At 48.0% G+C, this 567,294-nt stretch overlaps 17 protein-coding genes, 1 long non-coding RNA gene and 1 other non-coding gene across 44 annotated transcripts; 6 read left to right on the top strand and 13 right to left on the bottom strand.

The window, feature by feature from the left end:
• The first annotated feature begins 3,030 nt into the window (after window positions 1-3,030).
• On the top strand, window positions 3,031-15,045 carry MKS1 (MKS transition zone complex subunit 1). The gene is made up of 17 exons (XM_085557582.1): window positions 3,031-3,144; window positions 3,217-3,421; window positions 4,203-4,358; window positions 4,755-4,852; window positions 5,042-5,170; window positions 5,496-5,600; window positions 6,313-6,421; window positions 7,263-7,319; window positions 8,233-8,275; window positions 8,767-8,829; window positions 9,909-9,979; window positions 10,741-10,804; window positions 12,289-12,396; window positions 12,899-13,032; window positions 13,719-13,801; window positions 13,892-13,989; window positions 14,451-15,045. Exons 1-17 carry the CDS (start codon window positions 3,071-3,073, stop codon window positions 14,555-14,557), a joined length of 1,704 nt encoding a protein of 567 aa, XP_085413708.1. The 5' UTR covers window positions 3,031-3,070; the 3' UTR covers window positions 14,558-15,045.
• A 7,150-nt stretch (window positions 15,046-22,195) lies between these two features.
• Window positions 22,196-91,866, top strand: STX1A (syntaxin 1A). Of its 2 annotated transcripts, none has more exons than XR_014949587.1 (10): window positions 22,196-22,334; window positions 38,270-38,347; window positions 39,472-39,571; window positions 73,583-73,657; window positions 76,192-76,265; window positions 80,660-80,768; window positions 85,859-85,932; window positions 86,211-86,348; window positions 87,884-88,094; window positions 88,727-91,866. XR_014949587.1 is itself a non-coding variant. In XM_085557583.1 (10 exons), exons 1-10 carry the CDS (start codon window positions 22,305-22,307, stop codon window positions 88,802-88,804), a joined length of 867 nt encoding a protein of 288 aa, XP_085413709.1. In that variant the 5' UTR covers window positions 22,197-22,304; the 3' UTR covers window positions 88,805-91,866. The 2 variants fall into 2 exon arrangements, 1 of the variants encoding a protein (XP_085413709.1); XM_085557583.1 differs by having other exon boundaries at window positions 22,197-22,334; window positions 87,984-88,094.
• A 285-nt stretch (window positions 91,867-92,151) lies between these two features.
• BUD23 (BUD23 rRNA methyltransferase and ribosome maturation factor) lies at window positions 92,152-97,663 on the bottom strand. Of its 4 annotated transcripts, none has more exons than XR_013340969.2 (12): window positions 97,588-97,663; window positions 97,402-97,439; window positions 97,106-97,201; window positions 96,864-96,946; window positions 96,689-96,785; window positions 95,592-95,688; window positions 95,171-95,221; window positions 94,566-94,651; window positions 94,195-94,322; window positions 93,688-93,746; window positions 92,662-92,751; window positions 92,152-92,534 (listed from the first exon to the last, which is right to left on the bottom strand). XR_013340969.2 is itself a non-coding variant. In XM_085557584.1 (12 exons), exons 1-12 carry the CDS (start codon window positions 97,633-97,635, stop codon window positions 92,480-92,482), a joined length of 1,005 nt encoding a protein of 334 aa, XP_085413710.1. In that variant the 5' UTR covers window positions 97,636-97,663; the 3' UTR covers window positions 92,152-92,479. The 4 variants fall into 4 exon arrangements, 3 of the variants coding, with proteins under 3 accessions (XP_085413710.1, XP_021397441.1, XP_021397442.1); XM_085557584.1 differs by having other exon boundaries at window positions 94,277-94,322; window positions 97,106-97,248; window positions 97,290-97,439; XM_021541766.3 differs by having other exon boundaries at window positions 94,277-94,322.
• Window positions 93,200-93,332, bottom strand: LOC116184324 (small Cajal body-specific RNA 20). Its single transcript, XR_004149086.1, has one exon.
• Window positions 97,664-97,835: 172 nt separating the features above from the next.
• DNAJC30 (DnaJ heat shock protein family (Hsp40) member C30) lies at window positions 97,836-100,097 on the top strand. Its single transcript, XM_021541732.3, has one exon. The coding sequence runs from the start codon at window positions 97,836-97,838 to the stop codon at window positions 98,460-98,462; it is 627 nt and encodes a 208-aa protein (XP_021397407.1). The 3' UTR covers window positions 98,463-100,097.
• A 4,437-nt stretch (window positions 100,098-104,534) lies between these two features.
• On the bottom strand, window positions 104,535-107,413 carry VPS37D (VPS37D subunit of ESCRT-I). Of its 2 annotated transcripts, XM_021541730.3 has the most exons (5): window positions 107,197-107,412; window positions 106,124-106,295; window positions 105,528-105,610; window positions 105,240-105,389; window positions 104,535-105,158 (listed from the first exon to the last, which is right to left on the bottom strand). In XM_021541730.3, the coding sequence occupies exons 1-5, from the start codon at window positions 107,317-107,319 to the stop codon at window positions 104,892-104,894; spliced, it is 795 nt and encodes a 264-aa protein (XP_021397405.1). In that variant the 5' UTR covers window positions 107,320-107,412; the 3' UTR covers window positions 104,535-104,891. The 2 variants fall into 2 exon arrangements, with proteins under 2 accessions (XP_021397405.1, XP_031362318.1); XM_031506458.3 differs by having other exon boundaries at window positions 104,535-105,389; window positions 107,197-107,413.
• A 658-nt stretch (window positions 107,414-108,071) lies between these two features.
• LOC110476628 (fibrinogen-like protein 1-like protein) lies at window positions 108,072-115,350 on the bottom strand. Of its 2 annotated transcripts, XM_085557579.1 has the most exons (4): window positions 115,164-115,350; window positions 112,882-113,025; window positions 110,880-110,942; window positions 108,072-109,857 (listed from the first exon to the last, which is right to left on the bottom strand). In XM_085557579.1, exons 1-4 carry the CDS (start codon window positions 115,165-115,167, stop codon window positions 109,223-109,225), a joined length of 846 nt encoding a protein of 281 aa, XP_085413705.1. In that variant the 5' UTR covers window positions 115,168-115,350; the 3' UTR covers window positions 108,072-109,222. The 2 variants fall into 2 exon arrangements, with proteins under 2 accessions (XP_085413705.1, XP_085413704.1); XM_085557578.1 differs by lacking the exon at window positions 115,164-115,350 and having other exon boundaries at window positions 112,882-113,529.
• A 677-nt stretch (window positions 115,351-116,027) lies between these two features.
• Window positions 116,028-121,619, top strand: LOC110476630 (fibrinogen-like protein 1-like protein). The gene is made up of 3 exons (XM_077787639.2): window positions 116,028-119,295; window positions 119,743-119,862; window positions 120,855-121,619. The coding sequence occupies exons 1-3, from the start codon at window positions 119,121-119,123 to the stop codon at window positions 121,493-121,495; spliced, it is 936 nt and encodes a 311-aa protein (XP_077643765.2). The 5' UTR covers window positions 116,028-119,120; the 3' UTR covers window positions 121,496-121,619.
• A 1,841-nt stretch (window positions 121,620-123,460) lies between these two features.
• Window positions 123,461-125,919, bottom strand: LOC116184312 (fibrinogen-like protein 1-like protein). The gene is made up of 3 exons (XM_085557580.1): window positions 125,684-125,919; window positions 125,103-125,216; window positions 123,461-124,578 (listed from the first exon to the last, which is right to left on the bottom strand). The coding sequence occupies exons 1-3, from the start codon at window positions 125,685-125,687 to the stop codon at window positions 123,950-123,952; spliced, it is 747 nt and encodes a 248-aa protein (XP_085413706.1). The 5' UTR covers window positions 125,688-125,919; the 3' UTR covers window positions 123,461-123,949.
• A 31,288-nt stretch (window positions 125,920-157,207) lies between these two features.
• Window positions 157,208-158,340, bottom strand: LOC146765793 (uncharacterized). The gene is made up of 2 exons (XM_085557054.1): window positions 158,299-158,340; window positions 157,208-158,205 (listed from the first exon to the last, which is right to left on the bottom strand). The coding sequence occupies exons 1-2, from the start codon at window positions 158,338-158,340 to the stop codon at window positions 157,504-157,506; spliced, it is 744 nt and encodes a 247-aa protein (XP_085413180.1). The 3' UTR covers window positions 157,208-157,503.
• Window positions 158,137-159,894, bottom strand: LOC146765792 (uncharacterized). The gene is made up of 3 exons (XM_085557053.1): window positions 159,074-159,894; window positions 158,805-158,927; window positions 158,137-158,631 (listed from the first exon to the last, which is right to left on the bottom strand). The coding sequence occupies exons 1-3, from the start codon at window positions 159,641-159,643 to the stop codon at window positions 158,506-158,508; spliced, it is 819 nt and encodes a 272-aa protein (XP_085413179.1). The 5' UTR covers window positions 159,644-159,894; the 3' UTR covers window positions 158,137-158,505.
• Window positions 159,895-178,893: 18,999 nt separating this feature from the next.
• LOC146765791 (glutamine-rich protein 2-like) lies at window positions 178,894-180,102 on the bottom strand. Its single transcript, XM_085557052.1, has 3 exons — window positions 179,756-180,102; window positions 179,462-179,536; window positions 178,894-179,147 (listed from the first exon to the last, which is right to left on the bottom strand). The coding sequence occupies exons 1-3, from the start codon at window positions 179,954-179,956 to the stop codon at window positions 178,956-178,958; spliced, it is 468 nt and encodes a 155-aa protein (XP_085413178.1). The 5' UTR covers window positions 179,957-180,102; the 3' UTR covers window positions 178,894-178,955.
• A 33,775-nt stretch (window positions 180,103-213,877) lies between these two features.
• Window positions 213,878-215,608, bottom strand: LOC146765790 (uncharacterized). The gene is made up of 2 exons (XR_014949586.1): window positions 214,433-215,608; window positions 213,878-214,120 (listed from the first exon to the last, which is right to left on the bottom strand). It is a non-coding gene; the product is annotated as an uncharacterized LOC146765790 (long non-coding RNA).
• Window positions 215,609-227,168: 11,560 nt separating this feature from the next.
• CLIP2 (CAP-Gly domain containing linker protein 2) lies at window positions 227,169-303,107 on the bottom strand. 4 transcript variants are annotated; one of them, XM_021551041.4, is made up of 17 exons: window positions 302,981-303,107; window positions 287,349-287,567; window positions 266,807-267,345; window positions 256,515-256,639; window positions 251,536-251,749; window positions 250,401-250,598; window positions 249,169-249,272; window positions 247,635-247,695; window positions 243,642-243,746; window positions 241,175-242,119; window positions 238,669-238,726; window positions 237,564-237,647; window positions 237,001-237,157; window positions 236,413-236,572; window positions 235,307-235,492; window positions 231,519-231,581; window positions 227,169-231,143 (listed from the first exon to the last, which is right to left on the bottom strand). In XM_021551041.4, exons 2-17 carry the CDS (start codon window positions 287,458-287,460, stop codon window positions 231,132-231,134), a joined length of 3,123 nt encoding a protein of 1,040 aa, XP_021406716.1. In that variant the 5' UTR covers window positions 287,461-287,567; window positions 302,981-303,107; the 3' UTR covers window positions 227,169-231,131. The 4 variants fall into 4 exon arrangements, with proteins under 4 accessions (XP_021406716.1, XP_021406714.1, XP_021406715.1 ...); XM_021551039.3 differs by lacking the exon at window positions 302,981-303,107 and adding an exon at window positions 302,643-302,777; XM_021551040.3 differs by lacking the exon at window positions 302,981-303,107 and adding an exon at window positions 302,569-302,706.
• A 17,062-nt stretch (window positions 303,108-320,169) lies between these two features.
• On the top strand, window positions 320,170-327,902 carry RFC2 (replication factor C subunit 2). The gene is made up of 11 exons (XM_021551043.3): window positions 320,170-320,339; window positions 321,381-321,450; window positions 322,235-322,276; window positions 322,666-322,772; window positions 323,855-323,956; window positions 324,663-324,763; window positions 325,464-325,621; window positions 325,986-326,051; window positions 326,522-326,602; window positions 326,943-327,056; window positions 327,686-327,902. The coding sequence occupies exons 1-11, from the start codon at window positions 320,221-320,223 to the stop codon at window positions 327,794-327,796; spliced, it is 1,071 nt and encodes a 356-aa protein (XP_021406718.2). The 5' UTR covers window positions 320,170-320,220; the 3' UTR covers window positions 327,797-327,902.
• A 4,557-nt stretch (window positions 327,903-332,459) lies between these two features.
• Window positions 332,460-351,555, bottom strand: LAT2 (linker for activation of T cells family member 2). Of its 9 annotated transcripts, none has more exons than XM_085557575.1 (13): window positions 348,662-351,555; window positions 343,689-343,786; window positions 341,814-341,853; window positions 340,334-340,377; window positions 338,710-338,764; window positions 338,033-338,076; window positions 337,278-337,316; window positions 336,693-336,723; window positions 336,479-336,558; window positions 335,960-336,025; window positions 335,135-335,197; window positions 334,211-334,310; window positions 332,460-333,050 (listed from the first exon to the last, which is right to left on the bottom strand). In XM_085557575.1, exons 2-12 carry the CDS (start codon window positions 343,771-343,773, stop codon window positions 334,228-334,230), a joined length of 630 nt encoding a protein of 209 aa, XP_085413701.1. In that variant the 5' UTR covers window positions 343,774-343,786; window positions 348,662-351,555; the 3' UTR covers window positions 332,460-333,050; window positions 334,211-334,227. The 9 variants fall into 9 exon arrangements, 8 of the variants coding, with proteins under 8 accessions (XP_085413701.1, XP_085413699.1, XP_085413703.1 ...); XM_085557573.1 differs by having other exon boundaries at window positions 332,460-333,427; window positions 334,243-334,310; XM_085557577.1 differs by having other exon boundaries at window positions 334,243-334,310.
• A 3,922-nt stretch (window positions 351,556-355,477) lies between these two features.
• EIF4H (eukaryotic translation initiation factor 4H) lies at window positions 355,478-367,024 on the bottom strand. 2 transcript variants are annotated; one of them, XM_021551037.3, is made up of 7 exons: window positions 366,926-367,024; window positions 361,419-361,600; window positions 360,431-360,495; window positions 360,223-360,322; window positions 359,489-359,554; window positions 357,467-357,625; window positions 355,478-357,345 (listed from the first exon to the last, which is right to left on the bottom strand). In XM_021551037.3, the coding sequence occupies exons 1-7, from the start codon at window positions 366,982-366,984 to the stop codon at window positions 357,209-357,211; spliced, it is 768 nt and encodes a 255-aa protein (XP_021406712.1). In that variant the 5' UTR covers window positions 366,985-367,024; the 3' UTR covers window positions 355,478-357,208. The 2 variants fall into 2 exon arrangements, with proteins under 2 accessions (XP_021406712.1, XP_021406713.1); XM_021551038.3 differs by lacking the exon at window positions 359,489-359,554.
• A 2,200-nt stretch (window positions 367,025-369,224) lies between these two features.
• Window positions 369,225-425,480, top strand: MYBBP1A (MYB binding protein 1a). Its single transcript, XM_021550944.3, has 27 exons — window positions 369,225-369,431; window positions 369,601-369,696; window positions 370,543-370,626; window positions 371,024-371,098; window positions 371,518-371,625; window positions 372,448-372,638; window positions 372,924-373,091; window positions 373,277-373,394; window positions 375,841-376,130; window positions 376,770-376,877; window positions 377,461-377,586; window positions 378,307-378,510; window positions 379,157-379,265; window positions 379,656-379,746; window positions 380,822-380,973; window positions 381,683-381,772; window positions 382,398-382,523; window positions 383,193-383,357; window positions 384,372-384,529; window positions 385,371-385,505; window positions 386,722-386,827; window positions 389,104-389,235; window positions 390,705-390,773; window positions 411,865-411,978; window positions 423,072-423,173; window positions 424,261-424,385; window positions 424,859-425,480. The coding sequence occupies exons 1-27, from the start codon at window positions 369,243-369,245 to the stop codon at window positions 425,349-425,351; spliced, it is 3,924 nt and encodes a 1,307-aa protein (XP_021406619.2). The 5' UTR covers window positions 369,225-369,242; the 3' UTR covers window positions 425,352-425,480.
• Window positions 425,481-430,181: 4,701 nt separating this feature from the next.
• On the bottom strand, window positions 430,182-563,803 carry LOC110482089 (sphingosine-1-phosphate transporter SPNS2). Of its 8 annotated transcripts, XM_085557567.1 has the most exons (15): window positions 563,354-563,803; window positions 527,317-527,382; window positions 501,664-501,800; window positions 496,833-496,997; window positions 481,493-481,644; window positions 479,579-479,645; window positions 476,847-476,989; window positions 475,560-475,712; window positions 473,768-473,957; window positions 468,262-468,327; window positions 461,047-461,145; window positions 450,492-450,655; window positions 449,847-449,929; window positions 434,982-435,028; window positions 430,182-433,227 (listed from the first exon to the last, which is right to left on the bottom strand). In XM_085557567.1, the coding sequence occupies exons 1-13, from the start codon at window positions 563,646-563,648 to the stop codon at window positions 449,863-449,865; spliced, it is 1,764 nt and encodes a 587-aa protein (XP_085413693.1). In that variant the 5' UTR covers window positions 563,649-563,803; the 3' UTR covers window positions 430,182-433,227; window positions 434,982-435,028; window positions 449,847-449,862. The 8 variants fall into 8 exon arrangements, with proteins under 8 accessions (XP_085413693.1, XP_085413689.1, XP_085413687.1 ...); XM_085557563.1 differs by lacking the exons at window positions 449,847-449,929; window positions 496,833-496,997 and adding an exon at window positions 444,735-444,878 and having other exon boundaries at window positions 563,354-563,800; XM_085557561.1 differs by lacking the exons at window positions 449,847-449,929; window positions 496,833-496,997 and adding an exon at window positions 440,714-440,822 and having other exon boundaries at window positions 563,354-563,800.
• Between the last annotated feature and the right edge of the window lie 3,491 nt (window positions 563,804-567,294).

Genomic DNA, 567,294 nt, shown 5'->3' with positions numbered 1-567,294 from the left:
CCATGCCAGTTGGACGGGGATAGAAGGGGAATATTCTTTATGATGGACACATAAGAATTATACTGTTAAGAATTATAGTATTTCAAAACCAGATCTGGAATAATCTCTGGAAATATTTATCAGCCAACCGATTGCAGTGATACACCTTGGAGTATTAGGGGTATTGGGGATGTCAAATACCAGAAGTAAGGAGTAGTCCTCAAACAGGACAATGGGCATATATCCAGCAATAAACAGAAACTTTCCTGTACCCAGTATGCATGACTTTTGGAGGAGCTATACCCCCTGCATCCAGCTGAATAAAGAATGCCTGCTTCTTAAGGCTACATTGGTGTTAAAGTGTTGTTTTTTATTTTACCTAATTTTTGGTAACAATATGAGCAATTATTTTACCTAATTTTTGGTAACAATATGACCAGTTGTTGCTGACTACCTCCGTCTCTCCAGGGGTTCTTACTTGGAGGGCTCCTCCTGCAAAACAACACCAAATTGCCCATCTCAGCCGGAGCATGCTGTGTCATTTTTGGCACAGAAACATTTATTCCAAGGGATTTGCTGTGCACAGGCATTGCTGCACAGCCCCCACCACCTCTGGATCCCACCCAGGAGGAGACTCAGGGCCACCTTCCTACACAGCCCCCATGACAAGGCTCCACGGGGCATGCCCTGCTCTCCCCTGGTGCCTGGGCTTCCTTGTGGGAAGGACAGGATCCCTTTTCTGCCAGGGTGAGCCGTGACTGGCAGTGCTTCTGCTGTCCACTGGGTCCAGGACAGGACTGCCATTCCCTGATGCCTTGTCCACCATGGTGGCCTGCTGACCTCCACATGCTGCCACAAGTGGAAAAGCAGCAAGGACACGGCTGGGGAACTGCTCTACCTCAATGCTCTCCCAGAAGAATCCTGAGTTCTCCATGTTTACACAGCCCGGGTCCAAGGGCAGTTCCTGGCACAGCTGCACAGAGCCTGCAGCGAGCCCAGCACTGAATATGCTGAAGCAGCAGCAGAAAACAGCAGATGGGCACTTTTGGGGTCGGCACCAGCCATAACAGGCCTTTACACTGAGGCCATTGGCTTTGGAAGGTCTGACACTCCAGCAACCCCCAAATGGGGGATGATCACTGCAATCACTGAGTGCTGGATCTGGGCCAGAACTCAGCTCAATCCCATTTTGAATAGAAACACCTTCCTTGAGATGAAGGTTGTGTGTTTGTGTCAGGCAAAGTTAAAACTTAGGCAAAAAGAGGGAAAATAAGAAGTCTTGTGCTGTAGGTGTAGAGGGTGCAATGACAGAAGAAAGAGGAATATGGCTGCTTACCCCAATAAACCCCTCAAGGGTTGATTTTCACAAATGGAAAGTATTTCCTCCTTTGCAGAACAGCTAAGTGTTTTGTATTATCTCAATAATCTTGAAAGCCACAATTGTTTTCCCAGTTCCAGGAAGACCAAGGACAAATTGCTTCCTTACTTTGTGCAGATTGTTAGCGTTTAGCTCATCTTGTTTGAGAGTGAGAAGGTTGAAAAATCTCACACCTAAGACTGTCACTCAAGTAGGATTTAAATCACAGCAAAAGAATTGCAAGTGCTTGCAGGAGGGTTGGGATGTCCTTGGAGGTGAGTATGCAATTCTTTGGGTACAAGCTGGTGGAATCAGATTGGGCTTCTTGCCAGGGAATGTCATTCTCGCGACACCTATCTGGTCATTTGTGCCATTCAGCTGTGGGATTTAGGGAATCACTATGGCAGGATGTCCCCATCCATCCTTCCTGACCCCATATGCACAGCTGATGCATATGGATGAGATAACTTTTTACCCCTTGGTGTGCTCGGTTTGTGGAAAACACTCTGCACCCCGCAGAGAAGAAGCTACGTCTTCTTTCTTAAAACAGACTGTGTCTGTGTTTAGAGACCTCCTAAAATTGGCAACAGCATGAGGGTACTGGTGGTGCCCATGAAGATCCAGGGACAGACTAGGAAGGGGGTAAGAAATACCCCAGAGAGGGGCAGGTTCAGGTGGCTCCTTACACACAGGTGTGGGCCTGGAGCTCCATCCATGGCTGCTGGAGGTCCCTCAGCATTTCTCTGGGGCTGTTGGTTATGGGGTGGCTTTGTCATGGGGACTCCTGTGGAGGGATGTTGTGGATGCCCTTCCCAGAGAGGCTGTGTAGACCCTGACACAGAGGGACGAGGGAGACCTTCCCTGGAGGCCCTGGGACCCCCGAGGGGCTGTGGGGACCCTCACACAGAGGGACATGGAGACCTCCCTATGGAGGTTGTGAGGACCCCCATACAGAGGCTGTGGGGAATTCCCCCAGGGGCCACGGGAGCCCTCACATGGAGGGGTCTGTGAGACCCTTCCTCACATGGAGGGGTCTGTGGGACCCTCCCTCACACGGAGCGGTCTGTAGGACCCTCCCTCACGCGGAGGGATGTGTGGGACCCTCCCTCAGAGGAAGGATGTGTAGGACCCTCCCTCACACGGAGGGATGTGTAGGATCCTCCCTCACACGGAGGGGTCTGTAGGATCCTCCCTCACACGGAGGGGTCTGTAGGATCCTCCCTCACACGGAGGGATGTGTAGGACCCTCCCTCACACGGAGGGGTCAGTGGGACCCTCCCTCACGTGGAGGGGTCTGTGGGACCCTCCCTCACACGGAGGGATGTGTAGGATCCTCCCTCACGCGGCGGGGTCTGTGGGACCCTCCCTCACACGGAGGGATGTGTAGGATCCTCCCTCACACGGAGGGGTCTGTGGGACCCTCCCTCACATAGAGGGGTCTGTAGGACCCTCCCTCACATAGAGGGGTCTATGGGACCCTCCCTCACACGGAGCGGTCTGTAGGACCCTCCCTCACACGGAGGGATGTGTGGGACCCTCCCTGACGCGGCGGGGTCTGTGGGACCCTCCCTCACGCGGCGGGGTCTGTGGGACCCTCCCTCACGCGCAGGCTGTGGGGCGCCCTCTCGCGGGCTGCGCGGGCTCCGCGCGCGGAGCGGGCCCGGCTGCGCGGCAGGCTCCGGCCGCGCGGGGGCGCTGCCCCGCCGCGCACGGCGGTCTCCCCGGAGCGCGGCCATGGCGGGCGCGGCGCGGCGCGGGGGCAGCGCCGTGTACCGCTCCCGGGACCCCATCCGCAACCTGCGCCTACGGTGAGCGCCTGCCCGGCCCCGGCCCGCCTCCGCCGGCCCGCACAGCCCTGACGCTCCGCTCCTTCCCCGCAGGGTGCGCATCCAGCGGGTCGCGCCGGCCGGGCCTCTCCTGCCGCGGGTGCCGCCGCTGGCCGGCCCCGAGCGGCCGGGCCGCGCCGCCGATGCGGGAGCGGGGCCGCTGCGGGTCACCGCGGCCTCTCGGGCAGGCGGCCAGAGACCCCCGGAGGACGAGGAGGAGGAGGTCGAGGTGGGGTGGCAGGAGAAGCTCTTCAGCCAGGTGGGTGCAGGGAGAGGGGGGCGAGAGGGACTTGGCGGAATGGGTCAGATCGGGGATCATCCCGGCCGACTCCCCTGCTCGGGCAGGGACCCCACAGCACGCTGCTGCTCGGGCTTGTGTCCTGAGCTGTGGCTTTGAAATACCTCCAGTGAGGGAGACTCTACATCCTCTCTGGGCAGCCCGGTCAGGGCTTGGTAAGCGCACAGGGAAGAAGTTCTTCCTCGTGTTCAGGTGGAACTTTCTGTGTGTATCAGTTCCTGCCCGTTTCACTTGTGCCATTGCTGGTCCCCAAGGAGCAGAACCTCGTTCATGCTCTGACCCCTCCTTGCAGACCCTGACAGGGATGGGGTACCCTCTCACTGTCTCTTCTCGAGGCTGAACAGCCACAGCTCCCTCAGCTTTTCATCATAAGGAAGGTGTTCCTTGATGAACTTCATCACCCTCTGCTGAACCTGCTCCAGGAGCTCCACGTGTCTCCTGTCCTGTCCAGAACTGGACAGGCTTGAAGGAGCTTCCTGACACCCCCGTTTCTGCACCTCACTGCAGGTTCCTTGTTTCAGGGCGAGCTACTGCACCCAAGGCTTTCCAGGTGGCCATCAGTGATGCTGCTGGCTGCCACATGCCTGAGCAGTGTTGGAGCTGCTCTGGAGCTTGGGTTATTTGCTGGGATTCCCAAAGGGTCTTGTGTCTGGGGTGGCTTTGGAAAAAAGCTGAAAAATATTTGTGGCTTTGCCAAAGCTGGTGAAAGGCAGCTGTTGTGCTTTACCTGTGGTGCTGTCAGTTTGAGGTGGATCTGTACCTGAATGAGTCAGCCTGCCAGACTCCCCTGGACTGGCAGTACCATGAGGAGATCCGGAAACTGGAGAAGGCTGGAGGTCGGAAGAACTGTCGCATCTTCACCTACACTGACCACGACCGATTCACCAACCTAGAGGAGGTACCAGCTCTTAGTTACTCAGTGTCTGTCAAAACTTCCAGTCCTACTGCAGAGGGAGCATTTCTTTGTTCTTAGCTGGGCAGATACTCTGAGTGCAGGAGAACACTGCTGCAAAACAGTTTCCCCTGGTGCCCCAGACCTGGGGTGGGATGTCCTTGGTTCAGAGCAGTGGTCAGGACAGCCAGAGGGACTTGGCTCTGTAGGAGCACTGCTCTATAGGAGGCTTGCTGGCTGGAGTGAGCTGTATGTTGCCACCAGAACAGTGAGGGAATTCTGCAGTCATTTAATGCAAGTTGTCCTTGCATGTGGTTGTGTGCATATCTGTTCCCTCCTCTACGAGGAGAGCTGTGTTTGGGAAAGATATGCAGTTAAACCAGTTCCTGTCATTTCTTCCAGCTCTGCCAGAAGGTAACTGACATGGATCATGAAGTGCCATCATATCTGGTCGAGAGGATGGCCAATGTGAGGAGGAGAAGACAGGACCGTAGGCCTGTGTGAGTTCAGACTTGGGCTTGGAGCTTGTTCATGCAGCTTTCGTGGTGCTGGTGCCCAGCTGTGAGTCAGCCTGGTCTGTGGGAGCTGATAGCTCATGCTGTGTCACACATGTAGTCCAGCACACCTCATCATGATGGGTTTGGTGCTGCTGAGGTGAGCTGTGACTGGTGCTGTTCTCTTGTTGGCAGAGAAGCAAGTTCTCTGAAATCAAAAATCATCACCTGGGAACCTTCAGAAGAATTTATAAAGAACAATCATGTAATTAACACACCTGTACAGACCATGTACATCATGGGGGACTTGGGACCTTATGGGAAGTAAGTAAAATTCTGAAGTGATCATAATTTTCCAAAAGAAAATCTGTCTTTCCTCCTTACTCAAAACTCCTGTTTCTTTCATTAGTTAAGGGGGGAGAATTCCAAGAGCTCAGTAACGTGGGCTGCAATTTCTTTCTGCCTCTTTCTTCAGCTGGGAGGTAGCTGAGTATATACATCTAAAAGGCTTCTAAACCAATGTAGGAAAGTGTGTATGTGCTCCCTTCTGTACCCCTTTACCAAGTTCCTTTACCAGCTCTGCTGTTCCAGAGCAGAAGAGTGTCCATGTTCTCTGTTTAGACTGTGTTTTCCTGGTGTCCTCCTTCAGGCTTGGTCACAGGGAGTACGAAAATGTGCTTTGCACAATCAAGGTGGATGCCAATGGGGTGATCACAGTGAAGCCTGACTTCAATGGCACCAAAGGAGCTTACAGGTGAGTTGGACAGGGCTGGGATCTCTCCTGGGACTGGGGGCTAGGGCTGAAATGGCTGTTTCCTGGTCACCCTTCAGGCAGGGAACCATCACTTAAATTGAGAAATATTTAATTAGTTTCAGAGATTTCTAGAAAAATATTATTGTGTGCTTACACTCACAGTGTCACTGTGTGTGTGCTTTGTGGGGCTTTGGGGCAAGTCTCTAGGGTTGCAGGTTATCTGGGAATCATGGAATGGTTTGGCTTGGAAGGGACCTAGAAGCCCATCTCATTCCACACCCTGCCATGGGCAGGGACACCTTCCAGTATTCCACATTGCTCCAAACCCAGTCCAACCTGGCCTTGGGCACTTGCAGTGATCGGACAGCCACAGCTGCTCTGGGTGACCTGTGCCAGGGCCTCACCACCCTCTGAGGGAAGAATTTCTTCCTAATGCCCATCTAACCCTGCCCTCTGTCAGTTTGAAACCATTCCTCCTTGTTCTATCAGTACCTCCCTTGTAAAACCACGTTATGCACTTGGCTGATGCAAGCAAGTCTTCCACTTTGAGGGAATGATGCTGGCAAGTACTTGGGAGTGAGGAGAGGGCTGTGAGTGCCCTTGTCTCACTGCAAGAGGTAGAGGGGACACTGCTGGGTCAGGAGGGCCCCATTGATGCCATTATTCTCTGCATAATGGGGGAGTTTTTCCCATGTGTTTTGGGGCTCTGCAGGATCGAGCTGGATGGAGAGAAGCGAGAGGTGTGGGAATACACTATTGAGAATGCATCTGCCCAGGTGCAGCCTGAGGAGGAGGAGCGTGAGCAGCGTGTGTTCAGAGAAGTAAGTACTGGCCACAGAGTGTATTAATGAGTTCTGAGTAACAGAGGCAGCTCAGATCATCATGGAGATGGAACTGCTGGTGCTCTGCACACCTGAAGGTTCAAAATGTCATTGCCCTGAGCCTCATAATGGTCAGGGATCTGAGAACTGCAGCAAATATCTCTGTTTCATCCCTTATTCCTTAAAGAGACCTTGTCCTGCCTCTGGCTGCAGTGCTTTAGAGAGTGAGAACTGATGCAAGAAACCACTCAACTCCATGCCTTCCTAATGTCACCTGCCAGTGTTTTTCCTTCCCTTTTGAGCAGCAGGCAAACCCTTTCCTTAATCTTCCTCTTGCTGCCTGTATATTTATTAAATGATGTCTTGCTACCTGTAATGTCCCAGGATATTAGGATTCCATTTCACGTCTTGATTTTTCTGAATTGCCTTTTTGTCTCTTGACAGTTTATGAAAGTACTTTTTGGTTTAGATTTTTATTTGTGCATTTCCTTACTGGTTTTGTGGTCACCAAAGAAATCATGATTTCATGACACTGATCTCTGCCTGGCCATTTCCTTGGAATAGTCTGTACCTGTATTTTTCAGCTATCATTTAATATCTAATTCTTCAGAGCTTCTTTTCCCTTAAAATTAGTCTTGGAGAGCCAAATCTGAAGTTCCGTGCAGTGTTAGCAGTTATGCATCTATGTTCTATTAGATACTTCTCCATATGTGTTGTAACAACCCCACATATGCTAAGCCTCGTAATGATTTGAGTTTAAATTATATACAGTTTAAGTTTTGCAGTACATAACAGCAGATATAATCATAATGCCACTCTTTTTTTGTGTGTGTGTTCCTAGCTCTGCGGGCGGCACAGGGATTACCTCAGTGGGCTCGTGGGCACAGACTTTGAAATGGTGAGTTCCAGAGGCATGGGCAGGGACTGGAGTTCTGTTATCTTTGGAGTCTGGTCACCTGGCTCCCACAGTTTGCACTTGCAGCACAGTCTCCAAAGACTGTTTTGCTCTGGAGGGGGTTTGGCAGCTTTTACCTTGTGGCTTCAAGCAGAAAAGTGGGTCAGAAGGGACAAGTGGCAGTGGATTCGGGGTCTGCAGAGATCCATCCTGCCCGTTCAGGGCCTGCTGAACACTACAGTCTCTGTGAGGCTGTGTGTAGTGCCTCAAGGCCTGTGATTGTAGTGTTTTGAGAAGGAAAGAGGGTTTATGTCTTCAGGGACAGTGATTGCTATTAACTTCTTCAGTGTCAAACAGCTCTATGTGCCACTTTGTGCAAATAAACAGCCCCTCAGACTCATGCAGTTTCCATTCTCACTGAATTATCCAAACGGCAATATTTTTTTTTCCCCCAAAATTGTTTGACAATTCAGTGAATACAAATCAGTGAAATACAATACAAAACAGTGAAAGTTGTGCTTTCCAGTACTTCGATAGAATGTCTCAGTGCTTCCCCCTGCTCCCTCGTTTTGGGCAAATGCAGGAACATGACAGAAGCAGGACTGTGATTTCTGCAAGTGACTTCTCACTGTGTGTTACATCGATCTTGACATCTGTAAGAGACCTATTTACAGAACAGTAAATTCCTGCAGGCTGGGCTTTGGGGGGTTTGGTCTCTTTAGAGTCTCTTTCCAATTGGACTGTACACTTCTGGAAGTGATACGACAAATCATGACTCCTCCCTGGCCAGAACAGTAAATCATTCATGTCTAAAAACCCATGAAATACTTGTGTGAGATATTGTTGGGAAGAAATTGTTGAGGTTGCACCAGTGGTTGTTCAACTCTTTATTTTGTTTGTCTGCTAATTTTTCCAGCCTCTTCCTGGTACTCTGAGACTTCTTGTGAATGGAGAAATAGGTGAGTCTTTATTCTAAACACTAATAGGGGCCAATGTGGGTGTGCTAGGATGGCTGAGGGTGTGACCCAAGGATTTTTGAATCCCTAGATTCAAGAGACCCTAGAATCCTTTACTTTCTCCGTCTCCTCCCTGTTTCCTGTAGATTAATCCCTTGAGAGGCATTTACAGGTTGGAGGTTACAAATGCTGTAGCTGTTCTAAGAAGGCCTAGGTCTGAAAATAGGAGAGCAGATTGCTATAATATCTATTAATTTCCCAAAGAAACCAATTAAATGTGTGAACTCCCTCATCTAGTTAGTGAGACAGAGACAGGACTAGTCTGGAGGAGGAATCTTCTCTGTGGGTTATCTCCTGTTACTTTGAAGGCTTTTCCCAGCTTCCAGCAGTAAGTGATTTTTCATGAGGTTCTTGGTGGTGGCTCTACCAAAAATCTACAGTGAATGCTGGAATAATTTGTATGCAAACAGCTGAAGTTCATTCTCTCTTCTCAGTTTCAGCTCAAGGCTATGAGTATGACAACCTTTATGTGCATTTCTTCCTGGAGCTGCCTAACCGTGAGTATTCACATTCCCAGCCACATCACAGCAGTGGAAGAGATGAAACAGGCTTTGGCTGGTCCATCAGACCAGCTCTGCTGGGAGTCAGCAAAAATTGGTGTTGAAGGCTGGGATCTAGTCAGAGACCTTCAGAGCTAAAATGGCAGAATGCATCTCAGGCTGGGACATAGAGGTGGTGGTGACCAGTCTAGCCAAACTTAATTCCTTATTTGGCTGAGAACAGCCTTCCTGTGCTCCCCACCACAGTGACCTTGTCTGATTTCAGTGCTTGCCATCATGCTTTGTGCTGATACTAACATATTAAATTTTGATGATGATGATGATGATAATAATAATAATGATAATAAGGCTCCCAGCACTTACATGTATATCCTGCTGCATGTTTCATTCTCCTAAAGCTATGGCACTGCCTCTTCTCTCTGGATATATCTGTCAAGATACCACTTCTGCTACTCAGTACATTTGGATAAGGCTCTACTTTTCTTTTGACATGCAATGATGCTTTTCATGGACAGTTCAGGGTGTTTTAAAGAGCAGAGCCTGGAACGGGACAGGGAAAAGTCATGAGGAACAGCTGAGAGAGCTGGGGGGGCTCAGCCTGGAGAAGAGGAGGCTCAGGGAGACTTTCTCACTCTCTACAACTCCCTGACAGGAGGGTGCAGCCAGGTGGGAGTCAGGCTCTGCTCACAGACAAGTAACAGGACAAGAGGAAACAGCCTCAAGTTGCACCAGGGGAGGTTCAGGTTGGGCTTGAGGAAGAATTTCTCTATGGAAAGGGTGATCAGGCATTGGAAGGAGCTGCCCAGGGCAGTGGTGGAGTTCCCATCCCTGGAGGTGTCCAAAGAATGACTGGACGTGGAACTCAATGCTCTGGCCTGGTTGACAAGGTGGGGATCAGTCACAGGTTGGATTAGATGATTTTGGAGGGCTTTTCCAACCTTAATGATTCTGTGAATGTCAGGGTGGGTGACATTACTTTTTACCCCAGTCATCAGGGACTGGCATTCTCCTTTGAGCTATTCTGGTTTGTGAGTTTGGCCTCATCCCGAGCCTTCGTCTTCTCCTGTCCCCTGCAGAGTGGTCAAGCTCCCCGTTCCAGCAGCTCTCAGGAGTGACACAGACCTGTGCCACCAAGGCAGTGGGCTGGGTAAGGACACTTTCAGACCTGCTGAGCAATTTGAACAGGCAGTTTCTGGAGTGGAACAAGCTACACATACATGCAGGAAATGTCCAGAGTTGGGGGCTCCTTTCAAGACCGGAGCATATTTGGGATTCTCCTAATTCTAATTATACTTGTCATTTTTTCAAGGAGCCACCGTCTCTAAATAAAACTAAACCAAATAAAGCTACTTCCAAGCATTTTCTGGAATCTCACTTTTTTATTCAGTCTTGCTGACTGATTGCCTTTGGATCTTTGATTTTTGCGTTCTCCAATGCTCTGAGTTAACCAAGCATTGTTCCAACTTGCCTGGGACAGGAATGTGCAGAGACTGTAAACTGACTTTGAATTTTATCAGCTTTCTAATGTGTTTTATATGTTTTCATATTACAAAAATAATTACAATACAACATTTTAGTAATACCGTTGGTTGAGGTACGTGCTTGGCTTGGCTTCTGTGAAGATTGAGGCTGCCCTGTAGTTATGCAATTGACTGAGTTTTCATTTGAGGTGTGTCACTCCCCTTTTCCTTTATTTTCAACATCCTATTCCATCGACATGGCACTAGGGAGTGTATGCAGGTCCATCCTGCAGTCACATGTTTGTTAGTGGGATGGAATTGATCTTTTTGGGCAGCATCACCTGCTTTCTACCATTAGTTCCTTTCTCCAAGCTCTCTATGCCCTCTGCAATGCTGGTGATAAAACCTTTGGTCCAGGAATCTGATCTCTGCCCTGTTCTTTTTCTAGGATAATGTGGCATACTTCTGCTACCCCTTCAGTGTGGAGATGTTTTACACCCAAGAAGATGAAGGTGTGTTTCCCTGTTACTCTGAAATCCTTTGGTCCCACTGTAGCTGTCATACTGTCTGTCCTGTTGGAGGTGAAAGGACAGAGGGAAATGCTTCTGGTTCAACAAAAGTTCACCCTGTCACCACACAGCCCCTGGACACGTCCTGTGTTTGCCCTGCCCAGGAATCCATTTGCATTTTTATGGATTCATTGATGTTGCCCTGTTTCTAGGCTGTAGGCAGCTTTATCCAGTTGGAAAGCTACTTGGATCTTGTCTTGTCTCTTTAAACCTGGAGTGCAGGGCTATGTTTTTGTGCCTGTACAGAGCCCAGGGATGCTGCAGCTGGAGAAGCAGGCAGCTTTTTTGTACACAGCTAAAACTCTGTACTGAGTCTTACATTTGTAGACGTGCTCAGTGACCTGTATAATCCCTAGATAGTTCATGTCACTTTGAAACTTCAGCTCTATTTTAAGCTGGGTTTCTCTGCTGCCTGTTCCTGCTGCTTCTTCACCAATCCTATTGCTCTGTGGATACAATTGCTAGGGACAGCTCTGTGGCATGCCTTGCCACTTGAATCCAATGTACACTTTGGATCTGGGTATTCAACCAACACTAATGAATTTTCAGACTAGAAGAAACACAATGAATTTGTTTCACTGTGGAAAAAAGAAATGCTTGGAGATATATAGGAAAATCTAAATTAACATTCCCCCAATGGCAATGGGAAAGGTCAGAGATAAACTGGTTCTGCTGTTTGGCTTCAGATCATTCATTGAAGATTGTCTTGTCTGCTCAAAGATAATTGACAGCCCACTCTGGACTTTCTCTTAAAGAATTTTCCCAAATTTTTATCTTCAATAATTCTGTTTTCAGCCTCAAATCTGAGGGTTCAACTTTTATAGGGGAACCTAATCAACCATAAATCTTTGTTAGTCATTGTGGAAAAAATACAGAAAGGACCGTGGTGGAAGGGTACTGGAGTGTGTTCAGAAATGGAGCAGAACTGGGGAAGGGTCTGGAGCACAAGGAATAGCTGAGGGAGCTGGGCAGACTCAGCCTGGAGAAAAGGAGGCTTGGGGAGGACCTTCTCACTCTACAATTCCCTGACAGGAGGGTAGAGCCAGCTGGGGGTTGGGATCTACTCCCAGAGAACAAGGGGCAGGACAAGAGGAAACCTCAAGTTGCTTCAGGGGGGTTCAGGCTGGACACTAGGAGGGATTTCTTCCCATAATGGGTGTCAGGCACTAAAAGGGGCTGCTCAGGGAGGTGATGGAGTCCCCATCTTTGGAGGTGTCCAAGGAATGACTGGAGGTGGCACTCAGTGCTCTAGTCTGAGTAACAAAGTGTGGATTGGTCACAGGTTGGACTCAATGATCTTGGAGGTCTTTTCCAAGCTAAATGATTCTCTGATTCTTTGGCTTCTACTAGTGGAGTTGGGCATTTAGCATTCTTTTTTTCACTGATAGTCTCCTTCCCAAAGCTGTGACCTGCTCCCCATCTTGCAGACAGTCTCCCTCAGTGGCCTGTTCTCTACTTTGAGGTCCTATCCCTGGATTTCTGGCAGAGGTATCGTGTGGAAGGATATGGGTCCTTGGTGTTGCCAACATGTCCAGGTAAAGCATCCTTGGGACATTGTGTTAATTGTCTGGGAGAATGAGTTGAGTGATTCCTCTTGGGAAGTGATTTGGTGTACTTGGGGGAGCAGTCAGCTGTCTGGGGTGCAGCAAAGAATGTGAGGCTCATCTGGAGCTGCTGCCCTTGATCCTTTGATACTGCCATCATCACATCTGGTGTGATGAAGTTCTGGGGTGATGCTGTGCATCCATCTGTACAATGGCAGTAACCCTCTGTGTCCCACGTGGGATCTGGAGTGACCCCTGTGTGTTATGAGGAGATGCTGCTGTTGGGCAGAGGGTACTTGCAGCATTGGCTGTGTGACTAGAATGGGCTGACTCAATGGGAACGTGCTTTTAGAACATTTCTGATACTGTGCAGTGTTTCCATTTCTAGACAGCTCTGGCTTGGGTCAGTAGGTATCCACCTGCCTTTGCTGTCCTCTGTGACTGAATAAATCACAGGTCACAGCAGCTAAGCTGTCTTCTTGTCCTGGGCCAGGTGTCCACATGCTCACCATCCCCACCTGGCGTCCTGTGGGTCTGGGACCTGTTGCTGAAATGAGGAGGTTTTTCATTGGGGGATCTCCTGAGCTGGAGGACTTAACTTACATCCGGATACCATCGACCTTCAAGGTGGGCTCAGCTGCAGAGCAGCCTCTTGCCAGGACGTGGTGCATTTTGCTCTTGGGTTCAGGTGTCTGTGGTCAGTCTGAACCAGATTTGAACAAGGATGAGCTGCTGCTCCTGTTCTTCTCCCTAAAGAAATGTCTGCTTTGTGATTCTTGTAATCCTGAACAGAGGAATGAGCAAACTGAGGCAGAGCTGTGCCTTCTGAGGGGTGAGCAGCTCAGAGAGGTAGGGAAGCAGGGACCAAAGCCTGGGCTTACCTGTGCCTCTACAGTGTTTGTCAGTTCAGCATTTGGTCTGTAGACTTCTTGGTTTCTGTGAGGAATTTGGGCTGTATTATGCCTGGAACACCTTACAGAACAGAGCCCTGAAGCAAGTATCTAATGGGTGTGAGGCAGGTAGAAACTTCATGTTCTTCAGTAAGTTGCAGAGGTGGCTGCTGGTGTAATGAGCAGGGTGATGTTAGTGGCACCTCTGTGTGGGAACAAGCCCTGAAGCAGTTGTTGGAACCCTGCCCAAGCACTGCATTGTCAGCTTGCAAGTGTTTAGATCCTGCCCTCAACACAGCCTGGAACTACGTGCCCTTCTCTCCAGCTTTGCAGGGAAGGGAAGACTGCCCACAGGAGTTTGTGGTCTGGTGGATCACGCTTGTTTTCACTGTGGGGTTACTCTAACCTGTGCCATCCCTTCAGGGAAAGCGCTTGAGCCGCTTTGGTTTCCGGACAGAGACCACAGGGAGCGTCACATTCCGGCTCTGTTGCCTTCAGCAGTCTAGGTGAGTGCAGCAAAGGGAGTGTGAGCTCCATCAACTCCATCTCCTGTGCTGTTTTTGGCAGCCCTGACCTGCTGGTGTGCTTCTGTGCAGAGCCTTTCTGGAGAACAGTGCCCTGAGACAGCGCATGCAGAGTGTACTGGACCGACTGGGAGGCTTCAGCCAGCAGAGCTCTGTCTACAATGTTTTGGGTAGGGCCTTCAGTGTCATTCTGTCTTGGTGAACTTTGGCTCCCTTTTTATAGAGTGGGCAGGATATTTCAGGATAATCCATTACTGTGGGAGTGATTCCCCTCCCTGTGAGCTCTCAAAGTCCATGGCAGAGGTTAAATGTTCTGCTCTGAGCTGGAAACTTCAGGAGGCATCAGCTCTGAGCAGGCAGGAGGTATAACCACCGTGTGAGGCCACAGCCTGGACTAGGCTGCCCAGTCTTGCCTGGCACTGGGCAGAGCTGGCAGCACTAAGACACAGGCTCTCTCTGATTCCATTGAGCAGCAGCAGGTGGGGCAGCACCAGGTGCTTTGGTGGTGTAACCTGTTCATAGGGAGTGGGATCCTGCACCAGGAGAGATGATGTTCCCTGAAAAGACACATCCCTCCCCTTCCCTGAGGCGATCTTATGCATTCTGGCCTGCTGTCACCTCTGTGTTGTAGAGGCTTTCCAGCGGGCACGGCGCCGGATGCAGGAAGCGCGGGAGAGCCTTCCCCAGGACCTCATCAACACTTCTGCCTCTGCTGTGCCCCAACCACCGGAGCCATGAGTGTCACCTCTGCTGCTTCTTGGCATCCTCTCTCCAAAACAAGATCCCACCCCTCAGCAGGAGTCCTAGTGCTGGTGCCTGGAAGCTTCAGAAGCCCTTCCTTTGTAGCTTTTTTTGGATGGAGGAAGCTCAGAATACCTCCAGACCCAGAATTTGCATTTCCACAAGTATCTGTGGAAGGAGCCCTTTTTTTCCAGGCCCTTTGTTACCAGACTCTAACAATACAGCCAATTTTTCACATTTCATCTGAAATACTGGCATGGAACCTGTGAACCCTGTAGCACCTTTTCAGGAATTGAAAAGGAAATAATGAGAAACATTGGTAAATGTAGTTTTCTTCTTAGAGAAGAGGGTGATGCTGAAGGTCCAGGCATGGATGCTGTTTGAGACTAATGGAATGACTAAATAACTTCTTGAGAAATGCTGATAATTGTTGTTAGCTGTTGTGTACAGGGCAATCAATAGTAAAATTAATCCATCTGCCTCTACCTTAAGACTGATTGATTCCTAGAGAGAGAGAGCTCTCTGCCACATGTAATACATGAAATTAAAGCAAAGGAAGACAAATGGAGAACTGGACAAAAGGATTATATTCTGCATTTTCTTGTGTGTCCATAAGGTCTGGCTCTGCAGTGGCAAGCAGGAAGTTTCTTTGTTCAGGAACACAATTAAAAACACACCTTCCCCTTAGTTCACCACAGAGCTTTTGGGGGTTGGAAGGTTTGCAGACAGTGAGAGCAGTTGATAACATTTGCACAGCAGCTGAACTTTGAACTGTTCAAGCTGTTCATTTGAGGTTGATATTTGTTGGTGGGTTCGTCGTTGCATCTCTGATTGCAGAACACTGTGGTGCTTCCTGGGAAAGCTTGTGTTTACCCACTCTTTACCCAGTTTCTTCTGTTATTTTCTCATTTTACCCCCCTATTTTTATTTCTGTCTCAAGTTCAGAGGAACATAGCTCCCTGCAGACTGGGAGTGCTGTGCTGGTGTCCAAGGCCAGGTTGGACAGGATTTGGAGCAACCTGGAATAGTGGAAGGTGTCCCTGCACGTGGCAGAGGATTGGAATGAAGTGAACTTTAGGATCTCTTCCAACCCAAACTGTTCTGTGAATCTATGATTCTATGGCTGGAAAGGGGTCATGCATTTACAGGGAGATTGAACAGGAGATGGGCCCTGGGTACAGGCAGGAGGGGACACTGGTGTCCTCCCTGGAACCATGAGGAGGTCACTGCAGGGAACTGTCCCTACAGTTCTCACCAGAGGGGTGCCCATACAGGGAAAATCAACATGAGAAGTGAGAGGAAGGACTGTTGTGGGTGCACAAGAGCTTGGGTGGGCATAAGTTAACAAGACAGGGAACCCCTGAACTGAAAGGGGAGGGCAAGAGAAGCCTGCAGCAGGCCCAGGCCAGGAATTGCTGCAGGTTCTTGGGTGTCCCAGAGTGAGTCTAGCAGTGAGACTCAGGGGTCCATGCATGGCTGATAACCCCCAGCTCTGGCTACACCAGCTGCAGCAGCATAGCTGGTTTCTCTGGGGCTTTGTCTTCTTCTTCCTTTGAGCAAACTGGAGCTATGATGGGTTTTTGAGAGCCAGCTGAACTTCCAGCTGAATGGGTATCTGTCCAAGACTGAATCCAGCAGCCTCACCAGTGCTTTGGGCTTTGTGGGGGCAGGACTCAGCCCAAAGGTCCTCAGGGCCTTCCAGGGTCGAATTGAATGAGCTGTGCAAACAGAAGGGAATGGCAGGAATGATAGCTTGGTGGAGGAAAAGGATGTGGGTAGTTGACAGAGCCTGGATGATGCAAATCAACATCCATTAGAAGTTCCAGTGTAAATGTAACAGAAAAAAAAATCCTAAAGATGAATCATTCACATGATTGGAACAGCTTCCCACCAAAGTCAGACTGCAGGAATGGGTTTTGGTCTCAGTGGAGGAAGGTTTGGGCTGTGATAACTCCAAACTGGGGACTTGCCAGGAAATCTCAAATGGTGCATTAGCTTGGCCCCATCCCAGGACTGGGGATGTGCACCAGGAGTTGCATCCTTCCTTTATGAAGGATGATGGGATGTATGGATGTGTACCAAGAGGGTGTTGGAGAAGGACTCTGGGATGTGCACAAGGAGGAATGTTGGAGAAGGCTGCTGGAATGTGCACCAGGAGGGGATTTTGGGGAGGGCACTGGAATGTGCATCAGGAGGGATGTTTTGGAAAGATGGTGGGAAAATATGCACCAGGACAGGTATTTGGGAAGAACATTGGGATGTCCACCAAGATGGGGGTTTGGGATGTGTGGAGCTTTAGCAGGACCATGTACTACAGAGATCTGTCCTGCCCCTGGCTGGTGTGTGGGGAGGGGAGGAATATTTTCTTTGCACCACAGGGTTTAAGTGGTGATTATTAAATCCCTACTGGAGGTTAATTGTTAGATCAATATGTTTTAATTTTAGCCACAGGGTTGGAGTAGCAGAGGAGGGCTTCCGGCAGCAAAGGGAAATGCTGGGCTGCTTTGCCTCTCACCCCCCACTGCTGTTTTATTAATGCTCACTGTTCTCCCAAGGTGCAGCCCACATTCTCTGCAGTTAATGCCAATATTTCAATGCACAGCAGAGTAAAGCTGACCTGAGCAAAATCCCACTTCATTGGATCAGTCAAGAAATAAATGTCCATGTGCCCTGTTCCAGCACTGAAATGATTACTTTGGTTTGATTGAATATCCCTCACTGCTTTGGTTCAAGCAGGTTTTTAAGTGAACCCTAGTGCTGTGCAGGCTGGAGATGCTTCCCTTTCTCTCTCATCTGTCAAAATCATTTTCTAGAGTAACACAGAATATCAGAAAGGACTGACAGAATCAGACTTCTCTATAATTTATTCACAAGTTCCTGTACTAAAAATCATCTGACTTTCACAACAGTTGGCAGGATTTCTACAATGCGCGAAAGTGAAACTTGTAGGTGTGTGATTCCAGGATGTTTCAAGCCTTCCAGATCTGAGAATGAGAGAATCAGCTTTTGGGGAAGTGGGGAAGGTGGGTTTCCCATGGCTTTATGTGACCTTAGAAATCCAGAAAGGTCAGGCTGAATATCAAGGTATAATGCATGAATTTCTTCAGGCATTAACAGATGACAGATCTGTTAATGACACATGACGTAACGGATGACACATGCTCATCTCTGAAAAACCTGAGAAATGTTTTTCAACTTTTTTTTACATAAAGACAGGGAATATAGATCATCCCTATCATATATTTTCTTTTTTCTGTAGGAAATTTTCCTGTGCAGGGCATTGGCAGCAGCAGCTTGTACCCTGAGCATGTTGTCATGCTGCTACTGGAGGCATGAGAAGGTGGAGAGAGCCTGTGATTCCTTTAGGTGGTTCTTGTTTCTCTGGGGGATTCCTGTTGCACTCTGACACTCTCTGGGAAATCTTGTTCCCTCTGCTCATGTTCTTGTGAGCGCCATGATGTTCTTTCAGCTCTGGACATGGGATTGGGAATGAGAGATGAGACAAGCTGTAAACAAGGGAATGTCCACTTTTCCTACTGCTGCTGGAAATACTGAGCCCTTATAATGTCTGATTTTTTTCCACCACAGATGTATTCAAAAGGCTGAATTAATTGCCTCTCCTCTTTTGTCACCTCTCTTTTTCCTTTGTTTACCTTCTCCTGTCCCATTTTGACTTTTTTGGCCATAGCACATGGCTCTTTCCAATTTTCCATCCCCATCCAATACCTTTCTGAGTGTCCTGCCTCAGCTTCTGCAAGTCATGGCACAGTTCCCCTTCCTCTCAATGTCATCTCCCTGTTTGCTTATATGAAATTTCCCTAGAGTCGAGACAGGAGTCCTGTCCCTGGAAAGACCATGGGGCAGCATCTTCCCGTCCTTGGACACATGGGATTGCAGCCTGTGTGAGCTGTCCAAAAGCAACTTTTAATGGCTGTTGGCATGGAGACAAGCATTTGGAGCAATTGCCACTGACATACCTGCTTCCCTCCAGCAAGGAGAGGGAACCTCCAGCTGGATCCACTAGAGACTGTGGTCACACAGACCTTCTCCTCTGCTGCTCCTGCCCTCCCTGGCATCTCTCTGTGGGCATTGAGTGGGATGAGGGGTGAGTCTTCCTTGCAGGGAGGTGGTGTGGAGTGGCCCATCCACCTCATCCCTTTCTTGCCTCTGAGATCCTGTCTCTCCTATGCTACAGGACTTGGCCTGTGTTCTTGGCACAGAGAACACCTCCCTGGCTCCCTTAGTGCTGATGTGCTCTGTGGCTCTGGTCTGTTCCTCCTTGAGCAGCTTTCCAGCCTAATCCTCGACAAACAACTTTCAGCAGCTCTTCCAGGATCTCTGTCTTGTCCCTCCAAAGTGAATAGTGTCCCTGAAATGACAGCAGTGACTGAAAATGAGTGAATGAGCAGCTTCAGGTGATTTCTGATCCGCAGCCAAGCTGCGGCTCAGGGCTGCACTCTGGATTTTCATCACGTTTGCACTGTCAGCCTCGCTCCGAGCCCAGCACTCGCTTTTCTCTGTGTTTCTGTTGAGGATTTATTCTGCACCCCCTTGTGTGTGTCTGAACTCTTCCACTGGCAGTTATTCTGTCTCTCCTGATAGAGGCAAGTCCTTGAGAACGACAGGATTGATCTTGGATCTGCTGCAGCTGCACCAGCCATCCTCTGCAGCCTCTGCTCAAAATACCTCTGTAATTTCTCTTGTGTCTTTGGGTTTCTGTGCTGCATTTTGGGCTGCTTAACACCTGAAAGTCCATCCATACTATGAGTGCTGCAGACACAGGCACTGTTCCAGCAAGCTGTGCCTCTGGCTCCCTGAATTTGCAAGCCTCTGTTGCCTGTAGCACAAGTGAGGAGCTATGTGACCCTCTCCATAAGCCCCTACATGACCAGGACTCTTGGCAGGCTGATCACCCCACAGCCGTGTCTCAACTTTTTGGGTCAGTTCAGCTACAGTTTGTACATTCTTCCATGAGTGAGACCATCCCTGGCAGTGGAGTGATTCACTGCAACAAGGTCTGTGTTCCCCTTGCTGGGGTGGAGTGAGCCCCTACCATAATAAGTTGCAGTAAATAAGTGCAGCACCAACAGGAGAAATTAATCCATCACCTGAACTGTGCCCAGTGCTTAAGTTCCATCAATGAGACCTCTCGGCACAATGGGATCCTGCTCCTGCACTCCCAGCTGAGGTGCCCGCAGGTGTCCCTGGACATCAGAGCTCTTTCAAGGCACCTGGATGGTGATGGCCAAAAAAACTTCCTATTCTTAGCATGCAAGGAGCTGGTTTTCAAGCTAATACATTTATGTGCTGGGAGCAGGAGTTTCAAACCTCTGGGAGGGAGATGGTCCTTTCCCCTGCCAGAAGCCTTGACTCTGATAGTTAGGAAGCAAAGGTGGTAAAAGGATGGATACGGGTAATTCGGGGAAGAACACGCATGGGATAATACGGGAATATTGGGATGGCTCTGGTGTTGTCCCAGGGGGATGAGCTCTCCCGGAGGAGCAGGCAGGGAGCCCGAACCCCCCGGTACCGGGGGATGAGCTCTCCCGGAGGAGCGGGCAGGGAGCCCGAACCCCCCGGTACCGGGGGATGAGCTCTCCCGGAGGAGCGGACAGGGAGCCCGAACCCCCCGGTACCGGGGGATGAGCTCTCCCGGAGGAGCGGGCAGGGAGCCCGAACCCCCCGGTACCGGGGGATGAGCTCTCCCGGAGGAGCGGGCAGGGAGCCCGAACCCCCCGGTACTGGGGGATGAGCTCTCCCGGAGGAGCGGGCAGGGAGCCCGAATCCCCCGGTACCGGGGGATGAGCTCCCGGAGGAGCGGGCAGGGAGCCCGAACCCCCCCGGTACCGGGGGATGAGCTCTCCCGGAGGAGCGGGCAGGGAGCCCGAACCCCCCGGTACCGGGGGATGAGCTCTCCCGGAGGAGCGGGCAGGGAGCCCGAACCCCCCGGTACCGGGGGATGAGCTCTCCCGGAGGAGCGGGCAGGGAGCCCGAACCCCCCGGTACCGGGGGATGAGCTCTCCCGGAGGAGCGGGCAGGGAGCCCGAACCCCCCGGTACCGGGGTGCCGGCGGTACCGGGGATGAAGGGGTACGACACCGACCCCGCAGGTTCTGGCTGGAGCCGCCAGGGGGCGCCGCGGCCCAGAGGCGCGCTCGGAGCCCCGGCCGGGTTCGCCTTTGGGGAGAGGGTGCGGGGTCACCGGGGCTGTGCGGGGAAACCGGGCACTGCAGGGAAACGGGGATGTGCGGGGTCACCGGGGCTGTGCGGGGAAACGGGGCACTGCGGGGAAACGGGGCTGTGCGGGGTCACCGGGGCTGTGCGGGGAAACCGGGCACTGCGGGGAAACGGGGCTGTGCGGGGAAACCGGGGCTGTGCGGGGAAATGGGGCACTGCGGGGTAACGGGGCTGTGCGGGGAAACCGGGGCTGTGCGGGGAAATGGGGCACTGCGGGGAAACGGGGCTGTGCGGGGTCACTGGGGCTGTGCGGGGAAATGGGGCACTGCGGGGTAACGGGGCTGTGCGGGGAAACCGGGCACTGCAGGGAAACGGGGCACTGCAGGGAAACGGGGCTGTGCGGGGCCACCGGGGCTGTGCGGGGAAACCGGGCACTGCGGGGTAACGGGGCTGTGCGGGGCGAGGGGGGCCGTGCATGGTGTGCGGGCCGTGCGCGGTGAGCGGGGCGCTGTGCGGGCTGGTGTGCGGCGTGTGCGGGTCAGCGAGGCGTGAGTGGGGCTGCACGCAGGGTGAGCCGTAACACCCGCGGGGGAGACCCCAGCCTTTGCAGCAGGGTAGCCCAGGATCCCAGCACTGGGCACCCCAGGGATGCTGGACACTGTCGGACTGCGGGAGCTGCGACCTGTGACCTGCGGCTGGATCCAAGGGCCCCAGGAACCTACAGGAACCTGCAGGCCTCGGCTATGGGAGATCCCTCTCCTTTTTAGCCCTGGCAGCAGGGAGGGAGAAGGGTGTCTCCCCAACATTGCCAATTTCCCCAAAAGTTGCACACTGGCAGCATCTGTCCAAGCCCTGCTGGCACTTCTCTGCTCCCTGCGGGCCTGGTTTTGGGGTCCTCAGAATGGATCCCCCGATATGTCCTGCTTGTCCCCGGGCTGGGGGTCAGAGCCAGCCTGTCTTTTGGTGCCCCCATCCCTCGCTGTCTGCTGGAGCCCCAGCACCATTGCCATGGCCCCAGGGACACCCAGGGGTGGCTCTTGGCTGCCCTGCTGTGCATCCCTCCACCCCCTTAAGAGCACTGTGATGTGATGACCCACAGGTATGACCTCCCCAGGTGTGATCCCTCCCGATGTTATTCTCAGATGTGACTTCCTCCTGTGGCCTCACTAAGTGTGAGGCCCCAAAGTGTGACGCCCCTTGGGTGTGACCCGCAGCTGTGACCTTCTCGCGTGGACCCCTCCCAGTGAGACCCCTTCCCGTAGATGTGGGCGTGGGGTCCCCTGGGTGTGACATTTCCCCCCGGGCACGATCCCCCCACGGTGACATCCCCTTGTAGCTGTGACCTTCCCAGCTGTGCCATCCGCTCCGTGCGGCCGCCTCCCCGCGATGTGAGACCCCGCGTGCCGCCTCCCCGCGGTGTGGCTCCGAGGAGCGGGTGTCCCCCTGCCGTGTCCCCCCCACGGCAGGGTCCCCGCGGTGTCCCCCCGCCCCTCTCCGCAGCGCTCCACGCATGCTCGGCGCCCGCCCCTCCCCGCGCTCTGCCCGTTCCCAGCGGCAGCGGGGCAAGGATGAAGGACCGGACCGGGGAGCTGCGCGCCGTGAGTGCGGGGCGCAGCGGGGGATGCGGGGGTGCGGGCAGCCCTCCGCCCCATCGGGCACCGCCCCAAGCCGGCTCGGCCTCCCTCCCTGGGCAGGGGCCGCCCTGCCCTGAACGGCGGCGGCGAGGGGGCTGGGAGCAGGGGCTGAGACCCCGGACATCGCCGGGATTAGGGGGGGGGTTCCCCGGGCTGTGCGGACCGCGCTCCGGTTCTCCGCGGCGCCGGGCGGTGCGAGCGGCGATGTGCGCGGTGCCGGGGCCGCGGCGGCGGAGCAGCATCACCGCTGCGAGGCCGGATACAGACGTGTATCCGTGCCGGTGCGGGCGGGCGGGGTCGCGCCGTGCCCACCCGGGACCGTGCCGCTCCCGTTTTGCGTGCTCATCCTCCGGCGCGGCCGCTGCGGCGGGCCCGGGGGGCGGCCGCGGCAGCGCGGTGACCCCAGCGCCGTGCCGCGGGCTGTGCGGGAGGCCCGGGGCTTTGTGTGCGGCCGGGGCCGCCGCCGTGCCCCGCGGAGCCCCGGGGCGCGGGCGGTGCGAGGCGGCGGCTGCGCGGGGAGCAGCGGCGGGGGGAGCCGCCGGTGCCCCCGGTGCCCCCGCCGCCCATGCCCTGCCCCTGTGGCACCCCCGGGGCCGCGGTGGTGCTGCTGCCCACGCGTGGGGCCGAGCCCCGGGGACAGCAGCAGCGGCCGGAGGGGCAGAGCCCGAAATCGCGGAGTGCTGCTCCAGCCTCCGCCCTCTACCACCCCCTGGTCTTCCCTCTGGTGCTTTTTTTCTTTTAAATTTTTTTTTTTTTTTTTTTTTTTTTTTGGTGCATTTTTCTTTTTTAATTACTTCACGGTTGGCGCTGCAGAGCCGCCTGGGATTGCAGGGGGTCTGTCCCGTGGGGAGGATTCTGCCGCAAAACGAGGGGCAGTGGGGACCGCTGGGGTGTCCAGTTTGGTCGGGCAGCACAGCTCCCACCAGGGTCACTTGGCTGGGAGTTTGGCTTGGTCTGAAAAACACCGGGAGGATGGAGCTGGGGTGATGCCAGCGAGGGGCTGAGGGGGTGGCTGTCAGGGATGATGGGCAGCTCTTGGGGTGATTGGGCAGCTCTGAATGCCCAGGGCTGACTGCATGTGCCCAGGGCTGGCTGTGGATTCTGCTCCTGGAGGAAGAGGCTCCCCCAGGAGCTGCCTCCCCACTCTGCCTGGAAAACACCCAAACATGGGGCTCTGTCTCCACCACCAGCACAGGCTGTGAAACGGGATTGGAAAGCAGGCTTTTTAATAATAATAGTAAAAAGAAGCCTCATGAATGTCCTTTTGGCAGCCGTTGCTGGCTGAGAAGTGATGCCATGGAGTATTTTAAAATTTCTCTGTTCCTTTAAATACGCCTTAAGAAAAATAAAATGTGTTTTTGCCTCACTCCTGCTGCTGCTCCTTATTCATCAGCCTCATGCTGAGGGTGCAGCATTCTTCCCGGGGACTCCTGGGGATGGAGGAATGCTTTTGAGCATCCACTCGCCCTGAATATGAGTGGGTGCCCCCTGGCAGGACTGCAGTGAGTGAGGCAGCATGGATTTACACCCTTGGTGCTGGCAGACACTAGGGAGGAGCAAGATGCTGCAGTGGACACGGAGTCAGGAGCATTTGAACTTGTATCCTCTCTGCTGCCTCATTAATAGCCTGAGTTGGTTCTTCCAATGTTAATGCAGTGTTTAAATCCTGCCAGGGATGATAAAAAAGAAGGATTAATAAAAAAAGAGCTGGCATTGTTGGAGCAGAGGAGGGGATGCAGGGCAGTCATTGCTCTGCAGAGCAGAAGCTCCATGTCTTAATGGGATTTTTAAAATGGTACTTGAAATTCAAAATGCTAATCCCAGCTCTTTTCTGAACCTCAGCTCTGGTTTGGATCAGACCTGCTGGAGTTTATTCAGTGCCCTTGTGGGAGTAGTGCCCCCAGGTCTGCTCTGGACTGGGGATAAGAAATTTAACTTACAGATAAAACATGTCCTCTTGTTGTGGAGGAGAGCTGCTGAGGATGGGCCATGCAGGATGCCTTGGATGAGGCTGAGCAGAGTTTGTTTACAGCTGCTTCTGTGCAGTGTCCAGCTGTGGCTATCAGTGGTGTTTCCTGCCCCTCTGGAGTGAGTCTGGAGCTGGTCCTGTTCCCCAACCCCCCCAAAAGCAGTCCTGGTGAGACGGTGTGTACATGCAGGATTGTGAGAGTCCCGTGGTGCTCCATCGTGTCATAGAGCTGACAGCTCAGTTTGAGTGAGACATTGGGATTTCCAGGATGTGACACAGGTCCAAATGGTAAAATAATTATGAATGGTGTTTGGAGAGTGAGAGGAAGTGAGGGAGATGTGCCAGCATTACAGGATCACAGAGTGCTTTGGGTTGGAAGGAACCATGCAGTTCCTGCCCCCCAGCCATGGGGAGGGCCCATTTTTTGGGGTGTTCTTTCCTCCTGTGCCCGTTGTTCATCTCCACAGCTGTTTTTGTGTGCATTTCTCCAGTGATGTTCGTGTGTTTGTGCTGTGCTGCTGCCCTCCCCAGCTGGCTGAATCCCCACTCCTGACACCCAAATCCCTGCTCCCAGCACTACCTCCTGCCAGTGGGAGTTGTGGGAGGTGGGAGTTAAAAATAAAAGGAGAGAGGAAGCGAGGTGGGCTCCGGGTCCGGCTCTGTAGATGCATCCTGTCCCCTCCTGTGGCAGTGAAATCTGCAGCAGGGCCCCAGGACTCACAGCCTGACCTCACTCCATCCCTTCCTCTTAATTCCATACTGTTCCTACTGAGGCTTTCTCTCCTGGGGGCACAAATGTGAAGTCAAACACAGTTGCTGTTTGCAGAGGTCAGGTCTTGTGTGTCTCCATCTTTTCCAGAAGCCCCCGGCTGCAGAAGTCCCTACAGACCTTGGAGATGAATATATTCACTTGTTTAGATGCCGTCTTCCTTTCTTTTTTTAACCCTCTTCGTTGCCAGAAGTGCTTTCGAGCTCTTCTGTTCAGCCGAAAGGGTCGCACATAAATAATTCAGCTGTCCTGTGTCCCTCCCAGTCAGGAGTGGGGCTGTCACATGGCAGGTGACAGCCGGTGGCTGTGTCCGCAGCTGCGCCTGCTCTGCCTCAGCCTGACGGCTTTCAGCATTACTGAAATGCTGTTTTTTTGGGGGTGGGGAGGAGCAGAGCTGCCGTGGCAGGTCAGACATCATGGCTGCCCTTAGAGCATTCCTGATCCCACAGGCACTGCGGCAGGGAAGCTGCTCTGCCTGCTCCCTTGGGATCCTGGAGCGGGAGGAGTGAGATGCTGATGGACCTTCACTGCTGGGGTCTGCTGGGCTGGGCAGCTGGGCAAGGAGGAAGGTGTCAGGAGTGATGTAGATCAGCCTTATATGCTCCTGTGCGAGATGTTCTTGTGTTCCTATGCTCCTGTGTGAGATGTTCCTGTGCTCCTGTGTGAGATGTTCTTGTGTTCCTATGCTCCTGTGTGAGATGTTCTTGTGTTCCTGTGCTCCTGTGTGAGATGTTCATGTGTTCCTGTGCTCCTGTGTGAGATGTTCTTGTGCTCCTGTGTGAGATGTTCATGTGTTCCTGTGCTCCTGTGTGAGATGTTCTTGTGCTCCTGTTTGAGATGTTGTGCTCCTGTGTGAGATGTTCTTGTGTTCCCCAGCAGTTGTGGGGTCCTGGGTGTCCCTTGCCACAGGGATGCTGTTCACAGCAGTGGGTGCACACCATGGTAGGGCAAGCCAAAAACTGGGAAAACCTTTTCCTGTGCTTTAGACATGGCTGCAGGCAAAGCTCAGACTCTAGGTCAGCTCTGGGTGGTCATGTCCCCAACCTGGGAGGGGCCTGGTGGGTTGATGGACAGGGTTTGAGGGACAGACAGACCTCAGAGGGGACACTGAGCCCCAAGGTCCCTTGTTACGTGTTGAGGAGCTTCAGGTCTGGTGGTCCTACCATGAAGTCAAATACATGAATGCTCTTGACCCACTGAGACTTGGTGTCAATCTGTGGGCAGCAGAGAGTGATGAGAGTAAGTGCAGGCAGATTCCTCAGCTGTGCACTGGATGTCTGAGAGGATGGAGCCAAAAGGGCTCAGTCTCGTGCCCGTTGTTTTAATCGGAGTGTCTTTGTGTGTGCGCTGCTCAGAAGCTGTACAAATGTTTGTTTTGCCATGTATCTCCGCATTAACAAGATTTCTCAGGAAATATGCAAAATTATCACTACAGGCAGAACATGTACAGTAAGGCTCATTAAGCTAAGCACTGTGATAAATTGCTTCTTCCAGAAAATTATGTATATTAGCAAAAAGGAGGAGAGGGAGCCCAGGTGGAAGGGCAGGAAGACAAGAGTGTGTGGTGTTGTTCTGGCTCCAGGTGACCTGAGCACACCTGCCTCAGGGGAGTGTCCTTGCACCACGGTGTCTGCAGGATGGTCCTGGAGATGAGTGGGGAGGGGAGGGCAAGCAGAGGACAGCACAGGAAATGGAGATGGAGCAGTGCTGTGTCAGGACCAGACCAGGCACAAAGCCAGAGAGGCTCTTTGCTTAGCAAAAATATGAGACGAGGCAACTGTGGAAGCACAGGGAGTAGAAAGTTTTGCTGAACTGAAAGAAGGGGAGAGGGCAGGGGTGATGTGTCACAGGCTGCTTGCACCTCTGCACCTCTGCCTGTGCCCCTGCCTGCAGTGGCCAGAAACAGGGCTGGTGTAGGGAACGTGGGCATTGCTTTTGTCACCCAAATCAGGGAGGAGACTTGTGGCTCTGAACAGGGGACAGGCTGTGGCATGTAGTGTGTCGTGGGCTCACAGAGTGGTTTGGCTTGAAAAGGACCTTCAAAGACCATGTGGTTCCAACACCCCTGCCATAGGCAGGAACACCTTGACTAGACCAGACTGCTCTGAGCCTTCTTCCTGTCTGACCTTGAACACTTCCAGGGATGGGGCTGACACAGCAGAGAGACTTCAGGATGCTCAAGTCCTGCATGAGAGATGTTCTGAAACACCTTTCAACCTTTTTCAGTGATACTTGGAGTATTTTCTGTAGCGATGCTGCTGCTGTCCCCTCACAGGAGGGTCTCTTCCTCCATCACTTTTTGCAGGAGTGATGGAAGTAGTGAGTGGAGCCCAGGACATATGCTGGCCAAAAGCTTGGGGACATCCAGAGGAGAACAGGAAGTCCTCCTGCTCCAGCAGCCCTGGAGAGCTCAGGCTCAAGAAAAGTTTCCCCTCAGTTGCCAAGGAACCTTCAAAGAACCACATAATCCAACCCTACTGCCATGGGTTGGGACATCTTCCACTAGACCAGCTCCTGACTGGTTATGGAATTCTAAATCTCCTTCCCAAATTGTTCATTTGCTCCTAGGCAGCATGTTCTTTCTGCAGGAGAGGGTTCCTTCTCCCTGCTGCCTCCTTCTTCTCAGGCATCCACAGGCACCTCAGGATAGATGTCAACACAGGAGATAGACCTGGCTGTGCAGCATCAAAATTTCCTGCGGGGTGGGACTGAACTTTCTGTTAACAGTACAGTTTTCCAGATTCTGGTGAATACTTCCAGGTCTAGGTTTCTTTTCACAGGAAATAACTAAAAATGAAGTTTTCTGCTCACTGTCTAGTGAGTTTTCAGGAGAGTGCTGCCACTTCCATGCTGCTGTACTTCTGCAGATGTGTGCTGCAGGTTTTCCAGTATGACCTCTGCCTTCTTCTCTGCTGTTGCTGGTGTTCCAGCAGGTTCTGTCAGACTTTGGGTTTGTGCATGAAATTACTGTTTGTTTTGGTTTTCCAGAGGACCTTTGCTTTTGGGAGGATCAGTGTCTCACCTGGATGGTGCTGAGGTTCTTTTACAGGGACTAGGCAACAGCACCAGAGAAATGTCCTTGAGCTTTCGTGGTCATGTGAGTGACCTGGTTTGGTGGAAGTTGTCCTTGCCCGTGGCAGGAGGTTGCACTGGAGCATCCTTGAAGGTCCATTCCAAATCAATATTCCATGAGTGCCTGTTTGTAGGTGGGGCAGTGAGATTTGAAGGATAACCATTTTGCAGACTGTGTTGATCCCACAGCCATGGGACTTGTGGTGCAGCCTGTGCCACCTTCTCTGCCTGAGGCTCTCCTTTTTTCTCTGACAGTTTCCTAGGACAGGCTGCAGTGTCACTAGTGAGCATCACCAGGGCTTGGTGATGTTGGCAGACACCAAAGCAGGATGGTGATCCCAGCAGAGACCTCTCTGAGGGCTGACCCTGCTGAATGGAGTGGACAGAAAAGATGAGTGCTGTGCCTGCAGGTCCTTCTGCTGCCCATGGGAAGCTCTGGTCTGCACAGGAGCTGTAACAATGATGATGCCACTTAGAGGATGTTAAGAAATTAATTTCAGATTACTTAAGTCTGTTTTTAACCAAATCATTCTTCAGCCATGACTGTAAATTTATAAAGTACTGGCTGTAAAGTGTGGGTGCTTTTCCAGTAGGTGATGGTGCTGTCCATGTTTCAGAGCTCCAGGAGGAGGTCAGTGTGTTCAGCTCGTTGCCCTCTCCAGGACTGGTGCCAACTCTGTCACCTCTGACACTTGTTCTTCAGAGTTAAGGAGAATTTTACCTGATTGCTTTTAAAACTGAGCTTGAGAGTGATCATGATTCTGATAAAAGGTTTAGACTTTGTGCCAAAGGCTGGGAATTATTTTGCAGGAATGCAAGCAAGCACCTAAGGACAAAACTCTTGGAAATCATGTTCTCCCTTGCACTGCTAGTGTTGGAAATTGGAAACACCACCTGACTCATGCAGGTGTTGCTGAATGCTGAAGTCATCTGTGCCTGGGACTTTTATTCATAAAAAAACTTGTTAATAGGAAGGTATGGGCTGGTTTTGGTGAATATTAGAATTATGGTGTTGCTAAGGTTAGAAAAACCCTTTAAGATCCAGCTGTTTTCCCCAGCACTGCCAAAGGCCGCACCAACCCCAAGTGCCACAGCTACACCTCTGTTAAATCCATTCAGGGATGGTGACTCCACCACTGCCCTGCACAGCCTGTGCCTTGGCAACTGGGCTGGAGAGCCCGTTCCATGAAGAAATTTTCCCCAGTATCCAACTAAACTTGCCGTGGCCATTTCCTCTTGTCCTGTCCCTTGTTCACTGTGAACAGAGCCTGACCCCCACCTGGTTCCACCCTCCTGTCAGGGGGTTGGAGACAGTGAGGTTTGCCCTGAGCCTCCTTTTCTCCAGGCTGAGCCCCCCCAGCTCCCTCAGCTGCTCCTGGTGCTCCAGCTCCTTCTTCCCCAGCTCCGTTCCCTTGGACACACTGCAGCATCTCAGTGACCTTCTTGTTGTGAGGGGCCCAGAGCTGACCCCAAGATTTGTGGTGCCTCAGCAGTGTCCAGCACAGGGGCACAATCCCTGCCCTGGTCCTGCTAGATGCTTTATTTCTGGTACAAGCCAAGTGCCACTGGCCTCTTGCCCACCTGGGCTTATGTTCAGCTACTGCTGGCCAGCACCCCAGGGCCTTTCCAGCTTTTCAGTGACTCTTCCTCAGCCTGGAGCATTTCTTGGAATTGTTACCCTAGTGCACTTGGCCTCATTGAATGTCACAGAATTGGCCTTGGTCCATCGATTCAGCCTGTCCAGATCCCTCTGCAGATCACCCAGCATCTCACCCAGCTTGGTGTCTTCTGCTGAAGTTGCCCTGGATCCCCTTGTCCACGTCATTGCTAAAGCTGTTAGGCAGGAGTGGCCCCAGCGCTGATCCTGGAGAGCAGCGCTGGTGACAGGCTGCCAGCTGGATTTGATGCTGGAAGAGAACACAGCTGGGTTTGGGGCCTGTGTGCCATGGAATGGCCAATTTATCATGGTGCAAATGGTCTGCAAAAAGGGCTGAGGCTGAGACCAGAGGTACTTTAAAGCATGGTCTTGGGTGGTTCAGCTCTTCAGGGCTGTCTCCTGGGAGCACACCCCCTCTGGCTGTCCTTATCCTCAGCTTTGGCACCGCCTCCCTGGGAACCTTCAGGAACAGGACTTCAGCCCTGCTTGAAGGGCTTTTTTTGGCTACTGCAGATGCCTAAAGCAAACCCTGAAGTGTGAGGAGGTCAGGGTGATGCCTCAGATTTTAGCTTTTATATTTTTCAGATTCTGTGCTGCTTTAGTGTGGGGGGCTGGGCTTCATATTAGGGGATGGTGAGCTCTCTTCACAGAGTAGGGAGACAAAACAATTCCTTCTCCAGCTGGGGACCAAGGACAGATGATCCAAATATCAGGCCCAAAAGCACAAACAACATGGACTGAAGAGAGAAAAACAGGAAAGATGGGACTTCATGAGCGGGAGATGTAATTGGACAATTAACTCCAATATGCAAATGGGCCAAAATTTATAAAAGTGTGAGACCTCACGACTGGTCGTACATTTTTTGACCATTTCAGGTTGTGCTGCCCAAGGTGGATCCACTGAGGCCTCTTAATAAATCCCTGCTTTATTCTTTGGCTCTGTCCAGCCTCTGTTCTAGGTCAGCCTTCCTGTGAGAACCCCGGCCTTACTCTGGGGTCCCATGTGGTGGTGAAATTCCTCCTCCAACCCGTGCTTCCAAAGAAAAACTGCGCAGGCTCTTGCTGTTCGGTTTTAAGGCAGTTTATTGTTGGTTATCTAAAAGATTTTCTTTGGCTGTGGTTGCTTGGTCAGCGGCCTGGGTAGAGGCACACACACACACTGACATCCTCTCTGTCTGCTGTCTTCTTCTTCTCTCCGCCCACCCAGGGCTGCTGCTATCTTTTATATGATATATTACGTATTACATGTTTATAGTTTTCCCCCAATACCTGCTACCTATATTACAAGGTGCTTTTCTACTCTAAACCAATCTGTGAGTGCCAACATCACCAAGAACATGGAGGTGAGGAAGAAGAAGGAGGAACAGGATCAGCCCACTTTCCTCCATCTTAGGACTTCTGACCCCTATGTACAAAGTAAAAATCCCCCTGTACAAGTGTTAAAAAATTTCCCCTCTGTTTTGTAACTACTTTTACTATATTATCTAACTTTTTGTGACTGCTTGTTCCACCTCTAAAGTTGGTAACTCATTCCATGGCTCAAACTCAAAATCACAGCTGTTTCCAGCTGCCTGTCAGGGTCTAAAATGCTTCTGACCAAGGCCTGGAACCTCTACAAATGTCTGAGAGACATTTTGAGTTCCAACACCTTCCCAAGGCACGGAGGGCAGCCCCAGGCTGAGGGACTCGTGTGGTGGCTGGGAGATCCCTGGGTGCCCTGCACCTCGTCCAGGTGAGGCTGTGCTCAGCTGCCCCGGTGCTGCTGAGCACTGCAGAGCCAGGCTGGGATGTTTGCAGAGATCTCTAGGTTCTCCTGTGTGTCCTCTGGGCTCGGTGAGATGGCTGAGGTGTCAGTGCTGCTGGCTGCTGCGTTGCTGTGACCTGCATGCTGGAATGGGCTGCCCTGGGAGCTGTCGGTGTCAGCAGCAGTGCCCTGGCCCTAGGGGTTTGGAAATGGGGAGCAAGGTGCCTGCAGTTGGGTGTTGCAGCCCCGTGTGCTGCTCTGGGTGGGGACACGATCCCAGACGTGACCCGCAGCTGCTGAGAGGCAGCCCCAGGAGCAGCCTGTGCGTGTTCTGGTCTTGCTACAAAAAGAACATAATTTTACAAAGCCAGTCAAGCCCAGATGGCTGGAATCTCTTCAGCTGGGCAGAGCAGCACGGAGGTGTTGGTAAATAAAAACAAACAGATGCAGCCTGGGAGCGAAGCCGTGAGCAGCCTCCTCATCTCGGAGATGAGGCCTTGCTTTGCTTCGCTGAGTGGTCCCTAGAAGGAGGACGGCAGCTGCTGTGGCTTTTTCTTTCCCTTGTGCTTTTGTGAGGCTTGCCTTGTCTCAGCTAGGGTGGGAGGCAGCGTGGCCTGGCCCCACAGCCCCGTGGGGTGCTGGAGGCAGGCAAGGGCTCACTGCCTGCTTGGGCATAGATGTTTCCCAGGAAAATGTGCCAGCAGGGCGTGGTAGAAGGATGTTGTGTGGGTTCAGGTGTGCCCAGCAGGGGCTGAGCCCTGTTGTTCCTCTGCCCAGCTCCCTGGATGCATCTGGACATGGTCAAATCCATCTGCAGCCCTGACAGGAGAGGACAGGAAATTTGGGGCTGCATGTGGCCACTTCTGAGGTGACAGGGACCTGGTTATGCCCTGCACAGCCCACCCTGCCAGCTTTGCTGTTTGGAGGAGAGCAAGCATCAAGTCTTTTCAGGTGTTCTGTGCTCCTTTGCCCCTTTCGGAAGGTGCCTGGAGAGGAAATGGGGTGGCTTGGAATGAATTTATTGGCATGTGCTGGTTACAAAACCCATAGAGTCAGGATGCTCCGGGGCTCTGGATGTCTTTGTATCTGCTACTCCTTTGTGTCAGGGATGGTATCACAGTTTGCCTCTGCCTCCACTTGGGATTTTGGCCCTTGTGGAGGGCACTCGAAGCCTGTGAGGCCCCAAAAGCTGCTGGAGGAGCTCTGACTGCTGCCCTCTCCATCTAGCTCCTGCTGCTTAGTGGCACTGGAGAGGCAGCAGCTCCCAGAGCCATCCCAGCTGCAGGAACAGTGCCCACAGGGTGCCACTGCTTGGCCCCTTGTGGACTGGAGAAATAAAATCCTTGCAAAAGAAGGGTTATCCTCACCTACTCTGTGTGGGGGAAAAGCCTGGAAGCCCTGGTTCCTTGGTGCTGCCTGGCAGGGCCTGAGGCAGAAGTGGAAGGGCACTGGGAGGATGGTGTGCCTGACACTGTGAGTTCCCAGGCTGGGGAGTTGTTTGCTGCTTGTGCTGAGCAACACCTGCAGGTAGTTATGACTGAGACAGGAACTTTCCTTGTGACTGGAAACCTGGGATGCTCACAGTTGGGCTGCATGAAGCCAAAACACTGTTATGTTTCCTTTTGAAACCTGTTTTTTTTTTTTGTTTTGTTTTGTTTTGTTTTGTTTTTGTTTTCGGTTTCTTTTTTGAAAGTTTCAGCCTCGTTCCTACTTTTGTACTAGAATTTATCATGGAGGGACACCTCAGTCTTGGGGCAGAGCAGTCAGGGAGATGCTGGGAGGAGCTGATCCATCAGTGCCCTGCATGCTGTGAGCTGTTTTCCCAGTGGCATCCCCTCTGGCTCCAGTGCAAGTCCCCCACTCGTGGATGTGGCTGCTGCTTACTGGCCCAGGGCTCTGGGTGGTGGGGTGGGGTGATCTGCCTGGCATGGGGGTGAGGGGCAGGATGGCACCAAGGGTGTTTCCAGTGACGTGGGTTGGACAGATGGTGCCCTTCTCCAGCCCGGAGTGACAAGTGACATGTGCCCTCCTGACCAGCAGGCTCCATCTGTGTAATTTCCTCTTCATGGGGCTTCTAGCTGGGCTCTGTGCCACTTCCCCTGTCCAGTGCCTGCCCTAAATAACATCTCTCTGCTTGTCCATCAGCCTCTGTGCTCCCAGGAGTGGTCTGCCCTCAACCATGAGTGCCCCTGGCAAGGCTGTGTGTGGCTTTGGCAGAAACCCCTTCCATGAGTGGTGGGTCCCCTTCCTGCAGCATTTCTGGGTATGGCAGGGTCCAGTGGCAGGACTAGGAAGGATTGTGGCATCCTTTGTGCAATGAGGCAGGCTTGTTTCGGATGTGGAAGGGACAAGCAAGAGGTGACAAGGAGAAGAGCATCTTGGCAGGTACCCTGCTCCCCTGCTGCTCTTCCTCTGCTGCCAGTCCCTGGCCTTCCTGGTTTCTGTACAAGCCTGCATTTAAAATTAACAGTGGGAATACTCTGCTCACAGGCTTCAAAAAGGGCTCAGAATTCTGGCAAATTGAGATCCTGTTAGAATGATGGCAAAGAAGGTTGGATAGGCTTGTGAGGAAATTGTGTTGAAGGTGTGTGTTTCTGTACAGGGCTGCAGGGGCTGACTGGTGCTTCCCATCCAGTTCCACCCCCTGCCATGGGCAGGGACACCTTTCACTAGTCCAGGTAGCTCCTAGCCCTGTCCAGCCTGGCCTTGGACACTTCAGGGATGGGGCAGCCACAGCTGCTCTGGCCATCCCACCCTCATGGACTGACATTTCTTCCCCATGTCCAACCTACTCCTGCCTCCTCAGTTCAGCACCATTGTCCTGTGCTGGGTCCCCAGAGCTGGAGGCAGCTCCAGGGTGTCTCAGAGCAGAGGGGGAACATCCCCTCCCTCTCCTGCTGCCCACACTGCTGAGGGTGAGCCCAGGAGACACTTGTGCTGTCAGTGCCCTTGGCTAGGTCAAGTCCCATTTGTCACCCACCAGAACCCCCTGATCCATCCTCACAGGGTGCTCTGAGCCCCCTTTCCTTTGACTCCTCCGTGTATTTGACCATCCTGTCGGTGCATGGTGAGGTGGCAGGAGCTGCAGGCAGGACATGTGTGGACATGTGTCCCTCCATCTGAGGGGGCTGCTGTGGATGTCCTTATCCCTGACATGGAGAGGCTTAGCAGGGTGGGGGAAGAAAGATGCCCTGACCTGGAAGCACACATCCAGAGTGGTGTTTGCATTGCAGGTGCATCTTCCATCACTTACAGTGTGTGTCCTCAGGATCTGTTGGCATTATCCAGGATCCTGGGGGGTGTAGGTGGTGGTCTGTGTTGTTATTTCCCATCCAGTGGGCTCTTGGTACTATCCACCGTGTGTGATGCTTCAAAGTTGTTGATGCTTAAAATCAAGCACAGCACCAACCTAGCAGGCATGTGTGGTATGTAAAGTGGAAAGGGAACATGGATAATATTTGTGTCTCTGTAGCAAAGATCTGCCCATGCATTCCTAGCTTTAGGACATGGTTCTTTGTGACCTCCTTGATGGTGAGCCCTCCTCCCATGTGCTGTGGGTGCTGGGGGAGTGCTGGGGATGCTCTGGGAGCAATGGAGCATGTGTGGGCATTGCTCTGGAAGCAGTTGTTGACCCCAAGTGGACCTGAGCTTACAGCCAGGCTTGGTGCTGGCTGAAGGAATGGCATTGGGGTTGGGACAGTGACAGCAGGCACTGTGCTCAGATGGTTTTGAGCAAGGCTGGAGCAGTGGTGACGAGGGACTGGGCTGTCTGGTGGCACTGGTGTGCAGGAAGGATTTAAAAGAGCCTGTGGCCAAATGCTGTCCTTGGCTGCAGGGAGGTGTGGGAGGTGCTGGATGTGGTCATGTATCCAGCTCTGCCCGAAGCCTGAGCTGTGCTCTGCCTCTCAGTGCTGGACTGTGACTGCTGAAGGGAATGGGAGAGGTGCTGTGGACCTGGTGTGAGTAGAATTTTGGAAGCAAAAAGCTTCAGGGAAGAAGCTGGCCCTGCCTGATGCAGAAGGCAGTGCCTGCTGCAGGGGCTGTACAGCCCCAGCTTGTCCCAGCACATAGGTGGCCAGTGGGACCAGGACAGTGATGTCCCCTGGGCTGGGCACTGCTGAGGCTTCTCAAATCATGGATCAGTTTTGGGGCCCCTCGAAAAGGAAGACATTGTGGGGCTGGAGCATGTCCAGAGAAGGGAACAGAGCTGGGAAAGGGTCTGGAGGACTAGGAGTGACTGAGGGAACTGGAGTGGCTCAGCCTGGAGAAGAGGAGGCTCAGGGGGAACCTTCTTAACTCTCTACAACTCCCTGACAGGAGGATGGAGCCAGGTGAGGGTCACTCTCTTTTCCCAAGTTATCAAGTGACAGGACAAGTGGAAATGGCTTCAAGTTGCTCCAGAGGAGATTTAGGTTGGATATTAGGCAAAATGTCTTCATGGAAGAGGTTGTCAAACCCAGGAAGGGGCTGTGCAGGGCAGTGGTGGAGTCACCATCACTGCAGGGATTTAAATGTACCAACCCATCCCCAGGCTGGCAGCTTTGGCCATGCCCCAGCCTTGCTGTGCCAGCAGCTCCTGGCCTGAGTGGTTGTACCACAAATGGGCACAATTTCAGACTTTAGGGCACAGTTTTCTGAGTGGTGGGTAAGAGCAGCACCATGCCTGCTCTTCCTTGTCAGGGTGAGATTTTCACCAGAATTGTGGGAGCTCTCTGTTCACAAAGGCTCTGGATAGCTGTGAATGGGATAACTGTGTGTGAGTGAGTTACCTGTTGTAGTAAGGTAGAAAAATTATAAAGAAAGGCTTATAAAATCGAGCCTTCTCTCCTAAAATCAGTGGCTGGCCTTGTCAGGCTAGCCCTTTGCAAGTTCCCATGTGAAAGCAATCCTGGTGTGAGCAGTTCATTAACATAACAATCTATTCCTGGGTGAAAGGCAACTTGCACCTGTATAAACCGTTTTTACACCATTAGATAGAAAAGTGAAAACTATCTCTCACAAACCACATTTCCTGCATGTACACACCAGGGATTTGAGTGACCCATCAATACAGGGTAACAACTCATTACTAACCAATAAAGTAGTTAACAAGAAAGCTCCTGACCAATTGGAGTCACACACCAGGTCTATAAAACGGTATTAAAAGGAGTTACGTGAATAAAGAGGGGGCTTTTTCCACCATGAAGAAAATGGAGTCCCACGTGATTTATTCTGTTAGTTACCCAAGCAAAAATTGCCACAAGTGGTGGCAAGGCTGAAAGCTGAGGTCTCCAGATGATACCACCCAAATCAGTCACTGTAGGGTGGAAAGACAATTTTAGGGGGTAGGACAGATATTTCATCTGGCTTATTTCAGTGTAAGAGGGCTCTCTCTGGAGACTGTAGTGGCTGCCTCTCTGCAGAGTGCAGAAGGACCATGGGGTGATGTGTAACTGTGCAAAAGCTGCAGTCATCACAAGATGAGCGGAGGCAGTCCTGTCTTAAATCTCCATTCCACTGGCTTCTTCTCTCTTGTAAAGATGGAGTAAGAGGAAACTTTTCCAACCTGTTAATTTTCCATTTCCCTCTGTCGTGTAACTGCTTTGGATAATAATCTTTTAAATGTCTCCTTATGTGCAGGACTGTAATTTTTCCTTCCCTTGAGAGCTTGCATCCCCCGCCTTGCTGGGACAGGAGGTGTTTTCATCTCTGGTGACAATGACACACATGCTTCTGCAGACAAGGACAACCCCTCATTTGCCTGCTGTGACTTTACTAGTTCTGCTGTATTATCTGTTTGCTCCCACCTTTCCTGCACTCTGCAGCACTCCTTTTGTTTTCCCATCGCAGCATCCCTTGTGTTTCCCTTGGCAGCATCTCTCGTGCTTTCCCGTGGCAGCATCCCTTCTTTTTACCATCATGGCATCCCTTATGTTTTCCTGACATTGCATTCCTCGTGTTTTCCCATTGCAGCATCTCTCATTCCCTAGTGCAGCTTTCCTCGTGTTTCCCACTGCAGCTTCCCTCATGCTTTCCCGTGGCAGCATTCCTTGTGTTTCCTGTGACAGCATCCCTCATGTTTCCCATTCCAGCATCCCTCGTGTTTTCCCATCACGGCATCGCCCATGCTTTCTCCTGTGGCAGCATTCCTTGTGTTTCCCATGGCAGCATCCCTCGTGTTTTCCCATCACAGCATCCCTCGAGCTTTCCCATGGCAGCATCCCTCGTGCTTTCCCAGTCCAACATCCCTTGTGTTTCCCATCCTGACATGCCTCATGCTTTCCCATTGCAGCATCCTGGTGTTTCCCGTGCTGGAATCTGTGGTGTTTCCAGTTCCTGCTCCTTGCAGAGCTGGTGTGTTCACACAGGCCTGAGGGTGCCCTGGAAGCTCCCACTCCTTGGATCCTTGGATGTGGGGTGTCTTTAGCTGTGTCCCATGCTCACTGTGGAGGTTGTGCCATGGGGCACTGGCTGCCATGGAGTTTTGGCCATCCCTCACTGCTGGATGTGTCTGTTCTCTGCTCTCTCAGAGTCCTGGGGCTTGGGGTGGCAGTGTCTGGGGTATTCCACACTCTGGCTAGTGTTTTCCCCAGCTCCTTGGGGCAACTGAGCACAGGAGAAGGGCAGAGTCCTCATAGGAGCTCCTGAAATAGGGCCATGAACTCTGCAGGAAGCCCTGGTTGATGCCTCTCTCTCTCTGTTGTTGCAGGCAAAGGACAGTGATGATGATGATGAAGTCACCGTCAGTGTGGACCGGGATCGTTTCATGGATGAGTTCTTTGAGCAGGTGAGAGGTTTGTTGCTCCAGTGTGGCTTTGAAGCTGGTTCAGACCTTTCTGCTGGCACCAGGACGGGCTGTGGATGGTCCAGGCTCCCTGCAGCCACTGGGGATGGGATGAAGGTCCTGCCCTGGCTGGTGCTGCTCAGCTGATGCTCAGGGTTGTGCTGAGTGCTGAACATCAGGAGCCTGGCTTCCCTGCAGACCTGAGGCTGTGCTGCCCTGTGGATGTTTCCCTGCTCCTCCAGAACCCAGCGAGGCTGTTGCCCAGGCACTGGGAGCAGGGAAGTCTCACACACAGCCCTCAGGCCTTTCCCCAGAGCACCTCTGCAGAGCAGCAATCTCTGCATGGGATTGATTTAATTTTGTGCCTCCCGTTCCCAAACAAGAGGTTGTCTTCTGGCATGTGGGTGGCTGTAAGATCTGCTTGCGGATTTTTAGCACACCCTTAGCATGGCATGTGTGTGGGGGGTGTTAAAATGGATCTGTGCAGGCAATGCAGTGGGAACTGGGATAAATCTGATGTGCAGGTGGAGGAAGATGAGCAAAGGAGTGGTGTGAGCCGAAGGAGAAGACTGAGTTAGAGGGTGAGGAGCCTGGCAGGTGGAGAACACAGGAGAGGTTTCCCCTCTTGGGCGATGCTGGTGTCTTCCTGTAGCACAGAAGTGCAGGGAAAATGCCAGCATGGATCTTTTGGAAAATGTGGCCTCCCTGGAATGGGGGGTGAGGATCAAATTGGGTGTTTCTGGGGCTTTTTATAGAGCAAGGAGCTGTGGGGAACTGAGCCACTACCAGCCTGGTTTATGCAGTCTCAGCAGTGCTCTGCCAGTGGCACACAGTCTGGGAATCAATCTGATGCTGATTTATATAAATCCCAGGAGTTTCTCAGTGTATCACAAAGAACACAGGACCTGCAGTGTGTATTACACTGCTGTGACTCAGAGCTGGCTGGTGGGATGGAGAAGGTGTGATTCCACAGCGGTGCTGTATTTCCAAGCTGGAAAATATTTATCCAGGAGGATGTTTGCTGTGGTTCAGACATGTCATGGTTGCTTTGGAATAGGGTAGAATAATCCCTTCACTTTCCAAAAACCCAGGTCTGTCACAGACACCTGTCTTGTCTCACTTCACAGGTGGAAGAAATTCGAGGCTTCATTGATAAAATTTCAGAGAATGTGGAAGAAGTGAAAAGGAAGCACAGCGCCATTCTGGCTTCCCCCAACCCTGATGAAAGTGAGTGAGCCGTGAGCTCTGTGTGTCCTGTGGGCACGGGATGGGGTGGCTGGGGTGGCACAATCCCTGAGTCTGCAGGTGGCCACAGCTTGTTGGTGAGGGGTGGGAACCCAGGGCAAGGGGAATACCCCCCTGTCTGCCCTGGGGTGCTCTTACTCCCAGGAAAACCCTGACTTTGACCCTCATTCATGGAGAAAACTTCCAAAGTCTCAAGGTAAACTAGAGACCACAAAAGTGTGAAATAGATTGTAGATAGTAGTGTAGTGTGTCACATGGGTGAGAAATTTAGGTTTTAGGATTTTTAATCTGTTATAGATGGGTTCAAGATGGAGGATATAGGGTGTTTTCTTGAGTTCCTCCTCTCTTCTTCTTCCTCTTCTTGGGTTTAGGTGATATCTGGTAACTGGGTAGAAAAATCTGCATTGTGGGTTTTTAGGGGTCAGTTATTGGGTTAGAAAGGAAAATAATTTAGGTATCACTTCTTAATTGAGTAGTTTAGTTTTTGATTAGATGTAAAAAGACCTCTCAGCACGAGGTTGTTGGCCATTTTTGTGCTGTTTTCATGCTTGCAAGGTCTGGGCGCAGACAGTGTGCTGAAGTTTTGATAAGATAACAATAAACAGAAGCTGAAGGCCAAAAAAGTCCAATGTGTGTCTGCTTTTCCTGACACAGAACTGCTCAAGGAGGGTCTCCCCTGCCAGGGGAGCCCCCAGGGAGTTGCCCAACTTGGGGCCCACAAACTCACAGTGAGGGAGGGCTCGGACTGGCCTGGTGGCTGGTGTCTTTGAGACCTGGAGAGGTGGTGAGAGTCCAGTGAGGGGGATTTCTGAAAGGCAGTGTGGAGGCTGGGAAGAGCAAGTGGCTGGTTTTGTGCTGGTTGGCTGTTGTCTTGCCCTGGGCTGCCTAGAAAAGTCCATGGATAAGACAGAACAGACCGAGTGTCACCTACTTGGGCCCAGAAATGTTACAGCTGCTCTTTGAGCCAGAGGTGGGCATTTGGTACCTTGCATCTCTGTCCTGGGGACAATTTGTTGCTGGCTGGTCAAAGAATCTATCCCTTCCAGACCTCTTTCTTCACCTGCCTTTTCTTTCAAAGAGGTTTGCTTCCAGGAGCTGGAGTTGGGGATTCGAGCACCCAAAGGGTGGCAGCATTTGGGTGTCTGGGGGATGTGGCAGAGTTAAAACTGTGAATGCTGTGGTCCCCTGTTCCCAGGGGAGCCCGAGGGGCTGTGGGGGTGGTGAGGTCTGCAGAGGCTTTGCTGTGGAGCAGGTGGGTCTGAGGCTGAGCTGTGTGGGGAGAGCAGGGCTGAGCTCTGCAGGGTGGGGCTGGAGCCTGCCCAGGCTCACCTGCGGAGGGGCAGCCCTGGAGCAGCTCTGCTGCCCCCAGCTTCAGGTGACATTGAGCTCTGGTGGCTTTCCCTTGTCACAGGGGTGTTGGATGCTGCAGTCTGACCCTGCAGGATGGCTCCAGGCCACTGACAGCCCTCATTTTGGCAAAGGTGCTGCTTCCACGGGCTGAGCACTGCTTGTGCTCCCAGTGTTTAGAGGCTGGAAAGCTGAGACCAGGTCTCTCTCTGCTCATCTACCCTCTTCCCATCCATTTCTCATTTTCCCATTCCAAGTCTGCTGGTGGAATTGTGCCTGGAGGTCCCAGGAGGGTGTCCACACACACATTGCCCTGTGTCCAGCCCTATGTCAAATCAGTTGATTTTGTAATTGTTTGAAAGAAATGGCCTTTCCTAAATTGTCTCAAGCTCCCCTCTCCTGGCAGCTGCTCCTCAGCTAAAATTTCCTTGGCCAAGCCTGGAAGTGAGAGATTTTCTTGAGGGAGTTCACATCTCTCAGGCTGTTGCTCAATCCTCCAGGCTCTTGTGCTTTCACTGTAAGATGTTGCAGTGTTCCTGTTTGGGGGTGTTCAGAGAAGAGCTGCTGTGCTCCTGGCTGCTGCAGTGCCATGGGGTCCACTTGGGTCTGCAAAGGGCACTCATGGCCTGAAAGCATAATAATCTGTTTAAAAGTCTGAGATATGCAGTGAACAAGATGTGGTGGCATTCCCGTGACTTCCAGAAGCACCCAGGACATTGGAAGTGCTTCTGGTTTTGTTTTACGGTGTTACTTTGCCTTGGTATTGTAGAGAATTTAGTTTGTCACATCAAGAACTGTTTGGGCAGGGAGAGGAGCCACACATTAATCTGAAATCAGTGATTTGTAGCATTGTGGTGTGTTCAGGGGTGTGGTGGGGCTCAGTGATGGACAGACTCAGAATCACAGAGTGCTTTGGCTTGGCAGGGACCTTCAAAGATCATCCAATTCCACATCCGTGCCATGGGCAGGAACCCCTTAAATCTACACCAGAAAACCACTTGCTCCAAGCCCTGTCCAATGTGCCCTTGAACTCTTCCAGGGATGGGGCAGCCACAACGTCTCTGGGCAACCTTTGTCAGCCCCTCATCACCCTCACAGTCTGACATTTCTTCCCCATGTCCAATCTGACCCCACTGCCCCTTGTCCCAGCCCTTGGACCATTTTTGTGGCCACCTCTGAACCTTCTCTGCCAGGTTGTTTGTGCTGGCAGCCTCACCCCCACCCTCCTGTGTTCATGAACCCACAGAGAATCTGCCCATTAATGCAAATTTGTAACCCAGGGCTGTGAATTTATTAAGATTAATTTGGAAATTCAGAAACAAGTTCCCATGAAGCATGGCAGGGGGATGGAGCCAAAGGACACTAAAATGTAGATTGTGAGAGGCTAATTTTGGGATGTGCTGGGGTTTGCTGTTTGACAGGGCGAGGAGTGACACCTGGGATGGCCATCAGGGCAAGATGTTGCTCCCTGCAGGGATTTGGGATGCTGCTCATCCACTCTGGAACAGCACCTTGCTTATTTCTTAGTGATCTCCAAGTACTTTAGCACCATGTGGAACCCTCACTGCAGGATGAGGGGAAGTGTTCCTGCAGGAAATAAGAGAATGTCACGGACTTCTCATCCTTGTCTGGAGGCACATGTGCTGTGCAGCTTGGTTTGGTGTGGGTGTAGCTTCTCCGTCAGAGATACTAATTCCTTAAACACCACCAGCAAGTCCCTCCTGGAGCTGGAGGACTTTGGAGTGGGGCCTTAGACTGGAACAAAGCTGGCTGGTAGTGTGGGAAGTGGATGGGCAGTGGTTGGCATTGCTGTTGGAATACTGAGTGGAGGGATGGATGGAGAGGTGTGTAGTGGCTGCTGGTGAATAGCTGCTTTCTCAGGGTCACTAATAGAAGAGAGAGACTCCATGGGCACAGTCCCACTGGAATCTGCTTTTTAAGTGGCTGTGCTTAGGCAGATGCAGTCCCCTGGTGTTCTTTGTTTGCAGGAGAAGGTGAGGTCCAGTGTCTGTGTGAGAGCTGGATTTGCTGACCCGCCTGGTGTGCAGGATCCGTGTCTCATGGAAGGGTTCATCCCTCCCTTCCTGCTGATCCCTCTTCTGGCTGCACAGACTGTGTTTGGATCTGGCTTGCCACTGCTGCCTGGGCTTATTTTGGAGCCCAGTGGGTGGGGAGCTGGCTGGCTTTGCCTCTGAGACAGTGAGGTGACAGCCCGTGGCCCCGGCAGGCTGGGATCTGGCTGCAGGGCACCAGGAAGGTCTCCCCACCCCGTGGGCAGTGTCGTGGTGGGACTGGGGTGGGCTTGGAAAAGCTGAGGGGCTGGGTTCCTCCTTGGGTTGGAGCCATAGTTGTGCCACTCCAGATTTGAGTCACAGCTCCTGTAAACCCGTTCCTAAAATCCTTCCCAGTGAGTGCTGCGGCTGCTGCTGCTCCTGGCGCTGCGATCAGCTCCTGCTTGGTCCATGGTGCAGGCCACATCCCAGAGGAGGTGGCTTTGGGTGACATTCCAGCCAGCAAGCAAGGAAATCCCATTTGCTGTTTTCCTGGAGTGCTCAGGAGGGGTTCTGTGCCGTTCTCTCCTCTGAGCACTGCATCCCTCCAGTGGCTGTGCTCTGTGGTTCTTCAGCGTTACGTAATGCAGCTGTTTGCTCCATGAATTGCCTCTGGGAACAGAAATCTTCAGATCCCAAGTTGTGTCTCTCAGCCTGTCAGCTCAGCCCATCTCTGCAGGCTTCGGGAGACCCAGTAAATATTTCAGACCTGGGAGCAGGTCCATTACAGCTGCACCAGGAAGGAAGGGCAGGTTCACTCCCATGGCTGCTTGACTTCCAGCTTTGTTTTAGCTGTGCAGGCTCAGGGTGGTGGTGTTCAACACCAGGGCACAGGTGGCTTTGTTCAGTCTTTCTGGCTGCTGGGAGTTCCTTGGAGAGTGGCCCCTATTATTCCTAGCAGACTATTTTCTGGTGGAGACATGTCAGGTAAGCAAGGAGACAAGCTGTAGCTGCTCATTGCTGTCTGATGCTGTTGAGGTAGCACTGGCCTGTGTAAAAAAACAATTTGGAGCAGTCTGGGTGCTGAGGTGCTGGCTGGGACCCCTCTGAGTTGGCTCTGTGCTCTCCTGTAAGTACAACCTTACCTCTCAGCAGGTGCTTTGGGAGAGTGTCTCAGCAGGAAGCTGAGTGTGCTCCAAGGAGCTGCTGCTCTGCTGCTGCTGGAAGAACAAGACTGGGACTGCTTCCTGCTGGAGCTGCCCCCCTCAGACATGGCTTTCTGTGCCCTCTCAGCTCCACTCACCACCATGCAGTGGTTTTTGGGGCTACTTTCCCCTGGTGCCAGGTCCCACCAGGTCAAGGAGGAGGTTTTCTTGAAGACCAGAAGTTGCAGCAGTGCTGCGTTAGAGGCTGCAGGCTCAGGGCTGTGATGCTCCTTTGGGAGGAGCAGTGGAGAGGTGAAGGTGACTTTGTTCTCCTGTCTTCTCTTTGCTCCTTCACCCTCTCCCAGCTTCCCTCGGGTGGGAAATCAGAGACAGCCCAGACTTCATCAGACTTTGAAGATGAAGCAAGTGTAGCCCCAGCAGAGCAAGGAATCTGGGTAAAGGTGTCTGGGCATGTCCTGGACACAGAAGGCAAAAGCAACGTATCCCCCCTGTCCATCTTGTGCTGTCACCCTTCATCTGCAGCCTTAGTGGAGCTGGGAGCTACCCCAGCCCAGTCTGGCATGAAGCAGGGACATATTCACAGAGTAGCTTGGACTGGAAGGGACCTTAAAGCTCTTCTCATTCCAACCCCCTGCTGTGGGCAGGGACACCTTCCACTAGACCAGGTTGCTCCAGGCCTGGTCCAGTCTGGCCTTAAACACTTCCAGGGATGGGGAAACCACAGCTTCTCTGGGCACCCTGTGCCAGCCCCTCTTAATCTGACATTTTCCCTCATGTCCAATCTGATTCCACCCTCAGTTCAACACCATTGTCCTGTGCTGGGACCCCAGAGCTGGAGGCAGCTCCAGAGGGGTCTCAGGAGAGCAGAGCAGAGGGGGAACATCCCCTCCCTCCCTCGCTGCCCGCAGTGCTGAGGATAAGCCCAAGAGTTGTCTTTCTGTGCTGCCAATGCCCATGGCTAGGTCAAGTCCTGTTTGTGACTCCCCAGAATCCTCCAGTCCTTCTCTGCAGGGTGTTCTCCATCCATCCCTTCATCTCTCCATCCTCCCCCCAGTCTGTGCTGGTACTGAGGATTACCCTGACCCAAATACAGGACTTTGCCCTTGGCCTAGTTGGATGTCAGCATGTGGAGTGGCTTTGATGGACATAAAATTGTGAGTGGCCTGTGGAGGCTGGATGATCCTGGTTGCTTCCTGGAGTGGGACTGAGGCTGGAGGACACAGCACTGCCGCTGGTGGATGCCATGGTCCTCACCAGCAGCCTCAGCAGGGGGGGAAGGGCATGGTGTGGCAGCAGAGCCACAGCAGAGCAGGCACTCAAGGGACAGCAAGAACAGGTTCCATCTGCCCCTGTGGCTCTCAGCATCCTGCCTCTTTGCTTCTGCTTCTCCCTCCTCCAGGCAGGTCCCTAAGGGAGTGTGTTCTCAGCCCCTTTTCACCCACGGTCAGTGCAGCTGTGGCTGCCCCTTACACCAAACCCGTGTGTGATGTAGAAACTGGAGGGGTGTTTGGTGTTCCTCTGGCCACTGGGGGGGTCCAGGATCTCCTGAAGTGTCTCAAAGACCTCACTTGGCCTGACTATCCCTAGCAGCATGGTGCTAATGCTACCCATGGCCCTTAGGGCAATGCCACGCTGTGCTTGGGTTGCCTCAGGTGGCTTTGTCCTGTCCTTGTGTCACACAGATACTTTTGTCCCCCTTGCAGACATTGCTCTAGCTCCATCTTGGAGGAGTTTTGTTTCTCCTGCCAGTAGTCCTTGTTGAAGGGCCACTCTAGGACATACCCTCCAATGGTCTTCTCATTTCCAGCCTGAGTCTGTGATCGATTTACGTACCACCTTCAGCCCAGGAACAAATCTGTTCTGCTTAAAGAACTCTTTGCCCTTCTGGCTTCACCCTGGCAAGCTCGCTGCAGCAGCTCAGGTGTTTTGTGTAGGCTTTGCACAACCCCAGCCTTCCCAGCACCTGCCCCAGCTCTGCTTTTACAGAGGTGGGGTAGCCCAGGGTGTGAGGACTCCAGGATTTTTGACCTGGTCAGCTTTTCTTGAGCTTTTCAGGCTGGGTTTGCCCTTCAGTTTCTCTGTGGAAGTTGGGATCTGTCTGTGTGGGATGGGCTGGGGTTTCCTGGGTTTGGGTGGTGGGTAGTGTGTGTTTGAAGGGCGTGGACAGAGTGAGGTCCTGGTGACTCGGCCATGTGGGCACAGCTGTCCAGGGGTGATCAGTCCAGCCCTCCCTGTGATCTCTGGGAACAAACTGGCAAAATGCCACCCTTCAGTCCTAAACCAGCCCAGTTCCTCCTGGCACTGGTCCCGTGGGTGCCATGGGGTGCCAGGCAGAACAGGGATGAGCACGATCGTGGGTATGCTCAGGCTGCAGTGCCAGGGATGCCTTGGCTGTGAGTTTAGGGGTGCTCAGGCCATGGGGGTGGGGATGCTCATGCCATGGGTGCCAGGGATGCTCAGGTCATGGAAGCAGGAACGCTCATAGTGTTCCTCACCTTCCCTTTGCCACCACCTGCCTGAGGCTCCCACAGCCACGTTGTGCCCAGCGTGGTGGCACCCACTGCCAGCCCTTGGGTGCTGCCCACAGGAACTGGACACATAGACTGTTGGAAAAATCCCAGCTTTGTAGAGGTGGGGCAACTGAGAGAGGTGTTCTAAAAGATTTTATTCCATTATCAGTCCTGTTGAAGGGTGAGACATAGGAGATGTAGAACTCAACACCACTCTATCAGAAGCCAACCTATTTCCTGGTTACAATATCCTTTAAATGTTTTTCAGCCTATTGGCTTTTGCCACACAATGCTGCTAATACTTTTAACACCAATCACCTATATTTTTATCCCATGAGGTCTTGCTACAGTGCATCTTTCACAGTTCTAATTCTCGAAAATATCTGGTCTTTTTGCAAGGCCATAGTTTGAAAATTGTTTCTAGTTCAATCTCTCTCTCAACAGTGTCATCTCTGTGGCCTTCCTAAGTCAGCACTCTCAGTTGCCCCATCTCTGTAAAGCTGGGATTTTTCCAACAATGGACTTCCTGTGCATCCCAATCCTGCAGTGAGGCTACCTGGGACCTCTCTGTCCTCTCTTCCTGTGCCCCTGTGGCTTTTTCTTTTGTTTCCCCTTAATGTGCTGTCCCAGGTGATACTCCATTTTCCCATGCAGTTCTCCTGCTCCATGATCATCAATATCCATGATCACCAGCACCCATTGTCTGCTCCATCCCCCGAGCAGTGCTGGGTGCTCCACCACACTGAGTGCAATTAATATCAATTAACTGGAGTCTGATTCATGGCAACAAGTTAAAAAAGACTCAAAATCAGCTGTTCTGTAATTATTTTAGGTTTCATTTAGCCCAGAGGATTAGTGGCACTCCTCAAACCTGTGGTATTGCTGCTGCTGGAAGACTTTATCTGCTTTGGGCAGCACTCCCTGTTGCAGCCCAGAGCCTGTTGTGCAAGGGGCAGTGAGGCAGTGACCATGGAGCAGGAGCCCATCCTCCCTGCCTGAGGTGCTGCTGCTCCCATGTCAGTGCAGGAGGGGCCTGTGGCTCCTTGGCTCTGCGTGGCTGGCAGCAGTGTCACCCAGGACAGAGCCTCAGTGCATGGAGTGGGAGGCAAGGAGCCCTGGAGGTGAGGGGACACGAGGCCATCACTGCCCTGAGCCTGTGGCACCCTTGTCTCTCTCTGCTGGTTCATCCTGTGTGTGTGAATTTGGTCCCACTCCCGTTTGGTTTCCAGCCTTGGCTGGTCCTTGAGCCCTGGCTGGGATCCATGTGGCTGGATGGGTGAGCCAAGGTGGCTGCACAGAGTCTCTTGGCCCTCTCCCAGCCTGACTCTTTTCATCCAGGGAGGTTAGAAAGAGGGAGGAAGGAGATAAAGGAGCCAAAATGTGAGGGGATATGGCAGCGCAGTGCCCCTTGCTGTCTGGGCTGGCAGAGCTCAGCTCCAGTCCAGGGCTCTCCCAGCCATCACTGGATGTGGGCTGCCTGTGGCACATGATGTCCTCAGGCTCTCCTTGCCCCTTCCTGCTGGATTTGGGTGGTTCCAGCTGGGCCCTGCATACCAAGGGGAGAAAAAGAGCCAGAGACCCCTCTGTAGCAGCCAGGAGCCTGCTCTGGTGGGCAGAGCTGGGCTGTGGCCTTGTCCCCAGCACTGGTGGCATCGGTGGCACAGCTCGGGTCTCACAGACACTGGTCTGTGTTTGAGTTTCTCTCATCTTCTGGCAGCCAGGATCCACTCATCCCCTCCCCATCTCTTCAGTCCTCCTCCTGGCATGGACATGACTGGGATTCCTCATGCTTTTGGCTCTCAGGTTTGGCATTGTCAGGGTGGGGGGAGGTGTGAAGAACAGAAATATCTGGCTTCTCTGGAAAGCGCTGGGAGAAGGAAACAGCAGGACCAGCAGTGGCATCCACCAGGTGAGGAGGCCAGCCCTGCCCTGTGCAGCTGTGTCACCACAGCTGGCACAGCACTGACACCCCTGGGAGCCACATCTCCACTGGATGGGCCACATCACCCAGCCATGAGGCTTCCCGGGGGCTGCCTGTGTGGGCAGAGAGGGGCAGGGACCCCAAAGTGGGGAGGGAGCTCTGCAGCAAACCCCCTCCAGCCCCAGCAGTGTTCCTTTTGCAGCTGGAGCTCTGCCTTTCCTGCTGAGTTGTCTTGGTGCTGCGCTGGGGATAATCCCTTATCTGCAGAAATGGGTTTAGGAGGGTTGAGCTGGGCAAACCCTAAATCCTTTTACTCTTTCCTGAGATTATTCTGACGTGTGGAGCACTGGTGCTTTCTAGGCATGCTGAGAGCAGAAGCAGCAGGATCTGGGCAGCAGCGCAGGCAGGAGGAGGAGGGTGGCCAGAAGTTCTGGGATCTCTGGGACCTCAGCATCACCCATGGAGATCCCACTGTGGATGCACCAAGAGCTTCTGCTATGGGCACATTCCAAGAACTGACTCTACAAACCTACAACTAAATTATTGAGAGGGGAAAGAGTCAGGGATAGTGAGTAGAAAACTGCTGGGAGTAGCTTGAGGAGGAATTATTGGTGAAAATCCATTTGGATTAGGAAAGGCAGTGTCTGTCTGTCCCCCATGGTCACTACTCACATGTGGCAAGGAGGTGTGTGTGGCTGTGCTTTAGGTGGGAAGAGAGGGAGAAGAAGTCAATTAAGAATGGAGAGTTCAGGCAAGCAGTCTGAGGAAGTGTAGCCAGAGCAGGAAATCTGAGTGCTGAAGGAGCTTGGGGGCTCTCACAGTGGGTATGCAGGAGCACAGAGGTGGATTGGGTCTGGTGGAGGGGTGGGACATTGCTGGGTGGGTGCAGGGACACCTGTGCCTGGGCTGGTGAGAGGGGTGGCCACGTGCCAAGGAGGGTAGACCATGGCTGCAGCGTGGGAATCCTCATGTTGTACAGGGCTGGAGCCTGCCAGAAATGGCTCCTCTTACCCCTTGAGCTGTGTGATGTCTGGGAATGAGGGTTCTCTGGGTTGGTGCTGGAGTCCTCTGGTGTGGAAGCTGCAGGTGCTGCAGTCAGTTTGGCTGTCCACGGTCTGCCAGCATCAACTGATGAGACATTGAGGATAAACTGGAAGAGGAATTGAGGGGTGGACAGCCAGGATACCTACTGGGACACTGGACAGCTGCTGGGAGAACAGGTTGGATGGTGATGTGACCAGCTCCAAGGCACTCCTGGAGCCCTGACAATCCTGGGCAGCAGCCAAGTGAGCCCAGCTGGAGAGTGGGTCTGACATCAGGGTGGAAATGGGTGCCTGTCCCATCCCTGACTGACCAGTGCAGAGCAGATCTCCTCACAAAACCAGCCCGGGGACGAGTGACCAAGTGTCTGAGGGGTCAGGCTGGGAATTGGCAGGAGCTGGAGAAATGAGCTGTTCTGCCCCAGCCCAGGGCAAACCTGGTACTGTGCACATCTGCCCTGCTGCCCCCTGCCCTCCCTACCACTCTGAGCTGACTGGTTCCTTCAGGAGTGGGGCTACAGCTGCTTCAAGCTCAAAGCAAACCAGTAGTGCTTCTGGAGTGTTTCTGGAGTGTTCCTGAGATGCATGGGACCTTGTTCCTGCTGAATAGTGACAAAACAAAGACACCTGCAAGGACACCTGCAATAGAATGTTTACTCCAGTGGTGCTGGCCCATGGCATGGCTGTGGCACTGTGCAGCATGTGGTTCTGCATCCAGTGTTCTACCCAGTGCTGAAAACAGCTCTCAGCCTGCAGGAAAAGAGGCTCAGGAAGGACCTTCTTGCTCTCTAAAATCCCTGAAAGGATGTAGCAAGATGGGAGAAAATTTATCCACAGAAATTGTGGTCAGGCAATGGAATGGCTGTGAAGGGCAATGTTGGAGTCACCATCCCTGGAGGGATTTAACAGATGTGTGGATATGGCTCTTGGGGATATGGTTAGTGGTGGCAGTGCTGGGTTAACTCCATGATCTTGGAGGATTGCTCCAACCTAAATGATTCCAGGATGATCCTGTTCCTTTTTAGAGACAGTTCACACAGTGCTGCTGTGTGTGTGACAAAATCACTGCAGCAATCAAGTATTTGACTGTCTTTTAAAATCCTTTCAGCGCTTGTTTTAGGAGAAAACATTCAGACAGCAAATATCTCCCATTTCCCCTTGAGCTCCCCCCAAAATCCCTGTACTTTATAGCCTCTCAGCACCACCCACATTCTGCATGAGGCTCCAGCCCACTCTCTCAGGGTCTCTGCCCGCTGCCCCTCCTGTGCCCGTGGTGATCCGAGGGTGCCACCAGCTGCCAGGCTGCCGTGGCGTGTGGGTGCAGCACCAGCTGCACACAGGGGTGGGAAATAACCATTCCCTGCATCCCAGAAGATGATTAATCACCGTGGGGGCACTGCTGCCCATTTGCTGTTCCTGGAAACCCGCAGAGAGCTGGTTGGAAGGGCTCTGCCTCCTGGAAGTGCCTGGGAGCTGCTGATCCGGAGTGTTGCTGCCAGCCCAGCCCCTGCAGGCTGATCCTTGCTGCCTGCCCAGAGCTGCCTGCCTGCCTTCCTAGGGCTTGGAATCCCACTGGCAGAGCTGGCACGGTGGTGTTCACCAACCTAGCCACCCACACACCAGCACATGGCCTGGATATCTGTGGGACATTCCTGAGTACCACTTGGACCTCCTGTTTCACAGAATTCACAGAATGACTGGGTTGGAACAGACCTTCAAGATCATCGAGTCCAACCCATGCCTTGTCTCAACTAAACCATGGCACCCAGTGCCAATTCCAATCTTTTTTTTAAACACATCCAGGGATGGTGACTCCACCACCTCTCCGGGCAGAAGTTTCTGCTCAGTTTCCTGAGCTGGGCAGTATTTGGTGTCATGTACTGCCCAAAAGCTCAATCAGGACTTGGGATTTATTTTTGTTTTCTCTTGTCAGGCTGATTTGCTGTCTCCTGGGTTGTCCCCATCCCCTCTGCCCAGCTTGAGCTGTTGGCAAAGGGACTGAGGGAGTGGAAGGACTTAGGGGTTGGCTTGATGCACGTTCCACAGCCCAGACCAGTGTCTGTCTCCTGGCTTCTTCCTCACCATGAATGTGAACACTCCCTAGCTTGTCTCAGGTCCTGGTGAGGCTGAGGATGTTTGCTCAGAGATTTTGGGGTGAATAGCAGCTTGTGTGGGTACTTTGAAGGTCCTGAATGGCAAGGGCTCGGGATGGTGGGGGTGGGCAATGGTTCTGGGTGTTAGGGTCACAGTTCGAGCTTCAGTCTACAGATGGAGAGAGCCTGCTGCACTTAGGCTCTCTGTGAAATCACAGCTTCCTTGTGGGCACATTCACATGCTCTAGCATGGCATCCTGCATGCCTGCAGGGGGACATCCTGCCTCACCATGGTTTTCATTATGGGCTGCAGAGAAAACTCTGCTCTGGTGCCTGGAGCACCTCCAGCTTCTCCTTCTGCACTGGCCTCAGGGTCTGCAGGGCTTTTTCCTCTCACATGTTCTCATTTCTTGCTCCCAGCTGCTGTTGGATATTGTTTGTAGCCTTTACCTGAGGCACTGGCACTGATGGTCTCAGCTTGTCCAGTCTGTTCTGCAGCTGTTTGGCACTGGCTGTGCCCTGCAAAGGGCAGCTCCTGGTGAGGGTCTTCTCACAGAGAACTCCCCTGTAGCTCCCCACTGCAAGTGCCAGCAGCTCCCATAGTACTGGGTTTAGAAGTTCATGAAATCATGAATTTGCAGACTGGTTTGGGTTGGAAGGGGCTTAAGGGCTAATCTTTTTCCACCTCCTGCCATGGGCATGGACACCTTCCACTATCCCAGGATGCTCCAAGCTCCATCCAGCTGGGCCCTGGAAACTTCCAGGGATGGGGCAGTCACAGCTGCTCTGGGCACATGTGCCAGGGCCTCAGCACCCTCACTGGGAAGAATTTCTTCCTAATATGTAATCTAAATTTCTCATCTGGGAAGAATTTCTTTCTAATATGTGATCTAAATTTCTCATCTTTTATGGATGGGTGCCGTCCATTCCTCCATCCATCCTTCTGTATCTTTGCCTGTTCTGTCGTACCTGCTGCAAAGTGTTTTATTGGCCAGAGTTGAAAAAAATTCTAGAAAATTAGGAAAGGGTTGAGTCAGCATGTGCTGTTCTTGTTCTTGTTTTCCACAGCTTGAATCAATAAGTTGCAATGTGAAACTCTGAGCTCTGTTTCCAAGAATAGATGTCAGCCTTTGGGAACTGAAGGACTGCACAGAGGTCACTGATGTCCCAAATCTCTTTTGGCAAATGGGACTTCAGCTAGAAAGTCCCTTCATCACAGAGCTGCTCTCCATCCATCCATCCATCCATCCATCCATCCATCCATCCATCCATCCATCCATCCCTCCATCCCTCCATCCATCCATCCCTCTCTATCCATCCATCTCGATCTATCCCCTAGTCTTTGGTGGCACCAGGGATTGTCCTGGTCCACGTCCATGATGTTGCCCAGCCTGGTTGAACCTCCTGGAGTTCCTGTGGATCCACTGCTCCAGGCTGTCCAGGTCCCTTTGGATCCTTTCCCTTTCCCTTTCCCTTTCCCTTTCCCTTTCCCTTTCCCTTTCCCTTTCCCTTTCCCTTTCCCTTTCCCTTTCCCTTTCCCTTTCCCTTTCCCTTTCCCTTTCCCTTTCCCACCACTCAGCTCTGTACCATTCACAAACTTGCTGGGGGTTTGCTTGCTCCACAGCCCGTGTCCTGATGGAAGTATGAACTGGTTTTGGTCCTAGCAGACCCTTGGGGGGCACCTCTTTCTACCAGTTTCCTCTTAGCCATTCACTGCAGCAATTTGGACATGACCACCCCACTGATTCCCTGCCCATCCATGGTGCATTCCTCAAACCCCTCTCTCTGCAATTCCAGTTTCCTCAAGTCCCCCCAGCTTTCCCTCTGGCAAGAGCTCCTCCCCAGTGCCTCCACAGCTCAGAGCAGCAGTGATTCAGCAGCCATGCTGGAGGCTGCCTTGCATCTGCCAGTGTGTGTCTGGTTTCTGTACTGCTTGGAAGCTCCAAGGTCATGGCCAAGCTTCCAGCAGGCAGTGAGGAGCGCAGGAGAGGAGCTGTTCCCATCAGGAGCAACGTGCTTCCCAGTCCTCCAGGGGAAGATTGAACCTGTCAGAGAGCCAGTCCCAGGACAGAACTGCTGTCTGCATGGTCTGGCTGTGGCTGCTGCATCCCTGTGTACTGGGACACACTTGGATAGAGGGAAGGGACCCACAGCTCTGTGTGTGCCTACCACAGCACCAAGCTGCAGCCCCCCCCTCCTTGGCTGGCGTTTCTGTGAGTTCTAGTTCTGGATTTTGATCCTTCAACTAGAGCAGAGTTGTGGGAAAGGGCCCTGAGGTATTTCCAAGTGAATTTAGCAGGCATGTGTAAATAATAGATAGGGGGAGCGACTGAAAAGTGAAATGTCATGGAAAGCTTCTGCCATTCCAATGGGACACTGCTGCTTATGAGCTGGAGATTATTCAGTAGGAGCAGAGAGTCCACCTGATGTGTCACTTGGCTTCTTCCCTGGCATTTTGCTGCTGAATTATCAGTGCCTGGATCCCCTGCCTGTAATCTGTGGGTGCTCACCAGTGTGTGTTGCAGGAGCTGCACCCCAGGGCTGCCCACACCCTGGATACCCCATTGCTTAGTTGGAGCACCCAGCCTGCTGAGGCTGCCCCAAAAGGGATATCCTGGCCTGGGATGGGGCTGGATTCATGGGATGTGGTGATGCTGAGGGATTTTTCTCACACCTGAGACCTTCTACCTAACGTAGCTGGCTCATGGATGCAATTCCTGCATCAGTGCAGTGCTGGGCTGCCCTTTCAGGGACGTGTCATGTTGTTTACATGCTCCAGTTCCTCTCCAGTTGGTGATGATGTGCTGTGTTTGGACCAGTCTCCTCTGGAGACGGTGACATGAGGACATGTGGGCTGGGGAGGTATTACCAAAAATCCTGGCTTGTGACTGAGACAGCAGAGATGGGGTTTGGGCTGATGTTCCAGACTCGGCAGCCTGAACAGGAGATGTTTACAGATGCTGGCTGATAGGCACAAAGAAATCAGTCTGTCACTTCAGTCTGCACTGTTAGTGACAGTGACAGGCCATGGCTTAGGAGGGTCCTTCTCATTCTCCACAACTCCCTGACAGGAGGGTGCAGCCAGGTGGAGACTGGGCTCTGCTCCCACGAAACAAGTGACAGGACAAGAGGAAACAGCCTCAAGGCGCACTGGGGGATATTTAGTTTGGCTATTGAGGAAAATTCCATCATGGAAAGGGTTGTCCAGCCTTGGCCCAGGCTGTGCAGGGCAGTGGTGGAGTTCCCATTCCTGGATGGATTTAACAGATGTGTGGGTGTGGTACTTGTGGACATAGGTTAGTAGTAGTGGCCTTGGCAGTGCTGGGGAATGGTTGGACTTCATCATATAAGAAGGTTTTTCCAGCCTAGTTGTTTCTGTGATTCTATGGTTGGGGAAAGGGGATGAATTATTGATGTTTTGTGCATGATGGCTACGAAAGCTCTGGCTGGGCAACACTAGGGCCAAACACTCTCAAAGGAGAGTGTGGCTTGATAATGGCCCTGTCACTTCCCTTGTGGTGACATGTCTCCTGTGTCCCCAGAGCCCCTTCCTGATCCTGTCTCAGTCCCTGGGGTCTGTCAGAGAGAAATGGTTTTTGAGAGCAGGCAACAAATCTTGAAATTGTTTTTAATGCCAGCGGAGCCTGCTTAATAGGTTTAAGCATCTTATCTCTTAGCACTGTTAATGAGTTCCCAGGCCCCATGGAGGTGGAGCAGAACTGTGTTTTCCTAATCAAGTTACGAGTTTGTTAGCAAAAATGCAAAAAAAGAGTTGCTTTGGATGCAACTGAAAAAAAGTGCTGTCTGGAGAAGGACTGAGCATCATTGCATGGATAACAGGATCAGGGCAAGGCCCAAGAATTGTCCAGTAAAGAAAGTGAAATGCAACTTGAACATGGCCTCTGAGATGTCTGGGGCTCTCTCATAGAAGATTTTTCTTAATCATATGAAGCTTTGAATGGTGGAATTATTTATTGAGTCACTCCATGAATGTGCCCTACTGGTAGAAGACCTCACCCAAGAGTTAATGGATGATTAATTAGCTTTGAGGTAAATAATTAGTCAAGTGGTATAGAATCCAGCAGGTCAGGACTTGGCTTGTGATCTGTAAATACTGATGTGTGTGCAGCTGAAGACCATCTTGTGCAGATATTCTTCATTACCTGCCTCCTACGAAACACTTCCCTGTGCACTTTTAATAAGGAGAGTGATCCATCGTTGTTCTGCTAACTGCCAGGGTGGTCAGGGCTGGAAGTAGCCCTTAGGTAGCAGCACTTCAGATATTGCAGAGAAATTCTTTGTGAGGGCAGTGATGCCCTGGCACAGGTAACCAGAGCAGCTGTGGCTGCTCCACCCCTGGAAGTGCCAAGGCCAGGCTGGGCAGGGCTTGGAGCAGCTTGGGATAGTGGAAGGTATCCCTGCCCATGGCAGGGGGTGGAACAAGATGAGCTTTTATGGTTGCTTGCAATCCAGACCACTCTAGGCCCATGGTTGTATTGATTTCTGAAATGCCCTTGATGCTGTTTTGGTCTGTTTGGTGGACACCATCCCCAGGTCAGCTGTTGAGTGTGTGTGTGCATGCACACAAGGACATTTGTGCCATTTCCCATAACCCAAAGGCTGCTTTTTTGGTTTCCTGTCACCCCCATGGTCCCAGTCTGAACCTGGTAGAAACCTTTTCCTCTTGGGTCTGGTCAAAAGTGGTGGATATCATAGAATCATAATGTCACAGAGTGGTTGGGTTGGAAGGGACCTTAAAAGCTCATCTTGTTCCACCCCTGCCATGGGCAGGGACACCTTCCCCAAGCTGCTCCAAGCCCCATCTGACCTGGTACCAGATTTGAAACTTCTTCCTCTGCCCTTCAAACCGCAGCCATGAAGGGAGCAGCTTCAGGGGAAAGTTATGATGGAAAATAACCAAATCCTGACATGGCCACATACCAGAGTGAGCCTGTGTCAGTTCCAGCCTTTCTCTAGTGCCATGACATGAAACCATCCCTCATTCTGTGCCTGTGGGCAATGGTTTGAATACTGTTTGACTTTATATTGCAGTGTGAAAAGCTTTTGAGTTGTGTCAATATTTCAAAACTTGCAATAATCAGTTGGATATTACAGGTGGACAGGTTGTGTCAAAGGGTTTCCAGTACCAACAATTATTGGTCTTTAGTCTGTTAAATTAAGGGTTGCCTTAAAAGATTGGTAATTCAAAGACTCAGGAGAAGGAGGAGCTTAACCCTAGGTAAAGAACCCCTGGGTTCAAGAAGGAGCTGACCCTGAGGAGTCTCTGGAGCTCTGAGGGTAAGTTGAGGCAGCATAGATGCTTTAGCATTCATCTTGAGCAAAAAAGCAGAGATGAGAAGACAGTGCAGTTTGTACCTGTGGTTACTTCAATTAGTCAGGGGATAGGAACCCACAGGTTTCTCCTAAAAAGTCTCTGGGTTGAAAAAGCAGAGCAGGGCCAGACTGGCTGGAAATGGGTTTTCTGTGCTCCCTTTGCCTTTGGCTTGTTGAACAAGCTGTGAGGCTGCCTGCTCTTCTCGGATGCAGGGAGCTGCTGTTCTCACACTGACAGATGTTCTCTTTGAAGCTTTCTGTTGAAGAAACAAGGCTGAAGTTCCAAAGTTCTCTGTTGGCCAAAGCCCTGGTGAAAAACCACGGCTGGTGTGACCTCCACCAGCCCTTCCCTTTCTTGTATTTTTTAGCCTAGTGAGAAGGTTTTGAGGAGAGGTGGCAGTGTCAAGATTTGAAAGGCTCCTCTTTCCGTGGGAGGAGCAGCAGAGCCAGTCAGATACTGCATCTGCTCTCTGAGGGCAGCAAATCCTCGTCCTTGTGTGCTGGAGAACATTGTCCCCATTGTGCCTCCACCTGGAAGGAGCACCAAGTCTCTGTGTCACTTCTGGTCACCCCACCTAGTGGTTTGTGATGAAATGCAATTCCAACCTCATGCTTGTTTTTGGGACCAGGTCTGTCCTGAGCTCAGAGTCACCTGTAAAAGCACCCTCCTGTGCTGACGGTGGAAGGTGGCTCCTCAGTGCATTGGGCTTAAAAGTTTTGAATCATGATGATAAAACCAGCATGTTCCTGTCTGTGTCACCACTTCCTGATCAGGTTGGGTGTGTGAGAGAGGAGGTGGGATTTTTCTGTACAGGTGTGGGCTTTTAGGAGGATGCAGCTGAGTGACTCATGTGTGTTCAACCCGAGTCAGAAAGTAGGACACGTTTATGCAAGGCATGTTAACATCTCTTAAAAATGCCTGAGCTATAAGAAGTGCCTTATTCTTGGCATCCATCTGGGTTTTTGCAGAGACAGTGCTTAGAGTGGGTAATGGCACCATGTGTGGATTATATATCTCACCATGACCAAAAGGAATCTGGAGCTCCCAATCTGGAAGATAATTCTGTGCTCTTGAGACTACTGCAAGGGCTTTTAATAGCTTCTGGTGCTACAGGAAAGCAGCCTGGTGGGAAAGCAAGTTGGAGAATGTAGGCAGAACATCACCCACATTATTTTCTTCTGAATTTTAAGAAGATCCTGCCTAGTTCCTGCTGTTCCTCTTCTGCAGTGGTGGAGCCACAGCAAATGGAGCTGCTCTCAAGATTTAGCTGGGGAAGGATGTGTAAAATCTGCTCTTAATTGAAAAGAAAATGAAGTGACATTTTGACCCTCTGTCTTGTTCTTTTTTGTTTGCCCTGTTGTTCAGTTTTACATGAAAAAAAAAAATGCTGATAAAAGGGCTTGTCAGTGTTTGCCATTGTAGCTCCATTTCCAGGGTGTACCAGGTCTGAGCAGGGTGCTGGACACAGCCCCAAGGCCCTGGGGAGCTTCTGCTCTCTCACTAGAGAAGCTCTGAGCTGCTTTTTCCAGCAGCCCAAAGTCATTAATTGTGCTGATGACGGGCTTCCCCTTGGGACCAGCCTCTGAACCCACCACTGGTGGGAAGGTGGTCATTGATATGGATGGAGCAGCTGGGAATTATGTCCCATCAGCTGTGAGCAGCAGAAAAATGGGAAAAAATGCATAATTTTCTGATTGAAGTAATTTGTCATGTGAAAAATCCAAATTCTTGTGATGTAAACAGGCTTTTCAGAGCCCCTTGTGGGGTGTTCTTGCAGTCAGCTGCTCTGGTACCTCAGCTGTGAGGAATTCTGCTGCTGCCTTGCTCCATCACTAGCAGGAGGACCATGATCCCCTGGCATTGATATTCCTATTTCCAATTTCAAATGCAGTAGGAGACCAGCTTGAGGTCCCTGAAGGCACCAGGTTCTGAACTGTCCAGGTTTGTCTCAAGCACGACCTGGAGTTTTATGCAGCAGTTAGGGCTTGGTGGGACCTGGGACTTGGAAAACTTCCCTTCCTTGTGTGTGCCTGGGCCTCCTGATTAACACTGCAGGATGAATGTAAATTGAAAATCCCTTCCTGCCTTGCATAGAGGTGAAATTGTCCCCAGCAGGGCTGAAGCAGGACAGCCCCACACTGCCTGCCCCTCTGCCCTGAGCTGTTATGGGCTCAGTTCCTGCTGGTGAGATGTGCTCTCTGACCTGGTCCTGCACAGGGAAATGTGGAGGGATCCAAGGACTGGAGCCCTTCTGCTCTGGAGACAGGCTGAGAGAGCTGGGGGTGTTCAGTCTGTAGAAGAAAAGGCTCTGGGGAGAGCCTAGAGCCTCTTCCAGCCTAAAGGGGACTTAAAAAAAGAGGGAGAGTGAGTTTTTACATGCAAAGAGTGACAGAACAAGGGAGAACAGTTTTAATCTAAAAGAGGGGAGGTTAGATTATATATTAAGAAGAAATTCTTACCTGTGAGGGAGGTGAGGCCCTGGCACAGGTTGCCCAGGGGAGCTGTGGCTGCCCCATCTCTGGAATTGTCCAAGGCCAGGTTGGATGGAGCACCCTGGCATAGCAGGAGGTATCCCTGCCCTTGACAGTGGGTTGGGCTGGATCACCTTTGAAGGTCTCTCCCAACCCAAACCATTCCATGATTTTGTGATTCTCTGCAGTGCTGTGCAGGCTCCTGGTGCTCTGCTGAGCTGCTCCTGCTCTGGCACAGGCTCAGCCTCTGCCTGTCCAAGCTGGGATGTGCAGATCCTGCTGTGTCTGGAGATGATGGAAGGAGGCTGGCAGGTCAGGTTTCCCTGTGTGTGGGTGGTTCCATGTCCTCCTCCAGGACAGCTCTGTGGAGTTTCCAACTCCCCAGGCTGGGGTAGGCTTCCAGCCTTCACTCAAGCAGCCTGTGTGGCCAGTGTAGGGCAGTGGGCTCCACGACATGGCTGGTGATGCTGCTGTGTGCATTGTTTGGGAGCCTTCTCCTCCTGCATCCCCACTGCCTCCTCCTTCCTCTGGCTGCCTGTGTCAGAGCTCTGCCCTTGGCAGAGACCAAAATAGCTCCCACAGAGCTGCTGAAATGTCAGGATGGAGCAGGCAGAGCTGGGCCACAGTGCTGAGAAACTGCTGCTGTGTGCAGTGGGACCAGTGCCCAGGGAGATGTGGCCCCTTGTTAAGTGTCACCAGAGCTAGCCCTGGGGAAGCAGTGGGTAAAATCTGCTGCAGAGCTGTCACCCTTGCTTGCCAGCAATCTCCTGCTGACCAGCCTCTCACTTGGGTCAGTCTGGGGAAAGCACTGGTGCTGGAGAAGGGTCTTGGCCTTTATCTCTCTGTGTTGTTGGGGGGTTTGGGGGCTTCATCTGTCACATGGAATCTTCTACAGCATAAGGGCAGAAGTTCCCACCTTACCTTGACAGGTGGGAGATACTGAAACAACTAGGAAGAGCTTTGGAACGAGCTATTCAATCCTTGCAGTTTGCTAATATGTAATAATTAATGGTAAGAGGAAATGTACTTGTCCCTAGTGGGATGCTGGTTGTGCCAGAGGGAAACAGTTTTGTGGCCAGTGTGTGTGTATGTGTGAAATCCTGCTGAAAGGCAGCACAGCCTGAGCTCTTACTGCTTGATATGGTGTCTTCAGTGTGAAAGGCTGGGATATTCTTCACAAAAACTTGATGGAGATTCACCTTCTCAGAGCCATCTGGCCACAGCAGCAGCTCTGCTCCAGTGTTGGACTTTTACTCCTTGATGTTTTTTCTGTTTATTCTTGGTTGCTCCTTGGTCCTTATGGTGTGTCTGGGGGAGGAGATCAAGAGCATCCTGTGGTGCAGGACATGGACAGGCAGGCAATTCAGAGAGAAAGGCCACTGGTGGGTGGGGGATGGCTGGAATTCCCAACCAGGCAATGCTGGTGGTCCAGGACCACAGTGTTGCCCCAGGATTGACCCCCACAGTGGGACTCTTACATAATTTTGTTCTTATCCCACCCTGAATCTTTAATCATCTGGTCCCTGTGTCCAGCTTGGTAGCATGGGTGAGATATACCCACATGTGCCTGGCTACTACATCCTGCCATGAGACCAGAGACACTCTCCTTCGTGATTTTCCTTCCCTGCACACCTTGCTTGGAGGCACTGCAAATGTGGGAAAGGATAACTTACAAAAAGGAGGTTGTTTAGGAAAGCCTCTCTCTCCTGGGGGATGCTGAGGAGGACCAGGATACACTGTGTGTGGTGTACAGAATACCCTGGCTACAGCCAAATATGGTTGGAAGATACCCCAGTGCAAATTTCCCCAAGAATTCCCCCCAGAGAATACAAATCCTGTTCTCTAAAAGGTGGAAATACCACCCTGCAGAGTGAAGGACATCCCTTCCTGCAAACTGGGCAAGGGGAGGAGGAGGAGGAGCTGCTGTGATTGTGTTGGGGTTGCTGATGTCTGGGGGGTAGAATCATGGATTCATTATAGTTGGAAAAGACTTCCAAAGTGATTAAGTTCTAGCATTCCCCCAGCACTGCCAAGGCCCACCACAGACCCGTGTCCCCAAGTGCTACATCCACATGTGTGGTAAACCCATCCAGGGACAGTGGCACCATCACTGTCCTGGGTTGACAGGCCTTTTATGAACAAATACTCCCCCATATCCAACCTAAATCTCCCCTGGCACAACTTAAGGCCATTTCCTCTTGTCCTTCCCTTGTTCCCTGAGAGCTGAGCCTGATCCTCACCCGGCTCTACCCTCCTGTCAGGGAGTTGTAGAAAGCAAGAAGGTCCCTCCTGAACCTCCTTTTCTCCAGTCTGAGCCCCTCCAGCTCTCTGAACCTCTCCTGTGCTCCAGACCCTTCCCCAGCTCTTTAATGTCTTTATTGTTGTGAAGCCTAAAACTGAACCCAGGATTGGAGGGAATGGGGAAGGCAAATCCTGGCAAAGGAAGGAACCGGGAGAATGAATTGGCAGAGGAGAGTGAATTCCATAATGTGAAGATGGAGCCGTAATTAAAGTAATTAAAGCAGACAGACAGCAAGAGGATAAGAGGGGGGAGCAGGGATGTGGGGCTGGGAAGAGAGTGGGAGAGAAGGTGCCGAGGGGGAAGCATGGGGAACACCAGGAGACAGCACACAAAAATATTGCCTGTGCAAGCCTTGGGCAGGGCGAGCGAGTCCTTGGCAGTTGTTCTGTGCAGTGCCAGACCTGCATCCATCCTGTTTCCCCCCTCCTCCTGCAGGAAGTCGTAGCATCTCTGTTATTTTCTGTTCATTCCAGTGGTGTGATCTCATCCTTCTTGTTAAAGACGCGTTTGGGTTTAATCCCACACGCCTCCCTCGCTGCCAGAGGTCACCTGCCCTGCTGAGGGAGCGAGGGACACGGTGGGAAAAAGGGGGCGGCCAGAAGGGAGGAAGGCAAGGCTCGGTGGTGCAGTTGCTTTTGGGATTCCCTGCTCCCTCCTCCTCCTGCAGTGGATTGCTGAGTGCCGGGGCAGGGCAGCTGCTGACAGAGCAGTGACGCTGCTGCTGACGGCTCGGGGAGCGGGACGTGCCGGGGCGCACGTCGGCAGCGCCGGCCGCAGCCCTCACGGCCTCCGAGCGCGGGCAGCCCTGGCGCGGGGCTCCGTGCACAGAGTCCGTGGCACAGGGCACAGGGCTCCCATGGCACACGGCTCCTGTGGCACAGGGCTCCCAGCTCCCATGGCTCACAGCTCCCAGTGCTTGTGGCTCCCATGGCACACAGTTCCCACAGCACACAGCTCCCACAGCGTGCAGCTCCCCTGGCGCAGGGCTCCCATGGCATACATCTCCCATGGCACACGGTTCCTCTGGCACACAGCTCCCACAGCACACAACTTCCATGGCACAGGGCTCCCGTGGCACACATCCCTTGGCACACGGCTCCTGTGGCACAGGGCTCACAGCTTCCATGGCACAGAGATTCCTTGCCACAGGGCTCCCGTGGCACAGAGATTCCATGGCACACAGCTCCCACAGCGCATGGCTTCTGCAGTTCCCACAGCACACAAACTCCTACAGCACACAGCTCCCAAAACACCCATTTCCCATGGCACATAGCTCCTCTGGCACACAGCTCCAAAAACACACATTTCCCATGGCACACAGCTCCCACAGCACACAGCTCCCACAGCACACAGCTCCCACGGCACAGATTTCCCACAGCACACAGCTCCCATGGCACACAGCTCCCATGGCACAGATTTCCCATGGCACACAGCTCCCACAGTGTGCAGCTCCCATGGCACACATTTCCCATGGCACATAGCTCCTCTGGCACGCAGCTCCCAAAACACACATTTCCCATGGCACATAGCTCCTCTGGCACGCAGCTCCCAAAACACACATTTCCCATGGCACATAGCTCCTCTGGCACACAGCTCCCACAGCACACAGCTCCCACAATGTGCAGCTCCCAGGGCACACAGCTCCTGTGGCACACAGCTCCCACGGCACACAGCTCCCATGGCCCTCAGACCCCAAGCAGCACCTGGAGAGTGCAGGGTCCATGGGTGGGGAGGTTCTGTGTGCTGGGGGGACTGGTCAGAGGCTGCCATTTGTTCAGCCTGCTGGTGAAGGGAAGTCCCCAGCCAGTGGCAGGTGTGTTCCCCTGCTCCATAGCTGCATCAGGAACAGGTTGTTTCTGGTTTTGGTAAGTGAACAAGCAAAAGATAGAGGCAGTGAGTCAGCCTTGGGACGGGGCTCATGGAAGAGGGCCCAGCACATGTAACTCACATGCAGCTCGGAGCTGGCTCACTCCTGTGTTTGGAGGCGTGTATGCATGTGGGGATGGATGGCTCAAACCCTGCCTTGCTGCTGTCGTTGCCTGCAAAACATTTTGGGCTGAAGATAAGGAGGAAATGTTGTACCATGAGGGTGGTGAGGCCCTGACACAAATTTCCCAGAGCAGCTGTGGCTTCCCCATCTTTGGAAATGCTCAAGGCCAAGTTGGAAGGGGCTTAGAGCAACCTGAAATAGGGGAAGGTGTCCATTGCAGAGGATTGCAATGAGATGAGCTTTAAGGTCCCTTCCAATCCAAACCACCCTGCAAGTCCATGGCTGTATGAAAAGATCCTTGAACAAGTACCCAGCACTGTGAGGTGGAGTTTTTTTCTTCCTTTTTGACTTTTTTCTAAGAATGAGCCATTTGGATCTCTCAAATTTACAGGGCAACCTGTGGGTTATACCTTCCTTCCAACTTGGAATTTTGGGCTGTCCCATTTCCTTGAGTTAGTGGAGTCTGCAGAAGCTGTCAGACAACCACTGTGCAGGGATGATGGCTGCAGGTGACAGTGGCTGCAGGATGTCCTTAAAGCCCTTCCTATCTACTGTGACCTGCCTGTGTGTTGTCCTTACTGGGACATGACAATTTGAATGAAATAACACAGTTCTCTGCATTTCAGTCAGTGTTTAAAAATATAAATAATGCTTTTTTTTTTTTAAGGAAAAAAATCTGGATTTGGAAGGTTCAGGTGTCTGCATTCTTTGTGGGTGCATTTTCGGTTTTTATTTCACACTTGCTGCTTTGGGTACCAACTGCAGCATCTCAAGTGTGCTCCCAGCTGAAGCTCTGGGAGGTGGGACTCCTTATGGTCAGTTTTTTCTGCCAGTGCTATAAAAAGTTTTCAGCCAGAGGTAATACTTGCTCTTTATCATGGAAATGTGCAACTCTAAAAATAACCTTTCCACAATTCCCCAGCTGGCTTCCTTTCTGCACAAAGCCCCGTGTCTTTCTGTCCAAATGGGCTCACTGAGTGTCACCTTGTGCAGGGGTGAAGGACTTTCCTCCCTCCTGAGTCCCTCCATCAGGCCCTCCTTCTCCCCCATCATTTGGGGTGCTCAATCAGAGGGTTCCTCATGGGCACAGACTCACTGTCCCATCTGGAACAGTTTCATGCAGCATTTGGGCTGTGTCTGGGTTTGGAAAGAGCTGTGGTGTGTCCTAGGAGCTGGGGGGGGATGGCTAAAGTGCCTTAGGATACTGAAGTAGGGGAATAAAGTTGCCAAAAGCAGGAGAGCCTCATGGAGTTGAACTGGGTCAAAAGCAAGGCCCTGCATTTGGGTCAGGGCAATCCCCAGTGCCAGAGCAGACTGGGGGATGGATGGGTGGATGGATGGATGATGGATGACGGATGGATGGATGGATGGATGGATGGATGGATGGATGGATGGGTGGATGGATGGATGGATGGATGGATGGATGGATGATGGATGGATGGATGGATGGATGGATGGATGGATGGGTGGATGGATGGATCAATGCAGAAAAGAACTGGAGGATTCTGGGGAGTCACAAATAGGACTTGACCTAGCCATGGGCACTGGCAGCCCAGGAAGCCAAATGTCTCCTGGGTTCACCCTCAGCACTGTGGGCAGCAGGGGAGGGATGTTCCCCCTCTGCTCTCCTGAGACCCCTCTGGAGCTGCCTCCAGCTCTGGGGTTCCAGCACAGGACAATGGTGTTGAACTGAGGGTGGAATCAGATTGGACATGGGGAAAATGTCAGACCAAGAGGGGCTAGCACAGGGTGCCCAGAGAAGCTGTGGTTTCCCCATCCCTGGAAGTGTTTAAGGCCAGATTGGACCAGGCCTGGAGCAACCTGGTCTAGTGGAAGGTGTCCCTGCCCATGGCAGTACTGGATGATCTTTGAAGGTCACTTCCAACACAAACCACCCTGTGAGTCCATGATCCTGTGATTAAAGCTTGGGACAAAAAGAAGTTATTTAATTGCTCCAGACATCTCTGTTTACGAGACCTGTTAAAAGCCTACAGAATTGCAATTACTGTCTGTGATCCCAAATTCAGCCTAGCTTGTTTTCCCCAGACCTGGAAGAAAGATTTGTTTGGATGAAGTGTGAAATATCTTTGTCACAGCCTGGGAGAAGCACCCTTAGAGGGCAGGTCCCAGTAGCAGGGACACTAAATCATCTGGATGGTCCTGTCTTGCTCCTTGATATCAAGTGCTCACAGAATGAATTTAAAGCACTTTATCCTCCCTGCATACCTCAGTGTTTCTTACCACTTCTTTGTACCTCCTACTCTTGGAGTTTCACTTGCCATGGATTTACATTGGCCTGTGTTCTCCCATGTGTGGTGAGGAGGAGAATATTTTCCCACCTTCTCCCAGTGTCACAGAAACTGGAGCTGGGAGTCACAGGGAGCCAGAAAACCCACCTAGCAGTGTCCTGAAGGACAAGCTGAAGTTTTCTTTAGATGCCTAAAGAAGAGCAAAACCTCTCATCCATTTTGGTGCATTAGTTAAGGAAAATGGGAGAATAATGCAGAAAGAACACAAACATATGGGAAACACTTCCCTTTTTTTGGGAAATACATGATGTATCTTATGCTGAATAAATTCCAACATTCCAGCAGTAAATCAGTTTGTTGCTAAACAGTTGATACCAAAATTAGACACTGCTGGATTCAGTCTGCCTGAAGGTATTGATTGGGAACTTTTCCAGAAGCTGAGTAAGATGGTGCCTTTGCCATTAGTGTTGATTTCCAATAATTTCTGGCATACCTAGTGGGCACTGGGAGTTTGGGAGGTAGAAGAGCATCGATTCTAAAGAGAGAGGGAATGAGCTGGGTAATTATTGACTGATTAAACTGCCCTTGCTTCAGAGTAAAATAATGGAGTATTCAAAGTGGAATTTGATCAGGAGAACTAAAGAAGGTAAGACAATTACTGCAGTCAGTTTTATAAAAATAGAGCTGAGGAGCTTTAGTTGGTACCTGTGCCCTCAGGGTCTGTGGGAGGGCTGGGGCAGCTTTGGTCCATGGGAACTCCAGCACTCCAGCTCAAGTGCCCTGTGTCCCTCCTGGAGCTGCCAAGGTTTGTGTGTGGCTCCAGGCAGAATGGGAGCAGGCAGTGGAGGGGCTGGTTTCTCCAGTGCTGCCCTGGAGCTGACAGGATGAATGGAAGGGCTTGGAGGAGAGCCACAGGGAAGACAGAAGGCAGCCATGGACAGGGAAGCAGTGTTTGCTCATCAGCCAGCTAATTGCTCCAGGAGAGCAACTCTGGGGATGGTGCTGCAGGACTGAGAAGCTCTGACAGATGCAGCAGGTGGGAGCAGCCATCCACAGCCCTTTTCTTGCATGAATTTTGCTGTCTTAATTGGGTGCTCCTCATGAAGGTGGGGTGAGTCCCAGGGGTGCAGCCACCTGCCCTCTCCCCCACAGCTCTTGCTGGATCCTGTGCTTCCATCAGGGCTTCCATCAGATCTGTTGCCTGCTTTTAATTAAAAAATCTCCCAAACTCCCCCTGCTCTGAGCTGTTTCCTGCCAGCTCTGTGACCTCCTGCTTTCCCAACAGCCGCTCCAGTGGAGCTGGAAGCTGGAAGGGAAGGTGTGGGATGTGTTGGGCTGAGGATGCAGGAGATGAGCTGTGGGCCTGGGTTTGCTGCTGAGTCTGAGGCAGGAGGCTCCATGAGCTCTCTGCAGGCAGCATGAGCAGCCAATTTTGGGAGCCATGTTGTTACAGGAGTTGGGTTCAAGTTCATTTCAGTGTACAGGCATTAATTATATAATTTACAGATGACTCTCCTTCATCCCTCACCGTTTACAAACTGGTGTTTTAGTGTTAATTGGGGAAAAAAATGAGATCCAACTTTCTCTGAAAACAGAAACCAGAGGAAGGCACTGCACTGGCTCTGCTCTGCCACCCTTGCATGGGGTTGTCACCAAACCAAGGTCCTTTGGTGTGAGCACTGTGATTCCCTTATTTGAGCTGTTGAGTTATAAACAGCCAGCAAGAAGAAGCTGTTGGTACCAGCAGTGTTGGTACCAGGGCAGGCACCATCCATCTGTGCTGGGCACTAATCCTGTGTCCAGTCCTGGGCCTCTCACTGCAACAAAGACATCGAGGGGCTGCAGTGTGTCCAGAGAAGGGAATGGAGCTGGGGGAAGGTCTGGAGCACCAGGAACAGCTGAGGGAGCTCTGTCTGGAGAAAAGGAGGCTCAGGGAGGACCTTCTCACTCCCCACAACTCCCTAACAGGGGGGTCAAGCTCAGCTACCAGGGAACAAGGGCTAAGGCAAGAGAAAACAGCCTCAAGTTGTGCCAGGAGAGGTTTAGATTGGATATTAGGAAATATCTTCACTGAAAGAGTTAAATCTTATCACAGAACTGTGGTGGAGTCATCATCCCTGGAGGTGTTCAGTGAGCAACTGGATGTGTGGTGCTGTGGTTTAGTGGGCATGGTAAAACCATTTGGTCAAAGGTTGGTCTTGATGATCTTGAATGTCCTTCTCAACCTTGATGATTCAGTGACTCTGTGGTTAACACATAGCACAGCTCTCCTTTCATCCTGAGATTGGCCTCCTGTGGGAACTTTCCAGCTCTGAGGCCAGTTTGGAGCAGCAGGAACAGTCAGAGGAAGATGGCCACAGAATGAGAACATCCTGAAGGTGTTCAGGATATCAGGATAGCTGTCTCAGGAGGAGGCTGTGGAAGGGCTGAGCTGGGCTTGGTACACAAGGATGGCCATGGCCACTCTGGTGTTACAAGCCCAGTTATTGGTGGAAAGCCCCCAGTGTCCAGCCTGTGGCCTCAGACTGTCCTTCTCAGTGACTTGACTGGCCTGGCTGCCTGTGGGGATCATGCTGAGAGTCCAGAGTTTGGGAAACAGGATCCATCACCATTGGTATCAAATGCTGTTATACAAATACAATTTCACTGATGGGGCCAGCTTTTGATATCCTATGACTATGTTATAGGAACTCAGTTAAATGTCCCCTCCATGGAAGTGTCCAAAACCAGGTTGGACAGGGTTTGGAGCAACCTGGCCTAGCTGAAGGTATCCCTGCCCATGGCAGGTTGTTGGAATGATCTTCAAGGTGCTTTCCAACCTTGTGACTCTAGGATTCTGTGATCTCACCTGCTTCCTTTTTAATGATGTAAAAAGTCAAAAGCTACAATTTAATCTCTTCTGGATCACCCAGAACACAGCCAGGTGGATGAATGAGGGGTGTTTCAGGGTGTACCTTTCATCCCATGAGCTTTTCCGGCCCTTCCGTGCATCATCTCTGTTCTGCTTCTGTGTTAAAGTCTGGGCATTTTGCACTGACCTTCAGCCTTGGCAGTGTCTCTCCTTGCTGCACCTTGCACAGGATTTGTTCCTGGCATGCAGGAAGTTAAAAATCCCAGGGCTTCTGGTCCTTCCTGGCAGTACTGTTCATCTCCCATGCCCTGCTCCTGGCAAAGGCAGATGGATGGCCTTGCCATCTCCTGTTTCTGCAGCTTGGCAGGCAGCTGAAGCTCCTTGTGTTGCTCCTGCATGGATGGGACAGGCCTGGCTCTGCTTGGAGCAGGCCTTGAGCAGTTCTCTCCTGTCTCCCTCTGCCTTTTCCCCATTCTGTCATACCTGCTGCAAATGGTTGTGTTAGTCAGAGTTGAAAAAAATTCTAGAAAATTAGGAAAGGGTTGAGTCAGCATCTGCTGTTCTTGTTCTTGTTTTCCACAGCTTGAATCAATAAGTTGCAATGTGAAACTCTGAGCTCTGTTTCCAAGAATAGATGTCAGCCTTTGGGAACTGAAGGACTGCACAGAGGTCACTGATGTCCCAAATCTCTTTTGGCAAATGGGACTTCAGCTAGAAAGTCCCTTCACCACAGAGCTGCTCTCCATCCATCCATCCATCCATCCATCCATCCATCCATCCATCCATCCCTCCATCCATCCATCCATCCCTCCATCCATCCATCCCTCCATCCATCATCCATCCATCCATCCATCCATCCATCCATCCATCCATCCATCCATTATCCCTCCATCCATCTCCCAGTCTGTGCCGGTACTGGGATTGCCCTGACCCAGGTTCAGGCCCTTTCTAGCCAATCTCATCACTAGTACCTTGTAAAACAGATTTCATTTGTGTTGCTTTGAGGCCATGAAACACTGTGGAAGATGTTTCTGCCAACTCCCTAAAGCTCCTAGGAAGGATTCCTTATTATTTGTTCCCAGAGACCAGATGATCCCTGTGGGGCTTTCAGGTCTGTGCTTCGTCTTTGCATTCACCTTTAAAAAATACCCAACATTCCATAAATGAAAGTTCCTAGACAAACAAGAACCTTTTTTTTTTTTTTTAAATTTCCTTCAAAGAACTGTTCCCAGGACCTTGTGTCATTTTTTATTGAAAGAGCTAAATCTTTGCCAAAAGATCCTTCCAGCTTTGCCAGGTAACTCAGCTGGGAATTAGCTCAAAATTGCACTTTTCTTGATGATTTTGGTTGGTTATTGTCAGTAAAGACTTGAAGGTTGCCGAGGTGAAGTTTCTTAGTCCCAGCAAAGAGTCAAGGGCTGAGCACCTAAGCAGAGTCACTGTCACCATGATGTCCAGAAAGATATTGTGACAGTTCCTGTGAAGGGTGGAGGTCTGTGCCTGCCTGCTCCTGTCTGCTTTTGCCTTCCTTCTCCTGCCTGCTCCTGTCTGCTTTTGCCTTCCTGCTCCTGCCTGCCATCTCCTGCCTGCCTGCAGTGTTACCAGCCTGGGCTGAGTGTCTGCTCTCTGTCAGACAGGGGCCTCATTAGCTGTTGGCAGAGGGAGGAGAAAGAGTTTGTGCCCCTGCCTGCACCCTGCACTGCCTGGGCTCCCTCCCAGGCAGGTCACAGCAGCCCTGGGACTTCTCAGGGGTGTAAGACTCGACCTTGGACCAAAGGTTCCTCTCTCCCAGCAGAGACTGGGAGATGTAGCCATGGGGATGGACATCTCTGCTCTCTCTGTGCTCAGTGGGAATGGAGCAGACATCCTGGGTGAGCTATAGGATGTGGGGAGCTCGACTCATCCTCTGAAACATCCCATCTGCCCCCTCAGTGCCACCTTGGCATGAGGGGATGCTGGCCATAGCACAGCAGTGTTGTGGTACTCAGCTTCCCGTGGCTGCATGTCACTCTCTGGGAATGGTTAAATAGATCTGAGTGAGTCACTTAAACAGACAGCGTGGATGTGAAAATAATTGTCTGGGCAGCCTGTGCCTGCCAGGCCGCCAAGTAATCCTCACACGGCCTGTGACTCAAATCAAGCCAGAAGGAGTGTTCTTCATGCTGCTCAGTTGGAAATATTTTGAGGGAAGGCATCCAGCCCTGTTCCCTGTCCCCTCCTTCCATCAGTGTGGTCCTGTGGCCCTTGCTGGCTCCCTGAGTGGCCAGCATGGGCCCGTGCTCAGCACTTGTCCTGTGTGTCAGCAGCAGCAGCTTCATGGCAGTGTGTCACACAGTCATCATGGACCTTAAAAACCATCTCATATCTCATATCTCATATCTCATATCTCATATCTCATATCTCATATCTCATATCTCATATCTCATATCTCATATCTATCTCATATCTCATATCTCATCTTATCCCACGTCATCCCATCCCATCTCATCCCCCCACCATGGGCAGGGACACCTTCCACTAGACCAAGTTGGTCAAGCCCTGTCCAACCTGGCCTTGGACACTTCCAGGGATGGGGCAGCCACAGCTGCTCTGGGCACCTGTGCCAAAGCATCCATCCCTGCCCTCTGGCAGTGGGAGCCATTCCCTGTGTCCTGTCCCTCCATCCCCTGTCACCAGTCCCTCTCCAGCTCTCCTGGAGCCCCTTCAGGCCCTGCAAGGGGCTCTGAGGTCTACCCCGAGCCTTCTTCTCTCCAGGTGAGTACCCCCAGCTCTCCCATCCTGGCTCCAGAGCAGAGGGGCTCCAGCCCTTGGAGCATCTCTGTGGCCTTCTCTGCACTTGCTCCAGTAGCTCCACATCCTTCCTAGGCTGGGGTCTCCAGAGCTGGAAGCAAGTCTGCAGCTGAGGTCCCACAAGAGCAGAATAGAGAGGGGGATCCCTCAGCCCGAGCTGACAGGGAGAAGGGAAGGACATGGCAGTGAGTTATGTGAAATTGTTCAATAGAATTGAAGGTGGGTATGGGTGGGAAGGGACCTTGGAGGCCCTTGGCCTGTCCCCTCCAGCAGGTCCAGAGCTCAGCCTTTCACCCACCCTTGTGCTGAATGTCCATAAGGACAGAGATCCCACAGCCTCTCTGCATCTGGAATCTGACCACCATCATGGATCCTTTTCTTCTTAATACCTAATTTGCATTTTGCTTGTCCAGGCTTGGTCAAGCACCGCTTGTCCTCTTCCTGTGCACCTCCAAGCTTCAGTAGGAAGCTGAATGTCACCTCCAAGGAGCAGCAGAACACCTGGCCCCAGCTTCTCTCCACCCTCCTGCACGGTGGTCTCAGACCACAGTAGGAGCCCCCTTGGCTTTCCTCTTTCCAGGCCATGACAGCCTGTTGTCTCCAGTACTCCTGGGTCTTGTCTGCCTACCCAGCCTGGATGGCTGCAGGGAGTTACTCAGCCCAGGCTGGTTTATTTCTTTATTATGAACTATTTATTAATTCCTTATTATTGCAATTATTAATTTCTTACTATAACAGTTTCTTATTTTTATTGTTTTCCTATTATTGCAAATTATTTCCAGAAATTTCTTTATATTACATTTTTGTTATTATTTCTTTATTTCTTATTACTACAAGGGGTTTTTTTAAGAATGGGGAAAAAAAAATTAGTCAAATAAGAACTTAAACTGAAAATGTCCTATTCCTTCCACTGCATTTGTGCCCATTCTCCAGCAAATATCCTGGGGTGAAGGACTTCACAGATGTGTTCCTTCTCTCCTTTTCCCAGTAGTGCTGAAGCTTGTAGCTCAGGGATGGGAATTTGTACAGCCTCCAGAATAATAGGACCTTCCCCCAAAACATTCCCATCATCAGGATTTTCTAATTATGCCTGTGACTGGCAGCTGGCATCAGAACCATTGACATGAGTCAGTCAATATGCCTCAGCTCTATTCAACAAGGTTTTATTTAATTAAGTCTTGATCTCATCAAAATCAAGAGGGAGCATTGGGGTGGCAGCAGGGAGAGCTGCGCTGGCAGACCACAGTTGGGTCCCAGCTCTCTGGGCTTGGGGCTGTGCCCCTGCTCCAGCCCTGCTGCTGTGCACAGGGGCTCTGGCAGTTCCTGAGGCACAGACTGGTGAGGGGCACATCTGAAAATCCTGGCTTCTTTCAGGACATGCTGGTTTCTGAGAGAGGAACCTGTATGTGATCACAGAGCCACAGGATGGTTTGGGTTTGAAGGGAATTTGGAAAGTTCCACTGTCCCAGGTTACTCCAAGCCCCATCCAGCCTGGCCTTGGGCTCTTCCTGGGATGGGACAGCCACAGCTGCTCTGGGCAAGCTGTGCCAGGGCCTCACCAACCTCATGGTTTGATATTTCCTCCCCATGTCTAACCTGACCTCATTCTTGTTCAATTTAACAGCTGTGTTGGGGCCCCAGAGCTGGGAGCAGCTGGAGGTGTCAGGAATGTGGGGAGAGTCCAGCAAGGATCATGGGGTGGTGGCAGTGGTTCCAGTCTGGACTGTGGGAGTGCTCCCAGTCTGGGGGTGGAAGTGTTCCCTGTCTGGATGTGGGAGCACTCCTGGTCTGGGCATTGGGAGTGTTTTCAGTCAGGGGTTGGAAACCCTTCCAGTTAGGGGTTTGAAGTGCTCACAGCTCTGTTCTCTACACTCTGCAGGATGGCAGATTTTAGTGGTGTGCAGCACATCCATGTTTGCTCTTTGCTCTCTCCCCAGAAACGAAAGAGGAGCTGGAGGAGCTGATGTCTGACATCAAGAAGACGGCGAACAAAGTGCGCTCCAAGCTAAAGAGTGAGTGTTGGCCTGTGGTGGGGCTCTGCCTGGGGCACTCTTGTCCCAGGCTGGAAATACTCCCAGGGATGAGCATCACCTTCCCTCTCTGCTGTACCCTCCAGATGCTTTTATCTGCCCTTTGTGAATTTGCACCCTTGTGCCCTGTTCCCAGAATGGAATTGAGGGAATGGGGCCAGGAGCAGCTGGTGGGCTCTGAGTTTGTGCCAGGGGTTGGAGACTGGGCAAACCCCCAGCTTGGCCAAAGGTTCTCTTCAGGTCTGGGTGAGTGAACAGGTACTGCTGTGGGATGTGGTGCAGGATGTGACCTTCTATTTTTCCACTATTGGAAGAGTCAGTCAGTGTCTGAGGTGTGAGAACAAGGTGGCTGTCAACCCACTGATGGTCAGGGTTGTGCTGGGGCACTCAGACAACCCAGAATTCCAAGGTTGGACCCTAGGGGACTGAGGGAGTCCAAGAGGATGGCAGCACCTTGAGACAGGAGGCAGCTCACCCCTGGCACCTCGTTTTGCCTGTGGTGGTCTTGGACATCAGTCTGGGATTTGGTTGGCACTGGTGCAGAACACCTGGCTGTGTCTGAAGGGTAGGAGAGGAGCTGGTGCTTCCCCAAGGTGGCAGTGTCCTCACTCATCCCAGGGTTTTGTGGAAGTCTCACAGTCATGAGGTTTCAGATGTGCCTGGAGCCCTTCATTAGGCCTCCACTGGTGTGGCCATTTCCCATGTGTGGGAACAGGAGACCTGTTCCTCTGTTGTTCCCATGCTCCCTTTGTCCTCCTGACACATGATCTCAACTAGAGCCAGGAAGGAGAGCCAGGGGCCATCTTATCTACTCCACAGTCCAAGGGATCCATTCCTATGGCCCTGGACACACTGTGATCCCTGCTGATAGGGTTTGGCCTTAAAAAAACAAAAATCCTTTTCCGTAAGTGTTTTGTTCAGTGTTTTGTAAGGGCCTTTGAAAGCCTGAATGATTGCAGGACGGGCTCCTGTTTGCTGCTTCCAGAAAAGCCTCTCTGCTTTCATATTTACCTGGAGCAGCAGATGACTAGTCCTTGTGCTTTGTCCCAGATTGCCTCATGGCCAGCATGACAGAAAACAGTCAGGATTGATCAAAAACAACATCTGCTGACAACAAACTGACTTCTTCAGGCCAGACATTACTCATGCAGGGGCTAATTCTAATTACTGGCTTCTTGGGAAAATGTGATTTTAGTAGTTATCAGAAATGCCCAGTGTTTGCCAATACCATTCCATGGGAGTGGGGAGTGCTCTGTGACGAGTGTGAAGGAAGACCAGTCACTGATGAAATGCACTGAGCTCTGCTGCAGGGTGAGCCCTGCTGCAGGAGGAACCTGCCCTGTGCTGGGCTTGAGGGACCTGCTCCAGGATGGAAAGTGCTGGGCTCTGAGAGCTGTGGGACATCCGTGTTGGGAATGGGGTCTTCAGCCAGACTCTGGGGATGCCACCAGCTCACATGGGCTGCTTTATGTGGAGATGTGTGTCTCTGCACACTGGCCAGCCTGCTGATGGGAGCTTTCTTCCAAGTTTTATAAGCCCCTGCAATTAAGTCTTTGAATTAGTCTTTGAGGAGCAGCTTTCATAGAATCCTGGAATGATGGGATGGTTTGAGTTGGAAGAGGCCTTAAAGGTAATCTCATTTCACTCCCTGCATGGGCAGGGACACCTCCCACTGCACCAGGTTGCTGCAAACCTTGTCTAACCTGGCCTTGGACACTTCCAGGAATGGGACAGGTCCTGCTCTGTGCCAGCCCTGCTGCCCAAAGCTGACAGTGCTCCTCCCTGCCACGGCTCACAGGCTTTGGGCAGTGAGGGCTTCTTGTCAATTATTTCCTAATTAAAGGGGCAGATCCCTGTGCTGCTCCATGGTGCTCAGCACAGTGCAGGGCACTCATGCCAGCGTGGTGGGTACTCCTGTGCCAGTCCAGGCAGCTGGAGGAACTGCTATTTTTAGGTTCCCTGGAGGAGTCTTGAGGTTTGGTATTTTGCAGAGACACTTCAGCTCTGGGTTTTCTCCTCCTGCCTCTCTGGTGGAAACAGCTCTCCAATTTGTTTGAACACTGGCAATCAGACCTAAGCAATCACATTGATTTTATGTGGAAATCCTGGCTCACCAGCCGGGGGGTGACAGTGCTGCCCTTTCAGCCCCAAATCCCAGCCAGTGGCCAAGCACCAGGTGCTTTGCAGTCATCAAACAGGGCTTTGCTGCCAGGCTGAATGGTGAAGTCAGGAATTGGGAAGTGCCCAATACCAGCTGCTCCTTGATCCAGTCTTTCATAGTCCCTTTGCCAAGCAATCCCTTTGGTTAATACTGGAAGAGGTGCTCTGGATGGTGGAGTCATTCCTGGAAGTGTTCAAAAAACAAGTACACTTGGCATTTGGCAGTGTGCTTTAATGGACTTGAGGTAATGGGTGGAAAGTTGGATTTGATGATCTTGGAGGTCTTTCACAACCTTAATGATGCTGTGGTTGTTCTCCAAACAGCACAAACTAATGTGTCCTTCTGCCCTGAGCAGGCATTGAGCAGAGCATCGAACAAGAGGAAGGACTGAACAGGTCATCAGCTGACCTGCGGATAAGGAAAACTCAGGTGAGCCCCTGCACCAGGAGGGGAGAGTGGGAAGTGGCAGCTGAGGGCTCCCAGGAAGTGCTGGGAGAGGAGGCCTGTGCTTGGCTATGGAGTGGATTTCTCTTTGTGAAGCTCTGTCCTCGTGCCCAGCCATGCAGAGCTGGTGTGTAATTTTTGCTTTTCTGGTGATGCTTTGTTGAGAGAGCACCCGGTGGGATGCTCCAGCCTGGAATCTGTCCTTGCATTGCTGCAGAGCTGTATTCTATCTACTGGGGGATGTGGGTGAAGACAAAGCATCTCAGAGCCTTGTTCTGCACCCAAGAATGTGTTTTAGCAAACCATTTAAGGGATAAAGGCAACAGGAGCAGCTGGTGCTGCTCTTTATCACCCGGGCTGGGATCCAGATGTAGCTCTGTGGCTCTCACAGGGGGTTATTCACGCACAAAAAGCCCTGATATCTGCCTGCTCTGCAGTGCTGCTGGGGGAGTTTTGGCTGTTGTAGTTTATCTCCTCAGCCTGGGAAGCCCCTCAGGGAGCCTGCTCTCCCATCCACAGTTGGTGCCAGATCAGCCTGGCAGCGATGGCAATGGAGCATCTCTGCAGATGCAGCTCCCAGCTGGAACCCCAGCGCCCTCCAGCCCTGCTCCAGCAGGGAGATGCTGTCCCTGGGGCAGGCAGGAATTGTTGGGAATGTTGGAATTGTTGGGGCATGGCAGTGCCAAACATGGTGCAGCAGCAGGAGAGCAGCAAGTTCTGATGCAGAGCAGCTCTTCTGTTCCTTCCAGAAGGGATCCAGAGTGGACAGAGCTCTGTTGCAGCTGGGCAGTGTCAGGCTGTCAGCAGATCCCATCCAAGGAAAACCTTCCCTTCCTGTGGATTTCTCTCTCAGGGCTCTGAAGGTCAGGGTGACCCCAAGAGAGATCCAAAAAGAGTCTTTGCTTCCCTAGCCTGAACACAGCCAAGTGAGGAGTCTTGGAGTGCTTCCAATTGTGCCTTTTCTTCTCATTTATAATATTTTCTCTCTGACCTGCCGAGCTCTGGCTAGCAAGGAGGCCATAACATTCTGTGTGCCCTCTCAGGCAGTGTTTACCTTTTATATCAAAAGTTATACATACTATGTTTACCATTTATTGCCAATACCTAACATTTGTGTTGGACAGTGTGTCCCTACCTTAAACCAATAGGAAAGTGTTACATCACAACAAGATATGGAGGACAAGAAGAAAGGAAAGAAGAGCCATGGAGGGATTTGGGTTGGAAGGAACCTCCAAAGGTGATCCAGTCCAACCCCCTGCCAAGGGCAGGGACACCTGCTAGACAAGGCTGCTCCATGCCCCATCCAGCCTGGACTTGGACACTTCCAGGGATGGGCCAGCAACAGCTGCTCTGGGCAACCTGTGCCAGGGCCTCAGCACCTTTATGGGGAAGAATCTCTTCCCAATATCTCATCTGACCCTGTCCTCTGACAGTGGGAAGCCAATCCCTCTTGTGCTGTCACTCCAGGCCCTTGTCCAAAGTCCCTCTCCAGCTCTCCTGGAGCCCCTTTAGGCACTGGAAGTGATTTAAGGTCTCCCCAGAGCCTTCTCTTCTCCAGCCTGAAAAACCCAAACTCCCTCAGTCTGGGAGTTGTGAAGTTTTCTTGCAATTTGGGCATTTCTTAGCATTTCCCTGGGTGCAGGGGAGCACCCCTTGGCCATGGCACAGAGCCTGAGGTGGGCAGGGTGACTCTGCTCCACTGTGGAGCTTTGGCTTCTGACGTGGCTGCTCCCTGACTCTGAGCTGCTGCAGGTGTTTGTCTCCCAGTATCCAGAGGGATGGAGACAGACCATGGGCCCTGGTGCTGTGTTTGACCACTCTTACGAAGATTTTTACCCCCCTTAATATGGGAATTCCATGTCCCAGCTTTGTCCCTCATCTCTTTTCCTGCCCCTGTGCACTTCCGAGAGGAGTTTTGCTCCAGCTTCTTTCTGTGCTCCCTCTGGGTCACTGTAACCAAAGGATCTCTCTAAGCTGAGCAGACCTGCTGCTTTCAGCCTGTCCTTGCTTGTCCTGTGCCCCACCTGGGGTCACCCCCACCCTTGTCCTCCTGCAGTGACACTGACCAGTTCCAGTTGTGTGTTCCCAAAGCCTGGCCTGCTCTCACCTCCCTTCCCACATTCTCTATGGGATTTGGGATCAGCCACACTGGAAAGCTGATTTAGACATGCCTGGTACTTGAAGCTTGGTATTTCTGTAGGTTTTTGTGCCTTCTCTAGTCTGTATGGACTTGCCATTAGCTAAACACTGAGTAAAGGAATGAATGAGGAGCTGATTCCCCCTTGTTAAGGAGTTGTAAACTAGGACTAGCTGAGCATTAGGATTATGGACTTATGTTCTGGCTTTGCTGTGGTCATCTCCAGCCAGAAGAGTCTCATCAGATCTGGACCTGCCTGCAGCAGACCCAGGTACAGGGGTCACAGTTCCTAAGGGCATCCCCAGTCCAGAAATGCAGCCAATGATGCAACTTCCCAGAGGTTCTCAGACAGTATTTGCCATGTTTCTAAGTATATATTATATATAAAAATATAAATTTTGTGTTTTACCCCATAGGATAAACACTTCAAAAATACCTTCCTGTTAATCACGTGAAGGGCAAGGACCCCAGTTTCAGTATGTGCTTTTTGGGGGCTGTCAGAGCCCACTCTGAATACCCAGAGCTTTTATCAGCTCTTTGGAAATCCAGTTTGGGCTGCTTTGTCCATGTTTGGGGAGTGCAGAGTTGCTAGACCTGAGTGAAACAAATCCTTTTCCTAACTTGAGTTAATATTTTCTGTTTAATGAGTTCAGTCACAAGGTACATTTTAATAAGCTTTTTATTTGCTGTGAATTTTCAGGTAGGTTTCTGTAATGTCTGAAATCCATTTAAAATGCTTTTTTCCAGCTGATTTTGCACAAATATCCATATTCCTTCTAAAATAAAATGCATATTGTGGGATGCTCATAGGAACATAAAATAACAATCTGAGAAAATAAACACTGAGTTAAGTAATTTCTTAAGCAAAAGAGGTGTAGCATGGTGTGCTAGTGAGCAGGAAGGGTATCACTCAGCACCCAGGCTATTTTTGGCTCCAGAACAACATATGTTGATAGTTTTCAGCTGAATGAGAATGAAGTGGATTTTAGGAAAAACAATTTTGGAGCAGCAGAAGAGTCGCTAGGATGGCACGTCACGTTGTTGCTGGATTTTGAGCTGAGATGCTTGGGAGCTGCTGTGACCTTGCTCTGGGCCAGCACCTCTCGAGCAGAGGAGAGAGCTGGAGCTGCCAGGGGCGTTGGTGTGAGGTTTGTGGTGGAGGAGGGAGGAGATGAGCTGAGGCTCTCCATAAATACTGTGCTGTTGCTGGCTCAGAATAGCTGCAGAGCCCCTGGCAGCATCCCCTGGAGCTGCCTCCTGTGCTGGCTCCTGGAGGTGGGGCTGTGCTGGCTGCTCCAGGTGTAGGAACACCTGCACCAAGACATCTGAGTGCTGCTGGTGCCAGGCACGTCTGAATTTCCCTCACTGTGCACTGTCCAGAGATGGGAACGGAGCTGGAGAAGGCTCTGGAGCACAGGTCTGATGAGGAGCAGCTGGGGGGGCTTAGCCTGGAGAAAAGGAGGCTCAGGGGGGACTTTCTCACTCTCTACAACTCCCTGGCAGGAGGGGACAGCCAGGTGGGGGTCAGGCTCTGCTCCCAGGGACAAGGGACATACAAGAGGAAACAGCCTCAAGTTGTGCCAGTGGGGGTTCAGGCTGGGCATGATGATGAATTTGCTCACTGGAAGGGTGGTCAGACATTGGAAGGATGGAGTCCCCATCCCTGGAGGTGCTGAAGGAACAACTGGAGGTGGCACTCAGTGCCCTGGGCTAGGTGATGAGGTGGGCATTGGTCACAGGTTGGACATGGGAATCTTGGAGGTCTTTTCCAAGCTAAATGATTCTGTGGTTGTGCCTTTGAGCAGGGCTGGGCACTGTTGCCCCCAGCACTGCAACGTGATCCCCGTGGGTCCGTGCTGTGCTTGTGCAGGGTCTGGCACATCTCAGCAGCACAGCAATGGCAGGCAGGGCTCAACCCAGGGCTCTGCCGTGGCCTCCAGGCTTTCTAGGCACAAACAGTGCCAGGAGGGTGCTGCCAGCTTCCCAGGGTATCTTCTCAGGGCTGGAAGCTGTGCTTAGGTAGGGCTGGATGAGGGATGCCTCAGGTCCACTCCCCTGGGGACGTGTCACCTGCTGCCACCTGCCTCCTTCATGCTCTGTCACGCTCTCTGGAGCAGCTGTTGGGCTGGAAATGCTTTTGGGGTGGTTGGAGGTGCCAGGAGGTGCTTCCCTGCTGCAGGGGTGGCAGGGCTCTCCCCATGATGGAGCTCTCAGCTCCCTGTCTCCTTCTCTTCCCTCCCAGCACTCCACCCTGTCCCGCAAGTTCGTGGAGGTGATGTCGGAGTACAACGCCACGCAGACGGACTACCGGGAGCGCTGCAAGGGCAGGATCCAGAGGCAGCTGGAGATCAGTGAGTAGCCCTGCCGTGGGCCACAGTGTGCTGTGAGTGCCACGGGGCCCGTCCTGCACTGCCTCCCAATGGATCACAGCTGCTCCCACAGCTGGGCAGAGATCCTGGGAAAACCCGGATGCGCAGGAGCCCCCTGTGGGAGATGGGCGTGGGGTGGTGCCTTGAGTTCCAGTGGCAGCGTGCATCCCAAAATGCTGCAGAGAGAGCACAGGCATCACAAGGAGAGGGATTTCTTCTGTGTCTGCAGCTAATTTTTAATTCAAAGAAGCTCATGGGAATTCTTGATTCCTGTGCATACTTGGCCTTCCTCAGGGCGCTCTTTTTCATGGATGAACTTAGAGAACATGAGAACAGACAAGGGAATTCTTGAGATGGGAGCACTCTCTGCTCCTGATGGTCTCCCTTGCACAGGAAGAGCAGGAAGCACCTCTCTGGGCCCAGGACTGATGGCTCTTAGCAGCCATTGTGTTGTGGTCAAGGGTGGACCTCAGGTGAGACCTCACCCAGGTGACACTACTGTGGCACTGAGATCCCTGAGTCATCATTTAGGAACAGTCCAATCCTGCCTCTTTATAGAAACACTCTCCTTATGGTTCTTCTGGGCAGTCAGTGATACCTGGATAGTTTAGAGCAAAGGGTTGATCTCCCAGCAAAGAGGAACCATGTAATTAGGAGAATAATCAAGGGAAAAGCCAAGGCATGCAGAGATTAAAGGTGATTTCTGCAAATAATCTGACTTCCAGACATGTTGTGGGGTTTGTGCTCAGGATGGAAGGCTCTGAATGTAGTCCTTTTTTTTTTCCTAACAATCAAATGAATGTTTTTCTTTTCTCCAGCAACTCACTGTGAATAATGACAGAAGATCTGTGAGTCTCTGTTGTCCTTGGTGGTCCCCTGTGGGAATGTTCTTTATTAGTCTGGGAATCTGGGTGCTGTGGGGTGTGGGAATTTCTGTGGAGGGCTGGAAGGTGTGCAAGCCTTCATCTTAGTTCAGATTAGTCCTTCTGATGTCTAATACTCACAGGGCTGAGTGACACGAGGCTCAACAAGAGCTTGCCAGTTTGCTGTAAAGCAGGATGTGTCACTGCTCCAGCTGCCTGACTCATCCCTCAGCCAGCATCACCCTGCAGAGACAGCTGAGGAGTGGCTTGTCATGGGAACAGGAATTTAAGGTATCCCTGAGCCTCCCTCTGAGAGAGGAGGTTTGGAAGGATTCAGCCTTGTCCTTGATTGGATGCAGACCTGAAAGAAACCTTCCTCTTGTTTTTTCTTACTGAATTTTGGGAGGGCTCTGCTGCTCTGCTTAAATCCTGAAGATACATCCTTATTCTTGTGTCTGCTCTGTCCATCCTGCCAGGCTGTCAGTGCCTGACAGAGCTGGTGGGGGGAGGGAAGGGGCTGCTCAGGAGACCCCATGGAGCAATGTGTGGTGTAGGGGAGCTGTCCCAGTTCCTGAGAGCAAGGGACCCGTGTTCCCTTCAGGAGGGGGGTGTGGAGGAGTGTGTGGATAAGTGCATTTCTCATTGCTGCAGAAGAGGTGCAGAGCTGGGGTGGGGCTGTGCTGGGGAGGGACACAGCCAGAGCTGCATTCCCCCATCAGGACAGTGGAGAGTATTTCCTGGCAAAAAGACTCATCCAAAGGAACAGCTTATGGATCTTTCACCAGGAGTGCTGCCTGGGCAGGGGCTCTGCTTGGCCTGGGGTGTCCCAGCTGCTCCTGCACAGGCTCTTTGGGACAGGGCTCAGCTGGGATGTGGTGACTGCACAGATCTCCACAACATCCTCTTGTTTCCTGCTGAGGAGTCCAGAGATAGAAAGTGCTGGGAGCTCTGACAGCAAAGCCAGTAAATCACTCAGGTATTCAGAGTATGAGAGCAGGAACTTCTCAGTTGCTCAGGTGCTCTGAGCAGGCTCCCTAGCACCAGCAAGTTTCTCCATCCTCACCACATGTGGTTCTGCAGGTAGGTGATGTAGAGTCACTGCCCTGGGCTGTAGCCACCCCCTGGGGCTCCCCACAGCCCTCTCAGGATCTGTTCCCTTCTCCTTGTGCAGGCACTGCTGTGTCTGTGTGTGCCAGAGGTTGTGCTGTGCAACCATCAGCATCACACTGCCACCAGGAGCAGCTCTGAGGGCATGAAGTGTGCAGGGTTCTGTAGCTGAGTCCTTCTCATCCTGATACCAGCCTGGGCAGTGCCAGACCTGTCTGGGCTGGTAACAGCCAAGTGGGCCAGTCTCTCTTACCTGTTACCTCACAAGCAGGTGGACAGGACAGCATTATCCATCTCTCCATGAATTGTATGCATTTGTGTCTGATGAGAGCTCAAAAGCCAGCTCCAGGCAGAGGATCCCAGCCTTGGAATGGTGCCTTGTCCTCAGTGTAAGCCCCAGCTGTGCTCTGCAGGTGCCTGCTGCTGGGAGGAGGGATGCTGCCAGCCCAGGGGATGCTGCCAGCCTGAGGAGCCCAGCTGAGCCCCGATTTGGCCATGGCACATTGGACTCCTCCAGCCCTGAGCTGCCTTCCCTATTTATAAACCATCTGCAGGCAGAATTGGACAAACTGGCAGCCAGTGTCAGCTGGGCTGTGGCACCAGAAGCTTCCCTGGGAGCTTCCCCCACACCCTGACAGGGTTGCTCCTGCCCCATCCCCTGGGAGCTGGTCCATGGGGGTGCTCACTCTGTCCAGATGGGCATTACAGGCCCAAGGACTGTGCCTGAACTCTCCTCAGTGGCTTCACATCCACCTGTGCCAGGGTTTCCAGTGGCTCTGCAGTGACCTGGGCAGTGTCTCTCACCCTCCTCTCCCTGCCAGCTTAGGGCTGAGTTTGCTTCTCCAGCTTCCTCCATGTTTTGGGCTTGTCTTGTTGGCAGAGCTGTTTCTCCCCAAGAAACTCTAATTGTTAGAGATGCCAAATAAGAAGCAAATGTACTCTGGGGCTCTCTGGGAAGGCCCAGGTTCAATTCTCAGGATTCTCTAGTGTTTCACCAAATTTTGGGGCAGGAGTGTTCCTCCAGGCTCTTCTCCCTTGGTGCTACCTTGCAGTGGCTCCATCCTTTCACTCCCATTTTTGGCTGTGCCATGGCCCTGTGGGACTGAGCAGATCAGGCAGGTACCCAGGACACTCTGAGCTGATTTTACTGCTGTGGAGGAGCTAGTGGCACACCAGGAGGCCAAACCATGAAGCTCAGTTAGGAGGCAGTACCTTCCTGGGAAGTCCTCTGAGGTCCTGCAGGTTGGTTATATGGTTTGGCAGGTGCTGGACTGGGTGTGGGGGGTGAGATGCAGCCTCCATGCCCCAAGCTTTGGCTCAGCTTTAAAGCAGGTTCTTCTGAGCAGCTGTGGCCCTTGGCCAGGCCAGCACTGCCTGCCCAGGTGTTAATCCATGCAGTGCCTTTGCTTTCATCCTTCACCTTGAAGCAGCTTTTGCCATCTCTGTGCTCTGCATTAGGGGAGTGAGGCAGCAGGAAGGGCAGGATGAGAACGTGTATCCCACATCCCATCCCAGCCCATGAGGGATGTGGCATCTCCTGGAGCCCTTCAGGACTGCCTCCAGGGCTGGCATTTGGCAGAGCAAGCAGCTCTCCATGGACAGCACCTGGCATGCTCCAAGGAGCCAACAGCAAGAAAAGCTGGCAGGGGTTGTCGTGGCTCATCCTTGGTGGCAGTGATGTTCTGTCACTCTAAAACATGTCATGGAGTCTGGAAATGGGCTCCCTTCTTGGAGCTGGGGATCCTTCTCCTCTGAGGACCCTTCTTGGAGCTGGGGAAGGTGGGGAGCTTGACTGATCCTGAAATCCATGAGTACACGGGTGGCAAAGCTCAGGCCTCCTATGCCTCTGTGAACCCCCTCAGGTTGTTCTTGTGACTCAAAACTGCAGCTTCTCAGGGCTCTGGGGTCACTACCCGGTCATAGTTGTCTAGACCAGCCTCACACAGAGCTCCAGCCTCTGCCCACGTGTCTGAGAGCTCTGCTCTGCCCCATTTCCCCCACTCTGAGGTGTCCTGGACTCATCCTGGAGGATGCTGTTGTCCTTTCAGTACCACTGGCTGCCGGCAGTCACAGGGGAGCATCTACAGAGCCAAAACCTGGGCAGTGCAGCTGAGCCCGGCGTCCTCGTGGCTTGAACTGGCTGGGACAGGGTTTGTCCAGAACATACCTGCTTGTGGCTTCTTCCCCATCCCTCCTCCTTCACAGACACCGTGGGTGCTGCTGCCTGCTGGTCCCTTAGGTCGGGGTCAGCTTGTCAGGACCCCAAGAGTGTAAAAGTTCTGTTTCCCAGCCCGCTGCAGCCAAAGGAGTCTGGAATGCGTCCGATTGCATTTTCACGGTTGTTTATTTCTCCTTATCTATAACATTCTTTCTCTGACGTGCTGAGGTCCATCCTGAAAGGAAGCCGTGGCAATCTGCCTCGAGCTTCGGGCAGCTCCCACGTTATATACTCAAAACTACCTGTGCCATGTTTACAATTTCGTGCCAATACCTACCATCTATGTTAGACAGTGTGTCTCTACCTTAAACCAACAGAAAAGTGTCACCATCACAGCAAGACATGGAGGACAAGAAGAAGAAAAAGGCCAGGACATGCCCAAATCTCTCCATCTTTTTAGAACTATATTCTAAAATTCCCTTTTTTCACCCCATGTTAATTCAAATATCATACTACTCAAACCCTTGTGGCTTGTAAGTCTTCATACAAAGCTGGCAGTTTTTTCCACGGGCTAAAATCAAAGCCACAGGTGTTTTTGAATTCTTGCCAAGGTCTCCGAGATCCCTGGCAGGATCTGGAGACAGCCAGGGCAGCCAGAGGGATGTCCTGGACTCTGACACCTTAGCACTGCTCCCTGCTCTGCAGGAATGCTTGGTGTGTCCAGGAGGGACAGGTGGGTGTTCCTGTGTGAGCTCTGCCAAGCTGGCAGCTAAAATGAGGGGTGTCAGAGCCAGGCTGTTAGAGAGCAGCCCCTCAAACTGCCCTGCATGCTCTTGGGGCTGAAAGCTTTGCTCTGTTCCACTCGTGGGAGAATTACCCTGGAGCCAGCAGAGCCCTGTGGTGGGACGGGGGGCTCCTGGCTGACCTGTGTTGTGTGGTTGCAGCTGGCAGGACCACCACCAGCGAGGAGCTGGAGGACATGCTGGAGAGCGGCAACCCGGCCATCTTCTCCTCTGGGGTAAGCACTGCCCCCAGGCCAGGGGATGGGCTGCTGGACTGCTGCCACAGTGGCCTCAGTACAAGAAATGAACACAGCCCATGTAGGAGGGGGCCTGGGGGCTCAGGGCTGGCCTGAGGATCTGTTGGAGCACTCTGGATCCCAGCACCCTGCTGCAGACTGCCTTGGGGTGGTTGGAGGGGCTCTGCAGCTCCTGCTCATCCCTCTCTTGGTGCCCCCCGTCCCAGCATGGGAGTTGGGTCTGAGCATGGTGCTCAGTGGCCTTATTGTCTCTGCAGATCATCATGGATTCAAACATCACCAAGCAGGCGCTGAACGAGATCGAGACGCGGCACAGTGAGATCATCAAACTGGAGAACAGCATCCGAGAGCTGCACGACATGTTCATGGACATGGCCATGCTGGTGGAGAGCCAGGTGGGGAAAAGGTGCAGCCCAGGGGCTCACCTGGAGGGCTTGGAGGGTGATGGGGCTCCCTGTGGTGGGTGGGGAGGCTGGAGAACAGAGCTCCCCTGCCTGGGTGGGTGCTGAGAGGGAAAAAAACACATCGAGGACCAGCATGGCTCCCAGTGGGGCTGGCCCTGGGCTCCCCAGGGTGGTTCTGGCACCCGAGAGCTGGGGTGCTGTGTGTGTAGGGTGGGAGGCTCAGTGAAGGACTCAGAAGGAGGGCAGTGGGTGGCTGCCATGCAGGGGGAGATTTCTTCATCTTCCCTGGCGCACCAGGCCCGGGTGGGTGAGCTCGGGATGGCCCCTGGGCTGTGCTGCCAGCCTGTGGCACCAGTCCCTTCAGCCAGGCACGTGCTCCTGTGTCTTTGCTCACCCCCCTTCTTGCCCGCCATGCTGCCATGGCCCGAGGAGACGTCGGTGGCAGGTAAAGGCCCACGGGCCAAGCCTCGTGGTGCTGCATGCTCTGCTCTGCATGGCTGCTCCTGCATGTCTGCTGCTCGTGTGGCACTGGGATGGCCAGTGGCAGGATGGCAAAGGTCACCAGGGCACCGTGGTGTTGGTGGCCTGTCCTGTCTGCAGTAGGGGACATATGTGGGGCATTCATGACTCCATGCCCCGCTCTAAGGGCTGGACAGTGCCAGCACCCTTGTACTTTGAGAAGCTGTGGGTGAGAAGCTCGGAGCTGCTGGCACTGGGAATTGAAGGGCACTGGCAGGCAGCAGGGCTGGCAGCTCTGCTCTGCCCTGGCATGGCACAGGTAGGAAGAAGCAGCGGAAGTTTTACACTGACAGGGAGCAGTTGGTGGGGCTCAGTGCTCAGAACCCGAGCCCCAAGGTTTGTCCTCCTTGTGTTCTCCAGCACTAGGTTGAGAAATGGGCATTGCAGAGTTGCTGGCTATGAACCCGTGGCTCTGTGCCCTCAATTCCCTCCATGCCATGCAGGGAGACACAGGGCTCCAAACCTCCTGCTCCTGCCAGCCCTGTCCAGCTGCTGCAGACTTGGTCAGGATGGGACCAAAGGAGGTGAACAAGGCTGGAGGAGCTCACCCCAACCCATGTCCCCACACCCAGAGGAGCCCCCACTCCCAGCCTAGCCCTGAAGCAGGGGCAGAGTAGGGGGGCAAGGGTCCCTGTAGGGCTCTTCAGTGTTGGCTGGCCTTGCTCCAGACCCTCCTGCCTTTGGTGGGTGCTTGTGCAGATGGGAGTGGTGGTCCCTGGTCCCTGCACGTGCATGGTTTCCTGGGCATCCCTCATGGTGCTGCTGGTGCTGTCCTTGCTCCCGTTTCAGCAGCATGCGGGGTGGTGCTGGTGTAGATCCCGTTGTGGGTTTGACGTCACCTGAGATACTGGACAGGTCAGCACCAGGACTGGGCTGGGAGCTCCCTTGGCCCTCACCCTTGCTTGTCTCCGTGCTGGGATGTGCAGAGGGATCCTCTGGGACGGGGCATGCAGCCCAGGGAACACCCAGTGGCACAGGCAGCTCTGATGGTGCTTCTCTCTGTGCAGGGCTGCTGGCCAGGGCAGCATCCCCCCGGAGCCAGGGAGCAGCAGAGCAGGAAGGAGCTGACGTGCGCGGGGGCGCGCGGGCTGTGTCCTCCTCCTGCAGGGAGAAATGATTGACCGCATCGAGTACAACGTGGAGCACTCGGTGGACTATGTGGAGCGGGCTGTGTCCGACACCAAAAAAGCGGTGAAGTACCAGAGCAAAGCCAGACGGGTGAGTCACGGCTGTGGCCGGGCCCCATTGCCCCTGCCTGCACTGCTGACACCTCCATCCCAGGCACAGCACCCAGCTGGCACCTTGCCTGCCCCGGGCAGCCTGGCACAGCTTTGCAGGTGCCCAGGGACCACATTACCCCGCACCTCTGGGAGCAGCCCAGGTCCTGAGGGTTGCACAGCTGAGGCAGAGCTCCCAGCACAGACGGTGTGAAAGATGACAGTGAGCCATAGGGCAGGGGTGCTGCCTGGGGGGAGGAAAAGGGATAAGGTGGACCCCTGAACTAGACACGCTGTGAGAGCCACATTCCTTGCAAAAACAAAATAGGGTCATGGTTCAGCTCAGACTGAGCACAGTGCCAGCTGTCTGTCCTGCTCCCAACAGCTGGTCCCGTATCAGCTTGGGGACCTGAAGGCCACCAGCTCAGCTCTGCCAAGCCAGGGCAGGAGCAGGAGTGTCCCTCCCTGCCCAGGACTGCCAAACCCTTCAGGCTCCCAGGGTGTTGCTCAGAGCCCACCATGGGCAAAGGGGAGCAGGACAGACTGCCGTTCTGAACTCCTGGGTCCATCCTGCCCCAACGCTCACCATCCCCTCTCCCCTCTCTCCCTACCGCTGCTGGGACACCTGAGCAGAAGAAGATCATGATCATAATCTGCTGCGTGATCCTGGGCATCGTCATCGCCTCCACCTTCGGCGGCATTTTCGGCTAGCCTCACCCCCCAGGACTGTTTGTGTGCGATGGATGGAGCCGCGCGTGCCATGGGGCTGCAGCCACACGGAGCAACCCACGCAGCCCCGGAGCCTCCCAGCAGCATTTCAGTTTCTAATGCATGGTTGTTTGTGACGCTGTGTGTGCGGTGCGGTGCGTCTGTGTGGAGGGAGCTCCAGCCCCGGGGCGCAGGCGGGGGCCGGCGATGGTGATGGGTGCAAGGGGGACCCCGGGGGGGAACCCGAGCTCTCATCACTGCTCCAGGCTGGGTGGCTGCCTGGGACCGGGTGGGGGATGGAAGTGCCCGTGGGCACTGCTGCTCACGGTGTGATGGGCAGTCTGTGTGACCCGAGGAGGGAGGGATGATGGGTGTTAGGGGTCCTCACGGTGCCCAGTCAACCTCCCCAGCTTGCCCATCACCTCCAGCTCTCATGTCTGTCAGCCGCATCTGTGCTTGCAAACACCTTCCCTTGGGCTGCTTCTCTCCGGGGCCCTTCCCCAGGGGTGCGCTCTGCCCGGCCCTGCCTGGCCAGTGACTCTGTCTGGCTCTGGGGCTCCATCCCTGCCACTCCTCCCTTGGCAGGGCTGTCCCCTCCCTACATGAGCCCTCACCCCAGTAGGGTGCCAAAGGCTGGAGGTGCAGGTGGTGGGTGCCTGATGGAGCAGTGTGGAATAAGGAGATGCTGCTTGGGGCCATCACAGTTGCCTGGGGACAGGAATAGGGCACAGGGGGGCCAGTGCTGCTCCTGGATGCTGGCCTAACAGGGCAGGATGGCACGGATAGTCTAAGGCCAGTGAATTTCACTGGCTGCTCATCCTGCAGCACAGCCTCAGGCAGTGCTCTCAGCCCTGGCACACGGTGCTCCTGGCTCTTCTTGCCCGCGGGCCTGGACTCTGCCTGCCGGGGTTTGGGGCCGTTGCTGATGTCCACCAGCCCCTGGCAGCACTCACCTGCAAGCAGGGCTGCTCCAGCCTTGCTTTTTCATACCCATGGCCGGGGGTTAGAAGCAGTTGGGCTTTCTCCTGTTGTGGTCCCAGGAGCAGCCCTTGCTGCATCCAGCCCCCTGCAAGCGAGGAGTAGCAGCCTTCCTCCTCCTGTACCCAGTCAGGTTCTGAACAGGCCAGTGCCTGCCTGTTTGCCACCTCCTGGCACCCTGCTGCTGCTGGCACCATGTCCTTCTGCCCAGCCATCCAGTGAGGCACCTGCTCTCAGTGGGGTGCTGTGGGACAACCTGGGTGTCCTGTGCCCTCTGCTGCGCCCGTGACACAGATGCAGCTGCTGTGGGGGTCTCACAAGCAGCTCAGGGGGGTGCAGTACTGCCATTGCCTGTTTCGCTCAGGCTAGGGACAGGGCTCTGCCCTCACCTTCCTCTGGAGACCCCAGGGCTCTGGCTGGCCTGTGCACATGCCAAAGCACCACAGAGGAGTCCCAGGGTAGGCTAGGCTCTCTGCCACTCTGGGACAGGGGCTGGCTGTCAGTGCTGGTAGCAGAACAGGGCCACTTGATGGCAGCCAGTACTCCAGCCTCAGGCAGCGTCACCTCCCAGCTCCCACCAGCACCAGGGCAGGGCAGCTCCACAAGCTGGCAGGGTGCTGTGGCTCAAGCACTGGCTGTGCGTGGTGCCCCTGGGTGCAGGGGAAAGGCAGTAGCTGCCCCACAGAGTGCTGCCTGCCCCAGGGCCAGCCCTGCCCAGCAGCAGCCCTGACACAGCTTCTCTGCCATGTTACCCAGTCCCCCCAGCCAGTCCCTTGCTGCATGCAGCTGCCCTTGGGAAGTGGCTCCAGCCTGGTTCCCCACACTGCCCACTCCAAGCCCCTCGGGGTGCAGCCATGGGAACATCCCAGACCAGAGCCCCCTTCCTTCACAGTCCCACAGCACCGATGTGAGCTCCAGCACTGCAGCCTGTGTGCACTGAAGGGCTTGGGGCACCAGGACCATGCAGGCAGGGCTGAGGCAGGCAAGGGCAGGGTCTCTGCTCCAGGGGGACATGTCTGGCTGCAGGAAAAGGCAGTGGCCATGCTTCTGTCCCTCAGCAGCTCCCTGCCACTGCCACCCACGCTTACTCTGCCAGGCAAGAGCCCCAGGGCCCCTCCAGGAAGCAATAACACTGGGCAGGCAGGGAAACCCTCCTCCCAGGCTGCTGCCCTGCAGCCATGCTCCTGCCCTGCAGCCATGCCAACTGCTAGCACAAGGTAACTTTTTTTTCTTCCAGGCAGCGGCTTTAGTGGCACAAGCTCACCTGACATCTTGGCTGTGGCACCCCTGTCAAGGCACAAGGCCAGGAACTGCCCCGGGGGGGAAGTCTTGGCCCTTGCTCCTTGTTGGCACCACCACTGCCAGCAGCCCCCACAGCAGCAGGAGTCAGATGGGGCCAGTCAGGGCCGCTGGCACTTTGCTGGGATCCTGTGGGCAGCAGCAGTGCTGGGCTCCAAAGCAAGGGAGATGAGGAGCAGGCTGCCACTGCTGCCCCACAGGCAGGCTCACACTGTCCTCGCTGTGAGGGGAGGGTGTTTTGGTGCAATAATTACCCCTGCACTACGGGAAGCCCCATTGAGTTCCTTTTCACCTACCTGTCGTTGCATGTACAGACCAAATCACCAAGTGTGGTTGTGCTTTGGGAAGATGTTTCACCTTTTCTTTCCAGCCCCAAACCTGCACCTGCTTGTCCTTTGGGTTCCACCACCTCTGTTCCAAGTGCCACCCGCCCTCCCCATGCCGGGAGCGTGTTGATGCAGTATTCCATGAGCAGTGTGGGGCACGCACAGCTTGCACTCGAACTGGGGATTGGGTTTTTTTTTGTAATTAATGTACTTGAAGGCTTTCCGAGCCCCCTGTGGAGTTCTACTGTTGCTGTACTGTGAGCTAAGTGTCCTTGTTTTCTATGTGGATCTTGACCCTGGCTTGCTCTGTCTCACTGGGCTGGATGACACTGTATGTTGCCTCTCTTTTCCTTCCCTCTTTTCCTTCCTGCTAGCATTCCTTTCTTCTCCCAAGGCTTTGGGTGCAAAACAGCTTCCCATTTTGTGGAATTTTTATGTAGAATAAACATTTGTAACTGTAAAGCTCTGGGTGGCACCTCTCCTTGTTTCAAGGGAAGGGAGGATGTGATGGGGGAGTCCACTCAGCCCCAGCATTTTGGAAGCACTACAGCAAACAGGGTGGGCTTGGTGCCAAGCACCAACAGGAGCAAATGGCTACTGGAGTAACACTTATGCCAGCAGCAACTTTGTCCTCATGGATCTAGTGTGGATCCTCTGCAGACAGAGGGGAAGCTGGCAGGGAACGTACCATATTCCCAGCTCAGTACTCCCAGCACCAAGGGCAGGACACAGGACACCAGCAAACACTTCCAACTCTTTGACTCTTTAGTGAGGAACTGGGTATCACATCCTGGCTTACCTGGAGCTCAGCTGGCTCACTGCACTCGGGAAGGTAAGTGATGGCACTGTACAGCACTGCCCAGCAGCAGTGCCAGAGCACTGCCTGCACCTTCACCAGGGAAACAGGCCTGGAAGCTTTGCTGTTTGGCAGTACCTGAGCCAGTCTGTACCTTTAAGAGCCACAATGAGCAGTCCCAGCAAGTCCCCAGGCGTGGGGTGCCATCTGTGCCATCCACAGGAGGCTCTCTGGAGGCACCCACATGCCACCTTCCATGCCAGCAGTGTCCAGGGCAGTTCAGAAGCGAGGACGGCGCTTCCGCCCCGTGTATTTGGTGTCTGCTCGCACCTCCCTGTGGGAAAAGCAGGGAACAGCTCAGCACACCTGCAGGTCACTGCAGGAGGGGAAGGAAGCAGGTTTGGTTGGACAGGTGGCAGCAGGCCAGCCCAGCCTCTGAGGCAGGACTCAGCTGGACTCACTTGCCCTGGCGTCGTCTACGCTCCTTCTTCTCCAGGATCCAGTCCCGGCTTTTCTTCACAGACTTGCCCTTGACATTTCTGAACCGTGTCCTGTGGGGAAAATGGACAGATACAGGAGAGAAACTTTGGTGTGGGGGCACATTTCTCTGCCTCAGAGGACTGTCACCCAGAACTGGGCCACAGAAGTAGTGAGTTTCCCTCCCACCACCCTGGGCAGGAGGCTCAGCCAGCGCTGGGGCAGGTGGCTGAACTCCAGAGACACTGGAGGAGGAAGATGATTCCAGCCCTGGCTCAGAGCTGAGGGATCCTGACCTATGAGCTCCAGCAGTCCAGCACACCCCCAGGCCATACCCCATGTCACACCAGCAGCATGCTGCTCTCTGGGATCTCGGGGCATTACAGGCTCATGCACAACCACCTTCCCCTTGCCTGCTCTGCTCCAAACAAGGCAGACAAAGTCAGGCTTCCTACAACATTCCCAGCTCTGCTACTGCCCTCCAAGACCAGATACCCCTTAGACTAAGTGAGCAGATAACAGCAATGTAAGAGGCAGGAAAACATGGCAGCCACAAGCTCCTGGCAGCCACGACAACTTTCCTCTGGTTTTTGTTTTGTCTCTCCCAATGGCTGCAAGAGGGGCTCCTCCCTGCACCACTGCTGTGGGAAGAGACCTGGCCAGCAGCAGAAACCCCCAGGCCACATCTAAGACTTGGACAGGAGTTAAAAGGGAATGTCAGGACTCAGGCACTGGAGCCTGCCTCCATGGCTCCATCATGAGCCTGTAAACATTCCCTCCCCCACACCACTGCCAGCTGGAGAGCCCAGTGCTGGGCTCAGCCACAGCTCTAGGGAAAGCACCTGCAGCCCCATGGAAGAGTCCTGGGACTAACTGTTTTGTGAGTCCTCCCTGGCCTTCCCCTCCCATTGCTTCTCACACAGCAGCAGTGTGATCCCCAGTAAAGCTCAGCCCCCAAAGGCCCCTACTCCTTGTTGGGCAGGACCTGCAGCCTCACCCCCACACCATACCTCTCATTGGTGAACTTTGCCTGGTGCAGCTCTTCACTGGCACACTCGGTACCAAGGCCCTGGAAAGCAAAATTGGGAAGTTGTGTTCTCCTCTGGACCAGGCACAGCCTATCAAAAGTAAGGGGAATGCAGGGATCTGCAAGGGGAAGGACCAGAGCAGGAACAAACTGGTCTTCCAAAAATCGTGGCAAAAAAAGGCAGATGTCAGAAGAACAGCTTTAAAGAGGGAAGGGTTAGATTGGATATGGGAAGAAATTCTTGCCTATCAGGGTGGTGAGGCTCTAGCTCAGGCTGTCCTGAGCAGCTGGGGCTGCCCCATCCCTTGAAGTGCCCAAGGCTAGGTTGGACAGGGCTTGGAGCAACCTGGGATAGTGGAAGATATCCCTGCCATGGCAGGGGTGGAACAGGATGAGCTGTAAGGTCCCCTCCAACCCAGTCTGTGATTATATGAGAGCAGGGCTTGGTGACTGGCAGAAAATGCATAAATGAAGTCACATCTGCACTCACAGAGCTGTTTGGCTCCCACACTGCCCACAGCTCCTCCACATCATCCAGGACAGCAGCTCTGCTGCCTCATGGAGACCCTCACCTTTGGTAATGTGCCAGATGTCCCAACAAAGAGACAGAGGAAGAACCTGAAAGAACAAGAATAAGGAGCATAAATGTGGGATTCAGCCTGTGAGTCTCAGTCCCCAGGCAAGACTGAGATGGTTTATAACAGAGTCATATCTAAACTTTAACCTCTGTCCAGAACTGTATAACGGGAGAGAGAACAGCTCAGGGAAAAAAAAAAAAAAAAAAAAAAAAAAAGGAAAAAAAAAATAAAGACTGGTAAACCCACCCTTTACCCCAAACACACACAGAGATCCAGGACTCACTTCTTGGCTTTGGCACTGTTGGGGTAATCCACCACCATTCCCCCTGTAAATCCAGCTCTCATGGCTTGGGCTGTGATGAGCTCCAGCTGGGAAAAGCAGCAGGTGCAAAGTTAATTACCAGTCATCCCCCAGGAAAGCCCAAGAGACCTCTGGGAGCACCACACCTAACTGGGCATTCCCAAGAGGGACTGCTCCTCCTCCTGCTAAGCTCTGCACCCATCTCTGGTTCTGCAGTCCCATCAAGAGACCAATTCCCTGCCTTTGTTGCTTCTCCCTCCTCCTCAGTCCAGCCTAGGTTAGCTGGCACAGCAGACTCTCTAGGAGAGGGACACTGGGCTGGATTTTCCAAACCTGAGTTAAGCCACTCTTCAAACCCACACTCACATTGTATCCCACCACTTTAAGGCTCAGCCAAGACAAATCTCTGAAACAACAGAACCTCTACAAGGTTTCCTCCTTACAAGTTATTTTCCTGGGCTCCTGAAGGGCTTTAGAAGTGGTAGGCAAGACAGAGACACTGCCTTGATGTGGAAGAACACGATGCATTCAGATCCCCAGAAGATTTCTCTGCCTGTACCCCCTCCCAGCTCACTGATGGGCTGTACCTGCTCGGAGTTCTCGGGGTACAGCTGCAGCACAGCTCGGGATCCTCGGGCCTGCAGGAAACAGCTGATCACACCTGTCCCAGTGCAGGTCACCCCCTCTGGCTCCCCATGCCAGCCCCAGACATGAGCTCCCTCCTCCCCAAAACCTCCAGGACAAGGCTCCCAGGAGAGGTGCCCAGCCCACAGAGCCAGTGAGGCACTGGGGAACACCAGGTATCCCAGAATCATGGACTGTTACGTTGGGAAAAGACCACCAAGACCATCAAGTCCAACCTTGATGAAAAGAGCACCAGGCAGTGGCTGCTCCTGCCAGTCCTGCTTCAGAGCAGCAATTACTGAAAACAACCTGACTTGAAGTACCTTGCTAAAAAGCAAAGACATAAGAGCAGCAGAGACTTGGCAGGCAGAGGGTGGCACTTACCAGGGCAGTGTAAAGAGTGGAGAAGAATTTGTAGAGGCGTTTGGGGGGGCTGTGTGACTTCTTGTCAGCATTACAGAGCCACTGCACCGCAGAAATACTGAAAGGAAAATAAGACCCTCATGACAGCACCACTGGTTCCTTCACAGAGCTTGCCACCTCCCTTTGAGCTGAATTCCTGCACTAGGCATGTGCTGGGCCTCAGGGAAATTAAATAATTTCCTCTGTGTTGCTTTGCCTTCTGTTTCACAGCTACACAAACCCCTCTGGAGGCTCACTATGCCAAAACTTAACAAGGTGCATAACTTAAAGGACAAAAGCACCACCAAGCATCCCCTTTAGTCCAAGTGCTCAAATCCTAAAATGACAGATGCTTTGAGTTGAAAGAGACCTTTTATCTCAGCTTGTTCCAGCCCCTGCTGTGGGCAGGAACACCTCCCACAAGACCAGGTTGCTCTAAGCCCTGTCCAACCTGGCCTTGGACAATTCCAGAGATGGGGCAGGCACAGCTGCTCTGGGCAACCTGTGCCAAGGCCTCAGCACCCTCACAGGGAAGAATTTCTTTTGTGTATCTCACCTGAATTTTCCCCCTTTCAGCTTGAACCCCTTACTCCTGGGTCCAATCATTACAGTTCCTGAGGGATGCTGGAGAGCTCAGCTGTGTCCCTTGCCTGGCCAAGCAGGTTTTCCCAAGGAGCAATCTAAAACAGAGCTTTTGGCTCAGCAATGGACAGCCCTTGCTTCTTCCCAGCTGTTCTCTAAGCAGGTAAGTTTCCCTGTCCCCTTCATCCCAAAGCCAAGCATCAAACCTTGATCCAAAAACTGACTTTTCTACGCTGACAATACCCCCAGTTTTACTTTCTTTCCTTCAACAAAACTCCCAGCTCACCAGCACAAAAAGAATAAGCATCACTTGGGAAGCAGCTGTCACAAGCTACTTCTAACATGCAGAATTTTGGAGGTTTGTCCTGGAGTGATGGAGCCAAGCTGCACAGAGCAAAGAGAGTGGCTGACAAGGCCAGTGCCTCTCACCTGTGACTGACCAGGTGTGCATCGGGGTGCTCTGGGGATGCCAGGAGAGCTCAGCTGTACAGACTCACCTGATACAGCCATCAAACATGCCAGGCCTGAAGGGAATGCCATGACCCACATCTGCCAGGAGAAGGTCTCCTTCCACCTCCCTCTCCACGGCCACATCTGCACAGAAAACAGCCCAGGCAATCAGCTGCCACCCTTGGGGCCTCTGAGGGTCTCCTCAGGGGAGGTTGTGCTCACCCAGCATGGCAGGGCTGATGTCCATGCCGATCCAGTAGTGACCCTCCTCGGAGATGTAATCCCCACTCAGCCCTGAGCCGCAGCTGGAGGGAGGAAGGGGAAACGCTGGGCTCACGGGGCTGCTCTGAGGCTGTGCTGGCCACACAACCCCAGCGTCCCAGCAGCCCACAGAAGACCCTGCTGCTGTGGCATCGGGCCACCCAGCCCCAGACGTGCCACGGAGGCGGCAGAGCCCCGCTCACCCCACGTCCAGGAGGAGGCACGGGCGGTCCTCGGGCAGCCCCAGCAGCTCCACGGCACGCTCCGACATCTGGGACTGGATCTCCACCACGCGGGAGCTGAGGCACGGCACAGCGTGGGCGAGGGGCGACAACCCCCGCACCGCCTCCCGGGGGTACCCCCGGGAGGCGGTGCGGGGCTTGTCGCCCCTCGCCCCCCGGCAGCATCCCCACCGCTCCCGGCGGGATCCAGCACCACCCCCAGCCCCGGTGGGTCCCGTCCGTGCCCGCCCCACGACCGGCAGCTGCTCCCGCCGTACTTCTGCGTGTACTTGCGCGCCTCGGCCTCATCGTAGAACTGCAACGAGAGAGCGCGGCCGCCGTGAGGCCCGGCCCCCGGCGGGGCCCGGTTCCACCGGCGGAGCCCGGTTCCCCAACAGGAGCCCAGTTTCCCCTAGCGGAGCCCGCTTCCCCCGGCGGAGCCGCTCCCGTCCGCCGCCACTCACCAGCTCGGGCGGCCCGCGGTGCTCGGGCCGGCGGCCGCTGCCCGCCATGCTGCGCGCGCGTGCCGGCCCGGTGCGTGCACACGTCACTTCCCCGCGCCGTGCCGCCCCGGTGCGTGCACACGTCACTTCCCCGCGCCGTGCCGCCCCGGTGCGTGTACACGTCACTTCCCCGCGCCGTGCCGGCCCGGTCGGTGCACACGTCACTTCCCCGCGCCGCGGCACGGCCCCGGGCGGGCGCTCAGGCCGCCATGGGGCCGGCGGCGCTCGCGCGGCTGCGGCGCCTCCTCCCCGCGGCCCCGCGGCCCGGCCGCGCCCCGCCGCCGTCCCGGGCCGCGCAGACGGGCGCCGCCGGACCCCCGCGGCCTCGCCGCGACCTCTACGAGGTGCTGGGGGTCCCGCCCACGGCGACGGCGGCGCAGATCAAAACGGCGTACTACGAGAAGTCGTTCCGCTACCACCCCGACCGCAACGCCGGCAGCGCGGCCGCGGCCGAGCGCTTCGCGGCCGTCAGCGAGGCTTACCGGGTGCTGGGCAGCGCCGCGCTGCGCCGCAGGTACGACCGCGGGCTGCTGAGCGCCGCGGAGCTGCGCGACGCGCCCCGGCCCTCGGGCCGCGCCGCCGCCGCCGCCCCGCCGCCGCCCCGCGCCGCCGCCGCCCGCCCCGGGCCCGTCCCCACGCCCTTCGACTTCGACGCCTTCTACCGCGCACACTACGGGGAGCAGCTGCAGCGGGAGCAGCTGCTGCGGGCGCGCCGGGAGCAGCTGCGCCTGCGGCGGGAGGAGACCGCGGCACAGGGACGCCTGCGGGTCTTGTCCGATCTCTCCATCGGGATGCTTTTCTTCCTGGGGATCGCTCTCCTCTACGGCCTCAAGTGACGGCGGGGCCGTGGCGGGGCTGGGCAGCCCCCGCGGTGTCACCGGGAGCCTGGCGGCGGGCTGGGGCCGTGCCCTGCAGCGCCCTGTGCCTGCTCTCCAGCCTGTGACATTGCACTCTGCCAGCGTGACCTTCAGGGACAGGAATCCATCAGCAGGTTCCACAGGCTGTGAGCTGGCCCCTGCCAGCGTGACCTTCAGACACACGGTGCCCCTGGATGCCCTCTGTGGGCACAGCCTGGGCCAGGCCGTGCTGTGCCACTCAGCGTGACCTCGCAGAGGTGCTGCAGGAGCTCTGGATGTGCCCCCTCAGCCAGTGCCACCTGCACAGTGCCTGACAAGTCAGCACAGTTGCTGCACTCTGGACTGGCATGTGTCCCCTCCTTTGGCACAGCTGTGTGACCTTGGTGTGCCTGCAGAGATTAAAGGCTGTCAGAGGTGCTGTGTGCTCTGTGTGTTCAGGGTTGCATTCACTGGTGGCTCTGCTGATGCCAGAGCTGTGCTGTCACACCTGCTGTCACAGCATCTCTGGGAAGCTCCTGATGTCCCACTGCATCAGCCTGCTCGGAATGGCAGGGACAGGAGTCCTAGATCCAGACTTGAGGAATGAAACCCGAGCCCACACTGGCTCATGCCCTGGTCAGTGTGTGACATTGCCTGGAGGTGTGGGAAGGCACTTTGGTGAAGTCCTCTGTCCTGTCTAGGGCCTGCCAGGAATTTCAGACATCCCCTCCCTCTGAGGTTTTTGGCTGTGGTGCACCTGTGAGCACCAAGTGCTATTCTCTGTATTTTACACCTGTCTGAGCATCATTTGCACAAGAGTTTTTGCCTATTTAAATAATGGAGTGTTTTAAAAACTAAAGATTGTATTTCTCAGAACCTTTTCTCTGTCCTTGGGTGAAGGTTCACCTGTGCTATGTTGCTGCTACCTGAGCTGAGGGAGAGAAGCTTCATGGCAGTGGCCTGAGCGTGCCAAAGACTGTGTGGGACACTGGGTTTGTTGTCAGTGGGCTGAGCAGGAGCCCAACCCTTGTTCCCTCACCACGCAGACCCTGGGTTGTGCTTTGTCCCAGCACAAGAATGTTACAAGTGAGTGCCCTGTGTTTTCCACTGTGGATTTCTGTGATGCTCAGAGCTGAGGCAGTGGCACAGCAGAGACCACCGTGCCTGCTGGCTGTGCAGGATTGCTCTCTGCCTGCTCCCAACAGCCTTGTGCCACCTCCAGCTGCACGCTAGAGGCTGGACTAAGAGCCCAGGGGCAGATTGAGCTTTCCAGGATCCTCACTGGGTGCCAGCCTGTCCCTTCAGCTGGGATCACAGCACTGGATGTCATCGTGGGAGACATAGGAGCCTGGTGTGCCCTGGCTGCAGAGGGAAGCTCCCTGGAGTTGTGGCTCTGGCACCTGCTGATGCATTGTCTTGCTCATCTTCATTCTGTAAAGCAAATCACTGCAAAGATCAGAAGTAGCTTTTTGGGCAGAGTTTGGCAGGAAATATTAATTTCCAGGATGGAAAAGCCAGCCATGTCCTCTAGCTCCCACCCAAACAGGGGGTTTGGCAGTTCCTGCTGCTGGTTCTTCCTCTTCCTCCTCAGGTCTCTGTGATGTATCTTGAAGATTAAAGACATCCAGCCATAAACTGGTGACAAAATGACACATCTTTCTTTTGGTGGGCCTGGGTGGTAAATATTCCTTGCACTTTCTGGAAAACATGGCTGAGGACAGGCAGGTGTTTCACATCCTGACTTCAGCCAGTGAAGAAGAGGGCAGGGAGGGGAGTTCTCTTTGCTTTGCTGGGAAGGGGTGGGCATGCAGCCTGCAGGCAGCAGGGCAGGGTGGCCTCTGGAGCACCATGGCCATCCCTGCTGCTGCTGGAGGTCCTGTTCTGTGCTGCCTGACACCCAGGGGTGGCTGTGCCCTGGTGACAACATCCCCTGTGCTCTGCACTCACCTGCTGCCTGGACAGAGGAGGGTGCCCTAAAATCTCCAGTGTCACCTTTGCTCTGGTCAGGCCTGAGTGCTCCTCTGCTCTGAGAAGGACTTCAGGAGCTTGGGCAGCAAGTGGCTGGAGCTGGGCCAAGTGCACAGACTGCCTACCAGCTCCCAGCCTAGCACTGTCCTGCTGTCCTGCCCCTTCTTCTCCTTGTGTCAGTAGTGTCACTGTATTCTTGTCCCCCAGTTGTTTCCTTGATGGAGAGGTGCCAGGAGCAGCTGGGATTTGTGCTGCTTTCCTTCAGGCAGGTGAGCACAGCCTGGGTGGATGGTGGCAGGGGCTGTGAGCTGTACAGGATTGGAAGATGAGCAGAGGATAAAGCTCAGTAATTCCCTGTGGCCTTTACATCTCAGGAACCAGGATGCATCCTTGGGGACACTGACACACGGGGTTATTCCTGTGAGAACAGGAGCCCCCCTTCCTGCAGCTGGGCCAAGGCAGCCATCAGCAGGGGTCACAGCAGGGAACAGCTGCTACTCCCAGCTCCTTTTCCTGCTTTGAGGATGTATCCATCCCTAGAACACAGACTGCAGCAGCAGCTGAGCTGTCCACAGCCCCTCCTGGCCTGTGCCCTCGGGTGGGGTGAGGTGGCAGTTTCACCTGGGGACCTCACCGTGAGCATCCAGAGGCCTTTGCTGGGAGGAGTGTGATGTTCACAGCAGGGATTTCTTCCTCCTCAGTCTCCAGCCCACTGGGGCTATTTTTACACATATTTTAGCATATCCTACCCCTCACTTCCTCGCCCTGTGGCTCCACATTTCACTTGCCTGCAAGTGAAATTGTATTGCATTCATGTTGGATGTTTGTCCTCTCTCTCAGCCCTGGCACCAGGTTTTGCCAGCTGTGTCACCAAAAGGAACTGCCCAAGGGTGAGCTGGTGGTGGGGCCTCAGCCATCACCCCATGCCCACCCATCCAGGCCTGGACTGCTCTACCCTGCACCTTCACCCCCGGGGTTATTTTGCTGTTTCTCATTCCCACCCTTAAATCACTGACAGCAGACATCAAAGGGAAGCACCAAAATCTGAGCAGTTAACATCCACTTGGGAATTTGATGCTGTGACAAGCTAAGGAAATCTTAGCACGCCACAGTGAAAGTTAAACAAGCTGGATGGAGCCTGATGGGCCTGTACTGAAGTCTTCCAAGGTCAGTGCAGACCCCACTCCTACCCCAGCCCCTTTTTATGGGCTGACATCCCCATAATTGCAGTTTTGGGGTGCTGAGCTGCCCTCCCTCAGCTGGTGGGTGCTTCAGCCTGGGAGTGTGGGGTCTCAGGGCCTCCTGCAGTAGCTGGCCAGCTCTTTGGAAAGGAAGGGGTCAAACCTGGCTGCAGGCAGATCTTTGTGCCAGCTGGGCTGGGGACATGGGCAGGAACAGGGAGCTGCAGGCTGGGGGAGTCCTGAGCAGCAGTAAGGGGTGGCTATCAGCCTCCACCCCCAAAAGGGGCTGGCCTGGCAGGGATGGGGGTGAGGGGACAGTCCCTGGTACAGCCCCAGCCCCCACCTGTGTGGGCAGAACTCTGCACCCCAGTCCTGCTGCTGGTGGCTCTGCCCTCCCAGGGAAGGGCTGCTACGGCTGGCAGCACCCGAGCATGGGGGCAGCTCCCCCTCCCTTCAGCAGCATCCCCTGCGGCCACTCTTGGTTAATGGAGTTAATTGTTAATAGACCTCCCTCAGCAGCCCCGTGCCTGCTCCGGGGGCCCCAGCTGGGGCACACTGGCACCCCCTTCCTGGCTGCTCCTACTCCAGGTTGTACCCCTTCTGCACCCCATTGCCTGGGGGCTGTGGCTCATGGGATTCCCGGGGGGAGTGGGGCCACCCCTCTTCTCCCAGCTGCTCTGCTCTGCTCCAGGGCTGGGGGCTGCTCCTTATCCAGCCTGGCTCTCACAGAGCCAGGGATGGGGGCACCCCCAGCTCCCTGCCCAGCTCTGGCTGCACCAGCTGGCAGAGGGGCTGGGCTGGGCCCAGGCTGAATAAATGCAGAAATAAATGCAGGTGCACACCCAGTGGCAACCTCTCCTCCTCCTCCTCCTCCCCAGGGTGAGCAGGAGCACCTTTACCCTCCTTGACTTCATCCTGCAGAGCAGGGACAGGCAGGCAGAGCCACTGTGCGGGCAGGAGGGGCAGAGGGGGTCACCCTGTCTACTGCCAGCTTCTGCCTGAGCCAATGTCCCCAGTCTGCTGCCCTTGTCCCCAGTCCCAGCTGGCCTATGGAGGGCCTGGAGCTGTGGGTGGCAGTGGACAGGCAGATAGCCCTCAGTCCCCAGGGATAAAGGGTGCACCAGGGTGCACAGACACCCTCTGCCAGGATCACCACAGCTGGGGTGTCCAGCCACCCAGCTGGGGCCAGCCAGTGTGTGCTCCAAACTGGAAAACTGGACAGGACCAGCTGTGGGGTGGCAGGAACCTCCCCAGGGCAGGGGCTCACCTGGCTTGGCAGCTTCCCAAAGCATCCCAAGGTTCTCTCCCCTGAAGTGGGGTGGTGGCCAGCCCAGCAGGACCATGGGGTTGCCAGGACCTCCCCAGTGCTTCTTGACCTTGCCTGGGGTGCTGCAGGGCTCCTATGGACTGACAGACAGATGGACCACAGCAGCAGCAGCTTACCTGGGTGCTCAGACTGTCACTGCTAGTGCTGCAGCTCTCACAGACACACTCACCTTCCCCAGCCTGCAGAGGCAGCTGCTCACCCCAAGCCCTCATTCATGGGGCCACTGGGGTGCCTCAGTACCTGCACAGGGCCAGGGAAGTTTGTCCTGGAGCTGGTGGCAGACCCTACCCAGCCCTGGGGAGCTGTGCAGGGCACTGCCTGGGGAGATGCACTGCAGGGGCCTGGCCAGTTTTTGGGTGGTTTGGCTGCTCATGCCCCATCTCATGCCTCAGTGCTGTGCCTGGTTCCCTGTGGCAGGGCAGTGACAGCCCACCAGCACTGCCTGGGGCTGGGGCTCAGCCCAGGCAGGTGAGCACAGAGCCTGGCTGGAAAACATTACCAGGCTGAGCCCAAAGCAGGACTTAGGAAAGCAGCAGGAGCTTTGTGAAACTCCAAATAGTCCAGTGACTACCACCTCCTCACATGCCAATAAAGGCAGAGTGCCTGGACCCCTATTTATGCTAGTTTTAAACCTGCTTGAACTGGTAATACTGGAATATTAGCCATAAATGAGGGCTGAAGTTTGGCATAAGGCCCGGTAGCCTCAGTGGGGGAGGGTGATCAGACACTGAAAGCTAATGACCTGTATTTTGGGGTGTTTTGTAGCCTGAGCCAGGGCTTCTGCTGCTTGGGATGATTTCCAAGCAGTCTATGTACCAGTGGCAAGATGGGCAAGCAGTTGGAAACGAGGAAAAGAGTTATACAGCCAGACAGGCTCCGAGAGCAGAAGAAGAGTCTGAATCCAACCCAAAAGCTAAAAGCAGCACAATGGACATGCCACAGCAGGAAACAATTACCCCAGGAGGCTGCAGCTAGGGGAACCAGGCTGTCTCCTGGGGGATGGGGAACACCACCCCTCGGACTCACCATCTGCTGTGTGATACTAAGGAAAGGAACAGAGGAACCTGGGATGAAACAGGCTGAGAGCTCAGGCCTCCTGTCACTTTATCCATTGAGGGCTGGTGGAATGGGGGAGGTGGACAAGGAACAACAAAGGGCACAATGGCCCCTGAGGGGATGAGAAAGGTGGACACAAGTACAGGCTGAAGTGACCAGTGGCTGCAAGCTGTGAGCAAGCCCAGCTAGCCACAGGGTATAACCCTCCATGGGGCTTTGCTGCTTGCACAAAGCATCTCTGGGCACCAAAAGCCTTCCCCATGTGCAGGGCCAAACCAGTCCCTGGCACCTCTCTTGGTGCCCCACTGGTCCATGACACACTGGGCAGGCTCTGCACCCCTTGCAGGAGCTCTCAGCTTCTCCAGGGAGGTGATGTCCTGAGCTAAGTGCAAAGGAAAGGTCTGGGGGCTCCTCAGGCTTCAGGACCCTCCTTGGCTGCCAGTCACCTCCAAGCCTGGCAGGTACTCCCTGGTAACCCTTTCCTCCCTGCCTGTTCCTAACCAGAGCCAAAGGGCAGAGCACAGAAAGAGCACACACAGAGCATGGAAAGAGGCTTTATTTAGGAAGCATGTGGCACACCCAGTGCTCCTGTGCCTTTTCCCTGCTTTCCCTCCCAGCTGAGCCCACTGACATCCCTATGAGCCACCCACCCCCACTTCCTGTCACCTTCCTCCTGCTGTGGATGCAGAGACCTCCCCCTGGCAGCTCCCCAAATGCGGGACCCCCTACCCGGCCATGGCACCTGCCCCAACCAAGTACCTCCATCCCTCTGGGAGCACCCACCCATGTGCCTGCCCCACAGACCCTTTGGAGCTGTACCTACACCACCCCCCACCCCTGATGCTCCCGCCCAGCCCCCGGGAGGCTCGGGAGCAGGGACATCCCCACCCTGTCCTGCTACCGGTGCGGCGGCTCCTGCTCCTGCTCCTGCTGCTGCCCGCGGCCGGCCGGGGGGCTGAGCACCGGGATGTGTCCAACGAGGCGCAGGGGAGAGCCCAGGCTGGGCTTCTCGGAGCAGGGAGATGCTGGCTGCTGTGCCAGCGCCGGGAGATGGTGCTTGGGAGGTGCAGCCGGCACGGGAAAGGGCGCGGCAGCTTCCGAGGGGATGAACAAGGCAGGCACAAAGCCGTAGGACAGATCAAAGGCTTTGGGGGCTACTCCACTCTGCAAGGGGGCAAGGCGGGCTGGTGCCATGCTAGCTGGGGCACCTGGGCACCCCGCAGGGCCCACAGGGTCCCTGCCCACCTGGTCCTTCTGCGCCTGGTCCTTCTGCAGCAGCTCCTGCAGTTTCTCCAGCTGTGTCCGGCAGACGTGGGAGCGTGTGCGGCTCTGGCAGAAGGACTCCAGAAAGGACTCGAGGGGCAGGTCCTGGGCCAGGAACTGTTTTATCTGTGCCTGTGGGATGGACAGTGGGACTAGAAGGAGCACCCCCTAGATCCTGGGCTGTTCTGCAGGCTCTGGCACATGGGAGGGCATGGAGAGCATTTCCTGGTAATGAAGGGACAACAGCACAGGGGGTCTCTGCTAACTCACCTCTGACTCTGCTTCGGAGGCATCAAGCTTGGCTTGGAGCTGGCCCAGGGCACTCTGTGGGCTCCACTTCTCCAGGTAAACCTCTGTGTGTCAGAAGGGGATGGGGCTGCCAACCTTCCTCTGGATACCCCTGCTGCTAGGGTTGCTGTCTTTCCCATCCCCAAACATCAGCTCCCCACTCCTTGCACTGCAGCCCTCCCAAACCCATCCCTGGAGCCACCTGCACACCACGGCTTCCATCCCACCCTGGCACAGGTTGCCCAGAGAAGCTGTGGATGCCTCATCCTTGTTATTGTTCAGGGCCAGGCTGGACTGGGCTTGGAGCAACCTGGTCTAGGAGAAGGTGTCCCTGCCCACAGCATAGAATGGAATGGGATGATCTTTAAGGTGCTTTCCAACCCAAATGATTCTGTGATTCCATGACTGGTCCCAGCTAAGAATTTGCTGTGTCATAGGGAGCATCACCTCCCACCACTCCTGATGATGGCTGAACCATTTCCCTGGGGTAGGGTCAAGAATGCTGAGCCCACCTGGACCCTCATATTAACAGGGGTTGCTCTGGATGTGCCTCAGCCCATAGGCTGCACCCCACTCACCCAGGCGCTGCTGCTTGTCCCAACACGCCTCTCGGATCTCCTGCAGCTCCTGGTACTTGATGGCCAGGGAAGCCTTCCCATCCTCCAGCCGTGGGCGCAGGGACAGATTCACCCTGGCCTGAGTGCAGTTTGAAGCCAAACACATTTCCCGCTCCAGCTGTAGACTCTGGAACTGTGGGAATGGCATTGGGGCCGTGTGTGTCAGCAGTGAGAGAAATGGGCAGAACCAGTCATATCCAGCACCTTGCTGGGCGGGGGGCAGCGTCTATCGGGGGTGAATCCTCTATTTCTGCACTGTCTCCATCCCTCTGCTGTGCCTAGAAAGGGGGTGCATCCCGGGGGAATGCAGTCGGGCTACGCAGGCTGGCTAAACCTGACCGCGGCAATCTCAGCGCCGGCTGCCCAGCCCCTCTGCAGGGAAAGCGCTCGGCAGAGGACATGGATGTCACGGAAGGAACACGCACCCTCCCCTCGCTGCGCACACACCGCCTGCACTCGGGGCCACCGAGGGAAGACGCTGAAATCGGGCCGAGAGCGATTCCACAATAACCTGCGCCCGTTCCCGCAGCGGAGCCGGGAGAGCGCGGGGCTCATCCGGCTGCGGGAAACGAGACCGGGCTGGAGGGCGGGCGGAGGGCCGGGGCCTCATCGGATCTCGGAGATGCAGCGGACGGGGTTTGGTGCCCGTGGGTTTGGTGGCCGTGGGTTTGGTGGCCCGGGGCTTCGGCACCGGGAGCCCCGCGCGGCCGCGGCCGGGCCGCCCGGGCGGAGGTTCCCCCGCCCCGCCGGTGGCTCTGCGGCTCCCCCGGAGCCCTCGGGATTACGGGCGTCAGCATAAGGGCAGCGGGCGGCGGAGACAGCCGGCCCCGCAGTGCCAATTCCCGGGCCGCGGGCGGCTCCGCCTTGCGCAGCGGGACAGCCCCGGCGGAGCGGGCGGCGCACGGCTCGACCCTGCCGGCTGCGGGACAGCGGCCCCCGGCCCCGGCCGTACCTTCCCGGCCCCCCGGCCCCGGCCGTACCTTCCCGGCCCCCGGCCCCGGCCGTACCTTCCCGGCCCCCGGCCCCGGCCGTACCTTCCTGCTGAGGCGGGCGGCGCGCTGCAGCCGCGGCTCGTCCTGCAGCAGAGCCCGGAGCTGCGCCGTGCTGAGCGCCCCGAGGCGGCGCGGGGAGCCGGGCGGCGCCGCGGGCCGGGACATGGGCCGGCTCCGGGATCGGCACCGGGATCGGCACCGGGATCGGCACCGGGACCGGCACCGGGACCCCCGCCCCCGCCGCCGGGAGCCGCGCGCGCCGCCCCCGCCGGTCTTAAAGGAGCCGCAGCGGAGCGCGGAGCGCTCCCGCCGCACCGCGCCGCCCCCGCCCGGGACAGCGGCGCTGCTCTCGCTCCGCGCACCCTGCACCCGCTGTGGGCAACCTGCTCCCTCTGTGAGCGCCCTGCTCCTGCTGTGAGCACCCTGCACCCGCTGTGGGCAACCTGCACCTGCTGTGAGCACCCTGCACCCGCTGTGAGCGCCCTGCTCCCGGCTGCGCGCACCATGCACCCGCTGCCACCAACCTGCACCCGCTGCGCGCAACCCGAACACTCTGTGAGCACTCTGCTCCCCGCTGCACGGATCCTGCACCCCGCTGTGGGCAACCTGAACCCACTGTGGGCAACCTGCACCCTCTGTGCGCACCCTGTACCCACTGTGGGCAACCTTCACTGACTGTGCGCATCCTACTCCTCACTGCACGGATCCTGTACCGGGCTCTGTGCATCCTACACCCCCCTCTGTGCATCCTGTACCCTCAGTGCACAGCCGCTCTGTGCAGCCCGCAGCCCTCTGTGCGTGTCCCCCACACCGAGTCCCTCCTGCCACCACCTCGGGTTCACCACTTGTCACTGCCCCGCGCTGCCCTGTGACAGCCTGGTGCCCTGTTACCCACTGCCTCGGGAGAGGTGGGACCATGGGGCACCCTGTCACCGGGGTACCCTGTCCTTGGGCACCCTGTCCCTTTGGGCACCCTGTCACCAGGGCACCTGTCCTTGGGGCACCCTGTCACCTGGGCACCCTGTCCCTGGGGCACCCTGTCATCAGAGCAACCTGTCACCAGGGCACCCTGTCCCTTTGGGCACCCTGCCCCCTGGGCACCCTGTCACGGCTGGTCTGTGCAGCCCCTTTGTCCCCTGAGGAAGGCTGCCCCACTTGGACCAGGAACTGCTGCCACAGGGTCACTAAATGTTTGCAGGGATTCAGAAACCTAGAAGAAAAATTCCAGGACCCTTCTAACAGCCATGTCTCCTTGCTCTACCAGCTTCTGACCCTGGCACAGGAGAGTTGCTCTTCCAGCCAGCACAAATCCAGGCTGGAGCTGCTCTGTGGATCCCCTCCCTATGCTGTGCAGACCACAGGGCCTTTACCATAATTTAACTGGGTCTAATTTTCTTACATTGATGAGAAACACTCAAGGCTTTCTCTCTCCAGGCTGAATAGCCTGGTTTAGTGGAAGATGTCCCTACTCATGGCAGGGGGTTTGGAATGAGATGGGTTTTAAGGTCGCCTTCCAACCCAAACCAGGCTGTGATTCTATGATAAGCCTCAAGACTCCAGTCCTGGCTCACGACATGGGAGTTCTTTGGTCTCAGGGGAGAAGATCAGAGGTACAGAACAGATGTCATTACTGAAGAATGAGCTCAAGCAAGCATGTTTATTAGGTGCTTTATCAAACACTGCAGAGAGGCTCAGAGTATATGGAAATTTGGGGCATGCAGCTTTTTTGCTTTCTGTGAGTTCTGGAGACAGCAAGAAAACCATGATGTAATTCCAGGGCTGTGTGTTTTCCTTCTACAGGGAAGGTACATGTGGAATCCACAAATTTCATAAGTGTTTTTTAAATTCTTGATTATGAACATAATGACAAGGAATCATTGGCAAGCACGGGGGAATGGAGCTGAGCAGAGGGGAGTCTGCAGTTGGAGAGGGGGATTGTAAAGTGGCATTTAATTAAAGCCCTGCTACCCTTGTGCTCCTCACTCTGCTCCAGAGAGGCTCACACTCTTTGGCCATGCAGAGCCTTTGCAGAGGGACTGTCCACTATGGACAGGAGGAGGAAGAAGCACTAACAATATGAAGCTGGTTTAATGAGGATAAGAGAGGCTTTGCAGTTCCCCTTGCACAGGTTGCCCCATGTCATGCCACCCTTGTAATTCAGCCGCACGGAGTAACACGACGAGTACCACCACCCGCCCTCATAGCTGTAGGCACAGTTCTTACTGTAAGTGTCCTGATCCTGGTCCTTTGTAGAGAATTTCATGTTGTCGTGCATGCTGTTGGGATTGTCTGAGGTCATGGCATCCCCAGCTGTGCCATTGTAGGAGCCCAGCCTCAGCCGGTAGCCGTGGGACTCGTCTTCCACGCTGAACAGGTTGTAGTCTGCGAAGCTGAGGTTGTCTGCGGAGTCCTGGATGACAAACCTGACCTGGTAGACCTTCTGCTTAGCAATCTGGTGGATGTACTCGGTGCCCAGCCAGTACTCGGTGCGCACGTTCCCGAAGCCAAACTTGTAGGTGCTCCAGGACTCGGCCCAGGTGACCGGCGTGTCCCTCTGGTTCCTCTGGATGACGGTCCAGCCCCCGTGGGTCACGTTCATCTCGCAGTACACCACGAGGTGGTGGAGCCCTTTGGGTTGGATGATGTAGACGCCGCTGTGGCTTCCACGGGGAATCTCGCTGCAGTCCTTGGGCCAACCTGAGGCTGGAAACAAGAGCTGGTTATTAAATCCCTCTGAAAGGGATTTCTTTTTTTGGGGGGGTGTTTCCTTTGTGTCTACGTCCTTTTGCACACACATTCCTAGGCTGCATTCCTGCCATGCACTCACAGGAGTAAATCAAAATCTTGGCATGATCAATGCAAGAGTTGAGCTTCGCATCTTCCTAGGACAGGATTCAAATTGATGGAGACATACTGTGAAAATGTCTGGTGAGACCAAGCCAGGCATCTGTGTCACCCAAGGACCCTCACCCAGGGTGGGTTGAGTCTCAGTGATTTGCCTGTGTCATGCAGATGATGCATCACCACAGACAAATGCAAATCTGGGAGACAAAGTCACTTGCTGGTACAGCACAGAGGTTTAGTGCTTCACCCCAGAGAGAGGGTGACCATGACATCCATATCTCTAGCAATTAAATCAGCCCTTGGGACCTCAACAGGGCAAAGCCATTGTTGTTCTCTGGCCTTGCCCAAGTAATTCTTTGGAGACTTCCTGACTTGTTGGATTTGATTATGGCCTTTCCGTGCTCCCGAGTGTCTGTACCTCATACAGCAAATGGCTGAATATGCCTACACACTGCTGGGAAGGAATTTTCTCCACTCCCAGTACCTCTGTCACCAGTTGTCCCCACGCAGGTAGGACTTATCCTTGGCCTATGGACTAATGCTGACCCAGCCAGTTCAGTAATTCTGTCACATCCAGTCTTCTCATCGACTGTGTAGTGAAAATAAGAAAATGACTAATCACCACTTCCCAGTAATGAAGCATCACTTTCCAGTTTGGACCTTTAGCTGTAAAATTCCCCATGCAAAAGCACCTCATCAGGTACTGAGCCCAGGACACAGCTGGTAGCACAGTCCCCTGAGCTTGTGAGCTGTGGCACCTCTGCAGCCCATCAGAAAATCAGCATATTCCTGGCAGGAGCCAGTGTAAGACATGGGAAAGTTGTCTGAGAGCTCTTGGTGAGCCCAGTGGTGGTGGAACCCCAGCAGATGCAGAGACTCACCATGGCTCACTGGTGGGTGGTGGGCGATGTCCCTGGCCTGTCGGACGTGTCCATCACCGTCATCTAAATTAACACAGGAGACAGGAGTGAGTGTGGGGAGTAGACATGTCAAAAGCCTGCTAGGAGAGCTCAGTCTTCTCCAGATTATATTTTTCTGATACTGGTCTTAATTCCAGAGGAATTCCCCAGTTTCAGATATCAGCAAGCTGGTAATTTGGGGGAATTTACATGGTGGTAGAGTGAGGCTGATGCCTTTTTGGTGGAAAGGATTTGGGCACCCTGTGTAGGGGAAAAGCCCTAACGGTGGTGGCAACACTGGGAAAATGGTTGTTAGAGTGCAGCAGCAGCAGTTAGGGACTTGGAAAGAAGAGGGATTAAAGAGAGGGGGAAGAAAAGTGAGAGCAGACACAGAAAACCTGGCTCACGTGCTGGGAGCTGGGAGAGGTGTCTGCTCAAATGAGAATTTGAAGGGTGTTGCTGGAAGAGAGGATGGTTTAGAATGAGTTAATTCGATTCTTTTGTAAGGACATCTCTGTATCCACTGATGGCTGTAAAACAGAAGGATTAGCCACAGGCTTATGGAATCACAAAGGCCATTCCTGTCCCCTCTCTAAAACAATTAATCCTGCAGCTGCTGCCGTGACATCCTCAAATACCTGCTCCCTTCTTTCAGTCTCAGCTGGCACTGTCTCGCCTCCTCCCTTCTGAAGTGTTTAACTTAAGCCTCTTGCACTCTGTATAAGCCCATTCCTGACACATTCTGCCTTCCAGACTTCTGACTTTCTGAATTTTGATATCGACTCTCTTTTTTACTCCCTTTGACTTTGTTTACAACCTGAGCCAGTGTGGAGTGGGAAACACTCATGTGACACGTTCTGGAGGACTTTCCTGCCGTGGCATTTACTTTGCTACAGCCACATGAAGCTGTTCACTCATGTTTGTGTGGAAGGCACTCTGCCTCTTTTCCTTTCTGCCTTCCTACCCCATCCCTTTGGAAGCACTCCTCTCCAAGTCAAGACTTTGGAATGCTGGCCTGTCTTTTCTGGCATGCATTCATGCTGCTGATATTTTCAGAGCATGCTACCAGTGCTGTAGGTGAGAGATCACAAAATCATGGATTATCCCAGGCTGGAAGGAAGCCACAAGGGTCATCAACTCCAACTCCCTGCACAAGACAACCCCAAAATCACACCATGTTCCTGAGAGCATTGTGGAGCCCAGAGCACACATTCTTTCTCTTTTCAGACTTGCAGTTCTTGCTGAACTCGTGTCTCGGGCTCGGTGCTCCCTATGCTGGCAGTTTCCTGACAGGTGATCTGAAACCAGCACCCAAACACTTGGACCTTGAGCTCCTCTGCCAAGCACAATTCCTCTTCCCTTGGAAGGGAATCAGCTCTTTCTGTTGTGCCACATCCCACCTACACTCCCTGTTTTTTTTTTTCCCCTGAGCATTTCTTCAAGGCTTCCTCACTGCTCCTGGTACCTGTAGGTTACTCCATGCCATCACCTGGCTGACTGCCCTGTGCCAGTGCCACTGCTTAACTCTTTGTATTAACTTCATTTATTTCCTCTTTTATTGAGGTCTCCCTTGAATTCACTTCTCCACTGACTTTGTGATTTCCAAAGATGGGAACTCTTCTCCATGTCCTCAAAACACACTGGAAGCATCTTTAGCCCTTCTCCAAGGAAGAGCACATGGGCCACAAGACTGGGCTTGCTCTTGCTGCCAAATTGTCCTTTCTCCTGGGATCCTGTGAGCTCTGAGCTTTGAGCTATTCTTCTGTCCTTTATGGACAGAAGAACTTCACGGCATAGAGGAGATGAGACAGGCAGCAAGCAGAGGGGGACCCTAAGGTTACTCTTGCTCCAGTAAGACACTCTCAGATCAGTAGTCCTTCCTTGCTGTGACAGAGGTGTGGGCAGGCTGGTGAGGATATAGGCTCTGTAGGATCTGACTGATCAGGATCTTGTTAGCCTCTCCCTGTTGCAAGGCCATACTTACCAAGCTGAGAGGACTCTGGGGGAGCATTCATAATGTCATCCATCGTGCCATTGAGGAGGTACAAGTTTCTTATGTCAACATCAGGAAAAGATGCTGCCAGGGCCAGGAGGCAGGTCAAAAGCAAGAGACAAAGGCACTGGGTAGCTGAAATGGAAAGACATTGAAAGAAAGAGATCATAACTCTTCTATTGGAAAGCCACTAATCCCATTCAGAGTAAAATAGGAAAATAAAACACTGTGTAGAGCTCCCTCAGAGCCATGAGCCCCATGCAGACAAGTTCATTTAGATGAGTTGTCCTATACACATTAGCAGGAGTCATTAGTGGTGGCACCTGCTGTAATGGTATTTGAGACCAAAGAATTGCCAAAACCTTGTCCAAACCCAAAGTGTCCATAATCAGAAATCTCTATAAAACTCAAGACTCGGGACTAGACATAACAAGGAGGGTGAACATGGAGGGAGGGATCCCCTTTCTTCCCAGCTCCCACCATGCTCCCATGACACGTTCACAGAATCCCAGAATCACTGGGTTGGAAGAGACCTCCAAGATCATCGAGTCCAACCCAGCTCCAGCACCTCAACTCAACCCTGGCACCCAGTGCCACATCCAGGCTTTGTTAAACACACCCAGGGATGGTGACTCCACCACCTCCCTGGGCAGCCATTCCAGAGTTTTATCACTCTTTCAAGTAAGAACTTTTCCCTAATATCCAACCTGAATTTCCCTTGGTGCAGCTTTAGCCTGTGTCTTCTGGTTCTGTCAGTGCTGCCTGGAGAAAGAGCCCAACCCCACCTGAGCACAGCCACCTTTCAGGGAGTTGTAGAGGGTGATAAGGTCACCCCTGGGTCTCCTTTTCTCCAGGCTGAGCACCCCCAGCTCCCTCAGCCGTTCCTCACAGGGTTTGTGTTCCCAGCCCCTCTCCAGCCTCGTTGCCTCCAAATTGAGGGGTCAGAGCTGGACCCAGCACTCGAGGTGGGACCTCAGCAGTGCTTTGAGCTGGGACTGCCCTGGGGCTGTGGGCAGTAAGACCCTGGGGTCTGGGTGGGAGCCAGCCCCAGGCAGGGCTGTGTGTGTGCAAGCAGCATGACAAAGAAAGGCAGCACAGACCTCCAGGAGTTAGGGTGGCTCTGGGGTAAATTATGCCCTTTCTGTGGTTATGGTGGTTATGTGGCTGCTCCAAGATTTCCATATGTGGACAGCTGTGGTCTGGTCTGCTCTGGTTCAGAGCACTAAGAAAAACCAGCACACTTCTTGCAGTATTCAACCTAAGTAAAATACCAGAAAGTTTGTCATGATTCCTAAAGAGTGTGACATTGTGGAGCTGCCTGTTCTGATAAGACACATATAGCTCACCTAGCAGATTGCTGATGTGAATCCCTCACTGTTCAAAACTAAGCAAAGTCAACACCTGTTGCATTTTCCAGGGGTACCTGGGTTTGGCACCATTCTCTGGGATGCCTGAGAAGGAAAATGATCATGGATGCCAGCCTGGAACCACTGTGTGGAATTGCAGCCACCCTAGAGACAAACACCCCATTCTGGGAATGCTCAGAGATGTCCCAATCCATGGTGCTGCTTACAGTTTTGCAGCAGGTCTTTTAAACACACTTCAGTCCAACTGATTCACTTCTCAGTTCCTACATGACACCTGCTGTATTGATATTCTTGTGTTTAGGGACATGTTTAAAGACATTTTTCCTTGAGGCCCCCAGGGAAGAAATGCTCCCCCCACTGCCAGCTGTCCCCTGGGACTGGTCATGAAAAGTCTGCACAGGAAAGAGATACAAAGGAGGATCAGCCTCTTGTGGGTGTTCTGCTGGGGACAGCAATGTGCTTTTGAGCATCTGGCCAATATCACACATTCAGCAGGAAAATCTAAAAAAAAAAAAAAAAAAAAAAAATCCCTTTTCTACTCTGGTTTATTTAACACTTTCTTTGGAGAACTGAAAATTGCAAAGAATGGTAAATACCAAACTTGTAAAATGGTCTGTGTGGCACTCCAGGGCTACACTGGTACAACCTGGAAATAGCAGAGCATGCAGGCTCCTGCCCCAGTCCCAGCCCAGGGCAGAGCAGGCACAGACAAGGCGAGGGACTCAGCACCAGGATATGCAGGGTGTGGGGAGGAAAGTGCTGGAGTACCCTGTGAGCTGCAGTCACACACAGAGGTGCCATCCCATCCCGTGCCATCCCATCCTGTGCCATCCCATCCCGTGCCATCCCATCCCGTGCCATCCCATCCCATCCCATCCCACCCCATCCATCCAGCCCTACACTCACCCATGCTGTCTCTGGGGACCCTGTGGAGCACGAAGCTGGGTGGTTTTGGCCTGGCTGGAGGGCTGTCCCGCCTGAAAGTTATAGGGTTGAGCAGGTGAGGGGGTGGAGGCAGGAAACCCAAACCTCAGCACTTGTCCTCTGGTTGGCAGCAGGAGCAGTGGCTTAGGGCTTATTTGCTCTCCACCATCAAGTGATCAGTCCTCAGACCATGAAGTCTGTGTGCCACACAGGTGAAGAGCTTTCTCCAGAGGCAAAGCAAATAATTTGGTGCCAATAAGCAAATGCCTTAAAATAACCACAATTCAGTGTGCAGCGTTTCCCCGGGGAATGACGTTCTTGGGGCATCTCCACAGAGCTCAACTGGCAAGCAAACACCCAGGTGACTTTCACCTCCTGGATGGAAATCAAACATCAGGCGTAAATCACTTTCTTCAGAGTTGACATTGAGCTCAACAGCCCCTGGGAGCCCCAGAGACCCTTCAGGGAAGAGGTACTCCAGTGTTCCTGGGAAACTGAGCCCTGAACTTCAGAAAGTTCCACTCCAGTGCCTCCTGACACCCCTGCCCCGCCACTGCCACGCTGCCCCTTGTGCAACACGCACTGTGGACCCCCTAGCACCATGGTGGCCCTTGCAGCAATCACAAGGGAATTTTGGGCATCATGAAGTGCCACTGATGTAAAATGCTCTCACTTCAAGCCCCTCTCTGCTCTAGGAGCACTTACACCATGGATGTCTACAGAAAATGCCAGACCTCCTCTTCCCTGGGATGGATGCCTGCAGTGTTCTGAGTTAGGAGGGCTCCTGTAGCCCAGCAGCCACCCTGGGCTGGACAGGCAGGGCTTTCTGTCCCAGACTGTGTCCTTCAGTGTGGTCACCTCGCCATGGACACTCCTGTGCCTGTGCAAGGACAGGCAGTGACCCTCAGCAGGGCTTCTCCAGCAGCTTCCAGCCAGCTTTTAGAGGAGGCTGCAGCCCATGTGAAGATCAGGATGAGCAAAGCAGGGGAAAAGTCACAGAGAAGATTTCCCCAAACACCCGGCTCTATCCTGGGCCCCAGCTCCTGTTCAGTGTATTTCATAGAAACACAGACTCCTGGAAAGGCTTGTGTTGGATCTTTCTTCAAAGACCACCTTGTTCCATCCCCCTGCCATGGACACCTTCCACCAGACCATGTTGCTCCAAGCCCTGCCCAACCTGGCCTTGATCAATGTGTGGCTCTGGAACAGCCACAGTTCTGTTTGCTGCTGCATTCCAGGCTGCATCTGGAAAAATGCAGCCAGGAGGGTGAGGGAAGGGATAATTCACCCCCACAGGTGAGACAGCAGCTGCAGGGCTGTGTGGGGGTTCTCTGTGCAGGGCAGCAGCTTCAGCTCCAGAAGGATCCAGCTAAGAGCACCAGGACAGCTGGGGCAGGAGTGCACGGCATATGTGGAGACGCTGAGAAAGATGGGTTTGTCCAGCCTGGACAAGAGAAGGCTGAGATGGGATCTTGTGGCTGCCTAGAGCTACCCTGTGGAAGGGTGAGGAGCAGGTGGAATGAGGCTCCTCAGAGCCCTGTGTCCTGCTTTGGACCCCTCATTGCAAGACACAGAATGGAGCAAGTCTGGAGGCCACTGGAGGCCACCAGGCTGGTTGGAGCCCTGGAGCTCAGGACACATCAGGAGAATTGGGTTTGCTCCACCTGGAGAAAGGCAGGCACAGAAGGGATCCCATTGCTGCCAGCAACCATCTTATGGGAGGACACCAAGAACATGGAGCCAGATTTTTCAAGGAGGTCCATGATGGTGGGATGAGAAGCAATGGATCTAAGTTGGAAATTCAGGTTAGAAATAGGGCTTTGCTTTAACATGAGTTTGATCAAATACTGGGATGGGTGCCCAGAGAGAGGCTGTGGGAGGTGTTCAGAGGCTTTTCTTACAGGTGTTCAAGACTTGGCTGGACAAGGATTTGCTTGAGCATGACTTGCACCAGATGGCCTCCAGAAGTCACTCCCAACCTAAATTGTTCCATCACCCTGTGATTCTGTGGAGGTGCAGAGGGAATCATGAGAGCCAACAGACACGAGGAGAAGGAAGGGAAATTAGATGTAAAAAAAATCAGCATGAGTGTGTTCAAAGACGAAAAAAAAACAAGGAAGAGAAGTTATGAGACCACCATTCCCTGACATTCACAACTGACCCAGATGTGACCCTGAATGGCCATTTCAAGTTTCACTGTTCTGGTGCTGAGGCCAAACCAGAGGCATCCAGAGATCCTCCTGATCTTGGATACCCTGTATCTTCAGTTCTCTGCAGACGACCCTCCCCAGCCCTCACATCTTAGTTCTGGGCCCCACAAAGCCAGCCCAGCTGGGGGGATTTGCCCTTTCAGGGTCAACAGCTGTCGTGGCCCTCGTGGCTGGTGGTCTGTCCTACCCAGGACCTTCCCTTGGGCCCGTGAGGTCAGTTTAAACTCAGCCCTAGAGCTCCAGTCCTCATCTGAGCCACACTGGGAGCACAGTGGGGGACTCCAGTCCTCTCTGTCCACGTTTTCTGGTTGGATCTCAGACCTACTCTGTGGATGGTTTATTTCCTGGATGGACTGCTCACATCTCTGCCATAGTGAATTTCCAGCCCTGCCCGCTGCCCTGTGTCCCTTCATTAAGGATCCGGGATCCAGCCGTGTTTGCCTCATGTGGAGCTCACACTCAGCCCTTTCCACCATGCTTGGACCTTGGCAGGACAGACATCCCCTCCTCAGCTCAGCTCAGCTCAGCTCAGCTCAGCTCAGCTCAGCTCAGCCCAGCTCAGCTCCTCCTCTCCTCCTTGGCTCCCAGCCTTTCACCAAGCTAGCAGAGTGACATTGAAGGGTTCAGGTGGAACATGACCATGGAATCATGGATTCATTAAGGCTGGAAAAGAACTCTGTGATCAGTAAGTCCATCTGTCAACCCAGAATCACTGTGTTCACCAAAAAACCACATCCTCAAGAGTCTCATCCACATGTTTTTTGAATGTTTCCAGGGATGGTGACCCTACCAATGCCCTGGGCAGCCTGTTCCCTTGACAACCTTTTCCATTAAGAATTTTTTCCAAATATCTAATCTAATACTCCTCTGGTGCAACTTGAGGCTATTTTCTCTTGTCCTGTCAATCCAGGAATCCCTTTCCTGGATCCATTATCTCGGAGAGGTCTGGATGCCACTGTCCATCGAGGCCTGCAAGTGGCACTGATTGATTCCCACAGCATGGAAAGTTTGGTGGGAACCTCAGCTTGACCCTGGATTGCTGTGAAGAGCAGGTGTCAAGCTGTGCTATGAAAAAAAAGTCTGATCAGAAACCAACAGAGAAGAAGGTAGAAGGACCACATCTTTATATTCTTAAATCTGATTTGAAAAGGTTATAGAGCTTCCTGGACCCTCTGGCAGGAAGAACAGCCCTCCCAAAGCATTTGTCCAGAGAGCATTTTGATCCAGAAGATGGAGAAACTCTTTGTCAACATTTCTGGGGCTGAAGGTGGATCTGTAGAGACTCATCAGGCTAAAGACAGGGAAGAAGAGTGCAAAGGGACCCACAGAGCCCTGTTTGTTAACTGGAGCCCTGGCTCGGGGGTGCCAGGGGACACTGCAGCTCTGGCTGCAGGACACTGGCTCCAGCCCCATGACTGATCCTAAAACCTGCCAGTGGAGAGTTAGTGAGCAGGCACCTCTCTTGAGGACCTGTCCTCAACTTTCCAAGGTCATGCTTGGGACTGGTCACACCGACCTCTCCTCCTTTGCTAGTTTCCCTATATCCTTAAGAAGCTGAGTCTCTCCACTTCTCTTTGATCCTGGTTCTCCGGATTTTGCTCCAAGTGTGCAATTCACATGTAGTGTTTATGCAGGGACAGTCAATGACTGAAATTCCTCAGCATGGAGGGGGCTATTCTGTACCTCTCTGGCTGGAAGCACATGTGTCCCTCCCCTCAGCTGTGCCGTCATGGGATGTGGAAACTTCCCGAGTCACAATCTGCAAGTGCCTCCTTGTGCCTCTACAAAGAACGAGTGTGAACACACGTGGGTGTGTGCAGTGCCTATAAAGCCAGTGTGGACAGCTGGGCATGGGAGGCTGCACCACTGGGTTCCTGCTCTGCGCAGCGGTGCTGTCGTGATGGGTGAGTTTCCTGCTCAGGTGCACCCCACTCCAGTGTGGTGCTGGGCTCAAATGCGACCTCACGGGGTGAGTATGCAAAGGCACAGAGAATGATGGGCAGAACAGCAGCTGTGAGTTTCCCTGGGAGCAGGAGGGCTGCCAGAGCAAAGCACCAAACCACACACACGCTTGGTGCCAGCCTGTGCCTGCCCCAGGCTACCAGTGCCATGTGTTCCAACATCCTGTTGAGGGAGGTTAATGTGCAGACCTAAGCTTCACCTTGCTCCTTTCCCAATGCATGTGGCATGTGTGGTTTCTCAGGGATCCTGCCCTAGGCATGGTGGCATCTCCCCAGGAGCTGAGTGAGTGCAGGGTGTAGGGGGGTGCTGTTGGTCAGCACACAGGGTTTGGGTTTCTAGCTCTGTGTGGGCCAGGACATTTCCATGGTGATGGGCATTTTCCTCTCCAGGGCTCCAGGCTGGGACACCCTGGCTGCACCGGGACCTTGTCCTCCTGCCCACCGTGGTGGCAATGCTTCTCCTCTGTGCCAGCGCTGGCCCAGCCATGCCCACTGCCAGCCCCCGGAGTGGTGAGTAGCAGGTGGGGGCACCGAGGGGCCCCAGAGGCAGAGCAGGACACTCAGGGCTGCTCTGTGCCAGGGGAGGTCAGCAAACACCCAAAGGGATGCACAGCACAGGAACTCCTCACACACACCACCCCTGGCCCAAGGATTCTACAGCCTGGCTCCTGCCAAGCCACCTTCACCCCCTGGGTGGGCCTGTACTGAAACCAACAGGTTTCTGCCAAAACACCACAGCTTGGAAGGATTGCTGTGCCAAAACACCACAGCTTGGAAGGATTGCTGTGCCATGCTTGTGAGGCTCAGTTCCAGGAGAGATCCTCTTAGCTATTTGGCTTTTTGTTTAGCTCTTGTTGGATTAAGAACATTCCCTTCCTCCCTTTAAGGGAGGATTACAGTACCTACAAGACCCCAGAGTTTCGTGGGTTGAATTGGAACTACCCACAGCAGATTGTCTCCCATCAAACACAAACCAAGGAAAACAAATTAGATGGCAAATTAGTTTGGCTAGTAATTGGGTAAATAAGTTTGGCTAGATAAATTATAACAAGCTGGGAGAAGAGACCCCTATAAGACCAAAGCAGAACTAAGCCTTCTTATCCAATGTCATGAGCCCCAGGGAAAACATATATTTTCATTACATATCCTCATCCAGTGGAGCATTTTAGATACTTCTGGTCCCTGCAAGAGCTGCAGCTCAGTATATCAAGGGTATATGGGCCAAACATGCTTTGAGGACATAATTGACAATCCTCGAGATTTTTTCACCCTTCTTTCCTTGGCAAGATGCATTAGAAGGCTCCAAATCAAACAGCAAATGATGAGAATTAGGTTCCAGAGCTTTTACAGAGGTCACTGGCTCGGACACCTTCAGGTTCCCTGAGGACAAGCCAGTGGAAAAGCTGCAGACTAGAACCACTCCTCTTTGTCCCGAAGCTCCTTGTTGTCCTGATAGCCTCACGGACCTTCTCTCTCCCCCCACCCCGTGTTTGCTGCTGCAGCCTCAGGCTTCCCCCCGGACTGCAGCCGCCTGCGCAGGGGCAGCCCCAGCGGCGTGTACGTCATCCAGCCGGCCCGGTCGCCCCCGCGCGTGGTCTGGTGCGACATGGACACCGAGGGCAAGGGCTGGACGGTGGTGCAGAGGAACTCGCACGACACCGAGCTCACCTGGAAGCAATCCTGGACCACCTACAAGTACGGCTTCGGGAACGTGCACAGCGATTACTGGCTGGGCACCGAGTACCTGCACCTGCTGACGCAGCAGGGCACCTACAAGGTGCGCTTCGTGGTGCGGGACAAGGCCAACGTCACCCACTACGCCGAGTACGACATCTTCAGGGTGGAGAGCGAGGCCAGCGGCTACCCGCTGAGGCTGGGCCGGCACTCTGGGGATGGGGATGACTACCTGACCCTCTACCACCCCAAGAAGGGCGGCATTCACGACAACATGAAGTTCAGCACAGTCGACAAGGACCAGGACCAGTACAGCGGGAACTGCGCCAAGAGCTACGGGGGGTGGTGGTACAACAGGTGCCAGAACGTCCTGCTCAATGCCAAAAACTACATTGTTTGGCCAGGATTCTGTGATAACGGTGACTGCGCATCCTCCCTCATCCTGGTCAAACCCACAGATGTGTGTTGACCATGCCCAGCCCCCTGGGAGTGTGGGGGTGCCACCATCCCCAGCTCAGTGCCCCATTCCCGTGCCAGTCCCAGTGCACATCCTGATCTGCCCACAGCTCCTGTTCCCTCACCAGCAGAAACACAGCAGCTCTGGGGCTCAGGAGGCATTGCCCGGAGCGCCGGGCACACGGGCAGCTTTGTCCAGTGCCATGATGCTGGCTGGCACTGGGGCACAGGCACTGGTTTGGGGTGGGTGCACCCGCTCCCATCCTGGGGAGGGGGACATGGTGCCAGTTCCCTTCCCCTGCAGTTGGTGAACCCTGCTTTGCCCAGGCCCTGCTCCTTCCCTGAGCCCTGCACACCCCACAGCTCTGCTATCCATGGTGGGAGGAATAAGCTGCAATAAACCCTGGAGCCAGACCGTGCTGCCTCATGTCTACCTGCACACAGGTGTGGGGGGATCACTCTGTCCACTCTTCAGGGTGGCAGACTTGGGGGAAGGTCAGTGTGTTAGGCAATATTCCTTTCAATGGCTTGTTCCAGCCACTGCACACTGGACTGTAAGGCTACAATTAGTCGACAGGGCCAGCAAAGCCCTGAGCATGCACAGCCCTCACTCACAGTTTGCCCCTGTTCATGGCTGGGTGGTTGCTCTGTGCTGGGAGAGAGAAGAAACCACCACAGCCTGGAGTGTGGAGAGGGCAGTGGACTCCCTGAGGGTGTGAGTGACATGGGTCAGTCAGTCCCATCACTCCCTGCTGCAGACAGGGAATGTGTCTGTGAAGTTCCCTTGTGATGCAGGGAAGTTTGAACCTGGGGCCTGAAAGAAGCCACAGCTCCTCTCCTCCCTCTGTGGAAGGACAGCTGAGCTCAAGGAAGGTTTGTGGCTTGGAATGCTGAACAACATGGGACTCTGGAGCCAAGCTCTGTGACCAAGGGCCCAGGGCACCCTGCAGAGCTATGGCAGTGCATTGTTCCTGAGGAGTGTCGAGTCCTCAAGGAGCATTCTTTGGCAGCCTTGGAGGCACCTGCAGGTGGGCAGCACTGTTTCATGGGGAGATGGAGATATGAGGCTGCTGCTGGCTGAGAAAGGCTTCCCAGCTGGAGCTGGCCTGAGAGTAGCAATTCTGGACTAAGAGACATCTGCTGACTTAAAAAGGCATTGGTGCTCCAGCCTGGATGCACAGCCTGACAGCAGGTGAGAGGCTGGACAAAGGCTTGGGGCTCCTGGTAAACAGCATTCCACCCAGCAGCCAGCCCTGAGTGATGCTGAGCTGCATTCCTGGGTCTATTCCAAAAATAGTTGCACTTGATGGGTCCCTTGTGGGTCCCTTTCAGTTCAGAATATTCTGTGAATCTATGAGTGCAGCCAGTGAGACATTTGCTCTGTTCAGCACTGCTAGACAACCGTGCAACAGTCAAACATCCTCCCTCTGCTCAGCATCAGAGAGCACACCACGGGTACCGTGTCCACTGCTGAGCTGTCTAGTGCACAAGGTTATCACCACACCAGAGCATACAGACCCAAGCTCATCCAGAATCTTTAAATTCTGGGATCCCTGCCATGTCAGGCTGTGTCAACTCTCACACCATCCCAGACAGACCAGCCACATGGTGCTGCGTGGCCCTGCAGTCCTGTGTTCCTTTCCAGTCTCCCAGGTCCCTCCCAGCATCCACAAGGTTAATGAGGCAGGATGACATTGGCCTGTCTTTCCATGGCTGGCAGGGTTCAAGTGACCTGATGCTTCCTTTGCACCCTCTGCTTGCTGTTGGCTGTGTCATGCTGCATTCCCTTTTTGGAAGATCCCCACCTTGGAATGCAACCCTCTTCTTTAAGTGAAAGTTTTGTCTCTAATTCCTCACTTGAGTTGTATGAAAAAATTTTCCTTTGAAAACTTTTTCTTACAGAAGCCTCAGGTGTGCTTCTGGCAGGAAACAAGTATCAGTTGCAAGGAGTTCCCAAATAAATGAAGGACACTGCAGGTCTGAAAGTGATTTTATTCTGCAGGATGTGTTGTGGACATGGCCTGCCCTGGGGTCAATATAGCTTAGGTCAGGTTAGCTGGTGATGGTGGATGTTCTTCTGCTGAAAACATCTCTACCCACAAAGCAAAAAGAGAGTAAGACCATGCTGATCAGGAGGGTTTTAGGCTTCTGAGCACAGAGTTCTCTCTGAAGGAACATGCTTGGATACTGCAGTGTTTATAGAGATTCTAATAATTCTAATAATAATATTCTAATAATATTCCCCCCCCCCAAATAATATTTTAATAATATCCCCCCCAAAACCCACCACAGGTGTATGGCCAGAGACAGAGCCAGGAGCTTTGCTACTTTTCAGGACAGGGAAAACAAAGCAGTTCTTGATAGAGAGGAACAACCCTATTCACCCCCAAGGCCTCATCATCAAACAGGCCCCAGCAGGGCACTGGCCTGGCCACGTGCCACAAGGGGACAGGAGGGGGAAGGAGTTTTAGGGGTATGGAGTTGGTTTGATGAGGATGGCCGAGGCTCTGCAGTTCCCCTTGCACAGCTTGCCCCATGTCAGACCCCCCTTGACGTTCAGCTGCACCGAGTAACAGGCTGAGTACCACCAGCCACCCCCATAGCGTGAGGCACAGTTCCCTCTGTACGTATCCTGATCCCGATCCTTTGTGGAGAACTTCATGTTGTTGTGCACTTTCCTGGGATTGTCTGAATCCATGGCATCCTCTGCTGTCCCTGAGTGTGCTCCCAGCCTCAGCCGGTAGCCCTGGGACTCATCATCCAGGCTGAACAGGTTGTAGTCTGCGAACCTCATGTTGTTTGCAGCATCCCAGATGACAAACCTGACCTGGTAGATCTTCTGCCTGGTGATCTGGTGGATGTACTCGGTGCCCAGCCAGAACTCAGTGTGCACGTTCCCGAAGCCGTGCTTGTAGGTGCTCCAGGACTCGGCCCAGGTGATGTCCGTGTCCCGCCGGTTCCTCTGGATGATGGTCCAGCTGCTGCCTGCCCCGCTCATCTCGCATGACACCATGATGGGGTGCAGGCCCATGGGCTGGATGATGTACACACCGCTGGGGCTGCCAGCTGGAACCTCGCTGCAGTCCCTGGGCCAAGCTGGGGCAGGACACAGGGGGATAGAGCAAAAGCCTGGGCATCAGGACAAGACCTTGGGCACGAGGGAGATTCATCTGGCCAGGGCACATGGGGGATAACCAGCTCTCCCAGCCCAGAGAGGTCTGGAGGTGAGAGGGGATTGGCCTCAAACCTCTGTTCCTTTTCTGTAGGGAAAACCAACAGGAGTCAGCCCCACTGAAAGGCCCCAGACTGACTGAGCTATGCTGGTATCAGTCCAAGAGACTGAATACAGCTCCTGAAAAAGGGGCTGTGCTACTACAGAACTAGCCCCTGCCTGTGACTAAGGGAATGGGGAAAAATGATCCCTTCATGCACAGAGCCACCCTTCCCAGCCTGCACAGTGCACACACACACACACACACACACACACACACACACACACACACACAGACATCCTCCATCCTGGAGCACGGCCAGGGCGAGGGACAGCACACGGACCTGCCCTACCCAGAGCTGGCTGAACATGTGCACACAATACCAGATGCCCACAGGATGCTACTTACTGGTTCTCTTCAGAACACTTGATGAAGTGTTGGAAGGAGATTTCTTGAAGGTGTTTAGGCTCTGTGTGTGCACAGCCAAGATGAGCAGGGAAGCAAGAAGCAGAAGACACTGAGCTGGTAGAAAGGGACAAGAAGAAAAGAAGAAATGTGACCGTCTCTCCCATGGCACCAGAAGCAGTTACTGGGAGCCTGTGAGCTGCAGGAGGGCACTGAGTGTGCTGGGCAGCATCAGGCTGCTTCCTGCAAACTGCAAAGCTGCCAAAGGGGTCGACAGCCTGCCCTTTTCCCCTTGATCTGCGGTGGGCACGTCAAACACGGGGTAGTTTTGGGCAGAGCAAAGCAGCCAACAACTGCCTGAGCCAAGTTTCACTCCTGGTCCCTGGAGCAGGAGCCTGGCTGGGTGGGCCAGAAGACTGGGCAGGAGCAGCTGGTGCTCAGAGGTGGCAAGTGCCCCTAAAGGGCACCGGTGCCACTGCTCCCGTCAGTGTGCAAGAATCAGAGCATGGAGCCTGGCTGAACTGCCCCACCTTTGCTCTCCCCGTTGCTGGCAAGGAGCACCCACTTCCCAGCCCTGTACTCACCCATTGCTCCCTGTGGAAATGCCCTCTGGAGCGCAGAGCTCTGCAGTACCCGTCACACAGAGGGATTTGTAGTGCCCTCTGTGCTGGGCGGGCTAAGTGGGTCCTACCTCCCTTTTCTGCTGGAACAGATCAGGTTGGTTCCCTTTGTGCCTGCAGAAAACACCAGCTGAGGTGGAGGTGCCTGTGGTTCTGGACTGCAAAGAAAAGAATTCCCGTGCCAGCAAGAATCCTTGGAATGGTCTCTTCTGTGAGTGCTTAGTGACTTGGATGGAATTTTCCTGGGGAACAGCATATTTGCAAACTTTGAAGAGTATTGCTCAGCAAACACTTGAATGCCACAGCCACCAGCCAGGTGGAGAGCAAACACAGGTCTGTGCCTGCCTCCCACCACTGCAGCTGGTGCTGCCAGGTCAAGGGGCCCTTGTTTAATCTGCTCCAGTCCAGCCCAGCCTGGCTTTGGGTGGGGCAGCAGAGCAGCCCCAGGACTTTCAGAGAAGGGAATGGCTGTGGGGCAGTGTTTGAAGCAGCTGGTGCATTCTGGGGTGCGTGACACAGGCAGAGGGTTGTGCTGGAGGGGTCTGTACCTGGGGCAAGCAGGAGAAGTCATGACTCCCCAGTGAGACACAGTCCTGATCTGCCAGGAAGCAGCTGAAGGGCCTGAGGAAAGGTTTCTGTGAGGCAGGTGAGACAGTTGTGGCGTCTGAGCACTGGGTGTGGGAGTGGCCATGCAGGAGGAGAAGAAAGCATCTGCCCAGGAATGGGGTGAAAACGGGTGGATGGAGGGCAGCAACGGGGATCTGAGCATGTACAGAGGGGATCTAAGAATACTTGGAGGAAAAACAGAGGGGATTGAGCATGCACAGGGGTGGTGAGGGATATCATGGTGGAACCCATTGGAACTGAGCACCCACAGAAGGGGCACTGGGATTCTGAGCATCGATGGAGGTCAGCAGAGGGAATCTGAAGGTACCTGTTGTGAAAAAGAGGGATGTGAGCTTGCCCAGGGATAAAAAGTCAGCACTAAAGAGATGCTGAAAGGACCAAATGAGATCTGAGTACTCGAGGAGGGGAACAGATGAGATCTGGGGGCACACAGAGGGAAATTGAAGGCACAAGAGTGTACAAGGGGAAAAATGGCAAGGATCTGTTTGTGAAAGGAGAACAGAGGGGTTCTAAGAGAGCACAACGAGGGGAATGAAGAAGATATGAAAGCAGCTGGATAGGAATGGAGTGGATCTGAGAGTGGTTGGAAGTGAAGCGAATGAGTAAGAGGGGATCCAAAGAAGCACCCAGAGTGAACAGAGGGAATTTGGAAACAGGCAAAGGTAGAATAGTTTGGTTATAAGGCACTCAGAAAGGATGGCAGGGATAGGCAGTGCACAAAAGTAGAAGATCTGATACAATATCTGGCACGATAAATCTGGCTGTGTTCAATGGGAACTTGTGAGATCACAGATTCCTCATAGTGCAATTTACCAGCATGGTCCAGCTGAATAAGAACTTACACAATCCAGGTTCACAAATAGTGTGGTTTAGGGAAGGAACAGGAAAACAGATTCAGGATGTTGGTGATAAATGCACTATGGAGTGTTAATATGCATTATGACAGAAGGGATAGTAACAGGGATATATTAGATAGAAATTAGTTATATACACATAACTATTCCCAATGCAGCTGGAGGTGTGAAGCTCAACCAGAGGCATCCCTTCAGGGGAGAGACTGTCCATCTGCTGATCTCAACCAAGCAGAGATGCTTTCCCCTCCTCTTTTTGAGACCCCACTTTGATACCATAATTTTTGGCCAGCTTTGCTCCAGACATTGTTCTAATGTTGGCCCTTGCTGGAGTCAGGGGCAGCCAAGGGACCCCTCCCTTGTGTTTCTCAACCACTCCTATTGATTCTTGACCAATTTAAAGCAGCTCTAAAGCAAGTCTGCCAAGTTACTACCCTCCTGCCCCACCCTGCACCACCACCACCACTGAGAGCTCTGCAGCTGCAGCTGCAGCTGGAATGCCCATCTAGGGAAAGGAAATGCTGCCCAGTACCCAGTTTTAATGTCTACAATCCCAAGAACCCAGTATTTCTATCACAAGCATAATCCAGGTTTTCGGAACTCTGTATTTCTGTTTTAAGACTAGCACAAGAAAAGCGATTGCAGAAATTTTGGTCCTCTGGGGTGGATCCATGTGCTACAGTCCCCTAGAGTGAATCCAGGGATCTGGAATCCTCTTGGGCACCCTTTTGTCCACGTCTGCGGCATGTATGACGGACACAGAGGCATTGCCAGCTGGCCCTGGGAGACAGAAGGAGGAATAGAGAAAGGGGGGCAGAGAGGACACCCTATTCCCATGAAGGTGTATGTGGGGAGGACAGGGACACATGAGGCATTTGGAGGCCTCAAGGGGCAGCTGGGGGCTTCTCAGAGCAACTGATGGGCCTAAGGGTGAAGCTATGGTATCCTGGGGGCAACTGGGGTAACTGACTGTAACTGGTACCCCCAACAGGACAGCGAGGGTTCTAGGGAAAACAGGGGGAAATTGTAGGGTTTCAGGGGCAATTAGGGAATCTGGGGATAGTAAAGGCAGCCTGGAGTGATACTGGATGCAAGGGGGAGATCCTGAAATGGGCCAGAGGGCAAAGGGATCCTAGGAGACTTGGAGGGTCCTGTGAATTTAGGAGTGCTGGCAGTCTTTGGCCTGCCCTTAGATACCTGGGTCCCCTTGTATTTGCAGGGAATCCAAAGGGGCTGAGAATCCAGAGAGGTTAGGGAGCCCTATGCTGCTCTGAGAAGAGCTCCAGAAGCATGGGGATTTTTATAGCACAGTTCACCAGGTCAGGAGTACTCACATCAGCAGCAGGATGAATGCCATGGAGCCAAGACCCACAGCCAGCCCTACAGTTGGTATGTGGGGCAGGGGGGTCTTGTCATCCCAGTGCAGCACAGTGCTGAACGCAGCCTGGAGTCCTTTCTCTTCCTCCACGCTTCCCTCTGATACTGTGGGGACCCAGGCCCCTCAGGTCACGGGGCCATGCACAGGGACCAGCTATCCCTGCAGCTCCTGCTCCAGCCACAGACCTGCTGTCCCCAGTGACTCAGGCATCTGGGGCTCCCTGCTCCGCCCCACATGCTCCCAGGGGACTCAGGCACCAGGGAACACATGCTCTAATCCACCTGTCCACCATGAACCAGGCGTCCTGGCACCTGCTCACGCCCTTCCCGTGGAGCCAGGTGTCCCAGGTCCTGCTCTGCTCCGCACTGCTCCCTGCCCCTGGGGCACTCGGGTGTCTGGGCTCACCGTTGAGGTAGAAGAACTTGCGGACAATGGGCTTGGAATGTTCCCCGAGGCGACACGCAATGGTTCCTGGAGCGGGTTCCTCAATGGTCAGACTGAAGGGCTTCTCTGGATTCCCCTTCAGCTCCTTGAACAGGGCCATGTTCTGTGTGCGCAGCTGGGGCACAGGGGGGACACCTCAGCACGGCCCAGACCGCCGGGCACACGGAACCGCGCGGGCACACAGAGGCACCTCGTCCTGCACGTCCCCTTCGTGCTCCTTGTACTCCTGCCTGGTGCAGGGGCGCACACCTCCCATCCCACACGCAGGGATGCAACCAGGGTGTACAAACAGATTTCCTCCCTGTGACAGTGGTGAGGGTGAAGCAGAGCACCTCATCCCCTCAAGAGCTTATCTGCTGTTTGCTAGCCAGTCAGGTAATTCAAACAGGACAATCTGTCTTGTAATGAGTTCTTTTTGCACCGCTGGGTTAGCACCGGTCTGGCATCTCCCAACTGCCAATAAACATCTTAATGTTGAAGTGAGGTGTGGAAGGTAAGCTGGATTTCTGAGTGACAGCAGGTCACTTTACAACTACAAAAGTAGAAAGCTTCTATGGATCTTCCTGGAAATGTGTGGAGTTTCTCCAGTGAATAGGGACACCTATTTCCTAGTTAATCCCCCAGGGGTTGAGTGAAGGAATCTGTGTATATTATTGTCATTACATTTGGCTCCTATTCAATACTATTTCTTTTGCTAGCTTTAATATAGATACCTTGATATAGTGCACTGTTCTATGCTATGCTGTAATCTACTAGTAGTTCTTTTAGTTTTATAATGTGTAGTAAGTAATTTGGTTAAGATATTTAATCTGTTTTGCCTGTTCATTTGTTTGTTAAATAATTCCTTCTTATAAATGGATCTGATTTGCCATCATTAGGACTTTTGGGCCAAAATAATTCCAAAATGAAGATTTAAACTGTTGCCAAATTCTGAGGCTAAGGAAGGATTTACCTTCATCTGAACCCATCTCTCTGAAAGAGTTGAAATACAGAAAGGAATCCTTTCTGGCCCTCAGACTCAGCAGCGGGGCTTGTTTAATAAACATTGTTTGAAGCTTCCACTCAGTCCACAACACCCTGGCACAGGTTGCACAGGTACGATGTGGCTGCCCCATCCCTGGAAGCATCCAAGGCCAGGTTGGCTGGGGCTTGAAGCAGCCTGGTCTGGTGGAAGGTGTCCACACCTTCCAGGGGATTGGAATAACATGAGATCTAAGGTCCTTTTCAACCCAAACCATCCTGTGATTTTATGATGCTACACATGCACACATGGATCAACAAACACACATCTGCCTGCTGCTCGTGTGCACCCATCACATGGGCAAGCATCCTGTGTGTCCTTACACAGCTGCTAGCTCCAGCACAGACAGCTGCTGTGGTAGCAGTCACTACACCTGCAAGAGCCCCCTGAGAGTGGCTCCCACCCTTGCAGGACCATGTGTGACTCACATTTGGGGCAAACATCCAGGTGACAGGCAGGCCGGCGGGGATGTGGAAAGGCACATTGCAGTGCAGCACAATGGTTTCATCTGTGTAGGTCCACAGGTCCTGCACTGGAGCATTGACAGGCTCATGAGCTCCCATCTGCACATGCACTCACAGACATGATGGTGCTCCTGTGCTGCCTGCAGGCATGGGCAGATGTACACTTGGGCAGGTGCACTGGGGCTGGGACCATGGGTTAAAAACATGGGGAGTCCACAGAGATTTCTCTGGTGAAATCCTGTCCTTTGGATCAGCTTTGCTCACTATAATCTCATTATAATACTGAACACACCTCCATCCCAAAAGCTACCTGCCCCCAATGTATGGCCACCTTTGCTGAGCACACATTCTGCGTTTTTCTAGCCTAGACCTTTAAAAGCATTTAGACCACTTGATCTCAATCAATACCAGAAGTGTGACTGGAGTCACTCAAGTGCCACCAAACATAAAAAATAGCACAAAAATAACCTAAGAATGGGAGGAAGTTGAGGAAGATTTCCTTACACTTAACACAATAGCCTCTCATGGCCCCATACCTGGGCAGTCCAGGGTAAACTGACAGTCCACAAAGCGGCAGGTGGCACACTGGAAGACACGGGCAGCTGGCTGGAATCCTGGGAAAGAGAGACTTGGTGATTCCAGGGAAATGGGAGATGTACTAGGAGACAGGGGAGGGCAAGACAGAGGGATGGGCACTCACCACAGGGTGGGATGCAGGCTGGGACTGGTGGGGAGGAAGCAGCATCAGACTGGGCATCACTGGGGACCCACATCCTTGTAATGAGCTGTCAGGATTCAGCTCTTGCCCAGCCCAGATGGGGTCCCTGGGAGTTTCTCTAGGACAGGGGTTCCCAGGGTGGCCCCATACCTTTCTCCAGCTGGCTCAGCTTTGCCCAGATTGTGTTGACAGCTTCTTGCAGAGACTTGTTCAGAGGCTCTGGTGTGTCCCAAATGTCCAGGTAAGACAATGTGCCCTCCCCCTGGTCCCTATAAACCTTTCCCAGACCTCACAAATGCCTTATACAACTCACTTTGACTCCATATATCCCCTCCTGAAGTCAGATATATTCCCAAATCCCCTCAAACTCCCCAAGAAGCTGTATACCTTGAAACCCATATGCCCTCAGGATTCCCCAAATATCCCTTTACAACTCCCAGACATTCATATATCCTCTATTTCACCTCCACCTCATCCCCCTTCAAGGCCTCCACATCCCACCCCCCTTGCCCCATGTTTCATGTCCCATGTCCTGTGTGTCACATCCCTCAGTGTGCTCACTCTTTTCCCTTTGGTCCTCTAGGGAATACATTGCATCCATGACGATCTCCCGGAGTTCCTCACGCTGTCCTGACCCTGGAACCAGTACAGGGATACAAGAACCAGTACAGGGTTAGAGTTGGAGTTTCTGGGATGGGAAGGTCCAGTAAAGTCTGGAGGTTTTTGGGGTTTCCTGAAGTTCTGAATAAGACTTAAAGAATACTGGGAAAGGTCAGGTGTCCCTGTGAATTCCTAAGGTCCTAGGTAGGGCCAAGGGGTCCCCAGTGTTCCTTGGTCATGGTTGGGTGATTCTCAGGGTTCCAGACAGGTTTGAGATTCCCAAAGGTTCCTGGGGGCCAAACCAGGACCAAGAAGACCTTGGCATGTTTGTGAGTCCCAAGGATGGAGTCCCAGGGTGGGTTCCTAGGGTTCCCAATTTCCTGGGATCCTGCTTAATGTCAGTGTGAGGGCCTTGGCTGAAATGGGAAACCCCAGAGGGCTCTGGATGCTGTTCAGGGTGGGGATCCCCTTTGGGATGGATGCCCCTGGTGGAAAGTAGGGACCAGTCAGGACAGAGGTTCTCGGGCAGGATCCCTGTTGGGTTTGGTGTCCCTAGGGACTCATGACATACCTACAGTGACGGAAGCAAGTGGTTTAGCAGCCTCAACAAGGGCCTCATGGCATTTTTTATGTCTGGGATGATTGACAAATGTCCCAGTAATGTCACGGCAAAGCCGTGCCCGCTGAATGGGGGGCCCGAAGCAGAGCAGGCAGGGGTTAACCTCAGGGAGGCAGGACATCAGGACCCACAGCCACAAGCCAGGGTTTCTAGAATGCCAGGGGACTAATACCAGCATCAGGGTCAAAAACCACCACTCCATGAGCCCAAATCTAGCACCCAATGCCTGAGTTCCCTGGACAAAGGCAGGGTTCCAAGGTGGAACCTGGGCACCTGGGTCGCCAGGGAACCAGATAAAGTGGGTGGCCTCACTCTAGCCAGCCACACTGACCTCACACCAGCCAAAGGTGTGGGCAGAACCCAGCAAGGAATGTGTAAGCCTCAAGTTTGAACAGGAAGAACTGAGCCAGCCCAAGGTTACAGCAGCCAAACATGACTGGGACTGTCCAGGACACAGTGTTTGTATGTGTGCCTTGAGGAGATTCTTCTGCCTCTCTTCTATATGGTACTCTTGAATAGAGGAATGCACACCTGGTGTATTAGATTGTTCTGCTCTCCAAAACAGAGAGGGAGAGAGAAAGTACAAAATATTATCATTAACTACAAAGCAAAAGACTCAGAAAGCAGCTGTTGATTTTAGAGGGACAAGAGTTCCTGCTGAAGGAAGTAACACATGAAAGTGTGGAGGAATGTGTGCTGTGACCGGAGAAAGGACACTGCAGGGATGCTTCTCACAATCATGTGTAGCAATAAAATCTTGCTGAAAGCATAGCAAATTTTGCAAAAGTGGCATTTAATGAACAGTCAGTGGTACTGAGAGCTCAGTAACAAATCCAGGTGGCCCAAGGTAATTATGGGGCTTTGCGGACACCTAAAGTAGAACGTATAATAAATGCTTATGGGTAATACATAAATAAATGCCCAGGATAATAAATGCTTTTACCATCTGGAGCCATGCCTGCACTTTGGTGGAGTTCTCCCCTGTGAATCCATGGCTGTTGTTGGGCTTCACAATAAATAATTGCCTGATTTTGAATAGTTGTTATGTTTTATTGTGAATTTTGGTGACAGGTACACCACCACCATTCTCCATTCTGGAGCAGGGCCAGGGCGAGGGACAGTGCATGGTCCTGTCCTACCCAGAGCTGGCTAAGTACTGTACATGTGCACACAACACCCGAGATCCATGGGATGCTGCTTGTCATCTCCTGTCATCTCCCTTCAAATCACTCTCTGCATCACCAGAGAGAAATTTCTTGAAAGTGTTTAGAGTTTCCACAGAGCAACCTGGCATGACCAAGATGAGCAGGGAAGCAAGAAGCAGAAGACACTGAGCTGGTAGAAAGGGACAAGAAGAAAAGAAGAAATGTGACCGTCTCTCCCATGGCACCAGAAGCAGTTACCGGGAGCCTGTGAGCTGCAGGAGGGCACTGAGTGTGCTGGGCAGCATCAGGCTGCTCCCTGCAAACTGCAAAGCTGCCAAAGGGGTCGACAACCTGCCCTTTTCCCCTTGATCTGCGGTGGGCACGTCAAACACGGGGTAGTTTTGGGCAGAGCAAAGCAGCCAACAACTGCCTGAGCCAAGTTTCACTCCTGGTCCCTGGAGCAGGAGCCTGGCTGGGTGGGCCAGAAGACTGGGCAGGAGCAGCTGGTGCTCAGAGGTGGCAAGTGCCCCTAAAGGGCACCGGTGCCACTGCTCCCGTCAGTGTGCAAGAACCAGAGCATGGAGCCTCTCCCTCTGGCTGAGCTGCCCCACCTTTGCTCTCCCCGTTGCTGGCAAGGAGCACCCACTTCCCAGCCCTATAATCACCCATTGCTCCCTGTGGAAATGCCCTCTGGAGCGCAGAGCTCTGCAGTACCCGTCACACAGAGGGATTTGTAGTGCCCTCTGCGTTGGGCGGGCTGAGTGGGTTCTTTGAATGAACTTCATCATGTCCTTCTTTCACCCACACAGAAGACAACATCCACAGCCAGGATCTCCAGCTGGAATGGAGCCTCCAGTGAAAAAAGTGAAGAAGGCAGAGAAGCCAGTTTAATTCATGTTCTCCATTCTTCAGTCATGTTCTGTATAAAGGTTCTCAATTATTTGTTCTTTTCTTGTTCTACCTTCCTATTCTTATGTCATTGTTCTTTATTCGTCATTCTTATTTCATGTTCATAATTGACTGTTCACTTATTGTTGTCAGTTCTTCACTGTTCTTATTTCATCTTCCAGCAATCTCTTGCAAGATATATTTGGACAATAAATAGCACAACATTGAAAGGAACTTACTTTGATATACCTTTCCCTAGATGTCCTGCTTATTACAACCCTTGCCATGTCACTGGAAATTAACTTCATGGTCACTACTGCAGACAGCTGCCTTTGACACTGTTTTTTTTTCTCATAAAGTATGCAATAAAAAGCTCAAGAAATTAGGGATAAGAAAAAATCTTGAAAGTGAAAGAAAACAAACCAAGGCAATAGTGATTAAAGACATTAAGAAGATGTGCCAGAGAAAAGTTGCAGGAGCCTCCCATATTTAAATGTTTGACAAAGAAAGAGGAGAAGGTGGCTGACAAAGTTAGGATGAAGGAAATAAATGTCCTTTCCATGTTGTCAGGTTTCCCAATGCTTGAAAGCAGATTTGAGGGTTCTCTATGGTTTATTCCTTCCGCTGGCTCATAAGTCAGCTCTGTATCACTTCACCCAAATGTTACTGCTGTAGAGCCATGAAAAAGGAAGGACTAGGGGTGAACAGCGCATGTTTTGGAAAGGGGCAGATGTGGGTGGATGGCAGGTGTTGAAGGGAAGAACTTGGTTTGTCTTCCCACACAGTCTTGGGGGCAATGGCAGCAGAAAATATTTTATTGTCTTCTTTATGGACCATCAAGCTGACATAAAATCTGACTTGGAGGAAATTCTACAAAGGCTTCACCCAGGCAGACTCTTTGCCCTGAACTCCAAAGGAGAAAGGAGTCTACGTCCCAACAACTATAAAGCTCAGCGGAGGGCTCAGGGGGTTCCTCCTGCACCTCCGGCATGAGGAACAGCACCACACTGCTTCCCTGGCAAAGGCTGATCCCAGTGGATGCTTCCAACCAGGTCCTGGTTTTGCTGTGCCAAACCAGCGAGTGGCCACATCTGAAACCCAGGTGGAAGCAGCAGGTTGGTGATTCTCTCAGAGGGACTGAGCTCTGTGGGGCTGCTGGCCCTTACCCAAGCTTCTGCCCAGGAGCTGCTTGGGGGATCCCTCTCTTGGTGAGGAAACATAAATGGACCCTTTGGGCTTCATCTGGGCGTTGTGGTTGTTGCGGTGCCCAGCCCGTGGTCACTCCCACTGACAGTTCACTGCACAGCAAAGCCAGGCTTAGTGCCTGCTCCACAGTGCAGGAAGAAACTAAGAACATGAGATGCCCCAGATGGGACACTGACACAGCAGATGAACAACTGTCTGAGCTGTAACTCAAGTCTTAAACGGATTAAAAGAAAAATAGTGAGGCCTCTCCTGTCCTGCGAGACTTTAAAGCGCTATTCAGTCACTAAATGGCTCGAAATGGTCTAGAGAGGGACTTGGCATAAGGGCCATGAACAACAGAACACGGGGAATGGCTTCACACTGTGAGACAGCAGGGTTAGATTGGGAATTGGAAAGAAAATCTTCCTGCGAGGGTCATGATGCCTTGGCACAGGTTGCCCAAAGAAACTGTGTCTGCCCCATTCCTGAAAGTGTCCAGGGTCAGGAGGGATGGAAACTGGAACAACCTGTTCCTGCCCATGGCAGGGGATTGGAAAGAGAAGATTTTTGAGGTCCCTTCCAGCCCAAGCCATTCCATGACTCTATGACTTCATGAGTCTGAGAACCAGTAGCTCCCAGGGGTGAGTTGTGCTGCCTGGCAACGGGAATTGTAATGAAAAGGGGCAGGAGCAGAGCAGGCTCCAGTCCTCTGAAGGACACGGAAGGAGGAAGGAGCCCGTTGGCTACTCATCCTTTTTAATATTGCTTTTGCTTACCCCTGACAGACCCAGCTGGGCAGGAAGGCTTGTGACCCACCAGGGACTGACTGTGTGCAGACATGGCAGCATCCCTGGACACACTCAGCCTCTCCCAGATGCTGGATCTCGCCATCGGGACGCCCCAGAAGGGGATCATTCACTTTGCAGCCATGCGAAAACTGCTGCAGGCCGTGCTGGAGCACCTGGATGTGCAGTACCTCACCAGCCAGGAGCCCTGGCCGGGCCAGCTGAGTGGCCCCTCACTGGCTGATGTGGCCACTGACATGGAAAAAATGAAGAAAGAGATGGAAGATTACAAGAAACACATGTCCAAGGTAGAGGCTCTTCCCAGCCCCCGGGGCACTCGCCCAGCAGACAGCCCCTCCCCGCTTCCTCAGACAGCGCTGCTTGGCACTGCCCTCACTGCCATGGCACAGCCCCTGGCAGGGGCTCTTTGCCACCTGGATGGGCTTCAGTGCTCTGGCACCGAGCTGGGCTGGGGCAGGTGGCACTGGGACTCTCCCTGCCCACCTGGATGGCCACGGGCTGCCCGTGGCAGGGTGGGGCTCCTTGGGGTGTTGCTGCCCTGGCCATCAGCTCTGACATCCCTGTTGGTCGGACTGTTTCACAGGTTCTTCGTGAGGAGTTTAGTGGCATAAAGGCAGAACTTTCCCTCTTATCAGAGGAACTGAAGAAGTTCCAGGAGACACAGGTCTGTGCAGACCACTGTGGTTCTCAAGGGCATATTTCTCACACTCACTCTCCAGAGACTTGTCTCTGACAATGCTTTCTCCTAGACCATGGCAATGTCCCAGCATGAAGAAGAAATTGAAAAGTTAAAGGCTGCCCAGCGTCATACGGCAGGGGAAATAAAGAAGCTCCAGATGTCGCGGGACGAGGTGAAGTGCTGCTGGGAGCAAGTTTTGGGTCTGAGACAGCAGCCTGGACCCCGGCCCTGCTGGCTGGAGGCTCAGTACCCTTGGCCCTGCCAGATGCATGGTCCATGCTGCCTGCAGAGCCCTGCCAGCCTGGCCGAGCCTGGCCCTGCGCTGTCCCCAGGGCTCCACAAAGCACAGCAGGGCTCAGGGCCTTGCAGGTTCCCACTGACCCTCCCACAGGCTCACTGCCAGCACTCCTCTCTCCTAGGACATGACGCTCATCCAGGATCTCCGGGAAGAAATGGACAGGATAAAGACAACACAGATCCTCATGGAGGGAGACATAAAGAAGATTAAGGATTCGCTTGCCTTAGTGAGCTGTTGGGCTTTCTAATCTTTTGGCTCTCATGGGGAACATCAATGTGATTCCAAGAGCAGGGTTTGGGATCAGGGTCTCAGGACCAGGTGGAGGAGCCTGGGTCTGCCCATGTAGCTGAAGGGCCCCCATGCTGGCACCACAGGATGTCCATGCCCTGACTCTACCATCACTGGCTTTCCAGATGAAGAAGCTGGGGGAGGACCTTAAAAAGCTGAGGGAGGATGTAACCAAGTGGAAAGAAGAGAGCAAGAAGGAGATCTCTCAGCAAATTGAGTAAGAGGACAGGAGTGGGTTTCATACCCTGTGGAACTGCAAGGGAGCCCAAAGGGTCTGGCAGCATCCTGGTTTGCGGGCACAGCACAGTGCCCTGCAGCCCTGCAGGGGTAACCCTGACCTTGTCCCCATCCCGCTGGCCAGGACTTTACGTCAGGACACAAAACGTGAGCTGCAGAAGATGGGAGAGCAGCAGGAGAGGAGGAATGCCATGCTGGAGGAGATGGTGACTCAGACAGCCGACCAGCTGAACGAGCAGGTGAGGTCCTGGGGGAGCACTCCCACCACTCCTGGCCTGGTCATGTTGGAGGTCCATGCCACCTCCTCATGCTCTTTGGTGCTTTGCTGTATTGCGAGGGAGGCCCAAACTGCCCAAATTGGCCTGGGCCAGTCAGCAGCATGGACACTGATTAAAGCCTTGATGCAAACGTTCTGTTGACACTGAGAGCTCATGGCCACTGGCTGAGCCATGTGGGTCTGCCCCTGTGGTGCAGCCAGACCCCCTGTGGTCATCTCCTTATGTTCTACCTTCCCTGGAGCAGGATCAGGAGCTGCGCCAGCACATGGAAGCCAAGTTTCTGCAGATTCAAAAAGACTATGAGAAACTCAGCTTAGCCTCAGGGATCCTCCAGAAGCACTCTCAACAAAAGCAGAAAGAAATCACGGTGTGTGGCTGAAACCCCTTTTAGGTCATAGCATCCCCCAAGACGTCTCCAGGCAGGGATCGCAAGGCGTCTCTTGACGATCTCCTCACAGCACTGTGCTTGTTCCAAGTGCCTTTCCTCAAGGTTTTTTGGGGAGGGAGAGAGGGGGATGCTCCCATATCCTGGGGTGTGCCCCACCTTGCTGTGGTGTCATGGGTTCCTTTTTGTACTAAAAGATGCTGTTCCAGTCTCTGGAGAAGCTGCAGAAGGAGAAGGCAAATGAGCAGGACGTGATGGCAGCAATGGACATGGTACAGTCTCAATGGGCCTCTCTGCCAGCCCAAGGGTTTCCAGGCAGGGTGCCAAATGCTCCTTGTCCCTTGGGGGCTGGGTGGCAGAACTGGCCTGGGGAGGGAGAATTTCCCGAGCACGTTGGGGTTCCCTCACCCTCCCTATGGTGGGACCAAACCCACCCTGGTGATGGGGCACATGGGGCCACAGCACCCCGAGAGGGGCATGATGGCCTGGAGGAAGCACTTCTCCTTCTGCCCCTCACACGCGCTGGCCCTGCCTGTCGTTCCTCATCCCTTTCCCCACTGCTCTCCTGCCGTTCCCCTCTGCTAGAAGGCGGACAAAGCTGCCTTGGGCAGCAAAGTCGATTGCAGCCAATTTGAAGAGAACATGGAAGAGCTGGATGAGAGAATGCAGGAGTTGCAGAGCCAGATTTCAGGCCAGGAGGAGCACTGGAACAATATGCAGCGTCAGTTCAGCGATGCAAATGAAGAGAAGGTGAGGGATACCTCATCCCCAAAATGACAAACTGGCACCTTTGGGACTCGACAGCCTGAGGCAGCATCCCTCTGAGGATCCCCCTCCAGGCTTTTCCCTGGAGGGCTCCATGTCACATCCCGGGGCAGCTGGCTGAGGCTGTGCACCTGTTCACAGCTGGATCGCCTGGAGCTGAAGGCTTTCCGAAAGCACCTGGAGGAGGCATGGAACAGGAACATGGAGGAACTTGAGAACAGGCTGATGCGTGAAAACGCTGCTGGGATTAAGAAGTGAGTGTGATGGAGATTCTGAAGGGTTTGGGGACAGCAATGGTCCCGTTCCCTCCAGCTGTCCCACTCGCTCCCCTTGTGCTCCCCTGCATTGGGACCAATTCAGCTGCTCAATGAACCATGGGGATACTGATGAAACAGCTGCCCCTTCTCCTTCCACCAGCAGCAGGTTCCACACAGGAAAGGAGGCACAAGAACAGGGCACCTGCAGGACAGAGCCCTCCCAAAGCAAAATGGGGCTGTGGGTGCAAAGGCTCCCAGAAGCCAGGGTGGGAGATGGCAACTGCTCCTCGCAGGCAGGGCTTTGGGACACAGGGTCCCAGAGCTGGGTCGTGCCCTGCCCTCCTGGCCGTGCACACAGGGGACTTTGGTGCCAGAGAGGGACTGAAAGCGCTGCAGGGGCTGCTTGGGATGGTGACACGGGTGCCTGTGCCCTTCAGCTGGCAGCAGCCAGCACGCTGGGGATGGGGAGAAACAGGCTCAAGAGCCCACCGTTCAGCCTGCAAACGCCGTGACCCTGTGCAGTGACCTGCCCGGCACCCGGCTGCTGCCAGCCGCTGCTGCCTGTGTGCGGGCAGGGCTGTGGCCCCAGGAGCTCCCCCAGCCCTCTTCTCTCACCCTCCTTAGGCAGCTGCCAGTCCCTTTCACGTGCCTGTCCTGTGACCGCATGCTCACCGTGCAGGTCCCTGGCCAGTGAGTAGCACCAGAGCCCCGGGGGCAGCGGGGCTGGGATGGGGGGAGATGGGTGCCAGCAGTGACTGCTGTGCTGGGCACAGGGTGACAGGCTCTGCTTGGGAGGCCCTGATGTGGGGAGCCCCCTCTGCAGCCCTGCCGTCAGCAGGGTGTGGGGACTCATCCCGAGGGCTACAGGCCGTGGGGTACCGTGGGGTACAATCCTCTGGGTTTGGGGGTGCTGCCTCCAACAGGAGCAGGTTGTTTGTCCCCTGTCACACACCTGTGACTCCTGCCCTCCCCAGGTACCCCGAGACACTCCCGTATTTGCCGCCGCTGCCCCCCAGCAAGGAGCCACCGCACAGCCAAAGGTAAGGGCCCTGAGGACACCTGCCCAGCTCCCGGGGTGCAGGCTAGCCCTGACACAGCAAGGAGGGCTTTTCCTGCTGTGGCACAGGCTTTTGCTTCCTGCTCGGTGCTCCTGCAGCTGTTGGACAGGAGCTGGGAGGGACATGCCCCTGCAGGCAGCACTGCCAGTCCCCTCCCTGGCACAGCAGGGTGAAGCCCAGGATGCCACAGGGCTGGGCACTGAGTGTCCTCTGCCCCATCCCACAGGAGGCCGGCGGCCCATGGCAGTGTCCCCCGTGTGCCACAGAGCTCTGGGGACCATCAGAGCAGCATCTCCACGATGCAGAACATCAGGGCTTCCCTGCATACAAGTGCACAGTTGCAACATCACAACAAGGTAGTGATGATGAAGGTGGGGAAACAGAATGATGACTGAGGCTTGATGGCATTGCTGACTATCCAGGGTGAATTTGTGCCTTCAGTCCCCAGGGAGACCTGGGTTGGGAGGATTATTAGGAAATGCTGGTTGGGCCCAGCATTTCAACTTTTTGACCTCTCCTCCTCAGCCCAGTGTGACCCAGGTGCTGGACAGTGATGGACACATCTCAAGGGGCCGTAATGACAAGCATCCTATGGCAATCAGGACACAGGATGCATCAGGTATGGCCCTGTTTTGGCATGGGGGTCAATGAGGACAGGGAGCTGATTATCTGCAGGGTACCGGCTGGGGGATGAGCTCTGTGTGCAGAGCTGGGTAAAGTGGCATGGGCATTTAGTGTGGGGAGTACTAAGGAAGGGGAAGAAACAGAATGGAGCAGGAGGACTGGCCCATGGGGGGCAACTGAGCTGGAGTACGATTGGAGAGTTGCCATGTCCTGTGTGGGGCAAGAGCTTGAGTACTGGCCAGCACCTGTGGTGGCTCACCCTTGTCCTTCAACCCCCAGGCCCTGCCGCCTCACGAGGGCCCCGGCCAAGCACAGCCCCCCGACACGTCTCAAGTGCACCAGGGCTCGTCCAGCCTCTCCAGCCCCCCCGGACATCCACAGCCCCCGGCCAGCTGCAAAGGACCCAGCGCCCAGTGCTCGATCTGGGGCATCTCCTCAGAAGTGAGAAACGCCTGTGACGCTGCTGTTGGGAAGCATGATGTTTCAGTTGTATTAAGTTAATAAAAGCCCTTAAACTGTGGGCAGAGCCTTGTGTCAGCAGCCTGTCTGTTCCCCGGGCTCCCTGATGTTCCTTAACCTCTTTGCCCCCTCTGTGGCTGGGCCCCCAGGCCGAGCAGACGGAGCCCTGGGCCAGGCGCTGAGGCTGCTGCTTGTTCGGAGCAAAAGAGCCTTCCTGGTTTGCAGGGCAGTACTGGACACTGCTGGCTTGAGCTAGGTACTGATATTGATATGTTAATTAGGTAATTACGCCTGGGGATCACCTACACCCCCCCACCCACACTGCCATTCTAGGACTGGGATGCAAAACAGAGGGACCACTGGAATTTTGGGAGGCGGTTTTGGGGTTGAAAATACCCCTCAGTTGAAGGCTGGGCACAGTGGAGGGGACTGGACGGGTGCGCTTGCTGGGGAAAAGGGAACCACATCCCCAGCCTGTGTCTGACCTGTCACCATAGCCTGCAGAGGGCTGGACTGGGCTGTGGGAAGCAGGAACAAAGAAGCAACTCTTCCTGGTGTTACCAGGAGGAAAAGGAGAGGGGATAGCTGCTGCTGGACTTCATCAACAGACCCTGGCTTGTCCCCTCATCCTGTGGCTACCGGTGTGCCAGGAAGACTTCGGGGACAGACTCTGCATGCCTTCTCCCCCTTCGGCTTCCTGAAAAAAGCTACAACAGGAGGGGCTAGCTCCGTCCTGTTCATTTCAGTGCTGTATTCGCATTCTAATAGTATGGCAAATGTAGTTTTGTAGTTAAAGTGAAGTTTTAGTAGTTACATTAGAAACTATGTATGTGGGATTTTTTTAAAAGGAATGAGATACTCACTTCAAGGTAACAGTCACAGAGCAGGTAAATCCTCCAAAGCAAAAGACTTTATGGTTTTCTTATCAGAAGAAGCTAATTTCTTCAGGTCTTGCTCAGACTTGAAGAAGCCATGGGGATTAAAAGAAGCAGTTGAAATATAACAGAGTTTCTTGTTTTAAATAGAATGTATGCATAACCATGAAGTATATATGAATATGCAACAGTGCATTGTTTTAAAGGATATTCCTTTGTTCACAAGGCTTAAGTGCCCGAGAGCATCCAGACATCTGTAAGTCTTCGCTTTTTATTGTCTTGTAATTGTCCTAATTCTAATTACTCTAATTGTATTACTATTTTTATAAGCATTTTATTATTATTAAACTTCTAAAATTTTAAAAACCATGTGATTGGCGTTTTTCACATTGAGCTCTCAAGGTTCTACTGACTATTACATAACTGCCACTTTTGCATAATTTGCAACGCTTTCAGCAAGGTTTTAGAGCTAAAAAACAATGTGAGGAGCATCCCTCTGAAAGGTAAAAAATGAATGTGTCTTTACAAACAGACTCTCTGAATCTGCTTGTAGATAGGGCCAGTGATTTAGAGATAGGAAAGTTGAGGGTTTCTTGGTCTCTGACCACTCTGCTTGTCAGAGAGCCGAGTCCTCGGAAGCCGGATAGCGTAATGAAATCTTCCTCTATGAAGGCGGGACGACTCACAGGCGGCTTTAATTCCAGGAGGGTTTATTGAGGAACAGCAATTCAGGGAGCGAAGGGAAAACAACCTCTCCGGGAGGGAGCTCGTTCTGAGAGCGCCGAACAGGGGGCGGAATCGGGATTATAACTGGGACAAGAGAGGGAGGGTTCAGGCATGAAGCGTTCAGTGAAGGAAGGCTTCGGGGGCAGAGTCAGGGTCGAGTGGCAGGGTTATAACCAATGAGGGTAAGGGGAAGGAGCGGCTTCAGGGAAGGAACCAATGGAGGTATAAAGAACAAAGAATTTTCTAGAACCAAGGGATGACAGACATACTGATTGATAACAGGGGAGGCGGGGAACTACACACCTGTCACCTCCCAGGGTAATTCGGGGGGACAGTTTCCCAAGTCCCCTCCCACATCTCCCCTGTTCTTGTTAATTAAATAAATATTTGCCAAAGTCTTGGTAAGCGTCTTTTTGAAGATGGTTAAGGCAACTGAAATGAGAAGGATAATTATGAAAATCTAAAAGAGTCCTTTTAAAATGGAGGCTGCCCACCCGGGAATGCCCCACTGCATCAATAGTTTGTGGACGGGGTCCACAGCCGAAGTTTCCGTTTTGATGTCCTGTACTTCGGTCCGGATCCGCTGGATGTTGGCTTGGATGGAAGTGCTCCGTGATGTTAAATTGAAGCAACACAATCCTTCGAAGTCCTCGCAGCTGTGGCCATGGGCGAGCAGCAGGAAATCAATAGCCGCTCTGTTTTGTAATGTGGCTTGCCTGGTGGTTTGCTGGTCTGCCAGAAGATCGGAGAGGGCGGCAGACGAGGCGTTGGCATGCTTGCTTATCCAACACTCCAGGTGAGAAAGCTCACCGAGGGCCTTAGCTGCTGCATACTATGGTAAAAAGATGGATACAGCGACCCTCTTTGTTTTTCCCCAATCGTAAATTTCGGAGTCACAATTTTCGTCGAATTGAGCATATGATCTTTTGGTGCGTGCCAATTGTCTTTCTTTTTTCCAATCTAGAATTTGAGTTCTGTTTGGAGTGAGGGTAGCAAGCTTGCCAAGGCTGCATGGGCCTCCCTGGAGCCGAGATGGAATTCCCGACCATACTCTGTCCCCACAGATAAGAAACATCCCCCTGGGCAATGTCTTGGGATGAGTGGATGAAACCGAAATCACCTGGCTAGTATAATTGCACCAGGTTTGGCTGTTATATTTTTTACTGATAGGTGTTACATCTTTCCGGTATGTGTTTTTGGCCAAGTCAATTCCGTGCCAATTTTGACTTGGCCTCCTATAATAGAATTTGACACAATATCTAGCTGTGGAGGACCCCAGTAAGTCCAATTCTTGGGGTTCCTCTTTGCTGTTGGGCAAAATTTTGGTCCACTCATCCCAAGTATCGACCGGGTTAGGCCTCCTACCCGTGGTTCGGAGCAGGTCAGAATTGGATACCGGCCAATCATCAGCTACCAAGGGGACCCCTACCAGGCAAGTGGACAGGGGATTGTCCACGTTGCCCATGGCCAGACATAGGTTATCCTGCTGCAAGGACTTTGCCAGCGTGATCCAGACGTTTTCTTTCGGCTGTGGTACCACCCAGCCATCTGCTACATGCAGCCACAGGAGGATGGAAAGCGTGGCTGCAACCAGCTGGGCGCAGTGGGACATCTTCTGTTGTTCCTTTTGGGTGAATGATGTTCTGGCAGCCATCCTAGTACTAAAATTAAACAAAACAATATTACCAACATACATTTGGTTCCCTCCCCTCCCCCAGCTCCCCCTTTTGGGTTAAAATAAAAATAAATTTCAGGACGGAGGGGTAAAGGGATGACGGGTTAGGTATGAGGGTAGAGGGAACGGCACAGGAGGGGATGGGGTGGCGGAAGTTGTTAAGTCTTGCAGAGGTAGGTATGTCCTTGTGATGAGGACCCGGGAGACGATGTTGGGTGGTCTTCCGGTCCTCTTCTTTTTTCTCCGTCGCCACGCCACTGCATTATCTGGTGGTGATTGTGATGGGGTCGCTGGGTTGCTCCTCGCTGGGGGGTCCGTGGTAGTGCTCTCCAGGTACGGTTTGACGTATTTTCCAGGAATCCATTTGGGACCCTGGGCTGTGGAAACACAAGCGTACCCTCTCCCCCACGTTATCAGAGGGTACGGCCCTGAGATGATTTTTGATTCTGGGTCTCTGATGAGGACTGGCGGACGCTCTTTCAAAACTGCCCTGGTGTTATTGCAAAAGTGTCTGAGTGCAGGGGGATTCGGCTCCCGGTCAGAACAATTTAAGAAATTAAGAACATAAAGTGCCTTGCATAATCTTTCAACTGGTGTCATGGCCAGAGCCGAATCGTGTTGTTGTTTTAGCAGCCTTTTTAACTCTTTGTGGGAGCGTTCCACTATTGCCTGTCCTGTGGGGTTATGGGGAATGCCGGTGGAATGGGCAATTCCCCATTGTTGTAGAAACTGTGCGAATCTTGTCGAGGTGAATCCAGGCCCATTGTCCGTTTTGATGGCTTTTGGGACTCCTAATGTGGCAAATGCCATGAATAGATGTTTGATGATATCTTTTGTTTTCTCACCAGTGTGGAGTGACGCGAACACGGCCCCAGAAAATGTGTCTATGGACACATGCAGGTATTTCAGGCGGCCAAAAGGATTATAGTGAGTGATGTCTGTTTGCCACAGCTCCAATGCTGCCAACCCTCGGGGGTTTATCCCCGTTGGCAGCGGTGGAAGGGCGAAGGACTGACAGCTTGGGCATGTGGCTAGTATGGCTTTGGCTTGTTCTTTTGATATTTTAAATTGTCGGGCAAGGGCAGGTGCATTTTGATGGAAAAACGCATGGCTGAGCCTTGCCTGTGCAAAGATGTCTGGTAAGGTTAATGAAAGTGCAGGTGCAGAGTAATGAGATGTCATTGCAAGGAGGTCGGCCATCTGGTTCCCCTCTGCAATAGCTCCTGGCAGGTCTGTGTGAGCCCGGACGTGCATAATATAATAGAGTTGCTCTCGGTGGGAGATCAGCCAGATTAATTCCGTGAGCAAATCGAATAACTGTTTGTTTTGAACTTCTTTGAGCAGGGCGTGTTCTGCCCGTTCTGCTACCCCGGCAACATAAGCCGAATCTGTTACCAGATTGAAAGGTTGCTGAAATTTTTTGAATGCTCTCACGACCGCAGCAAGTTCTGCGATCTGAGGGGAACCCTCAACCAGTTGGATGTCAGACTCCCACTTCTGACTCTCCGGGTCCTTCCAAGTGATCACCGATTTGTGGGATTTTCCCGACCCATCGGTGAACACCGTGAGAGCACCTTTAATAGGTGTTTTATTTTTGAATGACTTTGGGGCCAAATATAACGTGTCTTTGAATATTTTATGTTTAGGGTAATGAATGGAAATCTGTCCAGGGTAACTGTCTAAAGCAATTTGCAAACTTTCGTTTGTCTGAAGCAGGGATTCCAATTGTTCCAAATTAAGAGGTAGGTAAATGCACGCCGGGTCACACCCTGCGAGGGTCCGGAGGCGTTGTCTGGCCTTTATTATTATCCTAGCCATCAACTCTGCAGGAGTTGAAATAGTTTTCGCTGGCTGGTGCGGGAGAAACAGCCACTCAATGATAAGGAGTGGGTCCTTCCGCCCAGCGTCCCATTGAAAAAGCAGACCATGGAAGTTTGGGCACTTACCCAGTATGGCAAGGGTGACGGGAAGGAGCCGATTTACACGGTGGGCCTGACGGGATCGTATGGCCTCAGCGACTCTCTCCAGGGCTCCTTTGGCGGCAGGTGTTAGCTCGCGAGGGGAAGCTAGGTCGCCATCTCCTCGTAGCAGGTTGAAGAGCGGCGCCAGCTCCTCCGTGGTGAGTCCCAGGAGAGGTCGGATCCACGTGATGGTACCGCAGATCTGCTGGAGATCCCGCAGGGTCCGTGGGTCGTCTTTGACGGTGACAGATTGGGGCGCGACAGTCCTTCCCGTAATGTGAAAGCCCAAATACTTCCATGGCGCTGACAGCTGGATCTTTTCTTCAGCAATTTCAAACCCTGCAGCTTTAATGGCCTTAACAGTCTTGGAAAGTGTGATCTGCAGATAAGCTTGTGTTTCAGTGCAGATCAAGACATCATCCATATAATGCAGGATGATCGCTTCAGGGAACAGCTTTCTGATCGGCGAAAGCACCTGGGCCACAAAAGTTTGGCAGAGCACTGGAGAATTTTTCATTCCCTGGGGCAAAGTGGTCCATTGGTACCTCTTATAAGGCTCCGCCCTATTGATGGAAGGGACGGAGAACGCGAATCTGGGGGCATCTCCGGGATACAATGGGATGTTGAAAAAGCAGTCCTTGATGTCAATGACTGCGAGCTGCCAATCCCGGGGAAGCATGGAGGGTGAGGGAAGGCCAGGCTGCAGGGGGCCCATGTCCTCGATTACCTCATTGACCCTGCGCAGGTCTTGGAGCAGGCGCCATTTGTCTTTGCCAGGTTTTTTAATAACAAAGACAGGAGTGTTCCAGGGGCTGGTGGAGGGTATTAAATGCCCCAGGCGGACCTGCTCCTCTACTAATTCATGGAGCGCTTTTAATTTCTCCTCCACAAGGGGCCACTGGTCCACCCACACTGGAACATCGGTCTTCTAATTCAGCGGTGGGGAGGTGCGCTCCGCAGTGGCCCATACTAAAAATCCCATGCAGGGCTAGGGATATCGAGGCGGGCACCCCATTGGGACAAAACGTCCCTGCCTAATAACATGATGTTAGATGAAACAACAAAAGGCCGAATGGTGGCAATCTGTCCCTCAGGGCCCTCCACACTTACCAGGTGTTTGCTGCGCATGGAGTTGACAGCTCCTCCCACTCCGGAGATTGTGCCACAAGGGGGCACCAACTCCCAGTCACGGGGCCACTTTGACCGGGGTATGATGGTGACGTCTGCCCCGGTGTCTGCCATCAGGTCCAGTTTGATGGACTTTCCCTGAAGCGATAAAACAGTCTCAATCATTGGTCTGGATTTGCAAACATTTTGTGTGAGGAAGACAAAATTGTCTTCCCCGGAGTCATGTCCAGCGAAATAGTCCTGTACTGGTGGATCGGTGAGGTCGGCCACGTCGAGGAGGTACATGGCAGCGAAGGGGAGCCCCTTGGTGATGGTGCAAGGTGGTTGATGGCAGACGACCGAGACGGTGACCTCGGACCCCGGCTGAAAACACACCACTTCAGGAACGACGGTAACACGGTCTGGTGTGAGCCTGCAATCTCCGAGTATTAACACTGTCACCTCACAATTGCGGTAAGGGGGTTCCAGGAACCCAGCGGGAACTCTCACCAGGTCCTCATCCTGGAGAGTCACAGTGATGGAGCTTTTGAGGACCCGGTGAGTGTCTGAATCTAAGTTGCGGATTCTACGGAAGAGGCGGAGCCCGTCGTCTTGGCTCCGCCAACCCTCCGGAACTGTCCGCTGGGCCACCGGTCCTCCCGGATGGTGGGGAGGCCTGGGCGCTGTGAGGGGCCACTTGTTGTCCTCGCGCGGCCCCTCCCCGCGCTCCGTGACCCGTTTCCCGCCTGCTGATGGTAGGGCATCGGGTTCCTGGGTATTCGTCTTGGGGAGGGTGTGTACGAGTAGTGTGGTTGCTCCGGGGGCCAGTATGGGCAGTTGGCTTGTATGTGGCCCATCTGGCCACACCCGAAGCACCGGATGGTGTTCATCGTCAACATCGCCTCCCCAATCCCCTTACTTACTGCAAGGGCGACAGTGGTCTCGGTGGAGGCGGCTTTCGTGCAGGCCTCCACCATCTGTGCGATGGTGGGTTCGGGGTCCTGAGGTAAAGTCCTTAATATCTTCTTTGTCTCGGCCGTCGCGTTGGTCATGGCCATCTTTCTCAGGAGCTCTTCCCTCGCTGCAGGATGGTCTATCTGCCGGTCGATGGCCTCCCTCAGCCGGTCCACGAATTTTATGAAAGATTCCTCTGGGCCCTGGGTAATAGCTGAAAAGTTCTGGAGGGGGGTTTTCCCATCGGGGATTTTTAACAGTGCCGCTCGGCCAGCCTCCTTGATGTCATCTAGGACCTCCGTGGGTAACAGTATTTGGTCCTCTGGCTGGCTGAACTCCCCCTCCCCTGCCAGGGCTTCTATGGCTTCCTCTCCCTCTCCAATTGCCTCCGCTAAATTGTGTTTTTTCAGAAGAGGCTTGAGGAGCTTTCTCCATTGAATGTCCCACAATAAAAGCTCGGTGGGAGTGAGCAGGGACTTGGCAATATATTTAACGTCATGCTGGACCAATGTATGGCCCGAGAAAGCGAGGTCCAATACATTCTTAAAGAAAGGAGAGTCTCGACCATAGTCTTTGGCAGCCTTCCTCAGTTCTTTAATCTCCACATATGGGAGTTGCTCCCAGTGTGGCCGCTGCCCCCTGGTCCTCACCACAGGTGCTGCGAACGGCCCCAGATCTCTTGCGAATTCCAAATCCCCATCCTTAATTGCCTCTGCCCTGATCCGGGCCCACCCACCTCCCGGCCTAGGTGTGGGCCGGGGGCTGTCGCTGTCCTCATCCTCATCGGAGGACGAGGCAGGACGGGCAAGGGCTCGGACCTTCCCCTTGGCCGGTGGGCTTCGGTGGCATGAAGCCCGGCAGGCCAAGATGGCCTGCTTCCGGCCAGGCCGACTTCCGGTTCCGGTGGCGTGGGAACCAGAAGAGGCCTGAGGGGAGGCGTGGCCAGGCTCACCCACCGGGGTGTGGCCTTCCGGCAGGGGGTTCCCTCCCACCGGGGCGTGGCCTTCCTGCAGGCCGGTCCCTCCCACCGGGGGCCCACCCAGGGGTGTGGCCATGGGGGCTGGAGGGGCGGGTCCCGACGACGTAACAATCGACGCGGTGGTAGGGGCGGGACCCGACGCAGGGGTGGCACTCGACGGAGGTGGAGCCTGAGGGGGACTGGCAGGGGCCCGAAGGGAGTGAGGAGGTGGAGAGGAGGCGCCATTTTGTCCCTCGGTGGCGGGCTGCTCGGCCATGTGGCCGGCGCCATTTTGTGAGGTGTGGTGACAGAGATCAGGAATCGAATAACATGGTTTTAAACTGGGTACAGGGGTTTGAGGGCTTTGGGGAGAGGAAAGAGTCACACTGGGATGGCCAGTCCCAGGACGAGGAGAGGACAGAGTGGGGCGGGGAGCAGCAGGGAGACGGTAGCAGCCCTGTGCCTGATTATGGCAGGGTCTGCTGCCCGACCCACCCTTAGGGGAAACCGAGTTAGGAGTGGGGGGGGCGGGATGAAGGTTAGGAGAACCGGGGACCCAACTCTCACCCTTTTGTTTAAATAAAGTGTAAATAGAATGAAAAAGTGGAAAAAAATGCCCCGCAGAAAAATTCCCCTTTACTTGTAATGCGTATAACAGTTTCCCAATATTTCCCCAGAAAATAAGAGAAGAAAAATCATCCCTGGAGATGTCAGGGAAGTTATCGAAAATAAGATTAACAAAAGCCTTAAGGTCCCTCTTTTTAAAAGAAATGTTCCCCAAAACAAGGGAGGATTTAACGTGGAGGTAAAAATCCCGCCGGGCAGGAGACAGGCGATTGCCCATTCTCGCTGCAGAAAAAAGGAAATCCCCAAAGAGACAAAGAGAGAAACGAAAAGGAAAAGAGACAGGGTCGGGTGCTAGACAGGGCACCAGGAACTCACCACAAAGAAGACCGCTGTCAAAACGAAAAAGCCTCTGAGGGGAGAGGAAGCGCTGCAGATCTCGTCCCGTTCGGAGTCTGCTCCCAAACTCGAAGTCGAACCAGTACGAGGTGTCTGCAGCCCGCGAGGTAGGCGATCTTCTTCAACGAAGAGCAGCCGCTCGTGGAACTGGCGGCGAACGGCGCTTTTAGTCCTCGGGCAGCCGGATCACAGAGCCGAGGGAGCGGAGGAGACGCTCTGCGGCTGACTCCTGAGAGGGGCCAGTCTGTTCGGGCGCCAGTTGAGAGCTTCTTGGTCTCTGACCACTCTGCTTGTCAGAGAGCCGAGTCCTCGGAAGCCGGATAGCGTAATGAAATCTTCCTCTATGAAGGCGGGACGACTCACAGGCGGCTTTAATTCCAGGAGGGTTTATTGAGGAACAGCAATTCAGGGAGCGAAGGGAAAACAACCTCTCTGGGAGGGAGCTCGCTCTGAGAGCGCCGAACAGGGGGCGGAATCGGGATTATAACTGGGACAAGAGAGGGAGGGTTCAGGCATGAAGCGTTCAGTGAAGGAAGGCTTCGGGGGCAGAGTCAGGGTCGAGTGGCAGGGTTATAACCAATGAGGGTAAGGGGAAGGAGCGGCTTCAGGGAAGGAACCAATGGAGGTATAAAGAACAAAGAATTTTCTAGAACCAAGGGATGACAGACATACTGATTGATAACAGGGGAGGCGGGGAACTACACACCTGTCACCTCCCAGGGTAATTCGGGGGGACAGTTTCCCAAGTCCCCTCCCACAGAAAGTAATGGAAGAAATTATCAGTTCTGGAAAATGGTACTCATTGACATGGACTTTACCTAAGCCAAGGCTGTGTTAAATTGCTGAATTTACAGAAAAAAAACCCAAAGATTCAATATGAATAGTGTTTTGTTATAGAAAGAAAAATAAAAGCGGGGAGGGGGAAAGTGCACAGTAGAGTGGAAAACAGAGCAGGCGATTTGGGAAGTCTGTATGGGCACCTCAACCAATGAGGAAGAGAGTGATGTGTCTGGGAAATTAGGACTAAAAGTGGGCTGCATCCCCCAACAATTTGTGAGTCCCCGTGGGAACCACCCCATGGCCTCTCACTTTCTTTGAATAACGTTACAGCACTTCTCAGTCACCCTTTTGGGCATAAACGTCTGGGATTGTGACTTTTCCCACACAGCTGCCCTTTGTCTGTCACAGCACAGACTTTCCCCTGTGCTCGGATCCGCTCAGAGCCCGGCACACGCAGCTGCTGGGCGGGAATGGGGACACGGGGAAGCGGTGCCAGTGTGTGTCCCCGTGTGTCCCCGTGTGTCCCGGTGTGTCCCGGTGTGTCCCGGTGTGTCCCCGTGTGTCCCGGTGTGTCCCCGTGTGAGAAACTGCATTGACTTGTTTGTTCATCAAAAGTATGAAATTTGGATAAAAGGGGGGGAAGTCGGGACATGGAATTTGCAGGCTTGACTGGTAACCACAAACAACGATTGTGAAAGATTTTGCAGGACTGGCTGGAACTGATAACCGCAGTGGAAACCCATTGTTGCTGAAAACTGATAAACCGAAGTGGAAGAAGACACACCACCCCACTTGTGAAATCCATTGTTTTTGGGACTGATAACCACGGTGGAACGAGACTCACCACCCCCACTCATGCAAGATAAAAAGGGACTGAAGAGAAGGAAAGGTTGTCAGCTTTTGGCGGAGCCAGGCTCCCAGCTGAACCCAGCGCTGTTTTGCTTGCTATCGCTTGCTGTAATTAATAAAATTATTAATTGATCTTAAAAGGCTGAATCAAATTATTCGCCTCAACTTATAACACCCATGTGTACCGGTGTGTCCCGCTGTGTTCCCCCTCTTGCCGGGATGCCCGAGCTCCCTCGCAGGGCATCCCGCCACTGGGCAGGATCGGCCGCAGGCTGCGGGACGGCCGGGGGTGCCTGGCTGGAAGCAGCTCTGGCTCCTGACAGGGGCTGTGGCCAAGGCGCTGCCAGGCCGGGCCGGGCCAGCCCCTAAGGCCGCCCCTCAGCGAGGAAGAGGAGGAGGAAGCTGACAACCGAGCTCGCAGCCTCCCCGTGCAGGGATGAAGGGACGAGGGCACTTGGGCGCCGGGGCTCGGGGCCAACCGTGGGGCGCGGCTGCAAGCGGCTCCCGAGTCGGCGCCAGGGCTGCCTGTGAGGATTTCAGGCGGCAGCCGAGAGCAGCAGCGCCGGCAGTGCCGGCCGGGCCCCGCGGGGATGTGCCCGAGGCCGCCCAGCCCGGCAGGGCCGCGGGCTGTGCGGCGCTGCTCCTGCTGCCACAGCGGGCCCGGCTGTCAGAGCTGCCCCGCGGGCCCGCGGCACCAGCAGCAGCCTCAGCGCCTGGCCCAGGGCTGCGTCTGCTCGGCCTGGGGGCCCGGCCACGGCGGGGGCGAGGAGCTTACGGAGCATCAGGGAGCCCGGGGAACAGACAGGCTGCCGACACAAGGCTCTGCCCACAGTCTTAATGGGTTTTATTAACACAACTCAAACACCATGTTTCCCAACAGCAGCGTCACAGGCGTTTCTCGCTTCTGAGGAGATGCCCCAGATCGAGCACTGGGCGCTGGGTCCTTTGCAGCTGGCCGGGGGCTGTGGATGTCCGGGGGGGCTGCAGAGGCTGGACGAGCCCTGGTGCACTTGAGACGTGTCGGGGGGCTGTGCTTGGCCGGGGCCCTCGTGAGGCAGCAGGGCCTGGGGGTTGAAGGACAAGGGTGAGTCCCTCATTGCCAGGGACTGCCCCTGGCTCGAGAGACTCTGCCGGCCCAGGGGTGGCCAGCCCAAGTGTCACCTGCCTAGTGAGAGACCATCAGAGAGCCAAGCTCAGCTGCCCCACGAGCCAGTCCTTCTCCTCCATTCTGCTTCTGCCCCTTCCAAAGCAGGTCAGAGCCCCAAGCCCCATCCCAACCTGCCCAGCTCTGCACACAGAGCTCATCCCCCAGCCGGTACCCTGCAGATAATCAGCTCCCTGTCCTTGTTGACCCCCTTGACCTAACAGGGCCATACCTGATGCATCCTGTGTCCTGATCACCATAGGATGCTTGTCATTACGGCCCCTTGAGATGTGCCCATTACTGTCCAGCACCTGGGTCACACTGGGCTGAGGAGGAGAGGTCAACAAGCTGAAATGATGGGCCCAACCAATCCAACATCCCCTAATAATCCTTCCAACCCAGGTCTCCCTGGGGACTGAAGGCACAAATTCCCCCTGGATAGTCAGCAATGCCATCAAGCCTCAGTCATCATTCTGTGTCCACACTTTCGCCATTCCTACCTTTTTCTGGACTGTCAAGAAGGGCTGTTGCTGACCGCTTCTCTCTAGAGAAGCCCTGATGTTCTGCATCAAGGAACTGCTGCTCTGATGGTCCCCAGAGCTCTGTGGCACACGGGGCAACCTGCCATGGGCCACCGCCCTCCTGTGGGATGGGGCAGAGGACACTCAGTGCCCAGCCCTGTGGCATCCTGGGCTTCACCCTACTCTGCCACCCTGCTGCTCTCAGCTGCCGGCTGAAATTTTTACAGGCAGCCCTGACACCGCCTCAGGAGCTGATTGCAGCTGTGCCCCACGGCTGACCCCAACCACCAGCACCCAAGTGCCCTCATCCCTTCATCTCTGCACGGGGAGGCTGCAAGCTCAACTGTCAGCTTCCTCCTCCTCTTCCTTTCTGAGGGGCATGTTCCTCCCAACTCCTGTTCTCCTGCTGCAGGAGCCCCAAGGCCATCCCACCAGGCTCGTTCTGCTGGCTCTGTCCTCACAGCCAGCTCTGCAGGCCATGGCCATAGCAGGTCCCTGTGCACAGGACACCAGCGGGCAGGAGCTGGCCTGTCTCAGCTGCAGGGTTGGGCTTTGGGAACTACTTTCACAGGAAGCTCACAACTGCCCACTAAGCCTGAGCTCAGATTGAAAACAGACACAGCTCATCAGATGTCTGTTCAGCAACCTTGGGACAGAGAGGTGGGCCAGACAGGGCAGTGCAACTGGGGGACTACAGAACGCCCCAAAACTTTGGGCAAGCATTGGCCCTCCACAGCTGCCTTCTTCTCCCCGGCCCTGCCCAGCCCCCAAGCACCTCTGTCCCAGCCCAGAAAAGAATCCTCCTCGCTGTGTCAGGGCTAGCCTGCACCCCGGGAGCTGGGCAGGTGTCCTCAGGGCCCTTACCTTTGGCTGTGCGGTGGCTCCTTGCTGGGGGGCAGCGGCGGCAAATACGGGAGTGTCTCGGGGTACCTGCGGAGGGCAGGAGTCACAGGTGTGTGACAGGGGACAAACAACCTGCTCCTGTTGGAGGCAGCACCCCCAAACCCAGAGGATTGCACCCCACAGTACCCCGCTGCCTGTAGCCCTCGGGATGAGTCCCCACACCCTGCTGACGGCAGGGCTGCAGAGGGGGCTCCCCACATCAGGGCCTCCCAAGCAGAGCCTGTCACCCTGTGCCCAGCACAGCGGTCACTGCTGGCACCCATCTCCCCCCATCCCAGCCCCGCTGCCCCTGGGGCACTGGTGCTACTCACTGGCCAGGGACCTGCACGGTGAGCATGCGGTCACAGGACAGGCACGTGAAAGGGACTGGCAGCTGCCTAAGGAGGGTGAGAGAAGAGGGCTGGGGGAGCTCCTGGGGCCACAGCCCTGCCCGCACACAGGCAGCAGCGGCTGGCAGCAGCCGGGTGCCGGGCAGGTCACTGCACAGGGTCACGGCGTGTTTGCAGGCTGAACCGTGGGCTCTTGAGCCTGTTTCTCCCCATCCCCAGCGTGCTGGCTGCTGCCAGCTGAAGGGCACAGGCACCCGTGTCACCATCCCAAGCAGCCCCTGCAGCGCTTTCAGCCCCTCTCTGGCACCAAAGTCCCCTGTGTGCACGGCCAGGAGGGCAGGGCACGACCCAGCTCTGGGACCCTGCGTCCCACAGCCCTGCCTGCGAGGAGCAGTTGCCATCTCCCACCCTGGCTTCTGGGAGCCTTTGCACCCACAGCCCCATTTTGCTTTGGGATGGTTCTGTCCTGCAGGTGCCCTGTTCTTGTGCCTCCTTTCCTGTGTGGAACCTGCTGCTGGTGGAAGGAGAAGGTGCAGCTGTTTCATCAGCATCCCCATGGTTCATTGAGCAGCTGAATTGATCCCAAGGCAGGGGAGCACAAGGGGAGCGAGTGGGACAGCTGGAGGGAACGAGACCATTGCTGTCCCTAAAGCCATCAGAATCTCCATCACACTCACTTCCTAATCCCAGCAGCGTTTTCACGCATCAGCCTGTTCTCAAGTTCCTCCATGTTCCTGTTCCACGTCTCCTCCATCTGGGAGCTGAATGTGTTCAGCTCCAGGCGATCCAGCTGTGAACAGGTGCACAGCCTCAGCCAGCTGCCCCGGGATGTGACATGGAGCCCTCCAGGGAAAAGCCTGGAGGGGGATCCTCAGAGGGATGCTGCCTCAGGCTCTTGAGTCCCAAAGGCGCCAGTTTGTCATTTTGGGTACAAGGTACTCCTCACCTTTTCTTCCACCACACGGCTGACCTGCTGCTGCATATTGTTCCAGTGCTCCTCCTGGCCCGAAATCTGGCTCTGCAATTCCTGTATTTTCTCATCCAGCTGATACATATATGCTTCATATTGGCTGCAATCGACTTTGCTGCCCAAGGCAGCTTTGTCCGCCTTCTAGCAGAGGGGAACGGCAGGAGAGCGATGGGGAAAAGGATGAGGAACAACAGGCAGGGCCAGCGCGTGTGAGGGGCAGAGGGAGAAGTGCTTCCTCCAGGCCATCATGCCCCTCTCGGGGTGCTGTGGCCCCATGTGCCCCATCACCAGGGTGGGTTTGGTCCCACCATAGGGAGGGTGAGGGAACCCCAACATGCTCGGGAAATTCTCCCTCCCCAGGTCAGTTCTGCCACCCAGTCCCCAAGGGACAAGGGGCATTTGGCACCCTGCCTGGAAACCCTTGGGCTGGCAGAGAGGCCCACTGAGACTGTACCATGTCCATTGCTGCCATCACGTCCTGCTCATCTGTTTTCTCCCTCTGCACTTTCTCCAGAGACTGGAACAGCATCTTTTAGTACAGAAAGGAATCCATAACATCACAGCAAATATGGAGCTGCCTCCTGGCCAGGAGAACACAACCCACTCCCCTTGCCCAAAAACCCTGGGGAAAGGCACTTGAACCATCACAGTGCTGAAAGGGTTGGCAGGAGACAATCTTGTGATCCCTCCCTGGAATCACGAGGGCCTGGGGCATGCTCTGGCACCACAGGATTTTCAGCCACACACCTCAATTGCTTTCTGCTTTTGTTCAGCATCTTTCTGCAAGGTCCCAGAAACAAAGCTGAGCTTCTCCCAGTCTCCTCTCATCTGTACAAGTGTTGCCTCCATGTAGTGCAGCCGCTCATGGTCATGCTCCAGCTTCAGGGAAGGAAGAACATGGCACTGAACAAAAGGGAGTCCGGCTGCTCCACAGGGGCAGACCCGCATTTCTCAGCCTGTGGCCATGAGCTCTCAGTGTCAACAGGACGTTTGCATCATGGCTTTAATTGGTGTCCATGTTGCTGACAGGTCCAGGCCAATTTGGACAGTTTGGGCCTCCCTGAGACTTCAGCATATCGAGCTGGGGATGTCCTCAATCCCCCATGCTGTCCACAGCCTACCTGTCCCCAGTTCCTCATCATTTTCTTGAGCTTTCCCCTGGGCATCTGCCAGGACTCCAGGGATTCCACCTTCTCCTGGAGTTTCTCATAGCGCTGGAGGAGCTTCCCCAAATATGCTCTGATGTTGAAAGTGCAACTGGAGCAGTCTCCATTCCCCTCCTGCAGCTCCTCCCCTAGGCCAGATGTTGCCTCTCCTGTACTGCCAAACTGCAGGACAGGCAGAAGAAATTGGCTCAGAGGTGGGATGAATGGAATCAAGAGTGCAAGGTGGCACCAGACAGTCAGAGAATATGTCCAGGAGCCCCTGCAGGGGTTGTGCATCAAGCCAGCGATGGTGGGAGTGCTCCTCCAGGACCTCACCTGCTCATTCACTTGGTTGGCTGTCTCAGTCACCAGCTGCTCCAGTGTGGAATACCTCATCTCCTGCTGCTCTCCCATCTTCTGCAGCTCACATTTTGTGTCCTGACGCAAAGCCCTGAGCAGCGGGATGGGGACAAAGTCAGGGTTACCCCTGCAGGGCTGCAGGGCACTGTGCTGTGCCCGCAAACCAGGATGCTGCCAGACCCTTTGGGCTCCCTTGCAGTTCCACAGGGTATGAAACCCACTCCTGTCCTCTTACTCAATTTGCTGAGAGATCTCCTTCTTGCTCTCTTCTTTCCACTTGCTTGCATCCTCCCTCAGCTTTTTAAGGTCCTCCCCCAGCTTCTTCATCTGGAAAGCCAGTGATGGTAGAGTCAGGGCAGGGACATCCTGTGGTGCCAGCGTGGGGGCCCTTCAGCTACATGGCAGACCCAGGCTCCTCCACCTGGTCCTGAGACCCTGATCCCAAACCCTGCCCTTGGAATCACATTGATGTTCCCCATGAGAACCTGAAAATTACAGGGACCAACAGCTTACAATGGGAAGCGTCTCCTTAACCTTCTTTACATCTCCTTCCATGCGTATCTGTGTTGTCTTTATCCTGTCCATCTCCTCCTGGAGGTCCTGGATGAGCGTCATGTCCTAGGAGAGAGGAGTGGTGGCAGTGAGCCTGTGGGAGGGTCAGTGGGGACCTGCAAGGCCCTGAGCCCTGCTGTGCTTTGTGGAGCCCTGGGGACAGCGCAGGGCCGGGCTCGGCCAGGCTGGCAGGGCTCTGCAGGCAGCACGGTCCATGCATCTGTCAGGGCCAAGGGTACTGAGCCTCCAGCCAGCAGGGCTGAGGGTCCAGGCTGCTGTCTCAGGCCCAAAACTTGCTCCCAGCAGCACTTCACCTCATCCTGCATCATCTGGATCTTCTTCATGTCCGCAGCCATGTAGGACTGTAGGAGAAAATGGTGAGAGAGGCAAGTTGTGGAGTGTCTTTGAGGAAAACAGCCTTCACTACCACAGTAGTCTGCAGAGACCTGTCTCTCCTGGAACTTCTTCAGTTCCTTTGATAGGCGGGAATTTTCTGCCTTTATCGCACCAAACTCCTCACGAAGAACCTGTGAAACAGTCCGACCAACAGGGATGTCAGAGGTGATGGCCAGGGCAGCAACACCCCAAGGAGCTCCACCCTGCCACGGGCAGCCCGTGGCCATCCAGGTGGGCAGGGAGAGTCCCAGTGCCACCTGCCCCAGGCCGGCTCGGTGCCAGAGCACTGAAGCCCATCCAGGTGGCAAAGAGCCCCTGCCAGGGACTGTGCCAGGGCAGTGAGGGCAGTGCCAAGCAGCGCTGTCTGAGGAAGCGGGGAGGGGCTGTCTGCTGGGGGAGTGCCCCAGGGGCTGGGAAGAGCCTCTACCTTGGACATGTGTTTCTTGTAGTCTTCCATGTCCTTCTTCATCTTTTCCATGTCAGTGGCCACATCAGCCAGTGAGGGGCCACTCAGCTGGCCCGGCCAGGGCTCCTGGCTGGTGAGGTACTGCACGTCCAGGTGCTCCAGCACGGCCTGCAGCAGTTTTCGCATGGCTGCAAAGTGAATGATCCCCTTCTGGGGCGTCCCGATGGCGAGATCCAGCATCTGGGAGAGGCTGAGTGTGTCCAGGGATGCTGCCATGTCTGCACACAGTCAGTCCCTGGTGGGTCACAAGCCTTCCTGCCCAGCTGGGTCTGTCAGGGGTGAGCAAACGCAATATTAAAAAGGATGAGTAGCCAACGGGCTCCTTCCTCCTTCCGTGTCCTTCAGAGGACTGGAGCCTGTTCTGCTCCTGCCCCTTTTCATCACAATTCCCGTTGCCAGGCAGCACACCTCACCCCTGGGACCTCGCCACTGGGTCACAGACTCATGAAGTCATAGAGTCATGGAATGGCTTGGGCTGGAAGGTACCTCAAAGATCCTCTCTTTCCAATCCGCTGCCATGGGCAGGAACACCTTCCACCAAGGTCCAAGGTCCGTCTAACGTGGCCCTGGACACTTTCAGGAATGGGGCAGACAGAGTTTCTTTGGGCAACCAATGCCAAGGCATTGTGACCCTCGCTGGAAGATTTTCTTTCCAATTCCCAATCTAACCCTGCTGTCTCACAGTGTGAAGTCATTCCCCGTGTTCTGTTGTTCACGGCCCTTATGCCAAGTCCCTCTCCAGCCCCTTTGGAGCTATTTAGTGACTGAAGAGCTGAAAGTCTCACAGGACAGGAGAGACCTCACTATTTTTCTTTTAATCCATTTAAGACTTGAGTTACAGCTCAGCCAGTTGTTAATCTGCTGTGTCAGTGTCCCGTCTGGGGCATCTCATGTTCTTAATTTCTTCCTGCAGTGTGGAGCAGGCACTAAGCCTGGCTTTCCTGTGCAGTGAACTGTCAGTGGGAGTGACCACGGGCTGGGCACCGCAACAACCACAACGCCCAGATGAAGCCCAAAGGGTCCATTTATGTTTGTTTCCTCACCAGGAGAGGGATCCCCCCAAGCAGCTCCTGGGCAGAAGCTTGGGTAAGGGCCAGCAGCCCCACAGAGCTCAGTCCCTCTGAGAGAATCACCAACCTGCTGCTTCCACCTGGGTTTCAGATGTGGCCACTCGCTGGTTTGGCACAGCAAAGCCAGGGCCTGGTTGGGAGCATCCACTGGGATCAGCCTTTGCCAGGGAAGCAGTGGGGTGCTGTTCCTCATGCCAGAGGTGCAGGAGGAACCCCGTGAGCCCTCTGCTGAGCTTTAGGGTTGTTGGGACATAGACTCCTTTCTCCTCTGGAGTTCAGGGCAAAGAGTCTCCCTGGGTAACGCCTTTGTACAATTTCCTCCAAGTCAGATTTTACGCCAGCTTGACAGTCCATAAAGAAGAAAATGCAATAATTTCTCCTGCTAACGCCCCCAAGACTGTGAGGGAAGACAAACCCAAGTTTTTCCCTTCAACACCTGCCATCCACCCCCATCTTCCCCTTTTCCAAAACATGCTCTGTTCACCCCTAGTCCTTCCTGCTTCAATGCTCTACAGCAGGTTATTGAGCTTGCAATTTTATAACTTTTAATTAGTTTTTAAAATTAATCTTTAGCAGTGTAAGTCCAACTCTTAGCCAACTGGTAGCTCAACTTCTTTTCAGAGGGTGTTAATATTAGGGTTTGATTGGGAAAATCAGGGAACTTTGTAGTTTTGCTAAACTAATGCTTAAGAGCTTCAGTGAACAAAGCTGCAAAGTGGACATGTAAAATACAGGGTTTATAGCCCTCCAAGGTGTTGCTGCAGACACCATTAGACAATGAAGAGATTAATAAAGGCAATTTTGTATATGCTGGATAACTCACTGCCTGGGAAAAAGATAATAAAGAAACAGAGAAATGTGTGCTAATTAGGATGAGAAGCAAGAAGGCTCTAACCAATAGAGGTTAGAATGCTAACTCATGAAGAGGATTATGTAATTGAGAATGGATGACCATTGATTTCTTTGTTTGCTAGAAACAGATAACTAAGTGAAAAGTTTTGTGCGTATGCGTGGCTGCAACTATCCACTCCACACGCCGTGACCAGCACAAAGTAACGCCTAACTCACTAATACTAAAATGATCCTGTTTGGGGATTTCACATTGGAGACCATTTCTAGAGACCCAGATGGAATCATGCTCCTCCTTTTCTCCATGGATTCAGGGGATCAAGAGGACTCCAGTGCACTCCAAAGATTTTTCAGGGAGATCCTCCAATGCCCTAATCCAGTGAGTTCAAGGCAAAGACCCCTGGGATTTCAGTAAGGCAGTGTCAGACCCACTGTTAACTGCAGGTGGAGGAACTGTGGTAATGGCAAAAGTGGGGGAAGAGGCTGAGAGAGGGAATGCTCAGAATGTTCAGCAGGGAATTCTGGATCAATATTTCCCTCCTGCACATCACTGGTGGGATCCAAAGAACATGGCTCAAAGACAATTATTGACTGTATATCAAAGATTAAGTATGTTTGGGATAAAATATGCTATTCTGAAAGCGATGGATATGTCAAAGTTATATCAAGAGGTTTAAGGAAAAGATGAATGCCCTTCTGATTTTCACCAGTTACTCACTATGGCATGGCCAGAAAGTACAGGGACCTGCACCCTGAAAGGGAGGGAGATGCATTGCAGTCAGCAGCATTGTTTTTGGGACAACCAGCTCCAGATATTAAAAAGAAACTTCAGAGACTGCAAGGAGTAGATTCCAGGTACCTGAACAGATTATAGTAAAGAGCTCAGGAAGTATAGAATGATGTCAAGAATATAAAGGACAGGAGGAATAGGAAACTCCTAAAAGCTTTTTTGAGCCCGAAGTCCCAGGGGGAGTTACAGAACAAGAGATGGAGGCACCCAGGGAGGGGGGGTTCTCACAATTGGCCTTTGGGTAGAAATCAGGGGGCAAGAGAGAAACAAGGGGATCATTGGAAGTGTGACCGGCCAGGAACAAACAGGCACCTCGTGATCAGGCCACAAGGCTTTTAACATTAGATGTAGCATGGACGGAACCAGGAGAGTCATCTCCACCTGAAAGCCTGGGACCCTGACACTGGGGAGTGACACAGGTAGATTTTCCGGTGGATATAGGGGCAACTTCTTCTGTACTATACACATAAAGGAACCTTAGCCAAGATACTGTCAATGTCATTGATGCCCCCAAGAAGAGCTAAAATATGCCATTTTTGCAACCCTTAAAATTCAAGACAGTTAGGGAGTGGTTAATATAATATAATACAATACCAGAGGAGGTGGAAAACACTGTCACTGTGTTGATGTGGACCAATGGAATTCCCGGGAAATCAAAGCAGTGGATCCAGTAAGGATTCCGTTTGAGCCTGACAGAAAAAACTGGTTGGGCAGAAAAAAATATTATTTGAACTTAGAAGGTAGAAGAGGGTTAGATGAATGAATTGCTAAGTTTTGCAAGATGGATCACTGAGAGTATGTGAACCTCAATATAGGACTCCTCTCCTGCCAGTAAAGGAGCCACATACTAATGAACACAGGCTGGTCCAAGATGTCAGAGCTGTCAGTGAAATAGTGTGAGACTTAGACCCAGTGGTAGCAAGACCTTATACACTTTTAAGCCAAATTAAGTAATCTGATGAGTCCTAATGAGCCCTCTGTTGTGGATGTTAAGGATGATTTTTTCTGCATTGCCCTTGAAACTGAAAGTCAACTCTTGTTTGCCATTCAATGGAAAGTTCCTTGATGGGCCATGAAACGCAACTGAAGTGGACCTATTTTCCTCCAGGGTTCAAAAATCATCCCACATTGTTTGAGACCTGTCTCAACTTGAGACAAGTTTGGAGGAGACAGGTTTCAGCAGTCCCAGCCACAGCAAGGAATGTTTTTGAGGAAAGTGAAAAAAACTGTTTAACACATAACGTTGGGGTGTTTTAAGTTTTCCGCAGTTATGGTTGCTCCCTCTCCCCCTCTTTTTGTAAAATGGTCCAGCCTCCCTTCTCCTCCCACCTCTGTCTGCCTGTCATTCCTCCCTCCACCCAGTTCATTGTATTCCTGCTGAGTTATCCCCCCCAACCCAACCCCGGAGCCTGTCTGTCTCTCAGAGACCTCTCCCTTCCACCTAGAAAGTTCCATCCAGGGCTTTGAGTGATAAGCTGGTCTCCAGGGTCTCCTCCCTCCCTCCTACCTCATTGGAAGTTTCCCCTGCATGTCACCCCTGTTACCACGCCCAGTTGTTATCCCACTGGTTGGCTGCTGTTTCCTCCCCCTGTTACCACCCCCCTTTAACAAGCAGGGCACACGGTGCTCATTGCCTTTTGGAGCTCGTCTTTCTTCGACCCAAGAAACTTGGAACACAGATAACCCCAGAAGGACAGCTCCTTGCTTTTGTCAGCGTCGCTCTGTGTCTCTTCCAGTCTGGTGGCTTTGTTTCCCACTGGCCATACCTCATGCCCCAGTGGCACATGAGAGTGGCCTTTGCTGCCTCAGTGCTAAAGGTACTGGGCTAGCCGGGACTTGGGAAGCTTGCAACAGCCCTGGTGGATCCGCGGTAGAATTCCTGCCTGCCACGCAGGCAGCCCAGATTCGATCCCTGGCTAAGGCACTAGTGCTAGCTGAGACTTGGGAAGGCACAGTGACAATACAGAGTGCAGGCAGGTGCAGGAAACAGAATGAATAATGTCAGATATTCAAACCTTCTCGCTGCGGAGAAAGCTGGTGGATTCACAGTTCTTTCTGTAGGAGCGGCTCAGCTCCTCCCGAGTCTGGAGCCAGGACGCCCATCCCAGGGTCTCCCCTCCGGGCTGGGGTACAGGGCTCCCGGCGATGTTCTGGTGCATCGGGCCGGGCAAAAGCCCAACAGTTCCAGGAGGAAAAGCCACAGGCCTGGAAAAACTTCTGGCATTGTCAAACAAACAAGGAGCCAGCTAAAAGCAAAGATGTGCTCCCTCTGTCCATGCTGCACAACACAACTGAGCGAGCCGAGGGAATGATGTATGAAAACCACACCAAAAGAATTCCACCAGCTTTCCACCCCTCTCTCAGACCTAGCTTAAAGTTACAGGACCCCTGTCTGGGCATAAAGCAGACAACAGGGGCACAGTATCATACTGCCAGCCCAAGACAAGAACTAAGTGGCAAAAGAATTTGAGGTATGGTGTTGTGGTTTGAATTTATTTTATTGATTCCTTGTTAAGTGGTTTGTCCTGTTGCACCCCCATGTTCTCCCTGAGTTTAGCCCTGGGCTTTTACCCTCCCTCAAAGCTGTCCCTCATGCCATTGCCCACCCTTGGTGCAGCCCTTTCCCTGCCTGTCAAGGCAATCCACGCCTTGTTTCCTGAACCTTCTGTGCCACTCAGACCTTGGGCCAATCCCTGTCTGCAGCAGCCTTTGGAATTCTCCTATCCCTGGAAGCCCCGCTGGCCCGTGTGCCCCATCCTCCCCACCCTCCTGCCCCAAGGGGCCCCAGACACTGCATGTGATCCCCTCACTCCTCCCCTGAGGGTTCCCTCTTGCTTGGCTGTTTGTATCCACCCGTGACTTGTATCTCTACTAAACCCCTGCACAGGAGTGCCCGGGGCTCTTTCTTTGAGCTCCCTTCACCTGGAGTGAAGTGTTCCTTGTGGAACCTCAAGGCAGAGAGCCTCCTCCTTTCTCCTCTCGTGTTGCCTGTGGTGACTTGTGTCTGGCACCTTAGAGCAAGTGCCTCTAAAGGCTCAGCCTCGGCTAAATGCCCTTAGCGAGGCCGTTCCCCACTCCCGGCCAGGCAGCGGAGTTGTAAGAGCTAGCCAGGGCTCCGGCAGTCCCTTCAGTATGGGAAAAGGAGAATGAAGAGACCACTTTGCTGCAGTATGTGGGTGATCTTTGAATTGCTACAGGAACTCAAGCTAGACGCATTGAAATAATTCTCAGTTTCCTGAAGTTTTTGGGACAAGCCAGATACAGGGTGTCCAAGAAGAAGGCCGCAAGTGCCACAGAGCATGTTCTGTATCTGAGGTTCACCATTTCCCAGGGGCAGCAAAGCCTTGGAACCAAAAGGATGGAGGCAATTTGCCAAACTCCAGAGCCAAGGTCTTTTTGCAGGTTAAGAACATTTCTCGGAATGGGTGGTTGCTGTGGGCTCTGGGTTCTTAATTCTGGCCTGTGGTAAGAGCTTGATAAGTGGCCCTGAGAAACCCCCAAGGAGGTGCTACAGCAAGGAGGTGCCACAGGGGACCCCAGATTGCCAGAGGCTTTCAGAGACCTCAAGAGAGCTCTAATGTCAGCCCTGCACAGGCATTACCTGACGTGACCAAGCCTCTGGAGCTGTTTGTTCACAAACACTGACATGTTGCACTACGGCTGTTAGCGCAGAGGCTGGGGACATGGAAAAGCGCCATAAGGTATTTTTCCAAACAAGTGGACAGTTTAAGTTACCTGGTGAACTGGTGCTTCTCTGCAAATGAGGAGAAAAGATGATCTAGCGGGCCAGTTATTTAATTTGTCAAACCTTAGATCAGTGGACTGTAATTTTACTCCCTTCCTTGGTGATTATCTGGCTATTGAAGGTGTGGTTCCACAGACTTTGGTAAAATGAGCGTAGTGTTGTTATGAGTAAGTTCATCAGCTAATACAGCTTAGGAGAGTTGAAGTTAAATGTGTTAATTAAACTGTTATTAATTGTTAAACCCCATTGATGTCTTCCTTATATACATCCACGTTGTGCCCCTTCACTGTACCTCTCATCCTTGTTGCGACCATCGGGTATTGCCTCCGCTGCTCCACAAAATGGTGACCAGAACACTTCTAGAGATAAGTAAATTAAAAACAGTGCCAAAAAGTCCAAGAAAAAGCCCTGAAGATGAGCCAACCTAAGATTTCAATAACTAACCAACTCTGACGGTCGGCAAGGAGTCCCTTTATCCTACCAGCCCTACCAACAACATTTGAAGTGTCACCCTAACTTAAGGAGAACCAACTCAGAGTAAAGACCCTAGCCGATGAGCCAAGAGGCGTTTTCCTAGGCACGCCTGCAAGGATGGAAGCCCCAGTTCTACTGCACAGCAAAACTGAATACCTCCTCCTCTGCGTCGCCAAAGGGAGCAGCGGCGGTGCGCGCGACACCTCGGGCCCCCACCCAGAGCTGGTCACTTAAATTAAGGCGTTCAAAAGGAGCTGGTCTCCTTGCCCATTCATTTCAGCTGGGGGCTCGTCCAGGATCTGCCACGCCCGAAGAGGACACCAGGACCGGGGCGGCCACGCATCCTGGGATGGCTGGCTATCCGGACAAAAAGAACCACCAGCCTGGGCACGGCGACGACAAGGAGCATAGGAGGGTAAGCCACCCTGGTTGTGGGTGATGGAGGTGTGCACGAGGTGAGTGAATGAGACGCGGGCCTCCAGCTCAGACACTCGAAGCGGGTGGGACCCCCTTGTACCGCCGTTTCGAACACTCACGGGGGTGCCGGCCAGGAACAGGGGGAAGCGAAAGGACTTGGTGAAAGAGGCATCTCCTGGGGATAGCAAGGGCACCCCCCTGGGCATGTAGGGGATAGCCAAGTGTGAGTGACACGCAATAGGGTTAGGTTTCCCTTGATAAAAACGTTACGGTCTGGGTAGGTCCGGGCGTGGGGAATACCCAGACATTGTGTGAGTCCCACCCATCTACAGGGTGTCCCCAGGCACTGCCGGCACTGAGTGCCCACGAAGGTCCTTACTTCCCAGGGCCAGGCCAGACGTGCCGTAGGTGGTGTGCTGCCACGGTCCCAGGGAGGGGACCGTGAACCCACGGCCTAGAGCACCGGGGTGGGGAGTCCTCTAGAAGGGCAAGGACAGGCATCACGCATTCTTGCACGCATCCCTTTTGACTAGGCTGCTCCACTGGGGTAGGGTAGCCAAGCCAGTCGCAGTGGACGTCAAAGGGGTTGGGCCCGTCTTGGATTGATCCCAGTTTCTGGGAAGGGATACCCCTGGGTAACCCCACGGAGTCTTCTGGACCCTTCCTACCTCCATGAAAAAATTGAGGAAGGAACAGTGTTAGAACAGGACAGTCTAGCCTGGGGAGCGGGCTAAGGGGGTCCAGCCTGGCAGGAGGCTGGAAGGGAAGGGAAGGGAAGGGAAGGGAAGGGAAGGGAAGGGAAGGGAAGGGAAGGGAAGGGAAGGGAAGGGAAGGGAAGGGAAGGGAAGGGAAGGGAAGGTCCTGGTGCCTGGGGAGAGGCTTCTAATACTGGGTACCCAGGCAAGTGTCAAAAAGCGTGCTCGGGAGTCTCTAGAGTAGAGGCAAGGCACAGGGGTACATTTAGGGGGTCGGATCATTAGGATAGGCCCCGGTATCAGACTGTCCTAGGGGTGCAGGCCTAGGAAGTAGATACCGAAGGTGTGAGTGTGGAATTTACCCAGGTAAAGAAAGTGTGAGTGAATCCTATCCTTTAATAAAAGCCATTCCCTGGAGTGAAAGACAAAGTGTGAAAGAGGTCCGTGAGGGGTTAAGTTATATTGAGGGGGGAAAAAGGTTTACGTTGGAGTTAAATAGTTTTGTTCGGAAAACACTTTTAAGTTGATTCTAGATTTGTATTGCCCGTCTGTAGATTTCTGTTTGGGTAGGGGCACCTTTGAAGGGATTTGAGTAGTTGATTTAAGGATGGGACAGTATGTCAGTAAAAGAGGAGGCCCCCCAGAAGGGAGAAAGAAAGTAAAAAGCATTCCCATAGAAAGTCCACTAGGACAATTGTTAGGCCATTGGGAGTCTCAGGAGACCACCAAAACCCTGGACCAAGTAGAAATGGTTTATTATTGCACGGATATTTGACCAAAGTTAAAATTACAAGGGAGGTGGCCGTGGTATGGGACCAATGATCCATGGGTCTGTTCCCAACTACATCATTATTTAAGAACACTAGAGACTCCCGATATCAAGCAGTTAGAATATGCTACCTGTTGGTTAAAAGACATGGGGAAAGGGCGTGTAAAGATTCATAAGCTAAAAAAGAAAGAAGGGGATAAGGAGGAGAGTGAAGGGAGGTGAACCACCACCAAGATCTGGGATCCCCTTGATTATCTACCACCTTCTCCTCCTCAAATTTACCCAACCCTGGACCCCAATCCCTTATAGGCTCCCCCAGCAGTAATCCCACTACCACCCCCTCCTAATGTTTCTATACAAGACCCCAATCCTATACCTACCCTCCCAGCACCTACCTCATCCCCACCTTCAACTTTCCTCTCTGCGTCAACTCCTGTGGCAGGCCTTCCGGCCACTAAATTGGCTCCTATCCCAAATTCTCTCTCTCCTCTAACTACATCCCCGATTCCACCTACTCCTAATGTTTCCAACTCTAAACCTGAACCTTCCCCAATCCCTATAGTGACTCTTCCAACTTCCCCCAATATTGCCTCACCCCAGGATCTAGCTTTGGACCCTAGTCCTCTGATCTTACCCCTTCCCCCTCACCGGTGTCCATCCCCTGACCGCCTCCAGACTGGGATTTGAGTTCACCTCTTTCTAGTAAAAACCAACCAGATTCTGCAGCCAAGATAACCCCCCCTGCTGATAATAATGGTGAAGGTCCCTGGTGTAATACTAGGTCAAGGACCACAAAGCCTGAAAAAATGATGCCACTCAGGGAGGTTCCTATGAGAGGAATGTTGGGAGGAGTAGGATTTGTGAATGCACCACTCACAACCTCAGAAGTTCAGAATTTTAAGAAGGAGTTGAGAAATTTGGTAGAGGATCCAGTAGGCATCTCAAATCAGGTAGATCAGTTTCTTGGAGCTAACATTTACACCTGGAGGGAGTTAAATTCTGTACTGAATATTCTATTTTGTCCTGAGGAAGTTAGAATGCTCAGGGCAGCAGGAATACGGATTTGGGAAAGGGAGAATAGGATAGGGCCCCCTGGAGACCTTAAGATGCCTTTGGTAGATCCCAGGTGGGCCCCCAATCGGGAAGAAGGCAGAAGAAATATGAGAGATTACAGGTCTCTAATAATTAAGGGTATAAAGGAGTCCATTCCCTGAAGTAGTAACACTAAACTGGCCTTTGAGGGTACCCAAGAACAAGATGAGACCCCTGCGAATTGGCTTAATAGATTAAGAAGGAATTTTCATTTATACTCCAGCATAGATCCTGATAGCCCGGAAGGACAAGTACTTTTAAGGGTACGATTTGTGACGAAATCTTGGCCAGACATTAGGAGAAAATTAGAGAAGATCGAGGACTGGCAAGAAAAAGGTATAAACGAGTTGTTGAAAGAAGCGTTGAAAGTCTACTGGAGGAGAGAAGAGGAGAAGACTAGGGTGAAAGCTAAGATAATGGTGGCTGTAGCTCAAGAAAGTGTCGGGGCTGATAGCAAGCCATCAGTACTGCCTCCGGGAACAAATCAAGGGAAACCCACACCCTTGGGAGGGCAGAACTGGGAAAAACCTGGACTCGGACGGGGGGAGACCAGGAAAGATAGAAGGGACACCTAATGATAGGACATGTTACTACTGTGGGGAGGTTGGACACTTTAGGAGGGATTGCAAGAAGTTACTGATGGATGAAAGGAATTGCACAGGAGCAGGAGGCCTTAGAATGAATCTTGAGAGGTGATGATTAGGGGTGTCAGGGGCTTCTTGATGTTGGGGGACCCAATGAAACATCAAGAAGAGCCCCTAGTAAATTTTAATGTAGGTCCCCAAGATGAAGAATTTGAATTCCTTGTAGATACGGGAGATAGATCAAGTATAAATAAGCTACCAATGGAAATAACTATTGGGAGCAGGACTTGTGAGGTACTAGGGGTGGAAGGGAAACCATATAGAGCTCAAATTGTGGAGAAGGTAAAAATAGAAGGAAATTCTAGGCAGTGTATAGTAGATATACTTTATTTGCCTAACCTAGAAACTATTAGGGAGAGACTTACAAGTACTGTTGGGAGTGGGGATTATACCAGAAAATGGAAAAATGGTAGTCAAACTTATGAAATTAACCCAAAGAGATCTAGAAGAAATTCACCCCGAGGTGTGGGCAGAGGAAGGAAAGTATGGATATTTAGATATACCACCTATAAAGGTAGAAATGTACAGAGATACTCCTCCCATATCAGTAAAGCAATATCCTATATCAGCCGAAGGAAAGAAAGGACTGGTCCCTGTGATTGAACATCTATTAAATGAAAGTATTTTGGAGCCGTGTATGTCCCCACATAATACCCCCATATTGGCTGTCAAGAAGGCTGAGGGAAAATATAGATTAGTCCAGGATCTAAGAGAGGTGAATAAAAGAACTATTGCAAGACACCCCATGGTGCCTAATCCATATACATTGTTAAGTCAGATTCCAAGAGACCATGCCTGGTTTACAATCATAGACTTGAAGGACGCTTTTTGGTCATGCCGTTTGGCAGAAGAATGCCAGGAGTGGTTTGCATTTGAGTGGGAATATCCAGATAGGAACCAGAAAATGCAGCTAAGGTGGACGCACTTACCCCAAGGATTTACTGAATCCCCTAACCTGTTTGGGCAAGCACTAGAAGACTTATTAGATCAATTCCAGCATAAGGAAGAAATAAAAATATTGCAATACGTTGATGATTTATTAATATCAGGAGAACAAGAAAGTGAGGTTGAAGCTGTGAGCATACAACTATTAAATTTCTTAGGGCAAAAGGGGCTGAAAATACCAAGGGATAAAGTGCAATTTGTAGAACCTGAAGTCACTTATCTCGGGCACGTGATTGGAGGAGGGTATAAAAAGCTGAGCTCTGAGAGAATAACAGGAATTCTGTCTATCTCAGTCCCTAAAACAAAGAGAGATGTGAGGAAGCTCTTGGGACTATTTGGATATTGTAAATTGTGGATAGATAATTATTCACAAAGTGTAAAATTTTTGTACAATAAATTAGTAGGCCAAGAACCAATTAAATGGACACCAGATGATGACCGACAATTACAGGATCTGAAAAACAAATTATCTTCAGCCCCAGTACTGAGTTTGCCTGATCTTAAGAAGGAATTTGATCTCTTTGTAAGTGTGGAGGAGGGAATTGCTTACAAGGTACTTGCCCAAGAATTAGGAGGGTCTCGAAAACCTGTGGCATTTTTATCAAAGCTACTAGACCCTGTGGCTAGGGGGTGGCCTAGCTGTTTACAAGCAATAGCAGCGGCAGCAGTTCTAATAGAAGAAGCTCAGACACATGATATTAGAACAGTCCTCAGCCAACGAGCACAGCAACGGCTTACTGATTCTAGGATCTTGAAATATGAAATTATATTAATAGACATTGAAAATTTGGATCTAGATACTTCTAAATGCCTTAATCCCGCACAGTTCCTTTCTGGAGAACCAGAGGAAAATTTAGAACATGATTGTATTGAGTTAATAACTATGCAAACAAAAGTAAGGGAAGACCTTGAAGATATACCTTTACCTTATAGGAGAAAACTGTTCAGGGATGGGTCCTCCAGAGTGATTGCTGGGAAAAGGGTCTCTGGGTATGCAGCAATAGATGGCAAAGATATGATAGTTGTAGAAAAAGGAAAACTGTCTCCAAACTGGTCAGCCCAGTGCTGTGAAGTCTATGCATTAAAGACGGGACTGTACCTATTAGAGAAAGATTATGGCACTATTTCTATGAATTCCCAATATGCATTTGGCATAGTCCGTACATTTGGGAAGATCTGGGAGGAATGAGGATATTTAAACTTGAAAGGTAAAAGTTTGATACACACGGAGCTAAAAAAATTAGTATTGAAATCTTTGCAGAAACCAACAGAGATAGCAATAGTGCATGTAAAAGCACACCAAAGAGGGGACACCTTGGAAATAAAAGGGAATAAGCTTGCTGACCAGGCGGCTAAGGAGGCAGCTTTAGAATCAGGGGAACCAATTAAGATTTTCAAGTTAGAAAACAAAACTGGACAAGAAAAAGATGAAGTAAAGCAAATATTCAGTGAGAAAGAACAAAAAGCGATAGAAGAGCTTGGGTTACACCAGGGAAAGCAGGGGGAGTGGCTAACTCAAGATGGAAGGAAATTTATGAACCAAGCATTGGCCCAAAAAATACTAACGGAAATACATGAATTGACACATTGGGGAACTCAGGGACTATGCGAACACTTCTTCAGAGAAAATCTTTGTATTGGAGTATATGATCTGGGTAAATCAATAACCAAAGGATGTGTATTTTGCCAAAAGATAAATCAGAAGGTAATGAGAAAAGTAGAACCTGGAGGGAGAGAATTGGCTTTAAGACCATTTCAAAATATTCAAATAGACTTTACTGAAATGCCTCCCCTACAGGGATATAAAAATTTATTGGTAAGGGTAGACCACCTCACCCATTGAGTAGAGGCTTTTCCTACCAAAAAAGAAACTGCAGAAGTGGTTGCAAAAATAATCCTGGAAGACATCCTTCCCTGGTATGGTTTGGTGAACACCATTGACTCGGATAGAGGACCTCATTTTGCTGCTCAGGCATTACAGCATGTAATTGAAGCTTTGGGAATGAAATGGAGGCTGCATACTCCATGGCACCCCCAGAGCTCAGGTAGAAGTGAAAGCATGAATAAGACACTCAAAAATGTGTTAACCAAATTAATAGTTGAAACCAAATTAAATGGCTCAAGTGCTTACTTCTAGCTCTGTTATGTATTAGAACAAGGCCTAGAGCAGACATAGGAGTGTCCCCCTATGAAATGATGTTTGGGCTCCCCTTTTTACTGTCCCCCTACAGTACGGGAAATTATGTAGATGGTGAAGAGGCTACTCAAAAATATTTAAAAGCCATTGGAAGAACCTTAGAGAGCCTTAGGAAAAGGGGATATATACCTCAAGCCTCTCCCCATGATACTAATGTGCATAACATTCAAACGGGGGATTGGGTACTAATTAAGTCGTGGAATACTGCTCCTTTAACACCTAAATTTGAAGGTCTCTTTTAGGTGTTGCTGACTACACACACTGTGATACGGACTCGGGAGAAGGGTTGGACTCATATCACTAGAATCAAAGGGCCGGTATCACCTCCCAAACCAAGGACCTGACTCCTCTGCACCATCCGAAAGACCAATAGACAGAACCGCATCCACCAATCCAGGAGAGTGGACAATAAGCCAGGACCCAGAAAATTTGAAAATTACTCTCAAGAGAAAAACAGGAACCAAAGGCCATATTGTATAAATTGTTATCAGCTGTTAAGAGGTTTATTAAGAGGAATGTTGTAAAGATTAAGAAGTTATCATAAGCTGTTAAAGAGTTTTATTGAAACCAAAGTTATAAGTGCTAAGAATTGCTCCCAGCGGCAAAAAGTTGAAACTCCCCATATAAAGAGAAGTTTCTCCTACTGAGCCTCCCTAAGAGGGTGATAAAAATTAACTAACAGAGAGTGGAGTAGCCAACAGTGAGAGACTCAACTGAGTTCTTGGGGAGACCTCAGATCCAAGAGGCAAGACCGGGGGGAGTCAGCAAAGGAAAAATGGCCCCTACTGGACTCTTGGCAAAGTTGATGCTGCCGTTATTGATGGATAGCACCCTCGGCGGAGCGAGACCCTTGCACCAAATGCTATCACCCCATCTATGATGGAGATGACTTGAGGTCCCTATTTAGAGTCCACACCAATATAAATCCAAGCTGCTTCAACCACTCTCAATTAATTACCCGTCAAGAGGACAGGAGAATCTATTGGACTACCAGGAATACAGCCTCTTATAGGCAGCGCCTGCTTGGGAAGTGCCCAGTAGGAGAATCCTGGTTCTGTTTCGAGCATGAAGGACTGAAAGACCTGATAAAAGAGAAACAAGTAATGTGGAAGGAAGATAATTCTGACACCCCCTTAGGAAAAAACCTATTCATAGACTTGGTTGAAAAGATTAGCAAAGAATTAAATTTGACTGATTGCTGGGTTTGTGGAAGCACTCAAATGACTGAAATTTGGCTGTGGGAGGGAAGTAGTTTAAGCCCACTAGAAATTTTAAGATGGAAACAAATTAGACCACCAAATGAGATTCTAAAATCTAGGGGGAGGGAAAAATAGGAATTAAAATCAAAGGTATTAGGAGAAGAATGTATACTGAGACCGGGAAGGAGGTATAGTACTCAGGTGGGAAAAATGGCATGTAAAAGATACTTAATAGTAAAGAATTCAGGGACCAGATGGGTCCCACAAGAACCCCTTACATATTGGGCCGTTGGAAAAACAGAAAAGGGATGCATATACCACGAAGGGTATAAACTCCACAAATGCACTGAAAAAGGGATAAACCCCTTCTGGGGAATTAGGGAGCTGTCAAAATGTTGGGAATTTCCAACAGAAACTAGAGAGGGGTTTTGGCAAGTTCCAGAATATCTATTTTGGATCTGTGGAGACACTGCATATACGAGATTCCCAGGGGACTGGGCAGGGAGTTGTACCATTGGAGTCATCAAACCAGCCTTTTTCCACTTACCTAAGAAATCAGGAGCACATCTAGGAGTCCCAGTGTATGATGATTTGTGAAAAGACAAAAGAAAGAAAAGAGACATAATTGACATGGGGGGTACACAGACATGGAAGAGTAAAGTATGGACCGCAGAAGAAATTATTCAAACTTATGGGCCAGCTACATGGGCTCAAGCTGGGTCCTGGGGATACTGTACCCCCATTTATATGTTAAATAGGATAATCAGACTCCAAGCAGTACTGAAAACAGTATCCAATACAAACGCATTGGCATTTGAACATGTAGGCGACCAGTTATCACAAACAAGGGCAGTAATCTATCAAATCAGATTGGTGGTAGACTATCTTTTAGCAGATGAGGGTGGAATATGTGGAAAATTCAACTTGTTGGAGTGCTGCTTGGAGATTGATGATAAAAGTGCGGTAATTAAAAATATATAAAAGGAAATTTGTAAATTGTCCTATGTAGGAAATCAGGAATGGACACCGTTAGTAAATAGTAACTGGTCGGATGAATTCTGGTCCTTTAAGGGAACATGGTGGAAAAAGGCTGCGTTTATCATGGTCTGTGCTATAACAGGATTATTATTTTTACCCTGTCTGTTCCCCTGTTTAGTCCGGGTTTTGACTTCCACGGTTAAAGCAAGTATCTAACTTTCTGAAGAATCTAACCAGAAGCCAATGAAAATTATGTTAATAAAAAGCCAAGAACAGAACCACGAAAATGCAAAAGAGATCTATAACAAATTCCAAAAGCTCAGAAAAATTTATTTCCAAGAGCTGGAAACAGCAGATTGATGCGGGCATAAGCCAGATCAATGAAAGAGAGGGGCAGTTGTTATGAATAAGTTCATCAGCTAATACAGCTTAGGGAAGTTGGGGCATTTGAAGTTAAATGTGTTAATTAGACTGTTATTAATTGTTAAACCCCACTGATGTCTCCCTTATATACATCCACGTTGTGCCCCTTCACTGTACTTGTCATCCTTGTTGCGACCATCGGGTATTGCCTCCGCTGCTCCACAAAATGGCGACCAGAACACTTCCAGAGATATGCAAATTAAGAACAGTGCCAAAAAGTCCGAGAAAAAGCTCTGAAGACAACGAGCCAACCTAAGATTTGAATAACTAACCAACTGTGATGGTCGGCAAGGAGTCCCTTTATTCTACCTGTCCTACCAACAACATTTGAAGCGTCACCCGAAAATAACTTAAGGAGAACCAACTCAGAGTAAAGACCATAGCTGACGACCTAAGAGGCGACTTCCTAGGCACGCCTGCGAGGATGGAAGCCCCAGTTCTACTGCACAGCAAAACTGAATACCTCCTCCTCTGCGTCGCCAAAGGGAGCAGCGACACGTCGGGCCCCCACCCAGAGTGGTCACTTAAATAAAGGCGTTCAAAAGGAGCTGGTCTCCTTGCCCATTTATTTCAGTATGAGCCCACCAGGATCAAACAATTCTTTAGCTGGTGACAGCATGAGAATTGAGAAATCAAAACCAAATGGAAGATAGAATATTAATTAAGGAAGAGAAATATGTAATTTATAGGCAATGAGCATTAATTCCTTTGATAAAAATACATAGTGAAAAGTTTAGCGAGTGGGTGTGCATGCTGAGTGGAGCTATTCCCAGGCATCCCAGTGCTGGGAATGAAGTGATGCCTGGTTTCTAGCAGTAAAAATAGTGCAAGATAGTTGTATTTACCCCCTTGTATTCAGAGACAGTGGGAAAAGGCTCTGCCTGTCTTTCAGAAGGATTTTTATTAATGGAATGAAAAATTATTTAAATGACAACAATTATGGCAGACTTTTCTGTCTGCTGAGAAGACGTCCCTGGTGGAGCAATGGGTTCCCAGTCCTGTCCAGCTACTTGAGGGCTGTCGAAGTCTGACGGGGCTGGGCTGGCAGGAGGAGCCCTGGGGCCCTGGGGACGTGTCGGGGGGCAGTGCCTGGCCGGTGGTCCCGGGGGGTGGCAGGACCTGGGGGCGAGAGGCAAGGGTGAGCCCCCAGTCCCCAGGGCTGCCCCGTCTGGCTCAGCTCAGACAGCCCAGGACAGGGCAGCAGGAGGGTCACCTGCTTGGCCAGAAACCCGCAGGGACCAGGCGCAGACCCAGCAGACAACCAGTCTCTTCTCCCCCTGATCCCCGTGCCCTGACAGGGCCACACCTGGCTCATCCAGTGTCCTGGTCAGCACAGGACGCTGGTCATTGCAGGCCCTTGGGATGTGTCCACCCCTGCCTAGCAGCTGGCTCACTCTGGGCTGGGAAGGAGAGAGCAGTTGGCTGAAATGCAGGGCTCAATTCAGCATTTCCTAGCAGCCCTCCCATACCAGCTCTCCCCAGGAAACTGAAGGTACAAATTCACCGTGGATCCTCAGCACCACACTGCCTGTCCACATGACACATGCCATGTCCCCACTTTCTTCATCCCTACCTTTCTGGGAAGGGTGACGAGTCCAGGCAGAAATGCCTTGTTCCGGGGAGACTCCTGAATGGGGGGCAGTTTGAAACTGCTGCCCTGATGGTCCCCAGAGCTCTGTGGCACACGGGGGACACTGCCATGGGCCGCCGGCCTCCTGTGGGATGGGGCAGAGGACACTCAGTGCCCAGCCCTGTGGCATCCTGGGCTTCACCCTGCTGTGCCAGGGAGGGGACTGGCAGTGCTGCCTGCAGGGGCATGTCCCTCCCAGCTCCTGTCCAACAGCTGCAGGAGCACCAAGCAGGAAGCAAAAGCCTGTGCCACACCGGGAAAAGCCCTCCTTGCTGTGTCAGGGCTAGCCTGCACCCCGGGAGCTGGGCAGGTGTCCTCAGGGCCCTTACCTTTGGCTGTGCGGTGGCTCCTTGCTGGGGGGCAGCGGCGGCAAATACGGGAGTGTCTCGGGGTACCTGGGGAGGGCAGGAGTCACAGGTGTGTGACAGGGGACAAACAACCTGTTCCTGTTGGAGGCAGCACCCCCAAACCCAGAGGATTGTACCCCACGGTACCCCACGGCCTGTAGCCCTCGGGATGAGTCCCCACACCCTGCTGACGGCAGGGCTGCAGAGGGGGCTCCCCACATCAGGGCCTCCCAAGCAGAGCCTGTCACCCTGTGCCCAGCACAGCGGTCACTGCTGGCACCCATCTCCCCCCATCCCAGCCCCGCTGCCCCCGGGGCACTGGTGCTACTCACTGGCCAGGGACCTGCACGGTGAGCATGCGGTCACAGGACAGGCACGTGAAAGGGACTTGCAGCTGCCTAAGGAGGGTGAGAGAAGAGGGTTGGGGGAGCTCCTGGGGCCACAGCCCTGCCCGCACACAGGCAGCAGCGGCTGGCAGCAGCCGGGTGCCGGGCAGGTCACTGCACAGGGTCACAGCATTTGCAGGCTGAACGGTGGGCTCTTGAGCCTGTTTCTCCCCATCCCCAGCATGCTGGCTGCTGCCAGCTGAAGGGCACAGGCACCCGTGTCACCATCCCAAGCAGCCCCTGCAGCGCTTTCAGCCCCTCTCTGGCACCAAAGTCCCCTGTGTGCACGGCCAGGAGGGCAGGGCACGACCCAGCTCTGGGACCCTGCGTCCCACAGCCCTGCCTGCGAGGAGCAGTTGCCATCTCCCACCCTGGCTTCTGGGAGCCTTTGCACCCACAGCCCCATTTTGCTTTGGGAGGGTTCTGTCCTGCAGGTGCCCTGTCCTCATGCCTCCTTTCCTGTGTGGAACCTGCTGCTGGTGGAAGGAGAAGGTGCAGCTGCTTCATCAGCATCCCCATGGTTCATTGAGCAGCTGAATTGGTCCCAAGGCAGGGGAGCACAAGGGGAGCGAGTGGGACGGCTGTAGGGAACGGGACCATTGCTGTCCTCAAAGCCTTCAGAATCTCCATCACACTCACTTCTTAATCCCAGCAGCACCATCACCTTTCTTTATCTTGAGATCCTCAATGCTTCTCTTCCAAGTCTCCTCCATCCTGGAGCTGAAAGCCTTCAGCTCCAGGCGATCCAGCTGTGAACAGGTGCACAGCCTCAGCCAGCTGCCCCGGGATGTGACATGGAGCTCTCCAGGGAAAAGCCTGGAGGGGGATCCTCAGAGGGATGCTGCCTCAGGCTCTTGAGTCCCAAAGGAGCCAGTTTGTCATTTTGGGTACAAGGTACTCCTCACCTTTTCTTCCACCACACGGCTGAGCTGCTGCTGCATATTGTTCCAGTGCTCCTCCTGGCCTGAAATCTGGCTCTGCAACTCCTGCATCCTCTCATCCAGACGCTCCATATATGCTTCAAATTGGCTGCAGTTGACTTTGCTGCCCAAGGCAGCTTTGTCCGCCTTCTAGCAGAGGGGAACGGCAGGAGAGCGATGGGGAAAGGGATGAGGAACGACAGGCAGGGCCAGCGCGTGTGAGGGGCTGAGGGAGAAGTGCTTCCTCCAGGCTATCATGCCCCTCTTCGGGGTGCTGTGGCCCCATTTTCCCCATCACCAGGGTGGGTTTGGTCCCACCATAGGGAGGGTGAGGGAACCCCAACATGCTCGGGAAATTCTCCCTCCCCAGGCCAGTTCTGCCACCCAGCCCCCAAGGGACAAGGGGCATTTGGCACCCTGCCTGAAAACCCTTGGGCTGGCAGAGAGGCCCATTGAGACTGTACCATGTCCATTGCTGCCATCACGTCCTGCTCATCTGTTTTCTCCCTCTGCACTTTCTCCAGAGACTGGAACAGCATCTTTTAGTACAGAAAGGAATCCATAACATCACAGCAAGGCTGGAGCTGCCTCCTGGCCAGGAGAACACAACCCACTTCCCTTGCTCAAAAACCCTGGGGAAAGGCCCTTGGAACCAGCACAGTGCTGAAAGGGTTGGCAGGAGACAATCTTGTGATCCCTTCCTGGAATCACAAGAGCCTGGGGCATGCTCTGGCACCACAGGATTTTCAGCCACACACCTCAATTGCTTTCTGCTTTTGTTCAGCGTCTTTCTGCAAGGTCCCAGAAACAAAGCTGAGCTTCTCCCAGTCTCCTCTCATCTGTACAAGTGTTGCCTCCATGTAGTGCAGCCGCTCATGGTCATGCTCCAGCTTCAGGGAAAGAAAAACATGGCACTGAACAAAAGGGAGTCCGGCTGCTCCACAGGGGCAGACCCGCATTTCTCAGCCTGTGGCCATGAGCTCTCAGTGTCAACAGGACGTTTGCATCACGGCTTTAATTGGTGTCCATGTTGCTGACAGGTCCAGGCTAATTTGGAGAGTTTGGGCCTCCCTGAGACTTCAGCATATCGAACTGGGGATGTCCTCAGTCCCCCATGCTGTCCACAGCCTACCTGTCCCCAATTCCTCATTGTTTTCTTGAGCTTTCCCCTGGGCATCTGCCAGGACTCCAGGGATTCCACCTTCTCCTGGAGTTTCTCATAGCGCTGGAGGAGCTTCCCCAAATATGCTCTGATGTTGAAAGTGCAACTGGAGCAGTCTCCATTCCCCTCCTGCAGCTCCTCCAGTAGTCTCAGAGTTGCCTCTCCTGTACTGCCAAACTGCAAGACAGGCAGAAGAAATTGACTCAGAGGTGGGATGAATGGAATCAAGAGTGCAAGGTGGCACCAGACAGTCAGAGAATATGTCCAGGAACCCCTGCAGGGCTGGTGCACCAAGCCAGCGAAGGAGGGAGTGCTCCTCCAGGACCTCACCTGCTCGTTCACTTGGTTGGCTGTCTCAGTCACCGGCTGCTCCTGTGGGGTATAGCTCATCTCCTGCTGCTCTCCCATCTTCTGCAGCTCACGTTTTGTGTCCTGACGTAAAGTCCTGGCCAGCGGGATGGGGACAAGGTCAGGGTTACCCCTGCAGGGCTGCAGGGCACTGTGCTGTGCCCGCAAACCAGGATGCTGCCAGACCCTTTGGGCTCCCTTGCAGTTCCACAAGTTATGAAACCCACTCCTGTCCTCTTACTCAATTTGCTGAGAGATCTCCTTCTTGCTCTCTTCTTTCCACTTGGCTTCATCCTCGCTCAGCTTTTTAAGGTCCTCCTCCAGCTTCTTCATCTGGAAATCCAGTGATGGTAGAGTCAGGGCACGGACATCCTGTGGTGCCAGCGTGGGGGCCCTTCAGCTACATGGGCAGACCCAGGCTCCTCCACCTGGTCCTGAGACCCTGATCCCAAACCCTGCTCTTGGAATCACATTGATGTTCCCCATGAGAACCTAAAGATTACACAGCCCGACAACTTACTATGGGAAGGGACTCCTTAACCTTCTTTACATCTCCTTCCATGCGTATCTGTGTTGTCTTTATCCTGTCCAACTCCTCCCGGAGATCCCGGATGAGAGCCATGTCCTAGGAGAGAGGAGTGCTGGCAGTGAGCTTGTGGGAGGGTCAGTGGGGACCTGCAAGGCCCTGAGCCCTGCTGTGCTTTGTGGAGCCCTGGGGACAGCACAGGGCCGGGCTCGGCCAGGCTGGCAGGGCTCTGCAGGCAGCACGGTCCATGCATGTGGCAGGGCCAAGGGTACTGAGCCTCCAGCCAGCAGGGCCGGGGTCCAGGCTGCTGTCTCAGGCCCAAAACTTGCTCCCAGCAGCACTTCACCTTGTCCTGCATCTTCTGGACCTTCTTCATGTCCACAGCCATGTAGGACTGTAGGAGAAAATGGTGAGAGAGGCAAATTGTGGAGTGTCTATGAGGAAAACAGCCTTCACTACCACAGTAGTCTGCAGAGACCTGTCTCTCCTGGAACTTCTTCATGTCCTCAGACAGGTGGGAAAGTTCTGCCTTTATCGCACCAAACTCCTCACGAAGAACCTGCGAAACAGTCCGACCAACAGGGATGTCAGAGCTGATGGCCAGGGCAGCAACACCCCAAGGAGCTCCACCCTGCCACGGGCAGCCCGTGGCCATCCAGGTGGGCAGGGAGAGTCCCAGTGCCACCTGCCCCAGCCCGGCTCGGTGCCAGAGCACTGAAGCCCATCCAGGTGGCAAAGAGCCCCTGCCAGGGACTGTGCCAGGGCAGTGAGGGCAGTGCCAAGCAGCGCTGTCTGAGGAAGCGGGGAGGGGCTGTCTGCTGGGGGAGTGCCCCAGGGGCTGGGAAGAGCCTCTACCTTGGACATGTGTTTCTTGTAGTCTTCCATGTCCTTCTTCATCTTTTCCATGTCAGTGGCCACATCAGCCAGTGAGGGGCCACTCAGCTGGCCCGGCCAGGGCTCCTGGCTGGTGAGGTACTGCACGTCCAGGTGCTCCAGCACGGCCTGCAGCAGTTTTCGCATGGCTGCAAAGTGAATGATCCCCTTCTGGGGCGTCCCGATGGCGAGATCCAGCATCTGGGAGAGGCTGAGTGTGTCCAGGGATGCTGCCATGTCTGCACACAGTCAGTCCCTGGTGGGTCACAAGCCTTCCTGCCCAGCTGGGTCTGTCAGGGGTGAGCAAACGCAATATTAAAAAGGATGAGTAGCCAACGGGCTCCTTCCTCCTTCCGTGTCCTTCAGAGGACTGGAGCCTGCTCTGCTCCTGCCCCTTTTCATCACAATTCCCGTTGCCAGGCAGCACACCTCACCCCTGGGACCTCGCCACTGGGTCACAGACTCATGAAGTCATAGAGTCATGGAATGGCTTGGGCTGGAAGGGACCTCAAAAGATCTTCTCTTTTCACCCCCTGTCACAGACAGGGAGAGGAAAATTTTCTGCTATACCAGGTTGCTGCCAGCTCCATCTAACCTGGTCTTGGACACTTCCAGGAACAGGGCCGACTCTTTCAAGGCATCACCACGCTGACAGGGAAGAGTTTCTTCCCAATATCCCACCTATCTCTCTGAAGTTGCATTATTGCATGCTTTGCTATCCTTTAGCAATGTAATGGTTTGTTCCTATGTACCCACCACATTGAGCTTTGTCGCTGTTCTCCCGCCTTACCCTATGTGTCAATCCTCCCCCAGAGTTCAGAGTCATTCCCTTGTCCCCTCCCAGGTACCCTGTCAGTCACTCAGTATCCCTTCCCATACATCTAGAAGCTTCCATCCTAGGTGCCAGGTGACTGGACAGGGGCATGGGGCCCCTCCCATATCCATCCCTCATTGGTTCCCATATGTGTCTGTCTATACAAGAGCCATGCCTCCTTATACTCCCATTGGCTGATCAATTCCCCTCCCTCTTAGTATATAAGATGTTGCAAGCACCCTTCTAGTGCTATTGTCAGCTGGCATCATTCAGGTATTGTTGGGCCCTGCTGGGCTACAATAAACTTTGGATTCAGCCCCTAACAAGAGACTCTCTTCTTTGTTACGCCATGGGATTCAGCTGCATCTTTCGGACCTACAAGGCACTCTCCAAAGCCCTGCTGGGCTCAGCGGAGGGTGCTTCATTTGCCCCTCTTGCTCCATTGGAGAACTAGCTGGGGCAGAAAAGGATTTGGAACTGAGACTTGGGGCAAGAGCGCGGCATATCTCTCCCCTCTCTCAGTGTTAAGTCATTCCCATGCCATGCCCTTGTGCCAAGTTCCCCTCCAGCCATTTTGTGGTCCTTTTATTTGCTGAAAAGTGCTCCAAGGTCCCCCAGGAGAGAACAGCCTCATTGCTTTTCTTTTGGTCAGTTTATTCATCTAAGCCAGTTCCTGCACTTCTGCAAGCCCAGGGCCTGGTTGGGAGCATCCACAGTTTCCCCACAGTTTTTTTGGTGCTGCGAGGGAGCCCAGGTGGTTTGACAGCATACTGGTTTGCAGGCACAGGACAGTCTTCTTTATGGACCGTCAAGCTGACATGGAGGAAATTGTACAAAGGCTTCACCCAGGCAAACTCTTTTCACTGAACTCCAGAGGAGAAAGGAGTCTATGCCCCAACAACCCTAAAGCTCAGCGGAGGGCTCATGGGGGTCCTCTTGCACCTCTGGCATGAGGAACAGCACCACACTGCTTCCCTGGCAAAGGCTGATCCCAGTGGATGCTCCCAACCAGGCCCTGGTTTTGCTGTGCCAAACCAGCGAGTGGCCACATCTGAAACCCAGGTGGAAGCAGCAGGTTGATGATTATCTCACAGGGACTGAGCTCTGTGGGGCTGCTGGCCCTTACCCAAGCTTCTGCCCAGGAGCTGCTTGGGGGATCCCTCTCTTGGTGAGGAAACAAACATAAATGGAACCTTTGGGCTTCATCTGGGCTTTTGTGGTTGTTGCGGTGCCCAGCCCATGGTCACTCCCACTGACAGTTCACTGCACAGCAAAGCCAGGCTTAGTGCCTGCTCCACAGTGCAGGAAGAAACTAAGAACATGAGATGCCCCAGACGGGACACTGACACAGCAGATGAACAACTGGCTGAGCTGTAACTCAAGTCTTAAACGGATTAAAAGAAAAATAGTGAGGCCTCTCCTGTCCTACGAGACTTTCAAGCACTATTCAGTCACTAAATGGCTCCAAATGGTCTAGAGAGGGACTTGGCATAAGGGCCATGAACAACAGAACAAGGGGAATGGCTTCACACTGTGAGACAGCAGGGTTAGATTGGGAATTGGAAAGAAAATCTTCCTGCGAGGGTCATGATGCCTTGGCCCATGTTGCCCAAAGAAACGGTGTCTGCCCCATTCCTGAAAGCGTTCAGGGTCATTCTGGATGGGACTCGGAGCGATCTGGTCTAGTGGAAGGTGTTCCTGCCCATGGCAGGGGATTGGAAAGAGAGGATCTTTGAGGTCCCTTCCAGCCCAAGCCATTTCATGATTCTATGACTTCATGAGTTGGAGCTCCTGCAATGCAGCCACTGGCTGTTGAAATGCCAGCTAGCAGTTTCCCGGTGTGGCCGGTGAGGGCTATGAGAGTGGCTGCCCCTGGGTCTCTACTGAGGCTCCCAGGTGGCAGAGTGTGCCGCAGCGTGGGTAGTGCTTGCACTGAAGCACTGCAAGGATCCGAGGTGAAGGAACAAAGGAGAGGACACTTGTATGAAGTCCAAGGAGATTTTATTCCATGAACCGGTCAGGGACCAGTCAGAGAAAATGGGGTCGGGCTACAACTTATAAAGGGTGTGGGCATGAAGGGGTGGCAACATGGAACAACCAGTGAGGGTAATTACAGGAGAATTACATCATGGGTTGCAACTAATGGAGCAAAGATAAGGGTGGGGAGAAACCTTGAGGACTAATCAACTATTAGAACGTGGGTGATTGACAGGAAACTTTTGAGAACAAAATGGGGGTGGCTACACTTCTAGACAGGGGAGGTGAGCAGCACAACTCGGATTGACAGAACTATTTATAGGTAAAAGGGGAGGAATGGGGAGATTGGCACTTTGAGGGACAGTCAAGTGGCAGGAAAAAGCACTGTGAGGGGAAGAAATAGGGTGTACAAGGAACACACCAACTGAAACTTCCCAACATTAAACTCCTAAGTCTTATAAAAAAGCACTGTAAAACCCTATAAAAACACACACATCTCCCCCTTTTCTGTTTTATAAGTTTGATGGAGCTTTGGGGAGAGATGGAGTAGCAGCTCTTCTAGACTTCATCGCTGTCTTGTCTGTCGCCTTCCCACCATTCATTTTCAGTGGTGGCTTGCCTCAGCAACAACAGTCTCAGAAGCCATAGATCTGGCAGGGGTGGTGGAGAGAATTTATTTAAGACTCCAAATGTTAATGAAACTAAAAATATTACAACTATAAGAAAACCAACGTCTTTCATAGTAGATATCATCCACCCAGAGAGGTTCCAGTTCTTAAACATGTCTCTGAACCAGTCATTGTTCTCTTGTTTTACGCTGCCAATAAGGTCTTTCATTTCTCAGATGGACACGTGGACACTTTGGCTTCTTGATGACAAGTTGAAGCAGCACAGCTCCTTGAAGTCCTGACACCCATGCCTGTGTACCAGCAGCAGAAAATTGATGGCAGCCCAATTTTGTAAGGTCACTTTCCTGGTAACTTCCTCGTCTTCTCAGAGGTTACTTAGGGCAATCGATGTTAAATTGACTTGCTTTGTAACCCACATTCTAGATGTCCCAATTCACTTGAAGACTTTGTTGCCGCCACCCAGGGTAGAAAAACGGAGACGGCAACTGTTTTGGATTTGGCTCAATGATAAATTTTGCTACAATGTTTGTCTAATTGTTCTACACCCCTTTTAACAATTTTCTGTTTGGCCTGCCAGATCGGAATTTGGGTCATGTTGGTCAAAGCAAGTAAAAAACGCCCCAGGGTACACGGAGCCCCTAGGAGGCGAGAGGGGATTCCTGGATATGCCTGATCTCCGCAGATTAAAAACTTCCCCTTGTCTAACTTGCAGACATAGGAATCAGCAGCTGAGGGAGCACCCACTTTGGTGATACAAGTGCACCACAGTGGTGCACTGGTCAGCTCTAATTTCTACCTTATGTTGTTTCATATGGTCATAGAGATCCGGGTGGGCATGTGACGTAAAGTCAAACTGAACACAGTATTCAGCCTTTGTGGAGCCCAGTAGCTCAAATTCCTGGGGCTCTGCATCGGCAGTGGGCAGGTCATATACCCATTTCCACCACAGTCTTAGGGGGTTGGTAGTAGCTGTTTTTGCATATTCAGAAACCCCCCAATATCTAGAAATTTCTGCCCAGGTGTTTGGAGGGTTCTTTTTATTAAACTCATTCCGGATCCTGACCAGGGTGCTGGGGTACTCACTTATTTTTCCTGGAATCCCCACCAGGCATGTAGACATCGGATTTTCTGCTGCAGATGTTGAAAAGCACAGATGGTCTTGCTGGAGGGCATGGGCCAGAGTTATCCACACATTCTTTCAGGGCTGTGGGATGATCCATGCATCCAGCAAGGACTGGTAGAGGGTCATAAACTGGAGCCAAATGAAGATCATGCATGCAGAAATTGACATGGTGGAAGTCTGAAAGAAAATGAAATCATAAAATGGAGTAAGAAGACACTAGGGAAAAAAATGCCACTTGCTTTAACTGTACTGAGGGAAAGAAGGGACTAGGGGTCTTTTCTCCCCTTGCGACGTTTTCTATTGGATGTGACTGCCTCATCTGTGGGGTCATTCAACGTGTTTGGGGAGGCACACTCTGATGGACTCACTTTCGATTCTGGTGTGTAAGGTTTGATTAATTTCTTAGGGATCCATTTGACTCCTGATGACGTGGACACGCATGCGTACCCACGTCCCCAGGTGATAAGCTGGTACAGACCCTAGATTTCCTCAGAGTCTGGGTCCCTAATTAATACTGGCGGTCTTTCAACGGGTCTTAACTGCAGATGCTGCTTAAAATGGCACAAGACTGGCGACTCAGGCCTATCAGAAGAACAGTTCAAGAAAATAATAGTGAAAAGGGCCTTGCGGAGCTTGAGCTGTGGTGATGAAACTGGAACATCTCCCCGCTGGCAAAGGAGGATTTTCTTTAGCGTCTGGTGTGTTCTCTATATGACAGCCTGGCCAGTGGGGAGTGTGGAATCCCCCTCTGATGGTTAACCCCCCATTCCTGTAAAAATTCACCGAATGCCTTGGAAATATAAGCCAGGCCATTGTCAGTTTTGATGGTGGTGGGGACCCCCAAGGTTGCGAATGCCTGCACGAAATGTTTTTGTGCATCCACCGACTTTTCTCCTGTGTGAGCCGAGGCAAAGACTGCTCCAGAGAAAGTGTCCACAGAAACATGTACATACTTAAATCTCTCAAACTCAGGTAAGTGGGTGATGTCTGTTTGCCACACCTCACAAGTGCGGAGTCCTCTGGGATTCACACAGAACTCAGAAATGGTAAAGCAGACTCCTGGCAGTTGGGGCATGTGGCCACAATTGCCTTGGCCTGGTCACGCCGCAGGTGGAATTGGCGGACCAGACACACGGTGTTCTGGTGGAACTGTTGATGGCTTAGTTTGGCTTGTTGGAAGATGTTAGGTTGGCCAACCAGCTGAAGGGGAGTGGCCAGAGCATCTGCCCTACTGTTGCCTTCTGAGATAAAACCAGGGAGGTCAGTGTGCGACGTCACATGCATTACATAAAAGGGTTGCTCTTGGTGGGAAACCAGATAGATCAGCTCTGAGAGCAAGCTGAATATTACAGGGTTGGAAACCTTGAGCACTGCATGCTCTGCCCTGGGTACCACACCCACCACATACTCCAAATCTATAGCAATATTGATTGGTTCCAAAAATTTCTCAAAGGCCCTGACGACAGCGTCTAACTCAGCCCTTCACAACCTTTACGTTGGCTTCTCACTGCTGAATGAGTATCATTCCATGTCATCACAGATTGTGGGACCCTCACCACAGGTATGGGGAGTTCTGTAGTCCCCCAGTTGCACTGCCCTGTCTGGCCCACCTCTCTGTCCCAAGGTTGCTGAACAGACATCTGATGAGCTGTGTCTGTTTTCAATCTGAGCTCAGGCTTAGTGGGCAGTTGTGAGCTTCCTGTGAAAGTAGTTCCCAAAGCCAAGCCCTGCAGCTGGGACAGGCCAGCTCCTGCCCGCTGGTGTCCTGTGCACAGGGACCTGCTATGGCCATGGCCTGCAGAGCTGGCTGTGGGGACAGAGCCAGCAGAACGAGCCTGGTGGGATGGCCTTGGGGCTCCTGCAGCAGGTGAACAGGAGTTGGGAGGAACATGCCCCTCAGAAAGGAAGAGGAGGAGGAAGCTGACAGTTGAGCTTGCAGCCTCCCCGTGCAGAGATGAAGGGACGAGGGCACTTGGGTGCTGGTGGTTGGGGTCAGCCGTGGGGCACAGCTGCAATCAGCTCCTGAGGCGGTGTCAGGGCTGCCTGTAAAAATTTCAGCCGGCAGCTGAGAGCAGCAGGGTGGCAGAGTAGGGTGAAGCCCAGGATGCCACAGGGCTGGGCACTGAGTGTCCTCTGCCCCATCCCACAGGAGGGCGGTGGCCCATGGCAGGTTGCCCCGTGTGCCACAGAGCTCTGGGGACCATCAGAGCAGCAGTTCCTTGATGCAGAACATCAGGGCTTCTCTAGAGAGAAGCGGTCAGCAACAGCCCTTCTTGACAGTCCAGAAAAAGGTAGGAATGGCGAAAGTGTGGACACAGAATGGTGACTGAGGCTTGATGGCATTGCTGACTATCCAGGGGGAATCTCTGCCTTCAGTCCCCAGGGAGACCTGGGTTGGAAGGATTATTAGGGGATGTTGGATTGGTTGGGCCCATCATTTCAGCTTGTTGACCTCTCCTCCTCAGCCCAGTGAGACCCAGCTGCTGGACAGTAATGGGCACATCTCAAGGGGCCGTAATGACAAGCATCCTATGGCAATCAGGACACAGGATGCATCAGGTACGGCCCTGTTAGGTCAAGGGGGTCAACAAGGACAGGGAGCTGATTATCTGCAGGGTACCGGCTGGGGGATGAGCTCTGTGTGCAGAGCTGGGCAGGTTGGGATGGGGCTTGGGGCTCTGACCTGCTTTGGAAGGGGCAGAAGCAGAATGGAGGAGAAGGACTGGCTCGTGGGGCAGCTGAGCTTGGCTCTCTGATGGTCTCTCACTAGGCAGGTGACACTTGTGCTGGCCACCCCTGGGCCGGCAGAGTCTCTCGAGCCAGGGGCAGTCCCTGGCAATGAGGGACTCACCCTTGTCCTTCAACCCCCAGGCCCTGTCGCCTCACGAGGGCCCCGGCCAAGCACAGCCCCCCGACACGTCTCAAGTGCACCAGGGCTCGTCCAGCCTCTGCAGCCCCCCCGGACATCCACAGCCCCCGGCCAGCTGCAAAGGACCCAGCGCCCAGTGCTCGATCTGGGGCATCTCCTCAGAAGTGAGAAACGCCTGTGACGCTGCTGTTGGGAAACATGGTGTTTGAGTTGTGTTAATAAAACCCATTAAGACTGTGGGCAGAGCCTTGTGTCGGCAGCCTGTCTGTTCCCCGGGCTCCCTGATGCTCCTTAAGCTCCTTGCCCCCGCCGTGGCCGGGCCCCCAGGCCGAGCAGACGCAGCCCTGGGCCAGGCGCTGAGGCTGCTGCTGGTGCCGCGGGCCCGCGGGGCAGCTCTGACAGCCGGGCCCGCTGTGGCAGCAGGAGCAGCGCCGCACAGCCCGCGGCCCTGCCGGGCTGGGCGGCCTCGGGCACATCCCCGCGGGGCCCGGCCGGCACTGCCGGCGCTGCTGCTCTCGGCTGCCGCCCGAAATCCTCACAGGCAGCCCTGGCGCCGACTCGGGAGCCGCTTGCAGCCGTGCCCCACGGCTGGCCCCGAGCCCCGGCGCCCAAGTGCCCTCGTCCCTTCATCCCTGCACGGGGAGGCTGCGAGCTCGGTTGTCAGCTTCCTCCTCCTCTTCCTCGCTGAGGGGCACCTCGTCCCGCGACATCTGGACCTTCTTCATTTCCCCTGCCGTATGACGCTGGGCAGCCTTTAACTTTTCAATTTCTTTTTCATGCTAAGAAATAGCCATGGTCTAGGAGAAAGCATTGTCAGAGACAAGTCTCTGGAGAGTGAGTGTGAGAAATATGCCCTTGAGAACCACAGTGGTCTGCACAGACCTGTGTCTCCTGGAACTTCTTCAGTTCCTCTGATAGGCGGGAATTTTCTGCCTTTATGCCACCACGCTCCTCACGAAGAACCTGTGAAACAGTCCGACCAACAGGGATGGCAGAGCTGATGGCCAGGGCAGCAACACCCCAAGGAGCTCCACCCTGCCACGGGCAGCCCGTGGCCATCCAGGTGGGCAGGCAGAATCCCAGTGCCACCTGCCCCAGCCCAGCTCGGTGCCAGAGCATTGAAGCCCATCCAGGTGGCAAAGAGCCCCTGCCAGGGGCTGTGCCACAGCAGTGAGGGCAGTGCCAAGCAGTGGGGTGCTGTTCCTTACGCCAGAGGTGTGGTTTTCATACATCATTCCCTCGGCTCGCTCAGCTGTGTTGTGCAGCATGGACAGAGGGAGCACATCTTTGCTTTTAGCTGGCTCCTTGTTTGTTTGACAATGCCAGAAGTTTTTCCAGGCCTGTGGCTTTTCCTCCTGGAACTGTTGGGCTTTTCCCCGGCCCAAAGCACCAGAACATCGCCGGGAGCCCTGTAGCCCAGCCCGGAGGGGAGACCCTGGGATGGGCGTCCTGGCTCCAGACTCGGGAGGAGCTGAGCCGCTCCTACAGAAAGAACTGTGAATCCACCAGGTTTCTCCGCAGCGAGAAGGTTTGAATATCTGACATTATTCATTCTGTTTCCTGCGCCTGCCTGCACTCTGTGTGTTAAATAAACAGCTTTTTTCACTTTCCTCAAAAACATTCCTTGCTGTGGCTGGGACTGCTGAAACCTATCTCCTCGAAACTTGTCTCAAGTTGAGACAGTTCTCAAACAATGTGGGATGATTTTTGAACCCTGGAGGAAAATAGGTCCACTTCAGTTGCGTTTCATGGCCCATCAAGGAACTTTCCATTGAATGGCAAACAAGAGTTGACTTTCAGTTTCAAGGGCAATGCAGAAAAAAGCATCCTTAACATCCACAACAGAGGGCTCAGCAGGACTCATCAGATTACTTAATTGGCCTTAAAAGTGTATAAGGGCTTGCTACCACTGGGTCTAAGTCTCACACTATTTCACTGACAGCTCTGACATATTGGACCAGCCTGTGTTCATTACTATGTGGCTCCTTTACTGGCAGGAGAGGAGTCCTATATTGTGGTTCACATGCCCTCAGTGATCCGTCTTGCAAAACTTAGCAATTCATTCATCTAACCCTCTTCTACCTTCTGACTTCAAAGAATAACTTTTTTCTGCCCAACCAGTTGACCATCAGGCTCAAACAGAATCCTTACTGGTTCCACTGCTTTGATTTCCCAGGAATTCTGTTGGTCCACATCAACACAGTGACAGTGTTTTCCACGTCCTTCCACGAGGGATGTGCAGGTGGGAAGTATTGATCCAGGGTTCCTTGCTGAACATTCTGAGCATTCCCTCTCTCAGCCTCTTCCCCCACTTTTGCCATTCCCACAGTTCCTCCACCTGCAGTTAACAGTGGGTCTGACACTGCCTTACTGAAATCCCAGGGGTCTTTGCCTTGAACTCACTGGATTAGGGCATTGGAGGATCTCCCTGAAGAATCTTTGGAGTGCACTGGAGTTCTCTTGATCCCCTGAATCCATGGAGCAAAAGAAGGAGCATGGTTCCATCGGGGTCTCTAGAAACGGTCTCCAAAACCAGGATAAATGAAATCCCCAAACAGGATCATTTCAAGTATTAGCGAGTTAGGCGTTACTTTGTGCTGGTCAGGGCGTGTGGAGTGGATAGTTGCAGCCACGCACACGCACAAAACTTTTCACTTAGTTATCTGTTTCTAGCAAACAAAGAAATCAATGGTCATCCATTCTCAATTACATAATCCTCTTCAGGTGTTATCATTCTAACCTCTATTGGTTAGAGCCGTCTTGCTTCTCATCCTAATTAGCACACATTTCTCTGTTTCTTTATTATCTTTTTCCCAGGCAGTGAGTTATCCAGCATATACAAAATTGCCTTTATTAATCTCTTCATTGTCTACTGGTGTCTGCAACACTCCTTGGAGGGCTATAAACCCTGCATTTCACATGTCCATTTTCCAGTTTTGTTCACTGAAGCTCTTAAGTGTTAGTTTAGCAGAACTAAAAAGTTCCCTGATTTTCCCAATCAAACCCTAATATTAACACCCTCTGGAAAGAAGTTTAGCTCCCAGTTGGCTAAGAGTTGGACTTACACTGCTAAAGATTAATTTTAAAAACTAATTAAAAGTTATAAAACTGCAAACTCGATAACCTGCTGTAGAACTTCCAAGCAGGAAGGACTAGGGGTGAACAGAGCATGTTTTGGAAAAGGGGAAGATGGGGGTGGATGGCAGGTGTCGAAGGGAAGAACTTGGGTTTGTCTTCCCCCACAGTCTTGGGGGTGTCAGCAGGAGAAATTATTGCATTTTCTTCTTTATGGACTGTCAAGTTGGCGTAAAACCTGACTTGGAGGAAATTGTACAAAGGCTTCACCCAGGCAGACTCTTTGCTCTGAACTCCAGAGGAGAAAGGAGTCTATGTCCCAACAACCCTAAAGCTCAGTGAGGGGCTCACGGGGTTCCTCCTGCACCTCCGGCATGAGGAACAGCACCCCACTGCTTCCCTGGCAAAGGCTGATCCCAGTGGATGCTCCCAACCAGGCCCTGGGTTTGCAGCAGTGCAGGAACTGGCTTAGATGAAACGCAACTCTTAAACTGACCAAAAGAAAAGCAATGAGACTGTTCTCGCCTGGAAGACCTTTGAGCACTTTCCAGCAAATAAAAGACCTAAAAAATGGCTGGAGGGGGACTTGGCGCATGGGAATGGCTTCACACTGAGAGAGGGGAGAGATAGGTGGGATATTGGGAAGAAACTCTTCCCTGTCAGCATGGTGATGCCTTGAAAGAGTCGGCCCTGTTCCTGGAAGTGTCCAAGACCAGGTTAGATGGAGCTGGCAGCAACCTGGTATAGCAGAAAATGTTCATTTCCCTGTCTGTGACAGGGGGTGAAAAGAGAAGATCTTTTGAGGTCCCTTCCAGCCCAAGCCATTCCATGACTCTATGACTTCATGAGTCTGTGACCCAGTGGCGAGGTCCCAGGGGTGAGGTGCGCTGCCTGGCAACGGGAATTGTGATGAAAAGGGGCAGGAGCAGAGCAGGCTCCAGTCCTCTGAAGGACACGGAAGGAGGAAGGAGCCCGTTGGCTACTCATCCTTTTTAATATTGCGTTTGCTCACCCCTGACAGACCCAGCTGGGCAGGAAGGCTTGTGACCCACCAGGGACTGACTGTGTGCAGACATGGCAGCATCCCTGGACACACTCAGCCTCTCCCAGATGCTGGATCTCGCCATCGGGACGCCCCAGAAGGGGATCATTCACTTTGCAGCCATGCGAAAACTGCTGCAGGCCGTGCTGGAGCACCTGGACGTGCAGTACCTCACCAGCCAGGAGCCCTGGCCGGGCCAGCTGAGTGGCCCCTCACTGGCTGATGTGGCCACTGACATGGAAAAGATGAAGAAGGACATGGAAGACTACAAGAAACACATGTCCAAGGTAGAGGCTCTTCCCAGCCCCCAGGGCACTCGCCCAGCAGACAGCCCCTCCCCGCTTCCTCAGACAGCGCTGCTTGGCACTGCCCTCACTGCCCCAGCACAGCCCCTGGCAGGGGCTCTTTGCCACCTGGATGGGCTTCAGTGCTCTGGCACCGAGCCGGGCTGGGGCAGGTGGCACTGGGACTCTCCCTGCCCACCTGGATGGCCACGGGCTGCCCGTGGCAGGGTGGAGCTCCTTGGGGTGTTGCTGCCCTGGCCATCAGCTCTGACATCCCTGTTGGTCGGACTGTTTCACAGGTTCTTCGTGAGGAGCTTGGTGGCATAAAGGCAGAAAATTCCCGCCTATCAGAGGAACTGAAGAAGTTCCAGGAGACACAGGTCTGTGCAGACCACTGTGGTTCTCAAGGGCATAATTCTCACACTCACTCTCCAGAGACTTGTCTCTGACAATGCTTTCTCCTAGACCATGGCAATGTCCCAGCATGAAGAAGAAATTGAAAAGTTAAAGGCTGCCCAGCGTCATACGGCAGGGGAAATGAAGAAGGTCCAGATGTCGCGGGACGAGGTGAAGTGCTGCTGGGAGCAAGTTTTGGATGTGACAGCAGCCTGGACCCTCGGCCCTGCTGGCTGGAGGCTCAGTACCCTTGTCCCTACCACATGCATGGACCGTGCTGCCTGCAGAGCCCTGCCAGCCTGGCCGAGCCCGGCCCTGCGCTGTCCCCAGGGCTCCACAAAGCACAGCAGGGCTCAGGGCCTTGCAGGTCCCCACTGACCCTCCCACAGGCTCACTGCCAGCACTCCTCTCTCCTAGGACATGGCTCTCATGCGGGATCTCCGGGAGGAAATGGAAAGAATAAAGACAACGCAGATCCTCATGGAGGGAGACATAAAGAAGATTAAGGATTCGCTTGCCTTAGTGAGCTGTTGGGCTCTCTCTAATCTTTTGGCTCTCATGGGGAACATCAATGTGATTCCAAGAGCAGGGTTTGGGATCAGGGTCTCAGGACCAGGTGGAGGAGCCTGGGTCTGCCCATGTAGCTGAAGGGCCCCCACGCTGGCACCACAGGATGTCCGTGCCCTGACTCTACCATCACTGGCTTTCCAGATGAAGAAGCTGGGGGAGGACCTTAAAAAGCTGAGGGAAGATGTAAGCAAGTGGAAAGAAGAGAGCAAGAAGGAGATCTCTCAGCAAATTGAGTAAGAGGACAGGAGTGGGTTTCATACCCTGTGGAACTGCAAGGGAGCCCAAAGGGTCTGGCAGCATCCTGGTTTGCGGGCACAGCACAGTGCCCTGCAGCCCCGCAGGGGTAACCCTGACCTTGTCCCCATCCCGCTGGCCAGGACTTTACGTCAGGACACAAAACGTGAGCTGCAGAAGATGGGAGAGCAGCAGGAGAGGAGGAATGCCATGCTGGAGGAGATGGTGACTCAGACAAACGACCAGCTGAACGAGCAGGTGAGGTCCTGGGGGAGCACTCCCACCACTCCTGGCCTGGTCATGTTGGAGGTCCATGCCACCTCCTCATGCTCTTTGGTGCTTTGCTGTATTGTGAGGGAGGCCCAAACGGCCCAAATTGGCCTGGGCCAGTCAGCAGCATGGACACTGATTAAAGCCTTGATGCAAACGTCCTGTTGACACTGAGAGCTCATGGCCACTGGCTGAGCCATGTGGGTCTGCCCCTGTGGTGCAGCCAGACCCCCTGTGGTCATCTCCTTATGTTCTTCCTTCCCTGGAGCAGGATCAGGAGCTGCGCCAGCACATGGAAGCCAAGTTTCTGCAGATTCAAAAAGACTATGAGAAACTCAGCTTAGCCTCAGGGATCCTCCAGAAGGACTCTCAACAAAAGCAGAAAGAAATCACGGTGTGTGGCTGAAACCCCTTTTAGGTCATAGCATCCCCCAAGACGTCTCCAGGCAGGGATTGCAAGGCGTCTCTTGACGATCTCCTCACAGCACTGTGCTTGTTCCAAGTGCCTTTCCTCAAGGTTTTTTGGGGAGGGAGAGAGGAGGATGCTCCCATATCCTGGGGTGTGCCCCACATTGCTGTGGTGTCATGGGTTCCTTTTTGTACTGAAAGATGCTGTTCCAGTCTCTGGAGAAGCTGCAGAAGGAGAAGGCAAATGAGCAGGACGTGATGGCAGCAATGGACATGGTACAGTCTCAATGGGCCTCTCTGCCAGCCCAAGGCTTTCCAGGCAGGGTGCCAAATGCCCCTTGTCCCTTGGGGGCTGGGTGGCAGAACTGGCCTGGGGAGGGAGAATTTCCCGAGCATGTTGGGGTTCCCTCACCCTCCCTATGGTGGGACCAAACCCACCCTGGTGATGGGGCACATGGGGCCACAGCACCCCGAGAGGGGCATGATGGCCTGGAGGAAGCACTTCTCCCTCTGCCCCTCACACGCGCTGGCCCTGCCTGTCGTTCCTCATCCCTTTCCCCATCGCTCTCCTGCCGTTCCCCTCTGCTAGAAGGCGGACAAAGCTGCCTTGGGCAGCAAAGTCGATTGCAGCCAATTTGAAGAGAACATGGAAGAGCTGGATGAGAGGATGCAGGAGTTGCAGAGTCAGATTTCAGGCCAGGAGGAGCACTGGAATAAGATGCAGCGTCAGTTCAGCGATGCAATTGAAGAGAAGGTGAGGGGTACCTCATCCCCAAAATGACAAACTGGCACCTTTGGGACTCGACAGCCTGAGGCAGCATCCCTCTGAGGATCCCCCTCCAGGCTTTTCCCTGGAGGGCTCCATGTCACATCCCGGGGCAGCTGGCTGAGGCTGTGCACCTGTTCACAGCTGGATCGCCTGGAGCTGAAGGCTTTCCGAAAGCACCTGGAGGAGGCATGGAACAGGAACATGGAGGAACTTGAGAACAGGCTGATGCGTGAAAACGCTGCTGGGATTAAGAAGTGAGTGTGATGGAGATTCTGATGGCTTTGGGGACAGCAATGGTCCCGTTCCCTCCAGCTGTCTCACTCGCTCCCCTTGTGCTCCCCTGCCTTGGGATCAATTCAGCTGCTCAATGAACCATGGGGATGCTATTGAAGCAGCTGTCCCTTCTCCTTCCACCAGCAGCAGGTTCCACACAGGAAAGGAGGCACGAGAACAGGGCACCTGCAGGACAGAGCCCTCCCAAAGCAAAATGGGGCTGTGGGTGCAAAGGCTCCCAGAAGCCAGGGTGGGAGATGGCAACTGCTCCTCGCAGGCAGGGCTGTGGGACGCAGGGTCCCAGAGCTGGGTCGTGCCCTGCCCTCCTGGCCGTGCACACAGGGGACTTTGGTGCCAGAGAGGGGCTGAAAGCGCTGCAGGGGCTGCTTGGGATGGTGACACGGGTGCCTGTGCCCTTCAGCTGGCAGCAGCCTGCACGCTGGGGATGGGGAGGAACAGGCTCAAGAGCCCACGGTTCAGCCTGCAAACACGCCGTGACCCTGTGCAGTGACCTGCCCGGCACCCGGCTGCTGCCAGCCGCTGCTGCCTGTGTGCGGGCAGGGCTGTGGCCCCAGGAGCTCCCCCAGCCCTCTTCTCTCACCCTCCTTAGGCAGCTGCCAGTCCCTTTCACGTGCCTGTCCTGTGACCGCATGCTCACCGTGCAGGTCCCTGGCCAGTGAGTAGCACCAGAGCCCCGGGGGCAGCGGGGCTGGGATGGGGGGAGATGGGTGCCAGCAGTGACCGCTGTGCTGGGCACAGGGTGACAGGCTCTGCTTGGGAGGCCCTGATGTGGGGAGCCCCCTCTGCAACCCTGCCGTCAGCAGGGTGTGGGGACTCATCCCGAGGGCTACAGGCAGCGGGGTACCATGGGGTACAATCCTCTGGGTTTGGGGGTGCTGCATCCAACAGGAGCAGGTTGTTTGTCCCCTGTCACACACCTGTGACTCCTGCCCTCCCCAGGTACCCCGAGACACTCCCGTATTTGCCGCCGCTGCCCCCCAGCAAGGAGCCACCGCACAGCCAAAGGTAAGGGCCCTGAGGACACCTGCCCAGCACCCGGGGTGCAGGCTAGCCCTGACACAGCAAGGAGGGCTTTTCCTGCTGTGGCACAGGCTTTTGCTTCCTGCTCGGTGCTCCTGCAGCAGGTGCACAGGAACTGGGAGGGACATGCCCCTGCAGGCAGCACTGCCAGTCCCCTCCCTGGCACAGCAGGGTGAAGCCCAGGATGCCACAGGGCTGGGCACTGAGTGTCCTCTGCCCCATCCCACAGGAGGCCGGCGGCCCATGGCAGTGTCCCCCGTGTGCCACAGAGCTCTGGGGACCATCAGGGCAGCAGTTTCAAACTGCCCCCCATTCAGGAGTCTCCCCGGAACAAGGCATTTCTGCCTGGACTCGTCACCCTTCCCAGAAAGGTAGGGATGAAGAAGGTGAGGACATGGCATGTGTCATGTGGACTGGCAGTGTGATGCTGAGGATCCAGGGTGAATTTGTGCCTTCAGTTTCCTCGGGGAGAGCTGGTTTGGGAGGGCTGCTAGGAAATGCTGAATTGAGCCCTGCATTTCAGCAAACTGCTCTCTCCTTCTCAGCCCAGAGTGAGCCAGCTGCTGGGCAGGGGTGGACACATCCCGAGGGCCTGCAATGACCAGCTTCCTGTGCTGACCAGGACACTGGATGAGCCAGGTGTGGCCCTGTCAGGGCACGGGGATCAGGGGGAGAAGAGACTGGTTGTCTGCTGGGTCTGTGCCTGTTCCCTGGGGGTCTCTGGCCAAGCAGGTGACCCTCCTGCTGCCCCGTCCTGGGCTGGCTGAGCTGAGCCAGACGGGGCAGCCCCGGGGACTGGGGGCTCACCCTTGCCTCTCGCCCCCAGGCCCTGCCACCCCCCGGGACCACCGGCCAGGCACTGCCCCCCGACACGTCTCCAGGGCACCAGGGCTCCTCCTGCCAGCCCAGCCCCGTCAGACTTCGACAGCCCTCAAGTAGCCGGACAGGACTGGGAACCCAGTGCTCCACCAGGGACATCTCAGCAGACAGAAAAGTCTGCCATAATTGTTGGCAGTTCAATCCTTTTTCATTCCATTAATAAAAATCCTTCTGAAAGACAGACAGAGCCTTTTCCCACTGTCACTGAATACATGGGGGTAAATACAACTATCTTACACTATTTTTACTGCCAGGAACCAGGCATCACTTCATTCCCAGCACTGGGATGCCTGGGAATAGCTCCACTCAGCATGCACATCCACTATCTAAACTTTTCACTATGCTTCTTTATCAAAGGAATTAATGCTCCTTGTCTATAAATTTCATATTTCTCTTCCTTAATTAATATTCTATCTTCCATTTGGTTTTGATTTCTCAATTCTCATGCTGTTGCCAGCTAAAGAAGTGTTAGCTCCTGGTGGGCTCATACTACTCTCATTTTACCAAAGTCTGTGGAACCACAGCATCAATAGCTGGTTATACATTTAGCAAGGAAGGGAGTAAAACTACAGTCCACTGATCTAAGGTTTGACAAATTAAATAACTGGCCCGCTAGATCATCTTTTCTCCTCATTTGCAGAGAAGCACCAGTTCACCAGGTAACTTAAACTGTCCACTTGTTTGGAAAAATACCTTATGGCCCTTTGCCATGTCCCCAGCCTCTGAGCTAACAGCCATAGTGCAACATGTCAGTGTTTGTGAACAAACAGCTCCAGAGGCTTGGTCACGTCAGGTAATGCCTGTGCAGGGCTGACATTAGAGCTCTCTTGAGGTCTCTGAAAGCCTCTGGCAATCTGGGGTCCCCCGTGGCACCTCCTTGCTGTAGCGCCTCCCTGGGGGTTTCTCAGGGCCACCTATCAAGCTCTTACCACAGGCCAGAATTAAGAACCCAGAGCCCACAGCAACCACCCATTCCTAGAAATGTTCTTAACCTGCAAAAAGACCTTGGCTCTGGAGTTTGGCAAATTGCCTCCATCCTTTTGGTTCCAAGGCTTTGCTGCCCCTGGGAAATGGTGAACCTCAGATACAGAACATGCTCTTTGGCACCCTGGATCTGGCTTGTCCCAAAAACTTCAGGAAACTGAGAATTATTTCAATGCGTCTAGCTTGAGTTCCTTTAGCAATTCAAAGATCACCCACATACTGTAGCAAAGTGGTCTCTTCATTCTCCTTTTCCCATACTGAAGGGACTGCCGGAGCCCTGGCTAGCTCTTAAAACTCCGCTGCCTGGCCGGGAGTGGGGAACGGCCTCGCTATGGGCATTTAGCCGAGGCTGAGCCTTTAGAGGCACTTGCTCTAAGGTGCCAGACACAAGCCACCACAGGCACCACGAGAGGAGAAAGGAGGAGGCTCTCTGCCTTGAGGTTCCACAAGGAACACTTCACTCCAGGTGAAGGGAGCTCAAAGAAAGAGCCCCGGGCACTCCTGTGCAGGGGTTTAGTAGAGATACAAGTCAGGGGTGGATACAAACAGCCAAGCAAGAGGGAACCCTCAGGGGAGGAGTGAGGGGATCACATCCAGTGTCTGGGGCCCCTTGGGGCAGGAGGGTGGGGAGGATGGGGCACACGGGCCAGCGGGGCTTCCAGGGATAGGAGAATTCCAAAGGCTGCTGCAGACAGGGATTGGCCCAAGGTCTGTGTGGCACAGAAGGTTCAGGAAAAAAGGCATGGATTGCCTTCACAGGCAGGGAAAGGGCTGCACCAAGGGTGGGCAATGGCATGAGGGACAGCTTTGAGGGAGGGTAAAGCCCAAAGCTAAACAAACTCGGGGAGAACATGGGGGTGCAACAGGACGAACCACTTAACAAGGAATCAATAAAATAAATTCAAACCGCGACACCATACCTCCAATTCTTTTGCCACTTGGTTCTTGTCTTGGGCTGGCAGTATGATACTGTGCCCCTGTTGTCTGCTTTATGCCCAGACAGGGGTCCTGTAACTTTAAGCTAGGTCTGAGAGAGGAGTGGAAAGCTGGTGGAATTCTTTTGGTGTGGTTTTCATGCATCATTCCCTAGGCATGCTCAGCTGTGTTGTGCAGCATGGACAGAGGGAGCACATCTTTGCTTTTAGCTGGCTCCTTGTTTGTTTGACAATGCCAGAAGTTTTTCCAGGCCTGTGGCTTTTCCTCCTGGAACTGTTGGGCTTTTCCCCGGCGCGAAGCACCAGAACATCTCCGGGAGCCCTGTACCCCAGCCCGGAGGGGAGACCCTGGGATGGACGTCCTGGCTCCAGACTCGGGAGGAGCTGAGCCGCTCCTACAGAAAGAACTGTGAATCCACCAGCTTTCTCCGCAGCGAGAAGGTTTGAATATCTGACATTATTCATTCTGTTTCCTGCGCCTGCCTGCACTCTGTGTGTTAAATAAACAGCTTTTTTCACTTTCCTCAAAAACATTCCTTGCTGTGGCAGGGACTGCTGAAACCTGTCTCCTCCAAACTTGTCTCAAGTTGAGACAGTTCTCAAACAATGTGGGATGATTTTTGAACCCTGGAGGAAAAAGGTCCACTTCAGTTGCATTCCATGGCCCATCAAGGAACTTTCCATTGAATGGCAAACAAGAGTTGACTTTCAGTTTCAAGGGCAATGCAGAAAAAAGCATCCTTAACATCCACAACAGAGGGCTCAGCAGGACTCATCAGATTACTTAATTGGCCTTAAAAGTGTATAAGGGCTTGCTACCACTGGGTCTAAGTCTCACACTATTTCACTGACAGCTCTGACATCTTGGACCAGCCTGTGTTCATTACTATGTGGCTCCTTTACTGGCAGGAGAGGAGTCCTATATTGTGGTTCACATACTCTCAGTGATCCATCTTGCAAAACTTAGCAATTCATTTATCTAACCCTCTTCTACCTTCTGACTTCAAAGAATAACTTTTTTCTGCCCAACCAGTTGACCGTCAGGCTCAAACAGAATCCTTACTGGTTCCACTGCTTTGATTTCCCAGGAATTCTGTTGGTCCACATCAACACAGTGACAGTGTTTTCCACGTCCTTCCACGAGGGATGTGCAGGTGGGAAATATTGATCCAGGGTTCCTTGCTGAACATTCTGAGCATTCCCTCTCTCAGCCTCTTCCCCCACTTTTGCCATTACCACAGTTCCTCCACCTGCAGTTAACAGTGGGTCTGACACTGCCTTACTGAAATCCCAGGGGTCTTTGCCTTGAACTCACTGGATTAGGGCATTGGAGGATCTCCCTGAAGAATCTTTGGAGTGCACTGGAGTTCTCTTGATCCCCTGAATCCATGGAGCAAAAGAAGGAGCATGGTTCCATCGGGGTCTCTAGAAACGGTCTCCAAAACCAGGATAAATGAAATCCCCAAACAGGATCATTTCAAGTATTAGCGAGTTAGGCGTTACTTTGTGCTGGTCAGGGCGTGTGGAGTGGATAGTTGCAGCCACGCACACGCACAAAACTTTTCACTTAGTTATCTGTTTCTAGCAAACAAAGAAATCAATGGTCATCCATTCTCAATTACATAATCCTCTTCAGGTGTTATCATTCTAACCTCTATTGGTTAGAGCCGTCTTGCTTCTCATCCTAATTAGCACACATTTCTCTGTTTCTTTATTATCTTTTTCCCAGGCAGTGAGTTATCCAGCATATACAAAATTGCCTTTATTAATCTCTTCATTGTCTACTGGTGTCTGCAACACTCCTTGGAGGGCTATAAACCCTGCATTTCACATGTCCATTTTCCAGTTTTGTTCACTGAAGCTCTTAAGTGTTAGTTTAGCAAAACTAAAAAGTTCCCTGATTTTCCCAATCAAACCCTAATATTAACACCCTCTGGAAAGAAGTTTAGCTACCACTTGGCTAAGAGTTGGACTTACACTGCTAAAGATTAATTTTAAAAACTAATTAAAAGTTATAAAACTGCAAACTCGATAACCTGCTGTAGAACTTCCAAGCAGGAAGGACTAGGGGTGAACAGAGCATGTTTTGGAAAAGGGGAAGATGGGGGTGGATGGCAGGTGTCGAAGGGAAGAACTTGGGTTTGTCTTCCCCCACAGTCTTGGGGGTGTCAGCAGGAGAAATTATTGCATTTTCTTCTTTATGGACTGTCAAGTTGGCGTAAAACCTGACTTGGAGGAAATTGTACAAAGGCTTCACCCAGGCAGACTCTTTGCTCTGAACTCCAGAGGAGAAAGGAGTCTATGTCCCAACAACCCTAAAGCTCAGTGAGGGGCTCACGGGGTTCCTCCTGCACCTCCGGCATGAGGAACAGCACCCCACTGCTTCCCTGGCAAAGGCTGATCCCAGTGGATGCTCCCAACCAGGCCCTGGGTTTGCAGCAGTGCAGGAACTGGCTTAGATGAAACGCAACTCTTAAACTGACCAAAAGAAAAGCAATGAGACTGTTCTCGCCTGGAAGAACTTTGAGCACTTTCCAGCAAATAAAAGACCTAAAAAATGGCTGGAGGGGGACTTGGCGCATGGGAATGGCTTCACACTGAGAGAGGGGAGAGATAGGTGGGATATTGGGAAGAAACTCTTCCCTGTCAGCATGGTGATGCCTTGAAAGAGTCGGCCCTGCTCCTGGAAGTGTCCAAGACCAGGTTAGATGGAGCTGGCAGCAACCTGGTATAGCAGAAAATGTTCATTTCCCTGTCTGTGACAGGGGGTGAAAAGAGAAGATCTTTTGAGGTCCCTTCCAGCCCAAGCCATTCCATGACTCTATGACTTCATGAGTCTGTGACCCAGTGGCGAGGTCCCAGGGGTGAGGTGTGCTGCCTGGCAACGGGAATTGTGATGAAAAGGGGCAGGAGCAGAGCAGGCTCCAGTCCTCTGAAGGACACGGAAGGAGGAAGGAGCCCGTTGGCTACTCATCCTTTTTAATATTGCGTTTGCTCACCCCTGACAGACCCAGCTGGGCAGGAAGGCTTGTGACCCACCAGGGACTGACTGTGTGCAGACATGGCAGCATCCCTGGACACACTCAGCCTCTCCCAGATGCTGGATCTCGCCATCGGGACGCCCCAGAAGGGGATCATTCACTTTGCAGCCATGCGAAAACTGCTGCAGGCCGTTCTGGAGCACCTGGACGTGCAGTACCTCACCAGTCAGGAGCCCTGGCCGGGCCAGCTGAGTGGCCCCTCACTGGCTGATGTGGCCACTGACATGGAAAAGATGAAGAAGGACATGGAAGACTACAAGAAACACATGTCCAAGGTAGAGGCTCTTCCCAGCCCCCAGGGCACTCGCCCAGCAGACAGCCCCTCCCCGCTTCCTCAGACAGCGCTGCTTGGCACTGCCCTCACTGCCCTGGCACAGCCCCTGGCAGGGGCTCTTTGCCACCTGGATGGGCTTCAGTGCTCTGGCACCGAGCCGGGCTGGGGCAGGTGGCACTGGGACTCTCCCTGCCCACCTGGATGGCCACGGGCTGCCCGTGGCAGGGTGGAGCTCCTTGGGGTGTTGCTGCCCTGGCCATCAGCTCTGACATCCCTGTTGGTCGGACTGTTTCACAGGTTCTTCGTGAGGAGCTTGGTGGCATAAAGGCAGAAAATTCCCGCCTATCAGAGGAACTGAAGAAGTTCCAGGAGACACAGGTCTGAGCAGACCACTGTGGTTCTCAAGGGCATATTTCTCACACTCACTCTCCAGAGACTTGTCTCTGACAATGCTTTCTCCTAGACCATGGCAATGTCCCAGCATGAAGAAGAAATTGAAAAGTTAAAGGCTGCCCAGCGTCATACGGCAGGGGAAATGAAGAAGGTCCAGATGTCGCGGGACGAGGTGAAGTGCTGCTGGGAGCAAGTTTTGGGTCTGAGACAGCAGCCTGGACCCTTGGCCCTGCTGGCTGGAGGCTCAGTACCCTTGTCCCTACCACATGCATGGACCGTGCTGCCTGCAGAGCCCTGCCAGCCTGGCCGAGCCCGGCCCTGCGCTGTCCCCAGGGCTCCACAAAGCACAGCAGGGCTCAGGGCCTTGCAGGTCCCCACTGACCCTCCCACAGGCTCACTGCCAGCACTCCTCTCTCCTAGGACATGGCTCTCATGCGGGATCTCCGGGAGGAGATGGAAAGAATAAAGACAACGCAGATCCTCATGGAGGGAGACATAAAGAAGATTAAGGATTCGCTTGCCTTAGTGAGCTGTTGGGCTCTCTCTAATCTTTTGGCTCTCATGGGGAACATCAATGTGATTCCAAGAGCAGGGTTTGGGATCAGGGTCTCAGGACCAGGTGGAGGAGCCTGGGTCTGCCATGTAGCTGAAGGGCCCCCACGCTGGCACCACAGGATGTCCGTGCCCTGACTCTACCATCACTGGCTTTTCAGATGAAGAAGCTGGAAGGGGATCTTAAAAAGCTGAGGGAAGATGTAAGCAAGTGGAAAGAAGAGAGCAAGAAGGAGATCTCTCAGCAAATTGAGTAAGAGGACAGGAGTGGGTTTCATACCCTGTGGAACTGCATAGGAGCCCAAAGGGTCTGGCAGCATCCTGGTTTGCGGGCACAGCACAGTGCCCTGCAGCCCCACAGGGGTAACCCTGACCTTGTCCCCATCCCGCTGGCCAGGACTTTACGTCAGGACACAAAACGTGAGCTGCAGAAGATGGGAGAGCAGCAGGAGAGGAGGAATGCCATGCTGGAGGAGATGGTGACTCAGACAGCCGACCAGCTGAACGAGCAGGTGAGGTCCTGGGGGAGCACTCCCACCACTCCTGGCCTGGTCATGTTGGAGGTCCATGCCACCTCCTCATGCTCTTTGGTGCTTTGCTGTATTGTGAGGGAGGCCCAAACTGTCCAAATTGGCCTGGGCCAGTCAGCAGCATGGACACTGATTAAAGCCTTGATGCAAACGTCCTGTTGACACTGAGAGCTCATGGCCACTGGCTGAGCCATGTGGGTCTGCCCCTGTGGTGCAGCCAGACCCCCTGTGGTCATCTCCTTATGTTCTTCCTTCCCTGGAGCAGGATCAGGAGCTGCGCCAGCACATGGAAGCCAAGTTTCTGCAGATTCAAAAAGACTATGAGAAACTCAGCTTAGCCTCAGGGATCCTCCAGAAGGACTCTCAACAAAAGCAGAAAGAAATCACGGTGTGTGGCTGAAACCCCTTTTAGGTCATAGCATCCCCCAAGACGTCTCCAGGCAGGGATTGCAAGGCGTCTCTTGACGATCTCCTCACAGCACTGTGCTTGTTCCAAGTGCCTTTCCTCAAGGTTTTTTGGGGAGGGAGAGAGGGGGATGCTCCCATATCCTGGGGTGTGCCCCACATTGCTGTGGTGTCATGGGTTCCTTTTTGTACTGAAAGATGCTGTTCCAGTCTCTGGAGAAGCTGCAGAAGGAGAAGGCAAATGAGCAGGACGTGATGGCAGCAATGGACATGGTACAGTCTCAATGGGCCTCTCTGCCAGCCCAAGGGTTTCCAGGCAGGGTGCCAAATGCCCCTTGTCCCTTGGGGGCTGGGTGGCAGAACTGGCCTGGGGAGGGAGAATTTCCCGAGCATGTTGGGGTTCCCTCACCCTCCCTATGGTGGGACCAAACCCACCCTGGTGATGGGGCACATGGGGCCACAGCACCCCAAGAGGGGCATGATGGCCTGGAGGAAGCACTTCTCCTTCTGCCCCTCACACGCGCTGGCCCTGCCTGTCGTTCCTCATCCCTTTCCCCATCGCTCTCCTGCCGTTCCCCTCTGCTAGAAGGCGGACAAAGCTGCCTTGGGCAGCAAAGTCGATTGCAGCCAATTTGAAGAGAACATGGAAGAGCTGGATGAGAGGATGCAGGAGTTGCAGAGTCAGATTTCAGGCCAGGAGGAGCACTGGAATAAGATGCAGCGTCAGTTCAGCGATGCAATTGAAGAGAAGGTGAGGGGTACCTCATCCCCAAAATGACAAACTGGCACCTTTGGGACTCGACAGCCTGAGGCAGCATCCCTCTGAGGATCCCCCTCCAGGCTTTTCCCTGGAGGGCTCCATGTCACATCCCGGGGCAGCTGGCTGAGGCTGTGCACCTGTTCACAGCTGGATCGCCTGGAGCTGAAGGCTTTCCGAAAGCACCTGGAGGAGGCATGGAATAGGAACATGGAGGAACTTGAGAACAGGCTGATGCGTGAAAACGCTGCTGGGATTAAGAAGTGAGTGTGATGGAGATTCTGAAGGCTTTGGGGACAGCAATGGTCCCGTTCCCTCCAGCTGTCTCACTCGCTCCCCTTGTGCTCCCCTGCCTTGGGATCAATTCAGCTGCTCAATGAACCATGGGGATGCTATTGAAGCAGCTGTCCCTTCTCCTTCCACCAGCAGCAGGTTCCACACAGGAAAGGAGGCACAAGAACAGGGCACCTGCAGGACAGAGCCCTCCTAAAGCAAAATGGGGCTGTGGGTGCAAAGGCTCCCAGAAGCCAGGGTGGGAGATGGCAACTGCTCCTCGCAGGCAGGGCTGTGGGACGCAGGGTCCCAGAGCTGGGTCGTGCCCTGCCCTCCTGGCCGTGCACACAGGGGACTTTGGTGCCAGAGAGGGGCTGAAAGCGCTGCAGGGGCTGCTTGGGATGGTGACACGGGTGCCTGTGCCCTTCAGCTGGCAGCAGCCAGCACGCTGGGGATGGGGAGAAACAGGCTCAAGAGCCCACGGTTCAGCCTGCAAACACGCCGTGACCCTGTGCAGTGACCTGCCCGGCACCCGGCTGCTGCCAGCCGCTGCTGCCTGTGTGCGGGCAGGGCTGTGGCCCCAGGAGCTCCCCCAGCCCTCTTCTCTCACCCTCCTTAGGCAGCTGCCAGTCCCTTTCACGTGCCTGTCCTGTGACCGCATGCTCACCGTGCAGGTCCCTGGCCAGTGAGTAGCACCAGTGCCCCGGGGGCAGCGGGGCTGGGATGGGGGGAGATGGGTGCCAGCAGTGACCGCTGTGCTGGGCACAGGGTGACAGGCTCTGCTTGGGAGGCCCTGATGTGGGGAGCCCCCTCTGCAGCCCTGCCGTCAGCAGGGTGTGGGGACTCATCCCGAGGGCTACAGGCAGCGGGGTACCATGGGGTACAATCCTCTGGGTTTGGGGGTGCTGCCTCCAACAGGAGCAGGTTATTTGTCCCCTGTCACACACCTGTGACTCCTGCCCTCCCCAGGTACCCCGAGACACTCCCGTATTTGCCGCCGCTGCCCCCCAGCAAGGAGCCACCGCACAGCCAAAGGTAAGGGCCCTGAGGACACCTGCCCAGCACCCGGGGTGCAGGCTAGCCCTGACACAGCAAGGAGGGCTTTTCCTGCTGTGGCACAGGCTTTTGCTTCCTGCTTGGTGCTCCTGCAGCAGGTGCACAGGAGCTGGGAGGGACATGCCCCTGCAGGCAGCACTGCCAGTCCCCTCCCTGGCACAGCAGGGTGAAGCCCAGGATGCCACAGGGCTGGGCACTGAGTGTCCTCTGCCCCATCCCACAGGAGGCCGGCGGCCCATGGCAGTGTCCCCCGTGTGCCACAGAGCTCTGGGGACCATCAGGGCAGCAGTTTCAAACTGCCCCCCATTCAGGAGTCTCCCCGGAACAAGGCATTTCTGCCTGGACTCGTCACCCTTCCCAACAAGGTAGGGATGAAGAAGGTGAGGACATGGCATGTGTCATGTGGACTGGCAGTGTGATGCTGAGGATCCAGGGTGAATTTGTGCCTTCAGTTTCCTCGGGGAGAGCTGGTTTGGGAGGGCTGCTAGGAAATGCTGAATTTAGCCCTGCATTTCAGCAAACTGCTCTCTCCTTCTCAGCCCAGAGTGAGCCAGCTGCTGGGCAGGGGTGGACACATCCCAAGGGCCTGCAATGACCAGCGTCCTGTGCTGACCAGGACACTGGATGAGCCAGGTGTGGCCCTGTCAGGGCACGGGGATCAGGGGGAGAAGAGACTGGTTGTCTGCTGGGTCTGTGCCTGGTCCCTGCGGGTCTCTGGCCAAGCAGGTGACCCTCCTGCTGCCCTGTCCTGGGCTGGCTGAGCTGAGCCAGACGGGGCAGCCCCGGGGACTGGGGGCTCACCCTTGCCTCTCGCCCCCAGGCCCTGCCACCCCCCGGGACCACCGGCCAGGCACTGCCCCCCGACACGTCTCCAGGGCACCAGGGCTCCTCCTGCCAGCCCAGCCCCGTCAGACTTCGACAGCCCTCAAGTAGCCGGACAGGACTGGGAACCCATTGCTCCACCAGGGACGTCTTCTCAGCAGACAGAAAAGTCTGCCATAATTGTTGGCAGTTCAATCCTTTTTCATTCCATTAATAAAAATCCTTCTGAAAGACAGACAGAGCCTTTTCCCACTGTCACTGAATACATGGGGGTAAATACAACTATCTTACACTATTTTTACTGCTAGGCACCAGGCATCACTTCATTCCCAGCACTGGGATGCCTGGGAATAGCTCCACTCAGCATGCACATCCACTATCTAAACTTTTCACTATGCTTCTTTATCAAAGGAATTAATGCTCCTTGTCTATAAATTTCATATTTCTCTTCCTTAATTAATATTCTATCTTCCATTTGGTTTTGATTTCTCAATTCTCATGCTGTTGCCAGCTAAAGAAGTGTTAGCTCCTGGTGGGCTCATACTACTCTCATTTTACCAAAGTCTGTGGAACCACAGCATCAATAGCTGGTTATACATTTAGCAAGGAAGGGAGTAAAACTACAGTCCACTGATCTAAGGTTTGACAAATTAAATAACTGGCCCGCTAGATCATCTTTTCTCCTCATTTGCAGAGAAGTACCAGTTCACCAGGTAACTTAAACTGTCCACTTGTTTGGAAAAATACCTTATGGCCCTTTTCCATGTCCCCAGCCTCTGAGCTAACAGCCGTAGTGCAACATGTCAGTGTTTGTGAACAAACAGCTCCAGAGGCTTGGTCACGTCAGGTAATGCCTGTGCAGGGCTGACATTAGAGCTCTCTTGAGGTCACTGAAAGCCTCTGGCAATCTGGGGTCCCCCGTGGCACCTCCTTGCTGTAGCACCTGCTTGGGGGTTTCTCAGGGCCACATATCAAGTTCATACCACAGGCCAGAATTAAGAACCCAGAGCCCACAGCAACCACCCATTCCTAGAAATGTTCTTAACCTGCAAAAAGACCTTGGCTCTGGAGTTTTGCAAATTGCCTCCATCATTTTGATCCAAGGCTTTGCTGCCCCTGGGAAATGGTGAACCTCAGATACAGAACATGCTCTTTGGCTCCCTGTATCTGGCTTGTCCCAAAAACCTCAGGAAGCTGACAACTATTTCAATGCGTCTAGCTTGAGTTCCTTTAGCAATTCAAAGATCAACCACATACTGTAGCAAAGTGGTCTCTTCATTCTCCTTTTCCCATACTGAAGGGACTGCCGGAGCCCTGGCTAGCTCTTACAACTCCGCTGCCTGGCCGGGAGTGGGGAACGGCCTCGCTATGGGCATTTAGCCGAGGCTGAGCCTTTAGAGGCACTTGCTCTAAGGTGCCAGACACAAGTCACCACAGGCAACACGAGAGGAGAAAGGAGGAGGCTCTCTGCCTTGAGGTTCCACAAGGAACACTTCAATCCAGGTGAATGGAGCTCAAAGAAAAAGCCCTGGGCACTCCTGTGCAGGGGTTTAGTAGAGATACAAGTCACGGGTAGATACAAACAGCCAAGCAAGAGGGAACCCTCAGGGGAGGAGTGAGGGGATCACATGCAGTGTCTGGGGCCCCTTGGGGCAGGAGGGTGGGGAGGATGGGGCACACGGGCCAGCGGGGCTTCCAGGGATAGGAGAATTCCAAAGGCTGCTGCAGACAGGGATTGGCCCAAGGTCTGAGTGGCACAGAAGGTTCAGGAAACAAGGTGGGGATTGCCTTGACAGGCAGGGAAAGGGCTGCACCAAGGGTGGGCAATGGCATGAGGGACAGCTTTGAGGGAGGGTAAAAGCCCAGGACTAAACAAATTCAGGGAGAACATGGGGGTGCAACAGGACAAACCACTTAACAAGGAATCAATAAAATAAATTCAAACTGCAACGCCATACTTCCAATTCTTTTGCCACTTGGTTCTTGTCTTGGGCTGGCAGTATGATACTGTGCCCCTGTTGTCTGCTTTATGCCCAGACAGGGGTCCTGTAACTTTAAGCTAGGTCTGAGAGAGGGGTGGAAAGCTGGTGGAATTCTTTTGGTGTGGTTTTCATGCATCATTCCCTAGGCATGCTCAGCTGTGTTGTGCAGCATGGACAGAGGGAGCACATCTTTGCTTTTAGCTGGCTCCTTGTTTGTTTGACAATGCCAGAAGTTTTTCCAGGCCTGTGGCTTTTCCTCCTGGAACTGTTGGGCTTTTCCCCGGCGCGAAGCACCAGAACATCTCCGGGAGCCCTGTACCCCAGCCCGGAGGGGAGACCCTGGGATGGACGTCCTGGCTCCAGACTCGGGAGGAGCTGAGCCGCTCCTACAGAAAGAACTGTGAATCCACCAGCTTTCTCCGCAGCGAGAAGGTTTGAATATCTGACATTATTCATTCTGTTTCCTGCGCCTGCCTGCACTCTGTGTGTTAAATAAACAGCTTTTTTCACTTTCCTCAAAAACATTCCTTGCTGTGGCAGGGACTGCTGAAACCTGTCTCCTCCAAACATGTCTCAAGTTGAGACAGTTCTCAAACAATGTGGGATGATTTTTGAACCCTGGAGGAAAATAGGTCCACTTCATTTGCGTTTCATGGCCCATCAAGGAACTTTCCATTGAATGGCAAACAAGAGTTGACTTTCAGTTTCAAGGGCAATGCAGAAAAAAGCATCCTTAACATCCACAACAGAGGGCTCAGCAGGACTCACCAGATTACTTAATTGGCCTTAAAAGTGTATAAGGACTTCCTACCACTGGGTCTAAGTCTCACACTATTTCACTGACAGCTCTGACATCTTGTACCAGCCTGTGTTCATTACTATGTGGCTCCTTTACTGGCAGGAGAGGAGTCCTATATTGTGGTTCACATGCCCTCAGTGATCCATCTTGCAAAACTTAGCAATTCATTCATCTAACCCTCTTCTACCTTCTGACTTCAAAGAATAATTTTTTTCTGCCCAACCAGTTGACCGTCAGGCTCAAACAGAATCCTTACTGGTTCCACTGCTTTGATTTCCCAGGAATTCTGTTGGTCCACATCAACACAGTGACAGTGTTTTCCACGTCCTTCCACGAGGGATGTGCAGGTGGGAAGTATTGATCCAGGGTTCCTTGCTGAACATTCTGAGCATTCCCTCTCTCAGCCTCTTCCCCCACTTTTGCCATTACCACAGTTCCTCCACCTGCAGTTAACAGTGGGTCTGACACTGCCTTACTGAAATCCCAGGGGTCTTTGCCTTGAACTCACTGGATTAGGGCATTGGAGGATCTCCCTGAAAAATCTTTGGAGTGCACCGGAGTTCTCTTGATCCCCTGAATCCATGGAGCAAAAGAAGGAGCATGGTTCCATCGGGGTCTCTAGAAACGGTCTCCAAAACCAGGATAAATGAAATCCCCAAACATGATCATTTTAGTATTAGTGAGTTAGGCGTTACTTTGTGCTGGTCAGGGCGTGTGGAGTGGATAGTTGCAGCCACGCACACGCACAAAATTTTTCACTTAGTTATCTGTTTCTAGCAAACAAAGAAATCAATGCTCATCCATTCTCAACTACATAATCCTCTTCATGAGTTATCATTCTAACCTCTATTGGTTAAAGCCTTCTTGCTTCTCATCCTAATTAGCACACATTTCTCTGTTTCTTTGTTATCTTTTTCCCAGGCAGTGAGTTATCCAGCATAAACAAAATTGCCTTTATTAATCTCTTCATTGTCTACTGGTGTCTGCAACACTCCTTGGAGGGCTATAAACCCTGCATTTCACATGTCCATTTTCCAGTTTTGTTCACTGAAGCTCTTAAGTGTTAGTTTAGCAAAACTACAAAGTTCCCTGATTTTCCCAATCAAACCCTAATATTAACACCCTCTGGAAAGAAGTTTAGCTACCAGTTGGCTAAGAGTTGGACTTACACTGCTAAAGATTAATTTTAAAAACTAATTAAAAGTTATAAAATTGCAAACTCGATAACCTGCTGTAGAACTTTGAAGCAGGAAGGACTAGCGGTGAACAGAGCATGTTTTGGAAAAGGGGAAGATGTGGGTGGATGGCAGGTGTCGAAGGAAAAACTTGGGTTTGTCTTCCCCCACAGTCTTGGGGGCGTCTGCAGGAGAAATTATTGCATTTTCTTCTTTATGGACAGTCAAGTTGGCGTAAAACCTAACTTGGAGGAAATTGTACAAAGGCTTCACCCAGGCAGACTCTTTGCCCTGAACTCCAGAGGGGAAAGGAGTCTATGCCCCAACAACCCTAAAGCTCAGTGAGGGGCTCACGGGGTTCCTCCTGCACCTCCGGCATGAGGAAAAGCACCCCACTGCTTGGCACTGCCCTCACTGCCATGGCACAGCCCCTGGCAGGGGCTCTTTGCCACCTGGATGGGCTTCAGTGCTCTGGCACCGAGCCGGGCTGGGGCAGGTGGCACTGGGACTCTCCCTGCCCACCTGGATGGCCACGGGCTGCCCGTGGCAGGGTGGAGCTCCTTGGGGTGTTGCTGCCCTGGCCATCAGCTCTGACATCCCTGTTGGTCGGACTGTTTCACAGGTTCTTCGTGAGGAGCTTGGTGGCATAAAGGCAGAAAATTCCCGCCTATCAGAGGAACTGAAGAAGTTCCAGGAGACACAGGTCTGTGCAGACCACTGTGGTTCTCAAGGGCGTATTTCTCACACTCACTCTCCAGAGACTTGTCTCTGACAATGCTTTCTCCTAGACCATGGCTATTTCTCAGCATGAAGAAGAAATTGAAAAGTTAAAGGCTGCCCAGCGTCATACGGCAGGGGAAATGAAGAAGGTCCAGATGTCGCGGGACGAGGTGCCCCTCAGCGAGGAAGAGGAGGAGGAAGCTGACGACCGAGCTCGCAGCCTCCCCGTGCAGGGATGAAGGGACGAGGGCACTTGGGCGCCGGGGCTCGGGGCCAGCCGTGGGGCACGGCTGCAAGCGGCTCCCGAGTCGGCGCCAGGGCTGCCTGTGAGGATTTCGGGCGGCAGCCGAGAGCAGCAGCGCCGGCAGTGCCGGCCGGGCCCCGCGGGGATGTGCCCGAGGCCGCCCAGCCCGGCAGGGCCGCGGGCTGTGCGGCGCTGCTCCTGCTGCCACAGCGGGCCCGGCTGTCAGAGCTGCCCCGCGGGCCCGCGGCACCAGCAGCAGCCTCAGCGCCTGGCCCAGGGCTGCGTCTGCTCGGCCTGGGGGCCCGGCCACGGCGGGGGCGAGGAGCTTAAGGAGCATCAGGGAGCCCGGGGAACAGACAGGCTGCCGACACAAGGCTCTGCCCACAGTCTTCATGGGTTTTATTAACACAACTCAAACACCATGTTTCCCAACAGCAGCGTCACAGGCGTTTCTCGCTTCTGAGGAGATGCCCCAGATCGAGCACTGGGCGCTGGGTCCTTTGCAGCTGGCCGGGGGCTGTGGATGTCCGGGGGGGCTGCAGAGGCTGGACGAGCCCTGGTGCACTTGAGACGTGTCGGGGGGCTGTGCTTGGCCGGGGCCCTCGTGAGGCGGCAGGGCCTGGGGGTTGAAGGACAAGGGTGAGTCCCTCATTGCCAGGGACTGCCCCTGGCTCAAGAGACTCTGCCGGCCCAGGGGTGGCCAGCACAAGTGTCACCTGCCTAGTGAGAGACCATCAGAGAGCCAAGCTCAGCTGCCCCACGAGCCAGTCCTTCTCCTCCATTCTGCTTCTGCCCCTTCCAAAGCAGGTCAGAGCCCCAAGCCCCATCCCAACCTGCCCAGCTCTGCACACAGAGCTCATCCCCCAGCCGGTACCCTGCAGATAATCAGCTCCCTGTCCTTGTTGACCCCCTTGACCTAACAGGGCCATACCTGATGCATCCTGTGTCCTGATTGCCATAGGATGCTTGTCATTACGGCCCCTTGAGATGTGTCCATCACTGTCCAGCAGCTGGGTCACACTAGGCTGAGGAGGAGAGGTCAACAAGCTGAAATGCTGGGCCCAACCAGCATTTCCTAATAATCCTCCCAACCCAGATCTCCCTGGGGACTGAAGGCACAGATTACCCCTGGATAGTCAGCAATGGCATCAAGCCTCAGTCACCATTCTGTGTCCACACCTTAACCATCCATACCTTTTTCTGTACTGTCAATAAGGGCTGTTCCTGACTGCTTCTCTGGAGGGAGGTCCTGATGTTCTGCATCATGGAGGTGCTGCCCTGATGGTCCCCAGAGCTCTGTGGCACACGGGGGACACTGCCATGGGCCGCCGGCCTCCTGTGGGATGGGGCAGAGGACACTCAGTGCCCAGCCCTGTGGCATCCTGGGCTTCACCCTGCTGTGCCAGGGAGGGGACTGGCAGTGCTGCCTGCAGGGGCATGTCCCTCCCAGCTCCTGTCCAACAGCTGCAGGAGCACCGAGCAGGAAGCAAAAGCCTGTGCCACAGCAGGAAAAGCCCTCCTTGCTGTGTCAGGGCTAGCCTGCACCCCGGGAGCTGGGCAGGTGTCCTCAGGGCCCTTACCTTTGGCTGTGCGGTGGCTCCTTGCTGGGGGGCAGCGGCGGCAAATACGGGAGTGTCTCGGGGTACCTGGGGAGGGCAGGAGTCACAGGTGTGTGACAGGGGACAAACAACCTGCTCCTGTTGGAGGCAGCACCCCCAAATCCAGAGGATTGTACCCCACGGTACCCCACGGCCTGTAGCCCTCGGGATGAGTCCCCACACCCTGCTGACGGCAGGGCTGCAGAGGGGGCTCCCCACATCAGGGCCTCCCAAGCAGAGCCTGTCACCCTGTGCCCAGCACAGCGGTCACTGCTGGCACCCATCTCCCCCCATCCCAGCCCCGCTGCCCCCGGGGCACTGGTGCTACTCACTGGCCAGGGACCTGCACGGTGAGCATGCGGTCACAGGACAGGCACGTGAAAGGGACTGGCAGCTGCCTAAGGAGGGTGAGAGAAGAGGGCTGGGGGAGCTCCTGGGGCCACAGCCCTGCCCGCACACAGGCAGCAGCGGCTGGCAGCAGCCGGGTGCCGGGCAGGTCACTGCACAGGGTCACGGCTTTTGCAGGCTGAACGGTGGGCTCTTGAGCCTGTTTCTCCCCATCCCCAGCGTGCTGGCTGCTGCCAGCTGAAGGGCACAGGCACCCGTGTCACCATCCCAAGGAGCCCCTGCAGCGCTTTCAGCCCCTCTCTGGCACCAAAGTCCCCTGTGTGCACGGCCAGGAGGGCACGCACGACCCAGCTCTGGGACCCTGCGTCCCACAGCCCTGCCTGCGAGGAGCAGTTGCCATCTCCCACCCTGGCTTCAGGGAGCCTTTGCACCCACAGCCCCATTTTGCTTTGGGAGGGCTCTGTCCTGCAGGTGCCCTGTCCTCGTGCCTCCTTTCCTGTGTGGAACCTGCTGCTGGTGGAAGGAGAAGGTGCAGCTGTTTCATCAGCATCCCCATGGTTCATTGAGCAGCTGAATTGATCCCAAGGCAGGGGAGCACAAGGGGAGCGAGTGGGACAGCTGGAGGGAACCGGACCATTGCTGTCCCCAAAGCCTTCAGAATCTCCATCACACTCACTTCTTAATCCCAGCAGCGTTTTCACGCATCAGCCTGTTCTCAAGTTCCTCCATGTTCCTGTTCCACGTCTCCTCCATCTGGGAGCTGAAAGCCTTCAGCTCCAGGCGATCCAGCTGTGAACAGGTGCACAGCCTCAGCCAGCTGCCCCGGGATGTGACATGGAGCTCTCCAGGGAAAAGCCTGGAGGGGGATCCTCAGAGGGATGCTGCCTCAGGCTGTTGAGTCCCAAAGGTGCCAGTTTGTCATTTTGGGTACAAGGTACTCCTCACCTTTTCTTCCACCACACGGCTGAGCTGCTGCTGCATATTGTTCCAGTGCTCCTCCTGGCCTGAAATCTGGCTCTGCAACTCCTGCATCCTCTCATCCAGACGCTCCATATATGCTTCAAATTGGCTGCAGTTGACTTTGCTGCCCAAGGCAGCTTTGTCCGCCTTCTAGCAGAGGGGAACGGCAGGAGAGCGATGGGGAAAGGGATGAGGAACGACAGGCAGGGCCAGCGCGTGTGAGGGGCAGAGGGAGAAGTGCTTCCTCCAGGCCATCATGCCCCTCTCGGGGTTCTGTGGCCCCATTTGCCCCATCACCCTGGTGGATTTGGTCCCACCATTGGGAGGGTGAGGGAACCCCAACATGCTCGGGAAATTCTCCCTCCCCAGGCCAGTTCTGCCACCCAGTCCCCAAGGGACAAGGGGCATTTGGCACCCTGCCTGGAAACCCTTGGGCTGGCAGAGAGGCCCATTGAGACTGTACCATGTCCATTGCTGCCATCATGTCCTGCTCATCTGTTTTCTCCCTCTGCACTTTCTCCAGAGACTGGAACAGCATCTTTTAGTACAGAAAGGAATCCATAACATCACAGAAAATCTGGAGCTGCCTCCTGGCCAGGAGAACACAACCCACTCCCCTTGCCCAAAAACCCTGGGGAAAGGCCCTTGGAACCAGCACAGTGCTGAAAGGGTTGGCAGGAGACAATCTTGTGATCCCTCCCTGGAATCACGAGGGCCTGGGGCATGCTCTGGCACCACAGGATTTTCAGCCACACACCTCAATTGCTTTCTGCTTTTGTTCAGCGTCTTTCTGCAAGGTCCCAGAAACAAAGCTGAGCTTCTCCCAGTCTCCTCTCATCTGCACAAGTGTTGCCTCCATGTAGTGCAGCCGCTCATGGTCATGCTCCAGCTTCAGGGAAGGAAGAACATTAGGTGATAACCACAGGGGGTCTGGCTGCTCCACAGGGGCAGACCCATATTTCTCAGCCTGTGGCCATGAGCTCTCAGTGTCAACAGGACGTTTGCATCATGGCTTTAATTGGTGTCCATGTTGCTGACAGGTCCAGGCCAATTTGGACAGTTTGGGCCTCCCCGAGACTTCAGGATATCCAGCTGGGTGATGTCCTCAGGCCCCCATGCTGCCCACAGCCTACCTGTCCCCAGTTCCTCATCATTTTCTTGAGCTTTCCAATGGCCATCTGCCGGGACTCCAGGGATTCCACCTTCTCCTGGAGTTTCTCATAGCACTGGAGGAGCCTCCCCAAATATGCCCTGATTTTGAGGGTGCAACTGGAGCAGTCTCCATTCCCCTCTTCCAGCTCCTCCAGTAGGCTCAATGTTGCCTCTCCTGTACCGCCAAGCTGCAGGAGAGGCAGAAGAAATTGGCTCAGAGGTGGGATGAATGGAATCAACAGTGCAAGGTGGCCCTGGCCAGTCAGAGAATATGTCCAGGAACCCCTGCAGGGCTGGTGCACCAAGCCAGCGATGGTGGGAGTGCTCCTCCAGGACCTCACCTGCTCATTCACTTGGTTGGCTGTCTCAGTCACCAGCTGCTCCAGTGTGGAATACCTCATCTCCTGCTGCTCTCCCATCTTCTGCAGCTCAAGTTTTGTGTCCTGACGCAAAGCCCTGGCCAGCGGGATGGTGACAAGGTCAGGGTTACCCCTGCAGGGCTGCAGGGCACTGTGCTGTGCCCGCAAACCAGGATGCTGCCAGACCCTTTGGGCTCCCTTGCAGCCCCACAGGGTATGAAACCCACTCCTGTCCTCTTACTCAATTTGCTGAGAAATCTCGTTACTAATTTCTTCTTTCCATTTGGCAGCATCCTCTCTCAGCTTTTTAAGGTCCCCTCCCATCTTCTTCATCTGGAAAGCCAGTGATGGTAGAGTCAGGGCATGGACATCCTGTGGTGCCAGCGTGGGGGCCCTTCAGCTACATGGGCAGACCCAGGCTCCTCCACCTGGTCCTGAGACCCTGATCCCAAACCCTGCTCTTGGAATCACATTGATGTTCCCCATGAGAGCCAAAAGATTACACAGCCCAACAGCTTACAATGGGAAGGGACTCCTTAACCTTCTTTACATCTCCTTCCATGCGCATCTGTGTTGTCTTTATCCTGTCCATCTCCTCATGGAGATCCTGGATGAGAGTCATGTTCTAGGAGAGAGGAGTGGTGGCAGTGAGCCTGTGGGAGGGTCAGTGGGGACCTGCAAGGCCCTGAGCCCTGCTGTGCTTTGTGGAGCCCTGGGGACAGCGCAGGGCCGGGCTCGGCCAGGCTGGCAGGGCTCTGCAGGCAGCACGGTCCATGCATGTGGCAGGGCCAAGGGTACTGAGCCTCCAGCCAGCAGGGCTGAGGGTCCAGGCTGCTGTCACATCCAAAACTTGCTCCCATCAGCACTTCACCTTGTCCTGAGTCTTCTGGATCTTCTTCATGTCCCTTGCAAGGCAGGACTGTAGGAGAAAATGGTGAAAGAGGCAAGTTGTTGAGTGTCTGTGAGGAAAGCAACCTTCACTACCACAGTGTTCTGCACAGACCTGTGTCTCCTGGAACTTCTTCAGTTCCTCTGATAGGCGGGAATTTTCTGCCTTTATGCCACCAAGCTCCTCACGAAGAACCTGTGAAACAGTCCGACCAACAGGGATGTCAGAGCTGATGGCCAGGGCAGCAACACCCCAAGGAGCTCCACCCTGCCACGGGCAGCCCGTGGCCATCCAGGTGGGCAGGGAGAGTCCCAGTGCCACCTGCCCCAGCCCGGCTCGGTGCCAGAGCACTGAAGCCCATCCAGGTGGCAAAGAGCCCCTGCCAGGGGCTGTGCCGGGGCAGTGAGGGCAGTGCCAAGCAGCGCTGTCTGAGGAAGAGGGGAGGGGCTGTCTGCTGGGCGAGTGCCCCGGGGGCTGGGAAGAGCCTCTACCTCAGACATGTGTTTCTTGTAGTCTTCCATGTCCTTCTTCATCTTTGCCATGTCAGTGGCCACATCAGCCAGTGAGGGGCCACTCAGCTGGCCCGGCCAGGGCTCCTGGCTGGTGAGGTACTGCACGTCCAGGTGCTCCAGCACGGCCTGCAGCAGTTTTCGCATGGCTGCAAAGTGAATGATCCCCTTCTGGGGCGTCCCGATGGCGAGATCCAGCATCTGGGAGAGGCTGAGTGTGTCCAGGGATGCTGCCATGTCTGCACACAGTCACTCCCTGGTGGGTCACAAGCCTTCCTGCCCAGCTGGGTCTGTCAGGGGTGAGCAAAATAGATGATAAAAGGGTTTAACAAAAGGGATAATAGACGTAATATATGCAGTGGGAAATAGATAATAAAAAGGCTGAGTAGCCAGCAGGCTCCTTCCTCATCCGTTGCAGGACTGGAACCTGTGTATGCTCATCACAACTCCTGTTGCCAGGCAACGCACCCCACTCCACTCCTTGGAACCAGTGGGTCCCAGGCTGGATTAGTGGAATCATGGAATGGCTTGGGCTGGAAGGGACCTCAAAGATCTTCTCCTTTCACCCCCTGTCACAGACAGGGAAATGAACATTTTCTGCTATACCAGGTTGCTGCCAGCTCCATCTAACCTGGTCTTGGACACTTCCAGGAACAGGGCCGACTCTTTCAAGGCATCACCACGCTGACAGGGAAGAGTTTCTTCCCAATATCCCACCTATCTCTCCCCTCTCTCTGTGTGAAGCCATTCCCATGCCAGGCCCTTGTGCCAAGTCCCCCTTCAGCCATTTTTTAGGTCTTTTATTTGCTGAAAAGTGCTCAAAAGTCTTCCAGGAGAGAACAGTCTCATTGCTTTTCTTTTGGTCAGTTTAAGAGTTGCGTTTCATCTAAGCCAGTTCCTGCACTGCTGCAAACCCAGGGCCTGGTTGGGAGCATCTACTGGGATCAGCCTTTGCCAGGGAAGCAGTGGGGTGCTGTTCCTCATGCCGGAGGTGCAGGAGGAACCCCGTGAGCCCCTCACTGAGCTTTAGGGTTGTTGGGACATAGACTCCTTTCTCCTCTGGAGTTCAGGGCAAAGAGTCTGCCTGGGTGAAGCCTTTGTACAATTTCCTCCAAGTCAGGTTTTAGGTCAGCTTGACGGTCCATAAAGAAGAAAATGAAATAATTTCTCCTGTCAATGCCCCCAAGACTGCGGGAAGACAAGCCAAGTTCTTCCCTTCAACACCTTCCATCCACCCCCATCTGCTCCTTTCCAAAACATGCTCTGTTCACCCCTAGGCCTTCATGCTTCCAAGCTCTATGGCAGCAATATTTCTGTGAGGAGATACAGAGCTGACTTATGAGCTAGCAGAGGCAATAAACCATAGAGAACTATCAAATCTGCTTTCAGGCATTGGGAAACCTGACAACATGGAAAGGGAGTTTATTCCCTGCATCCTGACCTTGTCAGCCACCTTCTTCTCTTTCTTTGTCAGACTTGTGAATATGGGAGACTCCTACAACTTCTCTCTGGTACATCTTCTTAGCTTTAATGCCTTTAATCACTATTGCCTTGGTTTGTTTTTTTCACTTTTCAAGATTTTTTCTTATCCCTAATTTCTTGAGCTTTTTATTGCATACAGTAAGAGAAGGAAAACCAGTGTCAAAGGCAGCTGTCTGCAGTAGTGGCCAATGAAGTTAATTTCCAGTGACACGACAAGACTTGTAACAAGCAGCATATCTAGGGAAAAATATATCAAAGTAAGTTCCTTTCAATGCTGTGCTGTTTATTGTCCAAATATATCTTGCAAGAGATTGTAGAAAGATGAAATAAGAACAGTGAAGAAGAACTGACAACAATAAGTGAACAGTCAATTATGAACATGAAATAAGAACGATGAATAAAGAACAGGAAGGTAGAACAAGAAAAGAACAAATAATTGAGAACATTTATATAGAACATGACTGAAGAATGAAGAACATGAATTAAACTGGCTTCTCTGCCTTCTTCACTTTTTTCATTGGAGGCTCCATTCCAGCTGAAGACTCTGGCTGTGGATGTTGTCTTCTGTATGGGTGAAAGAAGGACATGATGAGGTTAATTCAAAACAGTCCCTCTCCCACTTCTTTTCCTCCAAAATTTGGTTTGGGTGTTTTTTTTCTCCATATGTTCATGTGAAAGCATCTCTCAGCTGCTGCCATAACACTGCTGCCCATGGAAGAACTTGGTAGCATGGAAAAGCTCCTGCTGCCAAGGCAGAAGAGCAGCTACTGTGTGAGTGCATCCAGGAGGGTCCATTTCTCTCCACTCTCCTGTGCCCAATGAACTGCCAGAGCTATAGATGGATTTTGGACTCTCTGCATTGCTGCCTCAGGACAATGGATTTGTCCTGTTCTTGTCCTGTTCTTGGCCTGTAGTTGTTATTTCCTTGCTTACGGAATCTGGGATTTTTAGATGACCTCTGGAATGGATCAGCTACAGTGGCGACACTCCCTGCCCCAAAGGACAGGTGGTGGCCAATGTGGTGGCTTTGCCACTCAGACGTTTCCCGATGGCTTTTCTCAGTCACTTTTGGTCAGTGCAATTAAATCCATACTTACAAATTAATAATTGGGATGGCATATTTCCCACTGGGAGTAAGCATTGCTCCCTTTGTGTTGGGGTCCTTCACCTCCACCATAAAACTCATGGGAATTCCTGAGCTCCTTTTAAGCCTGGGAACAGGGCTGGTAGGTGATGATGGAACAGGACCCAAGGGTGTCTTCTTCAGGTCACTGCAAGTTTTTGGGGGTAAAAAAAGAGGAAGGTAGGAATGTGTGTCCCTTGTCAGAACAAATCCCTTGTCAGAGATAAACGTGATTTTTCCATGTTCTTCCAAGACCAGATTTGACCTTACCAACACTTACTTGAGGGGCTCATAGTAACGGCAGGACTGGATCATCATGGCTTTGATCTTGTCCTCCTCTGTAGCATTGGCCTCAGCCAGATTTGGGGTCTGTGGGACATGGGAGGGTTGACATACACATGAAGAACATGTTTGAGCCTCCACAGCCAAAGACAACAGCCTCCATGCAGCCCAGGAGACATCAACATCTTGAGGTTTTGCTTTCAGATACTCCTTCACAAAAGCAACCAATTCAGAGATTTAATAAATGGGTGTTTCATTGACACAGGAAAAATATCCATATCCACCTCTCTGGAACCATTTCCATCAATATTTACATAGAGATCTACAGACACTTCACCAATGTGCTTGAATCCAAATGATTTACAAAACACAACCAAGACCCACCAAAACATGTCTAGGAATAGACCTAGATTCAAATACAGCACTTTTTACAAAGTAATAATGATACCAAAATCATTTACACTGTCTGCAGTCAAACAAAGGAGATTGTGTACCCAGCCCCCAATTTGTGAGCAAGTGCAGCAACCAAAGAATAGATCTATAGCTGTCATGGCCAAAAATTCAAAATTCAAGCCTCACAAGTGTTCTTGTTCCAGAAGTGTTTGTTTTGGTTTGCTGCAGACCTCCCTGAAATGTCCATAACTTACAGCCAGTTCAGTTCTTCTGTACACATTCGTACAACACAAATTGTTAGTTTCCAGTGAAAAGGTGATGATACAAAATGGGAAACAGGTGCTGAAGTGCTGCTGCTTTGGGTCTTGAAAAGGAGTAATGCTGCAACATTATATTGGAGCTGATAAGGTGCTCCTGGTTCCCTCTTCCCAACCTGGGAACTTCTCTTTCTGGGATAGCATCACAACATACATGCATTTTAAACTTACAATAAACACTTTAAATTACTAAAAATACAGTTTTGATCACATTACCACAATTATCCAGCTATAGATCACAGTGCAAGATTTTAAAAGACTAAAAAAATTATTTTCTTCAAGTATTTGACAAAGAATATCTCTATACCTTAATGAGCTGGGCCAGAGAAAGAGGGGCAGAAGAGTCAGAAATCTGTTCACAAAAGAATTAAACCATACTCAAGTTCAATGTCCAGAAAATTAATACAAGGCTGCACTGTTTAGAATGAAGTGCAGTGTGTAGGAAGAAGTGTGAGGCTGGGGTTTTACGTACTGCCTTGGATGTTTCCCTCACTGGCTCATTTTGGTTCCTGGCAGAAGAAACAGATTTGATCAGAACTTAAAATTAAGCGCTTGGACCCAGCATCAAGCAGTGAAAACTGACAAGAATACCTGAACCTCAAACCATTTTGAGTGAATGTGGAAATTTGTCTTCATAAACTCCTCTCTCTTGATACCTTCAATGCAACTAAAACAAGGCCCCAAAATCTCATTTCTACGGTGTCACCAGTTACACGGGAGTGTAATTAGCTAAAACAGTGACAGTCCGAGTGCTCAGGAGTGCAGGTTTCTTTCAGTGAAAAATAATCCCTCCTCTGCCAAAGCAATACCAGAAGTGCCAGCAGCTCTGTCTCCAGAGTGGTGTTTCTCTGTGGGATCCCAAGCCCTCAGATCTCTGCCATCCTTAAACCACAACAGGGCCAAGTGCCCAGTGTGTTACAGATGCTACAGTGATTACAAATACTGGTAGAAAGGTCACCTGGAAGCCTTTCCTATGGGTTGGTGCAATTTAGGAGCTCTGTGGGGGAAAAAAAAAAAAGAGACTTAATTGGCAGAATTTCCTTTCAGGTGATCTTGAAAATGCAACAATATTTTGGGAGCTATTTATTACATTTGCAAACTCACTGAGATTCCACATAATCAGTGATCTGTGTCTGATTCAGGTCCTCAGGAATCAGACACACAACCCCTGTGACAGCAGATCCTCATCCCTCCCACACATCAGCCACTCTGCCAGATATTTCTGCCATGTTTCCAGCTGGAGGGACACAAAGCTCGTCTGCCTGGGCCACTGCCATCACTACAGCTGCCCAGCCATTGTCTCGTGACCGTCACACACAGGAACTGATGGGATCTGAGTACTGCCAGCATCCATCCTCTCACTGCAGGGCAGCACCACAACACCAGGGGAGGGCCATCCAGCCCGAAAGGGAGGATGCTGTGACAGGGCAGCATGAAGCATCTGTATTAACCCCAAACCAAAGCCATGTTTTAGAAGCACAACACTGAGGAGTCCAGAATTCTTGGTCTCTCTTCTACAGACAGGGTGTAAAAGCCCCAAATTTTGGGTGCAAGATACCTGCCAGATACCCCACAGTCCCCAAACCCACTTTCCCCAGTGCAAGAAGGAGTCGAATACTGATAACCAGACTCTTCTCAGATGGGAACACATTAAAAGTTTATTTCTAATAATATGTAATTGTTACAGTGTGTACCTGTCATTACTATAAAGCCAATAAAAACAAACACATACAATCTGAAATCTCCTCATGCGAAGGAAACAGGATCTGTGACTTGGCTCTCAGCCCAATCATCCCAAGAACAAAGCCAAGAGAACCACCTTAGGATTTACCAGTGTTGGAGTTTGAACCCCATGTCCCCACAAGCCTAACAGTGTGAGTCTGCTTTGGAGCAGGTACATTAAAATCTACCCCATGAAAAAGGAAATTAACAGCAGCTTTGACCAGATGCAGTGCAAGTGCCTCTGCAAACCCATATCCAGAAAAGAAGTTCACACCCTGGCATCCCTGACAGGGAATGTAGTGCTTTATAGATACTCACATAGCTCGAGCTGGGACTCTCTTCACAATCACAGAGACATTCTTTGGGATCTGTGCATCATCAGAGTATTCTGAGAACAGCACAAATGCAGAAAAAGTATGAGTCAGTTGAGAAGAATGGATATGAACACGGAATGACATGGCACATCACAGAATCCCTTGAGAGCTGTAAAAGCCAGTTTTGTATGCACCACTGTGTTTTTCCGCCCTGGCTTTTGTCCCCAGGGCAGAGCAGGCTCCACACACAGCCTGTGGCTGATCAGCACCGCTGCCCCTGGATGGCCCCGGGGCCCGAGTCCCACTCACCTTCACTGGTCTCAGCTTTGAGGATCTGCAGGTCGCAGTTGGCCACCTTCAGCCTCTCGCGGGCCATGATCTGACGCTTGAGGTCACCCACAGAGATGCTGGGGCCACGAAATGTGACCACATCGTAGCTCAGCTTGGAGGAGAACTTGTAGTGGACACTGGACATGGCTCTACAGTCCCAGCCCTGACCTGGCTGGGGTGGCTGGGGCACCTCTGCCTCGCTGTGCTGCCCAGGGCAGCCAGGACAAAGCCACGGCGCTGCCACAAGCACTGGGCACCCACCCAGAGCATTGTGACCTCGTGGTGTGGTGGCCTGGAGCCATGGAACCCCCAGAGCTCTGCTCAAGAGGACTGTCATCTTCAGCACAGCCGGAGCACAGGCACAGCCACCATGGTGGTGGCACTGAGGAAGGCCCCATGTCTTCCTCAACTGTCCTTTCTGATGAAGGCTAGATGTGTTTATCGCCGTGCCCTTTTCACCTTTCTCCTCTAGGCATGTGCAGTCTCTTGTTGGCTGTTTCAGCAATTTTCTCACTGGTTTCAGCCAGCTCCGTTCTTCATTTTTTCAAGTTCTATTCCCTATTTCTTGCCAAGTTACATCCTGGGTGTCTAGCTTGTGGCTAAAATTTGGTAGCTCCTATAGTGGTTACAGGATATCTTATTCTTGCCCAAATATGTCTAGGCACAGTGCTTTTAACCCTTTCACTCCCAAGACCCTGCACTGCACAGGGTCAGGGAGCTGCTGGAGAGACAAGAATGCCTTACCTACCTTGAAAAAAATAAATCAGGGGATATCAGGGGTATCTGCACAGCCTCTGTTACAGCTCTGGGATAAGGCTGCATGGACAGTTTTCACGGTGTTGTCATCAGGCACATGTAATTTTTTCTGGAATAAAAACAGCACCTACAAACCTCACCTGCTCTTGAAAAGAATTTAAAACTTTCAGGTAATCTTGGTAGAGAAGAATTTTAAATCCAGGAAAAGCAAGAGCCAGGAGTCAAAGGGAAAATTATTCCAGTTTTTCCCTGTATCTTAAGCAGTTAGCAATACGTCTCTATAAAGGAGCTGCAGCCCCTGGATGCAGGGAAACATGGCAGTAGGAGATGGATGTTCCCTTGCTCTATGAGCAGTGCTGGGGCAGGGTACATGCCACAGGCAGTCAAGGAAATTCCCAACTGAGAGGTCGTACCATGAAAAAAACACTGAGCCCTGGCATAAATCTGTCCAGTCCTGCCTCATGGGCAACAGCGTAACTCCGTGATGCTCAGAGCATCCATATGGACATGGTGGCAACACAGGGACAAGAGAGGCAGGGGCTGGAGGGTGGCAGCTGCTCCTGGACTGATTCACTGCCTTCCCCATTTCCATGTACTCTGAAGGTCTGTGGTAGATGACCTGGAAGGAAGGAGGATGATCCAATCACAGTCCATGTAAAATGAAGGTGGCACTGCTCAAACAAGGATGGATCAGTGCTGAGGTGCAGGGAGGTGGGTCTGGCACAGCACCCTGCAGCACTCCTCACCTCAGTGCATTGTGGATATGTCAGTGAGGGACTGGGGAGACAATCAGACAGAAAAGAATTGTGGATTAATAAATAGCACAACCACTCTGAGGCTTGGGAGATACTCGATGGAGGAGCTGCCCAGCCAGGAGATGGTGCTGGGCTTGGCTGTCCCCACCTCTGGCATGGGGTGCACAAGAGCAAATGCCACTGTGCTCCAGCTCAGCTCATCCCCAGGACAGCTCTGCAGCTTCCCAGGCACTTGCAGAGCCCAAACACAGGTGGCTCAAGATCACCTGGGGGTCAGGGCAGGGGGAACAGGGCCACAGCCCTGTGGCCCAAACCCCTTCCAGCTCATGATACTTTGTGCACTGCAGAACACCCTGAACACACCCCAGGATGCCCAACTTCAGCCACAGAGTTTATTATTTAGTAGGAGCTCACCACACCAGCAAGCCAGGACAAGGGGGATGGTACATGAATACAGATGTGGAGGAGTTACACAGACAGATTTGTACAGCTTTTGTACAGAGGAAGAAAATGAATCAAATAACAAAATAGACATTAGCAGTCAAACTTTTTTTGGTTTTTTTTTTTTCTTTTTTGTCTCATACTAATAAAATCTGATAGCCAAAAAATGACTAAGCTACAAAATTGTAATACATACTGTATGGGTAAAAGGTTATCATCCATTTATACATCTAGTATCTTTTTTCTGGTAACTTACAGGAAGCCTATAGGATCTTAGTGTATTAATAACTCCCTACAGATAGTGCTGAGCTGCTAAAGCTGCTGAATAACAGAGTATTGGAATTTTCATTAAGACTTTTACAGTGCCATTTGCATTGTTTTGTTTAATGAAACCCTTCTGCATTTCTACTGCAAGTCAGAGGAGCTGCTGGTGGCTGGGGGGGAGGCAGGAGCTGTAAGGCCTTAGTTGGCAGCTTGGCACCTGTCATTCCAAGAGCTGTAACACCCTGGCAGCTTGGTACCATCATTCCATAGGGCACCAGCATGGTGCTGCCCTTGCTCCAGCTCTCTGGATGCTGCAGGAGGGATAAAGCTGACATTCCCAAGCAAGACTGATTCTTTTCCCCTTTTGTCTTGAGAAACAAAGAAGAAATCACTCAATACTAAGTCATGTCCATCACAGAGGCTGTTTTTTTTCAGTGGATAAGGGCTCAGCTCTCAGCAGAAAAGCATCACTAACTGTCAGGGTAATGCCACTGGTTGTGGGGGCTGCTCCTTCCCTCGGAGCCCGTGCTCCAGCTGCATGTCACCTCCTGCTCCCCTCCCTGCACCAGTGCTCAGGACCCATCTCCAGATGGAAAACCAGCATGGCATTCTCAGGCTGGGGAAAGCACAGCCCTCCCTTCCCAGCTCTCGGGGATCGAGGTAAGAGCAAGGCTGAGGCCAAAGGGGGAGTGAAGGCACAAACAGGAACCAGCCCAGACCAACAATGGGACAAGGGCGCATCACCGCTCCAGGGCCCCAGAACTCTCCCAAAGAACTAAGCCAGTAGGACCAAGTATTGTGAAGCACGTTATACACCACCACATAGGTAAAAATAGCACTTAAACTTACAAATAAATAGAGGGGATGGGGAATCTCCCCCTTGTCCTTTCCAAGTTTGTCCCTAGTGTGGTCTCTTACCACCTCAGAAGGGCAGCCAGAGGCTGCTGCCCTGGGGAAGCCTGAGCTAATTTTGGAGAGGGAGGAAGTGAGTGAGTGAGTGCAACCCCCCCTGGCCCCTTACACAGGGCTGAGCTGAAGCCCACATGAGCACACAAATATCCTGTTGCCATGGTCCTGCACCCCAGTGGGTGGGGGGCTTCAACCCTCAGCCCTGCAACACAGTGACCACAGAGCCTGCACAGAGAGCCAAGCAGTGCCGACAGCTCCTGGCTGATCCTCAGGGCCCAGCACAGTCATTTACAGCCAGAGAAGACCATCAGCACTAACTCTGAACCTGGTTTGATCCCCTCTGTTCCTGTTCTGCATTGTCTCCCGAGCTGAATGGGAAAAGCCACAGGTCTGAGCTGCGCTCGATGGCCTCTGGGAAGAGGCAGAAGCCAGAGACTCTTCCAGCCTGACAACTTTGGATCTGATCAACAGAACCAAATACATGGTCCCCACAGGGACTCCCAGGAGATCCCACTGTACAGAGCCAAAAGGAGGTAGAAAACACAGATATCTCTGCTGCAGGTGAAGGCAGCTGGTCACAAGTCACTAGAAGACCCATAAGGGAAAATAAGTTACAAACCAGAATGGGACCTTCCTCTTGCAAGTGCCATGGAAGCCCACAGAGTCAGCAGACATGGCTTCAGAGACCATCCAGCAACAAGAGTATTTTGGGAAACATCAGCCCTAAATTCTTAAAAATAGCCGTGAGGTATTCACTATTGAGGGCTGTAACAAACAAAAACTCTCTCTGGGACTTTCCAAAATCACTTAGAAGATGAATATTCAAGCAGGAGGGTTTTGGAGACTACTCCTACAATCCCTTGGGAAACTCCCAGAGCTAAGCAGAGATGTGGCAATCTTTCTGGTGATTTGTAAGAGCTGAAGAAACACTTCCGCAAGGCAAGATGGAATCCTACATTAATTATTTCCAGCCAGTTCGATCCCACGCTCTGCCTCCTGCTACCACGTGCAGATTTCTGCTGTGATTTCTGACCTCCTTTATTTTTCTGAATTCCCCTTCCTCTTCCATCCTCCTCTGAAGGATAGGAGATCACCAATCTGCATCAGGTGAGAAGGGTCAAGCATTCAGTGTCATCCTCCTCATGGTAAAATTACAGTCATGAAGTTCAGGTCTTTCCCAGGCTGCTTCTGGCTGCCCATCCTTCAAAGAAGGAGTCTGGCAACCCACTAAGAAAAAGTGACACAACTTTGTGGGAAATCAGGGCAAAAAGCAAGGGAGCTGATGTGCCATCATGTTCACCTGCTGGGGGTCTGGCTCAAAGCTCCTCTCTCATCTTTTCCTTTCATAGATGCCCCATCATAGCACAAGAAGACTGGAGGAGTTGGGCACTAACTGGGAGAAGCCTGGAAAAATATTGCTGTGACCATTCCCTGTGCTACTGAAGAGTCAGTCAACCTCAGCTGGGCTCTTTCACACCTTTATGAGCATGTTGTCACCTTCCTCTGCCCTACTATCTCTTGGGAGCCATGGTGCAAAGTCAGAGTAAAGCCTTGGGAAGAAGGAACAAGATCCTCTGCTGGTATGGACACAAGAGCTGTGTGCTCTGGTCTTGGATTGCCTCTGCTCCAAACACTCACACTCAGGTCATGCAGAGAGGATTGCTGAAGCCATCAAAGTCAGGCTCACAGCAGCAGCCTCACCTCATCCATCTCGGGTAGCAGGAGATGGGCATCACACTGAAGAGCCAAGGACAGCTCTGGAAAGCACCAGGCAACCACAGTTAGCTGTTCAATTGAACAATTGTTTGTTCAATGCATCTGTCCTGCACTGACTAACCCCAGCATGGAGCTCCAAGGCCAGCAGTGCTGAGATCCAGCATCTGTGGAGTGCTGAGCTCAAAACAGAGCCCATGAACCCCCCAGGAGTGAGGGGGACAAGCAGGACAGCTGGGCTATGGCACAGGGCTCAGCAGGCCTGCTCAGAGATCTCACTGCAGGCAGAAAAGCCAACTACACCCAGGCAAGGTATGCCTGACCCCAAACTCAGAGTCACCACAGCTTCTTCCCCAAATGGCAGGGGAGAAAAAACAAAATAAATATCCCTCTGAAACTGGATTATTTCCCATGACATGCTATAATACAAGAACTAAGTGCAGCCTCTGCTCTAAACAGTGATGTCTTCCAAGAGGGAGGAGGGGAACATGTCCCCAAACCTCACATCATCAGCCCAGCAGGTTTCACTCACTTGTGCAGGTCCTCAGGACACCAGGGTTTGTGAGAGGGAGGGGACAGACCCCGTGGGAAGGTGCAGCCTATGGGCACATGCTTTGAACACCACAGGCAAATCCCTTTGCAGCTCCTGTGGGGTTGCTGGGACCCACTGACACTTCAGCCACAGGTCAGGGCAGCTGTCATCCAAACCACATCAGCTGGTGGGACAAGGGCAGCTCAAACAATACAAATTCCACAGTCAAAACCAATACAAGTAAGAAACCAAACCCAGAGAGGTCTTTCTGCTCCCTCCTGGAACAATGGCTGTCTTGGAAAACTGGACTCTGGGATTGTCCTGATAACATCAGTTAGTACATTATAAACATTGTCCTGCTTTAAAGTGAAAATACTGTGTGTGGTCTTTTGGAGGTGCTAAAGCCAGATGTGGTGTTGTTTTTCCTGACTGTGCAGAGGAGCTGATACTGGCGTGAAATGATCCTTTTCACCTCTTCTCTATCAGAGCTTCTCCTAGAAGAAAACAGATCTTGTTAGGCAAAATGAGGACAAGCACAGAGGCTTTTTTTGGAAGAGTAGAATGCCCAGTATGGGTAGATGAAGTCTGCTGTGGGAGGCCAGGACAGCATGTCCCACAGATGCCACCCATGTAAAGGGGACAGCAGAGAGCTGAGGCTGAGCAGGTCCTAGCAGGGGCTGCCAGGAGAAGTGTGACACAGCACTGACCCAGGAGACAGTGGGGAAGCTCCCTTGGACTGCACCTCTGTGTGCCACTCACCACCACCTTCCCCATGGCTTCAAGGGGTTTCTAGTAAGGTCCCCACCACAGCAGGCAAGAAACCACATGAAGCAGATACTGTTTTAAACAACATTCTGCTCAAAACTTACCTCTTGCTTGTGGGATTTATCCTGCTGGTGAATCCCATTAGCAGACCCAGAATTTCCAACAGTCTGCAATGGAAAACAGACAACAACACTTAGTGAAGAGGGACATAGATCCTGGTGGTCTTGCATACAAACACTGAAATTTGGCAAGACTGCCCTGTCCTTCCTTAGCTGCCCACTCCACACAAGGAAAGGAGGGTGCAAAAATCCCACCCCACTCCTGGGAAGAATCTTCCTGCCCTCTGCACCCTGGCTCAATCCCCCCGTGCCAGACTGCATCCCTCCCAGCTACCAAACATCCCCCAAGCTCCTCCTGGACACAGACCCACTATTCATCCCACCTCTTAAATACCAAAAACCAAATCCAGCCAAGGGCAGTGTTAGCTGCAAAGCACAGCGCACACTGAACATCCAGCACTGAAAAGAACATTTGCCATTCCCCATTTCCCATCTCCGGGGACAAGTCTGGCAACCCGGACAGGCAGTTCTATCTTTAAAAAGCACAAGAACTTTTAAACATTTATAATGTTTCTCTAAAGAGTAGTATAGGGCCCTTCAGCTTCCCAAACATAGTACAGCCAGCGCAAGCAAGAGAAGAAAGCTGCAGCCTGAAGCCCCAGCATTCCCAGTGCTGGGTGCTTGGGCCTTGGCAATCAGAGTCACATTTGCTGGTGAACTGCTGGTGGCATTGCGGGGACACAAGACAGCAGGGTCCAAGAGCCCCAGTTTCCATCCTCACTGGGACCATGAAGGTGCAGAATCAACCCTACAGGACAGAGGTTTAGCTTGATCACTAAAACCAGGCAGAAATTCAAACTAAGCTCTGATAAGAGACTGAGCTGTTTGCCAGGCAGTGGATCCTACCTGGATGGCAAGAATAGTGCTGGTGCCAGGGCTCAGCACGTCCCACCACAGGCAATTGTCTGCAGCTCACCCAATCTGGGCACTGACCAGCCAGCTGATATCAAAAATCAGGCTTGAAGTCTGGTCTCAGAACATGGTCACAATAATGAACAAAGTGGTGCAATTTGCTTGAAATTAAAAGGCTCCCAGATGGAATCACTAAAACTCTTCAAGAAAAGAGTCTGACTACCAAATCCTTGTTATTTCCTGAAAAGCTGTGGGTCAGGTATCTCCCAACACAAGAAGAAGGCAAAGGTTTTCTTTCTGCCAAGGCAGATAGCTGGGCAACAGCTGCTTCCATCAGAGAGGACACAGGAGGTTGGAAGGTGGTGCAGAATGAGTTAGAGTGGGCATGTGGCTTCTGGGGAAGAACTATCAATCCCCTAACTATAGCAGCAGAATTTGTTTGGACCAGCAATGTCCTCAGCCTCAGCTTGAAAGCCCCTGGCTAACAGTTTTCCTTCACAAGGGGAAGGGTGCACAGATTTCAAACCAAAATTAGGAAGCTTTGATCCAGACCTTCCTGTAAATAGCACTTAAAAAACCTGACATCAACAGAAATTTGAAGCCTGCCTTCCCACAGTAATCCTCTGCTTCTCTGCACCTTGGATTGTAGTTGAAGACGTAATGCTATTCTGTCATGTCTCTACATTTTCTTAAGCATGATTGTAACAAACTAATAGAGGGATATCTTAGCTGACCTCATTCCAATTCACTTCAGGTGAGATTAGTCATTTTCTAGAACTGAAGAAGGAGAGATGGGAATGCAAAAGGGAAGATTTCCCTTTCTCAAGAGACTGTGCATTAAAGCAAACAGAGAACAACTTTCCCCTACCACAATGCATTTGCATTTGACACATAGCAAAAGTCATTCTGAAGGTCCTGACAGGATTATGACACATCCTGGACTACCACAAACATGTCAGCACAACTCCATCAGTCCTGCCTGGTGCTGGCAGATGCTCCACTGCAGGATAGAGGAACATGTGTGCAACACACAGATGTTCAGTGAGCCAGCAGATCTTTCAGGGTTGCAGTTTTTACCTTGCACCTTCCTGACCACCTCCATACCCATACCACTGCAATGCAAATAGTGTTTAGTGTATCCAGAAGAGACTGTTGTGGGAGGAGAAGGCTTGAAACCCCCCAGATCACCTAACACAGCGTATCTGCACCTGCATCAGTGAAAAAAAAAAAAAAATTCTCTGCGCATTCTGTGTCTAGTGGCTTGTTCTGTACTACCCTAAAGTGTCTACTTGAATGCCAGTTGTAACTCATTCTTGCAAGAGAAAGATATTTTTCAGCTGAGAATTTAAATAAGCAAGTATAAGAGAAATAACAGTGCACCTGAGCTCCAAAAAACAGTGCCTATTTGCAGACCCAAGAGAAAATACAGCTGGAAGAACATTCAAGGACATGAAACACAAAGCTTGGCACAAGGGGCAGGTCACCTTGCAGGAGGAATCGGTGAGGGCTGAGACTCCACAGGTATGAGATGAAAAAGCCAAATGTTGAGAGTCAAGCTATTTGTACCCTTCAGTTGCATAAAAAAAGATGTAATACAGTTAACAGAAGCAGCTTTTCTTTAGTCGGAAGAAACAAAGGGAGATCTGAGGAAGTTGTGGAGAGAAAACAGAAACTGGAGTGGCAACATTAACAGTCCATCAGCAAACTCACATCAGACACCAAAGGTGGTAAGAGAGCTGGTAAGAGAAACAGAAAGCATTTTCCCAGAGTCACCTGCAAAGTTTCTGCTTAGGGACACACAGATAAATCTCTCAAAGAAGAGGGATGCCAGAAAAACCTCACCACTGAGTCACAAACACATGGAGCCAGAACATACTGTACACATAAAGAACAGTTACTCGCAGTGCACTTTCCCCAAAACTCCATGTTTGGCAACCATTCCCTGGAGCACAGAGGGATCTGTGATTACCAGCTAGCAGGGATTTTACAGCATTAGGCTCCATCTGGCACATCAAGGCCTTCTTAGGTTGTTCCCAGCAAAGAAGCGACCCAGCTGATGCTATCACCCCTGAGCACAGGGCCAGATGCCAGGGTGCTGGAGCTCGCCCTAGCTTGGGGGTGGCTCCGTGTGGTGGAAAAGTCTCTCCTCCAATCCGAGCTTCCAAAGAAAGGCTCAGCAGTCTCTGTTGTTCGGTCTCAAGGCAGTTTATTGCAAGTTATCTAAAAGATTTTCTCCTCAGGCTGCTGTGGTTTGCTCACAGCTCAGGCAGAGGCACACACACACCCTGACATCCTCTCTGACTCCCGACTGCTTCTTCTCTCCCCGCCCAGGGCTGCTGCTGTCTTTTATATGGTACGTGTTACATGTTCACAGTTTTTCCCCAATGCCTATTACCTATATTAAATGGTGCTTTTCTATCTTTTATATGGTACATTACGTGTTACATGGTTACAGTTTTCCCCAATGCCTATTACTATATTAAATGGTGCCTTTCTACTCTAAACCAATCTGTGAGTGCCAACATCACCAAGAACATGGAGGAAAGGAAGGAGAAAGAGGGAGGACAGGGCAGGCCCAAATCCCAAATCCATCTTAAAACCTCTGACCCCCATGTACAAAACCAAACCCCCCCTGTACAGGACTTAAAACCCCCCTGTACAGCACTTAAAAATTCTTTCCTTTATTTTGTGACTACTTCTACTCTAATATCTAAACTTTTGTGACTTCTTGTTCTTCCTGCAAGGTTGGTAAATCATTCCATGGCTCAAACCCAAAATCACAGCTGTTTCCAGCTGCCTGCCAGGGTCTCAAATGCTTTTGACCTGGACCCAGAACCTTCAAAAAGCATCTGAGGGACATTTTGAGTTCCCACACCAGGAGACTGATGAGGGCTAAGCAAGGCTGTTTGCTGATGTTGTACCTGTGTTTTCTCAGAGGAGAGCCTCATGGCTTCCATGAGCTTCTCCATCTGGTGTCCCTGCTCCAGCGCGTTGCGCAGCACGTCCTCGGTGCTGACCAGCCGGTGCTGCAGCCGGATCACCTCTGACTCGCAGGAGGGGTCGATCAGGGAGTACCGCCGCTGGTCCGTCACCGCCTTCTCCTTGTCCTTAAGGCACCAGAGGGAAAACAGGAGATGTTATATCAAAACCAACAGCTGCAGAAAGTCATGGTAGAAATCCACACGATGCCTAACCACGCTGATTTCAGCAGCAGGTGCGGCAGAGCACGGCTCGTTATCAAGAGACCAGAAGCAGCTCCAGTTGGTTCCCAGCAGTTCAAATAAATTATTGACATCTCAGCCACTGGAGGACGCTGAAGTACACGGGAATTTAAGGACACTGCTTATTCTTGGATCAGAGAATATGTAAAACACGTGGGGTGGCTGAACGACCTTCAGTTTCTCCCACAAATTGTAGCCCTATTTAACCATGGATCTAAAACCTGTGCGAACAGAAAAACACTGGAGAAGGACACAGCAGGCTACAACTTCCTCACGAGGGGAAGCAGAGAGGCACACACTGATCTCTGCTCTCTGTGACCAGGGACGGGACCCAGGGAATGGCTGGAGCTGTGTCAGGGGAGGTCCAGGATGGAGATCAGGGAAAGGTTCTTCCCCCAGAGCGTGAAGTGCTGGGCACTGCCCAGGCTCCCCAGGGCAGAGGGCATGGCCCTGAGGTTGCCAGAGCTCCAGGAGCCTTTGGACAATGCTGCCAGGCAGATGTGATTGTTGGGGTGTCCTGAGCAGGGCCAGCAGTTGGACTTGGTGATCCTTGTGGCTTTTCCAACTTGGGATATTCTGTGTATTCTGTGACATATGACATGTGGATATCTTTGCTGCATAATGAGCTGCTGCTAAGCCAGGCCACAGCTCCGTCACTGTCAAGAGAATTCCCATCAGATGCTCAGCAGCACAAACGAAAACACAAAGACCTGAAGCAAGAGTGAAGGGCTCAGATCCCCCACCCCACCCCGCTCCCCTCAGCAGTACAGAGCTGCCATGCCCAGGATGGGTTTTAGTGCCCTCACCAGCACCACCAGCTTCTCTCGAAGGCCCTTGATGTCATCCTTGAGCTTCTGCTCCTTGAGACGCCACTCAGCTTTGTGCACTTCGCGGCTGAGGTCGCGCTCGGGCCCCGGCGAGTGCCGGTTCGCCTCCAGCAGCAGGGCCCGCAGCTCGTTCAGGCTCCTGCAAGAGACAGAGACATCCCCAGAGCCCACACACCACTGCAGCCCTGCCGGGCTCCCTCCCACCTCTGCTGCAGAGCCAAAGAACGGCCAGTGAGCAAATCTGAGCCAACTCCCACCACTCTTCTCCTGTCCCACTTTGGCACCTGCCCAGCCCTGCCTGGGAGCAGCGCGGCCGCCTCGTAGGTGACTTCAGCATCCACACTGAACTGAGCTGTCCTGCAGCTCCTGGCAAGCACTGAAAGGGCAGTGCCTTTTGAGAACTCACAGCCTCTAATTCAAACCAAATTCACACATCAGCATCTCTAAAGAACTGACTTCAACAGTGTAACCCTACGTTTCTCTGCTGGCCATTACAGTACCCAGAAAGAACATGAATATTCAGAGCCCCTCTGTCTGCAGCTCTGTCCTCCAGACCAGCACACTGACCTCTCCTTCTTGAGCAGCTCCTGGCTGATCAGGACCAGTTGCCCTGAGGCATCATGTGTTTTCTTGGTCAAGGCTTCCAGTTCTGTTTCCAACCTTTTCTTTTCTTTGAATATTGAATCAGCCTTCTTTTCTGCTGTTTTGCATTTGTTTTCCAAAGCTATGAGAAGCAGAGGATTCAGGGGAAGAAAGGTCACTTAGTCCTTTACTTATATCCCTACTTTTTGCCTTTTCCCAATTCCTACTCCTAAAACCATAGACCTGATTAGCTCTTGACTGGCTGGACTTAAGGGGAGATCTTGGAAACAACACACCCAGCTTGACCAACTTCTGCTTCATTAGCTCTACACAGAAACAAGCCCAAACCCTCCCTCACAGGACACTAATATCTGCTGCAGTTTGTGTCCAGTTCCTGAATTAAATTCTAACAGCAATAGCCATTCAAACACCAGCAGCAGCATGTTTTACAACAGCCTATTTCAGCTCTGGGCTTTTGTTCAACACCAGGCTGTAGGACAAGCAGGGAAACATTGCATTCCCACCAACACTGGATTAGGGAAACTTACCACTTACTTGGGCCCTTAGAGTTTCAGTCTGGGTCACCAGGGATGACACCTCTTTGTCTCTTTTACTCAGCTTGTCCTGGAGGTCTGTGCAGGAATGAAAAGACAGGGATGAGAGGCTTGGAAAATGCTTTGTGCTAACTGGGAAGGTGTCAGGTGCACAGCATGGGTCAGGGTGCAGTGGGCACCTTGGTGGTACACTCCTGTTGGCACAGAGACTGCATCTCACCACACCTGGAGCTAGGATGCACTCTGGGAAGTTGTATCAGACAGGGTTAGGAAAGCAACCTCCAAGGAGGAGGGGGGAAAGGCAATAAAACATTAATTAAAAAAAACCAAAATGAACTTTCAGCACATTTCTTTGTGTCACCTCCTACAGTGGAAGGCAGAGACTGTTTCAAAAGAAATGTGTTCTGGAACTGATGCATTTCCATGCTCAGCTGTAGACCTGAAGTCTGATCCTTTTGTGGCTTAAATCTGACCTGGCTGTTTTCAGAGCATCTTTCTGTGCTTATTCAGTGTGGAAACAATGCACATGTGGACTGGGTGGCCATTCAGAGCAGTGGCTGCTGGATCAAGTTAAGCTCTGCCATCACTAGGCAGGAATTACCTGGCAATCAACAAAGAATTTGGTGTAGAAACATAATTTGGTTTGGAAAATAACTTAAAGATCATCTTGTTCCACACCCCTGCTTTGGGCAGGGACATCTTCCACTGTCCCAGGCTGCTCCAAGCCCTGTGCAACCTGGCCTTGGGCACTACCAGGGATGGGGTGTAACATGAATGTGTTCTACAGAACATTTAATGTCTGGATTTTACCTGCTGTAAAAATCTGTGATGAGATGGAAATGCATCTATTTCCCCAGATTTGTCTCCAATCTGCACCATCTGCATGGAGAGTATCTAACACAGGTAAAAACATCCATCCCTGCATATGCTCAGCTTGATTAGAAGGAAAAAACAAATCCAGACAACAAATGTCGTTTGGCAAATTTTGACAGATGAAATGTCTTCCTAAATCCCTGCCATGCAGCCATCCCTGCAAGAGCAGAAAGTTAGGAGAAGGTGCACGAGTCATTAGAACAGGGTAAAAATAGCAGCTTCATACCTTCCATAGTCTGCTTCATCTTTATCTTTTCTTCTGAAATATCATTAGTCTCAATCATCTGGAATAAATGTAAAATATAAGATATAAACTAACCCTTTACCCAAAGATAAGCAAAAGTTAACAACCACAAAGCCCCATCCAAAGCAGAAGGTATCTAATTTAGGATGTTTTACATCCTTCCCAAGGGGGAAATAAAGGCTTTTTTGAGGAGCCACTTGTCCAGCTAGGTACTAGTGAGGCTGACCAGAGTGCCCACACACAACCACAGCTGAGAAAACAGCAGGATTCACCCAGGAGGGAACAGAGCTCCCGTTTTTCCCCACAAGTTCTGGTTCAGCTCTGCACACACAGAGTGATGGAGGAGCTGCTGTCCCTCAGACCAGGCACCTCTGGTCAATCACAGCAAATACCCAACTGCAAATGCTCTCAGCATGCAGCTTGGGACCTACCAGTCAACAAGTTCCTCAACTTCTGCAGAACCTAGCTGTGCCCAAAGTTATAAAAACATTGATAAAATAATAATTTATTAGAGAACTAATGCATTCATAAAAATAGTAACAAGCAAATGCTATATCCATACAGGGAATTCTGCTTTTTTCCCCCACCCTCTTTTCAATATTGCAATGAAAAGCCAGAGACTAGAGAGCTTCCAATGCCAAACTTCCTGTGGCAGAGGCCACAGCTGAGCCCTTCACACCTCTTCCCATCCAGCAGCCTTTGCTGGGACCTCAGCACATGCCCAGACCCAGCAGCTGATGTGGCCACCACAGTCAAGAGCCCCAAGGTCAATTCTCTGAACTCTGGGCTGTGGGACAAACAGAAGCAGGAGAACCTCCAGAGGAGAAATATGCTCCCTGATGTACTTTTGGTATGGAAAAAACTATTTAACTGCTCCTGGGAAGCACAGCTGTGGCTCTCCCTTGAAGGTCTAGGAAAGACTGTCACAGGACATCTTTGATTGTTTAAAATACTTGGACAGTGAATACTGCAGTCACTTGAAATGAACTAAGCCAGTTTTAAATAGAACTTGCCCCATGATACTCAAAGGCTTTCACCCATGCATTTCTTCCCATATTCTCCTGATTTTAATGGACACATAGTTGAAATAATTACTTCAGGACTTCCCTGGTTCTAAACCAGTATCAATATCCCCCAGAGCCCTTCCATTTATCTAAAGGGCTCTGGAACAAGCCTCCAGCTTCTTCTTTTCCATTCATTCCTGTTTGAATATTGGCTATCATGTGTTACATGTTGTAATAATAATCCCTTTCTCCCAGGGTCCTGGCTGTACTTATTGTTCCCAACTGTCCTTACTATGTGGAACATCTTGGAGCAACCCTTCAAACATTATTAATGCTGGAGATTCCTCCTTGGCCTTTGCCTCTATTGTCCTCAGTGTGACTATTTAAAAGGTGTGGAGTTCTGACTTAGACAACATGGAATTCATGGGCTTGACTTTGCTCCCTGGAGGTGCAGCTGGTTTCAATGGGCCGTTCACATTGGGAAATTAAACACAGGCATTGAATTCATTCCATTGGCATCTCTGTCTGGAACAGAAACTACATCTCCAGTGACATTTCAACACGGTATTCTTAAGATATGCACATTTTACAGCTTATTTTTAATTTGCTGCATCCCCACAGGATGTAAATTGGGTTTTTCCTCATTCCTCATGCAAAATCCAAACACAAATAGGGGCCCAGCCCCCCATGAGTAGCAATCTCCCTGCTCACTACAGTGCAGAACCAGCCACGATTCCTTGTGCCACACACAATGGCAGGATGATGCATCCTGTGGCAAACAGTTAAAAAAAAAAAAATACTACTTAGACACAAAGGCCACAGTAAATTGACCCCTTCATATTACTACTTTTATTTTAGCCTTCCCTGGTCTCATATTCAATCAAGCATTTTGTTTCCCCAGCCTGGTTCCCTTCTGACCCTTGCTGGCAGCTTTTTCATTATAACCCTCAACATCAGCATTTCCCTGTCTCCCATTTGGGCTGTGAAGCCCCTGCCCTGCTCCCCCAACCCCATCCCACAGCTCAGCCATTCACTGCACCTCTCTTGCTCCAGGTGCTGAGCAAGGTTGACTCTTTGTCCACCCTATCCTCCTAGCACCCCCAAAGAGTCCTGCCCAGTAGCACACCAAGCCTGCTGCAGCTCCTTGGAGAAGCACAACTGCATTGCAGGAATGATGGTTTTCCAGCCCAGAACTCTGCTTGCTCAGGATGAGAGCCCACCCTGACAAACCATGACAGCCCTAGTCTGCTGCCACAGCAGCCTCCAAACCCAGGTGTGGCCCCACTTGCTCCTTTTTCCTAATTGTCCCACTGTCCTGGCTTTCTAGAAAGACACCTTCAGCATGGAGATGCAGTGCAGAAAGAACACTGTGAGTGGAAGAAAAAAACATCCAGATATTTGAAGCCTCAGAAAGCTGCACAAGGCAATGGCTGAGGAGTTACCAACAGTGATTATAAACAAGCAAAATGACCCTAAAATCATACATTTGCATGCTGAGAAGGATGCAGGGCTTCCATGGACTGCAGCTTGTTCTCTAAGACAAGCACTTTTTCCTGTAATCTTTGGATTTCCTGTTTGCTGTGGGCTTCTGTTTTCTGTAATGTTTCATAGTCCAACATCTTCTTTTCAGCCAAAGATATCTGCTCTTTCAAGAAAGCTATTGCTTCTGTCTGATCTGTATATTCACCATGAAGTTTCTCCAGTTCATGCACCCTCAGCTCAGCGTCTCGACACTTGTCCTTCACATCTTGGAGCTCAAGAAGGTGCTGACTGCTTTTGGTTTCCAGTTGCATTTTCCAGTTGCTGTTGCTTTTTTCCACTTCGTCCAAAGCCTCCTGCAGCTTCAGTTTGAGACTCTCTTTCTCCTTTATGTGGACAGCTGTCTCAATGTCGTGCTTTGCTTTCAGGTTCTCCAACTCAAGCTGGTGCTCCAACTTTATACTCTCCACCACTGCCTTCAACTCCACAATCTCCTTGTGCTGGGTGTCAGGACCTGAGTTGAGCGTGGCTTTAAGGTCCTCCAGAGACTTCTGGTGGTCAGAAGCTAACGTGTCCAACTTGGACTTCCAGTTGTCCATGAGCCCCATGTTCTCGTTAGTGGCTTGCTGAACTTTATGCTTTAGGTCAACGATCTCCTGCGAGTACTTCTCATTGACAGATTTCAGCTTCTCCATCTCCTGCTGATACTTCTTTAGTGTCTTCTCGTACTTCTCCTTCAGCTGGCTGCTCTCCTTCTGGTGCTCCTTGTTGGCAGACAGCAACTGATCCCGCAAGCGGAGAGCCTCCGATTGCAAGCCCAGGTTGTGCTCGGGGCTCTCTGCTTGGTGGGAGCTCTGCAGGCACTGCCGGAGCTCGTCCACCTCGCTGCGCCTCAGGCTCAGCTCCTCCTCCAGCTGCAGGATCCTGGACTGCTCCGCCACCGTGGTCAACTGCAACACGACACAACACAAGGTCAGTGCATCTCCCATGGCCACACCTTCCCGTAATAAGCGTTCTCCAGTGGAAATAAATCCAAAGCACGTTAGTCAAAGTTCACATGAAGAGGTAAAGGACACCTGGTACCCTCCAACCTGAGCCTGGTTTTGCACCAGGGTAACCAGCACTGACAGCTCACAGTTACGCCTGTGCCAATTGCAATTTATTTTTCCTAATACAAACCTCTTGCTTTCCACAGAAAAACACCTTGGAAATAACCCTTGAAATTCACTAGGGAGCAACAGTGGTTTATGAAAAATAATGTCCTGGAAGGGCATTATGTTTCCAGACCAGGCATCTTGCCAGATGATGCACAGAGGAGATGGGACTGCACATGCAGGAATTTCACAAGCATTGAAACCAGCATTAAGCATATCATGTTTCCTTTATTGCTCAGCAATCCTCAGCCTGCAGACCTCTCTTCTGTAACAGAATTTGTTTACCCTTGTGTAAAAAGGAAAAGGGATTTTTACATATGAGTACTTGGTAGAGTTTATTAGCAAAGTCATAATAACAAAGGAGGCTAGAGGATGCAAGACAATAAATCTGGCCATGGTAAACATTGAGCTTAAGGGCTATGGATCCATGTTTTGCCATCTGAATGTAACCTGGCAGGGCTGAGCTCCCTGCAAGTCACAGGGAGTACAGGGTGCTGCCACTATGGATGGAGAAAAGGATGAAATATTAGAAAAAAGCAGAAGAAACAAGGAAACCAAACTCCAAGAAATCAATTTCACTTCATTTCAATTGCCATTTGCCCAGCAGCCATCAGCCCAGGAGCTGATGGTCATTAGCTGGTGGTCATTATTTTAGATGGGCACAGGGGGCTTCAAACCGTCCAGATCTTTTGGAGACCCTCGCATTTGTGTTTTCTACAGCTCTCACACCCATTACTGCTCACTGCAGCAAGTTTGCTGCTTCCCACACCACAGTAGCATGAAAAAGCCCTTTCCACATCTGGCTGCTTTTAGGATTCCTCTGGGCAATCTGTCCCGTGGCAGGCACAGCCAAGGATCAGAGTGGGCCCACCTGCATCCACTAGTACCTTCCAGTTCAGATGGCAGCTCCCACAACTGGCAGGGGAGACTGGAATGTTGACTGCAATGTTATTTCCTCTGACAGCCTGGGGGAGGGCTCGAGGCAGAATGAATTGTGCAGGGTGTGAATATTATTGGGATATGTTAATTGAAAAATGAATTGTAAGAGCTCATGTGTCAGATGGTGGTGTGGGGCAGAGAAGCAAACTCAATCTGAGAAACAAGTTCCCCAGAAGAGAAGCAAAGCTAGAAATCATATTATACTACTATTTGTGGGAAAGAGAGCAAATAAAAAACAAACAAAATCAAGGAAGCTTAAGTTCAAGCCAAAATCCATCAACCCCACAAAGACCAAAAGAAAGAAACCCAAAGCAAGGCATCATGAGCACCAGGGCAGTGCAAGCGCTGTCTGCAGGCAGGGCGAGCGAGGGTGCATTACCCTGGTGTCCTCTAATTCTCTGAGGAGTTTTTCAGCCTGTGCCTTCTCAAACAGCAGGCTCTGCTCGAGCTCCCGAATTCGGGCATGCTCCAACTGCGTCTGAGTCTGGTCACACAGAGAGAAAAAAGAACAGTGGAGATGGGAGTAGGGAAGGGAGAGAGAGAAAGAGGGGGAGAGAGAAGGCTGCAACATCATCTCCAGCATACAAGGAAAGGCCGTTCACAGCAGGAAGAGAATAAAAACCCAAACAAGGAGGAAAAATCCAACCAAATGGAAAAAAAAAAACGGTCCCTACAGGATTTTACATGGTACTCGTAGTGGCTCTTCACAGGAAAACTGAATCTGTGATGGGAGAACATCCTTCTGCACTAGAAACCTGCTCCAGTGTCTTCCTGCATCAGCTGAAGACACTTCCTAAAAAGCAAAACTCCCACCAGTACAAGGCCCTTGTACACAGTGAGAATGCAAAGACCTTGCAATGATTCTCCACATCTTTCCTCCAGAAGAATCACAAAGTAGACTGAAAAGAGTTGGAAGTTCCCCTCCTCTTTTTGCTCTGGACACAATGTGAATCCTACACTAAGTGGGAAAAACCCCGAGGTCACACTGTACATGGCATGCTGTAAAACAAAATATACACTGCACTGAAGAGATCAGGGAATTGAGATCCCAATCTGCTCTATAAATCAGTGCTTTGAGTTTGAATAGGCCTGACATGAATTTCAAAGTGACTTTTGTACAGTAAGACTTCACTAATTTTGGCCCAAGAAAACAGAACTTTTTCAGTTGGTTGGTTTTGGGATTTTTGGTTGGTTGGGTGGTGGTTTGTTTTCAAGAGTTTTTTGGGGGTTTTTTGATAAATGATTCAACTAAGCACAAGAAGTTAATGTTATCTACCCAAATCCAGGAGCACTGGGCGTTGCTTCAGTGCCTTTCACTTTTAAAGCTGAAGGACCACAAATCTGCACTTGGTGGCAAAGCTCAGCACTCCACAACCACCACTGTAATATCACGTAAAATTCCCTATAAATAAAAGAGGAGAGGAGACATGGGAAGGTGCATGCACACTGTGGCCTTCACATTTTTTTAGCTTACAAAATCCACATTTTCTTTAGAATTAAACTTAATTAATCTATCAAGTTAAAAAATTAATCTAGCAAAAAGCAAGCAAACCTCCTCAGAACCATTTTTTATCCAATTTTCCTCCCTTCATTTTCCATATAATTATTTGCTTCCCCCCTCTTTCTATTAGAGCCAGTTTTAAGGATTTTCTGCCCTTCCCTACAATAAAGCAAGGCTTGACTAGTTGTGTACAAATTATAAAAACAGAAGTTTAAGAAACAATCCGTGTTTTATGCTTGCAAAATATCATTGTACATGTATTCATAGATGGTGACATAAGTGGCATTTATTTCAGATGGCTCTATATTTTATGTGCCCCTATTTTATGTCCCCTGAAAGAGGGGAGAAAAAGATGTGGATTCAAGAGCCCAAATATTATCAAAACCCCAAATTATATAACTTAAGTGTAAAAGCTGACTTACTGCATCCTAATTTAAAAAAAAAAAAGAGGCATTTAATAAATTAATAAGTTAAATAAAATTAATTCTGCTCCCTGTAAAGCCCTAAGATTCACATCTCGAGAGGGAGCTCCAGGATTGATTTTACTAAAAAGAATAAATATCCCATTGATACCAATTAACTAACTGGTGGCAGCACATCAGGTATTTGCTACTGAAGGTGCTGATCTATTACAAAACTCATCTCTGGACTTCTCAAGGAGATTCTCTCCAGGCTCCTGAGGTTAACACAAGTGCCCAGTCAAGCTCTCAGTCCCACCTGATATTCTTGCTCAGTATCTGTTAATCCTGCTATTTTCCAACTCTGGAAAAACATATGAAAATAGAGGAAAAAACCCAATCAAACAAAAAACCATTAGAAAAAATTAGATTAACTGTTTTACAGTCCTTAAATCTTAGATTTACATTCAATCCTGTATTACTCTATGTAAGTTGGTTTGCTAGTACTAGCCAGTATGAGTAAGAACTTCAAATCCAAAATTTTCTTGCACATTGAGGAAGCCCAGATATGAACTTCACATTTACTTGCAGCTATTAGCCTTAAATTACTGTTCACAAATTATAAACCAAGTTCTCACTGGCATTCAAAGCATGCTGCAGGATCCAGGAGATGAGCATGAGAGAGTTCCTTGATGAGGATAATATTTCCTGTAAACCATGGTTTTCCACCACAAGAAGGCTTTCCTGAAAGCTTTGCCTGCATTAGCTTTTCATATTTCTAAGCTCTTGAAAGCTTTTCCTGCATTTGTTTTTCATCTCCCAAATCACTACAGCTTCAGCTGCCAACCAGGATCAAAACTGGGCTGAATTCATAACTACATTTCAAGGCTAAATCCACAGCTGCTCTATCAGAGGTACAAAACCTTCATCTGTACCTTCAGGCCACCAACACATTTTTTTCTCTAAGTTAATTACTTGCTTCTGGAAAGCTTAACTGTCTCCACAAAAAAAGCAGGAAGGTGAGAATTAACTCTAGTGTGTGAATCATTCAGCCTGAGCATACAAATTAGGCAGACAAGATGTAAAATCTGGCCCCAGCCAAGCCCTCTGCCAATGCCTGATGCTGGGCTCATGGAGAGCATGCCAGTTCCCTGGATCAGAGGAAATCAAGCATTCCTAAATTATTTGTTCTTTTGTACAGACAAGCATGGAAGTGAGGACAGGACCATAATGTCCTGCTGAAAGTTTGGCCACATCTCCATTGCAAAATAATTCCTTCCCAGCCCAAAGGAAAAATAAATCCAGAAGTGTGAGTCCCAAACTGAGAATGGAAGCCCTTATCCACAGCAGCTTATCATCTTGCTAAACATGGTGGTTTTTTTAAAAAATATATATCCAAATATACCATCTGGCCAACCCTGGTCCCATTGCTATAATTACACAGTCAGGCTTAAACACTTGGAGCTTACAAAGGGACAGTTCACTGCTCTCAAAGGGAATGATGCATGGATCAACCTTCTCTAAAGCACTGTGGGAAAGCTGTCAGCTCAGGGATGAACAGAAATCTGATTTTGCTCCCCCACAACAGGCAGAAACTGCACTTACTGTGCTTCCACAAAGGTCTGCTATCAGTGCACTGCTAATTTACACCCTGTCAAACATCTCCTTCAGCTTTTGGATGAAGAAGAGAGATTTGTGACAACAGGATCACAGCCCCAGCCACATACCCATTTCCTAGTTTTCCCATTTTCCCAGGTTTTATTGCTATGAGTGACAGGGAAGCACAAGGAGCAGGGCCCTTGACATTTTTGGCTGTTACTAACCTGGCACTCCAGCTACAGAGACAGAAAACTCCCTTGATTTACATTTGGAGAGCAGAGCCTTGCTTTCACAGAAAGATTTTCTGTTCCTTTTTTCCCCATGGAAAAACCTCCCACTCAAGGACCAACATCACTTCATCCCAACATCCCTTCCACTTTGCACAACGTTCACTGCAACAGCATCTCTGAGCAACAGCCCTGCCCAGTGACAGGGTGTCAATGCTGGTGTCACCCCACACTCATGGGCACTGGACCCCACTGAGGATACCTCAGGATACACAGCATTTTGGCTGGAATTAAACAGCATCCCATCAGGAGACTCCGTGTGTCTATTAGCTGCTGAGAGCAGGACACCACAGGGAAGGGAACTGAACTGTCAATTCATTTCTAGAGTGGAAAAATGTATGTTTCAACACATTCAGATACAGATTTTAACACGGCTTGGCAGCTCAGAGTGACAGATTAACTCCAGGCAGCCCCAACTGTGAACAGCAATTGGGCACCACAGCAAAGAACAATCCTCACAGTTCACAGCAGGCCCAAAGCACCAATAAAGGATTGTTAGAGGGGAGCAAAAGGGGGCAGAAGTCACTCAAGTGAGGCCCCACATGCAACTCTGGATCCCACATTTTGGCAAGATCATAAGGAATTACCTCCAGGTCCCCTTTTGTAATGGATTCTTCCTCCACACGGAACTGCAAGTCCTCCACTTTCCTGGGGAAGGAAAGGGACACACAGAGCAATCAGGAACACTCAGCTCAGCACCCTCTGCCTAAGCAGCCATTGCACATCAGCCTTTCCACTCTTGGATTACTGCAACCATCAATGGAGAGCTCCAACAAACGGAAAAGCTGCCCAGAAACTACTGATAAACTTTTTGTGTTCTGAAACCACCCACCCAATATTAAAAAAATCACGTCATGGCCTGCAGAATCCAAGTCTGAGAGGAGAGGGACACAGACCACCTTTGGATCCAAACAGCTCAGCAGAACCTGAGCAGCAAGCCCCATGGAGCAGGACACTTATAAGCAGTTTTCCACACACAAACGTGGCCTTTTTGTAAGCCACATCCTCAGACACACAACTACTGTTCTCTGACACAGGATCCTGGAAACAAGCAAAGCACAATGAGGTTTCACTGGATTATTTAAACCTTGTTAACCTGCAGCTGAGCACTGGGCAATTCCTGTGCCAAATGCACAGGGTCCATACAGAATATCCCAAGGGAACTGGATCCTCTGCCTCCTTGGCAGAGGGTGGGAAGCTGTGAGCTACCCTGGCAGACAGAAGAGACCTCCCCACAGACTCTACAGGCCACTCATGCATAAATGCAATAAAACTAACACATTAATACAGACATGCCAAGGAAACCCTTCTCTTTTGGGAGAGAGAGGCCAGTAACAGTAGAAAATAACTCAATTTTCTGCAAGACTCATCCCTCTTCTCTTTACTGATTAAAAAAAAAAAAGCTGAGGATGTTTAGTTAGTAGCCAGATGTAAGGAGTATGATTCTGTTACAGACAAAAATAGCTGTGAGTGTACATAACTAACTTCATAAACAAGCTTCCTTGTCTAAACCTCCTCTAATTAGAGGAGGGAGGCATCTGTTGATATTTAGAGGAAAACTCAGCTGTCTTGGGTTAAAGGACCTCCTGGAGCTGGGAAACCAGCTGCCTACCAGGAGCACGGGGAGACTTATGCATGAAAGAATATTTCATCCTCAGGAGGGCATCAATAATTGAAATCAACACTGTTTTCAGTTATTTAATACACATAAATGTTTTTCTGTTTCCACAGAAGAGTTTAATTATACTCATGGAGTACCTGGACTCCAAGAATGCCATGCAGATCTTCACTCAGAGAGGAAATGTCTGCACATGAGATGTGCATGGATGGGGGCCTCTGGCATGTGGGGAGATGGTGAATCCCACTGCAGTAAGGTTGCACTCCAGTTTGGCTTCCCTTCCTCACAAAGAACATCCTCAAGATCAGCCCATCACAAATGGAGCGGAAGAAGGGGACTTGAGCAAATCCAGGTTGTACAGGAGGATCTGTGATGGCCCAACATGCACATGCCTGTTTATGATCCAATTTTTATTTCACACTGTATCTTTAATTCAAAACCACCTGAAGGCTTCCTCACTGTCCATACATGACTTCACCTCCCTCACATTCATCCTGCTTTACCTCTTCTCCTCTTCCAGCTGGTTCAACAGCTCAATCTTCTCCTTCTGCATCCCATCCACCAAGGCTCGTGCTCGCTGGAGGTTTCCTTCTGCCTCTGTGACATACTGCAGCAAAAAACAAGCCCAAGACACAAAAGTTAGCCATGCCTGAAGTAGTACAAAGCTGTTCAAGAAAGGGTCAGAACTAGAGAACAGAAAGTTTTGATGATCTATTTCAGAGGATGCTGTGGAAAGAGCATATTTTCCAAAGAGCTTAGGATGTAGGGGTCAAGACAACAAAAACTGCTCTGTCTCCAGGAGCTGTAAGTGATCCATGCTTCAGTCCCTCTTTGACCTGACCCTTCTGGAGACTCCACCTCTGATTAGAGTTAAGAACTTGAAGCCTGAAAAGTTCTGAAAATCTGGTCAGAGGTTACCAGTGCAATCCAGCCCCAGTCATGAAGCAAGAGAGATATTTCAGTTTTCTGTTAATTCATTTGTTACTGATAATTACTGAAAAACACAATGCACAAGAAGAATGTCAGCTTGCAGTTGATTTCCCAATTTCTCCTGCATTTCTGACAGGCAGGTGTGACCCACCACACAGTGCCATCCCTGCTCCCAGGTAGCTCACTTGGCTTTAAAAGCATGAGTAAAGAATTTAGGAGAACAGCAGATGATAAAGAACCACATACTGACAAATAGCATAAGCACAAATCTCTTTAAGCATTTTAATACATAAACTATCCTCTGTACAAATGCTTGTGCAACAAACAAACAAACACCAACCTAACATGATCAGTCTGTTTTTCTTCTAGATTTTCTGCCTTTATTTACATTATAAAAGCATCCTCTCTGGTGGGAAAGCAGTGGCAATATGAACTGAGCTGATGGTGTCAGCACCATAAAATCACTGCAATGCAGTCACAGCCACAGCCAGATTCAGTGGCTGAGGGGAACAAATTTGCCTTCCACTTGCATTTCAGCATTGAAATGTATTGATCCACCAGACACAAACTATCTACTGCCTCTGATCTGGCACAGCCGTTTTCCTGCTACTGGCTCAGGGCAGAGATAGCACATGTGACACTGGGAGAGTGGAGACAGAGCCTCAGCATAACTCACCACAAAAAAGGCAGAAATTCAGAGCCCAAGTTTCACACACAGCGGTAACGTTATGATCTGACACTTTCAGGGGATATCAAATATTCAGATATTTGAGAGCTAGTGATAAAAAGCCTCATTGTCTCCTACCTGCTCGTGCTGGGCCTTCATGATGGCAATCTCCTTCTCCACCTCACAGATGTGGCTGGTGGCTTTGGCAACCTCTGCCCGCTCCAGGTCTCTCTCTGCCAGCAGCTGCTCAATGTGCTGCTGCTTCTCCTTCAGTGCCTCCTGCAGAGCTGTGGTGCCAGAGATCTTCCGGGCATAGCGAGAAGAGGTCTCAGTCAGCTGGGAAAGAGTTAAAAAGGGATGGGGTGAAGCTGTGTCCTTTCCAGTCCAGAGTAGCTGAAGCCCCCTGTTACATCTGGAATGCTGCTCACCTAATGACTATTTATTCAGCTAAACAGAGCTGCAGTTCCAGCTCAGGGCCCTACAGGGGAGTTTAAGTCTGAGAAACATCTGGACAATGCTAACAAGCTCACAACATAAAGATGTTTCTCTTGTTCTGCACTGCAGTGAATACAACATTTCCCAAAGGACACAACATGGGGTGGGAACTGGGTCAGGAAAAATTATCATGCATTCTATCATCTGCCTTCTTAGATACAATTTATTGACGGCCTGCACTGATGAAATCCCAAAAAGGGAGCTCGGCTGGGTAGACTGATCTCAGGTGGAGACCAGTACAGGGTTAGTTGATCCACTCCCAGGAATGACACTGCACCCTTGTCCCCAGCCAAGAGGGCTGTGGGTGTTCTGCAGCAACACCACAGCAGAGCCAGAACTTTTAATAGTATCACTGCCTGCTCTGCTTTCTGCCTGCTTGAGGACCTGCCAAAACCCCAGGCATGTGACCCAGGACATTGTCACCCTCCACAGTGAGACAGTGAGCTTTGCACAGCTGGTCAGTGGAGCAGCATGACCATGCAAGACTGGAAAAAGTGTCCTTTTTCTGCAGGGATCCCTTACAAACCTGCTCTTGCCAGCAGAACTGAGATTCATCCCACTGCAAATTGCACTTAAGGTCCTTTAATGGTCACAGCTGCTTGGTGTCCATTACTTGGAGGCAGACTGTGAGGAGGGTAACACAGTCCCACGATCCATCCCCCTCACCTCGTGAATGCTGAAGGAGCAGCTGCTCTGGAAGAAAACCCAAGCCTCCTGCTTTGTGGAGCTGGGTCACAAAGGTGGATTGAGGAGCAGAGACCACGCAGGAGCTACTCACCAACCCACTGCGGCTGGGCCTGCCCCCCACGGACGAGGCCACGGAGCTGACGGAGCTGATGGAGGAGCTGCTGGGGCTGTGGGTCAGGGCTGACACCCCCATGGCCATCCTCTTGCTCTTCTTCGCCTTGGCAGGGCTGGTGGATGGGAACCCGATCCGGATCACCTTGTGGATGGGAGCAAAGAGGCCAAACTTGGGTGGGCACTGAAAGTACCTGGAATACAGGAGATGCACCAAGTGAGGAGTGGCAGAGCAGAGCAGACATCTCACCCAAGCCTTGAAGAAAGGCACTGCCAAGCAGTAAAAAAAAAACACAGCTCCTCTCTGGGTGCTTTGCTGTGGCAGTGCTTCCCGTGTACAAGTAGTTGGATTATTTTCCTTTCCTGCTTGTAGTACTGGAAATCTCCATGTTTGCATTTGTGGTGCTTTAGCAGGGGGACCTGAGGTAATTGCCAAGCACTAGAGGCTGTGCACTTTGATAAGATGCCAGGAAAGACACAGCTGGCAGCCTGGAGAGCACAGATCCCAGAACATAAACACAGCCACAGCACAAGAACTCCTTGCTCACCAACCAGCCTCCCCAAAACTCATGTGTGCTCTTTTCCCTGCTTTGAAGATAGTGATGGAGTAAAGTGTGTCAGCAGGGAGATGTCAGAAGATGGACAAGGCTCAGCTCAGCAATGAGACAAGAGGCCATGAGCAGGAAGTTCCAGCTTAAAATGAAGAACTTCTTCCCTGTACAGTGAGCAAGGCCTGAACAGGCTGCCCAGAGAAGGTGTGCAGATATCCCAGAGCCTTCAGGACACAACACTATGCCATGTGCTCTGGGATAACCCTTTCTGAGCAGGAAGGTTGGACTAGATGACCAAATGTGGTCCCTTCCAACCTGACCCACCCTGTGACTCTGTGAAATAAAAAAATCCGAATCACACAGCTCTATATAAACGTTCCACAGGGTAAAAATCTTTCCTACCAAAACAGGTGAAAATGGCAGCTCAAACCTTTGAAGTTAAAAATACAATTACAGCAAACTCCAGCATGTGCTACCTGCTTTGGGTGGCAGAGAAGCTGTTTCCTATGCAAACAAACTTGGAAAGGTGAAAGGATGGAAAAGGGAGGATCCAATAATTACAGTGCATGGTCTCTTCCACAGCTGCAGTGAGCCCAATGATTCTGTCTCTCCAGACCCCTCTTCCAGAATAAAAATGAGCCACAACTCAGTGTCAAACCCTGGAAATTCCTTCAGGGCCCTGACCAGCATAAATCAAGGTTAATTTGCTGCTGGCCACCTGCACTGCAGCAAGAAAAACCAGATCACCTCCAGCATTGTGTCCCCCAGTTTCAGGGGAGCAGCCAACACAAAAAGCTTCTCTAAGAGCTTTCTCTCCCAGGCCTCACAGCAAGAATAGGACTAAATACTGGGTCATAAAACAATCTGTCTGATGTTAATATAGAAAAAGCAGGTTCTAATAACTAAATTACACAAACCCAGTTTTACTAGCACAAGTTTACTCTCTCTCCAGATGTGAGCAGCTGTTTCCCCAACTCCCTTTAATTTTTAAGAGCTGGCAGCCACACAGCTGTGTCACAGGCAGACCCCTGTGTGCTTGGGAGGCCAGGGAACAGCCTGATCTCCAGCCAGATGAGAATAAAATTAAATTTTAAACATCAGCTCTGATCCACATTTTTTCTATAACTTTAAACAATCCCTCTACAACCCCAAATCTCTCAGCCTCTTCGACTTCCTGCCAACACAGGCCCTTGGGTTTTAAAAACCAGCCACACCACAGGCTGACCTCTTGAAAACCTGCCAAAGCCCTGCTCAGCATCATTTTCCCAAATTCCAATAGGCACAGGCAGGCCAACAGCCCCTTCCATAGCTCTGCCTGCAGTAAGCACAGACTGGTACTCGAGGCTGCACAACAATCCCAAATGTTAATTCCCTTAAAAGCCTCTGACAGCTCTTAGCAAGTTCAAATTTGCATCACTATGTCTGCCCATTTTCTTTCAGTAGAAAGTGGTTGCAATTAACTTTTATAATTCAGAAGCAGGGACTGGGTCCAAACCACTTGGTAGAAAAAAAAAAAAAAAACATCTACATGAAAATCAAGAGCTGCTCTCACTTCGTGTGGAGGAGCTCTGTACTCACATTACAGAGAGGAAACAGGGCAGAAAAGTGATGGCAATGCAAACTGCAGGCGGAAAACAGCACAGGAAATGTTGAAATAGATGGAAAAATCTTCACTGTCCAAGGCTGGCAAAAAATGCAAAAGTAAAAGGTCTGGGCAGTTCAGTGAGCAAGGACTCTGACTGGAGCAGAGAGAGGAGAACAGTAAAATAAGCAGGTAACATTTAAATTACTAGAGATGAGTACATGGAGCTTGCTTGGCTTTGTGGGACTGACACCAAACCAGCACCAGCACCTCCTGTGCAGACAAGAAAGCAGAAGCAGCAAACCTCAGTGCAAACCAGCAGCATCTGAAGTACAGAGGGGCTCCCCAAGTGATACCCTGTCCCCTGGGCCACTGCTCTGACCCACAGCCTGCAGGCAGCCTCCACTGAAGAGCCACAACTGCCAGGAAAGCCCAGCCCTAGGGCTTCCCCTTGCTGCATATCCACACCTGAACCTGCAGGAAAATCAGTGGGAAATGAATTTACAGAGAATTCTCAAAGCCTGGCAGAAGGCTCACACGGTGTGCATCTGTATGCAAACCTTGAGATAAGAAATGCTGACTTAGAAATGCCATGGCATAAGACAGATATTGTTGAGAGAGAAATAGAACTAGAAACAAGTTTCAAAGGATGGCCTTGCAAAAAAGACTGGATACTTTGGAGAAATAGAACTGTGAAAGATGCATTGTAGTAAGACCCACGAAAGGTAATTTTAGATGATTGGCTTTCAGGCATCTACAGCACGGTGTGGCAAAAGCTGATAGGACTAGAAACACTTATAACTGTAATTGAAATTAGGAAATATTTGGCTTCTGATTGTGATGGTGTGAATTATAACATCTGCATTGTCACACCTTCTCATGAGACTGAAAATGGAATAGAAGTTTTTTAAAAGGCCTCTCAGTTACCCCATCTCTGGGCCAGAAAAAGACATAATCCAACAAGCCACCACACATTTCAGCCAGTTCACCAGTAGCTCAAGTGGAGTTGCCTGTGACAGCAAAGGTGGACAATGTCACCAAGGGCTCCAAAGGCTTCACTGCTCCCACCAGCCTCGGTGCCCTGAGCTCCAGTTTTGGCTTCACTCTCTCTGCAGCTGCAGCAGGCAGTGCTGGGCTTGCTGGCCAGTGCTCACGAGATGGCAAACACCACCAAACACAGCCTGCAGAGTCCTGGACAGCCTCTGCCCAGGCTGATCCTGCCAGGACAAGATCAGGACAGCCTCAAGAATTCCATTCTGCCACAGCAAACTGGGAATGCTGACTGGGGGGTGCCAACATGCACCAAGAGAGTTGGTGTTACTGTGTTAGCTCCTCCAAAAACACTGCTGCTGAATGGGCACCTGCTACAAGAAATCAAAGGCTGGATGAAGGCTCCAAAGGACAGACAGGGACAATGCTGCAGCCTTGCTCTGAACAGTGGGAAACAGAGAAGCCTCTGCAGACAGGGCACACACCACAACAGCCAAGATGCAGCAGTTTCAGAAGACAGATGACTTCCAGAAGTTGGATTTTCAAACCTCAGCAACAGAGGTAGGAGGATGAGAGGCAGACAGCACTACACTCACATCTGCCTTTCACACCTTCCATATGCACAGAGACAATAAATACCTTTTGAGCACCATGAAGATTAATCTTCCAGATAGTTTGAATTGTATGATAAAGAAAGCAGGGACTTGCATTCACTCCATGATTTATTCTCTGCCATCCTGGTTCTTTCATTTTGAGAACAGGCTGAAACTTGGCCATCTGCTGCCAATCATTTATTGCTTTCTTGCCCTGACATTGAACAAGACAGCTTTTCTCTTATTTAAATAAAAGCACATGGCTGCTGGACAAAAGGCTTACCCAACAGAAGAAACCTTTATTACAGAACCTGAGATCTAACAAGACAGAATCTCTTAGCTCCTCTGTGTCAAAGGTATAGGTTAGACTTGATAATATCAAAGGTCTTTTCCAACCTAGTTAATTCTGTGAAAGATAACTCTCACCTCTAAAGCCAGTCTGCCTTCAGAACCTCCAAGAAACCAACAGTATTTCCCACTTAAGGAACTTGTGTAGAACAAGGAATCAGTTGCACCTGTGTTTGAAGCATGGTCAGAGCTGCTGTATAATTCAGATTTGAACACCACCAATTTCAATATCCAAGGCCTGGGTCATTCCATTAACTAAATTACACCTCAACAGAAAGAGCCTGTGAGATGTCTCTGCATAGGTTTATAGGTGCTAACAAAGTCTTTTTTGGAAAAGAAAAGAGTGAAGGTGCCTAGGGAGTCAGAGGTGGTAAGATCAATCAGCAGACACCTATTGCACTACAGAATTAGTACAAGGACAGAAAACAACCACCAACTGCTCTTTTGGTTTTCTGGAAATTTGTTCCCAGAAAGAACAGAATAAAACATTAAGCTGAGGAGAAAAGAAAGTAAAATCTTTGTCTTTTGCAGCTCTGACAGGAATAACTTATAGCACAAGAAGGAATATGTGGTAGAAAGCAGAGCAAATACAATCAACAGAATCAGTTTATAGCAAAAATTAAATCCCACTCTAAGTTCTTTCCTCTCCCTACTTTCTCCTGTTTCCTGAAGCCACTCAGGTTCCTCCTTCAAAGAAATTATCTGATCCTGCTTTAAAATGACCCAGTGATGAGGTTTGTATTGATCTCCCTGCAAGGGAGAAAACCTAAAAGAGTCAAAATTAAGCACTTCCTCCCAGCCCACAGTGTCCAACCAAGCACAGCCCTAAGTCTCCTCCCAGGTCTGATGGCATTTGCCCCCCAGCAGCCCAGGAGGTGTGCAGAGCTCACAGTACCTCGTGCCAGCAACGGCCCCATCGTTCTTCCCCAGGGGCTCATCCAGCTCCACGCCGCACCACTCTCCTTTGGCAAAATCCGTCTCTCCCACGTAGCGCACCACTCCCGTCTTTGTGCCACCGACCTGCCAGAGAGAAGGTGCTTGGATTAGAGGATTAGAGATGGCAGCACTGCTGTAGTAACGGCCCCTGGCTGGAAAATAATTATCATTATAGATTAATAATAATTATTACATGTCAGAATCTGTGCTATTCATGATTCTGAGATTGTAGAAAGTCTCTGTCTTTCAGCCCCACTGCCAAAGAAAAAGCCATAATTCCTCTGTGCTGGTTTCCAGGTTGTTTATTCTGTTTATCTCTCACATGTTCTGCTGCCCTGCCCAGCTCTGTCCTGCAGGGCAGCGTGTGGGGCTCTGCCCTCAGTGGGATGTGACAAACATTAAATACCAGAAACTCCCTGGGCTGGATTTACAAGAACGTGCCAATATCTGTTACCTACATTGGACAGTGTGTCCCCAGCCTGAACCAACAGAAAAATGCCAACACCACAGTGAGACATGGAGGGCATGAAGAAGGAGAAAAAGGACAAGGCACACCCAATTTCCTCCATCTTGTCCCCTTTGGACCCCTTATCTAGAATCTTAAAATTTTACTTTTGCACCCATGCCACACTTAATTATTACTTATATCAAACACTCAGAGCTTGTAATTCATGCTGTAAGATTGAAAACTCTTTTCCATGGCCAGAGATCATAGACAATGTCTCTGGGGGCTCTGTCCAGGGGGGTTCCTGACCCCTGCCAGGGTCCCAAACCTGCCAGGACAGCCAGAGGGAAGCCCTGGATTCCCACAATTACAGACTCTATGATTCACAGAAGCCTGGCCAATCTCTATTTTTATGAAGAAAACCATTGTTTTTATAGACAGTTATGACACAGCTGGACTTGATTGGTCCTTTAATTAAAACACTATTGGTTAATTAAGAAACCACCCTTTGGTAAACAGATCTCTGTAACACATTTCACATGCTCACAAGAACAGGTGCAGCAAGTGGAGAAAATAATTGTTTCTCATTCTTTTCTCTGATCTCACAGCCCTCGCCAGGACAATGCCTGGGAAAGCTGTGCCTGCTCTCCGTGGCCACAGAGCTGCTGCCACACAGCTCTGACACAAAGGGACTGAAGCTGGGACAGCTATTTAAAGAGGGGGACAGACATCTGTATTTTCTGTTTCAGATCTGATGAAATCAGCAGACAGCTCTCACACCAAGTTCTATCTAATTGTTATAAAAGCAATAAAATCTTATATTTTACCAAAGATAAAATGTTGTTATTTTTATAGTTGTTTTGGGAAAAACAACAACAACAACCAAGCATAAAGCAGCTAAAAGTTTCTGGGAGTTCCAAAAAATAGAAACAATATTGAATAGTTCTCACACCAAGTTCTCCCAGCAATAAAGCTCTCTTTCCAATAACTACAAAGTGATTTTAAGACTGCCTGCCTGGAAGATATCAGAGTAAATATAATGAAAGCATATTTCAAGGTGTTAATTAATTACACCAAGTTACTTGTGAGGCCACAAAGGAGTTTAAGCCCTACAGGCACAGCTCATACCTGCCTTGCCTGAAGAACCATGACCTGCACTGACAGGTTTTCAGCCCTGTGCCCGTTCAGCCAGCAGTTTTGGGCAATCCTGGGACATGACAGCTGAGCCAGGAAAGCACTCACTGCTCCTCAGCTTGCTCCCAGGATGTAAAAACTGCTCAAAATAGAGGTGTTCCACTTTTATCTACACTTCCTACAGCAACACACTGCATGGGAGTGGGGCTCAGCTCACTGCCAGGCATCCTCCAGCACAGCTTTCTTCCCCCACCATGGAGAAATAAGAATAAATCACACCTTTTCCTCCTGAATTTACACTTTCAAGTTCTTAAAGTTTGCAGCTTACTGAGGAGACTGAAGGAGGGCAAGTCAGGAACCCTGGGAGCTGTGCTTTGATCACTGCTCTGAGAGTGGCACTGAGCAGCTGCCTCCGCTCCAAACACTCCACTTAGACACTTGGGCTGAGAAAAGGAAGATACAAAAGGAGGAGGGTGGTTCTAAAGGTTCATACTTCAAGTAAATCAGCATATGATCTAAACCTTTTTAGCATCTCTCTGCCAACACCTAAATTCAAGGAAGAAAGCTTAAAAATAAGTTTAAAATTAATTTTGCAGCTTCATCCTGAATGACTTGCAGTTATTAATTTTCTTAATATTAAATTGAGCATTAAAAGGTATTAACAGAATATTATTTTCCCACAGAAAACAATGAGAGCTGAATGCAGAAATCTCTGGGTTTGTGTATTTCAGGGGAGGAATGTTAAATCCCTAAAAAATTGCTTATGTAAATGAAAAAATAGTTTTCCTAGACTAAAAATACCTGCACCTTTTTGGACTAAACAGCACAGCTCTGAAGTCTGGGTCCTACCTCAAATCCTGGGAGGTTGCAGCACACAGCTTGAGTTAGTTCTCTGGAATTTCTCTCACTGGGAATTCAAAGCATTGCTGCTTATGGAAGAAAATCTTTGGGGATGTTGTTCTCTTTGCTACAGGGTAGAGTAAAATATTTGCCAGCAGGAAAAGGATCATAAGAAAAAATTCTGGTTCTACTTTGTGCCCAGGAGTAAAAAGATAATTCAATTTCAGTATTAGGTACTTGGCAAGTTACTGATTTGAACAGTCACAGTGAATTCTTTATCTAACACTCACAGTTAAATGCTGGTTCCTATTTTGATTGAGTTTAAACAGATTTAGCCTCTTAATATTAATGCCATGATTTAATGCCATTCTAATACATTTCTTTAGCTGCAAGTTGAACTCGATATAAATGCAATTAATCATAGGAATAATTCATAGGAACTTACCACTGCTTGCGTGCCCCCTCAATTTTATTTTTATTGAGTTTTAATTCCAGATGTTGAGTCAGATATTTCCTTTACCAAGCCATATGACCCTGACAGAGTCTCATGTAAGCCTTAAAATCCAGTGAGCTCCCTGCATCAGTGTGACTGTAGCATCTACTGCAGGGTCCCACACAAAGAACCACTCGGGCATGTCCCCATCAGTATAATTTATTTGAGAAAGCTTTTTCCAACCAAGAGAGTAAAACCACTACCCCTACTGACCTGATACACGTATTATTTATGCCAACACTAAAACTGTGCAGTAAGAGTGCAGGTCCTGCTCCCACCCAAGCTCCATGGCAGAGAACTCTAAGCACAGATCAGGTCCAGAACTCCCCTGAACAGCCACATAATTCCCTCCTTCCAGAGCAGTGTATTCTCTTTTCACTTTGCTTTTATAGTTGTTCTGGGAAAATCAGCAATAACAAAAACCAAGCACAAAGCAGCTAGAAAGAGTTCTTTCTAGAAGTTCCAAAAAATGGAAACAATATTCACACAGGGATACTAGATTTTTTTGGTTTGGAGATTATTTTGACCAGTGTCAAACACTCCCAAGTTTCTCCACTTCAGATAAAAAAACCTAAATTTAAACAAGCTTGTGGCAGCCCTTCCTCTTCAGCTGGAGTTGAGCAGCCTCCAAGCCACACACCTTGGAGCTCCTGGAACATTCAGCTCCAGACTGAAGCTCCCTGCCCCCTTTTTCATGCCTTTAATCAAAGATTCTCTTGCTTCCCCAGTGAAATATCCTCAGTAGTTTCAAGAAACAGTCTCAACCTTCACAACAAAATGAAGGCAAGGATATTTAGAGGATATTTAGCAGGTCTGTATCTACTGTAGCATGCAGCCATGGAAGGACATCACACACCTTCCCTGCTAATTGTGGTATCAGTGACATCACGTTTCACTGTGCTTTTCCCATCAAAATGACAAAATGGGATCCAGACCAGTATCCTAGGGCTGAAAAGACAATGATGCTAATCCTTCCTGACACTGCCTTCAACTGAGCTAACATCTCATTTAAAGTATTTACCAGACTAGCAGCAGGACAGATCTCAGTCTGTGAGTAGCACCCCTCCAGCCTGGGTTTGCTCTTTGCTCCTCACACCCTGCCCATCCCACAGCAGATTCCTGCTCTAAGCAGGAACCTCTTGGGAGGTGCCCTCAGCCTATGGCCTGTGGGCATTGCTCTGCCTGCAATACACTCCAGCACTGCTCAGGAAGAAGAGGAAAATAAAATTCTCTGTGCCTTTCAGGCCGTCAGGGACTGTCTCCAACCATGTCATGCACATTCAGGGGTCAGGGCACCTGCTTGATCAGGTTTTTTTTTCTTTTTCCTTCCTTTCTTTCTTTTATAGTAGTAGCTTAATAAAGTTTTTTTTTTTTCCCTGTTATTAAGCTTGGGCCTGCTTTGCTCTGTTCTTGATTCCATTCACAGCATTCATTTGAGAGATTGCATTTTCATGGGGGCACTGGCATTGTGCCAGTGTCAAACCATGACATAACCCCATGCAGAAATCCAGAGATAACGGTGTCCTTTTGGTTTAACATACTAATTTATCCATTTAAACTGATTTTGAAAGTTTCCACAAGACAGGGCTGCTGACCAGAGGGTGGAGGTGGGAGCACAGAGTGCCCAGCACATGGACAACCTCCTCTGCAGAGCTCCCATGTCCTGTGCTGGACCCCAGCAGAGCTGTGAGACTCCTGCTGCTCCCCTCTGGAAAGGGGAAGAAAGAGCACACACAGGACACTTGCTGCACACCCTGAGGACCTTCAAGTACTTTTTGTGTTCAGCACATCAGCTTATTCCACTCTGCTACTGGATGATGCCAACAAGAACTTGGTAATCACCTTTACTGGACAAGTGAGGCTGGTTCTGGTTAGAGCTGTTCCTGCAGGTTCTATCCAGCCTGTAAACTGGAGCAACCATCCTTTCCTTGGGGATGAATGGCTGGGTTTATTTCCCCCTCCCCATACTCATCCACCCACTAAAGGATCCTATTTCCATCCAAGCTGAGAGAGGCAGGAGCTGTTTTCCCATCATACACAGTTTAGCTCTTCCAAGCACTGAAAATCACTGTACAGAAATACTTGACTTACAGAGGGTGCTTTTGGCAAAGGCACAGGCTGTGGGTCCAGCTACTGCAGATCACTTGAAATAATGCAAGGGGGTAAATGTGGCCATCACATACTGGGGCTGTGTCCCAGCTACAGCCAGGGCCAGTGTTCAGCAGCTGGTAAAAGGTGGGGAACTGGCTTGTGGTCAGGTTTATCTGTAAATAAAACTTCACCTCCAGCAGCTTTATCCAATTGAATAAATACCATGTCATCTGAGAATGCCAGACTGCTTTTATGATAAAGGGAGACAGACAGCCAGGAATTACAGGACAGCCCTCTGTATGTGAAGTACAGGAATTTTTATAGTTTCTTTTCATCCAACCTCTCATCTTTGTGCCTACCCATCCCCACAGCACAAGTCAGCATTGCACAGCAATGAGTCTGACAGCACTGCTGATGCAAGACATTTCTGTGCATTTATCTGTCAGGCACCAGTGAGAAAATTATATCCTAGGGAGGTGGTGTAAGAGGAAAGCCTGGAATTACAGCATCCCCTTCTGGGGCTGTCTCTGATACCAACCCTGCCCGTGTTATTAACTCAGTTTGCTCCAGCACAGTCCAATTACAGCTCCTGTTTAACTACAGGTACTGCACCCAGCAGACAAGGGCCAGGCAGTGGCTCAGCCCAAATGAATGGTTAGGAGGGTGTGCACAATGAGCCTCTAAGGGTTAATGTGGCAGCAGGGCAGGGCAGTTGCTTTGAGCTATTTATTTCCCTCTTTGTTTCACTGCATAGAAACAGGACAGTTTGGGTTAAAAAGGACCTTACAGCTCATCTTGTTCCAGCCCCTGCCATGGGCAGGGACACCTGCCACTAGCCCAGGTTGCCCCAAGCCCCATCCAACCTTGCTCTGAACACTTCCAGGGATGGGGCAGACACAGCTTCCCTGGACAGCCTGTGCCAGGGCCTGGCCACCCTTACCAGAATAATATTTCTTAATATCAAATCTAACCCTTCTCTGTCAGTTTGAAGCCTTTCCCCCTTACCCTGACACTACAAACTCCTGTAAAAAGCCCCTTTCCAGCAATAAGCACATATAGTGAGGAAAGAGCTCCAGCTAGGAGTTCTAGATGTTCTCTTCTCTCTTGAATCCTGCAAACAGCTGGAACACTGCACTTCCCATTGCCTGTCACAAACTTCCATAGGGACAGAGATCCATCACTCCCACACTGCCATTCTCCTACTCTCTCTAGCCATGACACAGCAATTGCTGGAGCTCTAAGCAGGCAGTGGAATTCTAAGAATCCTGCCTTGATAGAAATACAGAATTCTTCTTTTCTGCCTGGTTAGCAATAAGGGAATATGCCTGGTGATTGTCTGAAAAAGGCAACACAGGAACACTGCTGCATCCCTAGGACTCACAAGCTGGGAGAGTCCAATGGTTAACCTGGAAAACAGAGAGCAGGAATCCTTCCTTCATGACACCTTGCATGCCTTTTCAGCAGTGAGGCTTCATTCTCAGGCACTGAAATAGCTCATGGATTTTGGCAGCAGAGCAGGGACTCATCTCTGCCCAAGGAGAAGGGCTCAGGCTGCAATTCTCCTGCCCAGGGAGCTGCTCAGGGAATTATTTCTCACTCAGGAGGTTCAATGCTTTCTGCAGCTCCAGGCTGGCCAAGCAGGGCTGGGGCAGGGACAGGCAGGAGGGATACTGAAGAAAGAAGTTGATTTGTTTATTCATGAGTGATTTCCATCATTTGCCAGGGGCTGCAGCACACTGTGGGCAGAAGCAGTTCGCAGCAGACAGACAAGATGATTAAAACCACACGCTCAGGGGAAGGCCAGGATCCATTTTCAGCCCTGCCCAGCTGAAGTGCTGCTGCTCCAGCATTTGCACTGGCTTTGAAGACCTGTAAGTACCAGCAAAAGTCACAAACCTGGCATCCCTCCCAAAGGTATCTGGGGCAATGCCCCTCAGCAACTGAACCAGCCACTGGGATACACCCAGGTCCTCAGACAGCCTTATTTATCACTCCATTTCAATGCTGAACTGCACAATTCCAGTTGGGAAATACAAGCATGGCTGAAGGGCAGAATACCTATTCTAAGAGGATTTTTATTTTTTAGTTTAAATTATTTTTTATTTAGGCTGACATTTAATAAAACCACATACTTCACCCACTTCTGCAGAAAGCAATGGCATCTAAAGGGGAACGAGTTCAGCTGCTAAGAAGGCCTCTCCACAAAGAATGCAAAATACATTTTCTTAGGCAAAAAACCAAGCAGAAATTCCTCTCAGGCAGAAAATGCTCCACTGATCTGTTTCCAGCCCTTCTTTCCCCACAGAAAAGCAATAAGCCAGTCTCACATAAACAGAACTTCAGCAATTATCCCATTTCAGGAAGCTCAGCTGTCACTAAAGCAAAGGTTAATTGTCCCACATTTATTTGCCAGACTTCAAGAGATGAGTTCTACAACATTAGGGTGGATTTTTCATCTCTTAAATGCAATTTTTACATCTCTGGGAAAAAGTCAAGAGTGCCAAAGGCAAATATTATCTAACTCTTCTAATGGAAAGCTTCTAATGGAAAGCTGAAAGTCACTTTCTGCAACTGCTGGAAAGTCAGAGAGAGTCGTGGAACAAAGTAACTGAAAAGCAAAAATGTCTTCAAGCTATAATGGACTTTAATGAAGCTAAAAAAGGCTTTACCATCAGGAAATGGCCAGACTGCAGAGAGCCAGGTGTCCATCTGGCTGACCTGGAAGGGTCCCCTGCAACCTTGTGCTCCATCACAAGCAATCACTGAAAACACGTCCTCCCTCAGTTGAAAAGCCTTTGGTGGATCCCATACATCTAAAAGCCACTCTCAAATAAAAATATACTCTTTCAGAAAAGGAAACACTGAGAGTCATAAAAATAATTAAAGCTATACCAATCCATAGAGGATGAGCAAAGATTTGCTCATGGAATTTGAGGCAACTCAGGTCAATTCAGAATTATTGTTTATGTATTCCAATACCCAACATGATTGACGCCTCCCATAAGTAAAATAAAAGCTGTCAAGCCAAGCACATGTGAATGAACCATAACAGCAAATTATTTCTTATTATTATCTGTTCTTTTCCTAGATCCCTATGACTGTGTGCAAACAATTCCTCATGTTTCTGTAAGCTGAGCACTCCTGCTAGAACCAGTGAGAGACTAAACTTATTCCAGGCTCACTCTTTTGGAGCTATTTATTCCACTAACCAGTCACAGCACAAACTTTATCTAGTAACATCTGAGGTGGATAAATTAGCAGGCAGGGAAGGTAGGTTTTTAAGGATGCACCCTCATTAAAAAAAATTTAAAAACCCAAACCATTCCCAAAACACAACTCAACAGAAGTCCAGGGCAGAGATGCTCCCAGGTTGTATTCTGTGGCTATGCCAAAATTCACTCTGTGTGGGCCCTGCTGAGGTGAGCAGTGTTCAGGAAACAGGTCCTGTCTCAGAGAACTTATGGTCAGGAAAAAAATAGGGGTAAAACAAGTCTGGAGAACATCATTCCATTGCTTGCCTGGCTCAGAAAGAACAGAGCCAGGTTTACCACAGATTTTCTGGTTTGCAGTTTGCCTTCTATGACTGCTGATTGTAAAATCCTAAACTGTCACCTGAACACTCCCCCCCTGCAAGAGGCAAAGGAGAAAATGGGAACAAATAAACTCATCAAAAGAGGGCAGATCCTCAGGTTCATTTTGCCCCATGTGTGGCTGCTGTGCATCAATGCTTGTGCAAACACAACACTGCTGCCACCTTTCCCTGCCCCAGCACTGCAGGGACAGCAGCAGCTCTGCTGCCAGGAGGGATGGGCAGGGATGAGAGGCTGACTGCAATCAGGAAGCAGACAGGCCCTTGAGCAAGTGTCAGCTCCTGTGCACATTCTGGGGAAAAACTGAGAAAATCAAACTCTCTCAACTCTACAAACCTACATATTCACACTAGATTTACTAAGCATCATCCAGTGAGCACAAGCAGAACCAATCTTCACTTTCCCTCCTCTGAAAATAACCAACTTTACATTGCTTATATCTTATATAACTAAAATAAAAATTACTGGACAACCCAACACTAGTCCCAAAAGGATATTTGAGACTGGCTCTGACACACACTCCTGATTCACACAGACTGTGGAGCCAAACACCTGTCCTTAAACAGATGTCCAGTCTATCTGCCCACCCCCACAACCACTGCTGGTGCTGGAACCAGCTGCAACACTGCATGGGTAACTTCAAATGGGATTCAGATTACCCAGGGTGTGCAAAGACTGAACCCTCTGCAACCTGCCATGGCTGTTGGTCAGAGTCACCTTTACCTTTCAGATGCAGAGATATTACTGGGATACAGTCACAGCAGATCTGTGCCCAAAGGCTTGTCCCTTCCAATATTAAATATCACATTATGTATCACACACACTAACAAAACTGAACTCTCTTACACTGCTGCAGGACAGAACTCAGTCTTCCTGTCTTCAATATCATTCTTTCCCTTCTCCATCTCCTTTGCTAGGACATAAATGATGACAAACTAGGTGGCAAACTTCCAGTAACTCATTCCTAGTACAAGTGTGGCATTTTGGCTCAGTCATCAGGTACTCTATTCCAAATAATGAAAAAAACAACAAAAATCAGATGTGGAGAACTCATCCATTACAACAGTGATCTCTCCCAAAGTCCTGCCATCTTCTAAAAATTACTGAAGGTTCCCTTCTGTACAAGAAAGGAGTTTGTGTCACATCTGACATAAGAAAACTGAACCACCTGAAAGAGCAACCAGCAGGAGAGATTCTTGCAAGTCCTTTCAGACTATGTACAGCCACATGCACCAAGACACTGCTGCAAATTCCTTGAGAGCCCAAACAATAATAATAATGCTGCAAACTCCTTGAGAACCCAAATAATACACTCCATTATGGAGTATTGCTAGATTAGAAGGCAATTAATTATTTTGCTTCTATTTCCCTCATATTTCAGTTCTCTCTCTTGACATCTTTCTACAGCTCAGGACTTGTCCAATACAAGAAGCACTTTGGGACACGCTCTCCTGCACCAGTGTGAAAGACAGACATGTCCAGAAGACAGCATCCCAAATAACAGTGCAGATGTTTGATGCCTACTTGGCCCAGGCATCTCCCATGCTCCATCCAACCCTCTCCTCCTTCTGTCTCCTCCTGAAGCTGACCAGGAACACTCATCAGGGGGACAAATCCTTGTCCTGTGCCATTCCAGGGGGACCCCACAAGCAACTCACCAGCACACGATCCCCAAGCCGTAGGTCCTTCTCCCCTTTTTTCACCGACCCGCTGTCCGAGAGGTTGGATCCCGACTCGTTGCCCGTCTTCATGGCGCTGTTGAGGACGCTCTCCCGCAGCGGGATCACGCGGGAGGACAGCGGCGGCGTGGCCGTCCCCGAGTGCAGTGACAAGTTCTGAGCCGTCAGGGAGTCCACGGAGGGCGCGTCGCTGCCCGAGCCCTCGGCCACCGGCTGCCGCGTCAGCTTGGACGGCCGCGTGAAGATCCCCTGCAGCGGCTGGCACTCGAAGTAGCGCACGCCTCCGACAGAGCCGTCATTCTTCCCCACCGGCTCATCCAGAACAACCCCTGCCCACTGGCCCGGAGCAAACTGCGTCTCCCCGAGGTACTGGATCACTCCTGGCTTCACTCCGTTCACCCAGACGCGTTCGCCCACCACGAAGTCGCCCAGGAAATCATCGCCCACCTCGGCAACCTTCGAACCCGGCTTCTCGGCGCTGGTGGCGGATGTGGTACCCTGCTTGTGTAAAGGGGAGCCTGGGGATCAAGGAAAAAGAGGTTTTGGTATAAGGGGAAGTCCTAGAAGGAAGCCAAAACACCAGGAAAAGGCATTTACAGAAAGAAAACATCTGGGACGACAACTTAGATTGCAGGTGTACACCCTGTGAAGATTCAGCCTGATGCCATTACTTACACACCTTCTTCAGTGTTAATCTGCACAGATCCTCCATCTGCTGCCCAGTTTCTGAAGGTCTCACACAGAACATAACAAAATGGTCCCATGCCTTCATTCCCTTTACAACACCTCAGCCCCCTCACAGCCCCAGAGTGTGGATAAGCTCAAAAGCACAGGAGTGGTGGCAAGTGTTTAAAGACCAAAGGGAGCCCAATGAACTGCTGCTTTGCAGGAAGAAGCCAAATTCATCCTTTTACCCAAAAAAATAAATTAAAAAATATATTTTTTTTTAAGTGTGAGGCACTGATGTTTTAGTACTTGGTACTACGAGAACCCCATTGTGTGTCCCACTAACAGCTCCTGTGGGATCACACAGTGGCCTCCACAAATTCCCCATTTTTCCCAACTGCTGCTGTGCCCTTTGCTGGAGCAAATGCAGCAGCAAGCAAACACCTGGGGTATGTTCAATATCAACAGCATCTCTTTAAACGGGAAGCATCTACAAACCTTCATGCACAGCCCTGCAGGGTCACACAATGTGCATGGAACTCAACAACCTGGCAATAAAGAGTGTCCTTTTTCCAGCATCAGCCTTCCAGCAATTCTCTGCTGCCTGGGGAAGGAAAACTGCAGGTGATGCTGGTGTTCAGTACTCTGCTCACACTCTCCAGGAGAATCTTGATTGGCCAAATTCTCCATAATACAAAAGAGGACCCTTAAACATGTGACAGCTGCATGAATGGGAACAGAGTCAACAGCAAATGAGACAGCAGTGACCCAACTCTTGCTGACCCCATTGCCAAACCCTATCACCAACTTTGGGCTTTCAGCCCAGGCAACAAATGACAAGGACATGTGAACTTCATTAAAACTCTAAGGGTGAAAGGAAGAAGTTGAGTAAAGCCTTGAAAGAAACAACAGAAACTGAGGAAATAAGCTTGCAAAATAAGATCCAGCCAGTCACATACCATGGACCTTCAGCCATCCTCAGCTCTCATTAGCCCTGAGGTGCCACGTGTGGCTCTCCCACACAGCTGGTGTAGGGGGTGTTTGCAGGAGGCTTGGTCCCACATACCCTGTGCTCAGTGAAAACTCCCTGGACTCTTCACCCCAACTTTCAGCTGAAGTTTTGGGGTGCCACCAACTAGAAAACTCTAAATCACACCCAGGAAAAAAAAATTATTTGTTACAAGGGAAGGCTGGCAGAGGACACCCTGAGCAGCTGCAGAGACAAGGCAAACTTGAGTGCTTATGTGTAATGAGCTGTGAAACTTGTTCAGCCTCAGCCATCACTGTGGCTCAGTCCCCAACACTTCTACAGCTCTTTCACAAGTAATGGGCCTGACAGATCAGGCTCAGCTCCTGGAAAGAGTGAAAAACATAAAAGCTCTTAAAGCAAGACACTTCAAAGCTTTGCTAGAGGTCTAGCAAAGAGGAAAGAAAAGAGCACCAGGGCAAGAGCATGAAGAACTTAGTTTCTGCTAAATCATGTGTATTACAAGGGATCAATTTTTACACTTGGGTTCTTATTAGAATCCAGAGTCAACACTTGACAAATTTCTGTGGCCACCAGTTTGGGGCCCCTGGAAGCAGCACCTCTGCCTGGTCTGGACCTCACCTGAACAAGAAAGGAGCAGCAATCAAGGTGTGGTTGTACAAACTCCTCTCACAAACAGAAGTATCTCCAACCAGCTCACTGGGCTCAGTGGGCTGGGGCTGGAACAGCTCTTGAGGAGTTCAGCCGAAAGGGACATGCACAGCATAACACATGGGGAATGTTCAGGAAAATCCCAAGATGGGCACAGGAAGGACAGTAAATACTGTCCCCAGCTGTGTGAATACACCAGCTAAAAATGTTGGTGGCAACAGAGACCATGGAGCTTCCAGCAGAGCTCAGTCAGCTCCCAGGGAGAGCCTTTTCCTGCCTTCTTGATGATCCCTCATGTGATCATCAAGAAGTTTTGGGGGCTTTTGGGCAAATTTCTGGCATTTAAGCTTGTGTCACTCTCAATTTTGTAGGACAGTGCACCAAGATGAGATCCATCAGATGGACAGCATTACATCCAAAAACCAGTTTCACCTTAAAAAAATTAAACCCAAAGACTAGGATGTTTAGAGCTCTTGAACTTTGCAAAAAACTTCAAATAAAAAGAAGTGTGAAGGAAACAGGGCTTCATCATCTGAACTATGAAAACAATCATAGGCAGAAAATAAAGCCATTATTGTAATTTCAATGCTTAATAGCACAAGACAGTAAAGCAGTCAGATTAGCAAGTTACATTTTAAGAAAGCTCTTAAGTTAAATAACCAAAGCTGGCTACAGGGGTTTTTCACCAAAAAGATTCTCTGTGGGAGAATAAATTAAATTAGAAACACAACTTACACCTTGCTTTCATGCCTGGCAGAGCACCCTAACACACAAAGATTGTGCCACTGACATGTCTGTGCACACATATCCACTGTGTCAAGAACAGCCAAACTCAACCTACTGTACAGGGAACTGTAAGCACATAAATCTGTGGGGCTCTGCTACTATATTGAGAAGTGATCAGAACTGTTTTTCTAGTCTTACTGAGCCTGCATTCAGCATAGTTCCTGATATCAAGTGTTAGTTAATGGTGAAGTTAATGTCACATTAGTTAATGGTCACATTAACTCTCACAAGCACCTCTGCAATGTGCCTGGGATAAGCAAACCCTTCAGCAGCAAAGCTCAAGCAAAGAAAGGCAGGAAGGCTGCCCAAGGCTGAACAAACAATGCAGCAGGATTTAAAATTGCATTTAGACTCACCATATTTCACTGCAAGAGCAAACACCTTCAAAATTTACTCGGACCAGCAAAAAAATAAAGGACAGTTCATTGGATTCCTGATGCAACACTCTCTTCCCCCAAAAGCCAAAATTTTAGTGGAACTTTACACACCCTTGTTCACTTTAGGTGCCTGTCTGTCTGATAAGCACGTATGCTGAACTACAGAATTGCATCTCAGGGAAACAATATCATTCCAGGCTCCTGAGCAGTGCAGGCAGAAACATCATTATTCTTGAGCATGAGGTGAATTATTCAAAAGTACAGGATGTAAATAAAGAACTGCCTGAAGCTTCACCTTGTTTATTATGGCCACAGTATAGAAACTTGTGTTTTACATGGCTTTCATTACCCACATAGGAAATAATAACCACAGAGCAGTTAATGGGTTGTGGTGCAGCAGCTTTTCAAAGAAGCCAAGAGTAACCATGAGCAAGTTGAACTCATTTCTCTTGGGTTTTACTAACCCATAACTAGATGGCCAGACAGCATCCCAAGCAGTCTAACTAGTCTAAGCTCTGATCCTCCCAGGTAGGTATCTGGTCACCAGCCTTTCAGAAGACAAATGATAGTAATGAACAACTTGACTTCAACCCCATGAGTATCTTAGGACAGCCCAAAAGTGAGAGCAGCTGATGGCACTGCTCTCAGAGACCTGACATCGTCATTGCCACTCTCCAAATATCTCTTACAGCTGAAGGGAAACTCACCCAAGAGGATTGCCAAGAAAGATTTCTGAGCTCTTCCAGCCTACAGGCACCTCAGGAGTTGGTCTATTGGTCTGTGTCACATGGATTTGCTGTTCTGAAGAAGAAAAGTCTCCTTGTTCTAGTCAGACTCCCTAGATAAATGCCAACAAGTTCCAAAAAGTTCACTAAGAAAAAAGTTCCAAGAAACAGCAAACCAAGGGTACACATCTTGGGGATGAAACTGAGAAGAGTTACACAAGGGAAACACACCCAACAGAACAAACTGGGTACTTTCTACTCCAACCCTGCCAGTACCTGCTGATGCCAACCAAGAAGCCACAGGAACTCTCTGAAGGTCACTACTCAGCCTCTAACTCAGGACTCACCTGGAAGCCAGCACCGAGGAAGGCTCTTCCTGCTTGATCCAAGAGGATCTCCCTGTGCTGCTCTGTCCAGAACAGACCTCACTTGCTAGTCAGGACTTCAGCAGCAGCAGCTGCCTTCCCCCTCTCACTGGGACCAGGCTCCAAGACACACAAGCAGTGAGCAGGATCTCCTCCACTCAGGCTTTCCAATTTTACAACCCCATTGTGTTCATTAGCTGGCTCATTCTTTTCGGATTAAATGGGCTTCCTGTAGGTCACAGCTTCCAGGGCTGAGCAACAGCTTGTGAATCAAAGTCACACAGAGCATCCACTAATGCACATCTTATCCAGCTCCAAATCTCTGCTTTCCCTTTGCCCTTCACACAGCCTACACTTTAGCCACCACCATGGCAAGCCTGGTGCTTAGAGCTCTTTCTGCAAGCTCATCCCACCAGTTTCAGGGACCCACACCAACAAGGCATCAGTACTTCACGAGCCAAATTCCTACCAGCCAGGAGCTGGAGAGGTTAAAAGTTTAACTGAAGTTTCAGCCTGTTCACAGGGCTCTTGTTACCGTGTCAATGAAAGCCATGTGTCCAAAATCCCTTGAAGCACAAAGGCTTCTGCAAAAAGGTCATGGATTCTTCCAGCTCTTGGAAACTGCTGTAGGAAGGAGTGAAGAGGAGCTTTGTATAGTACAGAAGCACGAAATCCTTCCTCAAGAAAGCTCTGGAAACCAAAATGGGAGGAAGAGAGCACTTGCTCTGCAGCACCAGCAGGAATAGCTTTCCCTGCAGGATGCTAACATGCTCAGCTTGTGCTACCTTTAAGTCACATCCACTGAACCCATCCATCCCCTCGCTCCCTCCACATCCTTCGACCTCCCACAGCACTCCAGTTGCTCATTTCTTAACACCAGGCAACTGAAACAAAGGGGAAAGGAAACTTGTACCTAAAGGGGAGGAGGGAGAGGAAGGGAAGAGCAGTTCAGCGTGAGAAGCAGCACTCAGTGAGTGCTGCCCCTGTGTTTCCCACTCCCTGCAGAACCCTTTTGTGGTCTGACTGCTCCCAAGACACATGCCAGGCACCACAACTGCCAAAGGACTCAGAAATGCAACAGCCTGTTGTGTTGCCATGGGAATCAGGAGACAAGCAGTTAATTGATGAAATGGAGGCAGACTAGATTTAAAAGAAAGAGGAAAGAAAAAACAACAGCAACAAAACCCAAAAACCTAACAACAAAAAAACCAACACAAAACCACACACACACACACAAAAAAAAAACCCAACCAACCAAAAAACCCCCAACAAAACAATAACAAAAAAAAAACCCTAAAACCACAACCAAACAAAAAAAAAAGAAGATTCCAGAGTAGCATCTTATGTCAGGGAGGAGGCAGAAATGGGCACAAACATTACATTTACAGAAAAGCTTTACCATGGCCCTACAAGAGGCCTTTTTCCTTTTCTATTTTAATTTGCAGAGGTTTTTACCCTCAAACATCACCACATCACAAGCCAGCCTGACATGCAGCAGAGTTGCCTGCCCAATCCCAGCTGTGCTCCCTCTCCATGGCAATCAATAAACTTCTCATCCACTCCCAAGCAACAAAAGGTGCCCCAGCCTGGCAGAGCTGCCACTGGCACGAGACTGAAGACACTTCACCCTCATGTCACTGGCCCCTGCTGTAGATGCCACTGACCTGTGATGGGGCAGCAAGCTGTGCAGTCTGTGAGCATCTCAAAGTGCAGCCTTGCAACCAGACTGGCCAAAAAAACTTTTGGTACCAGCTCTGCTCCTCCCAGCCCGGGCAAGACTTCAGGCCAGTCCTGAGACCAGGGGACTGTAATGCCCATTTGAAGCCAAGATTTTGTCAGCTGGAAAACCCACAGGGGTGCCAGCTCAAAGGAATAAGGTCTGGTTTGACTGCCACAGGGATTGTGCAAGAGCCTTGGAGCACTAGAGCAGCCTGGCTCATGCTTGGTTCAGGGATCAGATGATGAGGTGAGGGTGACACTCAGACACTGTCCCTGCACCAAAAATCTGTGGTGGATGATAATACCCCATCCAACAGCCCACCACCCTGTTGCTATAGGACATGAGAAAGTACAACACGAGCTACTATGATGGCAAGGTAAAAAAGAAGAAGCTTTATTTTTTTGACTCCAACTTTTATACTTTTCCAAAGGTGACAGTGGATTGGAGAGTGAATGGGCCACCTCTCTAAAGACATTGGACAAACCACCAGTACATCAACTTTCTCCACCCCCATGAAGGAATGCAAAACAGTATGTTGTTTATAGAAAACGTGTGGGAAAGTTTTCTAACAGAATGTAAACTCAGAATGCTTTAGAAAATCTTAAGAATCAGGGTGACACCACCCTGCACTGTGAGCTGGAGGACAGCCTGCTCTTGTCCTTACAGCCACGTCACTGTCAGCTCCTGGTGCAGTGGTTTTTACTCATCTATTTACACTGCAGTTACTATGAGCTTCTCTGGGTCTGCAAGGCCATTTCACCTCCAAGCATAACACTGCAGAACCTCACTGGTGGAGAAGAGCTCATCAGAGCTTCCCCTCAGAGGAGGACAGTGCAGAACATCTGCTCCCTACCACCTACAGCAGCTTGTCTACGGGGTAAGAGAGGATGCACAACCTGCTGCACCTCCAGGAGCTGCCAGCTGTGCAGAGGGACAGGGATTCTTCCCTTGGCAGCATCAGCAGCAGACTCCTGTGCCTGCTGCCTCCACAGCTCTCACTGATGGTGAGGCCTTTGCCACGTGGAATTTCTAGGTCACCACATGGGGATTTGAGCTTCTCAAAGCAACCTGGATTACATAAACACGATGCTGTCAGCAATCAGGTGAAAGCCAGCCCGTTGCAACATCAAAATTTAAATTATCGAGCACAGCAATGAAGCAGCTGTTTTCTGCAGGATTTATCACAGCCCTTTCAAACTGCAGGATGAGGCAGAAACAGAGAGGGAAGGGGTACCTGTGAGAAAAGCAATACTTTGCAGACAATAGCCAAGTGCCTGGCAGCACACTGTGGGAGGAAGGAGCCCCAGAGATTTATGGCTGACTTGGAAACAACAGCTGAAAGCTCTGCAAGTTCAAAGCTGAAAAGTTGGGGCTGTGATCTGACACAGAGGCGAGCTCTGCATCTGGCACCCTGAAAATCTACTGCCCTGCTGCTTCCAGGAATAACCCCAATGGCATGGATATGAAAATCTGACACAACTTCAGCATCCCTGTGTTTAGCTCCTTTGAAGAGAGGAGGCATAACCCAGAAATAAAACTGCAATGAGGAGGAAGACAGTAAGAATGAGAATTATGAATGAGAAGCAAAACCGAGTAAGGATCACTGCAGAGATGTCTTGCACTGAATGGAAGGAGATGCCCATTGAGACAAATATTTGCCTCCAAAGAGGCAGCTGGGAAGGGCAGTGAGCCTCACACACAGCCCAGACAAAGGCTTTCTTATAAAGGTCTCATTCAAGATGCTGACTGGTACAAAATCTGCTCTGCCACAGGCGAGACACACATTCTTGGTGCCTGCTAGAGATGGGAGGGATGGAGGAGCTGGGGGGTTACCAGCTATGCTAGATCAAATCCACTATAATTCTGAAAAGAAACAAACAGCAAAGCTATGTATTCATGTGTGAAGATTTAAAGTTTTGTTTTTTTTTTTTTTTAAATAAACAACAATATTCAATAAATATGCAAAGCAGATTGGTTTTGGCAGTACAAGGGAGGAAAGTGAGTATAGAAAATGCACAAGGTTTCTTTCACTGAGGGATAATTACCTTGCAGCATATGGATGGATCTAGTCCTCTCAAAATGGCAGTCTTAATTTTTATGTAATTATTCGTTTTAAAACCATATTCTTTCAACATTCACTTTTCAATACTCCATTTAACATTTTTCAGCCTTAAAACATATATATATATATCATACCTCTGGAGAAGCACACTGTTTTCACCAAAAATAATGAAAACAAAAATCCCACAACAGCTTTGCAAATATAACAAAGATTGGAGCACCCATATCTTCTTCCTCATCTCTAGAAATAACATACAGTCACATTTGCAAAACTAGAATTTCATAAACACCGGGTTAGTATGTTAAAGTAATACAGGGTGTATTACAAAATAACAATCGTCGTTATTCCTTAAATAAACAATAAAATCACTTCAACTAGAGAATATTCCACATAGAAGCATTACTCACTTTACTCACCATAACTTATTCTGACAAGAAAATATAGTTTTCTCTTCAAGCAAGCCCTTAGCTCTAAAGTCTCACTGGGTTTTGCCCCACTAGCCCCATAGCCAAACTGGGTTACCTCGCATTGTGAGTAATGAGAAACTCAAGGGCAGAAAGGAGCATTAGCAAGCAGCCCAGGGTAACCTGTGGGGTGGCCCTGAGAGCAAAAACACCAGCTGGGGAGGGGATACTCACAAGAAGAATTCCTGCATGCACGGAGCTTCCTTCCAGCAGCCCGAGGGAGCGCCCAGCTCCGCGTCCCGGCTGCGGAGCTGCAGGCACACCGTGCTCACCTCTCCACGAAACCAGCACAAAGCTGATCTCTTGGAGTCTTTTCTTCTCAAAGAAGCATGGAGAAGCTCGAGGAGCTCAGCCTGAAGCCCCGTGCCCACAAACCCCAGCACACACACACACACGTGCACAGCTGTGCGAATCTGGAAGGCACAAGTGTGGTTTGGGGCTGCTGTGATGGAAGTGAAGACAGCTGCTCTCAGAGAGCCCAGCCAATGGCAAAAAGAAAGAAAAGGAGGCAGACACAGGTCTTTAATAAGACATTTATAAACGATTTCCCAGGCAGAACACTGGCACCAGCACAGAGAGAGCAACAGCCTTGGGACTGTTCTGAACTGGAGAAATTTATCGTGAGCACCAAACACTGTAAAGAGCAGCCAAGTAAAGCATAGTGCTGTCCCCTCACCAGAAGAACTAAATGACCAGCAAATTTTGAAATTTCACAGCCTTTTTATATATTGGAATTTTGCTCAGGCATCATTTCCACACAAAACCCACTTGGATGGACTCTGGGACCATTCCTCCAGCACCAACTGAGATGAGCAGCCAAGCAGTACATTGCTCAAGCAGGTGCACACAAGAAAGGCCACTGACTTAGTCATTCAGAAATGACAGCATTAACTCAGTCCCAATCAAATGGAGAATAGAAGGCACCAAAAAAAGAGCCTGGCTTTGGCTGGAAGCCAATTATTACTTCCTGATCAGACTGGAGCCAGTTTAGGGGATCCCAGCAGCTCCCCACAGTGGGAACAAGATGCAGGAGAAGTTGCTGTGTGTGCATAACTCGGGGTGTTCACTCATAGGACAGAACCTGAGCAGCCATGCACAAGCAGATTGACAGTACCTCTAACAATCCATGGGAAAGAAACGTTAAATGACTGGAAACAGTCTGGTTGGACTCCAGCTCTGGCACAGACTGCCTGTGGGCACAGTATTTACTCCAGCTACGGAATAAGAATGATAAGCTGTGCTATATCCTCAGAGTGCTCAGTGATCTGGTTACCCCAGCCAGGTCAGGTTAGCTGGAGTGCAGAGCAATATTCCCCCTGGTGTGACAGGTGATGAGCTGTGCCATTCACACCTGTGCTCCCACTGCAGAGGCCCACAGTGGCCCAGCTCAGGCTCAAAGCATCCTTTATTTGGTACATTTGTGCAAATGGAAGCTCAGGCAGCAAGTGCTCTGCTGGCACCATGGAATCTCCCCATGATAAAGGCAAGAGAGCACAGCAGTAAGATCTTCCTCACTCCTCTTCTCTTGACAGATAACCACCTCTCATTTCTGCCTGCTGAATCTCAGAAATGTTTCTTTGCTACAGCCACAAGCTTTTCTCTGACTTTCTAATTGTCCTTTGCTTCCCTCTGGCAGGAGTTGGGAAAATCTTCACAGCAACTGCTCCTTACAAGAGCTGCCAGCCTGCAGCCACAAAAGGCAATTCCTCATGCCCTGTCTGCAGCTACTCTTGAGGGGAGTAGAAAAACTTAACACCTGACATATAAGAATAGGGAGGATGCTTTGTTAGCTCCTTATCTGTGTGCTGGGAGGTTTTCAGTGTGACCAGCTGTGCTGAGAAACAGCAGAGTTTGAGCCACTGGGGTGCTACCAGCAGACAGACAAGCACCAGGCTTTGTCCCCTGTAGTTTTTCCCCCTCCTCAGTGGAAATATGGCATCAGTACAATTGCACCATCTCTGAGTCACCCACCTGAAACAGGGAGATTCCACGGGCCATCTGCAGCACCCCAGGATCCCAGAGGAACTACAGCAGTGCTAAAAATGACCACTCTAAGTGCCAAGCAAACTTGGGCACAACCCTGGGGCTGCACTGTGCTAAACTTTGATTCACCACTCCTGCAGCCATTTATTCCTCCAGCCATACACCCATGCACAGAGCAGGCTGCACAGCACACAATGCACTGATTGTGCTCAGCCCCACGCTGCACAGAATGCAGAGTGTGCAGGGCTGGCTTTGCTTTGCCTAATCTAATAAAAGGAGATTTGAGAGCAGATTAACACTGAGTCATCTACTTCATTCCAAATACCTGGCTTAAACAGCTAAGTATCCAACTCAAAAGGCAATGAGCTGTACATGAACAGGCATCATTTAGTCACCTATTTGCAGTGGATGTCTTTTTTTTTTTCTTTTTTTGAAAGTAAACATGACCATTATCCAGATCTGATCCCAAAATACACGAGCTATGATACAAACACTGATCCCCACAGCAAGAGTTCTCAAACCCAACAGACCTAAGCCTCAGTGACCACCAGAAATGGCATCTTACACCATTGCAGGAGTGGTGGTGGGGAAATGGATGATGTGAAGTGAGAGATCACAGATAAAGCCTGGGAGTTGACAAGTTGAGCTGCACTGAAGACTGAGCACAGGGCCCCACTGGGCACACACTATGCTCCCATTCCCAGTACACCTCAGCAGTATGGTGTACACCTCACTCACATGTGGACTATGACTCTCTCTCATGCCACTTCTTCATCATTTTATGAGATGATCACTTTTAGGCTTTCATCTTCTGAACACCCAGCCAGGACAGAGTCAGCCACTGAAGACGATGCCCCCAAGCCCTTTTGAGGGTTCAGAATTTTCTCAACATCATACCATCTTCACCTGAAACTCTTCTGTTCAAATCTCCATCAAACCCTTCTGATTTCTGGCAAGATTTTTTTTTTTTTCCCCTGAGCAAATACCTCCAAATAAAATATTCTGTAGAAAGCATTTCTGTGAAATAAGTTATAGAGCAATACAAAGGGTTCCTATTGTTTTCAGGGACATGAATCCTACAGAACTGTGCAGATTTAAGTGTGAAATAAGACAAGCATGTGCAGGACAGAAGGTTACCCTAGAGCTCAATGACTGCTCACCCTCAGCCAAATTCCCAAGGCACTGATGTTTACAGACACAACACTTCAGTCAGTGGAAAGGATGAGATGAAGTGGCAACAGGGAGGGAAGCTGCTGTGCCAGGACTGGGAGGACAAAAAGTCAGAAAAATCTGCTGGCCAAGATAATTTCTGCTTTCACCTCTGACTTACAGGATGACATGGGCAAGACCTACTTCTTTGAGTTGTCTTTTGTGCAAAACATGGGTAATACTTGTAATAATTTGTCACAGGCTTCAAGCCTTACAGGAGGTGGTGAGGCATTCAGAGTCTTGAACAGAGAGGTTTCATGAGTGCCTAGGAAGCTTTTAATTACAGAAAGTGAGAATGACTTACAGCTCCTGCTTGGTAGGAATTCCTCAAGCAGACTGGGAACAGTCCTGCAGCAGAGTTAACTCCTGCACAACACTGCCCTACAACGGAGTACTGGCACTGCACGACCTCACACAAATTAACTCCTGAACCTTGGTGCAGCTTCAGCTTTTAAGAGGTACTCATGGCTAAGTTCATCACTGCCTTCCTCTGAGACCATTTAAAAGTTCCCATTCACAGACATTTCCTTTCTCACAAAGAATTCTGCAAACACATGCATGGAGTGAAGCACTCTGCTGCATCCTCTGGTCCACAGTCCAGACGTAGCACCCAGGACACACATTTACTGTGCTGGAGAACAGCATTGCCAAACACATTTTGTAGCAGAGACCAGAACTGTATTTTGAATAGAGCTGCTGAAGTCACAGACAGCTCAATATTGACAACTCTTATTGTTTCAGAGTGAGTGTTGTGATCACCAGTGTTTTCCTACGGTTCTCACTCCTGCATAAGAACCAGTTTCACTCTTTTATGGGAACAGGATATTAATTTACTTACTAGCATCTTCATTAAAAAGTAAATATCCTACTGAACTTAAAATAAATAGAGAATAATATTTGTATTCTAAACGTTTTAAGGCTTTTGTGGAGTTCAAGTCACCTTCCTTGCTTAAAAGGAAGATGCTCACATGCAGGGTCAGTGTGTGATGGTTAACTCCAACCTATTGCAAATATTCTGTACCAACAGTCTGATGCCACTTTAATTCTGCACACTCTCATCCCAAATCCATCTATAGCAAAGGGACTCTTGCCTTTAATTTCAATGAATACTGGCTGAGGCCTTTAATGATTAATCTGCTCTAGCTGGATTAGTGCAATTGTTGGAGGCAGAACATGCAGGAGCAGATCCCTCCTGCATCCCTACCCCAATGGGCCTAAGCACAACCACAGTGATGCTACTGCATACTTACCCCAGCCCAGCTGAATAGGATCCAGTTCATTATATTCCAGCCTCCATAAGCTGAACATCTGTGGGAAAGCAGATTTTCTTTCCCTGCTGCTCTGTGAAGAGCTACAGAGAGAGAGAGCAGGAGGGCGTCTGACCTCCATATGTCTTTGGTGTGTGCCTCATCCACAATGAACAAGCTGAATATTAAGGATTAACTACATCAAATCCTTCTAAGAGCATCTAATCATTAAGACAATTAAAATCAGACTCACAGTTATCTCTATGTTACCTGTAAAGCTGATAAAACTAAGATTGATTCAATGCCATTTTATATTGTTTGGCATGCACTGAATCACTTCTTGGGAGAGGAAAGCCACCAAAGGTATTTCTTCCCTTTAGGAGGGGAACCAGCAAGGGTGAAACCCAACTTCAGAAACCCCAGTACAAAAGGTATTTCAGAGTGCAGCAGGGCAGGCAGAGCAGCTCAGGAAAGTATGTATGAGCTGAATACAAGCCCTGTGCAAAGAGTCCAGTGGTTGGTCCACAACCAAGCCAGAAAGCTTTGGCATAGGATATGCCATGAGGATGAGAACAAATATGCAGGGTCTCATGAGTGACTGGATTTGTATGGAGGGACATAACCACCACCCAGGGCACTGCAGCCAAGCCCCCAGCAGCAATGGGGGGCACACTCAGCCTCCAATGATCCCCCAGCAGAGCTGCTCCCATGGTTGCTGCACTTCCACTCCTCAGCTGTACCTCATCCTGGATCAGCAAAACAGCAACTCTCATTTGCAGTTTTTCCTCTTCAGCCCCTAAAAACAATCTGGCTTTCTTTCAGATACCTGTTAACTCCAGGTGACTGCCTGTGCAGACCTGGATCCTGCAGCTCTGGCTGCCAATGGAGTGCTGACCTGCTGCCACTGCAAGAGGCATTTGATCCTCAAACACCTCCCTGGCACCTCGACCTCCTCATTCCCCAAGGAACTGAAGACACTGTGCACACAGAGCCATTAACATAAAGCAAGAGCTAATCAAACTTCACCACCACCAGTGACTCGTTTCCAGCAGCATCATTAATCCCAGGCTTGCAGCATGGATTTAATTGAGGACAGCACTCAGATGGGAGCTGACAATACTGATCACTCCATGAGGCCTGATGCAAAACAGCAAAACTAAATGTTTGCTAGAAATAATAGCAGCCTCTGGCCCCGTGATGTGGGGGCTTCTCTCTCAATTCACCAGCACACAACACCCCAAGTTAATACTAATCAAGAGGCACAAAGCCTTTGAGCAGACAAGAATTAGGTCCCAATGTCTGTGCCAGTCAATCAGCTGCTCCGGAAATTACAATCCTATTTATTTTGTTGCAGGTAACACAGTGGTTTAGTGTCTTTAATATTTATTTGGGAATTAGAATTAATACAAAATTGGTACAAAAATTAGAGCATCTCAGCAGTTTTTTGCAGCTTTAAAAAAAAAAAAGCCTGTGTTAAAACACCACCAAACCACCAATAATTACCTGAGAACCACCTCCCCAAGTTCTCTCTTAATACTGAGCCATAAATTCCCCAGGAAGGACACCATCCTTCCCTCTGTTTTTTTCCACAGAAAATTCTAGAAGCAACAGAAATAGTTTCTTATTGCTATGCATCGAGCCAATTTAACTTAAAAAACATGCTGAGAAACTCGGGGGGCAAACAACTGATTTCCAATTTAATTTACCAAGATGTTGCTGTTAATACTGTGGCAGGCAAATAAAAAGGAATGAAGATTTTCCACTGGGAAAGGCAAGAGCAAGGTGGTAAATGCACAAGTGGTGGTGAGATTGAGGGTCCTCCAGCAGAACTGAGGCAGGTACAGATCAAAAGACACCTGGCCACAGAATTGCTGAGTCTCACACTAGAAGCAGCCCCGAGAACATAATTTTTAAAAAAAATTTTCTTGTCTAGAAATGTGATTAACCCCCTCATGCAAACTCAGTCCCAGGGCACAGCAGTAAGTGTCCCCCAGCAGGGACCAGCCCCAGCCATCAGTACCCAAACCCCAAATGCAAGTGAGTAGGACCCAATACCCAGCTCAGGCTTATCAAATCCTCATTACAGCATATTTCAGTTTAATTACCCTATGGAGCCAGTCATCCCATTCTCTTTAATGGTCCTGGGAATGTTCCAGTCTGCTTCACTCTTATTTTTTAGTGAACAAAGGCAACACACAGTGTTTGCAGAAGCAGACACTATGCCAACATTATTAGCCTTGTGCATTTATTCTTCATGAAAAATAATGCATGCACACTTATATGAAAACAAGAAGGCATTGCTAGGCTCCCAGCAATATGCTGTATAGTTTAGCTCTCAAAGCACAGTTTTTGGTAATAAAACTAGGTAACTGCTGAAAAACCTTTTTGATATTGTTAGCATGCCTAAATATGAAATTCTTGTGGCAGATACTTGCACTTGCCCATTCAGAAAGACAGGATCCATCTGTAAAACCTAAGGTCTATGCTGGATCCTGACTGGATGCTGAAGTCTCACAGAAAACTTAATAAGTTTGGGCTTTTTTTTTGCCTCCAGCACTGAAGTCTCAGTGTTGCCCAGCTCCATCTGCACATACAAATATTTCTTTTGTCCTCTATCTTTTGCTAGATTTTTTTAATTGAACAAGAGATTTATGAACTATAAACAAACACTGGAGCCAGCTGACAGCCAAATGAAGTATGAAAGGCAAATTTCTCCTCCAACCACGTTACTCTAACACTGCTCTGAGCAGACAAAACCCACTCTGAAATGTGAATGCTTCTCTTCCCAGCAGCTTTCACCTGTTCCACCAGCTGGGAGGGCTCTGTGAGCCCATTCATCACAGCTTCCATTCTCTCTCCATCTTGCAAAAGCAGGCTCTTCCATTAGGAGGGTGGGAAAGGAACTGAGGCACACGAGCTTTGTAACAAGAAATCCAAATATTATATAGAGCCCTTTGCCCTCGACCCACACCTTTAGCACAGAAACCTCTCTTCAATGTGGGGTCAAGAGCAGTGACTTTCCTCACTTGAAATATGGGAAATAAGCCAAGACATTTGTGGGAAATCCTCTCCTAAGGCAGCTAGAGATGAATTTTCAGTCTGGTTATGGAAAATAGTTACTGCAAAGCAGTAGAACTTATTTTTTCCATTGTTCCAGCTTTAGAGGAGAGAAAGGAGGAGAATAACCAGCATGGACATTACTCAGGGCTAATTTCTTCCAGGAGTCCACGTCAGCTGCCCACTGACTTTCAGTGGAAATTGCAATTTCTGTTTTTAAAAAAAAAACCACAACCACAGCAAGCCAACGTACCTAACCCAAACCACCACCACAAAAGCTCTTAACTCTAATGGCTCTGTGACAGCACCAGCTCAGGTGAGGAGACACAACAACTCTCCACTCAAGGAAGTTCAAAGAGGACACAGGACATTCCATGAGCAGAACTGACTCTGAATATGTTTTCAGGAAAAATAACTCTGATGCAGCATGTGTGACAAGCTGGCTCAGTGTGACTGCAGCACGTTTGGACTCTACAGAAACCTACAGCCATGAATTGTGGAATTCTATAGAAATGCACACACAGCATCTCCCATCTGCATCGACCCTTTTTCTGGTACATAAGATGTGAGCTGTCAAAAGTACATGGAAATGCTGAAGAGGAATCTCCATGCCTGAGAAAGGAAGAGAGAAATGAGAGACAGATAAGAGACACTTGACTCTCTACAAAAGAATATAAACAGAACACTGGGGAAAAGAGAAAGGAGAAATCAAAGCAACTTTGTGTATTTCAGAGTAAGAATAAAGGGAAGTACCTCCACTTGCACTTGTGCAGACAAGATTGATAAACTTATGGGAGGATCAAAGTGGGAAGCTTTTAAAAATTCATTTGCAGCTAATGGCTCTGACATATCTTAGGCACAACTGGAGAACAGGCATCTTCTCTTAACATGCAATCTGAAAGATAAAATTCCCTTTTGGGGTCTTTCTGAGCCAGCCCCAAGCTCCCAGAGCCAAGGAACATCTCAGAGGCAACAGACTGGGCATTGCTGGAGTTTAATTCTGTGCTTTGTTAGATTTATGGTTCTTTTCTGCAACTACATTTCAGGATATTTGAGATTTCTATCCTCCACCAAGGTAGCAAATTCACACAGATGAGTGTTGCAGCTCTGTATTTTATAACCCAAACCACTCAGGTTTTCTTCCATCAAGCACCAGAAAATGCAGGCATTTCCTTTGGCTTTTCTGGCAGGAGGTGGGTAAGTGCAGAGGCAAGGAGTAAGGCAGGAGTTCAGGGGCTTGTAATGAAATTTTGTGGAGTCAGGAAAACCTTGTCAGCCTCCCAGGAACCACTTTCAGTGCATACAGGTCATGGAGCTCATGGTTTCTCTGCAGGACTTCTCAAACACCTCACACAGAGACTCCTTCATACAACTTTAGGACCTCATATAAAGTCTAGTGGCCGAGATCTGATTAATCCAGGAAACGTAATGAAATCCAGCTTCCATTGCCATCTACCAGATTCTTTGGCTGCAGGCATCCCCAAAAAATCACATCAGTGCCTGCTATGGGCAGGGTTTCAGTGATGTGGACACTTGGCTCTGGAACAGAATTAAACCAATTTAACACAAAAAAAGAGTATTTTCTCTTGTACTTTTCCCCTTCCAAAGGCTGAATCCCATGACTGTGCTGTGGCTGAGCCCCACAGCCAGCACAGATGCTGCTGCTCTCAGAGAAGGACATATAGGTAAGTCAGCAGGATTTTGGGATGCACACTTTGCTCACAGATTATCTTTGGAAAGGAGAGGAGCAAGAGGCAGCTGGCCAGACTTTTGGAGAGGCCTGCAGGAGGAAGAGCAGGTGCAGGCCATGCAGGGACACAGCTCTGGAGCAGGACTCTGAGCAAGAAGGTGCCAGAGATAACACTGCAGCCCATGCTGGGCTCTTATACACCCAGCCCACGTTGTTGAAGTAACCCCACTGTGCTCTGTTCTCACCTTCCAGGTAGGAATGGCTCCGTGCTGGGATTGCTCCACCAGTTCCAAGAGCCTCCTGTGCTGTCCTGAGAGGCAGAGGAGCAGCAGTACATCTGTCACACAGCACCAACCCATCATCACAAGACTTCTCCCCTTCTCCATGCCCACTTTTTCCAGGAATAAAACTCACAACTCCTGAGCAAAAGGTCAGACTTCATTTGGAGCCACAGAGGGTGCTTGGCTGCACATCCCTTGGTGACAGATGGCTGAACAAGGCACAAAGCAACTCCAGCAAACAGGCACTGCATTCAGCCCAGAGTTGCCTTGACCCTGCCACTGCCTGACCCTTTCATAGCACAAGACACACATCAACTGTGCCTGCTGAGATGCCACTCCAAAGCTTCTGGGGGGAAGAGAGGCCTCAGATCTTTTCCCTCATTTTAATGGTTTTCATGTGATTAAAATCACCTGAAAGCAACTCCACAACACGCTGCAATTATAAATGCAGACCAAAGCACCTTGAGAGAGTCACAACAGGGAGTTACAGAGGCACATCACTGGAGTTCAGGGTCATTCCAAAATCACAGTTGAGGGCATGGAGAAACAAGGGGGAAATTCAGAAATACAGGGTCAGAAGAATAACTTCAAAATACACAGCCAAACCTATCAAACTTTTTCCTTGTCAATCTATGCTTTCCTCCAGGAAACAAATAAAGGGATATTTCAGTATCTTAGATTTGGGCACAAAATAAAGAAATCAGGCTTTCTAATATTAAAACCCATTTACACAAAACTGCAATCCAAACATTTGTTAACACCCACACATAAGGCCACGTTCTCAGCAAGGGAAGAGCAGCTCCTTTTCAATCCCTGCAGTTCTGTATCACACCAGAGGATCTGGAACTCTGCCCATGACCTCAAGCAGATAGACCCCCCCCAAAAAAAGGGGCAGATGTGCAAAAAGCCAAGTTAGAGCTGTGGTTCTTACAATACTGTTTGGGGAAAGAATTTACAGTGGCAGAGGTTATACATACACTATTGGCCACTGGCAGAAGAGAGAGCTCAGCTGGAAGAATCCATGAGCAAAGCACAGCCCTTGATGTGTAATAAGGGAGCAAAGTCAGTGCCTCAGCAGCAAATAGAGTCTGTGTGAACATCCTGTGCAGAGGCTGTGCCTTAATCACCATCCCAATGTGCTCAGGCACAACAGGAACCTAAGAGAGGGGTATTTTTTTTTTATTAAATAATTAACACTTCTACATTACTCTGACAAGAGACAGCATTGTCTGGTGACCCTCATTTTGCAGCATTAGTATCCCAGACTAATTTGTCTGAGCATGCTAAAGCAAATTTTGACCAATATTATGCCCTTGATTAAAAATGCTGCCTGAAAGGTAAAAAGTTTTCCTGATTCTGCTAAATGTTCTATATTTAGGAGACTGAAACACACAGCAAAGTAACCAGGCATGTAGGAAGTGGCCTGAATTATAAGGACAAGATCTTGGCAGATCTAAAGAAGCAACCAGTGACCTTCTCAAATGAAAGTGTAATATAGTGAAAGTACAAGTTTTGATAGAATATACATCCTGATGTGTTTCCCCAGAAGCAAGAAGAAAGCCTTTTTTAACAAAGTGAAATGAAAAACACAACATGCAAAACTCCCATCTTGAATATTTACTAAATTACATATAATTTTTAAAAACCTATCAGCAAATAAGCCAGAAAAATGAATCCTAAGCAAAACACACCCTCAGCTGCTATTGAACTGTTAATTATACTGATAAGGGCAGTCTGCATAGCTTCTGTATACACTGGATATAGATCAACAACAGCAAGATGTGTAGGTATGTGAAGGTAAGTCATTACTCAAATCTTAGGGCTTCAAATGCTTCTGTTTAAACAAAGGCACTAATTTGACATAAACACACAGCCCAAATCACCTTAAGTGCTCAGTTATTACTCCTACATCCTCACAGGCCAATAGCAATGGCTACAGGGCAGTGTTTAAGGTGATGGGGAGGTTCCCATCTGCCCAATGTCAGCCCTTCCCCTGTCAGTGTCTGCACAGGCACCTCTGTCAGCCCTAAACATCAGGGGATCCATCTGCCTCCCACCCACTGCACAACCAGCTCTGTGCACGACTTGGGAGAGGGAGCCCATTCATCCACCCTCTTACACTTGTTTTTAATCCATCAAGCCACATACAAGGGGGGAATTTCACATCCCAGGGAACACTGGCTCCACCAGCCCACTGCCTCCACGCCAGGCAATCCCTGGGCAGCTCCTGGCCCTGCATGGAGCCTTTACCTTCTTTGGAGGCAGAGGTGGCAGCAGCCGTGGTGGTCCCTGCCGCCCGTCCCACGGGGCTGGAGTGCTTCCCAGCCCTGCCTGGGATTTTAAGTCCACTTGGTTTCAGCATGATTGCTCTCCTGGATCTCGGGCTCCTGTGGCCAGGGTCTCAAGAGCTGTCCCAGTGTCACTGCTCAGGCCTCTGGATGGTGCATCTCTTCTTCCATGGTCACACACCTGGGAGAGAAGAGCACAAAGAAATCAGATCGAGGATGAGTGGGAGAGCATGGACCAGGCTCCCAAAAAGCTCTGTCCTCACAGCCCTAGAGGAGTCAGAACCTTTCATTTCTTCTCCTACAAAACAAGGGTGGTCATTTCCCTCATCTCCCACCTTCATGTTACTTTTTTTTTATCGATATCAAAGTCGTGGGCCAAAGGTGAAAATTCCCAGAGCCATTCAACAAGAATTTAAATACAGTTTAGGATTTGAGCAACTGGAATGGTTTTGACTGGTTTTAAATTCTAAAGCCTCAGTTCAGCACCTGCCAAGCCTCTGTTGTGCTGTCAGAACCCTGACAAAAGGCACCACCCTTCATGCACAGCCCTGAGTCCCACCAGCCTTCAGGGCAGCCTCTCCAAACTGGCAGGGAAGGAAGGATGAAGCCAGTGCCTGAGATGGCATTTTCAGCTCCTTTCCTTAAAAACAAATCCAAAAACTATCACAGAAAAAAGGGCATTTGATCCTATGGATTTACAAGAAAATTTGAAGAAAAAAAAACAAAAAAACCCCAAGATTTCATTAAAATTAAACATAACTCTACCAACATCATCAGTGAAGTCACAATCCTTCTTTATGTCATTCCCTTTCCCAGGAGGCAAATGGAATAAAACCTCCAAATTCCTTGCAAGGATGTTGCATCAACAAGCACAATCTTATGACAAGAAAGGAAAAATAAAGGAAATGACTAAGTTGTGTCAAAAAAAAAAAAAAAAAAAAAAAAAAAAAAAAGCAGTAACATTCCTAATGGATAAAGAAAAATAGTTTAAAAATTGAGCCTATCAGCCAAAAGGAAGCTGAGGCTGGGAGTCAGCAGGCTAGGATGTGGAGGGAAAAAGGAGGCAGCAGAGCAAACCAGGGACAATGCCAATGCCAACCTAACAGCAAGGAGAGCAATCCAAGGACCAGCCAGAAGCTGGGGACTGCTTGCTGGGCAAAGAGGCAGCACCCCTGAGAATCAAAGATTTACAGATGCTGCAAGGAGGGAATTGCAATAACAGGATGGGAAATGATTAAGGCATGAGTAAGGACTTGAACACAGGCTGGGTCAGAGCGAGCAGAGGGCTGGCAGGGCTCCAGGGAAAAGCTGCAAGCAGACACAGAGGAGGGAAAACCACAAGGAGAATTCCAAAGCTGTATTCCTGAGGGCTCACAAATATCTAAAACACCAAAGTGCAGTAAGAGTCAGTCATCCTACATCAGCTTAAAGAGACAAAGGAAGGAGGGAGCAGCAGAGGCATCCTGGGGAGGGAGCCTGAGCAACAAACTGAGGGATCAAGGCTTTTTCCCCACGTGCCCATAAAGGTGTTCAACACCTGGGGTGGATTCAGACACCTGCAGATATTCACCTCACACAGAAGCCAGGGCTGGATGCTCCAATCACAGCAGAAAAAACAGACAAGAGCAAAAAGCTCTTCTTAAGGAAGAGAAAAAACCCAGACTTTCTGCAGCAGAGCTGGAGAGGAACAGCTGTCAGAGCTGGACAGGAGGCTGCAGCTTCCACCTCTGTTCAGCATAAAATAGGGAGAGAAGGACCTGAATCTGCAGGTGAGAAACACTGATCAGCCAGGTTCCTGTTATCAGATGTGGCATCTCCCACCCACTCCATCTCATACCACACATTTGCCCAGGGCTGGCTTTGATTTTGCAGACAAACTTGATTTCTAACTCATCTGCTGGCAGGTGATGTGCTTGAGCTGAAGATCTCCACCCATCACCTCCAGCCTGAAAGTTTGCCCTCTTCACAACACGACCTTACTCCTGAATTGACTCATTATTTGCTCCTACACTTTGGTTACAAGGCTGATGGTGTACTCAGGATTAAGCAGCCTGGAGCTGCTGATGCTTCCACACAGCTGGTTGAATTAACCAGGAATGTGGATAAGATCATAAAAAGACACTGGGAAGGAAAAAACAGCAGTAGGGAAGAATTTAAGTAGGAAAAGGTGACAGAAGAATAAAAGGATTTTACAGTTTTTCAATCTTCTGATAGAGAGCATCTCTGGATCCTTAACTTTGCAGCCAGAACCATATAAACTTTAGCGAACAGTCAATTTAGTGTGTTCCTCTATTTTGCTGCTCATCTTTGAGGAAACAGGAACTTCAGTTCATCCTCTCTCCACATCTCATTATCCCTAAAGATCAGCTGTCCACTCCCATCACAGGATATTGTGATTTTCTGCTTCTTCTCAGGACAACTGGATATTTTTACACTGGGGAGAGAAACAACAGGAAGTATATTCCCACCACTTAAATATTTCTGCCAGAAATCTTTACACAAACACATTTGCTTTCAACACACTAATGCTAAACCCAAATGAACTCCACAGGCTGCTAATCTTGCTCCCCTTGGAACAGAGAGATGCTTTTATCCTGAAATAAAACCAGTTCATGGTCACACTCACTGGGGTCACAGATTCAAAAACTTCTCAGATCCACTGGGAGCCCCAGCAGGTCCCCTGTGCCCACTGCATGCCAGCTTCTGGGGAGGCTCTGATGGGCAAACTCACCTGAAGTGCCACTGGCACAAGCTGCAGCCTCAGCACACCCCTGCACATTCACCATCACACAGGAAAATAAGGATAAAGTGGAGCAAATTTTACTATAAATGCAGTTTGCCAGTAATACACAGATAAAAATAAATGTCTGGGATGCTTTTAAGGAAGTCTGTACGTGCTGCTAGGGACAGATACTCCTCCTCTGTCAGCAGGCTCCCACCCCACTTCAACACAAATATATATGAGCGGATTTTTAGGAAGCTCTGAACACTGAGCTCTTCCCATGAGCTCATCTTCACCACCCAGAGCAATGCTGCCTGAGCCATCCTGGTCCCACTTTAGTTCCTGGCTGAGTGATGCAGCTTTTATACTGCAGAAATCTCCTTGGCCTGGGACACAGGCCAGTATCTCCACAGGGCACTGCCCTGCTCCATTAGAGATAACAACGTGCTCTGAGCTCCCATACAGAACCCTCAGCTTCCCAACAGGCTCTATTAGCAGAGCCCTCCTGAAAAACCTGTTTCCAGCTCTTCCAAAAAATTTGCTTCCAGCAGTAGAGGCTGAACGCAGGCAGATATGTGGTGTAACAAACACATGAGCCATCCATCTTTCCCTGATACTGAAATCAGCCAGAATAGTCTTTAAGCTCTGTCCAGAAACTTCAAAGGAACGCAAAATTTCTATTCTCTATGTGATTTACCATTCCTGTATTCCACCCCATATAACCTGTACAAGCTGTACGATTTGCCTTGTTGCAAAACTTCATGGAAATGTGACTTTCTGCAGATACACTATAAAAAAAAACCCCGTTTCCTCCTATTCTCTATGTTATTTATCATTCCTACTCCCCGTATTACCTGCACAAGCTGTACCTCTGCCTTCCTGCAAAACTCCATGGAAATGTGACTTTCTGCAGACACAGTGTAAAGAAAACCCCATCTGCTCCTCTGGATGCAACCAGCTCTGCTTATTTTGTTTTTATTTCTTTTACCAGATCTCACAAACAAGCATTTTCTAGATCTCTGCTAGATTCTTCCTGCAGTCTTTCCACACCAGGATGAATGGTTCTGTCTGTTCCCAGAACCAAGAAAAGCATCCCAGGAATGCACAACACGAAACTCGGCTTCAAACAACCAAAATATTCTCTTCCCCATCTTTCCACCAGAAAAGGGGACAGCTGAATGTGAGTCACATAGGCTCAGATTCAGAAAGGGGAAGTGTCTGGGGTGATTTTATGATGATACTTTATGCACACATCTGCTCTATGCCCAGAATGTTGGTGGTATTGTTGAGAGGGACCTGGGACTGTGAGCTCATTCAGTCCAGCGTGCTCACGCCTTGTTCCTTGTGCTGGATTGGGTTTTTGCAAGCTTGAAGCAAAAAAGAGGTTTTCCCTTTCCTTCCCCTCGCCTGCAGGCTGTGCCAGGAATCCTCCTTTTTGTTGGTTTGGTTGGTTTTTTTTCCAGACACCTCAGAGGAGCTGAACCACCACGAGAACGGGCATTAAAACCTACCAACTCTGGCTGCTGTGAGGAGACCCATGCCAAAACTCAGCAGGTTTCTCAGCTGCTCTGCTCCAGCCTGAACTCCTTTCCTTCCCACAGACAAAGGGACCCTTCACATTTTCCAGACCATGCAGTCAGCCCTGTCTTCTTCTTGCCCAGGCATTTTTGACTTTTTTTGTTCTGCTGTGGGTGGGTAAGTTTCTGGGAGTTCATATCTGGCATTTATTCAATCCTATACCCTCCCTCCCATTGGTTTTTTTTTTGTTTTGGTTTTTTGGGTTTTTTTTTTTTTTTTTTTTTTTTTTTTTTTTTGTTAATAAACAGTTTTGGGGCTTTTTTCCACTAGTATAAATTTCTCTCATTGGCAGAAGAAAAGGGTGTTACTAGAGGCGTTTTCTCTTTAGAGGAAATGTTCGTTCCAGAATGTAATCTCCTGAAATTTGTCTCCAAAACTGAGATGGGAACTGTTCTCAACTAAATACAGATGTACAGCCAAGAAATACCTTCCACCAGGAGCAATACATCTGGATATACCTGGCCAGCAGCACAGATAATTGCATCAGAGCAGCACCCATTAAAAACAAACAATTGGATGTGCTCAGAGTCAATTATTTCATAAATGTGGTAGAGAAAAACCACAAACTAAGGTCTGGAAGAGAAAGTCTTTGGCAATACAGCTTATCCACAGACAGCTCCTCTGTTTCACCCATCCCTCCTACCCTCAGGAAGGCACAGGAGCACCTGCTTGCTTGCCAGATGGAATAACATCCACTCAGGATGGCAATAAGTGCAAAGCAGACACCCAGGCCCAGCACACGCCCCAGAGGAAAGCCCTCATGGGTAGACACAAAATAAGGATCTCTTCACCTCGACTTACAACACCTGCAAGACACAGGAACATGTTTCCAGACACCAGCCTGAGCTGGCCTGAATCCCATCCTGTGCCTGGTGCTTCCTTCTGGCTGGGTCTGGATGTAAGAAGTGTTTACCCAACGAGACGCCCTGGGCAAGGCATGGAGATTCCACTGTAAGAGCAGACCCATGTAGAATTCCAGCCAGCTGTACCTGAATACTGCTCTAACACTTTGGTCTGGATTTAGGTTTCTAATTTTCTAAACTTGAAAATTCACATGTAAGAAATTAAATTTGAATTTTTCAGTCAGAGATGCACAGACCTTTTTAGGGATGAGGCCTATAGGAAAAAAAAGTAAAGAACAACATTTAATTATCAGACTGAGGGAAATCAACATTATCATGTTGTCTGAAAGGTTAATTATAACAACAACGCAGAGAAGCAGGACAACATGGTTTTCTAAAATAATTTTGACTTAATGCAAATAATCAGTGACTTCGGAGCCATCTATTTGGATAGGGAAAGGTTAGGACACGAAGGTCTCTGTTTTTACCTACTGCCATCTAAGATGACTTTTTGAGAATCAATTGCTTGTGCCATTATTGAAACACTATTCCATCCTTGTTCACGTTCATGCTAGAGATGAGGAACACCAGGGTTTGGGATGCAGCACGTTTGCAAGTGGAATTTCAGCCCTTTTCAGGGCTACCCTGCCTCAATCAACACGAACACTCTTTGCATCAGCCTCAAAGGAGTTTCATCCCCTGATCTCTGTCATTCTCTTCATAATCAATGAGTTTCATCCTCTGACTTTTGTCAGAGCCTCTGAGACTCTGGGTGAGAGCAAACCCACCTTAGAACAGCCCTGGAGCCACCCCTGCTTCCCTTCTGAAAACACCACAGCTGAGGGCAGAGACCTTCAGCATCAGGCACTGATGTAAATGTTCAGTATGTGAAGCTCAACATCTCCCTGAAGATAAAATGCTAGAGAAGAAATTGATCCCCTGATCACTGGGGGAGCTCTTCACTCACTTCAATAAGCACACAGAATAAAGGGAAAAAGCTTTCAGAGCCAAGTCTGGTATTCCTTTATTAGGCCTTATATAAAACTTTTACTGGCCTAAAGAAACTGATTTATTTTTGGTTTTTTTTGTTTGGTTTTTTTTTTAAGTTATTTCTTGTTTCTGAGCATTTGGTTGCATCCACTCCATATTTCCAAGCTTTTCTGCACCTTTCCCACTCCCAGGAAAATGAGATTTTTCAGGCATCAAATCCCCCTGGATGCATTAGTGCCAGTGTCCCAGGGCAGGGACAAGAGCAAGATTTGGTGCCTCAAGCTCACAGCACTGACCAGGCTGCAAAGATGGGTTAGGGATCTCAAGAACAGAATTTTGCCTGAAATCCAAATCCAAGGGCCAGACTTGAAGCACTCAGTCTCGTGGGAAAGGGACAGGAAATGAATCCCATCAGAGACAGGATATGGTACCACCAAACTGCAGCTTTGCTGATAGAGACAGAGATTATACTGAGAAGAAAAGGCAATTTTATCTTTTAATTCCTTAAGATGCTCCATCCGATCCAAGGTAATTGTGCCATTCCCTTCTCACTTCTCTGATTAGTTACTCCTGAGAAGCCACCAGAAACCCATTTCTGAAGCACGTGGCAGATTAGGAGTAAATCCTTGAACTTAACTGGAGTATAGAGGAAATGAAAGACACTCATTTTTAATTAAGGTCAGACTCCTCTTCCAAGAAAACCTTTCCTTTTCCCATAGAGGGAATGGAGACAGAGTACTGCAGGAATGAAAGGAACATTCTGCTCACAGTTACATGCAGGGAAAACCAGGGAATCCTGTCAGCCATCAGGTTTTTTCTATCTTGAAGAATTCAAATAAGTTTTCAGCCATAAAGCTCCATTGTCACTACATAATTTCCCTGACAAGTGTGAAGTGTTGTTAACCTCTACAGAAGATGTGTTTAGTCTTCTTGCTCACTCAAGCTTTGGAATAATTAGCACAGAATGCCATGAGAAAGCCTAGAGGACTTTTAAATAAAAGCTCAGGTATTTTTAAAACTAATTCTAACCTCTGTGATAAACTAAACATCCTGTGATTTACTGCTAAAGCAAGATTTTTTTAAAGGAACAATATGCAAAACCGTCCTATTGCACTCAAAAAACCACAATGCAAATCCTGAGGCAAAGTGCAGAAAAAGCTCAAGTACATTCAAGGAAGTAATCACATAACTTGTGCAGTAATTTATGGGCTGGATGAGCTTGTGCTTCTCACGCTGGCAAAATGCCTCCTGAGCACTGATACAGCAGATAGCAACAATTCTGTACTAATTGCAGAGCACAACTATCTCTAATTTGTGGGGAAAATCCTGGACATGGTCTTGGTTCTGCATGAGTTTCTGCTGCCTAGAATTCACCCCTGGGGCAGGGGACAGTGGCCCTGCAGAGATTCACTGGGACACGACACCAAAGCTGCAGGCTCACACGGGAAGGGAACACAATGTACACAGAGGTTTCACAACTGGTGTCCTGCAGGTCAGCTCAAACTTGATTTATTGCCACTCTATTCCATTAGAGAAGGAGGCTTTGATAAAATCCAAGTTCCCTATTCACAGAAAGTCTTACTTGTCAAAAACAGCATCTGGAATAGAAACATGAGGAGAACAAGCAGGAGACACACCGATACATGACATATATATTCCATTACAATGGCTTGGTATTTTTCTGCTGGAGAAACAATTTCTTTAATTAAATATGAGCTATACAACAACCCAGCCATGCTATGCATGCTGTGCAGAGCTGCAGAAGGATCTGAACTTTTGGAATTTCCTGGCTTTTGACTGCTGGTTTAGCATAGCACTAAAGTTCACTCTGGCACTTTATCTGTTACTAACTGGAGTTCAGATTAATACATATATTTTAACTTGTGCACTTCTATAATCTAACCTCTGTCCTGAACTTTGATTATGAAACAAAACCAGGACCTGGGTCCCTTCAGCCCTTTTCTTTCCCTGCTTTTTACAAGGCAGGCTGTGCAAACCAGCCTGTCTGATGGCACTGCAGTTGTAACCACTTTAAACTTGCAGATGATTTGGTTAATAAGACTAGGATGCAACAGGTTTCTGGTGTACCTTGGGACACTCTGGGCTTGCCCCTAAAGTCCCACTGTGCTCCACTGATGCTGTCCAGTGTCTGCACACACTCTGAAGAGCACAGGACAAGGCACCATGTTAATGCAATCCTTTTTGTGATGGAGACCTGATCATCCCAGGATGAAACAGAAGCCTTACCCTGAGCCACTGCAGGTGTAACATCTACAGAACCTCCTCAGAACAACCCCAGTGCAAACACCAAGGGAAACCTAACCCTGCCTCTGCCAAAACCTCAGGCAGGGGTGCAGGACAGGAATGCACAACCCTGCCCCTGCTGCAGCCCCTTTCCACTGGTTCTGAAACCACTGTACAAGACAGTCCATTCCAGTTCCAGCCTCTGCTGCCCAGGAAAGCCCCCAGCAGTTGCCAGACCCGATTTATCCAAGCCAACCTTCTGCCCACGTACCTCCTGTGCCCTTTGCACACTCTGACACCCTCCCATTGTGCCCAGCTCCCAGCAGACAGCTCTGCCCTTTGCCTGCCTCCTCTGTGCCATTTGGAGCAAGCAGTGCTCTCCTTTGAGAAGTCCTGAGACAGGAGACTCCCAGTTCCATCTCAGCTGACCTCCTCCAAGCCTCCTCACTTGAACTCTATTCTGGACATGGGCAACCCAAAGTGCAAGGCTGCATCCCAGGCAATCTCACCAGGCCAGGGACAAACTTTATGCCAAATACTATGAGCTAACATCATCTCATTCCTTCAAACAAAGCAACTGTTCACAAAAGTTTAAAGAATAATTAACTCACCTTGACACACTGGGTGTAACAGGAGGGAAGTTAAAAAGTAAATACAGGCAATGGTAGAACCAGTTGGGTTGGAAGGGGCAACTGGAGTTTGCTTTCAGTAAGTGTGGGTTAATCATGGAGTTTTGTAATTTACCACCTGTAACCTCACTCATCTCACACAACAGGAATTTGGATAGCTCATGGACCTTAAAGTACAAGAAGGAACACATCTATTCAAATTACACCCCTATCATATTCAAATTACATCCCTATCAATGACCAAAATCATAATTGCGACAAGTTATAATACTGACAGATAAGGTCCGATTTGATATGTTATCTCCTCCTGCCACACAAATCCTTTTTTCTGCACACCTCACACCCTGCCTTGCAAAAGCCAAGATGACTGTGGATTGCACCACGGGGAGAGAGGCAAGATCCCAGCTCAAAGCCACAGCAGCAGCAGAGGATGGCTCCCTAGCATGGAACACACAGGGAGGCTGGGGATTGCAGTTCCTAGGGGGTGAGAAGATCAATCCCCACCCTGTGCAGGCAGATTGCACAGCAGGTGTGGAGACTCAACATGCCACTCCAGCAGGAGCTGCTGGGCTGTCAGGAACACGAGAGGTTGCCACATCTGGGCCAGGCTGTCCATCCACAGCAGCAGAGACCCAGCAGGAGCTGGGATGCTCCACAGCCTGGGATTCAATCAGCAGCTCCATCCAGACACTGCCATGCCACTGAGAAGCACACTCACCAGTCCATGATGTGCAGCTGCCAATAGCCAAAAGGAAAGGGTCTGGATAGACAGATCAGTGCTAAGAATAAAATGTAATTGTTCATATCTCTGGAGATAAGAGCGATGCACTCTGCAAGCAGGGAAAAAGGACAGATGGATCAGCCCACCATACTCCTGGAGTAGCACAGCACCACGTGCTCCAGCTGGAGCTTTACAGTCACCACGTGTCCCTGGCTGCTCCTTCCCTTCCCACAGAAACAGGCTCTTTCTATACCACTAATGCAGGCAAAGCCACAACCATGATTTTGTACAGAGATCAAGATATGATCTCATCTGCCCTTACAAAAGCAGCCTCCCTACACCACAATGCAGAGCAGTGGCACAACATCTCAAACTCAAACTGGTCATGTTTCGGCCAAAAAGGAAGAGCGAAAACTGAGTTGTCGCTTTTAGCAATGGCAATCAAAGCTGCTGGCAGCCTAAGGCAGAGTGCATCACTGCACTCCATAAACCTGAATCATATGATCACCAAAAAGGACCATCTGACTTTGACATTTCCATGTAAGTGTGCTGAAGTGCTCCTACACCTTCCCAGTACCTAGCCAATGTGCTCTGGGGAGATTCTGAGATAAAAAATGGAATAGTGCTTGCAGATGCTTCAGAGACATAAAGATTAAGCTTGCAGGAGGCATTGATATTGCCAGAATCATTTACTAGAAATACACGTAAATATATGTACACATATAAACAAAGTTTTCCTATGGATAAGACTCAGCTAGTTCAAAAAGCTACTACACAGGCCCCAGTAAAATCCCACATAAACAGGCACATAAAAGAGTGAAAGGCAAAATATCCTTCCTCCAACAGGCATCCTCTGTCTCAAGCAGCATATCCCACACAAGGCTGCATTTTTGTGCCATGTTGTCCATCATTAAATCTCCATTAGGGATGGCTGGTGGATGGGTCATCAGCTAAACATGCCAAACTTACCAGCTGGGGAAAAAAGAGTCCAGAGACAAAAAAAAAAAAAGAAAAAAGGCACTTATCCAAGGTTGCAGACTGACCTGCTCCAATTTGCATAGTAAGGATTTCAGTTATAAAGCAAACAGCTAAATTAAATATAGCCAAGGAGGAGGCTTAACTCACTAGGGCCAGCTTTGTGCTGATAAGAGCCACAGTACAGGACATACAACAGCCAAATACGAGGCTACAGAGCCCATTAAACACAACTGGAGAGGTCTCATTTTCTAGGCAGGTTTGTTCTGCAGGCAGGACAGACCCTGCATCCAGGAGAGGAACTTGCAGGTCACAAATGGGAGTGTTCACAAAGAATGGGAAAATGTTGTTTGTTTCAACAGGCAGCTGCTTTTTGTGCCTGCCAGGCTCCTGAAAAGTTTCCAGTACTAATTACAGAACACAGAAGTTGTCAATGCACGATGCAACAGATAAATAGGGGAGGAATATGCCAAAGGAAGAAAAAGAACAGATCAGCCAGAGAAACCCTCTGTCAGTGACTATGTCAGAAGCTGGAAGCCTTCGCTGCCCCAGCAGAGGATGTGCTACAAAAGAAGTTCATCCTGCAAAAGAAATTGTGTTGCTTTTTGTCAGACACCTTTGTCCTTTGTACAGAAACAAGCAGAGAGGCAAGGTGGCAATGACAACAGCAAAACAAAGGGGAAAACATGCACTATAAAAAACAGCTCACACTGAGCCAGACTGCCCAGAGAGGCTGTGCAAATTCCTTCACTGCTACATTATTCTTTGGAAAAAAAAAAATCTTCAAACCTCTGCCTTGAATGACAGGTGAAGACAGATCCAATCTGGAACAGACAGATGGATCAGATGACTTTTTGAAGTTTCTGTGAAATCTTTCCAGTGTAACCAATATCCACATGGTCTTTACTACACTATGCAAGTGATTCAGTAAAATAAAATAGAATTAATTTTGACCAAGAGCTCCGGCACAGGCAATACAATTTAATTTGCATTACCTTTTTAAAGGAAGCATGTGGGAAAGCACAGGAAAGGGATTTATAAGGAGCAGAAAGGGATTTAAAAGTTCCAAGATCCACATATCCAACATCCCCAGAGCATTTAATTCACAAACCTCAAAGGAGGTCAGAATTACAACATCCTTTTTGGACCTGAGAGAAACAGCAAGAAACGATTTTTCTCAAGACTTCTGGAAAAACAGTGGCAGAGATGCCACCACAATCTCCCTGAATAACTAACCCGTCAAAGCACTTGGAAGTCCTTCTGAAGTGTTTATTTTATAGACACACAGTATAAATATTTTCAAAAATAATCATTTGGCTTTCACAGGCACAAATGGAATTATCAAGGGAATCAACAGCAGAATTCAGAGCATAAACTCTCAAAATAAACCAAAGTTTAGACTCCCTTTGTGCTTCAGCATACTGGGATGAGGAGATGGAGACTCCATGACAGGCTCAAAAACTGCAACATGGAATTTTGCCAGTCTGTGTCACATTCCTCTGCAACTATGCAGGAGATTAAAGATCAGTTCAATAGAAATAAATAAATGAAAATATCACTTTACTTAAGTGCCAGTTCAAGTCAGCATCATATTTAATTCCATCCTTCTGAAGTAAGAAAAAAAAGCAACAAAAATATGACAAAGTTGGCTTTATCTCTTCACACATCTTTCTTTGCTTATGCTGCATCTGAACCAGCCATGGCTGTTTTATAGACACAGTTTCACTTATTTAGAATGGGATAATAAAAGCTGTACCAGTGTATGGGATGATTTCCAAAAAGTCTGATGCAGAACCATTGTACTTTGCTGTAAGTTTTATTTAAAAGGTTTCAACAGGAGTTTTTTTCAGGAATAGGAGAAAGTTTCAGTCACACGCATAGAAGTAATTTTTCCACAACAAGAGCTACTGCATAATCACATAAAAGCAAGAAATTCAATCCAGCTATGAGGGAAGTGCATTTGCTTTGTCCTGTTTAGCATCAACACTCAGCAGAGCACACAGACTGCTCTCAGCAGAGCAGGGAAGGGCTCCAAGAGCACGGGGGTGCTGCAGAAAGAGACTTTGTACAATGATACACTGAGAATTCTGTGTGTCTCCAGCAGTGTCAGCCACAGAGAAAGAGCTTCCACGTGGGTGAGATAGGAAGGACCCACATGGAGAAGACAGGAATGGAGTAGGACACAAAAAAGACCAAACCCAATTCCTTACTCTAACCTGGGCTTCATGGACAGTTCATCTTTATTCAGCAACTTAATATTGTTGTTTGTAAAAACTGAGCAGTAAAAAAACAAAGCCCAAACCATGCTGGAGTCTGACATCACCAGTACTATCATCCAAGTTGCTTTCCCTGCCTAACAAGACCTGAAATTCTACCATAAATACCACAAGAACAGTGATAAAAGAGTAACAGTCAGAGACTGATTACTGGGGGCATTTAAGTCAGCAACAGAGGAAAAAATAGTGCTCTCAACTCATGTCAGCAACTTCCTTGGTCATTCTTGAGCCCTTGGAAGATGGAGAGGAAAAGAGTCACAAGGTATTTATAAAAGGCATTCATGAAAAAATAGATCTCTCCATAAATATCTACAGATATCTCTGTAGGTAAGTGCACACCAGTGTCTAACACAAGTCACATTCAGGTCTAGCTACCCATACCTGGGCTTTCCCACAGCTTTAAAAGTATCTAAACCTTGCCATGCATTGTACTCTCTGCAAAGTGGTACCACCACCATGTACTTGGGGTATGGAACTCGCTTTATATACTGTCTCCAGAATTATAAAACACCCTCTCAAAAAAAAAAAAAATTAATTTCCCCAAGTTTCATGGACAGAGGCAGCATTTTGATAAAAAAAATCAACAGCCTCAATCAGGAGGTGGAACACATGCCTTGATCCATTTTAACCACCCAATAACAATGGAAGAATCAACTTGGAATATCCTTACAGAGCCACATCCTTGGTACCAGAAAACCCCTCCTCTGGGTCCTCCATCACTTCTGCCAAACCAAAAAGCACAAGTGGGGATAGAGAGGGAACACACCAGGAACTGCTCCTTGCTAGAATAGATTGTGGCAGCCTCCAAGGCTAGAGGAGCCCATACCAACCCTTGTCCTCAGTAGATAATCCCATTGTAAGAGCATCTCCTAAAGAAGCACAGGAGGTTTCTCTTAACTGGAGGCCCCACATCTCTGCTCCTGGGATGACAGACAGGCTCCAGCACAGCTTCTCCCTGCTGTGCTGCAGTGGCTGGTGCTAATGTTGTCACTTGTGCCGTGTCTCAGAGCCGAGCCTTTGAAGTCCTGTACTCCCAGAGATTTCTGGCAGGCAGTGACAACTTTCATGAGAACACAGCTGTTTGACGCAGACTCCCTCCTTCCTAATCCCTGGCAGGCTCTAACAGCAGGCAGGTAATTTCTTAAAATGCTGTATCTCAGACCCAGCTGTAAGATCAGGAGCTACACTATGTTCAAAAGCATCACCACAGCAGCAGTGACAGACCCGTGCTGATTAACAGGGCTCTCTCGGAGCACTGACGGGGAGAGAAATGCTCTTACCAGGCAGCTGGGCAGAGGCTAAGGCCAACAAGCCTAGCCAGGCACCCCAAATACATCTCTGTCCACGTGCAGACCAGTTCTTGAGTTGCAAGTCACCCTCAAGGAAACACTTCTAGCCAGCAGTAGCGGATGGAGTGGTAAAACTTGACATCCATTCCAGCAGGATGAGTTTCTGAGACAAGGTTTGCAGGCCTGTGAGACTGATGCTCAACAGAGCAGCAAATAACACTCGGTGCTGACACAGTGCTTTGTCTCCCAGTGCTTCCAAAACGCCGCTGCAGCCTGTCTCGATACTGTGGAGATAAGAGCTCGTGCCTCTGCCTCCATCCCTGGATGCTGCCCCGAACATGCTTTGCTGTTCTGTGTCAGGAGATGCAGGGGGCAGAGCCCTCCTGCATCTGCCTGTTTGCTCATAACCTGAGCACTATGCCCATGCCAGCAGCTCAGCCTGGGCCTTCCTCAGCAGCACATCTTGCACCAGACAAAAAACCCACATCAGATCCTGCAGGATGTGGTTCATGTCGCTATCTGGATCGTCAAACAAGAAAAACCGAGCGAGGACACCGAGCGCAGCAGGCAGTCAAGCTTCCCAAAGACAAAAGACAAATTTCCTCCCATTTCCAACCCAAAACTCGCTCGGCACGATGCTGACACCCACCCCCAGCTCCGTCTCCATGGCATCAGGCCGCTCCAGGCGCGCGTTCCCCGTGACCCAGGAGCGGCGAGCGCCCGGCCCGCACCCTGCCCGGGGCTGTCGCTGGGTGCTCGGCCCGAACCCCTCCCGCCGCCGGGACCGAGCAATCCAGCCGGGAAGCCGGCCCGCCGAGGATGCTCGGTGCCTTTCCCAGCCAAGGACAATGCGCGGCGGCCGGGCCGCCCATCGGTACCGAGCGGCGCATCCCCGCTGCCCGCGCTCCTCCCGCACCTTCTCCGTCCACCCCTCCTTTGTTGTGCCGGCCCGGCCGGGCGCTGCCGTCCCTCCCGCCGTGTCCCCCTTACCCCGGGGCTGCTCGGGGCTCGGTGCCGCCGCAGAATACGAGGCGGCCGGCAGCCGCCCTGCCACTCCCTGCGCGGCCGGGCGGCAGCGGGAGGCGGGCTGTGGGCGCGGCTCGGAGCGCGGGGGCGGCTGCGGCTGCGGGGCCGCTCCGGCTCCGGCCGGGCCCGCGCCAACAAAGGGGCCGGTCCGGGGCCGCCCCGCGCCGAAATCCTCCTGGTTGCCGGGCCCCGGCGCCTCCCGGAGTCGGGTGGGAGGGTGGAAAGGCAGCGAGGAGGCTCCTCCTGGCTGCCCGCAGCTCCGAGCGCTCCTGCCCTAAAGTCCGAAATAATCTTAAAATCACCTTTTGCTCGCTGGAGCGGCCGCCTCCCTCCCCGCGGCGCTGGGAAGGATGAGCTCCTCAGGCACACCTGAATTTAGGTGGGAGCGATTTTGATTGATACAAGAGGAGAAGGGCAGGAGGTGCTTCCAGTAAATAAAAAGGAGAGACCCGCCTAACTAGGCAGGATTTAACGGGGAACGCGGCAAAGAGAACACACCTGCAGCCTTGGAAAGGCGTTCATTTCAAAGCAAGGATGGCCGGGCTGAGGTGGTGATCGTCACCTGGCACTCACCACTTCCTTCTGTTCTCTCCCAGAGCCCTGCCCGGGCTGACATTGCATTGTTATATTGCATTTATAACAGATACAGCTGTTATAAATGAAACGGAGCAGGACCATACAATCATTATGTTTAGCTTAAAACCCCTTTAAGCTCATAGGCTCCAACCACTCCCCCAGCACTGACAAGTCCACCACTACTCCATGTCCCCAGGTGCTAATTCTACACATCTGTTAAATCCCTCCAGGGACTGTGACTCCACCACTGCCCTAGGCAGCCTGTGCCAGGACTTCACAGCCCTTTTGATGAGGAAATTAATCACAATATCCAAACCAGACCTCCCCTGGTGCTACTAGAGGCTGTTTTCTCTTGTCCTGTCCCTGTTCCCTAGGAGCAGAGCCTGACCCCACCTGGCTGCACCCTCCTGTCAGACAGTTGTGGGGATTGAGAAGGTTCCTCCTGAGCCTCCTTTTCTTCAGGAAAAGGAGCATCCCCAGCTCCCTCAGCCACTCATCAGAGTTCCCTTTGCAGCTCTGCTGCTTTTCTCTGTACATGTTCAAGCACCTGTCTAGTGCCTGTGCCCTCAAACTGCATCCCCAATTTAGACAGGAGTGGAAGTGCTTTGCACAAGGGCCATAACTTTATTCAGTGTACTTTATTGCCTCTACAGACACCCACATCACCCAAGGGGCAGCCCAGGATATTTTGCACATCAGATGCTATGGTGGAAAGCCCCAGGGTATGCAGAAACAGAGGAGGCTCCCACCCAGCAGCAATCCCCAGATTTGTTGCTGTGATGCTGCTCTGTTTTGCCTGCGGGAGCCCAAAAAAGCAGAGCTAGAAATGAAGGAGGTGCAGGCACCAAAGCAGAGAAGAATGGAGCTGAGGTCAACTGAGCATCACCCAGAATATAAAATTTGACAGTCCTGGCTTTAGCAAGATGATCCAGTCCCAGGAGGCAGCTGTAGGCATCCTCATTTTTCATCTTGCAGAGAGGAAGCCAAAGTAAGAAGTGAAATGGCTGGTCCAAGCCAAAAATAGAACCTGGAGCACCTGACTTTAACGCCTCTGCTTCAACTGCTAGTTAGCTGCATTTTCCTGACATTTTCCTACATCCAAGCTCAAGTCATTGCTTTGCAGTCTGTATACAAGGATTTTTGTCTCCTCTCCAATCTATAGTTGCCTAGGGAGACAGTATGGTGCCAGGAGAAGAGTGAGATGAGAAGGTGCCTATTGAATCAGGCTTGGGCTCCAACAGGACTTCTCACTTCTCCATCCAGCTCCAACCCTGATTTGCCAGCTCAGTCAGTCCCAATCCTTTGTTCCAAATCCCTTTCCCTATCCAAATGGTGGTAGAGCAATGATGGTGACCTCCCTTTGTGAGACTAACAAGAAGCATTACATGCAGACATGCATTTGGTAAGGAGGAGTATAAATTTAAAGAAGTTCTGGGGGGAAAAAAATCCTCTTTGATATTTTCAGGTGCTTCAGGACAGGATTTCAAATCAAGAATTGCTTAGAAGTTAAACCTCATTTTTGATCAATTGTACAATTTTATGCTCAATTTTATATACACTAATCTGTTCTCAGTACAAATAACTTCTACATAAATGTTTAAATTATAGCCCTGGTCTACATGACAAAGAAGGTCAGGAGGTCTGGGGTCTTATTTTGCCTGCAAAAAGTATGTGGTACACACAGCAGCTCTGGGAGAAGAATCAAGCCCACTGGCTTCAATATGGTGAAGCTAGGAAAAAGTCCACAGCTCTTGCAGTCATTTCCTTGAATCATTTTGACAAATCTGCCTCTCTGACTAAACTTTCTCTAGGGAATTTCCACGGAGAACAAGAAAGATTATCCAGGGACAGAGCTCTGGCAGTGATGTGGCTGAAGTGCCTGTAGACTTGAATTTGTGTCTTCTCTCAAGTGCTCTCCCACAAAGCTGTCCCTCAGCTTTTGTTGTACCTGCTTGTCACAAAGCTTCAGGATGACTATAAATGCTGAAATGCTATCATCCCACAGATACTGCTATTTCCCAATAACCATTTATTTATTCACAGGGGCTTATGTGCAGGCAAAGAACCCCTCACTCATGCCTGAGATATGGGAGAGCACAGGAGACACATACGTTTCAGCCTGTGAAGATGTGAGGACTTGTTAATTGTACACAAGTGAGCAGAATAATGACTTTAATTAAACAATTTTGTGTAGAGAGCTGGTATGTGATCTCTGACATCTCTGGGCTATTGCACTTGCCTAACAGTACTCTCTACTACTCTCTTGTTTTCTGTGATATGATATATATCTTGTTTTGAAAAGTGGTTTCTCAACTTTTGGCAAAACTGTCTCCACTTGACTGATCCATTACTGTGATTTGACAAGTATTTGCATTAGCTGTTGGGATCTCTAAAAAACTTCACTGTTGTTTTCTTGTAAATTACTGTGACAAACAGAAGCCTTACACAGACAATGCAATGTAAAAACCAAGGGAATATTCATGCCTGTACCTAGGGAAACAAAAAAGAGCAAACATTTTGTGCTTTGCTGTTATCTATATTGTTTAAATAAAGAGAGCCAAATCGGTCAAGTACCTTTCACCAGCATCAGGGATAAAGCACCTCTCCACAAAGAGCTGGTGAGACACTCAACTTGTCACATACCAGTAAGTTACCCACCCTAATGCCCCAATCCTTCACTTGTTCTCCAAAGGCAGCAACCTTTAAAGATGACAGTTCACATAAAGGCCACATGAAGGGCTGACATCAAGCCCCCAGATGCCAACAAGGGCTTGAGTTGAATCCCTTCATTCTTTTCTCCACCACAGGCCTAGAAATCCCTGCCTATGTACTGTGGGAACTGAGTGGTGGCAGAAATGATATTTGAAAATATTGCACAACTTCATTACTGTCAACTTTCAGTTATGTGATTTCCAACACCTCAAAGGTACAGCTGCAATGACAGCATAAGCTCCTACTGTTCATTCAGGCTGACACTATAAAGAGCCTTCTGCATCTGGGGGCAGAACACGAAATTCCAGCATTGGTGGGAGGAACAAGATTAAAGTAGTGATCTGAAGAAAAGCTGTTTTTTCCCTTTGATTACAGAGCTGCTGAAAGACCTTATCTTGAGGATCAGTGGCTGCTTTAGGCCTTAGTCATTCTAGGCCAAGACTAAACTTCAGAAACTTGTTATAAACAGTCTTTAAATTAAAATTAAGATCTCGCATAGTTGCAATGATTCAGCCAAGTGGCATTATGTTTTCAGGGATTTGTTATCTGACCCAGAGCCACCACAAAGCCTCTAATATCCAGCAGATTCTGTTGTATCTAGATAGGTGAGAGAAACCTCTCATCTTCCAACATTTATAGCCAAGCCAGCTGTCTAGGCTTTCTATGTAATGAGTACATAGGAACAGGCACTGGGGTAGAATTCCCCTCATCGTACTGCAGACACCTAAAATGGATGAATTGCTCTCTAATGATGCACCCTTCCATCCATGAATTAGATATCTGAGAACTAGCCAAATGAGATGTTTAAAGTTAAGTGATGTGAATCCCACTCATCTCCCTTCCAGAGACACTCAGCACGGCTGATGGTGCTTATTTGGGTACACATAGCTCAGAGGTGTGTGTTGGGTACACTCTTGTCTGAAGGCCTCACTTTGTTCTGTTCCACTGGAAGAAATGAGACTGTTGGCCAGGATTCAACATGGGCAAAGTCTGGCTCCAGGACCCTTTAGGGGAACACATATGGCTTGTGCAGTGCACTGGAAAGTGCTTTGTGAAAGGCTTTCTACCAGCTGACTTCTGTGAGTTCCTGTGTGTTTCTTCACATAAAAGGAAGTGTGGGTAGAAATATGTTGAAGGATCATGGCAGTTCTCATTAATTATGAAGATCAAGAGGAGCTCTTACTGCTTTTTTAGTGTGTTTCCTATACTGAAATCACTGCATTAGCTGTTACTTAAACTCCAAGCATCAGTATAATTTAATCATTAACACAGTCTAGTTCCTGTTGTTCCACATTTTGAAAGTAAACTACCTTGCTGCAGTAGCAGTGATTCTGAGGAATGTGGGACAGTGCTCCACACAAATACAAAACAATAACATGGATCACGCTGCACGATGGAAGAAATAGTTCCATTTTCATCACAAAGGCTGTTTCCTGCCCATGAACCCAAAGGCAAGTGGATGTTCAGAGAAATTCAGCATCCATTAAGTGAAGACCTTCTGAAATTCTGTGTTTGTGCAAATACCCTATGCAAATTCACACTGGCAGTGGAGAACTTGGAATAGCTCTTTTATTAAGTCAGTAGATTATCGTCAGTCTTTCATCTGAAGATGAAGCTCCTCTTTACAGATGAAGTAAATGAGTCATAGAGAGGAGAAATATCTGTGAACATAGCTGTTCATTCAGCTGAAACAGAAATGTGTTGGTTGACATCTGCATTTCAGAATCAAACATCTACACTAAGCATGACTGAAAAAAAGTAACACAGGAGGATCAGAGCATGGAGAGACTGAAGGGAGATTTGGCAGTAATGAGCCTAACATCTTATTCGTGGGTAGCAGGGAACAACACAGCAAAAAAACAGAGGTTAAGTAGTGAACAAACCATTCCAGCACAGTACTACATATTTATTTTTCCTGTTATTACCCTAAACCTTGTTCCTTGTCTAAATCAAGATTAAAGAGAAGACTGTCCTTTATTAGTTCATTTTCAAAGATCAGGGCAACTGCCAATTGCATTTACCCAGGCTGGTATAAGATAAAAGAGACTTGTAAGCCTCCTGACCACAAAGGTGAGCAAAAACCACCTTATTTTGTAGACTTGGAATCAAATTTGAGAAGAGTAAGTTTATTGTCCAAGGGCCCTCTAACACACAGAATCCAGGTAACCAGACCCCAGGCATTACCATGTTCTTCATTCAGTTCATGCACTTCTCTCTATACACATTCAATCCAGAGAAGAAAGCCAGCTTTAGGGCTCCCAGTGTGGTGTCATATGCTCTATTGATCAGGGGAAGCATAGCCTGTTTTATAAACCTCTGATAATTCCCTGTATGGTTCCATGAGTCCTCCAAAAACCAGAGAGACAAAGATCCACCATAACTGGGCAACTCTGCATTTTTCCAGTTGTCAAAGCGCCATGGGCATGCCTGCAAACTCTCTAAGCTCAGTCTCTGTGCATTGTAAATCAAATATCCTTCTGTATCAATATTTTTCATTGGATGTCAAAAAATTATTCCCCTCTATATACCTCTTCTTGTTGTCACCAGGGGTGTCAAGGTTTATTGTGTTCTCTGACCTCATCAAATAAGTTATGTAACAAACTGGAGCCAGCCTGTACTTGGTGAGAAAAAAGAAAAAAGCTGTTTATATCCATGTTGTTTGGGCCTTGCCACAAACACTCTTTTAGACCCAGAAGAAGCACCAGATGTTTTCTAGCAGAGCTACAGAATGCACTGTGAAAGGCAGGAGAATTCTGTTTCCTTTTCATGAACTGGAACTTGTTAGAAGATCAAAGCTGAGGGACAGGAGCTGTCCAAGACTTCAAAAAAGATTTCAGTACCTACAAGTAAAGCTGTGTTTAATGGGGAAGGGGAGGGACACAAGACTTCAATTTCGACATTTAAACCAGGCTTTTAAAATGCTGTCAGCAGGCAGTGCCTGGGTGTGGTTTGGATTGCTGCTGTGGCTGTGGGCACTGACCACTGGAACATCCAGTTCAGTTTCTCAGCCTTTAATTCTCCAGAGAAGCAAACGATCCTTAAAAAGGCTCTGACACTGTCATTTAACAAAGGGAACACTCTTCCAGCAGATCCCAAGGAACAGAAGGAACAATCTTTTAACAACTTGCAGATGAGAAAAGTTGAAGGCTCACAGTCCTATGCAGGATCACCTACAATCCACTGATTTCCAGTCACTAAAGCAGGCAGCTGGACCCAAACAGGTTTGTGTAGTGGCTGTGATGTAAGTCTCACAATAATGAGCTCTGCCAGAGCTGTATGTGAGGTATGGAATAGTAGCAATCCTCCTGTGTAAGGCAGGAGGAGTCTGGAAAAGGTAGGAGGCTGTTAACAGTACAACTAACTGCCCTCTGCTTCCTGCCAAAAAAGGGATACTTTTAATTAAGGAGAGATTTCAAGCAAAGACCATGTCTGACCTAATTTAAATACCACAGTAATGGGCAGAGCATAAATACCCAGCCCAAACCCTCTGCACATCATGTTTCAGTACTGATGGAATAGGCTGTTATCCTGTCACCAGGAGAGTACTGGAGAATCATCCACTGATCCCTGGTGTCAGTTCTTATTGAGATGGTAAAAGGTTTAAAGAAAAGGTTTATTAAAAATAGGTAATTTCTTTATGCAGAAATATTATTAAAATATTTATAAAGAAGAGGTTATTTCTTTATGTAGAAATATTATGTCCTGTGACAGGAGAGTAGCAAAGTGTCCCAGATGACCTCACTCACCAACTGGATACTGCTGCAGGGATTGCCAGGGGCAAAGGGCATCTGGCCTGTTCCAGTCAGTAATTCACCTGTACCTTTCACTTCACATCATTTGCAATACTTTTAAGAATGTTTGTGGTAATAGAACAGAAATAGCAGGTTACTATCTGAGATGTTTATTGAAAAAGGAAATAAGAAATTAATAGAACCTTTTTTTTTTTTTTATGCAAAACACAAATATGAATTAAGCCATGTAATGCTCATTTAGCCTGCTAAGAAAAGAGATGGAGATACAAACTGGGCTTAAAACGTCATGGAAACAGCTGTCCTCCCAACAGACTGAAATTCATTTATTTGTTGTATCCAGGCAAGTTTGACAGAAAAACCCCTGCATTCACACCTATGTATCACACCAAAAGCTGTGATTTTTAAGCAGACTATAAATACCAACTCAAAATCCAAACAAATGATTATACCTTGTTGGGGGTTTTTTGTTTGCAAGTGAGGTGGATTATTAATACTTTGTGACATCGAGGTCATAAAACAAAGCCATATTGCACTTCCAGAGAGAATTGCCTTACAAATGACATACTGCTGTGACTTTCAGGTCCCAATAGTCAAGGAGTTGAAGTTTAACAATTTCCCCACTTAGAATTCCCAGCTCATGCAGATCCTTCTTTACAGGGCTGATGTGATAAAGCCCTGAAGTTGATTCCATGAAACATAAAGAGGATATTAGAGAAAACCCCTGTAAACAGCACTTCAAACTTGCACAGCAGTTTCACTCTCCCTATCCCCACATTGCTAAAAAACATATTGCTGCATTTAAAGACCAATTTTTGTCCCTGGTAGATCTAGAAGTACATAAGCAGGTCAATCTGGGCAGCAGATGAAAAGAAAGTAGAACCTTGTTGGATTCACTCCATCATTCCTGCCTTGGGACTGTGCTGTTTTGTGAGGTGTCACGAGTAAGAAAAATCTTGTAAGCCTATATCCCAGAAGCAGATAGAAGAGTGAAATACTTCTCCTGTACCAGTGTGGGCTTGGAGGAGGCAGGTGTCATTCCCAACACAAAACAAGACCTGTCCCACAACAATTCTGCCGTTTGTTTTCACAGGAAGTGTGCCTGGAGACTGCCAAAGCCAAGGCCCAGCAAGGACATGCTGCCACCCAGCTCTCCTGGAAGTGCCTGATCTCTGCAGCAGCAGTTTGCAATCACAGCAACACAACCACATCCCACAGCTGGCTGTGTTTGGGCTCGTCTCAGTGAGAGAGATGATTTTGTCACCCATTGCCATGAAACTTCATCCAAGCACCCGGTGCTAGGAAGCACACTGTGCTCCCAGCCTGCTGACTTCAACAAGGAATAGCAACCCAAATTTAGCAAAAGTCATAAATCCAGGTTTAACTCCACCGACAGGAGCTATCTCCAGGAAATCAATTAGATTAATCAGCTCCACAGCAAGTGTGCACTGCTGTGCTGTGGCTTGCAGGTGCACAGTTCCCTAATCAGGATCGAGCCTTTCCCAGTGTTATATTTTTTGAGGTGCAGTGGGATGTCATTAAGAGACAGCATAAGCTTTTAGTTTCTAAACCCTTCATTTCTTCTATAAAGATCCACTTTTCTGCAGCATAGGATTTTCTAATTATACTCTTCCCTTCTACTCTGTTTTCCAGCTGCATAAGGAAGTCAAATACCTTGCTTACACTGACTGATGTATTGGGGAAATAAAGTCTACTTCTGGCAGCTATCTTTTCAGTCATTCACTTCCATAAAATTCCAGTTCTAATAAACTGATTTATAACCTACAACCTAGACCAGGTGAGGTGTATTTGGTTCCTCTGTACACCTTTCACTTGATGTCCATATGTACACACAACGTGCTGCAGCACTGTATCTTGAGGTTATTTTCTATAAGTAATATTTCCATTCTGAGATGAGGTTTACTAAGCACAGCTGTGATTATTACAATGCACTAAAACAAGGGAAGTTCATAAAGGGCATTTTGCTGTATTCTGCTTGTATTAGGTCAAACCATCCACTCACAGTTAAACCCACTGAAGCTTCTGGCAGATAATCTGTACAATCAATCACATTTTTAAAGCTGCTACAGATGCATTTTACAACAAAGATTGTGTTTTCAGCTCTGCATTTCTCTGTTCCACTCCAACAAGTCTCCTGCAGTGAAAGAACTCTGCACAGGTGGTATCTGTGGTTTTGTATCACCCATCAACAGGAGATGAACCCCTGGAAAGCAGAGAAAGCAACAGCTCAAGCCCAGTTCACATTCACCCTAATGACAATATGTAACATTATGTGACTTTTCAGCACCTTTATCACCTTATGCCATGACATTTCAGGAGGTTTTAAAATAGGAATTCACTGATCAGACAAAAAGGGATGTTTCTGAAGAACAGTATAGTCACAGAGGACTTAGAGCACATAGCTTATACAGCCCTACTGCTTGGGAAGCACCTTGCCTAAGAATCCTGCTCTAGTGCAGCAATAAAACATATTTTACATTAGTAACAACTGAAATACTGAGCAAATGTCTTGAATGGCTTTGTTTAATTTAAGAAGTGGATGAAATAATCAAATAATCACCAAATATTCATTGTAGGTGTAGAGAAATCTGCAATTCATGTTTAGGGATTAATATTCTTCCAAATCTAAGATCTTTTTCTGAGCTAGTGGTCAGCTTGTATTTAACCAAACTCATACAGTGTCACACACAAATACCCTGCATGTACAAACTTGTAAACATATGCTTATAGACATGCTTATTAATATGCATAAACCCTGCACAAATGTAATTGTTTAAGTCATTAAAAGAGGAAGTCAAATGTGCTCAGTAAAGGAAATAAAGGCCAAACTTCTCTCTTTTTGGGCAAGAAATTTCAAACTTTCCTGGTTTAGTTTGCCACATGTATATTGGCAGCACCTTTTTTCCAGTAAATGTGCCACCTAGATTAAAGAGGTTTTTAGCCATTCAGGTAAAGTTTCTATCAAAATGTCATTGATAAGCATACCTGCAGAACTGGAAAGCTAAATATCAGAATAGACTTGGAAACAATTATGAAAATACACCTACAAACTGACCTGCTCTTAGCTGATATGTGTACTGAATTCAGGGACTGTCTTAGGAGAATTATTAAGAATCCAGAAATGGTGTGGGAATCAGTCTCAGATCTCAGCTCTGGTACCAGTATAACAGTAAAAAAAAAAAAAAAAATCTGCATGAAAGCTTTGCTTGGCAGCCTGGAAATCTCCAGGACAAATGATGTTTAGGGAATAAAAGTTCCTAAAGCCCAGGAGAAAAAAAAAAAAAAAAAAAAAAAACTTAGCAAATACCTCTGGTATTTACTCATATGGGTAAGAAAGTATTTGACATCACTTCATCCATTAAGTCTTCAAAGTAGGAGCTCAAGCACAGTAACCAACAGGGTAAACACTACTATTTAATATTATTTTTTCATATCCCTTCTATTAAATCTGAGTAAAGTGCCAAGACAATGAGCTGCAAGAAAAATTAAGCTCATGCAAAATAATCTTGATAAACTCTTGAAACTGATAGAAAAATCAAGGTGTGATACAGCTAGGACAAAAGATTGTACAACTCTACATTCATCTAGACAAAAAATAAGAAAAAAAAAAAAAAGGTGGGGAAGAGACTGAAAACCAAGCATTAGCCATCAAAAATTTCAGTTCAAACTGAAATTTTAATTCCTCAGTTACAGACTGCTTGAAATAAGGTATTACAAAGTCAGCTGTTCCTCAATATTGGCTCCAGACAGCACAGCTCACACTGCAGTCACTGGACTAAACCCTCAAGCCTTTTCCTCTCTCTGTTCTCCTTGTCAGTGAGGCCAGAGGCATCAGCAACCACAGCAATAAAAAGCACTGGCAGTGGTTTCCTCCCTTCATGGCTCCAGAAGAACAGCTCATATTTTATTCATGAAAAACAAGGCCTCTGGAGGGCTAAGCAAAAAAAAAAAAACAGGAAGCAAATATTTCTTGGGGACAGTTGGTCACAGGCTGGCAAGTGTCCAGGACATCAAGAAGGAGGGGCAGGGTGCAGGATGGAAGCATGAAAGCTGCTTTCCTTCCAGCCTTCCTGCCATGGTAGGAAGGAGGATCACAAAGGGCAAACTGCACCCAGAATGTCCATGTGGTGACCCAGGAGGGAAAACACTCAGCTGGTGTTCTGCAGTGGGGATCCTGCAGGGACTCACTGCCTCCGAGGGGGAATCCAAGATGTGCAGTCAGCACAGATGCATTACAGGATGGGATCCATCCAAGTTTAGTTAGGACAGCTTACTATTTACCCCAGCCACTTGCACAGGCTCTTGCTTTGAATTCTCTGGGTAATTCCTCTCCCCACTATCCACACTTCGTTCATGTCCCAAACTTACATCACTCTAAATATTGTTTTGCAAGTGCCTTTAAAATAGGACTAAAGGCCCTTGAAAAACTGTCTTTAGAATAGAAAAGTACCTTTTAGAATAGGACCACACCTGAGGCCAGAATAAGCACCTTAATGGGAAAAGAGATCTCTTCCCAGACAGAGAGAACACCCTCTCCCATTTCCTAGTGCCCCCAGTAACAGACCACCCTTATTATCAGTAGAGAAAACAATCCTCTGCAATGCTTTGCTTTCCTGAGAAGATGACCTGCACCTCTGAAGGTGCAGATGTCCTTTGTCATCTCTGGTTGTGTGCAGAGGAACAACCATCAGTCCTTCACAGCTCAAACCCAACACCAGCACTGGCTGTGCCTTCCCTCAGGAGCCTTTCCATCAGCACTGACTGCTTCTGAACTTTAATTATTTTGCACAGGACACTAACAAAAACTTTCTGAGAAGCCTGAGCTTCCTGTGAATTCTGGAATCTTAAGGGAAAGAAAGATGCTACCTGTTACTTTCTGTCAGACTTCCTAAAAGATGACACATGCAGAAGAGGTGTCTCTTGAAAACTACAGAAGAAATGTAATATTTTATATTAACATACCTCTTTCATTGCTTTAATTACTGCCTAATGAATTTTAGCCCTCAGAATACCTCCCCTGCAGGGCTGAGCAAATGAGGAACAAGTCATAGCAGGGCAGTCAGAATGAAAGGAAAAGGAAAAACCAACACAATAAAAACCCACACACATGAGGAGAGGCAGAAAAATGCACAGAGATCTGAAGATAATAACTCCTTTTTTATTTTTGTTATTTTTCTTACATTCTCTATCATGAGCACTTTAAATCAAACCAGACTCCACCCTTACCTTGAACTTTTGCTAAATTCATCCTTTATGCTTTAGGAACTTGATGGCTTGGAATACAGCAGCTCTCCCTTCTGATATTTCTAAACCCATGCTCTGCAGACTTGAATGAATCCAGAGTTCCACAGCCTGGATTGGAAGTTAAATCCTGGACTGTTGATAAACAACACTATTGCATTTCCATCTGTGAGACATACAGAATGAATGCAGATAATGTTAAGATTTATTCTGTTGCATTCAGCCAAACAAGGTCTCTGATGAAGTTTTGCCCAGCATTTAAGAGACTAGATGCAGCTGAAATGGGTTGTATAATGTCATGCAGTACCAATTAGGGGCAGTCAGTGGAGAATGTTCCCAGACTGCTAATGCAAGGAATGAGCACAAGGAAGTACAAATGCTAGATGCACTCTGGCAGTATTGTGCTGTATCATGGCTACATGGTGTCTGACCAAAAGTCAAGCAATACTGTAACATTAAAAAGTATGATTCACTTTATATCAGATTTGTTGCAAATGTCTTTTGAAGTTTCTGATAAACATAAATCAAGCCAGTCCACATTCCCATTTTTATGGAAACAGAAACCAAGTGTTACGTCTGAAAACACAAAGAGAATGACACACTGGTAAAAGAATGGATGAACCCAAATTGCCTACCTCCATTTCAAACTCTTGAACTGTACCATTCATCAGAGCCCCCAAACAATTCCTCTGGTTCTGCACCAGCCTGGGGCTTAGTCTTCAAGCAGAAAACTCAGAGCCATTAGGTTCCTTCTTCTTCATAAAGATCCTTCCCCTTGCACAAGAAAGCCCCAGCAAGCACTTGCTCTGCAGGATGCTCATTGCAACATCTACATTTGGCAGTAAGTCGTGCACAGAGTCACTTTCTCAGCTTCCTCAGTTGAAAAGTGAAGGCTGTGTCCTCCCTGGAGCCAAACAGAACCCTGCTGCAGTCACTAATGGTGACATGAGATCCTGACACGGAGGAGAAAAGGTGGTGCTCCATGCCAGCCCCAGCTGCAAGTGCTCCCAGGGAAGCTGCACCAGAAGCATGGCAAGCACAGAAGATCATTCCCCTCTCCTACACTTTCAGCTTCATCAACTGTGTTAGGAGCCAGAAGCTGCATTTTGGCATCTAGGAAAAATTAATGTGTAGAGAATTTACCTGGTTTTGCAGACAAAAGAGGAATTCTATGAGAAAATAAATTCTCTTGGATTCTCTTGGGTGACCTGTGTGGCTTTAACCCAGGTGTCCATGCTCCCTCTGCTGACTAAAGCTGTAACCACGAGGCTGGACACTCGCTCTCTATTATGTGCTTAAAGAAGAAAAAGAAAGGAAATTTCAGTCACATTTTCAGTTCTAAGCATCCAAAGGGCAGGAGAGTAGGACTGGCTAGTCTCTGCTGCTGCATCCTTTTCCTATAACCTAATGTAAAGCACTGGACAAATGCCTCAACACATGCAGAGAAAAATCATAATAAAACTTCTCTGGCTTAAAACAGATCTTAAAATTATTTTAAATATTTTCAGATACTTATAGAAAAGAATTGTAAAGATGTGCAACTTTAGAGTCTCCCAGTAGCAATGAGCTGACCTGCAGGATAACATGCATGAGTGTTAGCCCTAACAGCAACAGTAAGCTGAACTCACAGATGTAACCCAAAAGCAGAACAACCTTGAATAGCAAATGGTTCTCCTCTCTGTCCCCAAACCACATATAAAAAATTTTTATTACTGAATATACAGATCCATACTTTTTACTAACAATTGCCTGAAGTTAATTTCCTCTCATGCTTTATTTCTATTGCTTTCTGGGTTTTACACCTCACATCATCCTCGCTCTTGCTTTCCACTGTCTTCAGCTACTGCCTCACTTTTAGTCTCTTCTAATTTCAATTTGTTGTTCAAACTCCAAACAAGCCACATTCACTTTCACCAACAATAGCATGCAAAGCAGCAATTATTTTTCTACAGCTTTCTGCATTTACCCAATTCTCTGACAAAATGTGTTGTGCTGGGCTTTAGTTTCCCCATGAGGACTAGAGCTGGTGTGAGAGGAGCTTCCGTATGATCTGTAGATCTGCTCCCTACACCTCAAGAATCTGCAGCTGGGACATCCTTGCTGCTGGGCCAACCCCAAGGTCATGATTTATTTCTCTGATGGGGATCTCCACTACTAGTAATAGATGCTGTTTGAATACACTGAAGAGGATCACACCCATTGCTGAATAAACCACTAGCAAAAAACTTTCTCTGTACTCTATGCTGATTACAAGTACTTAGTAAGCTTTTCTATACATCTTTTGGGGTGTGAGGGAGAAAGGTCTGAAAAAAATCATCTTAAATTCAGGAGTATTCTCCTTTCAGGATAACAGTACATCTGCATACACATGTATTTAAACATTGCTGATGACACATCAAAAGTTCTGCTATTTCAGCATTGAATTCAGAATTGATTTAACTCTGGATGTATCCTGTGAGCTCAAGTTTCAGATTAGAATAAGAACTGTTCCGATTTTGGGACATGATGGGTTTTAAAAATTTCAGCTCACATGTGCTTGTCCACCTGCCACATATCCCTAGCAATGTTGTTGTGCCTTCAATAAATACTTGTTCTGTGCTTGATAAACCACTGTGAGAAGCTCCTGCCTACGCTAGGGCTGCAGCTCTTTAGAGGAGCTCAAAATGCTCAAAACCACATTTCAATTGATAGCAGAAACATATCACAAAATCTGTCATCAGGCTCTCTGCAACAATTCTTATCATTAGCTGTTTTTATTGTCCTTTGAGTGCTTATCAGCAGCAATTCCATATGTAGAGTGGTAGGATTAATGCTAGCCAGGAAAATGATATCTTATCTAGAAGCTGGAACTTCCTAAGAGCAGAACTACTGTTTAATTTGGCAAGAAATCAAAGCATATCCAGGCTGCTGCACTGACAGGCTGCTATGTCCAACAGTATTTCGCTGTCTCATGTTGGGTTCTGATGAGCACCACAGAAAATGAAATCTACAGACAAGAGTAACAGAGTGAGTTTGAGAATTACAGGAACAAGCAGTTAAAACACCAAAAAAAAAAAAAAAAAAAAAAAAAAAGCCAACTCTCCCCTTCATATGCCATGTAATTGTGGTGATATTTAATTATCTTCTTTAGCTCCAATGGAGGTGGTCAATCCACTGGTGAAGTTAACTCAGCCAGGCACATGAAGGATGCAGAACACTTCCAGTTTTACCTTACATAACAGTTATCCCAGAGCCACTAGGAACTACCACAGCTATTAATAAAAACAATGTGCAAAACAAGACTAAAGCACTTACCATAAAAACTCAGATATGAGACTGCACTTTGCAAAACAGAAACTTCACCCTCCAGAGTTTTAGAGTCTTAGGAGAAACTCATTAAACTCCATCACTGTCAGGCCATAGGCAGAATGAGTTTTACAGGCTGAAGGCAAATGCTCATATGTCAGCCTCAAAATACCAATAACAAGCACTGACAGAAACACAACAATACAAATGCTGTGATGAGTAAGAGGAAGTTACTCCCTCAGAGGAGCATCACTGCTCACACTGAGCTGCAAATATGGTTAGTTATGAGTTCCTGCCTCACACCAATCTTAAATTAGAAACACTTCACAAGGAATCAGGGCCCAGACTGAAGGACAGATGCTCTGTGCACTGAGCTAACACAAACGTCATTAATTATTTGGAGCATAAACAGAGCTGAAAGATGTACCAAGGCCCCCCGTAACTACTGAGGTTGAAAATCAGTACTGATTTCCAAATTCTAATGCTACAGAATCAACAACCCAGCTCTCTGTCAGGGGCTGGTAGCATCTAGGGGTACCAATGAGCTTGGTACCATAACACCTCATCAAAATTATAAATTAAGAAAAAAAAGTCTTGACCCATCTTTACTTAACCTGGAAAAGAACATTTAGAATTATAGAATCTCAGAATGGTTTGGGTTGGAGAAGATCTTAAAGCTCATTTCATTCCACCCTCTGCCATGGGGACACTTTTCAGTAGACAAGATTGCTCCAAGTCCATCCAACCTGCCCTTGAACATTTTCAGGAACAGGACAGCCAGAGCTTCCCTAGTGTGAAAAATGCATATTTTATGATTGGCTTTTTGCAAATGTTACAATGAACATTATATGTGTAATGCTAGAAAATTATGCTGTATTAATTCTCTTAAGTAGTGTGTTAAATGTAGTTTTAGGTTACGACATAATGTTAAAATAGAAACTCTGTGATATAAGATTTGTTACAAGCTCAAGCAAGAAGATGAGATAATCAAGAAATGCTTCACACAGATGTCAGTGAAGGGAGCCCATAAAAAGTTACTGCCTCCTTATCAAAAAAGACATTCTTCCACCTTCTCTCCGTCTGTGTAGAACCAACAGGATTAACGAGAAGAAGTTGACAAAAAACTAGGAAAGCTCTTAATTTGCAAGGAATTTATGCATCATGTGTGAGATATATGAATATGCAACAGGCTATTGCTTTTAAGGTTATTCCTTTGTTCACAAGGCATGCTTTTCGTTACTTATGTCCGAGAGCATCCAAACGTCCATAATTCATTGCTTTTTATTATCTTGTAATTGTCCTAACTCTAAACTTTATTACTCTAATTATATTATTATTTTTATAACCATTTTATTATTATTAAACCTAAAATTTTAAAAACCAAGTGATTGGTGTTTTTCACACCTAGGCAACCTGTATACATTATATATGTTAAATAGAGCCAGAATCATCCCCCAACTATAACATAACTGCTTGCAGTATTTTGCCATTCATCTTCTGTTGTTTTCATTTTGGGGAGGGGAGGAAGGAAATAGAGGCAGATAGAAAAAACAAAGTTTTAGACCCCTGAAATGCAGACATGTTATTGTTGTTACTATTTTAACACGCAGTAGAGGGCAGGAAGCCCAGCGAGTCCAAGCACAAGCCCACCCAGCCGAGCTGCGAGCGGCCTCCCCTCACCAACAGTCCCGGCACGGCCCGGCCATCACGGCACCCCGGGCTGCCGGCTCCCCGCCTCGCTGGGCAGCCACAGCAGGCGGAGGCCAGCTGGAGAGGGCACAGCCAGGCTGGAGAGGGCACAGCCCGGCCGCAGGGTGCTCAGCCCGGCCGCAGAGCGAACATCTCGGCTGCCTTCAGCGGCCCGCCCCGGAGGCGGGCCGGCAACGCCACCCTCCCTCCCTCCCCTCACGGAGGCGGCGGCAACAGGGAGACGGGCCCGGAGCACCAGCTGCGCCACCATGGACGTGGATATGGCGGAAGACGAGAAGGCCGGGCCGTCGGCAGGCGAGAAGCGGGGACCCACCGACCCCGCGGGGGCCGCGCCCGGCGGCGGCAGCGGCCACTACGAGCTGCCATGGTGAGGGGGGACAGCGGGCAGGGAGCGCGGCCGCCATCACCGCCCGGCCGAGGGGCGGGGCGGGGCGAGGGGCGGGCGGTGATTGGTGCAGAGCGGGGAGGGAGGCGGGACTGTGTGGGGCTGAGCCAATGGGGTGAGGGCGGGGCGCTGGTGGCGGGAAGGGTGGGGGGGGTGGCGGCTGAGGGGACCGTGGCGGCTGAGGGGACCCGGCCAGACCCAGACCCATACTCATACCCATACTCATACTCATACCCATACCCATACTCATACGTTCAGAGCTGTTCCCCGGTGCCCGCCGCCGTGCAGGAGCTCAGTCTGGCTCGGAACCGGGGGTCTCTGCCCTGTGACCTGCCCCGTCAGTTGCCAGGGCAGGAATCACTGTATGGTTTGGCTTGGAAGGGACCTTAAAGGCCGTCGCGTTCCAGGCTCCTGCCATGGGCAGGGACAACATGCACTAAACCAGGTTGATGCCAACCCCGACCAACCTGGCCTGGAATAGTTCCAGAAATGAATAGTGAAGAAAACCCCATTGTTTTCCTCTGTAATGCAGAGAAAGCCAGCCCTGCACTGTGCTGACCATGGGGACAACACACAGGATGGCTTCTTACCTCAGACTGAGGCACCGAATTCCTGTTTGAGTTGAGCATTTTTCCCCTCCTTTTGCATTTTTGTACCCCTGGAGGTAAAACCTGTCAGGGTGGCACAGGTTGCCCAGAGCAGCTGTGGCTGCCCCATCCTTGGGAGTGTCCAAGGCCAGGTTGGACCTGGAGCAGCCTGGCCCAGTGGGACGTGTCCCTGCCCATGGCTGCAGTGAGATGGGCTTTGAGGTCCTTTCCAACCCAAACCATTCTGAGTCAGCGATTAGTGCTGTGGAATGCTGTGTGTGTGGCAATGACACCCACCCTGCAGCACTTGCACTGAAATCATGTCCAGCCATCTCTGTCCTGTGCTCTTTTAGCATAATCCTCCTTGTCCATCACTCTAAGGCTCAATTAAAGTGTTATTAGATGTGGTGAAGTGTGTGGAGTTTTACTTTTACAGGGTGGAAAAATACAGACCCATGAAACTGTCTGAAATAGTTGGAAATGAAGATACTGTGAGCAGGTTGGAGGTGTGTAGCTGTTCCTGTATCTTTTTGCAGATTATCTCAATAAAACATATTTTTGTATAGATCCACTATTGTATTTTTACATCCATTCTTGAGCATGTAGAAGAAAGCTTCCTGATTTACTTAAAAAATTACAAGTTGTACATTATATTTTAGTGGTGTGTAAGGAAATATGCCTTCTTCAATTGGGATGTTTAAATTGAACATTTGATACAGTTTAGAGAATTCGTAGCTGTTACAACAATCCTGTTTCAATTAACAAATATCATTTGTATAACAACAGAAAGAAATATAATCGGGTTTTTTTGGAAAAGAAATGTTTGCCATACCAATTCTTCCCTGAAAGTCTCCAAGATTATGTTGGATGGGGCTTGGAGCAACCTGGTCTAGTGGAAGGTGTCCCTGTCCAAGGCAGGGTGTTGGAATGAGATGGATTTTAAGGTCTCTTCCAATTCTAACTATTCCAGGATTCTATAATTCTACAACAAATTAATCTGTGAACACAGTATTTGTTAGCAGAAAGATTATACTGGCAAGTATGTAATTAAAACAGATGCAAAGGAAAGGCAAGAGTACTAAAGACCTGTGGCATTAAGTGCTTTTAAATATTTCCATATTATTCTATAGGCTGATTTCTAACAGTTCAATTTAAAAAACAATGAAAGCAGTGAAGTTCAAAAAATTAAAATAGGAGGGGGAAAAATAAGCTTGTTTCTGATGCTAAAATAGAACAGAATGGAAACTATTTTTTATTGTCTTATATATTTTTTTTATCATTCTTTCTTAGGTCTTTGCAAAAGAGGGGAATGTACCAAATATTATAATTGCTGTGAGTATTGCTGTGTTGTATTTCAGTGTTGGTCCTGGATTTGAAATCTAGCCGGGATGGCCTCCCAGTACAGACTGGCTTTGTGCCTGAGCGTACTGGTGAGGGAGATGTTGGTTGTGTGGTTTTGGAGCAATGTTCTTGGCAGGATAGACAGGGAAACAAATTTAAATCTACCTCAGGTGCCTGCTGCAACACATCCTGTGCTTCTCCCTGCAGCATATCTCCTCTGCTGTGGGCACCATCCTGAGCTCAGGCACAGCTTCCTGGCTGATGTGTTCTCTGAAGTTCCTCCTTTGCAGCCTTTTTCATGACTGAGGAGATTTGTAGAGAGCACTGCTTAGAAAATTTCATTAAACTTACCAGCAATTGTTGCACTGTCACATTTTTAGGGCCCTCCAGGAACAGGTAAAACCACCAGTATCCTGTGTTTGGCTCGTGCTCTGCTTGGTCCTGCATTAAAGGATGCTGTTCTGGAGCTGAATGCCTCAAATGACAGGTGAGAATGAATAAACCTCACCAAATTTTTAATGAGGAAGCAAGTTTCCATTAAACAGAGGCCAATTTGATAGGCTTAATGCTATATATTTATTTTAGTGCATTCTTTCCTAAAAGTTAGGCAATCTTTGGTGTTCACCCATCAACACAGATAGTATTTCTTGATGTTTTATAAACTTTATAGATACTTTAATATGTGAAAATATAAACAGATAGAGTGCAGAATCATAATGGTACTTTTTTTCCTCAAATTTATGTGAGTTACGCTTCCCACTGCATTCATGAGGATTCAAGAATGAAAAGTGAATATGTTGTTTATAGTCAAACTCTTCAGTGCTTAGAGTGAGAGAAATTAGGGTTATAAGGGCAGCTGAGGATTAAAATGTAGAATCAGGGTGTTGGGTGTGTAGAGGACACTGACTGTACTCCAAGGATCAGGCACTAAGGGCTGATTATATTTCCCAAGTTCTGTTCAGACCCATCCTGAAATATTCTGACATTTCCTGGTGGGTTTACACTTTACCTACCCTGGTAGTTTCACTTATAGAAGAACTACAGCATCACAACATTCTTTTTGTAAACAGAGCAAAAAAGTAAAATCCTTTCTTAATAAAAGTAGGTCTTTGAACAGACTCTCTCTAGGAAAGTGTCTGTGTTGTGTTGATATGTTTCATTCTATCCAGCTGCTTTTCTTAAACTCTTCTGAGCTACAACTGGGGCTGTGGGAAGAACTGGCAAAGCAATCTTAAATGCTTCTGCCTTTGTTTATTTATTATCCTTGTGCCAAACATAAGTCATTTTGTGGTGGTACTGCAAGTAAGGTTACTGGCTTTGTGTATATTTATATTGCTACTGTTAAATTATTTTCTTCAAGACCCCCAAAACCAAGGAGTGTTGTTGCTTGAATTCAAATCAGTTGGACAGTCTGGCTTGAAGCGTGGTTCCACAGCAGCTGTGCTGAAACAGCTGAAGGGGCAGGAACAAACAGTGGTAGAACCAGCAGCACTTCAGCTGCTGTGGCTGCTAAAAAAAAATCTATTCTGTATTTTCACTTATCATAAATCAATTGAATTATTTTTCCAGAGGCATTGATGTTGTAAGAAACAAAATCAAAATGTTTGCCCAGCAAAAGGTCACACTTCCAAAAGGTCGGCATAAAATAATCATCCTTGATGAAGCAGACAGGTATGTTGCTTTTACTTGACGTCAGCTCCTGTGTGAAATGTGCTGCATCTCTCCTGTCTGTAGAGCTCCAGTCTTGGACAGTATTGAGTGTTTCTATCAAGCTGTTCAAAATAATTTGTTAGGAAATGAGTATGGATTGAACTGTGATCTTATGGGAGTACTCACAGCAAGAAGAGATCATTGCTTCAAAAGAGATGCTGAATATTGACATGGAATGCTCTGGTTAGGAAACAGAGCAGTTTACTGGAAAGATGCCCCATCCCTGGAACTGTTCAAGGCCAGGTTGGACAGGGCTTGGGGCAACCTGATCTCATGGAAGGTGTCCCTGTCCATGGCAGAGGGTTGGAACTGGATGAGCTTTAAGATCCCTTCCAACCCAAACCACATTGTAATTCTGTGATTCCTTCTCTTTGGACAGAATTTGGCTCATGTAGAGAATTTCACTGGATGAAAAAGGGTCATTCTTCTCCTCCATATTCTTAGCAGTGTTCTTAATGATTTCATTTTGCATGTTATGGACTGCCTGTGTTACAGGGTGGTTTATTCACATGACTAGAAAAGCTGCTTAGTTTATTTATCAAACCAGAATATTACAAAGCACAGCTTAATATCAGTAAACTCTGAAGCTTGTGTGAAAATAGTTCTTAGGCTACACCTGTGAGTGAGGGAAGGGCAAAATCTGCCCTAACTCCTTGTCTCCCCTCAGCATGACAGATGGTGCACAGCAAGCCTTGAGAAGAACAATGGAAATTTATTCCAAAACAACACGCTTTGCACTGGCGTGCAATGCCTCTGACAAAATCATAGGTAAGTGCTACTGCTTCCTGGGTGTCCCTGTCATATGTTCTCCATACTGCTGGCTAACTTCCAAGGCAGCTTCCAGAAATAGCTTGATCCAGCTTGTTGCAAGAAAGCATGGAACTTCTGAAAAATCGAGCCACCTATACTTCAGCAGATAAAAGAGTTTATTTGTGTAGTCAGGGAACCCTCAGAGCAGTCATCTTTGATAGATAGTGCCATATGTGACTGCAGAAGCAGATTTCTCATGCTTTAGGCTTAATCTGCATCCAACTCTTGCACAGTTTAGGATGTTTGATGTATTGAAACTCTTTAGTCATTTCTGAATCATAATCTGAAGTTTGCCTATAGGTGAACACATTGCACCTTAGACTTCTCTTGAAAAAATAATGTGATAAACATCTATATTCAGGAATCCAGGAGAACAGAGGAAGCTGAGCTTTATATATTATATATATTATATATATTATATATAATATTTATATATTTCCACACATCTGAGCAAACTCCATTAGCATGTTTGAGCTCAAGGGAAGAACTGTAACAATTGTATGTGCTTAAGGAGAGGCTGTGTTCTGCTTGGAGCTTACATGTCCCTTTTTCTTTAAAAGGCATAAAAATTGTTGGAAACTGAAATGAAGATGTGTGTTTGGTTGTGGGTTTTTTTGAGAAAAAGAGAGAGAAGCTAATTACACATCTCTGTCCTCAGAACCTATTCAGTCTCGCTGTGCAGTGCTGCGTTACACCAAGCTGACAGATGCACAAATACTTGCCAGGCTACTGAAAATTGTGGAGAAAGAAGATGTAGCATATACAGACGATGGACTAGAAGCCATTATCTTCACAGCCCAAGGTGATATGAGACAGGTAAAAGGAGAAAGGCAATAAAACAAAGGCTTCTGGTTAAAGCAAAAAAACCTTTTGAATTGCAGCTCTCAAGGATTTCTCTCTGGAGAGGTAAAGCAAAGGAGGATATGACTTGTGGCCCAAAAGTAACTGAACTATTTGATTTTGTGAGGGTTTAAAATGCTCCTTAAAACTGAGTTGGTGGGAAATGGATACCAAATTTGTTTGAGGAAATAAAGTCAGCATAAATTTGTGATTTTTTTTCCTGTTGTTTAATGGAAAACTGCTTATTTGGCATCATTTCCTGAAGTGCATTTCATCCTGAGGAGGGGGTGAGAAGTAGAGCACTCCAGAAAATAAATTAATCTTATTTTTTCTTTTACAGGCATTAAACAACTTACAGTCCACATACTCTGGATTTGGCTTTATAAACAGTGAAAATGTCTTTAAGGTCAGTAATGGCTGAAAACGGTTTTGCCAGAAGTTTAGCCCTGTGGCTGTGTGAGATTCCATTGGACACATAAGCCTTTCTGCTAGTTTGCAGACAGCCCTGTGTATGTAGCAGTTACAGTATTAGATTTTAAGTAGCCCATGTGCATTTTGAAAAGACATCCCTAGTGTCATGTCTGAGACCTTCACAGCTCTCTCAAAGCACATAAATCCAATAACTACAGGGAAATTTCAGTGATAACTTGGGAATCTATTGCTTTCTTATTTCATGCTGTTGGGTCTGCCATATAGAAGAAGAACTACAGAATCACAATATAGAAGAATCTGAAAAGTCAGATTATTTAAAATTTAGTCTGTATTATGGAATATTTCTGATTCAGTACTTCAGCTCCACAGAAACTTGGTGAAAATACCAGAAGTTTAATGCAAAGTCTTCTGATATTTAAAGTGTAATATTTCTCTTGGATACAGGTATGTGATGAGCCTCATCCTCTGCTGGTGAAGGAAATGATACAACACTGCATAAATGCAAATATTGATGAAGCATACAAGGTTAGTTTTCATGTCTTGTCTTCAGTATAGTCAGGCATTACTTCTCTACAAAATTTTTTGTTTGCTTTGAGGAATTCACAACATGTGTTGTTTTTTAAGATAAGGGCAATACCATGTAGATGAGTTGATAAACTAAATCCCTTTTGGGCAGGAGTTTGTTCAGATAAATAAGCTGAAAAGCAAAAAAAGGAAGTTGTAGTGAAATTAATTGCTAGATGATTGAGGTTAAATCAGCTGGTAAATAGTACATTCAATTTCAGTAATTATATACAGCTGTTCCAGAAGTGAATATCCTTGACACAATTGGCAGATAAATGGGGGATTATTCTTGCCTGCACAGATTCTTGCCCACCTGTGGCGCCTTGGATACTCTCCAGAAGATGTCATTGGCAATATCTTCCGTGTGTGTAAGACCTTTCAAATGCCAGAATATCTGAAACTGGAATTTATCAAGGTTAGTACTAACTCAGCTCCTGATGGGGCCTTATGGGCCTTTTTAAGAGGAGGATGTGATCAGGGGCAGCCTCAGGGGTTTCTGTTTAAAATATGTTGTATATTAGAACAAAGAAAGTGCTTTTTGACTCGTTACTACTTTATTTCCCACTGCATCATCAGTTTGTCAGTGAGAAGTCACCTGAAGTTTAGCATCTCAACACCCACAGAAGTGCCAGAAGTCACTTTAGTGATCAGCTAAAATTAATAGCAGATGTAGTGCTGAATTTATTAGTTATTTCAAAGCCTCAACTCCTTGAAAATGTTTTTCAAGTGCATGCTTGATTCTAGTCCAAAAGATAGTGAAATATTAAATTAACAGAGAGTTAACAAACAGCTGGTGATAAGGATTACTCATATGACCTCATATGCAGCTACCTTGCTTCTTATAAATGAAGTTGGGAAATACAGGCTTTGATTTTAAAAAGAAAAGGCATTTTAGTTGGTTTATAGGAGTAGATACGTTCTCTGAAGTACAAGTGACTCAAAGCTGGTCTTTTAGCAGTAAGGGGTATGTTCTGTTTGGTCATTAGTAAAATATACACAGACTGGGGGAGTAAACAGGAGGCTTGACAATGTCTCTGTCCCCAGGAAATTGGGTACACCCACATGAAGATAGCAGAAGGTGTGAACTCCCTGTTACAAATGGCTGGGCTGCTGGCCCGGCTGTGCCAGAAGACTGCAGCCCCTGCAGCCAGCTAGGCACCTCCTCGAGCCTTTGGGGAGGGAGCCAGGTTTTGTTGTGAAAATCTTTCATACTTTTTTATTTAGACCAATAAAGCTCTAAAATTTACTTTAACCCACAAAATTGTATGTGTTTTATAAGCAGGATCTAAGAGAGGACTGTGACAGTCCAGAGCAATTGAGGTCTGTCCATCAAAACTGCTTATGTCCATGGTATTGAGACCTAAGCAGAAGAAACAAAAATTAATCCTGTTGTTAGGGATTACACTTCAAGCCTGGTCATAAGTGATCTTTCCAAGACCAAGAAGGAATTTTTTTTGCACAAAATACAGCACTTATTGAAGTTATAATTAAGACACATTGAGCAAGTGCTGCTTTTCCCTGTGGATAGGGAAGGTATTTTCACCAAACATACAGAAAAAATATTACACGTGTCTTAATGGTGCCACTATATTTTGGATATTTCTTTTGTAGTCTTTAAAAAGCTTTACTAAATTCTGGGATGCTCTGCATTTGAGTTCCTTTTCCTGTCCCTGCTTGTCCAGATTAGGTAATGTCATAGTTTCAGCCTGCCAAAAAGCTACACATTCATGTTTGTCTCCAGTTTTGGAAACACCTTGCCAGTGTAGATGGGCAATTAAGTGTGAAATGCAGAGAAAGTAAATATAAATTGAATTTGCCCACCTAGTATGAGATGTGAGACTTGTGTCTCCAAACAGATACATCTTACTATAATTCACAGAATCACAAGGTTGGAAGAGACCTTTAAGATCATCAAGTCTAACCCATGCCCCAAATAAAACAATGGCACTGAGTGCCATATCCATCTTTTTTTGAACACATCCAGAGACAGCGACTCCACTACCTTCCCAGGCAGCCATTCCAGAACTTTATCACCTTTTCTGTAAAAAACTTTTTCCTGATGCTCAGCCTCAATTTCCCTTGGTGCAGCTTGAGATGTGTGCTCTGGTTCTGTCAGTGCTGCCTGGAGAAAGAGCCCAGCCCCACCTGAGCACAGCCACCTTTCAGGAGTTGTAGAGGGTGATAAGGTCACCCCTGGGTCTCCTTTTCTCCAGGCTGAGCACCCCCAGCTCCCTCAGCCGTTCCTCACAGGGTTTGTGATCCCAGCCCCTCTCCAGTCCCGTTGACTCCTCTGGATGTGCTTGAGCCTCTCAACGTCCTTCCCAAATTGAGGGGCCAGAGCTGGACCCAGCACTCGAGGTGGGACCTCAGCAGTGCCAAGGTCAGGGGCAGAATGAGCTCCCTGCTCCTGCTGGCCACACCATTCCTGATCCAGGCCAAGATGCCATTGGCCTTTTGGCCACCAGGGCACACTGCTGGCTCATGTTCAGCCGGCTGTTGGCCAGTGCCCCCAGGTCCCTTTCTGCCTGGCACTGTCCAGCCACACTGTCCCCAGCCTAGAGTCTTGCAGGGGGTTATTGCGGCCAGAGTGCGAGACCTGGCATTTGGATTTATTAAATTTCATCTTACTGGACTCTGCCCATCCATCCAGCTGTTCCAGGTCTCTCTGCAGAGCTCTCCTACCTTACCTACTTGCTCAGCTTGGTGTCATCTGCAAATTTACTAATGAAAGACTCAATCCCCTCATCCATGTCATCAGTAAAAATATTGAACAGGACTGGCCTTAGCACAGAGCCCTGAGGGACACCAGTGGTGCCTGGCTGCCAGCTGGATGCAGCACCGCTCACCACCGCTCTCTGGGCCGGCCACCCAGCCAGTTCCTAACCCAACAAAGAGTGCTCCTGTCCCTGCTGTGGGCTGCAGCTTTTCCAGGGAATGCTGTGGGACACAGTGTCAAAGGCCTTGCAATTAAGCATGGTCTGGTTACAGCAGTTGCACAAAAGAGTGAAGAGGCACAAGCTGCTGGTGCTTGCACTCCACTCTGCCCATTTTGTTGATGATTTCCACCCCAAGTGTTTGGTTCCCCACTGCAGCAGTCTTGGTGCCAAATGGATGTTACCTGGCAGCACCACTTGGCTCCAGCCTGGGGACTGGTCCAGCACTGAGGCCGGGGCTGGGCACACCCCTCCATTCTCTGACAAGCCAAAGGGGTCACAAGTTTCAGCAGCAAGAGACGGTGGCATCATGACTTTCCCCTCAAGTCTTCCTGCAGCTCCTCTGGCAGAGCCTGCAGACATTTGTGATTCAATGTGCAGGAGAGCAAGGAAGTTGGCAGCTGAAGTGCAGGGAATGCAGCAAACAGCACTTGGAATAATGGATGTAATGCTCAAAGTACATTCTTCACTGGATACGTATTGAACTTGGGCTTTGGTTCCCACCCAAAGTTACTATCAACCCAAACTATTAAATACACAACTAATAGTTTAGTACGGTGGCTTGAGCTGCTGAGTTCTCTACAGACACAGCACCACAAGTTTTGTCCCCAAAAATTTAAATAAGGTTAAGTTTCCTTTGACTGCACATCACAGCCAGCCTACTCTGTCTTTGCTTTCTCATTAAATGTGTTCATTGGAATGGGGAAGGGAGAGGTGTTGCCATGGATGTTTCATAAACCAGAAAACACCATATTTGGATGACTCAAGGCCAGTCCTTAACCTTGTGGGAAGTGCCTGCCCACAGTGGTGGTGCCAGTGGACAGGTGAGGAACATGAAGGGTCATGGTTCCTGTTCCTGCCTGGTTTCAGAGGGTTTCTTCTCAGCTGTATTCAGTAGCTGCATTTCACAGCTCCAGTTTGGAGCAGACTCTCCTCTGGGCTAATCCTTTCCAGCTCTGCAGGGACATAATCACACTCACTTTTCCTAAGGTGAGGGCTAGTGTTGATCCCAGAGGCCACCAACACCTCCTGCTCTCCACAGGTGTTCGTTCACCCTCTGAGTTCAGAGCTTCTGTTTTCCAGCACTTGGCACAGACTCCCCAGCTCCATTTTCAGAGCTGCACCAGCCAGAACTACTTCTCTAAAGCACCTTAAATTGAAAACAGGAAGTGAATTTCTCACTTAACTGCCTACCTAAAGTGGGGAGAGGTGGACCCAGGGGAGATATAAGTCTCCTTGCATTAGGTTCAAACAACAGTGTCTAGCAATTCTGGCTGAGCACCAGAAACCCTTGCACACCTAAAGCCAGTCCCAAAAGGACAGCGTGTCAGTGAACACACACATCTGTACTTACTCATTGCAGAGAAAAGGAGTGAGGTTGTTCAGAGCAAGACTAATAACAAACATTATTGATGAGAGTTCCTGAAACAGTCCCTGGATACCTTCCAGTGTAATGAGATGACTGGCTGAGAAGTGCTCCAGAAGCTTTACAAAGGATTTACGCCTCACTACAGCTGACTGCTCTGGAGAGCTGCAAACAAGGATTTGCTCAGACCCCACTAAGAGAAGGGAAGATTCTCCACATCCAGTTCTGCCCTGCCTGCTCTGGCTCCACAACTTTCAAACTCAGTGGAGGAACCTTGTACCAAGAAAATCTAACTGGTGCAATCTGCCTCCCTGCTTAGTGAGGAGAACAATAAATCTTGTATTTTCATGTTTTGACCATGCACTGACCTAATGCCTAGAAGTTTCTGGAAGGTCTCCAGCTGGATCTGTTGCTGTGTGCCAAGGATCTGTCACTGTTGGTAATCTCCCATTCATGAATGGCTCATTTGGTTGGGAGATGAATCACCAGTGGGTAACATCACCAGACATCACCAACGAGCTCACCCTTGCAGTGAACAATCTAGACTGCATCACTTCATGGAAAGAGGAAGCTTCTTCAGGTGCTGAGGATGAATCCCAACAGCCTCATAGCCCTGTGAGGTCCAGACACAATTTCAGTGACAAAAGCACCCTTTGCCTGCCTGGGAGCCTGTGCAGAGCCAGCACAGTCACTGTCTGTGCTGCTGGCTCATGGGTACCCTGCTGCCATGCACTGCAGACTTTTTGCAGAGCATTTGACCATCAGGAAACCTAAGGGTGTGAGGAGAAGCTGGGCTGGGGTGAGCAGAAAACTAGGCTGTAACTCCTTGCCTGTGTGCATCCCTGAAGTGCACTAGATTTCCTCTGTTGTAAAAGTCCTGTGGAAACTTGTAGCATTTGTTGGAACCACTAGTAAATCTTCTCCTGAGGCAAACTCCAACCCACCCACCATTTCAGCTACACCAGTGGTGGGCACCTGTGGTCTCTCTTGGTGGTTCTGCTAAAATTAGAGCCAAGTCATTTGCAGCAGGAAGCACCTGACATCTCTTCTCCCACACCACAGCTCTCTAACCCTTAGCTCCCCTTCTCTGCTCACTCACCATGAGTGTGGGCTGTGCTCTTTCCTGAAACAGTTTTCTGATCTGATTTTGAGGAGGAAGGCTTTTAATGCATTTTTTCCCCATAAGATCCTGCACATCACTCCATGTCACCTCATGTCCTCCCATTTCTATGTCACCTGATCATGCAGACATCTATCATATCAAACCATAGCAAAACACCCCATTTTCTTTGGAAGCTTTTCAGTTTTAATAAGTGTTCCAGAAGTGTCAGATCTGTACATCAGGGCTCAGGAGATAGGGATTCTGTTTCTGGGAAGATGTTCCAACAGCCATTTGAGGGACTGGTACAGTTTCTGAGGCTGGTGGCTGCGGATCTGACTCTCACAGTTTCTGCTGTTCTTTGTATCATTTTAAAAACAGATACTGAAACATGAGGAAAACTGCCATAGACCAACACTGTGAATTACATGCCCATGGATAAGGCAGGCATTTAATCCTCTTTAGCTTTTGTCAACAGGTTGGAATCTCATTCAGCTCCAGACAACCACTGCTGTTATAAACACCACCTCTGCCTCGCCAGTTCCTCTCACGTAGGAAACTGCTTCTATAGGAGAGCACAGGAACTAAATCAGAATGTAATCCCTATGGTTTAATACCTTCGTGCATGAGTCACCCTGACAAATTAAGTAGCTGGCTGCATTACTGCTCAGCAAGTTAAGGATTCGTTTCATGCCTGACTGGAGAAAACATTGCCCAGACTGGCCATCTTCGAGTGGACATGCAGGAAAATGAGATTGGGATGAGGAGCCTGGGGCTTGCCCATGGTCACTGGGGGCAGAGTGCTCTCTCCAGTTGCTGGTTTGCAGTTGGACTTCTGTGGGCCTTCAAGCAGTGCAGTTCTTTCAGTAACACCCCTTCTATGTCACTGCAGGCACAGTTTGGAGAAGAGATTTCACTGAGGGATGGAAATCTCCTCTCTCCCTGTGTGCATGTTCACTGGGTGCACTCTTACAGCTCAGCAGAAGATTTCTTCAGTCTTTATGCAGAATACTTGAAATAAGAGGAGAAAAAACAGTGAGTCCATTGACTTTTCATCCCTGCTTTCAATTTAACTCTGCTGCCTGCTACATTTTCTTTCCAGAGACAAACAGTGACATACCCCAGTTGTGCTCCTGGAGGATAATCCCTGATCAGAGCAGGAGGCACAGGGGCACCAGGAGCCCATTTCTCAGTTCAGCCTCCCTTGGTGGAGAACTTCTGCTGGCATTTGTTGGTTGGACATTGAGATTTCAGAATATTACTCTGCTAGCAAAGGCTACAACAGAGGCATAATTATAACGGCAAAAAGATGCCTGGCAGCAAGATATGCTCAGGTTTCTCAGGCTGGGTTCTTCCACATCCAGCTACATCCAGCAGAAGCAAATGCCCTAGTGTGCAGAATAGGATGACTGTGCTTTGCATGGTGGGGATAAATCTTAAGTATTCTGCATGGCTTCAGAAAGATCCAGTTTTGGGAGTCTGCCCACTGCTGGTTCTTACACTCTGGGGATATAAAGCCCTATAAAACTAGAGCAGCTGGCACATGGCATAAGGACAATCCCAATGAGCCTCCATAGGTGCTCAAAAGGGTAAAAACCCAACCAGGAGAGCAATACTGGTCCCTAGTCCAGTGTGGAGCAGGGTGTCCAGCACTGACCAGCACATCATTCACTGTCCCTCAGTGTCATACAACCTTCCTGCAGCTCTCTGCAGTTTTTTTACTTTATCTACCTTGAGTAATTCTTTATCAGCAACATCAGGCTGGTGGTGATAATGGGGCAGGATGTGTGGTCTTAGCACAGCAGGCAGGGCTCAGCTGAGGGAATCCCTGCCCAGAGCAGGGGCTCTGGGTGTCCCTGTCCACAGCATGGAGCAGTGCTGGCTCCAGCTGCTCCAGAGCACTTTGGAGTTCTTGTGCCTGTTGGAGGAGGGCAGCGCTGGAGCTGGGACATGGACTTGGACAAATTTGTCTCCATGATCCGTGTTAGTCAGCTTGGCACCAGCCAGAGATGAGGCACTGCACAGGGTGGGCTCCTCACACTCCTCCATGCCCATGTGGGCTGCTGTGCTGGTGCTGCCAGCAAGGGCAGAGCTCCAGCTGAACTCCCTTTGGCATAAACCAAATCTTCCCACCCGAAATAAACACCATAAACCAAATCCTTCCACCCTACCTTAACACACCAACCATTTACTCTGTTTCTACCTTTGCTCTGACAGCAGGACCTGTGTTGATGTAGTCTGGCTCATCATCCAGGCTTTCTGTCACCGGGGCTGTGGGTGAGGGTGGGAAGCACTTATCAGTGAGAGGTGTAAAAACACGATGTAAAAACACACAGACCACTGACACACCGTGTGTCCTGCCAATCTTTAGCCTTTGCTGCTGACATGTTTTTGTGCCTGGGCTAAGAAAACTCAGATCAGTGTCAAGATCTCCTTGAAGAGGCTTCAAAATGATCACAGCAAATTTGAAAACACTCTGGGCAGCTCTTCAGAGCCAAAAAGCATTTTATCTAGAGAGTAGGCAAACAGGAATCACTTTTCTTAGACAACTTTCACACCAGAGACACAAAGCTCTTAAATATATGTGTACATTCCCCACTGTCCCCCAGGCCAGAACTCCCCTCATGCTTCACAGGAAGCCACATGTTAAATTCAAGTGTGGTTAAAAGGTCAGCTTGAGAAATAGGGCCCCTGACTACAGCAGGAGAGTCAAGGGCTGGCCCACGGGGTGTGTGCACACAGTTCTGTGGCACAGGGGATTACACAGCTGTGCTTGCTCTGGGGCAACCTCAAGTGTAAGAGGATATAAGACCTAAAGAGCAACATTTTTCTGTAGCATCCCATGGTCAGGGTTTAGGCACAGCCACCCAAAGGTGCCTTTTTGAGTACGACAGACACCACATCCCAACAGAGCAGCATTCAGTTACAGGAGTGTGCTACAATTTGCACATTGCCTTGGATATTTATCATGGACAATTGGGGAAGAAACATAACTCAAGACACGGGTGATGGCTGCATTGCCCTTGCATGGTTTATACTGGCCTAGTGCTCCAGGCCAGTAAGCCCCAAAGAGCAAATAACAGCTGAGGACGTACCTTGCCCTTGCTGGAGTTTCCATGTGAGTATTGTCATGCTGTTCTCATAGTCTGCAGCCTCATCTGTGACAAGGAAGAGTTTGGACAGGACGATACTGAGCAGCAAATGGACTAAAGAGGGGCCTTTGTGAACCCCCTCCCAGCACTGCCCCCGGCTGCGCCGTGCCCATGGCTGAGCTTCCAGCCAGCCCAGATCTGCTGATGCTGCCCCATCATCCCTCCAGCCCTGGCCACGTGCCTGGGTATCTGCAGGCACAGATGGGGATCAGACAGGTCCCTGCTGCTCCTGCCTCCTCTAATCACTCTGCACAAAGCCAAGCACGAGCAGGGTAGGCTCCAGCAGTGCAGAAAGTGTGTGTTAGATCACAGAAAGAAACAAAACTCACTTCCTATTTTGATTGCAACACCCCAGGACTGATGCTGGAAGCCCTGAAGAAACACTGTGGTCCAGTGTCATCCTCCAGAAACTTCCCGGCTTCAGCCTTCTTGTGCTGGATTTGGTGAGAAACCTGAGCTAGGGGCTAGAACCTAGAACCATCCTGGCCAAAACAACACTAAAAACCTAAATATGCAGACCTCAAAGCTCCTGAATTGCTGCAGAAACCACCAAGTCAAAAGCATCAGGGTGGAGGTATCACCAGGTGCATTTTCCTGCAGAAAGGGGAAATGTTCCAGGCCTGCTCTGTGCCTGCAGCAGCCCCTGTGTGCCACAGAGCTGGTAGGAAGAGCTGAGCTGTGAACAAGCAGGTTTCTCTTGGCTAAGCAGGTCACCTCCTTCTCTGCACTTTGTGTGACACACATGACCCGTGACAGCAGCACACTTACCTGGATCAGAACCCTGAGACACTCCAATGATGACATTTTCATAGGAATAGGAATCCTCGTCTTTCTCTGATGCAAAGAAGAAAGAGGAGTGACAAAGGACCTATGGAAATGTAAGTGACCTGGGAAGATCCCTCAGCACCTGCAGGAGGGGTCTGTTTCCCACAATTAAATATAGATTAGCTAAAAAATGGTTAGTCTTTGTGACAGCCTGTGGTGACCAAGGGATGGAGTTGGGTGGTCACTCCCACAGGAGCACAGTCACCAATGATTTTGGGCTGTGCTGTTTATGGGCAACAGATGGACTGATAGGGGCTTGGATATCCCTCAAATCCCACAGCTACACCCATATGCTACAGATATTAATGCTACCCATGCCACCCATGGTGCACATATTAATGAATGTGTCCCCTGGACCCACACTTCCTTCAGGCCATGCACAGTGATGCACAGACCTCAGCAAGAACAGTCTCACGAGCTCCCTGGAGCCACAGGACAGCCAGGCTGGATGAAGGAACCCACCTGGCTTGTCTGGAGATCTACCACAGGGTGGTCTGAAGAGCCTGGTGCAATTGTAGTAGTGATCCAGAGACATGGGCTCCCTGTGAGGAGAGCAGCACTGTCAGCTCCTCCTGCCCAGCACAGGCTTCCCAGGCTGAGCTGTGGGAGCACCAGGACAGCACTGGGACCAGTATGGCTCCACTGGACCGTGCTGGCAGCAGCACAGGGTACTTACACATAGGCAGTATCTTCTTGCAGGCAGTTCTCTGCAGGAACAAGGGTTTGCTGTCAGCACCCCACCAAGGCATCAACCTGAACAGCCATCCCTGGGCACAGCTGGACACCCCCAGCACAACCACAGCTGACATCCCCAGCAGCCACAAAGCCCTGGCACAGCCCCAGAGCCTGTCCACAGCTGAGCCAGGTGGCTGGAGCACAGGGAGGTAGCCCTGATCCATCCCAGGTCCTGGGAAAACCCCGGCTCACAGCTTCTCAGGGACACATCCTGCCAGCTGGCAGGAGATGGGGAATATGCTCCCTGGCTTGGGAAAGGAGAGCACAGCCCCACACACCAATAATCCTCTTAGGGCAAACACCAGCTCACACTGCCCGGGAGGGAGCATCCGTCCCCCTCCGCTCTGCCCATTAATCAGATCAGTGTGTGTCTTACAAAGCAATCTCTAAATTGACTGAGCCAGAGCTCTGCCAGCTGCAGTGCTGGCTGCCTGCGTGCTCCCTGCCAGCTCCCATCCCCTGGGACCTCCCATCCCCTGGGCAGCCTTCCTTCCCACACCCCGAGGCATAAGGCTGCAGCATTTACCTGCCAGGAAATTCTGGTACCTGGCCTCGTCCCTGCTCCCTGGGGACAAGAGAGGGGCACATTACACGTGAACTCAAGCTGAGTGATGGGAGCAGTTTGACAATGGAGGGAGGCACCAAGTATTTCAGCACCAGCAGCTCTACCCCTGCTCAGCTCTGAGGTCAGGCTGCAGGGATGGACACTGCAGGGTGCAGGAGTTGGGACAGCCAGGGGTGATATTTTAAACAATCTGTGCCAGGACTGGTCAGCCACAGCAGGATGAGCACTGGGTTTTAAACTCAGACCCAGGACAGACACAAATTAAGATGGATGAGGACCTGCTGGAGCAAGTCCAGAGGAGAGCACAAAGATGCTCCAAGGGCTGAGCCCCTCTGCTCTGGAGACAGATGGGAAAGCTGGGGTTGTTCAGCCTGAAAAAGAGAAAGCTCTGGGGAGACCTTAGAGCCCCTTCTAAAGGGGAGAGGGACTTTGGACAAGGGCTGGGAGTGGCAGGACAAGAGGGTGTGGCTTCCCACTGACAGAGGACTCGGTTAGGTGGGATACTGGGGAGAGGTTTTTCCCCTGTGAGGGTGGGGAGGCCCTGGCTCAGGCTGCCCAGAGCAGCTGTGGCTGCCCCATCCCTGCAAGTGTCCAGTGCCAGGTTGGATGGGGCTTGGAGCAGCCTGGGATAGTGGAAGGTGTCCTGCCCATGGAAGGGGATTGGAAGGAGATGTGGTTGGTTCATTGTATCTGTGCCTCTCCCAGAAGCTGCTCACCATATCCAGTGTGATGGGAAGCACTGAGCTCCTCGTTGGCTTTACTGAAAGAGAGAAAAGAGACCTAAAATCCATGGTCTGAGCAAACCCTACCAACAGTTACACACCATCAGGAGGACCATGCATGAAACCTCCCTGTGAGGTTATCAAGTACACACATGGAGGAGGGGGAGATTAAGAATTTGGAGTAAAGTCCCAAAATGGGAATAACTATGCTTGAATATTGCAGCAGAGTTACAATGGCTGTGTAGTTACTGGGGATTTTGGTGGTGGGGAGAAGGGGATTTATCACACCAAACTGCTTATAAGTGAGTAATGGCCATTTCCTTCCCATGATGTGTCTGTTATGTACAGCCACAGCTCACTCTCCTGGGTTTGATTTAATCAGTTGCCAGAAGAATGCAATCATACTGAACAAAAACCAGAAAAAGTCTGAATATACTATTGACCATCAACAAGTGAAGCAACCCAATCAAGTTGAAGATGTCTCTGCTCCTCACCAGGTTGGACTAGATGACCTTGAAAGGTCCCTTGCAACTCAAACTATTCTTTGATTTTAAATACAGCCCAAGCCATATCTATAGGGCCCAGAATGCAATCCCAAATGTTCATGTATATTAGATGAACTTCATCCAACCCTGGCTCTATAACTAGATTTTATTTGGGTTTTTTCCTACCTTGCTATCGATAACTTTTCAGGTTCCTTACTTTTTTCCAGCCTTCGGGTTGCAGCTGGCAACAACAACAAAATTATCATGTTAATTATTATGGCAGCAGCAGATATGTTAAAGAGCACAGAACATCCACCAGACAGGAATCCCTGGCAAGCATTTTCCTAATGTGTCGGAATCTGTGCTATTGGTGATTCCGAGGTTGTAGAAAGTCTCTGTCTTTCTGCCCCACTGCCAAAGCAGAAGCCATAATTGGCCTGTGCTGGTTCCAAGGCTGTTTATTCTGTTTATCTCTCACATGTTCTGCTGCCCTGCCCAGCTCTGTCCTGCAGGGCAGCGTGTGGGGCTCTGCCCTCAGTGGGATGTTACAAACATTAAATACCAGAAACTCCCTGGGCTGCATTTACAATAACGTGCCAATATCTGTCACCTACGTTGGACAGTGTGTCCCCAGCCTGAACCAACAGAAAAATGCCAACACCACAGTGAAACATGGAGGGCATGGAGAAGAAGAGGAAAAAGTTCAAGACACACCCAATTTCCTCCATCTTGTCCCCTTTGGACCCATAATCTAGAATACTAAAATTTTACTTTTGCACCCATGCCACACTTAATTATTACTTATATCAAACACTCAGAGCTTATAATTCATCCTGTAAGATTGAAAACTCTTTTTCCATGGGCAGAGATCACAGCCAGTGTCTCTGGGGGCTCTGTCCAGGGGGGTTCCTGACCCCTGCCAGGGTCCCAGACCTGCCAGGGCAGCCAGAGGGAAGCCCTGGATTCTCACACTAATGCATCCTAAAATAGCTTCCAGATTGTTCCTTGAATGTTCAAAAATGGTCGAAACAAGAAACAACTAGAGAAAAAGGTGGTGTCTGTGCAGACCACAGAGCTTGCAAACACTCGCTGGAGGAAGCTACAGTCCCAGCCGCTGCCTTGTCACCTACTGTCCCCCAAACCCACTTGATTCGGGGGTCATTCCCCTCCCTCCACACTGCAAGGGGCAGTGGAGAGCTTTGGTCAGGCTGAGATGAAAGATTTGCAGAGGGGTCAAGGGGCTTGGAGCCAGCAGAGTCCTTGGGCAGGGCGGAGCCATCTGCAGATGGACACAGCTCACATGGACCTGGCAGAGCCATCTGCAGATGGACACAGCACACAGGGACACAGCAGAGCCATCTGCAGATGGACACACCTCACATGGACCTGGCAGAGCCATCTGCAGATGGACACACCACACAATGGACCTGCAGCTGCTCCTTGTGGCATAAAACCCAAAAGTTCAGTGCTGAACCCGAGCTGCTGCAGGAAGCAGTGAGGGGGATGAGGGATGAGTCACTCCTGTCACCCACACCTTCATTCTCACAGGGTCCAAGAGCCCCAGCAGCTGAGGTGCCACTTCTCAGCGGCATCGCTTTAGTGAATCATTTTCAATGCAAAGAGCATTTTGTTTTTTACTGGAGCTCAGAATTCACACACCTAGAAGCATCTAAGGTGGCTTGGGCAATCCAGGTCTCACCATTTCATGGCCTGGCTTCAAGGTGAGCCTTTGAACATTACTTTCCCCCTGTTCTGTGCATGCAGGGCCCTCACACCACGAGGCAGGAACCAATGCAGTGCTCATACTCACTGGTATGGGATCGAATCACCTCAAATCTCTGCTGGCTTTCGAGCCTGGAAAAAACAGCAGGACAACCTCAGCTGAATTTTGGGGTTTATGACAAGGAAAACAGATACAAGAGACCTGACTGGTGAGTGGAGGGCAGGGAGCACCATGCTGGGCTCTGTGAGATGCCAAGCTGCACTGCTCAGCATGTCATGCATGCAGGGCCTGGATGACCTGGGAGCACCTTTCTGGACAATTCTTTGATCCTTTAAAGACAGGATATGGTTTAGGACCACTGGTAGAGCAGCCAACATATGCAAGGGAAGGATCCAGGGATGAGGAAAACATCGTTTAGGATAATTCTCATTCTGATGCTTCAGCCACCAAAGCCCAGAAGAACCTTTTTACCCATTAGAAAATGGATGGTGATGCATTAAATGTCTTCAAACCCAACTGCTTCACCTCCACTGCTGCCTCTGCCCCTCCCATCATCCCTTAATATAAACACGACTAAAAGAATGCTGTCAGTGATAACCTATGCCCAGTGACCTCTTTACTTTTTAGTTATTAAGAGGGCTACTTTTCAGAGCACAAGAGAATTCAACACATTTTCCACTGTGTTTCTACACAGGTACTTATTAATTCCAATTTGGGAACCCTTTCCCCCTTTTTCATTGGGGTTGCCCCATACACAGCTGGGATTCACGGCCCAAGGCTGCCAAAAATCCCAAACACAGAGTCAAACCACTTTGTTTGCAAGACACCCAAACCATACCTCCAGAAAGAGCAGACAACACCACAAACCTGAGCCCAAACCACCTAATCCTGGAATAAATGTCAAGAAGTTGGGACAATTCAGCAAGAGTCCCTGAGGGATGAAGCCTGTGGGACAGAACCTTCAGTGGCTGCTCCCTCAGTCTACAATGGATCACTCCAGAGCCTTTCCCCACACAAACAAAACCCCAACCCCTTGGAGGCCACTGCAGAGCCACATTGCATCTCCTGCAACAAAGCTTACAATCCAGCTTTGCTTTTTTTAACATCATTTACTGTGGTTTGTCTGTTGCTGAAGGAAATAAGGGGCAGTGCATGTGTGTACACTGCATTTCCTTCATTTCTTGTGCTTAGGTCAGTGCTTGCTCTGCTATGTGGTCCAACCAGCACCAGCCAAGGGCAGGGGCTTCTTCATGAAGTAAATAATCTTTCCATCTCATTTCAGGGCACAACAGAACAGGGTAAGAACTTGCCCTTCTCTCCCAGACCTTTTCCAACTAGTTAATGATTCAACAACATCACAGTCAGCTTCAGTTTCATTTTGGATTATTCTCTGTAAAGGCATTGCGGCTTCAGCAGCACCTTGGGCTGGGGCACGCTGCCTTGCATCCCATCCTGGCATTATTTTATTTTATTTTATATAAACCCAGATTTCAGCTTTGGTCTGGCTCTGGGGCTCACCCTGGGTGAGTTGTTTTGGGGAGAAACACGTTTGGGAAAAGCAACTTACTGGCTCCTCCGCTCATTCAGCTGTGTCTCCCGTTTGGTAGCTGGAAGACAAGGAAGAAAAAGCTCTTAGAAAGGATTATTTTGGAGTTAGAGGTCAGAAAGGCCAGTAAAATACATTCCCAAAACTTCTTCAGCACGTCAGGACAGAGAAAACAGTGAGCAGCAGTTGCAGTAGGGTTTTGATTAAATTTTTTGAAACTGTTTAAATTGTGGTTTTTGTTTAACCTCCACAAAGCACAGCAGCCAGTCCTGCCCCCAAACCCCGAACTGCAGCCTCCCCCCCATTAAAACCCACCCAATGCTCGGGGAGGGGCTCAAACCCCACTGGGTGCTCTCCCTACTCTTTATATGAATTTATCCTCCAGACTCCCCTTCCTTGCCTGCCCTTCTGTCCCGAATCTGCAGGATTTGTCTAACTGGAGCTAGTGCTCCCAGGTGGAGCCCCAAAACCACCCAACAACACGACCACATAGAGGGACCTCAGTGCTACACCTGCCCCAGGGAAGGGGGGCTGCACTTTTAGGTGCTTCTTCTCTCTTGGCTCTCTGGCAGAGCCTCTTCCATTCTCATGCTGTGGGATCATCCCTGTGGGAGCCTGTGAGCCAGCTGGGGAGAAAATAACAGCAGTGCCCTGGAGAGATCACTGCAGGCTCTGGGCACTCCTCACAGCCCAGGGTGAGGAAGGAGCCTTCCCCCATGGTGCCCTGCAGCACTGTGCTAATTTATCCTGGTTTTGTCCTCCCCATTGGCCTTCCCTACCCTTTTTCCCTTCTGTGTTCACATTCTAGAGAGTTCTCCCTTCCCTGTGTTCCCACTGGTTTGTGTAACCCTGCCCATCCACCCTGCCATTCCCTGGTGGTCCCTTCCCTGTATTTATAACCTGGATCCTCCCTTGTCTGTGTCTTTGGCCAGTGGACCCCTTCAGTGTTGAACCCTAATTTTATTTGTTAATAAATAATAAACTCTTGTTGGAACTCCATAAAACTAATAAACTAAAGCTAATAAACTCTTGGTGGAACTCCATGCCTGGACCCTCCCATATCTTCACTGTTGAGTTGCTTCATCTGTCTGTGTGTGTGTGTCTGTCTGTCTGTGTGGGTCTGTCTGTGTCTGTCTGTCTGTGTGTGCTGTGCTCTCGTGGCTCCCACCCGTTGGTGCTGCACGATGCTCTCGGTGAAGGTTGTGCCCACCACCACGGAGCACAACCATCCCCAGAAGGTTTCCTGGCTTTTTTCCTTCTTCTTTTTTTTTTTCCCCTTTAAAATGAAGGCAAGGCAGAGCTGAACACATGTGACAACACTGACCTAGTTTGTCCTGGTACACAGCTGAGCAGAACCAAACCCACACAGTGCAGGGGACATTCCAAGAGGGAAGGCCAGCCAGTGTGGTGGCCAGCTGTTGCTCTGATTTTTGAAAGTGTTAAGTTTTCTTTTGTAGTTCTTTTGAAAGTTTTAAGGTTCTCATAAAACTTCTGTAGACTTCTGATAATGTTTACAGATTTCTACCAGCGTTCTTACGCACTGTTCACGCAAATAATGATTGTTTTGCGTTCTTTGTAGGAGGAGAGAATTGATAGACTGTTGGTTTGACCAGTGTGGTTGGAGAGGTGGCAATTTCACCCTCCAATCCACTGTCACTTTTGGAATTCTATATATTGTGAGATCAGAAATAAAACTGGGTCTTTTTCTCTCTTGAGCTCCCCAAGTTCTGTGTGCTCATTTCATGTCCGATAGCATCAGGCAGCACTTACCCGAGAGCTGGCGCCCTCCAATCCACTGTCACTTTTGGAATTCTGTATATGGCGAGGTCAGAAATAAAACTGGGTCTTTTTCTCTCCTGAGCTCCCCAAGTTCTGTGTACGACGGGCAGCACTTACCCGAGAGCTGGCACCTGACGCAGAGGCTGACGGCCGCCCCGAGCAGCATCAGCGCCGCGGCCGCCCACAGCTCCAGCTGCACCATGGCCAAATCCAGCCTGCAACACACGGCCAGGGCACCCTGTCAGCTCTGGGGGGTTGAGGCCATCCCTCACAGAGATTTAACCCCAAAATCCAGGGGCTGTTTGCACTCCCACCCCAGGGAGGCTGCTGAGGATGCAGAAGGGACTCTGGGCTCATAGCACAGGGCAGCAGAGGCGATGCCTGTCCTGCACTGCTCTGAATTCCTCATTCCCAGTGCCCAAACCCACCCCGCTGCCATCAAACGCTGTCAGCAGACAGTCATTTTTTAATATCTAGAAGAGAGGGCAAAAGGGAGGCACAAGGCAATATTGAAACAGTCAAGACCTTTGCACAACGTGTTCTGGCTCTTTCCTGCAGCTCACAGTGACTCCCAGTGTGAAATTCCCCACGTGTTTTTCTGAGCTGGCTCAGCCACTGGCTCTTCCCCTCCTTTCCATGACAGGCTTTTTCACAAACACCAGCTAACATTTTTTAACAATCAGCATGATTTGGCTTCAACTTCTTCCTTTAAAATATAAAACATCCTACAAATATCACAGAAAGCAGCCTGCTGGCACTGAGATGGATCATTTAGCCCATTCGTATTCCCCTGGTTCAGATTTGCTTTAGTTACAGATTATTTTAATTTGTTTTTCTTTTCAATCAACTTTCTTTTTTCCCTTGAGATGGAGAAACTTCAACATGCCAAAGGCTAGTACATCATCACTCTGGCTGGCAGGAAACTTTCCTGCTGCCTACCTCCAACCTCTCTTATTACAATTTTAGCCAGTATTAAATTGGTGAATGGAGGAGGAAAGATATATTACAGCAATTAATAATTAAAATAATTCAAAATAACAAAACAAATGCCAGTAGCAGACAATAGAAAGCATCAGCTTGATTCTGCCCTGCTCAGCACCTTCTGCCTCTGCTTGATTAAAGTGGAATAAACAACATTTCTCTGCCCAAACTCTGCAGAAGTTTGGAAGTTGCTCTGACAGCCCGAAAACCCAAAGCCTGCCATGGCAGCTGAGCCTGTGGGGGCTGAGCACCTTCCTCCTGTCCCTGCCAGGCACTTGGAGCAGCAGCTGAGCGTGCTGGTGGGAGCTTTGTGCTCCAGTCTCCATTGAAGTCTCAGCCCAGTGCCACGGTTCTGGTTTATCAGGGCGTGGTGAAAATAATCATGGTGTAAATCAGCATGGGGCAGGGAAAGGAGAGGAAGGCGAATCCCTCATTTCCACTCAGATAGACCTTGAGCAAAGGCAGGAGCAATGGTTTGGTGTCAGCATCTTCTCAGTGGCTCCCAAACACCCCATGGCTGTCCAGAAGGGACCTCACCCTTTGCTGGAGAACAAACTGGGCTTATTCCTCTTGTGCTCCAGGTTCCCTGGGCTCTCTGGACCTGGCAGCTACCAGAACTCACTCTGCCATGGCTTTGCCTTTTACAGGCAGCCAGAGGCCTCTCTTTCCCTGCACAGTTTTTTGCAGCACTTTCTGAGGAAGATGAGATGTGTTATTCTAAATTTAATTGCCCAGACATCCATGCATCCACCCTAGAGGTAGGTGCAAGACCAGAACCCAAAAGAGCCTAGTCAAAACCATGTGGTTTTTCTCATCATTTTTCCTTTGCTCAGCATCCCCCATGGAAATCATGAGCTGTAGATCATGTCTAAAGCATCTCCAAGAGGCAGCTGAGGGAAGTTGGTCTAATGCTGGTGACTAAAATACAAAGAGCTGCAATGCTGCTGCTTGGTGGGTTTCCTGGCTTTTTTGGCTTTTTTCCTTTTTTTTTTTTTTTTTTTTTTTTTTTTTCTTTAAAATGAAGGTAGGGCAGAGCTGAAGACACCTGACATCACTGACCTAGTTTGTCCTATTGCATGGCAGGCCTCCTTCTCCTTTCCAGAGCCAGTTTTATTTTGGTCACGGGCAGTGAGGCAGCAAAACCTGTCTGCTCCTGAGCCCCCACTCACCAGGGACACAAAAAGTGGCAATTTGAGGGCTGATGAACAGGACATGGTGTGTCCCACCCCATCACATCTTTATGCCCCAAGAAAGCCCCCAAATCACACTGAATATCATTTGTGCTCCCCAAATACCCAAGCCCGTGGAAAATCCTTTATTTTGGTACAAGCCCTGCTCTGGTAAGGAGCTGACAGAAGGAGGTGATGAACAGATTTATGACAAGCAGAAGGCTGGAAGCACTTACTCACGGCTAGCAGGATATAAATAAAATATTTGGAAGGCTGAATGTGCTTCCCTGTGCTCTGCCTTGGGGAGTTGGAGAGCAGAACAGACAGACTCTGCACACGAGGACGTGTGCAGTTCATGGATGGCCAGCCTGCTGCAAGATGCTAAACCCAAACTCGGGGAGAAAACAGGTTCCCATCCAGTTCAGGAGTGTCACTTGGATGGTGTCACAATGCCCTGTTCTGTTCATGCACCTCTCTCTTCTCCTTTTGCCTGTTTTTCCATTTTTTTGTGCTGAGGAAGCTGGTGGGAGCAGGGCACACCCCGAGCACCTGACCCCACCAATCCCTCAGGAACAGCTGCTCCAGACAAGCAGTTCCTGGGAGAGCACCACGCTGGAGTCTGGATACAGCTGTGGTCTGGTCTTCCCAAACAGGGGCTGCTCCTTCTCTGGCCTCAGATATTTTTAGCAATCAAGGAGACAGCCTTTTTCTTACTAAAAAAAAAAAAAAAAAATTTGGAAAAATTAATGAACTAGCGAAAGTTTATCTACTCTGTGCCAGGTCTTGTCCTAATTTAAGGATTCACTCCAGTAACAAGGCTCAATATGAAGATCCAAAGGAAGAAGAGGTGGTTTTATCCAGGAAGACTAAAAGGTCTTCTGCTTTTAATTCCCCTGAAATGGAGAGTAAGAGGACATGTACACTCACTGTCCATCTGCCCAAGAGCAGAACAACAAAGTGAGAAAAACTTTGGAATTGAAATAAGACAATTCTGGCTTATAAAATGAGTGGATATAAGCCAGATATGCACAGGCTAGAAATAAAATTCCTAATGGATGGAAAGTTTGGAAGAACTTCCCAAAAGCAGCAAAAAACGCACAAAGCTCACTAAAAAAACCTGCAAGAGCACTTAAAGTGAACTTTAACTTTTGCTGAGATACCAGGAGAGTAAGGAATGTGTTGGTGTGGCCTCAGCAATACCTGGTTTTCCATGAGATAATTTCTGATGAAGACGTTTCAGCCCTTTGCAGATGTGAAGCCCACCCCCAGTTCACATTGCAAGATAAAGACTAAAATAAAGTATTTATATTATGTACTTTATGTATTTATATTATGTATTCTATCAATCAAAAAATGCCCAAAAGGCAAATATAAACCAGTCACTTTCTCTCCCCTGCAGTAAGTTTTGTGGTCTGCACCAGTTTGCAGTAAATTAATTCTAATTCAGGCTGGTAGGATGAGTCACTGCTATGAAATATGAAGTGGAGAGTGTATTTAAAGACTCACCATATGAAATTCGGCACACTGACTTGTTGAACAGATGCAATATTCAGCTTGAGTCAATGTCTCTAACATGTCTAAGAAAAGCAGCTCCACTTTCTGCTTGCCCGTGTGGCACAGATTGCCACAGAAAGTCCCATCAATTCAGAAATTAAAGTCTCAGACCAAGGAAGCTCCTGTGGCTGGAATGACTTCAATGACCAGCACTGAGCCTTCAGAAAAGCTCCTTTCCAGAAGTCTGCACATCTCATTTCCTACCAGATTTATGCCAGTGTCAGGCTTCTTAGGAAGGCTGCTGCCATAGAGTAAAAATCTGGGGTTTTTACAGCCATTCAGGCAGATCAGGCTTTCATGCCAATAGAAATATTTCATGGATGCATTTCAGTAGAACATATGATAAAAGGGGACAGTTAGAATTGATACACCAACTTCCACATAGATTATAACTTTGGAAATGCTTTAAAAAAACCTTGGGTGGAAAATACAGTGCAAAACCCCAATCACACCAGGCATGGCGGCACAAGAAGGTAACTCACAGACATATCTTGTATTTCCAACTGTTCCAGGCAGCACTGAAGCCTCCCAGCATCATTCACCTCCACTGGGAGCCCCCATGTTAGCAATACAGGAAACCCCTGTGTAACTACGGACTCCAGAACCACGAAAATGAGCCAATCTCATGCAAGATTATCCCCAAATTATCCTCTTCTGCTAAATTATCTGACTCGTGGCCCGTCTTACACCGAACATTATTCACACAAGAGAAAACTGATGCAAAACCAAATCTCCTTCTATCTAGAATCAGCTATTTCAAGCACTTACATGCAGTGAAAGAAATACATTCATATCCATGATGCCAGTCAGCTCTGAAATCAATGGAAAACCCAGGAAGTGTTGTTTGAATCGGTTATTTTTAAGGACTGGGCTTTGGAGGGGGAGCAGCGTGGGCTGCAGCAGTCCCAGAAGCCACAGGCAGGAGCCAGAAGAAGGACCATGCAGGGATGAGGGAAGCTCAGCACAGACTTGAATCTTCCAGAATATTTTAGAAGATGTGAATGCAGAAATAATGTAATTAAACCCACGCTTCCACCAGCAGATGGATGAGGAGATGTAAAGTACAGTACTGTAAAACAGGCAACCCAGGTTGTGTGGGATGGGCTCATCTCGGGTCCAGAGGGGTCTAAATGCTGCTGGGAAGAGAGAGGTGGAAATTCCTACCTTGGAGCTGGTGATGGCCAGGAGCAGCAGTGAGGAGGGAGCATCCACCATGTTGCTCTTCAGAGAGGCTTGACAGGGATGACCTTGAACCTCTTTAAAGGCTCTCCAAGGTCTGACATGGGATCTCTGAGCCCAGTGGGACCCCCCACTTGTCCCCACAGGAGCTCCAAACACCTCCGGGCGCTTTCCTCTGCCCATCCCTCCCTCCCTCGCCCACCTTACCCACAGGCTCAGCTGCTGTCCCTGAAGTGTCCCAGCTGCTCCAACACCTCCAGCTGCCGGGGCTGGTTCCTCCAGGGCTCGTTGCAGTTGCTGGTTTCCTGCCCCTGTGAATCACCAACCCCAACATCCGCTGCCCGGCCCGGCGGCCGCTCGCGGCTCCGCGCCGCCGCCTGCACGACCCCACTGGGGTCACTTTGTCTCCTGTGGGGAGAGGAAGAGCCTTGGAGAGCGTGGGACCACACACAGCACCGAGGCCACTTCCCTTGAGGGTCAGGAGCTGTTGGTGCCCCACAAAAGCTCCTTTTAGCAAAGAGCCTGCACAGGAATAACGCTGCGCTGCTGCCGGGAAAATCTCAAAGCAGGCACAGCAAACTGCAATCCCTCTCTGGGTTTTTATGGAAAAGATGGAAACAAAGGCAGCAAAGGTCTGAGGAGGTCTGAGGCCAGCCCCAGGACAGCCTGAGGTCACTACTGCTAATGGCCAAAGCTGGAGCTCCTGTCCAGTGCTGTAAGAATAAAAGCAGTTCTTATGCTTCAGCATAATTGGCACAATTTCACTGCACTCCTAAATAAAGTAATTCCTCACATTTTTCCCTGCTTGAATGGAATAAGGAGGGATCATGAATTCCCTATTGGGAATTTCTGTATTGGCTTAAAGCCCTGTCACAGTCCATGAAAGAGGAATCCTGCTCCAGCACGAGGGAAGTCTGCACACACACAACAGTGCAAGAGCCACGGGACACACGAGTCACAGCCATAAACAAAACGTTTCACGCTGCTTCACTACGGTTCTACAAAGCCTCTCTTCATGTAAATTGTTCAGTAAAGGGAAATTTTGTTATATTTAAATTAGGGCAGCCACCTACACCCAGCTCTCTGTGCAAGAAGGTGACTCTTCATCATAAAAATGATTTAGGAGCTAACTGGTTACGATTTTTGCAACTCTGGGATGAAATCTAGCTATCAGGCTTTCAGAGGAAATATTACTTCAATATTATAATTATCCACTGTATGTGCAAATAGACTTTCTCTCTTCCAATTCTAATCTGAGATGCAAAAATAATGCACCTTCCAGAGCCATTCCCAAACAAAATCCAGGTGCTGAAGCCTATATTGAAATCAGTATAATCTGAACCAAAGATAAAAAGAGGCAGACTCACCTTTTAATTGCTCACATGGTTTCTGGGTGGTCTCTGTGTAAAGGGCATTACAAAATGTGAAATGTTTTTTTCACTGCCAAAGGAGTTGTTACAAAATTGGCATTTCTAGCAGAGGTCTTAGTGATTATAGTTTATTAATAGCTTTCTAGCAGGGCTTTCATACATAAGCTGACAACAGAAGTTTTGCAAAAGAGTTCTTTATAGCAGAACTAATACTCAAAATACGCTGGAGACATTTAAAGTTCATCTTTTATACCCAAAATGAATTTCATCAGGAACAGCCACTGCTAAAATGGTGCCACGTATTTGTTTACAGGTTCTCTGGTGGGTCTCAACGTCAAGGGACTCAGTGCTGTGGTGTGGACATTGCCCTGGCTGCCTTGGGCTGCACCTTTGTCACCAGATTGTCCCCTGAGGGACCACTCAGCCTCTGCAGGGCAGGCAGAAGCTGCTCCAGTGCCCAAAGAGCAGCGCAGCAGTCACCCCAGCGTGATGTGCCAGCTCGTGGGCACAGGGATGCCCTCCAAAGGCATCAGTCTCTTGGAGAGCCAACCACCCTGCCTGGGGCAAGTACTGCAGCAGCACACGCCTCTGCGTGGATCCTATCTCCCTTCTTCACATCTCTCCTAAGAAGAGCTGCATGTAAAGGTTTAGGATGAGTCCTCAGTCACTTCCCAGCACAGCCACAGGTTCTGCTCTTCCTGAGGCCAGACCAACTCTCCTCCAACACACACAAAATGACCCCTCAGGTCAGACCTAGCTTGGGAAACCAGGCTCTATCCTCCTGAGACCCCTCTGCCTCACTGAGATCTGCTGCTAGAAGCAATTTCTGATTTCTGACAAAAGGAGCAGCATGTTTTTTATCAACTGCAGGAAGTCACAGAAACACCACATTGTAATTTCACCGTTCGTGTTCTTTTCAAAGCTCATCCATTTCAACTTGGGACTGTTTTCCCCCTATAACACAGTTCCTACTCCTTCAGGAAGGTTTACCAATTAACCTAATCCACTTTTTCACCTTTTCATACAAAGCTGACAGGCTGCAGAGAGATCTCTTGGGTCCAGAAAACTCACTAGGACCGATCTTCTACCAGGCTCAGCTTACCTGGGCCCCGGGAAGCCAAATGCCCTGGGGGCTGATTTACATTCACACAAAGGTGGGGGCTGCTCAACGACCAGCTGACTTTGCTTGAATCAGGTGTTGTGACTAACACTGATCAAAAATCAGTAGTGAAACAAGGGCTGGAAAACAGGGTATCATCTAAACAGCTTCTTCTGCACAAAACACACCAAATGCTGGAAGAGAAAGCTCCACCACGTTTTCCAAGCTCCAACAGGCTCCAAGCTCACCAGCTCTGCAAGTCAAGCATTGCTGCGCATCAGCATCAAGCTCCTCTTGCTTTGAGACAGAATGAGCATGTGTTTCATCCCAACCACTAAGTGGGATTACAATGCATTCCATTTGTTCAGAAACATTTTCACAGCAGCTCTAACACAAGCCACATCTTGGAGGAAATTTTCTGATGTGCTGAAGTAGTGCTGAATAGTTTTGTATTCACCTTAGAAACTTTTCTCTGTGCTGGAGTGGAATGAGATTTTCCCCAGGCAAAGGGGAAGTGCTGCCTCCTCCCCTGCCCCAGCTGCACGTTGGCTCTCTCTGAGCTGAAACTGAAAGTTCCTGCTGAAGGAAAATAAATGCTGCTACCACCCCGTGGAAAGCCATCTCACAGCCAGGATGCCTGGGTGCTTCACAAAACTTTGGCCAAGTAGACTTTGCAAAGACTAATCCCAAACATCCCTCTGGTACAAAGCTTCCCGTTCTTATCCTGCTGAGTTCATCCTTGTGGACACAATAATCCTTAAATTTGAAGACAAAAACCTAGAAGGTTTGAATGCTTTTATTTTAATTTTTATACAGCAATACAAATTATACAGATTTGTTACAGTACAGATTTTGCAGGGGTTTATAGAGGTACTTTGTGAGTTTTTGGTTTATTTAAAAGAAAGAGGCAGATCTCGGGAGCACGGTGACATGAACAAAACAATCTTGTGGTAGGAAAGAAATCCTGACCACAGGGAACACTAACCTGGCTGAAACCTACTGGGCAGAAAGGTGGTGGTAGCATTCCCAGCAATAACATCCCAAAAACATCAACCCTGGGATACTCTAGAGCTTTACACAGGAATTGGTGAGCACACAGGTAAGAGGGTTGTTTTTGTAACAGTGCTGAAAGTCCTCGAAGCCCTTGGATGTACTTTGCTGCAGAGGGGACAGAAATGAGGGAAGCTGATGTCACATTGAACCCGCTGCTGAGCAGGTGGTGTCACAGAACAGAGAGGCTGCCACGATGGGAAAGGAAACCAGAAAATGCTTTAGTCACTCAAACAGGTACAGTGAGATGAGGAACATGATTTCAAATCCAATGCTGACACCACGTGCCCACCGAGACACCACCAGAACCTAATGGCTCATGCCTTGTGTCCACCTCAGGTTCCTGTGAGCACACACAGGAGAACAGCAGAGCTCCCTGCAGGCCCTAATGCACAGGAGAGGGGCTGAACATGTCATGTCATCAAGGTATTGCTATTACTAATGTGCACCAGGCTTGGGGTCAAGTGTCTGGCACTGAAGGATTAAAGCCTGTCAGCAAGCAGGGTCAAAAACATGATTACACCATCCTAAATGCTTCTATTCAGTTTGGTTTAGTACTGCTACAGCAAGTGCTATCACAAACAACAGAATAAGTTACAGATTATATAAATAAAATGTATGCACCAAATAAAAGATGTCTCTCTGCCACTTTTAATATACTTTGTTTCTGCAGTAGCTAAGTGGCATTTAAGAGAAGGGAGTCAACTACCAGATGAAAAAATTCCACTCTCAGCTTGAAATCAAATTCTTTTCCAGTCACAGAAACTCCCCTTTCTAAAAATTTAAGACAAGCAACACCAACTAAATTGCATCCCGAGAATCCATCCCGGGGAAGCCCTTGAGAAGTACAAAGGTAACTGTATATTCTACACTGGAATAGACAAGCAGCCCCTTTCCTTCAGAGCCTTTGCACTCCACTGGTAGTGAAACACAGAAACCATCAGAATGTAAAACATCAACTTAACACAGATTTCAAGATGCTCAATGTTAACAGCTCCTCTCCTTTGCTCGTTGTGAGTGCAAGTAACCACGAGACAGCTTCTGTGCACAGAGAGGGGATGGGGCTGGCACAGAAAAGCTGTGACTACGCCTTGGAGCCAACCTGACACACAGAGCTGGTGTCCAAAACACACCCAGGGGAACAGGGGGTTTCCAGCAAAGCCACTCCGAGCAGATCTGTCCGAAGCAGGCAGCACAAGGGCTGCTCTGCGAGCTGCAACACGCCAGCACTCTGGTTGAAGAGGTTGCACGTATATTCCAAATTTTGCTGGATTTAGTATTAATTTTTTCCTACAAATAGGAAGGGTTGCAATATTACAGGATTTATCCTAGAATTCTCACAGTTTTATCATCTTTCCTGAAGACAAGTCAGCAGCCAATACTACAGGTAGCAAATACTTCTACTAGACTATCTGCTAAAGTCAGGATTGAAGCTGTAACAGTGTTCTTAAGTTATAAGTATCAGTATCATCCAAAACTGCCCTGGGACAGCAGCTTGGCCACAGTCATCATCAGCCATGGGACACCTGGGGAATTTCAGAAATCCAGTCAGCTCTGGAGATTCATAGCAGACTGGTGAGCAAGTTGTTGCTGCTTTAGGAAGGCCAGTAAACCACACTCAAGGGCATGAATTTAATGTGACTCTACCATCACCAGCCCATTATTTGAGTGGGTGAATGCTCCTCCACCTCTTTCTCCAGCCACCAAAACAACCTTGACAGCCACAAGCACAAAGAGCCCTCTCAGAATTTGCTCCAGGTTTACACAGGCCAGCGAGTTGGCAACACACCAGTGCCAGAACTGGGTGCTGCCCTGAGGACTGGGATGAGCTCTCCCAAGGGCATTCCTGGACTCAGGAGTTCAGTGGGGGTTGTTTTTTGGTGGTTGACAGCAGAGGTTTGCAGCACATTAAATGCTACTGTCCCCTGCTGCAGTGTCCAACAGCTGTTCCAGACTCCCACCTTCCCCACTTGCTGGAGTAACATGGAAAAGCACTTCCTAGAGTAGCAAAGCAAACTCGGTTTCACTTCCAAAACCTGCCTGGTGCCTTCCTGCCTTTTGTTTTATTTTTCTACGTTTAAGCTGGAAGAAAGCACTGCACAGCTACCAGAAATAAATCAGTGAGAACATGAATAGCCACAAAGTGAATGATCCATTTGCTACACTGCTGGTACCTCCTCAGTCTGGGCTTTGTCATGCCAGGCTTAGCTTTATGCAGCAGGTAAAGTTAGGCATCACAGGTTAAACCTCAGTTGCTTTTCCTGGTAGGATGGGAAGAAAATAATATTACTTTCTCCTACAAAACTTAAATGCCACACCCATATATTAAAAATAGTTGTGTTAACTGTTGACAAAAGCTGGTCTAATAAGCTTCTGTATAGGAAAATGTTCTCCACTGAATTTTTGAAGGAAGAAAAGAAAAAGGACTGGAGGAGTCTGACCCTGAGCCACACAGGAAGCACAGTGTGGAATGCTTCAAATAAGCCAGGAAATGCATATAAAAATTCTTAAAAAAACCCACAATGATTTTGGGATCAGGCTGCATTCACTAGTGGGAAACCCTTAATCAAACCAGTATTAGTAAATACAAAAAAAAGACATCTAGAACTAAGATGACCCATTTGCACCTCTCTCTTCAGGGCTCCTTTTCTCCATAAGTGATGAAATCCCTGCTTCCAGCAGCACCAGATTGACAGAGCAGTGTGTATAAATGTGGCAGGAGCTGCAGAGGACCTACTCTCAGCCAGCCCTGCTCTTCCACGCTCCTCAGGGTGACACAGGACAGCCAGGTGCTGCCACACCCAGCTCCAGTGCAGGACTGGGACTCCACTCAAGCTGTGGTAAGAGCAGCTCTAAAGAGAGGGTGGACTGAGTAGCTGGAAGCAGCAACACTTTCCATCCTTTCAGGCTATGGAAAGCAGGAAAACCAGCAGGCAGGTCAGAGCTCATTTCCTCAATGAAAACATGGCTCTACCTCTCTGAACTTATGCTGCAGTACATGAAAGCACAGGCCAGCCACAGGCAGGGGCAGCAGCCTCCTTAACCATGATGCCTAGTGGGAAATGGGTCACTTGGAAAAGTTTGGAGGAAGTTGGCAGAACAGCAGCTGTTGATCCATTTACTGTCTCAGCACAAAGCCCACATGACACTGCCCAGCACTCACACTGAAGGACACGTCCTGCCAGCTGCAGGGCAGCAGCACCCACTGGAGGAGCACAGCCTGATCAGCTGCAACACCTGCAAGCTGCAGGAATTCCAAATCCCACCTGGCAGCCTTAGCAATGCACTCAAGTGACACTAAAGTCACAGGACAAAGAAGTTGGGCTCATTTCCACCCATAATTAATTTTTACTTCAGTGTTCCAGCACTCTTTAGATTCCTCCCCTTTATCTTTTCCTCTTCCCCCCCTTATCTTGTATCAGAATGGGACAAATTAACAAAATATTTGAAAACTGAGGGGGGGAAAACATGGTAGAGTAGACTCAAATAAAGACCAATGTTAAATATTACTTAATGTTTTCTTTTATTTAAAAGATCATTCACAAAATACCATATCCATAAATTTATTTTGTTATGAAGCAGAATGTGCTAAGTGTTTGGAATTTTTTTTTTCTCCTTTGTTTTTACATTTAAAAGTCAACTGTCTTGACTAGAAGTGAGGTTTTATATGGGAATTTGTTCTTAAAATATTTTCCACATTGAAGATGTAAATAGATCAATTATTGGTTTGGAATACAACCACACAAATGCATGTCTGTCTTAAATTAAGTATTAGTGTTAGACAAATGGTTCTTATCTCAGAAGCAGATTAAGTGAAAGGCAGAAAGAAGGAAAGAGTAGTTCTGTAAATTGCTGGGACTCTGACTTACAATGGGAACCTCAGGGAAGAAATTCATCACTAGCAGTGGTGCTGGTAGTGGGGCAGCCATGCTTCCAACCTCCTCTTGTGAGTACTCTGGGGTGCTGGCTGGTTTATCTGAAGGCTCTCAGCACTGGCAATATGGGCCCAAGCTTTTCCCATACACTGGACATGTCCAAACTTCAGTGTGGTAGAACCAGGTTTTGGTTTTAAAAATTAATGATTTCTCCTTTTCCTTCAACCTCCCCTCCCCTCCTCCCACAAAACACTGACAAGAAACATTTCAAGGGAAGAGAGGTGTAGTAACAAGAGATGCTTTTTACCCAAACTTCCACATGAGAATCTACAGCAGAAAGATTTCTAATCTGCCCATTTTCAAGGTATTCTGAAAGCTGGGGTCCTAAAACTGTACCCCACTGGGCAAAGAAATACAGGGGATAGTGACGATCAAATACTGCATGGCAAAGTATACACTCCTTCAACAAAAATAAAAAAGTCAATTTTATTTGTAGAAACTTCATTTAAAAATTTACCAAACATGTAAAACCCAAAAAAGTAAGCAGAAAGAGCCAGTGAGCAGTTGTGCTCAAACAGGCATGGCTTTGCAGCACTAACCTTGAGCTCAGAGTTGTAGTAGCATCATACCATATGGAAGTCAAGAGCCAGCAGGAAGAGGCTGCTGGCAGAGGCTTTATCCATACTGATTCCACCAGCTATTCACCAGGCCTGTCAGGCAAGGCATCCAGTAAATTGATCCTTCCTGGCAACCCATGTGAAAGTGCAGCTGCCCCCCTTAGAATTTAATAAGGGGCTCTGCTATGAACAATGACTATCACCAATTCTCATAAATGGTATTTCACTACTTGCTTAGAATTGTAAATTTCTGTTCAACTCATCTGGACTCTTCAGTTTTCCTCTTCAGAGCCACAGCAATACAGAACGAGACATGCAAGTCAGAAGAGGAACACTGAGGAAGTAAAAGGAAACAATACAGGGAAATAACTAAGTCTAACCTGTGCTTCTAAAGTAAAACAAACCCAGAAAGGAAGAAGTGAAGCAGCACCTTTGTCCAGAGACCTCCACACTTGTGGAAGCAGCCACACTGCCTTATCTACTGGCAACTGTGCTGCTTAGAAGGAAACAGAAGAGGGAAACTCAGCACAAAGCAGGCACTAGATACAGCAAAGCCAAGAACGTACTAAAAACCACTTGTTAACAGCTGACATGCATTCACAAGCTCTGTGTTTTCGGTTTCAAAGAGGACAAATACCAGATGGCAGGAATGGTAAACTGCAGGGTTGACATTCCAGCAGAGCTAGTCACTCTGTACTGTCTTGCTTTTTCTCCCGCCTCCCCATTCCCTCTCAACCCCAAACTCAGTCGTGTTCTTTTACTACTTCCTCCCGGGGCTTGGCTCCTCCAAAGATCGCAGAGTTTGGATTGGCTACTTGATTGAGGGGAGTATCAACTGTTCGAGGTTTGAGCTGGAGTCGGGGCCGCTGTGCTCTTTCCTCTGAAAGGAAAAACATTCCACTTGTGAGATCTGCCTGGGAAGGGCAGGAGCTTTAGCCTGACAAAGAAACCAGGAGTCTCCTTTGTGGAGGAAGGCCAAACCACACCCAGTAGGGGTTTACCTTCTGTTGGCTCTCTGAAGTCCATGGAAGACCCACGAAGGGGAGGCCCATCTCTGAAGCGACCAGTGCCGCCACTTCCCATGGAGGCACCTGGTGGTCGCCGGTCTCCAGGGCGGGTTCCTCTACCCCGACCTCCCAAGAAGTCATCATCTTTGAATCCTGAAGATGGAAGACAGTGAATTTAAAGAGCATCTTTTGCAATGTATTTAATTTAGATTTATCTGGATGACTGGAAAACCTTGCTAGTCACCGCGGTCAGTCCAAGGTGATGCACTGAGAGCCTTTGTCTGCAGACAGATTGTTTCACAGAGCTCTAGCACCTTCTGGAGGAGTTGTTCGAGTTCCATTTGAAACCAAGTATACCACGCCAAGTTCAGAAAGTGCTTTATCCACTTAGAGGTTTACTGGAGTGTTGGAGAGTGGGTCAAGTGAGTTTAAAATACAAACCTTGGCTGAAACTTGAGTTTGTTAACATCATTAGCTGAGCTGAGAGACAGCACTACAAGTACTCAGAGTACTTCCATAGCCAGATCATCACACTGGCTGCAGTGTCAGCGTGAAATCTGCAGGAGCAAATTCGAAAATAGCTGGGGAGTAGTGAAATACACTTATAAAATAGAGTAAAATCCCAGGGCTGTTTAGCTGTACTATGAATTTACCAGTCATTTACTAAATTAATTAAAGGACTGGGGGTGGTGGGGGTGGGAAAAGGAAAAAAAAAAAATCAGATTTTAAACTGACTGCATTTCTTCAGTTTACAGATCACAAAAAAAAAAAAAATTAAATCGAGAACTATCTGTCACTGACCAGAGCTCCAGTCTGTACCAGTGACTACCCCTGAGTATCTCTCCAAGCCACCACTGCTTGCATTTCAGTGGGAGAAGGATACTTCAGGCTATCAGCATACAGAAAGGGAATACACTCAGATTTTCAGAAGCTGCCTGGAAGAGAAAGTTGTTTGGTTCCCAACTGAGATTTGCCTTTCCACTTAAGTATTTGGCAGAGTTGCAGAGCTGTCTTTACTTACTTCAGTGCCAAACAAGCCATCTTTAAGGGCTTGATCTAGAGCAAGGCTGTACAACCTGAGAAGAAAAGCTTCCATAGCAGCTAAGGCTGAAATGCTAAACTTCTGGCTCACAAATCACTCATCCAGCATTTAACAGGCTGAAATGCATCCACGTTTGGAGAAGCTGCCAAAGAAGGTACGAAGCTGTGACACAGAATGCTTAGCTCCAAAGGCAGGTTAAGCGCAGCACTGCAGCAAGCTCCTCTCTCCAGCATCATGCTCCAGTCCGTGCTGGGGGCAAGGACACACTTTGCTTCTCCTACATCACTCATGCCACTCACGCAGAGACCAGACATTGCAAAGTTTTACTTGCCAACATCTCTCCATCAGAAAATGGACCAAACCCATGAGTTCAGAGGACAAAAGCAATTGTGTTAATGGCACCCTGCATTCTAATAGCTGGAACTGACTGGAAGTTAGGAGCAAACCCAGTGGCTCTGTCACTACCTTCCATTCAGCAAGCTCAGTCATTTGCTGCACCTGCATTACCAAAACAGGTCTAAAAGTTCAGGAACATTTTACATTTACAAGTGCTTTGGAACAGCAATCTGACTTAGGAGAAGTCAGTTACTTCAGGGACACACACATAATGACATGACATCTCCTTAAGATCAAAACCTCTGCTCTGACAGAATATCAGCCTTCCTACATGATCTGTTTCTGCTACTATTCAGAAATTACTCCGCTGTATGCTTGAGAAATGCTTATAACAGTCACTCATAGGCTGCATCTGGACAAGAATTCTGTCATTTATGGTTGTTTCATAGAATTTTCTACTGAGACACTTTTCTCTCAAGGCAATGGAAGATTCCCCATGAGGAATCCCATCACAGCTGCAGGATGTCTAAGTTGGTACATACAGTAGATTCAATCAAACCAGTAACGGTGACAAATGAAAATGAGAACATTTCAGTGCCTTTTAGGCTTCCTATCTGTATAAGTGTTAATACTGATACCAGAATTGAAGTCCTCTCTGGAATCCCATCCACCTCCTCTGGATTCTCTGGAACCTCCTCCCATTCCTAGGAAAAAAGCCACAATTGTGTTCAAGTCTGAAGCTGTGTGAAAGACTGAGCAAGGGAATACCAAACCAATGTTTCAGTCCTTCAATAGTCAAAGTTATGCTGCTGGAAAAGACTTTTCTTTTGGTACTACCAAGTTCCATTGCACAGGAACAAACAGTCAGTTTAAGTTAACCAAGAATAAGTGGCCAGAAAAGTTTCTTCAGTTCACATTCAATGGAAACCTGTGGCGAGTCCAGTTCAACCAACCTTCAACTACAGGCAAGAATGTTTGTACACTGGAACAAGAGACACACTCCAAAAGAAGCACTTGTCTACATGTGCTTACTCACTTTTCATACATCATCATAAAATAATAGCAGATCAGACTGTTGGGCTTATCATTGTCCTCTGCAAGACACAACACATTATTTGGGGTATTGGTCTCACTTCCTGTGTTAGGAGTGACAACACATCCAGCCTTTGGATACAAAGCACAGCTAAATTTCAGACACCTCACGAGCAGCAGCAGCAGCTGGTTAGAAACACATACATATTTACATACAAAATTTCACCTTTCAATATCATCTTCATGTTCACTTGCATGCCTTGTCTTAGCATTAGTCAGCACGAGAAGCCATAACTACAACCATCATGTTTAAGAAGCTACTTAGGAAAATGGAAGTCACCTCTGTCATCAGGCCCGCCACCTTTTCTGAAGCCAAAGCCACCTTTATCCTGTTTCCTGCCTTCTGCTATGTCCACTCGGAGTGATCGGTCACCCAAAAGCTGTTAAATCAAGGGGAGAATCTCTTCAGGATGTATCATAAGGGCTGCCAAAGAGTTTGAGACTTATGCTTGTCTTTGATTTCACAAATTAATTGCAAGTGTACTTACTGCACCATCATATGTAAGAGCTTCCTTAAGTGACTCCACCTCATCGAACTCTACGTAACAAAATCCTGTAAGAAACAAATCTCAAGTTAATAGCACTTTAAAAGGCCTTTGTAAGAGGCTACTCCTTCCTGCATGCCTGCTAATAGCCTCCTCTTTTAAACACGAGTTGTGATGTGCACATGCAAGATGCACATGTCTTAGAAACACATCATCATCAACAATGAACACATTTATCTGCACCTGTTAATGATGGGGCAAATCCAAAAACAGAACTCTGGCACTCTGTGAATAACAACAGCCCAATTCCCTTTTCCACAGAGTTCTCATTATAGATTAGATCTGATCTATGCCTTCAGACAGTTATTCAGCTGAATATTGACACTTCGTTCCTAGAGTTTTTAAACAACAAATTGAAATACTTATGTGGTCAGCAATGTGATTTTGTGTCATCACATAATTTAGTGGATTTACTCCTTTTCAAATGCCCTCTGTTAACCAAGGTAAGTCTTTTCACCCCATACAGTAACTTATAAATATAGTCAATTTCCTCCAAACAATACCCATAGCAGTTGAATTTGCATCCTCAAAAGCAACTGCCTGAATGGGTTATCTACTTGCTTTTTCTCCCTGTCTACTGAAAAAAGACAAGTTGAAGCAATGGGAGTCTTCTGATGTAAAGGAATTACTTAATACTTAAGGTCATAGGATTTAAGTGGGTCAGCTCTGGTAGAATTCATACCAGGCAAGGTTTGAGAAAGTTCTGTTATGTCAGGGCAGATACTGACTCCTCACTCAGGTTACTCTGTATCTCAAGATGATGGAAACAATGACTCTCACTCAAATGATACACTTATATATCAGTGAATAAAAAAACCTGCATAAGTCAAACTAACAGGCGAAAATTGTGCTTTAGACTGAAATTCCTTATTAAAGTGACTTTCTTTCCTACTAATTTTTCATCTACCACCAAACACCGCTGAACACTCACCTTTAAATTTGTCTGTTTCCTTGTCTCTGACTAGTCGTACACTCCTTATGCTGAGATCCTTGAAAATGGCATCTATGTCTCCTTGGACAGTGTTGAAGGGCAGATTTCCCACATAGGCTGTGAAAGGGGGTTCTGTTGGCAGCTCTTTATTTCTGCGGGAACCAAGGCCACCACCACGAGACCTGTTGGAAAAAGCACAGTTCCTCTGGACCTGTCTCCCAGCACAGCCAGTGCAGTCCATTGCAGAGCTCAGGTGCTCTGTTTAGCTGCAAGTCCATTTTCCCACAGCTGTGCTTAGTTTTTCTATCATTTTGCTTGTACCTGCCACCTGAACTGCTGGTCACCTCCTTTCCAGTATTACCTAATGCAGTAGTTCAGTGAGAAACTGAATACATTACCAGGTGAATTCATTAATCAAATGATGAATTAACTTCTTAACCCACAATTCACTAAGGAAAGCAACATAAGGTTACCTCTAAGGACCCCTATTCAAAAACATTACCTCTAAAAACCAAATCTTAGAATCAATTCTAAGAACAATTTATGGCAATGAAGAAATACTTGTACGGCACAGGTTTGTCAGCTTATCCGGAAATTATGCTGGTTCCAATGCTTTTAACTAAAGAGTATATTACCAACATCCACTCCACAATCATCCAAATTATCTCAGCAACATTTAGCTTAAGAGAAACACCTTCCCCTAAGTCTGAAGCCGTGACCATAATTGTTGGCTATCTGGACTGAGATACTCTGAACTGAACACAAAATAGATTTGGCTGAACAAAGGGTTCTGAGGCAGAAAAAAAAATCACATGCTCTCTGGATGCTCGCTTATTTTGTCATTTGAATTAGAGGTAAACTGGGTGGTCTTTTCCTCTTTCTCATCCCTCAGTACCAGTTAAACTCTTGGCACTGTGTGCTGAGGAACTAAACTGTACCAGCTACATTCTTTACTGTACTAAGGTAACACATCTGTGTGAACTTCCTGCAGAGCCCAATCTTCAAAAGCCAACCTGGAATTTCTGTACAGAGAGCAAGGTATGTACAAGGCAACCTGAAGTTAAAGCTCCTAGACTTGTACAGGATGCCACTGGTTCCAACACCATTTGTCCTATATAAGCAATCTCTGAGCTTTACCTGAAAAACCTACTTACTACTCTGTCCATCTTTCCTTTATCACCTTCCTTCTACTGGGCTTTGCTTGTGTCTGCTCCCTTTCCCTGAGGCTCCCCGTGCATTTAAAACCACAGTGGAACACAAGCTGTACCAAAGCAGGATTTGCCAATCTGACATGGACCAATTAAATAGCTGCAGAGTCCTTCCTAAAATCCAGAAGGTCAAATAATTTTATAATTTACTTTTATTTGGGCTGGTTGCATGCAGTCAAAAAATTCATTGGGTAAACAAGGTACTTGACAGTAATTTTTTTTCATTAATATGAAATAAATACTTTACTAGTAATGAATCAGATAATGAATTAAGATTGAATAAGATTCCATATTTCTTCCTAGGTGAGCCTGTCATTTGTGCCTTATTTAGCAGCTCCATGCAAGAATCATTTGTCACCAACACTATCAACATGCTGCTAAATCTACTTGAACCATAATCTACATATCTTTAATTAGCGTCCACCCAGGTTTGCATTTTAGCATTTTTGACAATATTCCTCATCTGCCTTTGTCTCATTAACAAGTCAAAAAACATACTGGAGAACTAAGACTGCAATAGTTTTGAATTCCTTTAGTCAGAAGACTGAGTTTTACGGAGGAACGCAAAGAAAGCCCAGTTGCTGCTCTAAATAATCCCATAATTCATAGAATCAGTTCCATGCTTTGTCCTCATTTATCATTTACAGCATTAGGAACAGCTATTAACATACCATACATTTAACTTGCATCCAAAAAAAGAAAATCTGAATGTTTAAGTCCTACAGAACATCAGAACGGGGTTTCAAAGGAGCATTCTCTCCTTGTACACATTCTCAGGACAATCACCTGAAAACCCACCCTGGAGTAGAGTCCACAGCCAACAAGGTGATCAGGACAGCTGCAAAGAGCACTCTGCCAAGCTAGGAATGAGAACAAGGCTGGGACTACAGCTTCCATCAGCAACCTCCACTCAGCTCCATTTGAGCCACTTCTAAAAGCACACTCTCAATCCCCAAAAGGATTTTTTTGTGCTATAGACAAACCTCTTTCTACCACAGTGCACCAGAACTTCATGGGCTGCATGTGTGGAAATCCATGCCCTATTATGCAATCAAGACTGATTTTCAAGTCAGAAAATTAAATATTCTTCTCCAATTTGATATTAAAGCTTTAGTTACCAAATCTATAACTATAACCTTTGGTATTTTAGTTTCCATTTGAAGAACAGGAATGGTCAATAACTAAGTTTCAAACCAAGTTTCTTATGGAACTCAGGTACAGCAACAGAAAAATAAACTGTTTCTGTACTTCCCTACATTTTTTCCAACGCTGAAACAGTGAAATAAAAGGGCTGACTTCAGTAACCACACAATGAGATTGGAAGAAGATCCTCTCATTTGTAATGAAGTAGGACAAAAGTAAAAAAATAATTGAAAACACATCTGAATTAGGCAAGTCAGAGTTCTGAATGAATATCTGCATTTCCCACTCTAAACTTTTGTTTAGACACAATTAGGTAATAATAATAATTATTAAATCATCTTATTGTGAGACTCTGAAAGACATGACTTGATTTCCTTCTCAGAAAAAGCAGAAAGCTGAAGAGGAAACTTGCTTCTAGCAACACCCCCCTAATTAAACTCTGGTGGGCTGAGTTAATGACATTGGCCATACTGGGAAGAAAACAGCTCAACTCTCATTTTGAAGGTACTCTTTTGCAAAGTTTAGTTATGTCTCCAGAAAAGAGTATCTGCCAGAAGTTCAAAATGAAGGCTATTTTGAATCCCAGTATCTGAGTTCAATAACCTTTCCCTAGAGATCAAAGCTCAAGATTTGCCTTTTGCACAGCACCAAGACAATAGCCTACCCTGGGTTCTGACATTAGAGCTTTTCTGGGGCAGCACAAGGATCAGCAGGATGACAGTGCCAACCTTCCAAGACCACAACACTAAATTCAAACCAAATTTATTCAAGCAACCCAGGACATGTTTGGAGTAAGTATCAGCTGTCTTCAGCAAAATGCTTACGCTAAAAAAGCCTAAAAATTAGGAGTAATCCTTTAATGGTAGATGGGTAAGACACAGGATCCAAGCTGCCAGAAGCACAAGGACTAACTCCCCCTTTTCACTGAACTGTGCAGCACTTCAGCAGGTGAATCTTAACCTTTAGTAGGGTGCCCAGCATGTGAAGCCACACCTAAATAAACAGCCTAGCAGCGATTTAGGAGTGGTAAACACTCCCCTTCTTTCAATTCTGACAAGCTTTACAGACAGTTTCAGTTTCTATTAGGCCTTGGTATACTCACCTACAGGTTTTCCTGTCAAATTTTGGGCTCCAAAATACTTTCTAAAAAGATTATAGTAAGCCTATTGTCATTTATGTCAGCATCACATTCTTCACCAGGAATAAAGTGACTTCTGCATCTTCTAATATTATGATTCAGCTTTTAGTCAGTGCATCACTAAACATCCCAGGTGTAGCAAATCCCATCTCATCACACCAGTCATATCTTTATGCTCTTCCACCATTATTTTGATGATTATGAGGAAAAGAAAGATAACTTCCATATGTTAGAGCCTGTCGGGCACTGATTTTCCATCTGTCATACTGAAATCCTGTGCTCACACACTGTGTACACCAAAGGTTATGCAAAATGCAACGTCCACAAAAACTACTACACCTCAGCTGAGGTTACACTATTCCTACAGTCCTAGAGTGTCTAAAAATGAGCAGGAGCCACTTCAAATTAAATGGGATTCTTTAATCAGAACCTTCAAGAACAGTCATGTTTTCATTACACTTCATATATTACAGGACTTCATACAATAGACACAAACTAAATTGTGAGTTAGCCAATAGTAACTTAATAGTGATAATGATAAACTAGATAGAAGCATACACTGGACTCTGATGTTTAGAACTGCAGGTACATTAGAATAAGTACATTTTCTTATCTGTAAAGACATCTACTGATTTGCAGGATGCCTTTAGTTTATCAAGCAAGGATCCACATCTTCCCTGGCAGCAAATTTAAGTTCTCTTATAGGAAGCTAAATAACATTTTACCTGGTATTTTATTACTTCACAGAATATGCCTACACTGACTAGGATACACTGTGCAGCAATATCTGAGTTCATAATGAGTCAAGTATCACTTTAGGCTGGTGGCAAGGCTATGTTGTTACAGAATTAAAAAAAAACCAGAAATGCAAGGGGCTACATCATCTGTTTGCTCTGGGAAATCTCCAAGTTAGACACAAAAGGCATCAATGCATGAAAATGAGCTTGAAAAGCTTAAAGTGTCAGAGTACTTCCAAACACAAGGAAAACTTACTGCTGTTCTAACTCCAGCAGCTCCTCCATGTTGCCTAAAGAGTCTGAAACAAAACTAAGTTATTTATCTAAGAGCAGAAAAGGGCATGAACACTTTTGATCAGGAAATAAACCCTGGAAGATTAGATTATAGAGTAACACACTTGTGAAGATTTGCTCACAAAGAAGTTTATTCCACAGACTTATGCCTACTGTTTTATTTCAGAGAAATTTGTAACAGCACCAGCCTCCAAAAAAAATCAATTGTTTGACTGCACCTTCCCAGCTTGATTTAGACAAACTTCTATTTACGGGTTATTGTCTCTGTAGCTCCTCCCCTAAACAATGTTCAGCAAAGAGACGGAGACAAGTCCGATTGCTCAGGATCAGGGATTTGCAGTCAGCACCCGGAGTCCCGGATAACGCAGGACCGCGGCTCCTGGCGCTACTGGAGCGGAGACACCACAAAGGCCTCCCATTTCCTCCCGCCGCAGGCACCACACCGCTGCCCGCTCCCGGGGGCGCCTCGTCCCGCCAGCACAGCGGCCTCCTGCCCCGCTCCAGTCCTTCAGGAACGTTCCCTCCGCCCATCCGCACAAGCTCCTCACGGCCTTCCTTGGCTCTGGCCCAGCACCTCCCTAAATCCCCCCTTCACTCGCCTCCGGGACGGCGGGAACAGCGACACCCTGCTCCTCCCGCCCCTCCCCGGCGCTCCCGAGCCGCCCGGCCCCGAATCCTGCGGCGCCGGCCGGAGCAACGCGGGCACGGCCGGGACCCGCCGGCACCGCGGCCCCCACCCCGCCGCACAAAGCGGGGCCAGCGGAAGGGCACCACCCGCGCCAGAGCAGGATGGGCGGAGGGCAGAACGAGCTCAAACAGTTCCCAGGGGCAGCGCTCCAGTCCCGCAACCCCCGCCCGCCATCCCTGCGGAGCGGGGCAGGCCAGGCCCTGCGGCCGCGCCCCTGCCTCACCCGGCCGGGGCCACTGCTCCCTGCTGCCGTCCCAGCTGCGGAGGGAGCCCCGAGTGCTGCCCCCGGCCCCGCTCACCCGCGGCCGCCGCCGAAGCTGCTGTAGGCCCGGTCGTCGTAGGGATCGAAATCCGCCATCGCCGCCGCGGCCTCGTCCCCGTGCGAGCGTGACAGGACCGCGCCCGAGGACCCCGCAACGCTTTTATACGGCGGCGCGCGGGCCGGGGCTGCCCCGCGCGGTGCCTGCCTCCAGCTCCCCGCCCCGGCGGGGCTGTCCGCGCGGCTGCCTGTCGGGAGGGGCCCCGCGCGGCTCGCTCCCGTCGGCTCCGGGACGGGATCCGCTCGGGGATCCGGGCGATGTCTGCTCTGCGATCCGCGCGGGATTCGCCCGCGGCTCCGCCCGGGGATCTGCTCCGGATCTGCCGGAGGATCTGCATGGGGTCTGCCCGGGGGTGTCGGTCGGGGATCCCCCCGGGGATGTGCCCGGGCTGCGCTGCGGTGACGCTCCGGTGGGCGCTGGGCCCTCCCGTGCTGGTACGGGGCCAGCCCGCGGCTCTGATTGCCCGAGCATCCCGCTGCCGCTGCGGGCAGCGATCACAGAGCTCATGGAAATGGATCCTGCTCCGGGTGTCACAGTCACCCACACTGACCGCAGGCATGGATCCTGCTCCGGGTCATTCCCTGCACTCCCGCGGGTGTCTGGCAGCAACACGCAGTGTTCACAGGGCTGCTGGAGGATAGTGCTGGAATTTATTGCAAATTATGACAACGGGCTGTACCCGAGAGTCCCGCAGTCTCCTTTAAAAATACCATTTGTACCAGCTGGTTTGTCTCCTTTTACCAGGCCATAATGTAATGTTTTCTAATAAAACCACACAACAGATTCTCATGTGATAACCAACTGTGCGTGTCCCTCCCTGATCCTGTGCTGCCGATCCCGGCTCACCCCGCAGGCTTTGCCCCTCTGTCCCCCGTCGATCCAGCCTGGATCCCGGATCCCGGATCCCAGCCTCCCTCCAGAACCCGAACCGGGCGAGGGAAGCCCAGGAGCCCTTGGGGCAGAGGAGGACTGATGAGTCCTGCAGAGGAGCAGGGTTGTGCCAGGGAGGGAACGTGGCGCTGAGGGGAGCAGGGCTGTTGAAAAATGAGGAATATGTCAAGATTATCTTAAGTAGTAATGTTCTTAATGTAAGATCTTGGCATACTTTCAGCAAAAACCCGTGGAGAAGGCAGCAGCTAGCATCCCTTACTCAAGGACATCCTGGAACGAATGAGCATTAAGGATGTAGTAAATTCAGATTTTGGTGTACATCTGCGTATACTTTGCTAACTTAGCAGAAGGCTCCAGGACCATGTATCCCATAGCTGATCTATGTTCGTTATAATTCTAAGGACCCTGTGAAAACCCCCTCAGCTTGTGAGGAATGTCTACAAGTTAGCTGAGGTTATGCAACTTGTAAATTACTAATCAATCCCCATATATATGGGGAGTACTTGGAAAGTTAGTAACTCTGAACTGAGTATAAAAAATAGTGTGAAAAGCCCGGTGGGGTGTGCTGGATTTGTGGAGCACAACCGAGCACCGCAGCTCACGCAACACTGAAATACCAATCTCTGAAAAAAAATACCAAACTCTGAAAAATCAATGTGTCCGTTGAGTGTATCATGGCTGGCTTGTAGCACACCGGGAAAGCAATCCAATTTTGTGGGATGAGGGGTTGAGGGAGCGGGGTGGGAAAGGTGGCCATGAGGGGAGTGGGGTGTGAGGGGACACGGGAGGGGCCAAGAAGAACTGAGGGGAGCAGAGCTGAAGGGCTGGGAGGTGCTGAGGGGAAACAGGGCTGAAGGATCCTGGGGAGCTGAGGGGAATGGGGCTGAAGGACCATGAGGTGCTGAGAGGAATGGGGCTGAAGGACCATGAGGAGCTGAGGGGAGCGGGGCTGAAGGACCATGAGGTGCTGAGGGGAGCGGGGCTGAAGGATCATGAGGCGCTGAGGGGGAACAGGGCTGAAGGATCATGAGGCGCTGAGGGGGAACAGGGCTGAAGGATCATGAGGCGCTGAGGGGAGCGGGGCTGAAGGATCCTGAGGCGCTGAGGGGGAACGGGGCTGAAGGATCATGAGGCGCTGAGGGGAGCGGGGCTGAAGGATCCTGAGGCGCTGAGGGGGAACGGGGCTGAAGGATCATGAGGCGCTGAGGGGAGCGGGGCTGAAGGGCCCGGAGGCGCTGAGGGGAGCGGGGCTGAAGGACCGGGAGGCGCTGAGGCGCGACCATGCGGGGAGCGGTACTGAGGTACCGCGGGGACTGAGGCGAGCAGCTCTCCCGGCGGCCGAGCCCGTCCCGCTGCCCCGGAAGAGGCGGAGCGGGCGGGCGGCCCCACGTGCGGCGGCGGCGGCATGGCGGGGATGGAGCCGATGGAGCCGCTGGAGCCGCGGGGCGGCGGCGCGGCCGTGACCGACCCCCGCGGGGTGCTGCGGCAGGGCCGCGCCTTCCTCGACTTCTTCTGGGACATCGCTAAGCCGGAGCAGGAGGTGCGGCTGGCGGCCACTGAGAACCTCCTGCGGCACCTGCGGGAGGGCAAGAAGGTGAGGCGGGCGCCGGAGGGGCGGTGGGTGCGGGCGGGCAGTGGCTCGTCCCTCCGCTCCCGCTTGGGAACGCGGCAGTGCGGACGGGGCACGGGCCGGGCGCGGCGGTCTGGCGGCCGGGCCGCGCTCGGAGCAGCCCGGACACGGCCCAGCTCTGTCTCTCTTGCAGGATGATGAACTCAAGTACACCCTGAAGCGGCTGGTGGAGGGACTGGGAGCCACCCGCGAGGCCGCCCGCCCTGGCTTCAGCTTGGCCTTGGCGCAGGTCAGTGTGTCCAAGCGCGGGTCGGAACCGTCGGCAGCCTCTGTCCATGCTTGGGGTCACTTTTGCTGTCTGTGCAAGGCTGGAGCCCTTCTGGCTGCTCCTGTGTGCACATGGGAGGGAAGGCTCTCACAATAACCGTAGTTTTAAATGGTGCTACTCTGCTTTAGAAACTTATAAAGTTATGAACTATACCAATATCTATAGTTATGAACTGTAGTTATAGTAATGAATTATGCCAATACATTCATACTACATAGTTCTGCTTCAAGGACTGTCCTTGATTTACAAATTTTGACCAAGTTTTCAGTTATTCTGTGTTTAGCACTATTACTACTTCTTGAAACTGTCTTGCTCTTGGTTGGTTGATGTGGATATCTGCCCTTTCTCTAGACCAGGTTGCTCCAAGTCCCATCCAGCCTCGCACTGAACATTTCCAGGGATGGGGCAGCCACAGCTTCTCTGGGCAACCTGTGCCAGAGCCTCACTGCCCTCACAGGGAGTGATTTCTTCCTAACATTGAACCTAAATTGGCATTTTGTCAATGTGAAGTCATTCCTCCTTTTCCTGAGACTCTGGGACTCCAGAGTCCCTTTGCAGCTCTCTTGGAGCCTATTTAGGCCCTGGGAGAAGCTCTAAAATCCTCCCTGGAGCCTTCTCCAAGCTGCACAAGCCCAACTCTCCCAGCCTACTTCCTGTTCTTTACTGATCTGGTTGTCTTCATTCTGGCCTGATAAAGCAGCACATCTGCTGCTGTGCTGTACACCTCTTCAGCTCTATTTTAGCTTAACCCAAGGTAATGTCATGAAGTAGAAGAACTGCAAACGGCTATTCCATCTCTCTCCTCAGGTTTTGCAGGCTTTTGAGGAAATTCCACTGTGCAGCATTTTGGAACAGATAAAAGAAAAACACAATCTGGAAACAGTGAAAAAAGTAAGTCAGCTCATGGCAACATTTGCCAACTGATACTTTAAATGAATTGTTCTCTATTCTTTGACGTCTTGGTGTATAGTGTAGCTTTGGGGTTCGTGTTAAAGCAAGCAATACAATAAAATAACAAATATTTCTAAAAATTGCAAGTTGATGACATTGTAATCTGGCCCTGTTTTAGGTGAGATTTTTCAGTGTGATGAAGAGGTACTGTAGGACAGTTCTTAAACATTATGTAGCAGGTTGCTTTTCAGTATGTTCTCTTCCCATGGTGAGGTGTTCAAGGCTGGGTTTTCCTGCCATCTTGCTCCACTGATTGTGTAGTTGTGTAGCTGCATGTGAGCTTTAGTCTCTCAGGAAAGTAGATTTTTACTATTTTCTTTTTTTTTTTTCCCTTCAGAAACTTGTGAGAAATGCTGCTTTTGGGAACTTTTTTGGAGTGATGGCTCTATTCCAGTCTGGGCGGCTTGTGAAGGTAACACTACTGTCAGGTGTGCCAATTCTGCTTCTGGGGCTTCTGATATGGAAAGAAGATTGACAGAGAAGGGCTGGGTCACTGGGTAATCGATGCAGTGGCACTTGAAGCATCAAGTTCTGTTTATTTCTATTGTGTCATCCATGGACTCTTTGTGCCTTTTTAATGTCTGTTCCTGGGCAGAATGTAGGAACTGTGTCAAATAGTGCAGGAGGCTCCTACCTCTCCTGGAAGGAAAGGATCTGTTGTCATATCCATCTGGAAAACACAGTTTTGGAAAAAGCTGAGTGACCAATCAAGAAACAATTGTGTTTCTTATTACAAGTAGGCATAAACATCTAAAGAGTAGATTATTACCTTAGCCTTCAGATTAATTGCTGATATATGTCCTCTGGTTTTGGCTTATCTTTCCTTTGTAGGACCGGAAAGCTCTGCTGGAGAGCATCCAGCTTCTCCAGCAGCTGACAAATCACCAGACACACCTCAGAGATCTCCCACGCAAAACTCTCATTGACATCACCTCTGAGGTACGGGCACAGCATGTGGCCTTGGGGCTTGGTGGGGCAGGAGGAAGAGAGGGCTTGGCTTTGGGGCCAGATCTTCCTTTAGTTTGTTCATAGCTGGAAATTACAGGGGGTGTGGAACAGTGAGAGTAAACTGTGGGAGCTGTCCCTGTATGGCTGTGGGCAGATGCTTGTGCTCTGGTTTAGCTTAGTTTGACTTCACCATGGACAATCCCACAACCTGTTGTTTCCCATTTTACTTGCTTGGATTATATGTTAGACCATGTGCTCCTTTGAACAGATGTATGCTGAAAACTCTGAACAGCAAAGCAGCTTTTTTTTATGCATCAAGCTTGGGCCTAAGGTTGAATTTTGGGCTGTTGGGAATGAAATGATGTAGGAACAAAGGAGTAAAAAACTCGGAATATGTAGTAAAAGGAAAGAGTTTATTTCCTTTTTTAAAATGGATATTATTTATAGACATGAAAACTAGCAGTGTTAATAAGAATAGAGTTTCCTTGTCCCTGGGTTGCCCAGCTGTACAGGCAGAGCAGACAGCAAGAGAACAATTGCAGTTAGAGTCAGTTGGCCAGAATTGCTGTCTGATGACAGCATACTGTCCTACTCCCCATGGTTAAGCACCTGGGACTGTCTGGCAGTCATGGACACATCCGTTATTTATTTTTCGTTGTGTCACCATAAAGATTATTTCTAGAGTTTCCAGAGCACTGCAAGCTTTTAGTAAAATGTCCTCCAATGCAGATACTTTAACATGCTTACTTCACTGCAAGTTAGTAAAATGCCCTCAGATATTTCTTATATGCTCTCATCCTTGTTCCTGTCTAGGTACCTGAAACTGTGTTTGAGGAGGTCCTGTTTGACATCTTGCAAGGTGACCTCTCTTCAGCCTTCACATCTCCAGAGAACCTGCACCTTTTGCTTGTGGGTATGCAGAAATTCCCTGGTGTTCTGAAACCTAAAAAGCTGAAGAAGCTGTTTGGCTCACCTACTGTTGTAAATAAGGAAAATATTTCCAGGTAAATTCTTAAATAAGGAGGTTTAAATTAACATTATTTTCTTCTTGGCTAGCAGTGAGAGAAATGTGGCTGATTCTGGTTCCTGCTTGTATTTGCCTCTGCCGGTGGTGCTAAGGGTTAGGTGTTAATTGTTATGCAGATTCCCAGGTTATAGTTGTGTCATTTCTCCCAGGGGGCACAGCCTCCAGTTCTCGGGAAATGTTCTGTCTTTCTGCGCAGGATGAATTTGGCCTTCAGCAATTCCCTTTCAGGTCAGATCTCACATTATTTTATTTCTTCTTCTAGACTTGTAGAGCTTCTGAAAAGTGCTGCCAAGTCTGAGAAGGAAGACAAGAAATTGCCCAGTGTAGTCTTTGATTTGCTACAAGTTGCACTGAAGGAAGGTGCCTTTGAACTCTTCTGGAGTGAAGTTGTGGAGAACGGGCTATTGAAGGAGAAATCAGGACCTGTGAGGTTTGTTTTAACATCCCCTGTTTGTGGTTTCCCATGTTACCCATCTGTTTCTCTACCCAGAGGTTTTGACTTTGTGTCCCTGCATGCTCCTGTACCCTGCCCCAGCACTTCGTCTGTGTCTTAGCCCTGCCTGTGGATTTACTGCTGTGCTTTAGCCTGAGGGAATGTTCTTTGTTCCCACTCAGTTACATGTGCTACCGATTGCTGGGCAGTGCTCTCCCCTTGCTGTCCATGGAGCAGCTGCAGGTGGTTCTCAAAGGGAAGGTGATGCTGCACTATGGAGAACACGTGGTAGCGACTCAGGTAGGTCTTTGAACAAGGTAAAGGCCGGGTCTTGAGCACAAGGAAGTCTCTACCCAACTTCTAGTTTCAAATAATCTTGTATAAAAAAAAGTAGATGTAATTTTAGGCCTTGAACTCTAACTAAAAGCAAAGTTACTGTATGACCACTGGTTGCAGTGGACTGAATATAGCCCATGTTTGATTGTCATTGCCTATTTTAAGGGAATGGAAACTGTTCAGCACTGTCTCACCTGCTTTCATTGCTGCTGCCAGGAAAGCTCTAATGGTGGGGGAAGCAGAAGAAGGGCAGCCCTCAGCAAATTGACAGTGTCATGTGTTGTCCTTTAACAGTCCCTTTGCTTTTGTGTGTCCAGAAACTCCTTTTTGTTTATCATTGTGCTGGGTGTCTCATGAACATTGGAAGACAAAGACAAAAAGGGACAACTCGTGCTTTTGTTTGTTAGTGCTTGTTTCAATAAGCACATCTGAGGTTAAAGCACAACATTTATTTGGAATTGGAGTTTTGAACTCCTCTTTCTCTACTGGGAAGCCAGCAAACAACACAAGCCTGCAATAAACACAAGAAAAGTAAAAGGGGACTATTGATAGAACTAGCTTTTAGCTTGACTTTTTGTGGTAACACAAGCCCAAACCTCCTCACGTGTGTCCAGAAATAGTTGTATCTTGGGAGAGATGGGTCTGTGTGATCATTTTGTTCTGTCAGAGCAGCTATAGGTGTGTGGGTTTGCTGTGCAAATACTGCATACCATGGTACCTCCCTAAATGGACCAGCTTTCTCTGGGATTTACCCGGTGGCTTAATAGTTTTCCTATTTCTTACTTTTTGTGCTTGTTGCAAATTAAATTAGGCTGTAATCTTCCATGTGCTTCAATTTTTCTATTTGGTTCCTGTCCCCTGAAGACAATGAGATTAAATGGAAGAAGCTCCTAATATTGTTGAGAGAGTAATGATGAAAAGATCTTTGTTTGAATTTGATTCTGGTTTGGGGGTTTGTTTTCTTTCTTGGCATAGGTTGTTTGTTTCAAGAAGTAAATGCTGTTACCTTTAGTTCCTTATGGGATTCTGGTGATTGTTAGAGATGGAGATAGAGTCTGATATTTACTGGCAGTTATCTTCTTAATTCCACTTTTTTAATCAACAAGAGAGTAAATAAATCTGATTCACTTGAGAGGTGGTTGATGAACTCCCTGTTGTCAGCTATTAACCTGTTTACAGTGTCTTTTCTGGAGTTTTTCTCCCAGTTTTCATATTGATGCACAAGTATTGAGTTCTCCAACAGTGGAAGCAGGAACTTGCTAAGGTGTATTTTCTATGAGTTTTCTCTCAGGGGTGTTTATGTTATAATTGAATGGATTTGTAGTTGTAATAACAAGTTTATAGCCCCTTTATTTAAAAGAACAGTGTCCTCTAGACTTTTGTTCCTGTTTCTGCTCCTGCCAGGTCACTGTATTGAATGTGACAGTAGACCAAATGAGTTGTTTTATTAATTTAAAAAGATATGTTGGGCTTTTGGAATGAGACCACCTCTTAAAGATCTCTCCAGTTAAGCATTTATTTTTTTTTTTCTAGAACAAGTTGAGTGGGATTGAATACTGTGGGCTGTTAAAAACTGTAAGGGAATGGGATGCACGGTGGAATGGGACATGTCCTGGTGGTCCCTGTGCTGCTGGACAGTGTCCAAGGCCAGCAGTCTGCCAGCTGTATGCCTTTTGGAGCAGTGACAGGACTGAAGATAAAGCTTGTCACAAAACAGCTATACCTCAGGATATGAGTTTTAGCTTAAACATATCAACTCCCCCTCCTTTCAGAATGTCTCAATGCTTCTGAGACACCTGGGAGAGTAGGTGGCATTTATTCTAAGCCCATGGGTCAGCAGGCCCCAGGGTTGCTACATGAGACTGGAATTGATGGTGGGGAATTTCCAAATCTAGGCAAACTAAGGCAGATGATAAGAGAAACATCCTGGAACTTCACCCAAAATAAGGAGTTGATCAGCCTGGAAACTTAGTTGCACTGGACAGCATGTGATCCATCCTGCTGAAGCCTCACTGTTCTGCAAGGTGCAAATTGCAGGGTTGATGTTGGTCCATGGCAGCATTCTGTTGTTCCTTGCAGAGGCTGCCGCTGTGAGAGGACAGCAAGAGGTGAAACTGATGACTGACAGTAACCCTGAGGACAAATATTCAGGCTTATGACTTTAATTTACTTACTGCAGCCAAATTCTTACATGTGATTTACACTGCAAGTGTTCAAGGCCAGGTTGGATGGGGCTTGGAGCAATCTGATCTAGTGGAAGTTGTCCCTTCAGGCCCATGGCAGGGGGTTGGCACTGAAATGAGCTTTGAGGTCCCTTCCAACCCAGGCCATTCTGTGATTTTTATTTACAGAGCCATTCAGTCTGGGTGTGAAGTTCCTGATCTTCTTCTTCTTTGACCATGTTTTTCAGTCTCCCCAGGGATTTAAGTTTGCTGCAGAAATGGAGGGATATATAGATACGTTTCTGAGTGGCTGCGATGACCCAGAGAGGCAACTGGCTGTGATGATGGGCTTCTCTACCCTTACCAATGAAGGGAGGCCAGTGTTGTTGAGTGCTTCCAGAGTAGTCAGACACCTGCAGGCAGTGGCCTTGCAAAAATACATCTCCTGGCTCAAAGACATGTTCCTCAGCCCAGACTTGGACTGTTGCTTAGACTTCTCAAGAAACCGGCAAAAACAGAACCGGCAAAACACAGACATGTGAGTACATGGGTATTGCACCTTCCTCTCAACGTTTGCTGGTTCCCTTGCCATGAGTTGACAATTGTTTATTTCCTCTGTCTCAGAACAGTTTAGCCCCAGCATCAGACTCTTTCACTGGGGTAAAATTCAATTCTGCAAATTCTGCTAGCATATTGAGAACCAGCCAGCCTGCCCAAAGCAGACTGGATCACCATAAGAGCCTTTTCTTTTTCCAGTCCTGACAGTTGCTTTGGAGAGTATATCTGGTGGTTTCCTCTTTCGCTGCAGCTCCTCAGGTCTTCGTAGGAATTGTGCCTCTCTTTTATCTGTGTGTTAGACATGCTGGTATTCAGGCCAGGTTACGTGTTACCTGGCACCTGTAAACCTCACTCTACTGACTGCTGCAATTCTTGAAGTGCTTTTTGCTCATCTGCAGACTCTCTGTGGGGTAAATAGATAGCCTTTTGCATAGTAAAAAGCAAACCTGAGAAGATTATATATCTTTTTTTGTGCCTGTTGCTTTGTTACTACATAACTTTGTAGTGTAAAGTTTTAGTGTAAAGCCTCTAATATCTGAAAGTCACCTCTTGATGTGGATTGTGCAGTATTTATGTTGGGTTAGTGTTCAAACTGATTGTGCCCACCCTCTTATCAAAGAGCACCACAGAAGATTGCTCGACTGAGAAGATGGATCATCCACCGACTGGTTAGCATCACTGAAAGTGCCACAAGAAAAGAAGAGAGCCTTGTGATGGACATTGCCAGGTGAGACCGATGTAAAGACACATGTGCTTGGGATAATTCTGTGTAGCTCAACAGCAGTATTCCAGATAAGCTGTCCCCATGACACTAGGCAAATCCAGTAGTGGAAATGCTCCATAATAAATCATTCAGAAGTCTAGATTTTGTTTTCAAAATACCTTCTGTGTGATTGGACTAACCTGTGTAATATATAGTTGGCATTTAAAATCACATCAGTCCTATTTATTTTTAATAAATTTTCCATTCCTGCTTGCCTAAACTGCTTGAAGATACTATTTTTAACATCATGTCTTAATAAGTATTTTTCTGTTGCTTAAAGTGTCTTAGAGGGTATAACCTGCATCTGACAGTCTTAGTATTGTGTCTTGTGACCTTACGTGTTGGTACTTCACTTTTGTGAAGTCCTGAGCTTCTTTTTCTCTTCTTTACCTTGTGTATCTTGAGAAAAGTCTCATTGTACATAGTGCTTTTTTCAGTGCTCAGACTTCCTTGAATGTGGAGCTGTTTGGTTTCCATGCATGGGTTGATTTTACTTTGTTATGACCAATCTGGGTTTTCATTTTTTCCCTATTTCTGTCTATTCTAGGTTTTGCTTCTTTCATGCTTTCTTTGTTGCTAAGAAGAAAAATTCCCAGATAGCTGAGGCTAGTGTCCTTCCATCAGAGCCCCTAAATGAACGGGATCATACGGAGACAGAAAACTACTTCTTTGGGTAAGGATTTGATTGCATGCTTTAAGCTTGGAAATGTCTCCTTTTTCCTGAGGATGAGATCAGCTTGTGAATAGTGGGGCAAGAAGTTTGGAATAGTAGGCTGCTATTGGAGCATTTCTTTGATGCCAGCACAAGGAAGTGGGTTTTTTAATGTAAATGGATTTTTCAAAGATCATATTTTGTCCATGACAGATGAGTTTATATGAGATGATGAGTATATGTGAGATGATATGGCAGGTGTGGAGTTGAGCTTATACTGCTTTTTTCCCATAGTATTTCCATTGCCTCTATTGCAAGCTGAAAGTGGAAGGACCCAAGAGGGAGGTGCTGGGGTTGTGCTGGTGGCTGTTTGCTTTCTGGCACTCTGTGTGTGAGGTGCTGGTGACTCCACAGCCCTTCCTGTACTAAGGAAGATAGAGTTGGTAGTAGATATTTTTAGATGATTGCCAAACCTCAGTAGAAGAAAAGTAGAGGACATGATGGGATACAGAGTGAGAAGCAAGTGAGATTAATAGTGTCCTTGAGAACACCAGGTACCTTGGGGCCACCAAGATAATGAGCTTTACACTACTATCTTGACTACATGTGTGGGTTGAAAGTTGAGCACTGTCAGTTTGGGCTCTGGGATGAGAGTGCTTTGCTGGTGGGTGTTATTTTGGTAAGTAGGAGCAGGCCATTTGGTTCTTCTGACAGTAACACAGTGGCTGTCTTTCTTTGCAGGTTACTTCAGACATTAAACACCCTGCCTGTTTTGGGGGATACAGCAAAGGCTGCAGCCTTGAGAGAGAAGCATGTCCATGGTGTGACTGCAGATGGGAAGCTGTGGGTCTTTCTCCTTGTTGAGTATGCCAGCAAGCTGCTCTCCAGTGAGCATGTCAAAGCTGTGAAACCTTTTACCAAGGAGCAGAAGGATATCTGGGAGAGGTGAGATGCTTGGGAAACTGGGTGCTGGGTTGGCGAAGTGAGAAAGGTGGGAAAGTCCTGGTCTTGGCTTCTCTTTAGGACAGTAAAAGAGATGTGTTCTCTTTGCCTTGTGGTGTTCTGGTTGCTGTAGCACAGCCATTTCACAGGCAGTGGCTGTTCTTTTTCTTGCCTTTTAGTATACTGTACCCATGGCTGGGTTTCAGACTGTCTTTCTGTTTCTTTTCACCCCATTCCTTTCTTCCTCTTCCTTCTATGTGTTAACTATGTGATAGTCATGTCCTTCTCTATTTTTGTTCATTGTCCTTCTCCCAAACATGATTGTAATAGTCTGTTCATCTTTTCTCTTAATAATGCCTGTACAAACTTCTCTATGACCTTTTCTGAGTTTGATTCCCCATAAAGGTCTAGCCTTGGCTGTGGTATTAGGAATGTAGTCTGCACAAGTGAAGATTTTTATAACCCACATTTAGTCAGATACTATTCGGGTTAGGATTGTATACTAAAAGAGCATCCCTGACAGCATTCCAATAGATGAAATGTTAAGTACACAAAACAGTACTGTAGTTTTGGTCACGTTTTTAGTCTGATCATACAAGATCATTTGCTGTTATAATTGTGAAAAACTCAGAGAAGTTTCTTTCTTCAGAACACTTCAGTCTGTGAAGAATCTGCAGAAGAAGGAAAACAAAGCAGACAGTGCCAAAGTTGCTGCTTTCCAACAACTTCTGCTTTCAATAGCCATTCATCTTTTCAAGGTAAGATCTCTGATTAATATTTCTGTAGTATAAAATAGGCTGATAGCTGGGCTTTCTGAACACCAAGGTGGGGAGTTTCTTTGTTCAGAGATCCAGCTTTTCAGAACCTCTGGCTTCTGAAAATGGGCAACTGACAACTAATAAACTGTGATTCTTACACTGTCTGTAGACATGAAGTGGGCAAAGCTTGGCCTGACCATTAGTTCTGCCCTTGATTTGCTGCTGACTTGAGCAGCAAAAATTTGAAGGTTTTTTCCTGCAAAAGAGTTATAGTAGTTGATTGTAATATTTGTACCTGTTTAGAGTGCTCCTTAGATTTGGAGTATATTCCTTCTGTTGTTGGTAGTGGGGAGTTCTGAGCCTGTTTCCTGTCTGCTTGTGACCAAACAGAATCAGCCTGAAACCGTGGATGTTCTGAGCGACCTTCTGAACTGCACAGAGAGGGCGTTCAGCAAAGAAGCCAAAAAGAAGAAGAAGACTGGTGAGTCCTTCCTACAAAAGAAGGGGAGTGGGATTGTTAGTGGTCTGTCAAAGACAGAAGATGGCAGTTCTGTGTTAGTGAAGCACTCTGCATTGGTTCTGACTTGATGCACTTACCCTCAGGAGAATCCTTTCTTCATTCTCTTTCCGTGGTGGAAGACTCTTAGACTCTTATCTAAGTCTCTGCTCCAGCTCTCTGTCTGCACTGTCAGTGGGTTGTGTTCCTGTGTGCCTTGGAACGGGGAGCTGAGCTCCCCAGCTGCCCTTGTTTGGGTGAGCACTCCAAGGGAGTTCATTCTCCTTGAGGCATTGATCTGTGAGGGCCAGTGGATGGTGGTGAGCTGGTGGTGTCTGCCTGGCAAAGCTGTGGGCTCCAACACCCAGCAGGCATGAAACATGTTTTCTTCTTAGCTTGAGTTCTGAGCAAGCTAAATCTGTCCTCTGAGTATACACAGCATGTTTGGAGATAGAGGCTGGTCCTTGTTTAGGGCCTGTGGACCCTCTAGGCTGGGACTTGACCAGACTTAGTGTCATCTTTTGATTTCCTCTCCAACTGTAGTCTTGTTCTCCTAAAATCTGTGTAAATCAATTTGAGGGCACTGTGAAAATAAAAGCTGTAATTCTTTGGTGGTTTGGTTGGTTGTAGAACAGGATTCCCAAACCTTTGGACTAAAGGACAAATTTCAAATGCCATCACTTTTCATGGGCTGCTATGACTTCAAATTTCACTGGAAACATTATAAAATGCATGTACTTTTGCTGACCAGCTGCTTATTGCTTTAATGTGGCCAAGTAGGTGCCAGGCAACTTGCAGAACTGCTAATCTAAGTAATTTTTAAATAAAGAGTAGCTTTTGTTACCTGGTAAACCTTTACAGTGGTCAAAAGACTATTTCAAGCATGGTTTTCCCTGTGGTTTCTTCCTTCCAGCTTTCTGGTCTGTTGTGTTGTTGAGTGGTAGTTTTAAGAGTCAGCTAGAAGGACAATTTCAATTTTTTTTCCTTGGTGAATTTTTCTGCAGTTTCTTACTGATATACCAATACCTCTTCCTGTCATTGTTTGTTTGTTCCTGTGCAGACAACTCGGAGCCAGGATGGGTTGAGGTGATGGTGGAAATCCTTCTTTCCCTCCTTGCCCAGCCCAGCCTCCTCTTACGTCGGATTTCCAAGAGTGTGTTTGTATGGATATGCCCTAACCTGACCAAGAGGGGCTTGCAGCTGATCCTGGATGTAAGTGAGGCACTATCAGGGTCTTGTACTGTTTTATCCTTAACAGATGTATGTACAAGCATGTCTCGATTTTGGGTTTAATTTAAAGTCTACTTGGTTTAGGAGCTGTCCGATGATGTGTGCTGCTGAATTTGAACTGTAGTTTAGAGAGAGTTGGGGCTATTTTTTGTTTTTGTGGGGGAGGAGTTTTGTTGTTTTTTTTACAAGAGCCTGAAATCTGCTAACTTCAAGCTGTATTATTTGATAGTTTTAGGCTGAAGAAATTCCTGGGTCAATTTATATAACTGGTAGATTTTATATGTGAGTATAAATGGTAACATTTCTTTTTTCTAAAAAGGTGCTTTTTTCATAGAGATGCTAAAAATAAGTGACACTGAAAATCTGAATTGGTCATACCACTAAGAAAAGTGATGCCTACTGAGAAAATAATATGTGAATTGCAAACATGGGCTGTCAGCTACTTTGTGATGAACTTAATACTTAATTTGTAACAAACCAAGATGTGTGATGCCACCAGCCTCTTCAATTTTCTTCACCTTTTTTGTTATTTACAAAAAGAGCTTGGCATGTTAACAAGCAGAAAGTTAATGCCCTTACTTCAAATTCCATTATTCATCTGATTTACTGTGCTGAAATTTCTGTCTGTTGTACATAAGAAATGGTTAAAAACAAAACAATGAAAAAATGCAAGTGCCTTTTTTTTTTGTAGGTTTTTGACCCTAACCAAGAGCAAAATGAAGAAAGTGCAGTTGTTGTGATGGAAGAATCAAACAAAAAGACCAAATCTGCCCAGGACACGGTAATTGTGCATTGCCAGTGACAAACACTCTTCATATCCTCAATATTTAATGGCTCTCCTGAACTGTGTTAATAGATTGACATAATTTCTCTACTTGAGGAAAATGGCTGTTACTCTATTAAGGTTTATTTTAAAGGTTCAGCACACAAATAGCTTGTTGGAAGTGCATGCTTGAGTCTCTTGGCCTGCTGTCGTAGGTGTGGCTGGTTGAATAGATGCCTTTCTGAGAAGAAGTAGCTGCATCCTGAAATGAGCACAGGCCTGTTCTTTTTGCAGCCACAGACAGAATGGTGGTTGTGATGCACAGCCAGCTGGATTCCAGATCTCACGTTTTTATAGACTGTAGAGATTCAAGTCACAAAGCATTACAAGCATCAGCAGAGAGGAGGGTCAGGTGGGAGCTGTTCCTTAGAAGCTTCTCTTTGATACTTACTTAATGTGACAGAGAAGTCTTTATTATATTCCACTTTTAGCTCTTGTGGATACCTGGCATCTCATTATCTGAGGTGTCTGTACTTGGATCTGAGGGCTAGAAGGAAGGCATTAGGGGAGGGTTGAAGTTTTATTTCTGAGAATTGAGTTGGGCTTGTATGGTGGGCTCAGGAGATGAACTTTCCTTCCTTAGGATGAAGAAGGAAGTGAGGACTCTTCGGATGAAGACAACACTGACAGTGAAGATGAGGAGAGTGAAGAAGTTGATGATAATTTTCGCAGTCAGCTGATGAAAGTTCTCCAAGCAGGGAATGCTCTGGTATGTTTTCACTGCCTACCTTGATACAGATACCAGGAGGTTGGGATGGTGAGAGATGATCTAGTAACCCTCATCCTGCCTGAACTTATGCAGTCTTGGCCCTTGCAGCCATCTTTGTATGGCACTTGAAACAGCTTATGGTCTTAGGTGAGCTGTGGAAATAAGTCACTTGTCCTTTTATTTATTGTTCATATGTCTTAAGCACTTTAGCTTGTTCAGTCTAGCCTGACACAGCTTGTGCTCCTGCCTGTAATAAATGAGATTGATGAGAACTAAAGCACTGAGATACTGTTACGTGTGTTGGCTGGCCTGTGTGGAGGAGTGTTCCCTGAAGGCCACTCTGGAGACTTACTATAGCAGTGATAGAGTTTGGTTTAATGATCCCAATAAAGGTTGCAGGCATAGCAACATATGAACCTCTCTACTGAAGGAGGAACGGCACAGAGAGAGTCAGGTCAAAACCTCAGCCTCTTTCCTCTCCTGATCCTCTCTACATATTAGTGCTGTGCAGCTGGATTACCTGATGGGAAATATAAGTGAGATTTCTCATGGGTCTGAGCACCTGTATTTCCTCCATACGGTATTATTCTGGCTTAGCTACATCCCTCCCCCCAGTCCTTCTGAAGCATATGAGTTGATGTGTTGGGTTTTCTCTTCTCAAAACAAAAGGAAGAAGATAAGAGTGATGAAGAGCTGGATGATGAGGCTATGATGGCTCTTGACAAGAACATCTCAGCCCTTTTTGCTGAGCAGCAGAAACGGATCCAGGCAAAGAAAGATGAGAAAGACAGAATGCGAAAAGAGAAGATCCTGCGGAGGGACTTCAAGGCTAAGGTGGGAGACAAGTGTTTGGTGTGAAGACCTCTGGCTTAGTAGCATGTCACTTGAAGCCTGCGCATGCCATGATCTACCTAAAACTAAACAGCTTGGACATTCACATATGTCATGAACTCCTGGAAGCTGGGACTGGATTGTTCTGGCTTTGTACAGCACCTGGCACAGTACTCTTGGGGTCAGTGACTGGGGCTTCACAGGCCTATTTGAAAACCAGGCTTATGCTGTCAAAAACTGCACCATGATTTTCATTTGCTGATTTGAATTGCTTAAACTGATAAGATCCTTTCCCTCAACTACTCAAAGATGCTTGTCAGTTTTTTTATTCAACTGGACAAGCTTGGTGTTCCTTAAAGAGACATTCATAAAGTGCCTCAGGTCATTTTGCAACATGAGCTTTTTTTTGCCAGTAAGATTGGGGATTTTGCTAAACCCCCTGGTTGTTGTGACTGTAATGCTGAGGTCAGGCCGCCTGGTGTCAGCATGGACCTTCTGGGACATTCCAGCATCCAGGGACAGCTCCAACTGCTCCCAGACAAAAATGGGAGTCAGGTTAGCCAAGTGAATAGCGAAGTCATCCAGTGGCTCTACTGCATTTCCCTTCTGATGCTGTTCTATGAAAAGGTTGATTTTATGCTAGTGCACTGTCTGTAATTCAGGGGAGACTTGCAGAGGTGTGAGCTGTCTAGTCGGTGCTAACAGGGACCTGTGCCAGGTTAGACTGACTGCAGGTCTGGCCAGGTGACACTGATTCCTGTAACTGTTCTTTCTAAATGGTGTCACTGCATGAAATAAGAGTTGGAACCAACAGATAATTCTCAATCTTCAGTTTCAAATTTTAATTTTCAGTTTCCCATGCCTTGAGAGCAGAAAAGATACCAGAATGTGTACAGATCTCAGCTGTAAATAATTTTCTTCAGTCCCCTCCAGCTGCTCGACAGCCTAGGTGCTCTAGGTAAATCCATGTTGTTTCCATGTCTGCTGCACTCCTCACATGGATAACTGTGTTTGCAGGTGTTGGATCTGATTGATGTGTTCCTGGTTAAGCAAGCAGAGAACCCCTTGGTGTTCGATATCATTGAGCCCCTGCTTCAATTGATTGAACAATGCATGAGTTCAGACTCTGACAAGCAGGAGGTTGACTTCCTCCAGAAAACAGCTAGTATCTTCAAGTAAGTGTCCTTAGACCTCCAGGTAATAGGCAATGGCTTTTGATAAACAGCTGTGGTATTGGTTGAACACCAGGAGCTGGTCTTTCTAAGGCTGAAGGCAATTGCTATGCTTAGAGATTGTGTAGGTTAGATTACCAACACCACACACATACGCAGTGCTTAGTCATAACTTGCAGGAAAGGAATTAGCATCTGGATTTCTTAGGTTAAAGGACTTGAAGTATCAAATCTGTTTGCAGGTGGAAGCCTCAGGAATAAACACAGGTATTGCAGGTATGGAGCCATGTCACTGAATATCTCCATGGGCCTCTGACTCTGAATCAGACCATGGAACAGCTCCCAAGGCATACAGAGCTGCTGCTGTGGCTGGAACAAACTCTGAGCAAGTCATTTCTGAGATGGTCAGAGTGCAAATTCTCTGTTCAGGGCCAGAAGTAAGGGATGATACCAGCTAGACAGATATAATGCATAGTGTGACACGTGTCCTCTGTGCACCACTTCTTGACATCCTCAGCACTCTAAAACATTTTCAGTGCTGCTCTCTCACCCCAGTTGAGAAGCAGTTGTGAAGTAACAAGGTTTGAGGTAGTCATTGCCCTTTGTGGGAGCTCTGAAGGAAAGTTGTCTCTGATGCCTTAATTTACGCTTGAAGGTGAAGAGTGTTAAGTGTCCTCACCCTTCTTGCCACAGCCCTGTGCTGCCCACAGCTAGCATTGTTTGTTACCACTCACTGTGTTCTGGTTTTGCTCTCACCCTGATAAAATTTTAAGTGTTCCTGGCCATCTGCTCCCCAGAACTCTGTCTGTAGGTAATGGCTTTGCATTTGTTTTACTGCTGTGCAGGAACTCGTTGTGCCGCAATAAGCAGTACTGCAAGACAGTGGCCTCCCTGCAAGAAGATGTGCATGCTTTAGTGCAGAGACTGGTCAAGAAAGCCTGCAAGCACACAGACTCTGCAGTGGCTCTCTATTACTTCAGGTGAGTGTTCACAAGGAGCATCTCTACTGATGCTGTGAGATCTGAGCAGGTGTGATGTTTTGTGTTAAGAGGTCTGGGAAGCAAGAGCCTTGCAGAAGCCTTCATACCAGCATCTGTGTCTTACAAAAGGATTAGTCAGTCCTGGCAGTCTGAAGCATTTTCAAATATGTCTCTTCTTTGGTGATTGTCTTTTATAGCTTCTGTGATACAGAAATGGTCTGGTATAGTGTTGTTGCTGCTGGTGGGAAATGCATTCTTGAGGCTTACTCTGGGAATAATGCAGTGTGTGTGCTTCAGTGGGGGATAATATAATTCCTAATCAACCTGTGATGATTGTTCTTTAAATGCAGTGTTTACTGTCTCCATGATAGCACAGTGAGGGTGATAGCCATCAAGTCCTGACTCTATCTACCAGTATTTTCTCCTTTGTTGTAGAATAGAGGAAAATGAGGATCAGCCAGATACATATTTGTTAGAAAGATGAGTGACCTTGCTGTTCTGTGGTGTAAATAGGAGTGTTATTTACCAGCAGGCTCTCTTGTGACATTCAGTCAGTTTCATGAAGGCTTTCTTACTCAATCTGGGATTTTTCAGCTCAGCTGTGTGTGCAGTGGGTACCATGTTGCACGGTCAACCCAGTGCCACTGGACATTCTTGGCTGTGCAGCACATCCCCCTATGGCTGTGCAGGAACCATGGTACTTCTGGCAACATGGGGCTGGCTGTGTGTGCTGCATGGTTCCCTGACAGCTTCCCAGCAGTGGCAGTCCTCAATGGAGCAGTGCCCAGTAAATACTGCATTTTCTACAAGCACAGAGCTCTTTGCATGCTCTCTCAGTGGAGAATTCTCCAGCCTGAGTTCTCTGGCACATGGCAGCTGAGGCCGAGGCCATGCTGCAGCACTGGCTGAGCTGTGCGGGCTCAGAAATCCTGGGCTAGGTGCAGAACTCGTACAGCAGTGCCAGTCAAAAGCATGGGCTTGAGGAAACCAGGCTGACAGTGGGGATATCTGACTGTGATGGCACATAATGAAATGATTCAGCTTCCTAAGATTTCTTTGTCTTTAGGTCTGGCCAGTGTGGGTTAGATTGAGAGAAGGGAGCTTCTCAAATTCAGTAACCATCTTTGCTACAGAGTGAGCTGCCTGCACCCCTTGGCCTCTGCCTCTTCACTGTGGCACTGTGGTAACTGCTGTGTTCTCCTGTTTTCTTCTGTAGTGCCTCATTATACCTGCTCAAAGTGTTGAAAGGAAACACATCATCAACTCTTCCTCCCCCTGAGCCCAAGAAACAGAGTGACAGCAGAGCACAGCAGGCATGTCAGGTAAGACATGAAGCTGCTCCTGAGGATTTTTTTTTGCTGGTAAAGCTGCATTACCTGGTTCTGCTGGTGGTGGGCCTTCCTTGTTCATTGTCACTGGGCCTGCTGCTTGCAGGTACCTGTCTACCTGATTTCCATGACACTGAAAAGTTCTCCATCCCATTCTGGCCCTCACTCTCCTGGCTTTCACCCTTTCCTGCCTGCTTGCCTATAGGGCTGCTGATTTAGTGGATCCAGGTTGATATCCAAAGAAGCCTCATGTGTATTTGTGCTGTTCTCCTCCCTGATTTGCTGTTTTTTCCATTAAACTCCTGGCAGTCACTCTTGAGTTTTTTTCCAGAGGGTGCTGAGTATCAGGAAGACACAGAACAGTGGTGGATGAGAGTAAACGTCTGTTCCCCTGAGGTCTGGGTTGAGGTGAAGAGTGAAGGGTGAAGAGTGTGTGGAGCAGCCCTGATTTCTGTGGTAGTTGTTTGGAGGCAGACTTTATGTGATTGTGCTACAGGTGTCCATTACTAGAAGACCCTTAGTCTGATCCCCTTTCACCTATTGTCTCTGCTGTATTTCACAGGTCTCAGAGTATGGTGACCCTTTATAATGGGCATCCCACTCCAGTTGCCTTCACTAGAAATGTAGCAGTGTCTCAGTCTCACCAACTGACCCTGGCCTTGCCTCTGAACCCTTTAAATTGAGCACAGGAATTAGTGTCATAATCTTGCATCTTGTGGGGTAGAAAAGTAAACAGAGCTCCCTCATGGAAATTAGAGACATTGAGGTATTACTGGAGAGTGACAAGACAGCCAGTGTTTCTAGGGCTTAGGGAGAAGTGGAGGGTGTTAATCCAAGTAGCTCCTGTGCAGTGCTGGGCCTTCTGTGAAGGAAAAACAAAGTGGGAGATCTTGGGGGGGGGGGGGGGAGTTACAAACAACATTCTTTACTTTGATGCTTAGAGTGAGGCATGCTTTACAGCATCGTTGTGCAGTTTTGCAGGGAACTTTCACTGCTCTTACTCCAATGGGAGCAGAACTCTGGTCTTGAGCAGTCAGGGACAATGCCAGCAGCTGACATGAGCTGCCAGTTTGAGGGAAGTGACAACTCAGTTCATGTGATGCTGCTGATGCTGACATTGTGTTGAGGCCAGGGAGATTTTACATTGGGGAACCAGAGACAGAGGTGTTGTGTGTTTCCAGTGAGCTGTGCTTCATGAGCATAATTTGGAGCTTTTTAATAAGCAGGAAAGTGGAACTGGAGCAGACACTAGGATGTAGTAGCCAAATTTATGGAAAAACTATAGAAGAATTTTTTTTCAGTAAATGTATGCATGGAAGGAGAAATCAATTATTTCCCCTGCAGACATGTGTCAAATAAGTGCTAAGTAGAGACACTCAACTAGAAAAACGGAGGTAATATTTCAAGACCCATCTTCCTTGTTCCACTTGAGCCTGTGTTCAGCTGCAGTAGTACTGGGAGTTTGACCTGAGAATGGGACACCATGTTAACTTGGCTTTAGATTTCCATGGGGCCGTGGAAAAATTCATTGGGCAGAGGTTCACTGCAGTGAAGATTACTTTTTCCTTTTGGGCCCCAATTGTTCACTCTTCCCGAAGAGCAGTACTTCCCTGTCAGTGTAAGAGCAGTCAGGAAAGTTGGGATGCAGTGCCCCACACTTGGCTCTTCAATGGCTCCTGTTTCTTTAGATCCATGTAGCCTGAGCAGGTGTCAGCTGGTTGCTGTGTGTCTGGGATTCTTGTTCCCCACCAGAGGGGGATATTGGAGCATGGATGCAGTGCTGGGATTGCTGGATCCCTGATCAGTGCTAGGGCTTGTCTGCTGAGTACCTAGGAGTCCTGGACATAGGTGCTGAGTGTATGTAGATACAGATATGTACATACACTAAAATCTACAGATACATATAGCTCTTCACCATGTGCACAGCCCAGCTGCTCCACGTTGGGCTTACATTGCCCTCCTGAGCCTCGTGTACTAATGTGCCAACCACAAACCTAGAGCACAGCCCACACTACATAGAGTGTGTGTAGTCCTACTAGAAAGCTGTGCTGCCCTTCAGTGACAAGGTCATATGGCTGTCAGTGCCTGGGAGAGCACATTTGGGGCCCAATTGGCTGTTTATTCATGGTTCTGTGTCACATCTCAAGCATAACTAATTGTTGGAAAAATCTCTTAGAACTTCTGAACTGATGAAAATTAATTTATTCATTGTTAGTGATTCATTCTTGTGTTTCACTAGAAATGCTTTTGTTCTATTTTCTTCCCTACAGCTTTTGAACCCAGGCTGTTTGAATGTGAAGAAGGTGGCTGTTATCTACCAGCAGGCCCTGACCCAGTTCCTCAGCAAACGGAACAGTCCCCTTACGTGTTCCATGTTCCATGATCTCTTCAAACGCTTCCCAGTAAGTGCTGCTGGCTCCGAAGGAGGATTAATTATTCTGGGGAAAGTAGGAAGAGAAACTTCTCTGCTTTATTGCAGACTTCTGAAATTGCTGTGAGGTTTCCTTGGGTTTTCACCTGCTCAAACTCTTAGACTCAGTTTTTATAGCAGCACTGGAGGAGGCCAGGATCTCATTTATGGTTTGGACTGGGATGCTGCATGCAGAAAGCAGGTGAACAGCAGGCTGGTCTTTAAAACATAGCCTAAGAAGCTCTAATTTTTTACCAGTATTCAAGACAACATGGATGAACAAGGTTTACACAAAGGCAAAACAGGTTGTTTGAACAACTAATGTAGCTCCTGTCCAGCTCTGCTCTGCTGGCTCAGTTTCTCAGTTTTCTTCCAAGAAGGCTGAGGAGTGTCAAGTCTAATTGGAACCTAATCTTCAAGCCTGATACTCAGACAATGCAAGTGTCTGAAATGTTTGAGGTATTTCCTGCAAGATTGACCCAAGCCTGGGGCTGGTCTCTTCTATGAGGAAACAAGCCATGAGCCTGAATGTCATACAATTCTTCAGGAGATTTTAGGTCAGGCCAAGCTAGAGACAGCTGCCAGAAGCCATTTCTCAAAACTTTTTAGAACTGATGTGTGACATGAGAGTGGGAGGAGATGTAGGCTTGTGTAACTGGGGCAGGATGCTTTCAGACTCTGAGGACTCCATCCAGGAGAGACTCCATCCTCTGCTTGCCAGGTTTCTTAGGACACCAGCCCACAATGCCTCATACGTAAGTTTGAGAAAAGGAGGGAGAACAGGGCTGTGTGTTGCCCACATGGACAGCAAACTTAAGATTCCATCTACACATTTCTAAAGCCTTTGGATTCCATATAACTGTTCCTTGTAGAATAACTTTTAAAATCACCACATCCACATGTCTTTCTAAATACCTCCAGGGATGGTGACTCAACCATTTCCCTGAGAAGCCTGTGCCAGTGCCTGACAACCCTTTCAGTGAAGAGATTTTTCCTTATACCTAATGTAAACCTCCCCTGCTGCAACTTTAGGTCCTTTCCTTTTGTCTTGTCATTTGTTTTCCTGGGAGGAGACCAACCCACACCTGGCTACAACTCAACATGTTCTTTGCCTGAGACTGGGGGTTCTGCACAAAGTGAATTGACACTACAGGAAGTGTCAGCCAAATGCAGACTTTAGTTTTCACCTGGCAGAACACAGGAGATGGAAAATATTTGCCTGATTTTTCCAGGTGAAAAGAGGTGAAGAGTTTTGCTGCTGCTTTTTGTTGTGATCAAGATTTCACTCAGAGCTGGTGTGAAAAAAGCTGTTAATTTTCAAATAAACTGTTGCTGATTTCTGGGCACTTTCTTGTGTCATTTTCTTCTTACTCAGGAGGCTATGTAAAACATAGACTGCTTTGCTTGAAAAACAAACCTGTCAGCAAACCACTAATGAGAGACTGTCTTTCTTTGTTACAGATCATGTGTAAGCCATTAGTAGATACTCTTGTTGAGTTTATCACAGCAGCAGCCAGGCAACATCAGCAGGTAAGAATGAAAGTAAACAAACAAAGCTCTATAGCAGTCAATCAGAGAAATAACTTAAACATGGCAGCTCAGATGATTTTTGATATGTTTATAATATGCTTTTAGGGCTGCCCAGTTTTGGAAGTGGCTCCTGGGGTGGGGGCAGAGCTTTTGCAAATACTGCCTTGCTGCTTCAGGTGTATAAAGTTGTGGAAGTGCCACACAATATATCCACAGTCATGGGGGTTCTTTGGTAGCATCTCCTTTAAAAACTGCCTGCAGCTTTCAGGGTTGAGGTCTTACGGTGGTATGTGTTGACTCCAGTTGCTTATTCCTTGATTACTTCCTTCTTGGTAAGATGTTCCTTAGTATTAATGGAGTATGCCTTAGTCCCTGCCTCCTCATGCTCCCTGGAGGTCAGGTTCTTGAGTCTGTTCTGTGCCTTGCTAGCTGTCCTGCATTTTAAAGTCTGTGTGCTGCTGTATTTTGTTTAAAACCACCTGTACCACAGATCTGATTTTTGATGGTTGGTTGCCTGTGCCTGACTAACACAAAATTACTGGAGCCTTATCAATAAAACGTTGCAGGGTGAGTGCACAGCTCAGTGTTGCTGGAGCAGGGAATGAGGCCTGTCTGGATTTTCACTGCAGTGGTGGGGCCTTCCACACAGTTAATAACCAAAACCCCTCTAGGCCAGTAGCACTGTCTCAAACTTTCCCACCCCCCAGCTGTACCCTGTGTCTGCCCCCTGCAGAAGTGCATCCTAGATTGATCTTCCTGTATCATAAATAGCTGTTTTATTGTTTCTGATCATTGGAGGGAATGTGAAGGGGTAGGTATGTGTTTATAGTGGGGCTGCTTTACATTGTCAGTGTAAATTGCAGTTCAGACTGTTTTACCCAACAGGAGTGGCTTTGATTTAAAGAAGACAAAAAAAAAATTAATTGAGCTATTAATAATTTCAGTGGATTGTAATAAGGATGTGTTACACAAACAACAAATTAATTGTAAGGTACATACTTGATCTTATCCTCAAGAGACCAGAACAGCATCCCAAGCAGACAGCTCCATTATGTGGAGCTTCCATTATTTTTGCTTCTCCACAGGGAATAGCATTCTGCTTCTACCAGGGCTTCTACCAAGCTGATTGATCTTTGTTTGCAGAGCCTGTTTGCCTGTGGGTGGGAGGAGTAGGGGAGGACATGTAGAGTGTGTGGGAGCTGGGTACAGAGCATGGATATCCTGCTGTTCAAACAAAGGCACATGGAGAGTGAGCTCTGGAAAGCCTGTGGAGCTTGAAGCTGCAGCTTTACATTTTTTACACAGTGTTTCCTTTTCAGGAATTCTGGCTTCCCAGCATCAAATGTCCAATTTGTCAGGTTTTCAGTTAAATTTTCCCACTGATTCTCAGTGTAAATGTGTTTTGGTGTTACTCTAGTGAGTAGGGTAGAAGTCAAGCTAGGTGGGTATATGTGGCAAAGTGATGTGGGTAAAGCAGGGGGGGTAACTTCTCCCTGGCAGCTTCTGGGAAAATGAGGTGGAAGGACTCAGCTTCCAAAAGGGCTGTACTAACTCAAGAGTCCTGAAAACACCAAAGGTCTTATGGTACTTTGAATTTGACCAGCCCTGATGACTGAGAGGCAAGTGGGGTGGTCTTCCACTTTTAGCCCTGAATATTGGCTTCTAATTATTAAACTAGCTTAGTCACAGGGACTGGAGGCTTAATTCCTGTTCTAACACTCTTGTTAGTGGAGATTGTTGTGGGTATGGCTGCTGCATCTCTATGAACAGTTAATCCCACTGGGATTCTGACTTCCTGGCTGTGCAAATAGCTTTAGCAGGGTGTCCCAGGGCCGTACCAGGTGGGAAGAGCCATGATCTGCATGAGAAGGTGGCGGCTCAGCTCTGGGCAGGTGTCTTGTGTTGGCCTGATCACAAACTCTGGGGCTGTGGCCCAGCAGGGCTCCTGGCCCCTGTCCCAGCCAGCCTGGGGGAAAAGGAGGTGCACCTTCAGTTTGAGCTTTAATATAGTTGTGAACAAAATGAAAAGTGATTCATGAAGAGGATGTGAGGGGGCTGTTCCTTCCTCCTCACCCTATATACCTGGAAGTTTGTGAGAGCAGCATGGAGGCAGGAGGTCTGTTCCACATCTCCTCTCAGCCAGACTGGTCCTTAATTTTAGGGCCTCTAAGGAAGATCTTGTGGCCACTGGCCTACATGCCCAGCTCTTACTTCAAGAAACTCTGCTCTTGTTGGGGCCTCTAGTGTAAAGGTAAACTTGGTCATTAAGTGATTCCCTTGGACCAGCCTGTCTGAGGTGGTTTGCAGAACATTGTGTACAGCAAGGCCTGGGTCTGCCTGGGGTCTGGTTAAGAAACAGCAAACCTGGACTGTGTGTGCACTGTTGTTCCTGTGCCTGCTGCTGTGTGCTGCTGCAGGTGTGTCAAACTCAGTTTCTGGGCAGAGGTAACAGAGAAGATCCTGTGGGAAATGCAGGAGCCATTCAGATGCTGCTCAGCTGACACTGGCTTGGAGAGGAGCAGTCTGGCCTCTCCAGCCCCAGCCCTTAGTCCTGGGGACCTCAGTGCCTGCCTGCTGCCCAGGTGTTCGTGCATTTTCATCACAAAATGGGACATGAGGATGATTTAGATGAAAACTTATCTTGCCTTTGCACACATAGTTTGTTTTTTTCCCCTTTTGCTATGTTAAAGTTAACTTCAGTCAATTCACTTACAGCAGAGGAACAGTCTGTTCAGGGGCAGGAGTGTCTGGGTGAAAGCTGTGATGTATTTCATCAGAGGCAATGCTCATTAACATGGAATTATGGCTTCTGTGAAGTCAGTACAAGAATATTGTAAAGGAGAGGCTGTATGCACTGAACCTGTTTCCCTCAGCTGGTCACCTCTAAAACCTGGAGAGCAGCAAACCCTCAGCAGCAGTGCTGTGTCTTTACAAGCAGAGGTTATTTGCTGTTGGATGGGTGTTACATGTTTTTCTGGAGCTACTTTCTTTTGCCCTGGGCATTTGCTGTAGAGTATGGTGTTCTGGAGATATTCAAAGGTTGTATCTTGATGCAGAATTTAGCAAAAGAATAGGAAACTTTAAAACTTTAGCTAGTGTGACTGACATTGTCAGCCCTTTTCCTCTGACACTGTTCTTACATGCCTGAAGGAACTCCATGTTGAAGTAATTTGTGAGATAAAACAACACTTTAGGGGGGTGAGAGCTCTCAAGCCAGTTTTAATTGTGGCTCACAGTGAAAGGGTTGGTAGGTTTTCTTAGCAGTAAGCTCTACCTATCTAACGAGTTTTAAACTGGAAAGGTGAATTTGCAGTGGTCTTACTGAGGCTGAAGCTTGTATCTGTGGCCAAGTTCTGCTTCTCTGATGTTACTGCTGGGGCACACATGCCTGCAGGAGACAGTAATGCAGCAGTTTCCCAGGAAAAGGAAAGAGATGGAGAGACTGGTGTTATTTTTGAGTGGGGAAACAAAGACAAGGGATGTTTTAACCAGGGAAGGGGTCATCCCACCTTGAATTCATTTAGTACCTGTTTAAACCTTGTATCAGAAAGATACAAGATGTGTGTGACAGTGATCTGAAAAACCACCTTGTTCCAGGCAGTTCATGCTTCTCAGCTGGGCTTCTCACCCACTGTGAGACCACACTGGCTGCAGGACCCTGTGACTCGTGCTCTGCTACTTCAAATGCATTGTGCCTGTGGCAGCTGGTGCTCTGAATGCTCAGTGATATTGGCTGGCCTGTTTTCAAACTCTGCCTTTCTTCAAGTGGGAAGTTTAAATCCCAAACATGCCTGTGTGAAAGTTAAAATGCTTCAGGCTTTAAAAAAAAATAGCGCTTGGTTGTCACTCGTTTATTGAACTGAGAAATCTGGTGGGGTTTGTGATGGTTTGGGTGGATTTTGTTTTGTTTTGTTTTATTTGTGGGCTTTTTAATTTTCTTTTTTTCTACAGTAGCAGTTTGGATCCCTTTCACAAACTTTTGTTGATCCTTGCCATCCCATATGTATGTTAGACCAACATATAACTTAAGGTTGTACTGTCTTCTCAGAATGTGGCCTGCCTCCTCCCTGCCATGTGTCCTTGCAGTGTTCTCTGTTGTAGAAAGTAGTGACTAGAAACTATACAAAATCACTTGTTTGCCAGCAGCAACTGTGAAGCTTTTCAGGAGGACCTTTAGAGTGGGAGAAGTGCTACAAGTTAAAGTAAAAAAAGGAAGAAAGAGGTAAAGAATGACTCTGTAGTGCAGTCTAATTTAAGTTGCTGAATGCAGTTCTGCAGACTGAGGTCGTAAGAATCAGTCACACTGTGACCTTGTCCTTGCAGAAATGTCTTCAGTGGCAGGAGATGGGGCCAGTGCCCACATCACAATCTTTTGGTACATCCAGGCAGGTGTGAGAGCTTTCCCTTAGAGACAAGGTGCTGCACCACAGCGAAGTGCAGCTGCCATTCCTGGAATGCCTGTCACACACTGCTGCTCCCAGTGGCTCAGGCACAAATGGCAGCTGGGGAAAGAGACCCCAGGGATAACTGGTATGGGAAAATGGCAATCACAGGTGGAGCTGCATTATCCCTTTGAGTTGTCCTGGTGCTAGTGAATTGTGGTAAGTGTCTGGCACAGATGATCTCACTGGTAGTGCAGTTAGCCAGCAGAACGTATGTGGTGCTGACAGCATGGAGGAGGCTTCTGCTGTTTCATGGATGAGGGATCTTCCTGACAGCCTGATGTCTTTTACAAGCACTAAATATATTCTCTCAAATTCTGTTTGGAGAAAAACGTGTATGAGCTAGTCCTCACTTTCTCCTTTCTTAGGACAATTCATTCTTGCTGCTACACTTGCTTTCCAGGAGACTTTGAACTTCAAATTATTTCCTTGTGCCTGTTTCAGTGGGTGTAGTGTTGCTCTTTCAATATGCACAAAAGCCTGGTTTTTTAGTTTGTGCTGATGGAGCATAAACCAGGGATTAAGATGTGTTTAATTTAATGATTCTTGCATGACTCAGCTACATACCAGAACCCTCCTGAGCATTAGGTGAGGAATGTCTTCCTGGTTTATTTTTAACTGCATTGGTCTGATGAGCAGAGCCAGAGTAACATCTAATTCTGTAATTGTGCAGTCCTGGGCTGTCCCTGGGCTGCTGCTGTTGCAGCACAAAGCCCTCAGTGCTGCACTGTAGTTGTGAGGTTCTCACTGCAGTATCCCCCCATTCCCATATATAAGGACTGGATGAGTCCGTGAATTAATGTTTCTACCTTAAAAACGCTCTGTGAGCGTGAGGATCAGGTGGAGGGGGAAATGTAGCTCCTTGCACTGCAGTACCAAGGTGTGCTGCTGATGCAGGCTCCTGCAGGCAAGGGCACCTGCCAGCTCCCAGCTGGAAACAGGCTCTGGAGCACAGCCTCTCTGGAAGCCTGGCCTGGAGCAGCTGTGCTTTTCCATGAGAAGTCCGACTCCCTGAGAAGTCCAGCTTGTTGGCTAGCAGTATTGGAACCAGTTTGGAAATGAGCACTAATAAATGAAAATTACTACTGCCAGGAGTAAGGTGTTGTCACCATCTTGCTCATGGTAGACACTTAAAACCTCTTCTAGTGTGAAACTTTTTCCATGGGTTTACAGAAATGGTTTCATGTCCATCCCTTGTTCTTTTCCTTTGGGAAGGGCACTGGGATTGTACACATCAACACAATTGCTAAGAGCCTCTGCAATTACTTTTGCACTGTGGTCACACATCCATTTGAATACATTCCTGCCTTCTTATTTACATTCAAAGCTATATTGATTGAGGATGTTGCAGTAGCTGGAAGCATAATAAGGCTATATTTGTCCATCAAGTGAGTTTATTTTCTGTGATTTGGCGGGAGCTCTGCAGAGCTGATGTAAGTGCAGAGCTGTCATGAAACTAATAGAAGTAATTTTACTTAGTGTGGAAATGAGAATGGGCATTGAGACAGAGTTCAAAATGTCATCTTATGTCATACAGATTCATTAGTATTTCAGAATATGTTTTTTCTAAAGCTGTCTGTGACAAGGAACCCTTTAAGATCTAACAGAAAGTGTATTTTAGGTAAGTTGCTAATTAATCTTGGTGCTTTGGCAGTCTCCCTAAAGGGATCAAACATACATAGATATAATTTTACAGAACTGAAGCAGGTCTGTACCAGAGCTGCCGTCACCAGAAGAGTAAAATATGATCCCAAATTCCTGCCAAAGAGGTCTTGGCTGGTTGACAGTTATCCTTCTGAACAGTTTATGTTCTATGTAAATATCTAAGTTAAAAATTAATTAAACTTTAATACAGCGAGAGCAGTAAAAGTGCTGCAAAGCCTCAGAAGCCAGCACCCCTCTGTGTGAGTGTTTGGGAGTATTTCACTTCATGCTGGGGGAGATGAATGGATCCCCACATTAATGCACCATGCCCTGCCTGTGTGCTCACAGATAGCTGCCAGCAGGTAGTAGAGGAAGAGCTTGTTATGGAACATTTTGCATAAGCTGTTACTAAAAATGAAGCAAAATAAACCTCCCCAGATAAGAACCAGCACCAGTTCAGCTCTACCTCATTTGCACGAGGAATGAGCACTGGGCAGGCAACCTGTGAGAGCTGAGCAATAGACCATGAGTGAAAGGCTCCCTTTCTTCCGAGCATCCTCTGTCCACAGGTGCCTGTGTCCTCTGTCAGGGTGTCACTGGTGGTCAGACCTTCAGAAGGTGACTTGTCCCCAGGCAGTGAGATCCAAGGGGTGCAGTGCTGGAGAGGCTGTTGCTTGTTGAATCCATTCTTTTCATCATCCTTGGTTCAGTATGTGCCCTCTCCTCAATAAAAAATCATTTGCAGCTGGAAAATCTATGTCCAACTGACATGCTTTGGCTCCAGTCAGTGTCCTGTTCCTGTTTCTGTTTTGTGCAAGGAGAGTCTGTGTTTTACAAGGTGAAGCTGAACTATGTGTGGGTTCTTGAGCATTTTTGATTTATTTCATGAACAAGCCAACAAAGCCCTGTGAATGGACAGCTCTAGATAATGTAAACTGTCCGCTGAAGTTGAAGGGAGAGCAGTTGAATGCTTAAATGCTTTGCTGGGTCAGAGCCGGAGTGCTCTACATTTTTGTATGAAGATTTTGAGTTCCCAGACCTTCAGGATGCTTGTGCATGTGGATTATTGCATCCCAACCTTGCATTTTTGAGAGCATTTCTTGCAGTGGGATTGTGCAGAAAAAACATTTTCCTTTGGTGAGCAGAACATAGACAGCATCTATAAATAGTCTCTGATGTTCTTTAGAAAGGTGTCTGATGCCACAGCAAAACGTTTCTCCCTGAGGAATTGCTTTCTAAGCTGTGTTTCTCTCTTACCTGTTTGAGTTGGTTGAAAATTTAAAAAGGTATGTTTAAATTTTTCAGGTCCTCCTGTCTGCATTTAAATCTGAGTGCCTGAAATCCCGTGGCATGAGTTTTCACTTGTGTTTGTATTGAGAACTTGGTGTGCTCGTGGTGTATTTCAGTTCAATGTGGGACCCCTGTCACTGAACCTGCAGGGTCCCTTGGGAGCATCATGCATGTTGTGAGCTGTTTATGTGTGCTTGTTTTTCCTTCATACATTTTTTTTTTTTTTGGGGGGGGGGTTTGGTTTGGTTTTTGGTTTTTTTTTTACTTCTTGGTGCCTTCTAATGGCCTCTGTCTTTTGCCAGAAGTGTCTAGCAGACAGTTGTCTGCATTGCCCACAAACAAATCCATAGTGATACCAGCATTAATTGACTGGCACAGACACTGCCCTGTTATCTTTATATTCCACCATACTCAATGCAGCACAAGCAGAACATAAAAAAGCTTCTGTTTGCCTCTTTGTTGTGATTCTGGAGATCTAGGCTGTATTTATGCTGCTAACTGCTGTTCAGCTGATTGTATTGATGATCATATAGCAAATCCTCAGTAATGGAGGAAAGATTCTAGTTTGTTGCTGGGAAGAAATAAGAAAATTAAAAAGTCACATAATCTAATTCTTGCTATAGAGACAGCTGCTGGTAAGAGCTGTCCAAGGAGAAAAGTGCTCCAGAGCAGTAACAGCTCTGCATGTAGGATGGACTTGCTGAGTTAGATCTAAACCATATTGCAGTGATTTTCCAACTCTGAGTAATTTCCTAGCCTACTAAATTAAACTTGCCATCTGACACATGGGGAGTTGATAGTTTTTAAAAAGCGAGTTGATAGTTTTTAAAAAGAGATTGAACCACTCAAGTGTGTTGTGCTCAGCCTCCCAAATACAGCCCCTCCAACAGTTTGAGGAGTAGGTGTTTGTGTGGAGCAAATGGGGAAAGTTTGCTCGGAGACAAGGTTATTGCCATGTATTTAATAATGGTATAACAAACACAGGAGGGGAAGAATTGGCTGTGGTGTGAGAAAATGAGCTACTCTCAGTCATATGGACTCAAGATATATTAATGTTGCAAAATATAAAAAGAACCCAGGATAGAATCCTGTTGAAGTTCTGGGGAATGATTTATACTCTCTTTACAGTGAAATCTTGGTGTGGGAGTACTAGGAGGTGTGTTGGGTGTTTTGTTGGCAAGTGAAAAAAGACTAGGGCTTCAGCAGCATAAAATGAAATGCCAGTCTGGGCTCTGCTCACTGACAAGGATGTCCCCAGGTGTTTGTATACCAAGTGGCAGGTCCATTTTTGTTGTAGTATGGGGGTGTGGGAGTAGTGGGGTTTGGCTGCTTCTCTTTCTGCTCTCCCTTGGCACATATTAAAATGCCACTCTGCAGAAGTTGAAGCACAAGAAAGGAGTTCAGGTATCTCTGCAGGATTTCTCAGCAGCCTCCACACAGAACAGGGTTTCCAGCCCTGTCCCACTTCTCAAGGGGACTGTGCCCTCTGTCTTGTCATCCTGCCTCTCTCAGTGGATTCTGCAAAATGAAGAGAGGTCTGCTGGTGAGCATCCAAAGCAATGGATTTATACTATGTGAAGGCTAAACTTCAGTGGTTGATGTTTGAGTGAACTGGAATTCTAATTTCTCATTATCTGCTGATGAATGTTCTCAAAAGATGAAACCTTGGTTCTTGCAATATCAAGCCTGGTCTAGTGTATCAGGGGCAGCAGCTAAAATCACACAGTGCCTAGGCAACACGGGCTTTTTTTAAATGCATGCTGCTCTTAAATCTCCTAAATTATTAAATTAGACTTCAGCAAAGTCTCCTTAAATAGGCTGCATTATGCTGTAGCTGCCTTCTGAATTGCCTCAAGAAAATCCTATTACAAGTCTCTTCTGAATTGAGGGTTTTGCTGTGCAGAGGAGACAACTGGATTGGAAAATGTTGGGAGGAGCAGTGAGGGTGAGGCAACTGGGGACAGTTTTGGTTTTGGTCTTACCAATATGTGTGAGTAACTTGAGGTGTCAGTGAAGCCTCATGGTGTTCAATACTACAATATATAAGTAATAAATAAATAGAAATTGACAATTTCCCATTTGGGGATGGGTTGGTTTGGGTTTTTTTCAAGAGGAAAGCCAGTGTTGAGAGCGAGTGTCCCAGATGATTTCCTGAGAGCCTTCTTGGTCATGTTTCTTTGAGCCTCAGATGCTGGGATGTCCTGTAAGAGTCTTTGCTTTGATTTCTTGACAAAAGAACATTTCTCGCTCTGATGTTTAGAGTGAGAAACTTGTAAAAGCAAAGTAAAAATGCTCCAAAATAAACAGGGTCATATTAAGAAACCAAATTGTTTTTGATTATTTTTTAAATTGTGACTGTATCCTTAACTTGGGAGAGAAGAAGAAAATGGGCACATTTTCTGATTCTTTTTTTTTAATGTGGGAAAGGGAGGCTTGGTTGAATTCCACAGAATCCATTCCTGTTCTTTTCTCCTCTGGTCTCAGTATGTCACATGGTTCCAGTGTTCCCCACCAGGGTTTCACTCCTGTAACTGTGCATTACAGGAAGAGCAAAAAAACAGCAGAGCTGATGGATGCTAATTTGTGCTCTGCTGCTGATTTATCTTGTGTCCACATGGCTCACTTAATTATGGCATCTTTTCATTTTTCAAGAATTTAGGGCAATAATATATTGATTTTTTTTTTTTTTGAGCGAAATATTTAAACTGATTGGTCTTTCTGATATGGTAAGTGGTTACCCCAGGGAGAAATGAATCTCTGTGTTGACCAAAACAGCAGTCCAATATCTGGATTGCTGTGTCCCAAGGGTCTCCCTGCTGGCCTGTGTGAATGAAGAGCACAAGGTTTTCCCCAGCCCTGAATGCTCATGAGGGGTGATTTTAGATGATTGGCTTTAAGGCATTTGGTGTGGCAAAAGCTGATAGGCCAAGAAACACATATAATGTATTGTAATTAGTTTGATTCTGATCGTGATGGTGTGAATTATAACATCTGTGTTGTCTCACCCTTCACATGAGACTGAAAATAGAATAAAAGTTTTTAAAAGGCCTCTCAGTTGTCCCATCTCTGGGTCAGAAAAAGGCTTAGTCCAACACTCACCATTTGCTTGTATGCCAGTGAAATACTCAGAGCTGGTATCTAATACCATCAGCCAGGCCTGGCCCAGGGGTCCTGTGTATTATTTTATATATTTGTTATTTTGGCTGCAAAAGTGTCTTGCAGACCCTTTATCTGAGGCAGAAAACCTGCCAGTGCAGTCCAGTATTTAACATGCAGGAATCCTCTGAAAAACTGCACTGTCAGATCTCTCTGTGGCTATGGACTCCTCTCTACTCCCTTTAAAATACAGCAACTTCTTATTTGTATCTTTACATCTTGTTAGAGTGTGGTGACCATAGGGTAAAGCTTTAATTTTTCTTCTAATTATTTTTTTGCCTCTCCTAGCTGCCAACAGAGCAGTGCTGAAGGAAGCAGCTGCACCTGTGCACTCTTGTATTGGGCACAGATGTCCTGCTGCAATGAGCAGACTCTCCCAGATGGCCCCTCTGGTTAGTCAAGTGCAAGTTGAGGCTTTTCCTCTGGTAAGAACATCCTCCAGAGCACTGTTTGTAGGAGAACCAAGCATGGAAAAAGTCCATTCCTTGGCAGCAGTGAAGAGAATGTGATTTGCAGAGTCCCTGGTTAAACAAAGTAATGATGGTTTAGGGCCTGAAGAAACCTGTGTGTAGGTAGGGTCTGCAGGCTGTATAGATAATCTGCCAGGATTGCTAGCCCTGGGATTTCTGCTGTCTCAAGTACATTTAAACCCATCTGTTGTGACTGTGTCAGTGAAATCAATGAGGATCTTTACCTGTAGGGTCTGGACTGACACAACTCCTGCAGGTGCAGCTGCATTATATAAAGGTGGGTGATGTGGGGTGGAGCTCAAGCCACGTTTTCAGACAGACTGAGGAGCAGTGGTTAAAGTGCTTGTCATGCTATGACCACTTTCAGATTGTGGAGGAGGAGGAGGATGTGCCAGTGTAACTTATGGGATAAACTTCCTGTTGTCTGGCAAGTGCTCAGTCATAGCAGAATGAAGTGAGCAGCTTGTCTGATCAATCAACTGCTGCTCTTCAGAGCCCTGGGAATGGTAGTGGATAACAACAGTTTACTTCTCCTTTCTACTACCTAGAGCAGGACATCTGAGCCACAGGTGAAGAGGTTTGTGTTAGCAGGAGGGGTAGGAAGATGGAGATTCCTTCACAGACAGTTTTGTCTCTGCTTCCAGGGAGCTTTGTTCTTTTTCAGAAGAAAGGTAGCAAATCCTGAAACCCAAAAGCAGAGTATCCAAAGTAGGGACCAATGTCTGATCTAGCTCCACATCCTGTGGTTTTCCTTTCCTTGGAGGCACTTTTGCCATCCCTGAGTCCTTGGGATGGAGGTGTGGGATCCAATCCACCTGCTTTTCCATTTTTTTCCACTGTTGAGATAGGGACTGGGAAGTTGACCTGCACTGGGAATGTCTGTATGGGTGTATGTTCTAACAGTCCCAGGAAGACACAAACCTTCTTTTGTTTGCAAATTGCTGTTCTGCATGTTTAAGCCAGCCAGAGAGAGGGAGAGGTTTGGGAATAAAAGTTAAACCCACAGAGTTCATTCATCATTTTTTGTGCTTAAGAAGGCCTAAACAGATCACCTATGATGCTGATGGTCGCATGAGCAAAATATGTCTTATATACAGTTATTTTCAATGTACTAATTATATATAAACTGTTGTGAGTGGTTTAAAGGTTCCTGCCAGATCTGTGGAAATCTGCATTTTTCCTGGGAAGGAAGAGCAGGTAAAGATGCCTGAAGCTGGGCTGCAGTGCAGGTTGGCTTGTTCCAAACCACTGAAGATTGCTTGATGACATAGGATGTTTGGTGGGAGTACACTGAGATTGCCTTTCTTGTCCAAGGTTGTAAAATGTGATTTAGGTGTCACTTAAATGCTTTACTTGTTGTAATTAACCAGCCTTGCAAAATTTTTCTCATCCATTTGTTGAGGAACTTAATTTAAGGTGTAAATTTGTTTTCATCACTTTCTAGCACAGAGAATTTTATTCCTGAGCTTATAAATCTCCTTTTTTTTTTTTTTTTTTTTTTTTTTTTTTTTTTTTTTTTTTTTTGGCAAGGCCAGACTGAGGGAGGAATCTGCTTTCTGGCCAGGACATGATGTGTGGAGCACTGTGAAGGTGTGGGAGCAGGGCATAGTGGATAATGGCTGGGGGTTTCTGATAAGTTTTTACTTCTGCATTCTTCTATGATCTCTGTTTCTGGAGGCAGAAGGACAGACCTTTAAACTGTCATCTGTGTCCTGCTCATGTTCTGCTGACCTTAGACAGCAACATCACACCTTGTCAAGACTGGTTGAGGGAATGCCTGGGAAAAGCCATTTCCTTAGTCTGAGGACACTGGGTTGTAGCAGAAATTACTGAATTCAGGCTCCAAAGCCAGGTGATCATACAGGAGATGTTTTCATGGTCTTTGTGGGGAGTGTGAGCTGTCTGTGACTGTGCTTTCAGGCACCAGGAGCCTGTCTAGTGACTGGCAATGTCCTTGTGCCAGGCAGGAACAGGGTGCAGGGAAGGCTCTTCTCAGGTCTCTTAATCAGAGGGATAACAGCGTAAATTTGGGGTAAAAATTGATGTCTAATTTTTAAACCAAGAAATAGTTGTGGTTTTGCACAGGTGTCCTTTTATGGGCAGTTCTGCACAAATGAACATGGCAGCCACGTTCTCCTAACAATCCACTTATCCCAAAAGGTGTGAGCACTTCCCACACTGAAACCTTTTAGACAGCTACTAAATGTCAGTCTTGGCTCTGCTATTTGTGTGTGCTTTGTTTCAGTGGTGGTAAATGGGAAAAACTAGCTTTTGTTACCAAAAATAGTTTCCTTAAGCCACAGCCAGGGTTTTGTCTTAGCCTCCCTCCCTGTTGGATTTGAAATGTGTATGAATCATGTGTGCACATGCTGTCTGTGAGATACTGCAGGACATCTTGGGCATTGAGGAAAAAGGATTTGGCAAATGTTTCTTGAGCATCTCTGGCTTTCATATATCTATAGCATTCAAATTTCTATATCTAAAGCATTCAAATAAGGTTTGTTTGTTTTTGTTTTAAATAAATAATTGGTGTTTGATGCTTGTTCAGTGAGGATACATGTTAAGGATCTTGAAGCATAATTTCTTGTTTGTAAATGTGGAAGAAATCTTCTTCTGTCCCTATTCTCCTCTTCCCCCAAGGAGACCATGGAGATGCTTCAAGAGCTGGAGCCAGGCCAGAAGAATAGGGGTGCTCACCTGGAGAGGAGAAGGCTCCAGGGACACCTCAGAGCCCCTTCCAGTGCCCAAAGGGGCTCCAGGAGAGCTGGAGAGGGACTTGGGACAAAGACCTGGAGTGACAGGACACAGGGAATGGCTCCCACTGCCAGAGGGCAGGGATAGATGGGATATTGGGAAGGAATTCTTGGCTGTGAGGGTGCTGAGGCCCTGGCACAGGGTGCCCAGAGCAGCTGGCAACACTTCTCTGGAAATGCTCAAAGTCAGGCTGGACGGGGCTTGGAGCAACCCGGGACAGTGGAAGCCCATGGCAGGGGTGGAACAGGATGGGCTTTAAGGTGTTCCATCCAGGCCAAACCATTGCATGATTGTATGGTATATACAGCATACATGATACATGCAGCCCTTGCCTCTGAACAGCCTATTGGGAATGGGAATTTGCTGTGTGGAACACATCCATTGTTGTGGTTTATTGTCCTATCCCTCTCATAATTTGTCCTTGTGAATAACCTTCAAGGCTGAGTTTCTAACTGGGACTCAGCTCCCAAACCAGTATCAAACAGACTTGTAGCTCATGGGCTCAGAAATACTCAAGTGGATGATCAAAGATGGTTAAGAAATAAGAGGCCTTGAAACTCAAAACTGCCCCATTGGAGCCTTTGTCTCCATCCCACATCCAATGGGAATGTAAAATTAAAATAGTTTGACTGTATGAGCGGAAATGGAGGTATATTGGCACTTGCTTCATGGCTTTGGATGCTCTTTGTTTTCTTTTTAAAAAAAAAGCTGTAAGAGTAATTGGAAGAAGCTTTTGCTGTGGTGCTCTGCATCTCCTGCCCTGTGGTAATAAATGACAGGTTGTTCCGTAACCAATACCACTGTAAGGTGGAGCTTCTGGTTTTTGGAGTGGGTTGGTTGGTTTATTTTAAACATGTAATAAATTGCAGATAGCTGAGGAATTTATTTCATAGTTTAATTATTTACCAAAATTCAAAGAAAATTTATTTAGAATTTCCCATGTTCTTGGCCTCTGTTCTTTTACCCAGCTTTCCTGGTAACATTTGTCACAAATGCAGCATGTGATTCATGAGATTGCAGTCTCAAAGGGCTTGGGAGGAGAGAATTTCTAGAAGTGCAATTATTTTTTGCCATATCCCTGTTGCTGTAGAATAGTCATAATGCTGAGGATTACACACTGAGAGCTGCTGTTTTATGCTGTGTGCTGGCACTAAGTCAGATGTGCTGCCAGGGCAGGCTCTGTGCCACAAGGGAGACATCAGTGCTCTGAAATACCAGTGTCCTCTCTGGTGTGATACCAGCTGTATATTTTTGTCTCCTGGACTTCCAAGAGCAGTTGAATGTTGCTATTACTAAAAATCCTAATGCTTCTTCACTTCTAAAAATGTATTTGAGTTGCACAAACCTGTAATTTTCCAGGTAGAATATATATATATATATAACATAAAGGGAATGAGATGCTCTTGCCACACTGGTAAGTTTCATGTTGATAAACTTTGTTCATGCTGCAAAAACAACAGGCAAAAAGATAAGGAAAATCCATCTTCATGTCTTTGGTTAGCATTTAAACTCCCCACTGCTTCCCTTACAAAGTGTAAGGAGATGTGATAAGCTCCTAATACTGTCCTGGGTAGGATTTAATGAGAGTTTCTGTCCTGCCATGTGCTTTAGACAAGCCAGGTGAACTTGCTGCCTCTTTCATGAAAGCTGGAATTGGCTGTCAGGGAGTTTGGAAGGGTTGCTCAGCTGTAGCCTGCAAACTGCTCTGGGATCACCCAGCAGAACAACTGTGTGAAAACTCAAGAGTTGGGGTTTGGTGTGTCACAGTGCAGGCACATCTTAAGGTTCCTGCTCCTGTGATGGTGGCAGTGGTGGCTGCTCATTTCTTTGTCTTTTCTCTCAGGAGTGTGCCTGGGTGGCAGGTTTTTTTTCTTATTTGCAAAGCCATCTACAGCCAGTATCCTAAACCACCTGGGACTGAAAAGTGTGTATTTTTGCATCAGAAACAAGTGTCCTTATATTAACAGAGTGCTTTTCTTTGGAGAAACAACTCTGAATTTAGGTCATGCCTTCATCTCTTCAGGATTGCCAACAGAATCTCTGCAGTATTGCAAAGGCTTATTTGTTTTGTTCTTTTTCACAAATGCAGTGATTGAAAACATCTTGATCTGTTCCCCTCCATCCAGCTCACCTGGCTGGTGACTGGGGAGAGCAACTTCTGACCTACTTGTGCTGCTTTCAATAGGAAACCAGTGCCTGGACTGGTAGGGCTTTAATACTTTTTAAATTTTATTTTTATTTATTTATTTATTTAGGCCAGATGTCTTGTCCTTCCCTGTGCAGGATAAATTTGGGTTGTATGCAAACTCCACTCATACTCCTTTTTAGTATCTGGTTAAGGTGGGTGAGCACACCTGGGAATTACCAGCACATCTTGATTACTGCAGTGGGCACATTGCTTGTTTCAGAAAGAAATCACAACCATTTGCACAGAGGAGTATTTTGTGTAATTGTAGTAGATAAGAGAGAAATGAACAAAGGCACAGAAAACCTTAGGGTCAGTTCTACCCTTAGTTATTGTTTGTTCTCTGCTCCCACATGGACTGATAATGAGCCTTTCTGTCTTATTTACTTGTATGCTTGATAGATATATGTGGGAGTCTGTAAATGTATCTACTGTGCCTGTTTCAATAGACTTCCCTTGTATTTTTTTTTACTATTTTATGTTTGTTTTTTTTAAACTGACATTAAGGAGAAAATGTTTTGATTAGGATGTTGGGTGGCTGCTAGTGCACAGGATGCACTGCAGCATACAGCTCCCTTTAGAAAAATCTCTAATCTGGCTGTCATCTGCTTGTAACTGTTCTCACACATTCTCATTTCAGCAACTGTGCATATGGGGGGGATGACAACCCTCTTTCCTGAACTGGACTGGAGTTTGGTAGCTGGGACTCCTGAGTCTTCTGCTATTTTTGTCCATTTGTGAAGTGTTGATAATACTTGGCTCTCTCATAGAACACTCTGTCAGGAACACAGCAGGTTTGATTTGGCACTGAGAAAATGCAGAGAGTCTTCTATGATATTCTTGGGGACAGTATTGTTCTGCCAGCCTCCAAAATTGCCAAATGCTTGTAAGACATTCTAAAATACCAGTGTTGCTGGGGAGGGCAGGAGGGAGAGAGACAACTGGGTTGTCAACCCAGTGTTGGATTTTGTTGAAGTACTTTCCAAACTTCAAATTACTGATGGTCTGTGATTTGATGGTAAAACATGCAGCTGGTCATGTGTAAAAATCACATCATGAATATATTAAATGATGAGCTGTGAGAAATTACAAGGGTTGAAAGTATTGATGCAAAAGATTTGAACTGTCTGGGGTGGCTTGGCTCCTGCTAAGGTGCTCTGTGTGTGGTTTTGTATTTCAAAAGTCTCAAAGAAACCTCTGCATCAAAGAACTGAACATAGGTAAATTTTGTGACTATTCTTTATTTCTGAAGAGATCTTTCTGTATTCTAGTATTGCTGCCACTGTTTGATGGTGCTCCAGTGATGTGTTTCCAGAACTGGCTGGGTATGGGAAGATCCTCATTCCAGAAGATGGCTTCAAAAATCCCCTGAGCAGTCTCATTTTTTTTTTTTTAGGCTATTTTCATGAAAAACATTGAGTGTTTGCATTCCCAAAAAGTGGGATCTGTTGAGATGGGCAAGAAGGTGGCTTGTGCTATCTCTGGGTAGCCCTCTAAAGCAGGTATGGGGTGATGAACGTTCACTGCCATGTGTATGCATGTCACACTCTAACATGCTGGCTTCCAGCTGCATTGTGTCCATGTATTTGAGAAGATAAAGCAAGGAAAATGAAATGCAACAGCAGAGCTGTTTCTCTTCCACCTCAAGGTGATGGCTCCTGAAGTTCTCACTGATTTTGGGTTTCTCCTTACTTTTGAAAACTGCTCATACTCTAAGTTCCCCTTATATTAGCTGATAAAGCAAAGCTTTTTTTTTTGCCTGGTGAAGCTCCTGAAGGCCATGAAAGGGATTGCTGTTTGAGTGTCCAGAATCCTTTTTGAAAATCCTGTCAAGGATTATTCTGGAGAGCTATTCCATGCCTTTGCAGCCAGTGGGTTGATGTTTCTCAGCCCTGACAGATGAATTGTGGCTGGAAAGCCATTGCTGAGGACTGTTGCTTTCCAAGGGGGTGTGACAGCTTTGTGTTCCTGGTTGCTAGATTGTTTTCTGTGGGTACATTTGCCTGTTAAGCAATCTTCTGATGACATTCAGGATCCTTCTTCATGTGCTTATGGATGCTATCACTGACATTGTTGCACCACCTTCTAAAGAAAACTTGGTGCCCCTCCTGGTTTGGTTTGAATTTGCTGATATGGGATGGTATGAGCAAGAGGATTGTGGAGTTACTGTTGTTTCTTATTTGGTTTACCCTTAGAGGATTGAAGAACTTGATTCTACTTTTGATTCTGCCCCTGGTGTTTTTGGCTGAGTCCACTGATGTCAGTCCCTCTCCCTGTGGTTTAACTTTTGCTGTTGAACTTTTCAGGTTGCTGTGAAAGAACAGGCTGTATGTTAATAACAGCTTTAGGAGCAGAGACATCTTTGGCTCTGGGATAAATATGATAACCTTAAACTACAGCATAGCATGGTACTGATGACCCTGTAGTTATTAGTGTCATATTTACTCTCTTGACATGTTCTTAAGCCAAATTTTATTTCAATCAACAAGTAAATATTTTAGTTTTGTTGTTTCAAATGAGAAAAGTTGTTCATGCTTAGGCCCATTGGTTTGAAAAACAATCAGGAAAAAGAATAATGTTGAGTAGAGCAATAGCAGTGTTTTAATTATGTGAAACTCAAAACATATTTTCACTTTACTGGAATCCAATACACAGGCTGGAGGTGTGAAAGCTCTGAGTGTGACAGAATTACTAAAGAGTGCTAGCACCAGCCAGGATCCTCAGATGACTGGGTGCTCTGACTTCCTCATTTATGTCACACAGAAGGCCATGCTCAGTGGTTTGGGTTGGTGTTTTTTTTTTTTTCCTTTATTTTAAAATACTTTTTAATTTTAGTGCTTCCTGAGGAGTAGGTCCCATCCAGGGACTGTTCTCAGTGCACTGTAGGAGTCTCAGCTCTCCAGAGCTCCCATTCCATTGGACAGCTTTGATTTCCTTCCAGTTCTTTTCCTCTTGAGCTTGCAGTGCTCCTGCCCACTGCTGACTGGAGCAGTTCCCAAGCTGCCCCTTGGCACTGGTGCCTCTGGAGTTAACGTGTAGTCCTGAGATATCCAGGATACCCTCACACAACCCTTCTCTCTGCTTTACACCCACTTGCAGTATAAATGTGTTTGTGTTTGTCAGAGAAGAGCTGGTGCCTGAGGGTTTGTGACCCTGCCTGGGCCTTTCAGAATGAATTACAGTCTTTCATCTACTACAAGGATCACATTCTCTTTTTAATTGCACTGAAGTGACTTTCCACTACATTTGGTAGACACATGCCATAATTTTTTCTGTAAGACACAGCCTCACCATAATTACAAGGAATATGTAAGCCTGCATGCCTTGAAGATGGTGTTAGGGTATTCTCTCTCATTGAATGAGCATAAATCTTATGATATGGTCTCACTGGTTCCCTGCTGCATTTTCACCTTCCAGTGAAGAACAGAATTTCTGTGTGTAATAAAATATCCATCTGTTTGGATAATTCTCTTCTTTGGCCATACTGGTGCAAGCTGGAGGTAAGCTTACAAGGATGTGTGACATTATCTGTTGTGAAACAGATACAAGTGCTGATATTCTCCAGGGAGCAACCTGTGTTCCAGGATCCCTCTGTCCCAGAAGCCTGGAATGTGTTGTGTAGGAAACACAGACCTCCTTGAGCTTGTGATATGTTCTGTTTGGCTGCCTATGACTCTGGCTGGTCATTCTGCTCCCAGGAATTCCAGGGATTTCTTCTCTTTGCTCACTTTGAGTTGTTCAGTAAATAGCTCCCTAGAAATTGAAACCCTAGAAACCCAATAGTTTTCCCTAGAAACCCAATAGAAGTTTTTAGCCTCCTGCTCCATGTTTTTCAGGTTGCTTCTGTTTGATCTCAGGGGTCCCTGGAGGCCAGGCTGGGTATCTCCAGGCTGCTTTTATCCTCAAGGTCTCAGACTTTTAATCTCAATGATGTCTTTTATAAGGAGCTTTACAAACTTTGCTCATTTGTTTTCTATGATATGTGGTTAAGGAACAGCAGCCATTGCTTTCTTTGGATAAGATTAGCTCTTGTAAATCCTTCTGATTTTTGATATTTGTAACTGCATTCAATTTTGGTCTGTGTGATGGCAGCTAGAGGCATAATTTCTTTTTGTATGAGTAGAATTTGCTCACTAACTTTGTGCTGCTACAAAAAATTCCCCCTTAAATCCTCTAAGCTATTTGTACTAATCCTCATTACTGTATTTTGTGCATTTCTCTATTTTGCCTTTGACTAATGCTGCATTTGTCTCTTGTACCTAAGAAAGTCTTAAAATAGGAATTTTGGAATAGAACAGGATATGTAAGAAGATTGCAGATTACTGTTGGTTTTCTAGTGGCCATTCTTTTCATTGCTGTGTTAATGTAGAGGCTTAATGAGCAAGTTTGACTCCAGGGCAAGGCCCAGTGCTGCTCTGAACAGCAGTGCCCATCTAGTATCCCTTTGAAATGAAGTATTTGCTCTCCTGCAGCTTTTATTTTTTATTATTTGTGCCTTTTGCATTGGTCAGGGCATAGTAAAGGGTGCAGTCACTCAAAGGTGCTGCCTGAAAACTTGGGGAGATTCACAGTGTTGCCCTTGGAGCAGCTGCTGAAGCGTGTTTTGGATATGTGTGCCTAAATCTAGAGCTGTCATGATTCCTTCACTCCCCTTCGACCTTCTCTTTTCTATATGTGCATTCAACCAAAACCCACCACACTTTCTCCTGAGGGGTCACTCTGTAATGTGCTAGAGAATGTTTTCAAGCAGAGCCTTTTGCTGAAGGAGGGCAGGTTTAGGTTAGATACTAGGAAGAAATTCTCCTCTATGAGTGCGGTGGGGCCCTGGCACAGGTTACCCAGAGAAGTTGTGGCTGCCCCATCCCAACAAGTGTCCAAGGCCAGGTTGGATGGGGCTTAGAGCAGCCTGGGATAGTGGAAGGTGTCCCTGTCCCTGTTCTGGTCCTTGGCAGGGGGTTGGAATGAGATGATCTTTAGGGTCCCTTCCAACCCAAATCAGTCTGTGATATACTTGTTTGGTGAGGATATGCAGCCTTTGTAAGCTGGCCTCCCCTGGATGGTGTGTGTAGCTGTTTACTTCAGCAGGGTATTTTCATTGCTAACACCTTCCCTGAAGAGTTTCATGTTCTTCTCTCCCGTTTCTCTTTCAGGCCATGGCCTGTTTGCTTCTCCACAGAGTTCTGCTACTTCATGAACTGAAACTCTTCGTTACAGAGGAGGAGTGGGAGGAATTGATCACCAGAAGCATCAGCCAAGTGACAGAGGTAACAAGTTCCAGCATGTTTGAAGAACAGATGACACTTAATGGAAGCTGCTCTCATTTGTCTGGTGCTTGGTCTCAGAGCTGCAGTCTGGGACTGGGCTCAGTTTACGTGGTCTTAGAGACCTTGTGCCTGATGGCACCAGCTCTGAGTAGTGCCTACCAGGCTGGCAGAATTCTTGTAACACCATTTTGATGTTCCTGGCGCACCTCAGTGAGGCTGTATAGATCCAAGAGACAGAGCTTGAATTTTAGGGAATTCACTCCTACAGATCAATTGAAGGTGTTAAAAAAAGAAAAATTAAAAAGAATGGAATGGTATTGTGAACATTAATTTTAGGACATGTAATGCAAATTCTGCATTGGAATGAACTTCAGGCCCACAAAAGTAGAGCTGAGGTGCCCTGGACTTTTGACTCCTGGTGAATTGCAGGCCTCCTGGACCAGACTGCCTTGCTAATATTGCTCATCAGGGAAACCTTAAAATACACTGGAAATTCCTTTGTACAGAAGAAACAGTGACACAAATTGCAGGGCTCCTGAGTCAGTAGCAAGTGCAAATTGTACCTGAGGACAGTGTTTGGGTGCAGCTGTTACGTGGGAGATGATCTTGGGGCAGGAGGTTGAAGGAGCAAATGCCATTCACCTTTATTCTTGTGGATTGATGTGGAGGGAACCAAGCAGACAATTAATGTTGTGATGTGGTGACTAAAGTTGATGACATGGGAGATTCCAGTGTTGGAGTTTCTACGTAACTGTAATAATGACCTCTTTCTAAGGGTAGCTTTCATTACTTACTCAGATGCTGGCTACATGGTAATTTAGGCTATTCTATAATTTACTGTATTGAAACAGAACAATTAGATCTGTTTCTTTCTGTCAGGGACAAAATCTAAGCAAGTTTAAAACAGAATTTAAAGATGTTGTTTATAATCTGGATCCTCAGTTTCATTAAACACTTTTTATTTAAAGATTACATCAGGAATCCAATGGGTGGAGTTAGGTATGATTTTGTTTCTCAGCTGCATAAAACATGCCACTCCTCCCAACCTGGTCATTTCTATGCTTCTCTCTAGCAGCTGAATGCATGCAGAACTCAGTGATTCACTGGGAAACCACAAACATTTACAATGCCTTTATGTTGTTCTTGTCAGGGAGAGTTTAGCAACTTGCAACCCAGCCAAGATTATGATGAGCTTTGCTGTTAAAGTTTCCTCAGTGCCTCTCATTTCTGTGGTCATGTGTGTTTAAGTAAAAATTCCTGAGAAATACTGTCAGTTTGTTTGGGTTGTCCAAGGTTTACCCTGTGGGCAAGAGGCCTCCCATATTGTTAAGTGGCAGTGGCATATAGCTGCTGGTTCTCTTTTTGGCCTGAGAAAGTCCTGAGATACCATTTTTACTGCTGTTGGTGTTCATACATGTGAGGGTTTTGTCTCCCTTCCTCCTGCTTCCCCCATGTACTTAACCCAGCTGGTGTGGCCCTGTGGGGCTGGGGCAGCTGCACATTAAATATTGCTGTAGTGAGAAGGGGTCAAGGACTTTATATTCCACATAATTGATTCATAACCAAAGGCTGGCACTTGTGCTGAAAGACTTCCTAAAGCTGTAAAAGAAATGCTGTGTCTTTTTGGTGGTGCAGAAATGCTCACTTCTCTGATTGAGAGCTGTAAAAATGTGTAGTGGCTCTATGGTGTAGTAAAACAATACTCACCGTGTCACTGATCTCTTTTAAAGATGGTAAAAAATCTCTTGTAGAAGTCAGAGGCTGGGAACTGAGCAAATTTAGAATCTGTAGAAAGTATGTATTTGTCAAAGAGACTATTCCACCACTGAAGTAATTTGCTGAAGGGTTTATCAGCTCTGAATCTCCAGGTGGAAGCTGTGTGCTTGGCTGACAGAGAAGCTGCAGGTGGGTAGAAGTTCCAGGCCTGATGTTGAAGTTATGGGGTGAGTTTGTCTGGGACGAGCTTAGACTAAACAACAGCCCTTTCTGTCACTGCTGTCCTCACACACTCCTGCTTAGCTGGAGGACTGGGAGGATGTTTGCAGAGCTCTGAGTTCTCCTGCAGCTCAGTCTCTCAGTCTTCTGAGACTTGTTTCCATGGACCATTCTAGGTCAGCTGTGAATTTAGAGGTGAGTATGTGAGTGAGTAGATGCTGGCAGATGTGGGTGCTTACCTATGAGAACCTGGATTGGAAGCTGTGGCATGCTGTGGAAAATTATAATATTTATTACCCTGCCTCTGGTTGAAATGTCTGCATTTGTCATTGGCCATTCCTGCCACTGTCCCTCACAAATAGCTGTTTTAAAAGGAAAAAAAAATTATAATTATGAATTTCATACCTTTCTTTGACCCAGGAAGAGGTTTGCAGCTCTTTAACTGATGTGTTCTTGTAATTCAAGTGGTGCTGTTGCTCACAAGGACACTGTCACCTGAAGGCTGTGCCACACTCTGTGGCCTGGGTCACATTTGCAGCTAGGAGGCTGTAGCTCCCCAGGTGCAGGACTGCCCTGGCAGGCTTAAGGCTGTCAGAGAGTACAAGATATTATCTCCTGGTGTCTGCCTGCTTATCCTGTCTTGCCTCAGGGATTGCACTGCATACCTGCTGAGATCCCTTGGTGAGGAGCATCCTCACCAGGGAAATCTGGGCTGGGTTAGGCAGTGATATGAGCTGGAACTGGGGAAGAAACAATGTGAGACAGTGCAGTCTTGGATATCACTGAATTATGCAGGCAAAGCTAAGAGGCAGATGAGGGAGAATCAACAGCCAGGAACATTAAGTGAAGAGACAGATTCCTGAAATAGCAGCTCTAGCTGCTGCGAGGCAGTGGCTCTTGTGCTTACATAAGCTAACTTGACCTTATTTGTTCCCAAATTGTTTAAGCATGCTTATAAAACATACATCACAGCCATGAGGGATTCATGTTTGCCCTCTCCTTAGGTGAGGCAGGCCTGGATGTCCCATCAAGTCCTTTGGAGCTGACTCCTTTGTGTGAGAGCCCTGCTTGCTGTTGGTGCTCTTGGCTGGTGCTGCTGGGTCACCTGGGCAGAAAGTGTTGTCCACAGCCCTGCCCTGCAAAGGTGAGGAAGCAGAAAAGCAGCTCTGGCACACTTTTGGCCTCCCAAATCCTATATAGTTACTTTATACAAAGCAGAATCTTGCTACAGTTGTTCAAGTCTGTTCTAACTGGGGATCTGGATGGCTCAGTTGTGTTCATGGTATAAAGAAATAAAGTTGCTTCATGTTGTAAGTGACAGAGCTCACCTGGGATGCTGGAACATTTGACAGAAACATCTTCCTCTTGGAGAGCTTTGTTCCTTATCAGTTGCTCTCAAAGTGCTTTACAAAGGTAGTTCAAAGCACTGAGTTGTTGATGTAATGGAGAAAGTATTTTGCAGAAACCCAAGACATAATGGATTTCGTTTGCTGCAGCTGTTCATCCTGTTCTACAGGTGACACTCCTTGGCTGGGAGCTGAGCCAAGAATCAAACTTGGGTCTCCTGAGGCATCTCAGAGACCCTGTTTGTGCATGGAAAATCTGGCTGTCTCTTAACTTGGCTTCAGAACATCCTTGTGTGTTGGACAGTCATCTGTGTCCCACCTCATCTCTGCTGACTGTGAGGCTGCTCCAAGAACAAGTGAAGCAGTTGCAGAGCCTGAGAGGTCCAGTTCCCCATTCCATACAGGAAGCTCTCACCCAGTTTTGGTGAGGGATCTCTAGGTTTGCTGCTAGGGCCCACACACACTTTTTTACTCTATCCAGCATCTCTCCATTTGATCTTTCAGCTCTCCCAGTTGTCACTGTGGGCAAGTTTTGGTGTTTGTTTCCCTTGTTAGATATAGTTATGTTTTCTTTTTTTATATGTTACAAAATTGCTGTCTTGGCTTTGGAGCGACCTGTACCAATTTTTTAGTAACTCACTGACAGATTCAGGGCAGGAAGTTCTAGGCTTCGAATACAAAATTTCATTACCTTTTTTTGTCATCCCTTTCCTAGGGGCCAGCTTGCCCTCCTGAACTGAGATGTTCTGTGTAATTCCCAGCTTATGCTGAAACTCCCAGTTATGATGTGAGTCAAAGGGAGTGGGGATAGTCCAGAAAATACATATTTTGATGATTGTGAGCTTCAAAACAGAACAGCCCTCAGAAAAATGTTGTTAAAATTGCTTTCTTTGGCTTGAACACAGTGATTTCCTGAGGGTTTCCTTTGTCTGTCTTCTACAATAAGTACATCCTAAGAAGAGACAAACTTTGCTGCTGATTTTCCCTTACTTGTTTTGTCAGTGTCATAAGGACTGGGCAGAGCAGACAGGGTTCCATTGGCTGTTTGAAACCCAGATGGGATCAGGGCAGCCTGTGCTGTGAAAGCACTGACAGAATCCAGTACCTAGGCTCAGTGCAAGACCAAAGCACTCCCAGTCACCACCTCTGGAGGCTGTCAGACAGGCACACATAGTCCCAATGATTTGGTACCTCCATACACTTAGGTGGTTGCTTAGGCATGGATGAGGACAGACAGGGAATTACATGTCCTGGGAAGGGATGGCACAGATAACCCCAGAGCTTTTTTCCATATCATGTGGAAGTTCCTGTGTGCTCCCTGAGGACCATTGTTATACAGCATTCCAAGGTTTTCTTAATCTGGTGTTGTTCAGCAAGGGATTTAAAATAACTATATGGAGATACTGAGAATGTGTAGGGGAGAGAGGTATATACTATCTGGCCTTCCAGTGTAGACATGCCCTTAATTTCTGAAGGGCATCACATTTGATTATCAGTGTCTTAATTTGTAGCGAGATAAATTATTAAAGTGACTTCAACAAATCTCTACAACAGCCATCCTTCAATTTTTTCCTTGAAGATTGCCTTTATCTGTCCATCTTTATAAATTCTTAATTCATTGCCCTTTCTCAGCCTCTTAGCTTGTAAAATGAGGCCAGTAGTGATTTAACTGATAGCTTTCAGATTGCTGGATGTCTCTGTGGAGACTTCGTTTTCCTATGTTCCCTCAGCTGTCCTGTGTGGTTTCTCCCTGCTGCATTTTCATATGGCCTTTGGAAAAAAAAAATTAAGATCATTATACTTGGGAAAGTGTTGACATTTTCTGTGAGGATGGCTTCTGGATTTTTTGTCTCCTTGCTCTAATAACTGCCAAAATAAACATCACCAGAAATGTCTTTATTTACACCCTTCAGCATGTGGGGTCTGCTTAGTCCCTTGCCTTCCCTTCTTCTCAGTCAGGGGCAGGCAGAGACTTGGTGGTTCCCATCCTTTGGGAGCATTTCTTCACAACTTGTTTTGTTAGAGATGCAAGGAAGTAAGTTTTGAACATTTATACTTTCAGTCTTCAGAAACTTAGTGAGAGAAAATGGCTGGAGGAGGGACTGTCAGTGCTTCTTTTCTGCCTTTAAGTGCTCCCAGCAGCAGCTGCTGCTGGTCAGGTGAGTGGTGTGACAACCTCTCCTTGTGTGCCTGTTACCTGGTGTACATGGAGTTGGAAATGGATGTGGCTCTGGATAGATGAAAACTGGAGTGAAACTACATCCTGCTCTTCCCTCTTCTTTGTCTTCCATGGTTTAGTCCTGAGTTCATGGTTTGGGATCTATGGTATAGTGAATATAACCATGAGAGGAAGTATTTGGGGCTGGTGTGTGTGGGTTTGGGAAGCTCAGAGTTGATTCCTGGCTCTGCCATGGTTCGTGTGGCATCACGTGTGGCCTCTGTGAGATGGGGGAATGATGCTGGCTTGCCGCTTACCTCTCAGGAGAAGCACAAGCAGAATGACAGGTGAGGGGATCCTGAGCACCCAGCATTCTGTATGGGGCAGTAACAGGAGCTGTGAGCACACAGAACACTGCAGGCTTTCAGTTGGTTCTCAGTTTATGCTCAACCTCTCAAGAACACAGGAAGGCTCTGCCTTTCCTTTACCTCACCTGTCTGCTGACATGGGATATCTTGTGCCTTGGCTCAGGTACTGGACACGGCCTGTAGGACCCCAAATGTGCTTGCTGGGCCTCTCTGGGTGTGATTCCATCACAGGGATCTGAGCCACACCACAGCAAAATCCCAGGCTGTGCCATTGCTCTGGGATCCAGCATGGAGCTGGGGCACAGCTGGGAGCTCAGACCTCTGGCACTCTGTGGGCTGGAGCCTTTGCTGAACCCTGCTGCTGGAGAAGAGGCTTTACCTCAGGAGCCCCAGGCTGTCCAGTGGTGTGAGGTGGTGGAGGGGTGTGCTGCAGAAGGACCTGGTGCCCTGTCCAGCCATGAATCCACACATTGATCCATCAGCTCCTGCTCTGCTGTGTGGGAGAAGGGCATGGGTGGAGGCAGCACAGCAGGAATGCAAACTGACTGGGCTTCTGCAGCTCTCAGTGATGGATCTGTCAGGCTGATGGAGGGGAAAGGCTGCTTGCTTCAGCTAGGCTGAAGGACATGCTGGGAATGCATAAATACAAAATGGTATTCAAACTTCTAGCTGGGAGCTGAGCTTGTCTCTGGTGGCAGAGCACCCTGTGACACTTGGAGTTCTGCTGTATCTTGTGAGTCTGGGCTGAGCGTGTCCCCCAGGGGTCCCTGTGGCGGGGGCAGAGGTGCAGGCAGGTGTGGATGTGGAGACTTGCAGAACCATTGCATGGCTCCATGTAACAGCATATTGCCATCTCCCCTGCAGGGAAGTTGGGCCCTGGCTGGGATGCTGACTTTGCCTCTAGGTGTTCATACAGCACTTCTGTGTGATGGCTTTCAGGGGAGTTTTGGACTTTGAGCTGCGTGGTTATAACTACCTGCCAGCTCTCTGTCCTACCTGTGTGACTGAATTACTGCAGATATTCACCTGTGCTCTTTTACACTTTGTGAAGATGGGGGAATGCTGTGAAGTGCAATGTGACATGGAACAAAGGCTGGGATATATCCATGTGTGATACAGGAATGAGTGAGATAATAAAACCTACTGATTGCTAAGATGCTGGCAGTGTGCAGTACTTCTTGTAGAAATCTGAGAAGCAGAGAGCTTTGGATCCAGGAGTGCCCTCCTCCAGAAACAGCCAGAGGCTTTTGGAAGCAGCGTGTCTGACATAACAAGACAAAACCATCTCTGCCAGCTGCATCCACGTAGGGTGAGGCAGGAGCTCTATTGCTGTGTTGGCTTGAGGTGAGATGGGAGTTCCAGCTGTGGAAATTGCCTCCATAGTTTTTCCTTCTGGAAGACGACCTGCCCAGATCTGCTGACAGCTCAGATGTGCAGACTTGATTAACCATCACAGGTATTGCTGAGCTGGAACTGTAAAACTGAGATACCCTGTGAAATGGGACTGGCTGTTCCTGAAGCAGCAGAGTAAGAAACGCAGAAAATGGGAGAAAAACAACATAAATCAGCAAGTGATGCCAGTGTAGCTGTTGGGTATGAATCATGAGGCCTCTCTGCTTTTAGTAGTGTGTAATTGGGTTGTGTGACCCTTGGGTTGGTAGTGCTTTGAGAGGCCAGGGAGTTGGATACCTCTGGAACAGCACATGGCACAGAATCAAGGAATAGGTGGTTAGACAAGTTCTTCTGGGTTTTCCTTTAACTCTCCAGCACTGACCTGTAACATAGCTGGAAGCAAACCTCTGCTTTGTGCCTCAGTCTTGCTATGTAAAACACATCTTTACCAGCCTTGTGCAAGTGTTTGTGATCTGATCAGTGTTCAAGGCTCTCCCAGGGGTGCTGCAGAGGACTGAAATACTACTTGTCTTTTAAAGGCATGTTTGCCATCTGTTATATAATAGCTTTTGCTTTGATTTTATGGTTGGATGGTGTACATTCCCCAAATAAAATCAGGCTAGGCCTGTAAAATGATTGACCTCTGCAACTGGGGTGGCAGAGCTGACTTCATCTCTGAAATCAGACCTGAGTGAGGGAGCAGAACACTTCATGCAGACAATAGTTGGTGTCCTATGTAGCGGGAGGTTTTATAATTACTTGGGATTAAGTTATATAAATTATTGGGGAAGCTGCTTTTGACTTCTGGACCCAGTTCCCATTGAAGGGGCTTTGGATTTCATTCCCTGGGATCAATTTCCTCATGCTTGCCAGCAGTCCCAGCCCAAAGCCAGCTTCTTTTACATAACCAGAGTGAGCATGTTTGTGTTGGTGTCTCATGCTAACACAAATCCCATTGAAGCAAACGATGTAAATAACACAAATCCCATTGGATCAAATGCTCCATTCTGTGCACTCTGTGCTCTTGGGGGGAGGAGAATGAAGCAATGCCTAATCCAAGACACCATCTCATGGAATGCTAATGGGAAGTGCTCTGAGTGCTGAGATCAAGATGTAAGAACTCTGGGCTGAGCAGGAATTGGGCCCAAGTCTTTAGGGAGGCTTGACTGTCTCAACCTACCACATACAGAGGTGGTGGTGGTGGTTTTGTGTTTTGGTAGCAAATTCGTTTTACACCTTTTGTAGCAGAAGGGAAAAGGAGGAGGCATGTGTTGAGAAACAGTAAAATTTTATCTGAATCCAGCTTCCTTAAAGCCAGTCCTCCTTCCAGGCTAGAGAAAACTGTAGAGTCTGTAGGGATGAATTATCTGCTGCTTCTTTGACTTCTCCACTCACCCTCATTCCTTCCTGGTCTTGGAGAGCTGTTTTAAAGGGATCCATTTCAGCAGGGAGCTCTTTGTTTGCAGAGCATCTAAATGGTACCAGTTTGCTTCTGGCTGTTTGTACTGGTGGTAGTGTGGTTGTGTTTCCAGATTCATGCAAAACACTGCTTTAAATAGAGATATTTAGTCACTAGACTAGTGATGTTTTCCATCTCCAGCTGGGCCAGACACTCTTTTCTTTCCACAGGTCTGCATGAATTTGGTTTGGTACCCCCCACTAGATGCATATCCCAGTTTCTCCAGCACCTGGGAAAAAAACACAAACTAAAAATCTGTATATTGCTGAAAATCAGCCCCTCAGGTGTTGTTTCAGAGGTACAGAACTTTTCTGTTGACTTCAGTAGGATTTATTTCAAACCCTTCAAAGCATCAGGGCAGCAAGAACAGGCAGAGCCAAGCCAGCATGATTTAAATGCAGTTGTCCACATCACTCATGTACAGTGAAGAAAAAATGCAATTTATTTTTAACACCTTTTTAATTCTAAAGTGTTTGTATATTGAAAAGATGAAATGACAGTTGACTTCACTTTGGCTCCATCTCACAGCACTGCCCTAATTCTTCTTGTCCCAAGGAGCTGACAATCCATGCTGATTTTCTTATACTGTGAACTTAGGCACAGCTTAGCAAAATAAGGATCTCAAGCTAATAGTCTCTATGAAAGGTGATCTAACACAAGGAAGACCATTAGCCTGGCAATATTTTGTTCTTCAAATTACAAAGAAAAATTTTTTAAAGAAAATGTTGATGTAAAACAGTCTCTTTGTTTATTATTATTTTATTATTATTAGTGGTAAGCCAAATAAACTGAATGTGCCTGACCCACGAGGTGTTACATCCTACATGTGAAGATTTTTTTTTTTCCCCTATCATACCCCCTGTATTTGTCTCTTTTTACGTGGGAGACTTCAGAGCTATGGAATTGTGACCTTGTAGGCTAATGACAGCTCTGGAATAGAGTTGCAGTGCATCTGTCTGTATCAGGAGAGAGTAATTAGCAAGTTATTGATAGTCAGATGAAGTTGCAGCTTGAATTCCAGCCAGCAGAATGGCTTTCTAATACAGGGCTTGAGTGGACCATCCTGAACAGGGAATAGCTGTATCTTCATTATTTAAAAAAGATACTCCCAGGGTGTGGAACCTGTACAGATAGTGAGTAATTCTACTTGAAGGTTGCTGTTTTTGCAGACAGGTTACCTTGTCTCCCCTCTTTCTATGCTAAAAGGGTTCCCTACACTCTTGCTGGCCATTATTATTTTTTCTGTTGTGTCATTCCTGAAAGAATTTGCTTTGGGGAATAGATTTCCTATGTCTCTTAATGTCTGCAAGGATTTATTATTTGCCAATATTATGCTGATGTAGATGGAGAAGAGTTTGCTGAGTCCTTAAATTGTTTCCCATCTGACTGGAATACAGGATCTGTGAGAGAACCATGACACACCACTGCTGGGTACAGGTTTGGGGCAGAACTTCTCAGCCTGAGGACTGAGGGTGCTGAGCATGGGATGGGCTTTGCCCCATGGCTGTGATGAAATGTCCAGGTTCCAAGGAAAGGAGAGCTTAGCCACAAGTGCAGCCTTCTCTAGAGGAACAGCCTTTGATGGGACATGCCCCTCTCTCCAGCACACTTGTCCCTGCAAATCCTATTTCATATTAGTGTGATCTGTGTGGGGTTTGCTGTGGTGTGTGCCCACACAGAAATGGAGTGGGGAGGAAAAGGACCATGCAAGCAGGGATGAAGGACCAGATGCAGGCAGAGGATCAGTGCCACTGGGCCACCTCTTTGATCCAGCTGCCTTTTTATGGCTATTTTCTGCCCTTTTTATAAATAACTGGCTTTTATTTGATCTATCTTTGGTGTTATTTTCCTCTAAGCCAGACCTTTCATTGTCTCAGAAACCCTGCAGCACACAGAGAGCACAGGGGAGATTTTTCCCTCGGTTACTTCAGTAAACTTAGGCTTGACAAGCCATGTTGCAGGCTGGCCCTTGGGATTTCCTGGGCATAAGTCTTCATGGATTTTTGCAGTAATGCTTCATGTGTAAATCCCAGCTCCAGAAGCTGAGTAGCTGTGGTCCATCAGGTGTGTCTGTTGTCTGGCAGCTTCTTGGCCTTTCCAGGGTGGGGTCAGGGATTATTGTACCTCATTTGTCTAGGAAAGCATCTCCACTTGTGCTTTAGCTTAGAAACTACGGGCAGCAGCAAGGCTGTGCTTCTGTAATATTGCTTGCTCTTACTTTGTGCAGTTGTTTCTTAATTAAACTGGGTATCAGAAGCTTTCACTAAGTGCCTTCCTGAGTTTTTTCAGAGTTTGGTGGGGTTTGTGTTCCAGAATTACTTTACTGACAGGTGAATCCTGCCATTCATTACTTGTTTTCTGCTTTCTCCTGTGAAGTGTGATTCGTTTCCCCATCTAATGTCTGTTTCTTCTCAATCTTCTGATTTAATTTGCAGTGTTTGAAAGCACTTGGAAAACCCATCATGAAGGCTGAGAAAGAGAAAGTTGCCAAGAGCTTGGAGCTGTTGAACTTTCTCCTTAAAACTGTGAAAGGGCAGGTGAGTGTGTGACCCAGGATGTGACAAATGGCTGTTTTCTGAGTATCTTCTAAATGTCACACTTGGATTTTGCCATGTGATTGCTACATCCCACCTCACTTCCTACCAAAAGTACTTCTAGAGGGAATGCATGGTTGGATCTGAGGGCAGAAGAGTCTGAAGGAGTGATCCATAATCTTCATGAGCTGATCTCCAGAGGAGAATTTGTGCAGTGCTCAGCAAACACTTGTGGCATCTGCTTTCTTAGCAGCAGAAATAAAACCTGAGGTACAGTGAGGGTGGGTTTTATACCATGTGATTGCTCTTTCCTCTCCAATGAACTCCAGAGATCATGATTCCCAAAATCAGACTTAATAGCTTTAAGAGCAGAGGTGAAGCTTTGTTCTGGGGCTTTGTTTTCCCTAATAAAAAATTACTTTTTTCAGCATGCACAGATTTTCTATAAGTGATAAAATATGTCCCTAATGTGGTCTTATTTATTGGAGGAAAACACCACAAGCAGCAGAATTGCTGAAGCCCAGTTTCCTCCTGATAAGGCCAGAGCTCAGACCACAGCCTGTTTCTTTGTGAAGACCTAATAGGAAAATGGGTGGAGAAGAGAGATTATTTCCAAGGCTCTTGTAGGAGCTGCATAACCTTTGAGACAGCCCTTTCTGCCTGGTTGGACTGAGATTATGCAGTGGGTTACAGAAGAGGGTGCCAGATCTTCAGAAACCAGACTGAACATGCTGCTGCTTTTCTCCTGGATGGGTACATAGCCAGGTGTCTTCTTTTCCCTGCTCCCAGTTGTGGGCAGGAAGGGAGAGCAGACCGAAGGACACTCTAGTTCTTTTTATGCCACTGCAGTTCTGTTAGGCTCATGCTTCTCATGGTGGAAGTTTTCAAACAAACCCAGTGTGGTGTGGTGTGACTCACCAGTTTTTGCCCCAGACCAAAGTGGTGCAAACAGCCTCAGGCAGGGGCTTGGAGGAGCCAGGCAGGATTAGTAATTCCTGCCATAGCCTTCCCTAGGAATGGCCTGGGCCCTGCTGCTGTGAGTGCCCCTACCCTGTTCACTCTGCAGATTGCCTCTCCTTGCCTCTTGCAGAAGCTGAATGTGCAGCTGACAGAGGTGGAGGAAGTGCTGCTCAGCCTGCAGCAGCTGGAGGACATTGGGAACTCCCCACGGCTCGACTCTCTCTACTGGAACGTCATGCACTGGCTGAATTACACGTATGTGTGCTTGGCACCCTGGCATTGTGCCTTCTCTGGGGCCTGCCTGCCTGTCCTGCTGGTGCACAGGGAGGTGGGAAGAGAGGAAGTCAAGGCAGCAACTTCAGGGTGGAGTTCTATGGAGTTCCTTGGTTGGTGGGGTTGAGACACTCATTAATGCTTGTTTGGAATAATTCCAGGCTCATTGTTCTGTGTGCTTACATCTTGGGATTTGTCCTTGATGGGGAAGGGCTGGAGCAGGTGACTGACATGTCTGATGCCTGATCCTGTGCTGCCAGAGGAAAAGAAAGCCAGGGCCAGAGGCAGGCATTCCCCACCTCCATGGGCAGTACTCATCCTCACAGCCCTCATCCTCACCCTGTGCTTCCTGCACCTTCCTGCTGCTGCTGCTGTTCGTGGACTGCCTGTCACATGGATCACACTGTTCCCTGCCTGTAAATTAAGTTGCTCTTGATTTTTGGCATTCTCTGCAGGAAGCCCAAGAAAGAGAAGACAGCCACTAAGCCCACACAGGGAGCGGAGCTGCTGAAGCGGAAGAAGAAAGGATTCCTGCCAGAGACCAAGAAACGCAAGAACCGCAAGAAGGGCGTCCAGGAGAACGGGGTGGGACCAGGGGAGGGTGGAGAACCAGCCCCAGAGGAGCAGCCCCTGGGAGCACAAACCCCCAAGAATAAGAAAGGCCCCGTGCCTGGTGGCAGCAAAAAGCACCCAAGCAGGGGGGGCAGGGAGAACGGAGTGGCAAAGGCGGGCGGTGGGGACCTCCCCACTGCTGATGAAGGAGAAGCTGTGGCTGACAAGAAGAAGAAGAAAAGGAAAAGGAAAAACAGAAAAAGAAAAGGTGCTGCAGGCGATGAAGCTGAGCAGGTTCCAGCTGCAAAGAAAAGCAAGGGGAGCGTTGTCCAGGAGACCCAGAAGCAAGACAAAGCCAAGAAGAAAAGAAAAGAGAAACAAGTGCTGCAGGAGTAAACTCCATGGACTCAGCCAGGCCTGGCATGGCTAGCATGGCTCAGTAGATTTATGAAATATCTTTAATATCTATAGTTTTTATACTCTCCATGACTTTTAAATAAACCTTCCATGATGCTGAGCTCTAAAGCTTGTCTGAAGGTCTGGCTTGTGTGAAGGGTTCAGCCTAGAGCACAGAGAGCTTCAGGAGGTTACACAGGCTCTGGAAGATGGCCACTCTCTCTTCTCTGGCAGTGCCAGAGAATCCTGTCTCCATGATTTCCCAAGGCAGAAGCGAGAGTCTAGTTTGGATTCCTCGGGGAGTTGAGGTGGGTGTGCTGGCACAGCTGAGTTAGTGGTCAAGCCCATGTGGGAGATTCAGAAGTGGCTCCTAAAGGCTCATCCCTGTCCTGCCCAGGCCTAGCAGTGCTCACAGCTTTTCCAGTGTGGGAGGTGCAGCTTCCAAATGGCTGTGGTTGAATGGGTTTGCACAGCAAATTCTGGGGTCAGCTATTTCCAGTTTGACCACTCTGGTATTGTCTGTAGCTACCATGATCTGCTTTTTCTTGCCTTTTTGCTGCTGAGTGCTGGAGGGGTCATGGCCCCTGTGGTAGTGCAGGGAATCAATAAATCAGTGAAACAATTGAAATGGTTGATTGATTGGCCACTGTGCCAGGCCTGTGTGCAGCCATGCAAGGCACCTGGAACAGCAGGCCTGCAGCAAACAGTCTGGGAAGGCGACTGCCTGGAATTGCATCTATTTATCCCCAGGCTCCTGAATGCTGGGATGCCATCATCCCTTTGGAGAGTGCCAGGACCAAGTTCTCCCAGGCGCTGGGTACCTGATCCTTGTTGAGAGCTGAGGCTCAAAGTGTTCGAAATTCTGCTCATGCTGGAGTTGCCACCAAAGCTTCCCCTGCTCCTGGATCCAGAACATGGGTGTTGGTGCCTGGCCCTGACTCCTCTCCATGATCTGAAGGAGCAGTGCTGGGTTAATGCTTGGACCTGATGACCTTTTCCAACCTTAGTGATTTCTGGGATTCTCTGAAGGCCTCACTGCTCTCCTCCCTACTGCAGAGGAGTTTGGTGCTGGTTCCTGGCAGAGGGAAGGGCTGGGAGCAGGGCTGTGCCTGTTGTGCCTTCAGCTCTCATCCTGCAGGTGGGTCTGTACCACCAGGCAGAGATAAGGGCACTGGAAATGTCACACTGCCTTTGGAGGGGGTGAGAGAAGAGCTGCAAAGGGCTGTGTTTGCCCGTGGCTATTTATCTGCCTTTGCAATGATTCTCTGCTCAAATGGCACAGAGCTCCTGGGAGGCAGCAGCACAGACATCATTGCAGACCCACAGCTTCCACCTTCCCTGTCCCAGCAGTGATCCCACAAGCTGAGCTGCGCATCCAAGGCGTGTGCTGGCTCCTGTGAGCAGCAGGTGACAGCTGGAGTTTCTGTGCCACAGTTCAGCAGGGAATCTTTCCTGTGCCTGCCTTTCACTTCTGCCTCCACAGCTGCTCCCTTGGCACTTGGGGCTCAGGACTGAGGGGTTGTGGTGCTGCCTTGGAGGCACAGCCCTTGTGCAGGCTGGATGAGGAGGAGCTGGCAGGCTCTGGACTCTCCAAGTCAAGACTGGCACAGATTGGGCAGGAGGTGAAGGGCAGCTCCCTGTGCCCACCCTGGATGACTCTTGGCTTTCAGCCTCTGAAGGGTTTGCAGAGGTACCCAGGCAGGATGGAGATTTGGGCTGCAGGTGTCACCAGGATGTTGCAGGTCAGGCCTGCAGGAGGTGGCTGATTCCTTCTGCCCATGGTGCCCCCATGCGTGTCTGAGCAATTCAGGGCTGGACTCACCCTGCTGGACCTTTTCTCCCACAGCACTTACTCATCTGGAGGTGGCTGTAGGCTGGAATAGCTGCTGTTGCAGCCTAAAGAAGAGCTGCAAATCCCTGTTCTCAGGCAGAAGGTGGTGGCAATTACTGCCAATCCTGTCTCCAGGAAAAAGGACACTTCTGCTCCAAATGGGCCTGTTGACACTGAGGATGCTGCCCTGCCTCTGCCATTTACTGCTGAAAGCTGGTTCATTGCCTCGTTAAAACCTCAATCCCAGCTAAGCCCCTCCAGCTGTCCCCAGTGATGACTTTTCATGTATTATGCAAATGTAGCACACAGGAGGCCAGCAGGTCACGGCTGTCCCTGGTTTAATGATCCAGAGGGACTCCAAAGGGGACAAGGGGCTTCAGATCTGAAGTGTCTCACTAATGATTTCTTTCTCTCCGTGCCTGTAAGTAGGACATCCTGGGAATTTGTGCCTCGGCTGTGTGGATCCAGAGGAGGAACAGCAGGCAGGCATGATGGGTGGGAAGCAAGAGGGAGCTGGAGGAGAGGGTTCTGTCCAGGTAGTTCAGAGAGGGAATCCCCACCTGGCTGCAGAGAGTGCAGCTGTGGCACCCAGAGCCACCAGGCTGAGACCCCCAGAGCCTGGCTGAGCCACTCTGGGATCACTGCCAGGGTCACTGCAGTGGGGAGTTCACATGGATCAGCTCTGGGGTACCTGCCAGGGTCACTGCAGTGGGGAGTTCACATGGATCAGCTCTGGGATACCTGCCAGGGTCACTGCAGTGAGGAGCTCACATGGATCAGCTCTGGGATCACTGCCAGGGTCACTGCAGTGGGGAGTTCACATGGATCAGCTCTGGGATCACTGCCAGGGTCACTGCAGTGGGGAGTTCATATGGATCAGTTCTGGGGTACCTGCCAGGGTCACTGCAGTGAGGAGCTCACATGGATCAGTTCTGGGATCACTGCCAGGGTCACTGCAGTGGGGAGTTCACATGGATCAGCTCTGGGATACCTGCCAGGGTCACTGCAGTGGGGAGTTCACATGGATCAGTTCTGGGATACCTGCCAGGGTCACTGCAGTGAGGAGCTCACATGGATCAGCTTGTCACTGTCATTGTGGGGAGGCCAAAGCCGTGCCAGCTGTTGTTCCTGACAAGGATGTCACTGGGTAGTGCCAGCTGTCAGGCTGGAGAGGTTGACTGGCCTCTGCTTTCTGTGTTCATGGGTGTGTTTAGTATCCAGGACTTGCAGAGTGGTCAAGGGGAAAAGGGACAGGACAGCTGGAGGGCACAGTGTGACCCATGCTGCCCTCTTTTGCCAATTAAATCACCTGGCTTTGGGCTGGCTTTGATGCAGTGCTTATAGAATGCAGTCACTAATCCAACAAGTCAAATTGTGTTTCACCAGCACTTGTTTAGACCTTTTAATAATCACAAAGGTTTCATTTAACTTGATTTCGGGTCCTGTTGCTCGACTGTTAGGGCTTTAGATGACTGAGCATGCTCTGATTTAAACAAAGTCTTTTCTTCTCAGCTGTCCTGGGCTCAGAGCTCCATGGTTCTTCAGGATGCAGAACAGGCCCAGGCCCTGGGCACTGAGCTCAGGGGAGGGAGGCAGTGCTGGAGAATGGCCAAAGCTACAGAATAAATCCAGGCACGTGGAGTCCTGTGAGGGTGGTGAGGCCCTGGCACAGGTACCCAGAGCAGCTGTGGCTGCCCCATCCCTGGAAGTGTCCAAGGCCAGGCTGGGCAGGGCTTGCAGCAACCTGGGATAGGGAAAGGTGTCCCTGTCCATGGCAGGGGGGTGGAATTAATGGGTCTTTATGGTCCTTCCAGCCCAAACCATTCCATGATTCTGTGATTTCTGATGTGATATCCTGTATGTCATGCAGAGATTTTGCCAGGGACTCTGGGCATTGGGTGCAGTGTTGGAGTTGCTCAGGAGAGGCTGCCATTCAATCAGCACCTCTTTGTACAATGTGATACATGTAAATGCACCAGTGACACAAACAGCATCAGCTTGTACAGACCAGCTCAGGAGAGGGTCAGGGTAGTCACCCTGTGCCAGCCCATGAGGCTCTTGTCTGTCCCAGCATGGGTGGCCCTGTGAGAGCTCTGCAGGCAGTAAGGGGTTTGTGAAGCAGGGGGGGCACACACATAACACACACACACACACACACACACGGGTATGGCCCTGATCCAAAGCCAGTGTGGACAGTGTTAGCAGTAGTTGGTGGATGGAAGCTAAAGCTGCTGAGCTTCAAAGCTTATCTGCTGGAACATCAGAATTTGGAAAATTATTCTTAATCAAGTAATTTACAAGAATGATTAAGCTGAAAGGCCTGAGAAGCACTGACAAAAGGCCATCAGGGATGGTTGTTTTAAGTGACAGAGCCTTTGCTTTTGCAGTTTCCTGGCTTGGACACTGCCCTGTGCTGAAGGAGGACACTGAAGGGAGGCCCTGCTGTGGGAGGGTCTCAGAGCCTCAGAGACCCTTGTCTGTGTCACTCAGCCCCAGGCTGAGCTGCAGGGCTCCCGGGGCAGCTGCAGCAGCCCCCCTCTGCTTTTATCCTGTGAGCTTGGTGGGTGTGGCTGCTGTGGGGTCACTGGAGAAGGGCAGCCTTGATGCCCACTGTGGGGCCACTTGGGAATCATTTCCTGCCTGCCTGTCCATCCTGCTGAGCCCATGGCTCCCACACCACCCGTCCCCATCAGTCCATCAGCCAGGTCCTCTAGCTGTGCTGTGAGGGGCCTGGATGGGGCTGGAGCAGTGTGGGACTCCTTCCCCAGCTCTGATCCTGGCTGGATCCAGCTCTGGGGAACAGGAGGCTGTAATCCACCACCTTCCCTGCTCCTGCTGTTATTTCTCAACAAACTCCAGGCAGGCTGGTGTCCAGGGAAGTTCTTGGCAGCTCCGTGGCTGCTGGAGCTTGGAGCATCCTTATCCCAGGGACCAGCCCTGCAGGCAGCAACCACAGGAGTGCACAGCCAAGAGGTGACACAAGAAAAGAAGCCAGGGGGTACATTTTAAATACTTTTATTTCTTAATTTACATAAAGGTATATATTTGGCTTATCTTTTTTTTTTTATACTCTGAGATTCACAATCAATTGCTCTTCAAAAATAAAATAGTAATTTGCTTCTGAAAGAAATCAGAAAACTATTTTATACTCCTCCCTTGTATAACAAGAAAATACACTAATACTCCCATACATCACGTAGTAAAAGTGATTGTAAGTGCTGGTTTACCAGACAATAAAGCCAATGGAGAAGAGAACAGCATTTGGGGTGGAGCTTGGAAGAACTCTGCTTCCCAGAGCACAGCCAGACACTTAAGGGGTTCAGTCACCCTGGCTGTCAGGGGAGAGGCTCCTGGGCCCACGCAGACCTGCCCTGGCAGCGCTGGCAGCAGGAGCCACCTGGGATGGCAGCTTGCTGCCTGCTGGGTCATTCTCTTGCCTCTTTGGGCAGGTCCCGTTGCCTCAGTTTCCCACAGTGTGTACAATCCACCTGACTGCCAGTGCAGGAGCAGCTGGGGGGAGTTAATGCTTTAAAAAAATCCCCTTTATGAAGTGGAGTAGAAGAAAACCCTCGTGATTAACTGAGGGGCAGCTGGAGCCTCCCTGGTGCCTCTGGACACTTGCACAGACCCTGCTGAATGCAGCAAGGATCTGAAGAAGCCTGAGCCTCCCTCTCTTAGCCTGGAACGTGGCAGCAGGGATTCAGGGATCCTGTGGTGAAGGTAGGACTCGTTTCTCACTGCTTTGTTTGCTCCCTTCCCTCTGTCCTTGTTTAAACAGAATCCACAGCACTTCATGTGCACAAAGGGTGAAACCAGCACTGAGCTCTGACAGGGACTGGAGTCTGTCACAAACAAGGACTGCCAGTGACATTACAGAACACTTCAGTTCCCTTTTCATTGTTGACTCCTGAGAATTAAGTTTAAGGAGAATTCCTAATCTCTGAACCTTAGCAGAAATGTTCCATTTTGTTGACAATAAATGCTACAACAGAGAGCCTATCAGAAAAGCAATTTAGAAAATGTGGTTAATCTTCTTTGGTCTCTGAGATGAAATGACTGATTGTTGGGTTGCTTTTTGTTTCTTTTTAAACAGCTTAAAAAGGAATGTCTTAATGGGAATCAGAAATTCATGTGCCTATAAAGCCAAATGTTTGGCTCCCAGATTACAGGCCATGTTTCCCCTCTGAGTGTAAATACTGGCATGAGGTAGGAAGTGAAGCATTGTTGGGATTTGCTTTGCTTTGTTATTTCTAGCACCTGCTTGGTCAGGCACTAGAGGAACACTTCTGGCTCTGGTTCTTCAGGCAAGTCTTAGAGCTATTGTTCAGGAATTTCAGGTGACAGAATCCTTGCAGAGGAGTCCTGTGAGGTCTGGGGAGGAGGAAAGGCTCATGGGATTATAGGAATCCCCAGCCTGGGCAGGGACTTGCTATGGGTGAGCAGCTGGAATTGGAACCATCTCTGCTGCAGTGTTGTGCTGTAGGTCCCAGCACATCCTTGCAGGGAATGGGAGATAAACCCAGATTTGCTAACAGTACCTTGCTTATGGCACAACCAGGACAGCAGCTCCAGCCTTAACTCACATCTAGTCCTGGTCTGACATTTCTTGAGCTGATTTAGTTCTCCTTGGACCCCACGTGCAGTCACTTGTGAGCCAAGAGCACAGGAATGAGGTGCTGCCACCTGCTCAAGTTGTGCTGAGCTGGAGGGGGGATCTGGACTGTGAGAGAGGGCTCAGAACACAGGGAATGGGGGCCTGCTGAGCCACTGCCCTGCTCTCTTCAGGACCTGTGCTCCCCTTCCCCCATCCAGCTGACACAGCCCAAATTTCACTTGTGGAGGCCAGGTCCAGGAAACAAGACTGCAGTGGAATGGCACCATGACCTGCTCCTGCATTTGAGCCTAACCCAGCTCAGGCACCAGCCTTGTCTGAAAGCCCCCAAAGGCACCTTTGTAAAGGTACAAGTACACCCCAGTGACAGGTCAGCTGGGTGTGCAGGAACCCAACACTGCTCTGAAGGCAGAGTCAGCTGCCTGCTCTGGGATACTGGCAGGGAGAATTAGCATTGACAGTCTGAGTGATATGGCATCATGTAAACAAAGCATGAGGTCACTGGCACAGCAGTATTGCACTCCCAGGCCCAAGGTGCAGCCATTCAGCTAGGTGGATTTTGGTATTTTAAAAGCCCACAGGCTTTTAAACCTTTTTTAACCTCCTAGGAAAGCTGAATTTAGCATATGGAAAACTCTAGAGCCTGTAGGGATTTCTGTCCAACGTTCTTCTGGGCCTTTCTGTGACAACCACCAGCATACCCAGTGCAGTGAAACTCTCTCCTCTGTCCCACTGCTCAGTCTCAGTGACAGGTAGGTCACCCACTGGAAATTTTCCTGTGGTGCCCTTGCAGGCCCTGGCACCAGGGCACTGAGAGGAGGAGAGCTATGGACGTTACTCATGTCTGCTATGGTTGCACAGGCAGCTTCAGATTTCAAATGTTTAAATAAAAACTTTATCTAAGTATATATATATATATATATATATCTCATCTAATGTCTCCAGCAGAGATAAAGCATCTTATAACATATTTAAATAAAAAATAATAATCTGAATCAAGCCTTCAGTGTCAAAGAAAAGGTGATGTACAAAACAGGTCCTCAACTAGTGCAGTCTGTGGGAGTGGGAGTGCTGGCAGAGCAGCAGCATTCCATAGGACACCAGCTGCCCTACAAACAATGTGGACTTCATTGGCTACAACTAAAACCATTTACACAATCTACAGTTGCTCACTTGGGCAGCTTTTCCTGGGTCCAGTGGACAGTTGGTTTCCATGCTCAGGGCCCCCGGGAATGTCCTCGCGTTCCACGTTCCCGGCTGCCCTGCTCATCTCCCGGTGCCTGACCCCGCAGGCTGCAGGGAGGGATTTGGTGCAGAGACCCCCTCTGTGGTGTGGAGCTGAAGGATCCACTGACAGCCAGCACAGAAGGGCTTCCAGACTGACATTGGGATGGTGGGAGCCGGAGTCCACGTGTCCTTGCCTTCACTGGCAGCTGCAAACAGGGAACAGAAGGTGGTCACTGGGGAAGCTCCAGGTATGGACTGCTGATGGTGCAGCCCAGCTCCTGAGGTGGTGGGGCCAGCTGTGAGACCCCTGGTCTCTGGCAAAGCTGCCCAGGGTGGAGGCAGCACCTGGGGATGTGCTGAAGCCATTTGGAATGGGAACAGATGCACTGTGACCCTGGCCCAGCCTGCTCCAGGAGGTGACTGCAGCTGTAGCTCCCGTGGAGCCTTAAGGGCAACGTGGAGGCACAGCTGCTCCTGCTGTGGGCTGAAGCAGCTCAGCACGACAGGCTCCATTTCTGTGGACTGTTTTTGACCCCCTCAGCTTACTAAAGAGGGACTGTCTTGTGCCTTGAATTGTCATTTTAGAAATGGCTGTCCCTGGAGAGGCCAGCTCATGTGTCAGCTCAGCAGAGCCCAGCTCGGTGTGCTGCTGACAGGGCAGAGCAGGCACTGCTGGTGGCCCGTGCTGGCTTTAAGGAGCATGTCAGCACCTCTCCTCCCTGCTGAGGTACCACTGGTGGCCTCTCTAGCAGCCAGCTGCTTTCCTAGATAATGGGACAAGGATAACCAGTTCTCTCACTGCAGGATTTCCTGTGAGAGGGTCAATGCTCCATGTCATGCAGGAAATTGCCCCGACCTTAAAAATCAGTGGCTGCTGCATTACAGAAAAATTCCCCTGTGATGGTGCCCTGGTTTCTTTCAAGCTGTATAAAAATTAACCAAAAAAGATGAAAGTGCAGTGAAAACCTTGGTGTGCCCAGGACACAGGTAGTGAGGTTTATAAGCCACTGGTTTATAAGGCAAGTTCCAGCAACAGCACCAAGTATTTCCTCCCGGATTTGTTGAAAAAAAAAACCCTCCAATTTTATCTAAAAGCTACTGTTAAATAATACTGTGTGACTACACATCCAGCCCAGAGCCTGCAAACTCCAGGCAGCCCTATGCCCAAATCCACTCCCTTCTGTGGAAATAACACATCTGCTGTGCTAGAGATTGCATTAAGTCTTTTCCCTCAAAAGGCCATTCTGAAGTGTCTTTCTGAGTTCTGATTTTCTGATTAGTCTTTCAATGCATTTAATTTATGGGAAAGAAATCTCCTCTTCAAAAACTTGCTTTAATTAATTTTGGCTCCAGTAAAATGCTGGGAAGTGTTTATCACTTGTGGCAGCTCCAAGCAGCAGTGCTGTGGCTGTGGGGGAGTGATAAGGACAGCATGGACACAAGAGACAGGGTGGGCAGCAGGGAGGGGAAGGTCCCTGGTCCCTGTGGCTCAGAGGTGTCACCCTGCATCGAGGGTTGCAGAGGGGACAGCCCAGCAACAGGGTCAGGTGCTGCCAGGAAACACTTTCTGCAGAAAATCTGGACTGTGCCAGAAATGGTGGCTTGGTAGCAGCCCATGTTTGACCCAGAGCAGGGCAGCAGGAGGTTTTGTGAACACCAAAAGGTTTTCAGTTCTGGCCTGGGACAGTCACACTCCTGGTGGTCAAGGGGACATGGGTAACATGGGCTCCTATGCTCCAAGAAGGGAACACCTGGAAGCAACCTGATGCCACAAAGGACACTTGAGTTGAGCCCTGGTTTCCCTGTTCTTGATTTGCTCTGCTCTGGGCTGAGGGCAGCAAAGGTGCACACCAGAGCTGGCTAAGGAAACTTCTCTGCATTTCATAAGGAAAGAAATGGGCTGACAGGGGTTTGGAGCAAAGCTGTAGCTTGAAACCTGCTGCTGGTTTGGGTCACTCACCGTCTCAGACTTTCACAGAGGCTGGTGGCATCACAAGCTGATTCACCCTGGTGAAGAGAAAACAAAAGTGTTGTGTGAGAGCTGCAATTAGCAAAGAAATGGATCCCTAATAACGTACCAGGCTGCTAAATCCAGGTTTTGGTTGTTTAACAGTGTTTAAAGCAGTGGGACATTAATAACTGTCCTCCACAATTGGTATAAAGCTGAAACCTTGTCACACAGGGGTGCCTGTCAGCAGTGCTGACAATGGCTGGAACATGCCAAATAACACTGCTGGCACTAATTGACAAGGATTTGGGAATGTCCCAAAGGCATCCAGGTAGCTACTATTTCCCTAAGCCAGTACAAGATTGCACAGTGGCTGTTGGTGTCCTTCAGCCTGACAGCACAAATGTAAACAGTCATCACTGATAAAAATTAAGAAAAAATGAGTTGTCTTTCAGTTTGCAGCTCCTGAAGACCTGCTGTTGTTCCAGGCACCTGCTCCTGGGTGATGGACAGCGTGTGGCAGGGACTGCTGTGTCACCAGGCAGGAGCTGTCCTGCAGCTCTTGGGATGAGGGCAGCGAGGGGAGAGCTCCTGTCTGCTCTGTGGGACAGCAGCAATAGTCCAGCCAAGTCCATCCCTTGCACCTCCTGCTTGTCCTTGCAGCACAGGCCCTGGAAATTTCAACCTTCCTCAGCAGCAGCTCCTGCCCTGTCCCCTCCCATGCTGCTCTTGTTACTCAGGGACAGGAGTGAGTGCCTTGACAGTGACACACAGAGCAGGGCCCGTGGGAACTGCCAGAGGTGTCATCCTCACCCTCCGAGACCTTTGGAACTTGCTCACTGACCTCAGTGGGAACACCCGAGTTCTTCCTCACTGGGAAACCCCCAGCACACCTACAGACCTGCCCTGATGGGGCTGTGTGAGGGCTTTACCCGAGGGCTCTCTGGCTGTACTTGGGCAGCAGGAACATAAATTGAGTTACAAAGGGAGAGTCTCCACCTACCAATGAAGATTGGCTGTGCCAGTGTTGTGGTTTAGGACTTTTTATTTCTCTACAAGAATTTTCTGCTATATGTGCTGCTAGGAGACAATAATGACCAGGTATTAAGAGAGACAAAAGAAGTGGCAGAGCTCAGGGGAGGGGTCCAGCTGGCTGCTCTTTTTTTACCTGGGGGTTTCTCTGGGAAAGTCAGAGACACTGGAAGAATTGGGATGGGAAAAAAAAGGGGCTGGGGCTGCTCTGTGCTCGCCTTGTACACACACACTCGAGTAAGAGAACTCTTGTTTCCCATATCCCTGCCTGAGAGCCCCGTAATTTCAAAGTTATAGTAATTCAGAGGGAAGGGAGCTGCATTTTCCATTCCAAGGGAGGCTCCTGCCTTCCTTAGCAGACACCTGTCTTTCAAAGCAAGAACCAACCTGCCCCAGCAGTGGTTTGTACCTCTGCTGTCAAAGGCAGCTTCTCTGCATCAGTGAAACCCTAGGACAGGTGCACAGGGAGCATCACACAGCTGCCACTGCCTGAGGCCCTGCCAGGTGACAAATTCTCAGGAAGCATCACACTCTTTTGGACACACTAAAACTTAGTTGTGGATCTTCACCACACTTTGTACCTGTCCCGGATTGAGAAGCAAGATACATTCTATTACCATCTGTACTGCAGTTGTCTTGTGTTAAGTGAACAGTTTTCCTTATCTCTTCCACAATCAATCCTTCCTCTGGGGAGACACCTGCTGATAATGGGCCACTGAGTGTCAATGCATGACTGATAAGAACTAGAACATCCCATTGGGAGGTGCTCTGCCCAGAGGGAGGAGCCCAGCATTCCTACCTGGATATAATCTTGATTTTCTGGAACACCAGCATGGCTTTTCCTGCACTGGATTTCCCAGAGGAACAGCTACCTCTTCAGAAGAAGACTGCACCCTTTTCTACAGGATCACTGCTCCAACAGAACCACACCTGACACTCCAGGGATTGCAGCCATAATTCCAATTGGACTGCTGCCAACACCCTGTCCAACAGGGGGTCAGGTTGTGTTCTGACTCTCAGTGTTGTTTTGGTTCACTGCATTGTTTATATTTTTATTTTCTTCCCTAATAAAGAACTGTTGTTCCTGGTCCCATATTTTTGCCTGAGAGACCCCCTTAATTACAAATTTATAACAATTCGGAGGGAAGGGGTTTACATTTTTCCATTTCAGGGGATTTCCTGCCTTCCTCAGCAGACACCTGTCTTTCCAAACCAAGACAGTACCTGACTCAGAACACTCTTTTTCACTGAAATGGATTCAAACACGGTCCAGGATAAAAATTAATCAGTACTCAGGGGACACCTTCCAAGAAATCTCTACATCAGGAATTGGTCCAGTTCAGCCCACAGCTCTTAACTTCACACCAACCCCACAGGTCTCCAAGGTGCATAGAAGCCTCTGTGCTTTTTCTGCTTTTCCAGGCTACAAACAGAAATATTTCTGATGGAAGAGCTGACCCAAGTTTCTTCATACAAGTCCCATTCTTGGTAACCCTATTGCACTGGAAATCACATTGTATTGAACATTGGAATTGTGCAGAATACATCAGAGAAAACTACCTGGGAATGCTACAGCCAACTTCCAAACTAGGAAGCAAGCTATGGAATGTCACAAACCTATCACAGAACACTAAAACTCCAGAGGTTTGAGTGAGCCATAATGTTTGAAAGTCCTAGCTCTTGCCACATCATTCCACGTTCTTAGAGGACACAGGATATATACAAAAGAAGTTAGTTTTGCTGTGACTTGAGCATGGACTTGCATTGCTGACACAACTGGGAATAGACACAACTTTCGTCCTTGAATTCAGCCTCCTATGAAAAAATGTACCCCCCTTTTATTTTGACACCTTTCTCTCAAGTTCTGCTTTATCTCTGTTTCACAGGTGGGAAAAGCGGCCTGGAGGTGCTAATCCTGAAAAGCTTTTCAAGATTTGATGGGAAATTAGACTGCACATGACTTGTGAACCTGCTGGGGAGAGAAATGACTTTCAGGGATCACACAGGAAACTGGTGGACAGGAGAGAGAACTGAAATAGTCCCCAAATTTGGGACAGTGCCTCCTCAATCCCCCTGAAGCCCCATGCTGCAGACAGTGGTCACTGCCACAACCAATGGCAGCGGGGCTCAGTTTATGGGTCAGGTGGGATTTTGTGTACTTTTTTACAGCAAACCTTCAAATAATAAATTTTAAACTCTCTTAGGTGGCAAAATGTAGTACATGGGCTTAAAATAACATGGCTCAAGAGCATCTAAATCCCTCATTAAGTACCATTTGCCTGTCTAATAATGATAATCCCACACTGAATGGATCAATGAACATTGGCTCCTAAATTGTTCTGTTTGCTCTGCAGTGTTTTTTTAATATTGTGAATGTTTTCATTCCTTGAAGAGAGTAGGGTGGGAACCAGTCTATTATTTCTGGAGGAGGAAACTCACCCACATTGCCTTTCAAGAACAGAAGTTGTACAACTTTTTGGGTTTTTTTTACAGACTCCTCTAGCAGTTAAAAATGTGGCTGATTCTCTCTAACTCCACCACTTCCTCTCCTGTAAAACATAAATATTTCTCCTAGCTCCTATCAGGTAATTTCCATGTACTGTGACAGCATCTATAATTCTGAAGTATTTATAAGTCTGTCTGTTTAATATTAAACTACATGCTCTAGAGCTGTTAAATATTTATGCTACGTAAAATGGATCTAATTTCACTGCACCTCGGCCAGTTAGAGACCTGCATGAGGACAAGACAGCCAATTTAAGATAACAGATGACTGGCCAGCATCTTTTACAGGTCAGCCATGCTCTATTTCAGGAACTGGGCAGGATTATTCTCCAGATGCTCTGTCCCTTCCAGCCTTGCTGCTCCCCAGGCCAGCAGCTAATGGAGATTACAGGTTGTAGTGCAGCCAGCACTGCTGGGCAGTGCCAGGGGTTTGAAAGAATTCCTGCTGCCTACATCCAGTGCAAGAACCTTCTCTCCTCCCTGGGCCAGCAAGGGGAGAAGCCAGAGCCACTGCTCACCTGCCTGCTCCAGCTGTGAGGAGCACTGGTGGCATGTGTGTGCCACTGACTGTCCTGCTGAGCTCCAGCGACGTGTCACCTCTGTCCCTGAGCTCCAGCCAGCAGCAGGGTGCCAGGAAGGAGGACACACCTCAGTGTGGGGAGCACTGCTGTGCCCAAGGCTGTGCTTACAGAAAGCTTTTGGGAATGCTGCCAGCCCAGTTCATGTCAAGTTCCATGCCTAAGTTAAACACCACCTGTATTTCAGTATCCTGCAGCTTTGCAAAGCCCAGTTTTCTTGCTATCTAAACCAGCCAGACTCTGGCTTTTGTATCTGAGAAGCACATTAGGAAATGTTGTCTTGGTTTTTACAGTCTACTCTATTTAACATCACTTAGTTTTTACAACCAGCAATAAAATGCTCCAGTAGGGTCCTTCCAAAGTGAAAATAAATCAGTTTTTGAGTTATTGAGCAGGAGGTTTTAGTACTGAGTTGTCAAGCTGGACCTCATTCAGCAGACAGAAGTCCAGGGGCTACAGCTAGTACAGCTGGACCACTGGATTTAGCAGCAATTCCTGCCAGTGATTAAGGATCCTTCTCCTTAATTTCAGTGGAGAGAATTCTGTGTTTCTACTGCAATGTGCCATCAAGTGCCTGTTTGAAGCAGTGCTTTAGGAAGGGACACAGAGGGACCAGTCACTAACAGCAGCCCCCAGCAGATTCCTCCTGTCTGAACTTCCTCAGATGCTGGGAGGTCAAAAACATCTCCAAAAGGCCTCGTAAACACACTGAAGCTTGAAATTTTAGGTGATGAAAAGTTCACAGCCAGACATCCTTGAAAGGTAAGGAGACTTTATGGCCTTAATCTATGAAAAGCAAATCAATTTTCAAATACAGCCAGTTAAAGGGTGTTTTTTTGCATCAGAGCCAACACCACCTTCCACCCGTGCCTCAGGGATGATGAGCAGCCCAGCCAGATGCAGCAGTCTGAAATTCCAGCTACTGAAACAGCAGCATTCAGAGCTGATGATTGAGCCTCAAATGGGAAAAGGAAAACGGAGGCTAAGGATGGTCACTTGTAGCTCCACACCTGCTGTAAGAGTGAATTTTATCAACTGATCTGTGAACACAGGAAGGGATTAGCACTGATGCTGCTGTTACCACTAATTCCTGCAGGTAACTCATGAGAGAGGTGTGGAGTAGGAGAGCTGGAGCAGCCCCTGTAACAAATCAAAGCCACAGCTGTTCTTTCACTGTTTTGCTCACTGCAGAAGCCAAAACAAACCAGAGATCTCTCAGCTGGACTCTGCCACACTCTGAGTGCAAACACCGGTCCCAGTCCTGCAGCACCTTTTCACCAGACACTTCAGGAGGAGCAAACCCAGCAGGCTGGACACTCCAGTTCAAGTGTGTACCTTCTATGCCCTTCATGCCAGAGTTTTGGTAACAGTGCAGCAGGTTAGCTGGGTTAGCCATTGCTGCCCTGCAGCAGCTAAGCCCAGTTCCCAATTTCACCTGCAGCTGGAAGGAGATGGCTTTGGTTCCCTGCTCCACAACAGTTCTCCTGGGATGCTGAGCAAGCTGCCACAGCCTCCAACTCCTCCCCAAAAAAGGCTGCAGAACATTAACCCTCACTATGACCTGTTACCCTCAGTAAGAACAGCAGAATCAAGGATTGCTCCCAGAGAGCAGCTCCTGCTCTGACTGACCTCAAGCTGTTTTGATGGTGCAGTCAGGAATTCTGGGACAAGATGTGACTGACAACATGAATTCCTGCAGAACTCCAGACTCCAAGCAGGCTGCAGCTGGAAACAGGGACTGAAAGGGAAGGAGAGCAACAGTGATCCATCAGCCTAGGGCTCCCCATGAGTGGCACAAGGATAGGATGGCACAGCTAAAAATAGTCCAGGCTGAGCTTCCTCATGCATCTGACAGGTTATCCAGCCTGCAGGAACGGGCTGTTGATGGAGCTGAGGTCAGTTTGCTGGAGGAAAAGGATGCTAAGAGAACTCTGACAAAATTCAGCAACAGTCTGGCACAGGAGGAGTTCCTTTGGAGCAGGAGCAGTGCTCACTGTGCTGCTGCCTGCCCATGCCCTATTCCCAGCCAGGGGCTCTGTGCACCTGCAGCTCTCCATGCCAAGGCTCCCACAGGAGCTGGCTGTGCCCAGCCCTCCTGCACAGCTGCCCTTGCCCTGCATTGTTCAGTCACTGTGGGGTGACAGCTCTCTGCTGGGGACAGGGGCTCCTCCAGCTGCACTGAAGAAATGAATTGGCTCAAATCCCCTTTTCTTCCTGCATGTCAGAGGGCTTAGCAAACAAAATATGATAATCATGTACAGCAAATATATTTCCCCCTCTGTTTGGTTCAGCCCCTTAAAGCTTCACTGACTGTGAGTATTTTCCATCTGTTCATTTAATCCAGGTGCAGATTTGTCTCCAGAGGCAGAAACATGGGTCAGCTTCACTTTTTTCTTCTTTCACATATCTTTACTGAGGAGAAAACTGCCATAAAGGAAAAATCAATAACCTTTCCTGCTATTTTCCCAGGCAGCTGCAGCAGAACAGATGTGAGGATGAGCAGTTTACAGCACCAATCAGGGTCCCAAGGACCTGGATGGAAATGAACTCCAGAGCTCACCAGCCTGTGGGGGTACTCTGCCACAGACCTCTGAAGTATCTGAAGATGTGGGTCTTGAAACTTTGTGCCTGAGTCTGTCTCTATAAGTATAATTCTGCCAGATATTGATGGGTTCAGTATTGAGGTGGAGGGTTCTAGTGCCACGGAAGATCTGTGGCATTAAACATACACTCACATCCTCAAAAATAATGGAGAAAAGAGCAGTGGAGTGTCTCACTTTTGATTGAATGATTGGATGGCAAGGGAGAGAAAACATGACATTAAAAGCAGGTAAAAATTGAAAAAATCTTAAAATTAAATCTTATTAAATCTTAAAATAGAAAATCCCATAGAACTTCCTGATGGCACTTGATTAAAAACATATTTCTGATCCTCCAAAATAACTGCCTCATGATACATCTCTTATCACCAACCTCTGAGCTACCAGGTGTGGGAAATAACAGAACCATGGAAGGAGTTGGGTTGAAAGGGACCTTGAAGATCATCTCTTCCAACCCCTTGCCATGGACAGGGACACATTCCAGTAGACCAGGTTGCTCCAAGCCCTGTCCAGCATGGCCTGGAGACCTCAAGGGAACATCCATCCATCCATTCCACTGTAACAGTCCTGGCAATCCCCACGTGGCTTGTAGTGGTCTGGCAGAAACTTTGGGAATGACCAAGCCAGAGCACTTAAGACACTCCTTACAGGAGCAGTGGAGGTAATACTCCAACAGTTTGTCCCTGTTTCCCTAAAAGATGTCAGTCAGGCTGTGCTGGGTTTGGCTGGAGTAGATTAAATTGAATTTTCTTCCCAGTGTCTCGAGTGGGCTGAGTTTTGGATTTGTGCTGAACATGGGTATAATATAGAGATGTTTTTGTTATTCCTGAACAGGGTTTGTACAGAGCCAAGGCTTTTTCTTCTCCTTGTCCTGCCACGCTGGTAAGGAATTGGGTGTCCATGGGAAGTTGGGAGGAGATAGAGCCAGGAGACCCAAACTGATATTGCACACCTAATGATGCAGGGCTCAGTATATAAACTGGGGAAAGAAGGAGAAAAGGAGCATGTTTAGAGTGAAGGTGTTTGTCCTTGCATGTAACTTCTTGTGTGTAAAGGATGGGGCATGGCTGATCCCCCTGCTCTGATGGGGGATGGCTGAACACCCACCTGCCATGGGAAGTGGGGAGTGAATTCCTTGTTTTGTTTTGCTTTGTTTGTAGTGCAGCTTTTGCTTTCTCTATTAAGCTGTCTGCACTCAACCCACACATTTTTCAGCTCTTATCCTTCCAGTTCTCCCAATGCACTGGTGGGGCAGGTAGTGAGTGGCTGTGAGGGACTTGCTGGGGTTAAAGCCTGGCCCAGGTCAAGGACCCAGCCACAAGTAAATTGCTCTCACACAGCCACAGTCACAGTGGCTGCCTTGCAGCCTGCTGCACAAGGAGAGGTCACTGCTGCTCATAAAGCCAGTACATTTGCAAAATGCTCTGACATCAGGAAAGAGCACGGCTGAATTTTTCATGATTTCTTCCATTTCCTTGTGTCAGAGATTGTTTCTTGCTTGGAAGGCTGCTGCCTTCTGCTCAGTGCTCCAGTCACCTGCATGGGATCTGATCAGATTTTGTCTCTGTGCCAGGACAGCCTTAGCAAAGAATCTGTCTCAGTGAGAATTTAAAATCTCCTCCTGCATGGCAAAGTCCTTCTATGCCAAGAATTCTCCTTTGCAATGCCAACACCAATTGACATGCTGAGTCCATTGGTAGCATATGATTTCAGTGCCTCTTGTACATTGTGGGAAAGTGCCTCCAATCCTGCTTTACAGCTGATGAGCATTCTAGAACAATGTCTGACTTCTTGGGGCTCACAGCAGAGTCAGTAGCCAAGACAGCAGGAGAACTCCCAAGCAATTCTTGATCTGGAGCTCCTGGAAAAATGAGCTTTGTCTCTCCTACAGCATAAGGCACATGGAGAAGTTCCATTCTTGCTCTGGGAGAGCACTAAGTAGCTAGGAATAGTGCAGGAATATTGTTTCCTTTCTCTGGCACAGGGGATGAACCTGGGAAGGTCAGTCTGGCAGGGAATGGGTGGTTTTGGAGAAGCCAGAGCTCTGCCCACAGCTTGGGGGGTCCCAGAGCTGTGCCAGCACCAGCTGCCCCCGTCCTGCCTGGGCTAAAGCAAAGCTCCTGCTGAATGAACCCTGCCAGATCATTTCAAACACCGTGTAAGGACCACAGCTGAGCTCAAACTGCCTGTGAACAGCCACACTGACCTTTGACGCCTCCCTACTCGACCTGCAGGAAATCCAGAGGCTGGCTGAAGTGACACAACAAATCAACAAATCTTCTATATGAGGCTATTTTCCATCTGCATGACTCCAGCAGCTCCCAACTGCAGCAGCAAACCAGCACTTAAAATTCAAGTCCCAAGCTGTTACATTCTTGGTTTTGCTAAGTGGTTATGGAGTTACAAACATGGCCAGTAAAAGGTGAGGAACCAACAGCTCTGCAAGGAGCTTTTTCAACCAATAGTAGAACTATTTACATTTTCACCACCTCTCCCCTTTGTATTCTTAGCACAGATTCCATATAAACCATCTAATAGTCTAATCTAGTTCCATCTGCAGTCTGTGAGTTTTTATCATGCCTCTCTCAGATACTCAAAACTCACTGCTTGCTTCTCTCCTTCCATCACCACAGATCCTCTGCATCTTAATCTGGGCTTTTTGCTGTAAGTTCATGTGGCTTTAAAGGCCAACGATACCTTATCTGGGCTCAAAAAGCATTGTGAGTTTCTACCACTGTAGGAAATGCTTAATTATTGGTCATTTGTAAAGTCAAAACAAATGAAGCAATCATATTCCTCCCTATAAGCAGTGGAGTATCAGCAGTGAGCAAATTGTTCTCAAATATCCCTTTTTTTGGAGTTGTTAAAGTCTACTTGCAGCTCCTGAAATCCTCAAATCCAAACTCAATGCAGCACTGACACATCTCTCTAAAATAAGTGTCCAGCGTCTTGTGATACAGCCCCAGCTATTTCAGAGAAGGAATGTTCTTTTTGGCAATGCAAACCACCAGAATGGAGCACACTCAGCATGTCAGCTGCCACTTCAATACCTGGGAAATGGTTAATGGAGGGGACTCTGGGCTTTGCTGGTCACCTGAGGGGTCCTTTCTGTCTCCAGCTGCTGCCACAGAAAAATGAGAGAAAGGGAGGTTTGACAGCTCTGTGAGTCCTTCCCCTGTCCCACATAATAGAATCTGCAAAGCAAAAATAAGGTCAGACACTTTCAAATTGCTGCAATAGGAGAACTGGGAGATAATTTTATATCCAGTTCTGCAAAAGGCTAAAAATAAGCCTGTATGAGGCAGAAGAAAGAGCCTGAAAATGGATTATTCTCATTTTTCCTGTAATGCAATTTGAAGATGTGCCATGTTTAAGACAGCAGAATGGCTGGACTAGGGATGGTTCTTTTTGTGGATTTTGCTATCTCCTCTGTAAAGAGGATTTTTTTCTAGTGTTTGTACACACCACTTTTAAAATGAAAGACCCACCAGCACTTCTACTCAGCAAGAGCTTCCACATCAGATCAAAGGTGTTAAGAGTAAATTTTTTTTTCTTATTAAATGTTTAATTTTCATTTTATGAGAAAAAAAAAAACAAACAAACCTGCTCGAGTTGTTTAAATAACCTGATTCTTAATATGCAAACCAAGGGGTGAATGACTGAGGCTTGCAGGCTCTCAGGTGCTGAGTGGTCACTGGTTAAAGACTTGAATTCTTTTGTTCTGAATAGCTGCATCAGTGCAGCTGTTTATTCCTGTCTGGCTGCACCAGGGATCCACACTGCAGTTGCATCCTGCTGCCTGATCTGCATTGCTGTGTCCTTGGCAAAAATATCAGCCTCTATCAGGCAGAGAGGGACTGAGCCAGTACAAAACTTGGACAGCCATCATAAGAATCTTTTCTTACCTTTGGAAAAAACCAGAAAATCTGATATCTACATGTGTAAAGCCAGGAATTAAGTTAAAACAAACAAACAAACAAACACAAAAAAAACCAAACCAAAAACCACAAAACCCTCCAAATTAAACCAACAAAATCCTTTGAGGAGTAGAGTATCCCACATCTGCACAGAGTGATTTTTCAGGAAGAATCCAGATGAATTTGGTTTTCCCTCAGCAGCAGCTGGGAGTGGCCATGGCTGGGGACAGGGCTGCAGGATCACTGCACTCACTGCCCAGGAAAGGATCCTGATACACACTAATCGTGGTGATTTATATCCCTGGTACCCAAAAGTTGTCATAGCTTGGGAAAAGGACTTTTTTGAATCCCTTTTCCTAATAAAAAAAAGCACATTTTTCCTAATTATTGATGGAGCTTCTATCAAGTACCAAATGTGGGCTTTTCTTCTGCAGCCCTCCAGGGTGAAGCTTTCTTTGTCCCAGTGCTCCACACTGTGAACAAGGAAGGGATGAACACAAACCACAGACACAACTCTCAGCACTGCTGGGCTTTTACTTCTATTGAGTGAACCTGGACTGCTCCCAGCCTTAGAAATGGCTCTTTGGAATGGCTGCACAGGTACCTGTGATGGAGCTTGAGGATAAAAGTGCAATTATCAGATTTCTGATCCACTCCAGAGGGCCTCTGCCATGGCAAGACTGTGTTGTCTTCCAGAGAGTCTAAAATTTAGCTTTATAGTAATATTGGTCTCACCAATATTCCCCAAGCAGGTAAGAAAAAGAATCAGTACAGTTCAGAGTGCTGATGTTTGGAAATAAAATATAACTGCTTTAGGTCTCCTCTGCAGAGGCACAGAGCAGGAAAGAAACAACACAGTCAAGTGATATCACAGAAGGAGTTGCAGTTGAGTGGTTTAAAACACAATCGAAGTATTTATCATTGCTAGTGCCTCTGACATCTTACAGAACCCATTCTTAACTGTTTTCTCTCTCTTATCACTTTGGATTGGTGGGATTAAATTTGTGTTATAGAATTAGCCCCCAAAATGATTGGATTATTAGCACAGGGTGATGTGCTATCCTATTAGAAATTTCCCAGCCTTTCTTAGCTTTATGTCTACTTTCTGGGGCCTTTTTGCACTTTCTAAAGTCTTTTACCTTTTTATAGTCCTACACTACTACATTTTCTAAAAGCCTCTTTAAGATGTCAGACTTCTGAAGCAGCATGAAAATAGTAATAAAAGAATTGTTTAAAAAAAAAACAGAATTCTATAGAAAGAACTTTTTTCATTAGTGTTTTGTGAGCAGCCTTCTTGACTGGAATTCCTGTGCTAAAAAAGTACAAAATGTGCCAGGAATTGTGGCAATGATAAAAGTAGTGTGAAAGCCTGGAAATTCTTTTGAAAGGAAGCATGGTGGAAACAGGAGGAAGCTTTACAGGAAACAGTTGCTATCCTGGTATCTGCCCTGCCTGGAAGAAGAAATTATTTCTAAGCAAATGCCCAGAGACGGTTACACAAAGAAACAAACACAGAAATCCCAGCAATGACTCCCTGAACGACATTTCACAGAAGTGTGGGAACGAAAGCAGGGACAGCTCAGTTTCCATAGGCTGTGAGAGCAGTGTTCCACTTCTCTGCTCCTGTGCTGGTTCCTGCAGGGGTGGTGACCCTGTGCCCTGACCCTGGCAGGGATGGATGGCTCTCATCTCTGGCGGGTGACACCAGTGCTCGCCATTCCCGCAGCTTAATTGATTTCTTTTGGCAAAGCCAGTTTCCAACTCCCGTTGTCTGAGCAGCAGGACTGACTGCAGAGGGAAAACAAGGCATCCTGAAATAGAAATTCCTCTGTACCCAGCAAGTAATGGGTAGGATGGAGGGGAAGGCTGGCTGGGCAGAAAACAGCCTCGGCCAAAGGTGTGTGGTGCCAAGTGCAGATGGCCTGACAGGTGGGAGCTGGACGGTGAGTCTGGGGTCCAGCACGGAGTTTTTATCCACTAATAGCAAAATGCTGTCACCTTTCCTCTCACACGCAAGCATGGAGATGCTAACAAATAAATCCTGCTCCATAAATTCTGAGGAGCCGCTGAAGCTGCTGGCAGGGGACCTGGCTGACAGCACAGACCCTGCTGCACAAGGGTCCCTCCACAGTCTCCAGCCTTACTTCTCTCTTATTTCACTCTCACTTCTCAGAAACTTGAGTGAAACTGTACTCCAGGAATCTCACTGCAGGATGCCAGTGTACTTTTAACATAGGAGTGGGCACACCCTGAAAAGAGCACCTGTCCTAGGAGTCACTTGAGAGAAATTATTTTGTTAACCTGTAGGTCTCAGATTCAGTCAAAGAGAAAACGTAAAATTTCTAACCAGGCAGAAGACTGAGAAAGTACTGAGAAAGAATGTAAATAAGTTCTTTATCTCTCTTGTTGTTCACATTGTTTATAGTTAAGTTTTACTACTGTATGTCATTCACTGCACACCAATAGGTGAGATGTTTTCACTGCAGGACCAATAGAGTTGGTCTGCACAAAGCACCGTACAAAGAAACCAATGTTTTTAAAACTAAATCTAAGTTATACTCTCAACCTTCTGCACAAAGTCTATTCATTCCTGTCCTACCTCAACAGCGTCAGTTAACCATTATTTATGACAATTGTTCTCCCCAGTTTGCAACACAAAATAACTGTGACTAACTAATACAAAATTCATAAAGAAATGTGAGTCAGGAAAGGGAATGATGCTAAAAGGGAAAGAGAAACAAAACCAGGTTTGACATCTGAATGTTTTTCTTCTAAGAATGAAGCAGTGGCTGTTTGGGAGGCTTGGTTGCTCTGGATGTGGATAGAGTACAACCAAAGCTGCTAAGGGCAGACAGAAACAGAGGAATAATCCCTTTTGTGCAGGAGCAATTAGAGGTGTGGATGTGATCTCCCTCCCACATTAACACTGCTGCAAAAGCTGGGGCTTTGGCAGAACAACTGTGTAAGACACACCAGTGCAGGCAGCCAAGCAGAGTCACCCAGCTAGTGATCAACCAGCCTGTGTCCTGTGGCACCTCCTGAGTGAACCAAAACCCTCTTCCTTGAGATCTCCACTGGGGCTGAGAACAGCTGGGTACCACACTGCCCTGCTCAGCATGAAGGTCCAGGTGGGCTTGACATGCTGAAAAAATGGGAGTGATCTGGAACTCTTCACTATCAGAGTCCTGGGCCCCTCCTTCACCACCTGAGTACTATCATGCCACAGACAGCACATGTGATGCAAAGGGACACAAATCACCACAGTTAGAAGTGGAATGAACACTCTCCTCTCTGAACACAGGAAAGACAAGCCCAGAAGCTTTCCTATAATCAGGTGAGCACCCTGAGCAAAGGAAAATGCTACAGAGGGTGTTTCATCTGCTGCACTGACACCAAGTAGGACTTCTGGCTTCTTGCAGCAACAAAAACACCTTGAGCACCCAGAAACTTATGTTCATCTTGCCATGTCTCCAGGTGGTCACTGCCTGGACTGGCAGGTACAGCTTATGTGCACAAGCACAGCACAAGCACAAAACAGGGCTGGAGAGCAGATCCATAAGCTGGAGAGAAAATGTAAGCTGGAGAGCAGATTCCACCTTCCTGCCTCATGCCATGCCAGGGAAGCCATCAGAAACAAGAGACAGCTTTCATGTCTTCCCCAAATAATCTGCTGTAGTATTTACCTCTTTTTTCTCTTAGGAAATCCTTCCTAGCACCTAATCTCCAACTTCCCTTCCTGCCATTTAAGACCCTTGTATGCAGATAACAAACCAGGCATACCTCATGTCCCCAAAGCCACACTGAAATTCAACTCTGTAGGACTTCCCATCCTTATGACATGAGGTCTTGTTTTTCCACAATGTTTAAAGATATCATTATACAGGAACTTCTCCTTTCTTTGGTATTTATGTATGCTAGTAAAAGGAGGGTGGAACTGCACTTACAGGGCCATAGCACCATCTGTGGCACTGCTTCCAAATCTCTTTCATCCATCTGATAACACAGTGTGAGCCAGAAACTGTTCACACACTTATGTCAGCCCCTAATTTTCCTTCTACCTGTACAACACATAGAGTGATATTCCAGGGCCCTTCTCCTTAAGGTAGATCAAAGCTCCCATTCTCTAGTGGGGGAAAAGCAAAGGCAACTTACAGTCAACCCCAGACTAGTCACCTACCCCCATATTCAGCATGACATTACACATAGTAACTCTTATTTTTCAACAATTATGAGAAAGAGACTAACCCCAGAAGTTTGTATGTCATGTGGAAGCGTCTTCCGAATTACTGTAGTTGCCAACCGTGAGATGATCCGAATCGGTTTCTTTACTGAAAAACAGTAGCTTTTTTTTCACCAAGCTGCAAGAAGGGACTGGGAAAGACTCTTTATCATAGCAAGCCTTGAGTGCACATGTTCCCACACACAGCTTGCTTCCTCCTTGCCTCATGTTCTTGACTGCCAGAGTGGTCAGTGGGGCTCTGGGGATGGAGGCGGGTGGGTGCAGCCTTGACCACCGAGCTCTGGGGAGCACCTCCTGCTCCTCACCTCACACTCCACCGGTGCCAGCACACAGCAGCCCCTCACCATGCACAGCCTGGGCTGTGACATGCTCAGGCAAGGGTGTAAGGAGGGGCCTGTGCTCCCCTCTGAGCCATGTGGCCAACAACTGAGATCCACCAGAGCAGAAGCGTGTAAAGGATGCCCAGCCAGCATGACCCAAGCCCCTGTGCTTCGTGCAGCCTCATGCACTCTGCTGAGCCCGGGTTCTTAACACACAGCCCAACATCCTTTACCTGGAAGGGCCAAAGCCAGGGGAAGAGTACAAGCATAATGTTCAAGAGAGCAAACAGGCTGTGGTGCCTCCCCGTTCGCAATGGCCAGGCTACTCACTGTTGCTCAGCTTTAGCTCGGTCACTGAGGAAGAAGAGGGCTGTGGCCAGGAAGAACATCCCTCCCAGGACAACGACAAACGGGCAGAGCATGAGCGCGTAGCCCAGGCTGAGGAACTCCCAGACCGGCGACTCCTTTGTGCTTTGTCGTATCAGGTCGGAGATCTAAGAGAGAGGGGTAAAAAAATGAGTCACTTTGATGAAAAAGAGACACCATAATAGTGCAGGGAACACGATTTCTGAAGCAGCCACCCACCAAACATGTGTCAGGCTTAAAGTGGAACAGTGTGTTCAGCAGAAGCTGAATGTCCCTCGCACCCTTCAGCCTTCCACTCTGGAGCCTGGGCAATTTATGCTCTGAGGCTTGGCAGGGGTTCTCCACTCACTGTCACTCTTCTGGCCTGATCTAATATTATTCCCACAGCCCTTTCCATGTTCTCCCAGGCTGTGTCAGTGACAGCATCTGTGGGTGTCTGACCTTGCAGTACTGCACAAACTCCGTGGGGAGCCAGCAGGGCCATGCTGGTGCTGCTCAGGGGGTGAGGGGGTGATCAATCTTCTGCAATTCCTATCAGGTCCTGCTTACTCCCACACCTGATCTACTTTTCAGCAAAGGGAGGTATTAAATTCCACTTCTGTGTACTGAGTGGGAAGGGGGAAATGTTTTCCAAAGAGCAAAAAAACCAGAGATCCCATCTGATTTGGGGAAACAAAACTTGAATGTGGGGGGGTTTATGCCCATGTCTGAGGTATGGGGCTCATTCCTTCTTCCAACCTCCCAAGCCTGAAGTGTAATTGTGTGCAAGACATGGCTCTGTGCCAGGCTCAGATATGGGGCTGTGGTGGCACTGCACACCACCAAATTTATGAATTAAGGCAATCTGCACCTTCTGACAACCAAAAAGCATCATTACATGAAAGCAAACAAAATTATTTACACCTACACAAAGGAGCAGAGACATGCAACAACACTCTTTAGCTCGTTATGAAGAGCTTTTGCTAGAACTCAGTAAAATGTAAAGCATGTCTGTAGCTAAAACTTCTACATTTTAATATTTACTGCCCAGGAAAAAACTTTACTCAACAGAGAGGAAGCAGCAGTTGGGGTGGGCCTCAAGGCATTGGGTATTTAAATGTCCAGCTCTGTTTTTTATCCATGACCTTTTGTTGGGGGAGAAACACTAATTTATACCAAAAGACTGCAGGGAATTTGCCACATAAAATCCTACTGCTGTGCACACGTGCAAATCAGCTCCAGAAATAGTCAAAGTTTGTGCAGCAACTTCAAAATTGCCACATTACTGGTTATGGGAAAGCTGGAGTCAAACACAACCTACAAGCAAGTTCTGACATTCAAGGCTTAATTCTTGACATTGAAAAGAACTGTCCCATGCAGGAGAAATCACCAACTCACACTCTGCAGAGACCTGGAAGGTAAATGTGTGTGAGGAGATGCCTCAGCAGAGCCAAGCACAACAGAAGGTCCCAGAAGGATGATGCTCATGGGGACTCAGAAGAACACTGGGTGTGTTTGAGCAGGGAGACTCTGCAGCACTGGAGGTCTCAGTGGTTTATGCCCTGTCACAGCTCAGCCTGGCCCCTGGGGAGGGATGGAAAGAAGGAGCTGCCAGCCCAGTGCTGGAGGTGACACCTCTGCACATGCTGGAGCTGAGGACTGTCCTACAGGATGGAGCCCTCTCAAATAAGGGGGAGTGAATCAACACTGGAAGAGTGTAACTACAGAAAGAATTGAAGGGTTTTAGCCTGATTTGTCTGTTTCATGCCCTGCCCTAGAAAGGATGAGGAGAAAATTTCAGTGTTTGGGATATAGAAGAGTTCTAGTCCTCTCAAAAAGAACTTTATTAACAGTGTAAAACACATGAAGAAAAACAAGAGTGTTACAAACAATTCTCATGTGAGACTCAAGGCAAATAAAGTGACCACTAGTTGGAGAGATTTGTTTAAAAACAGCAACAAGACTTGAATGTGAAAAGGATGCACCCCCAGGAAAGCAGCAGAATGTGCTCTGCATCCAGCAGACGGGGACATCAGCTGGTCATTAATTCCCTTTGGTATCCAGACACCTTAATTCCAAACACTTCCCTTACTCTTCATTATGAACCAGAATTTGGCATTGAGTCAATGTCTCTGTCAGGCTGCAATAGCCAGAGTTGAGGATATTCTAAAACAGAAATCTAGACATTCTAAACCACTTTTCATTTTTGGGAATGGATACAATTATTCTCTAAAAGGACCAGACAATAAATCACTTGACAAATTGACATGGTAAGTCAGCAGCAGAGGATGAATGGCCATGCAGGTACTCCTGATTGCTTTCTCCATGGATGACATGATATTCTAGGCTAAAAAACAGCTTTGAAAGTGTAAGGTCTCCAAAAAATAAATCTCCCAATGCATTTTGTCCCCCACCTTCCCTTCTAATGCACTGTGTTGACCTTTTATAGCAACAAATCATGTTATTATTAAATCTGCTGTATTTTTCATTTTTAACCAAGCACATTCTGTAAATGCACAGTTTAGAAAAAAATGTCTTTCCTCCCTTTCAAGGTATAATTCTTTCCACCAAGCTGCTGGGCTTCCTCACCCAGGTTCCATAGAATTTGCTCCCCGGTGTCTTCGTCTCTAAACTAGAGAATTTTATCAGTCCACATATATGTTTTTGCTGTTAGCAGTTGCTGTTCTCTGTTAGTTTGTTCCAAACCACCTGCTCAGGCTGGAACTTTGGCATCTCCTCTCAAGAGGACACAGGACATAATTACAGACCTAGGCTCCAAGAATGACACACCGTTTGCCAAATGCTCTGCTCTGTACTGCCAGTTTTGGGTTTTCCTTGCAATGACAGCATCCTGAGCTGGCCAACTCTGATTTGGCAAGACCCAACCAAGCATACTTTTTTGTGTCTTCTCTCTTACATGAGGAACAAACTGCAGGGGCTGTGCGTGGCGGGTGCCAGCTCTGCAGCACAGTCATGTGTGGGATTCCTTCCTTTGTTCCTCCAGCTGGGAGGTGCCAAAAAGCTTCAAAACATCTATGCAGAACGTGGGGGTGGAAAATCAAGAGGGAAGTCCTGTTGCTGCTCTGCAGTCTAATCACAAGCCTTTGATACCAGCCTAGCTGTGAAAAGTTCACATCTCCTCCCTCGCTGTGCAGCACAGGGCTCAGACCAAGAGGAATGACTTTGCTAAATAAACCCCAGCTTGAGGTGTTTTTACAGCAGAACACAGCGTGTGCTCAGCTGGTGGCAGCCCCCTGGATGGAGTCCAGCTGGAGAGAGCTCCTGCTGGCTGGAGAACCAACAATGGGCACCATCCCAGCCCCAAATCCCCAGCTCTGTCTCCATCTGAGAGCAGGAGACAACAGAGGAACAAAGGGAAACTTCATTACTTCCTTGGGAAGAGTGTGCTGTGTGCTTTGGAACTGGGGACAGGCCATGGCTACAGTAGATGCCAAGGTGGGCTGAAGCCCAAGGAAGGCATCTGGATTCCATGTTCTGTCTCTCCTGAACAGTCTGGGTGGGTAAATTAACTGATTTATTAATTACAGTGTAATGGTAACAACATCTCCGAAATCACCATTTCATTTCCTCTCTCACTGTTGCTGAGTCAATATCTCAATTCCTCTGCAATTGGCTTCTCTAAATTTCTGATGCTGCCACTTGGGCACAAATCCTGCTACATAAGAAGGGTATTTCTGGCAAAAATATCTGATTTTCATGACTACCAGTTTGATACAAGACAGGTTTTCCCTGGCTGATCATTTCAGTACAGTTCCTTAACACAGTATTCCCTGTAACCCCACAATGGTTTGAGATCCACCCACTCTGAAGTCAGTGTGAACGTGAAAGGTTTCTTCAATTTTCTAAAAAATGGAATATGAATACATATGAAGCTGAGAAAGCAAAAAAGGAGGGATTTTGTAAAGTAAACAATTTTCTGGGCCTCCAGGGGAGCAGAAGAGTTTACACTGTACTAAATAGCATGAGGAAAACTTTATAATAAGAGGAAGTAAACATGTTTTTTAATGATATTTTCCCCTTCCCAGGATGACGAGGCTGCATGAAATACATGGTGCTGCCTTGAAAAAGGCTACAGTAAATTAAGATACTCCACAGGGATGCTGCTTGCTGTGCCAGGACATGGACTTGGCACATCAGAGCAATATCTGCCCCATTTGCCCTGGAGAGGGTTGGAAGTCTCTTTTCTTCAAGCCATTCTTCTCTGCTCTGGTCTGCCCAGGGATTTTCTAAGTTAAGACTAGACTCTCTCTGATCCCAAGAGAGATGCCTCATAGCATGGGGAATGTGAAGGAACTCCCATGACAGGGCCCAGGCAGAACCTGTAGGGATGGGGGAGCCATTCCCATGTAGGAACAGGTCTGTGGCACAGCACCTTGAGCAGCATCCCTGTCCCCACCTCTCCTGGCAGGGCCCCTTCCCTGAGATCTGTTGCTATATCCCACGAGTCCTTGTGTGGAAGAGAATCTGCACACATGCTGAAAGGTGCTCAGCACCATGAAAACTGCCATCTTGGGAGCTCAGAGGAAGAAAACATTTATTTCAGGAGGTTTTCAGTGCACAGAGCAGTGACAGAGCAGATTAGACAGTCTGAAGTACTTGAATGCAACAACGACCTGCTTTGGATTTCTGGGCTTTCTCTAATGAGTTACTTTCACCTACATTAAGCATTTATCAAAAATACTGAGAACCTGAACATCTAACAAAGTCATGAACATGACAGATGCACAGAACTCTGAAAAAATACCAAAGTAGGCTGGGAACCCTTGGCACAGAGCATTTTAGGGATGGGAAGTACTTTGGTATTTTACTGGCAAACTTAAATTTTATCTGTTCCTGACTCATCAGGAGTGGGAAGCTTGTTAGCTTGTTGCAGCGAGGAGATCAATCCCATGAGGACTGGTCTCCAGGTGGTTAATGGTCTTTTTATTTTACAGCTGACAGCTATGTCAAAAATTTAGCCTTTCAGTGCACTATGAAAAAGACTTTTAATTACTCAGGACCAGAGAAATCCTCAACCTAAAGTTATTGCTTGAAGAAACAGGTAATAAGGAGGAGGGGCTGGAGGCTCTCACCCTCAGATTATTTCCCTGGCAAGCACAGTGGATGTTCAGACTAGTAAAGCCAAGTTCCATTTCACCCACCCAGTGTGGGTCATGCACAAGCATGAACGTGGGGAAAGAGCTCTACAGGAGGAGTGATGCCACCAGGGTCACACCACACCTGTCAGGCAGCTGGGACTTGGTAAAGGAAATAAAGTAAAAACCATAAATGTGGATCACATTTCATCTGCCAACTCTCTCAGGTGATGGGAGATGCTGCTTATACAGACTCATATTCACTATATTAGAACATGCTGCAAAAGGCCACAAGACAGAGGCCTCTGTTCCATCCTCAACCCCACAAGAGCAGTGGAATAACAGAGAGTGATGCCAGGAGAGTATTTTGCACATTTTTGTTTCAGGACATTACTGCCTTTTTGACCTTGAGCTCATCTCTTAGGAGGAGGCAGGAAGGACAGGACCCCAGCAGGCACCTCATGGGCCATGTGTGAGGAATGGCTGGATGGGTCACCCAGGGACACAACACCCAGACTGCAGCAGCACATCCCAACCATCCACTTTACTGCAATACCCTGTTTTAAGTCAGACAGAAGTGGATTTGACTCCCAGTGGGCTGTGGCCTGTTTTAGTCTAGCAAACTAAACTGGAAAAAGTGTCCTTCCAGAGTAAGCATGTCCAACTCTGAAGCAGCCATAGCATTTAAAATCATAAAATATGAATTTTAAACCATAATACATGAGTTCTGTTTTCTCAGGCAGGCAAGTCTTTACACATAGAGCTACATTCTATACAGATACACTTGGTGAGGTAAAAACCTTCAAACCAAATCAACAAAAAGGCTGTTTCAAACTGGGCCAAGACCCTGTGAAATCTGCACCTCCAGGTAGAACTTTCATTAAAAAGTATCTTAATTGCTGCATTTACTACAGTTTTTCTTGCCTTGCCCCTAATGAAACGCTGATCTGCTTGCCCTGACACCAGGGATAATTAACACTGCTCTACTAACTACTTGCTAAAGGAAGGTCATTAGTATTCTTGCTGCTTAAATAGCTCATTAGGTTTATCAGCCTGCTCAGAGGAAAGCTGGAGAGGGAGAAAAGTGAAGGGTGCCAAGGCTCCCACAGCCCAGCTGGCAGGGAGTGGCTGGAGGTGGTGTCCCTCCAGTAAAACTGAGACAGCCCAGGAAGGCAGGAAAGATGGGAACCACCATCAGAGGAGTTCAGGGAGTAGGTTTTAGCTCATCAAAAGGTGCTGGTGGAGGAGAGCTATCTCTGGCACTTCAGAACATCCTCCTCACAGGCTGATGTTGCCAGGTGGCAAGGAGATAAAGATCTCCAGGTGACAAGGAGATAGAGATTTCATCCTCAGACCTTCTGAACCGCTGCACAGAGAAGATGAGAGGGAGTTTAAGTGAACAGGAGAGCAGCCAGCAGCAGGGCAGTGAGGACAGTGTGTGCCCACACAGCACCTGCCTGGCACACAGGGACAGCACTGCCTGCACCAGGTCCTGTGGGTCTCACAGGCAGAGGCAAGGCAAGGGTGGAAGAGCAAAGTGCTCAGCAAATGACAAACCTGGAGGAAGGAAAGAAAAAATCCCAAGTCACAGCCTTGAAAGAAAACCCTCCTTCTGCCTGTATTCAGCTTTCCAGAAGCAGGAGAGCAGTCAGGAAGTGGAGGGGGACACAAGAAGGATGATGTAAACCCTGAGCAGGGAAAACAGGTTCATGCCTGTGCACAGATGGACACAGGAGCAAGGACTGACAGTTGTTTTATTTTAAAGGGTAACCAAGATCAAACCAGAATTAGTGATACAAAGAGCTGGAGTTGTGATGCAGCCTGAGAAGAGTTAACTATTTCACATGCTGCTGTCACTGCCTTCCACTTGCTCTTCTGAGTCTGAAATGCTGTTTGGGCAGCAGTTGAAGACCTTTATCTGATAGTCAACATTAATGGTGGGATTTGGGGCATTTCTCTTCACACTTCTGTGCTCCAGCAATCGTGTCTGCATAGTGGGAGTGGTCAAAGACAAAAGTACTACACATACTTGGGTGCAATGCACTGAGCAGGTGAGATTTCTCACCTACTGCCTCAACAATAAAGCTTGGAGTAACTCTGGAGGTGTTAAAAAGGAGTTATTTAAACTACAGGTTGGTTATCACAAGGATCCTGAAAAAAGTACAGCTCTCTAGGAATAAAAGCTGTCTCATCCACTGAACTTCTGCAGCAATGCCTTCTTGGCATTCTTATTTGGAAATGAACAGGCAGTGCTGATTTACAGTAAATGATCTCAGAGCTTGCCATGTAGTAAAGCTTTATGCAAATTACAACTGCCACCCTAAAGCTGCATTTGCATAACTCCTTTGTAAGTCAATCTTAAGCCTTTTTACCATAATAAAAGTTATCAATATTTACAGAGACATGAAAAATAGCCACACATATGTGCTCCCTGCCACTTAGCTTTTAAGCACTAATGTGTATTTGCTGCTTTGGGTGGTTAAAGGAGATTCAGTGCTCCCGATCGGGAATGGGATGAAGTTATAGAATGTCACCTTGAGCTCTCAGGACACACCACAGAGCACAGCAGCAACTGCACACCTGAGGCTGTGGCTGATCAGCACCTTCTGTGTTCCACATGGGGATTTTAAGATCAATACTACATTTATTGGTATCCTGCAGAGATAACTGCCTGCCACAGCTCCGTCCTACAAGGACAAGGGTCTCCAGTTCTTTATTAAGAGCATTGTTAGAGGGAGTCTCACTATAAACTCACCTAAACCATGTAGGATTCCAGCCAAGTTTGATTAAAGCTCTGATCATTTAGTGAGGGAACTTCAGGAGAATTCTGTAAGCAGTTGGAAGGCACAGCAGAGCTCCAGGATCCCAGGTGAACCCAAGTGATCAGGGGGCTGAGTTTCACCCATTCTGAGCTTGCCTGTTATTGCAGCTCACAGAATCATTAAGGTTGGAAAAGATCCCTGAGATGATGAAGTCCAACCTGTGACTGAATATCAGGTTGTAAACCAGACCAGAGCACCGAGTGCCACATCCAATCCTTCCTTGGACACCCCCAGGGCCTTCTGCTGCTCTCCTTCAGAACCTTCCCCCTGCTCTTGGTCTGCTTTGTGAAGAGTCTGGAGTCACAGCAGCGGGAGCTGAGGATTCCCAGAAGGACTGTGAGAATCAGGTTCCCAAATTTCCCTTAAATCCAGCAGGAGTAGGTTACTCAGCCCTCACAGACTGCCTTGAAAATCCTGGTCAGAATCTGAGCCCCTTCTGCAGCCTGCCCAGGTAGGGTTTCAGTGCTACATGGGTTTCTCCATCCTGCACTGAAACTGGACAGTTCCTGTGGTTTTTAATGCCCAGGTTCAGTGCTTGCTTTAGCTCTGGTACAGAAGTTGGCTGTCCTTTCACTTTAAATAGTATTTGTTTGCCTGTGTTATGTGGAGCTGTAGCTGACCTTTCAGTCCTGGTAGCAGAGGGAGGATGAATCAGGGCAGCCAGAAAAGAGGCTGCACAAAGGGATGCTGGCTCCTTTCATGGCATGAGTGCCTCACTCCTCTTCTGCACAGAGCCTTGGACCTGCATCACCTCCTCCCACATCACAACTGCCCAACAATTACAGCATTAGAAAAGGAGAATTCAAAATAATAATGAATAATTTCCCAGTATAAAGAAAGCCTAATGCAGCTATTAAATTGGGGCTATATTTATTTCAGCCAAGAATCCTTAAGTAACTCACAACTTGCTTGATCTCTGAATACCAGTAGGGCAAGGCACATTATTTCTACAACCAAAGACTTTTTATTTTTAATCTATGACATTGAAGAGCCCCAGGCAACTTTCAAGAATAATTGCAATCATTCAGGGCCCCAGGTATTCCTCCTGGACATCCCTCTTCTGTAAGGAAAAGGATGAACATGCAGAAGTCACCTGAGGCAGCCTGGCCTGCCCAGCCCTGCCTTCATCTCCAGCCCCTGTCCTGCCTGGCTCCTTCTCTCCCACATGCCCCACATCACCTGCCCTGCATGAAGCAGCCTCTCCTGCAATTCCTTTGTTGTTGCCACCTTCAAATAACTTCTAAAATAAGATTACTTCTCCCCAGGTACCCAGAACATCAAAGCAAATAAAGAGTTAAGCTAAATTGTGCATTTTTATTCTCTTGAGGCATTTCTCATTTCTCTGGTCTTCTCAGTCTTATCTCTATCTGCCTTCTCCTGTGTGCTTCAGAGGGCTACAGAGCAGCCATAGCATTGCCACTCAAAAGTAAACACTGACGTATATTTGAGCAGATATACTCACAAAATTAAATATATATAAATTAATATGTGTAGCTACACACATTGGTGTCTACAGGATGAATAGATGAGCAATGATGGCTGTAAAAAATAAAAAGCCCCACATGCTTAAAAAAGCACTCAGCAGCTGTGTCTGAGCTGGAGGAGCACATTAAAGTCCTGTCTCTCAGCTGATGGGACCAGGGAAGATCCCAGTTACATCCCTGGGAAGCAGCACTTTCAATACATAAGGATCACTTATGGATTTCTGTGGAAGCTACTATATTTTATAAATTATGATCTGTGATCTCTGAAACTCCATGCACCAAACTCCACTGAAGGAGCAAGACATTTCCCCAGTATATCCAGATTTCTTTTCCTTATTATATTTCCAAGGCCTTTTCTTTTCAACTGTGAATGTTCCCTGACTGCCAGATTTTGGAGCTGGGTCTCTTGTTCTGTTCTGCAGTAGGATAATGGTGGCATAGGAAGGGAGATCTCCACTCAGACCAAGGCCAGCCACTGAAGCAGTCACAGAAAGGAATCCAAAGTGAACAGCCCAGGAAGGAATACTAACAAAATCCCCTGTCTGGGCACTGCCAGGCTCCCCAGGGCAGGGCCATGGCCCCGAGGCTGCCAGAGCTCCAGGAGCATTTGGACAGTGCTCTCAGGCACAGGGGGGATTGTTCGTGTGTCTGTGCAGGGCCAGGGGCTGGACTGGATGATCCTTGTCAGTCCATTCCATCCCAGAATATTCTGTGCTTCTAAGATTTACGATCACATAATGCAGGTACAGCTGTGTGTTGCTGTCCATAAACAGATATTTGGTTTCTGAGATCAGTTAACAGCTAAACACACACATGACTGTCTTCCAACCTAATTTCTATGGGCCCCATGTCCACACCACAGCAAGAACAGTCTCTCTTTCCAGAGCTGTGAGCTTTATAAACACCTTAGGTTAAAAAGATGTGGAAGTTTATGGTAGATGCACCCAAGCAGTCCCCCCTGGTTTGAACTGCAGCTCACAACAACCCAGCCAGATAAAAAAAGTGGAGCTGCTCTGCGGCACTTCCCATCCTGCTGACAAACACAGGCCTTCCTTCCCAGCAGCATCTAACCTGGCATTTCAGATGAGCAGTTTGGAAACAAGAGCAAAGCCTGCCAGAGCCTGCTGTGAGCACTTACAAATCCAATGAGATAAGGACTGCCAGCATCTCCCAGGAGGTGTGAAGTGAAACTCTGCAAGGCCACTGCGGTTGCACGGCGAGTTGGAATGACCACGTACTGCAAAGAAGGGGAAAGAAACAAAAATAGGTGAAGAAGCTGAAATAAGAACCTGCCCATCTGCCTTGTACTGCTCAGTTCATGCCCAGGGCAGCACAAAACAAACCAGACAACCCAGACAGAAGCACTGGCCAGCCCATGGCTGGTTCAGGCAACTGGGAGCCTCAGATACCCTTCCTGCTCTGGAGTCTCCTGCTGGCAGGGGCTGAGGGATGAAGCTCTGCCCTCTGCTCCACTCTCAGCTTTGCCCACTTTGCTGTTGCTCCTCAGTCTTAATTTTACTTTGCTGGTGGGGAGAATGAAGTTTAAAGTTGCTCAACACCATCAGCCTTCCAGTCAAGGACTGTGCTGTAACCTGGGATATTTGGTTTATTCTGTAACAAAAGTGATTTTGTTTCCTCAACTATCAGCAATCCACATCAGTATGAAAGGTCATGGTCACACATCCTCCCTTCCCACTCCATCTCTAGCCACTTTACATTTTTCTCAAAAAATTGTGATTCTATTTGTGAAAAGTGACAAAGGCACATTAGGAAAATTTTCCATGGCCAAGATATTGTATTTTGGTCTTCACTCCTCTAATAGGACATGACACCCTTAGCCAGGCCATGCAGAATCAGTCAGATTACACAGGAGCAGTGGAAAACACAAATTACTTCCCCATGAAGGGACTAGAGCTCACAGATAACAGAGCCCTAACCACAGAAGGGGATGAAAAAATTAAAAAAAAAAAAAAAACAGCAATCCCCTGTCCTGTGGAATGACCTTAATTTTATAATACACTTTTTAGAGGCAGAAGGAAGTAATTGTCTCTTGCATAAATTGTTAAAGACTCTGGCTAAGGACATATGCATCAAGTCCACATATCCCAGTTTATGAATTGATTCTGTCTTGATTTAAAGGCTGGAAGTAATGAAGAATTCAATAGGTCTCTAAATCCAAGTGAGCATTGTTTCTGCCTGGAAGCACTGATCTCACTGCGCCTTTTGCTGTGCCTCTGACAGGAATGACTCTTGTTCAGCCCTTTGGAGACCATCATCCCTTTTATTTATCCACTTTCTCTCTGATGGGCTGTCTTCAGGCTTTCTTTAGATGTCCTGCCTTGCCATGATCCTGCAATCCTTTTCCAAAGTAATTTATTAATTAAATGTGACATTTCAGGAGTGGCCCATCGCCAGCCAGAGATACATGGATCCTTCACCTGGACTGACTGGCAGGGAGAACTCACTCAGGGCACAGGACTAAAGTACAGAGCAGTGCTTGAACTATTCCTCACAGGGAAGGGGAGTTGCCCTGTCTGCAGTGGAAAGAATTATCATAAAACCAGAAACAAAATAAAGAGCACTGAGAAAATCCACACTAAAAAAGAACTGATGCCTATTTAAAATTATCATCTCGTTCCAAGCACAGACAATTCCCAATCATGGAAATTGGAAAATATGAAAATATGGAAAATTAGATTAAATGCATTTCCATATGAAAATATGGAAAATTAGCTTAAATGCTTTTCCTTAGGGTTTCCCATGTGTGTTTAGATGACCTGCCAGTTCTTTCATCCCTGTTTGACAAAGCTGCAAATGCACACTGCTAATGCACTTTCATGCCATGTATTAAGCAGGCACCCTGTTCAACTTCTTTGTGCAACAGAAGAGCAAGATATGTTCAGATCCAGAGCAGCTGCCCAGCTGTGGATGTCAGGCCCTGCCTTCCTTTTGCATCCAGTAACTCAGAACATGGCTTGAAGAGAGAAATCCCTAGAGGAAAATCAGCTCTAAACTTCATTAGAGACACAGAAATGTGCTGAAGGTCAGCATGTGAACAGGAGGAGAGCCCCACAATTCATTCCCACTCCCCAAAGAGACAGATAATGGATGCAACCTGCATAGACCAGACAGAAGAAAAAAAAATTAAGAGTGAGTTATTTTCGTTCTTCCCACCTGGCCCAGTTCACACAGGGCCAATGGAGAAACTTTCTAAAAGATCTCTTTGGGAAAGGGCATCTGAGTAGATAAAGTGAAATTCTACCTAATTCAAGAGCTGTGCATAAATGTGAAACACAAAATTTAGAATAGAAATATTTTTTCTTTCTGTGAAGTTTATGTTAACGAGTCTGGAAAAAATAATCTGCCTGGTTCTGTATTCTCTCCATTTCTGTAGCAAAAGGACAAAAGAGATGGCACATTTACAAAAAATTTACCACTTTCAGGGTGTGGCAGTGAATTGATGCTATTTAGAGGAAGAAATCGTAATGATACCTGTATCATATGTGTGCATGCATATATAAATATTTATACACATGAATACACACATATATTAGACATAATTTTGCATGTGTAGATATATTATGCAAACACAGTTTTGCAAGTAGGAGTACAGTTTCCAGCTTAACTGAAGAAGTTAGTGATGGTTGAAGCACCATGAAGTGCTAAAACTTGGTATATTTGGTCTGGAATTCAAGTGACGAACACCCCCTCAAAGCAAAAACCCAACATGCAGCAAGCAAATGAATACGACCTCCCTGAAAAACATATTGGAAAGAAAAAAAAGCTTAAACCAGCGCCTCTAAAACCAACAAAAAATACTCCACCCTATCCCTACTTAAAAAACATTTTGTTCTGATGGACAGGAAGCAGTTGGTAGCAAACATCTACTGTTCTTGGAAGACAGAAGTAAATTATAACTCTAAATGGGCATTTCAATACTAAAATAGACCTAAATTCAAACCATGCACAGCCTGGTTTGGACATCCCACAGAAACTGGAGGTGGGAGAGCCACAGCAGCCAAGGAGGAAGCCTGTGGGATTGTCCTGGCTCATCCCTGATTCCAGGTTCAGAGGATGGGCAGGGTGGCTGACCAAGCAGCTCTGCAAACCTCTGCTCTTTAAATAGAGGTTCAGAAAGGCCAGGGATTACTGCTGACATCTCCTTCCTGTGATGAAACCAGCAGGACTTGGTCTGAAAAAAGTTAATGGGGAAAGCCAAGGGGAGATCACCTCTCTCCCAGGAAAAGGCCATGTGCCAAAGAGGTAAATTCTGATGTTTATGTCTAAGCTTGAATAGAAACTCTACTCTCTCAAGCACTCTGCTGCCCTTTCTGGGTCCTACTGGCCTCTTTCAGCACCAAAGACAAAGAAAACATGCACTAACACTTCCAGCCACTGACAGAATCTGGAAACGGCCCAGTTCTCCCTGCTGCTCAGAAAAGGGAAAGGCTGGGATTGAGAGAGACCCTCCATAAAAGCCAGGCAGATACTGTAAAAACAGACAAAGAAACAAACAAACAAAAAACACGCCAAAAATCAAAACAAAACAAATAAACCACGAAAAGCCCCTAAATTAAGCGAAAGGAGGCTGCAGTGGTTTCCTGTTCCCAGCACCATGGAGCAGAACACCTCCAGCTGCAGCCCCTGGATGGTTTGGGGTGGGCTGTGTTCCCTCATTCTCAGGCAATCCTCATCCTGCCTTCAAATCTAACCTGCAACACTTGGAGTATTGTGTGGAGACACTCGCAGAAGCAACAACAAGAACCTTTGGAAATGAAATTTATCTTCGGCTATAAAAATAGGGCAGCATTTTGTACTAAATAAATAACTGGGTTTTATTTTTAGGGAAGTTAATCAGAATAAAAGCAACATTCCTACATGCCTATGGCACAGCTGAGCACCAGTCTGTGCCTGTTTCAAGCCTAAAGGAAGACTCTGACTTTACAACAAAGCATCAAAGCAGCTTCTCCATGACAGGTCATGACCATTTAGAAAGAACTAATGTTTTAAAAGAAAACAGAAATATGCAGAGCAATTTTTCTGCATGAATGTCAGGACTATGAATGAACTGGAGGATGGCTTTTCTCAGTAAAGTCCTAAAGAGACTGTGATCGAAATAGAGGCACTCTAAATTTCTTTGCAGCTCTTAGACAAAAATTCCAAGCCCCTGTCCATCATCTCTGTTTTTGAGATGTGGTATGGAGGAAACCCCCACTATTAGCACCAGACTCCCACAAAGCCCCACACACTGCACATGTCTCAGAGTGTTTCACACTTTCCTGCTGCACTGAAGCTCATTCATTATTGCTGTTACGAGGCAGTTTTAATGCTACTTTGGGGTTCTGGTAATTTTAAGGCCAATTTGCAAAGATGGCTGATGAAATCTGTTTCATAATTAGCAAGCTCCATACAAAACATCCCTCCTTTCCCCAAGCACCATCTGAGCATGTGCTTGGGAGGAGATATGGAGAGTTGTGCTCAGGAGAATAAGCCCTGCTTTGTACAAATTTGCATTCAGAACAAATATCAGCCTTTCAGAATCTCACAGCACTGCAGCACTGACAGTTCATCAGAGCCAGCACTTGGCACCTTGGACTGCACAAAAGACAGGAGCAGTGGATGCAATGCAAGCACTGAGCTAGGAAGAGCCAAAGTGAGATTGGAAGGTAATAAGCAAACATCCATGTTTTGCCATGGAAATTAAATTTGCAAAACCTCTGGAGGTCCCTAACAACTTGCCCGATAGGATTCTTAAGCAGTCACGGGATCTGTAAATCTTGGGAAAGTTCTTAGAAATCATCTGGGATGCAGTTTCCAAAAAGCCTCACTCTTGGCATAATGAAATCAGCAAGGACAGTGTTCAGCCAGTATTGAAAGCTTTTATCCATGAAAACAGAGTAATATTTATGTATAGGATGAAAGTGTTGTTAAGCTTACACTAATAATGCTTTTAAACTCTTTCTCAGCCTCAGGCAAGAACAGACACACTTCTGATTACACCAAATAAATAGTAATCAGTAAAATTAATTTGCCAAACATATAAAGTGCATCTGCTAAAGCATTTCCACATCTTTCTCTGGCAAGGACTTCCCACCAAGCAGTCTGTCAAACGTGGCTGTAGCCTTGCCTCTCACCTATTGACAGTCTGAGCCCCCTCTCATCCCCTGTGTGATCCGTCTGCACTTCAGCCTGGCTGCTTCCAGCCCTGTCCTCACCTAAGTGATGTTTACATTTATTTCTTTACAACTTTCACACGTCCATTGATGTTGTTAATGCATCAAGCTGGGCATTATATACAACCCTTAGTCCATTTTCCTAAATAGACCAGAGAACAGTGAGCTGAAAAGCTGGCAGCAATTACCAAAATCCATTTTTCAACATGGCTTTAGTTTCTTTCCTGCGTTTTGGAAAATTGAGCTATTATTTCCAATCATTTGTTACAGAACTCTTTTGCACTAAAGCAACATAAATAACTGCAAATGCATCCCTACTAAATGCAACTGACTATAGGATGCTGATAAGACAGATGGCAAATCCTATAAAAACTGTTAAAAAGCTACAGGATATTGAAGTCACATTGAAATCAACACAAAAAACCTCTGTAATTAAATGGACAATGATGGCAGCCCTAATACCCTTAATATAAAAGAGCAGTTGGTTGAAAATATCATTTGAGGTTACCTTGAGACAACACAGGTCAAATTTCAGGTCAGATTTTCTGGAGGACCTTGGGCATGTCTGACAGGATCCTCCCTCCTGGCAGCTGGGACCACCTCAGCTGAGCCCTCACCTGTGCCAGCCAGTGTTAAGAAGGGTGTAAAACAGCTGTTACTTAAACTTTTCCAGTAATTCTGAGTGGAGAGAACTGGGATTTTTCCTGGGAACACCACAGCCAGAGGCAGGATGTGATAGGAAGCTCTGGCAGGAGGCAGGAATGAGCAGCTACACATATTGTACTGTAATTTCTTCCTCAGCACAGCTGTCTCCAGGCTGCACATCTGTGCAAGTGTTGAGATCCCACATGGCCACAGCAGCCTTGAACTCAGCACAAGCTGCAAAAGCCCATGGAAGTCCCAGGGAAGCCCCACAGAGCTCTGTCCCACCACTGCTGACCTGGAAGGAGGAACCTTGGCAATAAAAGCCATCCAATATTACCAGAGTACACTGCCAACCTTTGTTTCTCTGTGCTTTACCCACACTGAGAGGAGTGGATTTAACCACACACTGAGAGGAGTGGATTTAACCACCCACCCCACCTCTCAAAGCATTCCCTGCACAAAGGAGTGAAAGATGGAAAGTTCATCAGGCAATGCAATGATGGCAACTGCAGAGCTACTTCAAAATAATAAACACAACCTTGAACTTCAACATAAACACAGCTTAAGCAGAGGCTTGAAGTTCTTTGCTGAATCAATACATCAACACCATTATCTTTACATCTAAGAATACTGAGCCCGATTGTTTCCTCGCTGATGTTTGCATAACCAACAAATACAAGTCAAGGGAGTTTGCTATTGATGCCAGACTGATTATATTTTTAGTTCTGTCAACAAGCTGACAAAAGACCTCGGGAAAGTCCTGTAATGGTTCTGTGCCTTAGTGCCTTTCTTTTCATACAATTAGCAAAACCTCCTTCACAACAGGGCTTCAACATATGTTTGTTGGACTCTGATGGAAACCTCTACAAAACATGCAGAGCTCTTGAACACAGGTCCAGACTATTTCATGTGAAAATGGGGCTGCTGAGGTCAGCTTGCTGATTTGAAAGACTTAAAAAGCTCTGTGGTGGAGAAAGAATAGAAAATGAAGGACACAAGCTGAAAAGTCCCTGACAATTTCCTCTTGGACAAGGTGAACATGGTCCAAAAATTCTTTATACTTTCTTTTCCTCTCTGCTCTCCCAGAGGTGGGTTTCCATTGTGTATGTGTTGAATGGTAGGTAGATGGGCTGCCTTTGTGGTCAGAGGAGGGAGTTAGGGAGGGAAGGATTTCCTATTGCAGAACAAAGCTGAGTTATTGATAACAAAGCCCACAAATGTGCTGACATTTAGGTAATGCTGCCTGAATTCTGTGCTTGTGGGGTTTTGCACAAACACTTAAAATTTTGGGAAGTTATTTGAATTCAGAAATGTCCTTTCTGGACATCTCTCCCTGGTGCTCAGAACAAAGAACAAAAAGGATCTTTTTGCTCTCTTTTTCCCTATGTCTCTTTTCAGTAAGCAAAAATAATAACTAAAACTAGAATAGGCTAAAGTAGGGACTAGGATCTAGAAGAAATTGTGAACTTCGGGCTGTTCCTGCAAGTTGACAAACTGCTCTGAACACAGGAAGATGCTGTTCCAAAGTGACTCACCATTAGTATGTCTGCTGTGATAGCCCAGTTTGAGAACAGAAGAGTTTCTCCGATAAAAATGCAAATCTGTTGTAACAAAAAACACACAAAAGGGAGAAGATTTATTCACTTGACATTCATATGAAAAATAAACTGTCACAAACTTTCTTTTGTTGCTTATTTTTCTCATACCTACACAGCACACTCCTTGTTGCTGTTGTAGTTTATCCTGATATTAAGAAACCATAGACTTGTATCAGAGCTCTAGAGGGCTGAAATGTTGTTATTGTAAACTAAGTTTATGATCTACAGAGCAGTTGAATTAAAGGCTGACACATTTGATTTTAGAAGAACATGAAAAACCAGCCTGAAGACACAGCCCCAGGCTTGCATACTTAGAATCATAGAATTGTTGAGGTTGGAAAAGCCCTTTAAGGATCATCAAGTCCAACTTGCACTATTCTTTTCCAAAAAGCCAATTAGAAAAGGCAAGAAAGCCACAACTCCCCAAAGCACAGCTATTTCCATTCCTGGCAACCAAGTTATGTGTTCAGCTGTGTAGCAAACCAGCTGAAGTTCTCTGCAGAGACCTTTGGAGGATCCCTTCCCTCCCTGACAGAATTAAACAGGTAATATCTGTCCAGAGGAGACTGGAATTAAATATGGGCTTTGCAACATCAGTGTCTTGTGGTGAAATACAATCCTTGACTCTGTGGAGACAGTCAGCAAGAGACATTAAAAGCCACAGAACTGCAAGAGTGGCAGCTGATGGGACATGGTGTGACCACTGCCACTGTCTTTCCCACACACCAGTTGAGGCTGCCTAAACCCCTCAGACCACCCTGTCAATGCCAGGAATAATATGCTTTATTTAGCAAGACTTATGCACAGGAGCTTCCTCTATTTGTTTCTAGAATTGTCTTTGCTTCCCAAACATTTTCCCTCCCTATCCCCTTTCTCTGTGACTGGATCTGCTCTCTCTGTGATGGTGTCCAAGCCAGTCATTAGAGCCCAGCTGGTCAGTTAGGAAATCTCTATTTCCATTTTCCCATTGCCCACAGGTCTGGAAATGACACCTGCCAGGGTAAGAACACATCCAATAAACCAAGGTGCTGTCAGGAGTTGAAGCCACGTGTCCCGTGGGTACTGGATACATATTCAGACCTGCTCTGAAATCTGTCCTGCTACAGCTTTGCAGCTGCTGTTCTGTGGCTGGGGAGACTAAACTGAGCTTGGGAACAATGGAATCACACTCCTCAATGCAGCATCAACATGCCCTGCCTGCTCCCAGCACTGCAAACAGGCAACTGCTTGCCTTGAGCTGGTATGAACTGCACATATTTGAATTGCTGCAGGCAGCAAGAATTTGCCCCTTGTGCAGGAATTTAGCACAAGTCCTTTAAATAAATCACTGAAATGCTACAAACTTCAGAGCACACCAGTTCTGAGCTGATGAATGTGTATTTCAACCAATCCATGAAATGTGAGATGAATAGGTGGGTACTGGTAAAAGGAAAAGAGGAACAAGAGGAAGATCAAAAGTAGGATAGAAGATACATTAAAAAATGTCTGTCCTTCAGGTGCTGATGGGGGCTTATAAAAATGAATTCACCCACTGCAAAGGGCATGTGAGGATATTTCTGCAGAAGAGACTCTAGGGAAGCTTACAGCAAATAGGGCAGCCCCAGAGCAGATAATAGCTCCTGAAATGCTCACAGTTTTGACTCCTCACATACTTTTTGAAGCCTCATTTTACACTGAGACTTCACCTCTACTTATACATCTGTTTCTGACTCCAGCTGTGCTGTGTAACATCTCACCAGTCCATTTGGTGTCTGATTGCTCATCTGTGTTTTTCTGTTTAAGTGATTAGTTAGCCAATTCTGACTCCCAAAAATGAGAAATAAAGTAGATTTCAGAGTGGACACACCAGCAGCTCTCATAGCAAGTTCTAAGCAGGTTACAAATGCCTTCCATGATTGTTTGCAAAGGGCATAGCTGTCAATATCTTCATTATTTGTATTTCTCTCTGAAACGGTGGGTAACACATCCTCATGCACTCCTGAATTTGGAGCAATTCTAACTCCAGCTCAGTTCTGGGCAATATTGATGTCTCATAAGTAGGGAGGTCACCCACAACGTGACAGCAGAAAGTCCCTGGGGTTGAGATTAAGATGCTGTAAAAGCTCTCTGGCAAGGTTTTACCCTGGGATTTGCTGTTTCTGCAAGATCATAAAACGTCTTTGAGGAATTGAAATAGATGTGGAAATGAGGAATTTGGAACAGTGTCAAAGGAAGGCAAAGCAGAGCATCTCTCTCCAGTCACTTGGAGATTTAAACAAGTGTAAAATCTGCAGTTGAAATGTCTGAGCAGTGTGAGATGATGATGCCACACATATAATGGGTTTCCAGAGACAGGTTTGAAAACCAAGTTTCAAAGAGTTTGTATTTCAGAAAAAGTGGGACTTACAGATATGTAAATTGGTGCTTTAAGGAGCTGGATTACAACACACAAATCCACATGCTGCCAGGAAAACTGAGTAAGAGGTGATTGGACAGTACAGCCAAGCAAGATAGTAAAAGAGAGAAATACAGGTGTCTGGGCTGCTAAATTATACAGAATTGTTGTTTGCCAGCCACTTTGCCACTGCCAATAATTTACTGGATCAGTATGAAAAGATTGGCTGGAAAAAAGTCACCTGTGTACCTGCCTCAGATGGGAGTGGCTGCTACAGAATGGGAACAGCAACTGCCCCCAGGGAGCAAAATCAATTGCAAGAAAGGACTGAGCAAGACAGAAATAGTACATGTGCTCAGGGGAGGGAGAGAGCAGACAGCACACAGCATGTAAGGGGCAGGGTGATCGTGTAATGGAAATGGAGGTCTTTTCCAAAAAGATAAAACCTATAAAACCAAGAAATTAAAAAGCAAGGGCTCTGCAGGTTCTTGCTGGAGTACTGAACACTTCATTTAAGCTGATGCCTGTATCAGTCAGCAATAAAGCCCCTGACTGTTAACTAAAGCAGGGAGGGAGATGGTGATCTGGTGGCCACTGCAGCTCTCTCTCACAGTGAGAGACAACATCATCTCACGGGAACCCACCTAATTGCTTGGAAGTGAGAATTTTAAGGCTATGAGCCAAGGAGGGTTGCAAAAACATTCACTGTCAATTTTTGCATGGTGTGATCCATGACAGAAGCCTAAGGACAGTCACAGTACAGAAGGTTGGCAAATACCACCATGCTGGGGGACAGACATTGCATTGCCTTGCACAGACACAGAATTCAAGGATGTGAGCCAGCACAAGCTGTCAAGGAAGATATCAGAGACAAGAAAATCCACCCATTAATTTTACTGTATTGTTTCCAGAAGGAGATTTCATCCTGGGTTTTGAGATAAGGAAGGTAACCCAGCCCATCATCCTGTCCACCAGCCACAGAACACTCTCCCCTTCATTATGGACCAATGAGACTTAAAACAAAGAGCAAAGAGAAACTGCTACACCATGCAACCTGGCAGTGCAGGTCTCCTACTCCTATTGTCCTTGAAGTACAAGGGAACGTAACTCTCTGGAAGTCTGCAGGATTGCAACATCTCTTTGAATGGCATGGAAAAACATGAGTTTGTGTTAGAGACTTGCCTTGGAAAGTCAATGCAGTATGGCACTGCCACACAATACCCAGACCTGTCCTCTCTTTCTGGGCATCAGGTTTTCAGCAGCAGAGAATTCAGGGATATGGAGAGGCAGTGCTTCTTGCATCAGCCTCACAGCATCACAAACAGGATCATATTCCCTATACCCCCTCCACATGCAGCTGTAACTTCCTTTGCAAATCATTGACTCTTTATTAGATTTACTGCTCATCCATAATAAAATAAATTGTTTTGAGGATTGTTTAGATGACACCATCTATATTTATATACTTAAACAATGCAGACTAGTCACATGGCTATTAAAAAATAGAAAAAAAAAAGACAAAAAACTTGATTAATAGCCACCTCCTGCTGCACAGTTTCTGAAAACAGTATTTCGAGCCTAGAAAGGGAGAAGTTTCTGTATAAAGAGACTGAACACCACAAACTAACTTGTCTGTTTGACATGTTCAAACCTAGTGTCTGTTCTCAGACACCAGGTCTGACAAAGGACAAAATAACAGCTCTGTCTGCACAAAGAGATAGAGGGAGCAGGTGAGGGGTGTGAAAGATCAATAAAAGGAGGGTTAGTGATTTACCAACCAGTAACACCCTCTCACAGGTTGTCTGAAGTGATAATTTTTCTGCCAGTTCAAATGTTAGTTCATGGTCACAAACCAGAGACCTAAATCTCAAATAGCTAGAGGAGATATTCTTGGCTCTGTCTTAATGATTTTCAACTTCCACTCTTTCTGGTTGTGCTTCCCCATAACTGTGGCAGCTGCTGAAAGACTCAGCAAATAACCATGGCCAGGCCAGTGCTCGAAACACAGAAAAATGAGGAACAGCAGTTGGCTGGTTCCTTGGACAGGAATTCTGCTTGCTGGATGAGCAGGTGCTGCTATATGGAAGTGAAGGGTGGAGGGTGGGCTTTCAGAAGGGATCCCACTACTTCAAACATCTCATACTTTCCTTTCATAAACTTCTCCCAGGTCCCAGGCCTCTCTCATTCTGACATTAAAAGGGAACCAGAGTTCAGTGCCTAGATTTTTACTCCCCACTCAAAGCAAGATTCTAGCCTGAGTTGAGCTCTCCTTTTTCCCTTTAGTCTAACTAAAAGATGGTTGGTTTAGACGAGATGTAAGGAAGGAGTTTTTTAAAAGGTGATAAAGCATTGGCACAGGGTGGCCAGGAGGTGGTGGATAATTCATTCCTGGAAATATTCAAGGCTGGGTTGGAGGAGGCTCTCAGCAGCAAGGTCTAGTGGAAGTGGGGATTGGATGACCTTCAAAAGTCCCTTCCAACCCAAACCATTCTATTTATCTGAATCTATTTGGTATCTTTAAATTTGATTATAAGCACTCAGGGAGGGGCCATATTTTAATCTGTATTTGTGCAGCATCAAGTACTGTAGGTTCCTGGGCTATGGTAATACAGATAACAAATTGAAATGACTGGCTTATTAATATTGGCCTGGTGCAATCCACCTAGTTATGGAAATGAATGGCACTGAAAGGGAGCCAAAAGCTTGCCCACAGACAAATTACACTGTAATTGTCATCTGGTACCACTGCAGCTACATTACCCTCACTGCAAGGGAAGTGCTCAATTTTCCTGTACCAAAACATTAGGCAAGAGCAATAAAGGTGTGGATTGAGGTGCAGATACAGCCCAAAGGCTGTGGGTTTCCATGGAGCTCTGAATTCTGATGGCAGCAGGGATAAGCAGTTGAGATTTCAGGCACACTTAGATAGTGCCAGAATGCCAAGAGGCAAAAAGAAGGACATTAAGAAGGGCACAGGCAAGAAAACATCCCAGGCTTTCTGCAGGGCACAATGCACGTGGTCTTTAAGGAGTTTGGCAGGGGCTGGCATGTGGAAAGGATTATACTTACATAGGCTCCCACGATGCTGCTCTTGGCTGCCACAAAGATCAGACAGATGAAGATGGCTGATCCCAGCATTCCAACAGCACAGACAAGAGGATCAGCTCGCTGTGTCTTGGACCGGCACCATTTGGTGGCTCCTGCCCCTGTGATTACACCCAGGAAGCCAGTGAAGCACGTGATTGCTCCAAAGATCAAACTACCCCAAAAAATAGGAAAGAAAAAAAGAAAATTAGCCCAAAATGGGCATGGTCTCTGAGTATTATTATGTTATTAGGTATTATTATTTTATTATGTATTAGATATTATTATTTTATTAGTAGTAATATAATTATTTGGGTATATTGACTAATGGAAATTTGTACAATGGTTTTTCAAATTTTAAATAAAACAAATGCTCATGATCTTAGCCATCTTCCCCTGCAATTAAGAAAAACACAGCTCATGAAATTTATCATTGGACACGGGCTTTGATCCATGGGCAAAGGGGTGCAAAGGGCTCACACTGCTTCCTTGGGTGGAACTGGGATTCCTAGGAAGTGTCCTGAACAGATAATTATGTATACAAAAAACTAATTAATAACCTGTACATTGATCATGTGAGGGGAAATCATGGATAGGCACCAGGAAGCTTCAGGACAAGGAAATCTAACAAGACTCTTAAATACCATTGATTTCCAACATCCTTTATAACTCCTTTCAGACCACTTTGAAGAAGCTTTTTGCTGTTAAGTTACACATTTGAAATGTGTTAATTTTAATTTAAAGAGCCAGGAGGATTCTCCATATGATATGTGCAGGACTTGGATTACAGGGTCTTGGGCAACCACATTAGAGTAGCTTGAGGACAGTTCAAAATTGAGGTGTCATCAAGGAGGGGGACCTTCTCTTTGTAAACAGCAGACAGGCATTCAGGCTGGAGCTGTGTGTTTTGCTCACTGCATTTTTATGGAATAGCCTGAGCTTGCCTGCTGGACACTCTGGTTGATGGACTCCACATCACTAACTACTTTAATTGAGATGGGATTACGTCTGTTATGGTAAGAAGATTTCCCTAGTATTATTTTCCCTCATGAGCTAAAAAGCAAAAGATCTGACAAAAGGCTTTTAAAATATATTTTATTTACCTGGAGGAATGCTTTTATAGCATTTCCTTGTTTGTGTCACCGTTGTAAATCACAAAATGAAGAATTATTTTTCACAGCTTATGTGTTGCAAGTGATAGTCCATAATGAGGACTGAAAACCCAAATCATTGTATAACATCAAACACTCCAGCCCAAAGTGTCCCAGATCTCTGGGACATTCTTCAGCAAAACTCAGCACATACAGCAGTTTACAGAGCAATAAAACAGGGAAGTCCTGCCTCACAGAGAAACAAAAGCCTACAGGATTAGTCCCTGCAGCTTTAGAGAAACCATTCCAACCCCTGAATTGCAGGCACCACTGGGGCTATCTAACCTGCCATCTTATTCTGCTGCTATCACTGATGGGTCTTAAGGAACCAAATTCTCAGCTCTCCAAACATCCTCCTTAGGGGATTTCTCTCTTCTACTCTGCACTGCAGCCTGGGAACTAAGACAGAGCTGAGGTCATTGCTTCTCCCTTGGTTTGACTTCATGCAATGAAGAAGAGAAATAAAGCCTAGTTTACAATCCCAGCATTTCCTATCATTGTTGCAAGGATCTAGAGGAAATTACAGACATTCTAGTACCTTGTCTCTGTGGGACTTGCCTGTTTCCTCTGGTAAATAAGCCCCCACCCCCTCTCCCCTGTGTAAAGCAGCTGACTCTGACTCTCACCTATCTTTGGTGCCACAGGGCTGGGAGCTGCAGGTCTCTGCTGTCTTCTGTATGACCTGTGCTCTGTGAAGATACAGAGGGATCCACATACCAAGTGCCCCCGTGGCAAAGGAGACAGCTGAGGTGGCCAAGGATGAGAACACATAGCTGCGGCTGTGGAGACAAATCCAAGAGAAGGTTTAGTGGAGAAAGTCAAAAAGCAGGACCCCCATGCAGGAGTCAGTGCTTCAGTGACAAAGCCCAGTGCTCCCCCACACTTGCCACCTCCTTTTGCCAAGGGGCAGAGGTAATATAAGATATAAAGGAATGGAGAATAAGAAGCATGGAAGGTTCACATGTGATGCTCCACTGATAATAATATACTGAACTCATCAGAGATGCTTCACAGGTCTGTGTCAAGGGTCTCGTTAAGGAGAAAATCAGTACTTGGTCACTAAGACATGATATGTGAATTACAGGGCTTTCACCCTAATGTCACTTGGAAGAGTAGTTTCACTTCTCCCTCCCCATCCATGCCACCATATGGTTACTACTTACATAAACTACCAAAAGCAGTAACATAGAAATAATGATAAATTAGCTCACATCACTTTCCACAGTGTCCTTTGGCACTGCATGACAATACCAGGGAGGTATTCTAGCCAGTTGTTCCATCACAATCTTCCCATCAGAATTACAAGGTAACCCTGAATTCACAAGTGAAAGTATTTGCACATTCACAGGACAAATTTCTGGAAGGAAGTGCAGCTGCTGAAGCACTCATGAGCATGTGAACCTTTATGCACACATACAAGTGCCCAAGCACATTCAGTTCTCATGGATTCAGTCACATGTGGCTGCTCACATATATTTAAAATGGCCATAGTGCAAGCTTCTGTGTGTTTTTTTATATTAAATTGCTAAAAGTCTCTTTTCCCCTCAGAAAAATAGCTCTTTTAAAGAAGAAAAAGGATCTAAGTGTCTGAACAACAGTGGCACAACGATTAATACAGGAACACAGCAATTTCTACACTTCAAAAGCCCTGATTTGTGTGAAGTATGAGCCAAACAAAGCAGGCTTTTTCTTAGATGTCAATCTTGGAAAGGTTAGAGCAAAACTTGAAATTCATCATTGTCACAGCAGTCAATAACTCATGTAACTGTGATTTTCTTCCCTAGATCCACAGACTAAACTTCCTGCAACTCCCTGCATGTCATCACTTTCCAGTGTCACCACACTAAATCCAGACCATTGGACGTTCCAATTAAGCATTAAAGGCAAAATATGGTTTTTACTCGTGCTCTTACTTTCTAATCAATGCTTTCATGTCTCTCAGCCATGAAGTCCGAGCCTTCAGCTGCCCCCCAAGTTGTTCAGCATTTCCTCTTTTAGCAGCAGGCACAAATATCAAGATGAGTGTCCCAGTTATCATTCCTAGGAGTGGAGATACCTGTAAGAAAGGAGCAGGGAATTATCACAGGAGTGAGGAGGGTTTGCTTTGACTGGGCAGGTTTCAGTGACTTCTGGTTTCAGTGACTGCTCCTCACAGCCAGTCAGAACCTGTAAGCATCGAGGCATCTTCTCCTTTCCTTCCTCCATGTCATTCCCTGGACTCTCTTATCTCACTCTGGAAACATGCAGCTTTGAAAATACTGTGAGTAAGGCAGTCCATTGTGTTAAAAAAGTACCAAGATTCATCTAAAAATGATTCTTGAGTGATGTTTAACCCTTTGGAAATCTACTCCCAGCTGGGCTGAGAGACCAGCTGGTTTCTGGGTGAGTGCAGAAGCCATTTAAAGGCAATTAGACCAGCTGAAAGAATTCTGGATGTAGGGAATGTGCTGGCTTTGAAAACCCTTGCTTGATATACATTCCTCTTCCAGCTAACCCACTATGGCTTCCTGTTTTCAGGCATCTTCCTCAGGTTGCCTCAGTACAACAGACCAAGAAACACTGAAAATTCAGGCTGGAAGGTAGGGAAACAACAGATTCAAGGGTTTGGTTTCCCAATATCCAATCCTTTCTCCCAAGTACTAGGCAAAAATACAAGGATCCCACAGCATTTTGCAAGCTATAAAAAATATTCTTGTTTTGCCACTGAAATTCCATTATTGCCAGAATGGAAAATAGCTCCATTAGGAATACAGGAACACGGATTTCACTGAACTATCATCTCACCTAGACATGCTATTTAAAAAAATAAATTCCTGTCAAAAAAAAAAAAAGCAAAAAGCAAAAAAAAAAAGGCAAAAAAAAAACCTAACAAAAAAGCTTTTATTATTATCCTGAGAATGGCCTTTACACATGGAGCAGTGTTTCATGTCCAAAGATGACAAACTCACAAACCCTCTAGGGAAGGAAAGACAAAAGTATTTCAGAACTTAAAAGTCAGGAAAATCGCTCATCCAGGAATACACTGAAGCCTGATACAGTATCCTTATGACACCTGAACAGAAGACACAGCACTGGTAAAAAATATTGGAAATGCTGTTTTTTTACAGCAAGTCTCTTTGATTATTATCCAAAAGCTTATGTACCCACCAGGACAATATCCATGGTCACTCAGTAACGCTGCAGTGAAACATTCACTTTATTGTTAAATTCAGACACAAAGCTGCCACTTGTCCACGTGCCCTTCTGTCTTTTTCAGCCCACTGAAGTGTGGATTATTCCTGACCTCTTCTGTGTTTGGAGCCCACAGGAGACCACAGAGGGAAGCATCATCTTGGGGAATCACTCCCATCTTGCAAGAGCACAATAATTGCCACAGGGATGGAAACTGCTTTACACTGATGTCTGGATGCTTTCTATATGGGCTGTGTGACTACAAAGACTGAGCAATGGTGTCCAAAGCAAACACCACAGATGTGTGTGCAGCTCATCAGATTCCCCGTATTTTGTACAGCCAGGGAATCGGGCACCAGTGTGTCATTTCTAATGGAAATCACGACCTGTAAGGGGAACAGTCTTGCAGATAGCTTGGATTTCTCAGGATAACTGTGAAGACACCACCTGAAGAGTCCCAGTGATGATCTCTTTTCACTGATTAACCATATGGGTTTTACAGACAGATTTGGGTTTTCCAAGAGTGCTCCAATTAAAGCCCACTGACCAGAGGACAGGCTTTGGGGTTTTCACTTCTTGGTTCGCCTCTGCTCAAAAGTTCATATTACTCTTAAATATTTCTGCTAATAAGGCAGCATCCTTCTGGTGGAAAGCTTTAGGCTACTCCACTTTCCACTCCAGGTGCACAGCTGGAAACTGCCCTCCACTCTCCCAGATGAACATGGTGATGTTCCTGACTCTGCTTACCCTGGGCATGGCCTGTGTCACAGAGGGCATATTTGCCTCAGATGGGAATCCTTGCATTTCATCACCAACTGTTATAAACAGTGCTGGCCTGAGCTTCACGAGATTCATGGTCTCCATGAAGTGCCAGAGCCAGAGAATGCACCTCACATGCCACCCACAGCACCAAAGGTCAGAAACCAGTTCTGCTGGGCCACTTCCTCTCAGCTCTTTCAAGACATCTTTGTGTGCAGAAGCTGTTTGTGAGTATGTGATTGGAGTGGATTATCTTTTCAGCCCATTTATCAGGGTCCCAAGAGGTTAAAATAGAAGGAAACGGACTGTCTCAGGGCAGAAAAACAAGCGGAAACTGGAACAAAGTGTTTTTTCCTCAAAGCCGGAAGCCATTCTCAGAGTTTCTTGACAGCAGGAGACTGAAAGACTGTGGAGTAGATTTAAGGCCAATGCCTCGTCTTCCTGTCCCCATCAAGAAGTAATGATTGATTGATTGATAACAAAGTGATTGGAAAATTCTTGCTCCCAGGCAGGGAAAACACCAAGTCCCACAAGCCAAGCCCACACATCTTTGCTTAGAGGGTGCATCTGCCATGCACTTAACATCCACAGACGTAATTTCCAATCCTTCACCTTTCAGATATAATAACAGATTGAGCCATTGTGTGATGGAACTCTTCCTAACACTAATCAACCAACCCATGCTCATTAAGATGTGTCATTAAGAGGGACTTACCCGCAGTGCCCAGTGCCAGTCTCCAGCAACCTGCTTCACGCTGGACCCGGTGATGTATCCCAAGCCACTGCAAGAAAGGCCAAGATACGAGTTGGTCAGAGCTTTAATTGTGCCACAGTCACAGCTGTTCTTAGACAAAGGCAAAGAGAGGTACAACCAACTGTGTGTCCTCAGCTGTCTTGTCCTACAGGAAGCAATATGGGGATTGAAGCAGATGGTGGCTAGTATGTGACTCTACCCAGCACTGCTGATCTAAAAATGTCCAAATCTGATGGAAATTTGGAAGTTTATAGCTGACCTTTCAATCTACAGTGGATGAAAAAAAAGACTTAAAAAGAATTTATTTCCCAATTTCACTTCTACATCAGGCCTTTCTCTGTGCTAATATGAATATGAAACAATTTTATGTTCAAGCTTTCAGTTAAAAAGTGCCCTTCAAGGACAAGTGATATTCCATCATTAGGTTTTTTTTCTTGCCCCTAATTAGTACTTGGTTCTAATTAAGCAGGAAGAGACTAATTTCTAGTAGCTTGGAAGAAAAACCAAAAGGAACATGCAAGAAGTGTAATAGGAAACCTTCAGCCACATATAAAACAAAAGGTGCATTAGAAGAGACTAAAGGTGAACATAGCTACATTTCTCTCAACATGAACTGAAGGTAACAACCCTTTTTCAAAACTGCTGCATTTGTTGCTGAGACTGCCTTGGCTAAAAGTTGCCAGGATTGCAGTGGGGCAACTGTGAGCCTCACTCCCTGATCCCTCCTTCCTTTACTGAAGAGTCTGCTAAGCTTTGGAGGTTGTCAGCTATAACCTCCTTAAAACTGGGTATTTTACCCAGACAGCCCCCAAAATCTAAACATGAATCATCACAGACTGGTTTGGGTTGTAAGAGACCTTAAAATCCATCCAGTTCTACCCTCTGTCATGGCAAAGACACCTTCCACTGTCCCAGGTTGCTCCAAGCCCCATCCAACCTGGCCTTGGACACTTCCAGGGATCCAGGGGCAGCCACAGCTGCTCTGGGAATCTGTGCCAGGGCTTCACCACCTTCACAGGGAACAATTTCTTCCCAATATCCAATCAAAACCTCTTCCAGTTTACATCCCTTGTCCTCTCCTCCATGGCTTGGTAATCCACGCTGTTGCTGGATATTGAGATAATGAAGTCCCAGAATCAGGCTCAACAAGATGAGTATTTGTAATTTCTTTTTAGTTCATTGAATTTTATATGTGAATACTTGGAATCCTTGGTCCTCTTGGCAAAATATTCTTTTCACCAGTTAAAGATCTGTTTCTCTCTTTTTTCCTCAAGAGCAAAATGATGATTGTGAGTTTCATCTCACAGGTAAGTGCTCCAGCTTGTAAAATGCACCACCAGAAGTTTCTCTCTGAGTTTGGAACATGCTGCCCATGTATTCCCTACTGGAAATGAACCCATATTGCCCTTTTTCCCAGGATGTTGTTCAGCTCTGGGAAATGGTATGCAAACTATGCAAAGCCAACTTGCTGACAATCTCACAATAGAGGGTCAGCCATTATTTTAAAAAATAAAAGATAATGGCAGATTCCCTCCTGACCCAACAAACAGATACTGTGTTGGGCTGATAAAGAAATTCCACTGAAAGAAAAAGCTAAAATATTTTTATTCCATTTCCACCCCATTGCTGTAAAAAAGTAGGAAAAAACCTAAATAAACCAACAACAAACTTCCCATTTATTCCCAAAAGTCACACATGAACCAGTAATGCTAAAAAAGAATCTAATTCCTGCAACTAATTAGTCACTGCTCACAATATTTTCCTGTCTACATTCCAGCCAAAGTCAAGAACTATCATCATTAGCAATTTCAGATCTATGTGAGTTTATTTAAGAGAAAAGCCCTAAGCAGATAGAAGAGCCTTCATGTCACTCACCTGCCCAGAGGAATTGCAAAGTAGAAAACAGACAGCATAAGGGTCCTCGTGTTTTTGGTGAACAGGTCTCCAATGATGGTTGGTGCAATAGTAGAATAACTCGCTTCACCGATGCCAACCAAACCCCGTGAGAGCACAAGGAGCCAGAAATACTGAGAAAAGAAATAGAAACATTAGCATGCCCCCCTTGGCTTTTTTTAATTCAGGATGGACAGCAGTCAGGGAAATACAAATTCATGTGACTGGAAAATGATCCTCCTATATGCATTTATTTTTAGAACTTCAGAGTTGTTTCATTTGTCTTTTGCCCAGAAGAAAGGGACAGTATTTTTTGTGAAGATTTATAGGCATGAAAGAAAAGTAATAATAAAACATGTACTCAGTGACATTCAAGAATATATCCTAAAAGAGGCAGAAGACCCCCAGTTTGTTCCTAGATAATTCTTGCTGAGTTGGGAAGGTCTGGGGAGGTGGGTGAGTGTAACTCTGCTCTGGGATCCAGGAACAGCAACTCCTGCCAAGCACAACCCATCCTCCCCAGTGTGCCAAGGACAGGCTCTGACTGGGAAATCCTAAAGGCACTTCAAAGTTGGGAAAGAGTGGAACCTGAAATCCCCCAAACTAAATGTCCTCCTTCACTAAAAGCTATGGAATAATGGAATCTTTCAAAGGTGCTAAGCACCCATCTCACTCCACTTGCTTTGAACAGCAGCAGACACCTCCCCATAACTGTCAGAGGAGACCTGAGCTTTACTGGGAAGCCCAGGAACATCCGTGTACTCTGTAAGCAGGACCTGCAGGGAATGACCTGGGGCCACACAGGGCAGGAGCATGCAAGAGGCATTCAGCTGCCCAGGGAACTACCTGCCTCTCTGGGCAAAGGGCAGTCCCACAGGAGGAGGATACACTTCACAATCGGCACAACACAACCTAAAATGGTCTAAAAGGAATTGCTTATCTAATAGATTTTTTTAATGGCCCATTTCAAGCAACACTTTCATGAACTGTGAGGACCTGATTTTCAACCTAAGCTCTTTCACTGCCCCTGCAGTTTTCTGGGTGCTGCTGAGTGCAGGCTAAGACACAATGCTTTGATGCCTGAATACCAGATACATGAGAAGGAGCAAACTCTCAGCCGTCTAAGCAGCTTGAGCTACACCCAGAAATAATTGCAAGGATAGAAATGAAGCAGTCAATGCAGAAATTTGTAAGCACAGGGAAATCTATTTCTACAAATTTAACCTATACAAATCCTCAATTTGCTGTCATTAGTCTGTAGATCATTTGTGAGAAGAACAGCAGGGATTTAAATTGAAGGAAGGCAGGTGTAAATTAGGTATTAGGAAGAAATTCTTCCCTGTGAAGGCAGTGAGGCCCTGGTATGGGCTGCCCAGAGCACCTGTGGCTGCCCCATCCCTGGAAGTGCCCAAGGTCAGGTTGGACAGGGCTTGGAGCACCCTGATAGTGTTGGGATAGTGGAAGGTGTCCCTGCCATGGCAGGGGGTGGGATGGGCTTTAAGTTCCTTCCCAACCCAAACCACTCAGTGATTCTTTGCCAATGATACATCCTTAACCATGAAAGTGATCTGGCAAAATTGAGCAATTACCAATTCTCCTTTTTCAGATAGGAAAAAGTCAAGGGAAATGACTGATTTTGTGCCCTACAGCAAAGCCAAACTAGACTACAAGTCTCATTCACAAACATGGAAAATGCCATGCAGACTCCAAGCCCCATGCCCCAGTCATAAATATATCCATAAGCAGACAAAAATCTATCACACTGACATGTTTGCATTGTTTTCTTCACTGTAATTCCTCGTTGAAAATAATATTTTGAGGATTCCAATAGCCACAGAAACAAAATATTTTTGTGTACTCTTCACTTCCTCATATTTAGGTGTGAATTCTGGAGCAATACCCATTTTCTGCAGGAATACAAGTTCCTTGTTTGCTGGCAGGGTGTGTGCAGAGCTGCTCACATTCATACATCTCCCACAAGCTGCACATACGTAACTCACACACGTGGGTGTGAGCAGAAAGGGCAATACCGTGACTCAAGTGATTTAATTTATGTCAATTGCCCAACGCTCAACCACTCCACTGCAGAAATATGCTGGCAGTCATTGGTGCACAGGTAACCAATGTATTTTGAATGAGCAACAGTATTTATAACATGCTGAAAGGCTTAGTCATGCAAAATTAGAAAGCAAGGAACTGGAGGCTGGCTGTGGTTTCTGAGGAAGTTTAGATCTGGATCACAGAGAGGGTAACAGGCATAGTAGTCACCTGCCTGGGATAAGCATGGACAGTGTTACCTACAACTGAAGAATGTCAAGTTTGTAAATGCACTGGATGTTCCTCAAATTTGAAATACCTACAGAAAAATGACACAATTTTGTGCTCAGCAGCCGGTATTGCTGCCAGTGAATGCACTGGGTAGGAATTTCCTCCAAACAATGCTGGGAGAAGGCTCCTCTTACAATCATTGTGCAAAGCAGGAAACTGTACCAAGTATTCCTTTTGTGGTAGAGTGACTCAGTTTCATCAATACCATGGAATCAGATGCCCAATACAATGAAATCATCTGCAACAAGTAACACATCCACTCTTCTCTCTCAGTTCCTCCTCAAATCCTTCTCCCTGGCTTATCCTATGCTGACACACTCCAAATATTTGTTCAATATTTAAACAATGTTCTTTGAAGCAGTGGTATTCTAACTTAAGTAATGAAATTTTTACTTCATAAAAAGCATAATCCACATAAAGACCTGAATAGTATTGCCCTTCTGAGATCAGATATTCAAGACTATGGACCATCCAGCCATGGAGTTGTGACAACTAGATTAAACATACAAAAATCTAAAACAATGTAGGGAATTATTTATAATTGATTCTATACTGTGCCTGGTTTTGGAGCTCTATATCTAGGATTAAAGAGCTAATTCCTCTTTTTAGTTCTTTGGGATCTTTGGCTAGCATTCATCCTGTTGGAACAGATATGATAAAATTAATGTACTAATATGAGCTGGGACCCCCATCTTCCATCTCAAATCAGTCACTCAAAACGTATGTTGTAGTTGTCTCTGAAGAGGGACAGCTGGGGAGCTCCTCAAGGCAAAAAGTGGTCCCATCCATGACAGGCCTTGTCTTTTTGTTTTTCATATAAGAAGAAAAAAATACAAACAACAAAACCACTCAAAAATTCTTATGCTGTTGCTCATTTGGACCACAGGCATTCCATGAACCACTCATGGTCTCAAAACCACTCCATATGCAATACAGACAACTGCTATTTTTTGTGTACATTTATATACACACAGCCATAGAACATCCCTTTTCCTCTCCAAGTGTCCATGGACATGGCAACCTGTACAAACACATGGCAAAGTCAGATATTCCACATGCTGAGGAAAATTCTGTTCTCCTCCACAGCTGTAGTAGAACACCTCTGCCACTTCTTCTGCAGTGGATCTCCCCCCACTGCTTTTCCATTTATGTCCTACCTCAAGCTTCTCTGGAGTTTAATGAAAGAAAAAGGGCTGACACCAGCTCAATTCTGCCGGTGCTCAAAAGCAGAACCGGCAGCTCAGACTTTAACTGAATTTCACTGTTCCCCAAGCAGAAATTGATATATATTGAAGAAGCCAGTTTCTTTCTATATGACTTGGTAACTCTGCTGTAACTTGTTCATCTGTGCAAGCAGGTTTCTGGCAGGAAAACTGAAAATATCTGAGTCAGCTTTCAGGACCTGAACTAATTCCTTCCCCATTGGTTAAGCCCAGCAACCCCAACACTTATCAATAGTATTTTCCTAAAACAAAAAGCTTGAAATGGAAAGTTTTTTTGAAACAAGGCACTATTAGAGCAAGCAATTAATTTGTCTTTAATTTTGCAAAGCAGTCATATGAGAGCTGCCACCATCTCCTGGTTTGGAGAGATGCAGAGGGGTTTTTGGAAGGAGTTCACAGCCTCAATCCTCCTTGCCCGTGTGCCAGCCCAAGGTGCAGCTCTGTGGCTGTGCTGGGATTCCACAGCAGCAGCCATGGAGCAGTGCGGTGCCAAGGCACCAGCCTGGCTGTGCCACTGGAAAGGGACACCTGAGCCACACAACCTGGCTGCCATGAGTTCCAGGAGCAAGTCAGGATGCAAAAGGGCTTCTGGTCCCTTTCTCCAACTTGTGGGGCTGGTGAGACACAAGCCAGGGAGGATTCCAGTATACAATAAACCACCAACATATGGAAAGAATGTTGGTTGCAGAGACCCAGAACTGCCACAGCCTTCCTGGGAATTTCCCTTGAAGAGATGACATCACCAGAAATGAATGCATGGAGAAAGCACTCCTACCTATGAATGGGAGGTACAAAGGGTCAATGGATGTGCTCTCTTCTTCCCATCTCCTAAATATATAGAAGGAAAAACACCCTCTAGCCATAAAGCAAAAGAAACCAAATTCCTCAAAATAGAAGTGTTCTGGAAGGGATATAAAACCTTGTGCCCTGGGGATGTGCTAATAAGGAACAGAGAATTCTACCTACCAACTTTTACATTTCTTAAACTGTCAGCAAGCCATAGTTAACAAGAGTGACAGATCATGGGGTCCAAGGGACCTGGTCTCATTACTGTCACCAGTGTCACCAAACACTAGAAGCTATGCATGTGACACTCCTTCCAGAATTTACATCTGGAGAAGAGCTTTCATGGTTGGAACATCAGGTCCAACAGATAAAATGTATGATGCGGTTTCTATTCACACCTTCATACCAACTTTACTCTCAATCTCCTGCACACATAAATGTTTGTTGGTTAGGACACATGACTGGCTTTAATCATGTTTGGTGAAAGCTCCTAATTATACATTTATCCTAGTTGCATAGACCACTCAGGGAGTAATATGTATTTTAAGAGGTCTAATTACAGCTTGAAGTTCTTTCTCCTTTTTTAATTAGTTAACAAAAGGAGTAAAGCCACTGGTTCTTTAAAAGATTATCTGCCAGTGGTAAACCTATAATCTGCCAAATATGTGTACAACTCTGAGCAATGAGATTTTCTGTCTAAAAAATCATATGATCCTTAAGCTTGGTTTATTAAGTATTTGCATTTGAATGTGGAATAGCTTGTAAGAGTCTCAAAAGAAGCTGAACACATGCTGCTTTCAGATGAGGGACACATGGACTGAGGAGATCCCACAGACAGAGTCACTCCAGAGTCATGAATTGCTGTGTGTGCACAGCACCAACGCAAACCATGTTTAAAATTGCTGTTGCTGGTCTAAAAGAAGGATCTTTTATACTGCTATAGCACCTGCACCTGTACCCTTCCCTATGTGAGGATGTTGAGTTAAACTCCTGTGGATAATGCATTTAGCTCATGTAAAAGAGGACTCAGTACCATTAAATTCCTATTTCAGCTGAATTTTGCCATATTTTCCTTCTTTTATCTTATGAACATTATGCAAAAATCAAGAATATAGAATCATGGTTTGCATGCTTTGAAAGAAGATGTGCATGAAGTCATTCCTACCACAGGCACCTGGGGTTGCCACACAGAGCCTAAAATGTGGTGAAACTACAATAAACTAAGGAGAAAGCATTGGGATTGACCTAATTTCCCTGAGTTACACTCCTGTATTTCTCCAGATGGCTGAGCCTTGTACTAGGCAGCAAGGGTGGCACAGCAGTCACAAGTGATCAGTTGGATAAATGTGAGACACTGCAGAAGCCATTTGAACAAAATAAACCCCACAGGGCTCAAATATCAATTTAAGGACTGCACAACAGTGGTTCCCTTTGACAGCTGCACTCCCATGCAAGAATTTGCCCTCCTTGAGCAGACCCTGAATTTCTGGCCAGGCAAACACCACTTCCTCCTCTGCTCCAGTAAGTTCTCCCATCACTTTGCAGGATTTAAATGGTTAATGATGACACACCACACCTTTTGCCAAAAGATACACCATTAACTATGAGTTAAGCAAACCAGGAACCTGCTCTGAGTATCGGGGTGGTGACTATGAGCATTGACTCCTGCACAGTCACAGCTCAAATTCCAGCTCATTAGCTGAGAGTCACTGAAGACTTGGGCACTGGTATGACATTACATATTTGTTTAAACACTAAAAGCTCCAATTCTCTCAACCCTCCCAGGAATGAGGGCTCACCTTGAAAGATATGAGTTTCCAAGTCAAACAAGGACACTGACATAGCACGATAGAGAATCTGACATTAAACAATGAGCTTGATGTTTCAAATTCCATTCTGTGCCTGGGTAGATGACAAAGGCCACAGCAGAACAGATAAGCTTAAATACATCTTCCAACACTGTGCACCCCTAAAGCTTTATGAATTTTGCATATGTATCACCAAGGCACCTGGCTTCCATTGGTGGATATAAGTCCTGGGCCCAAATACTTGATGGGAATGCTATGTCAAATCCAGATATGGAACTCAAAGCTACATGCCTCACCTCCTCAAACATCAATGGTTCTAACTCTCCTCTAATAAAAACAGAATAAATGTTGTAAAGATCCAGAGAGGGACTACATAGTACTGGTGAATTGTTCCATTGCCAATCCTGAAGAACATGTCCTCCTATCAAGTTCAGCCCAGATTTTTAAGTAACTGAATATTCATTCCAAATTTTGGCCATCTGATGTCTTACCATCTGGGAGATCTTTGATCAGGAACAAAGGAAGATTAATTTCTTTTTATTTATTGACAAGTAATCTTACCTAATCCATCATGGGAATTGCCAGCCAAGAGACCAAAACACAAACCAGCATGAGGGCAAAACTGCACTGAGATGTTTTGTTGATCAGTATTTTTCTCCCCTGTTCAGCGATTGGCTAGCACTGGTTTCAGGATTTCCTACAACCAAAGGGAGTGGGTTATGCTCAGCCTCTGGGTGGTACAAAGGGACCAGCAGGGCACATGCTCAGGTCTGGAGACTGGTTGGAGACAGAATGATGGGTTATCATCTCTGAGTCAATGCTGAGAGTTATCAGTGTTTATCTGTTTGTTGTAGAGATACAAGTGCATTGAGAGGTTCATGCTAAAGCTACCTGTCAGATAAATCTAATTATGAACCCTTCTCACCTCCACCAAGAGTTCTCTCCCCTTATCAGCCCTGAGTCCTGCAGGCAGGGCAGCCCAGGGCAGATGCATTGCAGCTGCTGCTTCTTCTGCCATTTGTCCCATTGCAGAGAAGTGATTGGGTTTAGATTCCTCTTTTCTTCCCTCATTGTGTGTGCTGTCTCTCACCCACACCTACTTCCCACTCCCCATCTCTACTATCACAACTACTTTGTAAGTCATTACTGCACACAGCATTTCCCAGAACTTCCATCACTACTGGATTCTATTTAAGTTTTACAGTTTTCCTCCCTTCAAATGGAACTCTTGATGGTAAGTCCGTCTTCCATCACCATTTTTTAACTACTCTTCTCCTTTGCAAGCACTCACAGAATAAGAGAATACTTGAGACTGGAAGGAGTTTTGGAGATAATCTGGTCTATGTCCCCTGGTCATAGCAGGATCAACTACAACAGGCTGGTCAGGACAATGTCCACTTGAGCTTTGAATATCTCTGAAGATTGAGGAGCCACAACCATACTGGACAACCTGCTGCAGTGTTGGATCATCCTCAAAGTAAAATTGCTTCTTCTGATGTATAAGTGGAATTTCCAGTATTTTAGTTTGTGCCCCTTGCCTCACCTTTTCTCTGGTGACTTTTGAGAACAGTCTGGCTCCATCTTTACAGCTCCCATCAGGTATCAATACACACCAAAGCAGCACTATGGGCACAGAAGCAGTTTTAGAGTGAGGAGGCCACTTTGACAAAGGTATTTAAATTCAGTTAAATCCATACACTATCTCACATTTGCTGTGTCTCTGCCACGTTCACACTAACCAGGTTTTTCTTCACTCCTTTTCCTTAAGCCTGCTTGGCATAGAAAGTATACTAGTTTAAATATTTATGTCTGGCAAAGGATGCTTCTCTTACCCAAAGATCCTCCCCTCAACTCTTCACAAGCAGGTCACTAAAATTCAAGTGCAAATGCCCCAGGCCTTCTTCCTTCAAGTGTTCACAGGTTTTATTCCCACATTCATGTTAGTTTTATTCACATGTATTTATTCTACATACCCTGGCTGGAGGTTACAGATGAGACCCCAGCAAGCTACTGATTTACTGAAACCTTAATGCATTTGATTAATCATGTGCTCAAGGGTCAATACCAAAACCCTTTGCATTTAGGATGGACTTATACAACAGCTTCTAAAGCAGGTCTGATTCCTCTGCAGCATCCATTTACACTTTGCCAAACACTTCCAAACTTCAGCTCATTTGAATGCATTGAGTGCCTCACTGATTCTCAGCTCTGAACACCTCACCTTTGAGCAATTCCCTTTTGGGAAAATTCAGCTGCTACTCAGAGCCCTACAAGGAGAAAAGAGACTACAGCGAGAACAAAGAGATCAAAATACATATTTAAATATAAAAATGAGCAATGGAGAAGAAGCAAAGTCCACTCACCTTTCCTTTGATTGTTTCTAGTATTTATTAATGGCTTTAGTTCTCCCAGGTAGCCTCTATTAAGTGTGCCTCTTCAGGCACACTTAATAGAATGTGGAAACTTTTATTTGGGAATGCATTTAAGATTCTGGCTGATTACAGCATTCCTGTTTTATGATATTTATATTATTATTTAGTGTATAAAAATAACCATTAAAGAATGTAAGATACTCCCTTTTTTAACTCATCACACCCTTTGATCAGCAACTAAAGAGTTTAACAACTGCATACCTACAGGGAGACTCTAGGGTGAAACACCCAATTAAGTGTTCTGGACATAAAAATAGCCCCAACCTACCCTGGAAGTAGCAAGACTCCCTCAGCACTTCTTCCACAGAGCTGCTTTGTGCTTCACAGGGACAAAAATCTGTGGCAAGATTTCCTGAGCTATTTGCAAATGTTGAATGTGAAAATCCCTTTCAACACTAAAGTTGCAGTGTCTGAAATCCAGGTTCCCATCACTTTCCTCCCTCCCAAGCTATGGCAGCCCTGAGGGAATCCTCTGTTGCTTTTCAGTCATTTTTGTGGAGGACAAAAAAAAGAAAACAAACAAATAAAACAACCAAAACCAAAAAACAAGCCAAATTCCCATTCTCCATCCCATTAGGCAGTGTAATTACAAGACACTGGGTGATGAGGCAGCACCACCACATCCTGATAATAAACTGAGTAAAGACAAAAGCAGCATTTCAGCTCCCTAACTGAAGGGCTTTTCATTTGATTGACCTGCCCATGGTAAAAATACTACAGCATGCAAATGGTGGGATCTACCTTCTCCTCAGTTTAGTTTATTGGTCATTAATATTGGATTAATGACAGGGACTTGGGATACAATTGGGTGGAAGGTACCAGGTTGCTCACTCACCAAACCCCACCCAGCAGATGCAATGTTGCTGTAAAATAGACCTTAAAGAGAAAGGCTGATGTTCAAATAAATCACAGGGTTCATAAAGAGCCCCATGTTCCCAGTGCCTGCTAGAAGACAGAGTTAAAACACTTCTTTTCATCCTTGACTCTGGTGTAAGGCCCAGAGGAGTCCATGGCCCTTCACATGGCCGAAATAGTGGTCATTTATCCCTGTTACAAAACCATTACACCAGAATGTATCTTCCAAAACTGTTCCCCTAAGAACACTGATAGTTCTGGGTTGGAAGCAAATGGTTGCTTTTTGTTCCAGATCTGTCAGGTGGGACACACTTACCAGCACTTGCCTCAAATATCTCTGGCATTAGGCACTATCACAGTTTCCTTCCTGAGATGTGCAAACACAGCCATAATCACTAAAATAGGCACTGGAAGAAATACAATGTATTTTTGCAACTGTGGAAACACTGCAAGGTTTTTGACACACACAGGTTCCCAAATTCAGCTGGAATATGGGGTGGCATTCACTGAACCAAAAGATATTCACAGGTACTAATGGGCTACTGTGTCCCAGCCACAGATGGGCCACAAGCAAAGCCTAAATCCAAGCAACAAAGAGATGCCAGATTTTTCAGAACAAACATTTACAGGCATTGATACCTAACACCATCTCCACCTCCAGTGATGTCTACAGAATGTGTGAGATTAACATGATGGGCCATCTTGGCTCAAACTCTTTGGTCTTGACCAATTCTTAAGCAAAAAAATTAGTCAAATCCATCAGACAGGTTGGATTGGAGATTCCTGGAGAACACAATTCCATACCCCTATCCCTGAAATCATTGCAGAAAATGATTTCTCAGCACCCTTTGAAAAAAGCTTCAGCCAACTGCCTGAGACAGGTGTGAACACTTTGCCTGCACTAGACACATTTTCAAGTATAGAACAATTGTTGAGAGTGCATGAAAGATACATTTTAAGGGAATCCCTCAAGGTTTAAATTAAATTAGCACAAAGTTACAGTCCCTGCAACTTTTCCCATACTGTTGGTTCTGCTGATTCTTGGCATATTTTGCTTTGCATATGCTAAAAATCAAGTACACCAGCAGGTCAGCTCTTGCAGGCAACTTTGCTGAAGAACCATTTAAATCATTCCAAAATCTGATTTTTGTTCCTGCTTTCTGTTTTCATGCTTCCCTGGCTTGCTGACTCCATCAAGATGCAGAGGCCTCCAAGAACTGTGCAGAAGGCTGACCTTGCAGTATGTTTGGCCAATATCTAAGAGATGCCTCACTTTTAGCATCAGATTTCCAGAGAGAAAGTGGTGCATCTACCAATTCCTTCTACTTCAGAGCTGTTTCTTATTCATGCTCTTCCCTGAACAGTTGTCATGTTCCTTTTTGAAGTGTTATTAATTGACAAGGTTTTGTCATGCCGTAGTTTAATTCCATTCTTTAAATCCAGCCTATCTGACAAAATGACAGCCTATTAAACCACACTAAACACATTTGGATGTTTTGTGACTATCTTCTCATGAGGCTTCATCACTCATGTTTTCAGATTTGATGATCTGCACCACTCCCAGGGATTTCCAGCTCAAAATCTATTAAGTAGGGTTGAGATTAGTACTCTAATTCAACTCATCTGAATTGCAAATGCAGTGTTTTGTGTAGCCTGGGAACTTTTATACATTTAAAAGAAATGTCAACACTTCAAAAGACTAATTTAGCACCTGGTACTGTAAAACATTTCCCTTCTTCTCACTATTTGCACATGACTTAAAACATAATGGTCCTTTTCCCAGCCTTTATGCACAACCCAGGAGGCCAAGACTGTGTGGCCATTGAGGAAGCACTTACACTTCCCAAGGAGTGACTGATGCATTTGGATCAGCAGGCAACCAGGAGCTCAACCAAAGAAAGGCTCAAATCCATACTTTTGCATCTGAACAGGAGCCAGAGCCTGAATAACACATTGTCTCTCTCCTGCATCCTGGTTTTCAGGACAATACTCACAACTGTCAAGAACCACCCTGCTAATAGAAAGTTGAGATTTGGCCTCCTAATGAGCCTAAAGCTGGGATGAATGGGTTGTTTTCTTTGTGAGGCATCATTAACTGAACTCTGCTAAAGCACTGTGCTTCCTCCCAAGGCATAAGCTCTAAGAACACCATCCATAAGCTGTGTCACATATATCCATACTAAACACACATCAGTTTACAGCCTTCACAAATGGTAACATTTCTCCAGATCCATATCTGACCATCCCAGTGGATCATGAAGGCACAGGTTCTACACCACCAACTTGGCACCCTCTCTGTACCAGCAATACACAGCTAGTTGGGAAGCTAATTCCCAAAATAACAGGACCACCCAGGCACTGCAGCAGTGACTTGCTTTGCCTTCTGAACTTGTCTGACCAAGCCAGGCATCCCCCTATGGAAGGCCAGCATGCACCCAAGGACCCCACACCAGGAACGACTTGTGTCCCTCAGGCCACAGCACTGCTGCAAGGATACTGGCAGGCTGATAGGAAATTTTACAGTTCCTTTATATTTTAACATTTGCTTGGAAACTTACATGCAGCACTACTACTTTTTTAAATTTTGTTTTTCACACCAACTGATTAAACCCCAGTCTATTTAAGGAGCATTCTCCCTTTCCTCCATTCCTTCAATGTTTTGAACAGATGAGCTTAAGACACTGCCATAATTATTTATAAAACATAATGCTAAAGCATTATAGAGATTTCCACTTACACAGGGTTAAGAAATAAGATGTTATTTGTGTTCCATCAGCACACCCAGGGGTTAGGCCTCTGCTGCAGCTTGACAAGCAGAATATACATTTTAACAGACAGCATAAGAAGAAGGAACGTTTCCAAGACACACAGAGCCTGGAAATAAAACAAACATGCCTTTTTCCCCCTGCCTCATCAGCAAATAACTGGCCCAGGTGAGATTGTTGTCTTTAAGCATTTCCATGATCCAGTGCAACAGCACCAATGATGTAGAGCCTGACTCAATTGCCAAAGACACAGAAGAGGTTCCCACAGATTTCTAAAGAAGGAGCTGAATCAGAACCACAATCACAGACCCTGTGATAATGGTTTCAACATCTTCCAGTACCCAGATAACAAACAGTGCTCTGAAACAGGACAGGCAATTACAGGGGACCCTCTCTGAGACCCTGTGCAAATCAGCATTGAGCTTTGAGCCTGTTTCTGGGTGCTCTCCCAGCACAAACCTCTGTCCACCTGCTCTAGAAAATGCCTGAGCTCTGAGGGGCAGGTCTGACATTTCAGTGCACTGTCCTCATTCCACTGAACTGGAATCACAGCCTCTGCAGCAGCACACAGTGAGCGAGTTCTGATGCTAAGCAATGGAAAGATCTCTTCTTTCAGTATCCACAGTGTTTGATTTCAGTATCCACAGTGTTTGAATCCAAGAACTGTGATTTCAGACCAGTTAATGACCTAAAAGGAAGAGGTAGGGTGCAGAAGGCACATTTATGGACACACAGCTGCACACAGCTGCAGTGATTTGAGAAATTTGAATAGGACACGGTGCCAGACTGACCCCACCTGGGGAGGGTGGGACATGGGGAGTGCATATTGATTGCTCTCAGGTCCCAGAAGGGAGAGCAAAACCATTCCTGTTCCAGACACTCTACAGATGGGAAATGCAATGTGTGGCAGAGATATTTCTTATAATAGTTACTTGAAGTTCATTTTTCTCATCACAGGAATAAGCTTTCTGAGTAAGCTTTGTAACTGTGCTGTTTCTCTCTCCTGGCAGCCATCACCAGCTGTGTTTTCAATATCTCATCCCAAATGTTTCACAGATACACGGACACAGATACTGGATGGAAAAACCCCAACACTGAGCAGAAAATGCACTTCAATTTCTGATAACACCTTTGAAAAGCTGCCTGCTCTCATAGATTGGCTTTTTTGGGTCTGATGCTCTGAGAACACCTTTATCTGGTTTTCATTTATAGTTTCTCTTGGAAGAGTGACAGATACAAAGGGACAAGGTAAGAACATAAAACAACCAGAAGACAAACACATGACAGTAATTCTGCACTCTACAACTATTTCATTTATATAAATCTTTTCCCAGTGCTTCTGTCCTTGCTTAGCAAAATCTGAGGGAACAGTGAGGACCCAAGATTCAAGAGTTCAAATCATTGCACTTGTCTCTGCAAGAGAAGATATCCTTACAGAGAAACAGTTTCTCATACAGTATTTGGAATCAGCTGGGCTGAAGATGATAGCAGACTTGACAGATACCCAGAATACCTTAAGACCACCTCAGTCAGTTCTCCATTATTAAAGGAATAAGCAATAGTGTATTTTTTCCTACATATAATCCATATGAAAAGATGTGAGATATTAAAATTTACAAGAGCACTGGGAACAGCACGTGGAAGGAACAGCAGGTGCCCTCTTGCTGGCAAGGGGTCAAAGAAAGGATGCCCTTTAATTTCCTCATGGTGGTGATACTGGGTTAATGGCTGGACACCATGATCTCAGAGGTCTTTTCCAGCCTTAACAAGTCTGTAATTCTAAAAGGGGCTGTGGGAACTATCTCTCTATAAATTACCTCCTTTCAGACATGCAAGAGAGGACAGTGGGGCAGAATCAGTCCCTACAGAATTCTACTCTGCAGTATAAAGGGAGCCCTTAACTCTTTCCCTCTCTCACTGGGATTTCTGAGCCCCCTAAGCCCAGCACAGCACCTCCTGCACATGGCACCCACTGCCCCTGTGGGGAGGAGGGAGCTCTGACAGCTGGCAGAAGAGGAGATGCACAGATTGCACATCTCACTTTAGAGAGCAGAGGCCATGCAGGAGGCTGAGGGCATCTTGTGGTTCAGGGGGCACTGGGGCAGAACAGAGGGACAGAACTGCAGCTCAGAGGGATTTGGGAGCTGACACCACCCACGCAGGGAGCACCAGCACCCACCTGACCTGCTTCTGGTAACGGAGTCCACAGCAGGTAGTATTTCTCCTGAGCAGTCTAGCAAAGGCCAAACGTGCAGAAATCCAAATATCAACAGCATGGGCTCATCTGCAGGGCTCCTGTGCCACATCAAGGCTGGCAAAATACAGCAGAGCCAGCCAAGGGCTTTGGCCATGGACCTCTTTAGTTAGTCCAGCAGCACTTCTGTGACAGCCTGCTGGGAATTGCCTACGAGGGAAGGGACTGAATGCACATGCAGCTGACTTCCCAAAGTTGCTGGGAGAATCCCTTTTGCCTTTTTTCTACATGACAGTTCTGCTCAAAACTAATAGGCCGGAACAGTAGGATATAAACATTCCAGTAATTCATGATGACTTCAAAGACAACACTCAGTCTCCTTACATATAAGATGTTGGCTTGGGGATTTCAGTTTTGTTTGTTTATGTTTTTCAAGCTGTGTATTTATCTTGCACAGCAGAACCACAGGCACAGGAGCTGTATGTTTTATATTACAACTTCTGCTGGAGCACCTAAGACTAAAGGCTTTTTTTTTTTTCCTATAGTGAATCATCATGTGTAGGGGGTGGTTGCATTATGTTTATGATTTTTAAAATTAACCCAGCTAACATTTGTTCCATTCTGCACACAATTTGTTGCTTCTCTTTTAGAAACTCTTTGAAAGACAACCTTTGGAAATAAAAATACATCTGGCAAGTCTGAAAAGACAGGAGCAAGCACTGCAGACTAACTGGAACTCCACCACGTACAATTTCCTTCCTCTCCCAGAGAGAAATCAAAATAAAAGGAAAAGAAAACAACACTAAGAGAAAGACCTATCCAGAGGTAAATTGCAGTGGGAGCAAAAGGTTTTATCATGTTAGCTATACCAAAACCTGACCAGAAATATTTACCAAGAACTGGAGAATTCAAAAGCACATTCCTGGTTTACCTTGTCAATGCTTTGCTTTTCCATTTCCCAGCTTTCTAGCATGTGCAGCTCTGGTGTCTCCCAGCCAACCCACATTACCACAGCCTGCTCTGGCTGCTTATGAGGTACTCGTGGTCTCCCAGCCCGGTGGAGCAGAAGCCCTTGTCCATTTGTAGGCCAGCACACCTTTCACACAGAAATATGCTTAATTCAAGATATTTACATGGACATAACAGTATTTTAGAAGACAAGAGAACAGTCTGCAAATTTTCACCTCCAAGCTCCTTCTTGCTTTAAGACAGAGGTGTCTGCCCACAAGGGGAGGGGTCCTGATGTCCCAGAGGGCTGTGCTGAGAGGGGCAGGAAGTCTAGCACCAAAGCCCAGCGATCACCTAAGACCATCTGCTGCTCATTCAAACCAGCTGAGAACATTTGTCATCACTAACAGACGTGGATATCCAAGCAGCCAGAAACAAACTCTCCTGATAACTCTCCTGATGATCACTCCTGATAACCAGGTTGTGTCCTATCAAGCTGTTCAGAAAGAGAGAAGTGGCGCAATTGGGATTACAGACCCTTTGCAATGACATCTTGGAATATAAACCACCTCAAGGTGATCACCACAGGCAATTAAGCACTGTGCTCATGAAAATGCTACCTAGGGAAATACACTGGTTACTTATTACATCAGAGTTTATATTGATACAGGGGAAGACAAACACATATTTAGTTTTTTGTCTGGTTGGAAACACATCCAGATAAAGAAACTATATGAAGATTGTGTTCTTGGTTAATTACTTTGATATGACTCCACACCACACAAAAACCTACTGATTTTTTGTTGATTTATTACAGTTCATGAACCAACAACCAGCAAGTGTTTTCCCCAAATGCTTGGCAAAAGCCAAAAACAACACAAGAAAGGGTTTTGCAGGTGAAAGCACCCAAAGTTGTGCTGGTAGATGCAGACCTGATTTAAAGTCAGGTTTAAAGGGAGAAAATCTCTAAGCAGGTGTTTGTACTTAGAAAATAAAAATTAAAATACATACATTATTTATTGAAGCTTCTATAAATTGAGTTAATCTAGAGATATGTCTAAATATGTACCAGCTTTACATAATTTTGTATTATTGAACAAGTTTATTAATGATTTCTTAATGGAACTTTTACTTTAGCAAGTGCTAAACAGTGTTATAGAGCAGAAATATGCAAATACCAAAGCAGAGGAGTTTTCATATCTTACCTTTCTACAGAGAAATTCTGTACTAACATAAATTATGAGACAATATTAAAAAATGAGATTATCGATATTATCTCAGTTTTACGACTTCTGATGATTTTCTTTAGTTAAATTTATCATTAGCTATTTTTATCCATGGAAACAGGAGTATTTATGGAATCACTCTGTGATACAGTATTTGATTTCTTACTATGATTTGTTTCAAAATTAATTTAAGATCTCATGAAGAATAACCAAACTTTTAAGCATGAGTTGTCCTGTTTGTATTTTGCTATGTGTTGAATTAATGCATTGTTCCTTTCTATCACCCCCTTTATGCACTGGAACTACCCCCAGATTTTGGCCTGATTTTCTTTTTCATTGTGAGAGCCTATTATATACCTATTTAGTATCTACCAGCAGATAAGACATTGATTCTACATTAATTTGACAGTCATTATTCCATTTTAGGAACCCAGAGATACTTGATAATAAATAACTAATGATATTTCAAAAAGGCAGCGCTCTCTAGCAACTGTCTTCATGGCCCATGTATCCAATTCCTGATTTATCTGCTGATTTTCAGTTACTTTTTTTTTAACCCAGGCAGAATAAAATAGCATTTAGACAGTATCTTAGATGAGCTGTTTACTGCACTCCAATCCTTTTGTGCTGGTTTTGGCTGGGACTGAGTTAATTTTCTTCTCAGTAACTGGTATGGGACCATGTTTTAGATTTGTGCTGAGAACAAAGCTGGTAACACGGGGATGTTTTCATTACTGCTGAGCAAGTGCTCATACAGAGTCAAGGTCTTTTCTGCTCCTCACCCCCCAGAGAAGGGCTGGGGGACACAGGAATTGGAGAGACACAGCTGACCCCAGGGATATCCCAGACCACAGGGCATCCTGCTCAGCACATGAACTTGTGGCAAGACAGTAGGACAAATAAGAATGAACATGTGTCTTTCTGTAAATCTGTTTGCACAATAATCAAATCATTGACTCAAACAACAGCAGTTTTCATGGCTTCCTTTAGATGTTCAGATTTTAGCCAGGATCTGACACACTACCAAAGAGCTTTACAAACTGGGTGCCTTCAGATCTCACCAGCTCTGTAGCTGCTTTTGGCCTTTGTTAAGTTGTCTCTTTCCATTTGCACTCCAGATTTGAGCTGTGTGGCTATGCATTCTATTTAATTACACAGTGACAGGATGCATGAGGCACGAGGCCCCATGCAAATTTGAAGAAAGGCAATCCCTGAAGACAGGGATTCTGCTATTCCTTCTGAAAGGCTACTCTTTCTCACCTAATTCAGGATTTTTGGTGCTGCCACATAAAGGAGTTCTCTAATGGGCTCAGCCTGTGTCAACTTGGTCCTTCCAGACCTGTGTTCTCATGTCAACTTGGATGTGAGACCTTCTCTACTCACAGTAGTCTTACTACTGCTTTTATTTGTGCCAGCAAAGAGTTTTTGATATTTCAGCTCTCTGTCCTCCTTCCCAACAAATACATATACTGTCTTAAAAGGAAAAAAAGTGTTGAGAGAAAAAGCAACATTTTACTCCTCAAATGAATCCCAGACAACAAAGATCAGGAAATATGCCTACATGAAAGGAAAAAAAAAACTAACCAAACAAAAGAAAACAAAACAAACAAACAAACAAACAAACAAAACCAAAACAAAACAACAAAAAAAAACAACTCTTCCCTTCTATCATGTTAAGAATTCAAAAATTTTTTTTTTGTTCAATGTGGCATGTCTTCCCAATTAGGGATCAGTCCTCCAACATGGACACCAAAGTGGGAGGGATAATATGGGAAGCTGGATTATTCTTAGGACCTTGCTCAGCTGCTGCAGCCACTGGGTAGAGAACATCCTTACAGCAGCTGCAACATTTTCCATTACCTCCTGGAGTCAGGAACAGGAGCTCTGGGTTTTCTGGCAGGAAAATCAGGGCAGGGGATTTTTCTAAATATTATGGTGGTTTATGTCAAGATGGTCTTTGGGGTCCAGAGTTAGTACTGATGCATATCCAGGATGACTTAATACACGTCTGGCTATTTTGATCTTGTCTCTCTTAAGATTTCCAAAACATTGGGGTTTGGATTCCAAACATATACTACTGCCATTCTGAGCCCCTGTATACAAATAACCACATATATTAATATATATTAATCCCTGAACTACTTCAGTTTATAAGCCCCAAATTCTTAAACTGAAATTCAACTCTGAAAACATCAGTCCAGATCCAGTGTTCCCCTACTTCCAGCTGTGGGACCCAGTTGGCTGCAGGGAGATCAGTGAGAACCTAAGCATAAATATAAGTCTGTAACACAAGAAGTGTTTATAAGAAGGTCATTGGTTCTCTCTAAAATGCTTCTCTCTTTGGGCTCTGATCAAAGATGCTTTTGCAGAATGTTATGAGAAACATTTAAAGAAAAAATTTAAAGAGAAAGCAAAAAAAAAATACTTCCTTATTTTAGATGAGAGACATTCTTTCCCTGGAAAAGGTGCTTCCTGGCCAAGGCAGAAAAATTTCCTGAGTTAAAGGCTTCCAATTTGGCCATATGCATCTTTCTTTAGAAATGCAGCAACAACCAATCCTGGTGAAAGCCACACTGACATGAGTGCCACTGCCTGCTTTAAGTGGAAACTCTCTGTAAAAACTGAAGAGCACGTGGGAGGGCAGGATGCAGAAGGGTGGAGAGGTTTAGTCCCTGGTTGTCATTCTTTAGGTGTGACCACAATGCTGCAATCTCTGGAATGCAGCTGGACAGAAAAGCATGAGGAATGCCCCTGCCTCCCTTGGGGACATCAGTCTGATGATGCCAGGAGCTGTGATTGTCTCTGCAGGAATGTTGCCACCTGCAGCAATTAAATCTCTGCTTTAATATGATTTAAACAAGAGGATATTTCCCCCCAGAAAGTGCCAGATAATTGTTTCCTCCAAATGCCTCTGACAGACAAGAAAATTAATGCAGTGAGGTGTGCTCAGAATTGGGGACTGCAGCTGTCCTGGGAGCAGGAGAGGGATGCAGAGCTTGACAAAATTAGGTGAGCCTGACAACCAGTTTCCCCAGACATATCTATAGACAAGTGTTAAAGGAGCTGAAACTGTGTGATCTCTGTGTTGCCATCCACTTTCTCTGCCTTGGTGGACAGAAACCAAAGTGCATCTGTAAAACCACTGCTAGATGCATTTTGTTATTCAACATATCACGAGCAGACTTCCCAACAAAATCCAATGGCTTCAGTTACATATCAGAAGACAAAAGAACCACTGTGTAGCCATGGATTTATTTTCCCAAGTCTTTTGTAAAGCCTTTTAAAGCTTCTTTAGGATCTCCCTCAAAACAAAGCCCTTATGTCAACAGAAACTCTTGCTTAGATGTGCTTCATCTGTTCCTTTTTATGAATATGCACGATCAAAGGGTGACAGCTTTCACAGTTAAGCAAACACAGTTACACAGAGCACACTTCTCCCACAAAAGGTCAGATAATACAACAGGCTAAATGTTAAATACACACGAGAGGGATACATTTCCCTTGAGCACACTGCAATGGGGAGTTATTTAGGAATATATTGTCCATCTTTTCAGGACACCCTGCAAAGCATCTTTGCAAAGCTCTTACCTGTTCAGTGATGAAGGAGCTTGAAAAAGTGACAGCTGACCAAAAGAAGATCCCACAGCTGAGAATGATCTTTCTGTTGAACCGGTCACCAAGGTAACCAAAGATCGGCGCCGCGACCATGAAACTACAGATAAAAACTGCAAAGGAGAGAAAATGGAAAGAAACTAAATAAACATCAGACCAAGAACAGGAAGACTAATTTTCTGCAAGCCAAATCCTCTAGAGAACAGTTCTAAATAATTAGACATTCTGCAGCCCTGCCTTGCAGAGATGTGCAGGCCGATAGGCTTTCTGAAGTCAGTGCTTCCTTAATCAAACAGAATTTTCATCCCCAGAGAAACTTCAGACCAGTGAACTTGTATTACTTGAAAGCACCAGACCCTCAGAGTCAGCTGAGCTCAGATCTGGGGATGGGCAAAACCAGGACAGAATAAATTAAGAACTTCTGCTTAAATGTTTCTGGGAAGGTGAAGTGGAGGTTGGAAGGAGTTTCAAGCAAACAGAAAACAAGCAAGGGCTCCTTCTTGGCTCTTGCAGCAGAGACCTGAGAGAAATGGGCTGAGGTTCTTTCATCCTTCCATCCTTCCTATTTAAAAGAAATTATGAAACAATGAGGAGCACCAGTAAATACCACTGTCATCCTACTGACACCAGCCCTGTCTCCTCACTAGGTCCTTTCATCATCACTAAACTTTTATTTAAACCCATCACTGAGCAACAGCTTCACTAGAACAAAGAATTTTAACCTACAAAGTCCAAACAGGCCAGGATTGTCCTCATCTGAAAGACTCCAAGTTGATCCTTTGTTCCCTCCAAAACCCCCAAAGCATTAACCTAAGAGCTCCTGTCGTGTAGGAATGAGGCTCTTGAGAGAGTAACTCCTGCAAAGTCACCTCAATTCAGAGTTCACTCCTCTGCCCATCTCAAAACAATCTGGCCTGTGAACCCCCTGAGAACACCTGAGATGGGGCGTTCACACCATCTTCCTTATTCATTTGCATTTTGGCAGAAATTGCCATGTTTTAAGCTGATTTACAACTGCCATTTGTCTGTCCACATTAGAGAATTGGATAAGGGCAATTACGTGGATTTTATTGGTGTGTACCTGAAGTCTGACTATAACTGACTGTCTGGGATTCAGCAAATCCAGAAGGATTTGGGTAGGACACCAGAATACCTGGAGGTCTCTCTTTAGTCACACAGTCCTGACACTCATTTGTTTTCAGGTAGGTCTTGGAGGGCTTTTGGCATAGCCTAACCCCAGCTGTCTACTTTTCACTGTATAAAATGGAGTGGGGGGGATAGAATAGATTAAAAAAAAAAAAAAAGACAATAGCAGAACACACACCCCGTTTTGGGTGGAATGTGCATATAAAATTTAAATGGTTAAGACCCAAATAATGAATTTTTCATGGATGATGATATATGATAGTTCAAAAGATGCAGAATGCTGAACTATGACTAAATGTCTTTTTTTTTTTTTAGGAATATTAAGATGTCAAAGCAGCTTTATAAATAATACACATCCATTTGCATCTGTGTTTTGTGACCCACATGTGTATGTATTTTGCACTGTGATATTTGAACTAAATTACAGGATTACTCTTTTTACATTTAGAGTAAAATAAATGAAGATAATGGAGAAATGTTAAGGCCTGGAATGCAGCACATGCAACACATCACACATACTTCAGTAGTAATGCTATGAACAGTTTTGCTGTTTACATAAACCCTACTGATAGAACTCAGTCCCTGCATCTATCCCAAAATCCTTGTGCAAACAACACCTATGAATAAAATTACAAGCAGTGTTTTCACCTCTGTTTTACAGAGAAACTAGACCAGCAGTAGCTCACAAATCTCTGCTCAGCAAGGGCACATCTGCCCTGGCCCCACTCCAACAAGGCACTTAAGCACATGCTTATATTAGGCACTTTAGAGTCATCAATTCCATGATTAAGTGCTTTCCTGAATTAACACCAAGGGCTTGGCACCTTGCAAAGCTGGTGCAACAACCTGGCACAAAGGATACGTGGCTGTTTACTGGGAATGAGAAGCAGAAAATGACTGTGACTCGTCCAGTCCAGTGTGACCACTGCAGTTTGATCTTTTTCTTGGAAGGACACTACAGCTCATTCATCTCAGAATCCCATATTCTGTCATTTTTATGATGTAAAAAGACACAAAACTGAAAAAGCTTCCAAGGGAAAATTAGAAACATCCAAGTCAGCATCCCACCATTTCAAATATCAAATAATATGGTTAATTCAACTTTGAGACACGCAGGGTGTGATTCAAAACTCACATTAATCAGTGGGATTATTAGCTTCAATGACCTCTGGATCATAAATGAAAAGTATAATTCTGGAATTTGGGCAAAATGGACAAAGCTACTCTTTCAAATAAAACAAACCAAAAAAAAAAAGATTGTCCAATGACTTTCCAACAATATACATCCTTCTGCTGCTCAAATCCCTTTGGAGGATTTATTTTTGGAAGACTCTGAGCTGTGATCTTTGTCAGTGGTAAGCAGCTGACTTGACAGCTCCACAAGGTGTAAAATGAAAGGACAACAAAGGCAAGTAAATAACAGGTAATGGAACACAGCTGTCACAAGAATAAATGCAATTTATATCAGAGTATTTATGACCCAAATATGCATCAGAGCATTGATTGACTTAAATAAATGCAGAGTATGATGGCTGTGTGGTCTGTCAAAAGGATTTTCCTGTTACAGGCATTTCCCATGAATCAATTTTTGCAATTACTCCTGCCAGTGACAGCAGAGACTCCTGAAGCCCAGCCTGGGCTGGCAGAAGAGAGGTGAACAAAAGTAGGGCACATTCCCAGGTGGGATGGAAACCTGAGTTACTCTAGAACAGGAGGTTCTACGAGCTTCTGTGACAACTAAACACTACAAAGGAGAGACATCATCCAGAAGACATAAAACTGCAGCATATTCAGTTGGAGAGAGGAGCAGCAGAAACATGTTTAATCTGTAGGCAAGAGGGCTGAGCATAAGGCAGAGGGCTGCATTCCAGTGAAGGAGCTTGGCACTTGTGCCAGCCTCTTCCTCTTTGGCTTCTCTCCCTTCTTGCACAGCGTTTTCTGTTCCTTGCACTCACCCACTCCCAAATTAATAACACTGAAGTGACACCACAGCAGCTGCTGCTTCAGCTCAACCACAGCCACAAATCTTTTCTATTAGGACAGCAGTGGGACAGAGGTTGGCACTGCACTTTGCTCTTCCCAATCAACAGCTCCTCTTCCCATTTTCACTTAGATACATCCCAGAATATTACAGCTCCTGAAGAGATGTAGAGTGCAAGTCAGGGCAGGGTTAGAAACCCACTGGGATTTAAGATGAGCTACTGTGAAGGCAGTGATGGCACTGGGAGCAGCTGTAGGCAGGTATAGCTCTGGCAATCCCATTATGGATGTGTACAGCTTATTTCTCCTGGTAAATGATCTCCAGCAGTGCCAGCAAAAGTGGCTCAGTCCCAGCACAGGGTGGAGCTGAGATACATTTCTGAAGGAGTAAATTATCATGTGAGCAAAGGATGAATAAACAGACACACAGTGAATGCCATCAAGGAGGGAGGTTCTCTTAAGTACAGGTATTTTCAAAAGGAGAACCCATTTGTCTTTATTCCTCCCTTTGTGGCTTAGCCACTGAAACGCCGCCTGTGGTGAGAAGGCAGGAAAAGTGTAATTGCCCAAACAGGATGGCTTGGTGTCTATTTCTGCCTCTGGATGCCTGTCCCACCCTGTACAGGTGCACAAGCACTTTCTCAGCCAGCTCTGCCCAGCTTTTTCTGTGCATGGCTGGAATTACAACAATGTGCACCATAAAAAGTCTTACACGTCCCACCCAAACACCCACCAGACACGGAAATCCTCCAAAGCCTCTATTGCTGCTGCATGGACTGCAGTTTCAGTCCTGTTTCAGGACTATGGCCAGGGAGCTGCTATTCAGACACACTTTCCCCTCTCAAGAGCTGCCTGTGTACCCAGGGGAAAAGTAAATCCAACAGTGGAAGCAAAGGAGATGAGAGAAGAGGAAGGAACTGTAGACTTTATATTTAGCAGTCACAAAAAGCTCCTGCCTCCTGGAACTAGACACTATCACTTTTATTTTCCTCTTCTTTCTTTCCAAACAAAACTTTACCAGGTTGACTTTTACAGCTATTCCCTGAAAAGGCTCTGACCTGACAGCTCTCCACCCTGTGATTCCAAAGACACTTGCCTCCAACTCACTTGCTCTTTTCTTTAGTGGACTTTTGTTTAGTGGATTTATCAACCCAGAGATAATCTCAGAGAGGGGCTTCACCTGCCAGCAGGTCATCCACAGAGTAGAATCAAGAAGGAAGAGAGGCAGTGACAGAGACACACACAGGGACTGTCGTTCCTCAGTTCCTGGAAGGTTGATCAGATCACAGGCACCTCTGAAAAAAGGTGCCTTCTTTTGGTTTTGACTTTAAGCACACAGGGCTTATCTTTTCCTATCAGGAATAATGCTAGAAAGGTTCAGGGTCAGGTGAAAATAGCTTTCTCTACACAAGGATGCTCAACAAAAAACCCTAGTGGGTATCTGAGCTTTGAGTCAGCACAAATCGTGTGTACACATCTAATTGAGTGCTGACAGTGGCTCTGTGGAAGGCAAACCCAGACAGCCTCTGCCTCAAGGGACTGGCATGCACTGAGACACTGCTGAGAACTGTGTGCTGAGAGGTTGATAACATCTTCCCAACAACAAATTTCCAAACAATGAGAACACCTAAACAGGCAGCTTGCCCTGGATGGGATACTTTATGGGTGTGTACAAGTACAACCCTGGGATTTGGCTGATCCATTTCTACCCCAGGGACTTTCAGTCATAAGTGCACGTGTTTCTCAAGCTGCTTGTGACACCAGTTACCATCTACCTGCAATGGTGAATAAAGACTCTGCAACATCTCAACCAGCTTCTCTACTCCAAATACATGCTTCTGCAATGCCTTCCTCTTCTAATTTTTGTTTTCCCTATGATTTTATGCTATAATAATAGCATAAACTTAGCACATACAACACAGCACATTTAATCACAGTGAGGCATGGTACAATTTAGAAAGAAAGTTTAACATTATTTTCTACTTTAGGGCTAAGGAAATGAAGACACAGGAGAGTGACCTGCCCATGATGAACTAGAGATATCTGGAAACCACACAAGTCTGCCAGCTTCCAGCAGTGTCCTCTTTATATGATCATCTTTATGCTGGAGGGATTTATGAAGGTCTAAAGCCACAATTTAAAGTGATTTTTTTTTTCTTACAGCACCATTCAAGCTAAGAAAGAACAAAGATCCTTTCATGCTACTTAACCATTGAATCTGAATGGTGCCACAGTTCATGCACAATGTGGTGATTGATGGTCAAGCACTGGAACAAGTTGCCCAGGGCAGCAGTGGAATCACCATCCCTGGGGTGTTCAAAAACCTGTAGTTGTGGCATTGATGAGCATGGATTAGTGGTGGAGTTAGAAGTGCTGGATCAGTGGTTGGACCTGATGATCTTAGAGGTCTTCAACCTTAATTGTATGATTCAACCTTGATTGTATGATATGACCAAGGTGAAACTGATACCCAATGGTGGGACAGTCCAAGGCCCCAGGAACTTCAGCAATGTGATTTAAAACATTCATCTTTTGAAGGAGGATGAATTAATACAATTGATTTTAGAAAATATCACCCTGAAAACCATTCCTGTCACAGATATTATTATAGGTACTCTGTTACATCACTCTGCACACGGGCTTTGTTTTACTTCATTGCTAATTCAACAGACAACAGATGGATCGTGTTACTGCGCTTTGCTGCGTGCAAAACACGAGATCATTGGGTTCCAGACTCATGCAGACAAGAAGTTTCTGACAAGTGTGAGGAGCTTTGAAACACCATCAGTTCCATATGTCATGCAAAGCTGTCACACACTGATAACGTCAAACACAGAGCATTAAAAAAAAAAAAAACAAAAAAATAAAAGCTTGAGAATGCATCAAATCAATTGGAGTTAGGTAGATGAAAGTTTGGGTTGGATATGGTCTGAAATGCTCTCCCAGAAGAGACCACAGGATAAAACGGAGAATTTTATAGAAGCTTCGTTGTGTTCTTGTGCTTGTCCAATAGGGCAAAGTGAGAAGTCCTGCACTTCAGTCACAACCCAAGGCAGTGCCACAGGCTGGGGACAGGGTGGTTAGAAAGCTGCCCAGTGGGAAAGGATCTGGGTGTGCTGGTCAACAGGGGCTGAACATGAGCCCAGGTGGCCAAGAGGCCAATGGCATCCCGACAGGAAAAGTGTGGCCATGAGGAGCAGGGACACTGTCCCCCTGCAGTGAGCATGGGTGAGGCCACACCTTGAGTGCAGCATCCAGTTCTGACCCCTCACTGCAAGAACAGCACTGAGGGGCTGGAGCATGCCCAGAGAAGGGCAGCAGAGCTGGGGAAGGGTCTGGAGCACAAGGATGATAAGATGCAGCTGAGGGAGCTGGGGGAGGGCTCAACCTGGAGAAAAGGAAGCTCAGGGGGGACTTTCTGGTTCTCCACAGCTCCTTGACAGGAGGAGGCAGCCAATGGGGTTTGAACCCAGCTCCCAGGGAACAGCGACAGGACATGAAGAAACGGCCCCAAACTGTGCCAGGGAAGACTCAGGCTGAACCTTCAGGAGGAATTTCTTCATTGAAAGAAGAAATTGGAAGCAGCTTCTTGGGGAGGTGGAGAAGTCTCCATCCCTGTAGATGCTCAAGGATCAACAGGATGTGCCACTCAGTGCTCTAGGCTGAGTGACAATTTGGGAATGAGCCAAAAGTTGGAAAGAGAGAATAAGTGTTTTCAAGGTGTGGCCTTAACTACTGACACAGTCTGTGTTTTCCAGGGCGTGTTTCTGTTTCTCAGGACACTCAAGACCGTGTTTCCCTCACTGCAGATGCCACTCATCAATATTCAAGCTCTAATCTTGTTTTTTCCATAGGGAGCACATTGCACCATGAGGTGTCAGTTTTTTTCCTTAGCACAAGCTGATACAAAATGTAAACAACAAGTTTAGGATGAGTATGTGCACACACAGCTGACACACACATTTACACAGAGAAGGAGCCTGTTGTACACCACCACTCAGTTCCATTTGCTGAGACAGGGTCAGAACCTGGTTACAAAAACACCACTTAAGAAGCCAGACGAGGCCTGAACACAGCTCGTCTGACAAGTTCACAATTCACTCAATAATACACAAGAAAGATGCAGTGCTTGGAAGAGTTCAGTACTGATAATTCCCCGCCTTTTCCTCACTGCAGAAACCAGATTCTTCCAAGGGTTAGCCCCTATGTTCCCAGCAAAGGATATCCTGAAGTTTGCTTTGTTCACCTTAACTAACAAGAATAATTGCTTCAGTGGGAATTGCTGGGAAATCCACTCTTTTGGAACAGAAAATAAGACTATCCAGAAACCCAGCACTCAATGTTTTAACTGCTTTTTTATTAATTTCCTATATTGTGTCCATTGAAGCTGCACTTAAAGATTCAGCCTTTCCTATCTTCCTTATTGCTGAAATCATAAGGAAATAGTTCCTCACAGTTATCAATTCACCTGTCATCAATACATCTGAAATTCAGTTCAATTCTGCTGTACTTCAAAATTTTTTACCTAAGTGTACAGTGGAAAAGACAGAACCCTGCTGTATTGTTATTGTTTTATCTCTCTGGATGTCCAGCAAATTTACTTGGAGCAGGAGCCAACATGCTACAAGACTAGATTTTGAACAGCTGTGTAGAGACATCATTTAAATAGAAAAGAGGAAACCCCTTACTTCTGCTTTTCATTGTGGGAATTACAGAGATCACATTAGCACTATTTTAAAGGGATTTGGGCAACCTCATCATCAATAAAACTGTTACCCCAAGGAGCAGTTCCAGCATCCAGCTCCTAGTCCATCACTTTCCTTGTGACTGAACTGGTGCTTGACTGACCCTGCAGTGGGAGAGCAGCAGCCATCCAGCCCTGAGGAGCAGCTTTTCCAGTGAAATGATAGCAGCAGAATGTCTTCTGTGGCTGTGAGAACACTTGAGGAGGAGCAGACACCATCTCTCCTCATCAATTAAAAAATAATATTCACATGGGGGTCAGTTCCACAATCTGGTTCATTCCATGAAGAGGGAATAGGAGGCTGTGGTACAGCTGGGTTTCCATGGCAGTGCCATACAAAGCCATGCAGATTACTGCCTAAGACAGCATTAGATTGCTGGCACTTGTCAGCAGAGCCCAGAAAACGTGCTTTTTTGGCAGTGTTTAAACTCTGCTTTTGCATTTCTTAGTGTTCAGAAGCGATGGATTAAATAAGCCAAGGCCAATTCTGTTTTACAGCTACTTCCACTTTGAGTTCTTTTCCTGCGAAATGCTTTCAGTGTGGTTTCATTTAGACTCCTGACCAAAGCTGATGGAAGGACTCCTTGATTCAGTGGGCATTACAGCTGAGAATTTTGTTTAGATAGAACTGCTTATGGCTTCTACTATGGCAGCAGAGATCAGAACCTCTTTGCCAATAAAAACACTAGTAAGTTTACTGCATCCCTGTAATATTAGAGGTTATTACTGGGAAAGGCACAGCAGGCATAAAAAAAAATGCCAACAGGATATAACAAGTCATTTTACAGTAAAACATTAAACATCTGGAAAAGGAACAACCATGGATATGGAGGATATGGAGGAGATCTAACACCACAAGTGGAAAGGAAAAGGGGAAAACTGAATCACCTCCTCGCTTAGAAGACTGCCCAGCCAGGTGACATCAAATAAGTCTGGCAGCTGAAAAATGCAAATCAAAGGAGACCTTTCATTCACAAAACTTAACTAAACACTGGAATTTTATCACAGCCCCAGGAGCTAAGAGTTTATGTTTTGACAAAACAGGATTGGACAAAACCCTGCAGGAATACTAATTGAAAGGCTGCTAAAGGTAGCTCCTCTTGTTCAGGACAGCCTCAGCTAGCCAGTTGACTTGGTACAGCCAGGAGCTGCCACCATAATCTCATCCTGTTCATCTTTTTCTTCCCTATATATGTGATCACAACCGAAGACTGGCTAATACACTGAAAGGATGTGTGGTCTGGAAATTACAACTATTCCCACAGTATTCTGGGAAAAAAAAAAAAAAAAGAAAAAAGAAGAAGACAAAACTGCATCTGCATCATTTCCAGCAGCTTGATCACATAACAACGTAACAACTTATGCACATATCCCTGAGCTGCACCTAACTTATTTCTAAAAGCTGGAGTGGCTCACAGTTACATTTCTAAAACCACTAGTTACTTTGACCCTGTATAGACACAGTTATGAAGTTCCCAGTCAGAGCGTTGTCCTCTTGCAGTTTCTCCTCCATTTGACTTAACCAGCCTTAAGTGTTTGAGAACTTTCTGGTCACACAGGGCAGCAGGACACATCAGCCCTGCCCAGCTGCTCAGTGCGTGACAGGGTCGGTTTGCCTTTGTGCAATCAGTTGCAGGGAAAGTTCATTAACTTAGTTAGCCAATTAGGATGGATTTGTATCCATTCTGGTCAATCCTGAATTAGACATGAGATCCCAGAGGTGCAGAGACTGGTCAATAGCTGTGCAGCATTGCAGCATTGTGAGTGACACAGCTATGACACGACTAAAATATATCTAAACCAGTCTTGGCTGCTGTTACAGACACAGCCAGCAATCACTCCTAGCACTCATGAAAGTCTGCATCTTAACAAATAGTAGTTTTTCTTTTCCGTTTCCATGCAGTTTTCCAGGATGTTCTGCCCATTTGCCATCCCTCTGAGAGCTGCAGTCACTCTCCAGCTGGGAAGAGGCTACTCCTATTTGCCAGGAGGATGAAACTCCTATACCCAGGGCTCACAGCCAGAGAAAGGTGTCTTAAAAAATCATTTAAATAACCACAAACCCCAAAGGAGCTTTATTTTGCTCTGTTCCCTTCCTCTACTTGAAGAGCTCTTTCTTTTGCCATTGCAATTATGACTCCAGGCACATGCACAGAGCCACATCCGCAGGAGCCTTCAGAAGCAAAGGCGAGGTCTCCTCAAGAAATTGCCCAGACTTTCCCTTGTGCCAGTACAGAGCTTATGTGACCATCTGGAGAGCAAAATCTGGGGCCTGCTGAGGGCTGAAAACTAATCTTGTCTCTTTTCTGGCAAGTTCCCTGATCCAAGAGAGGCAGCATGAGCTGGTGGCAAGAACTACACTAAGTCCCTTGGGGCAGGATGTGCACCTTCGCCCTCAAAGCCTTTTCAAGCACAGCAGACACTTAAACACATCAAGAAATGACAGCCTAAAGCTGGTAATGCAGGATAATCTAAATCCCTTGATCCTTAAAATCTGCATTGAGTACCATGAATTAGATTTAACTAGTAATAAAATACTTTAAATCTGTTATTCTCATAATAGAATGATGCTTCATTTGTATCTGGTATAAAGAGAAACAATGTTCCTGGTTCCTAATTTGAGATAGAGAGGGAAGACTGTTTTCGTACTAAAAGGAGCTTTGCCATCCTTCTTTACCACAGCACTACTAATCCTGCATCCTTCCTCAACTAACATCTTAATTTCAAATAATTAACTAGGATGCAATAGGAATTATACTGTCTCAGTCTCAAAATCTACTTCCTGCAGCCATAGAGAACAGGATAGAGAGGAGACACTTGTACTGGGTATTACTAATAAATTCCTTGCTACATGTTATTTACCAGCAACAGCAGTTTCCTCAGAAAAAAAGAAAAGAAAAACAAGGCAATAGGAAGCGCTTCCCCTTTTCTTTAGAGTGGAATCAAGAGTTCCTCATGCATTTGTGACAAGTTACTGAGGGAGATCATCTGATATATTCTCATCCCACATATTTCAGACTTAAGGTTTGGTTTTTAAATGAAAACCCTAAATAAATTACTATTTCACAGTGGGAATGCCTTGCTGACCTCTGCACTCAGCTCTCAATATCTGCTGGATGCATTTACAAAGAGTTAGAAACTCTGCAGGAACCAAACATTCTCCTCCCAAACACGCCACACGCAGCCGGGGCACAGGAGCCTCGCTCACTGGTCCCTCACGGAGCGAGGGATTTGGGGAAGGCTGGGACAGGGATGCTGCTTTTGCCAGCAGTCTTGGCCAGCAAGAGACTCTCAGCCACTGCCTTCCACCAGGGCCTCAAGCCCTGGGGGATTTTGGAGTTACCAGTCCTGATGGCTACACTGCTGGGAGCCAAGCAAATGCTGAGAATAGTGAAGAAAACCTGCATCAAAGCCTTGAAATCCACATGGCTCTGCTTTGGGAATGGGGAGGGGGACACAGCTCTTTGCTGACATTCTCCCCAGGCTGGCAGTGGCACTGATTGATTTCTTATTAATTATTTTTACAGTTCTTTAGGGGGCTGTTGTACCATCTATAGTGGGTTTGGCAAAACACATGCTCCCTCTTTGGAAGGGAAAATGGTCATAGCTGCATTTTAATGATGGAATTGGCTGTCAGCTACCACAGCACCAACAGCCTCGGGACAGATCTAATCTGGTAGCACACACGGAGTAAATGAGAGTTTCCTCTCATTTTTAATGTCTATCATTGGCACCCACCAAAGTTGTCCTACTTTGAGTTAACACTGAAGACATTTCTGCAGATTATGTGCTCCAGAAATTGCTCAGGAAAGCACGTAAGCACAGGCAAATGGGCAGGAAATGCTCTGGGGTGAACGAGAGACAGGCAGGACACCCCAGATCTTGTTTCAGTGTTATCACCAAGGCACAGGAGCAAAGCACTGATGTCCGCACAGGGAAGGACAAGGAATCACATTCACAATGTGTGGTTGTGCATTCGCAGATAAAAGTGTGTCAGGGCTTGGTAGCAAACTCCTTCCACACCATTTTTCACAAAACTGTTCCCTTTCCAACTCAAGCCATATGTCTTCAAGAGTGCTTTTAGCAGATCAGTAAAATGCCACCTTTTAAAATCAATAAAACTCAATAACTAAGCAAATTATCAATCTGAAGGGTAAACATACAGCTTCATCTCTGTATTACAGCTGACTTCCTTCACAGGGGTCAGTTCACATCTTTCTGAATTTCTAAACACACTGACTTCACCCTGGTCTCACACTGCCTCCCTCTAGATATCTGGAGGAAGGCAAACATTTGTTAAATTAAACTGAATTCTAAGGGATGCAAATATATTATTTCTCATCACAGAAACTTCAAGAGGACATCTAAAATATCTGATTTTTACTCACTTGCTCTAAGATGCAGGCAGTGCATGCAGGGGTACTGCTCTTTATATCCTGCCATCTGCAGCCTTATGCTAATTCATTTTTAAGAATAGAAATCACTGTGGAATGAGAATATGCTAAAATTCACAGAAGATATGGATATAAAAGCCATTGTAGGTAATTGCTTTGGTTTGATGCTAATCCAACAACCCAGAATTGTCTTATTTTCCTCAAAGATTTCCCTCCTCCCAGGGCCGTTAGTGCTATTGATAGCTTCACCTTTATTTGCAGAGGAAACACACACATTTCATAACACTGCCCAGCCAATCCTTACTTCTAAAGAGCTGTTTGCTGGTCACAGAGGGAATTTCAGTATTTTGTCCAGCTTAATTACCTACTTTTTTCTGGATTGCCTGTAAAATGCAAAGTATCTTCAGCAATGACAGCTCTCTAAATGAACTACCACCCATTAGGGACTGGCCCAAAACCACACTAACTTTACAGGGGGAATTTCTGCAGTGTTGACTGGGTTTCAATTCAAAGCACCAACACAGAAAGAGAAAAAAAATCATCTCACTGTGGAATCTCACAGTTTCTCCCTAACAGCCATGTCCATCTTTCTGCCTAAGGCATTGCCAGTGGATAAGTAAGTCCCCCAGTAAGATATCTTTCATTTAACCTCAGGAGACCACTTCATAAGAACACAAGAACAATGACAATGGATCAGAAAACCATGTAGTCTTGCATCCTGTCTGTGGCAGGGACTGCAATCAGATCCTTCCGAGGAAAGTACACAGAATTCCTACACAGGCAGCTGAACTACTCAGAGCCTGCCTTCAGCACTCCCAAGAATTAAAATGTTATCCACATAAAAATCAGATCTTTTAAGCTCAGATCCTGACAATATTCCTCATGACATTCATTTCCCCAAGATTTCCACTCTTCCTTGAGAAGTTTTTGGAATGCTTTCCAGCAAACTGACCCCTACTGATTGTTTCTTCATTGTGAGGAAAACAATCAGAAAAACATGCACCCCACATCCTTTTCAGGACATTCATTATATTATGTGATTTTACATTCCCCCCCTCAAATTTCTGATGACAAGCAAAATAAAAATAATGATTTTTGAAACTACTTCTGTGAGAAGGAAGTTGATGGTGTACGTTGAGAGTGCAGCAGGAGCCAGGGCTAGCTGCTCTGGACCAGACATGTTGGCCCAAAGTGTGGTTTGTGTGTAAATGTACTCGCTGTCTGGTTTCATTATGAATCACAAATCCTCTGCAAGGCAAGGAAGGAGCCATTTGCTCTCACCCTGAACCCTGAGCTGATTCTCATTTATTACCCACCATTAAACTCACCCAGCCACAGAAACCGTGTGCTCGGACACTAACAATCATCACCAGCTGCAAGAAACAGGTGATAAAATGCTGAACCACTTCCTAGTCTGATTAGCAGCACTGTGAGGGTCAGGGAGGAGTCTGAGCCACCAGACAGCAAGATCTCCCTTTGGGAGAAAACAAGGCTCCAGCCCCTCAGCAGTGGTCAAGCTGCTTTCTCCCGTGTTAAAGCACACCAGGTAACTCAACCTATTCTCCTCTGAGAGTCAGGCACCTAAACTTCAGCACAGATATAGATACAAAAAACTATCTACTGATTCATCTATCTAGATATATACATAAAGACATCTGTTTATTTTAAAATACAACAGGCTTTCCAGACAACCAAAAAGCCCACAAGCGAGCCAGAGGCCTTGAAGATGACCTTAGGACATCCAGAATACCCTCATCTCCCACAGTTTTTTACGGACAGCAAGTTTTAGGGAGAGTCTCACCATCATTCAAGCACCAGTGGTCTGAGACAGGTCAGGGACCACAAATATTTTCTGTTTCCTATCTAATGCCACATGATGCCCATCAGCACTTCCATGGGCTAATCCATCTATTATTGCAGATGCCAGTAACATTTTAAAAGGCTTTTACATCACAAAGTAAATGCAAAGAAACATCATCATTGACTGCCATTTGCAACTGTATATTGAGGACTAGGACAAGAGCTGAACAGCCAGCCACAAATAAACACCTACAGTCACAGCAGCCTTCATCCCACAGTGAAGAAACATCCCAGGACATAGGGAAGCCTCTCACTCTAAGTGGCAACAGAATTATTTGCCAATTCAATGTTACGCACAGTATTTAAAAAAGCTCCCGCCTCTTGCTGTTATAAATGGCAATTTAGACAAAGAGCAAGTGTTTCACAGTGGCTGGGGGGCCATCAAAAATGGACAAATTAGTTTAAGGAAATTGTTGAAATACTGGCATATCCCAGTGTTTAACTTGCCACGGTTTGGAAAAGGACCACAGCTACACTGAAGAATAAATCTCTGTGTGTCTTACAGAATCTCTGTTTTACAGTTGTTATTTCTAAGATGATCACCCATGTGTCATTCCTGACTTGGAAAAATACTCTAATGCCAAGCTGAGCTGCAGTTCCAGGAGTGAGCTGTGCAACTGAACTTGCTCCTACGGATAAAAGAATATGATATCTGTAGAAGACTCCAGGGTTAATCACAGTTTGAATAGCCATAGAGTGTGACTGAACCTTGTTTTAAATAATCCCTCATTTTAAATTTCTCTGGACCACTATCTTTCTGGGAGAACAAGTACCACTGGGAAAAAAAACAACATCCTGAAACAAATACTGCAATGCGCAAGGTTTGCAAATGCAATTCCTTCATGCATCATCAATTACATTAATGGAAAAAAGGAAAGGCGAGATTTGGTAAATCCAGGGGCTGTCAAGGTATTAAAGAAGCCCATTTCAATTAGGTCTAAAAATGTAGGTGGGCTTGATGAGTGACCAGCGGCCCATCTGGTGTTGGTTTGTGTTCAGTGCCTGTTCCACTCCGCTCCCAGGAGACCAGAAATGCCCTGAGGCAGCAGCTGAGCTCTGCTATCAGAGTCCTATTCAGCTGGAACTGAACCTTGGGGGAAAACTTGGCGTGGTGCTGCCTGAAGTTTATTTGGCTGGTGTCTAGACAAGAAACCAGTTTCTGGATTATGAATCCAGAAAGAGTAAGTACAAATGAGACAAATTAACACATCTTTTATATACAATGCAAATATTTTCTCTGCTCAGTGTGTCATACACTGTCCAAGTCTCTGGGAAGTGTAACGTTAGCAGCTGGTAGAAATATCTCACTTGGGAGCTTTTAGTGAAAATTCAATATCCATTGTATAATATCCTGTATTATACCTCTTCTGCCATAAAACATCCTCTATGAGAACAGGACAACTTTGGACAATTTGCTTTTAAGGAAGATGTTTGCTCTCTTCATGTGTTTGGGGGTGGTTTGTTTGTTTTTGTTTTGTTTTTGTTTTCCCAGAGATATTTTCTTTTAACATATTCTTTTTGTTTTGCCACCCTCTCCCCAAAAATGACATATTTGCTGTCACACTCGCTAATAATTTTCCCCATTATCACATCCATGGGTTTCAAAGAGTTGGCAGGCAGCATGGCTGCTATAGCAGCCAAAAGTCACTGAAGTCTCTGGGTGGGTAAAGCAGGAATTAATCCACCTACATTTTTGTAAGAATTTTCTAAGAAATGCAACCTGCTAGCCCTCAGAGACAGAGCCTCTTTCCAGGCCCCCATGAGTAAGGCACAGAGCTGAGGCAGTCTCAGCTCCCTGAGAGGCAGTGGTGCCTCAGTGGTGCTCCCTGCCCAGAGACATCGTGGGCAGAAAGGTGATGGTGGGATATGCCAATTTAAAAATAAAGCAGGAGATGGTGAGAACTAAACCAGCAAAAATTATGATACCTTTTCATGCTCCTGTTCTGTAGTTTTACTTTCAAGAAGACAGATAAAGGAGATGGATTTATCTAGTGAAATATTGCATGGTTCTCACTGTAATAACTATTTACATCAGCCCTTCTGAACTAATATTTATTTTTAGTATCAGGCTTTTAAAAGATTCTTAGCTCAATCACTAATTTTGAGCTTTTAATTTACCCTGGGAGCAATTTTTCAGGTGGAATTAGTGTCACTTCACTTTGATTTGTGGGCACAATTAGTAAGTTAAGTATTTACATATCCTAAACTACACCTGGAAAATGGAAGGCTGCTTTTAAAAAAAGCCCAGATGCTTAAATTTAATGGAACTCAGTAAAGACTTTTCTAAATTTTTCTTTCCTTTTTTTTTAATTGGTGGTAAAGTTATTCTTTAACTCACTTATTTCTTAATATGACTCATTCTATCACAAAAGCTCTCATGAAGCTCTCTTTCTTTATCAGACTTTGTCAATGATTTCTAGTGCTCAAGAGGTGTGCTGAGGGCACTATGACAATTTTATTGTTATTTATACTGCCAGGTAGGTTGGACAAAACCACAGGATGGTGAAGACACACATTGCTGACAACTGATACCATTGATTCCTGAGGTGACCAGGACCATTCACATCCCAGGGTGAGGCACAGCCCAGGAAAAAAAACAGTAACTGTTAATAAGGCAGAATTAAAAACAAAGAATTCAGAATGTATTTCAAACATCCTTCAAGGAAAATAAAACAAATCCAAGCCAACCCCAGACAGACAAATCCTCTGGTGAAAACTTCACAGTGTAACTCTTAGCAAGGTCGCTTTTAACAGGCATTCATCAGAGGCTGACAAGGGATCCTCTTGCCTCCACAAACTGATGATGCAGACAAAGAAGGAGACAGGCAAATGACACAGAGAGCACCTTGGCCCCCACTGTCAGTGGAATGATCTCAGACACAGGGTGGGATTGTTGGGGTGTCCTGTACACAGCCAGGAGCTGGACTTCATGATCCTTGTGGGTCCCTGCCAACTCTATGATTCTGTGAATTGTAAATTCATAGAATTTGCAATAAAGAAATCAAAGCTCAAACTTTTTACTTGCACTACCTCCCTAATTCACTTTCAAGTCCACCTCACAGTTACTTATTGTAACCATCCATTTAAAGTTAGTGCAGCTCCAAAAAAGCAAGTTATTGAAACTCCTTAGTTCTTTAGGGCAGCTCTTTGCAGAAAAGGTGTATTACTATTAATGTTCTCACTTCAACATCACTGTCCCACAGGGAAATAAATTAGACGTGCCTCATCTCCAATTCAGCTCACCTACAAAGAACAAGGGGAATGATGCAGTAGGAGAATATGTAAAGTAAGTCTTCTGTAAACATTACTGGATGAAAAGTTTGGAAGGACAAATGGTTAAAACTGTTCAAATGTTTAATTACTAATAACCTAATGTATAACTGAGTGAAAGAATAAAAGACATCAGAACTGAACTTTCCCTAGAAGTGTCCTTTCCACTGAAAACCAAAGCACTTCCCTGCTTGCAACAGCAAGGACCACAAAAATGTGTGTGAACCCCTCCTCCTACTACTCATCCCATCAAATAACTGTTTGTTTTTCACCTGTAATTTAAAAACTTGAACCTTCCACAGTCATTTTTCTACCTTGAAAAAAACTGAAGGGAGTTTTAGCAAGAAATGTTTATGTACATTTACATAACTGTAAATGTACAATGTTCACAACTGTAAATGTGAATGAGGCTAAGTAATGGAATACGATCAGTAATATTTTCTCTCCAAAACTAGGCTCCCTACATAATTTAAGCAGAAAATGGGTCTTTGCTCTAGAATCTTACATGGGTCTTTGCTCTATAATCTTGCATCAGCATACAGGAAACATCCCCAAATATGTGCATGTACTGGGGGCAAGGGGAGAGCATTGGGAGATTGATATAACAATACACCATTCATGCAAGTCAGGCTTACTTGTGTTAATTGGAATCTAGTTCTGCAGGCTGCTAACACTACCCAATACCATGAAGAATGTTCACTTTTTACGTAAGTGGAATTCATTTTCAAAGCCAGGTACAAGTGCCTATGAATGAGTCACTCCTCCTCAGGTGCATATGGGTCTTTATATGGGAATCACTGCAACCCTGCTGACCTGTTCCTGCTTCTGCCATGGCTATTGCTCCCAAAACTGTGGCCACAACATAACAGCATGTTCTGTCCAGCCAGACATGCAGCAATGCTACTTTTATAGTGGTAATAAATCACTACACAAATTTGATTGTAAGGATGCAGACTGGCCTGGAACACAGCCCAAAAGATTTGAGAAGCACTGGTTTGGAGGAAAAGTCACCTGGAACTCCAGATAGGACATTAGAGAAACAAAACAATTGCATGGACTGGTCCAGGTCCCCAACATTCCCACTACTGCAAACACACCCCTGCACCTCCAGGGTCTTCTGGATGCTTCCTGTATTACAGCAACCAACCTCAGTGCTCTTCATTCCCAAACAGCAACTTCAGTGTGCCAGAGTCCTTCACATTCTGTCAGGACTGTTTGGGTTATCCAAGTGATCTCTCTCTCAAATCCAACACCACTTCCAACAGCAATGCTTCCAACAGCTCTGTATCACCCTGGGGATCTCCCAGTGGGCACAGACCAAGCCTGACCTCTTTGTCACCTGATCTCTCCCTGCTGTTCACATTCTCACTACACCGTACTTTGCCCTGCAGAACTGCAGGTTTGTGCTCTGAAAAAATAAGAGTTCTTCAGGTGTGGGAGACAAGACAAAACCAAAACAACCCTAAAATAAATCTTTTAAGAGAGAGCACTTGAGGCTCCCCTGAGATGAAGCATATTAAATATATAAAATGTACTATAAATATATAAAATGTACTATAAAAATTAGTTCTATTTTCTCACCCCTAGTTCATAAAAGACCCTGATCCAACTTCTCTTAAGGTCAAGGTAAAAAACCCCTTCCATTCTGAGCTAACACCTTTATATTGGGTCCAAGATGTATCAACAGCAACTGATACTGAGACCACACACAAACACTCCCCTGGTCACCACACTTGAAATTTAAATTTATAGGCACAGTGAAAGCAAGAATTAAAGATAAGCAGGTTTGCCACTTACTACCAAAAGCTTTTAGTGCCACTGAAGAAGGGGAAGGAAAAAAATAACCTACTTATAAGGTTTTTGAACATAAGCCATTAAATACATAATAACTGATAATGCAGATGTTCATCTCCCTCTTTCATAATTACTGCTAGGGTGGTAATGAAAAAAGTCAAAGGAGCCAGACCAGCCCTTCTGAACTATTTGTGCAAAAACCAGTGCAGATACCAGTTATATGAGACTGCATTGCTGGTAATAAGAGGAAAATGTTGTATGAAAGTATTACACAATAACAACAAAAACTCTATCATACAGTGCCTGAGTCAAATTCTGGGGTTCGAGGAACATCCGTGGGGGGGATGGATAAGGCTGTGTTAAAAGATGTGGGGACTTTGGGTGGAATAATAACTACTTCTCTAAAATCTGTGGGAAATCTTTCCCCTCGTTATTATAATAAATTACCGAAGAGAAGACAACCTTGGCAAGAGGTGTCTGAACTACAGCCTGAGGGAAGATAGGCCAATTTCTACTAATAGAACAGATGTGCCACAGGCAGCAAAGTTTCCCTCGCAACACCCAGCCCAAGTACCTGAAAGGCCAGTAGTGAGGACAAAGTTTCCCTGTGCAAAGCAGAAAGACGTGATGGGGGAATGAATTGTTACCTTGTGCTACTGGCCATGCATTACCATAAAGTGGAGATATTAATGAATAGTAGCCTGCACTCACTTGCTGACACGAACAACAGAAAGACAAAATACAACATCAGCTGAAGCACTTCCCTTCTCTCAGCAGGAAACAAGGACACCTTCCCTTCCCTTCCCACCCTGACCGTTTCATCCACCCCAAAAAAGATTTACTTTGCAATTCAGGGCTGTCCAGTGAGAACACGGGCTGTAAATGGCATTTATATAGTTTGGTCCTTGGTGTGTGGGGACTGGGCCAGGGCACAAACATGTTTTTCTCTAATCTGCTCACTGATTCAAGACAATACTCTCCTTCTTGACTGCAGAGCCATTTCCAAATAGGTTTAAGTGCTTTCATGAATCAGACCCTCATACTGCCATGACTTCTCAGGACTAGAACACAGGCAAAAAGGACTGTCTGAACTTGTAAAGGATGTAGGTGGGAAATAATCAAGCTCTGTACTTTGTCAACTTACTCCAGTAAAATAAGACAAATCCCTGTCACAATATTAATCAAGGCAATATAAAGAGCCCTGCTTTCTCCTCTTCATTGCTTAAACTGACCTTGCTTAATCCCTACATCATCAGCATCCTATAGAAGATGGAAAAATGTCAGAGAAAAGGACATAAAGTCATGTATGGAGGGGGAAATGGGGAGAAAGGTTTGCTCATTGTTGAAAGAACTTAGAGGATCTCCTGGCAGAAAGAAGCTCCACCTTGTCCTGCCATTTGGAGCACCAGACCGCCAGAGAGGTAACCTGGATTTAAGAATGCTGAGTGTTGTTGGAAGCAGGGAAGAAGATAGTGGGTAGGACATGGACCAAACCATTTGCAGTCATAAGAAGAGCAAGCACAAAGTATTCTATAAGCATTCTATCTCACCTCCTGGCTTGGACACCTGAGGAGCCACCTCCTTGGGAAGTGCTCGGGTGCAGGAAGCCATTCACCCAAAAAGGAAAGCCCATGAACTTGGAACAGAAAACAGAAAGTGTTTAGATTATAATTTTCTCTGTCCTAGCAAGAAGAACAGTTAAGCAGGTCCAGTGGGAAGCAAAATGTGAAGATGTAGTTCTGTTCTGCAGAGCACAGCTGAGGAGAAAAACAGTGTCCATTAGGGAGAAGCAGATGGTAGAAAAGAAACAAGCAGTACCTGCAACTCATGTAATATACACATATTCAGGGGTAGCACCTGGAGAATGTGGCTTCTGCATGGAATAAACAAAAATGTTAGAGAGGTACAGCTGCCACCATAAGCCAATGACAAGAAGATGGAAGTCAAAGGGAACTGAATTTCATCAAGTCTGATTTATGCTACCATTGTGCTGCATCCCCTCTGTCAAGACCCCTTCTCAGTGCATGTGTTTATAGCTTGGTGGGAACAATCACAGCACACCAGAGCTGATTGTGTATTTGTAAGGCTGTAACCTACTCCAAAGGTTACACTGTGTCAGCTCAAGAGGTAGGGCAACACAGGTAGATAAAAGTTCCACTTTTCAAATTAACAGAGATTGTAGCTGGAATTGACCCTTACAGGAAAAGTGAGCTCACAAGAAGATTTACAAAAAACCACCTGGCATTGCTTGGCTTTCTGGGAAACCAGGGGCTGAAGGGCATCTGGGGGAATGCCCATCTCTCTGCACATGAGACAAATTCCTTCAGAGCCCCAGTTATCTATGATTATTCACCTTTAATGAGTCCTTGCAGACCTCCCACCTCCTTACATTTCCTGGCTACTATACACTTTTGCCTGCTAGGGTTTCCTCTAATGACATCTCTATGCTCTTCCTGAAGACACTTTCCCCCTCTGCATTCCTATGGAATCCTTGCAATAACCTCCATTTGATACCTCTCAGTTTCCACCTGCAGAAGTCCCTGAGCTGGAGCTGTCTGGATTGGAGGATTCAGGTGCCCAGTAACAAGAACCAAATCTATGGGTCTAAGCATTAACCTCATTAATTAATTCATTCATAACAATAATGCTGCATTAGTAGTAGTCCAGTTCAGGAACTGGACTGTAGTTCTCATCCTGGCTCTGCCTCAGACCTGCTGTGCCACTTTGGGCAGGTAATTTTTCCCATCTGGCTTTCTTGGTTTCCCCATCTATAATGGCCAGCCTTATAAGCCCTTCTGATATAAAACATCCTGAGATCTTTGGACAACGAACTGTATAGTGAGCCAGCCACTACTATTATTAAGAGCTCTTGTGTGCTACAGAGACACTGGCAAGAGACACAAAAGCAAAATAAATTCAAGGCCACAGAGAGCAGACAGAGCAATAAAGCACAAAAATTGTAGAAAGAAGGAAAAATAATCTAGTCAAAACCAGAGTACAGCACTGAGGCATTACTCCCATGGTATAGTGTATATGGAAGGATAACACTATTTTGAAGCAGTTCAAAATGTAGTTGAAGCAGTACAAATCCAGTTGTCCACCTTCCTAGTCTTTGTGTTCCTAGTGGCCTGCAGTTCTGCAGCTGCTCCTACCTAACTCTGCACATAGATAAGACTTTTTGAATGGTTTGGTTTATAAATGTATTGACTGGCTACAGCTGTACAGCTCAAGTAGGCATGAGATTCTCTACCACCTTCTGAGTTCAGCCAGGTTTATCCTTTCTCTAGCTGGGAAAAGCAGCCAGTAAGAACTGAAAAGCACAAGAAAACTTGGATGCACACCTGTGGGACAGTCAACGAAATCAATATTTACACAAGTGCATATGTAGTGCTTTAAAAGGGAAGATCAGCACACAGTTACAGCATCATCCGGAGATAAGTGAAGCTCAGATCACCAGTTTTATGTGTGCTACTCCAGAATGCTACTGAGCAAGCAGCAGTTGTGCTCCATCTGTCAGTGTGTCCTCTGCTGTCACAGGATGCTTGCTGTAGAGACTACCATGGTCTGCTTCTTTCTATTATGGATGAGGCTGGATTGTCCTGTGATTTTTTCTGTACAGGGAGTTACAGTGTCCCTTGAACCAGTTTACATTATCTCTTGCTTAAAGAGCAGCTTGTACGTCAGGATTAATATAAAAGAAGAGAAAAATTCTATTTGTGTCTGCAAATCCTAAGGAAAAAGTCACCTTTGCTTTCCAGACAGCATCAGAAGCTGAGAGTATGGATTGGCTTTCAAGTGATCAGAGGGAGAGAGATACCAGATCAGCTGTGCCTGCAAAGAGTGAGGTGTGGGATGAACACAGGGTCAAACACTATCCTTGGTAGATTTCTTTTCCTGGCTTTCTGTATGGATTTTCAGAACCATTTCCTCCTGAAAATTTGTGCAACCTTGTTTCTAAGTTAAAAGGCTTTTAAATTTTTAAAATACTTTTATTTTATTGCCTTTTTGATAAGTGATATGAACAGCATATATACTACATTTCACTCCCCCTCATTAATGTTGTAAATTAATTTAGGACTGATTTAGATACAGGATTAAAAACTTGAGGACTAATCCACTCTTTATTCAGAGGACATAATCAGGATGAACAGCCTTTCGTCACTCAATTAGTTAGCAGGACCATCTCATGGGAAGCAAACAATATTTGTATGTCTGCTGGCAGAGGAACCGTTCAGGGTTAAGGCAGAAAAGTGGGAGACACCTGTGGCCTGGCCCCAGCTTTGCCCCAGGCTTCTTCTGCAACCCTGGGCAGGTGTTTTTAAACTCTGCACCACTTCCCCTGATTTTAACACTGAGAAGTCAGATTTAGAGAAAAGACAAAAGATGAGAAGCCATGTTTGTGGTGGCTTAGGGCAGCATCTTTTATTTAACCAGGATTAAGGATACCTGGCCTATGGGCCACCTGCCAACACAGAAACTTGGTAAACTGGAGGAATAGATTTATTAAGCTGTCAGTTACATGCCTCTACCCTTATTTATGTGAAATGGTGTTTTGTTTTCTGAGCACTCTTTTCCTCTGATAGCACTGTGATTAGTACATTATTATCTATATTGCAGAAGCAAAGTCAAGCCCTCTGTTTTCAGATCAGCAAAAAACTCCAAGAGAAAACACTGCTTTTCTTAAAGCAACAATTACCTGTTAGAAAACTTGACACACTCAAGAGAAATCCTGCAATATCTCAGTGATGCTGTTTTCAGATGCCCTGTGTGTTTGCCAGAGAAATAAATAACTTATCTTGCAATTAACAAATGAATATCCTGTTGAAGTTAGCTTTTACTTTCTGTCAATGAATAATCTTCAGAAGCATTTCATCCTGAAGGGAAGTAAGATTAAATACATGCTTTGGCAAGTGTCTTTTCCACCAGAATATTTTCTTGAAAGCACTTTGTGTTTAATGATACATTGAGGACCTGTTCCTCTGTGTACAATAAATAAATACAAATAAGTGCTGTAGAAAAGAATCTGACAGACAGCCAGTGCCATTTTGGGCATAACTGATTGATGCTACATATAATTAGTGACACTTGTAAAGCTGAAACCTTCTGTTCTGGACACATGCTGCTCACATCAGCTGAGCTGAACTCTGCTGTCCCACAAGGACAGCATTTTTTAAACATTTAATACAAATTGTTATTAATTGTTTGTATTACAACATCATCAAGAAGCTGCAACCACAGATGAGGACCCTGCTGTGCCATGGGCTGGCGGAAATAAAAACAGAGGGGAATTGCAGTGCTTCACATCATTTGAAATCAAAGACCAATTGATGGAGCTCCAGAATTAGTGAGATCATAAAGATTGAATTATTTTTACAATTCAGTGTTGGTCACAATTTCACAGACAGCTCCTGACAGCTGTTTGGTATCCACTGTGATAGCATGGGAAAACATGTCATGCTGGCACACTATTTCTAAGCCCAACAGAATTCTCACTTTTTCAGAGATATAATTGTTCAAGTGTGGTTCCTTCAGACAAATGACAGTGACAAGACAGCTACAGTACCACAAATCTATGACTCTAATTAATAGTTCTGTAGGAGCTTTTCAAAGCAGACTGTTTTCTTAAAAATACTGCTACTCCTTTCCACTCTCCATGAGGATCAAACGTGCTGTCGTGTCTGCATGAGACTTGCACTCCATGTCATCCTGGGCAGCCCACTGACACAGGCCCTCCCCTAAGCCACCTCAGGACTAGAGGCAGAGAAGCTGGGGCTCTTCTGGGGTTGTTTCAGCTCCGCCTAGAGATGTCTGAGACATGAAAATGCCTGCTTCATTAAAAGGACATCAGAATTGCAACAATCCTTCCTTACACAACAAGAGAAATGTCGGATGCTTACAGCACCAGAATTCCAGGGCTATTGCTCATCCATGAGTTCTCGTGGATGCAGTGGTTGTTAGCCTTGCCTACAGCTTTCATTCTCAGGTTCTTGCCCCAGTTAGTTTTACATTTCATGCCACACCATGCTCCCAGGGACTGTCCATTCAGCAGATTCTCTGTCAAGCACTTGAAGGGCAAAATACATCACACTTATTACCAACCTAAAGAAGCAAACAGGATCCTGGTGTTGGTTTATCATGAATTTCCTAATCTAGGGGAAGGAACCATCTCCTGTTTGAATTTAGTTCTTGTAAATAAAATCATCAGGTTTGTTTGCTTTTGGTCCAGTCTACACTCAAGTCATTGTGAGACCCAATCTCTTGCCCAACAGCAAATCAAGGCAAAAAAACCCTCATGTTCATTTAGCTTCCCAGTAGAAGTGTATTTATTCACCTGTCTAAGAGTAGATTTCACAACTATGCATCATAATGAAGAAATCCATAGACATCCATTGGACAAATGGAATGTTACAAAGAGCAGTGAGAGAAGAAACACTTTCTTACCTGTCTGCAGCAAGCCAGCCCCACTGTCTTTGACTCCAAAGTGCTGCTGGATGTCTAGTAACACACCTACAAGGAAAAGGGAGAACATGCTCAGTGCCTTAGCCCCTGAAAAGCATTCAACTCAAACCTTTTGTGACGCATCAGCAAAGCTTCAAATACCAGTTTCAACACATAACTTCTAAAGGTTGTACATTTTTTTCCCCTATACATGAACACTCAGTAATTTTGGGCTACTACAACAAAAGCAGAGGTAGGCAGACGGAACATCATACAATAAGCCTGGGAGTGAAATCCTCATGAATGGAAACTGGTCTTTCCTTCCTACTTAAATAAGATCAGGCTTTTCTTTCTGTGTGGTTTTCTGTTTGTTTGTTTTTGTTGGGTTTTTTTCTTTTTTTTTTTTTTTCATAATCCAGACTTCTTACTTCTGTTATTTCACAAAATACAGGGAAACTGATTCTGCAGCTAAGGTTTGACAAGACAGACAGATTGAATCCAAGACAAGTTTTAACAAATCTCTGCTGGGAGGAGATATGACAGATTGATAGGAATGATGAAAGGTTTCATATTTAACTAGTTCTGGGGAGTTTCTACTTTCAAAGCCAATATAACAAATATATTTAAAATACCTTAGTAAAGATGGGTAAGTGACCAGATGTTCAGATTTAAAGCAACTACAAGCAGTACCAAACCAAATCTTGTCTTCCTTGAACCCCAATATATTAATTGGCACAAGCAAAATTAACAGGTTTTGGAGTATTTACACATTCAAGTAGATTTAACATTTTTGTACCAAACATTTTCACACATGTAATATCAGGTATATGGGACAATCATGTTTTTGTAGCCAACAAACCAATATGAAAACCCACAGCAGAGCTTCAATAACTCATTTGGGGGCTCACAGGTTTGCCAAACTCTACATGGTCCAGTGGTCTCAGATGAAAATCCACAGGCCTGAATATTTATCAGTGGTCTAAATAACCAACATCTGACTGCCTGGGTCTGGAATTGAGGCTTGCTCTCTTTAGATCTGAGACTTCCTTATTTCGACCACTGTCTTCCCCAAACCTGAGGATATGTGAGTTTCTTTTCTAAAAACAAGAAAATCATTCTCTAACTACACTGAACATCCACAGAAGTTCACCTCCAGCTCAAATTCTGATCCAAGGCTTTATCCAAAGTTAATTCTTCTCATCTCTGCAGGTTACAGAAATCAGCTGAGCACCAACCTGAATCACTCACCATAAATGTCCTAGCTTTTGGGACTGCCAAGATCACACTAACTGACAAACACAGACAGAAAAAATACTCAGAGATAACTATTCCCAGAAGACATCTGGGACAATGCCAAGGGAACAGTCATAAATTAAAGATACTAAAGGAAAAGAAGATGGAGAGAAGGAAAGAAAAAGCAAGAAAGCTAATTTGAGCTGTTCTGTACTATTTGTACATCACTATTTACTCAGAACAGCATTCAGATGGGCTTTAGGCCTCAATATCGGCCCAGAAACATTAGTTCAACCTCCTGCAACAACTCCTACTTCCCTATTCTCCCATCAGGCTGTTTAGCCCCAAACAAGAAGGCTGAGGGTGGGGAAGGGTGTGAACCTAATTAATGTATGTCATTACTGATAAAAGTGGGTAGATGCAGAGCCAGGCTCTTCACACTGGTGCCCAGTTAAAGAGCAAAGGGCAACAGCTGAAATCTGGGAAATTCCATTTAAACATAAGGAAAAGAATTTTTGCTGTCAGGGAGGTCAAGCTTGGAGGTTCAGAGAGGTTGTGGGTTCCCCATCCTTGGAGATATTCAAAACCCAACAGGACACACTCCTGTGCAACCTGCTCCAGCTGACCCTGCTTTTAGCAGAGGGCTTGGATTAGATGATCTCTAGAGGTCACTTCTGACCTCAGTTATTCTGTGATTCAATACTTTTCTGAAGTATTAAGTACCTGATTACATCCATCCTGACACAGTGTTCACCTAGCCTTTCTTTTCCTTTGGAACACTGCTGTCTACTACAATTTCAATAGGAATTTCTTTGCTTTCTCTTGGATGACAGATTTAACTCCATTTCCAAAGCACCCTGGCACTTCTTGACTGTGCTTCCCTTGTTTGCTCCATTAACAACTGAGATACTATTATCCAGGCAGCAACTGATGAGCAAAAATAAATTTGCATCTGTCTAGCAAACCCCTCAGTAGTGTAGCTGACTTGCCTGCTCCCTTGGTGTTCCAGCTTTCCACAAAAAAAAAATCATGCCATTCATGCCACCCAACTTCCCATGCCACCTAACTTAGAAACCTGACTGAGCTTAACCAGCTCTGAGCACTTTGGGCTCCAGGACTGCTTGGTCCCAGATTGCCCACATCAGGCAAAGCTCAACAAGTCAAAACAACTCCTGGGCACTATAACCCCAATTTTAGGGATAATTAACTCAACATCCTCAACAACAATGTGGAAGAAGGGAGGAAATACCAAGTACAATATTTTCTCATGCTCTCCTATCATCACACAGTCATGCTGCACAGAAATGAAATACCCTACTCGTTGCTTGCAGCTGAGTAGGGGGTTGGACTAGATAGAATATATTTCACGAGGGAATACACTCACATGTCAAGAGCTCCATCCAGCACCCTGAAAGGTGGCTCTCATACCTTCAGCAACATAATTCCAGCCATGACAGAATGCCAAAGAAGCACATTAAACTTCTAAAAGTTATGAGAAGCAGGAGCCTGGGATGTGATGGAAAACAAACCTATGGATTTGCATCAGAAACCAAAGCAGAAAGTAGAGGGGAATATAATGGTGCATACACAAAAAAAAAAGCAGAGGAGAGTTTCTAGTTTGTGACAAGTTATTTGTCCAGTGACAGTGGTTTCACCATTCTCCAGACCATAATGAGTTTTACAAGCTCGAACTCCTGTAGCCAAAAATGAAATACATTTTGGACACAGACGTGCAGACACTTGGATTAATCCTACAATTTTATCCTGGTGGTGGAGAGGAAAGTGGCTTCTGTTGAGAGTCAATACTAACAGGACAATGCAGAACCACAACTTTAAGTCCTGTGCGACCTTGGAAGAAGGTCTCAGATGATTAAGAGAGATCTGCATGTCTAAATGACATGGATTTCCTACTCCCAAGTTATTTTATATTCTCTTTGGACTACAGGTGTTTTGATTTGGGTTTGGAACATTAAATTAGAGGCAACAGCGGGCGTGATCCAACACACCTATGAAGTGATAGTAGTTCTCTGCTGTGGGAGTTTTCCTGCTCAGCCACTCACCTGGGAAGACACTCCTCCTCTCTTAAATTCACTCAGCTCTGTTTCTACCTCACTGTGGCAATGACTCACCCCAGAATTTAATAAGATTTAGGGATACAATTAAGCAATGATAGACTAGGGGAGAATACAGGACAATGATAGAGATTTTGACTTTCCCTTCTGCTTCTAGATGATGGGAAGGGAGAGAGCTGGAGCCAGGCTCCAGACAATGACCACATTGCTTGCAGTGCTGTGTCTCACAGCACCTGATGCAATCCAAGAGGTGAAGCCACCACACATGGCTGGCAAGGTCTTTCTTGGATTAAAGCTCATACCTATAACCCAGGAGGATCTCAAAATAGCCAAGAGCAGCCAGCAGGCACCAGTCTTCCTGAGAACCTCTCTGGAGGGCTGCTGGGCATTTGGGATGGCTGTATGATTACATGGCACCCTGTGTTCTCCCACCTATTATTTCTTAAGCACATTTCTGTATTTTCAGGGCTGTGCAAACATACAGAAAACGTGGTGCCAATCTCCCAAAGCATCTCAGCAGCTGAGCCAGACGCTGTTAATGCTGATGTAGATTTGGAACTCAGTGAGATGAAACACAGGCAGCACCCAGCCAGGAGTGCTGATCAAGATGGGCACAGGGACAAGACTTCCTGGGAACCCAGAGAGCAAAGACTGGTTACTGCAGCCATCTCTAGGGAACTTTCACCAGGCCTAATGTCTAAGAACCTGACAGACACCAAGGCAGCTATCAGACTAATGTGGGCACTGGGCATGAAGAAGACTTTGAGGAGCAGTTTGGAGGATAAAAGGTCATGGAGTGTTACAGATAGGGAGGGATGTGCCTGACCTCATCCACTCACAGGGTCACTAGGGTACTGCTGATATTTTTACTGATCATTTCACAAACAGTGATTGTAAAAGACCCGATTCTGAGGCTTTTGGAATGCAAATCCACATTTAATGGCCCAGGTTATCTCTGGTTTAGGGGAAATACTTTGGGAAAGCCGAATTTTCCTGGAAACGTGTGGTTCACACTTCAAACAGGGAGGTAGGTGGTCCTGATGAGGCATGAGGCAAGCTGCTTGCCTAGATAGGTTTTGTGTCCCTGAACAAATCAAAAGCTGCAGGATTCTATGTGGGCTCTTCACCAAATACTGCTGCCTGTATACATTGCCATGAGAAGAAAGTGTCCATTAGCTAAACCACAGTAAAATGACAATTTCAAAGCAAAAACACATTAGAGCTTTCCTGGGACAGCCCCATTTTCCAGTCACCAAAACAAAACATCATGATTTGCTTTCAAACTGCTTCCAAGGCAGGTGCAAAATGTAGAGTTGGCCTGTGCACAGAGTGCAGAGCTTTAGAAGTAAAGGCACAGGTTTGCAGCTTACATTCTTAAATACTGTGTGTGTGCTGCAACACCACTGGCCAACGTAACTACTTACTTAAGAAAGCAAGTTCATTTTTAAAGACATTTTTTATTGGGGAAAAGGATAGTGATTGAAAGGAACCAGCACATGGCTTTCCAAAGGATACAGGACGTGTGCCCTTAGCATCCTCCCTCCTGCCCCACTGCAGGTCTGGACCTCTCTTTATGGAACCCAGATTCACACTCTCGACTCCCTGAGAACCAGTGCAGACTCTGTACTCACTGTTTCTTCTATTACCTCTTACTACCTACCTCTCTACTGAAGGTATTTGCTTCCCACACTGTGATCCCTGGAACTTCCAGGACCAGCTTCCTCAGAGAGAGGTAACTAAGCAGGGATAGCCAAGCCCCGGGCTTCTATCCATTAAAGACACAAACCACCTTCCTCCCATCAGGCTCCTCCTCATGCCTGCAGCCATATTCAACCTCCTTCAAATAAAACACTAAGGAGGCAGAGGAGTGGTGCAACACACCTGTCTCTTCAGAGACATGTGAAAAGATTAGGTGGAGAGAAGTTGATTCTGAAGTCTCTGTGATTGTATCTTCACTGCAACCCCAAGGTGCAGCAGCAGTTCACACACAGATCCCTGAGCTTCAAACAAGCTGCTTCGGCTCAGCCACCCACCAGCTATTAAACACCAGCGGCACAGTTTGAGTCCTATTTAAATATTCAGCTGCAGAAAACCACCGTGGTAGCCCTACTGATATTTGTACCTCAAGATAAATTCCCACTGCTGCCAGAACTAGCAAGTCTAGAATATAAATGTAGTACTACCTTCTTTGGATTGCCATGAAAGCATTCCCTGCCTGCTCTTCAAGTACTGATAAATGCCTGGTGACATTTAGCTTGAAAACATTGACAGGAGCTTCTTTAGGACATAAACACCAACTTTCCTTCTGCAAAACTAGTTTCCACTGTTGCATGACATTACAATACACACTGCTGAAACAGTCTGGTTTTGAAATAATGCTGCAGGATTAAAAAGGAACAAAACAAACCCAGCAATTAGACAAATCAAAACAAGGGTTTCCTAAGATCTGTTCACACTGGAATGCATGAGACTTGTGACCTAGAAAGCACTGAAAAGCAACTGCCAACACCCACAGTAGCATCCTTACTAAGGGGTTTCCCTGAGTAATAAAGTGCTGGGAAGAGACAGTCACAGCAGCTTGAGCTGAAGATCAGAGTGAGCCAGGATCCTGATGTCATTCATAGGACATGAAACAGTTGCTTCAGAATCACAGAATAGAATGAGAGAATATCCTGAGCTGGAAGGAACCCCCAGGGATCATCAGTCCAGCTCCTGGCCCTGCACAGACACCCCAGCAATCCCACCCTGTGCCTGAGAGCACAGTCCAAACTCTCCTGCAGCTCTGGCAGCCTCGGGGCCGTGCCCATTCCCTGGGGAGCCGGGCAGTGCCAGCACCCTCTGAGGGAAGAACCTCTCCCTCATATTCAGCATAAATCTCCCCTGACAAAGTTCCAGCCATTTCCTAACAAAACCCCAGAGAGGTGTGAGAGTTCACAGCCTTCACAGGCACTCCGAACCTCCCACTATCTGCACAAGGCAGAGGCTTGTCTCAGATGATGGTGTTGGACTGTCAGGACACAGCAGAGGAATTACTGTTCACTCCAAGCAGCATTTGCAGTGGGTTTTTGGAAGGACAGGTGCTGTAAGCTCTGCAAAGCACACACTACTGCTTGGGAAATGAAATAGAAATGTCTGTCTGAGGTGACATTCCTATTCTGGATCAAAACCAATGTTATCCTTGGAGACTCACACCACCTGTCACACCCACTTTTTCCACTCAGTGTTTTTGTCCTTATTATAGTATCAGTAGGGAAGTATCTGAACTATTCATTTATTCATTCATTCATTCCCAAAGGCTACTACTGGCTTACCTGCATAGCATGTAACAAGTAATTAAGCATCAGGAAAAAAAAAAATAGAAGGAATGTGATTAATCAAGAACACGGAGAAGAAGTATATTAAAAAAACAACTTCACGCTCTGGCAGCAATAAATGATGGTTACTCTAACAGCTCAAACTCTACTGTAATGTGGTATGCAAAGTCTGAGCACAAAATTGCCTCGAAGACTGGGAGGAGATAAAAAAAGTTCATCAGTTGTAGAATCGATTAGCACAAGGCATAATTAACACAGGGTCAGGGCGTCTAGGGAAGGCAGCACAGGACAGCCAGTCTTGTTGGGATTAAAAAAAAACAAAAACAAAAAACCAAAACAAATAGGAGTTTGAATGCAACCATGGCTGTCAAATGCTGGGTGTCTCATTGGTAAATCCGCACCCTAATCAAATCCTTCATCTCCTTAATTACAGTGTATGTCTGTTCCAGGACCTTGGCTGGGAAGGATGTACTTGTCAAATACAGAACATGGGATACTTGACCAGCATGAAACAAAGACCTTAAATAAATTCCAAAACATGGAACATTTTCCATTTATGACCCATTGCAATGAAAGTTCTCAGCAGTAAGACTTAAAAATTACATGGGCCAAGTCTGAGGAAAAGCTCACAGTGTCACTTCACTGTCCTCTCCACCCAGGGCACAGCTCCCTGCGAGGAGATCCCTAATTTCACCCCTGCCTCATCTCACTTGCAGACTCCTGCTTAGCCTATATAATCAGCCTGGCAGCTCCCACAAGCTAAGGGAAGACTTCAATTAGAGATAAGTGACAGGATTTGGCTCAAAGGACAGACTAAAATGAATTGGCACATAGACCTGAACTTAAAACCAAACTTACTCACTGAGACTTGAAACAGTTCCTTTATGTGGAATGGGAAAAATCAGAACCTCTTACAAATCTGAAAAAACAAAAAAACTGAAGTAGTAACCGAGGTTTATATTAGTAATCTGAAAGGACAGGAACCATTAATAGTTTTCAGACAATGCTTTCTCCCACACCCAGCATCTCTAGCTCAGGACTCAGTTTAGATCCAATTTTTGGGATTCCAATTTTTATCTAATGCAAACACAGAATGAAACACAATCTTTACCAGAGGGGAAAAAAAACCCTACTCTTGGGACATTTTAGATCTAAGCAGCAGCCTCACCAGATTTTCACATCAAAGAGGAGAGCCTCAAAAAATAATGTTATTATTTCAATTACTCAAATCTCAGAAAATTCAGATACTCCCCCAATTCACATTCTCCTTGTGGACTCTGTAGCAGAAAAAAACTGGGCCTGCCATCAGAAGCTCTACTTGTTTTCTGCCTTTCTAATCTTTAGACAAGACTAACAAGTTGAGCTAATTCATACAGTGAAACCTATCTCCAAGACTTTGTATATACACTAATTAAAATAAATAAAATCAGTATGGATAATGATAGAGCAAATCAAGTGCATATGAATTCAGTCAGTGACTCACTGCTCCCTTGTCTTCCTTGTTGGAAAACTTGGCTTATCACCATACCGGGGTGACGATGAGTCAGGAAACTGGCATGAACCACAAATTGCAAGGAAATTAAAGTAAGTATCTACAAAATCTCTTTTTGGAGATATTTTGGAGAGTTTTGCTGTCTTTGTATGGATGTGGTTATAGACTTTACAGTTCTAACCTCATGGTTTTCTGACTAGTTAAAATTAAGAAAGGAAAGAGGCATTTATGAGTTCCAGAGACAATACATAATGACTGGGCTCTTGCTCTCAGAATCAGTTTGATGCCTTTACTTTTATAAAAGTAAATATTTCAATCAAATACATTCAAAGCATATTACCATATTCTACTGAATGCTTGATACTAGCTTTTCAGGTAAATAGGTGAGTATTAATCACTTAGAAACAGTCAAAGCACATGCAAATACTTTAACAGCACTAAACTGAGAACTAATAGTGTGCATGGCATGAGGTTAACAGTTCTAAACCCAAGTCTATGCAAGCACAACCACTTTGCTGCCACCTCACTCACACAGAAAATGAGAACTTGCTCTGTTACACCTTCTGACACACCACCTCTTGGATTTGAGGTTTTCAGGTAGGTTGGGAACACAGATGCCACCAAAAAGCCTGGGTTATTATGTGCACTTCTATGTACAAGCAGCTATGTCTCTGGAGCTCATTGATTTTATTTCACAATAATAAATTAAATTCAAACTGTTAAACTTAAAAAAATCAGAGAGACAAAAAAAAGTAAATTTCAAGGTTGTGAAGGTGAAAGGAAGAAAGCCTCAATGTTCTCTAGTTCCACACTCTAGCACTTTTTGCCCACTTCCTTTTCTCCTACAGCTATGCACATTTCTGTGACACAGGAGTCTGAATGAACAACTGGGGTAATTAGTGACTGATGATTTACAGCAGATGACAGCTAATTTCTCCAGTTAAGAAGATTTCTATCAAATATGTAGAAATGTGCACTCAGATTGGACATACTTCCAAGTGACTGCATCTCATCTCTCATTTGCATTTTGCTTCTGCTTGGCAGTGCCTTGCAGCTATTTCAGAACATCACAAGCTGCCCATGGCACATTGATATATTGCATGTAATTGTAAGGAGATTCCTATTCTTTTTTACCATGAAGAACATTTTATAAAATGCAAGGGAGATGCCAGATGCAGAGGCACCTTGTACAGAGTGATCTGCAGAAGAGCAGCAGCCAGGAGCAAAGCAGCCCATCAGGGAATGTCAGGCACATTCCAGGCAGGTTTCTGCAGTGCATGACTGTCAGATTTCTCAGTCAAAGAATGAAACATCCACTGTCATGGTCCTAGGCTAACAAAGAGCTCTTGTCATCAACTTCATGCCAGTACAGGGGTGTAAGAGCACATCTTCAGTGCTCCTGCACACTGATTTTGCAGAAGTGACTGTGCAATGTTAATGCCCACTACACAAATCTCTCTCTGTGACCTAGATCTGGAAAGGCTGATGAGGCTTTAAGTGCACAAGCAGGAAAAGCTGGAATTGTCCATAGCATCTCATCCACAGATTAAAACCTGGATAAAACTGTGATACAAACTTGGTGCTGCTATCCTCTTTTAAGACAACAGGAAGTCTGTAAAAAACCAAAAGCCCCACTATTTCAAGTAGCTACCTAAACCTTGTTTAAAATTCCAGATTAAGAAGCTTTTGGACTCAGCTAAAAATACTTACCCTAACTTTAATAATCCCAGAATAGCCTTTACTCTTGGACACACGCTTTAAACACCCCTGAGACTCTGCTGCTAAACAGGGTAGGTAGGTTCATGAACCTGTCATCCTACATAAAGAATCATGGAATGGTTTAGGTTGGAATGGATGTTAAACCTCATTTTGTTCCAAGCCCCTGCTATAGCTAGGGACACCTTCCACAAGACCAGGCTGCTCCAAGCCCCATCCAAGCTGGCCTTGAACACTTGCAGGGATGGGGCAGCCACAGCAGCTCTGAGCACCCTGTGCCATGTTCTCAGCACCCTCACAGCTGAGAGTTCCTTCCCAATATCCCATCTCTCCCTGCCCTCTGGCAGTAGGAGGCCATTCCCCCTTGTTCTGTCACTCCAGGCCCTCATCCAAAGTCCTTCTTCAGCTCTCTTGGAGCCCCTTTAGGCACCAGAAGGGGCACTAAGGTCTCCCCTGAGCCTGCTCTTCTTCAGCTGAGCAAGCTCAACTCTCTCAGCCTGTGCTCCCAAGAGGGAGGACAAGAAGGGAGGGTACAGCTGCTCCAAGGCCACTGTAACACGTTTCCTTTCATCCACCTCTTTTCCCTGTTCTCTCTAGAGCACTATCATTAGGACTTTTGGGGTCCCCTCATCCACCCTGATCTGGAGGGCATTGTGACCCCTACAGCAGCTCCTCATATCCAACACGCATTCCCTTCCTTCCATTCCTTCTCTCCATCCTGGTATTCAGCTGGGGAACTCTCCCATCACAAGTGCCCCGATCTGCAAGAATCCTACAATCTGCATGATGTAAATAAATCAAAAGGTTCTGTTTTATCCTCACATGCTCTGGGGGAGACATTTTTCCCACAGATGAGGCTGAATGGGGGTACATTCCTACACACTGCCCATGTTTGCTTCCTGGAACCACCCTGAGCTTTCTGTCACAAGTGTTTAAAGCAGCCACTGCAGAGCTCTAAGCATGGGCATATTTTAATTCATGTATGAGTGGAAATACCCTCCTGTCACTGCCCATTCCAACATCTCCCTCAGATTAAAACACCTTTCCCTGAGCACAAAGCAATGTGACACTCCTCACATGCATTTATCTCCCACAGAAACACACTGAGTGTTTCATTCTGGGTCCTGGTCAAGCTGTGTTAGGTCACAACTGAGTATGGTGCCCAACTGTCCATTAGTTACTCTAAGCAAAGTGTCTTTAAATTCATTTACTGGCAAAGCAAGTGGCTTTGTACAGGTAATTAGTAAAAACACACAGGTATTCATTCCAAGATATGTGTAGTGCACAAAAGCTTGTTAAGGAACCCACAGCTTACCCACAGCACTATTAGAGAAAAGAAACCAGCTTTGGAGTTATCACAGGACATATTTAAATGCATTGGTCTAACTTCTTAAAAATTATCTAGTAAAGAATTTACTGTGTTCTACAATAGGTCCATAGCTGATATAGCAAAAATCTGTGCATAAAACCTTATACCTGCATGTGAGTGTGTACTCAGATGAGAACAGGGGGCACTAAAATAAGCATGACAGGAGGGCTTCTCCAGAACTGCAAGGAGTCAGTGGTGTGGGCATGTGGCTACAGCGAGACCAGGAAGTGCTCACAGCATGAAAAGGGCTTGTCCTGGTTTTTTTTTTGTTGTTGTTGTTGTTTTTTTGTTTGGTTGGTTTGGTTTTTGTTTTGGGGTTTTTTTTTTTTGTGGGTTTTTTGGGCTTTTTTTGTTGTTGTTGTTGTTTTTTGTTTGTTTTTAATAGAGTGTTTTATTCAGTGCAAGTTGCAGTGGTTTCTGGAGCTAAAACACCCTTCACAGCAAGGTTTTGGATTTTGCAAAGCAGCACTGCCACAGGACCTCCATGAGAAGCGCTGTGGTACAGGACAGTTATGCACACTCCTAGGTGACAGAGCAAAACCTGAATTCAGCCCTGAATTAGGAGACAGGGCTGCTCTGTTCTCAATCCTGACACTACATCATTATTTAACCTTGGGCATGTTACTTGATCATGCAAAATTTCAGAGTCTGCATTAGCCTAATGAAGATAATAACAATAATCATGTGTGTCACAGATACAGTTGGGTTTGGTTATTATGTTCCCATGAAGTGCTCGGAAGAGCCCCAGATGAAAGGGAAATTAGGAGAAGGAAGATTAATTATAAGATGTGCATCCCAAATAAAAACCAGACAGGAACATTGTTGTTGCTGTTATTAGTGGAGAGTCTGTCTTATTTAGGCCAGCTTTTATTTCTCTGTTCATAACGCAGACCATTTTAATCACTTTCCATGTTCAAATTTTATTTGTAGATGGTGGGTAGATGATAAAGGCTGCTGAGCTTCTCATACTGCAGACATAAGAGCCTTTGATTGAAGGTCTGATTTCATAGTAACCACTCTCTGTGATATGACAGGCCTGCCTGTGTTTTTACTGTTGTGAGGCAAAACAAGGAACCAAAAGTTTATTGCCACTCTGAAGGAAAGACCAGGATTGAAGAAAAGGAAACATTTCCTGTAGCAAAACACACTACAGTGAGCATAGTCATAGTGGGAATCATTACATCAAAATTATATTAACATGCACTTGGGTATTTAACAAAAACTTGTGCAAATGGAAACATCTTTTCTACATCTTTTTTGTCTCAGGAAGTACCAAGTATTTCATTTAGGTTAGTATCTTTGCCTGTTACAACATGGGAAAGGGAAACAGGGAAAGGCACAGGGATACATCCGAGCTCATATCTAACTGAGCAGCACAGCCCAGAAAGAGATCCAAACATTTCCCCAAGCCTCAGCCTGGGCTGCTGTCCCCTGGAGCTGCCTTCCTCCTCCTTCCTCCTCTGCCAGAGATCAACCCTTGCTCCTGCAGCATGCTGAGAGCATCCCAGAGATCCCAGAATCACTGAGGATAGAAAAGATGCCTCACATCATGGAATACAACCTGGGCCTGATTCCCACCTTGTCACCCAGCCCAAAGCACTGAGTGCCACCTCCAGTCATTCCTTGGACACCTTCAGGGATGGGGACTCCATCACATCCCTGGGAAGCCCCTTCCAAGGCCTGATCACCCTTTCCATGGGGAAATTCCTCCTGATGTCCAACCTGAGTCTCCCCTGGTGCAGCTTGTGGCTGTTCCCTCCCCTCCTGTCCCTGTTCCCTGGGAGCAGAGTCCAACCTTCCCCTGGCTGTCCCCTCCTGTCAGGAGTTGTGGAGAGCCAGAAGGTCCCCTCTGAGCCTCCTTTTCTCCAGGCTGAGCCCCTTTCCAGCTCCCTCAGCCATTCCTCATATGACTGACTCTCCAGACCCTTTCCCATCTCCACTGCCCTCTGGACACACCACAGCCCCTCAGTGAATGCCAAACTTAAATTCAGCATCATCCAGTGATAAATACAGTTCCAACTCTAACTTCATTGTGATACCAAATTTCCTTAAATATCTCTTGGGGTATTCAGTAATGAATTGCTTAAAAATAGATGAGTACAGGAACCTGGGAAAAAATTAATAATCACACATTCTTTCCAGGACACACACACTCCTTGCTTTCACCTTGCATAGAAAGTTTTCAGGTTTAAAAAAATAGGGTGGTATGGAACCCTTCATTACTCAACAGTCAGATTTTTGAAAATTGCTGTCAGCAAGTCACCTACACCTTAATTTCTGGTAATTAACAATGCAGTAGAAGAAATAAAGCACATAGCCTCCACTTGTTTCAGGAGACACTGCAATACAGCTAAAGAAGGAGTTTCACCCCTTAACTATAAACAGCAAAAGGCTCCAATTTGTTCAGCTTCTGCTCATGAAATGTGAATTAATTCCTTAATGGCAGGTGCACCTTGGAGTCAGGACAGCTAATCACTAGATCAGGAGCTCACCACAGTACATGGCTCGGAGAAGCCCACATCTTTGTCAAAGAAAGCCTTGGCAAGGTCCCACAAGCCAGTTCACAGCAAGTTTATAGCAAAAGGTTATTTCCTAAAAGTAGAACTAATGATCCTTGTTTTTCTATGGCTTTATGCTTGAGACAGCAATCTCCAAGCTTTTTCAGAGGTGGTGGATATTTAAAATCTTTTGCCTTTGTGGTTTCTTTCACATCTCATAAACATTAAGCTCATCTTACAGGGACTCCCTCCTTTCCCTGGCTCCAAGTATCTGGGAAACCTCCCTCAGTATTGTATCGTGAAGTCTTCCTTCTAGTGTGGCCAAAATTGCCAATGGATTAAAACAGGGAGGAGGGAAATAATGAATAATCCAGAGAGAAACCAACTTACAAAATACTCTCTGTTTAAAAAAAAAAAAACTGCTTTCATTGCAATTCATGTCTCCATTTATTTGAGTTGCTGAAGTTCTTTAATTTTCAATTCCCCATTTTCTCCCATAGTGACTTTCCTGTTTCAGAAAAGCCATCTGCATTACAGGTCCAGAGTCAGCCATAGCAGCTCCTCCTCTCCATACAGAAGCAGTATTATTCCACAGCATCTATAAACTTGGAAATGTGTGCATTATCCCTTGTCTCTTACAACTCTCTTCTGTTAATCAACACTGTTGGTCATTTAGTAAGATAAACACCACATAACTTTGATGATGGTTGGCTTTTGGGGTAGTCCCTAACTTCCATTCCTTATCTCAGGATGTTATGTAAGAAGTAGAAAGCTGTTAAATCTTCACAGATAATCAAAATCAATTACAGGTGCTGCACACAAGGGACTAACACTGAAATAAAGCAAACAGAATCTTTCCCTGCCTACCCACACCCTTCTTTTGCACAGAAACACCTAAACAGCTGGAGATGGGGTCAGGAAGAATATGCTTAGCCACCAAATGGAACACAAAAGGCAGAGCTTTGATAAAGAAGCCTGTTGGTGTCCTGTGAACTTCCTTTCTCACTGAGAGAAGAAAAAGAAAAGATCCATTTCAAAAGTAAAAGGTAACACAGTCCTAAATCTGGGCAGTCAGTAATCCACACACTGGTCCTGCACTTCAGTCACTGGTATTAAAGGCACTTATTTCAGGAAACATGTCAATCCTTATCATTTATTCTTGAGTTAGACATTAAAGCAGAAAATGAAGCATCTGAGTTGTATGCCCCTTAGAATGCTGCATAATATATAGGGGAGGAAATAAAAACAGCGCCAGTCTGAAGGAAAAGGGAAAACCAGCCTCAGTGCTGTTTGGGTGTTGAAGGCAATGCACACTGTAACAAAATGCTTGTGGGGTCAGTAAATTTAGAGTAAATGAGGATTAAGGAAGTACTGCAAACTCTGAGCACTGAAACTGATACCATCAGATAAAGTGATTGTTGGATTTAAGAAACTCTATGTCAAGCATTCTGCTGTGGGGAATGCATGCTGGAGGTGGAGAGCAGGCTTAAGACCTCACCCAAGTGTGGCAGACTTTATCCTGCTCCTGCCACTGGCTGGAATCATGCGTGGCTCCAAGCACCCTCCTGGTGAGGAGGGGTTTGCTGGGCTGCAGAGCACCTGCTGACCACTGCTCACATCAGTCCCCCTGTGGTGAGGAGGCTGCCCTGGGGAGAGGCACAGAACACAGCGTGGTGCAGACACAGGTGCCACTGAACATGTTTGAGCACATGTGGGTGGCAGGTAAACCCACGAAGACCTGACAGGGTGCACAGGTGAGCTGCCCCAGCACAACAAGCTGTTTTCAAACAGGCCAGAGCCACGCTAGCGAGGGCGCTTTCAAGTCAGTCCAACAGCCTGCTGTGAGTGCCACCCAAAGCCAGCAGATCCCTGTGCAGGTCTGAACAGGCACCCAGGTGCCCCCAGGAGGGATGCACTCCACCAAGGGAGCTGCAGCATTCCTCACCAGCCTCCGCACTGCAATGGTTTTCAGCCGGAGCCCCAGAAGAAGTTTATTCCTTAAGCTCTTCCCCACAAGATATTGGGGATGATGGAAATGAAAACAAGAGAAAATTAATCTTTTTATTAATTTAGAAAGATGCAATTCATGACTCAGAGTCAGCTTGTATAAATAATGACATTGTTTAGATCTTATTTGTAATTATACTTAAAGCCAGAGACTTTCAAAGCTGCACTGAGAATAAGGCATCCAACTGTCTAATTTATTGTTATTTTAAGCAGGTACTGTATGCCTAAATTCCCTTGGCAGATTATATCTCAGATTAAGTGTTTTGCTAGAGGTAATTTTCACATGTTCATGACAGCAGCAATGAGAGGAAGGAAATCAAACAAAAGAGAATTCCATCTATGTCATCCAATTTCTTCCTCTCTCTGGCAAGCCTGGAAGTGCTTTGTGCATGACTGAGAAACTGCACATTCCCCCTGCTCCACCTGGTTTGGCAGGGAAGAGAAAGTGGAAGTGAGGAAGGACCAAATGCAAGTGGTTTGGGAAAGGAAACAAACCAATAGTCTTTCTTTATCTTCAATGCAATCTTAGAAAAATGAAAACCTGCTCTTTGTACATTTTCTCATTCTATGAGGCACCTGTTCATTCACTACAGCAATGGTAATAAGGAGCACAAACTCACAAGTAGATCATCTTGAAAGTCTTGCTCATGCTTCTTCAGACTCCTGCAATCCCCAACCACACTTAAATTTAATAAGGATCAAAAATATGTATTGAAAACTAGAAGTTATCAAGGGGAAAATAATTTGTGCTAATGCATATATAACCCTGGAACAGCAATCTGCCTAGGAAATTAGTCTTATTAACACCTCTTTTGAAATACCTATGGCATGCTTGGAGGGCACCTGCTGATCCTCAAGGAAATTGATGCAATTTTGAGGACCTGTCATATAGCTGGTTGATCTGGAAAAGTTGGTCAGAGAACAAAAATGGTTGGAGAAGTGCCTAACATGTATCTACTACTTTTAAATACTTATCACAGTGCTGCACTTGTTGCATGCAAAACAAGATGTAGCAAATACATGGAAAATTATCATCCTAATATATATAACTGCTAGTAGCCAGAAGGATCACAGTCACCCATTTATTCAGAACAGAAGTTGGGCTGGGAAAGAGTTACCATCCACCTTTCCTCAAGACACTGTTTTAACCATGAGAAATTTCTACATGTAAGTATAATCAAATCCTAAAATCCCATATTTAGTAGGACTGCAGGATATATATTATATATTCAGAAAAATTATACCCTAAATCATTTTAACTGTTTTCTTTCCCTGCTACTAGGAATCTGGGGTACTCCTCCCGAAATGAAGAAACTTGACTTTCATGTGAACTCAAACTGCCACACAATAGATTTCATTTTTGTTTTTTCTCCTGCTCATTTTGCTCCCACTTTGTGATGGAACTGACACTGAGGAAGCAGAGCTGCCCCTTGCACACTGAAACTGAAACCAAATAGAGCAGGTTTTCCTTCTGTGTTCAAAAACAGGATCAGCAGTTTGATTTTTATATGGCCATTATTTAAAAACACACATACAACCTTTTCCAACCTGGAACTGACTTTTAGTTTCTTTCTTGACTTAGCTGTGCCCCCATCAGTGTCTGCTACAGGTAAGAAAATACAGCTCGATATCTTCAGTGGCAGAGACTGAGAAATCTTTTGCAATTAATGCATTTTAAATGGCCTACAATTTCAGAGAACACCATTAATTCACCTCCTCACATGTGGGGTCACAAACTGCTCTTCCCTCTCTTCTGATACAGGCCCTTCTCCTCTAAGGGCCCAAAGAAGGACTGCAGAGATGCAGGAACAATAAACATTACATGTTCAAAATTCAGGTGTTAGAAATGAAAAAGACATTTATCAAATGCAGACACACTCCATCCTACTCCTGCCTTCTTTTTTGTATCATTTCCTCCTTTTTATATTGTTATTAATGCCATTTTTGGGGAGAGAGGAGGGAAAAATATTCACCTCAAGCACACCACCCTAGGATACTTAAAAAAGAAAAGACTGCATAAAACATCTATAGACATAAGGTTCCTGCTGTGTGCTGGAGGCAGAGTATATCACCATTCAGCTAAATGGTGCAATAGAGAAGTGGAGAAAAACTACAGAAATTGCTTTGAAAACAAAAACAAAAAACTGCTTTCCTGGAGCTATCATCAGGTTTACTTGTCAGATCGGATGCTTTTTTCCTGTGCTCCATTCAAATGCAAAGAAAATGCTTGAGGAAAATTGCTACTTCTGATATTTACACTCTTCACATATGCAGCTGGAATGAGATTTCTACTGTGGTGGAGCAACAGCATCGACAAAATAGTCTAAGCCTAATGGCAGTCACACTGCAAGCACTATTTAAACATATGCAAAGGATTTCTTGTTTCCTTGTTACATATTTTCTAGTAAACTTCATGCTTATATAATTCTTAAGTACTTATTTTCACAGCAAACTTTAGGAAAATGGGCCAACTCAGTGTAAGATGAGTTTGCAAGTAGAACTGGAGGAAGGAAGTTAATAAAGGCAGATGGAGTAATCTGTAGATGTGAGACTTTGGGACATGATGACCTTGGCAGTGCTGGGAATACAGTTAGACTTAAAGGTCTTTTCCAATCTAAACAATTCTATGATTCTCTGAGAAATCTCCCAACTGCAGCAAGGAAAGCAGAAGCTTCAAAGAAATTCCACATAAGGCAAATCTTCCCTGAGTCACCAGCAAACATTTGTTGTGTTTTAGTTTCCATCTGACAGCAGCACACGCTCTGCCTCATGCCATGGCTTTCCAAGGAAGCACATACAGAATCAAACCAAATTTTTAGAGAAGTAGGATTTAAGAAATGCCATCTTCTATGAGATTTGGCATTCTCTTTAAAACAGTTGTTACTGAATACTGTAAGACTAAGCTCTACAAACCCTCATGGTTGTACAAAAAAAACCTCCAAACAGGAAAAAAACAGCCTCCAAATCCAGAATACAACTCTGTCACATCCAAAAGCTATTTATCTCTAAGTTTCATAGCAAAATTGAAAGGTCTGCTCATTATAGTGGCCACAGTTGTGGCAATTACTATCTGTGGGGTGTAAATTTCCATCAGACATCAGCACCATATCTTTTATTTTTTTGCAAACAGAAAAATTATGATTCCTGGCACAAAAATCTTGCTCAGACATAAGACAACAAGGCCATAGATTAATAGGAACACAAATGAAAGGAGAATACAAGAAAACAATGCATAATTTCTGTCCCTCTGACAGGTATCCAGAGGTTTAGGTTGGATACTAGGAAAAATGTCTTCACTGAAAGGGTTGTCCAGCCCTGGCACAGCTGCCCAGGGCGGTGGTGGAGGCACCATCCCTGGAGGGATTTAACAGATGTGAGGATATAGCACCTGGGGACATGGGGCAGTGGTGGCTTTGGCAGTGCTGAGGGAATGTTTGGACTTGATCTTGGAGATCTTTCCCAACCTAAAGGAATCTATGATTCTATGCTGATCAACTCAAGGCCTATTTTTATAATATAACTGCTGCAAAACAAACTCTGCAGCCATAGAGCTACAAGTAAACAAAATCCTCTGCTTTTTGCTTTGTTAACAAAATATTATCTTGCCTTAAGGATGTTGTCTGGGGTTTTGCCCCCACAAAAAATTAATTGCCTAATCTCTTTTATCCAATCAGCAGTGTCCCAATACTTTGCTTATCAGCTGCTTATTCCCAGAAATCTGCCCTGCCCTGATCCTCTTACTGCTGTTCCCCAAGTCACCTGCCAAAGCAACTACTTGTGTGGCCATGCCCAAAGTAAAGAGGGAGCAAAATCACCTGGAAGGGAAAGGGGGAGGTATGTTATTGCATTACTTTTCTCTCCCTGCGGAAAGCAATGACTGATTTGCCTTTAAGACAAAATCAACAATGCTCCTGCCTACAAATATTCCAGAAAGCCTTCAGAAATGACCAAACACACTATTCCAGCTGAAGCATGTCCTAATCCTCACCTCCCCTGCTCCAGGTAGACACAGGCTGGTTCCAGAGCATCCTAAAGTGCTTTGAGTTGCATCACTTTCCTCTTCAAGTCCTTTATACCAATTGATATATTCTGAAACACATCCATTTCTGTTGCAGTACAGGCATTTAAAAGCCCTCCATCAACACTTTTTTACTGACAGCCCTTGCCCGATTTCTCCCTTTCAGACAGACACACTCTCAGAATAAGCAGGGAAAGCTTCCTGTTTTAATGCACATTTCCATCAATTGCAAACAAGAGGTGTGAAAGGAAATTAGGCATGCAAGTCAGCTCATTCACAAATTAACTGCCTATTCATTTGCAGGAGCACTTTAAGGCCCTGCCAAATAACAGGAGGTGAGCAGCAGTGCTTTTCTAGCAGCCTGGAAACAACTGGAGCAGGTAGATGACAGATACCTCCATTTCTCTGAGAAGCCATTTCAGGATCAACTCCCCCTGGCTGCTGTCCCCAGTTTCCAAGCACAGGGCAGACATCAGCATGATCACCAACACTACAATATTAATGACAAACAACTAACTTACAGGGCCACTGTGAGTACTGATTATCTGGGAGTTTTTATGTGCCAGAGAGCCTTGCTGTGGTAGGTAGGAAAGCAAAGCCAGGCAGGCTGTGCTTAGTCATGCCAGGGCACAGAGCAGGTCTGAAGAACCGTCTCCCTGAAGAAGGGCCACTGTGCATTCCCTGTGAGCCTGCTGAAGGACCTGACATGGCTGAGCCTCCCCTCTCTCCTTGTGCCCTTGCTGTCCTGCTGCCAGCACCACTGCCAGGATGCAGCAGCTGAAGAGCACCGAGACTTCTGCAACAGGATCTGCCCCTGTGGACCTGTGGGCTCTGTGCCAATACAAACAGCAACACTTCATGGCAGTGCCCAAAACCAAGCTTGAGCTTTCTGTCCCTTCATCCATTTATCCTAACAGAGGAAAATAAAATAGTAAAATCTAGATCTCAGTTGTACAATATAAACACTCTGCAACTGCCCTGTATTCACACTAACATGAAGAGACTTGAGCACAGCTATGTTCCTTCCAAACTTGAAATTACTCAACTTTGATCAAGATACGCACATCCTTTCCTTTCTGAAACTTTTTGACCCAAAATAAACATTCCTCTTTCACAATTAAATGTCTTTACAGAAACCCACTACTAACATTTCAGAGCACATTTGAAAAATAGATGCTTGCAGCCTATTGAGTAAAACACTTTGCTTAAATGACACACTCTTCTTTCATGAAATTCCAGCATGTGGTTTTGCCTTCTCTCCATCACTGGGCCTGAACAAGAAAACACTGCAGGCCCATAATCTGCTTCATATTAATCAATATAAAACCCCATTAGTGTGTTGAGGAGCAGACAAAGATGGTCAGCCTTATCACTGAGGGCTGCTGAGGGCAGAGATTGAGGTAATAAAAGGCAGTGAAGGAATCCATGCTAGGGCACAGGTGATCTACGTGCTAAGCAGAGCTCCAGACTCCTGGCAGTGCCCTTAACAGCAATTCCTGAGTGTAAATAGAAGCAGTCCATAATTACTGTATAACCAAAGAGCCTTCCCCAGGCATTTCAGGTTCAAGATGCATCCATGACTACTTTAGTAAGCATCAAGACTTCAGTAAATTTTAGACCTGAGCAGAAAAGTAAAAATACCAAGAGCTGAAAGTGTCTTTGTACTTTGAGACTGACCTCCATCCTCAGCTTCAGTTACCCCAAAAGCCCCTGAATATCTCAATAATTGGTTAATTGCATTTACTTGCATGTCCTCTTACTTGAGAGATCCATACTAAGGCTGTAAGAGTAGTAACAGTCATAACAACAGCAGATGCCAAGAGGATAAAACTGATGCAAAAAACAAACAACGAAGAGTAAGGTTAAATTTCTTTGGACTCCTAAAAAAACCCGAAACCAAACAAAACCAAGATGAAACCCAACTGAAATGATGAAAACCAGATCAAACTGGAACTTGCATCCATCTCTCCTTTCATCTCAGCATTTAAAGTTCTGAGATAAGCTAAAAAATGATATATTCTTTCAGTTTATGACATAACAGTTAAACATATGGCATAAAATAAAGAGACTGGGTGCTAGCTGAACCTCAAAGCATGCAGCTAATTATTTCAAACCAGCCAAAGGCTCATAGCAATAGCTTATCCTTCCAGCAGCTGATAGGAATTATAGAGCAGGGCACATTATTTGGAAAATTCTTGGATTTTCTATCGCAAATGCCTCAGAATTGTTCCCACAGTATCTTGATCTCACATACTGAAGTACTGCAGAAGAGGACAGCCTGTTTCTCCACACACCCTTCTGCTGGATGATTACACTGCTTTCCAAAGGGTACAGATTTACAGCTAACACACAATCCAGGGGCTGCCTCCACACTCACAGCAGGCACCTCCTGCACCCCTGCTCATCCTCACTGCCTTCCAGGGCTTTCTGTCGCAGCAAACCCAGAGCTGCTCGTCCTCCCTGCAAGGCACGAGCCTCCACCTCCACCAAACAGAGAAAAACCATGCTGAAGAGTTTAAAGTGTTCAAAATTCCAGCTCAGAAAGAGAGAGGCCCATGGCCAACATTTCTAACGGCAAAATTACAGCATGCGGGAATTACAGATCTGCAGGAAAACCAGCAATTTGTGAGGAATTCAAGTCACCAGGAGCGACAAATTAGGACCACAATGCTAACAAAATTAGACACAGTCTCCTTTTAACCTCATCTCTATTTTAAGAGCTTTCTTTTTTTTTTTTTTTAAAGAGGGTTTGTATTTATTTTGTTGTTGAAGTTTCCATGAAATTGGGCTGGGACTGTTTAAGAACAATGTTTCTCTATCATTTACTTTCTTTACTTTAGGATGTGTGAAATTATGCCCATGCCTGTACAAGGAGGTTTCTCTCAGCCATTTAACAGTGACAGAGTCACCCAGCAGAGATAAAATTCAGTAGCCACATGAAAACTTCCATCACCTTTGCAAACATGCTGCTTGACTGGAGGCTGTCAACTCTGGGATTTTTTTTTTTTTTTAGGTTCCCTTGCATTCTTCAGTCTTCTCTCAACTGGGGACAATACAAGAGTCAAAAGACAGCTCTTTCCCAATGAGATTCTCACTCATCTACAAGTCAATAGACTGAACTATGGAAAAACAAAACAAGAAGCGAGCCAATTTCCACCCGCTCCACTCAATAACAATAAAATCACACAACAGCATCTTTAAAGCCATGCCTGTTCATATGGATAATTACTCTAACAGCCCACCTAAGCATGGGCTCAGCCCTGTCCCCAATGGAGAGACCAAAACCTGAAGGAGAAGGAGGAAACAGCTCATCTGCTGAACACAATGTTCGGAAATGTGAGGTGAACATTCCTCACCACAGCAAGATAAATGTTCCCACCCCACAAAGAAAGGGTTCATATTTCATATGTTTTCCATTGTTTGAGCTTGCTTGTACATAAGCAACTACATTTAGCAATTACCAATGGGAGAGACTGAGCAGCTAAAAAGATTATCATGTTTTTAACAATGCAACAGCAGAATCAACAAGGGAGGCTGCACCCTGTTCAGTTCCATGAATGTTCTCCAATTCCAGCAGAGAGACACCTTTCCATGGGTAATGTAACCTGTAACACTCACTCATGGGATGTGCATCATCTGCTGCACAAATGAAAATTATCCATCACATGAGAAGTTATCCTCAGTGGGGGGGGCTGCAACAATGATTTCCAAAGGAAGCCAAACAACACCAATATAGTGTTTAGCCTAAGCAGGGCTCTTATATAGATCCCCTGTGCTCATCCTGTCTCACTGGTGTCTTCAGTGATAGAAAGGGAGTGGACACACATCTGTATGGAACCAAAGAATTCTGGATTGAAACAAGTCAGTACTTTGAAACATAAAGTATTTCAATGAGATGGCTTCATGACATAAGGAAATACTCTGTAGGTAGTGATGGAGATGATGGTTTTGGACTGGTTTGACTCCAAGGAGTTCACCAGGCAGTGAAGAACACAGAGGAAGGACTTGCACAACCCTGGCAAGTCTCACAGCCTGGTGCCTGTTCCACACTCGTGCTGCTGCATCTCCACCCTGCCCAGACTGCAGCTGCTGTGGCTGGAACAGGGTCTTGCACAGGGAAAAGGCAGCAGTATTGTACTCTAGGGAAGGCACAATGCCCAAGGATCTCAATAGAAACAGCAAGAAAGGTTTTACCAACCTACAGAGTTTCAAAGAGAACTCTGCAGTGGTGCATGAGTGACTGCTCCAGCTCGAATGACACAGCGTCCTCACACAGTCATCACTGCCCAGCAAGTGCTGCCTTTATGTGTTTAACAGAAACCTCCTAACACTGCCTGCTCTAGCTTTCATTATATGCTCTGAAAGCACTCTTCTCCTGGACCCTTACAAAAATAATGCAGAGTATTTATGGACAAAGACAAGCTTTAGAAGGCTGGCAAGGAATTAAGTGTCCTTAAAACTATTAGTTGGGATGGAAGGAACAGGGAACGCTTATCAGTACAGGCTGCTGGCACACGAGGGCACAGCAGCAGCCAGACACGGCAGGTGCAAGAGATGAAATCTGTGTGCACATTCTGGAGGGACAGCTTCAAACAGAGCTGCTCTTCTCTGCTGTGGCTGCTGCTTAATTTGATTACACACAAGTGAGAGCCAGGGGGAGGGAGGGAGGGAAGGAAAGCAAAGACAGGCACAGGACCCTCTGGGCACCCATGCGGAAGGTCCTGGGTGCCCGCAGCTGCGGTCTCAGCTCAGGCTCTGAGCAGGATCTCTGTGAAATTACAGGGGCACCAGACAGCTGACACGGCACGAGCCTCTGGGAGACACAAAATGACTTGCTTTCCCCTCAGCAAACCACATGCAGCATAGCAATTTGGACTGGAAAGATGCTATTCTGGATTTAAAGGGGAAGGAGTCTGCTGAAAGCAGAATTCTTCTCAGTTATCACCCCTTGCACACACTGTGACACTTTGTCCCCAGCACTTACAGGTGCTACATTCCTTCAGCTTCACACCAACCAAGTCTTCTACTACCTGGCTGCCTAAGAACTGCCAAGAGACTCTTTTGTAGTGATAATCTCTAACCTAAAATTATCTAAAGTGTGCTCTTGCTTCCCTCTAGCCCTGAAATCTCACAGAAGCAGCCTGGGACTCTTCCTTTAAAAGACAGAACAATTCAGCCTCTATTGAATTCTGGGCTAAAAGTTAAAAAACCCAAAGCAAAAAATCCAGAGTCTAGATTCAAGTCCTTCAGACTAAGCCCAAGAATAATACTAGAGAAGAAAAATTGCTCTTGTTGGGATATTTAGATACAAGATATTTTTAAATCTACCTTAAAATTGTTATGACACTACCTACCAGAGTCTAATTATACTTTCATAATTATATGTATTAATATCTATAGTGTGTAATTACAAAGGAGCCAATATATTTTAGAAACACTATACTTATAAACTTTTTTTTAAAATAGAAACTTCCTGCATGACTGTATTTTAGTTCTTCTGTCCTAATGACTCAATACTAGCAGAGGCAACTGGAGTCCACATGTTTGAATGGAAGCTGCAAACAAGGATGTTCTACATTATGTCAAAGGCATTGATCAAAAAACCCACCAAAATCTTGCTCTTGGGCAGAATAAAAGAAACACCTGAAAACAGTGGAAAAATAAAATAAAATAAAATAAAAAATAATTAATAATAATGAATTTTCTTCTCAGCAGCTTCCTTCATTAAAGCAAAAACTTTTTATACATTTTTTTTAATCTACAAAGAGAACTGGAGCATTGAAAAGTAGAGATCTTGCCAGCAAAAAAAAAAAAAAAGGTGATTAATGGAGTTTACAAACATCTTAATTATCAGATCAGTGATACAAATCTACTAAGTAGTGGTGTCCACACCATGGCTGAGCCTGCCTGTTGTTTTCTGGCAGACTCTGGACAGAGGCCACAGGTGGAACATCTATGACTGCCTGGACAATGTGAGCTCTCCCACTGCTGGGCTCGTGCTGTACACACAAACCTCTTCTGCAGGCCGCAGTGGCCCAGGAAATCTCTCCCACTCAGGACTGAAGTGGTTTGTGCTTCAATTGCACAAGTCTGAGTGAATAAAACCAAACATCATCAGGTTACAAAGCCCAGTAATTTCTAAATGGTGATGAATGTATTTCCCAGTCATGGATGAAATGAGAAGGGATGGTATAATAGAGCTTGACTAAATATTTAAATCAAAAATGTTAAATCCTGATTCAGTTTTGATTGCATCTGCTTACAGACAGAAACCTTTCTCCAGCTACTTACATAACTTCTGGTTTTATTGAAAACATTAGCTCCACTTTTGATTTATTCTTGTTAAGTGGCTTTCAGCAATGCAGGTGATTTAAATGCACACTTGAGAGGCAAATGTAAGCTTGCAATAAGGTGCAGTTTGACATTTAAACCATTACATATTTTCGAACATACTACAACTACAGAAACATTACTAATTTGGCCACTTCCAGCCAGAAGTTTAAGAAGCACAATGAAATGCAGACCAAATGTGATTTATCTCTCTTTTCTCCAGCAACTGTTGCAACTCTCTTGATTCACAGTCCAAAAACTTGAAAATTTTGGTAGCTTTGTAGTAACATAAAGCTGCACCTTAAACAGCTGGAATTACCAGCATTTAAGAGGTGAAAATTGCAACTACTTAAAAATGTTTCAAGAAGGAAATAGCAAGTGACCCTAGACTTCAGCAGATCTGCCAAGACCCTTCTATAATGAAGTAAGTAATGAAGAGAACTTGTTAATTTTATTGCTTTTGCAGCTCCTCTGTACAGTTCAAGGTACACCCCACAGCCGAAAAGCACACAGCAACAGATGCTGGGGAGGGGTTGCTAACTGCTCCCGAGCATCCAGCCTCTCTATACCTGTAAAAAGGAGAATAAAAAAACACAGAGGTAAAGGAAATAAAGTTATTTCCTCAATGACTAAGAAATGCTGTTGGAGAGAAGGGCAAGGGAGGAGAGCAGGAGATATACTCACTATGTGGAGCACCAGTGGCTCCCAACAACCTCATGTTCTGTCCAGCTACTCAAGGTTTTTCATTGGGGATTGAGTAATTGCTTATGCAGTCTGTATGTAAGTGCAAATGAGCAAAAGCACCACAATTCCTCTCATTTAGAGGGGAAAAAAATCTTCCTTTGGGAAGATTCCTTTGTGCCTTCCTTTATTCCAGTTGGGAATACAACATGCAAACTGATCATCAGAAACTCAGGAACCTCAGCACATTGTTCTTACAGTCAAAAATCAATGACTAGAAACCAACACTTGGCATTTTCTCTACCTTGTTACAGGAAAATCATTATGGAGAGATTAATGTTTGCCCTTCCAAGCACTATTACTCAGGTACTTTGGTACTTCTGAGTTACAAATTCCTGGAAAACTGCAAAGGAAAAAAAAAAAAATCTCATATCCTAATATTATTACATTAAACAATTTTTTGTCCTCTGTCTTCTCTTCCCCATGAGAAAAGAAACTAACACAGCCAAGATGGAGCTGATCAGGAACTGTCAGTTTTAATCAGAGCACTGTAACTGTCAGTCACCAGTGGCCCTTGGGTATTTTGTTTCCTGAATATATAAAAGATTGTTATCCTGAAAGTTAGTCAGCATTTCTGGCTGCTAGACGGAAATAACAAGACTATTAGAAATGTTTTAACACTGGTATAACTGCAGCAATATTTGAGTTCTAATACCTCAGCACACCAACACAGGCAATGACCCCCCCCTTTATGAGCCACACTAGTGCAATTGAAATAATTTCTCCTTATTGCATAGTTTGCACAGTTGGTATTTATTAATAGTGTTGCAATTCTGTATTAATTATTATTTAGCACTGAGAGCACGCCAGAAACTGCACAAAATTAGTGCCTGGCCCAAAGTGCTTAAGCAGCTCTGATTCAGCATCCCATAAGCAACATTTCATCCACCAACCTGCCCAGGGACTGAAGCCTGGATGGCAGTGGCACTTGGTCAGCTGATGTCACATCAAATTATTTACATCCTACAGCCTGGGACAGCCAAGCCCCAGTGGGTCTGGCTGGGGCAAAGTTTACAAGCACCAGTCTGATGGAAAAAAACCACCAACACTACAAGCAATGTGAAAATGAGAATACAGTATCTTGTGCAAATTCTTAGAAAAGAAATCCTGTCACAGTCTCCCATTTTCAAATGAAAAGTCTCACTGAAGAGGAACAGAGCAAGAAGACACAGCGATTTGTGAACTTCCCAAACTGCCCACCTGACAGGAAAGCTGTACTAAAGTAGCTGCCTAAGCCAGGATTAAAAGCAAAACTTCCAAGGTCATCACCACCACACAGGCACAAATCATGAAATGCAAACATGACAGGCAGAGAAAAGTGAAAATTGCGAATCAACAGCAGGGCAAGACCCCCACCCTACCTTTCAGATCCATACTGCTTTGTTGGCAAACCCTCCTGAGGGATCACTTCTCTGAAATGAGAATATGCAGAGAGCACAGAACAGCAAATCCCAGGACAGCCATGGGAATCAGAGTTAACCTTCAGGCAGTTCAATTCAGGCCCTGCAGACTTCACACAGACACCAGTCCTGTTGCCACTGTCATTTTACCCATTTTTGTTGTTTTCCACGTTGCCAAGAACACAGAGCTGTATTCTAAGACAATAATGACATGTTAGTAATACAAATAGAGAAAATAGGAAGCTATGAAACAAATAATTAACTGTGATCTGTTATTTACATAATTATTGGCAGAAGTCTGAACAAGGAGTAAGATGGATTACTGCAGTTTTGGTTCAATGGAGCCTTAAAATAAAAAAAATTAAACAAAAAATCATCACATGCCAAGGCTGAAAGGATTTTCATTCCAGCATGGGGTTCTCTCACTCTGCCAGCCAAACTCCAAGCTGCTACTACAGCTACTCTCCAGATAAACACTGGTCTTTTCTCCCTGCTCTTCTGTTCGGCTACTGCAGTTGTTGGCCACCAGCAGAAGCATAAGAAAAATACAAAAAAACCCCAAACAAACAAACAAAAAAGAAACAAAAAAAAAAATCTCTGTAAGAGATAATATTGCTTACCAACAACATAGCCCTGGTATGTTTATATTGCTCAAGCGTGAACTTAGGAAAGGCAAGACATAAAGCCTAGTTTTTATTTTCTCTCCCTTCTCTTAAGCCAAAATTGCTCTATGATTTCAGTTGTGGTAGGAGATCAGCTCTGGAGAAGGAGGATTGATACCTATCTCCTCAAAACCAGAAGTACAGAGTAGGTGGGATGTTGTTCTCACAACATGCTCCATTGCTGTCTAGAAAGTTCAGCCTGGCAGAAGAATTCCTTTCCTTACTCTGTCATTTTTAAAATGATAATGATAGTGAAAGATAATGTGGTGGTTCCAGCCACGTGCAGAGGCTCTCATGAAACACAGAGCACCATGAAGAGTGGAAAGAGCAACCCCATTCAAGAACCTTCCAAAGGAAACCTTCAGCCATTCCTGACTGGTGACAGGTCCAAAGCCATGGCCACAAGCAGGAAGGATTCCACATCCCTTCAGTCAGCCAGGATCCCTTCCATCCTCATCCTGCTGATGTTTTATATACTGCTGTAAAACCAGGAGCACGGATATTATTGCTCCCTGCCTTTCACTTCCTTTCCCTGCAACCCTACAGAAATAGCTGGGTTACATCAGACAAAAAACACACACAATGTAACAATGAAAACAGATGTGTCAAGAAAAGAAAAACCATGCATGAGATGCCTGCTGTGCTCGGCAGCTCAGCAGTTCTAGGTGGGGTCCTCATCCAGTTGATGAATCGCAGGGTGAGAGATTTTACAGTACCAAAGAGGGCATCTAGTAGTAAAGAACTCAGTAGTAATGACTACTACTGGGGAATTGTTATTTGGTTTGGGTTGTTTGTGGGCTTTTTTCTCTTATTTTGCCCCTTATTTTGTCTCAGATTTGCCTCTTGATTTTCAGTACAAGAATTTCAGGCCAGTTCACCAAAAATGCAATTTACAGGAGAGGTCCATGCCAAGATGTGTACTCTAAATTTCTCTGGAAACCATGAGGTGTTGTTCACCTCACTTACACCTCTCTGGGCTCTGAGCCCAAGCCCATTTTGCTCAGCTCCCATTAACTTCCCTGGTCCCTTAGGCACCTCACAGGTTCTTTGTAGAACTCATTTTGCACACACACATTTTTTCTAGAACACTCATCACCCTACATCCATAGTGCAAATTTCCACAAAACTCTCTCAGCCAGAAGGGCATCATCCACCTTTCTCCATTTCCAGCAGACATCTTCATCCTTTCTCCCGTGACACTCATCATGTCTGGAAGATGCTGTTTGTAAAGTCCTGTTGAAAGCTGCCCTTTTCTTTCCTCACATCCCCCCTCACCCCTTGCCTATACTGCCTACCAAAAAGCCACATCTGCTCATCTTCTGGGACCTCTCCCACTCACCAATGCTGTCTCTTGTGTCCCTCTGACTCTTCATCCTTGGCCTACAGCTCTGATATCTTGGAGATATGGTGATAGATGTGGGCTATAAGTACTTTGGGTGCACCACCTTATTCTATAGAAGCTGCACAACAATGTCCTGGTTATAAAACAAATCAAGCAATGGTGATGTAAACAAATAACTGAGAAGAATTCTGATCTCTGGACATCCTAATTTTTATCTGTCCAATAAAATAATGAATTATGGTTTCCCATTGAATCTCCTGAAGAGGTACCAGGAGCTTTTTTTGATAGTTATATGGAACCTCAAGACCTTTACAAACCTTATTTGATGTAGGTGATACATTATAACACCTTTCAACCACAAGTTCCTCAGCAATTGAAATACCAAGCAAGAGCTATGGGATTTTGTATTACAGGAAAAGTCAACAGTTTTTAACAATATCTGTTCAAATTTATAACCCATCATGCTACCTCATCAGCAGCTTATTTGCTTCTCATGCACAGTGTACCGGAAAAAATGAAGAGTAAATGTTCTCAGTTAGTCCCATTTATTAGAATTTAACCCTCTTGCAGCTTGGTATGGTATTTGAGAAGTCTGAAGGAATGATTACAGATTTCCCACACTTTTGACCAAAGAAGCTTTATCACAAAGCTTCTGGTGTTGACAGTCACAGAGATCAAGGGACAAATAAGAACATTACATTATTCTTAAGAAAACACTCAATATTTATGAGTATATTAACTCCATGTAATAAAGGCCACATTCTCTGGCTGTGATGGCTTGGATGCTTTGGGGATAAAATTAATCAACATGCATGAAAGGGGATCTCAGAGTCAAACAGGAAAATCTGCACATAATAACAAAGATAGTTAGTATCTGGCAAACCTACAGCACAAGGAAGAAAAAAATCCTATGATTAAACATAATAAGACTTCACTTGAAATGTAAAATACTCTGGAACAAATCCTGCCAACTCGCATAAGAATCAGCAAACAGGAAGCAGCAGCCTTTGCAATAAAGCCCATCCCACAGGGAAAACAACACTAGAGAACAAGATACTATGGCACAGTCCCTGTCATTGTGCTGCAGAACATTTTCTGTCTCCTGCTTTTGAAGTGCACGAGGTTCAAGTCTAACTTCAGCTCCCAAAGCAGGACTTGTTCAATTCTGAGTCAGTAACAGGTCCCTGCTGCCCAAGTAAAACACTGTCATCCTTTCACAAACTCTCACATGTGTGAGCTGGCAGCACTACTGCCTCAAGTGCATTCTGTCAGTATTATTTTCTAATATTTTCCAGCATTACAGCCCTTCCAGAGCTGTGTCTTAATACTTCCCTCCCTAGAGCTATGAGCACTGAGTATAGTCTTGTTACGAGAGGAGAAGGGGCTCTTTTTATCCTATTCCATGTGAAATCTCTGGCTACATTCACTATGAAGCACTCAATGGGGCACTATGTTACTATCAGAAATGTGAGCTCACAAGTAAAAAGAAGCCGTTTTAGCTCACATCCTCTTCAATGTCTTTGCACTTGAGAGTTAGTGCTGAACCTTTCCTAACCCTTCAGCTGGAGTCTGTAGTACATAGTTGTAAACTTGACTTTCAACTTTCCGTGATCATTTGCATGTGTGTATCTTCAAAGAATGGCATTTGATTTGCAACTATGTGTTGTAATGAGAGGCTAATTAACACAAATACAGTTATTAGCAAGTTGCAGACACTTAAAGGACAAAAACAGCTGACCAAAGTCTGTGACATACTGTGTGACAGGGATGGAGAACCTCAAGGATGAACTGATACCAGCCAAGGCTCTGCCACTAACTCCATTACCACAGGCAAATCACCAGCATTCTGCAACTTGGTTTCCCCTTCTGCAGTGGGACAGTGAGACTCATTTACTTTTCTGGGTAGTTCTGCAGCTTAATTAAATCGTTACCTTTAAATTAAAGCACTACAGAAATGCCAGGAAGTAGCATCTGAATTAGAAGGTGGAGGTGACACCCTAATGAAGCAAGACTATTTTCATCGTCAACAGCAGGCACAGTAAAAGGTCACCCATGGTATAATTGTGAAACCACATTCCAAGCTTCTGAAAGTTTGGAAGGCAAGATGACTTTTCCCAAAACTTCATTAAGGAAGAAGATATGTCCTAGCATCATGGGATGGCTGAAATCCTACAGTTTCACAGGAAATCTGCAATGGTTTCATTACTTTTGTTTTCCCCTTGTCCTTACTCGTTTGCTATCCTAACAGCAGTGAAATATCACAGCTTTTGAAAGAATGCTTTCTCTCCAGGCAACTGTTGTCAGTATGATCAAAGACCTATTAAGAAAATTGCAGAGGATCATTTCCCTTCAAAGTGGTAATGGTCAGCACTGATTGAGTTTTCAATCTTTTCTTTACAAGAGCCACAGTAGAGGCACTGGCACTTTTTGTCTGGGACAGCTTCTTCCAAATATCAGTATGTTCCATACTTCACACATACTGGAAATTTCCAACTCTTTGTAAACATAAGGATCTTATTGAAATACTCACTACTGCTGTACAGACTCTTTATTTTTAAGCACTGGAAGGAACTTATTCTGAAACATTAAGAAACAGGCCAGTCCTCAGTGGAGGCCCATTTTCATCATGGATTCCCAAAAAAGCAGCAAACTTAGTGTCAGGTGTGAAGCTGTGTATGCCCTGTATCTTGGAAACTGCACTCGAGCTCTGTCCCAGATACCAAAAAGGCACATCCAATCATAAACTCATTTAGTCCATACTGGGAAGTCATTAAACCAAAGCCAGGAAAATAAGCAGCTACTTCCTTGTGTGTTGCACTTGAAAAAAAGATTACCCAAACCCAAATAATTATACACAATGTTTATGTGTCCAGAGTGTAAACACCAAGAAATAATACGTTTGCTGTTTGCTTTGTAGCAATGCAAAAGATTTTACTTTTAAGAGCAAGATGTGCTATAGGACAGGTCAGCCTAGTTCTTCCTATCACATAAGATGCTCTTACATTGACTGGATACATGCTATCCAGCTTCTGTGAGGCTATGTTAGAAAATAGTGGAAGACACTCAGGAAATTACATCTGGAACTAACTCTGTGTATGATTTTTTCCCCAGTAAATAAATATACTTGCATACACTTGTTTATATATATATGTATATATGTGTGCGTGTGTGTATACACACTAAATATATACTTGCTTTTTCTTATACTTTTTGGCCAACCAAAATGATTGCAACTAAGTTCTCAAGTAAGACAGAAGATGTACTTGGGGTATTGTGCCCATACAGCTGGATACACTGTTGGCCTATGTCTGTCTGTCAGCTGCCTGCTAATTCCTTTTGAGGCCACTGACCTGCCTTTGACTAAATTTGACAGCAGGAAGAAATCCCAAAGCTTCCAACACTTTCATTTTTAAAAAATAGTTGGGTAGATGCAAGCCTCTTACAAGACAAGAAGAGAAAGGCTAATGACAAAGGTCAACTTATTTGACATCAGAGAATCCACAGCAGGGATCGCCCTAGAGACAAATCCTCAGGAACCAGTTTCCATTGGTACTGCTGCTCTCCTAACACTTTGTTTCCAATAGAGCTGGAACCAGAAATTAATTCCAGTTCTCACAACAGTCCACTTGCCTTAGGTAAATCATAACTTCTGATGCTACTTCCCCTGCCATAACATGGCTGGTGTTAAAATCTCTTATTACGTTGCTGCAACAATTCATATTTGAAATGTACTTTGAAGGTCTGGAGAGTTGTATTTACTAATTATTACCTGTCTTGAGACATAAGCTGCATATTCAAAGTGCTAGCTTGATTCATCTGCAAGTGCACATCACATAAGCATGTGGTATGTGCTAAGACTCAAAATACAAAAGTAAAGATTACTTTTAGAGAAGACTTTATAATCAAGTCAGTTTTGAGCTCAAAACATATAATTTTTATTACCACAACTCTTCTATTACACTGGATTTAAATTATTTCATGTTTTAGATTAGCACTTTATATAACACCAGTTTGAAAAGTAAATACTAATTGACAGAAGACAAAGTCCATGCAAAGTTTGATTCTGTCCCCAAAGGCAAGTCTGATGTCTGAGATCTTAAACCTTTGATATCTAGCTGAATGTTAATAGATAAGTTCCACAGGGCAGTTATTGAGCACAGTAATACCAGAGCTTGTCCTAGAAATACCAGCTATCACAGACTGGGTTTGGCAATGCCACATTACAGTAGGCAGGCATTTTTATCTTCTGCTTGGTCAGGCACTTTCCAGCCTTTCCAGAAAAGCTTTCAGTTTTTGCAGGCAGAAAAATCAGATGGCAAAGGTCTTGGTGGAAGTGCTAGAGCAAATAGGTGAACTAGATGGGATTTTTTTCTTAAGAATGCATGTTAGAGGAATAGCTTCCTAAAAATGAAGCTGACCATGCATTAAAGGTGCTTTGAAAAACTCAATTTAGAGAGGTCCCTATTTGAGGGCAAGGGAGCACACTACAACTTCCTTCAATAATAGCAGCTTAACCTTCTATCTTCAAGCTTCCTTCTGTAACAGACTGACTACCAGCAGAGAACTTAATACCTTCCAATACTGGCCTTTACATTTCCTGAAGGAACAAGCCACATCTAAAAAGAAAAACAAAAAATCCACAATGGTGCCAGCTAAATTCTCCTTGTAATCCTCCCCATCTCCCTACTCCAGACAAAATAAATACAACCTGGCCAACTAATTCTAACAATGGTGACTTAGATTTATGTCCCTTGCTCTCTATCACTGCCCTACAAACATATATTATTTTAATGTAGTATAAACAAATATTGGATTTGCTTAACACCACATTGAGTCCTAGTGATTAAAACATATATATGCATAGAGAAAAATTTATACATGCACAAACCCCTTTGTAAACTCTGAAGATAAAATTATCAGTATTGCCAAACAGAGAATATGTATTATATTCTAATGACATGAGACGGTTGATTACCAACAAGCCTACTTCATTTCTAATTAGAAAAAGTTCAGTGATGATCTTCTTCCCTGCTGTTATTGCCTGACAAGAATAAACAAGGAGTCCTCTCTAGGGATGGCACAGTAAACATCCAAACAGACATTTGCTTTGGAGCGGAGCTTCACAGTAGTAGTAAGTACTGAGGAGCATAGTGGTTCACACACTACGGCTGGTCACACATCCACCAGCGCATGATTTTAAACATTTACCTTAAGAAACCCGAGCTCTGCAAAGTGCATTGCAGCTGCCTAGCTGCTCCTCCTGCGGCCGCTCCTGCCAGCTCTGCTGTCACCTGCTCGGGAGTTCTGCAGCGAAGGGACCCTCCTTGGCACAGGGCTGAAGGGCAGCCGGCTGTTCCAGGCTGGACGCGCTCCGCAGAAACAAAGCAAAGGGGATTTGCTTCGCTGCGATTTTCACCCAGGGACACACCGCGCTCGCACGTCTGGCAGCAGCCTGTGTGTCTCCGGCCGCAGCTGCACCTGTCGCCCGCAGCCTTCACCCCCGTGCGGGATCGATACCGCGTCTGCCATCGCCCAGCCTCGCCGAGCGCCCTCCGCTCCCACCGCCGCTGCCTCCCGAACCCCACCGGGCACCCATTCCGCCATCGAGCCCACACAAACAAAGGGCGCTCCTCTTATTTTCGGTAAAATTCAGACAAACTAGAGAACAATACCGGAGCGGCCGCACAATGGGCACCGGCCGCGCCGCATCCCTCACGCCATGCCTCCTCTCCAGCCCCGCTGACCCGAGCCCGGGACAGCCCCGGGACGGCGGCGGCTGCACCGCGCCCGGGCAGGGCTGTCCCCGGGCAGCGGGGGATGCTCTCAGAGCCGCGGGGTGCGCTCACCTGCCACGGTGTACCGGTCCAGGTAGTTGAGCACGTTGCCCACGCTGAGGATGCCGGCGGCCGCTACCCGGGCCCGGCCGAGGGTCGGCGCCTTGCGGAGGGCGGCGGGGCGGTCGGGGTGCTTGCCGGCCGCCGGGGGGTTCATCCTGCCCGACAGCGTCTGCACCTCGCCCTCGGCACCCCGGCCGCAGCAGCCCCGCTCGCCGTCCTCCTCCTCCTCCTCGTCGCCAGCTCGGAGCCGCCCGCCGCAGACCGGGCTGCTGCCGGAGGAGCCGTCGCTTTCCAGGCACATCATGGACTGCGGGAGGGAACCTCGGCGTGCGGGAGCCCGGGCGGGGAGACCGATGGACGGGCGGACAGACGGACGGAGAAGGCGAGCGGAGCGCGCTCAGCGCCGCATCCCGCGGTCGCCCCGAGCCTGCCCGGGACAGGCCGGCTCTGACAGCCCGGGCGGGGCCGGGGCCGGCGGGGCGGGGCGCGGGGAGGATCCGCCCCTTCCCCGCCCCGCCCCGAGCGCGCCCCGCCCAGCGGCCCGAGGGCTCCGCGCGGCCGCCGGGAGCCGGCCCAGCCGGTGCCTGCTCGCCCGTGCTGTGCAGCGCTCCGGCGGCCGTGCGCGCGCCACCCTCAGCCCGTCTCGGGCGCATTCTCATCCCCCCTCAGACAGCCCCGAGAGGTCCGCCAGCCGCTTAGGTCGGCGCCTCATCTGTTTCCAGCGTGGGCCTGAGGGTGTCCCTCCAGCACTCTCCGGTGCCCTGAGGGAAGCCCTCGGCCCCGCCAGGAGCGGGCCGTCCCTCAGCCGTGCCGGCGGTGCCTCAGAAAGCTCGGCTCGGCCTTGGGGATCCCCTCGGCGCGGCTCTGAGCGGATTCTCCCTCAGCTCCCGCAGCGCAACGAGCTTCAAACGCACGGGTGGGTGGAAGAAAACCCACCAAACGGAACCAATGGCTCCAGCACTACCGGCGTGTACCCAGCAAGGAGTTCATGTGGGCTGTGCAGGCCCACCCTCAGATGTGGGTTTTAAAAATAAATCTGTCCAAAAGTTCTCCGTGCCTATCCTGAGTGCCCAGAGCCGTCTCCGGGGCAGGGAAGGGATAGGCGAGGGCTCTCTGGGATGTGCCACTGACCTCACAACTTCCTGCTTGGCCCCAGATGATTTTCCTACTGCACAAAAGTAGCTTCAGGAACAGCACGCATCTTCAAAGGAAGTAAAATTGCTCTGGAGTTCCCCCCACTGCAAACAGTTCCATCACGCTCCATATAAAGTTCCACCTTTGAGCTAAGAACGGCCAAGAAACATTTCATTTCAAAAGGAGAATCTTCAAAGAGATAAAAGTGTTCACAAGCAGAGTGGCTCCAGCCTGTCATACCTGTCATAAAACTACAAAAGGTAACTAAAACCAGAGAAATAAAAAGACTGCTGGAGAGCAAACACATGCCCAAAACCAGCATGTTGCAATTTCAGATTTTTCTCAGTTTGTTGATATTACCTAAGAAAATGTGTTGTGATTAAAGCCTTTGTCTCTCGGTATTTAAACAAATCCCCCAGCCTTTCTCTGAGGAGCACAGAGCTGCTGGCAGCACAGCCCATGTGTGTGTGTGTGTGTGTGCTCAGCATACCTGGCTGTGTCACACCCTGCCCACCAATGACACCAGATTCAGACTATGCCAGAAATCTGGTGAGATATCACCAACGTATCCCTCAGGATGCTACCAGAGAAAAGAGCACGTTTTGGTGAGTCACCTGCAATTCAGGGCTGTTTGTGCAACACCGCTGAGGAAAGCAGCAAACAGAATTTCCGGTGATACCTGACACTCCCAAATAGTGACAGGTGACAATTTAACATTGGGAATGGGTCTGCACAGATGTTCCAGAGTTCATTTCAGTAACAGAAACAACATATCTGGTTTAATGATGATGTTCAGGTTGACTTATTGAAGTCTAGGGTATCATTTTTTGCTCCATAGCAGCATCTGCAGTTCAGATGTATATGGGAATAATTATATTGACAAAAGTGCTTATTCACGTCCCCACTAATTTCAGAATTCTAGTGGTGTACCTAATTTGGTTAAGTGATAGTGCTCACATGTTATATATCCCAAAAGGAAACACAAAAACAAACCAAACAAACAAAAACCAAACCAACCAAAAGCAACAAAATGGTAGAAAAGAAAAAAAAAAGAAAAAAGGAAAGGAAGGATATAAGAAAAAGGAAAAAAGAAGTGAAATGGCTTCACAAGGACCATTTGGCTTGCCCAGCAGTGGCAAAACTCGGGTTTTTTAACCTATCAGACATACCAGGCACTAAACACAGCCAACTGCAAGTTCAAGGAGTCCCACAGAGTGTGCAGGAGCCCTCAGATACAAATGGTCTGGCCACAGTCTATTCTACTTTCTGCTATTAGACTCTCACAGTCTGTTTTCCCACTGCTTGGTCTACCCCAGGCTCTGCACACAGAAAACAATGTTCAGAAGATGTCAATGAGATTAAAAGGTAGGGTAAAATTAAAGACCTTAGTCTCTCAAGTCAGATGGTTCTCCTGAAAGCAGCTAAGAAAGCACAGTCTTCTTTAGGAACAGGTGTTTAATTTCATTTTTTCGTTTCATTTAACCAGTATCAAGCACAATACACAGCTATCACTGGAGCCATGGTGGCTTAGTGCACATTAAAATAACTGCCTAAAAAGACTTCTAGGGAGTGACTTCTCCAAATCTCAGACTTCTGATGGCCATTGAAAATACAAAAGCATCCTTTTATCCCCAAGGTAGAGAGAAGTTTCAGCTCAGAGACAACCACAGATACAGCACAAAGACATTGGTTGGGCAGTGAGTTATGTGGACACACAGGGTCTTGCAGCCAACCCTAACACCTTCCACTGTATATGGAAAATTCACAGACAAACACAGACAATGCCAGTGCATCCATGTCACGAGATTTATATAAAGAGAAAGCAGAGGGAACTGGAAAAAGTGTAATAGAATGGTCTTTACTGGCAGGATGAATCAGATAACTGGACTGCTTTTAAGAGGAACAGCATAGATTCTAGCTCAGAACATTGCTGGGTTTGGCAGTTACAGAGTGTTGAGAGGCAGGTTGATTACAGTGTGCAAGTTCTAACATGGGGAGAAAAATGCCAGTTTTAAGAGTTCTAATCAAGGGGGGAAAGGCATAGCAAGAGCCAGAACAATGCTAAGAGCTGGAGTTAGAAAAATTCTAATGAATCAAATGAATCATCTGGTTCACATTTGTTACAGAGTGATTATCCTCTGGAACAAAATACTAAAGAAGGAGTGAATTCTCTATTCCTTTCTGTCCTCTGATCCAGGTTTGATTGCCTTTCTAGCAAGTGCATTACTGAATTCAAGATGAGCTGTTGCACTCCCTGCAGAGAGAATGGGCTGTAATTTGATGATACAGGAGGTCAGGCTAGGTGGGTTGAAGTCCTAGGCCTGAAGATACCAGTTCTTATTCTGCTTACTAAGCATGCACTTTGTGCACCTACCTCAGTCATTAGATTGATCTGAGAACAGCCCCTAGGAAAGCACATAATAACCTAGTTTGGAAATGGTGACTGCAGAACAGGAGTGTCCACACAGCCCTGGTGATAAAGATGGACAGCATCCTCCTGGTACTGGGCATACTATATTTTGTCTAAAAGCTAGGGATCTCCTTCATACTGGGATCACTACCAAGAGGTATGTGGATACATTGAAAAGCAAGTTTGAACTCAGCTAGTTCATCTTCCAGCTTCTTCCACATTAGGCATGTCATCTCTGCTCCAGAATGAGCCCTGACCAGTCCCTGTGGAATCAAGTGAACATTAGGAGACTGGTAGAATGAGCTGCCTTCCTGGTCTCTGAGACCCCCTCAGCCCCTATCCTATCACTGTCTGGTGCCAGTGCCCACAAACACAATGCTCCCTGGGTGAGATCAAAGCAACCCAG

Source organism: Lonchura striata, chromosome 19, assembly GCF_050655825.1.
Source record: "Lonchura striata isolate lonStrDom1 chromosome 19, ASM5065582v1, whole genome shotgun sequence".
NCBI classification, from domain to species: Eukaryota; Metazoa; Chordata; class Aves; order Passeriformes; family Estrildidae; genus Lonchura; species Lonchura striata.
The sequence above is the reverse complement of the archived record's forward strand: the minus strand, read 5'-3'. Positions and strand labels throughout refer to the sequence as shown.

Coding starts and splice junctions, on each gene's coding strand:
- MYBBP1A (XM_021550944.3), top strand. CDS start 369,243: ATGGCGGGGATGGAGCCGATGGAGCCGCTGGAGCCGCGGGGCGGCGGC. Junction 371,099..371,517: donor AGTCTGGGCGGCTTGTGAAG/GTAACACTACTG, acceptor TTTCCTTTGTAG/GACCGGAAAGCTCTGCTGGA. Junction 381,773..382,397: donor CCAAATCTGCCCAGGACACG/GTAATTGTGCAT, acceptor TTCCTTCCTTAG/GATGAAGAAGGAAGTGAGGA.
- LAT2 (XM_085557569.1), bottom strand. CDS start 343,773: ATGGTGCAGCTGGAGCTGTGGGCGGCCGCGGCGCTGATGCTGCTCGGG. Junction 341,854..343,688: donor CGTCAGGTGCCAGCTCTCGG/GTAAGTGCTGCC, acceptor CTTGTCTTCCAG/CTACCAAACGGGAGACACAG. Junction 337,317..338,032: donor TTCCCATCACACTGGATATG/GTGAGCAGCTTC, acceptor TCTTGTCCCCAG/GGAGCAGGGACGAGGCCAGG.
- EIF4H (XM_021551037.3), bottom strand. CDS start 366,984: ATGGCGGATTTCGATCCCTACGACGACCGGGCCTACAGCAGCTTCGGC. Junction 361,601..366,925: donor AGCTTCGGCGGCGGCCGCGG/GTGAGCGGGGCC, acceptor TTTTTCCAACAG/GTCTCGTGGTGGTGGCCTTG. Junction 357,346..357,466: donor CTTCAGAGAGCCAACAGAAG/GTAAACCCCTAC, acceptor TTTTCCTTTCAG/AGGAAAGAGCACAGCGGCCC.
- RFC2 (XM_021551043.3), top strand. CDS start 320,221: ATGGACGTGGATATGGCGGAAGACGAGAAGGCCGGGCCGTCGGCAGGC. Junction 323,957..324,662: donor ATCCTTGATGAAGCAGACAG/GTATGTTGCTTT, acceptor GTCTCCCCTCAG/CATGACAGATGGTGCACAGC. Junction 327,057..327,685: donor TGAAACTGGAATTTATCAAG/GTTAGTACTAAC, acceptor CTCTGTCCCCAG/GAAATTGGGTACACCCACAT.
- DNAJC30 (XM_021541732.3), top strand. CDS start 97,836: ATGGGGCCGGCGGCGCTCGCGCGGCTGCGGCGCCTCCTCCCCGCGGCC.
- STX1A (XM_085557583.1), top strand. CDS start 22,305: ATGAAGGACCGGACCGGGGAGCTGCGCGCC. Junction 73,658..76,191: donor AGTGCGCTCCAAGCTAAAGA/GTGAGTGTTGGC, acceptor TGCCCTGAGCAG/GCATTGAGCAGAGCATCGAA. Junction 86,349..87,983: donor CCATGCTGGTGGAGAGCCAG/GTGGGGAAAAGG, acceptor CTCCTCCTGCAG/GGAGAAATGATTGACCGCAT.
- LOC146765791 (XM_085557052.1), bottom strand. CDS start 179,956: ATGCGGGTCTGCCCCTGTGGAGCAGCCGGACTCCCTTTTGTTCAGTGC. Junction 179,537..179,755: donor AAAAGCAGAAAGCAATTGAG/GTGTGTGGCTGA, acceptor CTGTACTAAAAG/ATGCTGTTCCAGTCTCTGGA. Junction 179,148..179,461: donor TGATGGCAGCAATGGACATG/GTACAGTCTCAA, acceptor CCCCTCTGCTAG/AAGGCGGACAAAGCTGCCTT.
- BUD23 (XM_085557584.1), bottom strand. CDS start 97,635: ATGGCGGGCAGCGGCCGCCGGCCCGAGCACCGCGGGCCGCCCGAGCTG. Junction 95,222..95,591: donor CCACTCTTTACACTGCCCTG/GTAAGTGCCACC, acceptor TGTTTCCTGCAG/GCCCGAGGATCCCGAGCTGT. Junction 92,535..92,661: donor CGTAGACGACGCCAGGGCAA/GTGAGTCCAGCT, acceptor CTTTTCCCACAG/GGAGGTGCGAGCAGACACCA.
- LOC146765793 (XM_085557054.1), bottom strand. CDS start 158,340: ATGAAGAAGCTGGGGGAGGACCTTAAAAAGCTGAGGGAGGAT. Junction 158,206..158,298: donor TTAAAAAGCTGAGGGAGGAT/GCAAGCAAGTGG, acceptor TGGAACTGCAAG/GGAGCCCAAAGGGTCTGGCA.
- LOC110482089 (XM_085557567.1), bottom strand. CDS start 563,648: ATGATGTGCCTGGAAAGCGACGGCTCCTCCGGCAGCAGCCCGGTCTGC. Junction 527,383..563,353: donor GGACCGGTACACCGTGGCAG/GTGAGCGCACCC, acceptor TTTTCCTTGTAG/GTGTGTTACTAGACATCCAG. Junction 468,328..473,767: donor GCAGCATCGTGGGAGCCTAT/GTAAGTATAATC, acceptor TTGTTACAACAG/ATTTGCATTTTTATCGGAGA.
- LOC110476628 (XM_085557578.1), bottom strand. CDS start 113,059: ATGATCTCTTTCTTTCAATGTCTTTCCATTTCAGCTACCCAGTGCCTT. Junction 110,943..112,881: donor CCCAGAGTCCTCTCAGCTTG/GTAAGTATGGCC, acceptor GTGTTAATTTAG/ATGACGGTGATGGACACGTC. Junction 109,858..110,879: donor CCACCCACCAGTGAGCCATG/GTGAGTCTCTGC, acceptor TCTTGTTTCCAG/CCTCAGGTTGGCCCAAGGAC.
- CLIP2 (XM_021551041.4), bottom strand. CDS start 287,460: ATGCTGAAACCAAGTGGACTTAAAATCCCAGGCAGGGCTGGGAAGCAC. Junction 256,640..266,806: donor GGCTTGGGGATCGTGTGCTG/GTGAGTTGCTTG, acceptor TCTCTCTGGCAG/GTCGGTGGCACAAAGACGGG. Junction 237,648..238,668: donor GATGAAGCAGACTATGGAAG/GTATGAAGCTGC, acceptor ATTCCTGCACAG/ACCTCCAGGACAAGCTGAGT.
- VPS37D (XM_031506458.3), bottom strand. CDS start 107,319: ATGTCCCGGCCCGCGGCGCCGCCCGGCTCCCCGCGCCGCCTCGGGGCG. Junction 105,611..106,123: donor GGACAAGCAGCAGCGCCTGG/GTGAGTGGGGTG, acceptor TCTGACACACAG/AGGTTTACCTGGAGAAGTGG. Junction 105,390..105,527: donor CCTCCGAAGCAGAGTCAGAG/GTGAGTTAGCAG, acceptor TCCATCCCACAG/GCACAGATAAAACAGTTCCT.
- MKS1 (XM_085557582.1), top strand. CDS start 3,071: ATGGCGGGCGCGGCGCGGCGCGGGGGCAGCGCCGTGTACCGCTCCCGG. Junction 3,422..4,202: donor AGGAGAAGCTCTTCAGCCAG/GTGGGTGCAGGG, acceptor TGGTGCTGTCAG/TTTGAGGTGGATCTGTACCT. Junction 7,320..8,232: donor TGGGCACAGACTTTGAAATG/GTGAGTTCCAGA, acceptor TAATTTTTCCAG/CCTCTTCCTGGTACTCTGAG.
- LOC146765792 (XM_085557053.1), bottom strand. CDS start 159,643: ATGGCAGCATCCCTGGACACACTCAGCCTCTCCCAGATGCTGGATCTC. Junction 158,928..159,073: donor GGTTCTTCGTGAGGAGTTTG/GTGCGATAAAGG, acceptor TTTCTCCTACAG/TCCTACATGGCTGCGGACAT. Junction 158,632..158,804: donor CCCTGCTGGCTGGAGGCTCA/GTACCCTTGGCC, acceptor CCTCTCTCCTAG/GACATGACGCTCATCCAGGA.
- LOC116184312 (XM_085557580.1), bottom strand. Junction 124,579..125,102: donor AAGTGTTCTGAAGAGAACCA/GTAAGTAGCATC, acceptor GTCCTGCCCCAG/CTTGGCCCAGGGACTGCAGC.
- LOC110476630 (XM_077787639.2), top strand. CDS start 119,121: ATGGGATGTGGAAACTTCCCGAGTCACAATCTGCAAGTGCCTCCTTGT. Junction 119,296..119,742: donor CAGCGGTGCTGTCGTGATGG/GTGAGTTTCCTG, acceptor TTTCCTCTCCAG/GGCTCCAGGCTGGGACACCC. Junction 119,863..120,854: donor CACTGCCAGCCCCCGGAGTG/GTGAGTAGCAGG, acceptor TTGCTGCTGCAG/CCTCAGGCTTCCCCCCGGAC.